The sequence below is a fragment of the Ptiloglossa arizonensis genome, chromosome 4 (genome assembly GCF_051014685.1).
Source record: "Ptiloglossa arizonensis isolate GNS036 chromosome 4, iyPtiAriz1_principal, whole genome shotgun sequence".
Lineage (NCBI taxonomy): Eukaryota > Metazoa > Arthropoda > Insecta > Hymenoptera > Colletidae > Ptiloglossa > Ptiloglossa arizonensis.
Genome location: NC_135051.1, coordinates 12,512,372 through 13,089,087, shown reverse-complemented (window position 1 = coordinate 13,089,087; position 576,716 = coordinate 12,512,372). Strand labels below are relative to the sequence as shown.

At 34.4% G+C, this 576,716-nt stretch overlaps 2 protein-coding genes across 2 annotated transcripts; one reads left to right on the top strand and one right to left on the bottom strand.

The window, feature by feature from the left end:
• Window positions 1–172,086: 172,086 nt before the first annotated feature.
• LOC143145349 (neural cell adhesion molecule 2) lies at window positions 172,087–433,127 on the bottom strand. The gene is made up of 12 exons (XM_076308653.1): window positions 431,307–433,127; window positions 269,978–270,107; window positions 261,221–261,432; window positions 259,553–259,870; window positions 236,509–236,660; window positions 226,226–226,501; window positions 224,856–225,015; window positions 214,619–214,953; window positions 208,000–208,366; window positions 178,622–178,870; window positions 176,305–176,585; window positions 172,087–173,535 (listed from the first exon to the last, which is right to left on the bottom strand). Exons 1-12 carry the CDS (start codon window positions 431,410–431,412, stop codon window positions 173,392–173,394), a joined length of 2,730 nt encoding a protein of 909 aa, XP_076164768.1. The 5' UTR covers window positions 431,413–433,127; the 3' UTR covers window positions 172,087–173,391.
• LOC143145862 (uncharacterized) lies at window positions 288,248–328,655 on the top strand. Its single transcript, XM_076309639.1, has 3 exons — window positions 288,248–288,395; window positions 323,565–323,746; window positions 328,016–328,655. The coding sequence occupies exons 1-3, from the start codon at window positions 288,327–288,329 to the stop codon at window positions 328,257–328,259; spliced, it is 495 nt and encodes a 164-aa protein (XP_076165754.1). The 5' UTR covers window positions 288,248–288,326; the 3' UTR covers window positions 328,260–328,655.
• Window positions 433,128–576,716: the final 143,589 nt, after the last annotated feature.

Sequence of the window (576,716 nt, the reverse complement as noted above, 5' to 3'; positions counted from 1 at the left end):
AACTCTCTCGTTATAAATTTTGATATTCCTTATGTTGACTATTACTATAATATCATAGAACAACAGTTCCAAGTTCGATACACATGACAATATTATAATTCTTGAACTTTCTTCTAGTTTTCCTCTAACTCGATCTCAAGATACTTGAACCTTCTTGGCTGCCATGAAGTAATTCTTACTAACCTTCCTGTAGAAATTAATTTTCCATTTACCGGTCATCGAAGTTGCAACGTGTAAGTAATACATTCGCGATGCTCGTTTCAATTCTTGTCGATTACCGGTTTTATTATTAGCGCGATTCGATTCAAATTAGTCCGTGGTATGTAAGCGTCAAATACAAAGGATTAACGTAGCTCCAGCCGGAGAGCAGAAGCAGACGCTTCGGATTGTTCGAAGTTCCGTGCCGCGTACCGATAACAGAGCATCAAAGGCATCTCAGACATTCCCTTGATTTTATCTCTCTCGTTTCCTATCGAGCGACCGGGACTCGCATTTTCTATGGGCGTCGTTTCGTGCAATTCCTCTGTCTTCTGTAACTTTCTCGTCACGGCTCTCTTTCCCTGACATTCTCGCGTGAAAGTTCCGCGTGACGACAAACGGGTTCCTTTTATTAACGTTCGCAGCCAGTGAATACGTCAAACGTTCCTCCATTTTCCGGTCCGCATCTAACGTGAATTTCCATATAGGGGTATTAACGGGGTAAGTGCAAGCTGCTAACCGGCGATAAAAGTAAACGTCTCGAGGAAAGTACTTGTATGCGAACTTCATAAGCGACGAGCACGCGATCTCTTCGGTATGACCGCGTGTCTAGGTACGGGGTGTCATGGTTGCTGTGAGCTTATCGATGCACACGGACGTGCGAAGTGCCCGAGAGACTGATTCACCTGTGCACGGTGAATTTGAGATTCGTTCCTTTCAACAGTGTACGTCGTACAGACCTTTCCAGAGAGTTTCAAGCGTTCGGGGGAAGTGGCGCGACGAGTGAAAGATTTCGTTCGTGCCAGGTGAACGCGTTAAGCTGGCAGAACGGTTCGACGCGTTAAAAAGCGATACATATATTATGAATCGATACCGAAACGAAAGTAGACATTTGGTTGGTATATGTTTTCGTCATTTATTTTACGATAGTACGAACTATAAGACATTTGGTTGGTATATGTTTTTGTCATTTATTTTACGATAGTACGAACTGTAAGAGACAACAATAATCTTTTGGAAAAAGATTTTCATTTTTATTCGTGACATCATCGTTTTTATTATTTTTCAATGCTAGAAAGTATAATATATTCTCAAGGGATTGACGTTCGAACGATTTGATTTTTATGAAAATTGTCAAAATTGTAGATATTTGTATTTGAATAGTTGAATTTGAACGAAAAATTCGTACGTTTTTTGTTCATATATTTTGGAATAATTAAAATTTAAAAATGTCGTAGTAAAGATATCCGCAAAATTTCAAAGTAATCGGTTAACTAGATCTCGAAATACCTTGCGTATTATTTCTGGAAATATAGTTTCGAGAAAAACGAGTTTGAAGTTTCGAATCTGTTACGCTCTTCGTACCTCCGAGAATCGATTTTTTTAAAGACTGGGACATTTCACACTTTATTCTTAAGACTTTCTTCTTCCAACTACTACTTAGGACAATAAAAATCAATTTTTTCCAAATTTTGAACAGTCCTCCTGCACAAAGCAGAATCTTTCTTCGCCAAAACTCGCCAATTTTTGCCACCGCGTAAAGCATCGAACGTAATTACATTAATCTTCCGTTTGTGACCTGTTAGGTATGTAACTCTTATTGGTCGTTATATCGTAGTAGCCGCAAGTCCGTTACTATTCCTTTTGTAATCCGTAGTTTCACAACTTTAAACGACCCATGCTTACATAACATTTCCTTTCTTGCATAGTCTCTTTGTATATGAGTTAAAGTATTGACAACTAGCAACTACCCATCTCCGGTTACTGACATACTTAGTGAACCATTAGTACCTAGAACATCTTTAGAAAACATTCTAACATGCACAACGATATTTTACTCAGTCAAAGCTAAACAAACACAACGGAAGTCTAAAACAAGCCATAGAAACCTAGATAATTCGCTAATAATCATTAACAGTTAACGCGACTATAATTTTATTTTATTATATACGGATAATAAAATTACGTTATGTATCAGGAGTCCCGAAGTAATATTAACATTTGTAAATAACCTGTCCTGTGTAATTCAGTCGGTTCTCTGATCAAATAAATCTCATATTTTTCATCGACGTCTCGTACTGCAAACTTTGGCACAGTTTTACTTCGAAACATTCGATGATAACCTATTGTTATTTTATAAGATGTAGATACCTTGAAAGTAAAAAAAAGGTTATAAAAATCTCAAATGGAGAGTTTTGCAAATTTTATATACTTCTCCCACTGAAATACAGCGTAGGGACAAATATCGTTCTCTCCTGGAAATTAGTGCAATCGCATAGATCTCGAACAGAATTGGATCTCTGTGCTTACTATTAACAGGATACTACGTTAGAGCGACGTTACTCGGAAATTTACCACACAGCAGAGAGGCGGAGGGGGGGTTGAACATCAACGGGGTAAAGCATCGTGAACAGACGGACGCACGGTCGGCACTCGTACAATGGGTGCTTGAATGTTTTTCGAGTGTTCCCTGAATGGCTTCGCCACCGTCTCGAAGGGAAGAGTCTCAAGTGCACGACAATTTCACTAAAATTTGCACGAGGAAGTGGAAACGGTTAAAGAGGCCGTTAGACCGCTCCTGTTCTTGTTCTCTCCCCTCCTGTCGTCACCATCAACCGTTGCGCTATGATTTTATCCAACGGTTGCTCCCCGCAGAATTTCGAGAGCGCTGAAATCGCGCAGTTTCCTTTGCCCCTTCGAGATCGCGTGGAAAAAAACGCGCAAGCGATTAGCACCACGCTCGGTTCGTTACGGCACCCTTTCAAACACCCTGTCTCCCTTTCTCGGTCGTGAAAGGTACGAACGCTCGAGGATCGTGGGTTCTCTTTGCCAGGAGCGCGTGAAACATCTCGAGCTTTGATCTACGGAAACAGAGAAGATGGACGTCGAGTTCTACTCGACACTTCCACCGCCCGTTCAGTTACGGTCTTTGCTATCGATCTGACACTTTTAATACATTTTAATTTTCGTCACTTGTTGCGGTAAACTTTAAACATTGTTCGCGTTTTCTACCGCAGTAGTCGTCATGGTCAAAAATTAACACGATATTTCAGACAATTGTTGAGTCGTTAATAGATTACTAATAATCAAAGTTATTCGTGTAATTGTAAAGAATGTATTATAACTGCGTCATTTTTATCAACAAGTATAGAAAGGTAATTTTTGGAGGAAACGGTAACAAATTTATTCGAGAGAAACTAACAACTCTACTCGACACTTCCACCGCCTGTTCAGTTACGGTCTTTGCTATCGATCTGACACTTTTAATACATTTTAATTTTCGCCACTTGTTACGGTAAACTTTAAACATTGTTCGCGTTTTCTACCGCAGTAGTCGTCATGATCAAAAATTAACACGATATTTCAGAGAATTGTTGAGTCGTTAATAGATTACTAATAATCAAAGTTATTCGTGTAATTGTAAACGATGTATTATAACTGGGTCATTTTTATCAACAAGTATAGAAAGGTAATTTTCGGAGGAAACGGTAACAAATTTATTCGAGAGAAACTAACAACTCTACTCGACACTTCCACCGCCCGTTCAGTTACGATCTTTGCTATCGATCTGACACTTTTAATACATTTTAATTTTCGTCACTTGTTGCGGTAAACTTTAAACATTGTTCGCGTTGTCTACCGCAGTAGTCGTCATGATCAAAAATTAACACGATATTTCAGACAATTGTTGAGTCGTTAATACATTACTAATAATCAAAGTTATTCGTGTAATTGTAAAGAATGTATTATAACTGGGTCATTTTTATCAACAAGTATAGAAAGGTAATTTTCGGAGGAAACGGTAACAAATTTATTCGAGAGAAACTAACAACTCTACTCGACACTTCCACCGCCCGTTCAGTTACGATCTTTGCTATCGATCTGACACTTTTAATACATTTTAATTTTCGTCACTTGTTGCGGTAAACTTTAAACATTGTTCGCGTTGTCTACCGCAGTAGTCGTCATGATCAAAAATTAACACGATATTTCAGAGAATTGTTGAGTCGTTAATACATTACTAATAATCAAAGTTATTCGTGTAATTGTAAAGAATGTATTATAACTGGGTCATTTTTATCAACAAGTATAGAAAGGTAATTTTTGGAGGAAACGGTAACAAATTTATTCGAAAGAAACTTTTTATTCCGAAGATCTTTTCTCACTTTTACAAAAACCACCGACAACGAATGAAAATATTTTGTTTAATTTGTCAATAGGTATCATCGAGATGATATAATTTTATTTCGCTTTATGTAATTTTATTTCGTTTCATTTTTATAAATATGCAAAATTGCAGTCTTGTCTCAGATTTTTTAAATCGAGAACACTTGTAGGATTGTCATATTTATCGTTACATCTTACAGGATTATAATTAGTTATAACGTGTGCGTGTTATGTAGGTTTGTGTGTGTGTATTCGATGATGAATCACTGCATAACGTTGCAACCGAAACAGTCTTGTACAAGCCATTAAACAGTAAGTATCAGTAGGTAGTGTTATAGATTACAATCGCAACACCGGCAGATTGCCCAGCTCATCATCCAACATTTAATACGTCACCAAAACCTAAATCCAACAATGCTACGATGAAGTTTGTGAATAAAATATACAATAGATAATGTCGATCAAAATTTCAACTTATTTATTTTTACTTCGACAGTTTGTCCTTAAAAATTTAGAAGCCCTTTCATTTCATTGCCTCTTATTCGAATCCATGTTTTAGAACTGTATCGAATTTTGTTCACAACGATTGAAAAAAAAAAAAATGGTTAAATGTGATAATTTCAATATCTCCTTCTATTAATACTATATCGTGTTTAATCTACCATTTATTTAGGGGAGTGTCTACCATTTATAAAGGAGTAGAAAGTTTCTTTTCATTTTAGAAGAACGTTTCCAAAAATGTTTGAAAACAAAACAGTTTCTGAACTATTCGTTCGACGAATCTAATTCCAGTAATATCTGTAATTAATTCCTCTCAGTCTGGTTTTCGTTATAAAAGAATCCCGTAGCGGTATTTAGCGTTTGTCCTTTTCGATGATTCCGGGTTTAATATTCGGTAAAAGTTGGCTACTAACGACTGATTTAACGGCGGATAATGCCGTGGATTACTTTATCGTCAAAAAATTTGTAGATTACTTTACATATAATGTTTGGAAGCACGTTGAATGCAAAATAAAGCAAGACAGCCAGTTAACGAGACGGAAATAGCTATTCCGATAGTAGATGCGCGATTATACCGGGTACAAGCTACTAAAATTATGCGTATCTACTTGACGTGTCCTGAAAATTACGTCGACGCGAGATCACGATGAGTTTCGAGAGGGTAATAACAATAACAAGTTTGCCGTAGCTTCCGGGTCAAGAGAAGGATAGTTTAGGTAAGTGCAACTTTATGGATAAGCTAGATTTATGCGGTGAATATAGAAGTTTCGTCGTTGGATTACGATCGACCTGTCTATACCTGTGATCGCTTCTTAACTTTGATGTTTTCAATTCGAGGAAAGAAACAGCGACGATTTGTGCGTAGGTGTGGAAATAACAGGTTGTTCGATAAGTTTTGTCAGTGTAGTATCAGGTTGCTCGATAAGTTTTATCGAACGACAAAATTTATCGAACAACCTAGTAACTGCCATTGTTTGGATTCATCGATACGCAATGCTGCTATTGTACTTTTAAATGCATAAATAGAGAAATTCACGAGTCGATAATGAATTTTTACTGCAAAAAATGTACGTCGTTCAAAAAAGTTGGAAAATGATCTGTTCAAATGAATTAGTTGGAATTGTTTGTATATTTGCATATTTGTAGAATGGGAAAAATTAAGCTATTCGTATTCCTTATTAATCCTTTTAGACACCCTTTACAGGTATCGAATTACGGATATGATAATTGTTTGTTTATGTGCATAACGTTATGGACAAAACTGAACAAATTACTTGCATTATCAGAGCCAGAATTCGAGTTAAATTTTGAGGGAATTAATATCGCGATCAATGTTAATTGAACATATTTTACTCGATTTAACGAGTATAAGTACTATACGATAGAAACACTTCTTTTTTTAAAAACTTGCCACAGTTACTTCAACCGGACAAAGAATATCCCTCGTTTATCGAAACGATTGTTGAATTACGATACTTAAACCAAGCGAAACGAGAAATTTACCTCGCTAACAAAACATACAAATCATGCACGCTATTTCAATAAGTGTTCGAAATTGACATACTGCGATCATTCGATAAATAGATATATACCGTGCAACTTTCATGGTATACGAGCCTGATGCTCGAATAGCTCGGGCACAAAAACCATTGAGGCATCATAAACATATCACGTGTATTCATAAAAGAATTAATTTATTTCGGCTCGTAAAACTGTCGTCTGCCGGCCGACAAAAAATATCACCACACTTGGCAAAAGGTGAAATCGCAAATAATTCCGCTCGAGCGTTTTACAATGATCCACGGATTCCCTGGTTAATAAGGCACGTTTCTACATCGTTCACGCGGCCCGATGAAGTGCTGATCGCGAGTACTTTGCGATATTTGAGCCATACGTTTGTTAATACAGGTCTGAATAGCATTAACGCGGATGTTCCTAGTAATACTTTAACGCGGCGTTATCGTGGAACATACAGGTTCATTCGTTATCCGGGGCTGATCCTGTCACACGGTGGGAATGACGTTCACCGATATGAATACCTTCATTCTCGAAATGGCTTTGCTGGATAACCGAGCTTACGCGGCGGGCGTGTAGGTTGAAACGCCGGATAGAACGACTCGCGAATGCCGGTATTATCGGAGCGTTTTCGAAATTGTAAAACGCGGTTACCGATTTGTCCATACGAAATCCTTAAAAGCAATATGGAGATACGAGGATTATGATCGTTAACAACGAAGCCTGGTTATCGCAGCTCGATATATGGTAGGTGATAAATTCAGCTTTTCTTGTAAACGAGTGTATCCTTCGTCTATCCTACGGGTATACAATTTGTTCTAACAAGGTTTCGTCTTCGACGAATACAATCGAATAATTCAACTGTGCCTTCTCTGTCAGTCTCGACCGAACAGTATATCCTTTCACCGCTGCAAGAAATTTATTTTCGATACAATGTATTATGTATACTCGACGTCGCGAATTCCTAGCGTTTGAGGGGAACTTGGCACGTCGATCATAGTCTCTTTTTCGGCAAGCTTTTCGTTGTCGCGTAGTTGAAACGCTAGATGGCGTTGCTGAAATTGTGCGGTATAAGTATGGTGAACGCAAGAGAAGATTGCGTCTGGAGTTATGGAAGATCCCACTCGTTCAAGACCCATATCCTCAGACACGAGAAGGATATGTCTATATCTGTCCTGTATGCGTCTGAGGCGATGGTCCTTGAACATATAAAATCCACCATAATTCCAGGCACAATCTCCTCGCGTGCATACTATAGAATCATCACATCGCCGATCGCATAATAGAACGTCTCGAACCTTTATAAACATGTACAACCGAGATCGACCTTATGCAATGTAAGGAGTTTGAAAGATCAATCTCTGGTCGAGGAAAATGTGGCAGCACAAATAAGAGGACCATGGACAGTGACAAATAATTATTGTAGGCTTAACGATGGCTGACCAAAACACGTGATCAAAAACGATTTGTAACTCCTTTCAGAGCTGATCTTTCAAGCTTATATTTATATAGGGTGCTCGACGATAAGGGTTACGAGCTATTTTTTCTATAATCATTAGAGATAGAGTGAAAACTCTTCTGAAGTTTTACAGAGTATGCAGAAGCCTTTCGACGTACGAGGCATCGTAAGTTGACATCCCAGGAAAGGGGAAGGATGTCAACTTTTATTTTCTTCAATGGAACAGTACATAAATCTTTACATTTCTGGATAGCTTGCCTAAAAACAAATAACGTTTATTTAAAATAACTTTCATCGGGTACGTTGCAAGACATTAATTAAAACGCTTTTCGTAGTTGAATTTTAATTTATTAAATGCTTAAAGCGATGTCCATTTATTTTCGGACATTTATTTAACTTTTTTGTGTGTTTTTCTTTTCTTTTTGAAGTGAAGATAATCTAACATATTTCCTATACAACGGTTGCACAATCCGATAATTCTTTTTGGCTAAATATTGTGTGGTCTAATAATAAAATAATAAAAAGACTCTAATTAAGAAGAGGAAGTCAGGATTCGTTGAATTTATCATCTGTTGGGCATATATATAAAATTGATAGTTTAAACGCATTCAGAAAATGATCAATAATCATTTGTTAGCGGTCAACGATTTAATTTTCCAGTTTATAAATTAAATTTTATCTTTACTTATTTATCCTACTAGAAATATCATCTAGTGATTTTTATATCCTAATACTATACAAACAAAACGTTTTCCTATCAAAAATTACCTTTAAAACCATTGTATTTAAAAATTTAACGAGTATGCTTTCTCATGGTATTTTAATTAAGCTGTAACTTTTTTCACAGGAGCTCGTCAAAAAATTGATTACTCTTCAAAAATATACTTTCCATGAATTTTACTCGTGGACTATGAAGGAAGGTTACGAGAAGATCGTAGAAACTGAATCGAGTATTAGTTTCGAAAACGTTTCAAATTGAAAGACAGAAAAGTCACGTCTAATTACCGAATAAGCGGTTCCCCTTATTCGAGGAAAGGCTCTTTGATAATGTCTGTGTGTCATCGAGAATTGAAAAACACCGTCACCAACAAAGTTTGCAACTGCATCACTATGACTACGGTACAGCATAAATAGAATATGAAAGGCCGAATATCTCCACCGATCCTCTATAACCCCCTCTTCGATTTCCTTTGACATCGGCAATCATCCTCTGCACTGCTGCACTTCAATCACCGCCCTATCCTCGCATCGATTGGAAGGTATCGCAACATGATTTCCCATATGAAATACTTCTCTGCATTTTTCTTTCTGTCATATCAACGTACCTTCCAGTTAACATCTGCTCCTTCGCATGAAACAAAACGACAGATGTCATCATTTCAATCTTTTCTCATCCTTGTGCTTTTACATATTACTCTTTCCGTTCGCTCCTGGAATTTTCATAGTATATTTGTCGTAGTTCTATATCGAATTATTCGTATTTAACGAACCTTTTTACGCAACTTGTAAATCCTATATTTACAAATAAATTCGGATTAAATCCATCCAATGCTAATAGCACGAAAATAAACTATAAATTATTCGATATTTTGTATTATCTATTTAAATCTCATAATATTTACTTCTTGTAGCTTCGTGTACGTGAATACGTTCCCTTAAGAAATTAATTAATATTATTACTTTTTACTCGATGCGAATGGTATATTATTATACGAAATAGGTCCAACATCCTCGTAAGGATTAAATGTATTTACAACGATGCTAATGTGTCTAATTTTAAATCATACCTAATCAAGATAATACGATTCCCATCGTTCTTGATATCTTTCCACTGGATTCAACTAGCATATCCTGGTCAAAATGCAAAAGGACTACATAAGTTTATGCGGAGAACGTTTCATCGTATCCAATTTTAACATCGTATTCTCGTATCAATGTTTAGTAGTCTTTCGTTGAAACGATGAATACGGAACAAATTTGTAAAATTCATCGAGTCACCAATATTCTTGTTAAAATGAAATTGAAAATTGATATTACCTAAAATTAATTCGGGAAGAATGGATCGCGTAGAAAGATGAAATTCACCGGCTTGTCGACTTTTCCCGTATATCGCGAGCGAGGAAATTGTAGTTAATTTCGAAACTCGGCTAAGTTCGAAATACAAAGACCAAACAATCGCCACGTGGCAAAGGGTTGCGCGATGAGAAATCCAGACTCGTAGCCACTGGCTAACCGGCGCATAAACTCCTCGCAAACAATACATCACGTTCCAGTAGTTACGGCCGTGAAGTTCCATGGAAGGAGCAGAATTCTCCACCGCTTCCTGGGAACGTGTTTCGGTGAAATCACAGTGAATCAATTCTATTTGTAGTTATAACTATAATGCAGCTATTCGATTCCAAGATTTGTCGAGAGCTCGCTGTCGCCGTATTATATAATTATGCTCTTTGTTCGGGAAGCTGTAACCGTTTCAGTTGGTCAGAAGATAAGGACAGTGGCTTTCAAAGCGATAGAGGACGGAATTCGAAGGAACGATGAAGTCATTTTCCACGTCTATCGAGGAATGGAACTATGATTATGAGGATCTCTTTAGGTAGAAGCAAATTATAATACAAAGCTTGAAAAATGTAATAAAGTAACGTAAGATATATGTATACGTGGTTATGGAGAGTAATGAAATCTGACGTGGTTGGAAAAAGGCATATTGAAAACACGATTTCTTTCAACAATGCTCGTTAATAAATAATAAATTTCTGTGTTTTTGTTTTTATGCTCTGTGTGTGTGTTAGAATGATAAATGTGAATAGGGATTTTTTAAAATTCATTGGTCTTTCAGAGCAATTTTTCACCAGTGCTTCGTATACAAGACTGAAACTATCTAAAATATAAAAATGAAAGCTTATGGAAAATTGTTTCAAAAGCCTCACAAATTAAAGAAACCTCTTCGTGTTACTATTCTGATATGTACACTTTATATAGAACAGAAAAAGATAAACGTTGAAATTTTACTAACGTAAGATCATTCCATGAGTCTGTATATATTTAATGAAATTTCTGAAACATCGTGAAATACATTTATAAAGCAATTGTTTACAGGTCGCTTCAGAATTGAATATACAGGATTGATGTATGCTATCAAAGTTAATCATTGCGTAAACACGAACAAATTTTTTTGAAAGAAAAGACGAAACTTGTGAGATCTACTTTATTTTACAAAAGGTAATCATATTGTTGGCTGTATATTTTCTCAATGATGTACGTATGTAGTTAAAATCTTTAAAGGAAGCTTAAAGATATATTTTAACGAATTTCTACTCTAAAATGAAGTTTGCCCAAATTTCCACTCCCGATGGAAGGTCTTTTTAATGAACAGCTAGGTGGAGCGAAATCGCTGGTTTTAAGCAATTTTCCTGTTTTGATGGGTTCGGAGAGGAAATCGATAGACACGCATTGAATTGTTTGTGCAAATGCGCATTACTACGTTAAAATGATTCGTTCAAAGTGTAATTCAATTGCTTCCAAACTAGTACCAAAACTAGTTCCAAACTAGTAGCAAAACTGGTACCAATACTAGTACTGCAATATCTCTCTGTCGTTTTGTGCACGCGTCATTGAGTGATTCAATAATTACGAAAAATCTGAAGATCACTTACGATAGAATTCTGACACGAACAAACATTATTTTGAATAGCAGAACCTTTAGGGAGCAGCGGATGATAAGATGAAAGCACGAAGCGTTAAGTCAGCTCTTGAACCTTCAGCAAGGCGTTAGCTAGCGACATAGCTTTACAGAAGCATTAACTGCATGTTCACCTGTCCCTCGAGACAGTTTCGTGAGATCGGGATGCAGTCGTAGCAGAGCCTCCAACCAGAGATCCTTTCCTTCATGGCTCTTCCTGTTCTGGTACCCTTGGCACTTTCAGGATTCTGACTTCCGTTCGTTTACGATCAAGTTGCGCGCTTGTTTCACATACGACTACATATATGTACGTACTACTTTGACACGATGCTTTTAGTTTTTATCCGCCAATCTATAGGGAAGGAAAGCATAGAAATCACGAAAAATTTAGAAAATTTGTTGTTATAGAAAAACATATTTTTTTAGATCTTCTGATCACGTTTTTATTATTCAGCTTAATGCATTATTTAATTTTACTATTTATTTCGGAACATCTATCGAACAAAACAGTTGGACTTAATTCTATCTACATATTATACATGGCATTCTAAAGTAGACATAATTTCAGAAGTGAATTCAATACAGTAAAATAAGAAAAAAGGTTCATATAAGTGTTCATATAAATATATCCGGTATGATATACAATTCGTTGTTTCTGAATTACTGCAGTTTTTGTATTATACCATTTGTTCAACTATCTTCACAGAAATTGTTCAAAGTGGGCACCTTCTGCTCGAATGCAGGTTTCCAAAGGTCTTATCAGAAACCTTTTCATCCGTTTAAAGTATCAAGTATTCCTTGAATTCCCTAGCAATTCTCTTGAACGTGCAATCGGAGTGCCTCGACGTTAGAAAGAACTAAAAAACGAGCTCCGTGTGTCATAAAAATTACAAAAAAATAAAAACGTCTGTAATTGGAAAACGAGGTCATATGGGGAATATTTTTACATAAATTCTTTTCTTTGCTTTAGTGTACTGAATCTGTTTCTGATGTTACAACCACACGTTTTGGAGCTTCCTGTACGTACATTACCTCCCATTTATTTTAAAACGAAAAAAAAAAGTCAAAAGAAATGGAAAAGTAACTCTTCCCTTTCTACGCATAATCTGCGAATAAAAACAACAGGATTATTCCGCTGTTAGGTGTTCAGCTAATACAGAAGTTCTGAAGATTGATGATACACTGGGAATAACATCAGTGCTGTTCGACTGGTTTATTAACATCCACCCTTCAGCTTCCTCTGTCCACGAGTATATTAACTGATACGATCCCGCAATGAGGTTTACCAGTCTCTCGTGTGGACGCACGCGGGTGCGTGGGTGTGCGTGTTAAATGTGTGCCGCACATGTTCCGCGCGCTTACAGAAGCATCGTGGCACCCACCGGGATAGTCCAACGAACCCGAATGATTCAATCTGACTCTTGAGGTAACGAGTTCTTTCCTCGGTCGCAATTCGACTCGTTTCACGGACGTGTTTTTAAATATACAGCATTTAATCAAATATCGTCGGATTAATTATCCTTGGTAACAGAAGAAGATTCTGATGTACGTTAACACTGGATTCACTAACGAGGCAAAATGACTGGTTGCAACTGCTTTTACAAAGAAATTTACTTTAAATTCCATCACATATTTTCAAAATATGTTATTATGATTTTTTCTATTCTACACGTATAATCAATTTCATAAGTTCCTCCTTTTCCTCGATCATCGATTTTCCTGGAACACATACGACCAACACTGGAATACTTTAATACACTTTAATACACTGGAATCTGTGGGTAGTTCTAGTGTTAAATAAAATTGAAATTGAATCACAAGGTTCGTTTAGTAAATACAGGTATAATTTTAAGCAATTTGGGAAGTATTTACTTGAATAAGCTATGGCGTAATCTGTTTTTAAATATTGTTACACGTTATACAACTGGAAATCGTTCGAAGAGGGTTTTATTTGTTCATCTCTTCAGGGATGAAATATTTCGTTTGAAATAAACCGAAATTCAAAACGATATTTCTTTTCCGCTATCAATTTTCTTAACTTATACGTATATAAAGTGTCTTACTTAAATCGAATATCTGAATTATTCTCGCTGCTTAATAACGACTAAGAAAAGTTTAAATGATTCTATTGCATGTATCTGATTCCGATAAAAAGATCGTTTTAAAGGTTATTCCAAAGTTATCGACATTTCTTTGCATATTTACATATATTTTTTACAATACGAAGTTGCAGTTAGTTGTAGTTTACCTTAAAACAACTCTGAGGAAGAGAAATAAATTTAAATTGAAACAATGTTGAAATAATAAGAAGACAGATGAGTATGAATCAAAATCCTTTTTTCATTAAGTACATACACTTTGATATATTCTATATTGTTGCACCGCTATACACCAGTTTCAATTCAATTACATTTCTACTTTTCTTCTCTTTTATTTCTTTATAATTTAATTCTTAGTTTATAATGTTTAGTTCTTTGGGCAATTATTGGAAACACGGTCCACAGCTCAGACTTCAGTGATCTTGAAATATGTTATAAAGTACGTAATTTGCAATAACTTTTTCCATACATACACCCGTCAGCTAATACTAGTTTTTCAGATATTCACAAAAAGTGATCGCAAATATTATATTGAATTCTGCTTATACGTAAAGGCCACTGTTTATCATAAATATTTTATACGTATACAGGGTGTATATATCTATAAGATTATGCTATGATGACAGTGCAGCAAGCATGCAGCAGGTATCTCACTCGTTTAGGGCCGCAAGCGGTTTTACGAAATAAGCCTAACCTGAATCTGAATATATGTATTACACATACATATATACATTACACAATAACTAATACACGAAGTTTAAAATAAGAAAAACATATATACGAACATAATTGAAATTTATTCCATTACAAATACTAAGTAGGACGAAATAAAAACTATCCTATCCTAAACGAAATTTAAAATAAGAAAAACATATATACGAACATAATTGAAATTCATTCTATTACAAATACTAAGTAAGATGAAATAAAAACTATCCTATCCTAAACGCTACTAACTTGTACGCTATTAACAGAAATAACAAAGAACGTGCTAATCCTGAAATTATGTTTGGGTTTGGCAAGCTTTTATTTCACCGAGCAAGGGCCGCTTGTGGCCTGGAACAAGTGCAACACCATGCTTGTTGCACTTATTGCCTACTGTGATATGTTTATGCAAACAGAAGACAACCACTGACCTCGTGTTACTTTAATTTCTAGAATCTACCTCTCGAAAGATGCTATTAGCTAGGTATTTATTGCTTTAAATAGGTTCCTTAGGAACGAATAAAGATAATCAAGTTACTACATGTTACGCGTCATTAACCCATTACAATTGTCGGCAGAAAATTCAATTCATTGTTAAAGTCGATACATGAAATTTATAAATCTGCGATAGATCGATCACATCGAGCAAAATAATGTTCCAACGAGCGAATATTGAGATGTTTTCAGTAAAAGGTGCAACTACAATGAAACTATATCTCTTCATTTGTCAAGTGTAGCGATTATAAACATCTATTCACAACTTCGATAATTAAAGTAAATTAGAAACTATGCGTACGTATCTATTCACAATTTCGATAATTAAAGTAAATTAGAAACTATTCGTACGTGTGCGCCAGTGTCCTCGAGGTTAACGAGCAACATCCACGAAATAAGTTATTTCCGATAAGAATTACATTTCGGTCTAAGCGTATCTCGAAATAAAACTTACTGCACCGAGTTTATCCGCGGTTTCGGCGACTGGTGCGTTTATACGATATACATATGTACTAGGTATACGATTTCACAGTCGGCTGGGAATTTCGCCGCGACGGCTACAACGAGAAATCGTCCGGCTATAACGAAATCGGCGAATCGATCGTTTGGGGCCGTTCGTTTCGTACTCACCCATTTTTGGTGAGCGACGCGCGATGCATCATGAATTTCCATCGAAAGAGATAGCCCGGCCGTCCGTGAACGCGAAAATCAACGATCCGAGGGCAAGAGGCGAAATGAGTTTCCGGAGGCGAGCGGCGAAAAACGGCTAATGACGTCAAGCAATCCGGTGGAACGACGCTAGTGGACCGTCAAAAAAAAAAAAAAAAGAAAAAAAGAACTCCATCGCCCGAACCTTCCGTATTTAATAATGGTGTACATCATCCTCGCTATTAGAGGTGATGAATGTCCTTGAGCACCACGCGTATTTCGCCGGGATTAAGTGACGGTAGCGTAAAAAGTTTCCTATTAAAATTCTTCTGATTAAAGGAATTTAAAAGGCACGAAAGACGTTCGTCGGTCTTGTTTGTGTGTACATATGTACACAATTTTGCGATAGTTTCGTCGGGAATAGATCAACGTGAATTTAACGGAGCGTTTATTGACATTCTCTTATTCTATACAAATTTATATTGTGTAGCTAATTTGGTATTTATTAAATCAAAACGATTGCGATCGGATGAGTGTCGTTATAGTTGATTGTACACCATACTTGTAACAACTTATTAATTCATTTCATAAAATTTTTTATTTCATTAAGTTTTATTAGTGTTTTCTTTTTTATAAACACATAGTATAACAAAGAGCTCTCCAACTATAAGATAAAAATTAACGAATATATTCGACATTTTGTACAGTCATTGTTAGTTGAATAACCTTCAGTATACAGGGCATTCCCAAATGGAGATCGTCAAGGGAAATAAGTTATAAACACGATTGATCTGTTACACGTTGTTACCACTTGGCATAATCGATGGAAATTTAAACTATTCACAGAGGACAATTATGTGAATCATTTAACCTTACGTTTATTCTAAAGTATTGCTTTTTTAAATGTTGAGATATCCTTATATACATTTTTATACTTTCTTATAGTACAAAACTGACACTTATTCTGTCACAAATATTTTTATTTTAATTATTATAACTTTCTCTAAGGAGTATTTGCTTGTAAATGTCGCATCCCAATGTAATATTGCGTTTATGTTGTGAAGACACTTATTTTTTGTAAATATTCAATTACACTATTTTTATATCGATTTTTATAAATTCAAATTTATTCGTCGCAATTACGTTAATTATAAAATAATGTACCATATTACTTATAGAATTATATTCATATTAAAATGGACCTTCTAATAACAAATTTTGATTTAATTAATGCAAAATTAGCTATTCAATACGAATTTCTATTTTTCGGCAAGTACATACTGTTTAGATAAATATTTATTTTATTCTCTTGTTAAATGCTTCTCCACTGATGCTAATGTACTGAATTACAAAATAAATGCCACCAAGATTTAACCATACTACTATTAATAGATGCCAGATATTTTGTCTTATTTTCAAACGACGATCTATTTAACACAAATCCTCCTAATAATGAAAATGTTAAGTAATTGTGGACGTATCGTAACATTTTAAACCTCCATTGAAAATATGCATGTTTTTATGAACTAAAGTTAGTTTAGTTTGGTATTATACTTTACTGCAGATGCGTTATTCAGACGTTGCATAGGTCCGCAGAAATCGATCACGCGTTCGACAATGATTGGAAATCAAACGCTATTGAACAGATCGGTCGACTAATTGAAACTCTCAACTGCTGATGTAAGTTAAATAACGACATTGATTGATTCGATGTGTGGTAATGATAATTCCTTTGTGAGTTGTGATCGATCATTTCTGGCTGGGATTCGCAATGAAAAAGTGGCGATGTTAATTGTCGAGTGTGCTTGACATGTTCAATAATGTACGACACAGGTTATTCTGAGATTAATTTGCAGATATATCGATGTCACTCTAGTAATCGTCGAATCGAATTATTTTGTTATTGGTAAATTTGGTAGCTTATTAGAAGCTTTAATTGGAACATTTCGATGCTCCAATTACATATGCATTCTTTAGTCTTTTAATTAAAGTCAAGTTCTCTTTACGATCGACATTATAAATGTTAATTTCACGTTTTCCTTTGATTTCAGATTCGGACTAGTAACGTATACACGGGAAAATATTAATACTACGTAGGCAAATTAGATATTTTCAACTACTTTAGAATTTATACTATTGGTTTACGTTGTTACAGAAATTAAAAAATACTCGTTCAATTTATCAAAGGTATTAGTGATTAAATTCATGTTATGCTCGGTGCTCTCTTCTATAGTACAATAATTCCCATAGAATGTAATTTATGAAACATGATATTAAAGTGTCCCATTACGCGCCATTTATGTTACATCATATTATAGTAGTTATAACGAAATATTACATAGCGTTTAAACGTTATTAAGGTTTATATTTGCGCAATTGTTTTATTTGGTTAATGTATTGTCGTTAATATACAATTTATTTCAATTTGTGATACAAAAGCTTGTGATACAGAAAAACGGATGAAAGACACTTTCATTTTTACCACTTATTCGTTTCTTAACAAATCCTCTTAATGCTCCGAGAAAAATGATTAACGATGACTTAAGGCATAAAAAGTATTTTCTACAGATAACAAGAACAGCCTTTTATCTTTAGAAACCCCTGACCGGAGAAATATTAAAGAATTTGTTCAAATTAAGGAGCAATTTTTGGAAAAACAGGCTTTCATTGGTAGACTCTAATTCATAGTGGTAATTTTAAATTTTAAATTCACACACAAATTTGTAAGACATCGGTTGTCCATAGAAATTTACCGTTAGTCAGAAACCCTTATATTAAATTATATTTTCAATACTTTGTTCTTGTATAATATGAATAATTTAAATAGTAATAAACTAGACATGTAATATTTTCAATTGCCTATACATACTACAAATATTAATATTTAAAGTGAATAAAGTTTGTTAGGAGAGTACCATGAATGTAAAAGTTATTACACGAATTACCGATAATTTAGATTATTATTTTCGGTATACTGCAATTGGAGTTAGTTTATTGTTTGCCAGCGAGCAGGACAGATGTTTATGCAGTAAAATCATATAAAAAATGTTGAATAAAATTATTCCATACTGGGTTTTGTTTCGGAGAAAATTAATGTTGAATATTTGTGGGGTGTACATGCAATTTAGTACAATTTTGCAATGTGTTTGGCCAATCCTTGTTATTTCTATCTATGTTGACATTCGTAAGCATTAATAATAATGTAGTGTTGATTATTTTCGGTTCATTTTACTATTTTTTAACTAGTAAAAACAAGTTAAAATATACAATACCGCGCTACCGTTAACATCAACATGAGTAGAAATAACAAGCAATAATCAGACACGCTCACCAATTCATATTCAATTGTACGCATATCTCGTGGATTTTTCAAACTGATTTTCTCGAAATCGAAACTTCGTAAAAAAACATTTCATTCCATATTTTCAATTTATTTTTATCCGAGGAATCACACGATACACGATTATTTCACGAACTTTGACTTACACTATATATACAAAATATATTTTTCAAAATGAAAATACCTGTTGCAATCGCGAATCAACAATAAAATTGCTTTATCGAAAAATTGCATTAGATATCGATCAATATAGATTTCACGGTTTCGTATTTTATCAAATTCATAATTGAAATTTTGAAATTAATTGCAATTGTAAAATATGGTAAGGGTTGAAAAGTAACAACTAATGTTTTTACAAATTTATTTTTCTTTCGTGATCAAAGTAAGAGATGATTAAAGAAGCTGTCTATCAATGTTCAAAACTTGTATAATACGCTCTGACTTGATATTCTCTGAATTTCTAATACGTTGAAATGTATGAGAACTTTCATAGTCATAGAACGGGCTTTGGGGATTCTATGAATTGGCATAATAAAATATCGAGGTTTAGAACTGTTTCGTCGGCAAAAATAACGAATAAAATTGATTTCTATCGACTATGGAATTCCGCGTCGCTATAAAAGCCAGTGAGTTGGTAAAAATTTCAATAAACGACGCATATCCGATTGTAATCGAGTATGATTTATAGAGAATTTTTTTGACAGTGTATTATAGATAACTCAGCCTTAAACCGAAAAAAAAATATCAAAGAAATAGTGACTGTTGCCGGTGAATTATGTTTGGCTCTATTGTATATTTAACTGTTTTTTCATAAAACGTTGAATTTTAGTTAAGACAATTGAATATCTAAATTAATAGAAAAAAAGAAATACAACTACTTTTCCTTCCTGAAGTAATCTGTAGGTTATGCATGCATGCAGTTTAATATAATAAAAAAAGAGATTAATTTGGTTGTTTTTATTTAATGGTCTACTTCTATCTTAGGGTTTTTTAAATACAAAATTGAAATCAAATATTTAGGTAACGAAAATTTTAATATTCTTAAAAGCTTGGAAATGGTAGTCTTTGGACGTTTTGAATTATTAATGTTAGCATTCAAGTATGGTCAATAATACCAATTATTATTACCACATCTGTTTAAAGTTCTTTTCATAATTCATAATAGTGTATTATAGTGTATTGTTTGCATATTCTTTGTATTCTAAACAAAACTAGCGAAACAATAATCCGATTTCCAGAAGTTAACAACGAGAGAAATTTCCTATAGCAAACTCTGGGCACTGGATGCAGTACCATTTATCATTTCTTGGACGATAGCGCATTATAACTTTTACTCTAGCTGGGCAACTATTTTTTAAAATCGTAACTTTATTTTCAAAAGAAAAATGAGTTTCCACGTACTTTTCTATTGCAATAATACAATTTTTCAAGTACATGGATTAATTTTTATTACTATAGATTTTTAAGAATTCCTTTTGCATACTGGATGTTACAATAGAATGATACTATTACACTGAACAACTATTCGTCCAATAGCATTACAATGTAACTAATCCAGAATCAAAATAACTAGTACAACTATTACAAACATTTAAACTTAATCCTAAAGTCGTGTTAAACTTATGTTTTTTTAATGACAAGGAGTAATATATTGCTTTCGTTATTATTTTACGTAACCAGTAATTAGTAAGCGTATTATTATTTAGATATGAGAGTACAGATACTGTGACTCAAAACTATAAAAATTAGCATGCATATCTTGTGCCAAAACTTCAATCCTTACTTCATATAACACATGGAATATTACAATAATATATGGATCATATCATATATATATATTATAGGTTTCATCGATTCTCCAGTCATATGGGTTGACAGAAAAATTTCGATCTCGAGTCCAACGCCATATTTTGTTACCGAACACTTGAAAGTTTTTATTAAATCCGGCAAAAGTAATCCGCAGGTGATTAAGCACGTACGATACAAACTAGACAAACTTAATAATTTAGATTTAAATAGAATTTCACGCATTGTTGCATTTCCGTACGGTTATACGTAACATATATATTCAAGCGTACATTTCGAAACGGTCCGCTTTATTTTATAGAAAATTATATCACTTCGAAGGAAGTGATGAACAGAATGAAAATCTCGCCCAAAACCTGGATGTATACACGAAAGCTCGGCATAGAACAGCCATATATCTATCGGCATCGAGTCGAGAATTTATTGTAATCCGTCTGGCGTCGAGTATTCTACGAAAATTCTCGAACTTCAAACGGGCTCCAGAGTATTCGGATCCCGGAAAGTTCGGGAGGCACGAAACTCCGTGGTGAGCTCGGCCTTTTCCCTCCGCAGCGTCGAAGTTCTGGTTGGGCCGCGATATTGTTAGAACTTTCCTGCAAGGTATGCCGCAACGAGGCAACCATTCGCCCCTCCAGAACGGTGTACGTTTGCACCCTATATATTGGAACCAGCCGCGAATGTCGCTTTAATTGGATACGGCCAATAATAATTGGAGAACGACGGAAAGGAATGGAAAAAACCCCTCTGGTATTTCGTTTTGCGTAGATCTTTCGATCAGGCCTCTTGCGAACAGGTTAATTTTCTGTGGAAGGAGTATTAGCAAATAATCACTGGCGTTAGTTTTTGTTCGACGGAGTTGAATTAACGCATTGTTCATTTCAGTGATCCATTATATCGACAAGTACAATAATAATGACTTTTTATATTGTAGGTTGCACGTCTATGAAGACCACAGGGACAAGAGTAACGTTTAGATTTTGATATTAAACAATTTAAACCATCGTTCAACGTAGACCCAAATTGTTGGGACCAAGCATATGCCAAAGTTTTGGAAAAATGAAGAAAAAGAAAAATGAGACAAATAAGTTCTAAACAGAATTCTTTTCGTGACTTTATTCTTCGTTCTTGGTTTCTGAAAATAGACAGAGCTGCCGAGATCTTGGAAAATTTGGGACGAAAAATTTGGTTTTGATTTTTTTGGGAAATTGATTCTTTCAAAATATTAATTTTAATGCCATAAAAGATGTCTTTACAATTATAGTATATAGACACTTTTCCACTTCTCTTCATCCGTATTTTAAATCCCATTTTTAAACTTTTATATTCCATTTTCAGTTTCTTCAAATTTTTTACGTTCTATACTTGTTGACCTATAGTTTCAATGGAAATATGCATATATACTCTATAAGGAAACTTCTTCAATCGATTCGTAGACTGCTTTAAAAACTTAGAATATCGAATTTTAAGTTGCGAACTTTTTCGGTACAAGTTTCTTATTCTTCGTTTAATTATGCAACGATTGCGAGCAAACTTTGGTCGATACAAAGCATTTCGAATATATTTAAAAAAACACGCTGCTTCAGTGCTGACATTTTTTGAAAGTTAATTATTTGAAGAAGTGACTATATACCGTAGCAAATGTAATAATTGTTACGTCTTCAATGGAATATGCAAGCGCTTCCCAAGTCTTGGGGAACGACCAAATGAGTGTCAAGTTGCGGCGTCTTGTAAATAAAATAGTTTTCGGGCACGGATTTAGATATGACAACATTTAGACACCATGATCGGGACCGTAGCTTAATTTATAAGTTCCAAAATCAGCGTCGCGTTTCTCAGACTATCGACTTCACTTGTCCTTTCCTTGGTAACAAAAGTAACGTCTTCGACAAAGGGCAGGATGAAGTCGAGGTCAATGAGAGCCCAATTTACAAAAACCAAACCATGACTCCACTCTGATCAGAGCCTTATACAATTTTGTAACATCAGGATCGCACAAGAGATCCTGAGACAAGTTGCTACCATCACGATCACAATAAAACCTTGTACAATACACAAAATACAGTTAAAATTATATTTTAAACTGGTTCATCTTCATTCATAATTTATAAATTCAAAACCTCTCCAACGTCATTAATTTATGTTTAGAGGTCTAGTTTTTGAGTACCCACAAGAGTACCATCTATCCGCACAGGGTGCAATCTTTATAGGAACCCATGTGAAGACAATCAATAATGAAGAGACATTACTACAAACATTCGAATACTAAACTGAATGTTAAATTTATCATCATCGTAATTTTACTGGTAATATAGTATTATACTGGTAATACATATAGTTTTGTTTAAATACATGAAATGAGCAGAAAAATTTATAATGCGTACAAATTAGATAATCCAACTTTAATACTACGAAAAATGAAAGACATTTCTTTTCATATATGACACTACCGAAAAGTACAGACTTTTCAGCAGTACAGTCAATGACAGTCAATTTGTAACATGGTAATTAAAAAAAAAGGAAATAAGAATAGGTCGTTAATAACATTTGCTAAGAACACTGACAAATCTGATCGCCTATATGTCAGAAATACAAACACAAAACCGTGAGTGCTCCATTCTCTTTCTCACAACATTCATTTATTAAATAGAAAATAGAAAGTACTCCCGAGAGCAACTATATAGGGCATTTGTGACACTAATTAGAAGTATGTGAAGTGAAAAAGTTCCTGACCACAGTCACGCAAAACAGGATGGTGTTTCGTTATTTCCAAAACTAATCCAATTTCGTCCATCCGTGTTGAGTAATGCTAACTTTGTTTAGTGCAGTCACCTTAGGGTGCGCAGAATCACACCTTGGGTTGCTAATTGACCTGCTTTCAGATTCTGTTAGGATAAATACCTGATGAAAAATTTCGGACGTTTCGTAGGTCAAAACTAAGAAAGAACATTAGCCAGCTGTTACAGACCGATTTTATTTAAAATTTGTGTATAAATACTCTTTTAAAGAAATTTGATATTTTTCTTTTACTGTATAAATTCGTATTTATGAGATGAAGTCACCCTTCAAAGTTGGGAAGAGTCAAGTCAAATATTTCGAAAAGACAAATAGAACTAGAAGAAAATGTTAAATATAAAAGCGTGTGATTTCACATGAAAAATAACAAAATCCAATCTCTGGAAAATTACAACTATTACATCGCACGTTTTTCGTTGATTTTCCTTTCTCGTCGTAATTTTTTTCTTTATCGAAAACACGTTGGCACGAACAACAGAATGGAACTCACAAACAAGCATTTTTCCCAATTTTCCTAAATTACTGAGAAATGAGAAAAAGTGGACTCCTGTTCAGCGCGAGCGCAGCATATCATATTAAGCTTATACACCTGCAACAACAATATATTAGTGCTATCCATGCAAGGGGCAATGAAGCACTGAATAAAATCAAATACACCCCAAGGAAGGATCTGTTAACAATGGAAATAGTAATAACAATGGCAGTATACAATGCAGATAAGCACATCAATGGCAATGGCACTGGCACATAGTACTGTGTAGAGTCAGTGTTCAATGAACAATGGACAACGGCTAAGTGCACCATATAGTAACAAGTACAATTGACAATGTAAAGGGCAGTACCACTAGACAAAGCCAATGCTTACGTCACAAGAGCAATGTGAAATGGTAATAGCAAGGGAAAGATAAGCTTGAGTCAAAAACAATGCCCTGTATACACGATGAAACGATAAACAATAGCTAACTGCATCGCACGATGCAAAGTACGCTTTGTTACAACACGGTGGCAAAGTACAAAGATACATTTTTGGCAAAGATAGTACACAATGTTATCACCGAGTGGTATTACATAGATTCGAGTCATTTATAATGATAATGTAAGCTTAATGGTAAGGTAGTGGAGTAACTCCTCGATAAAAGACGCTCTGTCGGGCCAACGCATAACTTTTTAACGAGGGACGGTAGCAAATTTGTTTCTGGAATCGACCTTTCGTATCTCGGGTGAGACCCAGCCATGTGCGAACCGTTAGGCAAGGAGAGTGGACGATATACACTGACAGTGAGCGCAACAGTGAGCGTGGCCCGTATTATAGGCACTCGGTCGTCGAGTTTCAAAGAGATGCCGCGCGTATATCAATGTAACAACACTAATGCAGACTGACAACTTATATATTTCTCATTGTGTCTTCATTGTACCTTCATTATCAATAGATTGACGAGGTTCTTACGACAAACATGGCATGAAACAAGTCTGTATTCCAACTGTCTTCATTTATACATCATACGAATCATTTTTGATACTATGAAGCTACATAGTCGATATACATACTTTTCTAGCGTCATTTTCGGAGTGACATTAAGCGAAGAATTTTATATTTTTCCACATATTTATCACATTTCACGAAAGTAGAGAAAATTTTTTAGGGGGTTATTTCGTGTACTTATCAAATTACTTAACTAAATATTAGTTGATGCCTACAGCGTGTCAAAAAAAGATGTTAAAATACAGTTCAGTTGCTTCATTGCTATGGCAATTTGAAAGTGTAAGTGAATTTTAAAATTGAGAAGGTAAATTTAATGATATCTCAAATTCATATCGATGTGTGTTATGTACGCGTTGGTTGGTTGGATGAAAGAACCAAATCTATGTCGTACTTGAAGATTGAACGTATTCCGTTAAATTTCTTCTGTTCTAATAGCGAGATTAAAACTTTCTTAAATATATTCTCTTTACATTTTTAATTTCAGTAATTAATTATAATAGCAAATAATGCAGTTTAATTTAACTTCAATCTAATTAGTACCATTGCAATTATATTGATCTTGTCATTAAGTTATTTTGTTATCAGTTAATTTAAAACAATATTCAATAATTACTTTCTTTATTATTCGTATTAAGATTCCGAAACTAGTATTTCTCTTTGAGTAAGGAATGAGAGAATGAGCAAAGAAAAGCTACTTATTCAGGAACTGTTTGACAATGTACATAGATTCGTTCATGGTAACCTTAAAACAAACTTATACTCCTTTTAACGAGAATTAACTGAAAATGAAAACAGCTGCGTAAACGACATGTGAGCAGAAGAGGGCCGCGAACATAATTTTCAGATCCTTGTACATGAGGAAATAAAAAGTTAACTTTCTAAACAATAATTATTCATCTTCAATATTAATGCAATATTATAAACAAAGTACACAAGGGATAAATTAAGGTAAAGAATAAGTTATACAAAATTGTTTCTTCACGTGTAACATATCAATTTATTACAGATTTTTAACGATATAAAAAATTCAATCTGTGTATAATTTTAAACTATTAAAACTATCGTTTACGTTTATAATAAATGGTGCTATAATTCTTCGAATTGCGTAATAATTGCATAAGTAAACAAAAGCAACAGGTAATTGTAACACGAATAAATAAAGAAAACCACCAAAAAATTATAACATAGTCGAAACAGAGGAACAAACGTACATTGCAACGGTCAACGATACTGTGATTGCTTTTAGTGCTGGTGCACTAAAGTTTTTTTCGTGCTCGTCTCATGAAAAATATTTCTCCTTTTTCATGAATGCACGTTATAGAAAGAGAAAATTTATCTTCGGCTGTAGTCATAAAGTTTTACATCTGCGAACTTATGGTACCTCAGTTGAGACTGGGTCTGACTTGAACCAGACATGGACTCAAATACCGCGGGGATTGAAATTCCGCTTGGCCTTGCATGTGAGAGCTCTCAGTGAGGGTCCTCTAAAATTCGTCCCTGAACATCGTTGTTTAGCAGCCACTCGGCTGCAGTCGCAGCACGTGAACGTTCTGTTTATATTTCCTGCTAGTTCTCACTGAACGGAGTATAGACTAGCTTGAATCTAAATGTTTTATAGCTAAAGAAATCGCAGTGGGATCTGATGTCAACGTTCGATGTCTTTGCGATGAACCTACAACTATGTACACATCAAAACTTAAATGTACATTAAAGTTATAGTAAAAGTAAACTAAGATTCGAAATCTTCGGATTTCATTCCTTGATGGTCAGCCACTTCATTCACTGTGCTTCAAGTCGAATTTCACAATCCTGTTAGATTTTCTTACGATCTACTTATTTGATGCAACATTTAATTAAATAGTTCGTTACTCTGTATTTTGAAAAATGATGCAGAGCAAGATACAAATCTAAGATTTATCTGATTCTAAATACATATTTTTCGATAAAGTAATAGATGAGAAATTCAAAATATTCATATAGGTGGAAAGATTGGACAAAATATGTTCATATTATCTTTTTGCATTGTTACTACAGATACATAAAAATTTCACAAATAATATGGACATAGTAAAGAATAAAACAATATATTTCATTTTCATCAACTTTCTTTCGATATTAATACGCGCAACTAAAAGGTCATAAAAATTTACAAAATAATGAAATATTTCCCAATCTAAGTCATTTCTTTCGATATTAATGTACCTTCGTGTCCCGTGTCATACAAATTTACAAAGTAACGAGACGGTAAAAGCAGTGCACGATAAAGCAAACTACGTTAGATGTTATATAAGACAAATAGAAAAAAAAAAGGGAATTTGAAAGCCTAGCAGTAGCTTTTCGTTTCTTCTTATGAACTTCATTATTTAGTATAGTTCGTTCACTTAAGAACTGTATGTTAATAGTTTTAGAACGTTCTGTAAAAGTCTCAAAAGCGCCAATATGGTGGTTATTGTTAGCGAGAGTTTGTGAATTTGTGCTATTTACCTACGACGTGAAAATATTAAAAATTTTCAAATAGTATTGAATTTATTGTATGGTATAATTTTAAGGAAGCTATGGTAACTACTGAAAGAAGACCTCCAGCGTCTCCCCAACCCTTAAATGAGTTTCGACGTTTCGATTAAGGCCACTCTTACTCGCAGGAAAATCAAATTACTTCAGAGGGAAGTTAGAGAGAAATTGTACAGATGTCAAATGCAAGATTCTGGCAGGTTAATATTACGTAATAGTTGAATACGAAATTACGCTTTGAATGTATTGAAGCAATAATTACAGTCGACGACATTTTATTACTAGTTAACTTAATTTATTCAAATAAACCAGAAATTAATTGCCACAGACTATTAAATTCGTATAAGCTGTAATAATCAACCTTACTCTGTAGTTACATCTAAGTGTTTACTTTCGAATACTACATTAACGAATTAGTAAGTTTTATACTGTTAGGAAATTTACTAAATTTTAAATACACTAGAAATGTACATGAACGTTCTTCCTTTTATGAGAGCCTGAACTATTCTTCAGAACATGTTAAACTTTACAAATATATAAATTCATGATATCATTTGATGTAATAATATATAACAATTGTTATGTATTTATAGGTATAACGAATATTATCTATATTACGTATGCATATATATGTATATACTTAACACATACATAATACATGATTCTTCCGAGATATCTTGTTTTTACTAATCAAAGTTTATTCCAAATAAATGTTACGAAACATCCTAATAATTCTTTTCATTAAAGTATGTATTTTATCAAATTTATAATTTGCATAGGATTTATATAGAATTTGATAAAGCGATGAATGTTCTTGAATTTATTAGATACACACATCAAATCTAACTTTCAACCAGATATTTTTCACTTTACACACACCTAAAATTAAATCAAACGATTTTACGCACAATATCGGTAAGCATCTAATTAACTTACTATACTGCTATTTATCGGTAAGAGATTTCACTTTTTAATGTGTAATTCTAATAAATATAAATAACTTCTTAATAACGTTTACCGGTAAAATTTCATTAATCCGTGTGCAAAATTTTTACTTACAAAATTAATAATAAATTTGCCAGTAAGTATATACAGTGATTAGGTTCGTGCTTTGTTGCGAAAAATTTCGCTTCTAATTTGTTGAATAGATCCGGTTGAAGGATAGGTAGGGTGTGGCTAGAGAGTTTACCGGATGTTTAGGTCTAATCAGGATGGATATGGCGAGGTGATAATGAGGGGTCGCCACCCTTGGGTGCCACGTGGGACCGAATGAAGACAAATAGCCAAGCTCTACATTCGCAGGCTTGTATAGTGCACTCATCTGTGTTGATGATCGTTGTTATATTCGATGTCGAGCTCTTGCCACGCCTCATTATACGCTTCACACAAGCGAATACTGAAAATATACTTGTGAGAGTTTAATTTTCCAATCGAGTTAATATTTTCCTTCGTTGACACTGTTTGTTTTTCTTTTTTCATATCACTATGTACGATTAATTACGTCGTTGACTTACAGATATTCAAAATTCAGTCTCAGAAATATTTTCAATAATTTTCATTGAACTTTTTCAAATAAAAAAGTTTTCATTTATTTTTCAAAGTTGAAAGTTGTCCATATTTTATTTTGGAATCCAAGTATGTTTGTGGTTATATTAACCAATACAAGATATTGTATACATTGTAAAATTCTATCGTAATTATGTGTAAACATAAAATAAATATACACGATAAGGTAAAGCATACAATAAAACAAGTAATTTTTGAAAACTAAATAGTACAACTTTGGTTTAACTCAATTTAAATTCACACGTTTTTGCGAATGACGCGTGAAGAACAAAAGCTCAAGGAACTAAGATTGTGAGAAGTGTTCTGTAATGGTTACCGACTCACAATCAATGATGATCCTAACAAGGGCGCGTGTAGTAGGAGGGGTTGAAAGTAAGGGCGTGTCGAGACACGTTTCCTTTTACTCTTGATAAAAACTCGTGGTAAACCCCAATAAAGGAGGTCAATGTGGGAGTAGGATGAAATACTTTCTCTTTAACTTTGTAACTGGTTTGGTGGCCAAGTCTCGAGTTCTGTGTAGTATGTGTCATAATTACACTGTTCATATTTATGCAAATACATGTCTTAAAACAATCAGATCAGTGGAATTAAAATAAAAAAAAACGTTTCGTCATACATATATTTAGAAAATACTATTGTATTTGTTGTATTGTTGCATGTGTTTTACACATTTTAGTTAAATAATACATCCACTTACACATTTCCTAGATATCTAAATATTTCGTTATATTATTTCAAACTTCCACGAAAGTTTAATCGAAGGTCTAGTATGCAATTAAGTTAACTTTTTAATCTTAACAATCGATGTAACAAAAATTGAGAATAGCACGATTAGCTTTCATTGCGTATTTGTAGAGAAGAGATGAATAAGAAATATTATAATTTACTATAATTTAGTGATTTGAAGCTTACACTTACACTTGTGACTTTGTATTACATATAGTTTTGGTATAAGTTTTCCTAAAGTCGACCCGAATAGTAAGTACAAAATACTATATTTTTACTCCAGAAAGTGAAGAATATTTCTTCACTTCTATCAACGATCCAGATTACCAGTTGGGTAATCAAAAATCCATTAAAAATATGTTTTAAACGAATCAAACATTACCAGTTTTTCCGAGTAATAATATCGTATTGCCGAATTCTTGTCACGGAATTCCAATAAAGGGCGTCTTTTAACATCAGGCATTTCAACCCCTCATTGACCGCGCCGCGTGGATAACAGGCTCTATTCGACTTCCCTGAAATCCCTGGTGTTTCTGCCGCTTATCCCGTCCATTTTATTGTCATTTCGCTCGTCTCCCTCAAAAATGGATAAACGCCAGGAAGAATCTCCGCGTCCCGTAACCGGAGGCTCTTTATTTCCCGGCATTGTTGAATCTCGCGCTGTACACCTGGAAAGGGCGCGCGCACTGTGATTAATCATTCCGTTTTCCGATCCTCCCCGCGTCACGTTTCATCCGACTGCTTTTTTCCAGGTTTCGCCCAGTTTTCACGAAGGACTCGGGTAATTGTTCGCTCGCAGTACGAACAACAAGCGCGTCAAAAGCCGGACGAGCCGGCGGATTCGTTAGGCGAGCATTTAACGAAAACGTACACGAGGATTCCTCGGACAACCTCTCTTCCACATCTCTGCCCCCTCGTCCTTGTCCTTCTTTTTTTTTTGTTTTAACTTTCCGCGTTCATCCCCCTCTCTCTCTCTCTCTTTCTAGCGCGCGGGGCATGTACCAACACCTGTCAGCGTGATGCGCCTGCGCCAGAAACGTGGAATTTACGCGCGATTTTGTGAACCGTTTTATTTCCCCCTATCCCTCTTGCTATCCGCTTTCACGCTTTCTCGCATGTCAGTCTTCGTGGGGCTTCTCTCGCCCCTAGCTTTTTTCGTTTAATTTCCTCCCATTTCCTGTGATATCATTTGCGGCCGCTTTTGATAATCGCCTTTCGTCGTAAAGAGCCTCGAAACACAGAAACAAGCTGAATCGTGGCAACGCAACCGTAATCCGGATAAAAAAATATATTCAAAAAATTTGGAAAATAATGATTTTCTAATTATATATATATATATATATAGATATAGATATGTGTTAAGTTACAAATAATTAATACTTTGATAATAGTTCGACAATAGTAAATAACGTGACTATAGCACAACTCTTCACAACACTTCACGACTCTTCGCTCAACACTTCTTCAACTCCACACTCCTCGGTTCAACACTGTTCGACTTCACACTCCTACGTTCAACACTGCTTTTCCTTCCGAAAAAGGAAAAGCTCTTACTCGTTTTTTCGTTGAGCCTGCTCCGACCCCGATTTTCTCTTTTATTACCCTCGCTCGTTGCTCGCCAAATACTGTCTTAAAGCTACGTTTTCCTAAACTTACGCTAAGCTAAAATTACGATACTACAATAGTGATAAACCATTGGTAAATTATTTATAACCTAACCGGTTATGGGTTCAGGATTGAAATATATTAATACAGGTTAATTTCTAATTTGTGTACAAAGGACCAATAAAATTTGTTTCTTGGCAAATTATCCAGACCTAACACAGACCTAACTCAAACTAGACGGATCTACCAATTATGCTTACCATGGAAATTCGTTATGAAAATTACGTTAATTGGAATGGATTTATGGATGTTGAATTTCCAGTACCATCTAAAGATTATATAACAAAAATCAACTCTGGTAGACGTATGCATGTATGAGTATATATATGTATACATGAATATATGTATGTGTATATGTATGTATATATATAATGTCTTTTTAGAATTTTCTAGAAGATTATATTCTACAGATACGTAATATTTATTAAACCAAATAAAAGTATGTTTATTATCATGACGAACTGCGATTCGCAATTAGTCTGAAAATCGATTTCGTAAAGGACACACGCAAAAAATAAACTTTCCAGAATATTAATAAAGTTCGAGTTATTGATAAAATAGAAATACCGAGCTGTTATTTAATTACACCCATAACCGAAAATTCCAATAATAGGAATTTATCGATATTCAAAGAACGGATACGCTAGATTAGAAAAAGGCCCTTGCAACTATTTGTTTAAACGTAAAAACACATTGTCACATACATCTGGAGGTCACGTTAACGGCTAAAGAAGCATGGAATAAATTAAATAAAATTTACAAAAACACTGGTCTAATTCGTACCTCAAGTTTAACGAGAAGTCTATTTAAATTCGATTGCAGCAATTTCGAAAATATGAACAATTACGTTACATCATCGATTTCTTAAAAATTCGCAGATATAGGGAGTCCAGTGGAGGATAAATTATTAGTACAAATTACCCTAATTGGATTGCTTCCTGAATGCAAATCAATGGTTATGGTACTCGACAGCTCGGGTGCAGTATTAACTACTGACTTGATCAAAGCAAAATTACTTCAAGAAGAAGTCAAAGTGCAGTCGAATACAATGGACGTTATATTTACGGTCAATCGTGATCAAAATAAATTTAATAAGAATAAATTTCATAAAAAGGTGGTCGTATGCCATGGTTGGGATGCAAAAAGTCACACTAAATGACGATGCAAAAATTCACAACCACAAACATCAACCTGATCTACTAGGACAGCAGGTTATAATAAAAAGTGGAGCTTTTTGACAGCCATAATAGCCATAACGTTTTGTGAAACTCATTTTCGTTACGTTTAATAATTCTTCTAATGAGAAATTATTAATTAGGAATCGAGTTTGGGATATTTGTTCTGTAATGTTCCAACGAGGAAAACATTCTTTTCCAATATGGATGTGTGCAAAGGATGATTACGGTCTTGCTAGGGCATTTTTCGATTCCATATTAATCGAGAATAGAATTCGTTAGTATTACAGTTGAATATGAGAAATCACCTTTCAACCAATTTTGATTACACGATTGAAAAGTTTCTATGTAACGAAATTGAATCCATTTCTATATTAACTTCAAAGTATATTTTTTCAATCTCGTTTCTAGCTAAATTTTCGGACAAGATATCGATTCGCAGAATTTCATACGGCAAAGAATACGTAATGTTTAAATAACAAGAAAGAAATATATTGAATGTTGAAAATAGTTCACGTAACAAGTGTTTTAGCATTTTTGTACTTAGCTATATGAATAAAATGAAGTACGATATAAGTATACAAAAAATCAAAGCTTATGTATCTATCACGTAACTAAACAATGATAACTAATTATCGATAAAATATACCATAATATATTGAGAAAAATTAAATGAAACAAAGACTAGAATAGAACGTTGAAACGTATAAGTACTTTTGATATTTTTATGAAAAGAATAAGATTCGATCGAATATGTATCTAGACTATTGGATATGTGCGTGTGTTTGTGTGTCTATAATATAAACAATTCCTTAAGAGAATTACGTTACATCCTACGGAAACATAAAGTTAAACCTAGAGGCAGTTGTCATAAATATGTAAGAGGACGCAACATAAAGAGTTTTAAACAATAAAATCTTAAGAAACAAGACAAAGCAAGAAATGATTTTGTGCATAAGAGAAAGTGTACTAAAAATATTCCAATTTGTAAAGATGCAGGACTATTTAGAACTTAAAAAGTGTCCCCTGTGAATTGTAAATAATTTTAACAATTTTTTCAGTACATGGAGCATTGTATTTTAACCCATTATGTACGATAATTGTTAGATGTATGTACAAGTATATGTATCGAAGATGTATCTCTACTTAACGCAAAAGAATTCGTTTTATTAAGAAAAGGTAACGGAAACAAAATGTTGGATTCTGTGGTCAGAACATTTCGAAAAAGAAAAGGAAGGAATGTTTAAAGTTGAACATTCGTTATAACTATAACTTTTTTTTCAGATTTCATTCGTTTCATTGATCTCGAAGTTAGTGGACATTTAGAAAGCAATAGATTTTTTCTCTTTCTTTGTCGCTGTTGTTAGAGGTTGGTCGTATTCATACCTTGCTCCTTTCTCAGCCCGTTTGTCCCGGCGAACAATGGGCCGTTTAAGTGTATCGTATACATTGCACCACGATATCAGAAGGTCAGCTTCATGTTTCGCGGTGAGTCTCTAATTGCAGTAATTTATCGGCTACGATTGTGCTTTTGCTACCGTGGTAATACTGTTAGATAAGGTGTGCAAAGTGGCTTTAAGGGTTCTAATGTATTATCTGTTGAATTTCTAGTAATGCTATATGCTTAGGGTCCAATGAATAATTGCAACAGGTGAATCACTGGAATGAAATTTAATTTTTTTACATATAGAGATAAAAATCAATTTTTCTTTCAGTACAAGAGTAAATTTATTTTTTAGTTTCGGATGTAATTGGAATCTATATGTAAGTCACATTGTTGTATGATTTCTGCTTAAAAAATGAACCGAAAGTATAAAATATAATTATTTTATTCGACTTCGTTTCAGAGAAAATTGATTCGAACGATATGGTACGACTTTGTAGATTTGATAATTCTTCAACTTTACAGATTTCTTCAAAGGTCTCTGTTGCATTTATGCACATGATGTACAGCAGGTTGAAGTTGTTGAAAAAATGTAATTTTAATTCCTTTTATTTTGTTAATTGGTAAATCATGAGATACGCTATAGAATTGAAAACAAACAAACTCTTAATAACGTATTTTTAGTTCCAAATTCGTTTCGAGCAACTTTTCCGTTTAATTCTACAAGAACGTCGATATTTTTGTTGAATAAATAGTAGTTTTGTAATAAATGATAACTTTTGCATATTATAAAAAATTATGCTTCAATAATGAGACAACTGAATCGATTTTAAATCAAAGCCGTCGATACCTTATACATGCTCAAAATTAATTTCTTCAAAAATGAAGGGTTGCACAAAGGAATTTGTTATTTACATGCCGTTATTTTAGATGGTACCAAGAATCATACTTTGTAGCATATGTAGGTATCTATCTTGTACCATATAATATTCCATTCTCACTGTCTACTATAATGCATTAAACTGACAACTTATTCAATAACAATACATATAATACGTTTGTATGTAAAATTATAAAACATACAATGTGTTGTATGTATATAAGGTTTGTTTTAAATTAAAAGTGTTTATTTATGTAATAGAAATATATTTAAAATTATAATATAAATATATCTTACAATTTTATGACAACATTGACTATAGTCTTTGAAGTTATCCAAGAAATGCGCCACCCGATCTTCGTCGTGTTTTTCAGATATCCCTACTACGGCCAGATCCATTACCATGGCAACCATTTTCAATGGTCCCAACCTAATGATACAAACCTAATCTCTACTCACTCACAATGCAGAAAGATTATTACAGAAACGTACTCAACAAATTGGCATAGCATTAATAGTTACTTTCAAGAATGATAGTTTTTTAAACAGTTTCTTTTGCATTCTTGTCATAGTATATACAATTAAAAACCGCGCTAAAATTTTCAATAATGCGTTCTCAATAGGAATCTTACAATTAATTCTTTTATCACCGATATTACGTTTGAAATTTATTAATTTTACGGAACGTCTATGGTACATTTACATTTTTATTATATTTCATTCATCTTTATTTAATTATTCAAGAAAACAATTTTTCCACTCTTTCATCACTGAATCAATTTTACTTTTTATCAATAACGATAACAGGTTCATTTGAGACAAGTAATTCGTACGAAATTAGGTGATTCGTTTTCGAGAATGACAAACGATTTTTTCGAAGTTACCCAAATAATTAACAATTGTGATAGTTGATATGGTCGTCTTGTCGAGGTCTCACTGACACTTCATGTTTGAATTGCATCGATACTAGAAAAATTTATGCCAAGTGTATCTTATAAATACGCTTGACTACTTAGAAATTGATATCTATCGGTATTAATAAGTATGTCATTAAATTGTTGATATCACTACCCGTAGTATGCATTCGGATTTTGATCCTGAGATATTAAAGAGCGCATTGTTTTAATAGTGCCTTGAATTTCATCGCCTCAAGCTGGACCTGATTTACGCCATAGATACCCATGGTATCGCATTGGCCCAACGCATGCACCCCCGAGCAGTTTCCTCGAATTTAATCGGCGTCATTATACTGACAGTTAATCTCGTTGCATAGTACGGTCGTTCTGGTCGTAAACGTGTAATACTGCGATAAGTGGTTCTGCAAACAGGCGTTGTATAGACCAGGCTTCCACATTTCCGATTCTCCAATCTTCAATGGCAGGACGAACTTACAGGGATCGTAGAAAGTATATCAAGGAATTTCAACAAAAACGTTTCACAATTCTATTTAGTAATAAGTTCTAATAGAATTGACAATTTGTGCGTAGTCCTAGATCTAATGGATAAGTATATCACAAAAGTAAACATTGTGGATAGTTTTATGAAGAATATCTCTATTTTGTAATATACAAAACAAAAAGCATAAATATTTAGTAGATACAATGTTGGTATACAACCGAAATGATAAACAGTGGCTTGTTTTAATTATCTACTTGGACAAAATAATAATATCAAATTTGTACGAATTGATTATATAAAATTGTACTAAGTTATTGTACGACTAACTTAGCAGATATCCATTTGGAATAGACATTACGAAGTAATTCGATGTGAGTGAAATCACTCGTAATTTCTAAGGAAAATTTTATAAGAGTCATTTATGAATTTGGAATCATAGACGATAATAAAATGGTTTTTCGATAGTTGGTTGTTAAATATTAATGTGGTAATGCGTGAGAGTCCGGAGAGAATCCGAAGTGTTTGGAATAGACGAGCGAGTGAAGTGTGAAAGAAGAGCGATTGAGATAGCGACGTACTGGAAAATTTTCGGCGTACGTTATCAGACGCATTGAGTGGGAGAGATTAAGGATTAGAATGAAAAGGAATGAATGGGTATGAGGATATAAGGTGCGAAAGAAGAGTGTTTAGAGCAGTCATTGTTGGAAAATTGTCGAAGCGTGTCGTGTAAAGAAAGAATAGCGTAGTCAACGTAATCAGCGTAGTTAGCGTAGTCAGCGTAGTCAGCGTAGTTAGCGTAATTAGCGTAGTTATTAATTGTGTCTTGTTAATGTTTCGTTCTTACTACTACTTCATTCAATACACGTATATCCTAGAATTTTATTCACCCTTGTTTTATAACCATCGCTACTTACTTAAATAAATTTCTACATTAATAGAGTACTATGTGATTGTTACATTTATGGAATTCTTTCTGTATGAAGACTAGAGAGAAAAGTATGAATATATTTCTCATTTATTAGTATTTAATTACTATTCTAATGTGTACTATTGGTTAAAATATGTGTATTACATTTAAAAATTCAAAAGAATATTTTAATTATTTAAACCGATAATTTCATCTCAGCTTTGTTCTCAAATCGTTTTTTAGTCGTTTGGGGAAGTATATACTGAGGCACTAAATTAATCATAGTTCCGACCTGTTCATACAACTTTTATATATAAAACTTTTACTAATATCTGAAATAGCAGAATTAACGAGAAAGGAAATTACTTATATGAATATTTAAATAAAGAGCTTAACTACCATCAGAGTTTCATTAGTAGATATGGAAGTGGATATTGAAACAAATATTACTTCGTATAATGTGGATGGTAAGGTGTGTAATTTAATCTTATATGTTTCATGTCAAGAATATTATAAACATGACTGTATTTTTCAAGAAATGAATAACAGACACAATTATTAGAAAGGAGAAAAGATTCCAGACTTTCCTGTTTAGGTTAACAGATTGTTGAGTCTCTATTATTTTATTTCTTTTGTTTGTACTTTTACATACCATGTATCTACATCTTAAAAATAATGAAATCATAATAAAACATCAGTTTTGGCAAGAATTGCTAGCTATATTGAATCAAACATTTTTGTTAGTCTTCGAGAGATCTGTAACTATACAATAAAGAAGAAGCAAACCATTCGACAATGTCCACATTCTCTTCATTGATTGCACTACATTATTTTTCATCTAGAACTTATTTTATTCTTCCTGAAATACATTGTACAAGTTATACACCAGTACGAATTAATTACATAAATCGAAAAGCTACTCTACTTTATATGCATAGATGATTTAGAACTTATAGGAAGTGAAGTGACTAAAATTTGTAATTTTTTCAAAGATAAATCTTTATCTGGATAAACTTTCATCTTGATGAATCTTTATCTAGACAAACTCTTATATTGATAAATCTTTATCCGAATAAACTTTCTATCTGGATACAAATTTGTTTGTAATTACGAACAAAATCTTATTCATTATTTCCACAATCATGTACCCAACATTGGTCGATGGCTACCATTTCGGTCCAAAGAAGCCTGTATCCTTTGTCTTTATCTAGACGAACTCTTATATTGATAAATCTTTATCTGAATAAACTTTCTATCTAGATAAAAATTTGTTTGTAATTACGAACAAAATCTTATTCATTATTTTCACAATCATGTACCCAACATTGGTCGATGGCTACCATTTCGGTCCAAAGAAGCCTGTATCCTTTGTCTTCGAGTTTCAATGAATTGCGACCCACAGAAACCATGAAGAAAGACGCAAGATCTGTAAACCAGGAGGCGGAGCTTTGTAAATACGTAACACCCGAGGGATACTAGTTTGTTTTCGGTGTCTGACGTTGTATGCCGTGTTTCAGCAAAAGTTTTACAGGTGGTTCTATAGGTTGTGGTTGCAACAAGACGTCGACCGTTCGATGTTGTATAATTGATGTGCCGCAAGCAGCAGTGGAAAGTTTCGGAATTCATAAAGCAGTGGTATAATGTTTGCATGTCACACTTCGCGTGTGTGTCAACGGATAAGTAATTCCTAAGGTAGATTTAATTTTTTGTACGAGTTGCAGTTGAGTTTGTAAATTCGTTGATGTGGAATAGGTTGCAGTAGAATAAATTGGATTTGTATGTGCTTGGCTACTTCTTATATTAATATCTTATATTTATAGATTAATATAAGTTTTGTTCGTTTCTTCGTGTATGTCTATTACTAAGATTTTGTTTATTTTGAAAATCTATATATCGACGGAGTCTCAAAACTAGAGTCAAAACGTTTATTCATTTTGATACATATATACAGGGTTTGTCGCAAAAATAACTGAACTATGTAAGAATAAAAGAAACTGGTGACGATATCTATATGGAATTTCGTTAATTTTGTTAAAGTTCTATAATCGTTAGAAGTCACGTTATAACAGACAGGGTGAGAGGCGTTTTCATACACCGATCGAAAAATGAGATTCGACCAGATGGCCAATATCAAATTTTGCTTTAAACTCGATAAAAACTTCACCGAACTTATCGATTGTTACAGAATGTGTACGGTGATAGTGCTTATCGCATATTCAAGTTTATCAGTAACATAAACGATTTGAACCGGGTCGGTACAAAACCATTAATGACGATAACACTGTCAATGACCAATGAATGAACCTTGTAGAGTCACATTTCCCAAACAAGAATCCGGAAGCCGAATTACTGCATCGTAATCAGTTTTCCAAAAATACAAGTTTTTGTAAAAACCTAGAATTTTCGAAAATAATGAGATATTACCTGAAAAGTAAAAAGGTTAAAAAGTTCTAATTGGTTCTCAAGAATATAGGAGAGTTTCTCGAATATAATGGTACATAATTTATTAATTGCTCGTAGCCCTAAATAGTTACAAATTAACGTCCAAGTTTAAAAGATTGCCAATGTGTATAGCTTTTCTGTATTATTTTTGTATTTTCACGAAGTTTCTTCACCTCGAACGAAAATTCTACGATCCGATTCTATAGATATTTTCGCAGAAGAAACTACCTGGCGGAAGTGTCGAAACGACTTACATTTCGAGCAAGCCGAGAAAATATTCGTTGGCAAAGTGTGTACAGCGGTATGCCGCCATGTGCTCCGTTGCTAGTTTGTCTCGATTCTGTAGGGCCATTACTACATGTAACCAACGCCGATAGAGGGGTTCAATGGGGCATCCCCTTTGCGTAAATAATGTTTGACTTTTTTCCAATACATTTCTGTGGATACCGATCACCAAACTGTGTTGCACCTCTTAATCAAATTCGATTAACAGAAATTTCATTAATATAATAGTCTAAATTTGAAGATAGATGAAATCAAAATTCCATCGATCTCCCTCGACACGTAACACAAACGAAGTTACTATACCGAAAAGATGGAAGGAATCGAAGTTTCTCGGATCTTAAAAAAACATCATTTTAGAAGAACATTGAACCGCATTTTGTAAATCGTTACGTCAAATATTTGAATCAATCCTGTACCTTAGATTATTTAAAAAAATATTCGCGTCTTCTTTTCCTTTGCTTATTTTATTTTAAGTCGCATGGCTTCTGTGAATATTAAACCGCATTTTGTAAATCGTTACGTCAAATATTTGAATCAATCCTGTACCTTATATTATTTAAAAAAATATTCGCGTCTTCTTTTCCTTTGCTTATTTTATTTTAAGTCGCATGGCTTCTGTGAATATTAAACCGCATTTTGTAAATCGTTACGTCAAATATTTGAATCAATCCTGTACCATGTATTATTTAAAAAATATTCGCGTCTTCTTTCCCTTTGCTTATTTTATTTTAAGTCGCATGGCTTCTGTGAATATTAAACCGCATTTTGTAAATCGTTACGTCAAATATTTGAATCAATCCTGTACCATGTATTATTTAAAAAATATTCGCGTCTTCTTTCCCTTTGCTTATTTTATTTTAAGTCGCATGGTTTCTGTGAATATTAGCATTCATATTTGTACAATAATAATAATAATTTTGTAATACAGAATGTGGAATGTAGCTCAGCCAAGCGAAAGTGAGCTATCTAATGCATATGCGTACACCCGCGGGTACGATCAACCTGGAATTGCGTCTTCCTCCACTTCCTATTCTGTCTTCGGAGCTGGGACGTACCATTCTTGCAATTGCACCCCATTTGTCACTTTTACTTGTAACGACTGATCCATAGCTATAGCCTGCCGATTGCTAGATCTAGCCTGCTAGATCTAGTAAAAGTTTCTAACCTTGCTCATCCCGCCAAACCTGTTCGCCCTCAGACCACATTCTTGTTTGGCTGAGCTACATATAATAGAAGTAGTAGTAGAATTACAGTTACCTGTAATAGTTCCTTAAGCTTAATAGTGAATCATTGAATTAATTAGTTACGTAACATACGTAGTATTTAATTATCTTCTTAAGAATCGTAGTGTTTTATTGTACAATTCTACGCTGTTAAGTTACTACTGGATACTTATTGATTAGATTTATCTAACTGTATAAAATGTGAACAAACGTTTCACATAAATCATAGTTTCCAAATATAAAGTACGTAGAATTTAAATGGCGCCGTAATAACTTTTTGTATTCACTTCAATGGGACTAACCCCTTATAGTTCATTCTTGAATACTATTTTAGTAGAACGGCCTCGTGATTTGTTAATTATTCTAAACAGCCTAATTGTGAAGGTTTGTCGAGAAAGATTAATCAATTACACGCCATTTATATCTAAACTTTATTAATAATTGTTTCAGAGTATTATACCAGTACGAGGATGCAGACTGTTTCGCGTATATTAAATTCCTTATTTAAATTTTATTTCCTTTTCGCATAATAAAACAGTGTTATCAGCGTCATTATACTGACAGTTAATCTCGTTGCATAGTACGATCGTTCTGGTCGTAAACGTGTAATACTGCGATAAGTGGTTCTACAAACAGGCGTTGTATAGACCAGGCTTCTGCGTTTCCGATTTTCCAATCTTCTTTGGTTGCAGAACGAATTTACAGTGATCGTGGAAAATACATAAAGAAATTTTAACAAAAACTTTTCACAATTCTATTTAGCAATCAATTTTAATAAAACTAACAATTTGTGTGCAGTCTTAGAATTATTTATTTAATGGATAATTATATCATAAAAGTAAACATTGTGGATAGTTTTATGAAGAGGATCTCTATTTTATAATATACAAAGTAAAGTGCATAAATACTTAGTAGATACAATGTTGACGTAGAACCGTCATGGTAAACAGTGGCTTACTTTAATCATTTACTTGGACGCTATAGCAATATCAAATTTCTGGAATTTAGCAGATATCCATTTCAAATAGACATTACGAAGTAACCGATGTCAGTAAAATTACTCATAATTTCTAAGGAAAATTTTATAAGAGTCATTTATGAATTTGGAATCATAAGCGATAATAAAATAGTTTTCCAGTAGTTGGTTGTTAAATATTAATAAAGTACTATGTGATTGTTACATTTATGGAATTTTTTCTGTACGAAGAATAAAGAGAAAAGTATCAATATTTTTCTTATCTGTTAGTAGTTAATTATATGCCATTTATATCTAAATTTTATTAGTGATTGTTCCCTAATATTATATTACTATAAGAATGTAGATTGTTACGTGTATGTTAAATTTTTGTTTAAATTTGATTTCCTTTTTGCATAATGAAATGCTCAGAAAAAGTGCTGAGAATAATAGACCCACCTTAATAAACATTGAAACCAACAGTATCGCAGGTTGTGTAATTTGATTGGATTTTGTGCCAGAAACGAAGTTAGTAACAAATATTACGTTTGTAATTATAAATTATAATTATGATAAAAACATGTAATTAATTTATAGAGAGTTACCGAGTACTTTCATTATAATTTCAAATTGGACGTTATTATCCGAATGCTCAACGGTATCGAGAAATTTTCGAGACTTCTAGCGTTCAAGCAATTTTGCCAACAGGAGAAACTTTGGAACCGCGTATCGGATAAAATTTCGTAATAGTTTCCATTGGAAGGGAATATTGCGAACGAACATTGTGCGAAACAGGCTACACTGGAAACCGTACTTAGGATTAGTATGAATAAGTTTGGTAAGAATTTCTTCAATATTTCTGCTACTTCGTAAGTTTTATCCCGTTATGAAAATTAGGAATGGTTGAAAATTATAATAATACCAAATAAGGCAATACAAGAGTAAAATTTTTCGGAATGGTGAAACAGTTGGACATTGTCAAGAGATTATTACAATATTTTTTAATTATACGAACTAACAAAGCTATTTCCAAATTTTTAAAAATGTTTTTGAAAATTTAGTTTTTGAAGAGAAATTATAAAAGGATGGAATTAAATGTATATTATCGTGAAACTTAGCTGGTTGGTCCACAAGGTAAAAGTAGCAAAGAGAATTTTATACGAAAGAATTGTATAATGAGTCTAATGTGTTGATTATGGCATTTAGTGGAACTTTTGTGTCACTTGAAAGGAAGTACCAATTACAACCAAAAATGTTTTACATATATAAAGTTTGATGCTATAATATATTAAAGACAATTTAAATAATATATTAATATTAATATTTACCATTATAAAAATTTCAAAATAGTAATGTGACTTTATGGAGCCAATGCATTATACGGGTACATAAACATATATCGGTAACACAATTGTACCTGAAAAATTCGGAAAATTTCAGTATTTACACAACTATGTCTTCAATGAATGAATGTATTCGTTACGAGGTTTGGACTATTCTAGAATAAACAAAATTCAAATTGACATATTGAGCTCGGTTTTCTGGTAGATGCAAACTTGATATTCCAAACCGGGTAAGAAATAAATAAATGAATATCGGGGATGTGGTCGTGCTTGTGAAATTTTCGCAGAGTTTCAAAGCCGCAATCGAGTTACAAATGTATATTTAACATCCATATTGCTTTTCCGATATTTTCATTCAACAAGACAGTAATAATAATTCCCGATTGTGCATTATTCTCTGAATAGCGTGCCATCAGGAATCTATTTGTACGTTTAACATTTGGCAATGTATTCCGACCACAAACGGAAGAACAATGAAACGCAAAATTTCACGATGCCGGTAATTTGAACGAAATAAATGTATTCGAAACACTTAAAAGCGTTTATAATCTTAGAAGAGATTAGCGATCTCGTAACAAGTTCGTATCGTGCAAGCTCGACGTGCTCTACTGCGTAAAGAATTCGTGCTTATCGCAATCAGTATTTCCAGGCATTTGCACGGTTCTTCGCTTACTTTCTACGTGTTTTATTTATCGTGGAGGCGCGTCGAAGAACGTGCCGAGAATGTCGAACGCACCCCGTCAAGTTACGTTGACTCCGGAGTGGTTCGACCTGTTTTATTGATCTTAAAGTGTTTTCAGTGACGATCGCAAGAAATGGTGCACCATAACCGTAACTAATGTAAACTTCTTTCACGGCAGGGAACTCTTTACCGTAAAGTTTCGCGGCGAGCGCAGCCACAGAAACTTTCAGGAGCGGCGTACATTCTCACTCGCGTGTTTCTTGCATTTGAATATCGTCATGGGCACCGTTTCCCTCAACGTGAATTTATCTCTCTCAAATGTGTACAGTCGGTTGCACCGAATGCGTGCACTCTAGCGGGCATCAAAAACTGAATCCGTGGAAATCCACGTGTAAAACTTCCCTCGCACAATCTCCGACACTTGTCAACCCGATTTCCGTGAATTGTTCGATTTCTGCGCAGGAATGTTCGTAGCTCCGCTGTATTTAAATTATTCGTTTGCAACTTTATACGAATGTATTACTTCTTCAACTTTCTATTCCTTAGTTTGGTAATAATTATTCATAATTATTGTCTCGCGATAGCGTATCAATACTGGACAATTATAGTATTTAAGTAACGTAACGTGAACAATGAATCAAGTTTTTTAAAATTCAATCTTCTTCTTCAAACTTTATTTTCATTCCGTTTCGTTTAGTAAAGAATAATTACTGACGTATATTTGTCAAATATAGACACTCAATTTGAAACCATGCTATATTGAGCTTTACTGTACACTAATGTAAAGTAACCATCTGGAGTAACGATAATTTAATAGCAACTGGTAGCAACTTTTGCAATATGCATCTAGTAGCAACTAGAGGGAACTTAATAGTAGCCAGTTAGTGGTGAAAATTTTAAACAAAATAGAAAATATTGGAATTTATTTCAAGTTCAGGTAACTAGTTCAATTCGAGTCTAACGTAACAGAATTTTATTATATTATAAATTTTTTTGATGAAATTTTTCTCTTTGTCTAAATTTAAGTGTTCAACATTTCGAAACTCATCGTTGCTTGAAAAATATTCCCGAATCAATACATTTCTCTCCGTGGTATATATTTTTCGTTTTGATCTCGGTTGTATACATTTTTAGCGACATAAATAAATGCATTCTGCACCGTTAGCCGTATTCATGGCATCGGGTGTAAAATATAGATTCAGTCGGACTCTTTCAGAATTTGAAGTGAGTTAATGCAACGATACGATTCGATGCGACGTTTTTGTTTGATTTGGACTGAGACGTCAATGCACAAATTAACATGTAAATGACTTGACTTCTCTCCTCTTCGTCCTCTCGGTGACTCTCGTCATATTATTCCTTTCGTGCATCTCCGTTGGATTATCAATGTTCATTGAAATCGATATCTATTCGACTGTACGATTATTCAACGTTATTTATTACTGGCATCGCCCTTGAGAGAGAAAAATTTATGCTACTGTTTCGCCAAATAGTCGTAACGAATATAATTCTTTGTTATTATGATTTTTTCAGCGATCTAGAGTATATCACTTGTAGATTTTACGTGGTAAATTGTACACAAGCTTATACAACAACAAAAATAAACTTGATAAACTAGATTCCTTATTTGAATTTAGATTTTGACACAATATCTGCGAGTGAAGTTTAGAAACTATTTCTCTTAAAAATTATGTTATATTAAATAATGACATAAGATCAATTTTAGACTTGTTACACATTTAAAGAGGCATGGAATAATTTCTAGAAAGTTATGTACATGTTTAAACGTGGTCTGGATTGAAAAAGCTAAGATAAATTTCACACAATATAAGATTAAACTTTGATATTTATAATTTGATGATCTTTATTCTGCTGAATTATAAAGGAAACAAATTTTTCATTTATACAGATATTTACTATTCAAAATAAATATTTATCAAGTACAAATATTTTTTAACATTATTTCATAAATATTGGAATAATTGACACTCATTGACACTTTATGAACACCATCATAGTTTTGAAGATACGAAAAATTTCAGTATCTTCCAATTTTGTATGGTAAATATTTTCTCAAAGAAACTCAAATTCTTCAAACAGTTTTACTCATCGTTAATGAATTAACAACTATTCAGTTATAAAATTGCTCTTATATTACTTTCGCATCGTGTATACATACTTTTGTAATTTTTATGTAATATTAGGATAACACCTTTTAATAAACTTGCTACAGGATTCACATTTTGAGTAATTGAGTATTGTGCTTTGGGCTGTTACTTTCCTAAATAGTACTTTATTTAAAAATAATAAACTGTTTTCATTACGGGAAATACGATCAGGCTGTCGAGAGAACTAAATGTATTTCAAATTGAATTCATTTTGAGTAGCCAATAAGCATTCATTTAAATCGGAACGACGCGTTTCCGTTGCTGGTCGCGTTTTAATGTACCTTATACTCTTCTTTCGATACTCCATTTGTCAGGACTAGTTTCAATTTTTTTTTTCTTTTGATAAGATAGATACCCTTGTCCCGTGGAAAGCAGCTTATGTGGAGAAAAAGGGAAACCACGGGATTGAGAAAACCCGCAACGCGCCACTTCGTTTATTCGAAAGGTTCGCCACTCGTAAGCAAGTGGCACGCCGAGATAAAGTTTAAATCTCTGTATGTGAATTATAAAAACGAATACAGGGACAATATATCTTGCGATTGGCTCTTTCCTTTACTCATTCTCAGCGCTGCACGATACATAGACATCCAAAGACTTGTCTAACTGTAATCGTATTAGGAAAAGATAACATAACAATTTACTTTTTGATTTACGATTATTCCTTCCTTTGTTGTCATCAAAATATTAATAGTTGTACTTGTTCTGTCAGTTACTCCGCTGTTATAATGGGTGTTTCCCTGTGTTAAAAATTTCTATCAATCAGTTAAAAATATATGGAATTTACAGTTTTTGTAATTGATGTACAAAATTAGAATCTATCGATATAGATTCTTATTATAATATTGTATTTGGAACGCAATTTAATTGTTTATTTTAGTTTATTCTTACAAATTATTAATATTAAAATTTCAAATAAATACTTCATGCTTAGTTACCACGTATACTATCATCTGTTACAGAACATATTATCTTTACCACTTTCCATAACTATTTGTCCATATTCGCAACTCTGTACAGCGTTAAGTTAGTACAGTTCTGTTATTAGATTTTCGGTGAACAACAAAATGCTCAACCTCTCATTTGAAATTGAATACACACGAAGAAATTACGGTGAAAAATTCACGAAAGATAAATGCCTGCTCAACTTCAGCTGGAAGGAATGTGTCGTGAAAGAGTTTACGAAGAATACACACAATTTCACGGAGCATGTCCATTCCTCTCTCTTTTGTGCGACAAAAAGAGATAGTTTTTTCTATGCGTTGCTCGATTTCGCTTTTCTTTCGGGCTCTCCATTTTTCTTGCTTTGTTCTTCGAGCGTCCGTTTTACTGCAGCCGACAGTCAACGCTGGCTTATTTTCTCGTTGAACGAGACACGCGGAGGCACGTGTGCCGGATGCTTGACACACGTTAAAGAGCCTCATACGCGTCTAAAAGCTTCAATCAACGTTTCCTACGGCGCTTCGCTTTGTGTTCACGTAATTACGCCCTCGGATACATCAGTTTCCTCTGATTACTTGCAATTTTTATATCGATTCTGTATTCCGTGGCGTGCTTATTTCAAACAAAAATTATCCACAAATTGAACGAATCTCTATTGATTCTTCTTCTGATATTCTTTTTTTAATTTCGATTTTCATTGGGCTAATTCAGAATAAGGCGCGGAAATTAAATGCAAATCATAATAGTTTTCAGTCTTTTATGTATCGTCGTCAACGTTTCACCCTTCTTTTGCACGACTTGTATGTATACATTATTCTGAAGGGGATCCAAGAAAGAAAACCGATAATACGTTAAAAATCCAAAAACCACCATGGAAAGAAACTCTGGTTTTATTTTAACGTATTTTCTGGTGAAAAGGTTTTTAACTACAATTCACCGATTGTGTTTCTTCAGATGATTTTGAATTAGGTATTCTAATTACATGTACTTAGGGGCAGTAATTCGGACCAACTTTGAAGTACAGTGAGGTGCAGTCTGTTAAGTTGCAGAGAATTTTGTTTGTAGAGTTACAGAACGATTATCCCCTCCAGTTTCAGGAACTGTTGGAACAGATAGAGCCCCTGTGTTATCTACGAGCCACAGTCGACGATGATTCAAGTTATTACTAAGTCACCGAAGCAGAAAAGTAAAATTTCTATATTTTTAACTATATACTTACAATTCTACTTTATTCAGATTTATGAAATTGCGACAATGAAAGTGATACCAAACATGAACATACTTCAATGATTTTAAATTAGACGAGGAGTATATATTGAAAAGTAAAGAAGACGAAAAAGGTACATATTTTAATATATATTTTGTTTCTCTTTATAATATACAAACACTGCTAAGAACATGCTTCGACAACGAAATCGTCAAAATAAATATTAAGTCGACACGTTTATACAATGTACTAACAAACCAGGAAAAAATGTTTTGTTACCTTTTTATCACTATATCGTACAAATGTGTCTACTTAATATTTATTTTCACAATTTTATTGTTCAAGCAGGTATTTGCCAATGCTTTATTGTACATCTGAAACGATATTTATATTTTTTATTTGTTTCGTTTCACGACTCTTTATTTCTTATTTTCACTGTAAATGTATTACATTTTATTGGTTTAGAATATATTTTGAAACGTAAGGTAAGTAAAATTATTTTTTAATTTGTATATAAGATTCTTACAAAAATGAAGCTTTATAGCGTTAAATATAATACAACACTGATATAATACAGATATAATATAGAGTCGCGAGTAAACATTGCTCGATTTCTTGTCGTTGTTCTTGTCTCACAAATGGATATTATGAACAAACAGTACTGTTTGTTATTTTAATAAAAATTTTGTTTCATAAACGAGGAGATAACCAACCTTGGAAATGTTTCGTATCAAGCGTTGTAATATTTACAAAAATGACATTTCGTCCACCAAGTTTGTTCGTAGATCCTTTCAGATTGCAGTTGCTGGTTATATAAGATGTGTCGCTACAAAATTTAACTCCAGAGTTGTCTGACGAACTTTGTATACTTCCAAGTAACGATAAATATAAGTTTCGTCGCTCGACTGTGTTTTGGAAGTTTGTTGTAGACGACTGAGTGTGTTTTTGGTGGTCTGTGTTCTTCTTGAAGTTTCAGTCTATTTTGACAATGGCTTTGAGCATACTTCCAACGTCAACTTTAATATCAGCCTTTAACAACTAAGAAGTGTACGGACCTTAAGTCAATTTCAGCCAAATGTGTCATTCGAGTATCTAAAAACTCTAGTTAATGACGCTGTTGCGTGTCGGTAAAGACTTAGGCCTATAGGAAAGAACGAGTGTACTGTGTGTATAATGATGTATAAATTTCATATATTTACCAAAAAAACAAGTAGATTGTACATTGGTTCCAATCTCAATTTTTCTTTCTGCTAATTTAAGATCCAATTTGAGGATTGTATTCATAGTTCGGTAATTAGAATTGTATGTGTATTATTATGGTTTGATATAATGGCAACTCTCGAATTACAGCTTATTCGTTGTAGCACTAAATTTTATGCCATAAATCAGATTGACATTGTTCGATTTTTATTTTTAATTTGAAATTTTTAAATTTCATTTCATTTTTAAAAATTGACCAATTTTTGGTCAAGGATAATCATGATTCTGTTTTTAAAACAGGAAAGATCCAAAGGTAAGATAAAAGAGATCAAATATAGTAATTGCGTAAATATTTAAAAGTCATAAAAGTAACATAAAACGTAACATAAAATGTAACATAAAATGTAACATAAAATGTAACATAAAACGTAACACGTGTTCTTTCGATGCGTGTTTAACGAGGACTGATCCTCAAAACGCACTTCAGTCTAAAACCTAAATAAAACACGGTCATCAGTCTTGGCGAGAAGGTGAAAAAGCTCCTTGTGTCAGAACCCCTTAAGTAAACTAAACTAAAGATTATCTCATACTGTATCTTTAATCTCGAACTTCGGAATAATGTTGCCCAATGTACAGTTTCTCATAAAAAGAAACCTTTAAAAACTCAATTGCGGGTTTTCAATGTTCCAGAGTCTTATTTATTAGGTGCCAGATAAAAAAGAAGACATATTGAACCACAAAATAGAAACAGATGGTTTCACAAAAACCACAAAACTAGAAACGAATAAGCTGTAAATACATTGTTTTGGAGCACTTAATCCACGTGGGACTGATCTTCGTCGAATCAAAACACTAAATCACGAAACTAAATTTATAAACAATCATCGACATAAGAATCGTTATGCAGGAATCAAATTTTATTCTTATACCTCTGTATCAACTAATGTCAAACAAACGTATATATGTTTCAATAAAAAACTTCTAACGATCGAAAATTTTCAAGCACCAAACTTTTGTAAGTGAGCACAGTAACTGCAATTACCTTCTGTTGCAGAGTGACTTATAAATAACAGGTTTTATTAGATACTGAACAAAAGATAATGTGACAAATAAAAAACAAGAAACAGACTTTGCTATGAATTTATATAAGGAAACAAAACGATACACTTTGCTTTTCAAATTCTCTGTCTTCGGACTTTCTTTTTGTTAAACATCTCTCTTTCTGTCCGCACAACGATCGACTTTATTCGAACACTCTCGTTTACCAACATCTCATTTTTGCCAACATTTTCGCTAACGTCTATCCGACAACGCAATGACCATCTCGGTTGACACTTCGATGACCAAAAAGTCCCACGCACATTGAACAGAATACCAAGTCTAAAAGGTACAAAACTTCAGTTTGAAAATGGGTCAGAACTACCTCGTCTGACGGTGAGATCATCATCACGTATTACATAAAATAATTTCCAATGTTACTGTGGCCTTTACGACCTTGTTTACTTGCCTCGCGCCGCAAGGAACACTAAGAATTCTCAACAACAGCTTCTACGATCCTGCTTCAAACGGAAAGTACTAACCACTAACGTCTCTCAGTGTACTCTGAGCGATTATACACGACCTACTCCGGGCGTCAGCTTTTCACGGAGAAAATTTCAAAGCAGCCAGGCCGGCTTAACGAGCATCAGCTCTCCTCGGCGACCAACTGCCCCACCCTTGGGTCGTCTTCTTCTCGTCCCTGTTTCTCCCGACGGTTTCTTAGCAGTCTCGGGCGATAACTGTGTGGCAAATTAAATTAAATCCGCCTACAGGACGATCGATAGATTTTCATTTGGCGTGCGGCGGGACTTCGATTGGTAGGAGGTGCGGGACGTGTGAAATCGGCGGGGGGAGGGTGTTGGGGGTGGCGGGGAGGCTGGAGGGGGCAGAGGTGAGACCGGCAATGACGCCGTAGGACGAAAAAGAGAACGAAAGAACAAGGGCGAAGTGAAAATATTGCCTCGCGGCCCCGGTCTCCTTTCGGCCCCCCGCGCCCTCTATTGGCCCCTCTGACGACCGTCACCCCTTCATCCGTGCCACCGCGACCCTCTCTCTCCACCCTCTCTCGTTTCTCTTTCCCGGTGTCGCCGCCGGCAGAATTTCCTCGCTTAATCTGCCGATTTATTCACCAATCACGCAGTCGGTCCTGAATTCTTCTCGCAGCCGGTGTACGGGGCTGCGCCATCCCCATGTAATTAATAAACCGTAACGGCAGCATCGTAGTATTCCTCTCGTCGCTGAGATTACTCGTCGCATATCTCGCGACAGCTTGATCGAAACGTCGCTAGAACTCCCGGAGCAATCAGAGGAATTATTTATCATCGGAAGATAAAACGAGAAGCGATGATGTCGCGTCTATCGGCTGGCCTAAGATCGTTGCATTCGGGGACGATGCAAGTTCGATCACGATCCAATTGTTTGTTGCGTTGCTTGGCGCGAATTTATAGTTGCTCTGGAGCAACTGAGCGAAAGATGCTTTCTGATATCGCTCCACTTCACTTCGAGGAAATTTATATCCAGTGTATAGTAATGCAAATCGATCGAGTTAATATATTTTAATTTAAACGATGAAACAACTAAGGTGGGAGTGTTACAAGATTGACATTGGTACGTGATATTACGGTGGTTGTTGGTCAAGTCAAGTCCGGGTTGAATCTCTTATATAGTATTCTGGTTACCAAAAGGTGCATCAATCAGCGATTCGCCTTTTTTTTCGAGAAAAAATGCAAGAATTTTGGGTTCTTTCTGAAACTCACGCGAGCATCGTTGGACTGCTAGGATGGCCAGATATGGTCCTTTTTATGTATTGGTCACTTTGTACCGTTTTGAAGGTTTTTGGAATTTAACTAAATGGCACTATTGAAGCTATCAACGTAAATTGTTCTTTTTCTTCTTGAACGTTTCGCTGTTTCTATGGATTTTATTTTGTTACGCTGTAACATGTCGAATCTCGATTAGAAGCCTTGAAAGATGTTACAGGGCAGAAGATGAGAACCTGTTTCACCGACGTTGTATAATTTTTATATGTCGGCATTAGTACTCTAATATTGACATATAGAGACAAAATTAAAGCAACAGGTACATTAACGTAGTAAACATTCTGGATTATGAGACATTAGATATGAATTCCTATGTAAACATTTGCTTTTAAGGGGACGAGGGACCGAACTGCCAGCAAGATGGTCTCTCGACACACCTCCTGTACCTTCTTCGTTTTCTAGGGAAAAAGAAAGAAATTCTGTGAAAAGTGGCTACTAAAGTCGTAGTCAAGTGGATTGGTCGGTCAAGGACTTTGGAGAGTAAATCTTCTCTTCCTTTACCATGTGTCTCTTGTTCTTTCGATCCACGTTCATTCCTAGTTGAAGGTTCGGCGGTTTATTGTTGCAAGTCTAAATACGCTGCACGTGTTGCGAAACATAGTATAGATCAGCCAGAATACCGATAGAAAGGGGTAAAGGAGGATGGTTTTCATAGATCCTTGATGAGTCAATTTATTTTACTATTACTTTATTTTATCGTTTTATCGAAGTACTATTACTTTATTTAATTATCGTTTTATCTCAACGAAAATCTAACCAATTGAACGGTAACAGTTAATGTATACTAATATTAGTAAGAGTAGAGATGACGACAAGGCAAAGTATTGTTACATTTGTAACTCCAAACAATACAGATGGTTTGAAATTCGTTCAGAATTGTGTAGTACGATAAAAATGAAATTTATAATAGTAAATACGGTTTGGTAATGCATACGGTATGTTATGCGTTAAATACAGCTAATGTTTAGTTGAAAATTTGTATTATTTCGTGCTGTGTGTATATAAATGTATGCAGAATGTATAGTATGTATAATGGAAAGGTGGCTGTAGTTCGATTGGTGAATATGACTCGGTTTGTTTTATCGAAGTAATAATACTTGATGTGCTTGTTGGACGATAATGTTTGAATAATATTCTTGACATGATATTTTATACTTTTCGAGAAGCAAAGCTTCGATGTAATTGGTTGGTTTCCGGCGGAGGGGAAAGCATGGCGAGATGGTGTGTGTAGGAAAGAGAAGCGTTATGACACAATAGATATAGGAAATTCCTATTGAGGGTATCAGAACAAAACCGAAATGTCTTGAATTAAAGTGCTCTGTATTCTATTGCTCATAAGTGTGCAAATTCACTTATTGCAGGGAACTAGGTGGCCTAGTTCTTGAAAATTGGATTTTAAGAAATTATTTCGACCGAACGGGATTTTTAATTAAGAGCTTTCCGTTTGTGGCGTTAGATATGGACTATTACTATGCTTCCAAAGATAATTAAAATGGACAATCGAAGAGTTTCGTTTTGGAAGGAATGCTTTAACTGTTCGAAGAGAAATAATATTTAACAAATAGAACCAAATGGAATAAAAAAGAATTCTGTATTCTCTCAAATATATACAGATACATTATTCGTATCTACCGACAAAATAATTAGACAAGTTAAGCACATTATCTTTGTGAAAATCATTTGTCGGTCAAAACTCAGCTAGAAAAGTTCCTTTTTACCATAAGTGTATAATTATCGCATAGTGTAAAATATTAAAATTTATTTTTTTTCTCAGGACACATTGTACATTATATTTTTACAAAATAAATTGTTTGTAAACTTCTTGTCAAAGCTGCGACATACAAGAATATTATATAGATGTGGGTTTGAAGAATAGTTTCTCTTTTTAAACAAAATAACAGTCTATATTGCGAAACTGTCTCTTTTACTTTTAATGAAACAATGTTAAGTAACAATAGCACGGATATATTACTTTCATATTTAAATGTTCAGCAGGATGACAGTTCCATTTATGACATGTCTCAGAACCATTCTTTGCGATGATTAATGCAACCATAATTAATATTCAACGGTTCTCGAGAAGTGGAATATTCTATTTATATATTTATAGCTAATATTCAATATTCATTCGCCGAGATAACTTGCTATCAGAATCAATTTTCCCTATCAAATCCAGTAATAGATCTCGAAGGGTGCTCTTATCAGATTTTCAAGCGAACATATTGAGGGTATACGCACACTTCTCAAGTTGTAAAGCCAGATTACATCTTGTATCGTGTTTGCAGCTGTTATATTGGGAAAAAAGGGAAATTTCTTTTTTCCTTCCCCAGATCTCGCATATAACGTCATTCGGCTTTCAATTTCGTTTCACCTTATCCGACAACAGTTTGGTGTAAAAGCCTGAGATTTCTTACCCCGATACCGTAAAAAGGGGAAAATGTATGAATGTAAATTCGAACAACGACAAATCACGACTCGTAATAAATTAAGAAAGACGAATACGTTGAAATCTTTCTTTACGTAAAAATTGTAGTTTATTTAACATTTTCGTATAAAATTTAATTTTCTTTAAGCTTGTCTAAAACATTCCTTAACAATTGTATAAATAACAAATATACATTTAAAAAAACACCAAAATAACTCGCGTTAAGATAACATTATAGGCCGACTTTATTCAAAATCTAATTAGATCTTGAGCTGCAAATATAAAATTTAAATATACAGTTTCGGTGATATCCAATCATTCGTTTACATGTAATCGTGTTAACAGATATATCATGTACATATTATAGATATATATATTCTTTCAAAAAATTGCAATTTGTTGCATAAATTGCTAAATTAACTGATTACTAAAACTAATTTACAAGAAAATTACCATGTAATCGATGAATCAGCTATTAACTCATGTTAAGTAGAATTTTCATGTGACATTCGAGATAAGTTTTTTTATTCTAGTTTTAATCTCGATACACACAGACTGTAATATGTATAATAAATACAAATTAAATACAGAAAATACAAAAAGTTCCTCTTGTTACCACAGCTTCAGACTTTCCGAAAAGTTTCTTTTCTACCATAAATATTTACTATTTGTTATTTGAATAGCTACAAGGGACACAAACTTGATGTAATACAGGACATAAAATTTGGTACCTACTTATCAGTTTCAAACATTTTTGTATCGATGAAATTTAGTGTAATTTAGGGTGTTCTATCTTTTAAAAATTGTCATACGCGTAATTCTATAAACTTTTGCCGTTTTTTAATTACCATCTCGTAAGTGTGGAATAAAATGATAATGAACTGATTGATTTTATTACCTACACTATCGCTCTAACAGGCTGTGAAACATTTCGCGAAGAAAACTAATATTTAAAATAACAAGTCAAGCTTCGGAAGAGAACTCACGGGCAATAAACAAGACTGACATAAACATCGGTTCAGTAGCTCCAAAATAAAAGGAAAAGATTTCCATGGATCGAATAAAATTTTTAAAACGATCGAACCTGAGATACAAAAGTAACATGAGTAGATAAAACTGCTTCACAGAGTTAAACAATGCATGTCACATCGACATTAGCATCGAAATTACTAGTTGTAATTAACGAGTAACTAGTAGAAGTAATTAACGTACTCTGAAATCAATGGTGGATGGATATAGCTTCTTCTTTTCCCTGAAGTGGATTGAGATTGAATCAAAATAGGACTTTCGACGTGTTTGTTAGCAGATGACACGAGCTTGTTTCGACGCGCAACCGAGAGTTGAAAACTTTGAATTTCACAAACAGCTCGAAGACCAGTCCTCTAGCTCCGAAAGACTAATAAAGCTGAGAACTGTACATGCAAAGCGGACGGAAACTCCGAACGCGGGGCTGCGAGATAAGAAGTAACCTAAGGAACGCATCCATACGTTCTTCTAGGCAGGACCGACGTTGTTCAAACAAATGAGACGAGAGGTTAAAGTCCTTAGAGCGAGAAAGTAATTAAGTTGGCGCCCGGGCGTTGGTGTCGAGAACAAGGGTGTAGGAAAGCAGTAAAATTCGTTATTGCCAAGCTTAATGACGCGGCTCAAAAATGTTTAATCTACCTTTGCCCGTGTCCACAACCCTTCTGGCTTTTGACTTCGGCCTCACGACCTTCCGGCCTCCAAGAATTCAAAGGAAACCGTAGGTTTCACTGCGTACCTTTTCCTTAACGAGAAACCTTCTTCTTTTTCTTTGGCTTTCTCGCGTTATAATGCGCGACGAAGTCATTGTTCTTCGCGGAGTTCCAACGGATTTCATTTGCTTTCGACTTCAACCCCACGACTTGGACCTTTGTAATACCCTGGTGTAAGTTAATTACTTCGGTTCCCTTTACTCGATTTCGCACACTCTTGGGACACTCGTTCAATAGTTAATAATAGAATAAGAAAAATGTTCGTTTGCGAATTTAGCAGTATCGATCAATCGTTGTAACGTACGGTTTTGGGAATCAACCGGGTAGACCTCCGTTTGATGTAATCACAATACATGCACAATCGAACACGGATGTACAAATGTGACTGCATTACTTTATTTGTGGTCATTAACTAGACAATTAATGGTAATTGTACATTCGAAATATTTTTTGTGGCTGAGTCTTCAATGTCTACCTCTGTCGACGTATGAAAGACAAACAATACTAAGGTATACTAATATTAGTAAGAGTAGAGATGATGACAAGGCAAAGTATTGTTACATTTGTAACTCCAAACAATATAGATGGTTTGAAATTCGTAGTCAGAATTGTGCAGTAGGATAAAAATGAAATTTAGAATAAATTCAGATAAAGATACAAAGAATTTCTCGTTGTCTTCAACGCAATTGATCCAGGAAGACTTCACCGTTTGATATTATACATTCGAGAGAAATAATCATGTATTGCATTGTGACTAATTTTAGTATGGGGCTCGAAATTGGATGCTAAATGAACAGAAAGTTAGCGACATAAGTCACTGGTGAAACGCTGGATTGGAAGAAGTCTTTGATCCCAGTGTGTAACTCGGTGTTAACACCTACTACTACTTTGTTCGAATCATGACAGTGGAAGTTACAGGAAGGATTACAGTGTGCCGAAGCGAAACGCGAAGAAGAGTGAGATCGATCCAAACTTGGACGAGGAGAAGGGGAGAATGTAGCGAAGGTGATCGTTTTTAAACCTGCTAAGGAACGATTGGAGCAACTTGACTCGAACAGAGGTGGTTTACTATAACCCGAAAAGGACATTTTCCTCGTTTCAAACCTAGGTGAAGGATAGCTAGAAGTTCCGCATACCCGCGAAGGACGTCTTCCTCCTGATAAGGGTTAAGGTGGATAAGGGTGCCGTTTATACTCGCTTGGGAAACATCTTCCCCTATCAAGAATAAGGAGTGGAGAGTTCCTGTCTCCTTGTCGCGGGTTCATGCGCAGAGGTATATACTGATCGATTCGTCAGGAAGAGTGCGGTATATCCTGCGAAGGATATACACTCCTTTTTTGAGGTATAGGTGAAAAATGGAAAGATGATTTCATGGTTAAAGGGTATATATATCATGTGTCAGAGTAGCGAATAGTTTTGGCTTACAAGGGGACTATGGTAATATAAAAATTCCGATTGTTTTAAAAATTTGCAGGTTCGTAGCAGATCTCAAAAGAAGAATCGGGCAAATTCTTTTTATCAACTACAATTTATTTCTTCATATTTTGAAAATTATAGCAGATGTAAAAAAATGATTGGGTTAAAAATTTAAGGGTTTCTGTAATTAAATTGATGAAACTTCTTATTTGGATAAAAAAGTACCTCACCACTATTACTTGGAAATATTTTGAATTTTCTATTATGTCCAAAAATAGGTACGCAATTTTAACACAAGCATATTAAACTTTTATGAACAGAACCATTCTTGTAGTAGAAACAAACGATAGAAAATAAATATTTGTAATACTTATTGACCGATCAAAAAATACAAAAATGTGTATATTTTACACGCATGATAAGATATATTATGTATATTATATTTGATTAACAGTCTCTACAATAATAATTGTAATACATTCTTATATTCTGTCTGCCTGTAATATAGATTAACAATGTATTGTCAAAGTTTACAAACTAATTAGCAATGTCGGAATAAATACCTTTATCCACGTTGTTGTTTACACTTTCATTGTTGTTCGATGGAAATATACTTAAAAAAAGAAGTTACTCGATAATTGATGATAGAAGCACAATGGTCCAAATATCGCATAATTCGACAAGTTAAAAATGCTTTTATAATGAGATTGTGTATATATTTTGACTGACAGAATGCTTAAAATGTTTGAAAATAACAGTGGCGAGACATTGCTTTTTGTCCAACACCGTATGATTCGCAACTTTGTTCAGAAAGAGCACAATATAGTTGTACACACAGAAATATAGAGTTCACCTTACGGTAGATTCAGTGATAGAAATTCATGTCAACTTCGAGGTACACGACTCTCCTGGTGCCACCTCTACTCTTTCTCGACTTATGTTTTGTTCTCGCATGCTACAGCTGCGTGATTACGCGATAGTAAGTCACGAATTTTAATGCCGCGACAATGAACGTCACGACATTTGTCGTCGGAAAAACTGAAAGTCACGTTGTAACGTTTCGATCAGTGTCGCGACTTCAGCGTTACGATATTAACTTAGCTTTGATGTTTTGTATCGTTTCCAAGACGGTATCACGAAATTGTGCAGTAAAAATTACACGACTGCATTGTAAAAAAAAAGAAAAGAAAACAGAACAGGGAAGAATAAGTAATTAAACATCCAGTTCATTTGTCAGTGTCATTGCACTCTCAAATATTTTTTCGTTGTATTCATTTTTGAATACATATTGATTATTTGCAATTTCTGGAAATCATTTCCTCTCCAAGGTGAGGAGCCGCTAAAATCACGTCACTACTTTACGTCATTTTTACGGTGACAAATATCAGTTTTATGACATAAAACTGCGTGAGAACACCAACAAAAGTGTCACACTGCCATGGTTTCAAAATATCACGATTTTATTGTCACGTGAACATGCGCCTTAACCCCCGGAAGACAAATGGTATGAGCTGGACACGGCAGATGAATGCAGGGTTTTGATCTATAGTAGAATTTCCATTGTACGCATATTTCAAGACAAAATTGTGGAAAAATTTGCAAATGTTCTTTGAACTTTCTATATTACGTTTCTAGATAACTGCATGTATCCACAGTCGCATAAATAAATAAATAAATAAGTAAATATGTACATAGGAGCATTCAATTGTTTTTCTTATTTACTGTACCTCTTGTCATTTGAATAAAAAATTCAGCAACAAACGGAGCATTAAGGTTCTTGTTTGTATTCAGTCTTTCTGATTTATATATCGAACACGTGAGAGAGTCAATAATATTATTATACGTCTTCGAATACTTTGTACTTGACTGACCTTTTATAATTTCGCAAACTTTTTGTATACGTTGTAGCAAGTCTTGAATATTTTGCACTGTTTACATTATGCGAGAGAAAATCAGATAAAGTTACTGACAAGATACCTTCATACTCGTTTTATTCTCTGTTGAAAGTTTCGCTTATAGTACATGCTGCAACTTAAAATGGATGCATCTACACAAATGTTTCAGAAGCAATGTTAAACCTTCTTTGATACAAACTTTGTGACACGTCTTCTAACTTACTTTTCATATATATATATTTATGTAGATTCTGTATATTAATCAATAATTCCAAGATAAATTCATTAAAAATGAAAAACTTCGAAAACATGGTCTTAATAAATTACTTCGTACGAGAGAAATTATAACTTATAGCGATCGGTGATTCTTTCATCTGCAATCTAATTTCATAGTTCATACCTGAAATCAACACAACTGTTCTGAAATTAAAATAAATATCCTTTTAGTCGTTACATAGAATTTTATTATTCTATCCAAGAGTAAGAAATTTCACCTTACGCAAACTTATTACTACTTTGTTGAAAATAAACAAGCATGGAGAGCAGTAGACAGTAAATCCCGAGAATTTTTGTAAAACAAGTGGCTGCAAATCAGCTTGACGCCGTGGAATCCGACTTTCGAGGTAGTATTAAGAACGCCGCAGCAAAGTGTATTGTTAATAATTTAGAACACTTCCAATGAGATTTCCTGTTCTTACGAAAGAACAAAGTAGCAGTAAAAGGTAAAAAAATGGAATCGAGTTTGAACTTTTATATTGCTATACAGTTCAGATTTACTCAATTTCTTTGAACACAAAAAATAAGATTTTTAATAGTTCTTAAGTGTAAGGCAATTTCAAATGTTTGTCGAATTTGTTTAAACAAGTTTTCAATTATTACTTTTTTCATTTTCGTTTAGGATGCCCAAGAAGAGAGTTATCATCTGAACGATATTTATACAATATTATTTCAACGAAATTATATCTTCGTTTTAATTATTCATACTTGTAAAATTTAGTAAATTTTTAACTTATTTCTAACTTATTTAATTTCATTATTCCGTTATGTCTTCTCTTTATTTGTCTCCTTTCTCGAAAATTTATGTTAAAAGCTTTCCGTATTAATTTTATATTTTTTGATTAAAGAATACACGTCATGCCTGAAAATGATCACAGATTAATGTGGTCAAAATGTTGAGTTTTAAGAATTTATATACAAATAATAAACTACCTTTATTGTTCTCGTCACATCTGAGCTCTAATTATCTACTGATAAAATATACCTTCAATTATATAAATACTGTCATGTTCCAGTCTCTAAGTATAGAGGAAGTAATTGCAGAAAAAGGAATGCTTATCCTATATTCGATCCACTCCTAAGTGCTCTCATAAATCTTCTATTTATTCTTCGTATGAGTATTATTCGGTTCTATTGAATTGGATCTTAGATATTGAATTGATTGTCATACTTGAGTACATATTGACCTCGATCGCATTATTAATCATAACCTCATTTTGATGATTGACCGACCGACGTGCAAGGGCAACCGTAACCTGTTCAATAGTAGCGTATTGGTTTCCTTTAATTAGGATCCTTTGACGTGACTCTATCATACGTACATGACTGTCCAATTAATCTCCTTACAACGCATACGTATTGAATATGAAAACTGCTTAAAAATTCTTATTACAGGTATATTGAACTATTCCACGTTCTTATTAAGAGAAATGTAGGAAAATTAGAATTTTGAACAATGTATAATTACAAAACTTGGTGAATATCTGCAGAATATTTCCTAGTTATACGATAGAGTGGAATTCCTTGATGCTAAGAGTTCGAATTGAATAAAATTGTTAAAATTGTAATTTTTAGAAACTAGATGAATGTCGCTATTGTTAAATGTAACAATTTTTGAAGACATCGATTTTTATCGGAACGGCAAGCCTTTCGATGACAAAAATTAAATGTAATATTACAAGGCAACATTCATAAAATTTTCAACTTTAAAATAATACAAGGAAAAAATGTCCTACCGTATGAATCTAACGCACTAATACAATTGTTAACTTTGTGCAGTTAAAAGGTATTTTGTCTGTTTTGCAATCATTCATTAACCATTTACTATTACATTACCAGTTATTCGCAAGGTAATGTTCTTTGTTTTCCTATCTTGTTAAATTTAAATTCACAAATTCGAGGTCTTGTACAATTTTATTTTAATTATATTTAAGAAAGACTTCGCACGAAAGTGACACGAGAATATGAATATCGAAGTCATAGACAAAAATAATTCAGAAGAAAGTGAGGTACCAACAATGATATTTCAGAATCAATTTTATGAAATCTATTTCAACTTTGTTTGCTTTCATTAACCAATGTTCTACTTCCCATTCCCTCGCTACTTCTCTTTACAAGTAGATAATAACAACTTGAAAGAAAACAATATTCGAAGTATATACCGGTAGTCAAGTGACCGGAAGTACCACGAAGTCCTCAAACTACCACTTTCGGGGGGTAATTTGGCTTTCTATTCACCCTTATCTCTATCGTGTTCGAAAACTACCTTTCTCCTTGGGACTGGTGTTCCTGCAATTCGATGTAATAATTGCTAATTTACGCCTGGTCGTGCACGATGGTCATTCGGAGTGTTCCGAGTCGTTGCGTCCGAGCATGAGTGGCATGTTCAAATTTTGGCGCCACGCTACTTTTGTTTCGGTTACGAAACGATTCTTAGATTTCGCGAGTCCGTTTAACTATGCTGCTGGTAGCCGGGGCAAATGAAATCTGGTAATTCCGAAGCGAGGACCTTCCGGTTGAATCTTAAAACTGCTATGCCAGATATTCGTGGCTGAATCGGAAAGTACGCGAGGACGAGTTCCGTCGAATAAATTCGAATGACCACGAAAATGGCCGTCGAATGTCTCCCACGACGCTTGTATAGAAGGATTATTCAAATTTCCAGAACCTTCTGCCGTGGGAAGTCGCTAGGGAAAAAGGCAAAGGACATTGTAGTCGAAGGCAGCCGGTCGAAAATATAAAATAACGCAATTCCAGGACGATTCAAAGAGATTTCGTAAGACAAAAGCCTCCATTCAGAACTCGCTTAGCATGCGATAAGATGTTTTCCTCTTCCGTTTGCTCTTCGTTGGAAAAATTCCTTGTGCTCGTTCTTCCTTGTTGCGTAGCTTATTATGGGATTCCTTTCGCTGCAAATAGCGCCGTATATTAAAATGAACGTATAGTGTTATGTACATGAGGAACGAAGGTGAGGAGAATTCGAAGAAAATAATTTATGAATAATACGTAGTCTTGTTATTCGTTCGAAGACTATATTATTCAAGGATATAGCATAGTACAGATTTTAGGAAGATAGTATTTGTAGTAATAAAAACATTTTGAATGTCAGTGGCATCGTTAACAATAGCGATGAAAGCGATAATGGAAGTAGTTGTAAGTTTTATAATATAATAGGTTGCTCAATAAGTTTTGTCGTTAGATAAGAAATGGTACTATTGTTTGATGAACATGTATGAAGTTTCGTGTAGATCTGTCTACTCATTTGTATATTTATAGTTGTTCAAAATTGAAGTGTCATTGTAATTTTTTATAATGGAAAGACGACAAAACTTATTGAACAACTTAACATCAAACAGAGAGATCAAACTGATAACTTTCGGAGGTGAAACCATTTATTAATGAAGCTGTTTTTAAGAAGAAAAGAATGTATTATAAAATCACCGTGTAATTAAGTAACCATAAGAACTGCAGAAACTTTGTTCCATCTACTTAGAACTTTAAAAATGTTTTTCTCGAAACCAAACGTTTCTTAAGTTACATTTGTAATCGATTTGAAATTTTGTTTACACACTTTGTGAGATGTATGTCACTTTATGGCAGAACATTTTTGCGAAACAACCGATACATTGTATTTAGAAATCTGCCATTTAGTTAATTCTTTATATTTTTTATTTTTACCTTGTTTAGAAAAATTCTTTTCATTTGATCCCTCGAGAATGCCGAAAATTTGTAAACATCTTGAAAATGATTAGGTCTTCTACTATGGAAAAAATCGTATAATTTGTAAAAATATATTTAAGTGGTTGTGCAAAGTTTCATATTAATATCTTAAATGGTTTTCATTTTATAAAATTCTAAATACGAAAATATAAGGATATTCCCTTAAAAACTTATGTTTTCATAGTACTCAATACAATACACTCACTGTTTTTCATAGAAACACAAAATAAAAACAAAGAATAAAATACTTTAAAAAGTGTCAATCCTACATGTCAATGCCATAATCCTATCACTACTATCAAAAGAGGAGAATAAATGAGGCAATATTACATTAATTCATGCATAAAAAAAGAAACATTAAATGTATAATCAATTAGAATTAGACAAGCATCACTAGTTTATACAAGATAATTATCAAAAATATATCAAGAATTCCTTCGTAACAATTACCATCGAACTACGTATTATTATATAAATTATAACATAAATTCTTAAGAGGACCACAAAAGTTAGTCGTAACGTAAATGAACGAGCAAAATTAAGATCATCGTTGATAAATAATTATATAATCTTTGAAATTTTTCTAAATACTACGGTGACTACCAAGAAATATTTACAAAGAATTTGATTGTCCATCATTCCTCTTAAATTGCTTGTTACTTTACACAAGCTGATAACATGCGAAAAATGAACTCATCAATCTGTTGGCACAAATTGAATTCACCTAGAAGAGCGATAAGAAGAAAATCCCGGTTAAAGTGACAAAGCGTGTAAAGAAAAGGGAGCGACAAAGAGAAATGAAAGAAAAGGTATTAAGGGGAAGGAATGAAATCGAAAGTAAGATCGAGACAGATAAAAGGAAACCTTTATTAGAGAAGCACATGGGCAATCAGAAATCGAAGCAAATTTGTCGTGAGGGATATTTAATTAAAAAGATAACCTGAACCGTCCACATGATTAAAGCGAACAGCAGCATATTAGACAACAGCTAACCTGCGACGTTATCTTTGCAAATGATCGTTAACCGGGAAACATGGTTGCGTGACTATCAAATATCCAACTTTAATTCGAATCACCTAGAATTCTCTGCTATAGGAAAGTGAGAGCACTTGTGAGCCACTATTTGCAGAACCGAAATACGTTTTCAATCGGCAAACAAAGTAATAAATTGTCGTATAATGTTTGCGTGACCTTGCATAGCTTTACTTAAATGATGTTTATTATGATTGTCGTTTTCAATTGATTGTTATAAAGCTGCATTTTTTTAAGCTTCGTTTCCTTTTCTCTTTACTTAAGTTGCTCTATAATGTTGGTTATATTGGATGTATAGAAACTACTAGTGCAAACTTAGTCGGTTAATAGAACCAGAAAAAAAATATAACAAAGTTCTGATAAGTATTGCTCCACAAGCTGATAACTTCCTATAATAGATATTCAGTTTTTTACTTCGAATACCAACAATTCTTGTATTCTTCGTATTCTATGTCTTAACTCTTTTAAACCTTCCTATACTTATGCTAGTGGATCTGTACCTGTTCAAATTTTTCTATTTTCAAAACGGAAATCCATTAATTCCATTCTGTTTTCTACACTTCTGTTCTACACGTGGTTTACCTTCCTTTCGTTTGCATTTCATTGGATTATTTGATCAACGTAACATATTACCCGAAACATTGACAATTTCACTAAGGTGGTTGATTACCTCCAAGAATTTTCAAGTTTTCTTCAAACATAATTAAAATTATTTTAATGGTTAGTAAAAATGATCGAGTGTTTGCCACTTCCATCGCTTTTGTCTCCACATACTAAGTACTTTCGAACCTCTTGCATATTCCTTTCACGAGACATCACTGCCCATGTAAGCATCACCACCCACCTGTACTTTTAACGACATCTCAACTGTGACAAGATTTGTATCTTGATACGATAGTCGTAGCCAGTTAGGATGCTTCCTTACGTAAATATGTCGCAAACCGTTGGCAACCGGTCTCGACAAGCTGCTGCATGTTGTAGGTCAATGTTGGTTTCACCGTGAGCGCGGTTGACAGTTTCTGAACGAAGAGAGGGTGGGGGAGGATAGGAATGAACGGTAAAGGGTGAGATAGTCGAGAGCCGACGCGGGTTGTACGCGTCGCGAACAATAGCCCCGAGGGTACACGGCAACCTGATATCACTTCCTGCGTTGGTGAAACTGCCCTAATTGTCCCCTCACGAACCACCTATGCCATCTCCTTCACCGTTCGCGTTGCGAATCTTCCAAGCTTCTGTCATCTGTTTGTGCTATACTTTTACACAAACGATGCAATTCTCGTGATGTAAGCGATACGAAGACATGGATGCGGGAGTGTAGCCGGAGAAGATGTAAAGGTTACTCGAACACACTTGGCAGAGTTTCCATGGACAGTTGCACTTAACTGCATTTTCGGTATGTATCCTACGATACTTCTCCACCTTCCGTGTGAGTATCGGTGACAGGTCAGTTTTGAATTCAAGTACGATTCGTTATTAAAGTTCAAATATTTTTTAAGAAGGAATAGACAATTGGATGGGTAACGATCATCGTGGGTAATATACACTGTAGAGGTGATTACGTAGGTTGTGTAGAAAGAATCTTTGTTGATAATAACAAGAATGTATTTAATGAAGAGTTATACTGTATTGGAGTGTGATTTTGATGCATCTTCAAAATTATTCCATAATTCTAATTCTGACAATCCTAATCTAGGCTACTCTAGACTCTACTATCGAATAGATTTTCTTCGATTCTTCACTACCTCTCGTGCAAACGTTTACAGTCTCAAAGAAACAAATCAATCGATCCAATTTAAGTTCACTGCACTTTTAACCGTTTAGACACCTACTACGCGTAATACGTGCCTTCTTACGTCGAAAACTCCAGGTTCGTTCTAAGAATTTATTAAGGCATACATTGTTGCGGGCAGTTTAATTTTTACTCAAAAATTGAAATTAGACCTTTCGATTTATAGTGCAAGGTTCTGTAACAGTATATGAAACATTCTTGAGCTCGATAGTTTATTCTAGAAGAATGTTATACGTTGTGTCGGGTAGAGTCCCTTGCGAGGGTGAGGTGTCTTATTTGTAACGTCCTTTCGGGAGCTTTGCTTAAGAAATTTGGGGGTTTCAGGAGAAACCTCAGGTCCTCCTAAAGGAAGCGGCTTATCCCCTATCCAATAAGATAACCTGGGTAAGATAATTCATTAATCCATTCCCAGGCAGACAAAGTTACCTTAAAAGGGTCTCCGGAGTTACTATCTCCACTTTCGGCAGGGGACGTGGGTAACATTTTAGCGTTTATCGTTACATGGCGTTCGCAACCAACCCTCAGACCTAAATAGCCACTCGATCTCTTTCTCTCCGTGGCAAAGATGAACATTTAATATTTGCATCTATCGTGCGAAAAGGTCATTCGTCTCTATTATACGAATAGTTCTTTACTTACCACAAGAACTCATCAGTTCGGATTGAAAAGAAAGTATATTCAACAAGTTAATGTCTGTGAAATCGTTTAATTAATTACAGATGTACAACAGGTAGACCACCTAACATCATACTCAATACCGTCTTTAGTGTTCATCCTGAATAATTTATTTCCTCGCGAATGTTTGTCAAATGCCGTATAAACTACTGGCATGCCACTTACCGATAACTACTCGACTTCCTTTTGAAGAATAGCTCAAACATAATTTAAAGAAGGACGTCAGGACGGTAACATCAGACAGAACACCTTCTATGTTTGAACGTTGCCTGCAATCTTGGTTCAAGAATTCCTTCGTAGTATAAAATTATAGTTATCCTTAACTGCACTTGAAATTAACTCGAAATCCTGCCGCGTTTAAACTCCGCGTACTTGAACTTAACACATCCTCGTACTAGGCAGTGAAAAGTCAACTCTCCTCTCTGTCACGTAGAACCTGATAAATGCTTTTGAGATAACAAGCAGTCTAATCAGAGGAGGACAATAGGGGTTGCCTATCTTGCGTGGAAGCGAATTTTGCTGCCGTTTCGGGCTATAATACGATATTCATGAGCCGATTATGACAGCACGTAGCCGTATAAGTAGGGCGCGGTGATGAGTTATTAACTTCCATAATCTACCAGAAGACTATACGATAATAGAGGATAGGGCGACGGATTGTCACTGGTTGCGAGCTCATCGATTACGGATTAGCATCCGCAATTCATTCAAAAAAGACGCGCGATTACTTCGTGGAGGTTTCATCTTCTTTACTGAGGCTTAATGACATGAAACGTACAGGAATCGGATATATCGTCAACGAAGCTGCAGATACGAGAGATTAAAGTCATTTCAATCAGTTCCACTCCGTATATTAATTTCAGATTTCCTGTTCGTTCATGATTTTTGAAAATTATTCGCTTTTACACAAAATTCAATTACGTTCTGCTGTTTCTACAGATCTCTTGTTCGTCCAACTCTACAGAGTTGCTATATTCCATGGGAGGAATTTCTCGATTAATTTGTTAAGGGAAACAGAGAGAATGCCAGTGATAGTAGATGCTATGTAGTTAGGCACAATTTGCGTTCAAGTTAATCCATATCATGGCTCGTTCTAGATTCTGTTGCTTATTTGGATAGGTGTCTTCGGGGAAAGTTACACACAATTTGTATATTAATCAAAGTCTCTAGGGTTAAGATTGTTGAAATACCTTCTGATGGTAAGTTTGAGAAGTGCCCCAACACGTAATGAAATATCGACACTTGTTCTTATTAAACTTTTAATCGTTAGATTTAATCTTCGAACATTTTCCACGAATTGTTTTATTATTTTCACATTAATGTTCTTTTACATTCGTAGAAATAATAACCCGTATTTATGGTTCATCTACCTCCTTACTGTGCACCATCCTAGAAGCACATAATGGTTACACTATCGTAAGTGTAAAATGACGTTTACAATATACTAGCTGCAGTTTAACTTTATGTACAAGTAACAGAAATTTTGTGCGAAAAGAGTTTTACAATATTTTACAGTTTTACTTTCAGTATATTTGTTACAATGGAACACTTACAGCCTATTAAACATGTGTTTCATATAATGTGCGAACAACAGTCACTAAATGAGTTCCAACTCAAAAGCAGGGTCGATTTTACATTCGAGGCTTCCTCCTTCTCTTCTATGTGCATGCATGGAACGAATTAACGAACACATACATATATGTGCGAATATTCGTTCAATTTCTCGCAGCTGTAAAATACCTCGAACGAGTGTTTAGCGAATTTTGAAGCCTTGTAAGTTCCACTCATACAAAGTGTCTCATACACCGAGAACTTCACAGACATGTTCTTTAAAGTTGAATAACATCTTGCAAGTGAACTTTCGCGAGAAATATTACTGTAACAATCGTGTAGACGTTTCTCTAAAGATTTCACGAAACAATATTTCCGACAAAATATAATTTTATAATAAAAAGAAAAGTTGCTCCCGAAATAACATTGAAAATGTCTACACATTAAAAAATTAAAAATACCATTTCAATCTTCTTTCAAGATCATAGAAGCCACGTTCCACTTTGTTTTTAATTAAATATTTACCAGATATTTCGTCGCGTCAACTTAAATGAGACGTCCTGTATATGTCGCTAATCCATACGATACTTTAATCATTTGGTATCGATAGATTCGAAATATTGACATTTTTATATCATAGGTAACATGTACCAATAATAATACAGTCTACACTGTACATCTCAGCGTGGAGCACCTAAGATCATCCTAAAGTTTCCTTATTTTCAATCGCATTCCGCTGAGCTGGACGTCAGCGACCCTCGACACGTACGACTCGTGTCGATTCTCGTCTTCGAAATGACCCATCCAACGTTCTATATATCTATATCTACCCTGCACCGAGGGTTAAGGCCCTTTTTACGCCTCGGATCTAGAGACGAGATCATGGCTGTGCCAAGAAGAGGTGTAACTGAATTTGTGAGACTCGCTTCAACTCTGTTACATCATCAACGTGGAACTTACAGATGTATCTGTAAAATGGTCCCATATAAAGCATAGCACTCGTGGTATCGTTTCGTGGTAAGTGTAACTGTTTAAGGCAGTCATTTCGTTCTGTCGCGTTTGTTACACCAGTAACGCTTCCAAGTTTACAGATGAAACGTCGCGTTGTTACGTATAGTTTACGAATGAAACGACTTGTTTTGTACAGTTTGCTAAATTCACCCGTATCATAATTTATTGAAGTTTACGTTGAGAACACGTAGCTTGGTCTACGCTACTTGCGAAATGGAACAGCGCTACTTTTGAAGTCATTACTAGTACGGATCTGGATTCACAAGGAGTACTTTCGGAAATTTATTAAAAAGATACTATTTGATCGATTACTTTTAAATTTCTCATTCATGTTTACTAATAGTTGAAGAATATCCAGAAATTTTCTTACATTATAGTAACTAATAGCATAGCTAAATAAAATTATTCTTTATATAGAAATAATTGATGGAGAGAAACAAAAGGACAAACAAAATTTTGTTAAGTAAGTTTTGGTAAGAGTTTAGTCACTCGTTACACAAGACTAAACGTAAAAAATTTTAAATGTACAAAATAGCATCGCCTTACATTTAAAGAAGCCAAAAAGTACAAAAATTTTTTTATCAATAGCAAGAAACTATTGTCTTGTCAACTCGAAAATAAATGTAATGCAAAAGATTGCTTTGGTTGAAGTCTTTTTATTAATTTTTCACTTTTGATCCGTCCACGGTGTTACGTTTTTCTAATTTTTGACGGAATTTTTAAAATTGTTCAAATATACTTTATCACTATTTTTATTGTATAACTATATTTTAACTGTTTCTCTAAAAAATATATTCGTATTTTAAAAGTTTAATTTAATTTAAATAATTTTACATCTTCCTTTAATAAACCTTTTTATGTTCGTTATTGAAGTAACAAACTTATATGAGTTACTTTAGAGTTTATTTAATATTGAACTTTTCATTAAACCTAGAAGCAGAATAGTGACGATAACGTGTAAGTAGAAAACAATTTTTATAGAATTGTACAACCAATTTCAGTCGTTCCGAGCTTCTTTCGATGTGTCTGCTACTGACAAAGTCAGAAAACATTTTATAGGATATCTTTAATAAAAATACAATTTTAAGAAAAACACTTTTTAATTCTAATGGAAAATATGCTTCTTTTTTCTTTAGAGAGTTCGTCGATCCTCGTCAATCTCTCTCCTTCAGAGATTCGCCGATCACATTTTAAAAATCTGAATACTGGAAAATCTGTTCTACTGGATTCTAGAACAGAAACGTATCCGTTACGAAAGGGTTAAGATTTATAATTGATAGCGTCTTAGATGCCGTGAAGCATTATCGCAATTTTCTAGCAGCGATTTACGCGAATTCATATTTACCCCCTTCGATATTGAGGAGTCTGAGCGCGCCACTTGAATGCCTTCGAGGAGCGCCAACCCTATTATGCGATACTTGCGCGTCGGTATTAATAGAAATCCATTAACTCGGCCGTATTTCACGGGCTTGTTAAGGTAAAGTATCGCGATAAAATTCCGTTCCGTCTCAAGAGCGACGATCACGCGGCTCCTGGTGGCAAGACGGACCCGTGATATATGTATGTAAATGGAGACGTTTCGAAATATCCTCAAGTACGTTTGCCGAATGACCCATGCGAGATTTCCTATCGTGAACTTGTGGACTTGTGGACGGTGTGGGCCCACTGTTCTCTTTCCCGCCTCGAAATGGAATTGTGCGGAGAGCAGATAACCGGATGGAGGGATATTGAATCTAGCAAGAGTCGTGTCTACGCATTTACCGAGACGAGAGGACCGACGAGAGTAACGGAGGACGGTGGTAGACGTTTCTGTCCTGAGGTAAGAAAATGTTTTGATTCCGCGACGTCGACAGATTTTTCTTCTTGCGTTTCCTCGTGAGACGCGGGCAAATAACTTTAAGATTCTGAGCCGCAATATGTGAGTTTCAACCGCCTCTGCGTTTTTACGATTCCACCGCGGACGCGATATTGCTTATTGTCTTAGACCTACGGGGGATTCACCGGATCTGAATGTCTCCTTTAACGCGTAAAGAGAACAAATTACTTTACAATTTCAGATAAATATGCTTTCTACTTGCCTTCGATGAACTGCTCTCCGACATTTCCATCACTCGTTCCGGACTTTCCATTGAATGTTACTCCTGCGGTTTCTCCTTCCGGCATCAATGTAACATACAGAGTGTTTTAAAACTACACATGTAAATTTAGCGGCTTAACGAAAAGCATAAGAAGAAGAAAAGAATACGTACACGTGTTTAATTCTATTTACTAGGGATTTTTCTCGTGTAGATTTGTAGGTACAAGATTTAACAGGAATTTTTCCAACGTAACTATTCAATTGGCATTAAAAAATTGTTTTATAATCATTTACATTAGAAGCTCATCGATTTCAATGACAATATGTTGTTAAGGTTATTAAAATATATGCTGACCTTTGTAATTCTCAGAAAACAGTTCTCCCTCTGTAAATATCGTAAAACTTTCTGAAAATAATTGTTCTTTTTCATACTTGTACAAATCAGCTTAGCTTGTGTTTGAATACTTTAAAGAAACTTTCCTTTATATTGTTCCATTTGTTCATTTCTACTTCTTTTATCTTCTTGTATATATTCTATTGTAATATATTTTTATTAGAAAAGGTTCGAAATATTAGGGTAGAAATATTTAAAGTATACAGTTTAATTATTTCCTATATTCCGAGTAATTTATTACTTTTATTAGAATTTTCGGCAAGCAATTTACCATTAAATCCAGAAATAAAGTAATTTTGTTAAACATAGGTTTGCAAACTACTGCGAAACTATTTTTCTTTCTTCAAAATGTAATCGTAATTAAATGGTTATTCTTTCCAATTGTTAATATGATGCAATGAACGAGGTTCTCGTGAAATTATTGAGGTTACATTTGTCCAGGTCCTACTGTACTTATCTCAATGTTACACAGTTAATAATATAATTACACGGTATTAGAGTGTGAGTAATTTTTTGGGAGTTCAATCTTTCGATATCTATAAAATCTTATACAAAAATAGATGAACCTTGATCGTTGTTATCTCTCTGGCTCGTTCATCTTCATATGTACATATACGTTACAATCAAAGCGCGAATTTACCGAATGTGGACATTCAACGGTAATTTTTGTCCTGATTAAGTTAAGTTCTGATTAGTTATCGCTAAAATCCCAAGTAAACTGCATTACACATGCATTTGTTAATGCTCCAACCGTAACATACATATGTATATGTATATCGAGAATAATGTTAACACTGTACAGATAAGGATACTTTTGTGACACACTGACGAAGAGAAATCGTAATTGCATTTGTAGAAACATTGAATAATTTCGCTCTAAGTAGTTTTTTAAAGTGTATATGTGATCATGGATATTTATAATTTCTATTATTTCCAGTGATATCCCTTAGTTTCTTCTTACTCCTTAGATTAACTCGGAATCGTTATTTTAATTATTATACGTTTAATATATTATTACGCGTAATATGCACTATATAACTGCAATATTTGACCAACTTGGTGATTCAAATGTAGCAAAATCTCCTAGAGAAACTTCTTTGTCTCTTTTAACGAGTTTTACTAACCAATTGAGATTGTATTTACAATTCTGAAGCATCCTCTATGGATCCTTCGTTTAATCATTATTTAAAACATAATTTGCTAGGTAACCTTACCAATTCTGACCAGTGTGTGGATTTAATGGTAAATTCAGTCTCTTCATCTTCTCTTCATCTTCTGTACATTATATTACAGCTAGTAAGGTTTTGTAATTCAAATTTTCAACTTTGAAAATCATTTCGTATTAATAATGCTTATATTCTGTGGCACATTCTTTCAAATGTTAAATATGGAATTCAATCATGTCGAAGACAAGTGAAGCTCCTTTATGACAACTGATTTTACACAAATTCTAATTTTTATACCATGTCTTACGAATATGTAAGGTTACCAAATAAACAAATAAACCAACCTGGTAATCACTGCATTAGACTTCGATACACCCTTTTCGATTTATAGGTGGAACTACGTTCATATTGATTATCGTTATATCAATCATTATTTCCCTGTTATAAAATTGATACAATATCGCTGATACAACAATAAATGTAATTATTTCAGTAATTTGTTAACGAAGAATTCAATTTCATTGAAAGACTCGCGTACAGAGTATGGTGCAATCTAATAAAATGGAAAGCTTACAAAGAGAGACGAAACAAAACGAAACTGTAGCGTCACTGTCTCGGTACCTACTTTTTTTTTGCTACTATTTTCAGAAACTGTCAAGTAATTCCATTTAAACAGGAACTAATTCAGCCAGTTCCAAGCGACACTTACGTTTATTAGAAAATTAAAGCCTCGAAGTACAACGCGGGGAAACAGCGAGCTACCGGTGCGATCGCTACAGGCTTCGTCGCTACTTACGGTAATTAAACCTGACAGTGTGACGTAATCGTTCGACTTTAATTATGCCAGCATCCAACCCGCCCTTTTGATCAGCTCGTTTCGCAACGAGGAACTGGAAGGAAGCGAACGAATCCGGAAATTCGTAGCCAAACGATCAGCCATTTGCATTTTACTCTTTTCTCGTTTTTCTTTTTTTTTTTTTTTATCCACCTCCTCTCGATCAGTCTCGACCAGTTCACCTCGAGACTTGTTTGATCAACGAATCGAAGGGGTGATTCGTGTTTCTTTCCGATATCTGCTGTTTAAGTTCCTTTCGAATTTAAATAAGTCGGAACGAGATTATTAAGGGAAGCTAGACTAGCAGTGTTCGAAAGTCTATTACAGTTCCCTTCTTTATGACTCTTCTTGTTAAATTTCATTTAAAGGACTCGAGTGAAAAAATTTCATAATTTTTATTTGGTTGTAATAAAAATTAATTGAAGCGCTATATGTCGATGAAAAATGGTTCATAAGGTGAAGAGAAAATATAAACTATTCTCGACCATCGAAGGCCTGACTAATGTCTGTAAAAATTTTATTAAAAATATGCGATGTCTATCTGATGATACAACTATATCGACTGGATTGTTATGCTTGTTTTGTACAAAATAAGGAGCTCGTTTTCTTTAACATTCGACAATTTGTTTGAAAAAACAGTTAGTTTCTACGAGTATTCATTACTTAATAATAATCTATCAGAAAACCTCTGCTCTTCAATAATCAGCATAAAAGGAAATAATCTATCTAGAGTGTGCATAAAAAATTATTTGATCCTGGTTTGCAACATAAACTCAAAAGAGGTTACGGAAATAAGATGGCGTTCCAATCTGATATTGCTGGTTATCTCGTTAGTAAAACTAATTCAGCAAATTTCATCTTGGACTTTCGTTTGTAGTTAATAGTTTAGTACACAGGCAGTTGGAAAACTTTTCGTCGATCTTAGCTTAACTTACAAGAAACATTTCCTGAGCAGTTCTTAAATTTAACGACCGCAATGGTTTCGTTATTAATTCTAAACTAAGTGTATATTTTAGGAAAATAGTTCCTCGTGATTGAATTTGCGATACAAGAATCGTAACAGCGACTTACCGGAAAATTAGAACGATTAGCATATTTTCAAGATTGTTACGGAAACTGCGATATTTGAAGAATTTATGTTTCGTATCAGATTCCCAAGGAAGTTTCATTTCTGTATCAAGCATCGGTTGAAATTGAGAAACCATTAGAATTCTTGCGGTACCGCAAGTCTTAGCTCGAGGGAAAGCGCACGTCTATCACGTACGTTCCGTGTAATCAGCTTAGTAAGACTTACATATCTTTCTGCCCTTTCTACCCCTTTCCTTCCTTTTAGCCACATCCCTCTGATTCACTCTGTTTACTTTTCTGCTCCGACGCTGCGGTCTGCAGCTACAGAAAACTGTCAGTAAGAAAGGTTCGATAAAACGAAAGGCAATTGGATTTCTGTTCTTTATTGGATACAACATTTTCAACAGTTTTGAGAACCGGTATGTCGAAACAAGAGAAATGATAGCGAAAATAGCATGTTAATCTTTCGTAGACTTAAATAACTTTAATCATGAATTGTGAGAAGGGGGAGGCATATTTGATACGTAAATAACTGGATTTGCTATCGTCGATTTAATTTTGATCTGATAGCTAGGTAATCTATACTTAACGTTATATTTAATTTTCATCTTGTAAATTATCTGAGTACATAAGCATTGATGTTAGGATTCCAAATATAAGTACAGGTACTTCGTAAGATGTACAAATTTTTAAGAAAATATATATTTCATTGTGGAATGATTGATTGCACTTTTTTAAACTTCTCAGTGGAAGCTATTTGAAAAAATTCGACTTTTCTTATAACTTTTGTTCTGTTACGAATGCTGAGGTTACTGAAAACGAGGTGAGAAATTTCCATAATATAAAATAAACTGCACAAAGGAATGGTCTTTAGTTATAGTTGAGTCGAAAGGACAATAATCCTGACAGACCTCCCACTACTGATCCTGATAGGAAATTCTTTATCTAGTTTGTTGGATAATGATCAGGGATGAGACTGGCTTAGTTAATAGGCTTATTATATTATAATTAAATTGCTATATAATAGCAACAGGCTTATTGCAAGTAGTATTGAAGTCTGATGAAACAACATTTTTAGCCCATTAATTCGTTTGTATAAAAGGTATTCTTGTTTGGAATCTTGAGTACATTTAATATACGATAGAATAAGTTACAATACAATTTTATATAATATCAATTGTAAACTTTTTATAGAATCAGGAGAGATAAACCATACAACATACTGTCGAGAAAAGATCTATTCTGAAAAGAATATGAATCTTGTTAATTAGAATTTTGACCCCTCCATAACACATACGACCAAGTTAGGATTACAGCTTTATGGGTCGCTGTTGAGTTTATATTCCTTCCTAACACGCAACTACTAAGCCAAATTTAAGGGAACGCAGTCCACAGCCGATAAACGTTCTGCTTACTATCTCCCAGAATAGACATTTTTATCCAAATAGTACTATCACCCTAATCAGCAAAATTCTCTTTTCAACCCCTGTTTTCACCGCCAACTAATAACACTCACTACAACTAATTAACACTGCACATTTATTTTTATAATCAACGTTACCACTACTGCCAGTGCCAGTGTCGAATGTTCGATCGATGAAAATCTGATGGCAATTGAAAAGATGAAGAGTTCGTTTCTCATTTGATTCGAATTCAAATTGTCCTTTGACGTGGCATCTGGACAAATTGAGCTTACAAGAACAAACGAAGCTTCACGTCATCGTAATCAGAAGTGAAACGGTAAATTACGCAGATCGTAGTGGCGTCTTTTCTTTTTCCCCGTAGGTGTTCTCCGAGGCGCGTCATCCCCGAGTCGTGACACTTAAATACGTGTCAGCAGCTGGCACGACCGGTTGAAGGGAACTCGGTGTAAACTATTTCGCGGCTTTGAATAGCTCCGAGCCGGAGCTAACGATGCTTCAGCGCCCCTTCCATGGAGTCGTGGCATCGGTCTGCAACCCCTCGGAAACTTACGTGTTTATTAACCCCAGCCTGAGCGCGGCAGCCTCTGCGCCGGCCTCGACCCTCTTTGTCGGAGTTGCATAAAGGTGTCAGGTACCTGCAGGTTTAAACTTGCATAATTCTTGGCCTATATTGCGTGTTACGTCTGCGTTTCCCTGTTCGCGTGCCAGTCTTATTGGTTTCGACAGATCCTGTATAGGATTCGGTAATCAAGTTTGGAAATAGCTCGGGTGAACATGATATTCCAATGTTTAGTTAGGAGATAGGGAGCAGTGAATCTTTCATCCTTTAGAAATCGTCAATTAATAAGCATTTGCGAGAACAATGAGGCTTCTAAGTGGTCAATCTTATTGTTAGAGACTCTTGTGCTCTGTGATCACCAGAGAGTTTCATTCTCGGAGAATCTTCATCCGATGTATTCCTAGGTTCTCCGGTGACTATACCATAGATTCATTTATAGAGTCTAAACGTACTGGAGTACCTTGAATACACTACAAGTCCGCACCTGAATAGTAAAATTCACGAGTGGATGCTCTCTAATATGAACAATCGTGAAGCATTGCGAGTCATTCAGGTATACTGACTCGTAGCGTACTTTCGATTGTCTTGGGAATAATATGCAGTCCGTTATCAAATTTGAACGTTTAAGTTCAATTAAAACTTTATATTATGACACACAAGAATGAGTATCTAACGAAACTTATTTGTAGATGCTACTGATTAAAATTTCCGGGTATAAGTCTATTCGGAAACATCTTTTGACGTTTCTCAGTGTGTCACTTGACCCTGTGATAAAGATAGTTACAGTACTGTTAAAATGTACCTGGTTGTAATAGGTCAGATGACACAGAATAACATCGGCACGATTTTCCTGAAGGACTTCATTCTCAGAAGCCTCAAGCTGTATTATTTATATGGACCCAGGCCATGATTGCTTCTAAAGTTTCAAAATCTTTTATTACTCGAGAGCATCCAATAAATTGAAAATATTGAGCTCGTATGTAATCGGTAATATCGAACTATCGATCAACCACCAAGAAACAATATAGTGTAGTTTTTTCTACACTTTCTGTAACATCTACACTTTCTCAAATAGTTCGAGAAAGGATTTCTATATAAAAGTTCGCATACGCGATATTCACAGAATCCAAGACGTTGCTAGAATGTGCATCATTGGTCATCGTCACGAGGTGTCTAGTTTTCGTCTTTCCTCACCATAGGAAGATGCGTGTTTACGAAAGTTCTGTGCATCGAGTATTCATTGGAACTGTTACATTCAACGGTTTGTAAGCCAAGCCGAACTTCCTGTTTATGTACTTACTTATCAGCACGTCCGTGACATACCTTTCAGTGCTTACACACTGCGCCCACGTTCTCTTGGAACTTTAAACACGCAGCCAGCTACCTATAGACAGAATAGTCCGAGATTAGAAGCGGGTCGTTATTGCAAATTGCCACATAGTTGAAATTGTATGAAGCGTCGGAATTAGGGCATATACATACACGAACTGGGCCCGCTATGTGTATGCGTTAGTGTACTATGATTCCCAATGGTTACAATACGAGTTCCGATCAAATTTGCCGCAAAAATTAGCCGTACCGCTGAGGCAATCATGGTCGTTGCTTCTTTTGCATCCCAATCGTAGGACTTTGCTGTGGCACCTGAAATGTCCGTTTACTCATTTTCCAGTGGTTAAGCTCCTCCTACGTACTGTAAACAAGGAACGGCCCTTGATAATGGGTCTCATCGACCCAATTAAATTCTGAAACGGACGTTTATATACCACGTGCTTTGTCAACGTTTCGACTTCTTTATTGGATTCATTAGTTGGGTTGGTATATTCGTTCGGGTACAAGTTCTTCAACATTTAGTTGGAGATGTGCTGCTTCTACATCTTACAGATTTATTTTATATAAATGTTGTATATTGTTACACTCGATAACATGGCAATTTTATTTTTTAATATTATTCCGTAGTTGACGAGGAATAACATCTATTCTGTGCATCATGTAATCTGTGCACATTCAACGGTATTTAGTGCTAGGTTGGAAAGAATAAACGTGTTTGACTCCATTGAAAATATTATTCTTAACTTTGTTTTACTTATCACATGATTTTCGTAATTTTTTTCAAAGTATGACAGGAAAAAGAACAATCGTCAGCCAAGTATGAGACGTGTTCTAATCTTATAGGCATAAAAGTGATCATAATAATCAATTTTCATCTCACAAAGGGTTAAGGACGTCCTGTTTAATTTCTTTTGATTTTATGGTTGAACTCTCTGGGTACTGTAATGAGAATACATCTGTTTGTTAAGATTTATGGTCGTTGATCGATTTCTGTTTTTTCTGGATCTTTCCGATTGATAGATCGAGTAGAGAACGTGCGTGTATTGTGTGCAATAATTCAAACTAAAGATTTATATATACTGGTATATATACTGGTTTAGGTTACCTAAAATTTGGTGTCAACCCTGGTCTAGTTACAAGTCGATCACGTGCAGTTGCCTTATCTTTTTCCTCGTCTTGTTGAACGGAGTGTAGTTTATAGACCTGGATTATACCTCTTTCTTTCTTCGATCTATTTTTTATTATTAATCAGAAAGGATGTAACAAATGATAATCCACAGTCATCCTGGAATAAATCTTAACACTATTCTAACCGTGTTTGATATCACAGTATTATAAATTTTAATAAAATACTTTTCTCCCCCTGGAAGTGCAAAATAATATTTTAAATATTTTGATTATTATTGTTAACCATTGAAAAATATTTTTCTTACATCATTTTATATCTGTAGTGCAAGTATAACATTTATTTAGAGCGCAAGCAGTTTCTTTTCTTTTTAGGAGGCCGCGGCTACTTTGAAAAAAATTTAGAAACCACTGATTTAAAAAGAGGAAGATGATATAATTTCCTCGCGATTACCGTACTTTTCGTCTCAAAGAAAATAATTAAATTTTTATGTCAAACATTAAGATTTGTCCAGATAAAGTTAAATATTTCAGGTCGTAAAACATTCTTCTGAGAAAGATTCATTTCTTGACTTTAATAAAACATGCAAGAATTAATTAGTAACTTATAAGTTTGGAAGAGAGATTCATTTTCTGTACAAAGTTGTAACTTTTTTACATAATTGTGAAACTAATTTTGCCCGTTTGAGTTACACAATTCCGCGGGCAACGAGTAAAAATGTATCATTCCTGTAAAACTTCTTTGAAACATTGTGTATAATTTTGCTTTTTCCTTTCGAGTTCAATTTTTAAATAAGAATCGACTGTAATCGTGTTGTCGCAGTCAGCACAGGAATAAAGTGTCGAAAGCTTTGAATTTTCAAGTTTTCAAAGTCTCGAATAATTTAAGTCTCGCGTCTTTTTTGGTATTTATTTTTCATTTCGAAGGAAACGTTGCTCACGTTCTTTCCGATGTCGTCACGACTACATTCTATAAAAAGTGAATAATTTTTAGTTCTAAAGATGAATAATTAGCGATGGGCTTGAAACCGTCTCAGATTTCTTGAATCAAGGTGACCTAATTTTTGAAAATCAATGGAACGATATAATACGTTAAGCAGTTTAACAAGTTCGTTTCATTATACTCCAAGGACGAACGTAAAAGTATATTTGCAGAAAAACAAGAATGTGAGATAAAGTAAGATTTAGATTAGTATAAGCACGTACAAGTAAGCACTTCAAAAAGCAGATGTGAATGGTGGATATCTGATACACAGTTGCTCAGATATCCAGAATCATGTAATACTAAATTCTTGTATTGTTAATTTTACATAGAATATTAGTAAGCACGATATTGGTACAAAAGTCGATAGAACATTCAATGTTAGAATACGATGCGTTATAAACAATGATGCGAAATATTTCGATAGAAAACTTAAAAAGAAGAACTAAGGTGAATTAATACAAGTTAAAGTATAAAGTACTGTATAAAATAATCATATGTATTACAGTAGTATATTATTGTATAAATGTTAGATCGAAAGAGTAAATTCGTATAGAAATATGTGTCGAAACTGTCAATAGTTTTTTAGAAAATATAATTAAAAAATTTTCTTGTCACTACGAATTTTCATTTAGTATGCGTGTACGTGCGTATGCTCTTGATAATTAAAAGAATTGATCCAAAGTTTGATCATACAACGTATGAATAAAGAAAGTTCCAGAGCGGATCGAACGAGCTTCGGATACGTATTTGGATCCCTTCTTCGACTTGTTCGAGGCAAAAGAACTGACTGAAGCTTAAGAGGGTTTAGCAGCTGCACCCTTAAATACGAGGTGAGTCTCGGGATTCTGTAATATTAATATTTCCTCCTTTTCGCGTGTCGTAAGAGCGGTCTAATGAAAAAGATCCGCTGCGGGGAAATACTAAAAAGCGCATTATTTATGGGGCGCAAATGGCCGCGCGATCTTTCACTGAATAAAGTCCAGAAAATGAAACCAGTCAATCTACCGTTGGATTGATCTTTTCAATAGCGAACCTTGAGGACAGTCTGTTTAATATTCTGATATTATAAAATCTTACCAGTCATTTCTCCATCGTCTAAATGACTTCAGAATTTTTGGTAATTTTCTACGTGGAGGATCAAATTATTCGACAGACTACCGATGAAAAATGGGCTGCGTTTTCAATATTCAACAATTTATATTGTGGAGTGGAAAAAGCTTACGGTTGTTTTATTATTGATAAATTGTTGATGGATTTTCAATTATTTGCTAGTTTAGTTAAACATAGTGCAGAAACGCGCTTGATGGCCGATTGAGTTAGCTGTCTGCGGAGGAATAACAAATGAGAAAGAAACAAAAACCTCAGAGAGTGTGAGAACAACTAAGCAGTTCTATAAATGGTAATTGCTTCTGTTTTTCATATTTTTTAGAACGAGTGTTGTAAAATTGAAATCAAATTAAAACTCTATAAATATTCAACTTCAAGGTTTGTGTGTTAGGGATTGCTATTAGATAATTACGAATGTAGAATCATCCTTAAGACGAAAATAAGAAAATCCATCAATTATATTTGGAGATCTAATGAAGATGAAACGAGTGTTGCCATCAGAACTGGGAGGTTTCTTTAGGGGATCTAGCTCAAGATATAAAAAGGAGGAGCCATTTTAATCTTCATCGCTCATAACAGAGGAAACTAAGGTAAAAATTTCAAGAGCCGCGAGAAATTTGTTTATATTAATAAGCTGAGAGGGAAGAAATAAGCAAGATCAATGCAAAAAGCTATATACGTGGAGAACATCGTTTTCGACAAGGCTACGTCAATGTTTCGCAGCCTAAGAAAGAAATTTTGAACACACTTTGTAGACAAAGTAAAAAACAGAACACAGAAGCTAAATCTCCTCTGTTTTATTAAAAACTCCTTGTCTATTTGAATTCTGTTTTCACGTTCTTTCGTTATAACGAAACAAAAATGTAGCAACCTATTTAAACAGAAATAAAGTAACATTCAAATCACTTTTAAAAACTTTTAGTAAAAATCTTTCGCTTCCTATAAACGTATTCTACACAAAAGGAATTATAAAAAATACGTTTGACACCTTTTTCACGGATTCAACTGTTTAGCAGTTATTTCAAACACTTATCGATGGACATATTATATATATGAAGAATTTATTACATTCCGTTAATACAAAGTTTGATTGTAGAAATGTTTAAATACTTTCTTTAAGACGATATCGGAAATGGAAGATTACTCGAGAGGAAATACATTTAAAGAAGGAAACACGTGATCAGTTATGCGGGCGCACTATCGAAGACACGCCAACTTCCTTTTAAGGTCTGCCTATCTCCATTCTTTATTTTACAGCGCAGGGTTTCCTCTACTTGTTTGAAGTGGAAATTAACCGTGCAGTTAAATCGCAAAAAGTGTTCGACGACTTGAGACGTCTTTGAAGCAGACATTAGGTTGGTAAACATGAAAGACCGTTTGTCTCATTGTCGATCCAACTCGAAGAGTGTGTATATTTCTTAAAATGTCTTACATTTAATCGTCAGAATTTTCACGAGAACTCATATTTTTCCCCTCGATTGACCAATTTCATTATTTCAACTTCAAAAAAAAAAAAAAAGAAGTCTGGAAACTATAAACTCTTCAAACGTTATTTTAACCTCGACGTAAAAATTAAACATTGAATCTTTCTTTTTACTGTAAAACTATCTTAACAATTGTTCAAAGTCGCTCATTGTGTAATAATTTAACACGAATTTAAATGAATACACCATTTAAGCGGAAACTATACAAATCGAACAATTTTTATAATTAAATGACCATATTCGTACATACGTATATGTGTACAAGTCAAAATCTTGTAAATCTTTCCAATGGATGACAATAAGTTACACTTTGGGTTAATTTCTCGAAAATAAAAATATGTAAGCGAGGAAAATTATTTGTTCTAAATAAAACTACGGTTATGTTCCGGAACAGGAAGGGAGAAAGTCAAGGACGTAAAATGATGCTGATAAAATGATACATGTGACGACCTTAAGTTTTAGCACATACATTTATCATATAAATTATGGGGCGTATAACTATGGGGCAGATACATTTATCATATATAGAAAAAATGTCTATACGACAAACATTCTGAAACGTTAAAGAAATCTTCAAGCCAGCTTCTTTTTCTTAATCTCTTCAGAGAAAATTTATTTTCGTTTTTAAAGGAACAAAACTTTAAATCGGTATAAACTGGGACATTTAGCAATGTTATACTAAGCAATGTTGATACATATGTAATTGAGAAATTTAATTATGAATATTTGCCGTTACAAAGCACGTTATCATAAAACACACGTAAAAGTTTTATTAAGGTATTTATTTGTATTTCAAAGCCACTCGCAACTACATGTGCTAAAAAAAAAAAAAAAAAAAAATACCAGAAGAACAAAAGGAGAAGCTTACACCTACAACGTACTGTACGTGATTACCTCCGTTTCTCATACATACGCACTTGCACTTAAGAACACACGCCATGTTAGAATGTATAGTATTTCTTCGTTGAGAGCATATGACCCGGAACCGGCATGTGCTATACAACGTCGAAGAACACGATTTCTGAGCGGTCGTTTCTCACTTCTTCCTTACCAAAGACGAAAGCGAGATAAAATGAGAGCGAGTATCAATGTGTAAAGGACGAAGCGAGACAAAGAATCAATGTTTCTCGCGTTCCACTCCGTTTTCACCTTTGCAGGATAGAAGTAAATTAGAAATGGTGGAGAGAACACTCACACCCCGTGTAGGCTCAATCCAGTTCTCAAGGAAGAAATATTGAAAGCGTACGTGTAAGTGACAAATAGAAAATAAAGCACATGCTTCAACATTGATTTACAATTTTAATGGTTAGTTCCACGTTACAATATTTACAATGATGTAAACATTAAATGTACACGTACTTCAACAGCATCTTTAAAGAGGTTAAATAAACTGGTGTATTTCATATCGAACAGAGGGACAGTTTACGGTGGTTTTAAAAGCACATTACAGAAAGTTATTTAAAATATTCACATTTAATAAAGTGGCTTTTAAACTTTAATACATCTTGTATCGTCAATCTTTAAAAATAGATCTTTCAAATTTCAACCATCTACTTATGAGCAAAGTGTACCATTGAATAAACTTTCCTACGTTTACCATAACCTTCGAATGTGACCGACTGTTTAACAGAGGCCGCCACTCCATAAATTATAAGACATTTAATTAAAAAACTAAAGGCACGACATTTTATTCCAGGTACGAAATATGTTTCTCCCCTAAAAGTTAAACGTTTTTACCAGATCCAAAGTGAATATTTTTCATACAAACTGGATTATCATATTTCGATGAGAGCCGCATCAGCTCTTTTATAAGAATCACTTCGTATATTCGTGAACCCAAGACATAAGAATACATATGAAAGTATAAATATTTATATAACCACGCATATTTAGAGTCAGTGACATCATATATCTATGACAACGTCAGACGTCCCGGGATCTTCTCTCCATGTTAATTTTATTCTCACGGATGCCGTTCGTTCCGGTCGGTGGTCGGTCGCTGGATTATTAATAAAAATTTTCCTCGTTTTATTCTTTCTCTACCATCCCTCGTAAACCGACGACTCGTGGCGAGCTGGCTCCACCTCCAACCTTTCCTTTTCCGTTGTCCCTTTATGATCCACTCCCGACCTTTCTTGTCTTCTTCTTACTCCCCTTTATTCAACCACCCTCTCTTTCTTTCTCACGTTTTCTATATGGCTCTCTCTCTCTCTCTTCGGTTTATGACTGCTTTCGTTCTTCGTTCAATTACTTTGTTTGCTTATCCTTGAGTTCTCTCTCTTTCCAACTTTCGTCCTCCTAATTTACATTCCAGATTTCTCCACGTTCTTTCTCCTGTGTCGTTCCTTGTTCCCCATTCACCGAGTTTCGAAAGTCCACGGATGTAAGTGCAGCAAAAATTTGGCTCGCGAGTATCGCAAAACCAACGCCATTAATTTTAAATTCGAGTAAGTCACCCCTGCGGAGGACAGTGACTAATGATTCATATAATCGGCGCGCGCCACTAGACGGTCCAGTCGTCCCTTTTAAGCCACGAAGAAGCCCTGAGGGAACCGGTCTTGGCCGGGAGGCGCCAAGGGTGTGCTTCGTGATTCATAAAGTCTAACTTTTCTCACACCCCCGATCCCGAGCCGGATCTCTGCCACTTTACGGCACCTTCTGTGACTGATTATCATCTATTCGCATGCAGGAAGGAACTACGTACGGATTGTTGATTGATAGTTAATTTTCACTGAATTGAAAAATTATTTTCATGCGAACGTTAATCTCAAGTCGGGAGTGAACTTTCCGTAGATCGAATTGTAGAACGATTGAAACGGAGACAACTTTTTTGCTAGTAATGAATCGAAAATTTGTAAAAAGGTTCTTTCAAACACGAAATTCCATCAAGTGTGTACATATGAACTTACAAAGAACATCACCTCTCCATTTTGACGATTTTTTGCTGCCAAAAATAAAAGAACCGAATTGTTTCAATGATGATAACTCAAGCTTAAGGGGTGGTAGTATTATACCTGTCACGGTTGCGACGTTCTGATAGTATCTTTATAGCTGTTAAATATACAAGGTCTTTCAAACAAACTTATGATTTGTAAATTTGGAACTAACGTATAAAAGAATTTACAGAAATTGGTGTTTCGTTTGTACCTCCCATACTCGCTACTAGATGGAAACTCGACCGCTGGTCGTTTCCCGCAAGTCCTCGTATCGGCTCCGATCAGTATATATACGATCCTTACCGATCTCCCAATATCCTGGCGTACAAGGCAGAGTCTGCTAGGTTACCTTACTAATGAGTCCACTAGTAACTCCGAGATAAAACACCTCTCCCTTCCTTCTCCTGTTTTCACTCCTTCACTCTTCCTTCAACACCCTTTACAAGCCATCTCACGTTTAAATATTACCGATAGACTCGTCGGTAAGTTTGGTTCAATATACAGCCTCCTCATAATCATTAGTAATTGTCAAGTTTTTGTAAATCATTACGTTTATTTACATGTGTACGATTTTGTAATTGAACAATATCAATAAAATACAAAATACTACCACGAATCTCAATGAACGCAAACAAAAGATCTTTGTGGGACATTTCGTCGCATAGACAGTAGATACTTTGCAAGGTTAGGGTTATTTTATTGTGCAGTTGACAGGGAAACGATTCTGCACACCGATATTGCACAACATCGAAATTGTTCGTTTTAAGAAGGATGTCTTTTAGTTTGTTAAAGTAATGTTAGATTTCGACTTAAAGTATCAGATAGTTATTGAATCCTCTTGTGGAATCCAATAGGTTGTTACTTAAAAATGTAATTATGTAAAATTATAAGGAAGGTGACTAAGGACCGTTCGATACTGCAAGTTATAAAACTAAGGGTATCGACATAAAGCAATCTGTACGCCAAGCTTATGAAGGGGTGCATAGCAAGCTATCCACCTTAATCCCCTTAATCCTTTGTCTGGGGCTTCTTCAGATTCTGCATTTACAATAGCCAGCTCAGTAATAAAATCGCAAACCGGATAAGACTCGTGGTGTCGTTTAAGAAGTTCATAGTTTCCTAAATATTTCTTAAAACACGATGTATATAAAATATTAAAGTTTAATGCTCGATAAGAGAATATTTTGTTAAAAATAAACTCTTCTATAAGTAGCAGATAAGAAACTATTTCAGATAGTATTTTATGAATCGCCATGCATCTAGAGTACTTTGTTTACCGTTTTTGTCTTTTAAAATCTTTTAAAATCTCCAATAATAATCTTTCTTACAAATAATTATCAATGATCTACCAAGGCATAGTACGATTAATATATTCTATCCGCGATTCGAAACAATATTTTCAACGCTCTCGATTGCTTCGAAAGGTATCAATTTGTAAATAATTATAACATGTCAATTTCAAAATGAAACCTGTTCATATACGACAGACAAAAGTGACTTTTACATGAATATTACTTTCATTTCAGCAGCTCCTACATGTACGATCCGGATTGATAATCGTATTCAAAAGTGTGTCTTTAGCAGGATTTCTAATTTAAAAGACAAGAATAAAACATAAAATAAAAATAAAAATACAGTTGGTTCGTAGACTGCGTTGTTTCTTAATTCTCCGACTAGAACGCAACACAGAGTTTCAGCATGTTTCCGTAAGAAACATTCTCCCTGAAAATACTAGTTTCTATCTTCTTGCTAAAAATTCAGTTTGCACTTTCTGCTTTACTAACTTTCCGTCTACTCCGGTACTCGGTGAAAATGCCACACTTTTACCACATTCGGCGCAACACGGCTTATACGGTTCTGCATGTAACCTTCCCCCACGATTATAAACAGAATTATTCCAACTTATTCCAGCTGCGCGCGGTCTAATGCGATAAGCCCGGTTGTCCACGCTCGACCAAGAAGGAGAGCAAAGAGTCCGATGTTTATTGTGCCCGTAAAAACCTAAAGCCGGCCTACAGCTATAGCTTAGGCTCTCGCAGTTTCTCCTGTCGCGAAAGTTACCAAGCGGCCAAGGAGTCGCCGCGTAACTGGCTGTCGCAAATCAACTTAAACTAAGCAACTCCTTTTATCTCGCGCGGAACGCCCGCGCATCGTATCTCAGCACGCGGGAAATCCGCGAGGCCGGTTGGGTCTATAAGTATGCCGGGACGAACTATTCGGATGCAAGTTTCTATTTAATCGTCCGTTCTTCCCGCTGCTCCCTCATAACCCATGGCGTAACAAACTCGGAGCGAAACTCCCCGATAAGTCGTAAGAACTACGTAACCAAGCTCGAGTTTCCACGAGGCTCGACGCACAACAACGTCCGCTCCGTGTGAACTTATCCGTGGAACGATTTCCCGGTATTATCGAATTTGCCTGAACCCATCGGCGCTCGGGATTCTTCGAGTCGAGCACAGTGTCTCGCAGCATGGAGGGCCTGACCCTTCGGAGCGCGTCGACTGAATTGGTAAGCCGATCGAAGACAGGCTGCGCGAGGTAAGGGTGCCATTTATATGGAAAGCGTTGCAGGAGTACCTAGCCGAGGTTTTACAGTCTCCCGAATATCGATGCCATTCTTGAAACGTAACGTCTCTCTCGTACGCCGCAAGGCTGTAAAAGCGTGTTCGCCGCGATCGAGACCGCGCGATCTCGAGCCCGGGAACACCGTTCCCGGGGATTATGACAGGATAAACGATGCTCAACTAGAACTTTCCGCGAGAGTGTACGAGCCGAGTACATTTTTCGAGGAGGATGATAAGAAAGACGATTACGGTTATTCGTAATTCGGTTGAAGGACGTGATTTGAACATCGAAAACAGTATAAGGAACACGCGATGTTTAAGATTCGTTCCACTCGATATAATTGTTGCGGTATTTTACGATTTGTCGCGGAGAACAATGGCGCTGACATTTTTACGGAATTCAAACTAGGCGAAAGAATGTAAGCGTGAAACGTATTGTATGTATAGTGACCGGATAATATACGAAACAACTGATTTTGAAAATATAGTAAAAATGGAGGTATGGTTTTTCTTTCGACGAATCGTTTAAATTTGACAAAACTGATAGATTGATGTTCGTATTTAAATGGTTCTATCTGTAAAAGTTGAGTGTTTTGAAATTGTGGATAAAAATAAAAGAATTGAAATCAACGTTTCGAAGAAATAGTATTTATTGTGGAGCATCTAGGGAATTTGTAAGGAAAACTCAAAGAACTTTATTTTTAATATCAAAAATGAATATTTATTTCAATCATAGAGACAAATAAACAAATAGCTTGCATTTTTCAAAATTGGACTATTTCTATTATAGTTTAATTGTTACATTGAATTGTATAATATATTATGATACATTAGGATAGTTATATATATATATATATATATATATAATATGTATATAATGTAAATATAATATAATGTTATATAATGTTAATATTGAATACGTCCGTAATATGACACGTGCACTGGACGTATTCCACATTGGTGTTTTTAACAGAAAAGTAATAATTATACTAACATAGGTAAAAAAAAAGAATTTGAAGAATTTCAACTATTTAAATCGCTATTTTAAAAGTTTCAAGAACCCTCAAATATATAAATATGTTTAATCTATAACGAAATAATTCGCATGCTTAGAGGTAGAGTTGGTTACTTACCTGTCGAGATCTTGCGGTGTTTCATATTACGTGCTGTTCCATATTACATGTAGTTACCTGTTACTGTTTAGTATTATGCTAATTCGAATTTAAGTTTATTTCGCGCATTTGTAATAGGATCACGGTCGCTCGCTGGACGCCGCGACAATCGATTCGTTGCGTTTGAGATTTAAGTCGATTAACCTTCTCAGGTTTCCTTTTCTTTCCCTCTCTTCCTTTCTCGCCATTATCTAGGATTACGTCAAAAATATTACAATTAATTACCTGTCTATGAGAGTGCAATCGTGCATCTGTTCCGGGTCAATTACTTTAAGAATATTAAAACATCCATCCGCCATTTCGGTAACGTGCTTAGTGAATTGTGTATTTCTAACCACATGGAGTGTTAAACAAATATTCGTCAAGACCGTTTTTATTGAATAATATGTCAGTTATAACGTAAAAAGTGTCAAGTATCGATAGTAAAATCTGAGAAACTATAGAAAAGGAATTTCGGTTACTTTAAATGGGCTGGTTATGTTAGTGTTTTGTCTTATTATTTTACAACAGACATTGGACTAGATTTTATTAGTTCCTTATTTCGATATCTACTAGATTGTTCAATAAGTTTCCATTGTAAAAGAATACAATGACACTTCAACTTTGTACAACTATAAATATACGAACGAGTCGAAAAATCTACACGAAACTTCGCACATGTTCATCAAACAGTAGTACCATATTTAGAAAAATAAAACTAATAGTGCTATTTCTTATCGAACGACAAAACTTATTGGGCAATCTCTTACTTCTTGTGAGCTATTCTATTCCCTATTTACAACTGTGTTATATATTTGGATTATGGTTTTCCCAGTAATTTTCAAGTTTTGTTCTCGATCAAGATAATGTTCATCCTATAAAACCTGCTTCCATTTTCAAGAATCCTTACTAGATAGTACTTACTCAACGGTTTGCGATACATTGAACGATATTTCTTCATTATTTCAATCATGCACGTATCGAGATAATGTGCTCGGATACTTTATCGTCGCCTTCTTGATTCTCTCTGAGTATCTTCGCTCAGATTCCTTGATAGGTGCATCTATATCTTCATTGTCTTCCTGTGTAGTATCTTTCCTTCCAGTATCTTTCTTTGTAGAGACTCAGTGTCCTTCTTTATCAGTAAAGAGAGACCTCGCTACATAAACTTGGGACCTTAAAACACGTTGAACCATGATCATATTCCGAAATATTTTTATACTAGTTTTTAGAAACTTTAAGAAAATAGGTAATATAGTACGATAAGGCAAATGGAGTTAATGAGCTGCCAGTTCGAGGTTATTCGAGATGATAAAATAGAAAAGTATCAATTAATTGTTAATCCATTGAAAGGTATACCTGGAGTTTACGTAAATGTGTAAACCAAGTGCGATCAGGGCAGAGTTCCATATTCCTCCACTTTCCATTTTGTGTTCTAGGCATTGCAACATACCACTTCTGTGATCGTTCTCCACCTGTTACCTCTAACTGTTACGTCAATTAGCCCATACATGTGGTCTGCCCATTGCCTGTGAGTTGACACAGGCGCCCTAGTTTGCAAAGGCATCAGTTGCCTATTCCAAAGTCTAATGAAAGTTTTTGTCCCTACCTACTTCACCAAACGCACTTACCCTCAAACCTCATTCTCGCTTGGTCGAGTTATACTGTACTAAGAAATCTAGAAGACACATTGTAAATCCAATAGTAAAGATTCGAGATAACATTGATCGCAACTAGAGTGATATCGTTTTTACGGATTACCTCCTTTTTGGAATATTATTTCCCATATGGAAATGTTGATCTTTCTGTAAAAATGCAGTAATTGAATAAAACATGGAACGCCCAATGGTTTATAGGTTCATGTTTCGACATTTTTGTTGGTATTTTAAATACATCACGAATGAAATTATATAAAAGAGATCCGCTATCCTCCATAGAAAAGTGATTTAGCCGTGAATGTATAAATTGAATGCTTCAAAAGAATAACGATCCAAAATATTAAATCCGGTTTTGTCGCGATTGCCAATAAAAAAATTACAACAGTGGAAAATGTTCAAATTTTTATGAAATAATTAAGTTTTCCAAGTTTCACGGGAAAATTACGATAAAATAATTAACGCGTCAAATTCGACGGGTACAGCGGTCTCTTTTGACTTGCTAAATAAAAAATATTGTATAAAGTAAGACAAATCGGTGCCAAGTTTAAATGACTGAGTTTAAATTTATTATGTTATTAGGTATATGTGTTAGAATGTTTTGCACGTAACTTATAACTATATATTTATTTTAATATATTGAATTTATTTTCTCGGGGATATTAACATTTTAGAAGAATGAAACCCAAAACGTAACAGATCTTGTTTACAAAATGACATTTCTCTTTCTATGTAATTCCTCTTGAACGATTCGCAATCATGACCGCTCACAATTTTTAATTTAATATAATTCCTGAAATGAGAATAACTAGAAACGGTTATTTATAATCGGACTGAATTAATCTCGAACTCAATTTAATGTTCGGTGTACCGTTTGACATATAATATTTTCGATAAAACAGTGAATTCATTAATCTCACAAATTATTCAACGGACATTAACAAAAACGGTAGAATTATGGCGGACAAAGAGAATATAGCACGTTCAAATGTTCCAAACTTTTAATCATTTAATAGATAATAAATGGTTACCAGCAGGAGAGAGAGAGTTCAAACTATAATACATTTAATTACAAAGTTCTTCGACTCCCGCGAATGTGTTTATTGATCGAATATTAAACGATGTCGTGGAAAGGTATTGCTAATTACGGTAATTAAGTACATGGTTGGCAATTGTCGGCTGGCGTCCCATCATTGTTTGTCCGGAACACGATGAAACAATTATGAAGTGGTACGTACACCATTGGGTACTTGAATATTCAATGAAACGTGTTATTAGCTCCTTGTGTTGCCTGACGTCACCAGATGGGTCGCCGACGAGTCACTCTTTGAAGTATTCATCACGGTTAACGCGCAAGAAAGGAACATGTCATACGATTTGCGTGCCTACAGAATTTCACGAATTTCTCTTATCGTTGTTCAATCGATATGTAAAATACAAACACACGTTTATAATTTCAATTCGTATTTAAAGAGAGATTTATTTATTTTAGATTATTAACGGAGTTATTAATAATTTAATAAACATTGGTTTTACAAACGCTTCACGAATAACAAATACAAGTACATTTTGTGATACAAGTTCTTGAAACATGCGTGGTAATAATTGCAAAGTTAAAGCCAAAGCTTTTTATCAAATAAGTTTTTATATTCAAGAAGCGAAACATTAAATCGATTAAAGTCAGTCGAATAATATAATTCTGAGTTAATTAAATAAACGTTGGAAAACCGTTTTGTCTATAAATCTCTAGCACAAAAATTCTTTTTTTTAGAAGAGTGCCTTCCAAAATGTTTGAAAACCACTAGTGTATATAGAGTATCCCATTTATCTGGATCAGGTCAAACTTCTCTGTTGTTTTTGGTAATAGGAAAATGTTTGTTATTAAAAGGCAAACTTTTTATTGAGATGAATATTTGCTCATGTCACAGTATATAACAAGATTTATAGATTGGTGAATTTATTCTAAACACTTATTACAAGGTCTAGTCAACAAACGAAGAATTATTCAATATTTGAGTGAAAGGGACAGTATTTTTCTTGTAAATTCAGAACTACAGATTTATTCTATTGAAAATTCTTAAGAATTCATTTCAATAAATACTAATTAAAAATTATGGTTAAAGAAATACCGATCGCACAGAAGCACTAGAAATGAATAACTTAAAAATTGTCTATACTGAACCGAAATTGAAGTTTTTAACTCTAAGATAAAAGAACTGGGTAATTGATGTAGAAACGGTTGAAAATTGAAGATTTAAAAGAAATACAAAAACTCGAAGCGAAACTCGCAAAATGACTGAGCGAAATACGAAGTCTAGAAAACACTTGGGAAGATAAAATACTTCACCACTTCAGAGTACAGGAGAATGAAATTATTCGTAGCTTCACTTTGATTCAATGTTTATTGACTCGTTTCTCAAAGTCAAAGGTAACTTTCGTTACGCTTGGAAGGCTTTAGAAGAAATTAAAATGCGAAGAAAAAGCGCAAGCAGTTCCATTTTTAATTCTTTCCCCTTCTACTCCTTTGTCAATCTTATTAAGTAACAAGAATTATGTGGTCGATGAGTCGTAGAAACTTCAAATCGGATTACAAATGAAAAACGATAAATATACAAATGTGAAACATTGATTTCTTTGAAAACAAATCCTAAGCAAATTTTATTGTACGTTTCGAATTAATTTCTTCATATAGAATTATCGCTTACCCTTTGTGCATCTCTTAGACCACCTTGCATACTCGTAACTAATGCTAATAATAAAAAGATTATAAATTTGAACATTTCTGTTGAAAGTATAATAAATTTCTTGAATCTACAAGAAGATAATAAATTATAATATCATTCTAGACTACAAGAGAACGTAAAGATTATTGTTATATTTATAATTTCTAGCAGATTGCAACTTCTCAATTCAAAAGTTGCTTTAAGAAAAAAGTCCCTAGAATGTTAAATTACTTTACTCATAAAACCTTATAGCCACAGCGTTCAAAGATTAGATTCTAACAACTCATGCTGCAGAAAAATAATTAATTTTTTCCATGGCAGTGACTACTACTAAAAGTTACGATGCACGTTTACCATTTTCTCTATTTAGCAAAAAGAGTCCTGTCCCCCATTAATCACTTTTAACATTATTTTTCGTCAATATCGATTACACCCATACTACCTTTCTACACATTTTTAACGTATCAGTTCTTTGTACCAAATTTTTATATTTCGAGTATTATAACGTTGATATCGTGCTGAGTTTAGCAATTCGTTATTCGAATGAACCAGTTTTAGCATAGAAATAACTACGAATAATACAAGAAGTAATACCAACTTTCAACCGATTTTGATGACATTTGGCGTAGAAATATTTCAAGCATTGAAAAATATTATATGTTCTTTTTCATCGGTTGATATTTACGTTTAAGAGATAAAAGCTACGCTCTAAGGCTCAATGAAGACGAACGACTTTTCACTGCACGATTGTACGTCTGTCTTCGTTGTTTTCAATTGAAAAAATAAGAAAGAATATAAAATTGTGCAGCGAGAAGTCGTTCGTCTGCAGCGATTCTAAATTGTGAATAAAATATCTCGTTCGTTAAACATTTTAAGAAATAATGAAAACAGGAAAATTATTGTGTATAAGAAAAAAATTGACATTTAACGAAGAAAGACTGAATACAAATTTCACGTAGTTGTAGGCAGCGCCACTGTAGCTAATTATATTATTTTTATATAAATATCTGATTGATAAGTAATGTTACAGTAGCACTATTTACGCGTTCATGAAATTTCTATGCAGACACTGTGACTGCTCGTTAGTACTCAAATCAATATTTTCATATGTAACATTTCTATCGTATAAATTTTTTTATCGCGATAAAGACTAGTAATAGTCGTTTTCCCAAATTTTAAATAAACATTGAATAGTTCTTCTTGATATTTTTGACCGAATGAACTAGAAAATATTCTCTTCTATCTAGAAAATTTTCCATCAAAGTGATCCCTAAGAGACGTAAGTACAGCATTTTTGTCATTAATATTTAACACGATCTCATCCCTCTGAAAGCTTGTTTAAGCCTCAGTATATAGAATAATTTAAGAAGCACAGGCATAAAGCGACATTTTTACTATGTTCCATTGAGCCAATAGTTTTCGTACGTTTTGGAAGGCGCTCTCTACAGAAAGAAGAGAATTTCTGAACACAAAGTTAGTAGACAAAGAATTTTTCCTATGTTAAATTTAAATAATTTAAAATGAAGTTGTCTTTTTTCTATATACTGTATATAAACATTACTAAAAGAAATGTGTGACCAAATTAAACGTTTGTAAAACGCTCGCACTAATAATTAAGTTATAGCTACTACATTACATGTATTATAACCAATGTTACACAAAATTAAAAGTCACTAAATGCAAGTAATATACTAGGTGGGGCATTTAGAACAAGTCAACTGAATAACTCGCTTACGTTTAACAATAGAAAAGAAAATATCAATAATATAATGTCAATCATTTTTTCTTTATATATGGAGGCGTAGAAGAGATATAAAGATCAAATCTCTTTCTTTAAATGAGTTGACATAATTTTTTATTTACATTTTTATAAAACCTTTTAAGAGGAATATAATGACCTGTAAATAAAAGTCATTCAAGGTTGCACATTCTCTATATCCTCTCTGCTTGTTGATATTTCGTTGATTTTACCTTTGTACGTAAACATTGAATCATACATAGTATTAACCTTGTTTACTAATTAGTTTGGATTTATCAAATGATCGAAATACATGTCTGGCAAAATGCGTTATACGAAAATGGAATAGCCAACACTGGTACGTATAATACATACATATACATTTATTTTTTGAGTTATTTGAAATGCTATAACGTAGAAATTATTACAATAATTCTGGATACATATTCATTTTGGTAAATTAAATTTTCCAAAGACAGCAACTATATCTCAATTTGTTTCAATATCAATAGATATCTTAAATTAATATCGGTTGGAATTTTAGTTCACTTTATTGCACAGAGCAATATACCAACAATTAAAACAAAAGGAAAATATATTCTTACAATGTTTAACTCTGAAAACAACGTATTAATACAAATGGATGTTTTGAAAGTTACCTACTTTTTTAACTTACTTTTATAGTGCTAAAGAAAACAATTCCCTGTTGCACTATGTAAAACATTAAGTAGACACGTGAAAATTGTAAATAATTGCAATTATGTAGGATGTAATTTGCATTGTACACTATGAATGTCAGTTACTTTTATCGAAATGACCGTGACGCAAATGGCATAGGCTCACGATTGTATAATTTCTCGATTTCATTCGAAATTATATAATTTTCCTATCAAAAACAGAGAACTACCTTTAGCTATAGTTTCCCAAGTACCGTTATTTAATATTTTAAAAGAGTATGTAAATTTCATTTAATACATGGGTTTCCGTGGATTTTATCACGATAGGTTAATATACACATTGTGTAACTCAGCGTAGGAGTCCCTAGCCACCTAGCTTCCCCTTCCAAACGTTACTTGCCCCTTTCCAGATAGCATACTTCATACCTACTTACGTTCTCAGAAAAAACCGTACGACGCTAAAGAGGCAAGCATGAAAAGGTAGCGTCTCCATCGTAAGTAAGCTCACAAACGCTATGCACGCTGCATGTATAATGTCGCATCTAGCAGGAGTGGGAGAACCCCAGAGGAACTCTCAAGAGGCCTCGTTTGGACAATACCGCATAGTGGTTCGAAACGGCCATAATCCGGAAACAATCCGATAACTTTAATATGGAAGCATTCATTTATACAAAAATTGGTATCCGAATGTTTTCGAAGTCGTTGATCACGAATTTTAGGTTGCTGAAGTCAAAATGGTAGACAGTTAGTTTTCAGGGGATATCGAATTTATTTATTACGAATCAGTAGTCAGAATTCATAAAAATAATAAATATTCGATAAGAACAAAGTGGCGGATCCAAAATTAAATCATAGTTTGGATTAATCAATTGAGAGTCTTAAGAGGTTTACGGTAGATTAAGGAAACGCTAAAATTAGTTGTTAATTCTGAGAAAAAAGGTATTCGTTTTTTACTTAGCTAAATAAATAGTAATAGTTACACAGTCAAATAAATGTGTAACAGTATGGCTCATCATTTGTACTATTAAAGCGTTAATTCTGACATCTGTTAGAAAAAATTGATCTTCAATTATTTGAATTTTTACAATTATCGAGTATCAACTTATAACATTCTACAGATTCTATTCCATCCTATCAGGGATCTGTCTTTTATTATTTTGTAATAGCATGTTAAATTCGGAAACGGATAGCTTGTGTTTCCTCCTCTGTGAGCACCAAACTCTGTAGCAATTACTCTGTAATTTTATAATTGTATAGCACGACTAAGTAATTACTCTGTAATTCTATAATTGTATAGCACGACTTCTCCTATATTGTTCCTACAACGAATAAAATTTCAAAAGCATTTCACTCCACGCCGAAAGATTTAACATTTGTTCCTCGCCCCGAAGTCTATTAAAATCGTCGACCGCGTCTCGAACGTGTTCCCGCGTCAGGCTTCAGATTTTCAACGGTCAAACTCAAACTGTGACATCTTGACGTTGCCAGCATGTCCTTTGTTCGTCGTTTTCGGAGTTATCACGAATGTCTGGAATACTATATATCAGGGTAGACTTCAGTTCCTTCACCTTCTCCTATACTTTCATTTCTCTGGTATTCTGCTATTTTATGTTTCCTATGTTTTGTTTCCTAGTTTTGGTGATTCCTCGTTTCATTCTCGAGCAGCCTTCGATGCAGACACGTGGCCGAGAGGCTTTCCCTGTTTCTCTAAAATCTTTTTTTTTTTATCACTTAGAGTATTTTACAATCAATTCCTCCAAGGGAATTATAAGCAAAAGCGTTGGCGTTAGCAATCAATATGGGTATAACCTTAAAAGTTACAGTTGTACATAGTGTATGTTGGTATTGGTTTAAGTTATGTAATAACATATTTAGTATAACTCGATTTAGTGGAGTGAACCTTTTTAATCGAGAAGAATGAAATGGTTGGATTAAGTTGGCAGTTAGAAAGTTTTCGTGACACGTTAGTTGTTTTACGTGGCGTTGGCTAAATTGTGATGTTTCTTGTTTAACTAGGGGTATTGATAGATGTCAATGAATCATTTCATTTAAGACGTACCACGGAGTGTTACATATGTTTCACAGAATGACAGATTTGAATGACAATTCTCAAGCTTGAGCTTGGAGCACCGGTCTATCATCCAGTATAATTCTTTTACCTTCACTTTCAACTGTTTATATTTAGTTTTTACGTATTTCTTCCATGTTATACTTTACAAAACCACTTCGAGGAATATCGATGTTATTTAATTTGGTGATCCTAAAATTTTCTCCACTCTCTTTTCTTGTCCTATTTTCTATCTTTTGCTATCCTACACCTGTCGTTGTCTTTTCCTACGAGTTTCAAGGACGCGTTGTCCGACGCCATGACAATTTGAGCAGAGATCAGAATTCGAGAGAGTACAGTCCAGTTCGCTCCAGAGTTCCCTCTATCAGCATCGTGACCACACGTGTAGCGTAGTAAGGTAACCTAAGTACATTATTGAATAAATTGGAGTATTTTTAAAAAGTGAAGGTGTATTTACTTTAGGTAATCCCATCTTTCATACTCGAAAATGATCTCAGCGAAAAATCCAAAACTCCAGCAATAATCGACTGTTAATAAAGTCGAATTATCTCGCTCGATCTCGGCTCGATCTCACCTGTACCTATAATTCTGGCAACGTCGAACATTAAACGCGAGTCGGTCGCGCAAGGTACGCGAGTTTCGCAGTGTGTACGATCTCTGTCGTTGTACGTGCGCGCGTTGGCATACCGGAATGATAACGTCGAAATAAAAGTTCCCGGTGCATCGAGGGCCAGGAGCGGGAGTGAAGATAGCTCCAGGACGGGGATAACGGAGCAACGTAGCGTTGTAATGCCCCCCAACCGGCACCCTCGTCGATGTAACCGAGTCGTACACACGTGCACACGTACAGGAACATCCCGCGGACCGTAGTTAAAAGCACGACCCATAAATCACAGTAGCGAAGGAGACGAGAACAGACAAACAGATGTAGACCGTAAATGGCCGGACATATAGTGGAGAATAAGAGAGCATGAAAGAGGGGGGACTGGTAGGGCCACTGTGAGAGTGGGACGGGAACAGGACGAGGATCATATACGGAGGATTATAAAGCGGACTGATCAACGTCGATGTTTCTCCCCGTTGCTTTCAACTGTGTAATTAATTAGAATGCATGGAAAATCATTTCTGAAAGGTACCACTGGTTCGTTCTACGAATATAATCCCGCTTATTTCGAAGACCGCCAGTTGCTAGCTGGACTTGTAACACGATCAGGAGAAATGTACTGTATTTTAGCCATTACGGTAGGCACATCAAACACTTGGCTCGACTAATCTTTTTTTTTTGCGACAATTTTTTTATTAAATAAAAAAGATTTTTTTCTTCAACTATTAGCGAAAAGATCGTGATCAAAATTGACATGAAATGATTTTTAAGGTGGCTTGTTCGGTCCAGTAAAAATCGAAATATGTATAGTACATGTATGAACCTTGTACATTTGTGAATTAATGTGTACACCTAGAGGAAATGTCTCTTTAGAATTTCAATAATCATTTTAATAATATTTTTTGAAGACGTGAACCGTGTTATTATTTAATTGTAAGAAATTATATTTTACGTCGTTTCTAATTATATTTACTAATTAATATAGAATTATTTTTTTCAAAGTGATTTCAACGGGCAATGTAATTGTATTCTAAAAGTGAAATAACTATGAAATAAGGTAACAAGTGACTTGAAATGGTATTTCAAATAACGTTATTTCAAAAGTACCCAGGTTTGCTGTGCAGCACATTATCGGACCATTCAATTTCATTATCGATGTCAAATATTCTTCATCGTAAACGACTTTCAATGAGTTCAAATGATCTGGTTTTATGGTCATTTTATGAGTCAGAGATAAATATAAAAATATGTTTCTATCTTAAAATCAACTCTAATTAGACAGAAATCGCATAACAGTCACATTTCCATAATTTTCAAGATATTGAAACTGTCGAATATTAATGATTCACATTGCTTGTATATCGATTGTCAATTTATTCAGATGATCTTCAGAGTGCTATTTCTTAAACATTTATCACTTGCAACTTCTTTTCACAAAATAAAATTATCAACGACCTCCAAGCTTATAAAATCACCCATTGTATGCAACGAGTATACAATTTTCGAGATTAATAAAACATTCTCGACGACTAATCTAATGTTTAACAATACTCTCCGTATAAGTACATTTTTATATAGCGAGTTCCTTCAATTTTTTCACGCAATATTTTCGAATATATACGTTAGTCTTACAAAAACATATTACCAACAAAAGTTGAGAAAAGTAGAAATTACTGGACCAATAAGAATAGACGTCAATGTATATATTATAAATTCAAAACGACTTAGAACTCATATTAAGAATAACCGTAGTTCTCCGAAGTTCCGAATAAATTTGAATTTATCGCAAAACAGACAATACTGCGTCATACTCGTGAAATGAATTATTTAACAACTTGAAAAGTTACGCCGTTTTTGAATTAACGTTAAGAATATATTTGTTTCCGAATTCATTTCTTCGTTTATCCTCTAACCACGGAAACGTACTTTATATTTTATTCAGCAGCGTGTTTGTATCTCGATGATGTTTCTTCAAAGTTAAATTGTTGGTATAACTGTTTTCTTTGCGCAACACTAGTTATTCAACTGTTGGCTACGTTTACCATGGTCACAGATTCAGCCTACGCGTCTGCTTGCGTTCGTACGTTTCTACATTCATTTTTTCCCAACTTTGTACACAAGCAGTTTCCACTCGAGATTGAATTTCAATTTACTACACGGTGGTTATTTAACGTTACATAAGTTTACGCTGCCTGTTTCGTTGGACTCTCGTGTCTTCTTCGTTAGCATTCATATTTCAGCTTCAAGTGCGTCTTGGTAAAGTTGCACGGGGAATTCATCCGCGGCTGAAGTTCCCCGTAAAAATTCAATAGCAGGGAGGCTGTTTCGCGAGTTTCATAAAATTGTTGTTTTGTTCGGTCGGAGGAATTCTTCGAGAGCCACGGTGCATATTTTTATTTATTCGAGCAATCGATTACCCTTTATGACAGCCAGGATGGCGTGTTTTAAATTTCGTTGTTATTCGCGTTTTGCATTGATACGCGCGTAAGGAAACAGGAAACGGTTGCTTAAGCAGCCATCTTACAAATATTCCGTCGGTGGATGGTTCGAAACTTCAAAGACACTATTGGCAGCAATGTAACAGCTGACTGCGTATCTCGAGAAATTCCTGTGATTCCGCGAGACCTTTCGCCTGGTTCCTTTAATATTGGCGGAATTGAACGTTCCTGCGAAACGCTGCCTCGTAAACAGTAATAAAACGCAATAGACGGACGAAAATCTCATACGTGCATTCTTTTGCGTAACCGAAACAGAACTCGTGTTTCCTCTTAGTTTAAATCTTATACGTTTTTAATCCATGGGAAGTAAGCAAGAATGGTAGAAGATAGTTTCGTGTACAATGTTTCTTAAAAATATGTCATTATACGTATTACGTAGACAAAATTGCTAATTTACCACTTTAATGTACTGTACGACTTTCATGTACGAGATTACGCAAAGTTGGATACTCGAGGTAGGCTTTTGACAAAACTTGTATGTCGAAAAGTTTGATTAAAATTTGGAACTGGAATTATATGGGTTGATTAGTAATTAATTGCTAAATCGATATTAGCTTCGATATGGCAGTGACACTGCTATAGTGATTCGTAATGCTTTTTGTAACATTGAATGTGCAAATTTATATCGAGAATTTCGATTCGTCTGTTAAATTGCAACAATGAGAAACAAAGATCTGTTATTCGATTTTTAGGTAGGTGAGAAACTATCAGAAATTTATCGTAAAATAAGTATCTACTCTACTGACAGTTGTGTAACATAAAGAAAGTGTACGAACTGGTGGAAATCGAATGGAAAATCAATTGATCGTTGGAAACATTGGAAATTTTGAAGAAATAGTTCTCTTGTGCAAAAGAATTTCTTTTTTAACAAAATAAAATGTAGATTGAAACGTTGGATCAAAACTTTGACTGACAAACTGAGAAGGGGATGATTACGTAGAAAAATAATATATTGGTTATTTTCTGATAGTTTCTTTATACGGTTTTAGAAGTGTACTGTCATTATTTATTATCCGATCTTAGAAGTAACGATACAGTCATAGAATGGCGACTGATCAAGATTGAATATCAATGTAGAAATTAAGTGGTGGAAGTAGTGGAAGAAATGCATTATGTTTGAAAGGTTTCAAAAGTAAAAGATGGTAGGATAGAGTAAGGTTTAAGATGTGTAGTTACAAGGTACGAATACTAGGATGATTCAGAATTCACAAGCCACGGATAACACTGTGTTTGTGTGTACGTAGAATGTTGAAATTATGAAAAACGTTTGTCTGAATGAGAAATCACGGGTTTAGAATATCACAAAGTAATAAACAACACTTTTAATGGTATCAGAAATATTCAATCACGATCAGTATATCAATCAGAAAGGAAGTTTCGATTCGACAAATATATGATTAAACTAATAGCTTTTCTAAAACTGCAGAACGTAGATATATCGCATGGATAATATTGCGATAGAAAGGATAGATTTTCTGCATATTCGAGTAGTATTGACGCACGTAAACGGGAAGTGCAAACGTGTCGAGAATTATAATTTCCCTACTCACGCCTGATCAGTCGCTAAAGTCACCTCGCGTCAAACAGAAAATGCTCTCATTCCTTTGAACGCTGTTGAACGTAACAGAAATTACTTGAAACTCCTTTACGTAGCCGGCACGACAAAGGGCGGTCTAGATGTAGACAATTTGAAATTAACTTACGCACCTTTTGCATAACCTGCCGTGAACTACCCTTCAGTCTACCTGACTCTGCTCTGCCGGCACTTCTAACTCCACGATCATTCAAGTACCGAATCCAACCCGATCTCCTCTCACGGTTAACCTACTCCCGTTTCCGCCGAATCAGCGTGTCGCAGCTGGTTTCGTTAAAATGTCATAACTCATCATTCGGTGAACACGCGACAGGTTAATACGCCCGCGTGACTGTACAGCGGCCGTGAAAGTGCACTCAGCACCACCGAACCTCATGCATAATCATATATTTACAGTGGCGGGGCACCCAATCCCCTGCCTCGACCGAGCCACCCCCTTGAACACAGATGCACGGACATACCAGAGACGGGCACATATGCTGCTGCTACTAGCACTGCTTTAATTAAATATTTGCATGCAAGTACACATACCTCCACAAAGATACCGAAAACCATCACGAGGCTACGCACACGAACGCGCGGGTCTGTAACCTACAAAACCGAGTCCACTGTTCGCAGTTTTCCGAGATCGTAAACCTTCCGCTATCCCATATCGTCTTTCCGGATAGATTAACTGTGAAGTCGGCATTTACAGACGCTTATCCTTGGGAAGATTTCGCTAAATCGTGCCTCTCGCGATACGAGGCAGAGGTTCTTTTAGAATAGTGATGGTAATTGAACATTTTGAGACACTCTGAATCAAGGTGCGAAACTCACGGAATGTCACAATGTTTTCCAAGACTCTCGGTAGACTTGAAAATTTTCTAATTAGGAGTCTCGAATGTATCGAAATGTCTTGAGCGGTTCGAAATTGTTAATTGTCTTATGTAAAAAGTTAAACATGGATGCACAAAATTGAAGGGACTTTAAATACAGAATTATATTGACAGCTTTCTTTTCTGATCTATTTCTTTAGTCACTCGTACTTTATTTTTGACTCGGAGCATTTCAATCGATCAGTTGAATGTCGGAAGATCGTTTTCCGTGTTCGAATTAGGTAATTCAAAATGTTTTCTCGAAATTGAAAAGAATTCAAAACTATTTACCATTTATTATGTCGGATTTGACAGATTTATCGTGATATTGTGAATAATTTGAAAATTTGTGAATTAATTAAATCTTTTGTGACAGGAATTTTCAAAATTATGGGACAAATGGACTGTTTTAAATTAAGTCACGATAGCCTTACATATGTACTATAATCATAATAAGTATTATAATCTTACCACAATCTGATCTTTTTGTAACGCTCAAAATTATTTTGTTATTTATATAGTTATTTTGCTCCCTTTTTCTGTAATAAGTTACATTCATTATTACTATAATAAATATATAATTATTGAAGTTTTTACTTCTTTTTATCTATTTCCTAGTAGCAAGTAGTCTTATGAAAGTTTACACAAAGCCAAACCATACAGACGCGACGGTATTCTACCTATTTCTATTATACGAATGTAATTAATCAAACATACTACGAACACAGAAATGCATTGTTTTATACAAAAGTCGACAAACTATTTCGGTAAGCATTGTCTAAACAGCATCAATGGGCTACGAATACCTTAGGTGTTCTATATATTCTAACAATAAATCATGCCATTATTATAATAACGTGGTTGTATAATATGAGTACGAGCAAATGTTTCAGTATCTTAACGATAATAGTGTTCGCGTTGTACAAAGTTTACATGTTTTCAAGGCAGTCAAAGATTTCAAAACGTTTCAAATTCTCAAAATGTTCCCGAGTTACAAATCTTTCGAGATTTAAAAAATGTTTAAGCTCATTTTAGTCTCAAAAGAATTTCAAAGTAAGTTGCAACTTTGTACTCTTGACTTAATGGAAAATTAAGGCAATGCTAATGACTCGTATTTAATGAATAATAAAACACGCACATGCATGTTTCTCGCCTTTAAAATTCAAATTTCAGGAATATAAATAAAACAGCACTTCAATAATAAAAATAATACAAAAATAACATAGGAAACAGAATGTTTAGGGGTATAGCGAAGCATGTCCTTCTAATTACAAGTGGCAAAGGGAACACACTTCAAATACGAGTTGAAAGACTTAGCTCAAATAAATAAGGGGGTAGTTTATTTTCAAACACTTGAACAGTTCTTTTTTATAATTACAAAATGTATAATATGCATAAAGATAAGAATCGTCAAATGTGATTTTGAGTTGACTAAGAATACATCTTCAAGACCGATTATCTTGAAATAGAAATTTGCATAAAACAATTTTATTCTGTAATTTAAATTTCTTTTGACTAAGCAAATAATGTTTGTTTGGGTATATTATGTTTGTTTGAGTTGTACCACTAATTATGGAATACCGTGTGTATGTGTAAGCTTTTGTTACACCAGAATGATTATAATTTTAAAGTACAAAGAAATTGGTCGTACGTTTGTATGTATTCATTGATTTCAATTCTATATCTATTCTTAAAATCTCATTTAGCAGCGTACACATTGTATACTCGACTTAACACGAAAAATAATAAATTATTATTCGTGCAGCTGTCTCTTATGGAGTAATTCGTAATTTTCGTAAATACTTGCAAAGGATCGTTAGTAGCAACCCCTTGAACCCTCAACCTTGCTGATGAGCTAGTAACGCCGTGTTGCTGATATTCCGAGAACTGAGGCGGAACCCTGCCAATACGTTATTATCGCCGACTATAGTCACGCAATTTACATAAGTAACCAATTTTCGTGAACTGCGACTCATTATGCAGAATGGAAGCGATGTGTGTTGATTACAATCAGCGATCGAGATATGAAACTGAAGCAGTTTTTTCCGAAAACAATTTCGTGCAAGTACTTTGTCGTGTTTGCATTATTTGCAAACCATGCATATGCAGAATTTCAATACACCGAACTCGATACAATTTGAAAGAATTTTTTGCGTAAAATATTTAAGAGTCAGAAATTTTGAACAACAAAGAAAACTGTTCAACGCAATGTTTAAATGGCGTTAAACTATAAGTGCAAAGTATAGTCTTTCTTGGATATGAATACCTACATCTCACCTTGCTAACTTTTTGAAACGATCTACTTTATTAATTGTCCACAAGCTGATTATAGGCTATAAAATTGATAAAAATTGCACAGTTTCTTTTTTTTTTTTCGAGTTGTCATAGTCACCTATTCTTGTAACGATATCCAATAATTTTGATTTTCTATTAGTAGATAGAATGTCAACTTCGTCTAACCGGACAAATTATATTGTCGATATACTGTTGTAATGCAATTAACATTAGTCATGGACATTTGACCTGTGACCTTCCGTATACAAGTTTATTTCCACTGTACCTTTAATTCTAATAGAAATAAAATGAAAACGATCCTAAAAATTTACAAAAAACTGTACTAAAATTATCTCGGGAGGTCCTCTGAACCAAATTTTGCAAGATAAAAAAGAATTTCAATCGGTCTATCGACACATTTGAAATTAAGTCTTCGTAACATTATTTTACCTTCAATGTTGTTTCATTCGTTTCTTTATCGTACACTGTACTCTTATCCGAGTGTGATAATGACCTTAAATAAAAATCAATAAAGAGACTGAAAATAATCGTACAAATACTACCGGTAATAATAATCTATACATTAACCTTCTGGATTAATATAACAGTTTATCGGTTTGGAGTTCCATTGGGGGTGTATGAATATTTCAATAACCAATGGTAAGATATTCAAGCGATTACGAAATCAAGTCTAACACGAAGAAATAGAATTACGGTTGCTCCTGTTACGCTGCGTCTTGCGGATCTCAGTTTTCCTTCTTGACATTCCGAGCACAGCGGCAACGTTACATATTCAATCCTCTCAAACTGTGGACAAGGTAATGGCATGTACCGGGGCGCGATATACCGTTAGTATCACTACGCGACATACGTTACCATAATCCCATTAAAATACTCACTGCTTTCGAATACTAAGTAACTCGTGTAGCAATACATACATTCAGCAATGAAAGGAAAGAAGAGATAGACGATCTCTTTGGATCGCTATAAAAGTCAGCATCGCGTGCGTCTTTGATTTACGTCCCCGTTTGCGTTACGAAGACGACGAAACGGTTATCGTCAAGAGTGCGTTTCAATTGAGCCACTTAGCCAGCCTCCCTCGCTCGCCTAATTCGTATATATTTATCGACGATTAAGCCGTTAAGATGGTTCACGTCGACATTAAGCCTTCAGAGTAGTTTATCCCCATGGTAGTTTCCGCCTGCATCTATCGAACGTTCATCCCTCGGGAAGGTGCAACCCCTTTGAACCACTAAAATCGCTAAACTATTGGCATCATTGGCAACGTTCGCGTTTACTATCTTCTGGGGCCTTAAGTTTCGGTTATCATTTTCCCTATGAGAGTATAACAGATAAGGATAACGATTGAGACGATCTAGCGATAGAAATAAAAATAACGAGATGTCGAACTCCGACGTTTTATGGATACCTGCGTTAGCTTTTTTCGCTACTTGAGGGAAATCAGAATATATATGTACGTTTAGTGTTTAAATTATTCTAAATATTGCAACATGTAAAATCTACTGAATCTGTGAATAAATATGCACAGTAACTTAACGTCATACGCATTGTCAGTGTCTAAAAGTGACAATTCTTTACAGACAAAGTTTAAGATGGCACGTCTACCTGGACTGTTAAAAATAAAAAAACTTTCTTACTAAGAATCTGAAAAATGATTAGAATAAAGAAACATTGTCCTAAAGGTTTCTCATAATGCACAAAGCAACAATTTGTTTTAGAACAATCTTCCTGTGAACTCGTTGAATAAATTTAATTCAATTTTCCTTTTCATATCCTTAGTATTAGATTTTCTTTGCATTAATTATAATATTATAATTTACTATAGATTAATGTAAGTTGTTCTATTAAGAATTAGTTTTAAGGTGTAGTGTTAGTCTAGTGCTAATATATAGCAATGGAAGAATGGACTGTGGTTAAAAGGAATAGGTTTACGCCAATGTCATTCGCTATTGTTGTATCTCGCTCTGTTGCAATCTGTTTTGTTTACCTTCATTACACGATAGACTCGTGATCGACTAATTGTCAGCAAGAAACGACAATATCTGTGGATAGGAGCATCGTTCTAACTCTACTAGCGGGCGATGCCTTTAATCTTGTGTTATTTCAATTTGTAGGTAGAATGCTATAATATCTCATCTTGCTATAGTACTGGATACGTGTTCTTCGTTCCCATCGTTTTTACAGCTCTTTAGTTCACGAAGTATATCATTTTCCATTTTCAGTAATGGAATGGTAAACGCAATAATAGCGAGCAGCATTGTCCCGTGATTTCTTTCTTCCAGTGATAACAATATTAGGCTGAATCGAAACTTTATCAACTAAGCGCAATTGTCGCCAAACTTTTCATAGTGACGATCATTAAGACAAGTTAAAGCGTCTCGATGGCGAAATTGCTCGCAAAAAGTGCCACAAATGCCTCAATTAAAGCGCACTAAATCTACTCGATATAATCTCGTTTATTGCGGGAAGGCGACAGCGAACACGTTGAAAATATGCACTATATGTATATGATATACAAGCGGCGTAAATCAAGTCAATCGTTTCGACGATGAAGGATCAGCTGCGATTCATTTATTATGCACATACATATGAAACTTTTGACATACTGGCGTATGCTAATTCCTCGTACACGATATCAGAAGGGAAAAAAAAACTTGTCACGCGTTTACATTCCGCGCAAGTGCACCTCAAGATGTAAAATACGTCGTGGTATTGCATTTGAATATGCCCTGATCGACAATCGATTAATGGATATTAATTGTCATTCTTTTACGAGGCTTTTAACGAAACAGAGTTTCGAAATTGTTAGCTCTCAAAGGACTTCAATTTTATATTCCGACGTAATATCCAGTAGCTACGTGTCAATATTTTTTGCGTATAAAAATAATATTTTTGTGAAATATTTCATTGATAAAGGTAGATTGTCTGTTTCTAAATTTTGATTATTTTCTTTCGTGCAGAAAATTGTTAACAAAGGAAGCAAGTAATTTTACATCGCAACTGACGATCGATTATTTTAAGTAGGTTAATGCTGGTACTGTCGTAATTGTGCAATTTATTTATTATTTCACTTTTATTGGAAAACTTACTATACTTTCAATTCGGATATAAATCGCGTTTAAATATATACAATTGACACATTTTTAATAATATATGTGCAAGTATACAAATATTTACGGAAAAAAAACTTAGTTAATTGCTATAATTAATATTTGCGATTTTTACAGAAACAATACATGGAATGAAATATAAAGCGTTAATAAATGTAATACTATCGGATGCTATCTCGTATATGCACGGGTCGAAATAATTATCGTTTCGTAGAGATGAACGCGATGATTATGTCTGAAAATTAAATTAAAAAGTGTTGTAAAATTGTACGCATTATGCATTATTCAAATTTGCAGACGTTTAACCGTAGATGATTGAAGTAACACCTAAGTAGCACTCTAATTGTTTCACTCATGAAGAAACGTGTCAATGTATGAATTGTTAATTTTTATGGAATGTTTACAATAAATAGTTTTTACAAACATATTCGACATGTATTTTTCTTATCGATTACCATCTATATTGAAGGATGGAAACTTTCATGGCAATCCCCAACTTACATCAATTTCAACATTCAATTTCAATTTCAACAATAATTTCATCTTTCATGTAATTTTGTCAATCTGAAATAATGGTTTTCCGTATACATCAGACGACTACAATTAAATAGAAACCATGAACAGCAAAGAATGGAAATTAAATATTACTGAAGGTTCCCAAAAAAACCTAAAATAAATGCAAAGAAAATGCTTTTAAAAATATTGAGTATGGAGACACGTTCGGTAGAATGTTGAATTCGACCCAAAATGTTAATTATGGGCGCAGTGAATTCTCTACGTCCTTTCGTTAGATCAAATTAATACAGTATCATCTTTTGTTGTTGCGATTGTAACGAGACGATGTGTTATTAACTTGGGTTGAACACATGGGATGATAAGTCACTTATTATATATTATTTAATAATACAATTACAACACTTGAGTAATACTAGAACAATTAAGTTACGATACAATTCGATTCAATGTTCGTGTTATTTGTGCCTGATATCCAATGTGCTTTTTGTAAGGTATAATTGAGATCTATGATGTTGTTCATTGCATTTAAATACGATTACCTGTATTTTGAGTATAATTGTGTTTCACGTAAATTTTAACGTTTAATATTGCGATGTGGCAATAGAAACGGTTGTCGATGATCGGACTTTAGTTTCACCGAAGGTGTATCGTGTAGTTATTGAAAATGTAGCAGAGGAAAAACGCTTACTTCTCTTCCGCAACATCTTGAGATCCCCAGATAATCACTCGGTACAAGAAATACGTTTGAGTGCCCTGATCTAGGAATCCCAGTGTTCTTCTTCTTCGGACTTTAAAGAAATCGAGAGAACTTTTAAGGTCCTCGTCTGCTTAGCTCGATAGCTCAAAGAACGATACAACAGTCGATAGTATATTATCAATCATTGCTTCATTGACTGCAGCTAACTCTCCTTTATCGTAATTTACACAGTTACACCGACTTCGTAACAATTTGTGCATCAACAAAGAATATAAAGCTTTGTTGTACACAGAATACAAGTGAAAGTGAATAAATTGAAAGTTACAGTTTCAAGTACTTTTCAAAACCTTCAACGGTAGTGTATTCATAAAAGCTCAAATGCAATTAGTGAACTCTAATAAAAATAAAATAGCAAATATCAAAATATTAATTTTTATCGATGGATAAGATTGTATCACCCTCGCCCGAAACCATCATCCACGGATGGATCACTTGTCCTGAAGGTACACAGTGCAGGGGATAAGTCTGAAATTGTTGTGGATGTAACAATCATCGGTTCATCGAACTGCATACTATCTTTACGTGAATGTCCTTTCTCTAGTTTGGTTATTGGTACACTCGATGTCTCGGTAATCGAAGAAAGTTGGAAAATGTCCCCCGTGTGCCTTCTGCTTTTCTCCGCGACTACAGCTCAAGGTACAACTTTAATCGCAGCAAGGGCAGCGTAAAAAAGAAGCAGCGAAGGTATCTGGACGAAGTTGGACCCGCGAACCGGGAATCGCATCGGACGCTGGACTCTTGACGCGAAACACCGCTTATGCATGCAGCATAAACTAAAACTACCGGTGACACCGGTGATATACCGTCGGTAGACGGTGGACGAGGCCGGTTTATTGTCCATTTGCATTCCGCGTCCCGTGTTCGCATGGCGTCCATCTCAAATTTCTAGCTCACGCCCCACCACTATTCGTATTCCAGCGCCATTTACCCTATCTCATTTCCCAGTTTTTCTTTCATCCTTTTCTTTTCCTCCTTCAGGATACCGTGTCTCTCGCGTTGAGAGAGGAGGTGCACTCTCGTATCTTTTTTCCCCTCGACGTGTTTTATAAAAGAAAAGAGGAATAGCTGGCTTTTAGCTGTTGGCCCGTCCGAGGGAATAAGCGTCAGTAAACGAGGGGCAACTCTTTCCCACCTTGCTGTTTCTTTACGGCCGTTTTACGCCAAGCTTGTAATTCTTCAGAAATTTGAGGAAAATTGTAGTAACTGCCGTGAGGGAAGTATTATGGAAATGCAAATACGCAAAACCGCGAGGAGAAAGTTAATGAAGCACCTAACGAGGACAGATTGTTATCGAATGCTTTGTGAACGGGTCTAAACTCAAATTGTAGAAGAGGACGAGTATTAAAAAACTGTAGAATTCTTTCGTTGGGCAGATCCGGCTCTTGGTGATTTTGTTGAACTTCTACAGGAAGAATATCCTAAGGCAGGCATTTATTTGACAATTGTGTCACTTTCTTCTGCAAGCTATATTTCACTAGCGCGTAGTCTATGGATTTAATGATGGAAGTCAGAAAGATTATGCCTTCGTAAAGTTCGAGACTAACACGAAATGTTTTTATATAATTTTGCGTACAAATGGAGTATTTATTTAACTTAATTTCAACAATAAATCACCATCTCAATTTATTTATAGCTATCTTGTTCAATAGTAAGAGGACAAACGCAATAATAATAGTCGATATTATGTGGAAAAGAGTTTTTTTTATCTTAGAAACATGTCTCTGACCAATAACCAAACGAAGTTGATTGTAACACTAACAAAACATCAGAACTTTTTTTAAAAGTACACTGTTTATATCTAGAAGCTTCGAACTATATCAGAAAAAATTAAGTTAGGATAGCTTAAGATATTTTACAATAATAATAATAACCAGTACATTGATACCATATCATCTTCTTTTCGTTCGTGTAAATGAGCAGTAATGATCCATCAATGGTTGTTATTATACAAGATATTTAGAAGATGAATGCAATATCAAGAGCATCAATTTCAATGCATAAATTGCTCTTATAAACGTTATGGGAGATGCCCATGTGATTTTTATGCGTGGTAGAACGAAGCCTCCGGTCTCTATGTTAGTTCGTAAGTTTAGCTGAAACGTAATGTAAAATCGTGCTTACTACTTTCAAAGTTAATTTTTACGTATACCGTCTAGCAGGTGTTGGACTTTTGAGACGTTAGTCTAGTAAGAAGTAAAACTTAGATCCACTTTAAAACCATTTCTGCCCATCCTCACGCGCACTTTCTGCATATAAATTGTTACCTCCTCCATTACTTACAGCTGCTGTACTACTTGTAAAATTCTGTCCAACAAAAATGAAAATTTGTGTCGATAGATGCGTACCTGATCTCCAATCAATTCCTTTGAATAAAAGTTCTTCGATTCTTTTACAAGCACTAACCTATTACCAACCTTTTCGGAGGTGAAATGATCTGTCCCCTTCTTTTAAGGAACCTCAAGTGAAGAAGAGGAGGACGGATTCTAAGAATTGCTGGAGCTGCAGGAAGACAAGACATTTCAAACGAGAGTATCCGAAATCCAAGACCGAGAGGACGTCAATGGGTCGTCGTAATGAGAAAGCTTCGTCCTAGAAGAATTCTCCATAAAGAAGTTGGATCCGAAACCCAACAGTCGTTGCAATTAGTTAATGTCATTGGAATTGAAGAACGAATCTGTACAACAGGCGAAATGTTGACAATTTGAGTTGAGAGTTGACTTTGTCCTTCATTGAGTCTTCAGGAGGATAATTTTCTGGATCCTGATGGTTGACGGAGATGCAAAGCCGCAGAACACTTTTGTCCTGACTGCTAATAGGACTGTGATGGTGATAAGTGCAAGTTGGGGTTGGGGATACTCGATGGCAACCTTTGAGAAATATCTGACCGAAAGAGATCCCACGATAAAACTAGAAACATACAGCGATCAGAGTCAAGATGGTCATTGATCGAGAGGGTTTCGATCACACGCTCGATCTGGAGTAACTCTTGGCAAACCCGGTGACTGAGAACAGTCCAGGCTGGATAATTTTTGGCAGAACGTTTCACGAGCAAACAGAGGCAGACGAGTTTTGGAAAGAATGTTTAGAGGACGATGAAGAGTCGAGCGAGAAGGGACCGAAGCGATGATGATACATGTAATTTTGTAGGTTTTGTATAAGTCCTTAAAAGAATGAGCGCGTTGTTCCTTGGATCTAAGTCCTATCAACTTGTCCACTTCTTGCCAGGTGGTCTGACTACACATTATAATACAATCACACGCACATGTTTAAAATAATCGTACTGATTTATACATCTTCTCTGCGATATGCATCATCGAGAAGGGTTGGAAAGACATCGTTACTCTAATTCATTGCATTGTTAAAGATTTTTCTCTTTGAGTTGTCACCATGAACAGACTTAGATTCCACTCTGTTCTACTTGATGTCCAACTCATAAAACCATAATACCCTGTTTCTTTTTTTTTTTTATTTACGCTATGAACCCAGTACAGGGTTATCAGCAGCATGCATATTGATGTGCATACTAACAGAACAAAAAAAGAATGGTATACATGAGTCAAAGATTACCCGAACATACAAAACGATACATAAATAGATGCTTATAACTAGCGATTGTACAGAATACTTATAATTAAATACTTATAACTAGTGGCGGTACATAATACTTATAACTAGATACTTATAACTTGTAACGGTATATAGTGCTTATAACTAGTGTCTGTATTATATAAATTCATAATTTTTGGATCAGTACCAAGCAGTCCTCACAGGCAGTCAAAGATTTAGACTATTGTCTTTAAGAAATTTGTGAATGCACACTAAGGGAGCAATGTACGGTTTACTTAGAAAGAAGTCGATTGTGTAGGGAGGTAGCCCATGTTACATAGTCGATTTACTAGTATATTCCTGTTATTGTTAAGGATGGGGCACTGCCATATCACATGGTAATGCCCTGTTTGCTGAGTGAGAATAAAACCACAGCCGCCCAGTGTCCATTAGCGAGGAGAAGGGGTTAGCAGGTGTTTAATGCAAGCCAAATCAAACAACTTTGAGCCCTGATAAGATGCAAAGAAACAAATGCATAAGATGAACCACGTATAAACGAGAGAAGATTACCACTTTGCACAAAGTCCTTTTGTGGTTTTCTCCTGAGACTGAGGATGAATATCGAAGCCGAAGCTGACTGGAAAATTCTGCGCAGGTTTTGTTGTGGTGAATACTTTTTTTCCAGATAGCAGTGTTTAGAGGTTTTGAAACAGAGCAAGGAGTTCTTATGGAAATTACCAGCCTTTATTCAAGAAGAGTACGTGTTGTTGCAGAAAGCAAGGGCAAGGTTCTGTCAGAGAAAACTTAAAAAAAAAATGTTGATACGGTTTCCATTCACGGTGAATGTCATCGAAGCATGAGATAAGCAGGGCTTTGAATGCTGGAAGATTTCATGATCCTGCCAAATTTGGTCAGTAAGTGCAGTAAGTGTTTTCCATGTCGAATTAATTAATTGTGTCATTTATTCCGTAAAGTTATTTTCCTTTGAATATTGACTTCTGATTACCTCAAACGTCCTTCAACCATAAATCATTCCACGCATCGTAGAACATTCTGTTAGAAAGTAAACAGGAAAACATGTAGAAAAACAAAGCTGACATTAATAACTCTTTTATATTTTCGTAGACAAATGAGAACAAACAAAATTTGCTTGTATATACTAAACCTTAATTAGCGGATGAAATAAAGCATAGAGTTTGCGAAAATTCGGCCTTGGGATTGGAAAGCGCAGTGTGATGAATAATACGTTCTGAGAGATTCCAGCTATTCAACAGAGGAACACTTTAGTAATTCAGGACCAAAAATATTCCGAGCGATAATAACAGAAGTCTGATCCACCGAGAAAACTAGGAGTTTCTGTTGAATTAATGTGCTGCAAACCAAAGTCAGGCGATGATTCACTTTGGTGGTTCACATTCCTGCGAGTTGTTATAAACGGAGAGGTATTCCAAAAATGTACAAACTCGATCAATTTAAGTCAACTCGCTTCGCATAATTAAATTTGCTTTTAGATTATCCATAACTTTCATTGCAGGAAAGAACATTCGTCTGCGTCAATTATCAATGAAGATAATAACGCGTTAAGGCTAAAAGGGATCCACCAGATGCATATGGATAATATTCTGTATCTTAAACAACCTCTAGTTGTTTATCTTAAACAACCTCTATAATTTGAATATATATTCGTACAAAAAAAGTTCTCATTCTTGAAAATGAATCTCTGGTTGTAATCGTTGCGAGGATTTCAAAGTCGCCAGAAATGATTCATCGCTGATAACCCAATCGATAGTTTGTAGGTATCTTTCTGTTCGATGAAACAATTTATTCACAAGTACGCGTACAATAAAGATTTTAGGTGAATTGAAGAGCAAGTTGTCCGCTCCGTTTATCGGAAGAAAATAAAGTGCAAGTTTTCCAGGTGCAGCGTTCCTCCGTGAAACGATGGGACGTTTTTCCTCGGTCGTAACCTGGTGTGATTTATCGAAGTGTTCATACACTGTAACGTGTTCGCGCAACTTCTCATTGGTTTACGACCCTCGAAAACTGCGTCTTCCAATTTATCGGCGTTTACGCTTCCGATGCCGCGTGTAGGTTTTCATTTCCCTATCAATTGCTGGCGACCACCAACGAGAAAAACTCGGGAATTGTGCACGCAATTCGAGACGAAATTTTACACTGCGTGTCGATTAGGAGAGAAGAAAACCGAACACGGTGTCGTGGCGCATAAAACTGTTGTCGTACAACGGACTTTCACGTGTTAATCACTGATCCGATAATCATCGTAGGAAAAACACGAACCCCGAAACAAAAGCCATCCTCGTGACCGCCGGTAGCAGTCGCGTTCGCGTGTTATTAACGTCTTTGCTTCGTTTTTTCACTAGACCTGACCACTCATTCGCGGTTTTAATAAAAACATGTAACGCTTCCCCTCTTTCCCCTAACTTCCTTCCGTTCCTACTCTCTCTCTCTCTCTTTTTCTCTCTCCTCCTTCTCAAACTACCTTTCGCACGTTCTCCTTCTTTACACATTTTATTTTTCTCTCAGACTATTCCTATCCTTCTTCCTTTACTTTTCCACCTCATCTTTATTTCTCACCCTCGGCTACGTTCCTCCATTTCCTTCTTTATGTTCTCTCTTGGCCCTCGCCTCTATCCTACCCTCTCTCTCTCTCTTCGTCTTCTCTTTATCGGTGCACAATATTCCCCCTTTTTCCTGTTCCTCTTCTCTTCCCAGAGCCTCTCTAAACCTTATCTTTATCTCCCTCGGTGGTCGGTTGCGTCGCTTTATTTTCACCCCCTAAAGGTCCCTTTCTTTTTCTCACCCCATCCATCTCTGTTCCTTACGACGCTATCATACCCGATCGCTGTTTTTTTCGGAAAAGCATTTTCGCGCGTGACACCCGCCGCGAACGTGCGATCCGCTGATATAGATGGCAACTTCCGGCGGTCGGCCGAGCAGGGCACAAAGAACGCTCGCGTGTTTCGTCGCCCAGCACGATGTACGCCACCCGCGGAGGTTTAAAGCGGCACTTTTCTTCGCCGCTGACATTTCCAGACTTGTTCCGTTCTCCCTACTCTCGTCCCGTTTTCGTCCTCCAATTGTTCTTCCGCCGCCATGACGCGTGTCGTACGGTGCTTGTGTCTCCGCCGAGATGCACCGCTGCGTCACGAGAACTTGTTACAACAGAGACGAGATCCAGTTTTTTCAACTACACGGTCGTCCCGCTCGTGTAGAAATTGATGCAATTCATTCGAGGTATGCGCCGACGCTTTTTCTGCCTGGTCGTAATTTTTTCAGCGATCTGTATGTACATCATTATTTGTATTACGGTATTGAATTTCATGGAAGCTCGTGCAACGTAGTGAAGGGAATGTCACGAAATTGCGCAGCGCTCTATCCAGAGCGTAGTTTTCCGTTAAATTTTCGTACAATCGTTTCGATTAATTTTATTCGCACGTTATTATATTACGAAGATCGTTCGAAAACTTGAATATGTGGATATTTTGAAAAACGGAGTATGACGTTAAAGACTGTTGCCCCAGAAATTATACAAATGCAATAGGGAGAATACGATAATTAATTGTAACGAATAATAAACTAAAATGTAGTTGTACGTATGTTAAAAATTTTCAGAATAGACTTTTCAGAAATTTTCATTCATAACTTATACAAATTATAATTTACCAGTTGATAAGTAAGATGTAAGAATTTTCGAATGGTTTTAATTGTAATTAAGTCTTACGTTATTAAAGTATTTAAATACTCTGGTAACGTAAATCGATGTAAACGGACGGATGTAAAATTAATAAACGATTAAGTGAGAGCAATTATTTTGCACTTTGGTTATTCATTATAAAGGTTTTGTATCTTAAGAATCCCTTTGTACGAATTAAGATAATATTGAGAAATATCCTTTTGTAAGTATCTGTAAAATTTATTTTCGAATATTAAATTATGCAATGTTTATCGTGCGGAAATATTTATTTACTTTACACGAACGAATTAATCGCACAAATGTTAATTAATTAAGACGCACGATTTGCATACCTTTTAATATAATTTCCACGTGACATAAAGAACTGCGCTGACACAGATCGGACAAGGTTATTATTAGCACGAACGCATAAGGTCTAAATTACTTTGTATATCTACTTCGGAATCGAATAATTACTGTTTATAACCACGTTGTTGCGAATAATTTGTTCTTGAAATTAGACTTTAAATGCTGCACTTTGGTTAATTTCTATTTGAATACATTGCACACGTATGCACGCAGCATTTAAGTACGTTAACATATGACGCCATTGAATTGCTAATCATTCTATATTGTCATTCTCATTTCTTTTTTTATTATTTGAAATTATTCGACCTCCACTTGCTCCAGTTTTTTTTGAACATTTTCTTCGACAAAAATTTCAGATGAGTATAAAGTGACATATTTTAACAACACTACATATTATGTAACAAGGTTTTCTCATGAATTTATTCATAACACTGGCAGAATTTTTTCTACAAATACATCGAGCAATATATAGTATAATATGTTATATAACAAAAATTACAAACCTTGTTTAATATTTTATATATACCATGTATCAGAATAAATGATACAGTGCAGAATTTTAAACAGGATTTCTGGTAAATGCGTGTAGGTACTTTTTGGGTCATGTATTCAATAAAGTATGTATACAGTAAAATATAATAAAAGTTGTCATAGAGCAAGCAAACTTGGATCGTCTATTATCAGACGTACTTTTTAATCAATGTTACACGAAATATATGTTAAATTCATACGAAGTTCGATTTTTATTTGACATAGGAAATAAGGGTCTAAAATCATCTTGTTTTCATTGAATACTTATGTATTGTTACATTTTCTGCATTTACTCTTTCATTTCAAAGTGTTTATTGTCAACTCAATTTACCTTAACAGTTCTCGTAATGCAATGCTTAAACAATATTTAAAGTGACAACAGCAATTGTGGTACGCAATTATGATTTTTATCAATTAACAGTATGATCAAATTTATTTATTGTATTATTTATGGTTCTGTTTGTATAAATAATTTATAAATGAAATTAACGTGCAATTTGTTCTTTCTACCGGGAGAATAAACTCAATTACAATATGTTCATCGTAAAGTAAATTGTAAATAAATAGCATTTTATCGTTTATATTAATTACATTACATTTTATATACTCCTTCGAATTCACGATACAGTCTCTCTACGTATTCGTTTCGAAATATGTTTGAAATTTACTTGTTTAAGCATAATTACTATTATTGCATGAAATTACTAAAATATAATTCTTACCCCGATTTCATAAGTTCCTATAAGATTAGCCTATTGGGAGTTACGTTCGTAAATATAATTTTAAAAGTGTACGTATTATAGAATGTGATTCCCCAGTAAATTTAAATACAGTCGAAACTACCGAATTAACTGGAACCCTGAAATTAAAATAATTAACCTTAAATGCTCATAATTCTCGATGAAACATTTAGCGGGAACACCTTATCTCTTCTGCACGATCATTACAATGGAACCCTTCATATTTTCCTGCGGTTCTGAGCGGATTAACCTTAATCACCGAGCGGGGGCTGTTAACTTACGAATGAACAGCACGTGGCGTCGCTCGGAAATAGAATTCGCAGAAGACAACGTTGCAATGAACCACCAGCCGACCGAGACCCTACCGTTCGAACGAGTGCTCTGTATGTTTTGACAGTTGCGCCAAATGCCTTGTACCATGCACGGTAAAATAATTCTTCGCCAACTGGCTGTACTAATTTACTTGAACACGCCAACAATCTTGAGATTACGTTTTTCATGCGTAGTACAGAATGCCCTGTTTAAACAGATGCACGCATTTACATTTCAAACTATTGAAAACACAGAAAATGTTGTTCGATTTGGAGGCGAAATTTTAGACTTGAATTGTCTCCGTGATTATGGCTTGCAATGATTTTAGTGTTATCTTACTATTTGCAAACGGTACCACTATTATGGTTGTACCTAATTTGTTCACTTTCTGAAACGCATTTACAGAGCTAACTAAGCTCACTTTTCATTATCATTTTTAAGAAATTTTGAGTTTTCATATCCAGGATATAAGTAATCATGCACAAAATACGATTTACATATTGTCAATAAATGAACGAAATTACTGGACCACAAAGCATCGTTCATTAATATATTTTTCTTTGTAGATTATATATATGTGTAAAAAAAAATAATTTTTTCAGCAGTGCATGGGAAATTTTAATCCTAATTGGATGTTAACTTCTAAACAGAAACATTTCTTTTGGTAATCAATTTTACTGAAATTTTAAATTTAGTAAAATTTTACTAAAATTTTAAATTGGAGAGTTTAGAGTGGGAGATTCCGTGACCAAGTTTGTACTAAATGAAACTTCTTCGGAATGACGAATTACATATTGTAGGTTTTCGTGTCAGTTTTTAAAACATCTCTAATTTGATGAATGAAAAAGAGATTGGTCTATTTTCAAAAAAATTACAACGATATTGTTTAGTGCAATAAAAATAAGAAAAATCTTTGGTCTCATTCGTTTAATGAAACCACTCAACTTTTGTACTTTGCATTTTTTTAGACCTCTAATAGCAATGAGACTAATTGAATTTTCTCTTTCTGACCGACCACTCTGCGTAAAATGTAAATGTAGTCGTTAATTTACTCATTGATGATGATTGTTATAAATTGAGGTAATACCTTCGGTACTCAACTTCTCATGCTTTTCGTGGAAATTAAAATTTGCGTGGACTGAAAATTTGCAATTCAACTATGTTCCTACTCAAAACTATTCTACCTATTATAATATATTACACAAGAGACCGAAGTTACTTTAAATAAATGTATCATATTGTTTCGAACAGTTTCTATATTTTGACGTTTTGGTAAGAGTTGCTGGTGCTTTCCAGTAATGATCGTTATTTATGATATTAATTTAGTTTCATGTCTAAAACTGTAATAATGAATAAAATTACATTGTTATTCCTGAAAAGGCCTAACAACTTTAGACACAACGTTAAAATAACTATGTGACTGAATTCGCATTGAATTAGAAAAGAGTAACTATTTATTGAAATATTGGGTTGTTTGGAAAGTCATTTCGTTTTCCAAAATGGAGAATATATAATTTAATAAAATGTTTGTACACTCTAAAAAAAACGTGTTTCATTTTCATCAAGAAAAACGAAATGACTTTCCGAACAAGCTAATAATTTATTTTTCAAGAAACGAGTCTCCAAGAAGTTCTTTGGACAGTGTTGTATAAAACTGGAAGGTTAATGACATTTGCAGATCTTGTAATGTATAGATTGACATTGATCGTTATCAATAGCAATAAAACCGCGTTACACCAAGAAAGCTTAAGTAATTTTAAGTGAGATTGACGTGACCCGAGTGTTAAAAGGTTAATCAGTGGGATTGTACGCCATTGGAAATCTCCATGAACGAATTGATTCTTCCTGAAAATACGAGTCACTGTTTAATCGATCGTATTTCTCTTACGTAGTTCTCATTTTTACTAGAAAACGTGTCTTAATAATTACCAAAAAGATAAGCAGGCTAACCAGAAATTAGTATTTTATTAATCCCTTTTAAACTGAGTTTGTCACGAGTTCTTAGCACCCTTCCACTTGGGGGGTGTTTTAAATAAAGAATGCGCGCTGAGGCACGAATATACAGGATAAGCTACATAACCTGATCAGTTTGTTCACTTTCGGTGTTAGCGGATTGATTCAAATTTTTGTTATCATAAGCAATCTGATTCAGATGTGTCCACAAGATGATTGTATAAGAAAATGATCCGCTTATATGGTCGTCCTTCTTTGAAGATTTTAAAATCACTTTCAGCATGTTGATCCAACCCAATTACATTTAATATCATTGCACAAGAGTGATGGAAAATGTGAACCATAAGACGTTGGACAATATAAATTTTAAAAGTAATCATTGATATTTAAAAGCACTTACAATGTACGTATTATAGATAATATTGAAATATATCAATTTTATAATTTAACAATTTATGAATCTATTTCTGTTATTACTTATATATGTATATTAATGTTTTAATTTAATAGGATACTTTTCCAAACTCTTTCATGCATGAACTGACACTGAAAAGTTAATACATTTAACTCATAAAACTGCTCTTCTTTTTTATTTTACTTAGGTTAGAAGAAAATTAAAAAGAAAAAACAGTAAAAATCTAGTGTGTGTAATTGCACAGACAAGTATAGATTTAAAACAAACTCAAAGTCCATGATTTATGTTCCATCAAGGAGAGACAGAAATTCATTAATTACCCTTGTTCGAATTTTGGAAGCAAAATGAATTACATATTATATTGTATTCTAAGTAAAGATCTCGTTCGAGATTATTTTTTTACCCTTTAAAACGGTTATTAAATAATTTAAAGAAATATTGAGGGACTATGTACTGTCGTTGGCTTGTAACACAAATTACTTTTCAATGGAATAATATTCAATAAAATTTCCAATCAAAGTTTCACTAAATGTAAAAATTCACTGTAAAATTCACTAAATGTAAAATATAGCAAATGCAAAATTATACGAAATGGAAAAGAGCATTGAAAAACATTTTATGAAATAAAATCAAAATTTTAATTAATAATGGTCCATATAAATTACTGGACGGTACTCAATCATTGAAAATTTACTTCGCATCGAATACAGTATTTCATAAAATTTTGTCATCTGTATTACTCTGCCCTTTGTCACAGGTTTCGATAATCAATTTTTCACGTTTCTAAATTTGGCTGAAGAATTCTGTTTCTGACAAAAAGCACTCTTATATTACTGTAACATACTGTTCAGGAATGTTAAAAGACTTTCCTTGCACTTTGAATTTTTCACAGTACTGTACCACGTGCTATTTTATTTTGCGAAATCTGGAATTAAGTTTTAATGGTTCGAGTCCTCAGTGTGCTGAATTTCTGAAGTATCGAGCAAGATTGCGTCTAGTTAAATGTATTATATCATATTACCGTGGAAAGTTATATTAAAGTGGCACTAGAATTTTGTCGTCGGTTTAACGTCACTTCAAGTAGTATCCACTTTCAACTCGACTTCGTAACATCTATCTTCTCTGGATAAACTTTAATCAATAACGAAGTAATCTGCATAGGATATGTTGGATTATAATACAATAAAAAATATTTTATGTAAAAAATTGTGAAATATTTATTTTACAATGAACACACTAATGTTTGTGCTTTAAATGGCATAGATATCACTTATTTGTCGCCACTATTCTCACTTCGAAGTATTTATTAAAAATTGATTAGACAAGACAATTATGGTATACATTTTATTAAAGATATATTAAAATTAATAGCTCACAGATTTAAAGCGAATAACTTTATTCACAACTACGAAATAAAATAATGCAGTTAGAAATAAGTTAGATGTAAGAAAAACATGTAAATATAAAAATATATCGTTTCTGTTATTTTGAATTTTTCGATTTTATATTCTTCTTAATAGTTTTAAGTATATAGCACTTTAACTTAAGGTTCAAGTATTTTTGGTTCGCAATTACATTTATTGCTTCCATTCACATTGAAGCAACATTCATTTAATAGTATTTTTCCTAAGCATGACCTTTATATTTTCATTCTTTTAAATAAACTCTTTCTCCATACGTATTCGCTCATTGTATTCTTTCGCGTGATATTTGATTACTGCCCTATTTTCATTCTTTCCTCAGAATAAAACCCTCGAAACATATTACAGATCAAGAATGAGACGTGATTTATGGTGACATGAAGTTTTCGATAAGTTACCGCTGACAGTGTACCAAGACGACATTATCGTGAGTTAAAAAAAATATCCCGGTAACCTTAACAAGGCAATGTATATAAATTGCTACAATTTCATTACGACGTGTACAGTATACACAACTATATGTAGCCTAGAAGTTAACATTCCTCAAATTTTGTATAAAAAACAATGTAACATTTTACGTGATATTTTTTCAGCGTAAAAAATCTAAGAATATATTTTATAATACCAACGTAAAGTTTTTAATGAATTTAAATGATCAAGTTCCTGAATACAAATAAATTACCGTGACGGTGGGATTCACAATTATATATTTCAATTCGATTAATAGAATTATGAACCTATACAATAAAAAAATTATGTATTAATATAATACAATAAGTTAATTTCGTTGTTTTCCTCTGATATAGTAAATAAATAATATCAGTAGTTTAATATCTTTTTTTCTACTAAGAGTAACTTTTCATCTTATGTTAATATTTTCTATTGAGTCAACATTTCAATCATAACTGTAGGCCCTCCTGAGAAAACAATATTAAAGTCTAATGAAAACAATAAATAATATTATTTTATTTATTATAGTGTGTGGTATCTAGTTTATGACGCTACGTTTGAATTTAGAGAATATTTTGTAGTCGATCACACACAGAGTGCTTCTGAAATATGGTTCTAAACTTAATGATTTGTTTTCATGGTAAAAAAAAGTCATCGAAAATACCTGCAGGTTTCCGTTTATCCACCGAGAAATAATGAAGCGACACGATGGAAAGGATGGACGAGAAGCAGGCGAGAAACGAACGGGGATGATAGGGTGAAACAAAGTAGAGAAAGAAAGAGGAAAACACGAACGAAAGGATCTCTTGACCCCTTTTTGGGGATAGTTGAGTGGAAGTAGGCTCGATAAATCTCTGTGGTGGAGGTAATCCCACCGAAGGTTCGCCGGGATGATAATCAGGGATGTTGCCCTTAACGATAAGGGTGGCTCTCGCATGCGATGCACGGTTTAGTGTCGGCGTAATTCAGGATGAGAGCATGCTGCGTGTCCACGAGGAATACCTTGATGTGCATCCTCTGGGAAAACAAAGTACGCTTTCTAATTCAGCATGAGAAAGTTAGATATAAACTCTGGTAGAGTCAATAATACAATTGGCATGCATTAGTCCAAGAAAGGAAAATATGTAAATATTTTACATGTTACGATAGGGAATTTATTTGTCACCATTGTCCAGTGCCTGCTATAAATGTTCATATTATTGCACCAAAGAATGATCACTGTTATTATATTGCTTTTTTATTACCACAGTACTTCTCGATTGTAAGTGACAATTTTTATACTAAAATTATCCTCTCTGCTAAAGTTTATGTGTGAATTTAAAAATTAAATCGAATTTCATCTACGATTGAAAATTAAAATTTGTAAATGTGTCATATCCTCGTGAGAGTTTTATTAACTGTTGACATTTTTATAGGTTTAAACACGACCTTGTTTAGACTACTTTTAATTGTATGTGGTTGAAAGTTTTTCAGAAGTGATTCGAATAATTTACAATTATTATAAAATTGGGCTGAATAAAGTCGTATTTGGATTTATTTTTATCGGGAGATAAGATAGATATTCATTGCTCATAGTCTTGAAAATAAAGTATATCTAAAGGTATAATAATTATTATTTCGCATTAGTAGTTAACAAACGAACCGTGTGAGTGCATGCAGTCGAGACTCGGTAGCTGTTGCGCTATCTTGATCACTCTCTGTTTATTTTATATTTTTCCTTCTTTGAACAACATATGTGTGTGGTAGCGTCTTAGCTCGAGATAAAAATCGCTTCCTACCTCGGTTTTAAGTGTACTGGCGGTCTGATACCGTCACTTAAAAGCGAGAATTATTGTATGATGTCACTGAGCTCGCATTCGGGCTAGTGTTTTAGTTTAGTGCTTTAGAGAGAAATTTTCTGTTTGTATCTTCTTATAATTAGAGATCTTCCAAAATATGTTGCTGAAAATTTCAAATAAAAACTGTAAGAAGAACAAAATTAAAAACGTTTCACCTCAGCCTCAATTCCAGTTTTATAATTTAGTTTCGAGCAATTTGTGTCTCAATCGAAGATTCATAGATCCAAAAAATATTATTCAATATACTAACCTGCCCATCAGTTTTATTACAAAGAAGGAAAGTTACAACACAGTATATAATGCACAAATAACTGTGAAAAGTCCGGAGAAATTTATTTTGAAAAAGAATTGTACCGTATCGTGTTTCCATACCCAAACATTTTCTCGTATCAACAGGAAAAATATCGGAGAAAATATTTAGGTTCTTTAGTTCTGGTGAGATATCCTATACGAGTACTATATATCGGGAGTGAGGATGAGATACGGTGAGATCGAGCGAAATACAATTAAATGTACAATGGTGCGCAATTGCGAACGATTCCAAGAAGCGAGGAGTATAATTTTATTTCTTATATATAACCGCGATAACTAATTTACTATTATTTATTGTTTTCGGTAAAGTTCTGGTGAGTCTTGCCTATTTTTACACTTTCGCGTCCCACTGGAGAGCTTCAACCACGGGTTGCAATTCGTTTCGTTTCCCCTTATCTCAATTTGTTCTATTAGAACGGTGCATCCGAAAACAGAGAACAAAAATTCTCCATGCCACCTCTGCAAGAATTCCGGTGCTCTGATTACAAGCCTGTCCTCATCCTTTTGCCGGCTCTCGGTTATTAATCACGAGCCACTCGTTGCACAGTGTCTCGACCACGGATGCCCCAGAGTTTGTCAAACGTTTCGTTTAATCCCCGCTGTTGTTCGTGGCTTTACATCTTTGCCGACAAAGCTGGAACTCAGATATAGAAATTGCGTGGGAGGTGAGCTTGAGAAACGGTTCTCCAGGTAGTTTGCGACGGGCTTTAAGGTGGAAGAACGGAGGTGGCTTGTTGGTTGGCATTGTATCGCCCCAGGGAAGCTTGACTTAAGGATGCTTTGTGCGCCAACGGTGCACAATACGAAATCTGTCATATAGCCTGCAGCTTCGACCGCTGAAAGGCAGTCGTAAAAGGGAAGGATCTTATGACTCTAAAATTAGCAATAACTGGTGCATCGTTCTTTCGCACTGTTTAACCGAACCTGTTCTTCGTCAGCGTAAAAGTTTGTGCGTGGAGTTTGGATTAGAGAAACGTTCAACGTTCAGCCGGTTTACTACTTGACGAGCGACACCGAGACAGGACAAATAAGATTTCATTATTGTAAAGTCGTTCACTACGCCCTAACGTGCATTACACTTTTACGAAAAAGTTGTTTGAGCCTATTCTCAAGTTTCGAGGTTTCTTGTCATTTTTTCCTATGCCGTTTCTTTGCGAAGCAAGCATTTAACTTCTCGTTGTTCGTCTATTTTGTAACAGTACCTACCTAAGAATAATTCGAAGAATCGAAATCCAGTTGAATTAATTGCTAAAACTCACTTTTTGGCACTAACGTTTCGGGAAAACTTGTACACATATATGTGTATAGTGAGTTAACGAATGTATTATATTAGCTACACTTAAGACAACGGAATGAATATTTTCTTCCGAAGAAATGAATTAAAATGCTTATCAATTTAAATCTATTGTCACCCTTAAATTAATTTTTTAAACTTTTGTGGGGTAAAAGGACTTCTGATGCATAGATTCTTGACGCTGAATTATAATCAAATTTGGAAGAAGAAGTCGGGATATTAAACCCAAGAATTGTTCAGAAAAGTTAGCCCCTCAAAAATACGTAGAAAGGGTCAGTCAATGTTTAAGTGAAAAATTGTAGACTCAACGTTTCAATATTAAAAGAATGAGTCTTGAAACAAAATGTACTGTAAACATTTCCACTAATTGTTAATTTATAATATCAGTCTAACATTTTGGTACTTGCATATAAAAATGTATTTGTATACTTAAATTAAATAAATTAACAAAACGCTTAATAATGATTGCTTATCAAACACAATGACTATCTTCTTCAGAGTATGCTTACTGTACAAAAAAATGATTTGTTTAACTATCCAGTACCAATTTCCCGCCTCGAAAACTACATTCTGTGAAATGAAAATATAGAAAATTAATATTACGAGCACCGAGATCATTAATCGTCAATTAAAAACCGAAAAGTTCTCCCCTATCGTAGTGTGCAGTTATCGCTATATCGTGAAGCGTTAAAATGAAACGCAGCACACACGTACAATTTATAAACAGCATCAACGATAAATCTCGATCCTAAATCACAATCGAAACGGTGGTCGTTATTTTATTAATTTCAAGTAACGTGGACCCTCCTGCGCTATCCGCGTAACGGACAAAACATCCGTACCGCTCCGAAAGAGAAATTTAATTGCACACTATCCCCGTGTATTATTATAGGGGAAAGCGGTGGTCGGTTTATCGAATCGGTCTTGAAAGGGCAAAGGGTAGTGGAGGGGTGGCGGATCACGTCAACTGCGGATCGAGCGGTCTTGGTTTGGAAATTGATGAAAAGTGGGATTTGATGCGAGCACTCCACGCTAAGCGGATAACCGGGCAGTTTCTCTCACGAAAGGACCTCTCGCTATTTTCGCGTTTGTTCTCGAAATTCCAGCTTAAATTATTGCGTGTACGAGGGCGCCATCTCTCGAAGGGGCACACATTCGACCCGCTAAGCTTACAATTACCGGAGCTGAATTCAACTTCGTATTGCGACTGCGTGTGCTGCTCGGGAATGTCTCTACCCCCTCCCCTGGCTGTCTTTTGGCTCCTAGAGGGCCTCGTGAAACACGGGGGAAGTAAATTGGAGGATGGTAATCGGACTCGCACAGTTTTCTCTAATTCAGCAAGCCTCCTCCGCGCCATCTCTTTCCCGCCACTTCGGCTTGTCCCTTTTCCATCCTCGGATTCGCCATCCACGGACAGAGCGGAGCACGAAATAATGAATGGCTCTCAAGTTTCCACCGGTCTGAATTCCGCGGACATCGTTCTCAGCCTCCCTTTGCCCCCTGTCCACGTTTCCCCTCGTTCAGAATATTCATTCGAGACTTCTGAATTGCGCGGCCGTTTTAAATCCTTTTGTTACGCGGCAATGCTATACATACTGATGACGTGAATTAGGCGTGTGCTGGTTATATGGGCGCTCGTAAAAGGAAGAGTGGGAAGGTTGCCGCGACGGTACGATACCTAAGGCGTTCGCGGAAAACTTTCGGGGAATTTGATAGTGCAATTTCATAATAAAAGTTGTTCAGGACGACGTAGCAACTAATGCCATCTTCGCATTCGCGAGACAATTGGAATCGGAGAGAAGTTTGTTTTCTGTTTCCAGTTTATTCTTACCGAGAACCTATGGTTGCAGGGATCATTGGAGGATATTAATTCCTTGATGCACGATACTCTTCCACTTTAGGGGTAAAAAATGATCGATTACTTTTTTTGTAATAATAATGTTTCTTTGAAATGGAAGAATAATATTTGCTTCTGTAATTCTACAGAATTCATCGGTACCCTCGAAGCTCAATTTTTTATCCATTTGATCAAAGTGTGATTGTTACGATTTTTTTCGGAGACAACGTGTTGTTTGTAATTTTGGTGAATGAAATAAGTAGAAATGAAACAAAATTTGGTTTTGCATTCTAAGGTCGTGTTATGTATTCGAATAGCGCTCCGGTAAGTCCCCATCGATCGCAATGCAGATAAAAGTAACGGTAAACAATTTTTGGTACATTTTGCACACATTGAGTTGCACGAAAATAATCTATCACTTTTTTATTCTTATATGCATAATGTCTCTTTTCGCTTGAAAATTGATTTATTTATAGAATGCGAACGAACAACTGGAGACGATTGATTGTACATTTTTCGATGAATTTGTTAATCAATATTAGGATGCCTTTCAAAAACAATATCGAACACTTTCGTGATTTTGTTTCTTAATATAAATCGTATTAAAAATGCCAATAAAAATATAAATAAAAATTGAGAACTAGGAAAAATAAGAATAGATTATTGCGGATGCGTGTCTTTGAACATTATTTTCTGCTTTCTCGTATAATTCAAATTACAATTTAAGATCTCTCTAGTATGGAAAGAATGTAGTTCAGTGTTAGAGATACTCTTGAATATTTGCTTCAACACAATGGTATACAAGTATACATCCGAATATTAATGTGAAAGAGATAAGAAGGGAAATGAGACAATTTTTACTCAATTTAGTGAACAGTCTGGAAATGTTCCGCTTTCATTTCTTTTAATATTGTCTTCCGTTGCTTAATACGATCTACGAAATAATAAATGGTTCTCAAGCTTCCACTATTGTGCATTCGACGATTTTCCGTACAAGTATCTAGGTTCCTCTTATGTGGAATATTCATTCGGGGCTTTTGAATTTTGATACTTTAAATCCCTTTGCTTTCCGGTTACGTTATACATACTGATGATAATATCATTATTTATATTACAATGTGCAATGAACCAGTATACATGTGAATACACACGGCTAAGTCGTGAACAGAGTAAAAGCTTTTATTTTGTTGTGCTTACTAAAATCGGAGGCGAACTAAAGATTGAAAGAAAAAAAAATTGTTTCCTATGGAAATGATCCTTTTTATAATGGGAACTCTATGGTTTCCATTAGCGAGAACGGAAACCACGGAAGCAACGGATTCACCGAACATTTATTGCAAAAAAGTTTTTCCCAAAAGTTAATAAATTTAAAAATATGACGTTCTTCCTTTTGCAATTTTCATAGACTCTGTTTCAACAACCAACAAACCGACGATATTTTTTATGAAAAATTATAGTCTGGTGATATTGGAACAATTTTTTATATGTTTGCGACGTGGGAAACACGTTTGATAGAGTAAGAAGTGCAAAAGACCGAATAAAACGTAAACGAATAATATTTTTACAACTTAAAGAATATAGTGTGATGATTTACCAGTAAATACGAGAAAAAAAAAATAAGAGAGAAATCTCTATTGTGTATTCATCGATGCGAAGCTGATATTTTTGATTATATATGTGTAGGGTGTTCTGCGAAATTTAAACGAGACGAAATTAAATGGTTTTGGATGATATAATTTCTCATGTTACGATTATGTACAAGTACTCATATATTTATGTAGTGTTGCATTTAATAACAACCTATTTATTTATCGATACTCGTACCTTGATACTACTACGTGCATAATGACTAAACGAACGAATTTGTCTAAAATATACCATATGATTCCATTTGAAAAGAGGGTACAATTACTTACATTTTGCTAGATATTTATGAATATTATACAATTTAAATCAAATATGTACGATTTAACAACTTTTTCGTATTACAATACTTTTCGTATTTAAAACTGCGGTGAGTAAAAATACAAATTATTGAGTAAGAATTCCTTTCTGTAAAAAGGAAGGAGTATAATTGTATCTTGCAAATGTATATCACGGTCTGCATAAATATCCATTAATATCGGTACAATCGTATTAAAAGTTAAAATATTTTAAGGCGTCAAGGATGCCTACCTTGACGCGCTAGCATAAATATACAGGTAGGCATCCTTGACGCCTTACTAATATGTATATGTAGGTGAGTAATATAAAAAACATAAACAATTATTCCGACAATGAAAAGAACAAAAGTACACAAAAAACATAAAACGTAAAAACACAAATCACTTCTCGTCAGTGCGTCGAGGAGTCCCTTTTTACCGATGAGGTCGAACGCATCTCGACTCCTCTAAACAAAAAGGTCGTTGACCCCCCAGGACTACTCCTATTTCAACCTAATAATATCCTACCTATTAAACCTAAATAAATCCATCATCGACACTGAGGCTAATAGGAAGAACGCTTCTCTCCTCGTGTCAACGACCCTTGGTAATAGATATCTTGCAATATCTACAATCATTCAAGTTTATTGAATATTTCTAATTTGTCCTTTTTCGACATTTTGAGTTCTATAAAACACGATGTGTAAAACATACTGTACAAAATAAGGTGCCATTAAGTAACTCGTTCATTTCAAAGGGCTAAGGAAATAAATAATCAAAGTGTCGTAATAATCAATTCTCCGTGTATCGCAAAAAGGATACTTTGTTGTCTAAATTAATGTTCCTAGAAAAAATATATTCTCAATAAAATTACAACTTATAAAACTATTCGAAGTTTCTCCAGATCTTTGCTTCTGTAGTCCAATAATTGCACAACGTACCCATTAATTCTCGTTGTGGCTACTTTTGTATTATTTCTAAAACTCGTATCGAAAAAAGAAATCCACGAACAATTCGCGACAAAAGTTCAAACGCGTGGTAACCTCCTATAATAGCGGGTCACCTCTTTTACCGTATAACAGAGTTTCGATACACAACTGGCCGGATGATGGCGTGGAAGGGGGTCAAAGAGGAGCACACCAGAGAAGGGTGCGTTCAGAAACTCGTGAAACGCGGGGTGAACAACTATAACTTAGCTTTAGTCGGGGTTAATCGTCGTAATACCGTGATTTAATACCTCGACGAGACGAATCTCCCCCACTTCTAGAATTAATGGCAGGATGCACTTTGCAGTGACAAAAGAAAACAGAGCTGGAATTGTGAGACATTTGCTCGTAATGCTTAATTTATTATACATTAAACCGTGAATTGAATAGAAAATTGATATCCTTCAAAAATCGAGATTATATACCGCCTATAGAATTTACGAGGGATGATCATATATTTGCTACTGATCCCGTACAATTTTGTAGGATTTATTCTAAGATATCGAGGAATTTAATTTCGTTCCTAACTGTAAATATAGACTACGGTGTTTCTCGAGTAACTCAATGATCTTCTTAATCTTTATGCATTTTTCGGATCAATGTGACTCGAAATCGAAATGTAGCATTGAACAAAGTTTGGACAAAATAGTCGACTTAAATGAATTTCACTGACTTTTATTCGCATTACTCGAAAAATGTTCCGGACAAGGATTTAGTGTTGTTTGGTGCGAGGTATTCATGTTTGTTACTAGAGAAACGAATGGAGGAAGTTGAGACAATTAGCGAATATTTTGTACCCTGACTGTACGCATTCTTGTCAGTTAGAGAACAAATGATGAAGTTCACGTTACTCTTCTCTTTCTCGGCCCAAGGCTTAGTCTCGCGTGCAAGACGCTTGTGGTTACCTCGCTAACTTTACGATGCGTCGCGACGTGATAAAGCAGTTCAAACCTTCTACTGTAGTCGGGACTAATCTGCTTACATCTGACGAATCGCACGAATCGCTATGAAGTGTTGACTGGGGGGAAAAAAAATGATCGATCCTGAATTAGAGAAATGTAAACATCGTCGAACAATGTTTGCTCAGTCACGAGTTTTGCGAAGGATGATTGAAACATCTGACCCAATATGACTTGCAATTCATTCTAGAACTAATCTTTTCTTCTCCCTCGAATAACAGTTCTCTAAAGATAACTGCATAATATTAAAGCTACAAATAGAATATAAATGTAGGGATCAAACTGATTTGTTACATACATATGTTTCATTGCTTCTTGAGAATGAATTCTCAAGATGGAATTGAATTCGTGTATTCTCATACATGGAACCTAGACAAGTCGAGTGTGCATGAAATCACTGAAGTATTGGAAGTTTGTAATCGATCGTATCAATACAACGAATAAAATATTATCAACGAGTGCCTTAGTATGCAGGAGTGTGACAAATATCGAAAAAGAGAAAACTTAGCGTCAAGCTGACCAGTAAAATACAATTTAATAATTTCTAACACGAATTTCCAAATAGATTTAGAAACAATTCTAATTGTGGTTGCTAGATATACAGGTATTGCTGGCAAGTATTTAGGTTCATTTTAATTGAATCGACTGCAGAACTGGACTTAGTGTAACAATAAATCACTAATGAAGTTGACCTGGATTGTAATCAAAACGAAGGTCTGTTTCAATTGAATTCTTTAGTTGTATCTTCCTTGTCGATAAGTATGGCTCGTTAAAATTGACTGCGTCCAAGCTTTCGCTATCAATTGGTTCCTGTTCTCCCAGTTCCAGAGAGTTTTTAACGAGTTTAACGGGAACTCTTTCGGTGCAACGATCCTCGACAATCAAACGAGACGAATGTGCGGTTCTCAAACGTTTTGTTGGATTTCAAACTCGACTAGAAATTGTCTGAACGTTCACGAAAAGTCAATGAAGCTTAAATAAACGTCGTTTTTTTCTTTCATCGGTACTGAAATGTGTGAATTCACAAAAATGGAAAACACACTGTCCACTCGTCAGTACTTTTCGAATATATCTACAGAATGTACTATTACGAATACATACATGTACTTGTAAAATACTATTTATGAAGGATTTGTAATCAATTTTTTATATTTTATGAAATAACGTTCCTACTAATATTACTGTAACGCATCGTCAAACTCGTATATTATAACAAAATTTCTGAACTTTTGAAATTCCAGGTTATAATTAATAACAAATTAATTAATTTAATTTGTATAGGAAACAAACTTTTACAGAATTTTTAGGACACAGTAAATATGTAATTTTTCACGTACTAATCCATTCCAGCACGAACTTCTTTTTGCTTATAACGGTATATATTACCAATGATTTGGTAATATATTTATGAATATTATTGCAGAATGTGCAAATTATACTAAGAATATTAAAAAGAAAAAGTATAGAAAATTTCTTAAAAACATGTGTTTGTCACTTTAAGCAATTTAAAATACTTGAAAGATGTTATTAAAGAAAATACAATGTTGACGCCTGTTTAAACTAGAGGTCTTCAATTTATTATACTGCCCTTCTCTTTATTTTCTCCTTTGTTTTATAAAAAGTCGCAATTATATTATACAGAACAAAACCACTGTAATACATCGGAGTGCAATTTTCAGATATTATTAAAATACAAAATTGATATTTCTCTGCTACTATATACTAGGTTATTCAATAAGTTTTATCGAACGACAAAACTTATCGAACAACCTATTACTATGTTTTCTTGTATCTCAATTTGTAAATTTCCTTTCCTCTTTACGGTACAAGAAATTGTTAAAATAAAAGTAAAAATGATAAAAACACACGAGCACGGTGTAACGTGCAGTTCTCTGCATTTGTTGAAGATATGAAATTATGAACTTTTTCTGCTTTCTATGGAACCGGTTTTTGTCGGTACCGTTGCGACGCGACGCGACGCGACGCGTTTACGTTGTCAGCGAAGTATGTAATCTCTTATTTCATCAGAATACACAGGATCCGTGGCACGAAGCCATTATTTGCGTATTACAGATTGTACCACACGTATACGTGGTCACGTTAGACAGTTAGAAAATACACATGGAAAAAAACTCGACAGTTCTCGAACTGCGGATTGTGGGTGAATCCTAAGTCGCAATGAGAGTATAAGAATAATGCCTCCGGCACACAGAGCGCACATTGTTTTCTGCCTCTATTATACGTTTTAAAAAGGACTGGGCGCTTTGACCTGGGCATTTATTAAGACCCGCTTCCCGTTCGAATGCGTATAAGAGCTTGATCAAAGTTCTGAGTAACGACCGTGCAATTCTAGTGTCTACAATCGGATGCTAGTAATGAGGGTTCTAATTGAAGGCTTCGGTGCAAAAACCGGTCAGTTCCATTTTTTAGCGAGAATTGACTTTTCATGTAGTTGTAATTCTTACTGTTATATATTCCGCATCACTACTCGCAATAATTGTACACATTTGATAGTTAATTATCGATATATCTCTTTTTTACAGATGTAAAAAATATCAATCGGGAAACGAAATAACAAACATAGAGTAACCAGTGTGGTAAACATTTTACAAAGTAACAATCTCATTTCATGGTCAAATAGACGTAGGCAATATTCGAATCGACGAACAAAATTTCTAAAGAAATGCAAGACATGCAATAAATTACTGAACAGTAAACTTTTTCTCGTGGAACATATATTAATAACACAATCTTCATACGTTTAAACCATTTTTAATTGTAAAATACAATTTTAATGTAAAAATACAAGTATACAAATATGTTTTACAACTAGCATTAGTTTTCTGCTGTTTATTACTACAAATTCATTTCATTGTAATTTGAGAAAATTGATGAACGGAAGGGATTTCAAGTGATTTCAGAAGTCATTTTAACACTTATCATTCTTTTAACACTTTACATTGACTCTTTTCTACACATTACTGGTATAGTATTTCAGACATTTAAGTTTCTCAGAAGCGGACGCAGATGCATAACCGCAGTTAATGTCTAGGACACTTACCCTCCTGTTTTAATTCTCGCTGCTCAGTCCCGCATTTGTAGCAGTTGAGAAGACACCACTGTACCAAGAATGTTCATACTAATGAAAAATTGCAAATAATAGTGCACACTATATCTTTGCAGTTACTTCCAAATAAAATCATTTTCCATTTATATCAGAAATTACTCACTGAATAAATTTTTCACACGAAACACCAATATCTGTAACAGTGGTAGAGAGAAACAGACGTCACGTAGCTGAATTGTAATTTATTTAATTTTTGACATAGTATTACTTTAATAAATAAAAATAAGACCAGTGTTAAAAAGACGCATTTCTTTCATAAAAATATCCAATATGTTAAAACGTTTATTAACGTTTTTAATTCATCGACTTTGCGTTTGTGTCCTTTTTGGTAATAATTAGAAAGAACGTGTAATTTTATAATAAAAAGAAAAAGAAAGAAAAGGGGTATGTATGTACGTAGACAAGAAGAAAGAAGTGAAATATTCTGCAGGTAACAAATGATTAAAAATGACAAATTATAATTTAAACTTACTTATAAATCGAGCTGCGTCCTGCGCCCGAGTTATCGTAATGTATACTAATTTTCTCGACAATGCTCGTCCTCTCACTATAACTCAAATTCTGATAAGAATATTTCCTTGGAACTGTCTTTATGCACAGTTTTGCAGTGATCTAATTCAAATATAACGAGAGAACCACCATTTATCCACTTAGTCGAAACTCAAACACGCGCATACATTCATAGACACTTCGATCACTTACTTAGGATAATGACGTAAACCTTTAAAAAAATAATTAATGTCACGTATTGTTTTTACATCGTTGAACACTGCTCTCACTTCCCTGTTCATTTACTGTACACGCAACACAATTATGTAACAAAAAGTAAATATCTTCTGGTAAAGTATATGGCAACGATATCTAAGTATCATACATCTTTCACACAATTTGCAAGTTGCAACGTAAACTTCCTAATCTGACTCCAACGATATTCATAATTTCTCACTGACCCGTAAGTTACGCGCTCAACTTTTAATTTAACTTGCGTTCATCGCGAAATATGTTGCCACCAGTGAGTTGTATAGTCTGCTCCTCGTAACAATATCCCGGAGCGTTTATGCAGGGATCATACTTTCGGCCGTACTCCGCATACAAAGTAAAATATGATCGTGATAATCTTCGGAAGAACAAAAGGATAAGGGTGGGCGTACTCTGGAAACTAGTATCGAGGAAGCGTTCCGCTGAAAAGTGTTTCTATAGCAATTTTTTAGACCCCTGGGTAGGCAAGAAATATTGGCTATTGCGATTTTAATCCAGATCCAAGCGAAAATGGAAGTAGTCAACGAATGTATCGACATGCCAACGTGTCAAAACAATTCTTTTGGCCGTTTATCTCCGTGAAGGGTGAGCGTTTGCCATTTTTTTACTTTCGCGTAATCGCGACTGACAGCATTATTGGGTGATACTTCCTTGGGTGAAAATCAATGTCAACACGTCAAATCTTTAATAATGCGGATAATTCCGATAATAATGGAACGTTACCTTACTAATGTGACGTTCGATTCCATGTGAAGGGCTTTAAAATTTGTATAATAAATACAATAATTCTTACATTCGAATGACTTACTACTGTTCTTAATCTTAAATTACACATTCTCGCTAACAAGGTGCTTAAAAGTTCTAATTAACGATCGATATTTCATTCAAAATAGTCAGATCGAAAATGAAACGGAAAAAAGTACTTACTTCTACGGTGAATATTTATATTACAATTTTAAAGTATTAAAAAAAACGATACATCACAATCTCGAATAGTCACGTTGTTTGGTATTTCTTTCATCTTATCATACATCCATAGTATATGATATATTATAAATTATTTAGCATATTACAATTGTTTCGTGTTACAGGAGTAAAATATAAAATATTTATTTTGTGTTAATAGTTAACACACCTACTGTACACACGCACACCAAAGCTACAATCATGGAGCACATGTAATGCAAGAGTAGTTTGTTGATTTTATATGTCGCACCTCTCCATCTACTCTATTTACTTTTACGCAAGGCCAAGCTTACGAGATAACAATCGCTACCTATCTCGCTTTTGAGCAAATTAGCGGTCTCGAGTTTGTCACTAGAAAATGGAATTACTGCCATTACTAATACCAATAACTCTTACTCGCTGATTCCACCATGATAATGTAATGCATCATTGTGCATATCTATATATGATACACAAAAGTGTAATAATATAGATTTTTGACTTCACACCTTTTGAAACTAAAATACGCAGAATTATAATAAGGTAATAGCACTGTATGCCTTAAATATAAACATTAAGCAGAATATACTTTACAAATAAAAAGATAAATAAATTTCATATTAGAACGTATTGTATACAGTTATCAACTGTTATAATTGTGGATATGTATATATTGATTCCTTTTCGTTAACAATTACAGATTACAAAAGTATATGGATAGTAAAGTATCGAACCATAATTTCAACAAACGCAAAATCAAATAGAGGGCCTGATCTATGGTAGTGCCGAGAATATTAAGACCAACGTACAACTTTGATAGAATCTCTTCTGAGTTATTAACATCGTTCTCTGTGTACTATAATCTCAGTTGTTGCATAAGAACCTCGTTCTTTATATTGCGTTGACAAGTTAGAAGGAATGATCACTTAGCAACGGGGAAAGTTGGAGAGGGAAGTTACTTCTACTAGTGACTATAGGTAGTGGAGATATACTGTATAATGTATGCCTCGGCCATTACAGAAATGTTCGGTCTCGTTTTCTTGCAATAATCAAATTTCTACTGCACTACATTCATTTTTTTCTAACGAACGCTATATTAAAAGGCTAATAACAGTCTACAGTTGCTTCAAAAAATGTAACATAGGAATTTAATTACTATCGATACAAAATGTAATTATCAATTATTTTATACCCGACTATAATCACTATTAGTTGAAAATTGTAATTGTACAGGTATTTATGCTGTTTCTATAAATACACGACCATTTCTCTATTTTAAAGTTATATCCAGCGTACTAAAGAGTATTCAAACTCGGTCGAAAATGTTTCACAACTATATTCAATGTACTATGTTCATTTGGGATAATACGTTGAGTTCAATTTACACTTAAGAAATAAATAATAACAGGACAGAAGATACGAACTGCAACTGCAGTATACTGCAGAAACTACATATGGTTCGAAGCAATTGGTAAATAAATAAGTACCCAATAATAGTTACTCATCACATACTTGTATCATTGCCACTATTCTCGATACAAGAGTGCAACCTGGGAAGATGATGTTTCCCAAGATGGGAAACGAATCGGAAGGTGGAGGAAACTTTAAACAAACTCGCCAAAGGAATGAAACTCCCTAGCCACTCGGCGTAGATCGAGTTTCCCTGGGCTTGCATAATGAATTTCAGAAGAGGAGTTCCTCGCGCATCCCTATCCGTATTCGCGCTAAGATTCAACGAGTCTCTGCTGTTCGCGTCCATGTTTTTTTTCTTCCCGTCCACGTACAAAAGACGAAGACACCGCAAAAGTAATTACATTTATTTCATTGGCGGTCACCTCAGCCCGAGTAACCCTTCCCTCGTTCGGTTTTGAAAGCAACTCCGAAAAAGGTGTTGCTGTTTTTACACCTCTCTCTGTCTCCGTCTACGTCTTTCGAGTTTTCGTTCTCCCTCGCAGGGCGCGTCGTTATTAAAGCACCGAATGGCGACGATGCGGCGTCGCGTCGTGAATAAGAAATTAATTTTCTTTTCCTGCATCCGGATTTCGTCGGGTCTGGCATCCACCCTCTGATTCTCCTTGTGATCCTCTCTCGCCTCACTCTTTCTTTATCTCTCTCTCACTCTCTCTCTCTCTCATTCTCTCCTTTTCTCCTCGGATAATCCAATCTCTAATAGCCAAGGGAACCCCTCAACTTCGTAGTTACAAGCGTAAACTTCATCAGCAGGTTTCAATTACTTTTCTTTCCCACCTTCTCAGTTCCAGCTTCTCATCGTCTCGCTACTCTCGCGTCGCATTATTTTCTTCGTACAGGAAATGAGAGATGCTTCTGTTGTAATGGACCATCGATCGAATGGCGGTATATCGCTGTTCTAAGAAGCGGCGTGAGACACTCGGCGTAATTAGCGCGGCATTTAATTAACGCGACTTGTTTAATTCGAATAAATTTTATTCAGGGAGAAGAAGTAATAACAAAAGTGTCACGTGTTTTTCTTTTTAACTCTACGGTGTCCAATGGAATACCAAAGACAAATGTAAATTTGTCGATCTTCGAATAACTACGTGACGTAAAGTTAATGTTAAAAATTTATTACACGATTTGATCTTAGTTTTGGATCCTCCTCGAGGTAAACATACTGTAATTGAACACGTAGAAATATTTTACACGGTTTATTGCGATAGACAAACATTTTATTATAATTAAATTACTCGATACAATTCGATATTCGCGTAATAATAACGTATAAACGTATCGGTACTGGTTTTGCTTCTTCTTTGGTATATCAATCAACAGTACGGGAAGATAATTTCTATGCAATAAGAGACAGATAAAAAAAAACAATTAACATATTGTTCTCTTATTACAGGTGTATATACTGAGAAAGACCCAAAACCAGGGTCGAAATGTTTGTGCGTTAGCATTATTATTATCGTTATTATTATTGTTGTTATTATTATTAGTATTATTATTATTATTATTTTCTTCTCCTTCTCCTTCTCCTTCTCCTTCTTCTTCTTCTTCTTCTTCTTATTATTATTATACGAATACAGTATGCTCATACTGACTATCTTGATTATTATTTTATTTATCAATACTATAAACAACTACGTTCTTGATTTTACAGATAAAAATATATTCTTTACTTTCCAATAAAAAGTTATTCGTTATCTACGTACGAATGAACTTAACAATGTCTATGTATGGCATAAATGGTTCCATTGAATTTAAGTACATAAAAATTTTTGTGCCATTCCCTATAACTCTTGTAAAAATAATTTGTAATATTTTCGTGTGGTCTACTCTGTATAAGTAAATGCGACTTAACAAATTTTTTCTGCAGCACATAATTCCAACAGTAGAGTTCAAGTACTTTCCGGATATATTAATCGTGAGCACTTGCTACCTTATCAACGGAACGTCCTAAACTTAAACTTCCACTAACGAGATAATTAACTGGATAGCAGCAGTCATTAGGAGTTAATTGCTGCAAGAAATTACTGAATCTCGTGTTTTTTAGGCAAATGTGTATGGAATATATACCGAGGGTATTAAAATATACATAGGGTTGTAGGGCATGATTTCGTCACACAAAAGTAATGAGAAAGTTTCGAGTAAACATTTTACCTTGTTTTCGAGCTACGTTCATTTTTATTCTACATTAATTTTCGTTACAAACTGAAATAACATTCCTCGTAGAAGCCTCTTTTCTATAAAAATCTTTAAAATGGCTGCTTTTAGTTTTAACGCAACGCTCCAATTGTTTCGTTCTTTCGTTATGTATGCACATACGACGAAAGAAACTTTTTTTCTATCCTGGACAGTATACAAACGAATTTACGAGTTTGGTGGACGTCACCGATTGTGTCGCACCTGAATTATTTAGTAAATATGAAAATATATAGCGTGTTAACTTGCAGTTCCGTTTTAATTTCCGTCAGATACGGTACTACACTTTTTCACGTCGTTAACTAGTACTCGAAAGGGAAAGGGACACCGGAGATGAACGAAAGGGGTGCATGATTAATAAGTGTTATGATGTATTTATAACGTCATTAATCGCGTAGCCTGTTATGATTGATCGATGATGGTGAAATTGAGTCGTCAATCTGTCATTATATACTCAGTAGTATTAGAATTTCGCGTACCTAAATATTGATCGTTCCTTTATTGAATAATAATTTTTCATAAGCATGTAGAATAATTCGTAGGGTTTATGCGAGGTGACATTTTAATTTCCAAAATCTTACGTCATGTTGTACTACCCAAAAGTAGTGTAAAATAATTTTATATATTTTTTACAAAATTATAATACATTTTGTGTGAAGTAATATGTATGTAACATTAGATTATAGGTGCTCAGACACATAATGCTTAATACAATTTAGAGGAATATTTTAATTTTACATCAGTTTCGAATATTACTTTAAAATTTGAGTAATCAATTTTGGAATGATTTACAAGAAAACAAAACTGTAATTTTAGTAGACATTACTTATTCATATACTATACAGTGAAGACATAAACTTTTTATGAAGGTACGAAGATCGTGTGCACGAAGAAAATATAAATAGGATACTAACAAAAGGGTCATATCGAATGAATGGATACAGTAAAATGGCTGTAAAATTGATACAGGAATTTCAATATAAGAAAGTTGTCTATAAAGATTTGCGTCTCGAGGGAAGTGAAAAATTGTAAGTATAATTATGGAAAAATTGGCTATATAATTATTTTCAAGAATTCTTTCACGGAAATGGTACTTGATAGGTACTTGAACTCAATTTCTAGAACACATTTTAACCGTCAATGCAGCGAAAGTTATTGGTAGTCTACTATGAAATATAACGCGAGTAAGCACGAGCACATCAAAGTGGAAAGAGAAGATTAAATTTTGCTAAAGAATACATCCTGGCAGAAGAGGTACCATAAAAAGTTGTAACGTGTTTGGGTTTATTAGATGAATTACGTTTATGATGCGGACATGACGTATAATGTCTCATTTAATGAACGATTTCTGTGAAATACCTCTTATTAACAATTTCAAACAAAGTACACGAAATACACCTATTTGATGTTGAATATATAGAAAGGTGAAACCTGACAACATCCATTCATTGCAAAGAAACATGATTATGAGAGGTGAGCAATTTAGACGATATCTTTTGATTTTATCTAAAAGTAAAGAAACATATTATAACACCAGACGCAATGGAGAAAAACTAGTGATTCGTCACATTTATTATTGACACGATAAATGATTATCATTTTCGACACAATTCTCTCATCAATAGAAATAGATTAATAGTTTGGATGACATTTTCAGTACAGAATGGTCCGAAGAGGTCAGTTATTTCATAAGGCTACACGAATAAAAAGTTTATGTAAAAAAATTAAAAATTTTCTATTTACTTGGTGTCATATTGCATTAAGTAGAGTAAATATATGTATATAACTCTCGAAAAGTATTATTCTCCCAAATTGTTTATCGATATACAACAGTATATTATTATAGACAAAATTACAACTATATCAAAATGTTTTAGATTTTCGAACGTAAGAACGAAATGTAGATATCGCTAAAATAATTAATACAAAAACTTTTAATAACGCCTGAAGTGAACTATTTAAAATTACAAGTGGTACCAAAAAATTAAAGCAGACAGCTTTGTTTCTGGTTGACGAAAAGGCAACCTTTATTAATCGTAGCATCATCGGGGCTGTTAAAAAAGAAATTGATAAGATGTATCCATCGCTTTAAGTGACTCTGGTGTTTTTCACGTGATTTCATCCCTCGGTTAGGGGAACCAGTCCTTTGACGGTAATAGATTGCTCCACAGCATTTTTGGGTCGTACCCCAACTCCACCTGTGGTGTCCTCCAGCGATAGATAAAGGCATTAGGATACCCCGATAACCACAATCTCGATTCGACTCTTTTCCCAGCGATTTCATGGCGAATAGCGTCATTCTATCGCAACGCAGAAATTTACACGCGTCACGTTCAGGACACCCATCGATTCAATTTCAAGCATCGAAATTGGAATGGATTTTCGGGGTGTACAACACACGTGAGCTGTCGCTTGCAATCATAGGTCGGTACGGTTATAAGTCTACTGGCCATACACATAGTGTTATAATTACAATTAGGTTAACATTATGATGTGTCTTCGTTGCTCTTAATGGTATCGAGTAATTTTACCGATAATTATTAATTATTGCTCCTTCAATACGTATAAATACTATAATGAACAAAATTTCTTTCTCAAGATCACATTTTTCAAAATACAGACTTATTAACACATTCTTGAATGAAAAGATATTTCGTAATGTGCTCGGTTCTGTAAAATCATTCCCTGTAATGTTTATTGAGGAAATAGTCTTTGGTCTTCTTGCTCCTGAACAAAATATTCTAACCGTGTAGATACTATGACTTTCAGATAACCTACAACAGGAAAATACCATTATTTTAAAGAAATAGAATGTATGGTATGAGTTTAAGTAGTTTGGGTCCAAATGAATAATTTTTCTTGGACTCCAAATCACATTGAAAATAATTGTTATTAGCTTCTGTAGATGCGTGATCAAATAGCTTAGATATTTGACAGACGTATGATTTGTTAACAACTACTATCGCTTCTGAAGCGAGGAATATTCTTCCTCGTAAATATTTGGGTGGTACGAGGCTACCGTTATAAATTATAATTTTTTATTTAATAATTAATCTTGGCAATCGCAAGTTATAAAAGTACTTTTATGAGTGATAGAAATTATTTGTTTATTTGAATTCGTCATATGTCTATTGAAACTTCTCGTAACGGAGTATAAAATTTCTTAATGGTAAAGTCAAAAATTAAAAATGTATTTTTATTTATATTCTCCCTTTCATAACGTCACAATCACATCTCAAGACTGTAACATTATACAAGAAAGTATTGTAAATCGATGTTACAAATAATAATTATTAAAACAAAGAATTAAAATGTTATTTCACAAAAAGTTTTTATCGGTTAATGTAATTTCAAATGAAATTTGTACAGTTCTTTGTGAAACATGAGATGGTTCATGGCAATGGTGTTCACTCGATCAAGGGTCAACTTCTCCGTAATGGATCGGCGAGAATTCGAAAGAAATTAGGCTGTTCAAACTGGGCAAAAATGGATCGGTTTCGGTGATCAGTTCTTGAGCCCCTTGGAGGATTCAATTAACAATGTCGTCCTGACAAGCCCGTTGTCGTGTCTTGTAAAATTGATAGTTTCTTACAAATTAAGGTAAGAAAGTAAATCGATAAAATGATTAATGAGACTCTGTCCTTTATCTTCGTTTCGCGTTCAAGTTTCTTGGAAAAGTTCGGCACTTACTCCGTGAAATTACGATTACTGTTTATTGATTTAGAATGACAGCCAAGTTTCAAGTAATTATACTTAATTAAGATGGATTATCGCTTACTCTCTGAAATCTTTTAGTTATTGTAGTTTTCGTGTAAATAATCCGTACTTTTATATGCTTCTTTTGAAATTCGTTATTAATTCGAAAGAAGATTTTACATCGTGAATTTGATAACAACTGATTGTTTTAATTAATTATTTCGACGTCACATTTCGGTACAGTACATTTAGCGATCTGCTTTTAGTATTAAATAATTACAAAAATACTGTTGCATTCCACAGAGTTCATACGAAACAACCAAACAATATTTATTTACGAATAATAAGCAAATACAAGACAATTGCAATGTGAAATGCAATGTGACTGATAGTCAATTATAGTATATATAAACAGTAGAATTATTTTAAGAACATTCAAATTTGCCATTCGTGGGCTGTAATGTTTTTATGTGATCGGAATCTCAGAATATTCTAAAGTGTGCTTTTCATAGGCTGTGATGATTCGGTTAAAATGAAAATTAAAACTATTTCCTAGAGGTGTTGTAGAGGAAGCCTTTTCGAGGAAATTATTCTTTGACATTGTTATAATTCTGTCGTTATATACGGGCCTACGATGTGTCAAGTGTCATTAAGAGTCGTATGGCTGGACTCTTTTCCAAAAAAATAATTGATATTTTCCAGTCACATCCAAGTCCTTGAAAATGCATATAGATAAATTTTACACAGTCCTTGAAAATGCATACAGATAAATTTTATACAGTTACATAGCTTAGCCAATACTTTATAAGTGATTCAGAGAGAGGAATACGTTACGATTAATCGTATGTCAGAACATTACTAGATTTTCATAACCTATTAAAGCAAATAGATATAATACATCAGTAATTGTTACATGATTACGACAAATTCAGAAATAAAAACCCTAGAGTATTTATATTTCGTGCGTAATTCTTGATGGTAAAATACTTATACGGCGCTTTATTCCCGGTACATTAAACGCAACTAGAGATGTAACTTCTTTAGAAAATATCTTGCCGGATCTTTTAGAAAATATTTCTTTAGATAATCATCAAGTGATGTGATTTCGGTACAATGGCTGTTCCGTATATTCTTTGCACGATGTAACGAAATTTTGTATCATTAAATATTTAAATCGTAACGGATCAATACCATGGCTATCACGTTCATCTGATTTTATTTCACTGGATTTCTTCTTATGAAGTAGATCGAAAGATTATATCTATCGCGAGAAATCGACCACTCCAGAGAACGTGAAAAAAACGAATAATTGTGTCATGTGCTCTATCACCGAGAATGATTCATAGAGCCGTTCGAAGCGTTGCAAAACGATTACATGCATACATCAATGGTCAAGGTTACCATTTTGAACATTTAATTCGATTCAAATAAGATAATTTTACACGTTAACCTGTTACTAATAATAGTAGCATCTGTTATATCTATAACTGTGACAAGTAACTGGGAAATCATATTGCAAAATATTTGCCACGTTAATACTTCCGTTAATTAAATCTAAACTCGGTCCAAGATCACTTCGAGGTCATAAAATTCAGGTCGAGGAATTCGCATCGACATCGGTTACAGTATACTACCGTAAAAAATACATAATTCCATTTAAACTAATCACTTTGATCTTTAATACGCGCGAGGAAAATAACTCGATGAAATTTAAACGGGAAAGGTGGTTTTCACTGTTACGAGCGTATATCCGTGCAAGTCGGTACGAAGGGAAACCGGTCTTCGTAGAGTCGTCAGGAACATTAGCAGTTTGCAAGGTATTTGAATATCCGAAGTTCGACGACACTACCCTCTCTAATAATTACCAAGCATTGGAATCTTCCGGCAAGTGCGCCGATGGTCTGTCTCAGTTCTTCCAGTGTACAGAAGCGAACGTGTCGAACTGTCGAAACTGAAACTGTTCGCGAGTAGACAATCGTCCCGCGATCTCCTCGGCTCGTTACCAGCGACTCACCGCCGCGCTGCGCCGAAATTAGCCGTATCTCTTGCATAATAACCCAAACTCTCGGTACGTCACGAGCCGCGCGAGACACCGCGTCCCCTGTCTTTACGAAATTAACCATTTCGCTAAACGCAGCCAGGACGATGTTCGACGGTGTTCGACGCTCTCGGGGTACGTTCACTTCTACCGTCTCGTTTCGCAGACTGCGAGCCTCCTCCTCGTCGTTCGTCGAGCTAAGAAGGCAGCCGGGCCATAGCTAAAACTAACTTGTAACCCCGTAACTGTGTAACTGCATTACAGCCACGCCACTTGTATAAATTAACTGGAATCTCAAGAAGTAAGTGCCCGGAGAGCAAAGCGTTAGTTGACTTGCTAATGCTATTTACTAGCCTGTGCGCGCAGTGACGTAACACCGGCACCACGAAATTGTTCTTCGGAGCCTGACCACGTCCAGCTTCAAACGCAGGCCCCTTTTCCCTCTAATTTCCCGTCTGCAGCCGTCCACGTGAGTAAAAGTCGCCCCAGCCTTTCTCTTCCAGCCACTGGACGAAATTCCCCTCGTGGTACCCTGTATTAACATCCTGGAAAATTAATGTCTCGTTGCGCCCCGGCGAGCCGAAAGCGGCTCTCCCTTAACGAACTTTCCGGGGATACGTAACCCCGCTCTACCGCGAACCCACTGGTTACGTTTTCCTTTTTTTCTTTCTTTTCGCTTTTTTCTTTTCTGTTTTCTCCTCTCTCCCTTTTTTCCTTTCCCCTTTATTTGCCCATTTTTACAGAGATTTTCTGTGTTTGGGAGTTTAGACCAAGCAACGAAGTAAGCGTCCTTTATTTGCCACGATTGCGGCTTCGTTGCTAATTTAGACAGAGGGTTAGTGGCCACTTTAGTCGCGTAGCATTTAGCTACGAACACGTTTCTTAGTTTTCCTAGCGGATTGTGCTTCGTGTTCAGATTTTGAGAAATTGAATTTCAACATTTTTAAAACCATCTTAAAATTGTGTATGTATTTTGAGAATATTAAAGATTGTACATATCGGTTTGAGCAGCGAATTACAGTTTCTAGGAAAAGAAAAAGAAATTTGGGCCGTGGTTCGTCTCTTTCTTGGTATTAAGGGTTATATGAACCGCTTCCGTAGAAGTTATACGTCTTGGTTAAATTGATCGATGATAATTATTTTCTTTGAAGTATTGTTCTATCGAACAGAAAAATTATACTTCTATTATTATTATTACTATTGATTGTAATATTATCGAGCATTTATTCATTATTTTACTTTCTACCAGAATAATCACTAGACCACACATATATGTGCACGATGAATATGCAAGAAGCATATGCCATTTATTCGCATTAAATATGCAACTGTGCACGAAAAATATGCAAAATATGCACAAAAAGTATGCAGAATATGCAAGCAATAATATGTAGTATACAGTATAATATAAAATTTATTAATACACAATATTAACGATATACATATATTTAACGACTCTTTTTGCAATTATTCTGGTATATTCTAGTTTAAGTTACAATAGATAATTAGCAGTTTTTGTGAATTTGCTGGTGTTAGCTGAGAATTGAATATATAGTAAAATGTAGCTAACGAGACAAGGAACATGTTTTGTATAAATTAATTTTGCGTAAAGTTGACAGTTTATTAAATGTTACGTGTAATGGAAGAAATTCTTATTCTCTAGCGTTTTAATTCTTACGTACCACCTATTTTTCTAAATTTATATAAAATTCTAATGCGCGACAAAGAAACTCTTAATTCGTAATTCCTTAATTATTGTGTCGACGAATGAGCAAAATACGATAAAATTCAACACTGTAAATTGAGTATTATTTAAACGAATAAGTCACATATTAAGAATAGCCCGTTTCCAGTTCAAATTTTGTAGAAAATAATAATTAGCATAGCCATTTATTAACATACGAAAAATACAATCTATTTAAGAAACGTAAATGATTAAACAGTAACATGCATTAGCAACAAAAATTGAAGATCAGAAGGTACACCTCTTTGAAAATGAAGTAAATGCTCCTAGTTGCTCAAAATTTAAATTATAATTGTGTTCAATGATGTTAAATTAGTAATCAATTTTAGAACATTACTACTTTTGTACATATTTGTCCCAAGTATGTACGCAATGTGCGAATTAATTCACTTTACATTAACAGAAACGAAAAAGATTTGGATAACTCGAGCTTTAAGTGTTAGGTCACGGTTGTTTGAAAAAAGTTTGGTTATTTATTTCAGTCCTCGTGTCCAACTGCAGAGTTTTAATAAATTGTATCGATTTACTGCATATAAATGCACAGGTGTTTATATGTTACAAATACTAAAATGTCTAAAACAGATATGAAAAATTTGGAGTTTAAAAGCGTCGAGATATTTATTGCTCTCGTCACTGTTTTGATTGATTTGAAATACATCTACTCGGTTTTCATATTTTAATAAGAGAATAAGAAGGAATCATTAAGCTAGTAGATGTATGAACAGAATTATTATTACTACGTTCGTTTATTGACTACAATCATTGACAGGTCGGGAGAAAGTTATTGGTTCCTAGTCTAGTAATTTTTCACTGAATAAATTAATCGTAAAACCTAAAGATTATCGATGGGTGAATCGAAGTCACGAAGGAAAAACTTGTTACGATTAATACAGGATTATTTATAATTTGTAACCGTATGGGCCAGAGATAACGAAAGAAGCACGTGTAAATCACCAAGAAAAGGAAATTTCCTTCAAGTGGAAAAAATTAAGGAAGAGGACACTTTTCCATTGAAAAACAAACAGTCAAAGAACCCACGATGGTTGAGTTCTTGATTAACGATCGTCGTGGCTTGGACCGTTGTACTTGCATTAGCTTGAAAATATTTTCCCAAGCAACTAATAACCTAACTGTAGCTTTACTGTGCACCACTGAAAAAGCTACCAAATACCTCTCGAAGATCAATGCACGAGGGTTATTAAAATTGACAGTAATTGCAACAATAATATCGAGCGCGATCTGTTCGTTTGACGTCCACTTCCGTAACTTTTTACAAAGGAACATTTGGAAAAACCGTACCGTTCCAGTGTTCGTTTCACGCCTCGTCACACAAAACTTTCTTCGAGCGTTCCTGAAACTTCCTTTCCCCCTTCGCCACCGAATCGTTTTCTCGTTCTCCGTTTCTCGTAATCTTCCGTTTCGCTGTGTTTCTTTTCCACGGTCTAAGCTCGCTACCATCCTCGATTCGAGGAGAAAGGTCGTCGCTCTTTGCGCATTTCTTTGCACCGAAATGACCGGTCGCGTTATAAATATGCAACGACGCTCGTGGATTTTACGCGAGCTACCGGCGGCGGCTGTTTTCGTGCCAATTTTCGAGATTGATTCGAAGCAATTTCTCCGACGTGTGGCGCTTAGCGGCACGCTCGGGGCGACCCGCTTCTCTACGTCGGACCTACGAAAAGCACGCATCAATCGGGAATTGCCCCTGATGGAAGTCGCGAACGTGGCGATTTGTTTCGTTCAGCTATCGTTCCCGCGCTACCGTTAGCCCCGGGCATGTGAATGCTTCGTTTCGAGGCGACCCTTTGACTGAATATTTTTCTCACCTTCGTACGGTGGTTACGGCAACGGAACTGGGAGTAATACGGGCTTAGTCGAGTTCATTTCTCGAAATACAAAATAGAAACGGGAATCTAACTTCACCCCAAATGAACGGCAAATATTGCAAACTGATTCGAAATATCAAACATCAAAACAATGAGAGTCAAATTTATTAAGTAACATGAATTTTGAAGCCAAGATTTGGTATTAGTTACCACGTATCGTTTAATTTAATTACCAATTAAAGTAATCAAAATATAAATTACAATTTTCTGCAAATTTAGTTCAGAAAAGTAGCTAAAAGTTATGAATCACTTAATTGAAAATCATTAGAGTTTCATCAACTTAAAATGAAATTCGATTAAGCACTATCGTTATATTTCAAAGTGTCACGCCCTTTCACATTTGAACGATTATATCATATGGAAAACGATAGTGTTTCAATGAATAGAAATATATTCAAAAATGCTGGTGTCTATATTATTTTAAACATGCATTTTCTATAAAGTGATTTTTCATAGTGTTCTTCGAACCTAACGATGAAAGTTGTGAACGATTTGTTGTTACCGTTGGTGTTGAGAGGCCTGCTCATTGGTTTAATTATTGTGACTCTTTACGTAGGGTTCACTCACATTCATCTACAACAGGCAATAGTGAAGAAAATATAGGTTATACGGTGTGTGTGGGTTATAAGAAATTAGGTAAGAAGTTCATACGACGTATAGATCTCGGTCGCATATGACGAAAGTACAGTCTATGCAACGTATGAATCCTAAGTGTATGTAGAAACACTAGTCCGTATAAGGTATGGAGCCACGTGAAAGGTTAAAGTTACTATAATCGTGGCTAAGTGATCTCAGCAAAAATGATTAATTCTTTTTCGAAGCCAGTAAATGTAACGGATTCATACTTTAAATACGAAATTAATAACAAAGTGTACAATAGTAACACAAACAAGGAACATAACGTTCATCAGCTATCATAATATCGTTAACGATTACGCCACGCGTAAAAACGGAGGAAAATAAATTCTTTATTGCAATTTTCAAAGCATTCAAACAATAATGTCCGTATTTCCAATACTTGTTGCCATTAACAAGTATGTATAGTGGGTCGCGTAATATTAAAGTCTGATAATACGAATACACTCTAGGAAGAAAATATTTCTCTCGAAGGAATAAATATTGTGAAAAGATTTTTTCTCAATGTGATATTTTTTAAGCTTTGAAAGTCATTGACATTTTTCAAAAATAAGAGGATGTATTATAAACAACAAATCGACAAGATCATCTATGTATAACACGTTGACCTTCGAATTATCTTAAGGAGCTATTTTCATAAAATCATAACGAAGTTGTAGTAGTAGTTCGTGATACACTTTGAGCAACTAATTATTAATTAAATTACACAATTATCACTCAATTATATTTTTCAATTTTTTCTCTGAAAGATTTTGTCACTCCTCTTCTGAAGTTTATACTGTAAAAACGCAATGCAACAAGCTACACTCATTGACTCTCCACGCACTGGTTATTCTTAAGGACTCTCAGCCTCACATACATAAGTGCAAACATACTCTTGGCTGTTACTCACAATCGGTTGCTCCAACGCCTATACACATTCCTTGAGACCTTGTTCTTAAACATCACTGTAGTGCAAATCACTTGTCACGACATGAGGTACATATAGTTTCGATCGATTTCTTTCGCGAAAGTACTTAGGATAAATAAGTATTTACTATAAGACTCCATTGAACGTATGTATAATTTCAATTTGAGTTTAATAGGACTGTAAACTAAATTTCATATTTATACTTTTCGGTACATAAATGAAATTTGAAAGATTGCGATAATTTTAAGTTAGCTAAGTTCGAATATAAATTCGTATCATTTTTTTCTGTGTTAAAATTACTTTTGTCTTCTCTAAGTTTCTATATTGTAGAGATAGATGTGTTTGTAAATGATTGGTCGATGTGCTTATAGATGACTGGTGGTCTTGCTTGCAGCTGATTGGTGGATGTGTTTATAGATGATTGGTGGATGTGTATTCTCGCAGATGTGTCGTGTAATATATGACCAAGGAAAAGGAGAATTTATGCTGTCCTTTTCAAGTATTGTCCAGAATGTCTGAACATTTGCTTACAATTGACGTGATTTTCAGCAACTCAAAAATATGAACTTATGACGTTTTGGAGGCTGAAATTCAAGGTGTCGGGATATTTATAATCCTGGACTATTTAATCGCGATGAAACAGCATACGCATACAGGAAGAAACTGAATCGCTATTTCTTTCAACAGTTTCTGACGTTATAATTTTTTCGTCGACACAACATCACTGATGTTGAATTTAACAGATATAACTTATTCGTGAAAAAAATTTGTATTCCAGACATTTTACTTACTTTTATAAAACTTCGAATAACGAATAACGTCCGAATCGTCACAAATTGGTTGCCATTGTAAATATTAAACTGTTTCATGGAAATAACTTTTGAAATGATCCGTCAGCTGGTTTTTGTTTGATAGTTGGTGCAAGTACATTCCAAACGGGCGAGGAAGAATGTTGTTTCAAAATTTATAAAATTTGTTTTCAATTGTCTACCATCTACATTTGCCTGAAATTGGTCCGTATAATATCATTTCTAACAATTCTCTAAACTAACGCAATTCCTACCTGAGCGTAAATTTTCATCGTGCGATAGACGAAGTGTAATAGACGTAGCGAAAGATTATTTTTCAGATCTGGACAAATCGGAGTACAAAGTGGGTATAACGAGGTTGTAGTATCGATGGATCTAGTTGGTTAATCTTGAAAGAGATTATATTGATAAATAAGACCGGAGGAAGAATAACGGTATAATTTTTGACACGCAACCACGAAGTTTCCAAACACTCTTCGCGTATCTCTTTGAAAAATGAAAGGAAGGCCACTCAACGAGGAGTGAAATCGCTCGATCGCGAATGAAATTAGTGATAATTAAGGAAACTCGAACAACAAATTCATCCTGAACCCGTTAAATTCTGAAGTATTATGATGGTTAATTGGGTCGATGAACGATCGTTGCTGCCACTTAATGGCCAAGTAGCAAAGTTTTTGATAAGAGATTGCCGCGACGAACAGTCTCGATGAAATCTGCCTCGCGTAAAACTTGCGGTCGGCACCTTCAATGGAGTTTATAATCGAGCTTAGAACGCGACATGATCGACGTTGCTGCGTTAGGCGTCTGTAATATTCTAACCTTCCGGCGCGAGGTTTGCGGTAGGCCTGGCCATTATTCTATGTCCCGTTTTCAACGAAGAGCTGCATTTAAACTGTACTCGACTATATTCGTTGCCACTTACCAGGTCGATGTACACAGTGTATATACGGATGTCTCGGCAGCTCGTTTCGTTAACACGTACCGGGGAACGGGGAATACATTTAGACTCAAGGAAATGAATCCTTGGCTGGTACTTCAGTCTGAAGACGCAAATTGTGCGAGCGGCGTCGAAGCTGCAACGATTTGCAGGGAACAATGTCATTGTCGCGTTTGAATCTCTCTCCGTCGAGCGTTAATTACACGTTAATTGACTCGACGAAGATGTTTTCGAAGATTGTTACCTTATAGCCACGCGAGGAGCGTTATTTATTGTAATTGACAAATGTTACGAAACTTATCGCGAAGTTAATACACGTTGTCTTTCTTAGACCTTTCGAGAGGTACTGAACGGTGAATGGTAGATCCTTTACAAAATTCGTGAATTTTTTCAACGAATTCAAACAAGAAAAGGAAAGTGTTAAAAATTCCGAAGAATAAATATTTACGATGACTTTAATTTTTGGTATTATAATTTAACAGAAATCGTTCCCCGATTTAAAATTAATTCAAACTTAACATCTACAGTATTCGTACGCTATATTAAAAGAAAATTTTCTTTAATCTATGGGTTTAATTTTAACGGAAATTTGTGTCCATGTAAAGCATACTGGGCTTCATATGACACAATTTTGTTCTCGCCGTAAAATTTTCTCGAGGGGATTAAATCAAGCCTCGAAAATGCAATATTTATTCATTCGTTCTTTTAATACAATTTTTTCAAGACTTTTTTCACAGTAGAGCAATAATTTTTTGTACGAAAATTTTTACTCTGTCTCGCACAATTGCAAGGTCTCTAATCGTCTGCAATTGGCTGAAATCAGCCTTTACGGTACTATTTTCTCTTCGATTTTTCAAATACAACTTTATAATGATGCAAACAAGAGCGAAACTTTTCTTACGAAAAATGTTCAACTCTTATTGTTCTATCATTCTGTCGCAGAAAAAGTTCCAAGTGAAATTACATGAAAAAAAATAAAAAAAACCTTTGTAACCTTCAAGATTTGATTTCACCTTCTTAGAAAAATTCTCTGTGGCTAAAAAAATTGCACTATTATTTAAATTTGCGCAAACTTTCGTTAAAATCTTCTAAATTAGGGAAATTTCCTTCTAATATAATGTACAAATACTTTCGCGAGACACTCTATTTATCATCTTCGAGAATGTCAGTACATACGTGTATATTTAATTTGCAAGATCTTTCAAACATTGTAACACAAAAGTCAATACAGTAATTTCAAATATTTGTTCAAACAGTCCACGTAAAAAAGAACGTATCTCGTGCTAGATTCGACTATGCACAACACGAGCAATTGAGGAAATCGATATTCCACCGTGTTCTTCTAAGCCCGGAGGCGATACTTCAATCCCTCCCACGGAATGTGGATACGCGGATCGGAAGAGTTACTTAACGAAAAAATAGTCGAAGGCTAAAAATCCCCTCCGTGTACCACGTGACCGTGGAAAATTACTCGCGAAACGACGCCAGACACGGAGTTGTTACCGCAGGATAGCTACGTTGCGAGCGACAGTGCTTAACTTTTCATTCGCGTGGAAACTTCAATCTAAACTTTTCTTCTCTAACCTGCCCTGCCCGTTACCACCGGCTGGTTGCATCGCGATCGCGAGGCGTTGAGATGCGCGATATTTTCGGCGAGATTTTCCGCGGCGAGTCATCTTCGATGGCTCGTTTCCGTTCCTCCCAGTCGTCGATCGAAACTTCAAGCGGCACTCGTTGCAACTCTCTTCGATGACGAGGGCGGTTCGTCGACGAGGCGGATCGACGAGTGGTTGTGCTGCACGCCCGATGAATTCTGGACAACGAGAGTTACGGAATCGCTCGTAAAAAATGATCCTAGCCGGTCGTAAAAATGAAACGAGCGAGAACGAGCCAGTCGGGGCTCTTCCCGTTGATTCCGCGGACTCGAAGAAACGCCTCGGGCTGATTTTACGCGGAGCTGCGGATCAGACGTGTAAGCGACGGCGATGCCAGCGAATCCGCGGAAGCACCTGCTCGGCCGGGATTACACGGCTCTTTCGAGCAAAATGGAAACTCGCTGGATAAATCGTCGCACGAGCTAAGGTGTCCTTAAGGAGGTGAGATCGCGTTAGCGGCAGCTGCTTCCAGCCAACGACACCTTGCAACAATTTCATCGAGACGATCGATTTACAGTAATTTGTTACGTTGCAATTTTGCACGGGCACAAACTATCTCTCTCCCTTTTTGAAGTGATCGAAGCAGAAGAGTAACAGTTACTTTTTAATTTATCGTTGGAAAATCACTGTAATAGGGTCCAAGAAGATCTTACGATGGAAATAATACTAAACACGAATATAATAGATTGTTCGATAAGTTTTGTCGTTCGATGAAACTTATTGAACAATATAGTACTGGGTTGCTCAATAAGTTTTGTCGTTCGATAAAACTTATTGAACAGTACTACATGGAACAGTATTGTTTTATCGAACGACAAAACTTATTGAACAACCTACTATTTGAAGCATTTTTAATCAGGTGAATAATAATATATATCTCACTCATGGTTACAATTTTTCTACTTGCTCTGTTTCTCAGTTGCTTTTTCTGTGTTGCACTTTTTCACCCGATATGTGTAAATATGGATCGAACGAGCCTCGTTTTGAGGGGAGATGAAAACAATTCGATTTTAAACACCTCCCTCTTAATCTGTTACAGTCTGATTTTGTCACGAGCCAATGATACAACAACGAGATCCCTATATTTGTTTAAGGGGGTTGTTAAGCTTCGAAATTTAAACACTCGATGTTACTTTAACGATACGTTTTTAAGAAATTAGGGACTGCAGTCCTTTAAAATTAGCTATTGTTCGTTTTTCGGTGAATACTTTGTAAAAATTTCATTTAAAAGTATCAGTAGACACGAGAATTAGATTTAATTACGTAAATATGAAATAGAATACTTATAGCTATTGGAATACGTTAAAGTTTCAAAAACGATTCTTGGATAATTTGAGACCCGATTATACACTTAAAATCGATGATGTACTTGCTCGTGGTATAAAACAATAATGTAGATAGTCGTTACAAGCATATGTCTGTATAATAAAAATGTATAAATGTTTCGACCTTGTCTTTGGGCCTTCCTCGATATATCAATGGTAAGAGGTCGAAGTATCAAATATGTACATGGTTGAATGATATACCTCTAAATTACAAATATGTTCTTAAATTTTACCTATAGTAGTAAAAGTCCAACATTGAGATCAATTCCGAATTTTACATATCCATGAGGATATAAACATGATCAGTCGACGACAAAGTCTCGTTTTCTTTAGAAAAAATTTTACGCATGTAAACTTTACACACGTTACACAACTACATAAATGCACGCAGACGTAATAAATATTACACGCATTAAATATACAACGCAAGTATGAAAATATAACACACTTGGCAAACATAAAACAAAAATACCGTGAATGTCATATAAACATTACACGTGCAACGCGTACAACGCAAATACTGCATACGTACCTGTCACAAATGTATTGTACACCCGCGAATGTCAAGAAGATAATTTTTTGCATCAAAATAAATTTACACATGTACGTTATTCAAATATATTTTCGTTTGAATAAAATTTATACGGATGAACATTATTTAGATACAATTATCTCTAAACACACTTTCAAATTTTACAAACTAATACTGCAATCAGCAAATAACGCTTATTTGGTTCAATCGATAGAATAATACAATTTTATTCGAATAATTATCCGCATAAAAATGTATTCGAAGTTATTCTGATATGTCATTGTTGTCTCGAGATCTTGATGATAGTAATTTCAATCATATTTATAGTACAAAAAATATCAACCAATACATGTTACTAATACCAAGAATAACTTATTCTAATACCTGTTTCATACCACAAATAATACTCGGTAGTACTTGGGATATTTGCACCGTATGAAACGATGCATATCAGTATTAATACGTTGAACATGACGGTACGTAGTGGTCACTGGTGACCTGCGCTCCAAAGTTACAACGATTCCCTAAAGCGCTTACAAGACACGTACTCTAATACTTATAAACTTTTAAATAGCATTACTCTTGTCGGTATTACTACAGAATAACAAGTACATCGACAAATTATTGAATATTTCGACTCTTTGCATTACAGTTTAAACAAATATTATGGAGATCCTTAAGCTTGGAAAACTGGTGCAGTGGTCAACGTGTTAATTAACCGCTTGCGCTTGCATCTGTTTCGCCGATACGTATGATCAAACCGTATACAGTCTTTTGAACTCGTCGAAATGCCATCATTAAATTCACTGTCGCATTTCATTTGAAAATATGAGTAGAAACGATTAAGAAGTAATAAATTAATTGTTCATTTCGTCTGGTTTATGATCAAATATATTGAAAACTGATAAAAATTTTGTAATAAATATACCTATCTCTACGAGATTCTGTAATGCGTGCTTACTGCGCGACGTGTTACTTTGAAAAACGGTCTCAGTGAATGTGCTACGCACGTTATTCTTGTTCTCTTGATAACTGAATATGGTCATGTAACACAAGTCATACCCGATTCTGAAACAAAAAACTCTTGATGTGCATGCACTGTACATCATTCTATCGCAAATGGTTAACCCCTTGCCCTACAATTTAAGTTTTGATAACGTGTGTCATAATCAACAGCAAGGTCGGTCCCAACTCTCACAATCCTCGTGAACGCTAAACTTTCTTTTTGAAGACACTATACAAGGATTTCTTTCTAATATTTTCAAAATATATTTGAACTTACAATTGTGGACAAAACTCACCCATGGTTCTTTTTTGGTTCGATTTCCTTACCATAAGTTTCACACGATATTCTAATCGAAGAGGTTAATTCCCGCAGTACCAGCTGTTTAGACAATCACAGAAAAGATCATTTCTGGGTCTATACGGACCCATAACTTAACCTTGCTTGCACAAATATTTCGAATAAGAATTCTATCATTTTATCGTGCTTTCCTTAACTCCCAATGAAAGTTGTACTAACGGTATAATTGATCTATGCAAAAGTTTCTCTGGGTCTGAAAAGACCCAGGCGTAGCATGGCTAGAACCAATACATTATCAGTACGCACAGAGTAGGGAATAACCGAGGAACACAGGGTATGACAATCGATGATGTTTGACGAATGACATTCGATTGCCGATTTCACTTCTTCGAGGAGACGATCGATGAAATGCCATCACACATGCAATCGGCGTCCACTTTGCTCTGTTCGTCCGATTCAGTCGATACCGTCTCTTTCAACATTCATAACGTATCCGCAGTGTCCATCGACCGCTTCCACGTGTCACTTTGCAGCCATCGATCCACGATTATTTACGTGCCACTCTGGACATCAGACACTATCGATTATTCTCAACCGTGGGTAGCGATAGACAATACCTGAATCACACGTGGCCCGCTGCTGCATTTTGCATGCGCGCAATGTCTGCCTCACCCGAAAAACAGAAAGACGCCTCCGATTTTCGTAAAGCGAGTCGCGAGATAAAGGACAATTTTAAAAGGCGAAAGCACCGAAAAATGTTTTCGATCCATTTTTCACCGAATCGACGAAATATTTCTCTAGTTTTTATGAACAGAGAACGTTGGTGTTATAAATCTCTAATAATTGGAACAGGTATGCGCTGAAAAAAATTTAAGACATTTTCTCAGGGTTAGTTTATGGTGTCGAAGATACACGAAGGAGCTCTTTGGCATTTTTGCAATTGAACATTTCGTTATAAGAATATAATCGATAATAGTTGACAGGTGTGACCTTTAATGTACGGTATTTAAATCTGAAAGTATTATAGAATTCGTATTATGCGATTGCACAATGTGTTTAAAATCATAAAATGCTAAGAGTGTGATTTCAGTGTATGCAAAATTATTCAAATCAGTGCAAAGATACATTAAACTTTACTAACGTGTATTTGGAGCAGCATTATCAGCGGTACCGTGTGTGCGAGTGTTTGTATGTGCAGCCGTACGCTCGGCTAACTGGAATTTAAATTGCACGCGTCGGAAATGACACTTGTAAACTTTAATCACTTATATCTTTGTAACGTAGCCTATAATTGTAAAACGGTAAAGGGCTTTCTAATTTATATTAGCCCGAGGGATTAAGTCTATCTTCTTTTTTAATATCTCATCGACATGGAAGAATCAAATAATCGAGATTGAATTGCTCAGTCTGTATACAAGTTTCATCGAAGTCGGTGTACAAGTTGTATTATCGAAAAGGAAACAATTTTTCGTGCATAAGGAAGTTAAAGGTATGAAATGATTGTTTTCATTGACTATATACTAGGTTGTTCAATAAGTTTTGTCGAATGAGAAAACTATTTAACAACCTATTATGTGTGTAGATGATAGAATTTTCATTCTTCCTTTTATATAATATTATTAAGGAGTTTCTTAATATGCCTTTGAAACAGTAAACTCTTCGATCTAAATCGAACATTTGCAATACTTGCGTCCATCCATTCTATTCGGAAGAATGTTATAAAATGACGTAAGCAAAATCCACTCGGGGCATTGTATTCTGTATCAATTTAAAACGGACAGAATAGTTATATTTTTCAGTTCAAAATATAGTATTTTTTGACGTGTATAGTATACTTCTTTCATATTTTAAATAATAGAAGATACGAAGTGTGGTTTTCAAAATTTCAAAGAAGTATCTGCAATCTCTTTCATAAACCAAGATCGAGTTGACCACTGGAGTTCAATGACAATACACGAGAGACCTCAATCGAAGTAAAATTACGTTCAACCACAGAATAAATGGCAAAGAGACTGATTGTGAGTTCTACTGGTAGTGGTATCTGTGAACAGTTAGGAAAGATTGGAAAAGTAACTATAGTCGAGAAATTCGTTCCATATAGGCTGTCAAACTGTATCCAGCATAGACATGTGCGTTACATTGCAAGCCTAGCAAAACATAGATTTCTGAATGAAATTATTAATCTTAATGAAAAATGAGGTACAACAAACTTAAACGCAAGCAATGAAAAATCAGACCTTTATTCGTATTATTTTAACCACAAAATTTAGATTTATACAATTTTAGAGAATTACAATTTTTAATCATTTTAAGGTAAATCGGTAAAAAGAATTACAACGAGCATTATGAATAAAAATTTGAAACTTTTGTCTTCAAACTATTTCAAAGGAATTATCTACAAAGAGGTTATCTTCAAAGCACTTATCCCTTCAAAGTAGGTTTCGAAGTTTAATCTTTAAATAATTAATAAGTAAGTGATGTTACTCTGAAATACACAAATACTTATCTTTTTTTAAGTACAGCTCTGAACAACGTCGTTAGTGAGTAACGATATAAAGGCTTTGACGAATATTAATTGCTTTAAAGATCGAACGACACGAATACTTGTGAAATAAATATTTCGAAGAATTTTAATATTCAATCAGCGGATCTTAAGAAGAATCATGTACCGATTGGTTGTACAATGTAGAATATCCTCTGCTATAGAAAATAATTTTTTATTTTTGATCGTTTAAAAAATTTTAAGAACAAATCTGTATAAAGAAATACGGAGAACCTTATAAATAATAGTTCTTTAGTTTTATTTTTGAAGAATTTCAAAGAAATTATTTTCGAACTTTTACAAAGTACAGTACAAAATAACGTCATTCGTGAATGAAAAAGGGTATTACAAATATCGATTGCTTGTTACAATAATAAATAACTGTTCAACGTAATATATAACTTGTATAATTTTTGTTTTGATGAGAATTATTTCCTTTATAATGCTGTTAATCTTTCATTGGTGATCGCTATGTTGGTTTACAGTCCCTATTTACAATTATGACCGTTAGTTTGCATTGTACCTTTTAGCCTTTTATCTGATGTCAGCGTGCTATGTCTCATTATTCATGCGTTATCAATGCTCTCTATCTTTCCGTCGTTCACGATTTTGTTAAAAGCTGAATAAAGGGGAGAATGCAAATGTACGTGTAATCTAAATAAAACTGGAGGTGAAATTATGCGTTTAATTCGTAACATCTAAACTTATCGAGTGCCTGATGTTATTCAAATTCTAATTAAATCAACTCTTTAATTAAAAATTACGTTAATTTCCTGTACAAGGGGCTGACTGAACAAAATTATTTAAAAATATATCGAAGGTTATCTCCTTTGTATGTTATTGCGTGTAATTTTTTGTTCTTTACTACGATTTCAAATTTATACTTCTTGCATAGTGTAATCAAAGTTTAAGTGACGTAATCTAACACAACCCTTTGAAAGAAATCTTATCGTCAATGACACATCTGATTTTATCGCTTTCAATTTGTTCAGTAAATTATGAAATACTTGTGATAGCCGTAAGTTTACCGCGAAGTTCCCTATACCTAATCGGTAATTGAATCAGTTTGTCAGTCGATCTTATTTTAGTTCAGTACTCCAAAGACGCTTCGTTTAATTCCCTTGTGCGATAGCACTAAATCTATTCCAATACGTATTGCTGATATTAGCTTAAAAGACAAATATAAGACAATAGACAGCGTCGAAGCAAATTAGTTATTATAATAAATTAATACATTGACAGTTGTTAGAGTTGATTAAAAACTGTAGTTTTAATTAGACTGATTCGTACACATTATTTATGATTATTAAGAAAGAAATACAATAAGAGTACAAACACGATTGTTTTCAAGTTATCTTGCAATACATGTTATACTAGTGTTTGGAAATGAACAAGCTAAAGAAGAAAAAGTAAATTTATTATATGATATTTTAGGAAATGTATTCTTTGTGATTTATTGAAAATCAATTTTTACTTGTACTGTGATGAGGCTTTGATTTAATTTTTACGATAATAAATATTAAAAATCATGTATTGACCAACATTTTTGGCAACACTGAACGAAAATAAAGGATCCACAAAAATAAGTAAGAACGTTCAAAAAATTAATTTACTATGTAGTAACTCAAATGTTTCAACTTCGCTTTAATAAAACACTACCATATCCACTTTGTAAAGTTGCAATATATGACACTGTTTCTTGTTTAAAATAATTTAGTAGTACTAGCAATGTTGAAAATGCTTTTGCACATTAAATGATTATTTTTAGTCGAATTCATATTTCACTTACAATAATATTTATTACTAACACTGAAAGAAATTTTCATTACTACTCTCATTATATTATTTTCTTTCTATTACTATTTCGTACAAAACATTTATAATTTCTGTAGCTAAGTTAACAGCAACTGCAATAAAAGTCTAAGCGTGTAATTAGAAATATAGACAGCGTTTAAACAAAGAATACAAGTTAGGCTGAACTCGATACTTATACACCACGATATAGTTCATATCGATCTCGACGAGCTGTGCTGAAAATAATACATGTTTCTGTGTAGATTTAATGGGCGGTTTAGGTACATAAGTGCAGTAATTTAGCCTACGATTCCATGACCATACCACGAGCTCGTTAATTATTTGAGAACGATACCGCCCATGGATATCGAATACTTTACAACGTTTTATGCATTTGCATACCAACGATTCCAGGCAAACTATCGAGGACGTCTCCGGAGATACTTTTTACGTTTGAAATAATACAGTGATGCCTATGAAATCATACGGTATCGTTCGACTATTCGTCAGCAATGCGAAATTGTTCGCAAGACCGGTCCCTATGGAAATTTGCTCGAATATTAAAGCAACTACGTTCTCGCGGAACAAGTGATTTATTATGTATTTTAAAATGCAAAAGTAAAATTTCACAGATTTATTAAAGAGTTTCATTATAGAGAACATTTTATCTACACGCGCAGCTTTCTGATTTATTGAAAATAATTAATAATTCTTAGATATTCGTATCTTCGTAAATTAAAAATTACTTTTTTTGGACTTGTTAGTTTCCATTCGAAGTCATTTTCATTTTTTGTAAAATATTCCTTTTCTGAGATTATCTTCACACTGTGACTACATGATTTGTAAGAATCTTTAAATCTGTTTAATTATTTAATTAATTCCTTTATACTCTTAGCTACCTTTCTACATCAGGTATATTTCATGTTAAATCTGGTTCTATTTGTCGAAATGTAGGTACGTTGCTGAGATTCGGCTCGATTGAATCAAATGTTTCTTGTTCAACGTAATAATTGACAGGTGTTACGCACCTAATTAATCTTGTGTGATTGATGAGTAAGGAGATACAAAATTGCACGAAATGTACAATAAGACAGTTCAGCAAGTACAACTTGTAAAGGAAATAATGAAGATAGATGACTATCGAGCAAGTGAATTAGAAGTCTCGAAGTTCTCTCAGTTAGATATCTAAATAGTGAAACACTGATTTGATGAATTGTATTGATTTCAAACATTTTTCTTAAAACGTAGTGTATCAAAGAATTTTTATGTTTTTCAACTCTTATATCATAGGCTTAAATTAAATTCTTCATATGATCAAAATTCTTCAAATTCTTCATTATTGATAAAATCACCATTTTATCACGGTACATCTATCTACACGAGCAAAAGAATGTAAGATTTAATTTACAGAGAGAATAAAAGCCTAAAAGAGAGAGAAAAAAATAGATAAAGTACAAAGGGAAAATATTAAGGTTAGGATCAAAGAAGAGAACCCATATATCATTTATAAAGAAGGATCATTAAAAAGAAAGCACTTAAATATCTCCGTTATGTATCGTTCCATGCTTCTAAACTAAATGAATTGGGCATTGAATATAGTATTCATCCGAACCAGCCTTACCAAACCGGATTATTCTCTACTTAAACACTTGTATCATTTTTTGATGGAAAACCCCTTAATACCAGCAGTGTCGTAACAAGACAGGCATCGTAAAAGGATTTCCATGCAGTATCGATGCACTTGGAGCGCGTTGACAAACATATAGAGTGTGAGGTGGAATTTATGGTACAGCTGAAAAGAAAGTGGTTCTTCGTGTAAAAATAAATGAAATATATTGAAACAGATCTTTCCATGTACGGTCTTGTTTTTGATAAAATCGATTTTGAAAATTTGATGGGTACACTCGCCCTATTCCCCAATTCCTCTCCGAGTTTGATAACACTATACAGGGTTTCATAGTAACCGAAAGTAAAGGATACGATTTTTAAGTGAGTTACCTTAAACTTTAAAAGTGACTTCGAAATATGTCAGCTCCTGATACTACCTACAAAACTATTGAATCCACAAGGAAATTTTTTAAGCAAAAATGTAATATTTGTTATTCAGTAATTGAAATAACACTATTGCATTGACGCGTTTCGTAATGTTTTAAATAGAATCGAATGCGACAATTCGTAAATATTTAGAAATAGAATCAAAATATAACATTTCCGTAAAATCAATTGACTTACCGTGACAAGACACTACACTTAAAATATTAACTTCAGTTGCTTCATGCAACAGTATATTCATTTAAAACGACACTTTCAATGAAGAGAATTATAACGTAAATAAAATTGTCAGTACAAGTACATGAAACAGTAACTGTTCGATGAAGTCAAAACATATTAATATAAATTTACCGATGTTTTTATGCTGTACAAGGATATTGAAAAAAAATATTCAATATCGTTAAAAAACTATCGTTGATTTTCACTTATCGTAAAAAAATGATTTTAGCGAAAGAATAATATTACTGTTATATATGACCCTTCGAGTAATGTAATTTCGCTTTGAAGACTTTTCTTCATAGAACCGTAAATAATGGAATTATTTAAGTTTTCCCATTTAAATGATATGCCCTGTATATTAAATAAACGTATTTTAAAAATAATGATATCAGGGAGTATTTTACAAAAATGTTATGTCTTCATTCTATTTTTAAAAATTCACGAATTGTCGCAGTCCTTGAATCTAATTAAGTTTCCACGATCTGGTCAAAGGAATGATGCTATTTTAATTACTGACCGACTCTCCGGTTACTTTCCCACAAACCAATTTGGTCAAAGTGGCCACAATCAGCGAGATTTGGTAAATTGTGAGTACGCCTCAACGACCGGACATCGACAGTGACTAGAGCAGGTCAAGTAGATAGCGCTAAAATCATTTCGCAAAATTACTTCTTGGACATTCCCGCAGAAATGTAATACAATATACAATATCTCAAGCTGCGAATACTTCGTTTCATTTCTATTTTTCACATTTACTTACTAATGAAAGATTTTACAATATTCGTTACTTTGAAATTTCGAACTATTCATTCGTGAATTGTTTGAAAAATATATCGTCACTATTAACAATCCAATTTCTGGGAAACAGAAAAACCGACACATTACGTATTCATAATTATTTTCATATCATATACTGGGTAGCAACATTTTAGAAACTCAAACGTCAAAATTCCTCGTCGTACAAAAATTGGAAATAAAAAATGAAAAATTTTTTGGAATTGGACGTCTTCTTATATATAATAGTATCCAATGACTGCACACGACAAGCTACTGCTACAAAGGTATTGTTTTGTTTGCAAAAGCAAAATGTTACATTTAGGTCATGTACAGTCGGTTCAAATACAGTTATATTGAAAACGTGAGGCTTCCTATTGATAAGACGAGATTGGTGACGCAAATTCGACTAATCGAGAATCTGAAGGAGTTTTATACCTTTCGTACATCTATATTATTACTGGATCAGTTCATGGTTCCGAATCTTTTGATCCTTACAATAAATGTAAAAAAGAAATATTCGGTATAGATGATTCGATTCTGCGACATTCAGTATATTAACCGCGTTCTGTATCATTTGCCGCACAACAATTTTAATAAAATAGACCGATACTTACCGTATTCATATATCGTTAGTTACATTATACGCAATTTTCATTACTTATATTTTTATAAGTATTGTGCTTCTATACTTAACTATTTACACGTATCAACACTGGTAGCTTATTAGTAACAAGTCTCTGAACAGAGCCAGAAGGAAACACACTCCTCTCGGTAAATCTTTCTCAAATTGAGAAGCTAAACAACAGAAAAAGGACCTTTAGCAGTGATAGAAGAGTAGTTTTCAATCAAAAGGTGTCATGAAAGAAAATATTTCTTGCAGATAATGTGGATAACTTAGAAGTTTAATAATTCTAGCAATACAATTTCAAGGTAAAGGCTTCCAAAAAGTTCAAAATCCTCTCTGGCTTAAAACATCCACACTTTTTGATAATTGAAAGCAAATCTATTTAGCCTTATAAGAACAATGCAGAGTTCTAAGGTAGATGACACAACTGAGGAAGGAGCTATGATTGTTGATTCCAAGCTAGGCCAGTAAGCCACAAAGAAAGAGAAATTATAAATTGCATTCACATTGTCTTGCTTCAACTTTGTATCTCAAAATTGAACATTTGCACTTATTTTCACTTCTTTTAAACGCTCCTTGTGTCCTAAAAGATTCAAACAATTCTATAAGATCGAAATAGTAAAGGACACAAAGATTATCCATTTGATAAGCAAGTTAAGCGTAACCAGTCAACGTGTCGAGCGTAGAGGACGTCGAGCACTGTCAGGAATTAGAGATAATCCAAAATTGTGGCCAGCAATTATGCATCGGCATAGACTCCTGCCGATATGGTACCACGGTCATCAGAGTTTGCGTCTTCATTCACTATAAAATCATCAGATTAGAATGCTTGAATGTATCGTAATTACATAGCACGCTTGCAAACAGAATGGGTGACAGTACGAGGCGCGGGGAAAGGTACGGGAACGCTAGATGTAGAGTAGGTCGTCTTAACAGCCCCAGAGACACGGCTGGCACATAGAATAATAGGGTATGCTGGCGTCCCGGGTTAGTTCCTGTTAGCAGGACCGAAGGTGCACAATGTATGCAAACACCGTAGTACCGCGGGATTCCCTGGAAATGCTCGAATTACTGTAGCTCCTCTAATAAAGCGTGCCCTCTCTTCCCTGTCAAGTTGGTTTTGCGAGTTCCTTCAAAACTAATGGAGACACGATGATCTGTTTTTCATGAAACGCTCGAGCGAGACTTGGACGGAGCAACGCGCGTGAAAAGAAGTTACCAATCGAAATTTGTATCGAAATTTGTTCATTCCTATGGGATCACCGGAGGTTGGTAGAAAATGGAATTTTTCACGTAAAATTATACTTACCTGTACAGTTGAGAGGTGAGTTGGATTAAGATCTTAGTAGATGCGATGACTCGTAGCTGTTAAGGGTTTTAATACATTCTTTTATTCAAAGATGTAGGATTCAATAAAGAAATCTTAAACATATGTCTAGGTAGTACCAGTATACTAATACACTTAATAACCCATTAATGTTCACGTTTGTATTTGACACGGGTACGTCTGACCTGTAGATTTAAGTATAATACTGATTACAGTATCTTCTCGTTAAAAGTCAGCATTTTTACCTGTATACAAATTTGGGAAACCTAAAACACATCACTGCTTATATTTCATCAGGCCGAATGAACTCTTGACTATCACAACCAACAGTTCCAAGCGAAAACGATAAAATAAGAAATTATTCGTTTTACATATAATAGAAATGGTCCGAACGAAATTGTATTTGGATTTATTTTTATCGAAAGAATTTCTTAATTTATTAATGATGCACAAAGATTTAATGAAAAATATAAAAATTATCGTTTCCGAATCGCAAAGGCAGCCGATTTCTAGAATAATATTGCCTATTGTATTAGTCAAAAATTTGCAAATTGATACAAATTTGTAGCTTTTATCGAGAGATTACTATAATTTGATATGGTCATTGCCACTATTTTTACCATTGAAAAGTGCAATTTGTGTTATGTTATTGTATCTTGAAAATTATGCTTTATATTATTTTCAATTCACAGTATTTTCAACAAAAAATTTTAATTCGTTTCTAAAAATATTTCTAATGGATCGATATCATCTTTAAAGGAACAACACGTAGTTCATTGTTATTACTATTGTCATTATTCTTGATTTTTCAAAAATAGAGGCAAGTGCACAAGGCTAGAACTATAACACTTTGAAAGCCCCGTAAATAATAATTTTAATGAGACATTAATTAACATACTTAAGGTACATTTTATAATTCGCAGTTATCAGCACTTCAAGATAACTAACAGCTTCTTTTTCAAACGAAAATCAATTTTTTCCTGTAACAAAAGATGCAGATACTATTGAAATAAAGTCATTACAATTTTGCTTATTTTGTTTCGTAAGTAGTGAAATAACACGTTGACATATTTACAAAAGGCTTCTGATTTCTTAGTAAAGTACAAAATGTCAAAATAGTGTCAAGTGAACATAATATAAAAAAATATACTAGTCGTGTTTTTATACTTTGATTTTTTTAAAGAGACATTAAAGGTTATATTATTTAGCATGATTTAGCATGGTGATATTTGTATTAGTATCATTTACAACTTCTGTTAACGAGAAGAAACTGAATTTCGTTTAAAATGTTAAAGATGAATTTAAAATCTTGAAAATTCAAACCGATAAAAAAATTTGTAACGGAGCATTAATTTCTCCTTCCTGAAATAGGTAGCATTTATAGAAACCCAGTTGTTAAAACATTGATTGTGTCACCAAATATTTACAGTTACGGTAAATATACACAATGTATGTGAATTTCAACATTTTTCTAAACCCGTAAAAATAATAACTTATATTTACTTTCTGCCTGGTTTTTTCCCTTCATATCGTGAAAAATACTTTCCTCTACCACTGAAAATGTAAAAAATTTGTTAGATAACCAATAAACTTTGATTTCGTTAAAAAAAATTGGATTATTATTTATCCGTGAAATGAAAAAACATCAGAACGTTTGGAGTTTAATTTAGAAGTTGTTACGTTACGAGTAAATTCGGAGTATTCCACAATTTATATTAACCGCTTAATATACGTCACCAAAAATAAAATTCTTGCTTAGTAAACCGCGCAATAAATAACACAAATGACAAATTAAATTTATATTCAAAATTCATTATAACATAAATACACAAAGAATTTCGGATTGACGTTCTAACGTCCAACAATTACTGCAATGGATAAACGGTAATAAGGAAAAGGAAGTAATTGTTGTTCACAATTAAAATAAAAGAACACAGAGTACAGACAAAATAAATTTTCATTGCGGTTAAAATGATCCCAAACAAAAACATAATATTATATTATAGAGTAATTAGACTAATTATTAGAATAATATTAGATTGGTGAATAAATTCTTCCTAATGTTTAGAAAGGTGGCTAAATTTCTTTCATCCTGGAAAAATATGTCTCTTTTCCTAATGTTTAAAATATCATTTTAAAATTTCTGTTTCGCTTTTCAGATTAAAATAAGATGCATTCTTAGGAAATTACAACTATCGAATTTAATACGTAACGTTCATCAATAGACGACAAATCTTACACTACAAGGAAAACATTGCAAAAGCTGATCGCTTTACATTGAATATTCATCCCAGATAGCCTTACCAAATTCTTCACTTAAACAGTTGTATTATTTTTTGACGGAAAAACCTTTAATACCAGCAGTATCGTAACAAGACTAGGGTCATAAAAGGATTTCCATGCAGTATAGATGCACTTGTAGCACGTTGACAAAAATATACAGTGTGAGGTGATACTCATAGTACAACCGATAAGAGAGTGGTTACTCGTGCAAAAATAAATGAAACATGTCTAAACAAATCTTTTCGTGTAAAATCTAGTTTTTGAAAAGATTAATTTTTAAAAATTTACGAATACGTTCGTCCGCCTGCCCCCCTCCCCATTGCTCTCCAATTTTGATGAAAATATGCAAGGTAATGAAAAATGAAAGATACGATTTTCAGGTACGATACTGTAACTTTTAAGAATGAAATTACTCCCAAATATATCATTTCCTAATACTACCTTCAAAACTATTGAATATAGAAGGAAATATTTAAACAAATTGTGAATGACATTTGATGGAAAGTAACATTGTACGTAGATCGGTGAAAAGGAATGAATACGACAGTCATGAAATCATTTGTGTACGATCATCCACGTTATGCAAGTAAGAGCGTCAGTCTTATCATCTAAAGGAGATTCCTATTATACTCGTTGTATATATTTAATTATCAATATAGATAGAATATGCGTAGAAAATAATAATACTCGTTGTTAATTGTAAATTCGTAATAAAAATAGTTCGCTGTGTCGTCATTTTAAAAGTGTTGAGAAAAAAGGTGGTAAAAGGTTGTATCGATGCATACAATGTGTTATTTCTTGTTAGAAACTATACAAAATTTGTTAACTCGATATCCAAAGTCAGAAAGAATTTATTCACTAACCTAACAGATTACACTCGAACAAAATATTAGTCGTATCGCTTACACTATACGCCGTTTGAAATTGAAACCCTTGAAATGGTTGGTGAAACGGTTTCTGTCGCGGTGTGTTTGGCGCTCGAATAAAATTTTCATGGGACTTTCACCGTCGTGGATGCACGCGGTGCATTAAGATTTGCTTCACGTTCGAAATGGAGAACGCGAAACTCGATGGTCAATGCGATCGCGTGGCGAATTCGGCTCACGTGCGACCGAAATTTCGGCTCCTCGTTTCGTACGTTTTTCTCGTCTCTTAATAGAGAGGATCGGGGGAAAGGTTCCTGGACTGGACGACAAGTAGGCAAGACTCGTTTCTGTAAAACAGATGAAACGTAATTCTCTTTATTTCGTATGCCATCGAGTATTTATTTTACGTGACCGAGAACAATCCTCCCTCCTCCTTAACGTGACTTTTAGCGAATGAAATTCGGACATTGGTTGACTATCCACTAGGGCCAGGCTTTCTCGCCTATTTACAATAGATCTTTGTACAAAAACTAATCTCATATAAACAGTAAAACACACGGTTTCGTGCCGGGTGTCCGTGAACGGAAACGAAGACTCGATATCCGACTCCGTGTGTTCGTTAATTCGGCGACGTTGCTTCGTCAAATTGCTAGCTATTTGCACTATTCTTATCGAACCTTTCTCGTTTCTCGTTCACTCGCGAACGTGGGCAAACTCTATTATAAAAATCTCCAGGTAGAAAAAGAACGAACAATCGAACGGAATCCTATCGCGACCCGACAAACTCTGTTAGCCCCGTCGAATCTCTAATCGTCGACGTTTCATTAACTTGCCGACTGACGTGCGACACCCGTGTGCCCGTCCTCGTCTTTTTCGCGACGAGGGCCGGCTCGATATCTCGATACAGGTCCACGTTTCCATTATGTCGACATGAAATTGTTCGTCAGCTTTGTACAGCGAAATGTTCATAGTATTTCACGAAGTCGCTTGGCAATTCTCACGTCGACCGTAGGAAGACGCCACGTGCGATTCTCGTTCGCGAGAATTCGGCTTCGAACATTGTCGACGGTTCCATCGGTTCACAGTTAGCGACTGACACGAACGCCCCGTTCGAGTTTGGCGGCTGAGACTCCCACCGAACTTATATACAACTCTCTTGTATTCGATTTGAGCGCGTTACCACTTCCGGTTGATGGAACTTGCCCTGCGCGGAGACCGACGAGGACACCGGCCTCTGCGGCATCGACGACAGCCCTTTGCTCGACCTCTGGAGACTATAGTAGACCTGGAAACAGTTCGACACGTGCTTCGTTTTCGCTCGAAATGTTTAACTTATGCGGAGATCTTCGATGGAACGCGATTCGATGGGAAATGAGGCGAGGACTTGGGAAAAAGGGGAAACGATGTACATTCTGGCACAGATACGTTAATCTATTCTAAAAAATGAGAAACATTCGATACAATTCCGAGATTTATACACACGTAGGTTACCACGGTGCTGTCTCTAACAATAAGTCGTTGGTCATTTCTCTTTCTATTTTTATTTCTATTCACCTTTACCGTATTCATAAATAATTCATGTGGTTGTAACGATCATTTAACCTCGTATTTTGCTCATGATTTTTATTGTTTTTCTTTTTCTTGAATTTCTTAAATTTAACGATCTCTAATTTTATATTTTTCCTATACCAAACTTCTTTTTTTTTACAGGCTTCCATTTTTTTCTTACTTCTGTCTTACACAATTCAAAATGTTTCCTATGAATAATTTTTGGGGAATGTTTCTAATTAGTGTAAACAAACATTAACGTAAGCGACTGTGTCTCTTATTATCGTCATGTTCAACTTAATATTTTAGGTAATTCGTGGATATTTTGTTGTATTATTTCTCATTTTCAAATGTTTTCTTCTGTTTTTGTTATTTATACTTATATAATCTTACTTAGATTTCCGTATTTTAAACATTTAATTAAATTATTGCCATTATGTGAATTGCTACGAATATTTTTATATTTAATTATTTGTGACATTTTGTTAAAAGAGTAAAATGAATTGTTTCTACATTTATATTCTTCATTTTAGAATGTTTTCTGGTCCCTTAATTATGTTTAAGTATTCATTTAAAATTTACATTGCATTTATTTAATAGAAGCAATTTATAGTTCATTAACTCTTTCGTGCAAGTTTTCAATCAAAAGATTACCGATTATGCTACATTTGTACAGTCAAACTGCAATTATTTAAATATTCATACCGATGGCATTATTCTATATGGCCAATTTCTGCAATAATGCTTACAATCGACGCGACTAAACGGTTATCATGGAAAATGAATTCTGGGACATTGTTTTGTAACCATTTCTGATTTATTTTTCTTTTATAAGGTGTGGCGAGGTTTCGTAGAAGAACTCACGTTTGAAGAAGTTAGAAGACTTCTTCTTCAAGGGTTTCACCGATCTTTCCAATAGATTATTTTGATAAATTTTGACACCGGTTTCAACGCCTCTCTCGCAAAAATAAACGCGTATCACACCTTAATGCGACACTCCACGCAAAGAGAACACTGGCTCTCTACTAAACCAGATTCAAAACCACTTAAGAACGATTACAAAGTATATATATAAAATGCAACCTCCAAAACTTCTCATAGAATTTTGGATACATCAAACGTTCTAACGAAAGCTGCTTCTGAAATCGCACAGTGTTTGAAAACGCCATTTTAGACGCATAAAAATCAAATTTTGTACTATTAAATACCTTAATTTGAAACAATATCAGGAACTTAAAATTTCGAAATCGTAATCATCAATGAAAAGAACATTTTGTTTAAGAAATTTACCACATGTATCAACCAAAACTACTCCTTGATCTTATAATTTTTCCTATCGTAAAAAACAAGCATATTCGACGTGATCGCGAAAAACGGAAAACCCTGTAGGTATGCGTAAAGCAATAACAGAAAATTCCAATTTATGGCACGATTGCGGGGAATACGTTGAAAAAACGAAAAAAATACATAAAAATGCAAATGCTCCGATGCTTGTGAAAATTGCAAATTCAGAGTGAAATTAATAATGGAACAATCAAGGTGCAACCGCGATGGTAAAAATAATCGAATACCACGGGTTTGCGTAATTCTGGGAAAACAAAAACATTGGAACGAAAACATCGAAAGCGAATATCGGACCGGTTAATGAAAGATTGGCTGGGTGGATGGATAGAGGAAGGGGAAGCAATTCGGTATTAAAATTATTCAGACACTTAATGGAACGCGACCAACGTCGAAGGGAAACGGAAGTCGAGTTCGAGACGGGAGTTACGCGCATCGGGACTGGCCCTCTCGAATTATCGAGAAAACTTCGACGTAATTAAACTCGCGGAAGCGCAGATAACCCAAGGCTTCGCTAAACCGGAAAAGTTAAAGTGGAAGACTGCCGCATATTAAAGCGACCGATCCCTGTTCTTGGCTCGTATCCCGTTCCCGTCGTCTTCGAAACTTCGAATATTTAAAACAACCTTGGTGTAGTGACGAGAAGTCGATGAGAGTGAAGTCGCGTCAACGATACGGTCGATTGTATTACTTCCCCCGGTGAAGTAGAGAATTCGATTTTTCTACCGAATATCGTAACAAGATTTCTCGATCGTTTATTCGTTAACTCGTAACTATCGTCATCTGTGCTCTCCAACAACCCTCCGTTTTGCGTAGCGAAGGAAAGCATTAATTGCGTCTCATTAATCAAATTGCTTCGACTAAATTACTGTTGGATGTTACGGTAAAAGTGCTCGATTAAATTTACCGATGGTAATAAGTTTACCGGGTTAATTATCGGAACGGTTTACGGATCATCGGAATGATCTCTACGTCTAGAATATCGGATATTTGTGACGTTTTTGTTACATTTATGGAGAAGAAACATTTGAAATGTTCCGAGTCAATTTTGGTTCATCGCAACTTTTATACAGTTTTTCGTGTAGAATTCGTCCTTTCGGATTGTATGTTGTGTTTCAATACGGTTAAGAATGATCCGTGTGTTAAAAAGGATTGTGCGACTTACGTTTTGGTTATTACGCTGATTGTAAGCGTCCATCGCCATTTGCTTGAAGTCTGCCATAGTGGGCGGGTGATTGTAAGTGTTCGACTGGGAAAGGTGATTCTGGACGTAGTTCATGGTTGGCGTTGGTAGGCAGTCGCTCAAGATCGGTTCCGGGGGTAGATCCAAACCGTGCTGCACAATCGGCCTCTTCTCTGGCGAGATCGCGTCGTCCATAACACGGTCCTTCTTTCTTCGCTGTGGAGGCGTCTTATATATCGGTGTGTACGTTAAGGGTCTTCTCTCTGCGAACATATTCGACGAAGCCATGCAAAGTTCCATGTCCACTAAACAGATTAGTCGATTAAACATAGGCGAGAGCGATTTTTTTTCACGCGAACAATAGGTCAGAGATTTATAAAACGTACGATTTACACAATATTTTGCTGGGAATAGGCTCAGTATTAACAACTTGGCGATATTTTGGATTCTTTTCCAGAGAAAACTGTTACACATGATCATATAAAATTCTATTCTAGGATTCCCAATGAAGTGTTTCTTGAATCCAAATATACTAATACTATAATTATCAAAAAATTTTTAAATACAATATCATTATATTTTGATATTCTTCGTTGTTACGTAAAAAAAAATAATCCATAAGGAAATCTAGATATATGTATATATACACAATAGCGCCAATTTTTTTTATTTTTCGTTCTTACTCTTGTGTAACGATTGCTCGGTATCTCGTAGAACTATTTCAGAGTAAAAAGAGCATGGAACCTGTATAGAACTGTTTCAAAACCGATATAGAACCGACATAAGACCGCATAAGGGTCGTTTCCACTTATAACGGTGAAAGTATCATTTTGGTTCTTTATAACTGTTTGGATAAAAATTTTCATACAACGGTTATTTCGAAAACCTTTCCGATTTCTGCTTCAAGCGGATACTGTGTTCGACCTCGTTCATATCATCCCGAAATAAAAACATAGATGTTTCACAAATAGATATCGATCAATGATAAGTAAATAAAGGTATCGCGTTTCTGCTATATTAATATGCAGGTCTCACCCGATATTACTTTTTCAAATAAAAGTGGAATGGTTTCGACGGGGCTATATTCTGATGGTATTGAATTTATTATAATTACAGGCACAAAGAAGCTGTGAAGTTTTATTTTACAAAAAGTTGATATTTTATGAGTTTGCGATGAAACTAAAGAAAGTGCAGTAAATAGAACTCTTGTACTTAGAGTAGCGTAAATGTGATATCAAGTGAGACACCGTATATAATTAAACGTATCCATGGAACATGAAAAAACCTTACAAAATTTATTACTAGACAATGTGAAAATACCTTTGTCAAATGAAGAATGTTAATATATTCATTATTAATATTCGCCAGAGTTTCTGTGTATAAAAATATACTTATGACGCCACGATATCGGTTCTTTTATTAAATATATCTTGACTGTCGATATTCCAAACTTGAATGTTTGAAGAAACCAAATATTTGAAAGTAAAAATGTTTCATAGATCTTGTGTTTTTGAAAGGTGTAAATCTTCTCAAGAAAATTCAAAGTAGAAACTTCGCACTGCTTCTACTACGTTTGAAAATTAATATTACAATATTCAATAACAATATTCAATATTACAATATTGCAATACTCAATAACAATTTGTTGATTGAAAGCTAAATCGATAGTTTCAACCAATCGCTAGTTAGATCGTACAGTACAGATTCATTTGATGTACGTATAAATTTTATTGGTTAAATTATCTATTTTCTACTGTTGAATGCAACGTCGAAAATTACATAGAAGTATATGTCATTTTCACAAATTTATTTTAAAATCTACCACAGTTCCTTGCGAATATTCTCTCTGAACGTATAAAGTAAGATATTTAAGTAACTGTGACGTTACGTAGCGAGAATAAAATTGTATTTTTATCATTTTATATAAGAATAACATTGCAGCATTACAATCTTATTTTTACAACACAACGTTCTTTGACGTACATATAATTTCACGTTTGCACTATACGCAATTACTTTGTAAATACCCAACATCGTACCTTTGAATCGAAACTTTACATCCACCTTTGACTTTCCGTTCAGTAACAAATAAAGTCATACGTAACAAAAAAAAGAGAGAGGTTGGAGCATCGCATGCAGCATTCGAGCATCTTTTCATCGCGATAAAACGATGAAAGTTCGCTAGTGGACAATCGAATATGTGCACGTGTGAATGTGTGTTCGCTATTGCGGACGCCTTGTGTGCACGTAGGCCATAATTTGGCGCACGTTTCGAACAATCGGAAACTCGTACACTCACCATACTCGTTGGGTATGATGTCCGGATCGATGTCATCGACCGCCTGCTTGGTCTGAGGGTGCACCGGGGTAGTTGCACCTGCATTAGGTGGCTCGCACACGATGGGAGCGTGCTTTGGACTTCCGGGCCGGCCGTTCGAGTGCTTCCGGTAGAGCGCCGTCAGGATCCCAGCTACGGCCAGGGCCAAAACGGTCGCTGTTGCTGCCAGGCCCAACAGCAACGGGCTCACCATCGATTCGTCCGTGGTACCTGTCACGGCAGCGATGCAAAATGCTCGATCAACCGGAACTTCTATCGAACTAACCTATCTGCTCCCCCTTTCTCTGTTTTGTCCCTAGTTCCCCGATTATTGCGGCAAGTATATTTTTACCCCAATACCCTCGCTCGGTCGTTCGCGCCATGGGCGTTGGTGTTTGGATTTTGTTGGCCCGCGATGCTAAATTTATCGTTCACTCGTTGGTATTGTTTCCAATTTTTTTCCTACCCGCGATTGGATACGGTTGCATTTGCGTTTGCTGCATTGTGCTTTCGGAACATTGCGGAGCGAATTAGTCGAGCGAAACAACGATTGCAGAAATTACTTTATCGCTGGTACAGTTACACAGGGTATTCCATTTAACTCGACCATCTTAAATATTGCATTTGTCTTCGATTGTACGAAATATAAATAGAGAAAAATACGCATTTGGAAAAAGCAAATATTACAATGAATATTACAAAGTTATGTTTTTCAAGTTTTTATCGATGCGATGTAATGGTCGAGATAAATTATGGAGCATCTGTTACAACTAACCTCTCGATCATAATTATTTAATTATCCATATTTATTCTCGTACATTTTTGGATTTTTCATACTGAAAGTTACACAAAGGTGTTATCGCAAATCATTGGACTATTACACTACGATGACAAAAATGTGTAGTTCCTTTAAAAGAATATCAATTTCCTGGAAATCTCATACAAGATATACAATCTTCGGTAAAATCGTTTATTAAATATTCATAAAACGTGTGTAATGTTTACAAATTATATCGATATTCATGGAAGAGTTTCGTATCGCGACGAAGATCAAAATAATCGACATCGAGTGCAAAAAGTGATCAATTTGTCATAAACCGGGATCGTCCTTCTATTTAATATATACAGGTACGATAGTGCTACTGACAAGTTAGATAAGACTAATGAGATACGTATCGATTGGCTGTAGATATCACTAAGATGGCGTTAGCGCCTCTAGAATATCTCTCAGCAGCATTTTTCTCGGATGCATACGAGTTACGATCGACCAATCTTTTCAATTCGAACGTTACCGTTCGTACCATCACGGATAGGCATAAGGCGTCAAACACACCACGACGTCCGATTGGTAGAATGCTCGAAGCCCTTCGTTATCGATTTTTGGAATCTATCTCCCACGCGATGGAAAATTCTTTTATACCCGAGCACGAACGTTTTTTCTACCGTATAGTTTTCCCTCATTGTCTCATTGATCTTGTGTCAGGCGAAAGCATGGGTGTTGAATAGGTCAGCTTAATAAGCAGGACGATAATTAACGAAGGTATGTCAATTACGGCCCTATTACGGTTCGGTCGATGTATATAATTAGTTGAACGTTCTTGCATCGGCTCGTCTCGGTGTGCATCGTGCCGGGATCTCGTCCAGGACGCGCTTTGACTGCCTGAGCACGTGGAAGCGTGCGTGCAGACGCGTGAAAGCGTATGCACGCGCCGCTGCAGGGGGTGAATCGTAAATCAGCCGTTAGGAGCTGCAGTCGCTTTGGGCTTTAATCGGGGTAAAGCTAGTCGCGCCGATGTTACGCGTTGTAAATTTCGTTCAGCGCATAAGCGTTGTAAATTATTAACGCTGGGCCGGCCCGTGGCTCGTTTTAAAACGCTTCCGCGCTCCCGCCAAACCGATTTTTGACGGGGACCCACCCCATTCAACGTCACCAGTGGTGATACACGTTGCTAATTGGCGATTGCACGAACACGTTTGTTTGACAAGTATTAATAAGGTTGTTTGGCTACGATCTACTGCCTCATTTGTCAGCTGTTGTACCGATTGTTAGGTAAATATTAATCGAGAGTTTTTGCGACATATCGGTGAACGCTTGTGCCACGTTTTAGAAATAATTCAGTTGCCGATTTGCTAATGTGTGGAAATAATTTCTGACGAGTTTAGGAGTTGTTGAATCGTGTCGAAAAATTTTTTGAAACGTAACGCTAACCAAGTGGGAATAATGTTGCGCAGAGAAAACAATTGAATTTTGTTGAATACTGGCTCGCAATTAATGTTCGCAGTCGTTCTAACATCTCTTTATTGTTTTCTTTCGCCAATTAGCAACGTTCTTCTCTTATTATTGTATAGGAGAATTAATTTATTAATCTCCGTTGTTCCGTCTTTAAATGCGAAAGCTGTTCGGAATGAAGCTACCCCTCGGAGTACAGAACGTAGAGTTCAGTGGCTGGGTCAAGAGAGACCCATACCAGAAAATACAAACTTATCTACTTCTTCTCGTAAATACTATTATTATATGGGAAATGAAAAACAGAGTGGTAAATTTCGAAAATACACGTAAATAACTTTCTTTAAATTTAAAGTAAATTTCTGCGTTTTCTTTGTAGAATAATATTTACAAATATTATTGTTACAATTATCGTATCTCATGCTTTTCCAGTGATCGTCTTGATGCCTAATATAAACATAAACAGTTACTATCGATCGCTAATTTGACTGGGTCTAAATTGAACCAGCCACTAAACTGGAAGGATTAAATTAATAAAAATTCTACCTCTTTTTTCAGGCACGAATAGCAACCATATTATTTCAATTTCAACATTTCTTTTAGTTTACTCAACGCTCTCAGAACATTCTATTTATAAAAATTGACTCGTGAGACCATTGGTGTTAGGCAGATCAAACTTTTGTTGAAAATGAAAACCAATAAATAGGAAATATTCTCTCCACTTTCCTATTGTCTCCATTATATTAAAATTGAAATGACAATAGAAAATTCGTTACTGTTTGGAAAATAAATATTTTTCTGGAATACAATATTAAAACTAGCACAGTGAAAATATCCATCATTCATCATTTTGGCATAATAAAATGTCTTGATCAATTATGTTTACGGTGAATAAAGAATGATTTTATTTAGAAGAAGATATGTTCAGGAAATAAGTAATAGCTGCAAAATGATTCAACTGCCAAATGAAAGACGTCAAAATTAGAAAGGAAAAATTACTGGAGCACTGCATTTTATAAACGTTCTATCTTTACTACTGCAGTTGATTAACCGCAGGTAATTGCAGAACCATGTTCTTTTCATTTTTATGGAAATTTCGCATTTATTCCGCTTTTTTGTTCGTCAAGCACGCTTGGAACCTGCCATAAAATAAAATCGATAAATTCGCGGAAGATCCGAACGAAACAACACAAATGAAAAGCGCTATTAATAAATCATAAATGTTTTGGAGCTACTATGCAAACACAATGGAAAATTACATGAAAAGACATTTAACCTCAATTTTCAGTTAACGTGAAATTCAAAGCCAGAGAAATAAAATCCATTTTTACTTTATTTCAACGGGAGAAAACCGAACACGAGTTATTCTAAACTTATTGTTACGTTTTACATTACTTATATCCAAGACTTTAAAGTGTATACTAATTAAAAGTGCAAGAATTACAACATTGAAAATGCAGCCTAAATACAGTCGTTAGCGAATGTATCCAAATATTGAAACAGTACAAACTATTTAATTAAATTAAATTTTTGAAAGCTACTATTAAATCTCTAAGAAAACGTTGTGATTAAAATTATATTAGAAGATTTGAAGAAATTTAAATCATCTTTCATCAAACCTCAAAGTTTATCAATTATGAAATATTTTCCATAAATAACGCTTTTAAATTGTTGTGAAAATTGTAAAATGTAAATTTCATCATAGTTTTTTAAATCCCGTAGAAACAGAATCAGTGATAATCTGGGGCTCTCCGTGGATTATAATTCATTTTAAGTATACTAACATTTTAGAAATTTTAATTTATCTTCGATAAAGCGGTAAAGGTACTTATAAATAAACAATGTTTGAAAACATGTATGTTTAAAAATTTGGGTCAATTTCGGTGCATAAATAAACTGTTTATTAGAATGATACTGTAAAGTACAGAGATAAAAATAAATACAAAGAGATGGAGAGTAAAAGAGATCCTCTTTTCGAGGAAATAAAATTACTCGATTCTAAAAATCGATTTGTTAATTTATTTAAATTTCCTTCGGCACCGATTCCTCTCGACCTCTTCTAATTTAACTGCAATTTAATTTACATATTTCGTTACGATTTTTTATTGCACGTGTTCAAACACTATCAGGAATTATCCACATGCCTTACAAATTTTCCTTCGGTTCGCATACTTCGTGTGGTCAGTATCAAAGTGTAAATGTGATCGATTTGAAACGCAAGCATGCATGTAACCCGTTTGCTGGCTGCGATGCAACTTGCTTAATTGAGAGTGGAAATGCAACTGTTTGGCTTGATGTTCAGATTGCAACTTGCTTGATTGAGAGAAGAAACAACTGTTTGGTTTGATGTAACAATGATTCAATGTAACAATTGTCCGTAGCAATTGCCTGATTGAGAGTCGACACGCGACTACTTGGTTCAACATTGAGACTGCAATTGATTTGGTCGGAAGGAAAAAGACAACCGTTGACTTTAGCCTTAAAAATGTAACTTGCTCGGTCGAGTATATTATTCTTTCAAACAACGGAAACTATCTGTAGCCAGTTCGAAAAAGTATAAACTGCTATCGTTATTTTTCAAAATTGAAAACCAGGTGCTCGTCACTGTCGTGAATACTCGTTATTGTAATAAAAATAGGTGACGATTCGGAGGAGCAAATAAAAGATAAACAATTTTTTCGGCCACTCGTTGAATAAAAATTGAATTTCAACGTATAAAATGAAATTATAATTTGCTGCGAACAAATATGAATTTGCCGAATAATTTCGATCGAACGAACATCGCCGATAAATCGCTATATTTCGTTTTTATTCATCAACTATTAAAATACGATTATTCACGTCATGGCAAACACCAGTTCAATTCAGCATTTCGTATTCCGGCTGCGATGTTTCAGCCGTTCGTTTAATCCACCACTTTTATTTCCGATGTTTACGCGAAGCCAAAGAATAACTTAAGCAAATTCGCTACTGAGCATTTGACTAATGTCTCGCGATACCGAATAGATGCATCCGAGTGGAAGTTTAAATTTCAAGTGCGGAATACTGTATATGTCCGTGGCAGCTCGCCCGTTCCCCCGTACATTTCCGGTTTAATGACCATTCAAAAAACGAAGCCGTGGAAAGGAAGGATTTCCTTTCTTTTTCATAGAAACGACACTCAATGCACACTCGAGAAACAGTTGAAACGGACGTTTTCCATTAGAACGGCATTACAATTCTGGAAAAAGTAATTAGCAACGAGATTGGATAAATGTGCAAACGAAGTGGCAAAATGGAGAAGGGGGCGGTGGTGCACAAGCGACCGAAACAATTTTGCCGCGTATCGTACGAATTGTTTCCCCGACCCTTTGCCCGCGAATTAAATTTCACGCATTTCGTACACAATCAATGGCAATTCGAACGTTTTATATCCTTAACAAGCCGGCCAGAGAAGACGCGGAATTATTATTAACGGAAGTTTCACGACGGGAACCAACCAGGATCCCATTACACCGAATATTCAACGGCAACACACCATGGAGTTAAATTAAATAACGCTGAAATAGAAGCAGAGAAACGTTCTCTTTCCCCGTTCCATATTGCATTTACTTATTCTCTGTAACTCTATTTAATTTGGCGTGCCTGGCGTCGCGTAATTTAATTCCATAATAAGGAATATAAACGTTCGTACAAATATTATTAAACTCGCTGAAAAATCATGTTTTCATTTGCATCTTGATACAACACTGCGACCCCAGAGAATAATTATAAATACTAATTAATACGTACAAAAGTAGCTTTGGATCAATTATGGGAACTTTAAACTTAATGTAAATGCAATTAAGCACAGTCTTTGGATCAAAGTACGAGACATCTATTGATACGTTATATTTAATCTTTTACCAGACTTTGAACTGAATTTGAGCAAAATTGTTAATATTTTTCTGTCGAAAATGCACTTAAGGAAAATTTGTATCACGTACACTCTGCGTTGCGAATTTGATAGAGAAATTGCGAATTTAATATTGTTCTACGCAAATTGTTGTATCGATCTAATTTGTAGCATCGTACATTCCGATGTTGAGCAACTTCGACATACTAATCATTCATTAACTTTTATTCGCTGATGCGTTTCTCTCTACTGCCCTTATTAATTCCCTTGGAAGCTCTCAAATAATCTTGAACATTTTCATACAATAGCAAATTGGAAAGACTGGTCTTGGATGGAATTCAAATTCAAACAATGGAAATTTTGTTGGATTCAGTACGATTTTACAGACATAATCTATTATTCATTATAAAATACTTTCAAAAAATAGAAAAAACGAAAATTTTAAATTCTATAAAATGAAGTAACTTCTCAAAGAATCACCCAATTAAACTTTACTCAAGGTCTTGAAAGTTGTGTCATTACAACAAAACTTTTCCTTTTCGGCAAATCATGCGTGTTTCCAGCATCTATTCCATTCTGAATAGCAATTGAGGCATCGTAAACTCGTGATACGGTACTTGCGCAAAACTACACGGAGAATTGAACATTGTATGAGGCGTGGAACGTTTCGGTCATTGAATCGCTATAGTAGAGTCAAAATCAACTATTCACTGAAGATCGCCATAAAGTTATTTTCATCATATTGTTTAGCTACGCGATCCATTCAACTCTCACCTCATCGTGTACATTTACAAATACAGAGCTTTCTACTTCTCACGTAAAGCGGTGAGTGGACACGACCTAAAAGTAGAAGAATATGCAAATGGAGAAGTGAAAAATGTGATCTTCAGCGATCAGTAAACTTTCATACAGTTTAGTCATAGTAGATCGAATTTGCAGAAATAAAAAGCAGTTATTCTATTTGTTATCGCGTCATGAAGAATCGGTTGGTGCAATTACGATAAATTTTGCGATGCATCTGTACGATGGTGCAACTAGAAGTATAAGTTTAAAATAATTTCTAAACTTCTTGCTGAGAAATAGAAAAGTTTCAAAATTAAATTTCGAAACATTTTTATTCTGAATAAATTTTTGGTAGAATTGATAATAGCGAAATGTACTTTTGTTCAAATGTTTACCACCACATTGGAAAATTCTTAATGGAAGATTTGTTTATAACTTTTAAGCTTTTTTATTGCATACGCAATCTTGGTGGAATTGAGTATATAGAAATATCAATCTGACGATTATACAAATCACATGTTAGATAAATAAAAATAAGATAGTAGAAAATTGTAAAGTTGAGAATAAAATGTTCAAGAAAATGAGAGCGGTAGAAAAACTTCAGATCTTTATTTTTAAAATCATCATTTTGAAAATTTAGTTAAAATTTCCTTCATACCATTTTGTTCGTTTAATTTATGCGGTTGGAATGGAGTCATTTTATTTATAAAATGCAGGTAACTACTGTCATGGAAATTTTAATTAATTTCAGATGCCTATTAAATATGTCTCTACAAAGGGTTCGGCATTAAAAAAAAATTTAATTAACACGTATGAGGAGAATACTAAATTTAATTCGAGGTCGTATGGCATCTCTACATTAATGAAATTTGCATACCATATTTAGATGTATATTGTGCTCTAAAAGTAATAAATTTTCATTGTAACGGAATTTAAATAATATCATTGTACGTGTTAATGATCAACTGTGTTCTATTAATGTTTTATTGACTATGCCAGTAAATGAAGATAGGCAGCTGTTAGCTGCCGACAAGCCAACTAATAAACTGTTTGGAATTTGCTCTCGAGATTTCAAAGAGATATAACGTTTTATTTCTTGATCACAAACTTATATATCTAATAACGTCACACTGTGACCGAAGTAACGCGTCTAGTGCAGTTATAATATTATGTAATGATGCTACAGCATTTATAAGCAGTTGTCATGACAAGTTTAACAACGGCTAGAGAGAATCACGTCTTTACAATATTGATATTTTGATGTTTACATTACTATTCTTCTAAAGGTAATAAATCCTGATTTTACAATAGAACTTTGGTAACCTAAAAATTCCCATTCTTTCAACTTTCCAAGTTTTATAGACCTCGACAGAAATATCAGACATTTTTTATTGCCAACAATTCGATTCTTCGTGATAAAAACACTCATTAAAAGTAATGTGATATTTGCACAGTTGCACTTTGAACAAAGCATTATCAAGTAAATTTTTATTAAGTACACATATTTTCATCGAACAACATAAAATTCAAGAAATAATTTTCACATCAGGTTCAAGTGATGAAATCATCCTCACCACGGTGTGTACAAGTTTGGCCCAGTTGCGAGATAAAAGATGCTACCTACCCCGCTTTCATGCGAACTGATGGGTCCATTGTCATAGATTTCAAAACGAGAAGTGCTCTACAACGTTAAATTGACTTGCCGATCACAAGTGACGTTATTTTCTATTATTAATAAAAAAAACAACAATCAATACCTGTACTTCTAATTTTATTAGGCTGTACTCTGAAGAAAAAGAAAACTATTTATAACTCAGCTACTTTGATCCAAAGCGTCCTTAGCCTTTAATCGAATCGTCACGAACCGGTAATTCATCTGTTCCGAGTTGTCAGTAATTTTTACCATAGTATCGATCGCTTTATCGGTCCACAGTAGAATTTACTGATTTCGAAAACATTCGAACAATCATGGAGGTCATGGAGGCGTATCACTGAAGTCGTCGAAATGTTTTAGAGAGTTGTATATACTTCGTGTCCTTTTGTCTTGTTGTAGACCGTGCAACCTAAAATTCCCAAGCTGGACGGGTGTCTAGGGAGCATTCGTGATACACGTTAAAGTTTGATTAGACTTTGATTGCTAGCAGAAAGCGGACCAATTTAAACTCCACCCTGCGAATCGACCAGGAGCCGCGTAGAGGATAAAAAGGGCATGGGTACGTGGGTGTAAAAGGGGTGGAGACATTGCAAGGACGTCCCATGACCAAGCGAGTGCTGTGTACCGACTGGAGTCCAGCCCGTGGAAGAATTCAGCGAGAAGGCAAGCGTGTCCGGCTGTCTTTCTCTTGTACCGACGTGTAGACAGTTGTTTACACTGGAATATGTCCCTGGCATCGAGTGTAATTAAACTTTTTCCGCCGCGAAATTGGTTGCTCGCCACTCCCATCCCTGTCCCTTCGGCTCACTCGGCACCGGAACACGCTCGACAGGAGATTAATCGATCGCCGTGGCGAAATGGCAAAAGCAAAATTGCAAAAGGTACAACAAAATATGGCAATTTGGCCGTTCCCTCTCAATTTTTGCCGTTGATAAACGTATGCATCATCGGGAGAGGAGAAAGTTCAGTGGTTCGTGCAACGTGCACAATATAAAGTCCATTGATCTAAATCGTAATCTCTACGAATTGGTGAGCATTTTGTGTCGCGGTTTTTTTGTCTAGATAAAACGAACTTTTGATGGGAAACACTTGCCGCTGTTCAAATTTCTTTTTTTTTTCGATCTTTCAATCACTCTGTCATAACACTGGTTAAACGTTTCGTCTGATCTGTCATCTTGCGTTACGTATTCTGGATGATTTGTGTCGTTATGTTGCACGAAGAGTTTATTATTCCTCGGTTAAAGATAGAATTTGTGTCAGGGATTCAGGATCAAGTAACATCTTCAATTATGAAGTTATAATCAGGAATATACCAAATTTTAATTCACGTTAGGATTGACGGTTTGTTTAGAATTGACCAAATGCGAGACAAAATTCTCTACCGACCCTCGATTAATGACATCTGGCAAGATTTTCTATCTTTAATCGAGTAACTACTGGAATTGTAAACGAGGAGATACTTATATATTTCGAGATACTTTTTCAGGAGAGTATAAAAATTAGTTTCATGGTAAATGTTGTTGCAACCACGTTAACGTTAAGATTTGTGATTGACTTATTTTAACCGACAATCATGATCAATGTAGTGGACCTTTGCTAATTTTCTGAACATGAAATCATGTTCTTCATAAGAAAAGCACATATGTTTAATTGAACGTAACTCCCATGATTATTAATATTCTTCAATGAAGTTTTGAAAGAAACATTCACTGAATAACGAACTGTATTAATTCCAAACGATCTCGTTATTAATTTTTAAAAAATTTAAGATTAAAGAAGTATCGAATTTTAACATTCTAAAGTTCGATTCTTCTTTTAAACTATCTTTATCTTGATACAAGAAACGGCATTTTACGTACGATCCAACGTATCCAACCCGATAGAAATCATTATGCGGGAGAACATGTATTAGGTTGCTCAATAAGTTTCGTCGTTCGATAAATTGTATCGATATCTGCAAGAAATCATCCATTCGAAATCGTAACGACGATCCGCGTTTCTAATCTGCTGAAACAGTCTAAACGAGTTTCAAGTTTAACCATAGAGTGTCTCAACTATTCCCATTGGTGGGCTAAACATACTCAGCCGGTTTAAATACGGTCCATGGATTGTTTGTGCTGAAATTCGTGAGCTTCGCTCGCTACCGTCCCATTACTAATTGTGGCAGAAACAGAAGCAAATAATGAAGCAACGACGGGAGCAGGTACCGTCACGTCAACTGTTGCCAAATATTGATATAGGTACCTGCTGCTATGTTGTAGTCACGACGGCAAATTTAATGCAACAACAACTCACGATACGCCGTGGCTGCCGCTTATAGTGGAAATAACCGGCTAAACATGCACGAAATTCTTAGCATAGACGCTGCATATCCGGCAGAAACATTGCGTGCCACTACGTTTCCACTGCTTTCCACTTCGAGTCCCTTGAATATTTAACAAGCAACTTTCGAGGGTATTCGTTAATAGTAGGAGCAGTATCCTTTTACATGGCAAAGGGAAAAGTGGTAGACCAGCGGACTGCTATTCCAGTTTAGGGGCGTATTGCGATGTTTGCTAATTTCTATAATATGCGAAATTTTACCTTCATAGCAACCGTGCATGTGAAAGTCTATTTGTCGCAAGAAGTAGCTTTTCCTTTAAATAAAAGTTCAATTTAAATTCTATTCTTTGTTTACGATTAGTTACGGAGTTATGCCAGTGTGGAGTACTTAAAAAATTAACTTCATTTTCAAAATAGGAAATAATTGTTGAAGTATATAGTAAAATGTAATTGAATACATTATTAAAATGTGTTTGCATTTATTGAAAATTAAACGGATAAATATTGTGAAAAGAGAGATGCAATTGCATTTACATCGTTGTGTTAATGAAAAATAAAGTACAGATCCATTGTTACATTTATTATTTGTTCTGTCTTCCTTCAGGTACAAACCATTTCAAATACATGTTTGCAGCAAGGAAAACTCGTTCATATTTAAGTAACTTGTGCAGAAAACTATATTGCACAAATTATTGTGCAAATAAGCTTTTATAACATAGTTAGAAATACGATGATATTACAATTATTTTATTCGTTTGTAAAAGTAACTTTATTTACAGTTCAGTTTTAATTCAAGAATCAACGTCGAGAGAGGAGTAAAATTTTACTGTCGAGAACACCGATAGTTAGCGTAATTTGTTACAGTAATACCTAATTAAAAAAAAAACTAAAAACATAAAACAACAATTTTGTATTCATGTTTAATCCATAATGGGTCAGATTTCTTTACTTCGTCAAGCAACACAATGATCTTGCATAAGCGGTTGGCGTCAATGGGTCATTCAGGATTCCATTGATCTTCGTTTCAAGTACTAATTAGTCTGTTATCGGATCAGCGATGTCAAGCTGCCACTTCTATGTCTTGTCTAGCATTCCCTCTTATAATGTAGCCGACTATTTGAAGCATACTCTTGAGATTCTCTGTAATAATCCCACTAACTGACACTTGTTATCATCGGAAGCGAAAGACCTCGCTGAACAGATTTCCAGCCTCTATAAATTTCTCCGAATAACTTCTCGTACTCAGAAATTTGTAATTTTAAATGAACACGCTCGCGAAGTACTTTACGGCCACTGCAATTTATTTCAGAACGAAATTCAGGGGATGAATAAATGAGAAGGTCATATATATATATACTTACTTTCGATAATAAGTTTTTCTTTTCAATAGGTTGTTACTTTGATACCAATAATTTTTCATCGAACCTCCTACTTAGACAGAATTTTTGTAAAACTAGATGTACTCCATTCTTTATTTACTTAGAAAAATAGAAAGAGTTTATTTAACTTTTCTGTGTAAAATTTAATCCTCTTTAAGATTTTTACAAGCATTTTTATAAATTCTTTCAAAAAGCCAATATACATCTCAAAAAAATAAACAAAAACTACCATAGGTAACATTCACTATCCATGAACAGATTTTGCTGAAAAATTTTAACAGAACTTGAGATGGAAATTCCAAAGTTAATTATATATCATTTTCATTGACATTCATTTAGTCATGCCAGGTATATACATATATTAACTCTTTTTAATTGTTAATACGTGATTAGGGAATCTTAAAGTACATTTTACTATAAATAAATTTTCTCAAAATTTGTCTCGATTATAATATTTCTCTTCTGTATAGTTTTGAATATAAAAATAGACTTTATTTAGATTTTAAATTTGTACATGTTTGTGGGGACATCGTCTTGAAAAAGTAAAGTAAATCATTTATGAATAAACAAAATTTGAGAAATTTGAGCAATATTTTGCACGTGATATGTATTCTAATTTCAATTTGTTGAAATGCACAAAGTTTAATATTTGTTTTCTTTGCTTACTGGTTATTTATATTTGGAAAGAGACAAGTACCATACAGACATGAAAAAAAATTAGAATGTTCACAGTGATAAGATGACTATGTAGCAGATTCATTATTGTAAAATATTTTACGAAGTTTAGAATTTATGACTTCAGTTTGGAAAATACAATATCAAATGGAAAATCAATAAAAATTATCAACGATGATGTATTCGATTTTAATTGAAAATAATTTACAAAGTGGGACACACAATATTGCTAAAATATTAAATATTGTACAGGAAAGGGTTTTTATATTTGTAAAAAGTTTAGAACAATGAGCGGTTACGTTATTTAGAATCCGCACGAATGAATTAATAAAATTAGCTGACTGATCTCAATCTGTAGTAGTACTATACATATACATATACATATACATACGCTCATTGACAAAAGAGAAAATATTGATTTAAACCAGGCCAGTATCCCTTAACCTCTCAAGCCCGTTGTCTATAAACTGCACGAACCTAGGAACCTTCACTAGCGGTCGACGTCGATCCAATATGTCTCTGAATTTATGAATGAAACCTTATCGTCTAAGGATGGTGTAGTAGTATTCTATTTATATCCATAATAAAGCCAAAAATTGTAATAAATTAAAATCTAGAGATATTTAACTAAAAGTTCCATTACATTGATCCCACCTAGATATGTATACGATAAATTACACCGGTGTCTTCTCAATACGTCAGTTTTCAGTAGAATGATAATGTACAATATCGAATAAACATAGTAGAATGGTTAATTACTTATTATTTAGAATATATTACAAATAAACATTGATAGAATGTCCATTGGTAATATTTCGTCTGATCGTACAATATTCAGGTTATCATCAGGAAACAACAATGTAAATTACATTTCAAAAATTGTACAGCTACATTGGTCAAACATAAATAACATAAATTAAGTATATTTTGTAAGTATATATAATGTATAAAATTACGTACTTGGAGTTATGCAACATACGTTACTAAATAAAAATACTGTTGACACTATTATATGGAACTTCATATTTTATTTATACTTTATTATATTTAATTTATGTAATTTGGGTTTAATTAATCTAGCTATACAATTTTTGTAATATAGTTCTTATTATAGTTTTGTGTATGCGCGCGTGTGTGTGTACAAATTCTTATGAAAGAAGCACGAGCTAATGGTCGATAAATTTGCGAATAATGGAGGAAAAGTGGAAGAATAAATGGCAATAGCGTTAACCTGTCGATTATATATTTACGTACCGTCGTTCCACGATAAACAAAGAGTAAATAACGTCGAAAGTGGTCGAGGATTTTAAGTGAATGGGTCCTCGTCCTTTATGAGTGCAACTTCTTCGGGGCGGAATTTGAATGCACTTAAGACACTCTGTCGTCGTAACGTTGTGTTGACCATGCACTTTGTTCCGCTTGCATAAACAATAGAGACACAACGGGGCTGAAACAAAACGCGCGGACAGCCATTCCCTGGAACCTTCGTAGAAACGTCCCGAGTGCATACACTTGAAATCATTATGCAGCCCGTCTCACGAAGTGACAGGTGCCAACTGTCGTCTAAGCTATCTGTTAACACTCCTCCTGAAACGGAATTTCCGTGCACCAGCACAGCAGATGCGTTCAGAATGTCACGCTCCGAAAATCAAAAGATAGAACCAGAGAAAAATGAAAATTTGACGTAACTTTGTAATCTTTGGCCAGAAATAGTAAGTAACAGTTTGAAGAGCCAGGAAAATTTCCATTTCTTTAAAATACATAACATTTTTAACTTTATAGTAAGTTGTTGATAGTATTTGACTAAATCGATTACTAGTAGGTAATAACATTAAATATTTAAGACAGTAAAAGTGGTTTCAAAATTTTATTTTCTCTTCTTCCTTCTTTCTGATATTTTACTTTCGAAGGTCAAGTCAGCAATCATATTATATCAAGGATTACTGTGCACCAAATGGTTTGAAAGAATAACAAAAAGTCAATACTTCGACTTGCAAAGTTACGACATAAATCTGGAATCAAATGTGACAATACTCTGAAGTATTCTATCCGATTGTATTCGTCTGGATTAGGTTCCTTTGTAAACTTATCATACCGACCGTTAAGTCATACCGACTTAAACATATCATTGTTTAACGTGATACCCTAAATCGAATAACTTGGAGAAATAGATATTCGTGATTGGATCTCTCCATTGTTCTTGCAGTTAGACAAAGTCACATTTTCAAGACGCATTTCTCTCTTCTGCACTTTCTTCTCTCTTTTACCACTTAACATAGAACCGACATTTAATGTTATACGAGAATATTTATTTTACTTTCCCATATTCAAATTAAAGTGATTATTAATTTGTTCTGTTTGAACTATGACCAGTGGTGACTTTCTCCTTGAACGAAAAAAATTAATGAATCTTCATAATTACACGAACGCATTCTTCATATAACCGAATGAATTCATATAGTAGGAATCCATTGATTATCCCCACTACTTTTAATTTTTTGTTCGAACCGGAATTCTCGTTTAGATAAATGGATTCAATCATATGTTGAACTCATTCTTTAGATTATACAAATATTTCGATGTATATACAAATTTTTTCCATTTATTTTTACTTCGGTTTGGTATTTTATTCCTTTACATTTCACTTTTTTAATTTTAGATAGAAAAACTGCTATTCATTTTTCAATGTCTTCAAGATTTCAATATTTTCCAAATACTAAGTATATTTTTTCACATTTTAAATCACTATTAGAAGTTTTCTTCTCAAAATACAATCAAGTACAATTTACTATAGAATGAGAATTAAGAAACAATTCTAGTTTTGGAGTGCTTCGTCGAAACATTATTTCGTGATCGTAAATATCTATATTTTGTTTTCATTTTCGTTCATAGCAGACGTCGATAACTGAAACAATGCTCGACAGTAGTTCAAATAATAAGAGTCTAGTAGAAGTTTACTGAATCGAGCATCAACGAAAATTTCGTATCAATAAATAAAGTTCTCCTGTATCTACGATGTTGAAAATTGATCCATCGCGATCTAAGTACGCAATTATTGCTAATCGACACGACATACGCAATACTTGTGGCTGCTACTACAACTTACGAGTGTCTAGAAAATGGTGTACGATAACTGCATATCTTCTCTGAACCTAACACTCTTTGCCACTAGTTGATGATTCATCGACGAAATTGAACGTGTTGCAATAATGTTGCAATCGCTCCTCGTACCAATTTAAGCCGAATCCGATTTGTTTCCCTTCTTCTTCCCGTGTTCGCTGTTCACGGGTCTAAAGATCGATTCGAGCAGAGGGAAAGGAAAACAACAAGATGCTTCCGCTAAAGGATACCCCGATTTCGCGCGGAGTTCCGAAGTCGTCGAGTTTGCTCGAACTTTTCTGCGTTCTAAGCTGGCCGGAAGTGCGCCGCGCAGCCTGGCCTTAAGGCAGACGAGACAATTCGTCCTAAATCGAAGCAATCTCGCGGAAACCCGAAACCAATTTCGGAAGAATTGCATTCTAAAACCATCCGCGTGCTAGCTCCGGGCCAAACAACCGACCACCGCGCATACGATCGAGACGTCGGTCCAACTGAATGCCGAAACTTGTCGAGGAGTTCGCGGTCGAAGTCGATATCCTGCTAAGTCAAGAAGGGGAACCAACCCCGAAGGCACGCGATTTTTTTTTTACTCGGTTGCCTGCCTTGAAATTCAATCCCCTTGATTCTTTCAAGAATCTCCACGATGCGTCGTTTGCTTACCTCTGTCTCTCGTTAAGAAGGATTTCCTCGTTGAAGAATGGACGGAAACCTCGGGATTCATTTCTCGAGAGAAGTACGCGACATATCAAACTGAGATATTTTGTACTCGTATGTGTTAATATACTTACACAGACATAAAGCACGCAACGTATCGAACTGAGATATTTTGTACTGGTATGTGTTAATATACTTATGAAAACATTGCATGAATTTTTCGTGCAAGTTTTCTCTAATAATGAACGAGATGTTAACCCTCTACCATCAGGCTATTTTTCAATTTTTTGTTAAAAAATAGTGAATGATTTTTATTCGTTATTTTCATTTCTAATAGGTACTGTATCAATGGTATGTAGAATTTTTACATAAGATGGGTATATTAGTTCTAAGTTTAATAATTATGTATTCTCCAAATTATTTCTCTGTTTTCAATCAATTTTAATATCGGGTTTTTCCTAAAGATCTGTATATTAGGCCTATATATTAAAATATATATTACTTATATTATTCAAACGTCCAAAAAACTTACGTTGATTTATTTACTTTATGCATTGAGTAAATTAAAAGAAACATTGATTCGATGAGATAAATTTCATTACAATTTCTTTGTTAGAAAAAAAATTGTTATCGCATTAAGATAATTCTACTTCAGGCAAAAATTAAGTATTCGCATGCAACTAAAGTTTCAAATCTTGAAACTGAACTAATCTCTTTTTTACTACTTTATCCTAATACATTTTTACGCAGAAATTGTGAAAGGATTCGAGTTCTATGAAAAAATATGGATTTCCATTTTAAAAATAATACAATTGTTGAATGTACATGCACCGTTGCATTTATAAAAAAATATGGTCCTATAAATTTTGAAACCATTCGCCTTTTTCATTTAACATTTTTCTCTAACTGCACTGATATAGAGTTACAACTTGAAACAGTTTTGTGGACCATGCAATGTACTGTAATGAAATTGGTATTGAATCTATTGTCTCTAATACAATAAAATTTGAACAGTACATCAAATTTCGTTTTTTTTCGAAATTTTTATTCCGTACAATACTAAAATTAAAGCAATGTTCCCGCTCACGTTCATCATTGTTACACCAGTATAATCAAATGGAAAAAACTGTTTTGAAAATTGATTCTGCAATGAATGTAAGAATATGGGTAACGATCGTATTGTCTTGCCTTTGTTCTCTAAATTTAATTATTATTTGAAAAGACGGTTGTATTGGATTCGTATAAATTTTTATAAGGATTGTGTTTAATTTTTCTACAATTCTACCTACATTTTATTAAAAATCCCTTTATCTCTCTTGTTAAACGTATGTTCGAGTATTGGAATTTTAGGTATTGTTACTATTTTACATTCCTGTAATACGTATTGACTTTTCATTTTTATATCGGAGGTACAGTTACTATTTTATATTCTTGTAGTATGTATTGATTTTTCGTTTGCATATTGTGCAATGTATGTATTGATTTTTCAGAAAAATTTCAAGCTTGTTGTTTAACGTTTTCCTACTTTATAACACGAGTTATCGAGATATTCGAGTCATGTACTTCACAGAAGAATAAATTCAGCATTGGAAAAAAGTTATAATATCACATTTGTTTTGATAGAGAAGAACTTTCATTGTTAAAACTTCTCTTATTCGAGTGCTCTACAATTCGACAGTTCTGTTGTGGTATACATATAACAACTTTTTACAGCATCTTTTTATTCAAATATTTTTCTATCAATACCATTAATTCTAATCGTGATAATTTATTGTTAGTAAAATGTCTACATTAGACAAAAACAGACATATCTAGTACTAACCATAAAATTGAACCACGAGATAGTATATAAGTAAAATTAATAAAAATATAATCTGATATCCGAAAAGTCATTAATTTTAAAAATATCTCTGTTGAAAATTAATGAGGTTTCCATAATATAAGAGGAAGTACTTAGATGATTTGATCCATAAGGAAAAAGTTTCGTTACATTATTCTTTCATTTTTGTTATTGACATTTGTACCATTTTTAATCAAAACGTACAGTTACCAGGACCAGAAAAATTAATATTTTCCTTTTGAATATTATCATTTACAATATTTCGATCAATGTCTTCCTTGACCAAATGTCTACAAGTTGATTTTGGCGAAAAATTGAATAAATAGAGTTGAAATACGTTACGTATTATATATTGACAAACTTCGTTCTTGTTCGAACGTGTCTGCTCTCTGCAACATTCCAAAGTTCTTGCGAGATCTATCTTAAAACTCTTGGAAAATTGAATTAAATACCAGTTACGAAGGATAAAACTCCTAAACAAGTAATTCTTATTAATTTTTGTATGATTAAAAGTTGCAGAGGACTGGAGAAAAGTTTTGAAGAAACGATTTTTTGCTCAAAAATTTAGAAGACAGTTTGCTAGAACAAAAACTTTTTGAAAAATATTTACTTAAAATTTGAAACAGAAAAATAAAATCTGAGACAATGAAACGAGTTGTCTACAAGGTTTCTAAAATAGGTGACTAAACTTTTAAAAGCACCGTTTATTATTCATCGTGAAGATGAAAAGGTTTACTTCACGAATTCTAATCACTATTTGATTACAATGGAGTTTGGTAAAAATGCCTGCCAAATTTAGAATCAGAAGTACTGATATCGTTTTGTCGCTGTCAGAAGTAAATAGAAATAGTAACAAAAACTATCAATTTCAATACGTTCGAATTGTTAAAGTTCTTGACTTTCAAGAAGCTCTCTCAGTTTTGGAATAAATGTCAGTTTTCTGATACTTGCAATTGCCTGCACTGTAGGTTTTCCTCGATCAAATTTTAACCGTAGAGTTTGCCTAGTGCAAACTTGTTTTAAGTTCACTTTTCATTGAAAAATATTATCTATTTTGTTCTTCCCGATAAATAAGAACGCCTTAAAATTCCAAAATTCAATCCTTTGTGTATTTTAACGAACAAAAAATACCTCCTAACTTTGACACTACTTCTTATGCACGCTCTACTAACAACGTCAATCTTTCTCTTCACAAACGAGCGAGTCTATAAATTCATGGTTCAGCTTCTCAGTCTTTATCGAATGATGCTTGTCAATCAACATTTACTAAAATAAAAACACAAATCGTTAGATAGAAGAATCTACGTAAAGTAACGCATAAGTATCTACTCCGTGAAGATCGTGTAAAGTACAATTTATTAAAATTATTCGTTGAACCAATCTGGTAATCGATAACATCGCAGTCAATGGATTTTCGCGGTTCCGTGTAAATCCATGGCTGTACCGAATATGTAAAGTAAAATGGGTAAAAACAAAACGAGTACTATTTGTCACGTCCCTTTCGTTCGATATCTTAGCTCCGTTTTCCCTGGTCACGCTACTTCCTCCTGTCCCCTATCTTTTCCTTGTCATTCTCCTGGCACGGTGCGTACTTAAAGAAGAAGCCTCCTTATTTCTTATTCCACGATCCGCGGCGGGTCGGGCTCGTCTAACAAAGAACCGAGGACACGTTATTCCGCAAGGAATAAGGAAACCCTGCCCCGTGCTTAATTTTCCTAATGGATTAGCCGGTGATCATTCAACGGACCACCGCTACGAAATGGAAAGCCGGAGTGACTGTAATTCTCTTCGCGCTTGGCTCCACCGTAGCGGCCCTTTCATTCTCCGTGTTCATTTTCTTGCACCGTCGCGTTGCGCTGCGTCGTGTTACCGTTTTTCTTCCGTCTCCCGACAGAAGGAATTTCTCGCCGAAGCCTGAAACCGTCTCCTTTCCGCGATCCCGGGCGGCGTTGTCTCCGACGAAGAACCGACTCGTTTCGGATCTCCGCGTTTCTGAACATGTCCCGTCGTTTTGCACCGTTACCTTGAATCGAGATATCGCACGGAATGCAAGCACGTTCCCGCTGTCATTTGTTTTTCCTTCGCTGGAATTACTCGGTGTCTCGAGTGTCTTTCGCGACTCGGTCCAGAGACAGTGGCGATTTGGCAAGATGCACCGAGCACGGGAGAGTTCAATGCTATTGAATGCACTAGTAACGCGATGCGCAAGGTTTAACGATGCAACGTCCTCCGTCACGCTTTTCTCCAATTGATGAACGGAATTACGGATTCGTGTTGTACGAAACTACTACTGTACTCTTACAGCACAATTGTATAATCAAAGTTATTATGAAGATAACATTTTCATCGATTCTGATAGATTTTAGTTGACCGATAAGAGTCATCGCGTCTTGACAGGTGCGAAGGAAGTATAGTATTCCTTTTTTACGTTTCAATCTATACGCGACTTTTTAATTTTTAATTCTGTATATTTTTAAAGTTACAGAAGACTCATTTTTGCGTTTTAAATTATGTACGTGAGTTCATTTCTTTCTTTCGAATAGAATCGGCATAAACAGTTTAATTTACAATAACGTAATATATCGAGAAGAGTTTGTCTCTTTTTGGAATGATTCCCCTCGTTCTTGAAAACTCTTATAAGGTAAGTATGTTCTTGTTGTTCTAAAATACACTTTTTGTATCAAATGTTTTTTTAACGTTATTAACGTAAACATTATATTACATTAAATGAAGAAATGTGCGTAGAAATTTATAACTTAAAGTAAGTGTAAGACAATTACATTTTTTTAAATATCTATATGTGTTGGTTTAACTGAAGACACATCATCGTACAGTCAATTTATTATCTTACTTTTATATTATAGTTGAATACACGTTACCGAAAATAAAAAGTGTTTCACTTTTAACGAATATTATCTAAGTGCCTGGAATCGATTTTCTTTTCCTTGGCATATATTGTCGAGCGGTAAAATCACCAAGACCCAAATTTTGTATACGAAACGTCAAATATTTGGTAAACGCAGTATGATTTAAATGAAACTCAAGTCCTAAAATATACTTGTTATTATAAACTTCGTTACAATACGTCTTACACCGTGATAAAACTTATTTCTTTCTCTTATCAATTTGACAAAAATCATAATTTACACGCACAACTTACTAATCGTGTTAAAACAATGTTAATAATAATATAATTCGACATCACCGTGTATATCGCGTAACCTTATGTGCTTCCCCTAAAAATAAGATCGAAATATCGATGCACAAATTATAGAGAACGTTCTGTAATATTTAATAAAATGATTGTTCGTGCTCTATTATTAATTTAAAAAATAATAAGAAAAAGAACGGAAAAAATCAAGAACAAAGGAATATCTCTTCACTACTATAAGAAATGTCCTGTAACTTTATTATATAATACAACGAGAGGACTAAGGAAATTAGGAGCATTCGGTCCCATCTATTACCCTATCTTCAGTTGCAAAAAGTAATGTATTATGAAGTTGCAATGGGTCGTAAAAGACCCGAGAAACGCACCAGGATTGATCTTCGAAATAGAGTGTTTACGTAGTAAAATTGAATCTGTCCAGATACATCAGTCTTGTACCCTGAACAATGTTCCGGATGATGTATCAAACAATGTCCTTTATTCACTTTGTGCTTTTCTCTCGAACGAATTAAAGCATGCCACGAATGTGTCGCTACAAAGAAGTTACGAAGAATTAGCGGGTACGAGAACGGCGTTCGCACGACAATCGCACAATATAGCCGCTGTTATATTCATCTTGAATAGAAGCCACAGAAAAATATGAACGCTGCACAGAATGGAGTCGTCGAACGCACCACGAGAGTCGTACAAAGCAGTCTTACGGCGACTTCTTGGAGAACTGACCCCGATGGCGTTCCAACAAATGCGGACAAAGCAAAGAGGCTGCAAATTGGCTTCGACGGTTCGCAGTCGGGACGTCGTTCGGGCAAATCAGCGCCGCGAACTTACGGTCGTCAAATCAATATTTGCACCTCGCCACCCTCGCACACAGAGAACCTGTTGTGCAAAGTCAGACGCGCTGGAATTAGAGAAGAAGGAGGCAAAGCGAGCGGCGAGGACGAATAAACGGGAGGGCGAGAACCGGGTGGCGGCTAGAGACCCCGTGTGGTTGGTCGCTCTGGAAATCGGCGGTAAATTGAATTATCCCGATGTTGACCCGCGACCGTATGTTATCAATGACTTTCCATTATGTTGTCGAAGCCGCTCGGGTTTAGTCTATTATAACCTAGTCCCCATTGGGAGGAAAAGGAATTCGCTACGTGCAAATTGACAAATATATACACCGATACTCGGAAATCCCGATGCTTCGAAGAGTTCTCGAGGATCTAAATTCTGCTGCGAGACATAACTTCACGTTCTACGTGCAACGACACGACATAAACGACATTTATCTACCGGTTGCAAATTTATTATTATGCTCATCACGTCTTATTGAATTGTAGCATACGTTGAAACAATTAATTACCATCCGCTTTTCGAGCAAGATCGAGTTTAAATAATATGGGCCTATGAGTATGAACAAATTATGTGAGAATTATAAAACAATATAATATTTATATTCATAGTGTTTACTTGTAATTGTTTGGAAGAATTTTTAGTTTGTAATATTTATTACAAATGAAAATTGGATTGCAATATTATGATCTTTATGGTATATTAATGCGAACGAATACTGAGGATTTTTGATAGTAGATAGCCCGACCGTATTTCATTTTCTAACGATTTATAGCTAAGGGCTGAATAGAGCTTCGGTATTGAAAAAAAACTTCAAAAGCCCAATATACGATACCAACCCAGGACTTTGTTTCACGAGTCCATTACGCTAATACACAACCCACTACATTGTTGCATTAAGATAAAAAATTGAATACTATGACAAACAGTATTGATTCTTACCCTTATACCCTTATCTTACACACATTTGTATTCGTTTTAAAATATACTTTTATTTACGTTAAAAATCAAATGGATTCGATAATAATAAATTGTAAACTTTTTAAAATAATTTTTTTTCTTTAATTGTTTATAACATACAGCTGATACTTTACAGTTTGTTCAAATAAATTGGCTTTTATAATTCGAGCCCGGTAACGTTCAACGAACGTTCGTTGGGGTTGTGTACTCTTCTTGTTAGACCGGGTCACAAATAACCCAATGCACAGTATCGAAGCGTTAGTATTTACGTATTCTAATGTAGATGCGGTTTCAAAAAATTCGTGCTAAATTAGGGAAATATGGCCAACTTGATGCTATTCCTTCTCGACCCACGCCGCAGTCTCGCATGCTTAGGTGCTTGAGTGAATGTCTAAATACAGTTCTGTCCTTTTAGGTATCCAGTGTTTATCAACTCGACTTCATAGAACTGCTAGTACTGTTTCCCACTATCGTCCTGGTGTATTCAAAGGCAAGCAAGCAGGAGACAGATAACAATGCTCGATTCTGATATATTAACTCAAGCTGTATGCAAGTGAAATGAAATACTGTTTTACTAACGTACCTAGAGAAACTGCAATACGTATTATCAAAATATTATTCGTTCTAACGCCGCAAGGTCAGTTCGAGACTAATGAACACGTTCTCGTCGTAACGGCTCGAAGGGTTAAATGCAGTATGTCTCGTATAAATTGATACAACGAAATATCTCGTAGACAACTAATTAAAAAGAAAAGGTGAAACATATCGTTCATGATTTTTGAAAGATATTCAAATAGCATTATTAGTTTCTTTGCGGATATTTTATATACATGTGTGTATTCACAACATTAAGTAAAATTTCTTTTCTTTATTTTCTTTAAGGAAAGTTCATATAGAACGTATAGAAATATGTATAATATCATATAGAAATATGTATAAATCTGTCTCGTTTTAAATTAATTTTTACGACGAAAATCATACAATTATGTATTGTAAAGAAACAAGAAGATCAATCTTGGAAGAAATTGCTAATCGTATTGTGTCAGACGTTTTAGTCAGCCTTCGAGAGACTCGTTATTAACTGTATAAACAAAACTTGCTCAACACGATTCACATTCCTCTTACCGATGGTATCTATCAGATTATCATTAATCCAGGACTGATATTTTTTTCTGATTGCAATATAATGTGTTTATACAACTTGACATACGCGAAGAATGTATTAGAATTCATAATTAAAATATAATAATACACATTTGATGAAAAATACTAAGTTCATTAGTTTGGTAACATATTATATTATACACTTAAAATATTCCAATACTGTTGACAAATTATTCTACTTTCATGCTCTCTATCTTGTTTAAGCTGAACATTGCAAAGCTATCGGAGGAATATTGGTTCCTGGTTATTCGTTGCACGTATCTAACAATACTAGTAGATCAGTTTCATCTACATTAGACATTTTGGAAATTTCGGTCCACTGCGTAGTGCGTTCAGCGGTACAATGATTCTGCACACCTATACCCCGGGGCCTTTAACACTAGAACTATGGTCCATTTGACTTGTTTCGAAATTCTTTCTAAAATTGCTCAAATACTAACGGTGCATTTGCCTACAATATTCGTGGACAATTATCAAAATAAACAAGTAACGATACTCGTAAATTAATTTACCGTTTCTCCATCTAACTTCAAAGATACGTATGTAATCTGATACAAATAGTAATACCTCTACCATCGGTAGTTCTAATATTAAGATCTGTTTTCACGTGATGTACAATCGCGACAAGGAGCACGTATCAAAGGAAGAGAAGCTTTAAACCGCTAAGTCTTTGATCAGCCAGTCTACTTAACTACAACTTTAGACCTACAATATACAGACAAGAAGGTTTCCGAATAGTAGAATGTGAGGCATCATTCTACCAATCGGTAGCCTTCCTACCTCTGTGATGCATGAACGGCATTGATGACTTCTATTTTAGCAATCAGTAACCTCCCAGCCCTTGTAAAACGTGTCCAATGCTGACAAGTTTCATCCAATGTACGATAAACAGCCGGTCGATAAAATTACAGAACGAAACAAAGTATCATACTTGGGCACTACACATACGATGTACCCACACGGGATATTTATCGTAAACAAATCATAAGCTGCATCGACGAGGAGCTACGAAAGCCAATGACATTTTCGTCACATGGACAAAAGTGATATAGGTGTACGTTGATTGAGTGTAATCTGTTTTGTTAATTGCAAGGTCCGCAGAGTCCGATACCTGTGGTCGCGTTGTGCTGCGTTCAGCGTTACAAGCCAACCCACCACCGGTTTCCAGACCCCTCGTCTCTCCTTCTGCTCTACGCGCGAGCTTGCAACAACCCCGACCACACAGAGGGTCCCTTATGGGGGCTAAGGGGTGTAGGGCTCGGTGACGGGGTGGGTTTGAGGGTCGGTTAACCAACTAATTGCAGTACTGACGCGTCCGCTCGGACTATTTGCGCAATTGCAATCATATCCGCCGCCCTTGTGTCACCTATCAAGAGTATAATAGGCGTGACCGATGCCTGCTACGAGCCGTACGTAGACGGTGCTAATTGACCGTCGAAAGCAGACTTTACACTTTCTCCGGCAACCGTGTCAGTTTGCAAAAACCACGCCGTTGACACTGGCCATTGCGTCGACGTCTGTTAGGAGAAGATACAATTCCTTTTCACGAATTACGGCAACGCGTGTAAAAATAAAAATGTTGAATTCGTACCAGTTCACTTCGGTACCATACAAAAACAACAAATTTAAAAGTAACAATTTTCATAGACATCATTTATTCTCTCACCAAAGGAAAAGAAATGTCTGGCCCTTAAGGCAATCAACATGAAGAAAGGAGACGTAGTTTTAACTTAAAATATAAAAATAAATATTTATTTTCTCTTCATTAAGATAGATTCTTAAGTCAGTGTTAGGGACTCTATACTAAAATTTAACTTCTACTTACTTTTATGAAAAAAATATGACATTTCTTCTAGCAAGCTGCTAATTTGAGAGACATACGTTCTAATTTCAAGTTTGTATATTACTATTCCCATCTTTCAACACGTGTGCAGTTTTATGATGATCATAGGTGTTCGAAGTATCGAAAATATCGGACGTCAGAAAATGATTGCTATTTATCCGTAACAATGACAGAAACTTAGAGTATCTAAAAGCATTCAATTTTTCCTTATAAATTTGTTTCATATTTCAAACAGTTGCAACAATACAGCCCCGTCCTAGTTCCGCGGGGCACCCTGAACATCCAAGCGTCGAGTTCGATATTCGATAAAAAGAACCGGATACCCTTTCCAATTGTATCCTCCAATTTATTGTTCACTTCGATCATTTTCTACTCCGTTCATCGGACCGAACTGGGATTCAAGAACGGACTCACGGTCGAGACTTTCGTTTCTTCTTCTGTTTTTGTCAACGGCAAGAAGTTCGTTCCGTGAGCGTCCGAGTTTTCTCAGACATCCCCCTTCCGCCTTCGAGAATACGAAAATAATCATCGTTAGTAACGAGAAAAGTTCTGGACGCTTTACTAAACTCGATAATGTAAATAACTTTGTCCCAGTCGAATTACAGAATTGTAGATACACAAGCGTCCAGTTTCATTCGAGGCATGTTTCGTTGTATTGGTACGGTAGTTAGTATCGATGAAATTTAATCACTTTCATCGAGTCACGTGTGAAGTTTGAGCTGCCAATTAATTAAATGCTGATCCAGAGTGGCCTTACTAACACTATTCTAAAAGATCATTGTCAAATTTTCTTAGTTGTAAAAGTAAAAAGATTTAATCAACATGATTCTTTTACCTTTCTATTCTGAAATATAATCCCGTTAAGTGATGAAGAGAAATATACACCCGATTGTTTTTACAGTGGCATATGTAATAAAAGAAACATTGTTGCGTTGCGGGTTCGAATTAAATTTGAAAAATCCTCATATTAAAATCGATTGCCCAGAATAATTAATGATAATTTTATTCTTTGAAAAATCTGTAATAGTAAAATTCTCAAACTTTAAAATAGAAGGAGCATTAACGAAACTATCAAATTTTTTCGTATTGCAGAAATTGCAAATTCTATTCATTAATGAAAATTTAATGATACATTATTTTAAGAAAGAAACAAACTATTATAAAATATCGATAATGTACTTAAAATTGTATCATGTATCTTAAGTATATCGCTTATATTGTTGCTCGCAGAAAGAATATTTTTTATAATGAATAAAAAATGGATCGAATACAGAAATAAATGTTCTGTAGAACTTATTAAACCTGTGAAACCTTGTTCGAATGGTTACTTAAGTTTAATAGATCATACACTTTAGATGACTCTTTCTCAGTTTCGTAGTGTCCTACTTTTCATAGAACATTCTGCTCTAGAATAAAATGTTCACTAATTGTATTTGCACAGAATGATTTGTCGTATAACAGTGTTATTTACACTCGTTAAAATGTTTCCTATTATCGGTTTTGTGATCCACGTGTAATGTATATTGCAATCCCTTTAAAATCACTCTGTATATGAGAGACATCAGTATCGACATAACAATTAAAAGTGGAGTAATTGCACCATTCTTCTCTTGTAGTGAAAAAAAACGATTCACGTTTAATTGCTTCTGCTTCCAATCATTGCGTGATTGCCAGCCGCTGCCATTGATACTCCGAGCAAGTACAGTGGTTGTACGAGCAACTGAGCAGGGCGAAATTTGAATCGAAGTCTGCAAAATATAGCTATGCCTCTGTTGGTCGAAGAGAAATTAATGTTATTTAATGTTAAGGAAACAAAATAATAAACGTACTGTATCGTGTTACCACTTGGAATTATAGTTTGTCCATCGTATTGTTTCGTAGATAGTCAGTTTTGCGTTACGAGTTTTTTGCCTATAAGTTATCTCATCAAAAAGTTATTTCCGTACAATTAATGATTTTATGATGGCGAGAAAAGTATACAAAAGGTACCACGTTCGCTACGTTGATGTACAAAATGACAAAAATTCTCAATAACGTGGTAATTAAAAATGTGTAAGATCTACATTTTGAAAACGATTAAATTACTTTTCGAGTGCCTCGTGGATCAAATAATACGAATATTAATAATTGTATTAATCAAAGGAATAGGATGTGGATCTTCCTTTCTTTACTCTTGTCTCATATTAATACCATATTTTATTCACTCTGTTATAGAGAGTTTGCAAAATGGATATATTTCTATATTTTGATAACTTTTACGATTATAAATCGTGATTGAAATCCGTGTTTGTGTTTCATTTAATAGAAATCATTATTTCTTTAAAAGATTTTTATTAAATAACATTTCTTAGAGTTTCATACATTTGGTAAAGAATGTATAGTTTAACAATTAACAATTCCCTAATACTCCTACCGTGGAATATATTATAGAATCATTCGCGATATTTGTAAACGGAATTGCACAACACCAAGTATTCGGATTAATTTTATCAGTCATATTCATCGAAGGAATTTATTGATCAACGAACACCAGAATATTCGAAGATTGAAATTTCAGAATTAGCAACACGTTGAACAAAATGTATCGAACGCGATGGTGTGTACCTTAATCGAAATAATATGTAACCGAATTGAATTATCGTTCTTTCTATGGCGATAATAGAAATCTGTAACCACGTTCCAGATAATCTAATAAGAGTGTAGTGTCTCAAAAAGTGCATTAACAGCGCATCGCGTGCAACCTGGACGCAAAGAGGGTTAAGGAACAAGGAAACGCGCACGAAAAACGGTACAATTCCTGCGGTTTCTTTTCGAGAGGTCGATTTGACATCTGTCAAATTTTTCCACTAAACACACGCCGTATTAGGAAGTCAATGCACTCACCGGTCGTATACATGGCGACACCTTTCAGGGTCACTGGCTCGAGAATGGCAGGCTCGCTCCTCCCCTTGGCATTAATCGCGTACAGAAAAAGTCGATAACTCCTTCCTGTCGTTAGGCCTGCTACCTCGAAAGCTGGCCCGTTCGAGTTTGCTGGGATGGTTTGGTTGCGTAAAATTGGCCCACCGTCTTCATCGGCGACGACCTCCAATTGGTAGCTGTAAATTGGAAGACCGCCGTCGTAACCTTCCAAGCATCGGACCAGCAGTCCGGTTCCAAACTTTGGGCTAAGCTCCAGAGCGTCTATAGGTGCAGACATTTCCGTTGCGCTGCAATTGTGCAGAGGATATGGTCGACCTGCGGCTATTACCTGCAACAATGAACATTTATTTGCGATATTATGCCGATAAATTTCACTTTTCTTTATGCCGCGTATGCTGATCAATAGTCGAACGAACGTAATTGTTAACGCTTAAAGAAATGTTTCTCTCGGTGAAAGAAATGAAAGTTGATTGCACATCTAGTGACACTTCAAATACGTTATATCTTTTTTAAGTATATTTTAAGTTATATATGTATGTATGTATATATATAAATGTATAATACAATAATTATATTAGTATTAACAGTGATGTTAATATACGTATACTTATTGTTAATAAAGCATAGTATAATAGTATAAACTATACTTAAAAAAAGAGAAAATGTCGAATGTAAAATATAGCTAGCTATGCAATCATCTTGTATCATCGTGTATGTGTGTGTGTGTTGATATACAAAGATGGCTTTCAATTTTCTAACTGTAATATGCAATATTTGACTATACGAGTCGAGAAGATTCTAAATGCTGAGTAAAAATAATTAAGATATATGTGGTAAAAAATTAATAATTATTGAGATATTTTCTAATGAAAAATAATAAAGCATCCTTGTAATACCTGCCTCTCTCAGCCTCGCTCGAACCACGATAGCGATCGGATGTGTGTATAAACATAATGCGTACCGTGAACGGGAGTTTTAACAAATAAAAGTTTTCTTAACGCAAAGCACCGCAATTTCATTCTAATGAAATAAGTAGTGAAATAAGTGATCTTTAAATATCAATCTCTCAAAAATCTGGTCACATCTCGGTGAAATCCGTTTCACCGACGTGGTTTCTGTAAATAACGAACCCGCTTTATTTCAACGTAGAAGTTAAATCAACGTTCTTCAAAGCGAATACTTTCCAAAAAAGGAACAAGCGATGATGAATAATATTACGGTATACTAGTATATATTTGGCTCCAATCAATCGCAGGTTGATATGTGTAACTCCACACTCTGTTTGAATAATTCTGATGCTAGATACGTTAATCCCTTTGCTCGTGGCATATTACAGTTAGCATTAAATTTTATATATTTTAAAACTGATTGAAAATTTCATACATAAATAAGGTTTACGAGTCCGTTACACTGCCTTAATCCTATAAAGGCAAATGATCGTAACGGTAAAACATGAATTTTCGAAAACGAAAGTATCCGTTTTTCGATTGAAAGATCGAGTGCAACAACCTGATATCTTATGAAAATAAGTCAAGTACATAGAGATACCTTATTCATCATGTTATAAATCCTCATGTTACAAGAACCAGTCACTTGCCTTCCACCACAAGTACATCATGATCAAGGAGGTACTCGATGAGGTGTACTGTCCAGAAGTGAAGTATCTCTAAGAAATGCCTGGTTCTTGAATCGTAATCTATGACGGTATATACCTACTCAATGAATACACTCTGTCTAATAAGAGTGTGATCGGAATATTTTTTTCCGAGAAGCAGTTATCGGAAAAAACCAGTACTTAACAGATAGTCTGAACCGTGCTCTGCGACGTGTTACAAAAAACGGTCTTAGCTCGTAAGAAAATGACATTTTTAATCTCGAGTTGTATACCGTGAGCATTTCAAAATTATGTTTTATTCTTCGACCTCTTATTATTGATATACTGAGAAAATCTCAAAACTAGGGTCGACACGTTTATTACTATTACTATATGAATAGATATAGTTTGTTTATAATATTTTTGTTATTACTTTACACTGAAAATGTACCTAGAAGAAATGGGTTATGCATACAGATAATTTTATATATTATATAACACGCTGTATGAACCTAAATTGCATCATATACGCACAAAATATTGTTACGTTTTATTTTAACTGCATAGAAAGAATATTTCGCTTTGATAAGTACTTGATACTAAAAATATGTAATAAGAAAGGAAACGAGTCTACTTTATTTTCTAATATTTTTGTTATTAGACGAGATTTCTTCTATTAAACATATTTTTATGAAAAAGAGTTCGTACCAATTTTAACTTCAATTTTAACGCAATATTTTCCGAGCACAGTGGGCAAAATGTAGCATTTCCACTGGAGCTCAACAAAAGCCGGATTCGCTAAATCCTCTCCTTTCAGTATTTCCTCGCGCACGTCAAATGAAGCTAGGCTTAGAGTACTCTAACGACAGAAGGCTACCTTCGCATTCTTTGCAAGTGCGATCGATCACGATGAAAATACACGCGGAGACGACGAAAGAGTATACAATGTATGAAATTTATGGAGAAAACAATTACAACCTCGATGCGCATCTAATGCAACGCTTGGAATATATGCATCACTGTGCACCTATAGGCGTGTACGTGCATGCAAGTAGGATATTCCGCGATAGATATAATTACACTTAGATTGAATAGATCAATGTAGCTATCATGAGGTATTATGCTGACTGAATTAATCGATTGAGGTTGATTGATAGGATTGTTTGAAGCTGTTACACATCGTTACAGAACTACTAATTACCATAAATATTCACGCGCATAAATGCAAGTGAGGAGGAAATTGACCGAACAAGTTATTCTGGTCAAGTTTCTTAACTTAAATAATCGAAAAGAAGAATTGAAACATTTAGAGGTGTATGGTAATTGTAGAAATAGATAGAAATTGTCTATTTTTCATTAGTAATTTTGGATCTCATAACGCAAGTGACTGACTTGCTTTTATTCCTCCAATGTATTATTTGACTAAGATTATCACTACATAGATATGCAGAACTTTGTCTCTATTTTCCATAATTTTATTTGACAGTTGTTTGCATACAATTTTCTGGCAACATACAATAACAGTGTTATAAGCACGTCGTTATTAATGACCGTTAATTATATCGTATAATTATTTTGTACATTATTATTTTATTTTAAAGTTATTATAGAATGAATAGGGTATTCGTCTTAATCAATAAATGCACATATTTCAGAAACTGTATGGAATTGTTAAAAATTATTTTCGGGAAATTAAAGAATCTCCAGGATAGATATTCAATACAGGTGGAGTCTTCATATATGTAATATAAGTGTTAGACGATTCTTTGCGTTTACATCTTTTACTTTCGTATGTGAGCCATAATAATATTATAATTATTATTTCATGATAATTATGAATTACAACAATTATTAAAATTTTGAACTTTGTAGTTATTATAAAATAATACTAATTGATAATTTTCTTATTCAGAGTTTTATAGTTATATAAAATACAATCAGTTTTGTATTCAGTCAACGTTTCAAATATTTTATAATAAAGAGTTGAAAAAAATACACTATTATTTGCAAAAATGAAAACGACCTTCAAATTTCTTAATTAAAATGGATTATTCTGTATATTTATGAATAATTTAAAAAAAATGTTTGAAACAACGTTCACTTTAAAACAGTTATAACACCACGTGTGCAAATAATTTGCCACGAAGTATCGATTTTAACCGTGAAATACTGATACAAATTAAACGTTTATAATGTTAAGATATTATACAACGACTAGAAATTGCAAATATCTCTTAATGATCAACTTCTTTCATGCCGAGTATAAAAGAATTAATTGAAGGAAACGGAATTCAAACATGAAAATTAAAAAACGTAGAGAATAAAAGATTCATTGTCAAATACGAACAAACGTTCCAGAGATTCAGTAATCTTTTAATTTGCAGTTCCAAATTAATATCTTTTTTCGTTACTTCGCTACGATAAAGAATTCTTAATATGTAGGAAACTACATAATTCACATTTTAATATCCAAATATTCGCCATTAATATTCTTTGAAACGGGAGTTTAAAATTGTTCACAAACACAAACGTGTCACTTTTAAAACGTTTGTTTAGTGTATCGTCGGTGCACTCTGTTAGAGAGTTACGAACGAATGTGAAAGTCGGCCGACATCCATCAAATATCTACCTTGGCCAACCATTTTCCATTTTCGAAGGAATTCGATTCCGAACCATTAAAAGCAATTCTGTGTTTGCACGTCCAATCGGCAATGATGGCCGTCGTGTTCGAATAACGTATCGGCGAAGTGGGATCAGCATTTCCCTCTAATCGAACCAATTCCTGGTCTTGATTTTTTCCAACCATACCGCGCAATCTGCTTCCCAAGATTCGCATACGTACAGTCACTAAGTTTTCCACTTATCAGAATTCTTACACACTACAGGCCAAAAGGAGGTAATCGTTTTGAAAATTAGTATAGCTCTCAGGAAAGTAATTTGCACATCTGCACAGTGTTTGTATTATGTACCAAATACCTTCTGCATTGACTAAAGGATCATTTATTCTTTATTTTATTTTGCAAAGGAAGCGAGGTACATCTACAGCACTAACCTAACTAGTGTAACAGTAAGAACTCACTCTGTTCTTTTCGTTATAAATTTTCATTTCTCACTTTAAGTAATCTTCAAGATTGTAGTATTTGTATTATGTACCAAATACCTTCTTCATTGACTAAAGGACCATTTATTCTTTATTTTATTTTGCAAAAGAAACGAGATACATCTACAGCACTAACCTAACTAGTGTAACAGTAAGAGCTCACTCTGTTCTTTTCGTTATAAATTTTCATTTCTCACTTTAAGTAATCTTCAAGATTGTAGTATTTGTATTATGTATCAAATACCTTCTGCATTGACTAAAGGATTTATTCTTTATTTTATTTTGCAAAAGAAGCGAGGTACTACAGCACTAGCCTAACTAGTGTAATAGTAAGAACTCACTCTGTTCTTTTCGTTATAAATTTTCATTTCTCACCTTAAGTAATCTTCAAGATTATTTTATTCCATTCTATTCTATAAAAAGAAAATTATGGTAAGGTGTATGTATATCTTATCTTTACTTTATAGCTTCATGGCAAATTTTAAACATTTGTTTATTTCAATATATGTACTCCTGACAGTGAATGGATCTTATTCTTTCATCGGTCGATCTATGTATTGTTCTTAAACATCGATTATTCATTTCCAAATTAGTAGAATTTATTTATAATAGAAATATTGTAAGTGAACAGTAATTCTATCTGAAGTTTGTAATCTAATATTAATTGAATGTATCGGTTTAAGGACAAGTTTGTATGTCATCTAAACTGAAATGTGAATTTTAGAAAAAATAATTAAACTATAGTCGAGAAATCATTTTTATATCTTTATACTGAACTTCGTTTTTTTGTTCTAGTTCCAATAAGAGCGTTCTTCTGTCAGGAGAGATAAAGTCACGTATCAAGTTTCATTTTTCTCCGTTCGATCATTCGGAAGACATAGCAACTCACACACACGGACACACGGATATCACTGCGAAAATGGTCAAATCGTGTTGATGTTCAAAACGTGCATGTCAGTCGGAAACTCAAAGTCGAATCTTTTTCTCCTTTTTTGTAATACGCGTTCAATGGAAGAAATAAAGAAGTTCATGAACCGACATAAAAAATGTAGATCACGGAAAGCTGACAAAGGAAACTTTTTCCAAATTATAGTAGCTTCTCTCACGCAGTACCCATAAAGAACGTACATGTAAAATGAAATGAATTAGGAGAGAACTCCACTAGTTTTTGATGAATTCAAAATTACGCTTTTAGTTAGAAAATTTGATCAGTGCTTCTTTTTAACAAATTTATTTATTAGAACGAATAAGGTTTAAGCTGATTGGTTCATTTTATTTCCACGAATTTTTAAAATATATACAGTATTTATAATTGTTCGGATCAATCATTTCTAACTTCACCTTATTTCCACAATTGATTAAATTAAAAATTTACACTATCAAAAAACAAATTTTTCCATTAGTGTTAATGTTATTTCCGTGTCATGAAAATCTTGAACTGAATTGTTTGTTCAGAGATAATTAATTGGAATACACGTGTTAAATCCTCTAAGTGTGTATTTTTAAATATATTCATCAGAAATTAAAACTCACTACACTGGTCTACTTTACCCTAAATCTCTGTCTGAAGGTGTGTACCATAATACTAAATATACAAATATCAAAATTCCTATATTTCTTTCTTTATCCTAAATATGTTTGTCCGAAGGTGTGTATCGTAATACTAAATGTATAAATAACGAAATTCATAGATTTAATTTCGAGCTGTTCAAAATCCATGCTTTTTGACGACAACAGAAACAATTTTTTCTATCGAATATATATTCTTTCATACTCTAGTGCAACTGTTCCAAACAGTGATTTAAACACTATTGTGTGTACCAATTTCTATGAATCGTGAGACCATTACCAGTATAGCTCATGAGAAATTTGAGAGGTGCATTTACCTGAAAGAGGCACGGTGTTCGTTGCTTGCCAACCTGGTTGCTTGCCCAGCACGCCACCGTGCCGTAGTCCATTTCCGTTGCTGGCGTATAGTTTAGCCTGGATCCATGGAACTGTTGGTACTCCTTCAGGCTTTCGGCAACGGACGGTGTCCCGAGCGCTGGCACGTGAGAGTAACGAGAATGAGGAACCTCCACCAGCTCTCCGGAATTATTGAATGTCCAGTGGAAAGTCAACGGCGCTGGATGACTCTCCACGGAACAAACCAACGATACGGTTTCCTGCTTCAGGGCGCCGACAACCACCTCGCTTCTACCCTCCTTGCAGACTGGGGTATCTGCGAACGTGTATTGTATTTATTTCTATTATAAATTTCTTTCCGTGTTCCAGAAAAATGATAACGATACTGTTCTCTCTTAAGAGTTTATTTCATTTATTTAACCTCCTCAGAGACATTGGCACGTGTACGTACCTAAGTACGCGCAGTTACGTGCATACACGTAGTTCTCAAATTATTTTACGTATTACGACATGGCAGTAATCACTAACATTGTGGATAAATATTTACAAGTAAATTTTTAAAGGATACAATATGGAAACATCGTAATGAAATTGATATCGTGGTTGAATATCAATTTGGATGTTTTATTCTAACCAGAATTATTCTTTAGTTTGGAGAATTAAGAGAGTATTTTTGTGTAGCATTTTGAAAAATTCGAATACTTTTTTGTTACTATGAATTGATACATTGAATGCTATGAATAATTTGTTACTAAAAATTCGAATACTATTTGCTATTATTTATATTTAGGGAGTGAAGTCAACCCTCATAGTTAGGGGAGAAAGACATTTTCCTCGATATCTCGAAAATTATGAGACCTAGAAAAAAGTTGTTTGAACAAAAATTGCGTACTTTTAAACAATGAATTTAAGCTTCCGAACAGTTTTGCTTAATATTAATTTGTTTAAATATGTTATCAAATTTTCACTTTTTATACTTTTTTTTATAGAATTTACTGTCTCACAACTTTATAAATCTGCCAAACGAGATAAAATGGTTATTTACACACTTTCTTGGAGAAATTATTATCGCTTACTATATAAATTGATTTTTCAATACTGACAAAGTTACTGACAACTTAAAACTATCTTTTAAAAACCAAAGTTAAATAATGTCGCTTTTAAATTTTCATGATTTATAAAAATCGTATTATATTATTGACATAGTATTTCTATTTCATTGGCAGATGGAAAGCTTTGATAATATCGATGAATTTTACGTGTAAGGAAACCTTAGTCATTTTAATTTTCCATATACGAAACGCAATTCAATCCAGCCAGTTTAAACATGAAAACAAAACAGTAGTATCAATCGACATAAAGTTACACTTTAATATTGTCGAACGTGCGTTGCAACTCCGAAGCCGTAGAGTGTACCATAAACTGAACGGTCGCTCGGATCCAATTGACCTAACACGAGGGTAAGTTAGACGGTGTAGCCAGTTGTGGTTGTAACTACTGCTCTGAACGTCTACACAGATATATCACTATTGCAATTTAACTAATTGGAGTAGAAACTGACGCTAACTGAGTAAATTACCTGTCATTACTCAAGCGTGACACTCTACTGAACATTAATTTCAGATGAGTTATCTTTATGCTTGAAATTCATCGAATTATGTGATAAATCTCAAAACTTCGCCAATGTTCGAATTGTTCCACGTTTTCCTTCTAAAGTCGTCTGTCTATTGCGTGCGCACAACTTTCGAAACCTACAGGACAAAATTCCTACGCGTATCTCACGCGACGAAGTAATTTTCTGTAAGTTATTGGGAAGTCGAAGCACCGAACTTTTGTGTTAAATTTGGTGCCTACAACTTTAACTTCATCGATCTAAAGCCTCGAGTCTTGAAATTTGTTCAATTTTCGAGTGTTTAATATCCCGAGGGTGTTCGATAATGAAAAATGGACGAATAATATGTACCATCATCGATAATTATCAACACTAAGGCAAGAAGAAATAACGACAGCAAGTAGTATTGACACGTTCGACGTTTTGAATCGCACACATACTTGTTGATCTTGAATGTGATTTTTCTCACAAACCGTGACTCGAATAATAGTGTTTTATTCTATATTTTTTATTCATTTTCTCACGTAGAGTGACCATACTGTCACTTGTGTCACCAGTTACTGGACAACCTTTGTATATTACATATAGAGATGCGTTAGTAGGTTAAATGTACGAAAAGGGTGAAATATTTACGACAGAGGTATTCTTTTTGTTTTTCAACCCCGCAGGAAGATACGAACACTGTTCCGTCTCACAAAATAACAGGCACTGTGGTTACAGATCACCAGTTCTCTCGGATTTGGAAAAATCCGTATATTGTTCAAAATTGTGGTGAGATATACTCCGAGTATGAACAATAATTTCGATGCAGCTTATATCTACCTATTTTATGACTGGTGGAATAATGTAATCGTAAAGTGTTACCTTGCGAGAGTACCCTATCGAATTTCCTCAAATTCTTTTGCTCAGAAATAAAATATATTCGAGAGGCGATTTAAATATTCAAACCGGTTTAAATTTCTGTATTCAACCATCCACGGGAACCTCTGCAATATGTACTTGATAAAACCCCTTGCTTCACTGATCATGAATTATTTTGTGCAACCGAATGCTTGCGACTCTCCTGAATTAAATGTGTTCTCTATGTACCTGTGCCGGTCATTTTCCATAAGATGATTGAAAATTTGATGTATTCATAGGTATGCCACATTGAGAGTTACTTTTATAGAAAATGGAAATTTTCCAATTTTCTCTGTAAGTATAATGTTCCGGGATTCTTGGAAGACAGCTCGTGCTGTATATCTGTCAAGGAATCTCAGTTTATGATACTTCTCGCAGTAAATTATTACCTGTCTCTGAGGAATGCTTAATTTATACTGCGATAGTTTTATGCTCATATATCAATTTGAAAACAAGTTTTAACAACTTGGATCACGTAAAATAAATAATAAAAGAAATAAATTCGTCAGAATCATAATAAAATCTACAAAAACATTTACATCTTGTAAAAGAGGTGAAATATATATACTACGAATAGGATTCTGCTAAAAATTTGTTTATAACATACCGACACTCCCCTTTTCATAATTTCCAAGAAAACGTTTGAAATCAGTAGTATAGTTGAAGTAGTCATGATGATAAATAAGATGTGCACCAGTTATAGAAATAAAATTTGTATCTATATCGCTAGAAAAGCTACAGTATATTATTTTTGTTCATTTTACTTCCTGGCTCACAAATTATAATAATTAGTTCGTGAGAAACGATCTACGGAATAATATTTGCATACAGTTAATGGAAACTAATGGATAACGTGGGAAAAAGTTAACTTAATTTTCGTTTCTCATATTATCTCTGTCACGTTGAAAAGGTCTATGGATATTGAAATAAATTTGGTTCGAAAAGGTCTGTGAATTTAAAAATAAAATTTAGATACATATCACCGAAAGGTCAAACTTAACGTGTCAAAGGTTCAAGTTGCTCGAGTAGTCAAAGTTAAGAAATTGATTAGATTCGGAAGACAGAAAGAAATGATCGTGCAAAGATTTTTGATCCTCGGGGGAATTGGTTTCGACGCACTTTACATAAACAAAAACAACACGAGCGCGAGTGACGCATATCAAGAGCGGACGGAGAAGATGTTGCACCAGAGAACATTCAATGTCCAAATGCGATATGGCGTCTCGAAACGGAAGAAGAAGGTTGACACCATTCAGGTCGCGGTTGTTCGATCGATCGCCTAATAGGAAATCCTCCTGACATCGGTATTTGCAATAGGCCATGGCATACGGAAATTCCAAATGGCACCGACCGATGATTTACGACGGAAGCGAGGGATCAGGAGACGGCTCCGTTTCAATCTCATGCGTTTGATGCACTACCGAATTAATTACTAATACAAGAAGTCGGTGATACCGGGACTCGCGTCAATAAACATCGATGTATCACCAGAACCACGTATACGGATTGGTGAAGGCGCAGTATGCGCGAGTTCTCATTAGTTAAATTTATTTGCATTACGCATTACGCATTACGAGCAATTTAATATAATTGGAATACGTGTAAAGTTGTTTAACGACTTAAGTGGAAACTTTCCCGTAAAAGATGAACATCAAATTTGGACTAACTGTGGGACGAAGAACGATTGGTACGTTTTGACAAATCAGTTCATTTCTTGATGAATAGATTTACATGTTCATTTTCAGAAATTTTCATGTATTTCAACATCTTATAATTAAATCAAGAGTTATGAAAATATGAGTTACATATCAGATTCGATAAATAATTCAGACATTCTAAAAACGTCCGTGATACGCGTATATTTGCGGTCGAATATTTGTTAACAGATCTTTTTCGTTCCAGCAAGCTTGAATAAATTGAAAATCTACAATGCAAATATACTGGGAAATATGAGCGAACATGAACAAATATACAGAGAGAATCATTTAAACGGGAACACTTAAATATTTCCACTATTGATGATTCTATGACAAAATTTTTCGTGTAATAGTAGTAATATTCTTTTTCCGAGATTATTTTTTACAAAAATTTAAGGTCATCCGTATGTTTTTTAATGGCATCTTACATTTTTTCGATACCCTGCTACAATATAAAAAAACAAATTCAACCACCTTATAAACCATACGATCCCGAACATTCAGTCTTAAGAAATTTATATTAATATGTCTTATTATCAAGCAATTACTACTTGATGAATTTGTTCTGAAAAGTTTGTTTATGTTATGGTTTTCGTCATTGAGGGCGTTCATTGAAATAATCGTTCCAAATAGCATGAATATACTATTCCTTTTTCAGTATTCGTGTATTAGTCGAAACTTAAGGGAGGAGACTCGAGGAAAACGTTCAAATAATGATTTTCGTTAATTTTCAATAATGTAAAACCTTCGTGAAACTTTTTGTCACTTATCGTATATATTCTTTTATCTTTCACGTTATAACTTCTTTTGTTACAATTTATTACAATTTAATGGATGGTTGCGAATTAATAAATATTATTTCTGAATTCCAGAGGAATTCTAAAACCGCGTATTATTATTAATTTTATATTTTCCAGTCTAGATCAACATAAAAAAATACGAAACATTTATTATCTCATAAAAAGTCGATAAGTTATAACAGAACAAAAATTTATATCTCACAATATTAAAAAATATATATGGAAAATAACGAAAAGTTTCGTTAAGAGTTTACGTTATAAAAATATTATCGAAAATCATTTTTATTTGCACATTTTACTCAAATCTTCTACCTCAAGTGTAAAAATGCATTATACCTTGCAGGAGAAAATTAATATGACTTTCGATTTGTCTCATAATCTGCCGAATTTATATCGATGAACGAAAAATTGAGAATGTAAAATCGAACAATTTGGAGAAAAAAATTCGAAACAGTTTTCTCGATTGGTCGATAATTTGAGACCAAAATAAAATTTGTAAAGATGTTAGAGACATAATTACAACGAAGTATGCAAATGTGTTCCTAATTGTAGGTCTGAACTTGTATACTTACCCATTTTGGCTGGATCATCTTTTTCGTACCACATCTCGTATTTTTTAAAATTAGCATTACAATTCACTTTTGTAGTGTCCACCTTATCGACTGCAGTATATCAAATTGACACGAAACAAGGAAGAGACTATTTTCATCCGATTTGTAAACGCACAGGTTCGGAGAAACGTATCTTTGGCTCAGGACAGATGTAAACATGCTGAAAGCGTGTGTGGTACCCACGATCAAACAAGGCGGTGCAATAGGAGTATAATGGTGTATTGTACCTTTGATGATAAAGTCGGTGATTTGGTCAAAATAGACGACAAGATAACCAAAGTAGTACATAGCCGTGTACTATAGGAACATGTTCCATCTGAACACAGCCTGTTGGGTGAACGGTTTGTTTTCCAAGAGGTAAATGACCCAAAGCACACACCGAAACTTTGCTAGTCATGTTCAGAGCAGCCAAAAGGAAAAACAACCCTAAGGAGAATAGTTTAACCCTATCTCTATCTCTGGACCTCAATTCAATTAAAATATTGCGAGATGAATTAGTTTGGAAAGCTAATGCTTTCGAATAACGAAGAAAGAACATGACAAAAGTTGTAACAAGAGTGGTATAAAATATGAACAGATATATTAATAAACTATATGTGGAAAATACCCATAAATAAGAATCAATAAATACTCCTTGATTTATTTTGTAGTAGAAGTTTTGAAGAATTCTTTTCTCATCTTTACTCATTTGGTAGTAAAAGACTTTGTAAAATGCTAATGATACGCTAAATAAACATTATATTTCATACAGAAAATAATCTATGCTGTTTAAACACTTATGAGCTGTATGCTTAGGGAAAACTAGAGAATGGTTTATCTTTAAGGATAATTTTTGTTTCTGAAGGATAATTTAGTCACTTCGCATAAAGTGACTAAATATGCTGATTTAAATTTTGTCACCATTATGTGAACAAAGGCAATATCTTATGTAATAAATATATTTAATAATAAAATTGTTTATTTTTTCAATTTGTTAACAAATGGTGTTAATTCTAAATATTTAAACAAACTTTTTTCCTCAATGTAAAACAAAATGATGTCATTGTAAAGAGTTACTTTTGAGACAAACGTTCGTATTATTTCATGTACCCTACCCTGTGCAATACATTTGCATATTTAAATTTTCTTTTACACGTGAAACTTTATATTGCACAAACGAAAATAAAACTTGATCGAAAGTCTGGTAATTAAAATACATTAACCTGCTTTTTCATAAGGTTGCCTAGAAAGTATAAAATAACCTTACTACTAACAGAAGATGTCGAAGTGTATTTTAAAAATTTGTCACATTAAAAACGTCGATAAAGTAAACAGTGTTTTGTTTTACATAGCTGTTGAAAGGAAAATATGCTTGCAAAATGTTTTCGCGTTTACTTTATAAAGAAGCTACTTTGAAACAAATAATTACGTAAAAATAATTTTCAATGTTCACAATGAATGTAATTAAAAATATATTCATTACAAAAGAGTCGTATTGCTTTCACGGTAATAAAGTTATTTCCTAGATGAGAAGTTTTCTGTAAATGTGAATACTTATCCCCCTAACATATGTATATGTAAATACACGTGCGCTTACTTTTCCAATTATTTTAATTATTCCAACATGAAAGTAATCTTTGAAATTGTAATTAAATATTTATGATTAAATTTTCCAATTACACGGCACGATAAAGTCTTCACAAAATTGATAGATGTTTATGAGGAAGTAAAATTTAATCTTTTTTCATTTCAAATGGAATAATTGATCCCTGAACAGGTTAATTTGGATCGTAACAATTAATAAATGACGTTAAAATTGACTTCCACGACGTCCAAGTTTATGTGTGAAATCCTTCAAGGACATCTTGAAAAATGGATTACTGTCTAATTTGTTAGAATCTGAATTTTTTGACTCGTAAACCAAATTTTTGAACTGATCGATTATTTTCCTGCACGAATTTTAAACGTCGAATTTATTTGTAACTTAAATATACTTTTATTAAGTATCATTTTGATATTTCACATTTTTTGTAAACTATCAAAGTAATTCTTAGTAGAAAGCTTAAGAACCCTGAAACAACGAACTTTTAAGATTGGTTCAAATTTTTTATAAATTTAAGAATTCACTACAAGCTCCAATTTTGCTAGCACAATGAATTTAACATTTGTATACTTATTACAAAGATTTCAACAATTCAAGTATACAAAAGTTTGACAATTTTAATTAGAAAGTTTAAAGTGCCCGGAGGTTCAATGAATTCAGTTTAAGAATTTCGGACTCCTATAAACTGATCCAATGCTGTACCAAAAATTGTAATTTCTTCATCCGATAATAGAGCTGCAGAAATTGTTAACCGAATCGAGGATGAGGAAGAAGCAATCTTCGAAATTCTTGAGTGACTCGGCTTGGAACCAATGTCAGCACTGCATACGGGGGATGGGGTTTAAAACATTACGATGGTTTCGCGGTTCCCTTTAGTTCTGCGCATCCCCATCGCCCTCTGGCCCGGCTTAGCACATTGCCAGGCTGCGTTCACCTACACATGAATATTCAGCTACGCTTTACATACATTGAATATGCATCGCAGTCCTTCCTTCCCTCTTAGGTCATTTACAAGATGCAGATACGCCGGGCTACCACCAGGGGTACCAACCATTCTAATAGAATAACTCGTGCTGTATGTTTTACAGAAAACTATCTATCCGATCCTCATCCTCCAGCAACCCTTCCCAACCTTTCGCGCTGATTTTCCAGCATCGCGTTCAAGTGCCCTTCAAGTCCAATTCCCAGTACGCGTACTCGGGTGCCACTTGCCATCGATTAAGTAATTATCGAGGACTCGAGGCGAGAGCTGGCAAATTAGAGAATTGGTCCGGGAATATCAACCCCAAACTGCAATTCTATTCGCGACCTCTTTCGTTGTTCTTGTGATTAACGAGTAGAAACCCAAAGGGAATACGTGACTAGACCAACGAGACGTTTTTGTGCTCCTTTGAGAGAAGCTGATTTGGTCATCCTTGGAATATATTTTTGTCCAAAGGTGGATGTTAGAAGATGTCCATTTCTGGGGCATTTTTTGCCCCAATTAGCGTCTTCAACTGTTAATCAATTTATAATGCAATTTATAAACTGCAGCATACGATCCTTAACACATTCTCGATATGTCGAGACAGTGAGAGATTGAGATATAAACAAGAGTTAGATTCCAGAGCCAAAAAAAAGAACAGATCTAATTATTTTAGTTACAATATCTTTCTTTCGATTCTTTACGATTTGCATTTATTCCTATGTAGGAATGATTATATACTTCCAGTTTGTTCGATTACTATCTTTTATTCACTTGTTCGTTGATTAATTAGTCAGTAAGATTTATTAGTTTTAATTAATGATTCTTAGTAATTATTTCTAAAACGCTTCGATACTGTCGATTAAGATAGTTTTAACCGGATGACGTTTTCCTTGAGGATCGTGGCTTTCGATACTCTGTAGTGGAACCTTGGAAACCATTAACTGTTGAACAAGTTAATTAATCGAAATTCATTACGAAATTTCAATATGTTCTCGAATTAATTAAACGATGTATAAAAACTCGTTAAATATTATATAGAAGATATCTGAAGAAGAAGACAACGAAATGTAAAATTTACGTAAATTCGACTGTCATATTCGTACTTTAAATGCATTTCTGATAACTTTTTCATCGTTTCTCGGGAAAGTGATAAGGACATTTTTTGTTCCTTGGGAGACACTCTAAAAGATCCTGCATGAATGATCCTGTATTTCCAGACGATGCCAAAAATGGACATTTTTTAACATCCTCCTTTATTACATGACAGAAATATCATTTATTTGTTCGTCATTCAATTGTTAGTCAGAGGTTAAAATTAAGTTAACTTACGAATCCTATGTCTTCTAACATGTTTGAATTTTGTGATTATATAAGATTTCCCTTAAAATTAAATTTTGTTAGATTTGAATTAGATATATTTTCAGTGTCTATATTCATACGATTGTACTTATCAGATATTCAATTTACGCGAACAATTTCTCTAAAAAGAATGACATTTGAAAATAGTAGTGATTGGTAACTGCATTTTTAAGTTTTTACCAATCCTGTAATTCCTAAGAGAAGAAAGAGTACGGCCTTCGTTTACTTACTGTTGTAAAGACAACAAGATTCTTAATGTTTATTGTAGCGAGTAATTACAGATCAGAAAGTAACTTGAGTAACTTGTAACAAAGCTCTTCGTGATTGTAAATGAAGATCAATATGTTACGATAATCGCCATAACTTTTTTGACGGAACTTCCTGAAGAAAATTTAAAATTGAGGTAGTAGTCTAATAAATTATGTCAAAAGAACAAAATACTATCACATTCAAATTCTAATAATAAAATTTGTACGCAATATTATCCATTCACTATTTATCATATGAAAGTTCATTTTAGATCTTAAATTATTTAAATTAATAAATAATCTGTTCAGGCGACACATGATCGTTACTCTGTATGTAAATATAGTGCTTTGTAAGTATATTTAATAATATTAGTAGAGTAGTGCAGAATAAAGAAAATTTGAAAATATTGTAAAAGTTGCAACGTAAGTTATGTAGACTCACACATTATTTGTAGCGTCACCGGATTACTATCAGTCTTTCCCTCACTGTTGGCAGCATGACAAGTGTAATCACCGGCAGAGTATCGGGTTATACCCTGAAGAACCAGAGAAAGATCACTGAGGACGATACCTGCGGTGATATTATTCTTCAACTCTTTACCCTGGAACAAACGATGTCACTTTGATACAAAGATTTTCGTTTCACCGCAGTAGTAGATGTTCTATACAAAACGCTAAATGCTAATAAGTATTTGTGCGCTTTAAGCGGTTAAAATATTTCTGCATATGAATCACACTTATAAATTGGTATTTTCAGACAATAACATTCTTTCAATTATTTCTACTACGAAGGTATACAAAATTTAAGATAATTATTAAATGTATCGATATAGTAAAAGTAACGAAACTTTATACGAACTTTTCGTTTATATTTTCTATCTAAGAAATTTAATAACGTTCCAATGTATAAAAGGGAACATAAAGTTCTCAAATGATGTGTCATATTATTTTTATGAAATAAAATATCGACATTCCTAAAATGACGATTCCTTATGTTGTTTCGTTCTCTCCTCTTATCACTTGGATCTCTGGAGGAGAGATCCTTTTGAATGATTTATCCCCGTACGAGCCCCCAAATAACTATTGCTCTGATGTGGTATATTAAAGTATATTTAATAATATTATATATTACAATGATGGTAGTGTTAGATGTAGTGTCAGTGGTTAGTTTCGCTGGATACGTCTTTTAGTTGTCTCGTCTTATCGTCTTTTTAGTCATACCGTCCGCGACACACTCTTCGGACATACTCTCGTCGTCATACTTTGTCATACTCTGTCATACTGTATCATACTGTGTTCCTACGTTCTTCTCGCGCTCTATATAGTCATTCCCATTCATTCTCTTTCATTCCAATCCTCAGTCTCTCTCACTTCAGACATTCGGCCACGCTCGGCCATCCCAATCACCCGTCTTTTCTAAACACTCTTCACTTTCTCCGAACCACATGTATTTCCTTTCATCCCCATGCATTCTCACGCTCGGTCGTCGCACAAGACCCTTTGTAAAGGATACTCGTGCCTTCCAGGAAAACTAGCGGGCCGATCGGCGCTAAATGTTTACTTCAACTCGAGTCCAACCGCGCACGTTATCTTGTTTAGGCCTACGCTCGAAGCAAGCCTAAGCGGACGCCGAAAATCCGATACTACACTTATTATAGATTCGAAAAATCCTACTAGGTTGTAATCTCAGACAAGGGTTTTGGGTCAAATAGAGACAAAATGGCATGCATTTTTCAGATTTAAAATATACGAATACAATCATTTGTGAACCGATCACAGAATTTGTATATCGAATATTACACGCAAACTTACATTTTTGAACCAGGAAAGCTTGTATACTTTCGGATTAGCCCGAACTGAGCACTCGAAGTACACATCATCGCCCTCTTTGATATCGTCTGGATTCAAGGTCTCTCCCATCTTGAGACTAACCACTGGCTGATACTGCACGTTCAGCCTCCACTTGTCCTCCAAAGCACTGTCAGGAAGAAAAGGGTTCTCGGCCCGACACGTCAGATATTTGCCATCGTCATCAATGCTTGGGACCAAAGTCAGGATACTGAGGCTCTGATTATTTTCCAGCGCATACTGCCAATAAAATATAAACTCAACATCAATAACCTTCACATAGATGTATCACTGTACGTACATTTAATTTTCTCAGCAAATCGTTCTATTCTCAATTGAAAAATGCATACATCGCTGGAGACACATTGTTTGTTATGAACTGTTTGTAATTGCTCTATAAATAGGAACAAATCATGAAATAAGTTTTCAAGAATTTAATCTAGATCGTCATTACTATTATGCTATACTTTCACAATTAAATATTAATTTGTATGAAACACGTATTTATTCTAGGAAAGCATCGAGTCATTGCTATATATAGATCTTAGTACGCTGCAACTTTCAACCTCCTATAAATAGTTATGTGTGTTATCAGAAAAATAGCTCAAAGACTATAGGCCGATCGAACTCCATCGATCGCTCAAGATCGATTTCTCCTTTGTGAATGACGTGGCAATGTAACCAAACAGCGAGGGTCGTATGTTAATGACCTTGAACGTCCATTTTATTCTGTGTCAACTATGTTCTGTCAAATTGTGGTCACAGATCGCATTACAATTACATTTTGTACAATTACAGGTCTTGTTACATTTTTACTGAAGATTCAAAAAGCCAATTAATATAAATCTACTATGACGTGAAACAAGTGTAACAAACAGCTCATAGTTAAATTTTTGTCCAGTTCGATTATCTAAAGACACAGCAACTTAGGAGATTTCCTAGGATGATTGCTGGATGATTACTGCTTTTAAAACTTAAATGAACTTAGATTACTGAATATTGATATAATACATTAGTGTGCTCTATTCAATTTAATCAGGTCAATTACTTATGTACATTTATTATTAAAGAGGGTAGAATTTTATTCCAATAATAGATAACGAATAAAAGCTCTGTACAACTATTTATTTGCAACATTTACTCCGTAGATAGTTGTTCGGTTAAGTTTTTATTCGTTCAACATGAAATATAATTTAATTCTATAATTCAGATTGTAATTTTTAATGACGGAATAACGCATTGTTCGTTATTCGAAATTTTGGAGTTTTGATCGTTATCGTGCCTAAGAAATGTGTAATGACCCACCGCAGTGTTAACAGTACGCCTAACATAGCAGAAACAATGACTAGATGTGGATCGGCTGGCAACAATGCAGTGACTGACACGTGTCAAATACTCGAAAACCAATCGTACCGTCGAAAACTAGTTTTAAACACGAATCCAATTCAGCTCAGAACGTTAAAGCGTTTCCAGTAGCAAACATCGATATCGTTTCTGTAAGGCAAATGTTGCCTACCGTCCCTGTAGAGACAACATCGCTACCAGACAAACGTCGCTAATCACTCTTGCAGAGTGAACGTTGCTCACGTAAAGCCAACGTCAATGATCATTTCCAATAAAGCGAACGTTGCCCAATATTAGGCAAACGTTGTCTGATCTATGAGATCGATAATTCAAATATAACAATTCGTACTTCTGTGTCGGTGATTCAAAGTTCATGTACTTTACATATACTCTCGAAGTTCGGACAACATTCGATATTTAATCATTTCCTAAAATAGATGGTGTCATGATTGGCAAATCGGTGCATATACTCTTTCGTGCAGCAATCTTCAACTCCTGTCCAACCTTGTCACTTGTATGGGTAGTGGAATATTTATGTAGAGGTACTTTTAACGAGGGAATTACTTGTGAGTGTCGAGACTACTGGTTTACGCAATGTTAATCGCTATTGTGACCAAGATAATAAGACGGTAGAAATACACGTGATTGCCAGAACAAGAGAAATTTCCTGACAATAAAATAACTTTTCGAACCTTCGTACTACGCACATTTACAGTCCAAGTCAAGTAAACTTGCCAGCTAAAGACCTTAAGGTGTGAATTTACTCTTCCTTTGTCATGTACCCTCCTTGTCCGTTCGTCCCACGTTTGCTACTGTTCGAAGGTTTGGCAGCCTATTGTCGTAAGTTTAAGCGCACTCATCTATGCCATAAAAGATAGCTGTGGCTTGCCATAATACCGAAAGAAAGGAGGTAAAAGTGGTATTCATCGACGGGGAAGTGTCCTTGGCTGGACAGTTTATCTACCAAGTTTTTAGGCGGCCGAAAGAACAATAATATCGACAGTTGTTATTTAAAAACATCGTGTACCAAACGATTGTATGATTAAAGGCAGAGGACGGTTTGAAATTTTGAAAAAATCGATTTTTATTCATCTGAAATAGTAGCTTGAAGTCGTCTTAAGAATCAAATTCGAAAGATCCCAATCTTTGAAAGAATCTATTTTTGGAGATACGAACACGCATAACAGGCTGTTTGAAAACTGAACTCGTTTTTCTCGAAACTATATTTACAGAAACTGTGTGTAAGTTATCTCGAGATCTAACTAACCGATTACTTTGAAATTTTGCAGATATCTTTACTATAACATTTTTTAAAGAATGACGTAGCAATTTTTTCTTTAATTTTAATTCTTTCGGAAAATATAAACAAAAATCGTATAAATTTGTCGTCTGAATTCGACTTTTCAAATAAAACTAGTTGACATTTTGACAATTTTCATAAAAATCAAATTGTTCAAACGTCAATCCCTAGAGAATATATTATATGTAGTTTGTAGCACTTTTTGAATTTTGATGCACCTCACCCCGTTTGGTTAAAATCGTGCACACCAATAAGCTACTCTGAAAAATAATCATTGAAAGCAATGACGTCACAAACGTAAACCAGGATCATTTTTCAAAAAATTACCACTGTTTTTTATACTTCATACTATTGTAAATTAAAGAACGAAAACTTGTATCAACCAAATGTTTACTTTCGCTTCGGTATTTATTTATTGTATGTATTCTTACTTTTTAAAGCGTCAAACTGTCCTTACGTACAGTCTGTCTCTCAAAAGCGTGTCGCTGATATTTTTGTAAATGATTTTTCTCGTAATAGATTTTATATAAACCGAGTATACATATAAAACACTAATACGCTCTTACTTTAATAGCGAATTCAATCTCCTCCATTAGCAATAATAGCTTGACATCTCCTTGGCATACTTTCTACCAATGTTTTCGCGTATGATACAAGTAACGATCTCCATATTTGACGATACCGATCTTTTAAGGATTTTAATTTTAATAAACATTTCTCTTCAAGTTTGTGCTCCATTAAGAACCACATATTTTCAATTACATCAGACCAATTGACTAATCCAATACGTTGATGCTGTTTGCCGCTTTCCATTCCCTACAGATGTAACTCCTGTGAACCAACGTTTCACTGCTGTCAGAGGCCCTCTTTGATACAGTTTTAACATTTACGCAACGAAAATATTGGATTTTTAGCAAACAGTCTGAGGATCACTTTATCTTCTCTGGTGCTGATAATCCACTTTGAATCACCACTTGGAAAATCATCGACAGCTTTCGTTTTCTTGTACCTATCTATTCACTTCTTGACAAACTGGCGACTTGTGCAAGTATTTTGCAGCACTTGGAAAACTCATTTTTGGCCTTTTTTAGCGACTCGTCTCGGAAAGATCTGTTCTCGACAACGATAAAAACAAATCTGAAAGAAACTTAACCAACGCGTATTCGAGAGGAGCGTATACGTTTAGATTATCACGGTTTCCACTTCACTGGGTGTCAAGTTTTGAAGATACCGCGAACACGTTCTCACGAAGCAAACTGTAATTCAAGTTTCGACGGTCTCAACATCCTGGTAACGATTTTCTCGTTTTCATAAGCATATCGCTTATTAAACATCCAGTACCTTTCAGCGTTAATACCCGAAATCTCCAATTATTTACAAACGTACGTCTCCGAAATTCAGCGAAACAACAAGCAGATTTGACGGGGTGGCCCGGTGCGAGCGAAACTACCCGAACAATTTGTCATGCGTTTAATATGAAAATCAATTCGGAGGTCGTACGCATTGCTACAGAAGAGGGATGAGAAAATAAAGGGACGAAAAGAGATTAACGATTTTTCGGGATTTATGATGCAGTGGCGTGGAATTGAGGAAAATGGAGGTGGATTGGAGGAAAGAGGGTAGAGCAGAGGCAAACTCGTTGACTGTCCCCTCCCATCGCCACCCCCTCCACGAGCTTTCTGTTTCTCTTTATCGCGCTCTAACCTTCCGTTTCCGCGATGTCATTTTAATGATAACGCCACCAGGCATGCATATCGAGAAAGCACGCGTATCCGCATCGGTATCGCGAATACGATGAATGGAAGTAACGGTTCGTCAGGATGAATGTCGCATCATGAGTGCCGGCCCTCGACTTTCTCGTCCTTTCTCGTTCTTTCTCCCTTGGTTCACCGTGTTCTTTCACTTTGGCTCCCTGTATTCTTTCTCCGTCGTTCACTTTTCGTCTCGCTTGTTGCGCCAACGGTTCCTCTATCGTCCCCTCCACGTCGGTGAGCTTCGCTGCATAGCGCTTTCAGTTCGCTCCGCTGCGACGCGATCGAATTTCCCGATAAAGCACTTCGGACAGTCCAACAGCGCCGTCGATATATCCTGCTGGGAGATTGTATACGAACTGCCGTCACGATTACGCCGAGTGGATGTGTGCAGAGGTCGAAAGTTATCCACGCAGAAATTGTGCAGCTCTTTTTCGAGAGAAGGAGAAGGAGAGGGTGTAGGGTTGGGTAAAATAAATCAGACCATCTGTAACTCGCTTTATAACGCTCTGATTCTTTATACAATTCCGGAGTGTTTGGCCAAAGCTTCCTGTATTTATCAGTTCTTTTATTCAGCACCGTTCAAGCTACCTCAAATATCACGGAGTCCAATTATGTAGACCTTTACCGCGCATTTTATATTTCATATCAATTTGTATTCGGTCACGCGGAAAAAGGAAATTCTTCCGCGTTGGTTCAACGATTTTCATTTAAGCCGTAAGCATCTTTTGTGTTTCGCTACGATCGAATACTTTTGTTACATTTTAAATATAGCGGAGAACTATTACGCGGGAAGTTTCACAATACCCGTGCAAGCAGGGTATGATGGGGGAGGGTCTGGAAACATCGATCTCCATATCAATTTATACGAAACTCAAAGGAATTTCGTGAAACTGGACTTATCATTTTGCGATTCGTCTATATACTTCGCGTCATTCTTTTTTATCTATAATGTGTATTATTTAGTCTTACGTGTCACAATGACTATTTTTGTAAGAGAAAATAAACAGCACGTCGTTTGTGATCACTCGAAATGTTATACATACTTGCCTTTTATGATAATGAAAATTATGAGATTAACAGTTTGACAACGGGAATATATTACATATATTATATTGTGAATTTTAAACCTTTCTGTTACGAATTTTAGGCGATACTTGCGGTCGAGTTTCGGTAACTGATCTCCTTTTAATAAAATAGTTTTGGATAAATTACAAATTGTATAGCGTAAATACGTAGCAAAATATCGTTACGAAAGTAAACGTGTGTGTCAAAAGGATGAAAGACTTAAAAGTCTTTGTTACTGAATTTAAATATGCTCTATCGAATGGTAATAGTTTGAACTTCCTTTAGCGACTAGAAATAGGATTCTTATACCAGTCGTGTTTTTTTTAATAGAACATGGTGTTTTCAATGCAGATTCGAATTAAATAACACAAAACAATATAAAAGATTAATATTTACAGTTTTTCCGAAAATACGTCATTGGACATAAACTGACTTTGAAAGTGTAAATCAAGCAGATAACTGTTAGGTAGATGATTGTGTCTTGAAATTATAAATTCAAATTTATCAAAGAAAATTACAAAACTTTTATAATGCATGTTTTCATAAATAAGAAAATAAATCGACAAAAATTTAATATCGAAATTGTAGCATGACATATCTAGTAAATATAATCAACCTAATATTTGTTCTCACAAATTGAACTAATTTTGAAAATGTAATAAAAAATGTTCAACATAAGTGTTCAAATAGACTATCGTTTTGCAAGATACAAAGATCCACTGTTTTGAAATAAATTGATTTCTCTCATAAATTTCATCAGCATCTAACGACTAAATTGTTTGGAGAAATTGGTACTGTAAACATTGTTTAGTGCTCGATACAGGAATTTTCAGGGAAAGTATTTGAGACAAAATTGTTATTTTTCTCGTATAAAATCCGAATATGCAATAAAAAATACCAGGTCACATTAAGAAAACTCGAGTTCCGGTATGAATATGCATCCGGTAGCGGAAGTTTAAATTATTACTATTATACCGAGCATATTTGAATGGACGTCTGGTTTGCGACTTCGTGTATTATACATCACGGAATTAACAACTTCAAAATATGTACTATTTGTGCTGCAAAAGTATACGTTTGGCATCCGACCTTTAATTACGCTATTAAATGTACGCTTTAACATTAAAAATGTTAGTATACGCTAACGAACGATTTAGTAGTTATGTATTCGGGACAGTTATAAACGAGAATGGATATACATATTTAAAGACAGCAAGAGTGCCTTGATTGTTTAAACGTGTTTAAAGATGTATACTTTCGGCACATAAACTGTAACAGTTGATCGATCGAAGACACTAAATTTTTCATAGAAATGAAACTTATATTTAGAATATTGTGCTTAAATATTTGAAATGAATGATAGATTTTTTAAGATAACTATATTTTCATAATAAATCCATCGATTTGGTACATCATTACACCGAGTGTGAGAAATTTTTCCAAGAAAGAATGTAACAGATATGTTTAGTTGTGCGGTGGTTGTGTGTCTATACGTGTGGATACATGTGTAGGGATAAGGGTCAATTACGTAGCGAAAAGGGAGTAGTTTGTTTCGGTGCGTTTGCAGAAGCAGTGCAGTTTATTAGAGTCAATGAGAGTTCTGCTTCAGAGGGTCCTGAAAGAGTCCAGCGAGGGTACAGAATCTGTTAAAGAGTTTAAAGTAGAGCGTATCGTCTAAATGCTAGAAAGTTAAAATTAATAAGAGTGTCGCAGAGTATCAGAATGATATTCTAGTTTATTTTAGTTAGTTGATTGTTAAATATATTTATTGCTATTAGCTGAAAGAGGCTCTTTCTATATGATTTGCCCGGTCCACCTAAAATTCCTATATCACTTTTAAATTGAATTTATTATCCTTTTTCGATGATAGAACCATCGATATTGACTACGTTCAGTATTCAAAGCGTAAAAGGCTTTTTTTAAGCGTTTAATTCAATTTAACTTCAACAGAGATATTCAAGTATAATGAGCCGGCCACTCTCTACTTTAATGAAAGATATGTTGCATAGCGCGTCAAATGTTCAGGCATTTCTATCGAATGAAATAAATACCATTATTCGTAATAACGAAATCAAAGTACAAGGGCATTATACGATCGAATTCGTTCTCAATTACACAGCACAAAGAATTCCTTTTCGACGTTGAACTGCGTTTGTAGTTACCATACTGCGAATAGACTCTCATACGATAAGGTAAACAATGACTTACTAATAGTGATTTCGATTATATTTGTTCAATTTCAATCACGCCAGAATCCTACACACAAAAATTAATTAGAGGGAAAGGTCGATTCGAGACATGCTATACGCAACAAAATATGAGATCAACTGTAAATTGTACCAGAACTGGTAATTGAAACCGAATATGTGAAATACCCAGGTATTTATTTTTGTAGCCATGAGATACTCAAGTAGAAAGAATTTCCCGAATATTCGAGATACCTGGGTAGAAAATATTTGTATTATACAGGAGGATTCTTTTACATCCTAGGCAGGTTCGTTGAAATTTATTTCAACGTTAAAAATGTTAGTACACGCTGACAAATGATTGTGATAAAGTGAAAATTCATGCTTAAAAGAGTACGATCAAGCAATGCTTACGAGGACGTAAAAATTCTTAGCTTCGGTCTAAATAAACGCACGAACGTTATCAAACTGTTGTCAAAACTAAAAATAAATAATCTCGATTGCAAAGTGACAATCTTTTTTTCACAAAATGTAAAACAACCGGAAGGAAAGTAAAAATACCTTCCTCCACCTCTTATACCCTCTTTGCTTTCTAGTTATAGAGAAAGCATTACTTTATACGTCTCGTGCGAAGAGGATTAACATGATGGCCGAAACGTAATAAACGTTCTTTAGAGATAAAAATCACCGTTAGAAACGCCATTATGTACTGTTTCCTAGAACTAACTTTCTTTTAATCGAAACCGATGGAATCTCCAGCACGATTTCCACATTTCCAGGATCTTCTCATTTTTCCCGTACTTTGACAGAAACGAGATAAAATTCGAAATTATTCAAAAGTTTGAGAGGAACGGGAATATCAACTTTGAAATGTCGCGGATGTGTTCACTTTTTGCAACGTTCAACGATCACGAAGACGAAGTTAACCGGCGATGCGGCGTTCCGGAAAACCGTTTCGATATGGCAACGGAAAAAGCAGTGTCGCGAATGAAAAAGGATAGGTACGATCTTCCGTAATTTATCGAGAGGCGTGGGAGAAAAGGGACAAGGGAGTCGCCGGTGGATTCGTCGTGGAACTCGTGCGCTTCGTCCGTCAGCTCGGAAGAAAGTGTCGGAGGTCGAGACGATCGAAAACGGGAACGAAGAAAACGAAAGAACGAGACCGGTGGCAGGAAAAACGAAATAACTTCGTTGCTCCAATCACCCGGCGAATCACCGTGAACTTCGAAAACTTGTAGTGCGCCGACTTTAAGAATTTCCCTTAGAATCGAATGGCGAACCACGCTGCCACTTGCCTCACTTCGTCGCAACTCTGAATACCTAGCGCCAATGCCCGAGTTGATTAAAATCGAGATGAGAGATCGATTCGGGGAAGTCGCTGCTTTTTCCATTTATTTACCTTCTTGTTACAATTCTACTATTGTATTTATATCTCGACGCGAGAAACTTACTGTAGGGAGGCAGGAAAGAGAAAAATGTGTGAACAGACGCGAGTGACAGAGCATTTTACGTCTGGAACATACGTATTAGAAATATATATATATATATATAATGTTGTGTCGATTTTGAAGAAATTTAAGTAAAGACTTTCTAGGAATTCATACGGTTTCGAGAAAATGCATTGTGTGTATCAATTTAAATACTGAACGAGTGAATGCTATATTTAATAATAATAGAGGTCGAAGGAACTATCTAACAGTTTCGTTTATTAAGTAATAAGATCTAAATAGTTTAATATTTAATAAGTGCCTATTTTTAGGCAGAGAATACGAGATCGTGATAAATGACGTATTATGTGGTTACATTTTTTTAAAATTGGCATAATAAGGACGTTATAACAATAATATTAATAATTTATTGCAGTACACCACTGTATAATAAATAACTCTTCATCCAAAGATAAGTAGGAATTGTAGAATATATTTCTTTCATACGATATTTCTTTTTTATGAAACTTGGTTATAAATACTTATTCGCACGTTTAACTTATATATGTTTAACAGAACATACTGGACACAGCTAGAGAGACTGATATCGAGCGATGTTCTCGTTCATAAATTGCATTTTCATGATAGAAATATATCGATATATTAATTTATACGATTCGAAATCCTGACCAAACAGTGAAATAACCTTTCGAAAAAATTCTCATCATTAAATATGATCGATACCATCGAAAGGCATTCTCTGCAGCTGTCCAGTATAATTCAACGACACTTTTTGTCAAACTAGAGTGTAGCATAAATTTCAAGTCATAATTCTCGCATCTACCCGAAATAAAAAGTGATTTCCTATGTCAACTAGAGACATATGAATTTAAAATGGCCACTTACAAAAAAAAAAAGAAATTTGCAAATCGATATTTATCAATATTCTTATGATAATTTTGATTTCTAAAATATCCCTGTAAATTGCTTATTACAATCAAAATGAGACTCTGAGTAAGCTGCTGTGTGTAATGGAGGTTCAATTTCGTAGTACGTTTTCGTTACCACATGATAATATATGCTATTATAAATTAACTGTACAGTGTAAAGTATGTTTTATACGAGTGTTTGCAAACATTGCTGTAGATAAATTACATTTGTCAAAACTTACATTCTGCGCCGTTTTATTAATCTGCTTGTCCCCCTTCCACCAAGTAATTTTCGCTTCTGGTTTAGAACCACTTGTCCTGCACTCCACGTCGTAGTTCTTGTCAGGAGAAACCCGAGGCTCCTTCGTCAAAATCTGTACGACCAGTGGCTTTACTGGAAAAAGAAACAGAGAATTGAGGTTCGTATAAGTTCGATAAGAAACAACAACGAACACGGCAACGTCTTCCCGAACAACGGAAACAACTTCCTCGATTGCCTGTCGCTGTGCAATTTCTTTGACAGTTTTAACTTCGTCTTACAGTAACAACACGGTACAAACTTCTCACAGTCTGAGCAATTAACGCTTAAACGATTAATAAAGAAACTTTAGTGTCTGGTAGATTTTGGTCCTTTTGAAGATCCATTTCACTAAATGAAATCGTAAATTGTCAAGAAATATTTGTTAATTCGTTTTGAGCTTCGTAAGGTAAAATTACACTTCTTTAAAGAATATTATTCATTATAATCATTTCTACGAATTTATTTCAAATCGTCGAAATAAATGTCAGAGATAATTTTCGTATGACTATGATAAGATAGTAATCGAAGACAGGTACATTCATTAGTTACTTTCACCAAAATAATGTACTTATAATGAATTTACTTTTAAATCCTAGATAACGTTCATAAAAGAAAAAGAAAAACATTTTAAGCCGAGAGTAGTAACTGATACTTATATTTAAATTATCGCGTGTACTAAACTATTAAACTTCTATTAAAGCAATATTTCTATGATCCAGTCATATGTAATTTATAGCAACTTTTATGATTCAAATATTAAGGTGATTTTTTTTATTTCGTTCTAACTCTTTGTCACGTATATCCAACCCGCTATGACCATTTCATAATTCATACGCCACATGTGCTACGATATCTTTTTGCTCAACTTTCGCACTATAAACACAGCACGTTCTGTATATAATTTTTCCACGAAGTAAAATACAATAATACATAGGATTTCTCTAGAGTATCGTATTTCTTTTTTTAATTTCATTCTAATAACATTACGTGTCATTCCACTTGACCTCAAGTCACGCAATCGTTTCTCTTCGAAAGAAGTATAGTATCTACAAAATTGAAAATAGAACGGAACCTACTATAATCTCATTATGTGTATGTATTTGTTAATTTTAATTGCTATTAATTTACAGTTATCATTGAAACATTTTTAATTTCATCACCATAACTCCATTATTTTGACTCGCTACACTTCAGTCCTCATTGTAAAAGTGCTTTTATTTACATTCACATATTATTTTTGCTATTAACTTTACTACTATTATTATTTGTGTTCTATATACATTGTATAAATTTTTTATTTCATGTCAGCCTTATTTTAACATACTATGTATTCCATAGTTTGAAATCTGATTGAAAACTTTTGTGGTAAATATATTTCCTATGAGGTTCAAGAAAATATTTAATATGAATCAATGTACGTCTAAATAATGCAATAACTCCTAGATAAAAGTCCCAAAACTTGCATTACGTGTGTTTAATGGCCGGAACTTTCAAGATATGTTGCATGCATAATAGTGTGTGTTAACCATTAATGCAAAATAAAATTTTGTATATTTTTCCTCGCATTTCTAACAATACTATTACTAAATTGGCGAGCACTTTCCGACGAAAATGAGTCCAAATATGACCAAATTCCGATTGTTTTTAATTACACGTTATGGAAATCATTACTCAAAAACTTTCAGTTACATGTAATTAAAAGTAACCAAGATTAGCTCGTCTTCGGGGTTACTTTCATCTGGAAAACAATTCTCACCAATTCATTGATAACGCTTTCGTGAAGATAAAATGATGGAATTTTTTGATTTTCATCATTTTATGAAATTCGATTCTACACGTAACAAGCATTGTAGACAGCAACTAACCAGGCTTTCTTTATAGCAAGTAAAGATAGTATTGAAACTTTTATCTGGGCAAAAATTTGGACTTTTAACGAGGGGTTAGTGTATTCCTATGACCTTCATAGGTTTCAAATTTATAACAGAAAAATACGCAGTACTTTTTACGAGGTACTTTCAGCTCTCGAGCAACCATGAATAGATAAAATTTAAAAATTGTTCAATATTCGTATCCAGTGTGTAAATGAATTGTTCAGGTTACGTGGGAAGGCTTGTAGGAAATAACTTGTAACTTGTCAAATTTTTAAAAGGTTTGTGAACTTTAGTGCAAGATTGCGCAATGTCAGATCGTCAAATAATTTGACACAAGCGAGGAAGAATAAACGGATTAACGGGGGTGGGGAGGCAGTTGTGCAGCGTGTGTATTAAAATCTCGTAAGAATTCCTAACTCGTCGTGGATCATTATAAAGCGCATTATATGCCCAACTTTCACCTACTTGCAAAAACAAATTCTCCCTCTGAACAACTTAACTTTAACTAACTTATGTGAGTACCGCTACTTCTGAACTTATCCTCTTTACTCCGTCGTTCGTGAAAACTGCAAATTATTCCGGTGAAGCTTTGCTCCATTTTCGCCGTGCGGATAATGCGGACGGTTTCGAGCGACTATGAAACGCGAATGTCTAATTTTGCATGGAACTACCAAAAAACGTTTAGCGAATGGCGACAGTTTTTCTTAAACTCAGTGGGAGTATAAATGTCCACATTTTGTAACATCTGACATTGGTGTAACGACAATGATTGTGGACTTTTTACTGAAACCAGTTTGTGATGGAATAAATCTGAAGGAATGAAACTTTGCTTGTGACAAAATGTTGAGTTATTCGATACCAAGTAGCAAAACCGTTTCCTCTAAAGTATTATTTTATTACCAATGCAATATGGAAAGTATATCCGTAAAACAGTCATTATGGAATGATTATATCACTGCTGAATTAATCAGTGATATAAAAATTAAATAAAAGGCACAATATTTTTAAAAATTATCCTGATACGCATACTCTTATAAACTCGGCATTCCTCTAGTGTCTGTTAATAAATATAGTGCTCTAGAACTCTAGCCATCAAGCGTTTCTTAAGTTGTGCTCCTTGAAAAATTTTAATAAGTCTTATCTTTTAAGAAATATCCTATTTTCCAATACTTCAGTACCCTTTATTTAAATTATGTAAATCCATCTTATAAACAAGTTACTACACTTAATCATTTCTCTGAAATCACATAACGTCTCCAAGTTTTCAATGAAATTAGAAATGAAAGTCTTCTATTCAATCAGACACATTTGTAATTTGAAAAATCATAAATTTGAGCATAACAACTGAATGAACCTACTTATGTATCTCAAACTTTAATTCCACGAGTTTGCTTCTTACAGTTGTAACACATAAACCACATTCCAAGCCAGCAATTATCACGAGTAAATGCGATAATACGTAATACGAGTTTTACCTTGAAGGTTATAAAACGAATCAAAGAATCACTGGAAAGGATTTAATGGTGGAAAAAGGTTGAAGGGAATGATGGGCAAAAAGAAGAAGGTGATAAGTAGAGGAAACCGCGCTTTGTCCAGAGTCTACTGGAAAACTCGTTAGGGTGGTTACTTAATAGACCAGTGTTTTACAATCGGGTACAATTTATGTTCGAACAAAGGGAATACATCTAAAAGTCAATGGATAGATGAAAGCTTCCGACAATAGGAATTGCTAACGAAGCCAATAAAGATGATGAGTACGCGAGGTGCCACTATAAGATGATTGGTTGAGTGCCGTACTGCAATCAGTATGAAGTTTCAAGCTAATCATAAATCACAGGCTGCAGTTGCTTAGTGGTCATATGATATGGAAAAACTAAATACAAAGAAAATAAGTTGTATATTACTGAACATGAGAATAAATATTTGAGGCAAAAGAAACTTAATATCAAACGATAAATTACACAATGAGAATATCTTTCTAAGTTAATGTTACGAAGCGTTAAAGTAATCTGAATTTTCTTTATATACAGAGTACCCCATTTGAGTTAACACAACAAATATTCCATAGACAACTAATTAAGAAAAAAGTGGAATATGTTTTTTATTACTTTTTTAATCTGTGAATGTTTTCAAGATCATTTCGAAGTCTTCATATGTTTTTGCATCATAAATCTATCTATATATTTTATTTCGGAATCATATCCTACATAAAAATATGTATAAATTCTGTCTGAAATATTTTGTTGCAAAACTTCTATTTTTTGAGAAATTTCGAGCACACGTCCACGCACACATCCATATTCGCGCAAATTCTAATCTAAACTCTAATCTATTGACAAATAACAAGTAACGAGTGGGAAAATCACATTCGAAGTTTATTTGGTAAGTTTCGTAAATTATCCTATGAGAAAGCTATGAACGTTACAGTGAAACGCATAAGCAGTAACAATTCCAGGTACAGCAGTGAAAAATAATCGTGGTAAACTTTGTTCACACGTGCAGAAATAATGTCGAGAAGTTACAGAAATGAAACGGAAATCTCGAGACTGCCTGATGTACGAATTTTGCAAGAATCGCGTTGCTTGGGAGCAGGGTTAAGGAGACTCTTTCGGGCCGTTTACGGCCACGTAAACAAGCAAGAGAGGGTTGAAGAACCCTGCTGCTGCATTACGTGGAAGGACCTCTTCAAATCCTGTCGGCACGGTAAGGCGATAAATCTCAATTATTTAATTTCTTGGTTATAGGGTAGCAGCAGCCAGTGCACTGCAGTCAACGAGAACAATTTGAGAAGTGTAGGATAAAGTGAAAAAGCACGGTATTGTTGAAATTGTCGAGAGGTTTGTAAAATACTACGAATTAAATTTCGTTGGTAAATATCTTTCACATTTAAGTAAATACCTGTCTTATATACCCGTTAGACACAGGTCAGGCGCCATTTAAACAAAAGTGCAACTTACGTATTTACATTTTTGAACGTAGTTGTGGACATTAATTTGTCATTAATTATATTGTATTATCAACTTTTCGTAAATTTGTAAAATTAAACTGCTAGCGCTGCTCTTTGGAAAAAGATGATCGTATAATCGTCTGATCGCATCCAAATTAACCCAAGCTCGTATTATTTACCTTATAGTTTTTACACGATTGAAAATAAAACGCGTTATAATTAAACAATTGTTCTAATTTGAAAAATTCCATGTACAAATTAGTATGTGAAGTATGAAAAATCAATTGCTTTTTATTCTGTGCGAAATATGATCGTTGCTCTTACGCATAGATTTATTGTGCACGTGTATTTGACAGTAATTACATTGATTATTTCTAACACGAAACTTTGCAGGACAAACGACAGAGAATATTGAATTTCCTATTAACGCCATCGCTTGTACGTTGCCCACGGAAATTCATAGGTTAGAACGTATACATCTGTCACGGTAAATGCATATATGCAGTACCTGTCCATTTCCATCACCCATAAATCTTGGAACGTCTATTGATTACAATTATTGCTCGCAATATTGGACTGCTTTAATCACGTCGAATAAGATATATGAGATGACCTAAAATCAATAGATCGCTGTTTGTATAAATTGTGTAATTCTTACGACTTGATGTTGTATAGAGCACACGTAAAATATATACATGTCTAATAAATACTACGCAAAGTTTATAAGAAAAGAATTTGTTAAAGCTTAATCAATATCTGTAAAGATTGTAAAACTATTCATCAATAATAGCTTCTTTAAGTCTAGATATCTTTATCAGCTTTCACTGGAAAAACTCTGCTACTTATTTCCCATTTAATATGATTGAAAATTTGATCAAGTTAATCAATATGTTCTGAAACTTTTTACAGAATTACTCGTATGTATAAATTATTTATAATGTAAATTAGATTACTGTTATAACATTTTCTGTCATAATTCGTAAAATAGAAGAGATATATCCGCTATAAATATTATCAAAATATTACTTTAAAAATTTTCTCCTGTGGAATTAAATAAGAGTGCATACTCTATTTGTCATTTAGAGAACTACGACTAATCCTAAAATATACAAGTATATCGTTAGATAATAATTTAAAAAAAATTGCTTGTGATACTTTTCTTGTTAGTAAAGAAGTATAAAATAGCCATGTGAAAAGCACAGAAATTTTTTCTATTTTTTTCAAAGTAATACCCTTTATGATACCCACGCGCTTCGCAGTTTCTTTATTTTCTTCTTATACTAGTGTTTATTGTAAAAAAATAACTATATTCTATTGTAGACGTGTTTTTACAACGTACGGACAATGAATTAAACTGCAGTTCTTTATTCGTACAATGGTGTACAATACCTATGATGTATTTTTAATACACATACGATTGAATAAACGTAATGGAATATTTCCAACACTTAGAAAAACGATCAACTTTATACAAATTTTCGAAGAATTACTTTCCCATCAACCTTAAAAAATCTTCCAAAGAACGAACTCTGAGCTTTCACTACGATGTGAACTTCGTATCAACGGTGTATGTATCTACCGACATATTTTAATATTTTTCACCGTTTTTATTATTTCACCGTTTCTTTGCGTTCACAACACCCCTTAAAAACGAATATAACGATCACTTGACTCGGAGTAAAATAAGAAAATTTTAACATTATTTCAATCGTCTCAAAGACATCAGTTCGCAACGCATCACGAAGCAACCGTTTATCCTGGAACTTTTCAAATATCCAATATCTTACGGAGCGATGAAATTATTTGAATAGGTAATCCTTGGAGCAGTGTGTCGTAGAGAAGATAAAACTAGGCGAGGATTCAAGTTAAGACACCGAGACCCTTTTGCAAAACCTACTTACAAATGTTTCACCCACTTCCATAACTTTAAGACATTTCGATTCAAAGAATTATTTGCATTACCTGGGGGGGGGGGGGGGGGAACAAAGCTGAGAATACCATCGTTCTGTATTCCGTTGCAACCGTTTAATAAATTTAAATATAATTCGTTCGGCTCTCATTTCTCGTTAATGCAGCCTGCGACGATCCATGTTTCCCGTTCCGTTTCCATCGAGTGTGTTCCGCGTTATAAATCTTACGGAGCACTTCACCCGCGACCGTTCCACCGTTCCTTCGGCGAAATTTAATAACGATCGAGACCGAAAACAAGAGCCCGGTAGAATCCACTACGGTCTGTAATACTACGTTGCCCATCGCGCGGTCTGCCTCGTAAATTCCAGCGCACGCTTATGCGCCGCCGCAGCCAGTCACTCGTACAACCCCTAATTGCCATTAGCCGGTAGCCACTTCTCTGAAATTGGTTCCTCCGTTCCGTTTCGTGGTTACGCTGTGCACCGATACGGTGATCCTTCTTGACTCTTCCCCCAACCCCCCGTCAACCCTTTCATCCGACGCTCAGCGGATACATATACTCCCGTTTCTAAGGATCTTGATTCCCGGAAATGGACGATCCCTTGTACACTAAACGGAATTTCCTACGGGCGTGTAAAGAGGGAAAGCGATTAGAACGTTGATTTCAAACGGTGCGGTGCGCTGGTACCTTTGAATGGTCGGATGGTAACTATTTACCATTCAACCTAGATCTAACCCAGATAACTGATGTTGACATACAAGGATTCGATATAAAAATTGAACGGTTTTTGCGATCCAATCGGCGTGATTTGTGATACGTTCAAGTGAAAAATGAATTATAATTTACAGGTTGCTACTTAAGGGAGAACGTAACTGTTTGGGATCCGAATAACATGTTGACGGTTAGGAAGTTTTTACGATGTGGAATGTCTGATATGAATTTTCGTGCATATATTGAAAGTATATACTTTGAATAATGTTCCTAACCATTTTCATAAAAGAATGTTTATGTTTATAGAAAATGTAAGTATCTGCGCAGTAGGCTACCAGAACTTCCTAGTCGCACGATAGGGTAGATTTCTTTGATATCAATAATCAATTATCTTGGTATTTTCAGAAACTAGTTTAGCTATGTGAAGATAAGCTATGCGAAAAGAAAATATGTTTTCTAAAAGAACATAAGAGAAAAAGGAATTCGTGTGTGCAACAATAAAATGTTGCTGTAAATATACAATCTAAATTTCAAGTTCATTGGATGTGTAGTTTTAGAAAAAGGTGCTTAACAGTTTTGGGAAAATCCTATGGAAAATGCTATATGTTTGTTAATATTTCGAATTACGCCTTAGTATTTTAGGACAATATTTATAAAATAAAATTTTAGGAAAATGCAAGTAAAAAGTATCAATTTTTTAAAATTGGAAAGGCAATGTTCCTCTTTAACGTAAACATTGACGTAGTTGTTAAAAACCATGTAGTAGATACGACCTTAAATAAAATGGTACAGATAAGAAACAGAAATACGTGTTGAATTGAAAAAAAGAAAAAAGATGTGATAACGTATCAAAAAGATTGCACGTAAATGGAGATTATACATAAGTAGAGATTGAAGACTTTAACAACTTTAACTTTCAATTAGACCTGTATGTCAGAGAAATTATGAACGAAAAATTGCAGAAGTTTGTTTCGTGCGAAATATGTCAGAAATACGTATCAAGCTTCGATAAGAACGGCAAAGCTGGAATCAGAGAGTGTATCGTTTGGTGCACGAAGCATCGCGTGTCGTTGCATCGTGATCACGCCTTCCTGCCTTTCGAGAAGCAAAAAAGAATCGACTCTATTCTGTGCGATCAAGTGGAAGAAAAACCCGACGAAAGAAACCCTAGGTTGACTGTATCGTGCTGGAATATTTGCCCAAAGCAGAGCATTGCGAGTGTTATCGTGTTACATAATTAAAGAACCTTCTTGTCGCATTATTTTTATCAATTGTTCAAACTCTCTGCTCGTACATGGCGCTATTAAACACATTTGACAATAAGAAAGAAAATACACGAAACATATTTAACACTTATTCCGTATAAGAAACAAACAAGATTTCTTTGTTAAGGAAATAGAAACAGAAATATGGATTGGATTGTCTAGTGCAACTTCTAAAATATTCCAACTTGTATGTACCAATAATATTCCAAAGGGAAGTAATTTCAAAGAAACAAATAAAGTAATTAATGTTTCAACTAAAATTAAAAATTAACGTAAAAGTACACCAATGGTGTATTAATAATGTAATTATGCCATTTATCGAATTTTTTTTTATCGCGTAAATGCAACTTTGTATCTTTTGTGCAATATCGCGTGATTATTTTATATAATTCCCTTGGCGTACGGAACAAACTGAATCGTAAAATGTAATTAAATATTAAATAATATCTATACTCCATAAACGAAAGAAATAATGATTGTTATGATTGAAAAATTGTACGGCACGTACGAATTTCCTGTGAGAAAGCATATGATATTGGAAATCGAACAAAAGATTATTCTATCCAAGAATTTACAATTATTTACAATGTAGCAATGGCAACTGTTCATTTAACGCAAAATAATAAATGCCGCTATATTGTATTTAATATGTGATGATTATGCACAAATACGAACAATGTACTTTTTGAAGTAAATCGACACGAGGGCCCACTTGAGAGGTTTACTGATAGAAGTAATTATCAACGTAAGCATCATTGTCGAGTCGCGCATTATTGATTTAGAATGGTACTTCAATCATTTGGATAAATGTATACGCTTCGTAACTGTAATCATGAATTAACATTGCACGAACTACCTTAATGTGTCCATGCATGCTTATCCTAGCATTATCGTTTTCTGTTCCAATAATTTCCTATGATTCTGTGCCCTCGTTATACCCCTATTGCACCACCTATCAACCCGCACTTCGCGATCACGCATTTGTTTTCAGAACATTGAATGACCTGCATCACCTGCACCCTTCAAAACCGACTTTACGCTGACCTGATTAATAAATCCGATAAAACCGAGCTACGGTGACCTGAATGGAGACGTAAAGACCTAGGTACCGGACTTGCATCGACTTTCTAAACCTTGAATTAAATATACGTTCACTTAACGCCAGTGCGTTACTTGGGTCCTTTTCGACCCATCGCGTTCTCGTAATATATCAAATTTCTATAATTAAAGCTATTATAATAAATGCAACTGGATCACCTCTTTGTATTATGAAGATAAAAACACGAGCTCTGTACATTCGAGACATATTGTACCCAAAGACCTTGAGTGCATAGCAGAACGGAGGAATATATTAAAAAGTTTCTTCTCGAATTGAAAATAGATAATAATTGTAATGTTTTTAAAGAAACTACAATAAATATTAATCGATAATTTTACTTGTGTATTTACAAATATACGAAAAAGTTGTACAAATTTGAATATAATAAAAACACTAATATTTGAAAAGTTATAGCTTGAAACGTGAACCATATTTAAATTCGCATTTCTACCATGATAGATGACCTACCTATTCTGTTGATCAAAAATAAATCCTTCAAATATTAAACTTTTTTTACGCGAAAAAATAGTACCCATCACTCCCTTCTCCACTTTGGAATTAAAACGACCTATTTTAATTTCGAAGGACTGAAACTATTGATTGAAAAGAACTTTAATGTTTAAGGTTTCCAGTTATTGGAAGCAGTACATCTTAGTTGGAATGCTTCCTTGGATAAAGCTTGAAACTTGAAGATTAAAGTGGTGAGTATGACAGTTTAATAGGGCCTTGGTTTTTGTACCTCGTACATTGCATTGTATCGACCAGGAATGGTCTCTTAGCAACAAGTGCTGGGTGTTCCATTTGAGACAAGAGCAAATTGTTGATAAGAAACTAACGATCGTATGAGAGGTCGAGTGATGAGTGTACTGTGAAACATAAAATATTGTACAAAAACTACTGTGTACTTAAAATATTGCGTGGGGCTAAAAAGATCTGTGGAAGGAATTTCGTTGTACTGTATCGTCGTTTTATCAATTATTCGATATTATTTACATTCTCCTTAAACATGGAGAACGCAAGGAAATACTACGTTCTCACTCTAACTTGTTCACTGCTGGCAGAAGAAATCTTGTTTTAAAGAAGGAAATCACTGTAGTCGTTATAATTTATTATAAAATGGTAATACTTTGAAAAAAAGATCTCCAAAACGTGTTAAAAATTCAATATTTCGTTTAACACCATATAGAAACTAATTATTCAATTGAAATATGCATACGTGGAACTGAAGGGTATAGTATTATATTAAGAACTACCGTACAAAATTTGAAGTAAATCGAAATAACGTCCGAATTTTTAAACATACAAAAGGGCATCCACTCCAGGACAATGTACTTTTTTCGCACAGGAATAATACCATAATAAATATTCAAGACAAGTAAATAGAAAATAATGCTAAAATAAATGCTAAATACGAACATTAGGTGAAGAGAAATATCGGAACGTCTTGAATTTTAGTAGAATGTCTTAACAAATACATATAAAAAAAAGTGATCGAAACAAAAGTTATACATATACTCACATAAAATTGAAATCCGTAATAAAAAATATGAGTTTACCTGCATTGCCTTTTATAAAAGACATGTTCCACATTTTTTCTAATTAGTTCTCTACGAGATATTTCCTTTTGTCAACATAAATGGTACACCCTCTGTATGTAATTTTTCTCTATTTAGCAGTATTTTTTAAAACTTTGAACATTTCAAAAAAAAGAAGGATACTGAAGTAATTGTCTTCAAGCTTCGAGAAATCTTCATCCGTCACTGATCATATTGCTGTATTTGAAAAGATGCTTTGTTGCAGCAGTGCCGCGCACGAGCCGACGAATAATTATTACGCACTACGAGCGGCGCCAAAATGATTTCTCGCGGACAACTGGAATAATTTGCGCATCAGTGAAAAGAGAGGACCCCTCGTCGAATCCGTTATTAATTATTATTCCGTGAACAGTTCCGACGCGCATCACCACGCACGAATAAATATTCCGCGCGAATATGCGCAAGCATCTGCACGGTCACGGTTAAACGGACAGGACGACGCGCGTATGCGTGTGCACATGACACGGAAAGTCCACACCAAACTGAATGCGAATTAGCAATGGTCGTTGGGCGCGATATCTATTAATAATACGACGGGTGTTTATGGTTAGTCTTTAAACCTTAATTGGGAGCGTATTGAGCAAATTACTGGCACATTAAAAGGGCAATTATTTGCTAAACTCTCGCGAGAGAATCAAACCGCTGCAGTTTATGCGATTTGTGCTGCACGTGGAATATATTCAAGATTCAGGAATCTACGATGCGATTCGTTTGATTTTTGCGTTTGTATCGCCTGCTTTTGATTTTAAATGAAATTTTACTCTAGAGTGACCCGTTGGTGTCTGAGAGACTTTAATCGATAAATACTGATCGGTAAGTATTTAATAAAAATATGGTAACACGCTAACTTTTGTCTATCTTCCAACAGACTCATTATGCAGATGTTTATATCTACTAGACTCGATCAGAGCAATAACATGGTTGCTTTCGTTCGAGGTAAGTATAGTTGAAATTTATAGTGTGTGTAAATATATAACATATAGAATAGTCTTGTAAGGTAACTTGCCCACTTTGAATAACTTTTAAAGTTATATAATGCATGAAACAATTTATTATAAGAGTTTGCTCGATTTTAGAGACACTATGCAGTGCATATATTTTTTTTTAGGTGTAGCACCATAAACTAAAAGCACATTCACGTTTTCGATATTATTAAATTTCATTTTTGCTTTCATCTTGCTGATAATTACGCAAAAACGTCGATTACTATCGTCAGTTTCAAACTCAGCTGTATTGTAACATATAATGAGTCATTATTAATGACATTTTCATAACGATTTCGTTAATAAGAAGGGTAACTTTGGAAAATCGATTCTGATTGAAAAAACACTTCCCCACGTGCATTTACATATGTTCATAGAGATTATTATCGTCATGGTTCAAATGAAGCATACGGTAGCTATAACTGAGCTAATTGTTAGTAAATTACTCTATTGGTAATATTATCAGCTTTCGAATTCTTGGTTAACGTATACACCGAGCTAAACCACGAATCACTTTAATTTTCAGTCGTAAGCTGAATTTTAAGAATTTTTGGACAGTACTTGAAAATAATGGAGGGCTATTTTGTTTAGCTCTAAATTTGTGAATGGCGGATTTTTTTCAACTACAGTTTAATTTTCTGATCTAATTTAAGGAAAAAAGGAAAATCGGGGCTAAAAACGTTTACCATTCAGAATATAAGAAAAACATTTATCACTTTCAAATAATTGAAAATATTCAAATGATTTTTTCCAAAATATAGCGAAATATAATAGGTTACTCGATAAGTTTTGTCGTTCGATAAGATATGGAGCTATTAGGTTCGTCGTTTTATTTTTCTAAAGATGGTACTACTGTTTGACAAATAAGTTTGATAAAACTTATTAAATAACCTAATAAATACTTTTTAATGATATGTACATCAACCAAATTTCTCAATGATTATTTAATATTCGTTTTGGTTGTCTCTTTCCAAAGCAGATCCGGGAACACAACTGTCGACAAAGTTAACACTGCCGCTGTAGCAAATAAATTATTTCGTTCGAGGGATGCTAGAGGACAATTTTCTCAGTACGACTTGTTAAATTTTCAGTCCTACGCAGTAAGTATACAGGTTGGCCTATCAGAAACAGAATACTTGAATAACTCCCCTAGAATTGGAGATACGAAAAAATTTTAAGGGCTGTTAGGAAACAGCCTTATTTGTTTGATGTTAGGAAAAAGTGGTGCAAAAATTTAGCAACTTAATAAAACTTAATTATCCGATCCTGTTTTGTTAAATTCTTTAACTGTAAGCTCATTTTAAAAACATATTGTAACGGTCCAATTTTACCTTCGCGCTAGCTGTAAAATTCAAGACATGAAAATGTCCTCATACTGCAAAAGAAAACACCTTAGAAATATTGAAAATAATGAACTCAAAGACAAAGAAGACGCTTTCTGCATCGTATAAATTTTACAATTACGTTTTTAGCATGTTCGTTACCAGTATAATAAGCGAATTCCCCTAATCATGATTGAGAGTGACAGTTTCAAGTACAAATCATTTTACTAAGTATGCACAAAAACGAAACAATAAAATATTAATAACTATCTAACCAAAGCTGTAATTACGTGGAGTACATAGGGTAATAAGTTTTATTTTTAACATTTATCAAACAGTGAATACATTTGAGGTATTTAGTTTGACCGAATACAATCTATCCTGTCGTTAAATAATTTAACTGGACACACGTTGCATCTATACGTATACGTTGTCCAGAAAATCGTCACCTGGTAGGACTTACGCTTGCAGTTAGAGTAACTTGTATTACTTATTTGTATATGCTGTGGCGATCTTCGAAACAATCCCCACAGTTAGACAGAGTGACAGTAGCATTTCTGATTGTTTATGTGGTGATAATGTGTGGGAAAGAATAGTCTTGCGTATGGTCGGGAACAAATGTGAAGTGTCTGGGAATAGACGAGGCGTGAAAGAAGAGCGTGCCCGAACTAAGGTGTGTGAAACAATTGAGATGGTGCCAGAATGAAGAATTTTACGTAAACGTGATGTGGCGGGCTTCTTAGAGTGTGATGATAAAGGAACAGGAGCGAGAGAAATAAAGAAAAAGAAGGAAAAGCGTTTCATCGAGGCCTGCTAGTGGACTTTATCAGTAGGTATCCTAACAATCCTTGTCTTGTACGCTGGGATATTGGGAGATCGGTAAAAGATCGTATATATACCAATATATATACTGGTATATACCGATCGGAGCTGATACGAGGATTTACGGAAAAACGGTCAGCAATCATGTGGCGAGTGTAGAAGGTATTACAGTGACCAGATGCATGGAGTGAGAAAGGTTAAGGATTAAAATGAAAGGGAATGAATGCGTTTGAGAATGTAGGATGTGAGAGAAACGCAATTGAGACACTTGTTAGAATTTTGTTGCAGTGTGTCGGAGTCGAATAAAGACCTTTTACGAAAAAAATAACCCACCGCCCTTTAATTACGCACCTTCTGTCTATTATAGTACAAACTTGGACTCTAATAGAGTAGTGCTCGATTATATGTGAAAACTCGGTACTGAAAGTTCGTATACACATACAGTTGGTAGTTGGAGTTGGTTGCAAATTCGTTCTAGGAATTAACCTTTCTTTTCCTAACCGAAACACAACCATGCGTGAAACCGTTTGATGATAGAGTAAACAAAATGTACCAGGAGTGAGTGCAACAGCAATCGTATCTCGTATTACGAGTGCCCTTCAAAGCGACATCGCTGGTCGTGTATCGGCGCGATAGTCGCTAATGCAGACTAAAAATTTGTATTTCTCTTTCTATCTTCACGAGAATGCTGATAATGGATTTACGAGTTACTCCCAATGAAAATGAGATCAAACACGATCGTATTCGGATTATTTTTACTCGTAAGTTATGGAAGTTGTTTTTGAAAAACATTAAATTGCATTTATTAAAAATAGGAGAATCTCAGCAATCCGTTGATATTAATATTGAGAAGATAGAATGTCAAATATAAAAATGTTCATTAGTGAAACAAATAAAATATTCGTATATAATCAAATATTATTTTACTAGTGACGAGAACGATACCGAATCGATATCAGCGATACCTAACCGTAAATTATAATTTAGAATTGAATACTACCGAACACGTTGATGATATAGGAATATAACTATTTGATATTTCTATGAAAACATAGACACACATTTGATGGTTCTACGAAAGTATCGATATCCATTTAATATTTTTTCGAAAATCTCGTTACGAATATTTATAAACCAAAGTAGTGGATCTTCGGAAAAAGAATTGAACGAAATTCTTTTTCGCAAAGAATAGTATTGCTATTGAAAATTGATACTTAATACCATAAATTTCGATACCTTTCAATATATCTTATTAAAAGTACATCATTTTGTATAAAATATTTTTACCAAATTATATAAAATATAGGTATTGGATTAAAAGAATGAACTATGAAAAAAACTCTACCCAAGAAAATTTTCATGAAATCAACTTAGCAATCAACGCGTTAAATACTTTGGTACTAAATTGTTCGAGTATCATCGCTACCTAATCGTATCAATTCCATTACCAATTAATACTCCAGTAATTTACACGTTCTTATTCCGATAGATCACGCTGTACAAGTCACCGAACAATGGTTCTCACCTACAATGGTAGGTGATATCCTGAAGAAAATCAAGATACGAACTCGATCATTAAACTAATTCGAACTTCATCGTGGGAGCAAAAAATCTTACGATTAACCTCAAACCCTTTAATGAAAAACGATAAAGTTTTTCACGAAACGGTCTCGGGTATAAGTAGAGGAAGAAGAAGAAGAAGTCGAAGAAGCGGAAAACGCAAAAAACAAAGTTGCTCGAGCGCGGAACAGCATATTGCTGAAAGACGTTTAATGGGCAATTGAAATGGCAGTACTAACACGACCCAAGAAATTAAGAAGCAATTTATGCTGGGCGCCAGGCCATGCCGAACCACGAGCACAACTGCTTATTATTATTTGTCCTATTGAATGAAGCTTACTACGACTGGTAACAGTACGAATTAATAGGTATCACCCGAGGGACTATACGAAATTATGTGCACATGTGTGCGCATTCCTATGAAACTGCGTACTAGCGTGTGGAACTCAACCAACCGCAAACAGGTCGTGCTTGTGAATTTAAATTTATTCGTGATCGTTCTTCAGTGTGAACTAATCAAACATCAAGATTTATCAGTTCCTGCGTAGGCCAGCGGCGTTTGTCTATTGGGAATTTAGGAGATCGCACGCCATGGAAGAGAATAATTGATTTCTGAACGCGCACGAAGCCTGTTAGTTTAATGAGACAGGGAAATTTCGAAATCGATCGTGTAAATTACACTATTTCGTTCTGTATCGCCATTGGTTACTACATTCGGTAATTTAATAATCGAGTTACTTGTGCAATTTTTACGGTCGCTTCGACCAACGGGTTACCAACAACGTGTCGTGCTAATTTTGCTGCGATGAATTTACAATTACATTTGATGTAAACGTTGCTTATAAATATATGCGTAGATAAATATTATATAGAGTGTATATTTCTATTAAAATTGAGAAACAAAGGAGAAAGGAATATAATATTTAAATATAATTGTAATATACACACACACACACATATTACGATGCAATGTAGATAAGATCATCTGTATCAGGTCATTCTATAAGCGGCCAATTTTTTTATTTATTCGTTTCTTGATTTTTCGATTTTAAGCGTTAATAAAGACCCTTCTATAGATAACGATAATGTATTTATGGAACAGCACAGTAAAAGTATCGGAGATATTTTTCATTGGTGACCGACAATATGGTCTTAATTTAGTAATGCAGTTTCGACCTGTTCTCTATTTTTTCTTCAAACTAATTTCCGAGAATCGGATAATATTATTTGTAGATTCGTACTTTAATCAAGAATAAACTGGAGAGCTACTCTGTACTGTTTATACACTCTCTATACTGTTTATTTTTCTTCAGGTTGACCCAACCTTCAACTTAAGCGATGCTCTACAAAACAACGATAAGGTACAGCGCAGAATCGAATTTCATTCACCATTGAAAATGAAAATTTTTATACCAAACATTGCATCGTAATGAGAATATTGTCAATGGATTGCTGAGGTTCTGTTGAAAATAAGTCGAAATGAAATTCGTCAGGAACGGCTTGTATAATTTATAAATAAAAATGTGCTGAATTTCCGTTCAGAAGATCTCACCGATCCATTAATAACGCTCTTATAAAGATACAATAAAAGGTATAAAAGTTTTTTTTATTTTACATCAGCGACTGTCACATCGATACACGAACGACATTGCTTTGAAGCTCAACGTCCGAGCGCCTGTAATACGAAACGCGCTCGCTGTTGATATATCTCGTTCACTCTCTTCATCGGACGATTCACGCGTGGCTGGATTTCAGCTCGAAATGAAAAAGTTGATTCCTGAAATAAATTCACAACCAACCACGACTATATACGAATTATCGATTCCAATTTTCCGCGTATAGATGAATACTACTGTACAGTGTCCGAAAAGGGGAAAAGTTTGAAAAATATTTAGCGATACGATCAGTAAGACCCAAAAGTTTACGAGCTAATTGGAAGTTACTCATTAAGGGGTGCAAGTGAAGGTTCGTGCGTGCACGAGAAAGAGAGAGGGATAGGTACAAGCGATCTTACGCGGGGAGGACTGTGCCGGACAAAGTTGGACCTGTCTAAGGGACTGCGGAGCTTCCGGCGACGGTGACATAATGCAGGCCCATCGTCTGGTCAGCGTCTTGGCGACCACCTACGAAGGACTAGGTGGAGCGTCCGGCCTAAATAAGCTTCGTGCGCATTCCCCACGATCCTGGCCTCGTGACTTGGGTCACGTAGGTCCAAAAACCTAGGATGTAAGAAAGGCTATCGCCTTGAACGAGAAGTGTTTTGGTAGCCATCGAGAGCAGAACCCAACGTAGCCAGCGTCGTAATTATTATATTGCATTATTAATAGATCAATTGAGCTTGATAGAAGCATTTAGTGTTTATTAAATATCTTATTCCATTATATCGACTGCATTATTGTCTCATAATCATCGTAAGAAAAGTAATGTATTCGAAAAGAAAGTGAATATAGTATTTGCTCGTTATAGGTCGTTCACGTGGGAAACATAACTTATAACGAAAGAGTCCTCTATTTTGCAGTTCGTTTTTTTTTTTTTTTGCCGCAACAAGTGCAACAGAGTGAAGAAGTGAAGAAGTGAAGAAGTTTTCGATGAATGAAGTTTGTTAACGTTAGCACATTTTTAAGGATTGACGAAAGCCAACCATAGTATTAGGCCCAAGCTATTTTGTATCGGGCAATTTATGACAGAGTAGGTGCTTTGTGTGGTCTTCCGAATGTTCTTGTATGAGTGTAACGATTTGAAGTCACGTTGCTATTGAATGTTGAAGGATGGTTTGTTCGAAAGAACATAAGGGAAGATTTATAAATGGCAAACAACTCGTTGTTTCTTTGTCCATGGAAAAAGTATTGTCACTGTTTTCTTTTCCGAAATAAGGTATCAAAGCCGTCAAAAACTCGAGCAAACTTTATGGTCACACTCGCCATGGAAACTACAGAAGCAATGAAGGGAATAATAAAAAAAGTAACGTGCTGTATCGTGTTTGGATTCATTTTTATCGAGAGAACGTCGAAAATCTATCAGTGATCCTCTCACTAAAATATAACGATAAGTACAACAATTCTTATCATCATTACCGAACGAAATTCAATGACTTGTGCAATAAAATTCTCTACCTCCTGAGATCGTCGACGTATCCTATTTCATACAGATGAGAGAAACCTTATTTCATATACCCGAGTGGATACTATTGTATATGTAGGCAAGAACTATCCGATAAATTGAGACAGTTTCTCGATAAATTCCGTGTAGATCGATCGACAGGATCAACCAACCACGAGTTAACAGTTTGAACGGTGAGCCCAATCGGTAATGGTTTTACGCGTGTTTACATTATCGTTATCGCCGAGTTCGAATAGTTTCCTCCCCTTGCTGTCCTGGCATCCACGATCTCCTATCCCTCCGTACCAGTCCTGGGTCCTCGGGTCGAACAGCCACCACCGTACACGATCTCTCGACACCCCGAACACCTTCTTGTTTCCAAACACTCAGCCCCGGTTCGCAGTCTGGCAAGCGCACATTCTTCGGGCTGCGCCACCGCGAATACTTGGCAAAGCAACGTGCACGAACGAGCAAACGGACGCACACCAGGCAAAGGAACGTGGTGCACACGACGCCCCGTCACTCCTATCGACCGAGAACGCTTGAACATGGAGCCCCACGCCGCGAGCCCCGCTAGAAACACGGAATCGAAGCTGCAGGCCAGGAAGCACGCGATCCACTGATCCGTCTTGCGAGAGGTGCTACCGTTATCTTCAACGAGCAATCTCGAGCAGACGACTAATAGGTTCAGCGCGTGAACACCTTGTCTTGGCAGGACCACGTGAAAAGGCGTTCAGCGGCTACGTGCTCTGTTGGCTCGGCCACCGCGAAATCGTCGTGGAGAATTGTTTAACCGCGATGGTAGATATAACGATAATTTTCCTCAGCCGATTCGTGAGCCGTCCAGGCATACCGGGGGGTTAGGTTTCGCACGAGGAATATTACTTTGAAGCGTTTATCGGCGAATCTAGCACAAGGAATTTTTCCCCTTGACTTCCGTTCAGATTATTTGAAATTGGTCTTTTATTCCGGCTGGGTAATCTCTTTCTCTCTCCTGGATTAGATCGGCGGCCCGATCTATCGGGCGTTTAATTAATTACGCGGTCATTATAATTGAGTAAAAATCCCGTGCATCGTTAAAGGCATTAATCTGAATTCTGACCGATGGACGGCATCGCTGTCCGCCCAGACGCGTCCCGATCGTCATTTGCTTTTAACGAGGAGGAGTATTCTTTTAATTTTCCGCTTTTCATCGTGGAATATAAATGGCAGAAATCCGATCGTCACGTGTCACCGAAAGTGAAGGGTTATTCGTTCTTTCCACGATGCGGGAATTGTATTGTCGGTTCGCGTGGAAATCCCACCACCTCGTGGGAACAAGCGAGAGCTTACATCGAAGCATAAATTCCCCAATGTATTGCGGCGACGTTTCTTAATCGGTCGTTGCCACGACCGCACATACTCGGATCTCGAGCGGTAGAAAACTAAACTGTTTGTCACGAGTCGTGCATATAAGCGTCACTTGAAGCGTGACCTACGCGTTAATCCGCCGTAGGAGCAACTAGTTTCTGCATAATTTTATTGCGAAATTCCCAACGCGAACCGTGGATCACAAGTAACGCTCAGTGTCGCGTTAATGGTTTCCACTTGACGTCACTGATGTCACGATTCCAACTACTTACAGTTGCGGGAATATGCAAATGTTGAATCTGGTGTTCGCACGATTTTAACCAGACGTCAGGAATACAATGATAGTACACGGTTCAAAGAGAAGCGAAGAAGAAAATGTTTCCGTTTCAAGGGAGAAAGTATCGTGAAAATTTATTAGCTCCTCGACCAAATTCTACGGGTTGTTCTTAGATGATGGATTTTTTTTCGTTCCATCAAAATTGGCAATTCTTCCATAACCAAATTCATCGATAAAGTTTAGTAACTAATTTACCTGAACTTGAAGTTAAGTAAGAAACGTCCAGTAGTAACGTTCAAAGCGAACGAAAGTTATCCTGTAGCACGACAAAATCAAGTTGCATACCCCTAAAATCACTATCGAAACGATAATAAAGCTAAGATAAAAAGTTCTTCCTCACCTTGCCTACTCATCGGATACTACACCTTTAGACAATCACCTATTTAAGCCAATGCAACACAGTTTGAAAGGACAGAACCTTAAAAATCACGATTAAATAAATATTGTTGATCGAAAAATCTGTAAAACTTACAACTGATTAACGACGTAATACGTAGAGTGAAATGAAATATTTCGTGTGTAAAATAGTGCTTATTCTTCATTACCAAGTAACAAACGAGTGATCTATATTTCTTGTAATAAAGTAATATGTTTATGAAAAAGCGTATAACGAAGCAGAATAAATTGTAAATAATGAATAAAGAAAGGCAACTCCATGTTCCTTTTTTCCTCAACGCATTTACGACTTTTTCACTTTTTTCCTCGTGTAGATTATTAACCTTTACCCTGAATACAAACTCTCTTTTCTCACAAGTAGGCGACATTTTCCCGCGAGATTAAACAGATATTCAATTTAAGATAGAGGTAACCGAGGTTAAGCATTTAAAGGTCTTTTTCTTATACATATATTCTAGATTACCCAAGAAATTTTATGATGCACGTATGGAACATTTTACACAAATTATACATCATTCGTAGACTTATCTTATTTGCACCATGCCTTGTTCTACTCGCCATTTACCTGTATACGAATAAGGAATTAATTACTCGTTAACGAGTTAATTCTAAGTGCTATTTTCTGGTCGTATTTGTATCAGATCTTGAAGTATTTCACCAAGATAATGAAATGAATATTTCAAGGATCCTCATCGTCCCTTTTCTTAAACCATTAACTGCAGCACGATTAAATCGCCAGCACCTTGCTCCTCGACTATCCTCATAGAAATCTTCAATTTTAAATTGCATTAGGAAGAATGGGACAATTATCACGAATTACTGCAAGTAGGTCGCTGAAGTTCCCGGATGTACAGAACTACAAGCAGCGATGAGATTAAGGAAACGACGTCGTTTCGAAACGAAATGAAAAAGGAAAAGCGAGGAGAAATTGGAAAGAAAGAGACGAAAAAATCTCGAGAGACGAGAAGACACATCGCGGATAATGCGTGTTGTCTGCGTTTCTTATAATACGTGTTTGCGCTACGATACTTGTCTAATACACTGAGTGGTTCTGAAATGACGATCAAGCTCTAAGAACTCGAATTATATTTATTGTGAAAAATATCAAGCAACGGTACAAAAATTTGACAAGACAATTCATGTATTTGACTACACGTCTTCTGTAAACCGTCATCTACCAAAACATGAGATCATCCGAAACGTCAATTATACTTATTTGGTTGTACACCAGCTCACATGCTACGTGAAAACTATTTATCGTATATACTGAGTTTAAGGAATGATCGAAACGAAGAATGGTTGAACTACAGTGAAGTCAAATTCAATCAGTTGCTCAAAGTTATTAAACGATTAACCCCATCATTCTCCTTTGTATATATTCAAAAGTAGCAAGATTTTCATTTCGTGCAAACTAAGGAATCCACGTACCAGAACTCTTGCAGCAATCTAATATTTTCACCGAACAAAGAAGCCTTTGTGTTCGTGCTCGTAATACGAAACAAGCGCGTTTGTCACCATTTGTCACTATTTGATTCTTGGGTCCTTGATTGATTTTTCTGAGAGGACAGCGACAGGTAAAAGTGTTCACGAGTTGCGAGGAAACAATTTACAACTGATAGTATAACGGTCAATCAACGGATGACCACTGCTTGGAAATCTAGCAATGGACGCGAAATATTTCTGAAAGATAAGCTTGAGAAATCTCTGTGGACTTACGATTCACGTCGAGAATGACTAGTCCTGTCTGCGGCTCCACCAAGTTAGTGTTGCTGGCTTTACAGATCAGCCGAGCATTGAGGTGTTGCCGTCCAACTTTCGGGTAGGACAAGTTGTTAACCGTCAGCCCCAAGTCAGTGTTGTACTGATAGGACTCGTCTATCATGTTGTTCTCGAGGTACCACGTCAGCTTCGGGGGTGGCCTGCCACCTCGTACCTCGCAAATCAGGTTCACGTCACTTCCCTCGTTGTAGGTCTTCTCTATCTCCGAGATGCCCCTCCTCGTTCCGTCCAGTATCACCAGTTCCGACGGGGGCACTATGCGAACAGTGTGCATGATTGAATCAGCGGAAATACGGATTGATTATTTGTCTGCAGGATGAGAATGGGTGATCTATGCGCACGATGCGTGACGTTGTGATTTACACGTGAAAGATTGATTAGAGCCAATTGAATTCCACTAGTGCGAATGATTTAGCATTCCCTGAATACTCTTTTGTCAGTGGCGACGATTACACGCGACCGGGGATACGTATAAAACTAGAACACGATATTTCCCCGTTGCTGAATTCATATAAAGCAGAGATACAGGGTAGTTCGTTGAAAACGGAATTTCATTCGTTTTTGCTAACCAGAAGAAACGACAAAGAGAAACGTTATTTGTTCGAAAGCGGAGAAATTTTTATCAAGGTCATACGTTTCGAGATTTCAAGGTCGTAGATAGTTTTTTACATATTTTTCTCATCGTGGCTTAATAGTTAAGGTTAAAACGTTAATTTGATCATTTACGATACCTCTATTTCTATGTGACTTGAACAAAATATCGATGATTTTGAAATCACGAAAAATATGATCCTGAGAAAAATTTGTTACTTATCATAATATTTGTCGCTTCCAAAGAAATAATGTTAACTGGTAATTTTTGTCAAACATATTTCCTTGAAATAATCAACATCATCGATACGATTGTATAGGAAATCATTTCGACATTGAATTACAAGTTCAGCAAATTATTGTTAAATCATTATGGAAGATTACTACAAATTAAGTAAATTAACAACATCGTCTCTATTACGAGCTTCTGAATTTTCATTTAACAAAATCTATATTCCATGTACCGATGGTCAAAGCAATTCAAAAATTACTTAATTAAATGACTCTATCGTTCAATAAAATAACTTTATCGTTAAATAAAATTACAGTCAAAATACACATTCGGTGAAAATATCACTACATTAAAAATGCAATGCTCTTTCCGTTTTTGAAGATTCATTAATTTTCCAATATTTTCTAGAAAAGTAATTCGTTAATTTTTGGCTACATTAGAAAAATTGAATGAATGATCCAATTGAAGAAAACAATATTGTTAACTCTGATTATACTAAAGAAGATGAAAAAAAATACAGTTCATTAATCTACGATACAATTCAACTTTTGCTTTCAACGTTTCTTCGTGTCGATAATCAAGAATTCGGTAATTATATGTTTTATTTTCACTGCACAATTTCATACATTATTTTAGGAAACGGCATTTATTCGAGGTTATCGACTGTTTTTAATTGCAATATCACGCACAGGGAAAGATTATCGAGAATATTTGTTCAATCTCGGTTACTTGCGAATATCGAACGTAATTGCAGTTAAATAAGCCATAGGTTCACTGCTCACCTATAACAGTCAGATTCATTTTCTGCTTTCTCGTCGGCGAATTCTTGAAGTCCACTCGACACCGATAGATCCCTTCATCTTTAGTCTCCAATCGATCGATGCTGAGGTGAGCGGGATTCGTCATCGTGATAAAAAAAGCTCTTGATCCCAATGCCTTCGGCGACGACCAAAAGTCAGCATCGCGGAATTGTCGAAGACCCCGAACATCAAAGCTGAAACAATCGGTTATACCTTTTTGTAGCAATGCCAAGCAAGCACCAAGGCATATTATTTCCCTAGCGCGTAAAGAAGCAATAGTTTTCAGAAAGGAAAATTAATGTGGAAGTTGCTTTCAAATATAAGAAAACTTTTTACATTAAGAACAGGCAATCGAACCGTTCGAATGTATATTTACAGACATTACATTTTTCTTTCATTAAGACTCTATACAGATAAGGCAATTAAATAGTTTATTGTATCATGGCTGTATAATTGATACGTAATCGTGATGGAAATCTGTATTAATTTATAGAAATCACCAATAAGCTATTTTAAATTAATTAGAGATACATTGGATCTCCAATTATATACACAGATGTTGGAAATATAATTAACGTCTCTTTGTCTCACGATGTCAAACTTTAGCGTACTATTTGACGATACATTTTTATTCGAAAATTTTTAGAACGCAATTTGTTAGACAGCCCAGATTGTTTTACGATGATGAAGAAGTCGGGCCTCGGTGAATCTCCATTTACGATTTCTTCGCGAGAGCATTCTTGCCCAGTACAGGTTAATACCAAAATCCTACGGAAGTGAGGGACGAATTTTCATGAAACCAGCACTTGTAATCTCGAAGATCCGAGAGACGAAGTAGACAACGCCACTTCAGGACGTCTCGCTATGTAGACTTTAGTCAGTGTCACGTGCAAACTTGAGAACATGCTTGCTTAAACTCGGTACGGCTGACACCTCTTCAACAACTCAACGATTCTCCCTTCAATCTTCATAAGAACTTCGAAACCATTTTTAATGTTAATGCTTCCTGTCAGACCTACCGATATCAAACTTTGGCTACAAGTTTAACCGTTTTGTCATAAATATTTTTATTTCGAGAAATATTTCGAAGACTATGTAAATAATATACAAAATTTTATAAATAAATTCATCAAAATGTCCTATGATTGCACTGAATTAAATCGCTCATACAAACATTTTTGTATGTACATTTAGAAAGATTCGTAAAAACATTTTAAAATTATTATAGTTAGAAAAAATGGAGAAATTTCGATTTTTCTTAATTAAATAAAGACATTTTTCACATTCTATTATGAACAAACGGAAGATGTACCATCCTAAATTACAAATTCGTCGACAAATTTTTTTATAGGCTTACCATGAGTTTGACACAATGTTCACCATCAAAAAACTACACATTCGCGTAAACAATCGAATTTAACTCCCGCGATCATTAAAATTTTTTAACGATATTTTGACAAAGCATTAACTGAGTAACGAACGATAAACCAATGGCAATTTTAAATAATCACACTTTTAAATTTTCTAGGAATCTAGAAATTTTTTCTAGCATAAAAGTCTATTTTTAAATTCCGGGACTCGATTACTCTCGTAACTGCGAAACATTCTTTACAGTATGATTCTAAAATCATCGTCCTCTATCATCATTGGTGATTACGGAATATAGCATGCGTGCTTTACTTCCTATCGGTAATTATTTATGGTTACCTCGAAGGAAGATCATTTGGAAATTACAATTACTTAAACAGTTTAATAAATATTATACTTAACAAAAGATTCGACAGTGGGCGGACAGTTTCGGTACCAAAATGGTGCAGATAAGGGATGAAGGTTTAGCTTGCTTCCATGCTTAAGCAAGTCACTTTAACTTTCGTGAAGCGGATGCGAAGTAATTTTGACCCAACTATAACTAGTACCGAATTCTTTCTTCAAACATAGGTAAGAGTTTATTCGAAAGAGTTAGAAAATACACAAGTAACTATTTTGTGTAAAATGTATCTACATAATCAACAAAATTTGTACTCTTCTATTCGTTTCGTTATATTTTCATTCGTGCATTATACACGGTTACGTGTAAATGTATCATATAAAGTTGGATGTATACATAAATTGTATACAGTATTCTCGAAAACTGCGTACAATGGAAATATTCTAGATACTATATTTGTCTGCCTCGTTCGTCCAACGTGTTTTAAAAGGGTATTACTCAGGTAGAAAGCACCTGGGGACCTCTGTTTATACGACACTTTTCCATCGTTATAACGAGTAGAATATATTTCTGAAGCTTTGCCATTTATTTTCGGTACAACCTATACGATATCGCGGCAAGTATGGGTCGGTACGATACGGGTTTCATTGCCATGGAGAGCTCAGGTACGCATGATCCAAGACCTTCAGCTGCGCCGCGATGGATCCATGCGGGAAGAAGCGTAACAGACGTATAATCCGGCAGGATGGAAGGGCAGGAGCATATACCGAGTCACCTGGGGAGCTATCTTCCGTGCGTGATTGCATATTAAGCATCCGGAGCGAAGAGAGAACGAGAAGACTTCGCGACGGGAACGAGACGGATGTCTTGCGGAGATAGAAAGAGGATGAGAGTGAAACCTGGCGGGCTGGCGAAGGGATGAAAGAAGAGGGGAATCGTGGAAGACCGAGTATGGAAGCCGACGGTTCCTCACGAGCAACTAAAAGTTAAATTGCGTTCCACGACTGCACGGGAGTTCGGATTTCCGCTCGTGACTGAGTATTCCCAAAGCTATCCCACTCTGCTGGCTGCTTTCGCGGCATTGACGTTGAAATACGATTTAATTCTTCCACTTCGCACTTCCAGCAGACGAGGAAAGCGCTTCCGTGACTTGCCGCCGCCGTCCGGACGTCCGTATGGCTGCCTGGCTCGAGGCAGGTAGCCCTTTGGATTCTGCCACACGGCTGTAACCGGCCTTCCATACACACCCATACGTTCCGCCCTCGCTCCAGAAAATCACGAGCTTTCCGTCGGCTGAAACGATCCGTGGATATAACGCGTTCGTTCGATCGGCTTTCAACGAACGATAACCTCTGCAAAGCGATTCCAGGGTATCGGTCTTCCGGTCCAGGCTCCTGCTCGCCATCTGAGTCTACGGTTCGATCGATCGGCTCTCCGTATCACAGGTCCCGTTCGCGGAGATTTTCCAAAGAAGAATCGAAGCTCGAACGTTCTCGGGGCGGAAGATGCATGGAAATCAAAGCGGCACGCTGCACCTTCGTTTTTTCTCGAAAATCGCTGAGGCGAGCTAAAAGTTCAGGTATTGGCGTCCGCCCGATGACGCAGCGTCAATGGAAATACGATGCTGGTAGAACTGTCCAGAGAACTGGTTTCGAGTTATTTGTAATTGCAGCAGGTTTACGTTGTTTCGTTTGAACAGTCGCGTTTTAGGTAGCAAGTAGACGACTGTCTGTTACTGTCAAGCAAGGTGTCATTTAATTTGAAGCGTTAAAGCTGTCCAAAACCTAGAGGCGAGCTAGAAATTCAGGTATTGGCGTTCAGACGATGACGCAGCGTCAATGGAAATACGATGCTGGTAGAACTGTCAAGAGAACTGGTTTCGAGTAATTTGTAATTGCAGCAGGGTTACGTTGTTTCGTTTGAACAGTCGCGTTTTAGGTAGCAAGTAGACGACTGTATGTTACTGTCAAGCAAGGTGTCATTTAATTTGCAGCGTCAAAGCTTTCCAAAACCTAGAGGCGAGCTAGAAATTCAGGTATTGGCGGTCAGACGATGACGCAGCGTCAATGGAAATACGATGCTGGTAGAACTCTCAAGAGAACTGGTTTCGAGTAATTTGTAATTGCAGCAGGTTTACGTTGTTTCGTTTGAACAGTCGCGTTTTAGATAGCAAGTGGACGACTGTCTGTTATTGTCAAGCAAGGTGTCATTTAATTTGAAGCGTTAAAGATTTTAAAAATCTTGAAAGCATAGGACTCGATGTATGTATTCGTACAAAAACCAAGTTCATCTCACTGTGTGGCTCAAGTTTAGAGTAATCGTCCAATGGACACCTTAGTATGTGTAATGTGGAAAGATGAGACGTTGACACATTGACTGTTGGTTGAAACGACACGGGGGTGAAGGAAATAATCCGCTTGTTGCATTACAACGATACTTTTATCTAAACATATTGTCATTACTGACTGAGTCGATCGTATCTACAGTCCATTCAAAAAGACGAGATACCAATGTTTACATTAATGCTTGGGTGAACAGTTGAATAGTGTCTGTAGGTATTGGTAATTTTCTTCAGCTGCAGGAACGACTCTTAGTTATATAGGGTTCTTTGAAAGGTTTAAAAGAACGTTCGGAATTTACACTGTACGCCTTCATTCGAACTGCTTGGCTCAATACGAATCGTTTAAGTTCCCTTAAGTTGCTCGATTTATTCGAACGGTTCGATCTTTTTTAAAGGAACCCAACATTATCCGGTTGGTAGTGGCGGTGGTCGTTGTAGTATTAGTAGTAACTTTTAATAAAAAAAATTATTTTTTCCAACTTATTTCATTAATTCCGTTATTATTTTATATTTACTTTTTACTCGATCGTCTATATTTACTTTACTCGATTGTCATCAAAGATATAATGAATAGGCACATATGTATTTGTAAAAAAAGAACGTCGTACGACTATAAATTACATTCTCTTCTAATTAATTTCCACAGTATATTTGCTGAATGGAGAATTATTTAAAATTTGAACACCTAGTTAAGATGTTATTTTCTAGAAAATATTCTTATTCAAATTCTCCACGACAACAAGCCTCGAAGACAATAAAGTATTGCGAACTCCATCTGCATTTACGATAGCAGAGGACTGTTAAAGACTTTCCGTGTCCTCTAAACGAACATTTCCTACTTGCCACTACTTGGAAACTCGATTTCCTGCGCTTGAGAATAAACTTCAACGCATCATCGAATGCCTTAAAGTTTCCTCGAATGCGAATTCTAACGCTAAATCAGAGAATAAATTCATCGCGGAACAAACCGCGAACCAACTCTCGTGTTCTATGAGTTTTCTCTAGTCGAGCAATTCAACTATTTCTGCTCACGGCCGTATTTAAAGCCTAGATAATATATCTCTCGATAAAGGTTCGTTTTCCGTAAAACGTAAGTGTAAATTTTCAATGGATATATGAAAACCATCCTGCCTGGTTACTCAGTTCATTAATCGATTCCGGATCGATCCCAATCGCGTTTCTATTCCTTCGTCTCTGTCTGCGTCCTATAAGAATTACCAACCCTTTCACGGAGTAACACTCTGATGACATTCCGTATAATGCATACGATTTAAATAGAAGAGCAGACGAGTGGAATTGGACAGATTCAATTCTGCGAAACGATGTCCCTTAAGAGCAATCAAGGTTGCTATTTAGAGATCGCGCAAATATTACAGAAAATTTCATAAAAGGTCGAAGGTAGAGAACCAAGGAAAACACGGATGAAGAAGAAGGAGAAGGGAAACGAAAATGCAGGGTTGCGCAAAAAACTGAATGAAATGAGTCTGTAATCAGCAGAATTGAATGAGCGAGGACCGGTTAGAGTGAAACGTTCAAGTGGCCGAATAAATCGTCGCAACGAGATTACAAATCAGATTAAGTGGAAGTAAAGCTATAAAGATGCAGCGGAAGGGAAGAGCTGGGCTGTAAAAACGTTAAAATTTCCGTCAACTTGGCTTATGAAGAAGTTTTAAAATATAATATTATAATTCGTTCAAGTTTTATGATGTACAGAGAGTAAATTTACGTACAACGTTACGCTCTTATCTTTCGCTCGTGCTTTCTCGACGGTAGAGCCGTCCTTCGTTTCGTTAGATTAGTAAAAAAATTAACCCCGTTTATCAGCCATAACAGTGCTCAGTGATAATAACGAATGCTCTCTTGTTTCCTGTATGTATGTTTTTTTTTTTCATCGCGCTCCATTAATTTCGAGGATCTAGAACTCGCGTGTTGTTTCTATAGTACGATGGAATGTATATATTTTTATGGGCATCGTAAAGCGACACGAAGATGTAAAATATTTTAAAATACGCACACAGTGAGAATTTATTTCATCGAGAAAGTATTTCAGAGTTAGTACCGATTTAAGTAAAAAACACTGTTCCGTTTCGGAATCTTTTATGGGCCATAGAACAATCAATTGAAAGGGCACCTAGTCATTTATTATCGATACTATATACATGTTGAAAATAATTTTCTCTTATAGAACAATTCTCACTATGAGAATTCTCGGTATCCAATTAAGAGTTAAGTTTAATTTTTAACATATTAGCACGCTCGCGCAAAGATGATATTTTTCACGATCGATCAATTTTCATTACTTACGCATCAACAATCGAACATAGCGAATTTACCGATGTACATATTGTAATTCATCCAATCGTATTATTCGTTCCACTCATTCAACTAATAGCTATTTATCTAAAATATAATTAAATGCGGAATAAAGTGTGAATACTATATTATTTACAAATTTGTAAGTACAAACGAAAATAATACTCTATTTTCTTTAAAAAACAAATTGATATTTTTATCCATTTTCGAGCTATACTAGTTTACTTTCCGATTATATGAAATTACTGCGTATTTCTTTGCGTCGTTATTACGCGAATGTAATGGTAAATTACAGGAATACGAAAACGAATACAAGAAGTATCATATATAAATGCACACGAGACTAAGTACAGTTAAAATGCTGTAATTAAAACCTAAGGCACGTTAGGTCTGTATCTGAAGCTCCTTTCAAGATAATGATACCAAATAATTCGACCAGAAAATTAAATTCAAATTACCTACTATTTTCTTCTATCTTACGTAGAGAATATTAAACGACCTTGATACAAATACAGTCGTTCATTCCAAATAATGATCAAGGACAGCAAAGTTAAATATCCTTTTCACTATTCTAGAAGTCCTCGTGCAAATATAATATATATTTCCCGTCTCGTTTTCATTTAATCGTGAAAGCAATAATATTTTTTCCCCGTCTCGTTTTCATTTAATTGTAAAAGCAGTTGGCAAAAAATCGACGCGAACGCAAGAAGCAATAAATGATATTCACAGCCATCTACGCACGATCTGTTCCGTTTCCTTAACCGCCTGGCGCAGCGTATGATAAATGAGCCAGTATGTCTTCTAATAAATATTTTATTACTAGATACGGAAATGGGTTGGGCGAAACAAGGAAAAGTGCTAGTCGAGAGGGTGCCCGGGGCGTCTGTCTGCCTTTAAATTTCAAGTTTCCCCTCTCGCGGCGAGGATTAAATCGACTTTGCAACAGGAGACGACCTGTGCCCCGACCAACCGATTCACCCGGTGTGTCCCCTTCCCGCTCTTTCCAGTGGAAGAGAAGAAAGGAGGTCCCACGGTCTCGGGACGATGTATCGCCACCCCCGTACATATCTTACACTTTATTACGTTTTTTAAATATGACCAGACGGGGCACTAACGTCGACGACCTCCTCCACATCTCGCCGCACCCCCGTTCTCCACCCTCCCGCGCACCGAGTCGCGCTTCTTCTCGAATCGGTGGACACGGGGAGTTGCGGGGGTGAGAGCACCATTCTATATGCAAAATTTCACGGGCCGCGGAAGCGAAACGGCGAGTCGGGAAGTAAATGAAGTTCACCGCGGAAAATAACGCGTGGAATTTCTGGACCATCCTCCCCGTTCACGCCCCGTCCGCCCTCTCTCCTTTTTATTTCTTCCAAGTAATTTATATTCCTGGATTATCGGGTTTCGGGGAAATTTTAAATGGTGGCCGGTCCCGGTACAATGTCTTTGTAATCGGGCTGGTTTTTAAGGTCTCTGATGAATTTGGGGATGCAAAGAACTTCGGATTATGTCGGATTTTCGGGGAGATTTTATTTTTCACGTGTTGGCTTGTTTCAACCGTTCCAGCGGGATACCGTATTTGTTCCTCTCGTCGAGGGTTGCGTATTTTTCTTGCGCTATGCCCCTGTTTGGGGCGCACACGGTAACGGTCGGTTATTATGAAATTGGATCATTATTTAGGAAACGAAATTGACGCACGGTTGCCAAATTTGATTCTACAACGGACGTCTGATTATTAAAACAATGTTTAAATAGTAATACTTATTATCATGGCCTTTCCATTCTTCAAATCTTAATTATGTATCGAAACCGTGTATTGATGCGAAGAAACATTTAACATAACGAACCCAACGAATTTTATGACGTTACTTAAGAAGGTTGAGATAATATTCCAGTCTTGTTGTTGTTTAATTAACTCAATGACACAGTGTTGCGAGGCAGATATTCACCAGAAAGGGAGTGCAACGTATTAGTCTATGTAACTTTCATTTTATCTGGCTTAAATCTGTACAATTTCCATTAATTAATGTTAGGGGTATAAGTAATACTAATTTAAATCGGTTTTAAGTAGTTATCTACCGTTACGATGACGTGGTATAACAAAAATGTTAAACATATTTAGAATTCAAAAATTGGAAATAAAGTTAGGTATGTTTCTATTAAAATGCAGAATTGTCGATATATATTATTTATGAGTTTTACGTCCGAAAATATAAATTTATGAAATTTGAGTCACATTTGTTTCCTAAATTATATTTTTATGAGAAGCTGTTACTTTGTAAATTCAAGGCTAGTGTCGATTGTCAGTTTTATAGTTCAAAAGTTATGGTATTTGGCATTTATCTACTTATAGAAACTGGAACGATTGTCGGCTTACCGATAGATTGGTTCTCCGCCTCCTTCCTTGTACCAGAGCACCATACTCAGTTTATCGTTGTCTGCGGAACGAATGTCACAAGGAAGTTGCACTTTCTTGTCTACCACTCCACTGACAGCTATGATTGGAACTGCAAAACGAAATACATCAAACGTTAATTGTTAACTATCGATAAGAAAAAAGAAGGATATAATGCATGGAATAGCATATACGATAAAATGTTATTAATTTCAAGTAAAGCTTACGATTACACGAAGAAGGTAAAGAAAAAACAGTCAACAAAAATATTTATTTGTATTGCAAGTTGATATTACAATTAAAAATATGTCAGATGATTTTTGTGGCTACTTATTACAGATATAATCACCTTATCTTCTATTTACTTTCATGTTTAATTCATAATTAGATATCAAAAGATATACATTTTCGTTTAACAAGTTACAATTCCATCTCTAGGAAGCTATAATTACAATACGATTACTGTGAGTAGTTTCCAACGATTATCGAATTGCTAATGTAACGGTATGAAAATTCTTACAATTTACTTTACTTTGTAGCGTACTGTCAAATATTCTAATGGTTTCATTTTTCTCTATATAATGTGGTATGCAACCGTAAGAATCATAGAAGATAATAAACGGTATAGATTTATTTAATAATTTTGTCTAGGACACGCTCAAACTATTGTTAAATATTTTGAAGTAGTTGATACCTAATTACGTTATACAATAATAGAGGATGAAATTATATGAAAACTTTCTTACTAATATTGTCTAGAAAAAAATGAATTCTTAAGTTGACAAAAGAGGTAGGTCCAAATGTGAAAAGTAATAATAAATTCTGAAATAATATGTGTCAATATTAATTCTTCATTGACAAAAATGCATATTATATTATTCGAACTAGTAAATTTTGCTGGTCGTAAATCAATTGTACCAGTTTTAGAAGGTTGGTATTGCTTTATTAAACATCAACTTTATTATTCCCTAAATTCAACCATATGAAACGATATAAGAACAAGAACGATATAGAAGAAAGAAAGACACGAATAATTCGAAGTTGCTAACAAAATTGAAACGCCCTCTGGCGTTAATGATATAATCATGAAATAATAGACAAATTTAGCATCTATTGACGAATAAAAAACATATCGCAACCGATAACCTCGACACACGTCCCAGTTTCCCAACTCAGATTTATACTATTCGATTTCTTTCCAATCTATAAAAGTCAGAGTTGCTCGGTAACAAGTTACTCCCTCGAAGTTGCGTTGATCACTCACATCGATCCTGCAAACCGCCAGTCAGAAGCGAATTAAGTAATCGCGTGTGCGTACGCGTGAGCAAATATAATTAACCACATTCATCGAAGGCGAATGGTTTTACATGTCAACAGGAATCCCGTTACAGACGCTGTTAAAGTGCTCCGCACGAGTTACGACGGCATCCTTTGGAATTAGGTCTTATTGCACGAGAATTTAGCAGTGACGTACGCGTTGATGGTTAAGATCGTGGCTTTCTAACCAACCTTAAGGTGTTCGCCACCGAGTCATCTTGCCGGTTGACGGTGTAGGTGGTGGTTAACGGCGGTTTGATGTCCTTGCAACTCCATCCACTCCATTAGATTTACATGCAGATGAAGTTATCACGTTTTAACGAGCTACCCGCTGACGCACACCCCACCAGCGCCGCTTATCTTCCCGCGGTGACGTGTTTGTCGTCGTTATTAGACGGAATCAACGATCGTTCCGTGTTCGAGAATGTTCGAGGACCGATCGTTCCCAAGGATCTCGTCAATCACCGCTGATATTACTCGTCTGTTCCCCAACCGATCACAACAGCTCGCAGTTCCACGGGTTTCCATCACGGGTCACAAAGCGTTGATACTTCTGCTGGTAACTTCGAAGTGTGTGCTCGGAGTCGGAAAATCGTGGAAGGATAGTCAGACGGTTCAGTGCTCACAATCGCAGATAAACCGTTGGAAAATTCATTAGGAAGTTTGAACGAATACTATTGGTCGTGGAAGTTCCCGCGTCACATTACCATTTCCAAATTTACACTTTGGTGAAAAAATATAACTGACAAAGACACTGTCGAATTGACAAATGTACATTTTCGTAGAAAAAATGTAAGTGACGAAGGTATTGTCCAATTTACACCGAAAAGAGAACGATTTATGGAACTTGTTTGCTTTTTAGAGAAAACGTTAGAATCTAATGAACTACTGTCGAAGAAGTCATCTTTCGTGAAAAGAAACTGCGCGTGATTAAAATTAGTCAAAGAAACGTATCCAAACGACTAACCGATCGCAAATTTTATTTCGTCTCACGGTTGCGACATTTTTCGAGCTGGGCAAGAGAATGCACGCTGGAGCAACGTTCATAGTGACAAGCGCCATGCCCGCCTAGTGCGGAACAATTTCATTTATCACAAGAAAAATGGCGGTTAAACTCTGCAAGCAGGCGTATCATACATTTTCCCGGGATCGAGGGGAAGGCAAAAGCTGCGCAGGGGTACGCCTGCAACCAGGCAGAAGATCAGGAGAAACGCTGGAAAATGGAAGGTACCGAGGGTGAGTCGCTTCTTCTTTGTCATCCCCCATCGTTATACCACTTGCGTAGAGCGATAGCTGAGTGTATTAGCGTGGAAACCGTCCTAGGGTTCGAACGAACCGCCATTCTTGTTACCGCAATACTTGCTCTCTGGAGAATTTCCGGTGGTTATGCTTCGTTAATATTCTCGTAAATATTACACGCTTTGTACAATAACTTAATATTCCGGATTTTTATCTTTATATAAGTTACAAAATCATTAGTGTATTAGTGTGAAGAAAAACTGGCTAGCCACTGAGAACGTCCATGTCGCGCGTAATATCAAATGTCAGATAATAGTGAAAATTAAAATTGTTGTATTTGTCGATGTATCTTTATAAGAGCAATATTGAGTGTATTGTTTAATCGATTTTAATGAAACTTGCATATAATATAGTTATTAAAAAAATATTTGACGCGTTTTTTCTTTTTATCTGCTTTTATCCATATTTAAGGGGTGAAATCAGCCCTCAAAATAGGGGGAGAAAAACACATTTCTCTCCCTGAAGTTGTTTGTGTGGAAATTGTTTGTTATCTGTGTTCTATGATATAGTGGTATATTTTTAACGGGAAAACGAAAGTCAATTCAATTAATGTAATTAATACTTTAAAGGAAACATATAATTATGAACGAAAGCGATAGTAATACTAAAGGAATCGAGTTGGCATAAAATATTATCAATTTAATAGACAGTTATAAACTGGCTGAAAATGAGTCGAAACACAATTTGAACCATTTTTAATAATAAACAATGAAATGTTTTCCAGAAATGATTCGTATAACGGAATAAGATTGTATTTGGACTTATTTTCGCCAGAAAAATCTCTTCAATTAATTACTTAAATGAATGGAAAGTGAATTTAGTATTATTTACAATCTGCAAGAAAAACATACATCAGACTTGCATGTAACATTGCCCATATGTATTACGAAATGGAATCAATCTACAAAGAAGGAACCACATTCGTCGCATGAATAAAATTAGTTCTATCTTCATGTTTCTATTGTTTATTCTGAAATTTTTGTCAATGCAGTAGTATTATTAAATATTAATAAAATAATATTTCACATTAACTTTGTTGCTTCGCTTTATTGTATATGTATATACTTGACCGTGATCCAAACTCTACCTCCTACTCGTTAGTCAAATTTGAAAAATTCTGCATTACAAACACTGAGAGTTCATGTCGTTTTATGAATGCACGATACGCTAACAATAATTGAAAATGTTGAAGTGAAATGTTTGAAACCAGCGTTGTTAGTAGAAACGTGACAAATTTCGTAATAGTGGTACCATTTCTGATGTGTTGACTCCGTGTTTAATTAATCGATTCATAAATATTGTATCTAAATTACTGTTTTCCTCGGAAACAGTGCATTCTTGGTATCCGTATCACAAACTCAGTGTTCGAAGAGTTTTAACAATCTTGTTACGCAATTTATTGGACTTCATTGGAGAAAATTGTATCGCTTTCTAGAAAGACCCTTGTACTTTTCTGCATCACGCGAGTTTCAATAAAATTCCAATAATTGAAATTGACTGGATCGCTACCTTCGAATCGAGTATCGGATATCGGAAAATTTAACTTTCTCGACCAAGAATGGACTGATCTTAACTACTTTTACCGAGCATAACAGCTAAACGCAAATTTGTAGTTACAACTGATTACGTAGGGTAAGTTACGTATAATTATTTATCTCTCTGACTGTATATATCTTCTTCCTTTGTAATGTAAATTTTTTAACAGTTTTGCCTAGGATACGTTTGAACTGTTGTTGTATATTTTGGAACAGTTAATCACACATTACGTTATTCGATGGGCAATTAAATTATATGAGAATCTTTTTATTAAAACTGTCCAAGAAAGAAATAAATCCTTAAATTGAGAAACGTGGTAGATCCGAATGTGATGGATGTAATACATGATATTCCATGTCCTAAAATAATGTATATATATATTACTATATCACAATTCATTTCTTATTGATAAAGATGCAAAATTGGTATTGCTTTATGTAACATACTTGCATTCAATAACATTATCTTTAAATGGAACGAAACGAATTCTCAGCTAAACAATAGGATTAATCTCTGCATGTGGAAAATGAGAAAATACAATAGAACATAGTAAAACGTTGATATATAGAGTAAAATTATCTACGCATAAAATACCTAACGTTCAAGAACGTATAGAAAGAAATTAATTCTTTTTTATCAGTATTCTTATTAACTTCAGTCTAGTGAGTATTAAAATGTTACTATTGTAATGTCACATACCTTCTTTATGTAAAAAGTTTCAAGCCACGTTCACAATTAGTAAAATGGGAACTCTGCTCCCCTAAATTTTCTTGAACCTAACAAACCGATCGATCGTCCAATTCGTGTAACACGAGAGAATAAGTCTGATCGTCATTGGTTAATAGAAGGTCGATTACCAACACCCGATAGGAAACTAATTCCAATTTATTCTAGAAACGGTACTGACTGTCTCGTTTCTCGAATAAGCGGATGTGTAGCGTGCATCGTAATTTGTTCATGTTGCCGAAGAATTCTGAACGCCCACGTCGTTCCCGGTACGGATCGATGCCGCGACTCGTAGGGTTCATAAATAACCTTTCTACGCGGAAAACGAATCCATCAACGGTCGCTCTCCTTAACTAGCCAATTCGAGGCAACATCAAACGTAACGTGGCTCCGACTTTTTTCCTTCCTCCTCTGTGCCAAGCTGGCAGACCCGTAAATAAGTAATCTTTCCGTTTCCTCGAATGCGCGGGAAGGTCTTGAATCTCGAACGCGATCACCTTTCGGTGAATGTGTGCAGGATACCGCGTTTATTTTTCTTTTTATCCAACACGTAAATTTAACTGGTGTTATTTTTCTCCGTGTTTCATTTCGCTGCTGCTTGCTATAAATATATAAGTAAACTGAAACGTTATGGCCGTGGTCCGCACCACCTGTATTCTCCTCCTTTTTGCGCTGATAGAATATTTCGAAGACTAAGTATGTCACGGACTCTCAAAACATACCGATTTTAAGAACTTTTTCGTCGAGTGGTTTCGAAATTAATCGATCAATTAGGTAAGCAATTAAAACCCCGATAATTTCGTGTCCTTAGACGAAATTATACTGGAACGTTTATAAAGAAAGTTTATATCCTGAAACGTCTACGTACCGGACTAAGATACTTTCTCTTGTAGATCATGATTTGTTTCTTATCACATTTGTATCGGTACTTGATTTTGTATATGTATGTTTGTAGCGTTTCAAACCTTCATTGTCCAACCTAGGCACCATCGAGTACTTACTTGCTTCCCCTTCCAATTGTTCCTTATTCGCATAGTATTCGTATGTTGCCAGAGAAACCTTGTGTCGCTAAAGAGGTAACTATGACAAATTAACGTCTCTGTTGTAAGGAAGCGCACAAACGTTGCGCACAATGTATGTGTTAGAGTCGCGTTTAAAGAGGAATGGGAGAGCTCGAGAGGTTTCACGTGACCTCGCTTGTACCACACTGTTCTAAACGATTGACGGCATGTTTCGATATGTTTGTTTCATTTGTTGGTACATGCGTATACTTAACAAATTGCAGTGTGACTGGTGGAAAATCAAGCCTCGTGTGGACATAGGGCGTGACACACCGGTCGTGTTCTCGTGAATATGTCCAAGCAGTGTTTCTCAAATTGTAGTTCGCACTCAAGTAGAATAAAGGAGAATACTCTACAGGGTGTTCGGCAACAGGTGTCCGTAACATTAAAGGGCGATTCTACGTGCCAAAATAAGATAAAAGTCGAGAATAACGAAATCGAGTTTCAGACTTTGTCTCGGAGGTGTCAATTATTGAATACACATGGAAAAGGCGTCAAAATATTATTGAGGCATTTGTATCACTAGTGGCGTGTAGACGTCAACTAACTCACGAGGAAGGCAATATTATAGCCATTTAGGAGGAACCATTTATGTCGTAGTCGATGTTAAAACTTACGACATCAAGTGTTACTACTTTTATAAAACTTTTAAAGGAACTATGGTAGTATTAGATGACTCAAAGAATTATATCGAGGTAATACGAATTTTTTTATTCATAATATTCGGTGAAAAAATTAATTTGTTATTCAACAGTGTTAACGCATTGATAACAGATCAAATAAATTTACCTTTCGTATTTATACTAATTCCAAATGCAGAATCTAAAATCAAAAGTAAAATCAAGAACCGATATGTACAAATTCAATTTCGAAGGATATACATATTTAATATTACATGTGCCGCTAGCCAGTCATCTTTTAGATTATCTCAATACATGAACAAGTACAATTTTTTAAATTATTTTCTTACATTTAGAACAAAAATTATTTCATACAACATTGGTAAAATTACATACAAACTGCTCTTATTAAATAATTTTATATAACCCATAAAAAATATTCCTATAAAAAAGTTACTAACATCGTACTATATTTCTCTCGAAATCGAACTATTCAGATGACCTGTTTTAAATGCCACATCCGATATACTGAAACAAATCTTAAGAACACCCATCTGAGCCTTTTAATTTCGTTTCGTATTCATTTTTGTCTATTGCTTTGAATAAAAAATAAATTTCTTTGAAAACAGTTCTAAACTGTACTAAAAAGAGTAATAATTTAATTCTATTCTAGAACGATCCGCGGGAATATATATCAGGTTTGAGAATCACTAAGCTGGGTCCCTTTCGCACTATCGACTTTCCGTCGCACGACAGTTGAGTCGAGGCTCGTAGAGATGATAAAAAGCATTGTCCTATAGTCGGAGGAGCGGTCGACCAGGTATGTGCGCTCTCATATAGGCCCATGCCTTTTACCACCTCGACCAAAGTCTCGTGCGACGGAAAATCGATAATATACTACAGGCCTTAAAGGATTATACTCCAGGTTTATAACACTGACGGTATCTTTGCCCCTCGTAAAGTACAAGGAGTTAACAGTTTGACTCTCTATTCTATTTCCTTTCAGTATCTGTCAACGCTATCTCTCACAAGGGGAGGCCGAGAAATAATCCTCACTGATTGCAATGAAAATTGCTAGAACGATAGATTTATACCTACAATAAGCGTAACAGTAGTTTAGGCGTAGATAATTAGCCAATTTTGAGAAGAAGTAGGTATGAAAATTTAGAGAAATCCTGGACTTAGTATATCCGTATAATGAAACAATTTATAACAATGTTTTGGGACATCATTTTTGGGACATAACTGGTAGTTTGTACGATTACAAATTTGTTGTCTCGAGTTCAAATCTAGGCACGGGAATTTTTTTCAATATGTTTAATTGTTACTTATTATTAGTCTCTTGACAGTGTAGAAATATGTGTATATATACACAAATAAATATACAAATGAATAAAAAGAGAAATTAGTACACCATTTAGAGCTGTGCAACAACTCTTAAGGTACAACCCTTAACGTTGTATTTTATAATAGTTCAGTTTAACCCAATGAATGATTCTATGTGTACTATTGCATATCAATACTCAAAAGATAAGAATAAGTGACTATTAAACATCGCGCGAATAGGAAAACATCTACAATTTATAATTTCAATGTTATTCGATGCACAGCTCCCCTCTGGTATCATCTGGAAAAATCCAGTCTGGATATTTTGAGAACGAACAATGTAAATACATTGAGTAACCGTATCGAAACACCGTGCACCAATAGACGTGCACTCCGGCCATCTGGCCATTTTTACCGAGATACGTATCGAAAATTTAGAGAAAACATACATTAATTTACCGCCTAGTTGAATTGTAAAGAAAAAACACGGGACTGCTAGTGCAAAGTCACCATAGAATAAACTATTGATTTTTGCTTTTGTCTCAGGTGCACTTTGACATTCTGGGGAGAAACTTCAATTTCGATTGTCGACAGGGAAACGATTTTCGCGAAAGAAAAGGTCGAGTGTCTCGATCGTGGAACGCTTTCGCTACGAAGTACGAATTTATTCGATATAGGATTCCCAACACGAACCACAGGAAATACTCTGTTACTCATTGGCCCAACGTAATTTAAAGCTCATCAATTACGAAGCGTATTCCTTGGTTCAATCCTGGCAAAACGGAGTAAGGTAAGACAAATTGTCCCACGTAGAAGTAATTAAGACAACCCCCCTTACCCTTACCTCTGGCCAGCCGCAACTTGGCGAGTGATCGAGGAATAAAAACGTCGAGGGATTCTTAAATAGTAGTCGCTCTGGCGTATAATCTAGATTCACGTCCTGATAGATCTTGCTACTGTGTTAATTATTTCCTCAAACGGTTGTTCGGTAATGCCAAATCGGCATACAGAACTATTTTACGATAATGGCGAAGCGAAACGGAGCCATTAAGATAAACTTACTCAGTGTCGTTCTAGTTAGTATCGTTCGTTATCTTTTCTCATATTATTAATGCGGCGATAAAGAAAGCGCGTTAACAGCTAAGGTGTTAAAAGCAAGTATTTCGTTTTCAAGTGGTTGGCGAGAAGATGGAACAGTTACTCGAGATTTACACCTGCCAGGTAATTCTTGGGGTACATGTATCGTTTACGACTCTACATGAATACCTTTTACGTTTTCCATAACAATTATTGTTAGATTACTATTATAATGTTCTTGAGAATAGTTTTGTCTAGTGATCGAAAACTTAGGTTTGCTTTGAAAATTTACAGACAGAGAAGTGTTAATACTTGTTTCCAATGTTGTACGTACGTTCATGAAGTACGTTTCATATAGTAGTTCAAATTTTGTTCAATGATATCAATGATTATTCGGTCTCGAATTATTTACTATCGTGTCGAAAAAATAGTTTCTCAGTAGTTTCTAGTTTTGACATTTCTCATTGTCAAGATTTATAAAATCTTATTGAATTCTTCGTTGAATGTTTATTGTTTCTCATATACAGACCAAAATAGTCTTCGGTCAGAGAAACCAAATCTAAAGTTACGACTAAAGAAAGATTTACAAAATGGACATATATACTAAATAACATAAGTCCTGTCTGCTTATGTTAGTCAACTACACATAACTATTTTAGATCTCTATTTAAAACAATATATGTTTTAATTTTCTTCATAAGTATTTAATTCTGCCATATACCAAGATAATAATATTACAACTGTAACAGTTGGAAAGTCTATTTTTTAATCTCTCTTCATTTATTTACCTGTAATACGCCGTATAACAATGATGGATAAAATCGTAGATAGTAAAACATTTTGCGTCTGTTTAAACCATACGTGCAAAGCTAACACACGTAAAATGGAAAGATACAGAACTATGATAAATAATATAAATTTTACAATATTACTTTAATTCCTTCGTTCTGCTATCTTGATGAAATGTTTGATCACCTATGAACTGAATTTCAGAAATATGTTCACGGAATGAATTTTAAAAATAATTTCTTTTTCCGTATGAAGATTGAAATAGAGTAAAAATGATACTAGAGCAATCACAAATTAAACGAAATTTAGAAATTACGAAACGCTGGAATGGTTGGTGTTTATTTACAGATGGAATATTAATGGTAATAACCTGTAGTTTGTCAAGCGTTGGGACGCGTTTGTACGTACTCAAATAAGCACCGACCGATGTCAAAAATATCTGGAATTGGCGCACGTGAGCGGCTATACGATTCGCGCCGATCAAAATTATTGTAATATTCGAGGACGACCGGGAATCCAAAACATCGACCGCATTCATAAGTAGCTAATGAACCACAGGTTTGCATTGGAGGAATTTCAATTTTGTCAGCAGTATGTTCTCTCATCTCCTCGATAAATCAGGAAGGATACAATGTAACATTAATTAACTACATTAGGTATCCATTTTTATTATTCTCACGAGATTGATGCATAAATTTCATACATCATTATAACCTTCATGAATTATACATTTTTTATCGCGTGTAAAATGAACAAACTGATAAAATTAAAAACAGCTAATAAAATGATTAACACTTGGTTTAGTAATTCTTTTTCTAGAAACGAATTAATTTTCTGTAACGAAGGGAACATTTAATTCCTCGGTTTTATTTTGAGCTGCAGTTTTTGTAATAAATTTATCTTCTTAGTCGGTTCTACGACCAACATAATAAAAATTGTTGAACTGCTGGAGCAGCTCATAAATATTTCAATTAAATTTGCTATGCTACAGTTAATCCATTCTGAGCGTACTTATAATTAAACGGTACTATATATAACTATACTTATGATCAACATGCGTTTTACACAATTTTCTTACAGATGACTTATTATATTTACCACTGTTTTTCAGAACCCTGTCAATTATATTATTCGATGTTCACTCACAAAATACAATTAACGTTTTGGAAACGTGGTACTACCCAGAAAGGAGAATAAATTCATTTCACAAACTCACTGTCAGGTTACCTATGTTTATACAGAAACTCCATTTACATACAAACTATTTACACGATACAATTGTTTAGGCGAACGATGCTTGAATCGTTCTAGCAAATCGAATTGATCATGATTTCATTGACAAACTAATGGAACTAAAGAGTATTAGAATTGGATAGGAAATGGAATGCTGAGATTGCTTGCTATTTCCTATCGCTATATTTACACGTGTGGTGTAACCGTAGCCCGAAATAATCCAACACGTACGAATGCTGAAAATACTGAAAATTTATACACTTGCTGATTGTTTGACTAGCTGAGATTAACAGTTATATACAAGCTGTGAAATCGAGTTTGTCTCTGTCGAATAGGTATTCAATCAGAGATTATTTAACTTTTTGTTGATAGAGTTGTGTATGTACACAGCAATACGGAGAAATTTAGATTCGAGGAATTTTTCTTAACATTTTCGTAAGGAATGAACTTAGAAATCTTGTTCAATTGTGGTAACATTTTTTTAATCATGATATTTATAAGTAATCTTCATATGCAAGTATATTTAACATTTTATATCAAAAGAATCAATTCTTGCTTTGAGAAGAAAATTATCTCCACGGAAAACTTTAAATTATCTGCATCTTAAAAAATTTATTTAAATATTTTGTTACGTATTCCTTATAGTTAACAACAATATGTAATAACGAGGCTACAGTTTGACAAACATTTCTTAAAGCACATTTTTTACAGTGCTCAAAATGTTTAATGATCTTTACCTAATCTTTCCTTTTTTCCACAATTTTTCATTTCTTTCCTTAGGAAATCACTTACATACTGTATACAACTACTCTTTTCAAGCAGAACACTTAAAACAATTTACTTTAATAATGAGGTGAATACAATTATTCACCTCATAGATTTCACATAGATATAACAATTCGATTAAATTTATGTGGTTATGTATAAATCGATCGTTTTTTAATGCACCTAATTTAGAGGTATTCACTAGTATACTGAAAAGAGGGGAAACAGGGTTGTGAACTACTTTACAACGTTCTCTCCTTTAAGCTGCCAGGTCCATAAACCTCATTAGGCTTAAAGTATTATTTGCAAGGGAAACTGTCTAAGTCTGATAAACAGATGTCTCTATATGAGACATCTTTGCAGATGTTTGGAGTTATCACTCTTAAGGATGGGACAACAATGATAATGACCTTAGGATAATGTGGCTTTAAATGTCAGTTAAAGAGGCATACTCTATTAAATTACATTTATAAAGTAGTGCATATAAAATTGGAGTGCCTAAAAGGCCAATCTATTAATAAATTTAATTAAATTATTTTATTTTCAATAAATTGCACTCTAAATTTGAAACTCCTCGTCCAAATTTCAATACAATATATATATACAAATAACTGTATAATTAATTCGATTTATAAATTAAATTATGAAGCATAGTGTAGATTAAATGGATTTATTAAAACTTACTGAGAGCATCGGCATAATCTTTCCATTAAATGCGTGTATGCTGAAATATTAAAATTATATTGACCAACAATATACGTGTTTGGACAGAACAACGAAAATAAAATAGCGTATTAAAATATAAGTTGTTAAAAGGAAGGATTTAAAAACTGGAGGCATATTTAGTACTTAATAAAATTAGTAATAAACGTCGTATAAACGTAAATTTTAAAATCAATCTTCTGCAAGTAACATGGTGCTATTTATTGCACTATTGCAAGTTATTTGCTTGTTTTCACTTCATTTCTGTGAAAACAAATTACTAATGAAACAACGAAACCAACATTTTAAATCCTTTTACCATTTTATTTTTACTTTTTAAAATACGTTTTGCAGGTTATGCCTTTCTTTCAATGAATCTTTCGTATTTTCGTACAAAATACGTTTCATACTTTTCAGAAGGTTCTGTATTTGACGTACATTTTCTCTTCCCTGCTGTAAACGATTTATTTTATACAATATTTTTCTTTATTCATTACTACTTTTTATACGACAATAGTTATAATAGACAAAATATATTACGTTAGACATTTCTATAACCGTTGAATAGTCTACTTATTCTTAGAATTTCCATAAAATGTGTTTGTGTGCTGATTATTAATAACCTGTAAATTAGTGTTATTCGGTACTTGGTTAACAATAATTTGATGTCAATAATTATATTTCTCAAACATTACACTCTACATTTATTTAGAGTATAGTGTTTACAATCTTATGTATATATACGTATTATGTATAGGTGTAGGTTCAAAGACAAAAAGACCACATAGCAAAGTTTCCTTGTCCAGCTCATTTTTCATTGATTAAATTGATTAAATTGATATTTTTTTGATTCTACATAGAGAAATTACTCTGTGTAGAATAACATGTCTTATTGACTTTAGAGCCCGTATTTAGCTCCACAACATTTTTTACGAACTTTAATTACTGGTATTATATTCCTCTACACTTTCTCTAGACCAAAACAAGATTTTTGCTCGTACAAATAAACATTCGTCTAAACAAATTCTCATCATGGTAACAAATTGTTTTCACTTATTTCACCGGTAAAAACACAGATTCTCAATAAGATTGAGAAATTGATACGTAGACCAAGATAAAGTCACGAAATAATCGTCAGATCCTTCTGATATAAATCTTTCGGGTAATATTTCAGCGTGTCTTTGGTTCGGTTCACAAAAAATCTATAAATCTTTCGAGGAAGTAGAAATAATAAGACAGGTTACAAAAGGGAGCGGAAACTCGGTACTCTTACGCGATTCGAACGTGACGTCATCCTTTGTTCGAGACAAACGATGGAGACTATTAAAATAACGGTATTTTAAAGAAAAATCCTCTGGCTAGAAAGGACGACTCTATGTTAAGTCTAGATATATTGTAGACCGCAACGTAGTAGGTAGATTAATGGTTTCTACTGGTGCTCGAGAAACCTTTTTATAGCGAAAGGTGGCCTCGCTCGGGATAGTGTGCTGTGCCGGGCACAGTTTGGTTCCGCTCAGCCAGTAAAAGTTGTAATTACTGTAAATCGCGATGTAATTGCCGTAGTAATTACCGTAGAGCGAAGTAGGCACCCGGCTCGCGTAAATAAAGCTGTGCTTGCGAGCTTACTCGTGTTCCCCGTAAATTTCAATCGTGAATGTTTCATTTGTTATGGAACCACTTTAATCGTCGTCTCGTTTCCTCTGTTTCATTGACTCTTTTGAACGTTGAATATTGTTTCGTTCTGCTAGTTTTTGTTCGGTAACAATGACGTTCGTTTTAATGATTAAAGCAGTATCGTTACACTCGCTCGCCCGAATGTGCTCCAATCATTGCATCGTTAATTTCTAGTATGATACAGGCACATTACATTGTCAACGTTGAACTATAGCAATGAAACGGCTGTGTGATTAACCCGGGGAAATTTCTGCAAATGTGACTTTTTTCACTCGTGTTCAAAAGTTTGCCTTTCGGTTGCCAAACGCGTACAATCATTCATACTTCTAATTAAACGAGACATGAATTTTTGTACGTTTATCAAGCTACTGAAATTTATATTAAATTTCACGAGTTTTAATTGCAAAAAATTGGCAAAACTCTGTAATAACCAAGAGTACGGAACCATTTAATTTATTTATATTTTTTATGACACAGATCAATATTCATTTTGATAATTAAACTGTGATAATTATTCTCTGTCTGTACAATTACTGGTACACCAGATACATCATTCGGATAAAATGAGGTGAGACAGCAACAATGTTGTAGCATGTTAATTATCGTTTAGACCTGTCCACTGTTGCATTCTATGTAAAGTTCTTTATATAAGTAGAAGTTTGAAACGATAAACTTTCTTTTAAAATGGGCTGCCGAACAATCTTTTATGTGTTCAATAAGGTTTGGTCTCATACTTTCGACCTGTAGTGTGCACCCGGTGCGAAAGAACTTGTTCTTACTACCACACATGCAATGAAAAGCGTTAGACGTGTTCTGACTACCGATTGGTAGAATGCAATTGATGATGCGTAATCTGCCAATCGGATCTCAGTTTGCGTCTAGAACCTTTCATTGCATCGAAAGTAAAGATGGAGGCAAAAGTGTAAAAAGAATCAGTCCAGTCATTTCTGTAGAGTGTTAACGAAAATATGGGACCATATTCGGAATAAATTTCTCACGAGAAGAGAAACCAAAAAGAAATTTACCAGTTTGCTAGACTTAGCTTTGTTACCGAGATATAAACACTTAGAGTTTACTGGCGTGATTCCTCATACATGTTATTTATATCCTAGTTAGATGACCATACCAAAAATATTGAATACAACAAATTGTCAAGGTTGTGAAGAAAAATATTTTCTTTTTTAAAGATCTATGAGTTTCAGAAATTTGTATTGTTAAATACCAAGTTTTAATTTGAATGTTTAAAATGGTGACTTTGAAGTGGACTCATCATGCTCAGAGAACTTTTTTAGTTTATTAAACTATACCTGGCTCAGTAGTTGTGTTTCAAAAAGACGATACGATACATCGTCCAATAGATGACATTGTTTATGAATTTTGGTTACATGCAGATGTTACAATCGCGGTGTCATATACGCTGACGAATAAAGCTTGATGAGACTAATTCTATTGCATCGAGTATACCTAAAGTTACAATGTTCTATAGTGCCAAAATCTGAACAATCTTAAAGTATTAAATCAACATTTCCTATTTATAATATATTAACGGCATCTTAAAATATTCTTGCTCAATAAGTAGAAAAATTGGCTTTAAAGTTGTAACAATTATGAATAAAAAGTTTTCAATCAATAGAATCACATTTCGATTCTAATCGATATATTGTCGATTCTAATCAATGTCACATAGATTCACGTAGTAAATTTCGTTTTTATGTACACATACTTTTATTTAATAACGAAATAGGGATAGATAAATTCATTAAAATTTGAAAGGTATTGAAAAATTGATACTTCGTTACAATGTCTAGAAACAAAATCTATCTGTAGTTTATTAGCGATTGTAAAGTATGGTAAATTTTACAATTTTACGAATAACTTCAATCGTGTGAACCTGAGAATGATATAAAAGTATTGACTTTCTGAGATCCCATAAATCAACGTCTCCTCTCTTTCCATAAATTTCTAACTGCTGCTCACGTTTTACATTCCAGAGTTCAGAGACACCCTATAGGCACACAGTTGTCGCAACTTTATGGATTCCCTTTGACGATCCCCATCGCGGAATGAGATTATGTATATATCTCCGAGTTACTTTACTAACTACTCAAAGCCAATTTACAGCGAGCTGTTACTGTCAGGATACCTGTTATTCCCTTTACAATGGATTTAAAAATACCTCACCGTTACCGATACTACTTTTAAGTTATGCTGTATTCCTAGGGGTATAAGCGTCACCATCCGGCAATTCGAAATTCTTTCAGAATCGGAACTCAGAGTATGCGTACCGAAATCCTTTCAGTTGCAAAGAAGCACGCAGGAAGTCGGTTTTCCTTGGAGTTACCACGTATCCATGTGCATCCTTTGAAAGGAATTATACTTACTACTTTCGTATTTATCTTGTTCAAGTAGTTCAGAAAGCATCCATTTTGTTTTCAATATATGTCATTTTAAAAATAATTTTCAAGATTATTTGGAGTATTGTTTACGTTATAAATATTATGGTGTAAAAAATTTTCTGGTCAATTCAAAATGACGAACCAAGTTTCAAAGATTAAACAAATTTTGCGTATTTAATATCACAGTATATTTATCGAATGCCTAGCTAGTATATGTAACACGTCCGAGATCTTAAAATAAGTATGTATATCCAATGTAATCGTTATTATTAACTTCTTGGAATTTCATAAAATACGTGTTTTTCCTTGAACAATTGACTCTCGACTAATATTAAACGAAACATATTTTGATTAAACATGTTTTGTTTAATTATACACTTTCTTAAATAATCGGGTTATGTAATGGTCAATTGATCAACTAAGGAATAATTAAATGAAATAAATTAACATTGTTTATCAAATATCATCGTCAATAATGATAATTTTTATTTTTAAACCTTAACTTTCAGATGTGTCATACTTTACTAATAATAAGTCCATTACACATCATTTTTTAAACAACATACGATGATATCAATTTTATAATCTTCGGTGAAAAAATTTAAACAGATTAACAAGAATCGTATAAAGTATGTAAACATTTATTCACAGTATTGTTTCTAATTTATGGATAATATTATGTAAACATTTGAACCAACTGTCAACTCTTAAATATCGGTAACATTTTGTTAGTTTTGCAAAACAATACGAAATGTAACAACACATGTAAATAAAATAAATTAACAGGGTATTTCCTGACACGTGCAATTAAAAATTAATAATCGATTTCTGTTTTCTAAAGTTACACATTTCACAAGTCAACTTTCAGAGGAAATTTCCCATTAAAATCGAAATGTCGTTAACATTTATCTTTGTACTTGCAACGTACTACTATTAACTGTTAGAAATAAAAATCGTTCCATCGGCGCTATCTTTGATACCTAGAAGAATAAAAAATATTCAAAATTCGATATTATTAATGAAACATCGAGTTAAGATTTATAATACACTTTTTCCCGGGTCCGTGATTATACTCGCGCCGTTACCCAATATATTTCTTATTCTATTTTTATTTAATACACGGAGACTTCAGTGGAAACTATAGTAGCTTAAACTAATAATCAGAGAATCAATAAGAAGAACTCCAGAAAAAGAAAAGGAAGAAAATAACGAGATGAAAGTCTCGCGTCTATTATCCTCCATTCATCGCTTTATTCGCGAGAAACGTATCTGGAAACGATTTTCCCATTTCCTCGGCGCGCGTGGCTATCAATAAAAGAGCCCGAATTTCCAAGGAAACGCCAAAAAGCGGCGGGCTGAATACTCCGGGCTCCTCTTTATGACATTCCATAGTCGCATCACGATCTTCGCGTCAGTTTCCTCTGCGAGTAACAGCTTTCGTATAGAACAGAACAGTTCTATAGCGAAGCTTTACAGTTCTCGGGTTCCGCCGGAGACATTAATCTCCCTTATGAGTTACGACGTTGCGCGCGCGCGTGCTTCTGCGCCTACGACGCCCTCTCGCTTCCCAACGCCCCTCGACGCGTCCATGTCACTGATATTTATACAAGTATATATTTACATGTGTGGCGCGAGAGTTTCCCAATCGTCGACGCGATGGACACGGGTGTCCAATCCCGGGTCATAAAACGCCAGGTGCGACGCGAAGAAGAAGAAGAAGAAGAAGAAGAAGAAGAAGAAGAAGAAGAAGAAGAAGAAGAAGAAGAAGAAGAAGAAGAAGAAGAAGAAATTAATCGACGCTCGGAGTGGGATGGTTTGGACGAGCAATAAAAACGAGCCCAGTGTTGTCAACGCGGCTCCTTCCAACCCCCATCGACACGTAAGTCGGTTCGTTTTACAGGGCCTCGTAATTTACGTTTTACGATCCGCCTGTTCGTAGATTCTAGCCCGTTCACGGGGGCGTTTTATCGAATTTAATTAAGTCGCGGCGTTCCCGTGATACTTCCACCGCCCCGCTCCGATTCCCGGGGAAATATGAAAGTTGTCGTGGAGAACTTCGGTAAATTCGCCACGGCAGCCTGTATTTCCGTTCCGTGGTTCCGTGGGAACGACGCGCCGCACGCGCGGGTTCCGTTGAAACGCGAACTCGCGAGGCTGCGTGTCGTTTATTAGTCGCTGAACGAACGCGGAGAAGGATCCCCGTGGAGGAACGGGATCTGATTCTTTGTTTTACAGAAGGGGGGCTGGCAGCGAAAGGAAAGGGCCCCGACACAATCCTGATTATCATAATCGATAGACTGATAATGAACTTCTCAGTGATAAATGTTCGGAGCGGTGTAAATTATACGGGCGAGTGTCCTTAACGCAGTAGTAATTCCTGGCGAGCGTGACTTCTGCAGTCATTTTGGAGTTGAGATTTTATCATCGAGTGGATTTGTAATACCGCGGAGTTGGGGGTAAATGGAAAGGAAGTCCCTTGTAGAGTGAAACCGAGTCCAAAGCGGAGTGGTACGACTTCTTCTCTTTTATTTTTTACTCGTTGAAATACGTCCTCAATTGTGAATTGAAAATTATGAATAAATGAGAGGAAGGGTGGTAATGGTTTCAATGGTAGCTACCTGGTGGTGGTTATCTGGTAAGTGTGCTTATTATTCCATATTGCTTTAATTAAAGAACGCGTTGACTCTCGAGGTCAAGATTTTGAACACGTGTCATTGCGTGCAAATAATTCGATTATTTTGCATTGTAAATGACATTCAACGGCCTGAAGGACGTTTATCGTAAATCTATTACAAGGTAAATAAGAATCATTTCATATAGAAAGAAATTTAAAAATTTTCATTCAAACTTATTTCATTGTATCGGATTCATTTTTTCAGAAACTACCATTCAAACCGTTTCCATTTATCCGATTTGATATATTACCTGCTTAGAACGGCTATGTGTAACTATAGTCGTTGAGGTCCAATAAGATTACGGTAAGCGGGTTTTCGTGATTTGTAACGTTTAGTACGCGATGTGTCATAATTTGCTGTATTGAAAATTGTTTCGTTAATCGTGGACAATTTTGAATTATTGCGTTTCTTCGTTTTTCGAAAATAAAATGATGAAAAAAGTATTTACAATAAATTTATGAGGGATAATATATATATATGAGATTTAAGTACAATCGACACAGAGATTCGAAAAACAGAAATTAATTCATCAAGGCTGAAAGAGTTGTCGCTAAAACATTTGAGCAACTCGGAGAGAAGTTATATAATAAATAGAGCAATCTAAATAGAAAATTTATTTTTGATCGCCTATATGGTTATTTCTAGACTGGGCGTTATAATTGATATCATAATAAAGTGTTAAGTATCATGGTGCACTCCATTTCAGGTAATCGATCCACGTGCACAGCTGCTATGGTCAGCGAACCGTGCCATTCTCACGTTTTATATTGTTTCAATGAGGTCTACAATCGAAATCGGCAGCTTTCATAGCCATTTCAATGGTGCCATTTGTATTTGCGAAAGAGTTATACTGTGTTTCTCTATACTAATACGAACCTTGGAAGAGGAATGATTTGGAATGAACGAGACAGACGTATGTAGGTTACTTTGATCTATAATAAAATTTCCATACAGTGTTATGTATATACCTTCAATATCATACATCATATTTATACATAACTATAATTTATTTTTCTTCTTTAAGCATTTTAGACAGATGGGTTATGCAGATAGGAGGATATTTCTGTACCTTCTTTGAGTAAACTGTTACCCTTTAAACAAACAGTATAGTAAGAGTTATAACTCTTTGCAATAACTATACAAGGATTAAACAATGGATGGACTCAGAATTTTCAATTTTACATGAAAAAATGTTTCAACGCAACTATATTCTGTTTTTATTATACTACCGCTTGTTCGCTTAACATTTTTTAAATAGGAGAAACAAACCAAGTAGTCGTTCGAGTTTCACCTATTTCTCGAGCTATTCTCAGCTTAATGTCTCGTTCCAAAATAGCAATGGGATTGTATATTAGGCATTGCATATCAGTAACTCTCTTACGAGGCAATATCTCTGTTGCTCTTAATGATACGCGAAAATGTCGAAGGAATAAATTGTTAAGTTCGAAAAATTACGTATTACGATGAGAATTATTTTTTTCAAGATCGTCGATATTTTTTTTAAACGGGAGTACATACTTTCATTGCTACAATGTAACTTTAATCATATTACCCAACCACTATTACTATCCAGTTAATACCATGTCATACCGGATATATGGATATACGGATACGGGTATTACCTGGGTATCAAGAGCTTTAGCGTAGTTGTATGAAACATGTATACACCGTGGACCAAAATTCGTGATACAAATGGGGTCAAGAAGATTCCATAGCTTGAAATAAGACGAAAATAAACAATCACCAAATTACATTGGAGGTTCAATTTTCATTTTCAAGGAAAATGCATTCAAAAATCGATCCAATACTAGACGATAAAAGAAACTCAAATATCAACTTTTAATTTTAAACATAGTTGCCAATAAATTACTAAAGAGAACGATCATTAATTAAAAAATTTCTAACCTAATGGTGAAATAGAGTTATGTTTGGAAAAAATGTTACTTTGATATTGAGAAATCGTTCTAATGTACATATTCAAAAAAAATTTGTTTGGGAAATGAAAAAGAGATTTGTATACTTTAGTTAAAACAGATTTTCTTTATAATACAAGATCTGATAGCAAATTTATTCGTATCGTTAATAATTAAAAAACAAAAAAGCTAATTACATAACAAAGATATAGAAAGTTTTAGTTATTCCGTTGTATCACAGAAAATGTGTACGAAAAATATTTTCGAATTTTCGAAACAGTTTATTCCAATTTATTATAATCGTTACAAATCTACCACAATGTATTCACGAAAACTTCATGATTATTACTGAAAAAGTGCCATTGGCAAATAGTAGGTCGACGAAACCATTAAAGGTATAAATGACAACATTGAAGCGGTTAGCCAACCTGCTGATTTTGTTTATAAAGTTGATTCAAATAATATAGCACGAGAGGGAGTATGGTCAGGTGACCGTAGCAACCGAGCACGTAAATCGGTTACCCGACACGGCCCGCATTGCGGCTTTTAACAGCTCATTATAATGTCAATTATAAAATGTTCGCTCTAGAAATAACCGTATTTTGTAGGGAAAGCTTCAATTTCAACAAAATCCTTAATATCGGCCGCAAGAAGTGATCGATTCGATGCGGAACGATCCAGTAGACAATAAACGTAGCGTAACGTTGAATTAAAGAAGGTACGGGACGATCGATCAAGCTGATTCCATCGTCGACGGTGAACTTTTCCCCATAAATCGTAATATTTCCACTTGAATAACCTACAGTGTCGCTTGCACTTGTTTCCAAGATGTACCGATTTCCTTTTATGGACCGGTAAAAAAGTTCGATGATGAAACCCATCGAACCTCGTTCTTTCTTTTACAGTCTTCTGTCCCCTTGCTTTTTACGATTGCCAGATTTCACGGAATACAGACTTGCGACGTAGATTTATACAACTTGTATGCTAAGGTTTCCTACGAAATAACGACCCGTATGTGTAAGAAACAACCGTGTTTTGTAGACCAGGCTGCGCTGTTATCAACGGAATACGCAGAATGGATCTCGCAGTAAGTGGTCGTAACTTTACAAGGGAAATTCGGTATGTAGAAATCTAAGAAAAGTTTCTAGGGCATCCTGACAATTGGCAATGTTTGCCGTTACCAGAATTTATAACAGAGCTGGGAATTATTCGTACTCGCGAGTCGAGGAATCTTCATTTTGCATACAGTGGTTTAGTAACAGAAGTGGAAAACATCCAAACGTGGCAAAGTATACTTGAAGGTCTTGGAATTCAGAATTTTCGCTTTTTACGCTTTTTCCGCGCTTGATAGTAAATAGTTGTACAATAAACTGATGAGTTTCTAACTAAGATACTTGTTTAGTTGCAAAGCGTAAATTGGCACTCGACAGGTCAATAAATTGGAAGCATTTGGATTTTAATCGGCCAACGAGCATCAGTTCAAATTACATAGATAAATAGTTATTCTCTACTTTCTTACTCTGTTATACATATTACGGCATTTTTTCTGTAAACGATCGAATATATCCCTCCATAAAAGTGTTATTTCCCTGTAACCGATCAAATATTTCCATCCCTCTAAATCGGTACCATATCGACTACTCTAGGTTTATGGTGCGCGAGGTACTCAATTTATGCGATTCATGACTGAACAGTAATAAAACACACACATAGGTTAAAATTTTACCCTCTAAAGAAAACTTAGATTTTGGTTATTACGTATTATTTTTAGTCATATAATTGAAAGATTTACTGACATGATTCGAGTAATGTACACTTAAATATAATCTAAATGAGCGATTCCATACCCTTACCGAAGTGTGATAAAAAATATAAACTTTCATTAATGGATACCTCTTGTTTAACGGATGGTGAGTCAAATTTCACTGGTTTTCTATCGGTTCGAGATAAAAAAAAAGTACATCTATTCTCACCTTCTGTACAATATACTTTGTGGATAATTGCCTAAATTCACATCATGAATACAGTATTAGTTTTACAAATTAATTTGCGTTGTGTCAGTTCTTTAGAAATAGATTACATCATGGACTTGATGAAATATTCGATTATAATATTTAAGCTTAATTAGAAAAGCACAGAAACATGGAAAGGGACTGTTTCAAAAGTCTTAGCAGCCCAAAAGATTAGTAGAAAAACACTAGAAAAGTTAAGTACATCCACCGGTGGATTTGTTTACTCTTTACAATTGATGCAAATATTTATAGCTTTCGAGAAAAACAATTCATTGTTAGGGAAACTGTTGGCTCAAAAACCTTTATCATGGAGTTAACGCAGGTTAGATGAAATATATGTATTTCTCTTAATTATAATATCAATTGATACTATTTTTTACTTGTTAATATTTCAAATTAACTTCCGAGTGTGCATCTTCGAACATTATTCTACTACTTATTAACGCCTACGTACAAATGTAATACATTTTTGTCCTCCAATACAATAAATTTAATATTCTATTTAAGAACGATATAGATGACAAATAAATATAGTAATGAAAATAATATCTAACCTACGATATAGGTATGTACATATATAAAAATTACAAGTATAAAAAATGATTGTACATATACTAAATGCAGTTCGAACTAAATTTATTTATCAATACACTATTATAAATTATTTTATTTTTTGTATAAATAATTAAAACTTATTAGATCTGATGATGAACGTATAGGTTGAAAAACATTTATATACATAATTAACACAAAATTGTTTAAGATGTCGATAAACGTTCAATATAAAAATATGCTTTTATAAAAAGACCGACAGCTTGGAGTTAATTTATAATACTTCATTGTTCCTTTTTCCCGAATAAGTGAAATTGATCACATTTAAAACGCGCGTATATGCTACGGTGCAAATGCAGGAAACTTTTAACAAACTCGTGTGAAAATGTACATACATTAGCTTCGAGAGTTTAGGACCAACTGTGGAAAATAGTTTGAAATGAATGCAATTTAACGTGTCAGGTCCTTACACTGGCTTCGGCTAATTCAATTTTTCTGTTGAAGTGCCATCAATCAATTTGAAGCCTGAGAATGGTCCTGGTACTACAACATTGTAACAATGGTCCCTATAGTTAAAAAAAAGTGCTACTGTTGCGGTTTTTATGACGAGTTATTTCAAACATTGAAGCCGTTCAATGTATCTTTTCGTATTGAAATTCGATACCGTTGAAAAAAAAAAAGAAGAACGAAAAAGCTATTTGAGGTTGGCTACTGTGGACGAATAAAAATAGGTTGAGGGAAGAGAACAGCAGAAGTTGTACCGAATATATCACAAAAGAAGGTATTGTATTTCTGAAAGAGAGATTTATTTTATACGAAGGATAACATTTGCATATATTTGACTTGCAGGAAGAGTTGCATAACGTTTATTTAACTACATATGCGATGTTAACCTTTACACTAATCTTCTTCAAGATAGGTATCAAGTTCTGGAAAATTTTTGCATTCCTTAACGTTCCCCTTATTAGAATGTATAACTTTGCTAAAATCTGTAATTACGAAGAATACAAAAGATAGAACATAAATTTCATATGACATTAAATTACCCTATGATTGCTATTTTCTGGTTAGTGAAAAATTGGATGCTCCGAAACTAAAAGAAGAAAAGATCACGTAAGATGCGAGGTCAAAGTATAAGTTTTATATTATGAACAATTCTACGTTTATTAAGTCGACTAACTTAAGAAAAAATTGTTAACGCTTAAACTTAAAAGGGTTTATCGATTTTGAAATTTAAAAAGGAAAGTTAAACAATGTTCTTGAGACTTCATAATTATGAGTAATTTGCTTTCTGTTATGAGTTCATTTGTTACTTGTTATGGAAAATTCGCGTTTTATAAATAACTGATGAAACTGATGTACTTGAAGTATCTAGATACTATATAAAAAAGCTTGAAATATGATAAGTTGTTGAAAATGATATATGCCATTTATCAGGGGATGTACATCATATTTGCCAATCAAGTATAATATTTCCGCAACATAATTTAAATGCTCGTTAATAAATACAATTTCAACAAAAAGTTTGCTCATGTTTAAAGTAGAAATGCGTAATAGTTATAAAATTTCTAATTTAGTTAATGTTTCACGTAGTCTGAACATGTTCAACGTTCGTATTAACTCATATCGATTTTTGAAAGTAGGATATTTAGCAGTAAACTAATCAAAGACGAGCATCAATTTAAGAAATTAATTTTCAATTAAATAAAAAGTGGCATTTATTAGTATAGAAAATGTGCAGATCAAATTTTATTTCATTTTCTTTCTTAAGCAACTTCAATTTATTCAAGAGTCTTCTCTCCTCTTAGCTTACTTTCTATTTTTATTACTAATTGCAAATTGCAGGTGAAAAGAAACAAAACGTCATTCGATTATAAAGGTCTGTCTAAGTATTTGATCTTTCTAATGCAGAAGAAATGCAATAATATTAACGTTTTATCACGTATAATTTAAAGATTGCTCAATGGTCAAACATAAAGTTAGCAAATTAGCGTAGAAACGTTAAATTGGCATATTAGAAAATTAATTTTTCTTGCGCTGTACACTGTGATTTGTAATGGAAAAAATGACAAACGTATTGAACAATCTAGTAAATGCATTTTCGAATCTTGTGGATTACAACGCCTCTCTAAGAAGTTTCCTACCTAATGTAATGAAAAATCAAGCAATTAAAATAAAAAATATTGTATGAATGAAATTGTTCAATCCAACTCTCACTCTTATCATCGTTGAATACACTTAAAAGATGTTAGATGTTCATTTACACCATTCGGTATCTTGCCATGTTGTATTTCCTGTTGTGATCCAATAATATTAAAAATTTATGAATTCACGATTTACATCTGTCGCTAACTCAATGCTAATGTAATTAAAATTACAAATTAAAACGTAGCTATTCGATATTCTAAATAATCACTTATTCGATTATTATATTTTCGAATATAATAAGCAATATACACTACTATATTTCCTCAATGTGATGGAAAAAATATCAGTCCAGGAATTTTTTAGAAAGACGATACAATTTGTCCAAAAGTTTTTCACACCGCATACTCTGCTCGCACAAAGCCTGATACTTAATTTTTCACGTGTACTTTGATCGTTGAAAGATTGATACAATAATTCTTACGATTAGCCCGTTTCCATAAGAAACTGATACTTCATTTCTTACGAGTACGTTTCGAATCTGTGAAGTTCACTTTAACTGTTGGAATTGACTTCGACACGTGGGTACATATTGAACTTGATCCCATCTCTGCTTTAAACAATCTTCGGGAAACTACTTGCGAACCGCTGCTACGTGGAACTTGTCTTCGACCCGGTCGTTATTCGAGAGCGAAAAACGTAGGCCCAAATTTACGATTCTCGATAGGTATTATCAACACTCGTAGATTGGAACATCACGCTGATAATCGCTGCGATATGAAGCCAACTTCCACGCGACAAATGATTCCTGCGGGCCTGATGTAAGGTTACCGTCCCCCTGCGTGCCGTGATTTATCGATTAAACGTAATCTCGGATGCACACGAGCGCGGTGGTGTAATTTGCGAGCGTCTTCGGAGAAAAAGAAGCGGCCGCAATTACGTCGTTTCGACTGTAGCGCAATTATCGGGAGTCTCGGTGCTTGTTATCGAGGGCCAAGGGTAAGGCGGAATCACTTTGTTGGCATCTCGATAGTGAAAAGTCGCGGTTAATAATTACAGATCCGGCCATATATAAAAATCAAGAAGATCGAAGGTGAACGGAGAACGGAGCAGATTGCCTCTCACTCTGATGTTTGCAGTCTTCGATTTTTCAACGGAGTATCGATTCTCCCTCGATAGGCGTTGCGTGGCTGAGAACCGAACGCTTTCCCGACGATTAGGCTTCCTTCGCGTGTATGAAAATTACGCTCACTCCGTGAAAGCAGATGCGAGGGACGATTCGTGCGGAAATTTCAGGGGAGGTAGCGGAGAAAAAGTGATTCGGTTTTCTAACTACATCACACGCGGTTATTTCTTTATTTTTTGGCGAAGGACTTTATTTTGGGTTGCCGGATTTTCTAATATGAAAACGAACGAAGTTATTTTGAATTTGAAACAATGAGAATTGAATTATTTTGAAATTTATACGATAAAAACGAATTTGTATTGAATTTTTAATTAGTAATATTGAAATTATTTTGTGTTGTAAATAGTGATAATGATATTATTAATATTTATTACGAGTGTTATTAATTCTAAACTGTAAGAATGATAATATTTTGAATTTTAAATAATACGATTGATTTGACGTTATTTATTCCGTATGCAGAGGGTTCGCTTTAAATTCGAGCAGTATTTTTTTCACAGACGACAAATATTTGAAATCAAAATGAAAGAGAGAAGTTTTAATACTTTTTATACGCAATACGATGGCAGACATCACTTTTTTATGCGCGCAATATTTTTCGAGAATCGAAATATATGAAAACATGTAGCATACTATTTTAAAAAATTAAATTGAAATTAAAGTCTCGTTCGTCGTACCAGATGCAAAAAATGTATTCTGGTATCGCTAATGTTATTAATATTTAATCTTAAGTTTTTCGTATTGGTTTTATAATGTTTCTAACATCAATTCCTTGGATCATGAAATTGTTCAAAATGTGTCTTGAATAAGTTACCAGTGTGGCGTTTGCTCATTACGTTCAATATAAATTTATAATTTTTGAATACATAAATAAATTTTCTTGAACTATATAAATAAATTTAATATAATGTAATTTAAAATAATTTAAATTTGGTATAAATGTACAATTGTTTTATGAATTTCTGTTAAACATTAAAGATTTATTACAAGTTTATAAACTGATATATATATAGAACCGATATGAAAACCGAGCTTAACTGAAATCGATAAATTCAGTTTTATTAGTTTCTCTGTAACAATTATTTCGAATATTAATTCTTCGTTACTCTGGAAAACCGAAATCGATATTACTACTAAAATTATTTAATGGTACACATAATGGAATACATGCATGTAACATTGGTAAAAGAAATAAAACGATAATGGTGTACTCATGAACATAAAAATTATTTTTTGCAAGGTATATTATATTTATATTGTGTTTTTTTTAAACATAAGATAATAAAAAAAAAACTTCTGACAGACTAAAATAATGAATTTAGAATTATTCTTGAAAAGTAGAAGAAATATTTTGTATTTGTTTGAATCAACACGAACCTTGATGATAAAACGTAGTAAATGTTGCATTTTAACGTACGGAAGATAAATAAATCATGTCCTACATTACGTACAATGATTCTTATAACACCAAAATGTTTGCTTCCTGGCTGTCCGATTACAAATTCTCTTTTTTTTTATTTCAGAGAGCGTCAAACTTATTCAAAGTTTGTATCATGAATTTGAGAGTAGTGTGTGTACTGCTCGAGGCTCGGTGATTTAATCGTAGCTTTTAGAAAAAGTTTTTCAACGCTCCGCCAGGATTTCAGACAGTTTTGCCAGTGAGTCCGATGCTGAAGCGTGTTTTCGGTTGATGTTTACTTATGTACTCATTTACTCCCGTCACGAAGAACTAATCACTAAATAATTAGATTCCTGAATTAGTTAACCGATGAAGTTAATACTTAAAGGAACGGTGCTGCGAACGATAACCTGTGCCTTGTTCCTTTTATTGAAATTTTAATATATTCAAAACACTACTACATTTTCTGAAAAAATATCGCTATGCGCAATAAAATAATTAATTACTTTTGTTTACACGAAGATTCAATCTTGAACGATTTTCTTCTCGCGAAAAGCACCAACTTTATTACGGATTTTCCTCGTCCGTAGATAAGTAATCATTATCTCCATTTTTCTCTGGAATTCGTGTTGAACACGGCTGGAATGACCCACCCTGTCATCAAAGATTCAGTAACCTGTTAAACGAGCATCCAACATGGTCACTTCCACCCATTCCTCACGTCACAGTTTCGATTTTTGTTTCTATTTCTCGCAGACACGGAGTATGTGCCCAGGACCGTGAAAGGCGTGTGCAGAATAGCATTTGGTGTCTAGCCTGGCAGGTTTTAACGGTTCGGTGCCGTATGCTAGACGCGTGCCAACTTCATCCCCACCCTACCCCCGTCACCCTTTCGTCTGTCTGCGCGTTTGTCTTTTACCCTCTAGAAGAAGATGCCAAGGAAACGGACAGCTACTATTTTCCCTCTGCGGTCCAACCTTCTAGCCTTCCTCGAATGCGTCGGATGTCTTGCCTGTTTAGCCAACCACCATCAATTTATCTTTTTTTCTCTCGTACGTCTTTTTCCACCTTGTAATAGCCAATCACCTGCTTCCTCATTTTCTGCTAATGATCGGATACAATGTATCAAGAAATCACTGAGATCGAGAAAAATACGATAATTCCCGCTTTTGGGTGAGAATTCTTACTTCAATCAGACGAGATAAAATACACAGGTGTGATTGAATTATGAATTTCATTTTCGAATGAAAATTAACATTTTATAACGGTTTATATCTGTCAAGATGTTAATAATAAACTATTTGTGAAGTAAAGTATAAATGTGAATCAATTGTTTCCTTTATTTTGTTTTATGTTTGTCACACAACGAATGTATTATTATCATTATTATTACTGTTAATAAATGTTTTTATTACGCATATCAGAAAGTATAGAAAATGAGTCACGAGAAGTAGAACATATGTTGTCAAAACTAACATTCTGAACAACTTTTCCCTGTACATGTACTCGCCACTCGACCTTAGTTTCCGAGATATTTGCACAAATATTTGTAATACTGTGTATTGTACTTCCAAAGTTTCAGTATGATACGCTCGAGACAAATCAGAGTGAATTCGAGCTAGATATTTTTCAGAGAATGAAACACGATTTTCTTAAAAAAATGTAGCTCGAACTCACTTTAATCTATTTTTCTTGCTTATGTATCTACACGAACCCTGTTGCTGTTGACTTTACTTTTTTCTCGGTTAAAAAATTAATTAATTCATTATAATTATTATACACGTTTAAATATCCATAAAATTTCATTTTCTTCTATTTAACTGTATTTATAGTTACTTTTAATGTACCTTTCCGCGAAGAATTAAAGCAAACTTCAATTTTACGACATATGAGTCACATGTAAACAATGCTACAGCTGTGTAATGTGAATTGTAGGATATCAGACTGATAACATTCGTGTTGTAAGCAACAAAATATTCATCGAGGATCGAATATATTTTTACAAATATGTTGTAAACTATAGTCAAACGACGCAGCAGTTACATATATAAAGAAAAGTTGTTCAGAATGTTATTCTTAATAACTGTTTCAAGGTCGTAAAAATCATTCAGGTCGTCCCTAATGTAAATAGTTCCCGAATATATCAAAGCTGTACCGTTCAAGGGAGCAAATATGACGTATGTCCTACATTCGAGGTTATTCAAAGGTCATCGATATTTTATTAAATAGTATCGTATATTTGTAACTTCATGGTATAAAAGCTGTTATCAAGATGAATTCAATGACAAATAAGCGGGCGATGAGGATGAGTAAGCACATTAAATTCATTTATTGTTGATTTGTAGGTGCTTGTTAAGATAGACTTGTAGAATTTTCTAGTTACGTATGTGTTTCTTATTGGAAGATTTGTATACTGTCTTTTGGTAGTTATAGAGTACAGTGTTTTCTTTTGACGAGAAATTAGAAAAGTTTGGCTGCAATACATTTTGTCACGATAGATTAACAAGCTTTTGAAAGTTTATATTTTAGAGTACTTTAAGAATTATTTTCTAAAATTCGTATTCTCTACGTTCATTCCTTAATTTTTACTATTTAACAAAACAGGAATCCATAGAAATGTTTTAGTTTCTACTTCCTATCTTCGCGTTATTCTGTAAGAGAAATCGATATCCGTTAGTTTTAGCAATAAGAAGAGTAACAAGTGGAGCGCTCTGATATTAGAAATTTATTACAAAAAATTTGTTTCGACGTTTCAACCTCAAACGCGAGTTATATAACAACGACACGAGCAACTGTTAATTGAAAATAACATCCACAGAATACACTTCGTTTTCGAATGCTGTTGCATTCTTCCTGCATCGTGCAATAATTTAACATGCACTTTTAACCGAACAATATATTCCGAAATTGCATTCCATTGCGTTTGAAGGGTACGATCTATCTCAGGATCAAATTTGCGAAGGACAAATACCGTTTGTATCAAATTCATAAAAGCTATAGGAACGACCGACTGCTCCAGTTCCATCGTCAGAATCCACGATGGCTCTCGAATGATTTTCAGCTGGGAAATCTCTCTTCCGCTTTTATCTGTGCCTTGAAGGAAGTCGGATCTCTCAGTTTTCTGCAGGATTTCCTGGGACAAGCGTTCCTCTGCTTCGAGGGAAATCGAGAATATATCCCGCAGGTCAGCCCGGTACACTAGCAATGAGAAATTGCATATTTCGTTGCCATGAAACTGCCGACAGAAATAAATTTTTATTCGCTACACAACGTTTGTAGCGCTATTATTCCATCTGTTTCTTTTGTTACCGAAAAGTGAAAAGTAAGGTTAGTTCGCGTTAGAACGATATCATTCTGAACAATACAAAATAAAGAAACTAAATTTCCTAACTAATTTCGTCTGAATTATTCTACTTTTCGTATCTTTGTACTTTTGCGCAACGTTGGACACAGCAGATGTTATTTAAAAATTAACTTGTGAATAATATTCCGATAATATCTTAGTACTCATTCCTATCTAGACTCATACACGTTAAATTATAGATAATCAAAAGTATGTAGTCTTAAGGAATACTTAAGGAAATTCAGTAGTCTTTTTCAACCGCTTATAGTTCAGTACGAATAATAATTAATTCATGGACGTTGAAATGTTCGAGAAATAATTCCTTTTTACAGTGTTTGAAAAATAAAACAAAATTCATGCAATGTAATGTTCAGTAGCAAGATGAACGATTATAAGTTTATTACATCATTTCACGTGTACAATGAATCATTTTGTAGTTACGAAAATGGTAAAAAGTAGTTAAATGATCGACAAAAACGTGTGCAATATTTTGGACAGATCCAATTTATAATTTCCGTTTTAAAATATACTTAAACATTACCCATTTTTCGAGACGTTGGAGGGAGAAGATACTTTAAATGCGGTAAACTTTTTCCGAACTCGTTCAATTTTACTCGTAATCTATTTCTCAAACGTATTGTTGCACATTCGGTTGAAATAGACGCGGAGTGCTTCCGTATCGGATTACTTATTCGCTCTCGCTGAAAGGACGTCAGGGAATCAAAAGGTAAGACTAGAGACTCACGGGAAAAGGAGAGAAATCGTATCTACATGGTCGATCTTTAAAAATCTCCTTTTCATAGTTGGACCACCCGTAAGGTACATTTTATCAAGGGCTAGGCAGCTTTCTTCGGTGCTTCTTGAAACATGCACCGCATTCATTTCTGACAAATCAAGCGAGCACTTGAGACAGTGTCATGTTTCAGCACAAGTACCAATACAATCTTCGGGCAATTTATGCGTGAAAAGTGGAATTTCAGTCTCGATGTAACTGGATGAAACGAAGCCTTAAGGCGATATTTATTTATCAATCGGTTCGTTATGTGAAAATTATTTGTTCGGTCGGGTGAGTGAGCGAATTTCCATTGTTATTCGTGTGGTTGAAGCGTGTTGGTACGCGGACCGATGAAACTAACACTTCTGAACTAATTCCCTTGTACGGCACGATGTGTGACAACTACGCTATCTGTACCGAAATTTAACGTAATAATACAGTAGTTGATTAATTTGACTATTCCTCGTTAGTCTATATTTCATTATTATTTCAGATTCATTATTATAAGTTCACGTACCGAAGAAGGCTTAAAAGATTCGGTTCGAAACGTTCTATTAGATATATTTGTATCAATTGTATTTTCCAAAAGTTTTCTTTCACAGCATTGACGTAAAGAGTGCGCTATAGATTAACGAGAACTGTTTCTTGCGTACAGTGTTGAATAGTCAACAACTAAAAACATTCAAGGAGACAAAACCTTTGTATGCGTTCAATAATTTTAAATGTTACGAGATCCTACCTTCCATGAATATACGTACATCGAATGTATTTATTTGGAGATATTTGGTTACGAAATTATCATCTCTCCTGAAGTATTTCAGTGGAAAAAGTGAGATAACACAGAGAGGGACACGTCGCGTGCGACACAAATTTGTTAATAATACCTGACAATAATAACGTAATACTCCTCGCTAATGCACGTTACAATGCGCATTGCGCGCAAAATTAAATTTTATTCTCGTCGTTCGAGCTGTTTTCATCGTTTCAATGGAGCGACTGCACGATGATGCAATATACCTGCACCTGCAAGAGAGGAATATTTTACCGACGAACGATGGACGCGGGGACAAAAGTACGGCCGTGTTTGAAATTCCGAAATCACGCGGCAATAAACTAGTAACAGCTTCTAACCGCGTATTCTTCCCCGTATCCACGAAAGGAGTATTTTCCGCGATGCACGAAACGACTGGCGCCATTTTATCCAAGCTGAGATTACCTTTCGTTGCGGAAATAGGGCGACGTCGAAAACATCTTTTCGAAATTATGGTATAATTCTGTGTAGCAGCACGGAAAATGGCTGCGGCACGAAGAGGATGACAAAGTGCACAGAGAGTTCAACAAGTTCAATCCTGTCGAAAGCGAACGGGCAGGGATTGAAGGTGTCGCACGGAACACAATTTACAAAGGATCCCAGATGTATGCCACGGCTGCGATCACTTCGCTGCTTTCAAGATTGGTCTTTAGTATTTTCCTGCTATTGGTACGAGTTACGATAAAAATATTGACGCACGTATTCTTCTAGTAGCGAATTTATAAATCAAACGCGATGCGTTGATATCAATTTATTCTCATTCTTCGTTTGCGAGTAAAAATTTAAATTATTCTTAGTCGAAGTGAAGCAATCTCCGTAGTTGTTGATTTTAGCCATAATAACGCTTTTAACGCTATTTGGAGCCTGTTTGAGTGGTAGAAACTAAAATTATACAAGAAAAGAAGATACATTGTTCTGTAGAAATAGCACAATTGTTTCGTGAATTTCTTCATTTTATTATTTATATTCTTTAAATTTTTTTCAATTTTGTAGCCATGCCATTATCGTTAGGTGTAAATATTATTCAATTTGATAGAGGTATAATCGATGTAAATAGTCATAATTGTTTATTACGACGCGTAGTCTTTGAAATGATATAGCGTTGCGCGTCCTTACACGCATGATTGAATTCGTGCGAGTGAATTTTTGAGACGGACTTATATGCAATGTACTGGTATGTTTGAATCAGTCTGTTTGCTCGTTTTTCTCTTCGCGCGTTGATTCTTTCGTAGTCCTGATTGCTGGTGTGGAAGGTGATGGAGCGGAGAAAAATGGCACGGGATTGGCAGTTACGGAGAGAGCGGGGGCTATTAAACCATGGGAATGGAACGGGAAGATTTTCGGCCACGTGCGTTTCACTTGGATGCCCAGGTAAGACCCAACGAGACTCGGGAATCTCTCGGGGCAACGTGCCCACTAACGTGCCAGCCAGATATGCGGCAGTCACTTCCTCATTACTGCATCGTCGATAAACTGTTTTCTCAAATTCTCCCTTTTCCCGATTAATTTGCGCGTTCAAATTATTCGTTCGTGAAATAAACAACTTCGATGTATACGATAGTCGATACGTACACAAATTTGTATTCCGATAAAGCAATGGAAGATAATGCCACGTTTCTTTAAAACGATGAAGAATTATTTTAGAAGTATGCTCTGCAAGTTTGGATACCAGGTTTTGATTTTTCATTGTAAAACTTACTGAAATTGAAACACGACGAAATACTCGTTTCTACCTATGAAAAGTTGATACTTGTTTAAATTTTCATTGTTCATTGAGAATTTCACTTCCGGGTGGTACTTCGCCGGTAGCTTAACTTCGAAACTCAGATTACTTAATTAATCGGGCTTCTATCCCCGTAGCGTTCTTCAGCTTCGCCCCTCGTTGATTACTCTTTGATCGGGCGCGTGAAACACGGACACGATTTTCAAAGAAAATTTTTAACGGACGCGCAACGAGTACCTATCGTCGAGTGGCCCCGTTCTGCGTTGGGGAAAATTACCCGGAATCGAACGGCGTCGGGAATCGATCCGCGTCGAGTCGAGCCGAGCCGCGGGAAGAAAAGCCCAAACGTTGAACGAAACGACGCGGGTAAAAAACGGATAAGAAAGACGCCCGGAAGAAAAGAACGATTCATCGGAACGGAAAGCGCGAAGTTGTAAGAGAATAGCGTGAAACGGGAGACCTCGCTCAAAAACGGCAAAAAGTAGACGCCGAGATAAAACTCGAGAGAAAAGGCTGACACGGGGGTGGCAGCCATGAAGACGGAGAAGCTTAATACTTTCGTGGTCTATAAAAAGTAGTATTACGTCTTTTTGTTGACAAAAGTTGGGGACCCGTTGACATAGCAGTACGTCTTTTCATAAACGGGAACTGGGATCCTTTGACCCAGTACCGCGTCTTTTGTTATACATATTATCTTAGAAGGTGGATGCTGAGACAAAGGGTATTCGGCACGTGAGTGTTCTTAGATGCACAACACTCGAATCTCTTTTTTTATTTTTCTTAAATATCTCACTCTCGATATGCTGGAGAACAACAGTGATTTCTAACATTCGTCCCTTCTTTACAAAGTTCGGGGTAGAAACGGAAAAAAAAACATTTCTTACGAATTGTGTTTGCAATCACCTACATATTTATATCTCTAGGTGTTTATCTGTAAATAGAAAAAGTATTTGATAGATTTTCTAGTAATTATAAGAATAAAGAATACCACACACACTCGACGTCAAGATAATTACCGATAGTCGCTTTACCAGCTGATACATATGTACGTTATTCTTCCGTTTGATTTCACATCACCTGAGGTTTCAATTTAAATACCAATCGCACAAGAAACACAAATTTTAGTTCCAATTTTATATACATTTTTTAATAAAAAGGACAGTGATATATTTTTAAATATTTATATACATTGTCAACTGCATGCGTTTGCAATAGAGACGGCAAGCTTTTATTCAAATAAAGGATTACGAATAAAACTAACGTATAGGGATTAATTCGCAACGATTATTCGATTGAACTGTTACATTTTTATATGTTTGTTGTAAAATTCTTCATTCTATAATTAAAAGTCGAATTTTTTTCACCGAGTAACTAGTAAAAACTTGTTTATCCTTTAGTTTTTATTCGAAATGTTTACCTGAATAAAAATTGTCCTCTGGTTTTCTCTGGTTTTCTTTCAATGTCAGCCAGAATCAAAAGAGTCATTTTTCCAATGGCATTTGCTCGTCACTTGTTATTTCACAATATACGTTTGCAACACTACTGTCATGCTCGTACAATAACTAAGAGTTACGATCGTTTCCTTTCTGCTAAATAATACAATTTACGTAACGATCACAGGCTCAAAAATAATTTATTCGAAGCTCGATCATGATTCAGTTACGTTCAGTTTAAATCTTTTTCTCAGTCGGGGTACTGCAAGTCAGTTCTCAGCTGCACGTTACGCAGCAATTAGCGTCAATTACTGTCAGCTTCGAAACAGATGTTGTAATCCGTGCTGTAGTTAGAAACTACCGCTAAAATATTATTATACTGCTATCATATAAACGATTTACGAGTTTCTTGCCGAGTTCTAATAATGGAGTTGAAGAACAGGTAAGTGTTCAAGGAATTGAGCAATGTTGTCTGTGTCTGGTTTGCTCGCGTTTGACTGACTTGTCCGGGCATTCGAAGTGGAACGACGACTTGAAAGACACTATCTCGTGAAATTGAAATAGAATTCTAAATACTAAATTTATTATACATAGCCTGAATAGAAAATAAGAATCACTAGTTTAATACACTGTAAAATAATTCTATTCATTTGTAACACTTGAAATAAGAAGAATGCTGTATTCGTAATCAGAATAGTTGTGTTACTTCGAAGTAAGCGAGGAAATGAAATATTTTTATGTATCGAGACGTTAAATAAAATGGTTAGTAGTAATTAGGGAATTGTGCTCCTAGAAACGTTAGAAGTTTGAAACGTTATTTGCAAACAATGTAGTTGCATTTTTATCAAATCTACAAAACTATGTACACGTAATAATCGAAAAATTCATGCATATCAAATTATCTGTATTATCTGCTCCTGCAGTTGAATTTTTGTACTTTGTAAATTTATGCAAAAATACTTCTTCGTAACTTCTTTCCTTTTACATTTCCTGTTACATTTATCATATACCAGTAACACGAGAAATATGGATTTTTGGATAATTATTTCTTCGTAGACATCTTAATATAAAAAAAGATGCAATTTTGAAGTTATCCCGCGAAAGAAAATTTTGCATTCTTTTCAGGGGATGATTTTACCCTGTTAAATGATATTGTGACATTGATAAAAAATATTTTTGTTTCAAGGATGAATTGGTTTACTTCTTCCATATAACGTATAAAAATGTATTAAATTTCCGAGTTCCGTAATTTCTCTTGTAAAAAAAAACGCTTTATTTAGTGGAATTGAGAGTGGTTCATCTTGTTTCGGTGTTATCGTACATATTTTTGTAATTTCGACGGAGCCAAAGATTAACCCTGCATAGAATAAATCAATTTGACAATTCGTTCGAATCTGGTTACTCAACCTTCTAATAAAATCCTTACCGATACATTATATTTTTCATTGACATCGAATACAGGTATTCTTCTTATATTTTCAAAACGAGAACACTTAGGAGAAGTATGTATTGTATATCACGGCTCAAAATTGAGAGAAAAATGACAACTTAATTAATAACAGAAACAAAACCTTGGCACTTCCATCTAAAACGAATCGACAACGTATTTGCCGAAAAATGTTTCTCCGTATTACAGCTTCCACGAGAAACATTTCCATTTCGGAAGGTAAAGGGCATGTTTCGAGTGATACGACCAGTTGCGACACCTTGTGCATAGTAACGATGTTACGTGGAGCAACGTGGATGTGAAGATGAACGAACCACAAAGAGACCGTATGAAAATGGAGCCGCGAAGGAAGACGGGGACGGTGCAAAGGGGTAGACAGCGGGGCTGAAAGAATAAAAGAGGTGAACGAAGTTGAAAAAAGTGAGGAAAGCCAAACGAGGAAGAGAGGGTAAGTTAAACGTGCAGAGAAAGGGCTAAATAGCCCGTTACCGTCGGTCGTGTGTAACTTGCGAGGCTTGACTTACTCCACTATTACCTGGTACGCCGACTCTCCGCCTCGAAACTTCGTTTTAATACGCTCGCATCGAAGAACGAGAGGGAAGGAAAGGCACCGTCTCCGACGGCGCAGCAACAAACCGAGCCTCGGTGCAGCCTTAAGCCTCCCGGTTCCGTCTACTCCCACGGCTTCCTCTCGACAACTTTCCCCGAGTTCCCCACAACGCGATCGTTTCATCGTGAACGGAAGAGCCTTTCGAACCGCGAGCGGAACGCCCGAATCCACCTCGTGTAATCCCCGCTCGCGTTGATAGCTCGAGAACAAGCGAGGTTTCCCCGCGATCCCTCGATGGAGATTTCGGCTCCTTTATTCGATGGATATAATAATGTGCAGATTAAAAGTTATCGCGGCTACCGATTCGCGGTCGAGATCGCCGCGGATAGTTAAACTAGAACTATGAGGTATTCCCCGAACGTAAAGGTATATCGACGTTCTAGATTTCATTTCGGGCTACGTTTACGAATAAGTCGAGAACCGTCGGAATTGAAGCTACCGCGCAACAATTGAAAGTTTTTATTCATTTTCTTAGTGCACGATCCTGATTTCGTGAGAAGAGAAATCGGTAGTTTGAACAAGGTACAATGTCAATGGACGAATACCACATTCTATTGTAAAATGACGCGTGAATCGACTAGAAAATATGAGTAATCAACTCTGAAAAATATCTTTTAGAGATCTCATTTACTTTCGATGTGAAGATATCATTTTTCAATTTACAAAGATTGAGTGATCTTGGAATTTACTTGGAATAAAAAAATGGTGTTAAATAGACTAAGAATTGATCGATTGATTTATAAATCACACTACCAATTTGTAACGAATGCCATAGACAAGTAAAATGTATTATACTTTGGAAGAAAACCTTTTATTTATAATATTTATTTATTTTTTGGTTACGTTAAATGAAGAATTCAGAAACAACTTTGTTACATTTAATGTTCACAGCGAGGGGTCAACCTATTTTTGAAATCAGTATGGCATTGATTCTTAAATAGTTTGACGAGATATACAAGGGTGTTTCTAAAAGGGTGATATAACTCAGATAAGGAGAAAATTTATTTGTACAATTAAATCGATAATGTGGAAGACAGTATTCTCGTTTGAGGTTTCATTTTCGAAAAATTTGATTCGGAACATTTAGGTTTGCGTGCAATCCAATACGATGTAAGTAATGTGTCTGACCATTATTCATTATTTCTACTTAGATTACTGTTCCTAACCATTAACGATGGCAAGGCATTATTTGTTTTAACGGATTCTAATTGTTTTGAATATAATAAGGTTGGCGGATAACAGCTTCTATTATAGAGAGAAGGAAATATCAGTTATTATTTAAGGAAAATGCGATAGTATGAGTAAGAAAAATATGGACCTTTCCGAGTAATTGTTACTTATAATTAGTTTTAGATATTGCGAAGGTTGACTGAAACATGTCATACAATACGACTTGCAATTTTTTCCAGGTCAGATTTTCTTTCTTTTTTACATTACCGTTAATATTTATGAATACAATCACAAGTAGAGATACTGAATAATGGATGGACAGATAGTGTTCAATTGCACGCGTATGCTACGAATTTGCAGTTTAAATTTTCTCGCAAACGATGCCTCTTACGAAACAATTCCACTCCACATTTTTTATTTATTTTCACACATGAAATCAGCCCTGTCCAATTGTACCACCTGCGCCGAAACACCTTCTATTTTTTTTACCGTTTGCGAGTTCTATTGTTTCATGTAGAGTAATTTTTTTACCGAAACCAGATAGTGATCGCTTGACTGACGATTTTACAAGTGATACGAGTGAACTGACAAGTAATAAAAATCCCTCGCATTTAAAACATTGGATAAAGTTGATTTCAAATTGAATTATCATTCTCTTTTCAAGTCAATATGAATTATTTGCCTACTTGTAGTACATTATAAAATACGTATCAACTGAAACATCATTTTTCGAACGAATTCTTTTAATTTTATTTTGTTGCAAAAGGTTAAATGAACGAACCAGACGACCTGAAAACTTCTGTAACGGTAAATGTTGATATCGCTTTTTTGTGTACGTACAAGTGTCTACGAGTACCTTAAATTACAGATATCCGATTTAATTGTCCAAGCTGGAAAAATTCGGGCAAGCTGAAACTAGTACTCAAGGCATTACGACTTTCGAGTAACACGATCCTTTCGAGTAGACCAATTGTTTCAGATAGACCGGTTTTTCCAAACAGCCCGACATGTTCTATGTAATCCGATACGTTCAGGCTGATTCGGAAAAGAAAAAAGAAGAGATTGACTCTAATATTATTTCGTTTTAATTTCACACCATCAGGAAAATTTATTTGCACGTCTCTATTTTTATGAACTATAAACACTTGTTTCTTCTTCTAAATTTCCTGATGTTACATTGAAAAATTCTAACAATCTGGACTTTCATTTTCTTAATGCAACAATTTAGGCCGAAATTACACGAACCTGTAACAATATCTAGATTATCTGATTCTTAATTATTAATCAGTCATCTAAAATCTTTTTTAAAACGTATTGACGTTAACATGTCAATTCAAGCCAAACCAAATTTCTGCTACAGAATATTGAATAATTATGTTTATTTACGGCCACAATAAAATATAGTACTATACTTGAAAATATCTGTGTTTACCTCTGATTGTGTTTAGAAGGCATTTTATGTTTTATATTTGTATAATTAAATTTATATCTTGATTTGAATTTTGCGTAATCGTTGATAATGTAATTACGTAACCAGGAATTATTAAATAACCATGAAATAATTTCATCGATATCGTAAGACAATGTTGGAATTCCAATTTTACTTTACCACCGGTCTCTTTTCCTGTCTCTTCCAAATCGGCTTGAACATACTTGTCTACCCGAAACGACCGATGGACCTGGCTATCCGAAATGATCGAGCTATCCGAGAATTCAGATGTCTCGAGTACTCGCTCAAGCTCGGCCGAGTTTTTTCGAGCCCGCCCGAACCCGTAATATCGGGTAGCCGCACACTCCTAGTACACATACGTGCATGCTTCGTGTAACAGATTTGCACGGGATGTACTCAAAAGTTAGGAAGCCACCTGACAAGTCCTCATTAGCGCTCTTCAGCTACCAACTCTACGTGCAGTTAGTAATGGGAACGAGACCTCTTTTGATACTATCGATACTTTTACGTTTAAAATTGGTACTTCTGTATCGATTCAGTGTATATTTATGAAATATTTGGTACCGATCGATACGTATGTCTCTGGTAAAGTACATATTAATTGCTTCAAGTTTGATTAGATTGTTTGGTATCTGTATCATTAGAAGGTATACAAATAGTTATCATTAATAAGGAAGGAAAACTTTCGGTAGGTCTCCAAGAGAAAATTATATTACTTTTTTAAACAAATTTTGAAACTGATTAAAAAAAGAATGTATTCGTCTTTCATAAATTTTTATTACATTCAAATAGTTTCATATCTTTTGATATAAATTTTTTGGACGTGACTTTTTATTACAGAAATGTATTAAAATTAGTATGAAACAGACTCACATGGAACCTTTCAGAATTTATCGCATACTATTTAATAATAAATGAATGTTTGTTTTACGTAGAATTGAAAAAATCCTAGTATTTGGCTTTCTGAAGGAAACTATTTAATTGCGAATGAAATATCCAATAAAACTTCTACATGTAACAGAAGCAGAATGAAAAGTGTCTGTGCTTATAAATTCGTTATAAATACAGACAATATTGATAAAAGTATACGAAAAATTGGAGAAACCTAAATTTGATAAGATGGATAATTCAGGTTCTCAGAAATGAAATGAGGTGTGCATCTTTTTTTATGTTAATAAAGATTTATGTGAACAATAGAGAACCTTTCAACTAGTGTAGTTGAGAATCTCATATTATATTACGCGAAGCAGTATATATTATAATTTTTTTTCAGTATGTACCCCTCTTTTTATTTTAGCTGTCTCTCCCTTTTGCTCGATATACGTGGGCTACAATCTGACTGTCTGATTACTCGCCTCGAGCATTTATAGTAAAATTCCACGATGCTATTTCGTTATTCCTACATTTGATCGCGCAATGACTGAAAGAAAAGCAGCGAGAGGGCATGCCTCTATGGCACGGAATTTCCAGTTTTATACGATGAACGTATGCGCGGCGTGTAGTCCGACGAACTGTCTCACCTCCATTATTTCAAACTCGTGCCACGAGGCACGTTCCACGGTTTATTCGGATCCGATGAAGCTTCGAGGACACGATCCCCAGGACGTTCCTCCGTGCCCGTCTCGATTCTATTGACCAATCTCATCAGCACGATCACGGAGATACAAATGGAAGCTTCGTCTTAACCTCGTACTATTCCAAGAACCACCAGCTTCTTGCCTTAGGTAACAGCATCCTCTTTAAAGCATAATTCGATACTCGAAATAGTGTGTACCATTTACCCACCAATTTCAGTCAAACTAAAGAGGCAAGAAGAAGAAGATCGAGCCACCAGAATACTAATCAAGAATTAAGAGAGACAAAAACGTCATGATACTTCTCGGTGAAAAAGATGTGGTTCCAGTATTCGATAAATAAGGTTTCGTTTAACTATTTCTTTATTGGAAAAAAAAACAGGGGAAAACCTTTTCCGAAAAATTTTATCGAAGATTTATCTAAAATATTTTATTAAATTTTTATAATTGAAAAAACTAAAATACGATATCTAACTATTATTATCGGTAGACCAATTTTGTTAAATATTTCATAAGATTGTTAAGATGTGTTTCTCTGCAAAAGAGAATGTTTTCAAAATACTATTTTAATCGATTACAATATTTTCCTCCCTTACAAGAAAAAACTACCATTACCTATAAAACACTTGCAGTTAAATGTAATTTTTGAAAGATACTTATAGATAAATGGTAGTTCCAAGCAAGTCCTTCTCTCTCGGTTTTTTTAAGGTTAATAATGTCTAGGTGGAGACAGAAGTTCGCGTCGTCTAGCGAATTCTTGGAACACGGTACAGAATCCGGTCGCGTTAACTTGACTCGAGTCCTCATCGACGTGACCGTTCAACAACCGGAGAAACTTCGGTCAACTCTGCTGACCAATCTCCGATGCACGAATGGAATTTCCACCTAATGCCGCGCTGTTTCGACTGCTTGCTTCTAGATTACACAGAGTGTCCAGCAAATTTGTACTCGGTGCGCTTGACCCGAGATCGAAGTTCTCGTAGCTTTTATTACGAATACGACGATGTCATACGAATGAGGTGTAATCGAGGCTGCGGAATTTCAGACATTTCGGTTATAGCGTTTGTTAAGCTCGCTGAATCCTCGAGCCGTTAAGGATCATCGACGTGGTAGAAATGTTAGTGAACTTGGTACCGCCGGATCAAGGTAGAACACAGTTGATTCGCAGGTACATTTAACGGGAAATTTAATTATAAATTCGAGCGAAAATTCTTGTCGTTGTTCCGAGAGGATCGTCGAGCCTCAAAATGTGAAAAGTCGATCTTTCTTCGACGTTATATTTCAAAGAAATTACTAACCGTAATTATTTGAAATTGGTACGGAGATTGTTCGTTGTTCGATAAATGCTTAGATAAATTTTTAATTTAAAAATATGAATAACCATGGTTATTACTTTCGATTACGCAAATGTGTCATTTTTTCCCCGATGAACATGATCCCTAGAATTACGGGAAACTAGAAAAAAACATTCGTTAATGGATTTACAACTTCGAAAGGTATATTTTTCTTGTTTTGAAAATAGAATACGGAACAAAAGTTTTGTTTTTATTTTACTACGAAAAATCGAAGTTTTTTCATCCTTTTAGAGTTCAATATTTTTTCCCCTTTTTTAACGATTGTTTTTATGTAGAAAAATTTGGAAGAAAATCGCTAGAAATATTTTGGATAGTTTACGTTCACGTTGGTACACTATTTATCGATTCAATTCCGATTACAATTCCTACGATTGCGCTCTTACGATCCTACACTATATTATACGATAGTATCTCTTATTCGACAGAAATACATACGCCCTCTTCATTCGTAATTTTACATTTGTATCCACTTATATTGGATACTCCAAGTCTCGTATGTTTCTCAACTTGTAATGTATATTACTTTCTACTTGTATATTATTAAACATTTATCTAAAATGTAACGTATCGTATAGCCACTAAAATTTCTACGAAATGTGAATGAAACATATGTAAATATACGTTAAAAACTAACTTACGCTAGCATTGCAAAAATATAAAAAACGACATTAAAACGAGAAAATGTTCTATTTAGTGAAACCTGTTCACAAAGAATATAATACCCATCCGTACTGCAATCTAAAATTAGGATTTGACTGCAAACAACCATTCTCTGAACTTCACCCTCTCATTCATCTTTTTCTACTCGCGAATTTAAATTTATCTATTCTTCCGTTATTACGGCGAATAATATCGTTAGATGAAACAAAGAATATAAAATAAATATAAATACAGTATTCTAGTATGTCGCGATCTTTTTCGACTCCAGAAGAATGAAAGCTCGAATTTACCCGTAAGTACGTATGTACACAGTGTTACGTTTTATTTACAAAAGTCGGTGGCCTGTGCATCAACACCGCTATCGTGCAAGGACGATTGCGCGTGCCATCGTCACGGTAAATATTTTTTTCGAATTATCTGCTTGACGGTAGCTTGGGCAGAGGGCGAGAAATCGTTGGTAAAAGAGTCGCGGAATCGAATTTAAGGTTTTCACTCGAGGGAGGAAAATTTCGTTACTGAATTTACCGGTTTGTAGAGGTAATACGTTTCGCAATATTTGCTCGAGCCACTTCCATTCGTAGTTCGCCCACACCCTTTCCTCCGTCTTCGTTCTTAGTTGGTTCTACTCTCTCCGATTCGGTTTTGATTTTTATCCACGCGCGGTTGACTGCTTCGCCATTGCGGACTTCTTCTCCGTCAGCTTTCACATCTCGCTCCGCGGAATATCTCACTATTTCCCCATTATTCCAACGGTAAATTTCTGCGGGGAAAATGGCACGGAATCGTCGGAGGCCCGCACCATTCACGGTGCCAGCAAGCAACGCCGAATTTATGTCATCGATAAAGAATGGCCAAGACACCGCAGCCGATCTAATTCATTCTTTTTATTAGTTTCCTTCTTGCCACGGAAATATTGCCAACGGCGAATATTAAAATAATGTGTCCGTTTAGGAGAAGAATATGGCCAGTTTTGATGTTTATCGGGAAAAATTGTTTGCATAATGTACGTGTGCACATCTCGATGAATCAAGAACAATACTTGTTTCGTCAAAAGATTTAAGGTAGGGGTCGTGAAGAGACTTTTTATCGATGTCACAACTACGCTTTCAAAACTCCAGTATGGAACTATATCTCTCACACACTGTAAAATTATATAATAATGATTATCTATGGATAAGATTTTTATTTTAACTAACTAACATTATACGTAAATGGAGAAGTTTTTCTGAAACAAGCGTCATAAATAAAAAGATTAATTTTAAACTTGTGTTTTTCTTTTATTTAGTTTATTTAGTGACGACGTTTACATCGTTCATTTTGTAATATGTAATGTTCCTTAAGATTCATAAGAAATTAATGAATAGGCCTGTTATGCAAGGTTTTTGACTTTCTTTTATTTATAAATCATAAATTTCACGTCGTTTAGTCGTTGGTAATATTGTTATAGTTTATAAGTTAATTCGTCGACAGTTAACAATTGAACGATGAAAAGTAAGATACAAATAATCTAGCAATATGTAGGGTCAATTCAAGACCCCAGAAATGCTATTGTTTAGAACAATCTTAACAATCGTTAATCAAAAATACACATCAATGCTTACATTTTCTAGTCTCGATGATATTTTTGTAAACATATTTTTTCCATTTCTACTAATATCTATATTTATCTCTTAAAAACTAAAATCGTAAATTTATATTCATTAAGTGAGAAATAAAAGATTTACGTGTATTCTATATTCAAATTGAAGAAAAATTGGCGGGACTACCCGAAAGAGACGATTCTTCGTGTAAAAATAAATAAATAATGTAGAATAAAATTCTGTCATTCAAGGCTTCATTCCTGAAAAAACTGGTTTTCAAAATTACAAAAATATTTGTGCCAGTGTTTGTAAACATTCGCCGTTCACGTTTCACGGTCTAATATAATTTGCTTTCCGTCGATTTTTTACCAATTTTCAACTAATTACGTTAATTAAAGCAAATAATATTATATTACTGTACACAAACGACAAAACAAGTAGAAATAATGATATTTGTCGGACACAATAGCCAAGCACGTAACACTCAATTGCACGTGTACGCGACGAATAATCAAAATTAATTTTTCTAAACACGCAGCTCCTGTAGAAAAATTGTACTCCACATTTTTAACTTATTTTATATAAAAAGTCTCTATTTTCAGTTACTGTATGAATTTTTCTCTAAGCTATACACAATGATCAGTGATGCGAGTCCGCCAGAAATCTAATAATTTAACAATAAGAAACAAAATAATTTTAACGATTTGTTAAATAATAAATTAACGATTTCTCTTTCAGATTGCAGAAGCTTTCATTCGAAACTCAATATTCAACAACTTTTTGTAAAATATTTTGTATCCAAATATTTGACATATTCGAATGTAGTTACGCGCAAACGAAAATACCACTTTGGTGGAAAACCAAAATTTAATACGATTCGCGACAAAGCGATCGCAATCCGCTGTACTAGTCGGTCGAAAATCAACTTGCATCGACGACCTCCATTCGGGGACAGAACGCCTCAATTACTTGGGCTTTCGAGCTTTGCTGATACACGTAAATTACAGAAGTGACCTGCCGGCACCCCCGGGGGCAGCAAATTCGCATGGTCAGTGCTAAGGTGCAAGTACAATAGCGCAAAGCGAACAGAGAAATTGTACCACCAATGAAATATCCGCTGTCGTCCAGCATCGGCCGAAGATTTGTCAAACGGGAATTGATTTAGGTTTGGGGGGTCTTAATCCCCTGGAGAGCTGGCAGTACCAGTTGGTTTGCCTTGGAATTCGTTCCGATTGCAACGTGGTGCGCCGTTTATACGCAAATAAATTGGGACCTTTATAGCGGTCAAAGGACATGGAACTCATGTTTTATTCCGACCACTTGAAATCGCACGACGCACGTTTATGTACTTATCAATTTTCAATTACGATATATCACTCTCTGGTCTTTATAATAAATAAATTCATTTTGTCGGTTACGATTACGTTAATCACTGAATTTATTACAACGAGTAAATAACGAGCATATTAAAATACAGGTATTTGTACTTTTATCCATAACTGTCTAAAATTTCGCTAATTTTTACGAAATTGAGGTAAAGTAAGATCAAACTAAAATTTTGAATTTTCTTTGAACTTTGAAACTTTGAAACTGCATTGAAAAGTATTTTTGTACACGTTCTGTCTGTCAATTTGGAAAACTTTTTGATCTTAAATTGTTACTATATTCGCTACTATTGTAAAGAATAATATTGTTGCAGAAGGGCAACAAAGAATTTAAGAAAATGTTCAAAATGTCTACCTCGTGAATTGTATTAATAATACTTGTATAATATAAATTAGTAAATACGGTAAGAAAAGAAGTAAATTAAACAATAATATTGTGAATAAAGTCTTGTTTTTACATCCGTTGTAAATATATTTTAATTTAATTTATCGTTATACCAAGATGACCTTTAACTGTCAATCAAAACATTCAAGACATTCAAGATTTCAAACTATTTTTTTTTAATAGTTGCAACGTTAAAAATTTCGAAAACATTCAAAACATTTAAAATTTTTAACAATTTACAAAATGTTCGATACTTTCAATTGTAGCACTCGTACAAGAATAAAGTGGTTAATTATACCAAAAAGATTCCAAATCTCTAAGAAACTCTTCGTCAAAAATGACTAAGTTGTAACTTCGAATTGAAATCTATAATTCGCGAATGGTAATATGTTGCTCGATAAATTTTGTCGTTTGATAAAAAATGGCGCTATTAGGTTCGTCGTTTTATTTTTCTAAAGATGGTACTACTGTTTGATGAACATGTGTGAACTTTCATGTAGATCTGTCGACTCGTTCGTACATTTACAATTATTCAAAGTTGAAGTGCCATAGTATTTTTTTACAATGGAAAAAAACGACAAAACTTACTGAACAAGATCTATATTGTCATAATTTTGACAGTCCACTGTATGTAATTAAATGAAAGTATTTCATAGGAATACCTTAGTTGATGTAGAATTCGGTTCGTGTTTTAACGATTAAACAATCTTTTTTAAGATTTTGTATTATGCTAAATATTACATCGAAGATGACTGTAATTTGTTACATTTACGGAAATTGAATAATTAAAATAATATATATAGAAATATCTTTCTATATATTACTACATTATATCTATAAATATATAAGAAATATCTTGATTGTATATTGTACCTAGAACGACACAGGTTTCTAGTTTCTTAAATTTCATGTGGATGCATTTCGCATCGAATTGGAGGATACAATTAGGTTGAAATCTCGAGAAACCCGATTTGCAGTAATCGAGAGAGGAGACCGCCGGCATAAAAGCAGATTGCTAATTACATCACATAGTAAAAGTTATTATTATTACGCGGCACGCGGATTCCAGACTACGTGACGCACCTTTTTTTAAGGGGACATATAATAAATCTCTTGCGGGCGTATAACGAGGGGCCCTAATTACACCGGAAGCCAGCTAGGCCACGTTTAATTGTCGTATATAGTCTTAAAACAGATGTGTTTGTGCAATGTTTCGGCTGGTCGTAAGAATTTTGGCTAAATACTTAGAGAATGTTTGAAATGGAAATATTTGTGCAGTGTCAATGGCTTCTGTAAGTAACTCTGAACGGAGAAGTAACATTCACGATTAGAATAGTCGCTTGTCACTTTTAACGAATATTATGTTTTACATTGAATGAATGGTGGTCTAAAAACAGTTGTACGCAATATTTGTATTGAAATCTTCAAATATCCATATTTCAGTAATTGATGTACAGAGTGAACTATTTTATTTCGAACACTTAGATATGTTCGTTATTTATAGTTTAATGAAAAGACTTTTCGAGACAAAGTTGCACTGTTTGACTAGGTATGTGTAACGATAACATTGCGCTTTTCTAAGGTAATTTTTATGAGAATTCAACGTCATTGATATTCTTTTAAATAACACCCTATATTTTTTTCGATATCTTTGTACAGCACAAAAAAATTAATCCAACGCCCTTATAAATCATACTGTCTTGATCATTCAATCTCGAGAAATTTATATTAATGTCTTAACGTTATTGAATAGTTACTAGATGGATTCGTCCTGAAAGTTTATTTATATCATAAAAAGTATTTTTATAGTAATTCTCGATACTATATAATTATTATTCTTCGGTGTATGAATTATCATTATATAATCATTTGATAAGTAAAGAATATTCTTTAAGGATATACTCTGTTCAGATGATAAAACTTTCAAATAGTAGAATGAACAGATGCATAATGGAGATTCGTATTAGAGAGGTTCCACTGTATTTAACAACTTGATAACTTGATATAAAACTACGATAACTATGTTGTCTTTTGTGAAAGATAAAGTGTGAATTGACCGAAAGAGTTGCATGCCTTATATATATATATTAATTTAATTATTCAATTTCCGTAAATGTAACAAATTACAGTCATCTTCGATGTAATATTTAGCATAATACAAAATCTTAAAAAAGATTGTTCAATCGTTAAAACACGAACCGAATTTTACATCAACTAAGGTATTCCTATGATTGTGCCGCCATTACAATAATAAATTCAATCCCTGTAATAGTACATTAAATTAGTACTGTCGTACCATTTCAAACATCTGTTTCCTGTGCACGAAGCGATGAAAGTTTCGAGAATATTGCACGAATTAATTATCGAAGAAGGTGAGATCGGGCAATTACCATTCGAGTGTGCCGGATGATTCATTACGTTAATAGATATCGTGATTGTCCAATTTTGAGAATTGTTCTTGCTGGAACTTTAAATGAATTGACTGTATAAAGATTCGAAGAAATTCTCATTTCAAAGTAAATGCATGTAGCTAACAGCCTTACCACAGAAAACCAATAATACGAACTAAACGTCCATGACTTTGAAATGGGTGGTAAAATTAACCGTGACGTAATCGACAACCCAGTTTCCTTACAAACGAGAAATGAAGAATAATTTCGATACGGTACGTATTATCCGTTCACGAGAAGAAAGCACAACGTGTTTACATCTTCGCTCCGCCTGTAGTGCATTGTCGTTCGTATGATCGCGTGTAAGCATCTTTGACGATGAGTATCAACGGCGACCGTAGCGAAACAGTGAGACAATACTACGCCATTGGCGCAGCTTTCCAATCAAATGTTAGCTATTAAGAAACAGAATGATTTCGTTCCTATTTAAATACTGTCACTAATTCGATAAGTTGCTCGTAATGAAAAAATGAATACAATTTAATATACGTTATATTCACTAATATTTGGAAAATTATTTATAGCGAACAGAACTAACTTGTAATAGGTTGTTCAATAAGTTTTGTCATTCGATAAAACTTATTGAATAACCTAATATTTATTGAAAATAATATAAATCCGCTTATACTCATTTCTATCTAGATAAATTCTTACATCACAAATAAGAAAAGTTAGACTGGTTTTAATACTAATATAATTTGTTTTTGAGTAAATCGTAATTATATAGAGTTTATCTTGATAGAAGTAAGTATAAGCGGATTTATATTTTCTTTGATAAATTAGTTCGTTTCTCTACGAATAATTTTAAAAGTATTAATAATTATCACGCATATTAAATTGTATATATTTTTTCATTACGAGCAATATCATTTACGATAACCGTAAGCGAATTATTATACTGTTTATAAATACTTGACGCTTTATTGGGAGCCTACGCCCATGCAGCTTACTACGAATTCGTTCTCACTCGGACTTGGAATCACCGCCATCGATCTTCGTCATGGTCTTCGGCCAACGGTGATTCTTACTTGCGATCGCAAAAGCGGCCATGGACTACGGGTGGATCGAGGATGTAAACAAGTTGTACCTTTTTCTCGTAGACGGATAATACGTATAATCTAGAGAGGTAATTTTATTTTATTTTCGCTCATCATTTTTAACGTAGCTTCCTGTTTTATCGGAGATATCGGCTAGCAAATTATCGAGAAGTAATTAAAATTATCGTAAAATATTCATATCTCTTAACATTACATTGAAAGTAGACATGATTGATGGGATACAAATTATCTTCTTAATAAATTAATGCAAGTTTGCAATTTAGTACCGAGCAAGAGGGAAATACATAACACCAATTAATTCCTGACACAACTATTTCATTTTGTAACAACCTGAAAAGGAATATTGTACATAAAGCTCTGAAAATTAGAGACTACAAATCAATTTTATCTCACTTTTGGTCATTAATTTTTAAAATGTGATACAAAATTAAGGAAGCAGGCATGAGATGAGAACTAATTACTCAATTTTTCTTAATTTAGCATTTCGATCTTGAAAATTCATAACAACTAAAACATTATTTTATATTACTTTTTGACTAGAAATAGACTTTCCTAGAAAGTGTTTTAAATAATATGAAAAGTATATCTCCACAGTATGGTACAGTGGAGAAATTTTATTTTCGAGGTCATTTAGTACTTTTAGCATAAATGAAACACTACGTGTAAATCAAACAATATCACAGAAAGACAATATTGCTTCTATTAACCAAAGTAATTTATTTTCGTGACTATAAATGAATACAAGTTGATTTTTAACCTAATATAGAAAAGAATGCACAAAAGAAATTTTTATGGACTGTTAAAAGAAATCCAATCAATATTATTTTTTATGGTAAACAAGCATAATAAGGGAAAATAGTAGTCTAATAATTCTTTTAAAATTCTAACTTTCTATCACAACTATTCATTAACCCAGAGCATTTTTAATACATACACTGAACTTCCAGTACTTTGCATATTATGGTACATTATTATTTAAACAATTGTTATTTTTCACTGCTTCAATTTATGCACAATTCTTCATGAAAAATACAAAACCAGGTAAATATAAAGTTACAAAGAATAACATGCTTTATTAAATCTACAAAATTCTTACAAAGAAGTAGTTTGCATTTTTATTAACAAAGGAAGAGTTATATTGTTCCAGAAACAGTACAACTTGTATTTGAAACATTTTTTAATATCTTTTGTAATATAAAAATTACATAGGAATAAACGAAATGAGTGGCTTTGATATAAGGGGTAGTTTCTTTCTTAAAGTTGAAAAGTAGTAGCGATGGAATATGGCATAGGTTACAAATTGAAGAAACGAATATTTGTGAACTAAAAATTCATCAAACCCAACATATGCCTTAAGTATTCTTCCATTTTCACGCGGTGGAATCGATCACATCGTCGATGATAATTTTCTAAGTAAGTATATCACCCGAAAATGACAACAGTAAATCTGACAAAAATTGAAGTGTGTTTGCTTCGATAACGATAATAATTTCTTAAACCAACAATAAAAAGTAATACATTTTTCTTTCATATAAATTCGTATTAAATTTACGATAGAAAAGCTCTATGTACCAAAGGAAATATTACCTACTATTAAAATAATAAAAATGATTTTAGTTATCTAAATAGATCCGTTCCGCGTTATCAAATTCCGTTGGTCGGTTACCGTAATAAATTTCCATTTTGACTCAGATAAATTCTGCTACCAAATTTGTACGATTCCATGATTCGGCCACGTAGCTGCAAACTGAGAAAAAAAATCCGTGTCGACCAATCTCCCGTGGTATCCGGCAAGCATCGACAATCGCGGCAGTCGCGAAAAGTCGATTTCCCCAGATAACGATACACGCGGCCAGTCGATGTCGAGCACTTCGCGATGGCGCGCACACGAGCTGGACATTAATCCAACTGTCCTGTCCTCGGTGAACACCATAAATTACAGGATTCCAATTTCCAGACGGCGAGCTGTTGTGTTCTCGGCTGCGCTGCGAACGGGAGAGGCAACAGGAAGCCCGACTACGGGGTTGAGGGTGGAAGAGGAGACCCCCGTACGTCGGTCATACAGGTTGCGTTTAATTATCCACGGTCCTCGCGGACGCTCCTAAGGACGCCGAAGAGGCGACGGGTATTGGATTTCCGGTAGGTAGACGACTGAAAATCCTGTTACAGTTTAATTGTTAATTTACCACCTCGTCTAGCCGTGCCAAGTAGGCCACGCTATAGTTAAGGCGAAAACAATGGCTACAGCCGAGCCCCAGCAAAGGTCCGTTTCCCTGTATTCGTGGCGCTCACGTTCCGTTGGTGAAACGGTCGCGGCCGCGCACACGTGCGAAACGTTTGCCACTTAAGGGAGAGCTTGATCCCTGCCAAGTTACAAGAACGAAGCGTGAAAGTTCCCCGCGTGTGACCGGATCTTGACGAGCACGGTAGTCACGATGCCCCTGGGCACGTTCCTACGGGACTACGGGCGAATCGATATCTTATAAATCGGGTCGTTAAAGGGGCTCTCAGGTCGGTAAGTGGTAAAAATTTGAGATTTTACTTGGAGAAAAGTGTGTTGCACATTTTTACCGATGTATACGGATACTTACGAAAATACTCCATCAACTTTTTCGTATACTTTTTTTGTAATAACGCACAAGTTGTCACGATACTGTATCGAACGTGTCATTGTATTGTCATTTTTGCAACTTTTGCTACGATGTCCACCGTGTCCAGTACGAAAAATTTTAAATAGATAGAAATTTAAAAGAGTGGAAAACTCTAGAATTGATAGAGTGACAACACGTTAAAGAGATTCAGCAATTCTTGTACTTTGTTTTTACGTTACAAAAAATAGTGTTTAATTTATCGAATTGGTAATAATTCGTACGAGCGTTGAATGGTTTGTTTAAAGCTCCGTTTTCATAAATAATGATCCTCCATGTGATGATCATTGATCGTCGCACAAAGACGACTCCCATCATTTTCTTTCGCGTTTCGTTAGCACTATCGCTGACCAAGGTCGGTCACCCATCTACTCAGACGTCTCAAACTACAATTTTCAACGATGTTATTACTGGCAACATCCTCTTGATATTGGGAGTACTTTAAACTCCGCCATTTTTCGATCTCACAGGGAGACCAATGAAATTTTCTCACTCCTACCTACCGGAAACTCTTCAGTCGTCGACCATCTGCCTGTTTCTCCATTTTCCATTTTGCTTCCTGCTTTCGCGTTCCTTCTCATTCACGACGTTGAATTCATGGATGGGAATTGGAAAAAAGTCGGACCACTTGTACCGGGAAGCACGACCAATGTACAGGTAAACATTTAATTAGTATGACGGTGTATAGAAGGACCGGGTTCGCTCAAGATCAACGAGAAACTTGCTTGTGCAAGCTACACCGTTTTTCACCCTCTCGTGCCATAAAAGACGTGAAAACGTCCGTTCTGTTATTGCACGGTTTTCGTTTGCGAAAATGTGCAATAATATGTAACTGGATAAAAATTTTCTTTAACAATTAATCTACGGTATTCGCTCACCTTCCTTCGGTATTGACTATTTTGAACAAATTTAAACAAACGTTGCGTTAAAAATTAAGTCAATTAAAGTAAATGAATCTTCTTGAAAAAATGTGTTAAATGTTTGGTATAACTTGCTTTGCAGATAATTTTAAATATAAATGAAAGAAATTTGTAACATTGCAGTTATTAAAATTTCTAACAATTATGAATCTCTAACAACGTAATATTTGACAAAAAAAAATGGTTTCTAAATTATTTTCAATAATTTTTGGACTGGATAAATGTACAACTGCAAAAAATTAAACCGCCAAAATATACATACACGTTGCGATATTCTTTTCCGAGTTAAATAGAATTTTAATTTTTATTTAACAATATCTCCCTCGATAATCATTCACCAGCGGAGTGTTCTCTTTCCAAAAAATTAAACAATTTCTCAGCGTTTGGTTCTAAAATTAAATATCAAACTTTTTAATTTAAATTCGTTCGATTATAAACGGAACAACGTTATAATGTTTCAAGCACCTCTCGTAAATTAAAAACAGTTCGCACTCACGAAACAGGCGTTTAAATTTCACCGATTTTTCTACCAATACATTTGCAATCGTAACGAACAGATCGCTATTTAAAACCGTTTGAAACCGTTCTGTTTGCCAATATTTTTATCCAAAGCATAAATGATCGAATGAACTTGAAAACCTTATTTTCAAACCGAATTAAATTTATAGTTGAAAACATTGGAAATGTGATACGAAGCTTTCAAAGGTATATGATACCTTTGTAATTGTAGAAGCTTATTTTTAAGCAAAAAAAAAAAAACCATTCCCAAATATATGATTATTTTCAACGTATCTTAAATTTAGAAGAGCTATATTCAAAAAATATTTTATGCCTATGCAATTATACGTAAATAATTAAAAAATTTTAATAAAATTAATACAACGTATTAAGTTTTCATGATTATAATTAATATATCCAATAATGTATTTTCATTGCAAATTTCCTGTTTTATAATAACTCAAACGTCTGATTATTTTCATTACTATCACCATACTTTGCACTAAAAGTATAGAGATAGCCTCCATTGAATATTATAAAACCGCTGCTAAAAAATCTTAAGAACTCTAAATCAGAGTCGATGAAACAAGTAACTACATCTAAGGCAATATTTGCTACAATCTTACCAACGAGTCCAACAGCAATACTTGAACGAAACGCCCTCTTACATTCATGTCATCCCTTTTAAAATTCATGTTCCAAACCGGGAACGAATAATTTTGTACAAATACTCCAGGAAGCTTTTTTTTCTTTTCTTTCATATTATAATTTTCAATAACGAATAATAATCCACCGGAAACTTTCCATTTGTATTCCAATGTGCTGGAAATACATATTTTACATAATTATCAGACGATTATGATTTTCTCATTTACATATTTGTTGAATGTAAGACGTTTTGTAAATATGCTTTTCAATATTTTGTAAATATGCTTTTCAATAATTTGTAAATATGCTTTTCAATATTTTGTAAATATGCTTTTCAATATTTTGTAAATATGCTTTTCAATAATTTGTAAATATGCTTTTCAATATTTTGTAAATATGCTTCTCAATATTTTGTAAATATGTGCATCACAGAGAATGTCCATCTTAATTCGAGGTTATGGCATTTCACTTTAAAATCACCTCTGTCGAGCTATATTTTCAGTCGATTTTTACCGTTCGCTTGGGCTTTCTAGACGACCGATGGGAGGAAAACACGTATCCGAGAGGTTATACACCGTCGTCGTTCCTTCTTTAGATTCTACCGGATATCTGTTGACGGTTAGTGAACCGTTACTCCAAAATTAATAGATCTCCAACTCTACTTCTTCCGGGAGGTGAAAGAGCCTTGATAAACAGCCCCGGTCGCAGTGTATCGTACCGCTTTGGAATTTATGTCCGCTTGACTGCGGTCTCTCATAGTGATTTTTCATTGGTCCTTTCGTTGTGGCAGCGCAAAGGAAAAAGTAAAATTCGAAAGAGGAAACGCATTCGCGAATATGTCTTCTTTTTGGACACGGAATCGACGCATTCCATTCGAATGTTCCTCGTTAATCTAAATGATTGATTCTATATTGTTATTCCTTTTTGTGCGATTTATTGTACGTCAGATCGACTGCTTGATTACTAACGATGAAATTCGGTCTATATTTCTTTTTTATTACTGTCGATTATAAAAGAGTCAGTTCTCTTAAAAAAAAAATGCGAACATATGAATGGGCATGGACAAAGGTAGACGTGTAGTTCATAGAATATAAACTAAAAGTCTACAGAAATTAACGTCTACAGAAATTCATATATGTTAATGGACTCTATTTCGAGAATTTGCAAAAATAAATATTTACCACTGATCTTTCCATTGTAATTGTTTCATTACTTTTATTTATCATACTTCCAAACTTTTCTAAATTTGTCATTTCCAAGGTCATTTGAAGGTCATATCGTCATACAAACGATTACATTCCTCTTAACGTCAGCTAATACACTGTAACAACAACTGTATACGTATAATTTTAATAGAAGAAGAGAACCTCGATAACCTCGAAATCTTGGAAAAGTCGATCTCGAATGAAATGTGTTTAACGGAAATGTTTAACGTATTTGAGTTAGGACACCCTGTGTAACTCGACAGCTATGCATTGTAAATAACCTTTTCGTAATAAGAACAGTTAATTGTACCGGTTAGTGTGAGCTAATTTATTACGCAAGTATCGTGAAAATTTCCTAGAATGCACCAACAAATTTCTGCTCCCCGAAGGCATTAACGACAACGGGGGAAAAAATGTTCTTATCAACTCCACGGAATTTTTAATCTCCAGACTTCGTCATTCTCAGTCCTATTCTTTCTCCCTTTTTAGCTACCAGGGAAATGTCAGCCGCGCCGGTACGAAGTGTCCGATCGCGCTGGAAGGGCCCGAGATAACTGCGCGTCGAGGTAGTTCCAAGAGGCTGGGAGTTAGGAAGCCCTGGGATTCACCGGAGCTGGAGGACCGCGAAGAGTTATCAGAGATGACGAAGCGCTCCCAGGATGGTCCTTACCGTTTTCTGCCAACCACTCCCTACCTTCCGTTCCGGCAGGTCCTACAGGCTCGTTCACAATGAGGAAACATTTGCAGACTTTATCGTGTGAAATGGCCTTTCGCAATTATTTTCGTTGTTTAATCTCCTGATATACCATTTGCGGTATATTCGTTCGCGGGGATATCTACTGTATGAAATTATAACAATGATTAATGTAACACTATAGTTTTGCTTCTTCGAGTATATACTTAGCAAACGGTCCATAATGTCAGCGTATATAAACTATGGGTAACATAATGAGTAAAAGAACTGTATAAATTAGATCTTCTTCTTCCTTTCTTATGGGATACCTTACTCTTGAAATCAACTGGAACTATATGAAATCTTGTGTATTTGTTTCTGAAGAATTGAAATCTAACGATATAAGAAAATAGTGTTTATACAATTTAAATTAAAACTGTATTGTATCGTAGTGTGTTGAAGATTGTGTATTATATAGTAAAATAAATTTTGTTCGTTATAATTCTTTTATAGGATCATTATACGATGTAAAATCAAATTTTAACAGCACACGCTAATAATTCTGCTACAAATAATCAAAATAATCTACTGAAAGATCGAAATATAGGACAAATGTATCAACAGAAAAGAAATTGCAACGCTGGACTACGCATTACTGCAATCACATTCGATGTTTAAACAATTGTACGAAACTCTGCTGTTCTTCAATCTAAATACGTATGTACATATGTAGGTATATCAATCACACGATTTCAATTTAAATACGCATCATTCATACTCAACACTACTGATCACACTCTCGTAAAACACAATTATAAATAATAGCAACGAAGAGTTACAAGTGTTGTGCAAAATAAAAACTGCTACCCTTTTTTAAATTTTCAATCGGACTTCGACTCTAATAAATCAGATGAGCTATTTATATTTCTGTAAATAATTACCTCATTGATATTCATATTACTAATATTATGAAAATGAAAAAATCTTCCAATTCTTTATCCATTTAATAATTTTTATTTTTTGCTAGGTTAAGAATGAGATTTTTTAGACTGAATAGATCGGGGTTTTAATTCGCAATAAGAAGAATTTGAAAAAGAATCATCAAAAACTATTGACCATAGTTATCTAAATGGGCGACATCTTTAACATCGTTCACGAAGGACAGAGAAAAGTGCTGATTGACACTCTAAACCTGAATATCTTAAAAAATAACAAATTTTAGCAAGATATTTACCAAACCACCATCTATGTTTACAAATATCAATACAATTACACGTTAGCCAAACTATACGCACTCACGAACAGGATTAATTTTCTAAAACATATAGTTCCGTACAAAAAACTTTATTGCATATTTTCAATTTATTTTTATACGTAGAACGACCCTCTGGCAGCCTGTATTACTCTATACAGTAATCAACACCTGAAAAGCGAGCATTCCCATTTCCTGAACCGTCGTATATTTTTATTATCTGAAATGTTGAAGGTACTGTATTAAACTTCCTGGAAAAAAAAAACAGTAGCATTGCTGAAATTTCGTCGGAAAGGACAATCGTTTGCTTTCGACGTTCGGTACAAGGCGTTTTGCAATGTCCTTCAATACGACGAAGCGTTCACGAGTAAAGAATGACCCTACGGAAAAGTGGTGCTCCTAAAGTTTCCTGGTCGTCACGTGAGACGAAGAATGCGGTCGTATAGCACGGGGCGCGCTCCGTTTCGGAATTCTAAACATTCTCAAGTCCTGGAATTCCGAGCACCGCGATAAATGCCGCGCTTCGGCGAATGTTCGGTATGTTTACGATTGCGCGATGTTCGTGGACAGAATTTTATTCGAGGAAAAAACTGCGCGTTTCGGTGATAAGCGAGCGGAAATTGTATCGAATGAAATTCGAGAGACAACTGAAAGCGTGGACATCGGTCACACGAGTAACTGGCTTGCTCGACATTGGCCAGGTCTCTTAAAAAGTTTAGTTTTCAACGAAAAAAAAAAGACAATTCCCCTTTTATTTCGTGTTTCTATTTTCAGTTTCATCGTCCTGTTACCATTTCTGTTTCGGTATACTCCATTTGTGCACTATCGTGTCACGGCAATAAATGAATTTGTTTCGGCTTGTACTTTTTAAATTGACCGTTACTTACACAAGGCGCTTACATAAAGGAAATAATTTCTCTCTTGAAAAAGAAACGAAAGGTATGAAAATTTTGCTGGAAAAATACAGTTTCAAAGAGCCGTTAAGTGTACGAGCTCTTGAGGACAGTTTCTTTGACAAATTTTCACCGATACAAGTGCGTAGTAGATTCGTTGTAAAAAGATGTAACTAAACGAAGCAAATAGTTTGAGAGGAAAATTCTCTGAGCACGTTTCAGTCTCGTAAGGTTAACGAAACTCGACAAAAAAATTTCATTATGATTCCGTTCATAAAAGAGAATATAAACATTTTAAAATAGATTCAATTCGTAACAGTTTATATCTACCAATAATTACTTATTAAAGTACTAGCAACGATAATATCAAATACGAAAATATTTGAATATCACACCTTAAACTCGAAAACAAGTTCAAAAAAATTATGTCATATATATAAGAAGATTTCATATAAATTCCAATTTTCCTGCTGCGAAACGTTAATTTTGTCCGAGTTTTATACTCTGTTGTTTCTTATTTATAAAATAGAGCGTTCTAATAGTAGTATGTACACACATTCGTAGTATCGAGCAAAAAATAAATGTGAGTAATGTTTAAACACTTTTTCACGTATACCATTAAATGATACGAAGAGTATCCGATTCGTAACTGATAACTCCACAAAGTAACAACATTTTCGAAAGTATAGCCTCGAAACGAGATTTTATATTTTCAGTGATACCGCTTTTAAAAGAAACGATAGAAATGGTTTTCGTAATCACGTTACAGTAAACCAGTTCATTTAGAAATAATTCACATCTAGACGATGCGCATAATTTAAAAAAGAGCCCCTACCGTTGTCGGGTTACTTTCAAAAAAAACCATTGTACGCCCGTGCCACGAGAGAACGCAATTATTCTTCAAACTCTATGTATACACTTAGGGAGTCCTTTCCGCCTTAAGGGAACAAGATTATCCTGACGGTTGCAACATTCTGTGTAACAAAATACCGGATGGTTGTATTCCTACAAGAAACTTCTTCTGTTATTACACTTCTCTCGCGAAAAGTCTCCTCTCTACAATTTTTTCCCGTGAATGCATAATGGTTAAACGGGTGGTTTGATCCGTTTCCACGTTTCACGTTAATCGTCTCCCGTGCGTACTCCAACCGAGAAACGAAAGTATATTTCGGAATTAAAGTGGCATTATTCCAAGAGTACCATTAACTTAATTACTGACTCTAACTCAGCGAGCACCAGTTATTACAGGCAAGCCGATGCTTTAAGCACTGCCGGTTACTTAAACCGGAAGTAGATAATGTACAGTGAGTTTCAAAAGTACTCCCCCCGAGAATTGTAATAATTGACCATTGAAGCAGAAAATGTGAAGAGAGTATTAAGAACAAAAAGTACTTCGATAGCTGACCTTTCAAATAATTTATGATTTATTTAAAAATATAATAATACAATATACATATTATGATTGAGACTTTTGTCCAGTATAGAGAAAACAGCGTCGCAAAAATATTCGTAACTATTTGGTATAACACGGTGCGAAGGAGAATTATTATAATAGTATTTGGTAGAGGCTTTTTAAACGTCTACAATTTAAGACCATTCACTGTCGATGAATATCGCATAAAAACGAAATTGTCCATATGATCTTTTTTAAGGAAATCTTAAATCTTTCGAAGAAAATATATAAGGCGTTAAAAATCACGTTAAGAAGTATGAATATAATAGATTAACTATTTCGTTCACGAGTTCTTGAATAATGTCCGAATTATTTTGCATATTCTATATGTGTAAGATGTAGTATAAATAAACAGTTTTAATCCCATACCCCATAAATGAGTATCATTCTAAATTGCTCGACATTTTTTTATTTCGTTTAGGTCACTTTAAATCCACAATTACGTTCAAACATTACGAGATACTAATTGGTACAAGTTTCAAAAATTCCCAGTCTGATATATTTACGCATGCGCAAGACTCATATTAAGCCCGCTGCTTAGAGTTCTAGATTACGATACACATCCGTGAAAGCTCCAAATTGCTAGTGTTAATATTGTCTAAGTAAGTTAAAGCATGATTAAGACAACGCGACGTCAGCTGTGACAGACGAAAATCCAATGCCAGATAATAACAAAGTTCTTAACAAAGGGAGGGTGTAAATCCACATGGAATCAAATAGCGTTTAGGTGCCGTGTACGTAGATATTTCTCCCTCAATATCCACGGTGGAGAAATAAGCAAAGCAATTTTCTACGAAACAAGTTTAGAAATTTTCCCATCCAAAGAGATCATTCTCGTCGAAGAAATTCTATGTGATCGGCGTTTAAAACTAAAACAGTTATCAGTAATGTGTAAACTTTCGGATATAGTTGCTGACCTGATTCTTCGTGATCATTTAGAGACGAACAAGATTAGCAGAAGATAAGTTCCGAGACTTCTATCAATTCAGCGTTAGCGTAGTATGGACTACGTGCAATCGTCTTTTAAGTTTTGTGAAAATAATGCAAATGGAAAAAGATTATGGTTCTTTATCGTGAACCTTTATCGAGAAAAGAATCAATGGAACGAAGGCGAGCAAATGAACGATCCTTCTCAATGTTAAAGAAAACTAAGGAACTAAAAATTAATTTGTGCAGCACGTTCATACCTAAATACACAAAAGTCGCAAATTTTGATTTTCTGTATTTTTTAAACAAACACCACCGTCTACAATATATGTAAATGTCATATAAACCTACCAAATGGAATTACGAAAGACTACATAACATTCTAACCTTTGAAAGTCCAATACACTTCTAACCGATATAAATATCGCAATTAATATCAACTTCTACGTTGACGTGGAACATACGACGACCCATACATCACGGGAAATTACATTAAAGGGAAATTCATACTTTCACTTAACGCGTATTAAATATTAATGAGCCAGCCTCGTCCAGAAATTATGTCCCCATACCTTTTCGCGTTCTATCACGTCCGAACGAGCAGACTCTCGTCCGTTATCGTAAATAATCATCAGTCTGGCAAAGTGAATAATGGTCCGTCGACTTCTTTGAACTAGTTTTTTCTATCTTGTTTGCAAAGTACGGCTAAAAGATTAATGCATGTTTCACGGTATAAACGAATATGTATACGTGCAACCGCAGAACGTATGTTTCTATTCAACGAATATTACGACGAAAAGCGGTTCTCGCACGTGTGAATTGAGAAGTCAGAAGCAAGAGGGCAGTAATCAAAAGAATTTGATGCAAGCCGACGAGGAAAAAAAAAACAATATAAATTAAAAGAGTTGCAAAAGCATTTCGTGGGATAGAAATTATTCAAAGGAAAATGCATTCTAATTTATAAGTTGCATATCAAATTGGGAGGTTTGCGGTCTGATTAATGTGATCGAACCTGATAGATTGTTGATCATTTGAGGTTTTAAATAAATGCAGAAAAGAACTGGAATATGTATGTACATGTACTGCAAAACGAAGATTTTATTTGGAACTTCGATCAGTTACTGACTGATGAACTACTCGGAGTTTCGAATAATTACAGACTGGTTGGGCAGTGATACTACAATTAATAAAGATTATTAACACATTGATTTATTAATAGGTTGTAAATTCACAGTTTACGGAAGCTTTTAACGGTTAGTTCGATTAACGACTCATTATTTGACAGTTCTAAAGTTTCCAATAATCATCGCAACAATTTTCTACAGGAGCATTCATCAATGTCTCATGAAACGTGTAATAATTAATAGATCACTTTCGAAAACAACGAACATGCAACCAGTGATATATACAGTAGGTGCCAATTTCTCTTTAGATCACCGGAAAATTTAATTATCTAATCATTTTCTTTGTATAACAAATGAACAAGTAAACGATATTCTTAACATTTTAATAAAAATAGGAATTATTATGAGGCATTAATAATAAAAGGAATTTTATGAGGAATCTAAAAAGTTAAACTTCTAAAATTATTTGTTTATATTTCTTCATTATCTTTCCTTGAAAACTATTAATTATTAATTTTTGACCTGACTTAAAATTTGTAAATTGACAAAAGATCTACAGAAACCGAATGAAAGTGAAAATTTAATTATAAAATTAAAATAATGATTTTTCCCTGCTTGGAATTTCTTAAAAAAATTGAAATGTTAGTAATGTAATTTTAATATAAATTTTTTGTGATATATCTACCGTATAACATTGTAATATTAAACGAGTGAATATGATGAAAGATTCCATCTATCGAAAATAAATTCATTTAATATAAATTGTTTGTATCTTAAAAGTTTCTATTAAAAGAAGGTTAAGATTCTGTGAATACTTGAGAAATTGTCAGAATATAACGATATGATATTGCAAATTTCTAAGAGGCAGAAATAAAGATGCATATTACTTCTTACTTTCTCTTAATAATGGTTCTAGATAACTATTTTATTGAATTTTCTTTTTTAAATTTGCATTTCAATAGTAGAATTTTCTCAAGAATTCGATAAAGACCATTGGGAGAATAAATAAAGTAATTCGTATATAGTATGTAATGTATTGTAGGAAAAAAGAAAGAACAATCTCGGAAGGAATTGCAAGTTGTATTGGTTTCCCTTACTCATAGCACTACATTTTTCACAAACCAGAATAGACCTTCCTTTCTCTCTAGAATATTAATACTGTTAATTTAATTAAATAATTTTCATTAAAACAAGTATTTTCACTCAAACGGAAACATTCGTCATTCGAACCTTTCTACTTACTCTTTTCTCAATTCATCCATGACAAACACTTTTCTAGATTTTGCATAAACTATTACGATTCTTATTCAGAAACCCTTCCAAATTGCAGCAATATGGTATTAGTTCAAGCCTCGTCAGTTAATCTAGTAACAAATCTGTATTGTGCCGATTTAGTACCATCGTTGTACCTCCCACTTGTTAAATTAAATAGACATTAATGTATTATTATTTAAATCTTTGTTTGCAGCCATTAAACATATTGTTTGTATAAATCTTTTAAATATATTTCCAATTTATGTGGTCGTTGTACAAAGCATATATCCAAAGACGAATTAAAGAATAAAAGAGTAAAGGAAAGTAACGAGATTGGGCATGCCTAGTTTATATGTTTTTGAATGAATAAATAAGGTACAACTTGACAAGTTTGAGAAGACTCCAGAGAGAGAGAGTAGTCCCACTGGAGGGATAAGCGGGAGAAACGAGACGTAGCTGATCGTATTGCTATTGACTGTGGTGATATTCAGATTCCTTTACATACACTTGAGAGAAGTAAGATTGTGGAAGAATAAGAAGAATCAAAGTCAAACTGTGCCCATGCGGACACTTGACGAGAGAAGAGACACAGTTTCTCTGAAGAAACAATTCCTGACTAACCACACCGAATTGGAACCTGACCAACCACCATTCATTGGAAATCTTACGATTTATTTTTAACAATTAAGATACACCACTACTCAAACACATTAGACCAATACCCAGTAATTCTCTCTCACAATCTTCGAAACCTACGTAGTCTCGTTTACTTTGTCATTAAAATAAACTCATTCAATGTGTACATACGTGCAAAATCATACCTGATTTACCAGTCGCAGAAAATGAAGTTGACGCGTGACGCGTGTAAAATATTAAATTCTACACGAAACAGTACATATATGTATATCGTTATATCGACATCGGCTGTCAGAAAATAATTGCTGCTATTGTTTTTATTAAAATAGAAAGAACGCATGATAAAGGCAGCTTTCAAACTTCTCAAGTCCGTTGACAAAGCGAAAAATCACAATTTTGAACATCCACTAGGATTAGAAAATCGTCCTGAAACTCAATAGACAAATATACTACTGGTTCACCCGCAACTCTCCTTCGATATGTTTCTAAGCGGTTATCGTCGATCACGTTCAAAAATTTACTGGGAATCCTTGTGCAGAGGCAGTGAACACTCTGGCTGGTGGCACGCGGGTGGAGAACGCCGGAATCGGCACGTGCAGCAATCTTTATCCGATCTTTCACTCGAATACCACCATTCCCATTCACGACGTCCACTACTGGCTATCGCCCATCCTCACCCTTCTGCTTTAGGGCACGTTGTCAATCTCTGTCATCATACTCTTTTATCTATCCGTCTGTTTGTAGTTTTCGTTTTATACGCATTTAACTTCATTTTGATTCGAATCGTTCAGTAACGTAAACCTAGTAAACGGTTGTGTACAAATCTGTATTGTTCCGATTTAGTACCATCGTTGTACCTCCCGCTTGTTAAATTAAATAGACATTAATGTATTATTATTTAAATCTTTGTTTGCAGCCATTAAACATATTGTTTGTATGAATCTTTTAAATATATTTCCAACTTATGTGGTGGACACATAAGTATATAATTTTGAACACATAAAAGATGTTGCGATTGAATTTTTACATATAATTTTACGTAGGATATTCTTACATATTAAAAACTGTTTATTAGTTATATATTGACTTCTAGGTTACTTGTGTTATAATATTGAGTAGTGCTTCTATACCTTACTGGAACGTTATTTTCTTATCCTAACTACTACTGGACTTATTATTTTCTAGTTGTGTGAATTTATTTTGGAATTTCACTTAAATTTTTCATTATTTTATTAAATACACGCGGTAGTATATAAATTACGTTACTCATTATTGTAATTCAAATTCAGTTCCAAAGTAATTTTTCTTTGTATAATTGTTCGCTTGTCTCAAAAGGGGCCAAATATAATGCTTGAGAGTCGTGTTAGACTAATCCGATTTTGCAAATAAGTAAAATTACTCTTATTGATGAAAGAAAGGACACCTTTAGTACATTTTTAATCGTGTATATTTTCAAGTTTAATGCATAATTAACAAATGACATAATTTAACTAAAATGAATCAAACTTGAGACTCAAAATCGTGTCGCGACAACTTGAAGGACAGGTGAGTGTTCCAGGAACTGAATGCTGTTATTTATCTTTGTCCCGTTTGTTTTGGAGTACACTTGTGTTGAAAGCGGAAAATCATGGGGACACATACGGGACAATTTGAAGGACAGTATTGTATAGCGTCCCGTTCCATGGCATTACGTTGCATAATCAATTTTGCAACCTAATACTAGTAATTGTATCACCCTCGTTCATCTTCACTTCTAATGTATCAATCACAGGCTTTAACGAAACCTATTTACCTTTTACCATACTCTTATTTTTCTTTCAGTTTTACGTTTTCCTTTAACAGTTGTTTGTATTACTTCTTTTTATCCTTCCTTATTTGTATTGCGCCTTCCATGTTTAGTATCTCGTTTATTACAAAAAAAAAAAAACACTTAATTCCCACCAGTTTCAGCCCTTCCATGTTTTATCTTTTCCTTCTTCCATTGGACGACTCGTTTCCTATTCGCTTTCGTATTCGTTGTTCTTTGCCAAACCTTGGTAAATCGAGTAATAATTTGTACGGGATCACGGAAGTGCATTCGTTTCTAGCAGCATTGTCTTAAAACAATGTTTATAAGAGCTATTTACCACGAACGAATTCAATTTTAGATGTTTCAGGTTTAGTTGCACATTGTAGCGTAGAGGTTTTGTTTTAGATCGACACAATCAATTTCAATACAAGTATAAGGAAACATGATACAATCTTTATTTAACAATACTTTATTTTCATAATAAAAAGTACAAATATCTAATGAAAAAGTAATTTGTACAATTACAATGTAATCAATTGTAACATAACAATATGGTTTCGGAGGAGTAGATATGATTATTTCCTCCAACAAAGTTGAAAATATAGTGTAAAATGCGATACAATGATTATTGATCAGGTAAAAATAGCAGCAAACGGTACACATTTTATCCAGCCATGTTATAGTGCTACCCTAAACTTAAGAACCTGAACAAGCGGGCATCTATCTAAGAATTCTCTATATAGAAATTCAGCTCGACACACTTTATTAAAACAATTAAAGGCTAAAAACGGGAAAAAGAATACAAAATCGATTGCATCGCGATATCATCGGAAATATTGATTTAAATCGGAGCAGTGATCATCAAGCATCCTAAATGCTGATTTGTACTTCAAGAAAGTATTTATAAACGATTCTATGAGTTTTTTATTCTAATCGACGGACACGTGATGACACTTTTTAACAACAGACATTACTCTTTAAATATTATTATTGCCAATTGTTGTGTATCGAATAAACTATAAAGAGCGTAGAATTGCTTTTTACCGACTATACGATAAAAGTTTAGTCTAATTTATCTTAGTCCTGTTAACCCATCTATTATGTTAACTGAATTTACTTGATGAAAAGTCACTCGAGAACACGAATGATATCAGAAATCGTGTGGCTCAGTTTGTCAACAGCGAGAGAGAAAAACTTTGAAAGGTTCCAGGAAGCTCATTACTCAAGCTAACATTTGCCTCTCGGTTCCTCTTTCCCTTGCCACGCCTCATAGTGCCTCTTCCCGATTCCTCTTCCTGTCCGATCCCCACCTTCGAGGCGGAAACCTTCGATCCTTGAGAGTAATAACACAATATTGGTCGGAACTTGTAAGTTGCTTTCGAAGCTACTTTCTGCGCGTCGGCCGCGATCCAACTCTCGCGCCAACAGCCACCATTATTTATGAGGTACGCGTGCTCGGCATACACGTGCCATTTTACGTGCGGGGCCTGTAGCGGGATCACGTGTGCACTACTGAGGAAACGTGAGTCAGGAAGAAGCCCACCTCGCCACATGTAAAGGAACTCTGCCTAAGGTCGACAAGCGATATCGACGCACAAAGTGCAGCACACTTCCTGCACGTAGACTATGCACCCGCTGATGATAAAATATTGCCCCTGATAAGACCCGGGGAAAGATAAGCGTACGTATCAAGTTGGTCTATGAATTCCTATGTATAGTACATTCTACCAAGGTACAGATTTTTTTCATTATTGCGTGACACGTCCTGTCCTCATCATTTCTAGAATATTTTTTGATACCTCGAAAATTGGGACGCCTAAAATACGAAGTAGCATTCCTCGTTAAAGGTTCTGACTTTCGTCGCAATCAATTTTTACCATTGCTTATGTTTAACCATGAATGAAAATAAAATTGTATCTTGGTATTATTAATGGATTGGCAGGATGTTTTTAACGAAAACGAGTTCAAATATAATCTTATACGGACTATGTTCAGATATGTAATCGGAGCTAGGTTAGTACATTCTTCGTCTATTTGTCTGGTGTCGACTATCACTAATTTCAGTTTATACAAAATTCCTTTTGAGTTAAATTTAGTAGAATGATAGAATTCAAAATGAACTTGTAAAAGATTTTTGATGAAAATAATTTTTCATTAAAATTAAAAGAAAGGAATTATGAAGCTATTCAGCAGATAGCGAAAGATCATGGAATGAAATTATGTTTACAATTTGTGAACGTATTATGTATATAATATTATGTTCCTGATAAAACATTTTAATACAATAGAAGGATGCAAAATAGACTTGTTCGTTTGAAAGAATTTGTTAAAAAATTTCCGGATAACGAAATTCTTAAACTAACAGGGAAAAGTTATTAAACTGTGTTCACATTTTGCTTGTAAAATTCCAATAAAAATTGCTAAAAACATCTCGAGTATCTTAGTAAAAATCGGAAAACGCCACGGATGCTTAGGGAAAAATGATCTGAAAGTTAAAAAAAAATTGTTTACCAGAAAACTGCACTCCCGAGTATAAAAGTAACACGTATATTGATTAGAACCAGACCTGCGTATCGCGTCGAGTATAAATCGCGTTCCATAAATCGTTCAAGAACGATTTGAAAATATCTTCCGGAGGAATGAACGTATTCTACGAAAAACTTCGTTACGTATACTTTTTCCTCACTGGCGTTGAACTTTCGTGGAGCGTTCGACGTTTCTCGATTATTAATTCGTCGTTATTTAAATTCCCCCAAGAAAAAGCAACAGTTTGTTATTCGTTCTGACGAAACTCCGGGGAGAATTCAAAGAAAGTGGATCGTTCCAGCGAAAACAGTTCATTTCCGTTGGAGGAATTCATCCATTTTCCCTGAGAGAGGAAATTTCGATGAAACGCTGTGCCTTTAGCGCATGGAACCTCAATTTGCAAGGAAAACAACCGACTAAGTAGATTTAATTCCCAAACGGGTGGGACAAGTGGGACGCGAATCCAAGACGGGACAACGAGTACGCTGAACTTCCGTGAATCCACGTCCCCCGAAGGAGAGGGAGAGGACACCTTTTTTGGAGGGTGACAGGAGAACAAGAGGAGTCGGGAATACCGCACGTCCCGGCCGTGCGACATCCTCCGTGTACCGGTAACCACAAGTCAACTATCCAACTATCCCTTCACGACCGCCATATGTTATATGTTGTGTGCAACCAGTGACGATTGAGCTTGTTCTGCTCTTTACACGGAGACCGGAACATCATCGATTCTACTGTTTCTCTCGAAAACAAAATATACACTATTTCGTATTATAATCAGTACGAAGTCATGCTGTGTAATATATAAACTACCGCATGCTACGAATATTCACTTCTGTTGTACAACGGATAACGGTCTTGTTTATAGAATAACGCTTAATCGTTCGAGGACACATCCGTGTCTCGTACGAATCAGAGTCGAATGATTTTATTCGTAAAAAGATTAAATGAGAACAAGAGTAAGGAATTCTTTGGTTAAAATTTTACTCGTGTACTCACAAATCGTACTTTATTTTTCGTTTATCATTTGTTATTCGTTAGTAGAATAACTTTTTCCTTGAATTTCGAAGATGAGCGAATGAATGTTTATTAAATGTAAAAAAAAATTGTATTTGTGGTGTATACGTCTGTAGAGTATTGTATGCTATATTTGCTTGTATATATGTATTTATAAGTAAAGGAGTTTTGTTTCTTTGTCATTCTACGTTTTTGATTAAAAGGAAACACAAAGAGAAGGAATATATTAATATTTGGGTATGCAGAAAAAGCATTCAGTGAACTAATATTCAAATCAATATGGAAAATTTGTAAAATAATCCAAATATTCCACACGTATTTTTTTTTTTTTAATGGTCAAGTTTCACTTCTGAATGGTTGAAAACTGTCCTCGATATTGAGGACACAAAAATTGAAAAATTGTTTACACAGTTAAATACACCTGTGTATATATTGCACCGAATATGTTTTTTTATCCTATAATAAAAAAATACATGTCGAATATGTTTGGCTGTTCTACAAATCTGCTATGCTTTATTAAAATCGGTGATTAAATTTTCGATGAAAAAAGAGGATTGTTTCAAAATTAAACCAAAGACAGACAACATTTTTGTTTGGATAATTTTTTGGAAAAAAAATTTCGGATAATGAGTAAAGGATAAACAGCTTTTTGTCCGTTACTTGTTGAATATAAATTAGAATTTGAATTACAGAATAACATATTTCAAAATAAACAAATAAAAGTGTAACTGTCCAAACGAATAAGCGTCGCAAATAAATCGCTATAAGTTGATATTATTCGTCAACTTTTATTCCAATAAAAGTTTGTCCATCTTTAAATTAAACACGGCTGCAACTTGGAAACAAGATCGAATAAAATAAACGATTATAAAAACTTTTCTTTAATATTATTGATCTCAGAATGTTCAAAACCATTGATATTATGCGAATGATGCTGTATAGATGAAAAAAATTCGCACTCGAATGCTTCAGGGTTTGTACTGATTAAATGAAATAAAGTACGCATGCATGTATAAATATTCATGTATACGTATCCTCGAATTTTTGTAAGCAATTGTTTCACTTGAGTAAATAAAATGAAGAGCAATTGAAATTGTTAAGAGGCTGAAAATTGAAACTCCCATTTGTTCTTATCACTACTCTGTTCAAGGACTTTGAATTTTATGGTATTCATAATAACATCGAGTGCTCTTTTCAATTTTTTATCGAAATCGATAAGAGGCACACTGTGTCATTAAGTGGTTGGACACGCTGGGACTGGAATTATAATACGGTAAAGGAGAGTGAATGAAAGAGAAATTTATGTGAGGATACTTGACTGCATTATTCAGGATGTAATTACACTGGATATATTTTCCTCCTGGTTATCGTAGAATCGATTTTCTCAGTAGCGGCGCAAACGTTTGAAGAATAATTAATTATATTAAGGAAAAAGCTATTGGAACAAACTAGTTTTTCCATAACCGTTGTTTGCTTTATATATAGATGGTTATTATCGTTTTATTTGCAAGGAAATTAGTTTTCGCGATAATTAAATTGATAAGATGATCGACTATTAATGAAAATCGTGACCTGTCAACATTACTTGCTAGTAGAGGAAAATAAGTATTAATCTTGTAGAAGCTAATACAGTTGCTTCATAAGTTAACATTTCATAACCGTGTAATGTTATTTCACACTTGCATATCAATTTGTATCATACTATCGTGTATAATAAACAATAGGCATTCGTTAAAAATAATTCGTAATATTATTTATACTACGACTTTCGATTACTTTCTCTATAGATGCGATTTTTAAAAATACTTTGATCTGGTACAAAAACTTACCTGTGATATGTATAGCCAGGTGTTCACCAGACGAATAATTTGATTGTATAGATTTAATTCGTGTAATTTTTATAAATAAGTATTTATTCTGCACATGTACATTAGATTATGCGCGAAACAAGTTCATATAATATTTGAAAATAACGATATCGAACCTTCGGATGACAGAAGTCCCTGGATGGATGAAGCACAAAGTCTGCTCAATTTGATTTAACTGTGGAAGACATTTCTATTCAACGAATCGATCATTTTTTATCTCAATTTGAAGTCAAATCTCGCAGATACCGCCTGACAAGGAAAATTAATAGAATTCACCGAAGGTGAGGGAGACAGAACAACAGTGAGTGAATCTCACATTACATGGAACCAGTGACTCGTAATTGACAAGGGAAGGGTCAGTAGTGGCAGATGTCAATTTCAATGAAATTGGAATGATATAGAATGGTCAATATCTGTAAACGTCGTAGATTCAATATTAACTAAATATGTCCGTAAGCTTTTGAAAAAGGGGAACTTAGAATTTTGTAAATTTCGCTTGGTTAAATTTTAACAAAATTGAAATCTAATTTAAAAAAAAAAGTATCGTTTACTTCATTTATTTTCAGATAACCATTTTAAAGGTTATTTATTAATTTTGAATCATGAAATATTTCAATATTAAAAATGAATGTAAATGTATGGTTTTAACTGTAAATAGTATGGAAACAGCGAAAGCGTAAATGCACCGTGAATATCCAACTAAAGCATGATTTTTTATATTTACGTGTCTAGTTATGTATATTTGTAGAGAAATTTATGTTATTAATATATATTCACCATGAGTACTTAATTTTGAAGAAAAACTGTAAAAATGCGAAACCTTTTAGTTTTTTATGTATAGGAGCTCGTAATTGATAGTGATAATTAACAGAGATGAATACCTTCAAACATTTTCCAATATATCCAGTGCGCGGCTAAGTAGATGAACAAACCCGTGTAAACCCTGAACAAATAGACCCCGCCATATTTCTAGACGCAATCTTCTAGCACGCGAACTATACAAACTATGTACATCTAAACAAAATTTGGTTTAATAATCAAAACGTGATACAGGGGTACAGTTACGTATTTTTCCGTAAAAAATATTCCGGAAGTTCATCTCGATTAAAATACTTTCTTCCATATAGATGGAAAAGACACGATTACGAGTGTAACGTTTATTACCAGATGATATTACAAAAGTTACGCGTATTTCATAAATACCGGTGATAATTTCCGTTTCATATATCCGGGGCAAAATTATTTCCTCTAAACGACTACTGTACTATCGATGCGCGCAGTTCCTGCCCAATACTCGGATATGAAACGAGAACTTACAAAATCGTTTAACCATCATTCCTCCCAGCAATACGGCGTTTTCTAAACCACAATGGTCAAGGCCGTGTAATCGAAATAAAAGAGACCAGCAATATAAATCCGAGACTTGCTTTCATCCCGTTCCGCCACTTTAATCCTTAGCTCCCCCTTCTTCGGACTTTCCTCTTTCCCCGGTTCCTCTCGAGGAGCTTTTCACCCAGTTCCTTCGTCGATCTAATATCATTATACATCATCGCATAATATCCACCGAAGGGTGGTGTAAATGCGCGGATTCTAACGGCGTCACCGCAATTTCTCAGAGGGACGTTTTTATAAAAGGCTGCTTCGGATCATATTTACGAGGATTGACAGAGTAGCCCGCAATGAAGCTCTGGCCGATTCAACGCTCTTTTTCCGCTTTCAGGCGTTGGTGTGTGTAGGCGCGCGTATTGTGTCGCGGTCCACTTTGAAAACTGCAACCCTAAAGCTCGGCAAGTCGGTGAAAGCAGTCGTGAAAGGGAGCTCAACGACGTGGCCAGGACAGGCTTTTACCTAACACCGACCGCAAAGTTCTTCCTCGGTACTAGGATTCCGTGAAAAGCTTAACCACGCGCGGGGAGTACAAGACTCGCCGAATCGATAGACATCGATGATCGCTTCGCTCGGGTCTTTTTCCTCGCCAAGCAGACAACGACCTCGTGCATGGCAATTCGGTACGTGGCCTGAATCACTTTTATTCACGAAAGTGTTCCGGTGAATCTAAGAGGAGGAGGGGAGATCTATCTCGTTTGTAACAACGATTTTCCAACGAATTAGGTAAATGGAGATTATTAATCGCTCGTGAAAGTGCGAAGCTTATCAGGACAGCTTACAAGCTCGTAATCAGCCACGCTGATATTACATTCCCTCGTATTATTATTATATGTTATATTACGTTTCCCTCGTATTTGTAACCTTCCGACCAATTTGGTTCGAATTCGACAAAAAAGATTTGTTTTAAATATGTGTTTTATCTCTTTTTCTATATTTCTAACCTGCAAGTTGCATTGTCTATTAATATAGTAGGGTAAATCGTTCGTGTACTTTATTTTGTAGGTATTATCCTCCTCTATTACTAATATTGGTTTCTTCTAAGTATTTGTTAACTTTTAAGGACAGAATTACTATGTGACAAGGACTTAATCAATGAAGGTCAACATTGGGTATTGTACCAAACTATGTTGAAATTGATACAATCTTGTTTTCAGTAGTATAGAAGGATTATTTCGGATGAAAATTGTTATCTTCCAGGTAGAGATGATTTTCTAATCCACATTGAAACTTTTGCATCGATAAGGAAGAAAAGTAATGTAACCAAGAAGAATATTGAAAATCCATGATCATGTTTTTGCGTTCCGTTGCATCGAAAGGGTTAAATACATATCGATGAAACTTTATACATAAATATTAGATTTTAATTTCAAGATAACGTTATTCTGATTTTGAAAGTAGTAGAATTTATGTATCTGCATTGTTTTCAAATCTTAATGACGCAACTAGCCTATGGTTTGTATTTATAGGTATACTTTTTTATCGTACTCCGTATCAGGTTTTACAATACAGTTCACAAAGAATGTGCTCTCAAAAATAATAATACCTGAACCGATTACTTTGTTCAATAAAGGTGAGCTATTTTTTCTAAAAATAAATCGTTACTTAAATACTAAATTTCACTTAAAATTAAATTTAAGAAATTTATCCTAAGATTAGCTTCATAGTAATTTAATTATTTCACTTTGTGAATAGTAAAAATATATCGATGCATTGTGAAAATCAATGACAAGAAAGATCAAAAAGTAATCCTTTAAATAGGACTCTGTCGATTCTGAATAATGTTTCAGGATCCAAAGGAGATTTCATTGCCCATACAGAATTGCTTCTATCCCAAAATAACATCCCGATCGAATTCTCTTTATCCTAAGCACCGAATGGCGCCAGATTCTCGATTTCCACGAACTTGATCCGCACGAATATCCAGTTAATGCGACTCCATTACAACGAGAGTAACTTAAAGGAACCCCTCTTCGATGCAGCATAACATGGCCATTTAATTTCGCTGATTGCTTTAGTAGAAAATGCTTGTGCCATTTTGGACGTCCCAATAGTGTCGTTACAGGAAAACTGATCATCATGGTAGAAAGAGAATAGAACTTGAATGCTAAGTTTACTGGGACTTTGAAACACAGAAATCGTAATGGAAGACTACTTAGAAGATCAATATTAAAGATTGTCTGATTATACATTAAGTAGATATTTATTTAACGATTGATTCCTTAATTTGAAAAAATATAACATTCGTATACAAAAATATAGGGCGGTAAAAGAATAATTCAAGATTTTAAGGGGTTATAGTATACATTGAAAGGAATAAAAAACATCTAATCAATATATATATAGGTCAATCAATTTTTTTGAAGTAAAATTAACTTTTGTTAATTACGAAACTTGTAGATAAATTTTTTCGCAATGCATGAATGTAAACAGGAATTTGTTCATTAAAGGTACATCAGATCAAGATTGTCAACATGAGATCTCTAATATCATTTAAATGTCATTTCATGTCTATGGATTATGGATCAGCGTACATTTTCAAATACTCCTCTGTACCTGGTATTGTACCACATGAATCTCCTATTTGTTGTCACATATACAAAACATTATTTACCGACAATGAATAGACTATTTTCCTTAAAGAAAGAAGGTGCAGTTTCAAGAAAACCATTTTTGTGAATTAATTTTATTTTTGTTTTATTAGAAAAAGAATACATTGTAGATTATTTAAAACAATTGCTATAATTGTATATAAACAAATCTGGTTGAGAAATTAATTTCCGTATATAGATGCCGTACGACCATAGCTCCACTGTTTGCATAATTTGAGTTTTCCCAATGATCCAATTTGAAAATGGATGAAACTTTATTAAATTCTAAATCCAAGTCTTTTAAATGTAAAACCCGCAAGTAAATTATGCTACATTAAAATAAAAAGAGACATTTTACCTAAAAATCTACTCGTTTGTTTCAATTTGAACCGGTGCTTCGATCGTGTCTTAAAAATAGAAGCAGCTTTGAACTATTTTATGAACCTATAGTTTGAAATCTAACAAAGTATTATATACAATCTCTTGATTTACCCTACTTTTACATATCCATTTGTGTTTCAAGAGTTTACTTAAATTTTTGTATAAATACATGTGTAGTGGAAGAAATGTAGCGAGTCCATAGAGACTATATACTTGAACATCAGGAATAAAGATCCCAGACTTTTGGGACATTATGTAGCACATTAAGAACAACGAGATATCAAGAGGGTAGGCATTACAGTACTGTGCTGTTTCGCGTAGTGAAAAATACATTTGACGTTTTGTGCCGTTAAAGGTATCGCTTACTCTCCATACTATTCGAGCACGTGTAAGATGTGTTCCATATATCATGTATTCGAGGTTATTCGGAACAGATGCAACGATACACTTTTATAAAAAATAATCATTTAAACACGTAGAAATTAAATATACTATTCGATTACAAAAAAATAGGTGTACTTATCGGGTCATTTCATACGTTCGAGTGTCTCTCTGTATTTCTTTAAATAGATATAACTTCAGGAAAATATATATATAATTCGACAACTTCAATAAAATCCTTGAAGTGAATGGTGAGGATAAGACTAGACTATGAGATGTACTATACATTCGCGTAAGTATTAAATATCATTTGATACTATTTAAAACAATGTTTTTCAAAATAGGAAATTTTTCATGCAGATACATTTGAATAATTTAAACATCTATTCCTTATTAACACATTGATTACTTAACCCTTTCACTGCTGAATTAATCTGTGCTGGGAAAAGTCTTCGTGTAAATTAATTTCGTAGTTAATTCTTGAATAATTACATATACTTGAAAGTATATGTAAAAATTAAGTAAAGAAGTAAAAGACCTCACAAAACTATTCACAAAAATCAAAAAACTTGTATATCTGATGCTTTCTTTAATCTGAGCATTCAGAAAGAGTTAAATTTCATTGAAAGTTTTCACAGTGAAATTGATAAATATGAAAACTTGCAAAATGACTCGATAGAAAGAAAAGAAAGCAAGTGTTCTTTGTTAATGGCATCCTGTTATTAACATTCTATCTGTCAGAAAAAGGCTTCCATAATATCCAGAACACTAAAAAAAAAATATTTTTACTATTCTTAATGTAATAGAGAATCAGTTACATTTGTAAAAAAATTTCATAGGTTGAATAATTGTTAAATTATTCAAGTTTCAACCAACTTCAATGATCCTTGTTACGACACGCAGTCTTCGTACGCATAGTTAAACTTACGTAAATGAGTGATTCAGTTGAACTAGTACGTAATGTATTCTGTATTTGTAGGACAACACTGAACTAATTGAACAGATGTGTGCTGTTTAAAGATATATTTGAATCTCACTGTTTGCTACTTTGTCTTCCTACACGTCGTCTTCTTCGTAGTCTTAACTAGTAGTGTGGAAGGTGGTGGAATGGGAAACATAACACGGGATTGGCAGTTATGGGGTAAGCGGGAATTGCTTGATCACGAGAGGGATAAGGGAAGATTCCTACGTGCGTTGCAAACAAATGCCTAGGTAAGGCCCAACGACGACTTGGGAATTTCCTGGGGTTCAGCTAACGTGCCAGCCAAATCTGCAGCTGCGTCGTTTCTTTACGACAGCACCTGTACAGAACCACTTTCCAAGTCGTAATTCTTCCCAATTAATTTTACGTTTTAAAAATCTGCTTCCAGTGCACTTATAATGCATATTATGATATACAGTTCGATGGTAATTGTAGCGAGAACACTCTTGTTACATCGGTGTTAATCGTCTCATGGAAACAAGCATCTGCAATGGTAAAAAAAATAAATTTTGTTAAGAATATTAACTGGTTCCAGGTTTACGTTCCCTTTCATCTTTTCATTTTGGGATCGGCCAGCACAATGGTAATGCTTTCCGATATTCGGCTAAATAATACAAATCAACTTATCGCGCGACCCGATATGAATCGTAAGCCGGTATAAATTTCACTCAACGTCACGTACAGGCTTCCTTGGCTTTTGCATCAAGCTGTCACTCCAACCGGGTACAACTGTAAATACAGTCCGTAGTGGAGTTTGCGCGACGTATTTCTCTAACGTATCCCAGCTCAACCAATAATATCCTTACTCCGAATCTGTCCGCATTAATCAGACGGGACAGACAGTAGTTCGTACCTCGGGATATATACTATCATGTTATGCACTCGGCCGGGGACCTCTGTTTCCGAATTAGGTAGCGATAAATAAAGAAAATTGGAAAACTACCGCGGCATGACGGATGTACCGGCGGAAAGAAACAATGAGGTGCGACAACGCCGAGTTGGTGAGCGAAACGCCGTCAATCGACAATGTTGGACGAACCAACGACACAAAAACGGGCAAGAAACGTCAACAGTCCATTCGGACAGTGTAATTGCGAAATTTCGTTGGGCGAATGTGCGCGCCGAAAAAATAGAATGGTGTTTCGAATGGGCAAAAACATCGAACAAAAATGTAAAATTCAAGTGCTTTTTAAGCTGTCATTTGTCATGAAAGCTATAACGGTGAAATAACTCGTATATATCTATTCGTGTTTGAATAACATTCACAAATGTTTGTTAAAGAAAAAGGATTAACATAGTCGCTACCGTGATCACCCAAAGCCATATCGTTTACAGAAACATTTTCAAACTTTTATAATTTCAACTGTCCAGCTTATCCAAAATCACTTCAAAGTCTGACTGTTAATTTCGTTACTCTTTTCATACCTTTTGCAAAACAACAAAATTTTTAAACGGTGATATAAACTCAATTTTTCTATTTATGAAAACGATACACGATACACTAGGTGCAGACAAAATTTGGTGTCAATCGGTTAAGTAGACTTTAAGCTATCGTGAAAACTATTTCGTGATAAATATGTAATTTTTAGAAAGATGCGTTTAAAGTTTTATAGTAGAGGTACCGATGGTCGACGCCACCTTTGAGTCTCTACAAATTCGTTAATTTTGGGGATTTCGAAATAGTATACAGATATATTTTTCAAAACCTGTTTTCTAAGAAAATGCTCACAAAAATCGATTTTTTGAACTTTCACGGTAGAAGTCCCACTTTATCGATTACTTATTGACACAATCAACGATCTTTTGTATTTTTGGCAACATTCGGTCTATTCCACTTTTCGAAGCGCCGAAAAGTAGTTTACGAGGAGTGCAAATTTCACCTTTACACGTGTTTCGATTGTTCAATAACACTCCTGAATTCATAATACAGTACGGAAGTAATAGAGTTCCACTGCTTGCGAAGCAACAGCCTTTACGCTTTCAGAGAAATAAATGTGAAGTATCAAAATGTAAACGATTTCCTTGGATGCAGTGTAGAAGTTCTAACAACGTTCTACGTTACAGTGGGAATAATAAGTGCATCAAAAGTTTGCATGTACTTCCATAGTAAGGGAAGATAAATTTCTGATTTTATTATGGCCGTAGAAACTACCAGTTTCATGCTGTTCTGCATAAAAACTGTAGACTATACCGCCTGAAAAATACACGCCACGATTGTACGAAATTCTGCAAACTTTTGTTCTCCTTTGTTACATGCACGCTACAGATCAACTGAGTTTCTTTGTGAACCAAGAGTATATTTGAAGGAAATTGAATAGTTCGCAGGCAACGGCGTTTCTTATACAATGTACCTGCCATGCTTTTCATTAAAGGAGCCAAACTGTTTGTTTATATAACTACAATGAATTAATTATTTCATGGTAAGTAATATCCTTTTTTTTTCGTTCATATTGGAGTATAACTTTTCGGAGCTCTGTAAAAGAATTCTCAAAAACGAACCATTGTATTAAGAACGAAAGAAATACTTTGTCTGTGTGTATTGTAATATTTTAACATTTTTAATACTAATATTACAATAATAAATATTTTCATCGTATGTATACTGTTTAATATATCACTGAAAATCTAATTTTATTTACCACTTATGAAATATTTATCTTTATCTTAAAATTGTTCAATCCGTCCTTTCTTTTATTACATACCTATATATGTGACTTCGTTTTACCGTTTTGTGTAAAACGAAAGCAGTTTTTCACAGTTGATGAATCATAGCGTGATTATAATCACGAGAAATAGATAAATACAGCTAACTAAATAATAAATAGAACTATTTCTTCGCTGTATTTAAAAGTAAAGCAATGGCTTCAAAATATAATATTATTTCACGATTCCAAGTAATTCATTTAAAGGGTTGTAATTGACTTCATCAAGAGATGATGCATTAATAGAGACGTACGTCTTTCAATAATTGTCTAATTAATCACGTATGCTCACGATTCAATTCATTACCCGACCAATTGAAAACTGTCGTTGGTAATCACTCAAACGTGACATCTGAATTGATGATTAAGTAGACCGTTACTGAAAGACGCACATCACTGTCAGATTACTATCAGTACATCCATGGATTCATGGTGAAAGCAGCTGCAGCGATAGTAAAACGACGAAATCTTTTTCCAACAAGATATGGTTTACGAAGTAAATGCTATGCATAATTCTATCTGTAAAATGCCTTACCGTGGAAATTGTCAGCGTATCATTGAATAAAATTTATAAATAATTTTGAAAGCTTTTTATAGAATTTATGACGTGGAAATAATTGTATTCGTTTGATTCTTCTCATTGATTTACACACAACCCTTGTAAACTTAATATTATACTTTAGGAAATATTTCATATTTTACGTTAGTATTCAAAAACTCAATCTTTATCTTGAAATTGTATTCAGCAGACTTGATCGCGTAGTGCCAATGACTGGAATGGAATAATAAATCGAATCGGTTTAAAACATACTACCATAATTGACTTTATTGATAACGAGAAAGTCGATACGTTTGGTACATTTGCAATAAAACTGGACAAAATGATACAACTATAAAAAGAAAGGATCCATGTAATATAAGTGTAATAATCGTATGATTTAAAAACAAGTATAAATGCATACTGTATCTGTAGTATTGCACCAAAAGCAAAATAATACCCATTGCGGAATTAAACTCCTCCCTGTGCCAATTTGTTTCAACATCGCTTTAAAAAAAATACAGCTTGTTCCTAGAATTGTCATGTATAATTCTGACAAGTACCGTTCTGATTTGCACCGTGTGCAACTGACTTCACTTTCGAGCATAACTAACTATGCAACTTAATTACATTGTAACTGACTACTTGTAAGTGCAAATGCGACAGATCACTATATACTAGCGATTTTATTGCAACTTCGAATTCTACTGGTTTACTTGAAGCTTAAAACACAGCAGATTTATTCCATGATTCGAGATGAACGTATCGAAGATTAAAAAAATAAATGTCTCGATCAAGGTTAAAAAGGCAACCTAGTACGTTGGGTAATACGTATTCCGCTACTCTTCAAACAATTTCGGTTTTCGATAAAAAAAATCTCTGTACTCGATTAAAAGTATTTGGTTCGATAAAAGAAAATCATCGTACAACGAAGTTTCACCATGGCGTAAGTTTCTGGACGATAAATACACTCTCCAAAAAGGAGCTACATCCGCCGTTTCCTCGAATTCACCAGGTAATAAAATACAATTTGAAAATGTTCGTTCGGAATTATTCTTGAAAAAAACATTCCCAATGCGTTTACCAGGTAATGTAAATCCCGTGGAACAAAGAGTTAACCATAACTCTCGAGGAAATCGCGCAACGGTGGTCGAGTCCTTCGCGAACGAATGCATCTCCCCAGACCACTTTTCCTTAACCGGGGTCTATTAAACGTTTCTCCTTACCATTCTCCCGTACCAGGTGGAACTTTGCGAAGCGGACCCGTTCCAACGGCACGGCGCCTTAAGCCCTTTTGTAACGGCGCTACGAAGTACAGTTTTGCGAAATTTCTATTCTCAGTCGGGCCGTAGAAGAGGAGCCGTGTCGGTAGTGGTGTGAGAAGACGAACGAGCGACTCGCGGTCATGGATGCAATTCCATCGACGCGGAGGCAAACCCGTACGCCACCCCCTCGAAGAAGCGTACCTATACGCGCGCGAAGACAATATCGATGCACGGAAATCGTGGCTCTCACGGAACAACCAAAGTCGCGGGACCGAATCTACCGTTGGATTTCAGGTGAATTCGGCGAACCACGTAGTGGATTCGGTGTGGCTCCGCCTCCGAGGATGGTCGGCGGCGTCTACGAGCCGCTCTCACGGCTATTTCTCTCCGCGGCCGCGATTCGGAATAGCGTGCCTGAAACACGAGTCCGATATTATCGCTCTCCGTGCAATTTTGCTCCCGTAGTTACGGCGCAGTACGAAAACGAACCGTCGGCGGCCCCGGTTCGATCGATTCCTACCGCCCTACGTAGCCCCCGCCGAGGTGAACATTCGTGATCGCGACGGCATGTTAATTGGCTGACAGTAAATAATGCGTCCACCTGATACCCCCGCACGCGTTACTTGCGGCAAGGACAGCCAGCGGCTGGGAAAATTAATTCCTAGCCGCGCGGCTTAGCACCAACAGGATGAGTGTGCAAAGCTGTCCCACAATTTTGCACCCATAACAGATGCCGCGTCGCGTTAACGATACACGCCCCCGCCGTTATGAAGCGTTTGAATTACCGTAGACCGGGGATTTCTCTGGGTTCTGCCACCTCTTGAGTTTTCGATGCTCGCCGGTCTAACCGACCGAGAAGCGGACGATGCCTGTGGACGTTTTGCGTACCGTCAGACGCGTTGGAAAGAACACTTGGGAATCCTTTGGCAGTTTACAGAGGATTTCTTATAATAGATCGACCGACAAGGATTTTTGAAATTGTGCGCAACTCTTGAACATATCTTAAAGATTGACACTCGGGGGGTTTTCGAAGGGTCTTTTATATTATTTGATAATAATGAAGAGCCCCGTTACAGAATGAAGGTTCACGTAAAGACGTGCGTAAGCTAGGTCAAGGACTGTTTTTACTGAACCTTACCTTATCTGTTTTATTATGTCTGATTCCTTCGACTCGGTTCGCATCGGCAGAGGATTGATCTCTAAGGTGCAATACGGTAGTACAATGGTTGTCGTGACGTACGGTGAGAAAGTAATAATCGGTAGTTTGCAAATTCGGTGAAAGATACTTTCAGATATCGCTGCACTTCGCGTTGCGAAATTAATTGCAAGTGAATATTGAATTAAATCAGTCGAGTTGAATGCGAATCACTTCAATACGAATATATTGACAATTGAAGATGAAATCTCGTATGGATTGAATAGCGATACTGGTCGATACGGTGGTTGATGATCGAGTCTCCTCGTTTCACGTCTCTGTGCTTTTTATATAGCATTTTGGTGACCAACAGGCGCACCATTCAAGTATTAGCATTTTTCTGCTATGGCCAGGCGTGATCCTGAATTACTTCTACCAACATGTTCCCGATCTGCACTGTTTTCAAGGTTTTTGTAATCTACCAAAAATGTGTTATTGACGCTATTAAGGCAGTCGCACTTTTCGACACTGAAACCCTCGCTGCAATGGTATAACAATGGTATAACAGTACTTTCGGTCGGAGTGGTATCGGTATCGTGACGTACGCAGTGTGGTGAAATCATTGTGATTTTAGAAAATGTTTTAATGTATGAAATGCATAAAATATTCGTTCAAGCATGCATATGATCTGCACGAGTCCTCGAAACTCGACAGTTTATGACAGGATTACCTCCGAACGACCCGCAATCTTCAATTTGCGAAATTAGACATTACGGTCGACGATGATAATAACCTGGGATTTTTGGACAGTTGCTAAACATATACGAGACAATCGAGGACTTTTCTCCAACTTTCAATTTTTGTTAATATTGTTTCCAGGAACTCCAGATCGACATCGGGAAGGAAAATTCCTACTCTACGTTTCCCTTTTTTTCAACGTAAAATTAACCCAATCGCACACAACCATGCCCACTTCTCCGACTTATCGATTAATCAATAGACATACACACAAATGCTATTTCATCTCACTAACTTCTTTGCACGTCGCTTCGTTACATTTATACGAGTCCATATTGTGTCTCTTCTTGTAAACATATTATTTATGCTACCGTTAATTTTCTATACAGAGTGTAGATATGGTAATTCTACATGAGAAAGTACATCGAGAACATATAATATTTTCTCATAGAAAGCTACGTGTCGATCGATGTTGTCGCTCTGATGATTGCACTTCGATTCAACGGAGTGTAATCGCATTGAGAAAATGGTTAAATTGCGACCAAGTGTTTAACGTAAATTTCGATTTATTTACACGGTGAAAGGAAGAGAGTTTTCTATGGTTCGATGGTTTTGTCGTGACTAGCTAGTCTGGTGTCTATCTCGTTGGTGAAAATTGAGTCGTTTTCAGTACTTGCCTGTGATTGGTCAATTCTGTCGGTGTCGAGGTGTCGTGGGTGGATACTTTTAATAGGACTCGTCGATTGGAAATTATGCGGCTTTGTGGTGACGATGATATGCAATGTTTAAGCAATAAATGTGTTGTGATGGAAATTTTCGTTTTCAGTTGAACCTGCTTAGAAAGCAGGCCTAGAATAAGGTGCCCTTTGTCCTGCGTACAATCCGGACTGACGTTAGGATAAATATTTTGCCTGTCGCTGGGTTTTCTGAGGGCTTAAGGAACACGCAAAGAGTGCAAGCGAAAAAGGGGCAGTTGTAAAGACGCGTGTGTGCAGACAGCTTTATCTTGTCCAAACTCCAAATAAATATGAAGATGGCCTATCTAGTCTAAGACTCTGAGTAACGGTAAAGACTGCCTATCTAAGCTAAAACTTGAAATTAATGTAAAGATGCCTTATCCAGTCTAAATTCCAAGGCAACGACCCCAACAGGTAGGCACACCTGCAGTCACGTACACCACAAACCCCTCTCCAAAGACATTATATAAGACATTATATAGTATATTAATCTAAAGCACAGTGTCGCGAGAATATTACTACTTAACATTAATTTGACGTATTACTTTGTCCTTTAACTGGATAATCATTGATTTCAAATGTTTATATTTCTTATTTCTACACTTATTTCTGCTGGTTCTAAACCTATACTACGATCAGTGTAAAAGTGATTGCACGCATTACTTCGACTCGCGTAGTCACAAGGAAAAGATCCTTCTCGTTATTTCCTTGTAGAAAGAAGTCTGATAGACTCTAATTTCCAGTCAATCCAAGGCCTGACTCCTATTACATTTGAAATTTTCTTTACGCGAGAAAAGTTCCGTCACATGTGCAAAGAAGACGACAGCGACGTGTGTCAAAGGCACTAAGAGGATTGGTTTAGTTTCATACGGGAATTCTTCGTCCATGTAATTAATCTTCTAAGAAATAAGTATATTTTTAGTACATAAAGAAAAATCGATTTTAATATCACGTCCTACCGTGACAAATTATTCCACAAATGCGTAAGCGCCACGTATCGCAGGGAGGCCACGCGACTATTTAACTGGATGCATTAAACCGGGCGAAACAGTTATAACAACTTACCCATAATTAGTTTTATAATGCCACTTGAGAGTTTATAGTATGGCCTGTGTTTACCGATGGACAAAGATGAATTACCCGGTGTTACGAGGCAAAGTAATGGGCGCGGCTAAGTTGGATGACGAGGCTGTGGTGTGTTCAGAGCGGTCCAAACACGTCACCTCATAGTCAGGTGAAGACTGATGCCTCGCCTGGGTTTCATGCTCTTCATCTCCTAGGAAACGTATTGAAGTGGTGCACGTTCTACCCGCTAAAACCCCCCGATTACGGGGAGACAGTTCCAGAATGACGCGCGTTTAACCCATCGAGTCCCCATATCCTAAGCATCGCAAAGAAAAACAAGATGGCGAGAGGATCACGTCGGATCGGAATAATTAAAACTCTCGAGGGGAGATCTCACAGGGTATGTCAATATGTACTTACACGTATGCAACTTCGATCAGTTTAACGCAAGAGTGACGTTAATTCCGAATGATTAAATTGTTAAAAAACTGTTCACAGATTATTTGAACATTCTCTATAAAAATGTTGCACTTCTAGTGCTTAAAAATTTCTTAACAATTTATTTTCCATGACTTAAGGTTTACGCTTTTCATTGATAAAGGGGGACCGATATCCGTTTGTTGAAATTTTACAGACTCAAAGAATAGTCAAAAATGCAATAACTTAAGTTTAAGGGGTCGACTCCCTACAAGCTAACTCAGCTTTTGGCATTAGAAAGCTGTATGGAACTTCGTAAATTCTTCGTAGAGATGCACGCTTCTTGTACTGTGAATTTTGCAAAAGCAATTTAAAATTTCCAGTACAATTGGGAAAATATTTTATTTCGACGTTTCGAATGTCTTGTTTTCCATCCTTGCCAGGAGATTTTTTAAATCAGGGCTGCGCAACTGACGACTCAATAATCATGTTTGGCCATTAAGTTTATTCTATTTTTTTCATTTGTAACTTATTGTAAATCCGGTGTTAGTGCCGAGAGTGTGGAAAATATCGCATGTGTCATTATTTTGGTTATTGTGGTCGGTATTGAATTACATCGTTCTGGCTTAAATCCTAGATTATGCAACTGATACAGTGTTTGTAATTGAATATTACGTCACATAATTTTATAAAGCAATTAATTGGAAATTGTTCGTAAGATTGACAAATGGTGTGTCTACTATTGTTGCATGATCAAATGATAAATGTTAAGAATATAACAATGAATGACGCGCCATGTCTTGATCGGGTATTAAACAATTCTTATTCAGAAAATAAAACAGTCGAAATGTCGTACTAAAATGTTTTTACAAGTCTTCTCGAAATTTTTAAATATTTTTCCTAATATAGACACGTTACAACGAAGTAACAAACATTTTCTTATTTTTAGTATTTATTTACAAAGATATATTTACTTAAATATATATTAATATCATTTTATAAACTCATAAATTGAGCGAATAATTTATTACTTTACGTCCTTTTCATCGAACACTGAACACTAACGGTTTAATTGCATTTCCTTAAATAAATGAATATACGTTCACTTAATGCATTTTTCGAATAACAAATATAATTTTGAGTTTCTAGAAAATTTAATTTTGATATATTACGACTAGGAAAACTATCATTGTTCGTCCAGACCTTGGTCCATGGAAGAACTTTGACAATACTGATTAATTGCTTCATTGTGCTTAGCGAATGGTTAGACTCATTATCAGTACTAAAGGAAAGCTGTTATATTCCCTTTTATAGAATTATAATCGCCGATGGGACGCGGCAATTTCAAAATCGCAACTGTCTCGTTTAACGATACGTGCAAATTGACTAATCGCCTTAGTATGAAATGCGCGAAGCGAAACGCCGACCGAATAATTGCTGCAAGCATTACAAAATCAACATTCAATATGCCCCCCCCCCTTCCCCCTCCCCCTCACATACACACGTCCCCCTCTTCGCTCTGCGTAATCCGTAATTCGCACCATTTAACATTACCGGTAAACGGTGTTCGAAATAGCTGCGTTATTAATCTAAAGCATAGTGTCGCGAGCATATTATTAATTAACATTAATTCGACATATTACTTTGTCCTTTAACCGGATAATCATCGATTTCAAGTTTGAATCAACTAAATACGTTAAAGCGTTAGTCAGCGAGATAAATACAAAAGTGGTTAACTGTAACAAGTGGTATAATTTGTAATGTGTGTCGCTTGTCGTATTAAACATTGCAAGAAGATCCTAGTGTACATGTAAGCATAGCTGGGCCAGCACAAATGTTTCAACCGCAAGTTTATGTTCTTTTCGGTGCAATATGAAAAGGAAATGATGAAAAACGAATTTTAAGAAACTGTGTAAGAACTCGAAGAACTAAAGTAACCTTCTTCGAAACTTAATAAAAATATTTTTTCAACTTAGTTTTTATGTAATACGACTTATTAGTCGTTAAAAACCAAGAGTGACGTTAAGTCCGAATGATTAAATTGATAACAAACTGTTCACAGTTTATTTGAACATTCTCTATAGAAATGTTGCACTTCTAGTGCTTAAAAATTTCTTAACAATTTATTTTCCATAACTTAAGGTTTACGCTTTTCATTGACAAAGGGGGACCGATATCCGTTTGTTGAAATTTTACAGATTTAAAGAATAGCCAAAAATGCAATAACTTAAGTTTAAGGGGTCGACTCCCTACAAGCTAACTCAAAACGGTCACAGATAATAAAATTCTTTCAATGAAAATTGTATAATGTTTGAACAAAATGCTAGAGTTAACAAAAAATGATTAAGAACGTTCAAGAAGTAATATTTTGTTACCTCGAACCATTTTCAAATTAGCCCTTCGAGGCTCGAACTTCAGAGCGTGATTTCACCTCTTAAATTTGATATACCGCAGCTGAAGAAAATATATATTTACTATTTTGAAATATTCTTCCAGCTGGAAAATTTCATTCAAATCAGATCCAGAACATTCGCTGCCTTTTTTGAAAATATATTCTACTCAAAAGGTCTGAAATTTAAAGTCAGTAGATAAAATTTCTTCACACATGTATTTGTAAATCAAAATAATTACCTTAATCTTCTTTTCTTTTTTTTTTATTATAGTATACAGAAACACAAAATTTATTAAATAATTTCATAAATGGAGAGGGAAGAAGCAAATGAACCCTTGCAGCTTCTGGTTTCACTATTAGTTTCTTTACAAGTGTATAAAAAAAAACAAAAACAGAAAAGAGAAAGCAACGCGTTCGAAATATCTAATTTTAGCGATTCGGAGGAAATTCCAATGAAAGCCGCGAAAGAAAATAATAACAATGCATTTTGTAGCGGAAAATGGCAAACAGCGACGGATATTTCCTCGGCCATCGACGGAGATCGATTCGGCTCGCGAAGTTCAATTGGGATAATTCAACGGTATTCCTCGATTTACACCATCCCCGCACGATAATTCCCATATCGAACGGCGGTCGTACGTCGAATCGTGTAATCATGTTTGCAAAAAATTCTCTGGCTATCACGCCTACACAAGTAGGCTAATGGATTCACAGAGCAGCATTCAATTGAAACACCATTCTCCAAACTGCGCGTAATCTGATGCGAATGATGATTTATGAGGTGCATGCAAATTGTATAATCCTAGAAAATGTACGTTTTACTTTCACGACGAGGGTACAGCGACGCAGCTTCCGATACGCGTATTTACATGAAGCGAATACAACTTCGGCTGGATTTTGGCAAACCCTGCCGATAACGATCATCACACACGTTAAATAAAAAATTACTAATATTTGTTACGATCCCGTTGGAGTTTGCGCGAAATTTGAGCAATTTGCTAGAACGTTAAGGTATTAAAATGTTTCTGCCCTCCAGGAGTACGGTAGCACGGTACATGGCACCAGCGAATGCGGTACAATTGGAACTTTTTAAATACGAAAACACGTAGTAGAATTTAACAGTTTTTGCAGCTGGAATTGACAATAGAATTTGCATGTCTATTTGTCACGTATAAACAGTTTTCTAATATTTACAGTTTCACGAAAAATTGTATGCTCCATGGATACCTTTGTTTATAGACTTTCGATTCAGAGCACATAAATTTCTTGAACCAAATATATATCTGATGGCATTAAATACATGTTTGAGAATATCAAAGAAAAAGAACGTATACTACAATGTAATAAATATATTTATATTTCTATCCACGGTTTTGAAAATGAAGGAACTTAGGTTGAACCCATTGATTTAAATTCCAAGTATAAAGGTCGAGTAACTAAAAAATTTTACCTGAATTATTTTAAAATTGTAACGACCGAAGAAAAGTTTATCGAAAAATAGTTCTAACAGTATTTGTAAGATACTTGTATCATGTGCTATGCGTTGTTTGAAAGATGATTAGGAGGACGGCACATATGTACATTTATATTACATGAACGCGGCTACCAAAGTAAATTCGATAACACATTTATATCGTTATATAAATTCAAGGAACTGGGGAATTAGTAATGAAACAAATAATGAGGATATGGTTCATATTACGTACTGCACAAATTGATCAAACGATTCAAAAAATTAACACAAACAGCAGAATCTAAAGAATGAATTAAATACCAAGAGTACAAAATTACCGTATACTTACAACCGATTTTATTAGATGTTTATCTTATGTATACAAATGACAGTATTTGTATATAGAAATCGACCTTTTTTTATCTAGAACTGATAGCGAAGCAAATACCGCTTAACGAGGACAACAGAATACATTGAGAGTGAGTGAGATACATAGAACAACAACGAGTGAGTCTCGCATTGTGTCTTGAATTAATAATTCACGAATAAAAGTTAAAACTGTTATACTTGCACGATATGTACGTGAGACCATTAAAAATGGATTAGTAAAATTGTTGCGAAAAGAACTAATTGGTTTCTGTACTCTAGACTAAAAATGGTTAAATTCCACTACACGTTTTCGGGATCAAAAAATCCAATAATACTGCACTGGTTGATGCCACGTATCTGGCGAAATATATAGATGTAAAAAAATTACCTCTATACCTACATTTTTACATTCGAATTATTTTTAATTATTCGTTATTCAAATCATTCCAGAAAAACTTCCTAAGTTTATAGACATACTAAGTAGTTGAAATCGTGTTTGAACTTATTTTCGTCACGAGAACTTCGATACTATACATATTATATCATGATGAAATCATAACGACAAATATGAACATTTTATTTGTATCTGTGTATAAAAGTTAATTCTCTGTATTAAGAATTCTCAAGCAGGATCTTCGTACCTCCATTTCTCAAATATGGAAAAAGGTCTTGTCTCTATTAGGAAAAACAATAAGAATTAATACAATCTGACATGCATTTCATGTATTTCGTACAGTCGATATGGAAAGTTAAGTTCGGAACAGGAGATTGATGTTTGAAGAGAAACAGGTTTCTTAAGCAGAACATTTTTGAAAACGTATAATTTTTGTCAATGGATTCATATTAAAGCAGCAACCATTACTAAATGCTCAAAAACTAGAAAAAAAAGAATAATTTCACATTTCGATAAGATAACAATCCAAAGCATAAAGAAAAAATCGGAATCATCGAAGAATAGATATTATATGATACATCGTATTATTTGCAAACACTACCCCAGTCGCTGGACATAAACCCTATTGAACACTTATGAATAGATATTGGAATATAGAAACTAAGTACTAATTACATCTATCATGTTTGTGTGTAAATAATATGTATGTATTTCTTATTATTATTATATCCTGTGCATGTGTCTGAAATACAATTATATTCGAAAACTCTATATCACCACGTATTGATTTTCGACATAGAAAAAACAAGAGTAGAAATAAAAAGAAATATTCGTGAATCATCGTCTAAAACTCGTGAAAAATTAAAACAACTATTTATCCAAGAATGAGAAAAAATAACAATAGAATTATCAGAACAATTAGTGGAATCAATTCTCAAGTGTCTACAAGCTATATTTCCATCTAAGGGTTACCTTTTATCTAAATTAGTAATTTACTTTAAAGTCAATTTTAAGGATTATACACTTCTGTGTTATTTTCCTCTTATCATAGTTTTATTTCTTTAATCCATTCTTTTTCGTTCTTTTATACCCTCGAAATGGCTAATTCCCAATTTTACTCATGTTGACGTATCTAATGTTTTCTCTCCTGTTCGAACATGCTGTCTTTCTCATGTCCAATGCTTTCGTCAGTTGAAGCACTCGGCCTATTCCACCTCTAAAGTCACGTAAACCCGGCCATCGACCTATATTGTTTCTCTCCTCTTTCCCGCTGATTAACCTAGTGTCTCATTTGCTTCACTTCGGTCTAGAACCCAATTTAATCCAGCTGTATCATCCGTCCTTTGTTTTGCGTGTGCTGCATTTTAACGAACAGTTTGACAAATTAGTATAGCCAGGTTAGCAATAACTTGTGTTACATTAATAAAGCTGTATGAAATCGATGCTGTGTACATATACTACAGTCAACTTTCCTTCTGGATTATTATACTTTTCTAACAATTCTACATGTGTATATATAATATTGTAATGTAATTTTATGAACGAAGAAAATACCCCGTAGGTTGCAAAACACTTAACAATCTTCTCTTCGTTCAAAATTTAACAAAATATTCACTAAAACACGAATAGTTTCATAGACGGAATGAGATTCCAAATTATAATTCTCAAAGTGGTTAATATTATAAATATATTTTTCTAAATGGAACGATTATTTAATAGCAAGAGTGCGTGGGAATATTCTACGTGTACAACTTTTAAATGAAACTTCAAATACTCAGTTAATAAACATCAAATTATAATATATGAAACCAATTGTTAATATACATATTATAGTTACTAGTTACAGGAAAGAGAAAATACAACTTCTAACAATAAAATTAAATATTTTTGCGCTAGTGTAAACAAAAATATAAAATGTATGTATAATTCATGACAGTACTGTACATTTAAATGATTGAAAAATTGTAAAAATCAAAGGATTTTATATTGCAACATATAATGCATTTGAAGGATTCTGATACTCAAGTGCAAATCATTGGAATCTGCTTCGGTGTGTCAACTAGTAATTGAAGGTACAATATGAAAATTTTCTTATTTTTCATTATATTTTCATGAAAGTGTTTACCAATGGATTAACAAAATTTTTAAATCAATTTTAAATTAATTTAAAAGTGTGCAATAATGGAAAGTATGCCTCCTCGATTTTCTTTTCTTTGTATAAATTTTAAGTTAAATTCTGGTACATTCTTCCTCGTTTTAAATTGATGCCACGGGATAGCAATCAATAATTTGACCATATGTGTCCTCTACTGTGCTTACAAATACATCAAAGCTAATAGTTTTCCCATTAAAATCAATAATTTCGTTCAATCTGTGCACATAGTTGTCTGCACGAAGCAAACTTACATCAAACACGCCCTGTGAATTACGAGCGTAAGTTTTGTAATAAAAACCAACTGATGATGGATAGCCGATGATAGTTAATTTATCACTGCGACAGTCTAAAGAGAAAAGCAAATGAAAACAATCGCGTACTGTACGCAAGTATTACAAAAATTAATTATTAATACTTGTTTATCTTCTTAATGGTACCGGTTTGGTTATGAAAAGTTGAAAAAACATTTGCCAATAAAACCTGTTAATTCTGTGTCGAATTGACCTTCAACAGTATCTACAAACCTATATAAATCGTTGAACGATTGATAACTTATCTGCAATTAATATTATCCATACGAGAAACGGCTTTAACTGTAATGCGTTTCTTTTATCTTTTCTGCCCAATCGAGTCCTCATAAAATGTATATTATTTTCCTATAATTAAAGCTATTATAATAGATGTATTTCCTTAATTCTATCATTATTTGTTTAGTATTGATGTAAAACATAATCTTTCGATATGGAAAGTAGATTAAAGAATAGCAAAAAAAAAAGAATGCATAAATACAATATACGAAACAAAACTGTAGGAAGCAAAGAAACAAAAACTAAATAAAAAATTGATAAAGAAAAAAGAACAAAATCGATAAATAGCGGAGAAAATTACAATTCTCGTATTATAAAAATCGCGGAACATTTAAATGCAGAAAATGAATCACAGAAAAATCAACAACTTTATAAAAAGTGTTAGCATTCGTAACAATGCTCTCGAAATAGTTTGTTATATTATACGATAAATAACACGAGTTTCATAGATTTGGTAGAATTTTTGCTAAAAAAACCTCGAGCGTATCGCCGAATCGAAAAACGTATTAAGCTTGAAAAGTTTTCCGCTCGATCGATCGAAGAGACAAGGGAAGCCGATAAAAAATATCGTAGATAACGTTGAACTCGAAACGAGCGCTCACCGCCTACCTAGTCGTAATCACGTCCCGGTGAACCGTTGCAGTCAAATGGCGGAAGATATAGCCACGGCGCTAATAACCGGATCGTAATTTTAAACATTACCGGGGACCGTAGATCACAGCCCGATCACCCAGGGCTGAAGCTCGGGCTCCCAGCTACACTGGTGCGCGTGTGACGTAATCAGGTTTTCGTAAAACGTTCGAATCAGTCCCAGAGCTGCACGGGTGCCGCGGGTGCCTGCTGTATCGTGGCGCAAATCGAAGCGCTGTTTCCAAAATCATGCGTAATCTGATGCAAACGATGATTTAACGCCGCTGCCGGGCAGAACGCGCGTGCAAAGAGACCGTCGAATGGCTGCTGGCTAGAATGCCTGGCTGATGTTATATACAGACATTATTTTTCGTTCTGTTTGGCTTGGGCGTCGTTCACAACAACAGAAATCGTCGTTAATATTGATGAAAGTCGCTACTGTTACCGTTGTCCAACGCTAACGCCAGTTTCCGCTCTACCTTCCTGGGTGTGTGCCCCCCCCCCCCTTAAACTACGTTTGTGTAACAATTTCCTCGTTTTTCTTGGACCGGAAGCGTAGACAATAGCCATTGCAGTAACGTCAATAATTTCATAGACATTTGTCACGTTTTACTATATTAGAATTACTTTAAAAAGTTTGGCAGAACAGTTTTTTTTTACCTGATTATAATAATTATTCAGGTATTGTGTTTTGTATGAAAGTACAATAGTTTCTGTTTTGGAGTGACAAGATTGGGAGTGACAGTTTACATGAAAGCGGGGTATGTAGCGATTATGTTCATCCTCGAGTGCAGAATGTGTACAGAATACAATAAAAGTGAGTGTGATAAAGCAACAGTCTTACATTGATGATGTGCTTGATGGTTGAAATTTTAAACAAATATCGCACCTATATTCATTGTACAGGATGGGCTATTTAAATGGGGGAATACTTAAATATCTCCATTATTTACAATTTTATAAAAAATTATTCGAGAAAATGTTGCATTGTATGAAGGTGCACGCTTAATGGTAGCATTATTCTTATTCTCCGATCATTTCTTTTTTTAACGAAAATTTAAGGTCATCGATATCTTTTAAAATGGTATTCTATATTTTTCTCTATATTTTCGTAAAGCTTAGAAAGAAAGAAATTTCAACGGCCTCAAAATTATACTATTCCAATCATTCAATCTCCAGAAATTGTCATTTTATTTATACGATTCGAAGTTATACGTTGTATTCAAACTGGTGGCTATTAGCGTTAATGAAATAATTAAGTCTCGTTAAAAATGATTTTCGCACATTTTCTAGCTTCTAAGACCTAATTGAAGCACATGCTGCAATAATTCTTTATCTTATATTCTCCGGTGTAAGTTTATTAATATAATACCACTTTCTCACTAGAGTTTTCGCATACTTACGTGTAGGTCGTAAAATACTACATTCAAAACATCAAGTTCATGCTATAGCATATTCATTTGAAACAATACTTTGAATGACGAGAATTATAAAATAAACAAACTCTTTAATACAAATCCATCAAATAATAATTCTTTGATATCGTTGAGACATTAAATTTCTTGAAATTGAATGATCAAAATAGTATGGAGGAAAGATCATTGGATTTGTTTTTATATGTTGTATTGTAGAAAAATACAAAAAAAAATATAGGTTGCCATTTAAACAGATATTGATGATATTAAATTTTCGTAAAGGAATGACCGTAGAAAAAGAATAATACTACTGTTAGATGTGCCTTTTCAAAAAGTACAACTTTGTTCTGAAAGAGTAGGATCATAAGTAACGGAAATATTTAGTCTTACCATTTAAATAGTCCACTCTGTATAACTTTGTGATATTACTATTAATAGATTGACGAGGTTTTCTCAATAAACATGTATCCAAACACGATCTCACTCGAACTACTTTTAAATGTACATTATTTGCATTACTTTTGTAAAAGTTTCATATTTCATGTACGAGTATAAAAAAAAAGTAATACAAACGAGGTTATAGTTGGATTTATTTTTAATCGGAAAAATTTACCATTTTTATTTTACCAATTTATTTATAATACTGTCATGAATATGTAATAAAGAATTTTCGTTAATGGATAAAATTCGATTCAACCCAAAAATTGGTATTTGAAAGTACAAATTATTATATTACTACACCCACAACTCAAGCGATCAATTATTATTTTTTCAAACATGTTGAAAGCTCCATTAGTGAAAAGCCATTAAAAGGAAATCCATTGAAAGAGCTTTCGAGAAATTTTGTTGATTGGACAGGTGGGGAAGATTTTTAAAAATGAAATTCATTACTTAGAAGACGCTGAGAAACTACAATTCATTATGAAACAATTTAGTAAAATATGATAAAAATGAATAATTGTTATACAGTATTAGCTATCGAACATTTATTATTCGTGACTATAAGGTTTTCAGTCTCGTTGTAGGTCCTCTTTGATAACAATTTTTCTATAAATTGGTACACACAGATGTAATTAACTATCGCTGCGTTTTATCGATTTATAAAAAGAAAATGCTTATCGAAGAATATTGACAATAAGGTTTGAATCGTTTTAAAAATGAATAATAATTGCTCGATGCTTTTTCACCTTTTAATAGAATATTTTATAAAATTTTATGTTTGAAATTTTTAAATAAATCGTGAAAAGCAAGTTTCGTCGTATTTCAAGCGGAGATTTATCGTGGAGGTTCAATTCCACCTTCTAAGTAAAATTACTCTTTACTTCGCAAATAAACGGTAACAGTACTAATCTGATATTAATGGAAGCAGTATTGAATATTCGGTCCACAATAATACGGGGTTGCTGCATAAAAAGTTTCAGTCGGACTGATGGATGAACGACACGTGGATAGATAGACCCAGCAAACAGTGAATTGGAAAAATTTCAACATTAATGGCGGTGACGTATCGACCGGTCGAAATCCAGGCGTGATTTTCATTTCATTAAAAATACTCGTGAAATTCAGAGCTGGCACGGATCGATCTGCTTTTCACTTGTCGCTTTCCCACCTCGTCGCCTCTTTATGACATCATCATTATTTTTTCATGCATCCGTTCTTCTTCTGATTGTGAATGCACTTTCGTCGCTACGTGTTCCGTGCCCACCTGTGTCGGTATGTTTCGTCGAGAAACTTTCTGCCTCAAGAGTTTTTCACACGAGATTTCTATTTTAGGATCGAAACAGTGCATCGATAATGAGTCGTACAATTTATCGACATAGTCAACGAGAGGTTTCTGCCACCGATGCGTTCCTTGATGACTCAAAATTGAGAACTTATACAGAGTGTCGTTAAATGTAGACACACTTCTAAAACACATTAAGTACAGAGTGTCTCGTAATATGAATTTGTTTATACTTTACGTTAATTTTCTTAATTGAAACAATAGACAATATTTTCTAACAGATTGGTAGAATTCATAAACAATAATCGCTCGAAAACGAGATAGGACATATATATTGATAACTATCGAAGTTATGTCAATATTCACTTCGTATTCGCTATAACAATGTATAATATATGGAGATGAAAGAATTCGATCGCGTTTTAAAATAATTCGTGTGATTTATTCACGTTATAGTGATAACCATAAAATGAGAATTCGTTGTGTAAAATTGAATCGAAATCATAAAATACTATTTTTACAAGAGAATCTTTCCCGAAAATTTTTTTAAATTTGTTAAGCTAGTTCTTGCTTACATTTTATTCTATATCTTTCAATAAATTATTACTTCTATTTAGATACAAATTTATAAAAATCCGCAACGTGAGTGGTTTAAAAAGTTAAAGAAACGATTGAATTCTTTGAAATTATTTATTCCACTAAGCGAAACATTATTTGTAAAATTATTTATGTTATTAAATACAACGTTCCTCGTGTCAATCTCTGAATACACGAAGTAGCTTCTTTTTCTACAATTTTGACTCAATTATACACGGAATCACCTGCATTTCCAATTACAAATTCACACTTTATCAAACCACCAATAATGAGCTTCATTGCATTGATTGTCAGAAATTCGAATTTTATACTAAAAACAAATTTATTTATTAAAACTATGTTTCTTTGAATATTTCGTGTGATGTATATTTCGTAACCTTTCGTTATTTTATATTTTACAAATGCATTTTCCTAATTAAGGAACTATGCAAAATTTTAATATTGGCATACGATTCTCACGAGAGCAACAATACGTTACAAATAATCGATAATATATTACAGTACATTCATTGCAAATTCATTCGTTCTTTGAGTTCTCAATTGATGAAACAAATTTACGGCGCGGTGTCTACGTGTTATTAAATAATCGTACCGAACAAATAAAAATAAATCGAATAACTTCAAAAAATCAGATTGTACAACCAGTAGTTAAAGAAGAAACGCGATTGAGTTGATTGGAGCACTATGACTGTAAAGTGCGAAACGTATATTCGGTGACACGTGACACGGATTCGCTTCGTTGAATGAAACACGTGACTCGGTTCAGGTTGCCCCTTCTCCTTCACAGCAAGCTCCTAGTTGATGCACGACTCAAATGCTTCGGGATACGACGGTCACGCGTGCAATTGTGTAATGTAGTACGCAGAATTACACACAACTGTCGCGATTTTCTTTTATTCTCATACATAAAATATGGAGCTTTTACAAAAGTAATTTAAATAATATATATTTAAAAATAGCTCGAGTGAGGTCGTGTTTGGACACATTTTTATTGGGTAAACTTTGTCAATTTATTAATAGTACTATCATAAAATTACACAGGGTGGACTATTTAAATGGGGACACTAAATATCTCCGTTACTTATGGTCCTACGAAGAACCCATTCGGGACAAAGTTGTACTCTTTGAAGAAGCGCGTGTAATACTAATGTTATTCTTTTTATTTGGTTATACCTTTACGAAAATTTAATGTCATTGATATTTGTTTAAACGGCACCCTATATTTTTTTTTAAATTGAAATAGCTACTTGAACCTTCCAAAACATCTAACTTAAAATCAATAACCCTATATGTACGATAAATTGCATAAATCGCTGTGAAATAACAATACTTTATTTTACGAACGATTCTGTGATTTTTAAGTTATCAATTTAAAGATCGAACTATTACTTAAGAAATATGTATGTATCATTGCACTTTGAGAATTCCATGAAATGAGAACTATTTTCCGAATGTGAAATTTTTCTCTGCATTTGAACTCAACTTATCGTTTTTCTTTTTTTTTTTTTTGCCTCTCAAGCAAACACTCACGGATGCAAGTGTGATGAGAAGCAGTATCCGCGAGTCACGATTTAATGTACAGCCTTTCTAGGGCGAAAGCGTTGATGGATCGTTCGCGAGAAATGCGGGGAGTCGAAGGTCGTCCTATGCGTCATGGGAAAGCCAAGCATTTCGCGAAGTGTTGGTTTTTCACGTTGAGAAAAAGGAAAAGGTAATACGCGTTGTCTAATATATTCGTGCGTGGGGAGACAGAGCTCATACAGAGCGCATCAAAGTTTTCAGACCGTGCATTCCTATTTTTCTTGCGAGCACATCGCGGCAATCTCTTTTCACCCTTATGAAATAATTATGCAGTGACGCAAGAACCAAACTTGCTTCGAAACTTCAACAATGTACATGAAAAGTGAATCCAACAGGGCGTACCTCTTGATAATTAGTTTCATAAGTTGGCATGCGATTGTTGAACCAGTGTAGACTAATATTTCATTTTGGCGAGATGGCGGCAGGATCGAGCCAGAAAATTTAGATGTTAAGCAGAAAGACAGCCAGATTTAGAGATATAGAAAAAAATTACTAACTTCCATTCTGATAGAAATATAGTAATTTCCGTTTTTAAATAATAATTTTTACGCCGGATTCAAGCAACGAAATGATCCTTCTTTCCTCTCCATTGTGTAATGTTAAACGAACATTTTTTCGAGTAAATGATTGGATACGCAAATTCTTTAATATTATTAATGAACTGCATTCACCGATGTATGTGGACGCAATGTTTCTTTTGCAAACGTTTGCGTGCTTTAAAACACATTGTTCAAAGTCACACTTTTACGCTTTTAATATTTCACATCCAAAAGATGAAGGAAGCCATTGCACTCCCATCTTTTATACATTCACATTGCTGATTCAGTATTTTCCTGGCTCTTTACACTCACTGTTAAGTGAGTCAACCTATTTGTTCCATTTTTACCATTCGAAATGTTAGTTACATTCTAACGTTCATATTTATTCAACAATGGTTCTAATTGTGTCACTTCCAAATGGAAATTTCTGTACGCCAGGTTACACAATTTGAGGATTTATCTTCATAAAATATTCATACCATACAATTGAAAACTACTAATAGATTTGACGCTGAAGTTATTTTTCTTAATTGTTCCATATTCGTCATTGTTTATTCTGCTTACTTAAAGCACAAGTAAAGTAGAATTTTCATAATTGCAGAAAAAAGAAATTGAACATTCCTATCGATATTCGTGTAACTGATAGAAGTAACTAATCAAAAAAGAGAGTCTCGTAACTTATAATGAGAGTGTATAAACGAATTGTATAAAGAAAGTACGCGTGTTTATGAAAAATGAAGTTATCATTCCTGTGTCCAGTGAAGCAATTTATACATACTAGAAACGGTAAGTTTTTTTTTTCTGCAGGGGCACTTTTAATTAACATTCTTGAATTAAATCATGGTTCCAACTATGCAAAGAGTCTTTTCCAAAATATCTTATGCTCCAACGGGTCAACAAATACATACCGAAAATTTCATTTAAAAACATTCACGAAAGAAATATAAAAACAGTTAAACTTAATGCGGAAAATATAATCAAAGAACAAGGTCTCGCAAAGGGAAAAAATACTTTCAACTGTATTAAAACAACGATCGAAAATCACGGTACTCATGTAGAAAATTGTCCACAGAATTTATTGTTACAATAAATCACATCAGAACTGATCACTAACTCAATTATCTCTCTCGATCGTCTTATTATTGTAAGCTATTCAAAGTGTAAATGTATGAATCTCAAAGAGTAAAATTAATCAAGATTGTGCAGAGAATAAAGCTGCAATTGTCTCTTAATATAGAAGTGATACTTGCAGAACCAAACATTACCACATGCATTTGTATATTTTCCTTTCTAAACGTTTGAGGGTCAAGGGCCTTTGTAGATATCCGTTTGGAAAATGCCAAGCTGTACGACGCAACTCTCTTATGTCCTATAAACTTGTAACATACGCATAAACAAAATCCAAGCGTGTGGTCATTTTGAATCAACAGGTCGATTAGCACTTTTAGGCACTGTATAAGAGAAACGCGATACGTCTGGTACTCAAACGATTAAAAGAATGTAACCTATATATCTAGAGATATATAATTATTGAAATTAAAAAATTAACTATGATAAGATTATCAAATGTAAATATAGTCTAATTATAAGATGAAATAAACTTACATTGAAGTTTTAAGTACTAAATAGAAAAAAATTTGTTCAATAATTCAATAAGAAAAGTAGAGTACAGAGTAGTACAACGTATATCTCTATACTTACTGTAGTAGTGACCTACAGATGGTCATCGAAGTCACAAAATAAGGAGTGTCGGATCATTTAAAAGTGGTGTGGATAGTGATTTTTATTTCGTATTTAGGAAAATTTTCCTCGTATCGTTAGAAGACCAGAGTAAATGGGATACAGTCTCGTATTATTTGGGATCGATAGCTGGAAATTTGATCAGAATTATATCTTATTGCTCATGTCTGAGATTAGAGATGGCAAAACATAAGCACTAGTAGCGAGGATAACGACACTTGAACTCGTGTTATAAAAATATAAAAATTGACCTTTGAAAGCAGGAGTTACTTTATTACCTGTTTTTTGTACATTCAACTGCACTCATTGTTAATAATAAATGATACTCGACGTGCTAACACAATGCAACGAATGAGGCTCTTATGTAATCGCCTAGGTTGAATTTATCGAGGTTTTATCCTATATAATATAATACAATTACAATATGTGTTAAATTAAGCAAACAAACTAAATCTCAGCTAACTTTTACTGAAGCGAACTATAACTCTTTCCACGCAACCATGCACATACTTTTCTAAACAATTAAACAGACGAACGTATTGAAAATATTACCAATGAATATGGAAGAAATACATTGAAATCATAAATATAATAAATGGTAAAGAATATTTAAATGTCAAGTTAAGAGCTAAGGGTTGAAATTTCTGTATAGTTTTGCTAGATTGTCCGTAATCAATAATAAAAAACACATTTTCTAGGTCCGAACCCTGTAAGCTCTATACTCGGTCCAACGAAACGAGTCAGCAGATGTAAACAAATACACGTGATCGACGTATGGGTAAGACAAGACCAAATTCACAATCTGTCTTTTTCTATTACATGAATTTCACACGAATATTTACTTTTATTTACCGACTCGTCTCGTTGGACGAAGTATAAATTATGTACACTATTGATCTACGTGCCACTTGAGCGTTTCTCAAATACGTCAAAATTCCCTTTACTAATTGTAAATATACCGGACTATCTCCTTTCCAACAAGTATGCATTTCTGAAGTGCACACTACTCTCACTCTTTGCACACAAGCACACACGCCATTTCCAGTGCAAACTTAATAAGTGTGTAGACTGGAGATTAAGTATATTAAGGGCTTCAGATTCTAGACTCTAGACTAAATATTTGTCAGAACGTTGTATATATATCGTCGTTACGTTTATGTGTTCGTGAGTCGTATATATGCGTGTATGTGTGTGTATCAACTGAGAAGCAAAGAAGTAAAGTGCAGATCGGTTTGATTCAAAAGGTCAATTTCAAGAGTAAATTTGCCACGATCTCCTCTGTGTGCCTTATACACACTCGGGTCCTACTGCTTATTGCAGAATGCCTCAAATCTCGATCGACATTATACAACTCGAATTAGGAGCGATCGTTGCACGTTCGTTTTCAACTGAATTAACCAACTAAAATGGCCAAGGGTTGAAAGTGTATCGATAAACACGCTCTAACACACGCCCAGGTGTAACGAATGCTCATAGATAAGGAAATGTGTGCGTACGTGCCAGTGGTATGTCCACGTTACGTTATAATTACCTATTAGGTCGGCTGATGCAATATACTTTATAATCGACGTTGCACCCTTTCAACACGACACACACGATGATCGCGCGAGAGTATCCGCGAGGAGAATTACAATCAAGTATCGTGATCGAGTATGTCCCTATGTTAGACACACGAAGAACCCAATTATTTATTAACTCCCCTCGGAGAGGGGACTGGACTGACTGTACCTTTATTGGAGTGTACGCTTAGGGTCAGAATACTCACACGTCTGAAAACTGACGCGTCTTATTATTCGCGGTATTATTGCACGAATATGGTAAGATTACCTAAATTGAATCATTTTCTATGCTTTCTTACACTGATATTTCTGATAGATAAATTGAAAACGTTTTTACCGATTGTTATTTTGTATTTATTGGACGATACAATGGACATGACGATTTTCTTCGAAGAAATTTTTACAGCTATTGATTTGAAAAAATAGAAAACAAGTCATCGGATACAAATTGGGATGTAGATTGCTAAGTTCGACCACTGGTATTTTAATATTTGGGTCATACTATGTTAAGTAACGCAGGAAATTTTATATTTAGATAAACGTATTTATTCAGTTTGTTAAGTAATATACTTAACGTGACATATAAATTTATGTATTTTTGGCATCTCTGACATGTATTACAGTAATAACCTTTCATTGCGTCACTTACGCCTGCATACTTGTGGTGAATCGGTAGCATAAAAGAAATACGTCTAATAATTTCTTTCTTTATATTTTCTTCAAAAAGAATTATCTGCTTTTTGCATTTTTTGTTTCTTTCTCCTTAGAATAAAGCATAAACTCAACACACTGATACATACTATAAACATTGCGTACTATCTTTTGCGACAGTTTAGAATTTATAAATAGTGAAAATTCTTATTAACGATCACAAAATTCTACGAAAGGTAAAAAACAAATATTTCTTAAAAAATTAGTAATATCACGTGATGTCCAGTTGTGTTTGAATACTTTTACAGTATTGTTCTCTTTTTGTAATCGTGGAAACTTCTTGTGTGAACAACAATCATCACCGAAGAATTCCAAAATTAAGTTCGATTGTCGTTTTCTGGAAGTCGATCAACTATTAATTTGTATCTACATACATATGCATATAGAAATTGAAATGCTCACTGACACTGACAAGTGCGAGTCTAATGCAGGATCTGTAGGAAATGCCTTATTGACATATCTATTAATAGATCTGGGTCAAAATACCTTCTACCGTCCTTGCAATGCTGAACATAAATTATACATCATTACAAAATTTTACAAATATGTAACTTCTGGAATGCTGCGGTATAATTACATTCGACATTTTAGAAAAGTAGGTTATTCGATAAGTTATACAAATACATTCTTATTGCTTTCAGTAATGATACGTAACTATATAAAGAGTAAGTGGATTATTCGTCCAATCTTCTTGACTATTTTCCGATGGTAGTCGAGGTAAGGAGGATATACTTCTCGAGATTCTGTTCTTGTTTTTTAAATATCTAAAATGTATATTTTTTTGATGGAGCCACATCCAGGTGAACAAACTTAATTTCTGAATAGCATAACAAAAACAATACAGCAGATACAGTAAAAAAGAAAAATAAATATTCGAGTTATAATAGATATATCATAATAAAGTCGTGGCATGTTCAAGCATTAAAAATACCATAAGTATGTAAAAAGGATAAAATATAATATGACATTTTTTATATAATATGATAAATCTACAGTGAGCGTAAATGAAGTTCATAGCGTATAATTATTATGTACAAAACTAGGTTTATTTTCGAATTAACATCGAAAGGAATAAGAGAAAGCAGTTTCTAAATTATTGGTGTTTATCCTTAATGTCGTCAATTAATCAATTTCGTATTTTAATAATTATCCTGCAGTAAGAAACAGAAGAAATAGAAAGTATATGTGTTGATACAAGTATCTCTAGTGCCTATGTATAAAAAAGAGAAAACGATATCACTAAAATTAAAACATAATTTAAATTGAAACAGATGTGATAGAACAATTACAATCATTTATTCGTCACAATGCTGACGGGACATTTGAAATTGTTCAGATTCTCATCATAAATATGATTAAATATCTCCGAATCAGTTTGTAAATTAAGAGTACATTTATTAGATGAACCAATATCCATTTATTGCAACATTTTTATTCTTAAACTTTTTGGAAAATTTAATTTATTTCGTGATTATTACTTAAATAGTTTGATTTTATTTTAGACAGTGAATCGAATTAAAAACGAAATTGCTAAAAATCAGAGCCTTGTGTTACTTCGTTGCTTTTAAATTTAATGTGTAATATCTTTATAGAACGTTAAGTACTATAAATGGGTAGAATACAGTTTATTGCAGGATCGTCTTCTGTATATATACTGCATATAGTCTATATATACAATCTAAAAATATCAGTTACTACTTTTGAATCTTTAAATACAAACATATTTTAATGCATGTGATATATCATATGTGAATCCGGGACACAAAACATCAGATTATCGAAAGAAATATTCGAGCGACATCTCTCTCGTACCGTGTAATTCCAATATTTATCGAATTCTTCTCTTTGTTCCTGTACAAAATCCAACATTCGCGTGGAATTGTACTTTTACAAATCTGCGTGATTCTGCTTCAGCAATATCGCGGAAACATTCATTCCATAAAAAACATTCCATCGATGACAACCAGATGACAGAGATGTTGCAATGGTTCGAATAATCGGTGATAGAATATTTTTGTTCCAAATTTACAATTGTGAAATAGATTCTGTTTAAGTAAATATTTTGTTATTTAGCAGAATCTTCTTTTCAGTTGTGTAAATTTTTAATAGGAATTAAAACAAAAAATATCTACTATTACTCATTTAATATATAACACTTATACCGGGTGTTATATTATTAGTGTGATCCATTTTTGTATAAAAAAAGAAAAGTAGATGAGATGAGTTTCGTTCAATTAATACACAGCTGGTAAAAGCAATAAATATTTGTGACGAATAAATAAATTTGAAAACAAAAGACTCGAAATTAAGTATCGTTTTATTTGCACGAATTTTATAAAGTAATATTTTATTTGATACATGTGATTAGAAATTTCCAGAACTGAGTTGTAAATATTAAATACTAATATTAAATATTAAATGAGGAATTACATAAATTCAACGTTTTGTCCATATATTTTTAATCTCTTCAGAAGTTTAAATTATATACAAATGTGAAAATATATAGACAATCTTCTTTTCTCTTAATAATATTATCAGTGAATAAATAGCTTGGCAAAAATTATAGGTTTTATTGTAAAAATGAAAAATATAAAAATTTAAACCTTGATTAACGAATAAAATTAAATCCTAAGCGAAACGTTTTCTTATATCCGGGTAAAAATTGTTTCACATATTCAAGTAACTACTGTACGAGTTAACAAACAAAATATTCAAGTCCTTGTCAGAATTTAAAGCTTCTTTCCTTAAGAATGCATAAATTAAATCTATAGAACTTCATATCGTCGTAAAAATGTAAGTATTATTCCTTTTAAAAATTTCCGAAGATTTGAAAAACCTTGCTTAACAAATGCATTACCCATTGTGTTAATAATTTTGTTGAAACGTAGTAGAACATATCGACAGGAACTTAGTACGGAAATTTAGTATCTTAGAAATAGACAGCCTGTTACTAATAAATGGTGCTGAGAAGCTAGACGAAGTAAGATAATTTTATCCCTTAATCAACACTCTTGATCCTTCAAATCACAGAAAATGTCGTGAACGGTGCAGACGGAGCTTACAATAATCCCAGTTTGTGTAACCGTTTGCGGATGAAAGGCAGAAGGATAACGAGAATAGAAAGTTTCCAAAGTCGAAAACGTCGATGCTTCACCTGCATGAACTGCATCACTTAATACTTTGCTTCGACTTGCCTGTAAAGCAGGAGGCTAAAGTTAACAGTGACACGGCAGCTTTTCGTTTCTATCTCTAGCTGCTCGGACGCCATATACAAGCGCAATAAATTCATTTACCACAAACAAAGTGACGCCTTGTTTACACTTTATTCGAATACTTGCACGCTGGCTGCGGCTCAAAATTTTGGGAACGTTATGCACACTTTCGTAATTTATACTACTAGCAAGATTCTTTAGAGTCGAACAAAAGAAATTCTTCAATTCGTGTAAAAGCATTCGTGAAAAATTTTGAAGGTATTTACAATAATTTGATATCATGATTTTTTAAAAGAACTTGCTCTGATTAAAGTAATGTGCATTAATTTCACTTGAAAATACGATATATATGATCGAGATGGACATAGTGAAAAAGTACACTCAATCAGTCAGAATTACATAGCTTGTCTTATATTTTTTTGGAAGGAACATAAGGGATATATCTAAATTGAAAATGAAAAAAATTAATGTGTTCTTTCTACATTTTCTGAAAGTTTAGTATTTTAGAAATATTATAGTAAAAGGGTTATTGTGAAATTCTACAAATTAGCCACGTAAACGAAACATTGAACTAAATTTATGTAGAATAATTATCTTTCTAAATTTTTCGTTTAGGATAGCCATAAAGAAAGTACATCATACCGTACATCAACGTAAGCTTTTGTGTTCATACAGCTTGACAAAACATAAATAAAGTTTCAAATCGATGTGCGTTACAGTTTCTCGAAAAGAAATCCAAATTAGTCCCTTATAAATCTTTAATTAGATAGATTTAAAAAATTATGTTCACTATACTCCGAAACATAAAAACGTACGTTAATTCTTCGAAGAACATGACTGTATGCCATTTTCAAAACTTTGCTGATACTCAGAAAAATAGTTCCAAAATTGTGGAACCGCATCAAAGTAGTGCTAGATAATCGCTAGTGCTATGTCGTTCCTTCTAACATTACGCCAGACGTGGCTCTAATTAGGTGAGAACGTAATTCTTGTTTTTGAAACTGCAATAAGCCACTTTGCTTGTCTTGACAGATCAGAAACTGGGAGAAGCGTGTTCATACGTGTACTCCATTAATTAACGACTAATATGTCGCTTCGTTAGCAAATAAAGAGAGTCGAGGGCTGCTGGAACTGCAAAGCGGATGTCAAACGCAAATCGGAGCAGCCGTTCGACGTCTCCCTGGTTGGTCGTTGAGTACGCAGAGCCTCTGTTTATTAACAATTCCCGACTCTTCCCTTTTTCTTCGACCTCTTTCGCGAGAGGTCGTTGTCGTGGAAGAACAATGAACGGTGACGAACTCCGTGTCACTAGCGGGAAGATGGCAACGACCCCAGCATAGATACCGAAAGTGGAGGGCACTCGTGGTTGAAAATCAAACAGTAGTAAAAGGTAAGACTCAGTTTTCACTACACACGTGGTTAATTATTGATACAATCAGTAGTGAAATTTTCAGTTCGTGTTATTTAAATTTTAAACGTTATTATAATGTTAAATATATTACGACGAAAATGATTGCGATACGATCTTTAAAGAGAATCATTGATCGTGTTTACTAAACAGATAAATTTATCTACAAGGTACTTCGAAATTAGAACAATATATTCTATAATTAAAAATAAGAAAAAGTAAGAGAAATTGCAGTTGGTATATTATAATCTCAGAATAGGTAAATTATATTCACCTAATTATACGAGACTGTAAAAGTAATCTGTAAAACTTTTATTAATCATTTACTATTGATACTCAATTTTTACAGTTTGGTGATTCTTGTTAATTTAGAACTGATACAAATGAAAAATAAAGTGTCGCTTTTTTTTATAACTTTTTAATAATACATTTATAAGTCTATGTTTTCGAAACATTTTTCTTATTCTTATTCCTAGAATATATTGGAAAAGTTTATCTCAATTGGTTGAAGGTCATCCTTTCTTAATACCTAAAAAACATTGTCACTTAGAAAAATAAAATTATATATTTCTATGTTTCGATCATTTGATTCCGCTTTATCGAACATATGAATACGTTATATTCAATAGCTTGTAAATGCAAATGAAGTAGTAGAATATATCTTACATAATATCAATAAGGTTGAATAGTGAAAGTCATTAATCTCTATCTAATTTACGAGATCTAATGTCTAAATTATATGTGAATGCTAATTATTATCGTTGTGAGATGTGTTATTATGTATTTAACACGCGACAGGTACAACAGACGTCTACGAAACAGAAGACTATCCTTAATCACTTAACTAGTGATATATTGGATATATCACTATCACTTACTTAAATAATTACCCTTTCAATTCTTCTAATCTATTTTCGTTTAAGACGCTCCGCAATTTATCTCAATTTGTTATATGTTTTCCATCGTTATTAATGAGCTGTTTCCATTTATTTGATAGTTTATACATCCCTTTTCTATGAATATTAAATCAATAACATGAATATATTTTGTACTCACTGTAACTACTAGATATACATACATGTCTACAGAAAATGTTTGTTTACGACTCAAGAATTCAAAATGAATCGATTACACAAAATATTAATGTTTTCCCTATTTGACATTAACAACGATAATTTTGTTAAAAAATATTGTGTCATATTCTGATCAACGTATAATTTGCTTTAAACTTATCGCCAAGTACACGAGAAATCGACGCTCTGCATTTACTGATTTTGCTCATTTTTACTTTCCAAGCTATAAGAAAGAAAAATATTCAAAAAATTTCAAAACAAAATTTGTTTAGAAAAGAATACTTTTGAAGATTTCATGAGCATGTTCTGAGTATTTAATAACAAATTTTCCCTTTCACACCTGATCAGATGATATTTGGACGAATCCTCTATAACTCCAGACACAATCTCTTTCCGCCCATACTATACATACATACGTTAATATAAAAATGCTAGTTTACACACATAATACGTTTCTTCCGCTTGTAACGTATTCGTGAAATCTGTAAAGTATTCCGAAAATTCCATTACACAAAGAAAAGAATGTACACCGCTTACAAAAATTACTTTTGGGATGAGCACGTAATAATGTTTAGTCAGACAGTTCAAAAGTTAACCATCTTCGAGATTGATGATTCAACCTACCAGCAAAGGTGAGAATAGTCAGTCGCGAATAATACAAGAAACGCTACACCAGCTTCTCTCCCGATCTTTCGATCCATAAACAATCACGAGCACCTTCGAGCCCGAGATATATCGAGCGTGAAGATAAAACGAACTCCGGTTCACGCTCGATACGAGCGAATAAAATGCAACGCGCAGCGAGTGCGTGTCCGATCGAGCCGCTTTGCGTGATTAACGTTTACGAGCAACTGAAACTAATTAATTGGACTCCTCTCCGAGTGGGAATATTAATCGCTCGTAGAAGGTACGAGCGAGGTGGGATATCGATTATAATCTTTCCAGGTGCTTTTCTTCCGTAGCCGAAACGCTCGAGGGAAAAACCGCCCGCTGCGAAACCGCGGACTGACAAACTCGATACCGATCGTGGCACAAAGGGCCTGGCTACGGATAGCAACCTCTTCTTATCGAAGCCCTGCTCGTTCGCCTTGGCAATCGGTGAGACGCGATCACGAGATCCGCGGTTTTCTTTCCCTGTATTTTTTTGCCGGACGATCTCGAGCGAAGGTTGAAAGCGGGCCAACGTAATGGAACCGGAGATGTATCGCTCCCTCGCGAATAACGAGTTTTATATTTCTAGCCTGGACCGTGAAGTCGGGAAGTTCCAGTAACAAGATTGAAGCCGGCGAGACAGGGGTTGGGGGTGGTGGTAGGGAACAGTGGGGTGGGGGGTAATTAGTTGCGTTCGAGCTATACTCTCGTAACCGATTTCGTTTTTAATTCGCTCGGCTGCGCGCCGCGCGCCGAGCACGCGGCTAACAAGATTAAGTTGGAATCCGACATTTTTGCCAGAGCTGAAATTACACGCGAAACTTTCGCGAGAGCAGACAGATGTCGAGCTAACGGCGCGTAAATTCAAACAGTCGAGTTCGCGGGCCCTGAAATGTAATTCCGTATAAATTATTGTACCCTTTCGATAGAAAATATTACCGATTTCCTGCTAACGTTTCGATTCCGATCCCATTTCCGTGAAATGACTTTTATTTTTCTAGCGACTGTTTTTTTTTTTTTCTTTTTTTAACCGTTACACGGTAATTCTCGCTTTAAAGCGACAAAGTCGGGACGAATAAATCACTCGAAAGAATTGTTGGAAAAAGTATACTTCGAAACACAAAGTGTTTGAAATATATTCAGCGATATACAAAATGTGATTGTTTATACTTGGAATTGTACAATTATTAAATTGTATAAGAAGAGCATAATGTACGATATATGAGTTGATGTGAAAGTAATCAGTAAAGGAAGGATATTAATTAGAACTTAAACGAAGAGTCGAAACGTATTTATATTTAAAATATTTTTGTAAAGACGCTACAATTTTTATAAACAACATTTTCCCGTATCATTTGAAATAGCAAAGATATTCACGTGAACTGGATCTGTGGAACACATTGTACATGGTAATGCTATTAGCATCTAGTGCATAAATTGCATTTAATCGTACAAAATAATAATAATAATAATAATGTATATTCCTAGAAAATTAGAGATAAGATAAAGAATACGTGCTGGATAAGAATACAATTTCAAACGCGTTAATATATTTAACTTCATATGGAGACTAAAATAGCACTAGAAGTCGTAAGGTTTTCAATTGGGAACAAATCAATAAATTGCACACGGTTTTTTAAATCATAATATTTATAAGTTTGGAAAGCTTTATACTTTGAATAGCTAAAAAAGTTTCAAAACGGATATGACGTTTGGAAATATTAAGTACGATCTATGATTTTCAAGTATAAAAGGTAAATATATGAAATACACCGTTGATTAATATTACCGTTTAATCGCACGAAAGTCGCATAGAGTTTCCAGCAATCGTTCTGTATATCGAGCTCGAGGTAATATCTTACCATAATTTCACGCATGCATACGTCGACACGAGTACCCTATAAAATATTCTTTATAATTCGAAGGAGAAACAAGTCGTTTTCATTTTAAACGAGGTCTTATAGAATCAGATTAAACTTCGTCAAATAGGACGCTAACCATTTAACTTCTAAAGCTCTTTACGACGACGTGCGATCCAATAACCGCTACTTACCTCGAGCACAAATATTAATCATCCTTGCGTCATCCGACTATAATTACAAGCGTTTAGATATCGAACGGATCGACGATATTTAACGTTAAAATCCCCCTGGGTTTGTTGCAGATCGATCGACTCTAAGTGGCGAGAATAATTTCTTCGGTAAATAGCAGACGTGAGAATATCGTCGCTATAAAATTGTATCGACTGCCATTAGAAACCCATATGCACGCGTTCGACTTGGAGTGGTAGCGGCGTCCCATTGACCCACAAGAAATGATATTGATCTAACCGTGGTTGACTTACACTAACGCGTCCCTATTATTAACTGCCCCCAGTGGAGGTGTTCTCCCGAGCTAATTACAAAAACGCTGAAAGAGGAGAAAAAAAAAAAAAGCGCGCGTGATCCTATCGGCTCGCTCGGCACGAGAATGATCAGAGCTTGAACGTTGTCCGCCAAATACCATTGAAGTAATTACAGTTCGAGCCTCGAAACAAAGCTAATGCTGAACGACCGGAAGAAAGAGAACCACCATCATTTATCATTGTAGTTCGTAACTGTAACGCGGTACTGTGTACGTATAGTTTCGGAGACAAAGATGAATTATTGGATAAGCAACGAAAGGGAAAGGACATTACGGTAATTGCCGCTTTCAAATTATAATTATTACACTGGATTCAAGTCACGGAACCGTAACCCACAGTTTAACGTACAATGAATTCTGTGCGAATCCTCACCACTTCCTAGAACTGTTAGCTCGACAACTCGGTTGACTAATGAGACATTCCAACAGAAAAGTACAATGTTTATACTCGTTACTTGAACCTTACGATTCTTTAATCGGATCGATGAGGTTTTTACGATGAAGATGATAGCAAACACGAGTATACTTAAACGATTTTAAGTCAGACGAGCAATATACATTAAACACATCGAAGGATCAATTATTAACAATATGTCTCTCATTCGCTTTTAGTGTTTCTCAGTCGCTCTTCTGATTCTCTTTTCATTGTTCTCATTCTTGTTCCCGATGTATGCAAAAGTAAGGGAGTTTCGCGTCGAGGGAAGATAAGGACGATCAAATATCGTATACCTGTCTGTCGTAGTGTCACAGTCCGGTTCAAGCCAGTGACAGAATTCACTGTATTCAGTGCGAGTAACCCGTCGACTCGTACGGCAGACAATCTCACGCGAGAGCGATAAGATACGCAAACGGAGTCAAATTTCATCCCCCAATGAAGATAAAAGTTTGTATATTTAACATTATGTCTTCACGAGAGAATTATTAATGGATCGATGAGGTTTCCTGGATAATAATAAGTTCAAACACGTCATTATTCGGACTACTTTTAATTATGTAAGTGAAACTGTTTCGAAAACGATTCGAATAATGTATAATTGAAAATAATCTGAATACGGTCGTGCTTGTACTCAATTTCATCGGAAAAACCTTTTCAATTCTTTCGCGCAGGTCTAAAGAAAAATATATGAAACTTTATTTCACATTGCATAACGCAGCCTTAGAGAAGCCTACAGCCAAGCTACAGAAAGTGTCGTACAGATCTGTCCAACAGATCTGCAACTAATGTACACGGCATTGCTTGGAAGTTTCAGCCACCGAGCGCATGTAATGCGAAACTCGCTCGCTGTTGCTCTATCCTTTTCACTCTCGGTGCACTCTATTCATTTGCTTCGTCACACGGTACACCACGCAAGGCTGGCCCTCACATGGAATAAAAATCTTGATCCACCGAGCTTTCGAGTAAATCATCCATTTCGATGTTTTCATTTGAAAACGAAAATTATCTCGATTTTTAATCATACCGAACATTATCCCGGGAATATTAAACGCCGTCACGATGAGCTAATCGTGCCATGAGCGAAAGATTTCAACGCGATAACCAATGCGAAAGAGAAAGTTAAACAAAACGCAATATCATCAATTGCGAATAAGAGCCAGCTGAAGATGCAATCTGATTAACTTCGGATAAAATGAAACGTCAGCAACGTTATCGAACTAATCGTAAGAAGAATGCGTTTATAGCCTCTTGAAATGGTGATTATATCAAAGTAATTTGTTCGACCTTTCGCTTAAATGTTAGTTATCCAACGTATAATACTGAAGAATTTTAGCAGCGATAGAGTATAGTGTTTAACGTTTCTTTCCATTCGATATTTTATTTAATGAAACTGAATATTTTAGCAACGGATAGTCTCACATTTCACTTTCAAATCGCATTTTATATAACTGTTGGGATAAATTAGAATATTTTGTAACATATATCGATGCGATCGATTTACGGTATTAGGTTACTGCATCAATTCTATCGATACTTTTCTTATTGGATACAACTTAAGGAATTTAAAAAATTATCTGCAAATATTTTTTGTCGTCAGTTTATAAAAGATCTTTCCATTCTTATAATGTGAATTTTACATTTTATTATTTTCTCTAATTTTTACGGATGAGTAACTATTGAATACCATTCAGTGATTACAAAAACAGGAAAAATTTTGATTTCGTACATTTTATTTGTTACGTATGAACTTACGATTATTATTCATCGCGTTAACATCAGGATTATACTTTTCGAAGTATTCTCTAGATTTTTAGATACACAATAGTACCAATAAATCGAACAAAAGAAAATTATTCTCGAAACATTTTTAAATTCCGAGTATTAATGAATTAACACACTGTTAATTTCAAATTAGAAATACCTGCAAGTTTATCGTGAAAATTACCATTGCATTTACTTTAGCAAAGTTAAACATTTAACTTATCTAAGTGCTGGAAATCATTCGTTTTCGTAAATATTGACAATTCCCGATAGCTAGGAAACATAAACTGTTAGTTTCATTTGCATTAGTCGTTTCATTGGAGTTAATTAGATTTAAAGTTCAAAAATTGAATTACGTTCGTCACGGTCGTTTATTTCAAAATGCGTTAACTTTGTTCGAGCTTTAAGAATCGTCGTAAAGAAACAAATCGGCGGGAAACGCATTTCGACAATTACGACCAATTTGTAATCAATTAGACAGGACACGTGGCCAGAAAGCAAAAATATTTTCACAAGCGAATGCACGATATCGCTTTATACGAATTGGTAAATGTTTATTCAACCGGTAAAAATCGATTGACCGTGTCGAAAGGATTCCCAAGTGAAATACTCCACGCCGGGCAATGTTTGCGCGAAAACTGCACGATGTCTACCGCGCTTCTTTCGGTTGTTATTCTTCTCGATCTCAGATATTCCTGGTCAACGAGTCGTAAGTAGAAAAAGCATTTACGTCCCCTCTTATTATAAAGTGTTCCAGTGAATTATTTTCCTAGTCGCTCGCCTCTTATATCGAGCGGTGCTAAGGCGACTCATTTCTTACTTATTGACAGAATCATTTTTACCGACGTCATGGAGCTGCCCGAGACGATTCACCGCCAACCATGTATCTTAACGGCTAATAATTTTTCGATGAATTTCAATTTAAAACGTTCCCTCGTCGTAAAATATCCCGTGGCTGTGCAGTTATCGACAGCTATCCTGCATTTTTCAGCTGGCTGTGGCGAACTGTGATTTTTATTATACAATATTCACGGGGGAGCTGCCTGCGAAATGACCGCTTTGCTCGCCGGCCATTGTGCTCGACGATATTTGTCATCCTTTTAAAATAGATTATTTCACGTTTAAATATCGGGGGCCGACGGGATTGTTAGAAAAATTTTATAAAAATATAAACATAATAACTGAAACTTCTCGTTTGGTGGTAACAAGAATTTCGCTCGAGGAGATGAATTTTTCGATGCACTATCTGTTATCGGAGATGAGTATATCACGTTCCATGAACTGCACGAAAAATAATATTCAAGAAGTGCATAATAATCACCCAAATTTAGTGAAAAAAGCTTAATTAAGGTAGATGAAAAATTTATATCAGAGTTAGTGTGATTTTTGATTTTGGTAACCCGAAAGACTTAATTTATAAATGGATTTGTTGTATTTACAGTCAAACTTCGGTAAATGCAATTTCGTTAGTATTTCGTCAATATGTGAGAGTGATTATTTAACAACAAGACCCTTCTCTTTCACAGATCGTTGATAAAAGACCGACGATTACATAAGGAATCAAACACGGACCATAGATAGTGAAAATATATTGTGCGAGTCTAACTCCGTTTTGTTAGGCCGACTACTACGATAATTGCATGAATTTCGACACGTGCAGAAATTTTCGGCTCCCTCTTTCTGATGTTACCTAAGTTTTACTATATAAGTGTCGCGACGAAACTGTAGCTTGGAGAAAAATTAATGTCTTTGCTTAGCGTCCGCGTACAGATCAATACACCAGAATGAGCCGCACCTTCCCAACAGCTCCTCGATAAAAGTTACAAACTCGGGTCCATTCGAGGACTTTTAACGAGTATGGAAGGTGATTTTATTCGAGGAATCGAACTTTTGTATCTCAGTTCGAGACTGAGCATCCTGAGTACCGTTTTACAAGAAGAATGAATGGAGTGCACTGAGAGTGAACGAGATGAACGAGAGCGAACTTTAAAACAATGCTGCACGTATACTGGTGTGTCAACCTTTAACGCAAATAACAATTTTCATATATTCCTCGTTGTATCATTATCAGCATATTGACAATGGAACGACGAGGATAATTTGGCGAAAATTAATTCAAACGTGGCCTTATTTCGACTATTTTTATATCTATGATTCAATTTTATGAACTTTAATTACATGTGATTAAATATAATTCAAGGTAGACTTTGTTTGGAGTCATTCTTATTGAGAAAACCTCACTAATCTATTAATATATAGTACTCTAGCGAACATACAATAATGAATATACAGGTTCGAAAATTTTATGATGCTTATACAGCTATTTCTTTTTATAAATATTTCTTTCTTAATATTCACTGTAATAAATTTTGACTTTCTTGTAAAGATGATGAGTATAATAATCCAAAAGTATCTTGAAAAAGTGTTTAAAATAATTAATTTTGCACAAAAGAGTTAAATAAAGCTTTTATCTATTTTCAATAATAAAGAAAATATTAAATGAAACTTTATTCGTTGGATATTTAAACATCTTTTTCATTAGAAAGTATTGTGACGTTTTCGTCTGTGTTTCTTTTTTTTTGCAGTAAGCCAAAAAGTACTTCGGCCATAGTTATCGCTCGATTTCGAATATACTTGCTCATATCGTTGTTTTCTTGTTTACATTTGTCGTATCTCGCTGCAAACCCGACTCAATTTTTAAATAATAATCGATTCAAAATTCACGTTTAAGTTTATTTCCATTAATGATAACACTTTGGCATGACTGTCAGATCGCAAGACTACGAAACTCTATCCGTTAATTAATGCATCGTAATATCGTCGGATTACATTTGACATGCACACATTTTGCAATCGTGCATGCGTCCCGGTGATTTTCAAACTGGTAATGCAATACCGCTTGGTCTCGATATTCCGATGAGAACCGATTAAATTAAATATTACAAATGCAAAATGATAGAGGATTACGCGAACCGTGAATAGGAATTAAAGGGACAAGGACGAAATCATCGCGCGACAGGATGCAATATTCGTCAAAAAGGATGCATTACAGCGATGTAACAGACCCATGTATTTACAATCAACTCGAAACGATGATATACTCGGTCATTAATTATTGCATTTCGTCCCCACGGTCTGTCCCGAGGTGGAAAGTAAATTTTATTAACGGTACACGTAATATTTCTCGCCATTTGCTGAAAGATATTAGCTGAGAGCAGAGGGGTATTTGCTATCGATGAGTACATACTACCACTCGAGCGAAAAATACGAATTATTGGATTGGATATGAAATATCATATTTTTCATAAAATTTTAATAAAAACATGTAACCGTTTTAAACATTTTTACGCGTAGAAAGTCAAGCTGTAAATTCTTTGGTTTTTCGAGCACACGTTTCAGGAAGTATCGAACATTACATTTATTTATTTCAATGTTTTAGCTAATTGCTAAATGATTGTTCGTGTCAAAATTTGTAAAAGTTATTAATTATTTATTTTAATCTTGAACGTCGTACACAGATTTATTTTATGTATTTGTTCAAGACGTTGAAATTGAAAAATAACCAAAAAACCTTTATCATTTTATCCGATTTCAATAATGGTTTACAAGTAACCTACAGATTCATTTTTATTAATCGTTTAGGACGATACAAATTCTGCGATTAATAAATTAAAAACAGGATCTTCAACAATTACACCCTATTTGTAGAAAATAAATAGAAGAAATAAAAAAATGACACAATGTTTAAACTGATGATGAGAAATATCTACCAGAACATCTATTGGATATACATAACTCACAAGAAGTAATTTAAAAGGAACACAAATCTATTAGTTACAAGCCTATCTTCTCTAATACAATTGTAAAGATTGACCAGAACCATAAAAATACAGAAAATATACCTATATATATATGTGACTCTCTTGTTTTTGTGTTTTTCCAAATTACTTTTTATGAACCATACACAGTACATCTATTTATGGTACATACGTATATATCGCAAAACGGTGATTTTATCAGTTAACTGATAAAGAATTTGTGTTATTTCGATAATGATCGCGCGAATTATTGCGAACTAAATAAGTAAGGGGTGCTACGGACACAATTATCGACGTTGGCGAGGGAAAGGAGTATCGTTGATTATAAATGTTACACGTCCCTCGAAAGAGCAAGAGGGAAGAATTCGAGGAAAGCCTCAGCGACGGAAGCGAATGAAAGAAAACGTCGCGGAGAAATCTCGATTCTCGTTTTTCCTGTCACGATATCGTTCATTTATACGAATCTGAGGTCCAGTCGTAATTGCAAGCAGCTCGTTAACGCGTTCCACGAACTAGTTGAGGGATGACTTTCACGCCGATAAAAAGCTAATAATGCCGACCTTTAATAATCGTCAGCGTATAATTTATCCTCAAGGATTCCTATTACTTACTCACTCTACTTATTTCTGACGTTGACGTGTTTCTCGTAGTGCTCGATGCTGCAGGAGTGCTCCTTCTCGATAGAAAATAATCGTTACACACCGAGGTATTCGCACCAAAAATTCGGAAAAATGTCAATTATTAAATTTCGCGGAAGCTATAAAATTTCCGTTGGGTAAGTTATTCGCATACTATATCGATAGAGTTTGCAATTTTGTTCCAATTTTTATTGTACTTTAAAAGAGGATATTCTTTCGTATAATGATAAAACTTTTGATACGTGTTGTGTATTTTCTTTATTAATATTCAAAAACCTACACTTCAATATTCAACATCAGAATCAAGTACAGAAAATAATATTTAATCGTGAGATAATTGTTAGCGAAGAATATTATGTACGAAGGTAATGAATTGTATTCAAATTAAATTAGGTTTCAAACGAATCATTTACACACATAAATTTTATTTATACAGGTTATATGAATTTTAAATCGTGTCACTTAACATATAATTGAGAAAGCAAGTACCTATACCTATTTTACAAATGGATCTTTTTTATTCGAACCTGATTTTCTTTGAGAGCGAGCAAGACAAAGCAAGTGCAAGCAAGCCTCTCATTACCTGCTTTTAACGACACAGGATGAAACAATTATTTCATGTAACCGGGAACTATTGTACACTTGTAAGGAGTAACTAAATTTTGTTACCAATAGAGAGAATTCTGTTTGATTTATTTCTGTCTAATATCGATAAATATCGTTATTTTTACTTGAATGCATAGATATAATAAAGAATAATGAAACATATAACATAGAAATAGGAATCGAAACTATATAAATACAACGAGATTGGATCTATTTTCTCCCCATTTCGACCGAATTTCACTCTGAAACGAGATACCTCGTTATCCTAAATCAGTGTATTCAAATTGGAGCAACTCGATCGTTTTTCCAATGATCCAAGATTGATTCAATTGTATCAATAGATGGCTACACCTACGAATACACGTACACAAAATAAATCGAAAAAGCGGGCTACTATGATAACCTATAAATTACAGCTAACAACAACGGAATGCAGTTGCGTAACTTGCAAGATTGAGACTAAAAATTGCAAATGCTCTCGAGCGTAGTGAATTTTAGAGTGTGCACAGTGCCCGGATATTTGTTATTACCGCAAAAGTAATATAATTGTGTTTTCGTGTCTTTCTCGTGTATTGTTTTCAACCTTTTATACAAAAAGTATATTACTGTATCCCAAACACTTTAGCACGGATACATAGTTACTGTTTCGAATTGTAAAATTCGACGATTATAAACCAATAATATTAGACAGTATTGTTTTAAATCTACGTATAACTAGCTAAATGTAACATTAGTTTTAACATAGTACGATCGATTGTAAAAACTATAGAATATTGAAAAAATATCGCTTGTTATTTCTACGAAAAAGATATGCTTTTCGATAAAAAAGTTTCAACGTATGACGAATTTTCTTCTTCTTGCAAATACATTTTAATTTTGTTCTTTTTCCTTCCCTATAAGTAAGAACTGAAAATGATTAAAATTCATTAAAGTATTCTAGGAAACAGATGGTAAATGATCCCATTGGGTGTTTTATTAAAATTGAAATATATAATAGAAACAAATAAATATAATACCTCGAGAAGATTGCAACAATCGTTTTAATCACGCTCTATTAATTGCAAATTTCATCAGTTCAATGAATAAAGTTGTGATCGTTTTCAGTAATTCCAATATATGTTCATATGTTCACACATATATAGATACATATATAGATACATATAGATACATATATGAATACATACATACATTAATATGTTGTTTTACTTCTCAGAACACTAAGAATACAATATTATGGAGATAATATAATTAATAAATAAAAGATATAATACAATACAACTGTAACCATAGTAAAAACAATATATACAACAATGAATATCAAATATTTTTCCGTTTGTTTGCAAATTATTCTAACAATATTCTATTTTTCAGGAAAATAATAATAAATAATAATTTGAATATTATAATTAATATCGTAATGGGACATGTATGTAATAGGTTGCTGAATAAGTTTTATCGTTCGATAAAGAGATATTAGATTCGTCGTTTTATTTTTCTAAAGATGGTACTACTGTTTGATGAACATGTGTGAAGTTTCATGTAGATCTGTCGACTCGTTCGTATATTTACAGTTGTTCAAAGTTGAAGTGTCATTGTATTTTTTTTACAATGAAAGAAACGACAAAACTTATCGAAGAGCCTAGTATATTTAATAAAGAAGTTAAACGTTAATTGGATGTAAACACAATCCAAACATTTAGACTTTTGTCTTCTTGATTTTATTATACGCTCGATAACCCAGAAACAATTGCTAATCACTGAATTACGTTAAAACCCAACGCACAGCCTTCCTTAGCCAATTACAATTTTATTCTTCTCATCGACTGGGTTTTTTGCTCTCACTCATTTTTGTCCACCATCTCTTCATTGTCCTTTTCTGATATCGTTCGTATCCAATTTTATACCTTTGTCATTCCATGTATTGCTTCTTACTGCTTCTATTGCTCTTATACTCTTACGTAGGTATACATATTATCAAAGATCGATGTTCGTCTCTTACAAATTAGGTAACTGTGCACAGAAAGATACATCTCATCCCATTTTGATGATATTTAACACTAGAACTACCAATGGTGAACGTATTCCTATTTGTACCAAACCACATAGATATCTTCTAAGTTAAATGGGGAAAGAACAAATTAATTTACGAGTACCATTAGTTGTCTATTTCAATAATTGTCCACGAATATTGTAGACAAAGACATGGTTAATAATTAAGTAATTTTAAAAAGAAGTTTGAAACAGGTCAAATTGCCTCCTTTGGTAGTTTTAGTGTTAAATATACTGTAAAGCTCAACATTTTAAACAACTCTTTCCTATACATATAACCACTCCTCTGCCTTTCCGACATTTTCGCCAAACACTGCTGTTACTTCTACCATGAATTTAACCTACACCTACGCGTCGATGGCAGCGTGTACGTAAGCATAGAATCGTCGCTTAGCTGCAACCCAACCACGCAGGTCGGAGTTTTTAAGTTCGCTTGTTATACACCTTGACTGCCGACCACTGTGTTTATATATACATGGCCGAAAACTAGACAAGCAGCGGTCCTACGGTTACGCATATGCTGCCGTGGACATGTAGATATAGACAGAATTCATTGCAGTAACAGCAGCAGTTTTTCGCGAAAATCTCGGAAACCATAGAACCGAGCGACAGTTATATGTATAGGAAAAAGTTGTTCGGAATGTTTAATTTTACATGACATTTTAACTTCGTTAAAATTGATATCGAGAACCCTATTGTAAATAATTACCAAAGCAAAAGCAATACAAAGAGTACGTTCGGTGGTAACACGCGTACGCGACAACTAAAAATAATTCAAACGATATAGACGACTCAGGAAATCCTATATGTACATATATATATATGAAACACAAGTATACATAATAATAACCTCCGATAGAAGGTTGGAGAAACGAAATCCACCTGCTATGGCACAGTCTCGCGTGTGCGTATCCGTCAATCACGCCACCTATTCAGGATTTAATCGTTGATTAATTATAGCGATCTAATTTCGCGCTTATTCTCGGCTTCGTATGAAGCGATGAAATGAATTCCGCAACGCCCACCCTCGGCATCGTTCCTTCGTTCGTTCCCGTCTCATTAAGCGGAATAGACGGATAAATCACGATGAAAGGTAAATCGTCCTCGTTCGGAGGAAGCCATGTGCATTACGCAAAAGCAAAACCTTTGAAACGATGGCGGACGCGGACGCCGAGGATCAGGAAAAAGTATTCCACTCGATCATCGAGTTCCCGGGGACGAATTATCTAATGTCGGATTATGACATTGGAAAATTAGGTCGTACTATCGGCTATACGGTCCGCGCGATTCGTCACGCGGATGGTCACGGTGTAACGGTGTCCCACGAGTCTCCGGTAAGATCGGATAGCGGATACTCGAGGAACGCCCGTAGCATTAACTAACATGACTGTCACCCCCCACGGGATCCCAAGCAAGGATTACCCATGGTATCGCGGATCCTTTTGCCCGTGTGTCGTTTACCAGGGCAGCGAGTGCTGCACCCTGTCAAAATATCTTTCAGAAATATTTTTACGATCCTTTAAATTGGATTCTTCGGCCCTGACAAGGGGAAGTTGTACCTACCGCTCGAGTCACCAATTTCGACTGGTTTCTTTTCACAAGTGAATCCAAAAATAGAACAACAATTATCGTTCAACTTTAGTTTCGTCGATTGGAGTTCTACTTTCCTTCTGGACATAATTGTGCAACAGGAATATAAATGTAAGGACCAATACGAAGGAATTTTTATATAAGAATTAAGTAACACAACAATCGAACTACTTTTCATTTTGTATGCTCTTTTTATGTTATTTTAAAAATCAAATTACATTCAATTTATATAATTACGAAAAAGAAAACTAAATTGAATACGTTGATTATTTGTATTGTTAGAAAGATTCCAATGAATGTTCAATATTAAAGTTGCTTACCTGAAATTATATTTAGAATTACCTTACACGAATAAATATTTGTACAAAATCTCAGCGGTTTTTATTCAATGGATCTGTTTTGGAAAAAGACCATCTCTATTGAAACATTCAGAATAAGTATTGCAACGATCAGTATATAAATGCTTACCTATACAGACACTTCTATGTCATGGACATGATTATATCCACTCTCTAATTTTCCCATCGTTAGTCTACTAGATTAATTTATAACACTTTCTGCTATTATTAATAATATCCACGACATTTTAAAAGAGGCTTGATTTTTACGTATCCGTTTGACACGTGAAATCTTGTTTTATTTTCTTTCTTCTTTTTCAGAATGGTTTTGGCTAGGCGAGTACCAGGTTCGAGCCTCTTTTCAATTTCTTTTCCGGATAATTTAGCCCGATCCATTTTCTCTTTACGAACAGCAATAAAGCCGCGTTATTTTGATTCTTGGCTTCCAAGGCGTAGACTGGATAATCCCCAGCAACTTGGAGTTTAAGAATCGGAATCCAATTTAAAAAGGGCTATCGGTGTTTACCAGTTTATGCGAGCATTCGTCAGGGAAAGGGGTATTTCGCTCGAGATTATCCGGTAAAACTCCATAAAAATCTAAACAGAACCGTGCCGAGGTGGCTCCTTAAAAGCGATCCCATCGCAATTTTACGTCTTCTCATCTTCAACAAAGGATATCACAACGTTTCTGAATGTTTCGTAGCTAAGAGATCCAACATTTTATTGACGTTCCCGCAGATTGAACCTGAAACAGGTATACAGAAATCCTTTTGTGTTAGAGTTACGTCTCTTGTTAAGGTTTCTATTCTCCGTGTAGTCTCCCTACACCTTGCGTCTCTCTGCATTACTTTATCGCGATATTCATTGTCTTAATCCGAGGGAACGACGTTCAATTTATCGTAGAATTCTCTGCCTATCTAAGAGTTATCGCGTAACCATTCATTTGTTGGCATCGGTAGTAAATACTGTGTGAAAACATTTTACACAGCCGTAAAACGTAACATAACGTTCCTTTAGGTCGATGTTACGCGAACTGCTTTATTTATTTACTTTTTATTTAACGTCTTTATTGCACATACGTACGTGCGAAGGGGTATACATAAGACAAGCAAGGAAAGTATGCTGATAATTGTACAAAATGGACGAGGTATCCCTTTCAGGGGTCACATTAAAATTCTTGTGGGTCGTAGAACCTATTTTGAAAAATATAAGACACTTATGTTTTCTGTTATCTTGAAATATGGAAATATTTTGAAAAATGTTTCCAACTGATTTTTAGTTGCTCTGCCAGGTGTCATTGATACTGGGGAAGAAAATAGAAATATTTATTAGGGTACTGCTTATTTATTGAATTTCGATTTTCTTTTCTTACATCCCCATAAATTATTACTTGGCGAGATACCGATCTGTGTCAAATTTTATCGTAATTGAGTAAGGGGAGTTCGTGCGACATTTGAGTTAAAATTTGGAAATTTTATCGATTTTGCGTTAACTTCGGATATACTTGTGTCACTTCATTAAAGTTATCTTTATTATCTTCAACAATGTCAAGTAGTAAACACAAAGTACATAATCTTAGGCTATAATGTACTAAAAGAAACTTCGTTATAATTTCATACTTTTATTATAACTTTTTAACGAAGCATTTATTCGACTATGTTTATAGGCCTTTGTTTCTTATTTCTATTCATAGAACACGTTGGCACCAGTCAGCCGTTAAAACCTAGACTATAAATCAGCCTGTATAAATATATATTTGTATTCCGCTTTTTCAGCGATTTAGAGGTATCATCGAAATCTTGTTTGAAAATCTCTGATAAACATATGTCTTGAATATGTATTATAAGAGAAACTATTATGCAAATCTTTGAATATGTAAATATAAAGTAGAAAGAAACAGAAAATAAATTAACTCGTAGCGGTTTTTATTATCGTATAATGGTCATAGATTATGACGGTTGTAGTATTAATCATGAAAGGTAGAGTAGAAGGAATATATATCTTGTAACTGTGGCTTGTGGTGTTCAGTGATCTTATCTTGAATGACTTATGAAAATGCACGAAATTACGAAAGAACTAAAGTATTTCGGTTTAATTAGAAACATGTAGATTATAAATTTGTCTTATATTATATTATGAAGTAATGAAATGTAATATTGTAAAGTATTAAAATTTAACTTTTGTTCTAAAATCGAAAAGTATATTTCACCGATGTCTGTGATGTCTGAAATTCTACAGATTATATCAGTATGTGTTTTAATTACAAATTAGAATTTAGTATTTCTTCTTTACATGTTTTGATTTCTCCTTTTTAGAAAGAGATGATTTGAATGAAACTTTTTCCTTGCAAATTTGCAAGGAAGATAGAGTGACACATATCCAACATTTCATTGTGTCAATGTGCAATATTTACAGAGATATAACGTTAAAAGATTAACAGACTGAAGGTGGACTCGATTATTGGACATAAGAGTATCATAATGTGTTATTGCTCGGAGAAGTAGGTAATAATTTTCTTCTCCTTTTGAATGTATGTATTTTATCTACCACAGTTTCCTATAAGATGATGGCTATCGTTATTAGAAAAAAAGAGTTTCTTTTATTGATTTTGGATGTATATGAAAGACAAGAAGATAACTATACAATAATTATGAAAATTATCCTTCTGTTATCCTATTTGTCTAGTTTTCGCATTTTGTAATCAAGCAAACATCGAAGTATTTTCTAACACGGTTTTATTAACATTTCTTCTAGTATGAATACAGTCTAAGCAAATATCAATAAGACACTAAATAATATACCAACGGCAATGTAGTTCAAAAATCAATACACCAAAAGAATGAAATTCCTTATAAGTGTACTATAAATATGAGGAAACATTTGAAAGTACACAGTATTTGCGTGAAATTAATAAATACAATACATCTACTTTTAAATAACACAGTAAATTATTGATTAGAAAAGATTAACTTATTTTCCTTGAAATAAATAAAACTCCAAATTGCTATTCGATCGATTTTTGTCATATTTCCATGATTGATCATTATGAAATTTAATGTTGCAATATTTAAAATGAGTACATATGTATTGACGAAGATGAGGGAAATTTTTTTGAAACCAATGTCTTAGTCGATAAAAATCGATTATAAAAACTGTAAAATAATATTTTTGAGTAACTATTGTAGTTTCGTTAACAATTTAGAATTTAGAAATCTAAACTCAAAGACAATCTTTTAAGATTAAAATCGTTTATAAAATAAATTTTCTTTTGGTCATATGTTTATGAATTAAAATGCATAATTACTTGTACAACAACAATCATTAGTATTACTTCATAAATATGCTTCAAAATTAATTGATACAGAAGTATCAATTTAAAAAATAAAGCTATATAGGTATAAAGGTAACGATACTATCAAAGTAGAGCCTAATTTTATCCCTGGTTCCGTTAAATAATCCAGAACGAAATGGACCAAAGGTGGGGCTTTTATGAGCAATATTTTATACAAGAATTCGACAGGTGCTGTTAATTAGCACGGAACAATGATTTGTAGCGATATCCGTGCGCAAGTTTATGAGAGAGGGTCGCGCTTAGAATGTGATAATGATCCCGCGCGCGAACAGAGTGGTTAAGCTAGTATAATGGTCTCTAAAACTGGACTAAGTATGTAATTCCTATCTAATACTGCAAACACATGAAATGACATTATGATCCCTTTTAATGATAAGATTATGAGACATAAGTGAAAGATGCTGACATTTTATCGCAATCGCACAGCTATGACAAAAGTTTGAAATTTGCTTCGTTGGTCACGACGGTACTTTACAATTTCCAACTTTGTCCACTTTGGCTTTAACATTATCCGACCATATAATAAACACCTTATAATACCCGAAGGACGTCAAACTGATTGAAACGATGTACAATTCACTGTAGGAGTTGCTAATGGCCTAAAAGTCGACACGAGAAGAATTATACTCGGAGAAAAGAAACCCTACAGTTCTGAACTGTTCATCGGTAAATAAAGATTTGTAATAATGAAACTTGGAAAGAATATAAAACAATTTTGCTTACTTTCTCTTCTTTCTTAAATAATAACTTTTCAATTTTATTTCTTTTATGTTTGATTATTGTCGGGTCACAAACCGTCATCGTGAACGCACGTGTGAACGAGAGCTCTATAATGTAAACAGTGAAGTGAGAGTGTGTGTGTACAAAGTAAACAAGCTATGTTCAACCGGCAAACCAACGGCCTGAAACTCCCGTGACACTCAGGAAAATGCCCATATATATTTCACACCGACTAAAATTTAAAAATTATAACAACTGAAAAAATACGAAGTGCCACAAACCAGCTACTCCAAAGATCCGGAAGAAGGCCAAAGCTACTTCGACACAGATTCAGAAAGAGAAATAAACCTGAAAGAATGGAATCTACCAAAAATAATAAAAAGAAAAAGAATGACTAAAACAACACCCGATACCGAGAAAAAAACTAAATGGTTATTAGATCAAAATTCAATCTCAATATCAAACAGATACGATATATTGAACCACGATAGCGAACTCTCAACTAAAGAGACAAGACCACCGCCAATATTTATCAAAGTCTACACTGTGAACCCTCTAATGGAATTACTAAACCAACTATTGAACCAAAAATCATACACAATCAAAAGCTTTAAAAATAATCAAATTAAAATCCAAACTACGAACTCCAAAGATTACAGAAAATTGATAAGGACATTAAGAAAAAAGATGCAAACTACTACACCTTCCAGGGTCAAAATGAGAGACGATATAAAATAGTGATTAAAGGATTCCATCCTAAAAGAAAAACATGCAGCTAATTAGAAAAAGTATACCATCAGAAAAGAGATAATTATGAAAACCGAACAGTCAGAAACCGATTTATTACTTACTCACTGACAAAAACAACAACACAACCAATAGCAATAACAACTCAACCCACAGACCATGAGAAAGCAAACGATGCAAAAATGACAAGTTCACACTAAACATATGCAAATACAGTTAAAAATAACAACAATGAAGAAAACCACGACACAACGAATAATAATAACAGTAACAATAATCTCGAATATCTTATAGAAAAGTTAGCACTACAAACATTCTACACAAGCCAAACAATAGAAAACCTGATCACTCAAATGTCAACCGTATTAAATCTCTTAATGGAACTTGTAACACGTCAGAAATCACACACAAACAAAATACAACACAAATCTTAGAATGAAACTGCAAAGAGCTACAACGAAGAATGCCAGAATGAAAAGAATATTCTTCAAGAAATGGTACTAAAATATTTCTCCTCGCTGAAACACACGAAACAGGCAAGTCACATTTTAAACTTCCTTTTTACACACATTACGATACTCCACAGCCAAGTGGTAAGCACATGGGGGAACCGAGATATTCATCAAAAACAACATTAAACATCTTGAACTTCCACCAATTCAAACAGAAAAGATACAAGCAACCATAATCAAAGTTACACTAGAACAACAGATAACAATAGCAGTAATCTATTGTCCTCCTAAGTACTCACTAACTGCTGCAGATCTAAGAGACTTTGTCTTTGACAAATTAGAAAACAACTTCTTATGATTCTTCTGATAGCAAGTGATATCAATGCCAAACATCAATTCTGAGGGTCAAGATTAACAAACTCCAAAGCCTGATGCAAATAACCAACCACAAACAACTATCAGTATTATCAACCGGTAGACTTACCTGGCCAACCGACACGAATAAAATACCAGATACGTTATACTTTGGAATCACCAATATTAAAAATTATCAAATACAGACTACTGAATTCCTTGAGTTCACCTCAGATCATACACCAGTGCAATTCACGATAAATTCGAGAGCTACTAAATTTTTTAATCATTCAACACTAACAAACAGTACTACTAACTGGGATGATTATAGAAAAATTATAGAAAAATGATAGAAAATAAAGTAATACATAACATACCACTAAAAAACAAACATGACATAGAAGTAGGAACAGAAAAGCTAGCAACTCTTCTCCAGACAGCAGCAACGGAATCTATACAGTACCAAATAAAAGAGAATGAAATAAGATATCGAGCATCTATTGTGGAACTAATCGAACAAAGAAGAAAAATAAGAAGACAGTGAATTAAAAACATTAAAATACGAAACAAATCTACGAACTGGTAAATGTCTCGGAAAAGCAAGCTCAATAAGAGTAACAAATTTCTACTGTAGAAATGTGTAATAAAACAAATAGTGTAATAAAACTTTAACTCTCGTATATATATCAAGTTTATTGTAGTACTTGTTGTTTAAAGTAATGGAAGTCAAACGTTATTGACCATTATATAAATATTTGTAAATATTTTTTCTTTAAATAGACACAAATAATAAAGGTAATATTTAAAAAAATGTTTCATCATTATGGAGCCAATATTTACCGAAGAGAATATACAACTACAGAGTTAAAACTTTTGAAAATATAAAATTTTTAAAAATGCTTGTTACCGACTAATTTTTCATTTTTATTACAAATTTCTTCTCCTAAGAAAAATCGTGATAACACAAACGATATTGAATGTGCGAAACAGTAACTCTTTTAATTAGTTATCCTTAAATTTATGAGAATAAAGATAGAAAAGAATTTTGTTCAAATAAAATGTAAAATACTATATCACAATTATAAATCAAGACAAATACGTTCATTTTATTTGTACTTTAGCAAAATAACAATCACAAAAATGATATATTACTGCATTTTTTCTATCATACGTATTATTCTTATAACTACGATTTTCCTGTACTAATTTAATATTTAATACTTCTTATTCCCAGTTCGCATTATTTTCAATGCATACCTATTTGTCAACTAACGTTGTACGAGAATTTGAATAAAAATAATTATCTTCACAAATTAATGTAACTGCTCACACGTAAAAGCAAGAGTGTAAACAAAAATAACGATAAGAACTTTTCTTAAAGTTCATAGAATTATTGTACTAAAAAACATTCAAATACAAATCTCCTCGTTGAGAATTAAACAATGAGTGCTGATTAATATCGGCAACGCTAACATGAGAAAACTTGGCAGCAATGAACACGATCAGAATAATTCCATTAATTACCACGATCGTTCACGTATGATGACAAAATTGAAAGCGATCGAGGTGTGCAGGTGACTCTCACAAGTGATTTGAATATCTCCTCATCAGTTAGATAATCAACGCCTTCGACTGCTTTTCGAATCAATACGAACAAGCATGTACCAGTATTGTGTAGACCCGTATGCGCGAGAATAAATCGCTTTCCTGATTTAATCAAAAAGAAGCAAAAAAAAAAGCAATAGCAAGTACAAATACGAGAGAAGCTAAAAGAAATGGTACTATTGATAATATAAAATATATCTTTTTTCCTAACGTCAGTTACTTTCCAATTTGTCCAGTGAGAACATTGGACAAATTATTTGAGCATTTCTTAATTAATAACACATAGATGCTTCCTCATTAGTTTACTCTTGAGGAAAAAGATCCCCTGAGGATTTCTTACATACCCTTCTAGGTAGGTTTATGTCGTATAAATTGTGCATCAAAATCAGATTTGTACAATTCTTTTTGTAAAGACCAATAAATCGAGTGTCTTGTTCTAAGCAGATGGCCGATATAGAGATTATCCAGTTACTATATTTAATGATAATTTCCTTATGATTTGCTCTGAAATTTTGCTTCATGATAAGTTTACTTTGAAATCCTATAGTAAGTGTTTAGCATTGTAGTCCCTCCATAATAACTTCTGATAGTATATTGAAAAAATGTTCTGTGGCTACGCTCGTTAACCTTTTAATTTAATCATTACTTGAATCATCTTCCAGTAGAGTATTAGGTGGATTAAGTTTACATTTTTTAATTGCCGTGTCTTTCTTCTTCGCTGCAGCTTCTTCCCAGTTTCCATCTTCGACCTGGACCTTTTCATTAGTTGAACGTTTCCATTAGTTTTGCATAATCAATATTTTATTAACGGAGTATTTATCACCATCTTTACTTAGTTTTAAGTGAATGTTTGCCATTTGTAACATGGAAAATTTAACTCGCCAACGGAAAGTTTCTCACTCTTCCACTTACACTGAGTTATATGCATAGGGTAACACATAGATTACACAAATATCGACATAAAACATTTAAAAACCTTTCTGTCTCACTTATGTCACATCTGCGATAGATTTTACTGATTTTCCATTGAAATACAAAATTTTCGATTTGTCCATTTTCGTTGTAGTCTACTTCATCGATAGAAACATCTGATGAGGAAATTTTCAATATTTAACAGTCAATACGTTCAATATTCTCAGGCTCTTGCTTTGCTTAACGCGTTCAAATACAGCGAGATCTCATATTTTTCACAGTATTCTTACAAATGTTCAACAAGTACTTCTGCTTTGTTAGCTTTTAACTCGGCTAATGTAAGCGTAATTTTTCCAAGCGTAAAAAGAGACTTCATTTTCTTTGAAGTTTTTGGGAAAAGGAAAGAAAGATATCAATCAATACTATTACGAGAGTGAACCAGTGAAGCAGTTATTGCGCAAAGTTGTTTCGTTTTACTTTATTTTGGTTCTAAAAGGGCGAATAAAAATATATGGTGAAGCGTTTGAACGAGGACTTCGATACATTTCACGACCACGGAAACGATTTTCGTGTTCTGATATTCGTCTACGTAAAACTAAACCGATACACGTATATAAGAATTAAGCACAAATTGAATTCGCATAGCCACGATTAACAATGCTAACATAACGTGAAAACGAACGATTACAGTTACAATTTTAAAGTACTTATTCGGTAAAGTGATGAAACTCGATACTTAGTATTTTTTCGAGAAAAATAGTTTGTACATTTTTTGTGCTACTCTAAAGGATACTTACGATTCGAAATTTGTATCTCGTATCATATCTAAGTAACGTCCTTTTATTATGAAAAACTAAAATTTTCAATAAAGCATATATAAATATGTGTATGAATAATTTTTATTTCTATAAAGAAGTTTTGTTTGGAAGCTGGTACTGTCGCAATAGCAATGCTTAAAAACTTATGGGACTCGAAACGAATATAATCTTAAGAAAATAACTTAATTCTGTCAGAAACCTGAATTATACCTGAAAGATATAATTTTGAGAAGAACGGTTTTATACTTTTTGGAGTAATTTAAAATAAAGTTTCGGATACTTACACTTATTCAAGGATCCTAATCACTTATTCTAGGTCCAGAAGATGAATAATTCCAATAATGTCCCATATAGGTCTACTAAATTATAGATAATAGTCATAAATTAAATATTAATCCCACGTGACCTCTTTTACCATCTGAGACATGCGCGCGTTAATGTCTCATAACCCCATTCATTTTTCAAATTTCAACGGAAAATTTTAGAAAAATGCTTTAGACCTGCTGTTCTTTTCGGGTTTATATGACCCAAATTGAAATTTAAACTTTGATAAGTGCAACACTCAAAGTTGCTCTCATATTATTTTTCCTCGATAATTCGTAACTTTATACTTTTTTATAGTAAGTTATAATAATTGAAACAAATTTAATGTAATCTGTGATTCATATTCATAGAAGAATTTTTCTGTTTATTTCTGTTATCATCAAAAGTATATATCGACTCATTTATTAAGATAGGCAAAGAACAAAAGAATTACACAAACTTAGATATTTATATTTATGTTATTCTTTGCATACTTTATATTGTCCAACAAAAGTTATGCTCCTAATTTAAATAAAAAGATTTGTAAGGTAAAGATGCTTTGGGATAATATAACTCGAAATAGAAAGTAGTGTCAGAAGTTCAACAATTTTAGTTTTCGTGATTTTATCGGTTATATTAAGTGGACACTGGCAAAAATAGAATACAACCTAGCGATCGATATTGTATGCTATTATAGACCATTATACGTAAGTTTTTAAAATCGTATCTTCGAGTTATAAATATAACGATGATAAGTAAACGATTGTTTATTGACGAGGAAGAATGAAGAATATAGTGTGTTCTCAATTTTCATCCTGAAGGTTTTCACGTAAATCAAATACCGACCAAATAGAACTATATAGACACAATGTATTGTAGGAGAGAAAAGATCAATTAGAAGTTAAGAAGAATATGATAGCGCAGGTAAAGGGAATGTGAACAATGTCGATTAATTGTTGCTTAGTCACGTACTCTACGAAGCCTGACTAAACTAAAGTATATGGTCCAATACGAATTCCAATTGCTTCCAGAACTGATTTTTCTTTCTCTTTATAATACATTTGACATACAATCTCAATTAAAAATTTGTTTAAAGTTAAACAAATTCGCATGTACTTCTTTGTGAAAAGAAAAATTGGAAAAAGGAAAGTGTGAGGATATAAATGGGAACATAACGGCGCATATAGGAACTCGCATCACTTGTGAACTTGCTGCACATGTAAATGTAAGTGCCATCAGTCAAGAAATATCTGAAAAGGAAAATCATAAAAGTGATAACAATATTCACGGACCAGTAAAATCGGACTCTGATGATTCAAGCAAGTGATTAAACAAGCAGTGCGAGTTCTATCGAAAGAACAAAAGTATAAGTTAAATATTACAACCGTTTTGTTGATGTGATAATAAGTATAAAGATAATAACAGAATCAAAATTATGGGCAGAAATTGATTCAAAATGGAAGGAAAATATTTTACACAAAACATGCAGGAATATTCTTAGATGAACAGGGTAAAGTAGTAGTAATTCCTTACTTTTGGTTAAAAGCAATTGACCGGTATATTGCATAAAGTCTTTAAAATAAAATAACAGAAAACGCAACTTTAACTTTATCTGCCAGTGGCACTAGAAAAGATAAAGAACGATCTAAATTCTCTCTTTTACATTGCGACAATAAAACCGATATACGTAACATGTTGCAGGATTCAATAAGTATGTGTGTAAATCTCATACAATATATTATTGCTCTAATCGTAACGAGTTTAATCTAATATATATTTCATAGGTACATTTTATCATTATCATGACACAGGTTGGTCCATCTAAAATAAAACACTTGAATTACTCTCTTAGTTTCAAAGGTACGAAAAAGTAAGTAAGAAGATTTACTGGCGCTAAGGTGCAATGTTTTTAATCGTGACTCGTTCATTGACGATTTATTGCCCCTTAGTGCTACTAAATCCTTCCACTTGTTAGATTTATGAATCAACAAATACATTCTCGTTTTACTTCTTCATTGATACGAAGAAAAGTGAAAGACACAATTTTCAAGGTCGATACTTTCGGTAGCGTTTGAAAAATTAATTTACTCTTTGGATATGGAGCAATATACATTCATCTTTTATTTATTTTTATGTAGATTGATACGATCTCCAAATAACCTTGGATTTAGAAAATTGAACAAAAAAGAAGAATACATTATTTTATTTAATTTTGTAAACGTTCAAAGTAATATCTTTCAACGTCAATATATTCTCTCACACGTACAATAACAGACTAATTATTTTTCTGCTGGTTCTGCAGATTGGATATGAGAAAGCGTGGTAATTGTATAGCAACCAAAATGTATTTATAATTAATATAATATCAAAACCCATAACTCTATGACTCTAGCGAAAATTATTTAGGTATTTTATTTTAGATGCATCACCCTACATGTATACATTGTCTGAGCGCTCATTCATCGACTCATAGAGAAACATTGCAAGCTTTTAGACTTTTTAATAATTATTTACAAAAATGTCCATCGCTCAAACTAACAAATTTAAAATTTTGTCCTACTACTTTACAAATTTCAAGAAACAATACAATCTTAATTTAAAACATTTTTCAATATTTTGTTCTAATTGAATACTTAAACAGGCACAAATAAAATGGACCAATGAATATTTATGCAAAGTTTTACTAAAATCGTTGTTCGAGAGTCTTTGATGTTTCCTTCTAAGTAATATTTTGTTTCGCGTGTAATAAACAGCACTAACACTAGAACTACCGACAGATTTCGTAATATTAAGGTATACCTTATATTTATATCTAAAAGAAGATCAATCGATGAGGAAAAAGAAGAATTTATAAAATTGTTCATACGCGTGGAATAGAAAAATCACAAAGTCTTCAGAAAACATACCATGAAATTTAAAGTAAATTTCATTATGATAGCAGTTGGAACCAGTAATTTTGACTTGTTGGTAAATCTACCAATAACAGTGTACTTTCTATTATCGTCTCCAAGTTTCGTTTTTCGGAGTATCCAGTTATTACAATCCGGAGAAGTGTAAACGAATCCCATAACTGAGGGAGACAGCGGAATTAAAGCTTCAAACTTTGATAACATGTGAAACGAGTCGATTCTTCTGACCTGATAAACGAGAAAGTCTGCTTATGAGACAACTACGATTAAATCGTCGTCCAAAAAAAGCAACGAGAAACAGCTAGAAAATGGGAATCGGGCGTCCGAATTACACGGTGAAAACTTGGCCGAATGCGCGACAAGACCTATACAATACGTTGCACCCGCAGGGATGACACGTTCATTTCGCCTCGTTGGCCCTGGAACATCGATACGACTTAAATAAATAAACGTAGATACGAAACAATGATTCGTACGAAGTCTTACACTGGAGAACGGGCGGTCGGTAAAGTTTATGGCGTGCAATATGCGCCGCGAACTTACGAAAGCTGAAACGTTTTCACGGAAAATGGAACAAAGACACCGGTGCAGAACGAATCACGTCCAACGATGGCAAATGCAAGCTGCAGAGCACAATAAGTCGACGACGATTCCCGATCGCTAAGAGGAGAGTATCCTTTATTAAAATAATAAAGGAATTTCATTAAAGAAGATGTCGTCGCAACGACGGGGTACAGGGAAAAGGAGGTAGCGTATAGTTGCGAAAGAAAGGAGAAAGAAGATCGCCGGGGTAAGGAATATGACACGGTAGCTGCTCGTGGCCAGAAAAACTTACCCGAGTATCTGCTCGCCCACTCCGTTCCCTTCAACCCCCGCGTGCGTGCATTTGTCTCGTTCCCTTGGCTTTTTTCCTTTCCATCTAACGATATCCAGCACGTTTAATCCTGCTGACACGGATTAACGAGGATTCTTGACCGTTGTGCATCAATGCCCACTTTGTTCTATGGCAAATTAATGGATGTCGCGCTTGGAATTCTTTCATCCGAGTCACGAGGAGGACGGTGTTAACGTTGTTGTTACACGTCAACTGGCCCGCCCTCATCTATCAAAGGAAAAACTCGCCGTTGCTGACGAACGTTTCCCTCCACTTTTTCTAAACAGTCATGCAACACTTTTTTTGCGCCCGAGTCCGTGCACAGTGAAATATGAATGCCTCGAACGCGCGGGGATTAATTTGGAAGATGACGGTTTGTTAAAAATGTCCATCGAACACACGTTTTTACTGGCGCGCTAATCTCACCAAGCACTGGCTTCAGAGAACTACGAATTTTCAACCATTAATCTGCGAAGCGTACAGTCATGATTTACAGGTGGAGGCAACAACAACCGTTCTACGATTGTAACGCCAGACGTACCAAGGGTTGAGGAAATGCAAATGTGTGGCAGAATTTCGAGTTTATCGAGGTAGTGTATTCGTTAAAATTAATATAAATTGAGTGTGAAAACTTAAAATCACAACGTTTTGGATAAGTGTGCGTAATTTTTTTCGGCTATGTCGTATCGAAGTTTCCATATAAAAAGGATACGATTGGTATATCTAACATTGAAATGAAAATGACACGAAAGTAAAAATTAATAGCGGTATTTTCAGTATAATTGTAATTTTTGTGAAAGTTCTTACATCCATATTATTATACAAGATACTGCAGTTTTTTATTATATCGATCCTTCGTCTACCTACACGAAATTCAATGCGTATTTTTGTTACGAAAAAAATTAACATTAAGCGTTATGAAAGCTTTCGCAAATCGTATGGTACTTCTCAGAATCATTTTTGTCAGCTATTAATATTACATACGATCACATTCTTTAAATTAGTCACGTATATTACAGTTAATTTATAAAAATGTCGTTTAAAGTATTCTAGAAATTTTAGCAACAGATTATATTTTACGTGTTTACATCGGCAATAAAGTACGATCATCCATGCAGACGTCGCTAAATTGAACTTTTTATATCGAAAACTTTGGTACATTGGTTTACACACATCTCACAGTTAAAATATTTCGAATAATTTTTGCAAGAAAGTAAACAATTGACGATGATAGTCGTGTACATTATTTATACGTAAATGAGTATTAATTTGTATAGAGAATAGAAAATGATATTTAAAAAAATACAAAAATGTATAAAGGTCCAAGAGTTACAACATTTTAAGTTTTAAATACACGTATTTATATTTTATACTAGTATTGTACATTAAACCAATACGTACATTGACCTAGTTGTTTTCCATTTTCATAATCTTCTTACCTAATACAAACTCAATTTTTGTATACTTTCTTGTATTTTCCACAATAATTGCCGAGAAAGATTAAACGTCAAGTTCGAAACGTATAAACAATATACTCGTACACGAATACACTTGTTCGAACTATCGATGTGAGTATTAGTCTTGTATATTTATTTACATAAATTTTAAGAAGTAATAAAAAGAAGCATTGTATAACATCGATATCCCGTATCTTGGTACAACTTCCTGATGACCGAATTTGTATAAACAACATCGAACAGTTCCGATACCCACTTACCCACAATTCGTAGTCATTGGAAAAATCGATGACTCCGTGCAACGCAATCCCGTGCTTTCTTTATTAACACTGTAAAATGTTCTTTATCATAGTTCGTAAAGGCTCTTCGAATACGGCGATAAAATCCAAAGCAACTGGCCGACGTCACGCGACGAGGGACCTTAAAAAAATTTCCAGAACGAAGATACACGCGAGGATATAGCCTTCGACGAAGGATCGTTCCACGGAATGAATCGTGGTTCCGTATTACCAGAAAATATCACGAAGGAATATTCGGTCGCGAATTATCAAGCATTGAACGGGAAATACGAGACTTCCGTAGCAGTCCGTATACTCTAATCCGCTGACAAGCAATTCACCCCGCTGTCTACCGCTCATTTACACCGCGCAGCACGGGTAATTCTACACGAAACCCGAGCAAAATGAAGTAACCCCATTAAACGTTCGTTGCTCGTCAAGTGGCGAACAGTTTAATCGGATAATCGGAACGCCCGAAGAATCCACTCGCTGGGAAATATCGTCGGGCGAACTTCGTCCCTCCACGTGTCTGTCCCCTTGGCCAACAATCACCGCGAGGGGATACAGAGACGTCGTCATTACGAATGGAACTCCGTTCCGCTGCGGGCCGACACAGCGCCACGGTCAAACTTCTCTGTCTCGTTGAAAGCGTGTAACTGTTACCCGAACCCAAGGGATTACCGGTAATCTGCGGTAAGCTGAGGTACGTGAACAGGTACGGGCAACCTGTTTCGGATATTGTTACGAGTAGCCGGCAGCCATTTCGTCGAATCGTTCGAACTCGAGACAATTTACCCTTACTCCTATCCACCCCTACCAGATGCATCCTCCCCCGCGTGAACTTCGGCCTAGAATTGTTAGCGACCGCTCGAGCCAGGCTGCGAAAACCCGAAAATGGCTATGATAATAGTTTCGCTACAAATTAACGGCAACTTGCAAAATGTCCAGAATCGCCCGGAGAAAATCGAAGGTACGGGGGCAAGGGTAGGGGGTGGGACCGTGGTAATGGCGGGTTATTGCATTTAATATGCTAAAACACGCGCTGCACTACGACTGGATATTTCCGGCACAGCTGAGATGCTCGGGCGTAGGTACACCGGCCGGCTGATTACCGAAATGCGATGTTGTGCCAGGCGTTTACGAGATATATCGCGGTATCGCGTTATTGATTAAGCCGGGAGAACCGCGGTTTTCCATCCTTTCCCCCCTCCCACTCCCGCCAACCCCTTCGAGAACTTCCCGTTTCCACAAATAAATCTAACTTACCGTACAACGGTGGAAGGAACAGCTTCGAGGCAAATTTTTGCACAACTTCGATTCTCCAATAAGCGAAATGGAATTCTCGAAACAAATAGAATCGCGGTCGGGAAGGATCGATCTACACCGTCCTGGGAAATAATTACGGTTAAACAATACCAACGGATAGAATCAGCGTTGCGTTTGTTTAGAGTGACGTTCGACCGAATATCGAATATCGCCGGGTAATACATCCGATATCGAAATCGTTCTCCAAGAGTATTTCGTGAATACAAAGCAGCGAGATATCTCTTTGATGGTGATCCAATAACAAGATTATGCCGGTAATTCAATTTTTACGGGAGAAACGAAACGTGATTACCAAGATCGACTACTCGCGAAGATTAATTCAGTCTGCGTAGCACGAATGTCACGTGAAAACTGAAATTGACATTTGATAAACGTGAGAATCGACGAACATTGTTCCCTGTTGGAACATTGTCTAGAGGGATATAAACGCAAAACACTTTTGGAGGAAACTTTCCTTAGGTTTGTTACTGGCCATGTGTTTTCTAGACAAATTAAGTTAAAATTGAAAATTTATAAATTCTTGAATTAAATAGATAACGGTATAAACTTAGTTAAGCGACGAAAAAGTTTTCAAATGTTTCTTCCTGAGATTAATATTGACGGCTGAATTTACAATATCTGTTTTATGACAAATAATAATAAAGCGACAAAAGATATGACTATTTGTTAAAAAATATCATACAAGCCTGTCTTGATCGATTTAACAAGGCTTACAAATCCGTGTTGTCGTTTTATCGACGTACACGTCAAAAAGTCGTTGTTTGTAATAGTATTCTTGTTAGCGTGTCAATGGTATGGACAATGTTGTTGTTTACATTAAATTTATTGTTCGTTGACAATTTAAAAATGTATACAACAATCGAATGTAGCATCGATTCAAGAAAGATACAGTTACTGGCTCGAATCTTCGTATTTGTAAATTACGTCGTTTCATAATTCATAATTGTGCCGGACTATAACTTTATACCTATTAAAGTCTTTTACTAGTATCGTAATATTATTAATATATGAAATGATATCGGTAACACTGTAATATATCGAATTAACAATTCATCGATACGTCGATGTAATATCTGTGTTAAAACACAATTTTGTTAGACGTAAATGAAACACAATCGCGATAATGAGAAACTAATCTCATGATTTTATTGCGACAGGAATAAAATTTTAAATTGTCGTAACTTCGAAACTATTGAGAATAGACCCTGTGCTTTTAAGACATTTTTCATACAAAATAGCCGCCCCTTCTCAATAAACTGTCAAAGTTATTTACAGTCCTTGTAAAACGCCCAAACTGTCGAGTGAATAAATATTTAAATTTAACATTTTACGTATTCAACTAGCCGTATTAAAAATAACAGTAAAAGCTCTATCTTTCGTTCAATCGTACCTCTGCAACGTTATCGTCGCGATACTCAATTCTCAAATAGAAGTCGAGATAAGTTTCCTAATGTTAAGTGCGAGGTTGCTCCGTGAAAAGTATTTCCTAATGTTTAGCACTAGATTTACCAACCAGTAAAAATGACTGGTTTCAACTACTTTAAACTCCATAGCATATTTTTAAAAGACATCATGACTTTTTCTATTACTATAGCTACGTATAATTGATTTCATAAGTCCTCTTTTTCCTCCATCATCGATTTTTCTCAGACACGTACAAGGACCACCTTAATATACCAAAATCCTTAATATACCGGTAGTGCTAGTATTAATATCACTCTCGAGATGAATAGTCGGAACGACGGGTATAATGAAACGCTTGAACGAGAAACGGAAATGCGTATGAAACGCGAGCGAAATCCTGGCAATTTAAACGAGCGCCTTCAATTTTTCACAAGCTGAATTGAAATTTGTAAAAATTTCATATAATTGGATTACGAGCTAAACTCGCGATATTGACAGGTCGAAGTAGATCCACTTGGAACCTATATTTACTGCAGTTTTGCGAAACGGTGCCCGCGGGTGCAATGTTCTGCATTTTCGCGGTCACTGGCCAAACACCCGCGAGATATGCGAAACACGAAATGCACGCTCGTCGAATTGGTCCGATGTAATTCGTGCAAGCCCGTAATGAATTATAATAATACCAGATACATCTCGATTCTTGACAGAGACGAACGTCGAAACGGTTATTTGCAGCGAACGTTCGGGGCAAACGACGTTTACGTGTAATTCGAATAATTCGCGTAATTTGACAAATGTTTTGACGCGCATGTCGCAACTTAATCAAGCACGCGATAAATTACAGAAACACTTGACAAAGGGTCACACGTTAAACGCTTCTAGTGAAATGTTGTATTCGGTTAGTTACATATATTTCTTTGTATTAAGTAGAATTTCAATTTATCGAAGTTTCAATCATCGATGTTGTAAATATGAAAACCATGATCTACGGAACATTCCTTTCAAAGGAGATACGGAAACGTATGAATTTCGATTGTTCTGGTTTAATTAAAATCCATTAGGTTTTAATGAACGTAAAATTGTATAATATTTAATTTAAAAAATAATTCTTCGTTGCGAACCGTCATATTTATAAAAGATTGAATTTTCGGAATTTAATCGTAAGCGTTAATTAAAGAACTTTGTGCTTTTCTTCTGCACAGTAACGCTAGATTTTGCATTGTAAAGAATATTGTGCACGACCTACACAAATTGGACATTGAATATTTATCGATTGGCTTCGTCGAATTTCTCATCCTGATTACCATTTATTGAAAGATTTACGTCAGTTATCGACAGATCAAGTTTGAAAAGAATTCTCCCAATATCCGGTCTCAATTCTTTTCAATATGTGCTAATAGCAAGTAACACTATATTTCGATTAAAAATCTCATTAAAGTTATTATTGTCTAAAGCTGAATTTCAAAAAGAAAGAGTATTTATTCAATAACCTGAGTTTACAATTTATCGAGTAATTAATTCCAAGTTTTATTACGTTCTTGATCAACACAATCTTTTTGAATACTTTTTAATTCTATGGCACTATAAGTCTGCAAATTCATGTATAACCTCATAACGATAATTCTTACAAAATCATTAATGATTACCTTCGTGTACCTATTACATTAATTTTACCAAACAATGTTTCAATTCGTTCGAAAGAAAAAAATTCATACTATTGAATAAGATTTGCAAATAGAGACGAAATGTTACATTAAATTCAATGCTCGTATGCTTAATATTAAGTAATAGAATCATTAAACAACCTTCAAATAAATGACAAAACGTAGGTTCCGATTATGCCGTTAATGGCGTAATTTATAGGAGCTTTGGAATTATGGAAGAATTAATTCTGCTAAAATATTTACGCAGTTGTCGAAATATTGTGCATAATTCAAGTCAGACATTCCATCCTGTATACTCCAAAGCAATATATCGTCATTATCAATGAAACGTGATTACATATTTTACAAAATTTACATAAGAAGATGTATTTTTCAATTGCTAATGAAATATAAACAAGATAAGCTGTGCATGATTTCAGGAAATGTGTTTCGTGTGATACAATTTGATGAACGTTCGAAATTCACCCTTTGACCAAACATCGACCTAACCTATAAGTTTTGTAGATGAGGTAACATCGTTCCATGACATGATATTGTTTCTTATCGTTCAAAATAATGGCTCCTTTGGAGGGTAACGACTTTAATTCGAAACGAGAGAAATAATAATTCACTCCACTTATGACCGTAAGTATTCAAATTACGCATGCCGTTCGATAAATAGAACACGCTATGTTACTTGACCGGCCACTTACATTTTATAGTTTTAGAATAGCACACTCTTTTCATGAAAATCTACATCAAATCAACTGTGCCAATGAAATTGCATTTTTGTTGTTTTCCTTTTTATACGTTGAAGTGTTTGATGTTTCATTTGTAGTCGTTGGAGCAAGATTGTATCCAACTGCCAAGGAAAGCTGTTTTAAAAACAAATCTTAGAAAACGAAATTTAAAAAAATCCCATACTCTATGGCACATAACTCACGTTGACATTGAAATATACATGCAGTGAATAAATGGTACCGATTTGCTTATTCTATTACAAGACCGACCATTGTGTTTTCATTAGTATGTATACCATTAGTGTGGAAACTTATATACATACCTTTTATAAAGTACAAGTTGCGTGTAAATCTCTCATAATACTTACAAAATGGTTTCAAACATCCCTGACATAGGAACAGAAAAATTTTAATAATAATTTGCAAGCCCTGAAATGTTATCCAGCATTTGTAGCACTGTACTTAAATATTTACTTAACTTACTCGGAATTCAAATTTTATAGTTTGAAATGTCACATTCCAATCTTTTTGATACAGAAATGTTGCACTAAAAGAATAAATCAAACCGGAATTTGATTATAGGGTCACCCACGCAACTGGGCCAGGTTGTATCGTTCAAACGGTTGGAGATAGTGACAAAAATTATAAGGCAAAATTAAATGTTTGCAAATACTCTATCTTTTTATGTCACTGTAGACTTGTTAGAAAACAAATGGCCTAAACGTCTGACCCAATGTGATTCGAGAGTTTTTCCAGAAATCAACTTTTCAGTACTGCACTGCACAAATGCATAGATGCATTTCGACTTTCGATCAGACTCAATGCATTTGTGGGACTGTGGAAAGTGTCCTTTTTGTAACAGGTGCATTCTAGTTCGTATTGTGTTATTGTGTATGCTTACAGATCAAAAGAGTAAATGCACTTCTTTATTTTGAACGAAGTTTTTAATTCACTAATTCATATATAGAAGGGCAGTTTGTTTTATAATAAATAACATTCTTCATCATTGTAGTCAGAATAAGTTTTATTATAAAGTTTTCGGCCTTAAATTTTGTGACCAATGTGACCAATCTAAACGAATTTAATTTGAAATATGCAAATTAAGATGCAGATACAACCTTCTTAAGTAATTTGATTACTTATTTTGTTATTTTAACTCATATAACGTTATTATTTTACTATAATATTTATAATGCATATTTATATAGAATATGTACAAATATAACCTAAATAAACATGCAATAAATCAGATTGGTAGTCATAAGGAAAATTTCAAGACAAGCGTGTTTAAAATCAGACATAGTTGTGTTTCATTTTACTCAAAATATTACTAGGAAGGTAAGAGCGAAAGTAGTCCAGAAATACTAAAAGAAATTAATGGATTTCCAGACGTAACAGATATATGTATTTATGAAAGGAAGATTAAAAGTTTTTCATTAACTGTTTCTACGTTTATTAAATATCTGATGATTTGCAGATGACAATGCACAAATATTAAATAGCTATTAAGATTGCTGTTCAATACGCAAATAAAGCCCCTAATAGGTAAAAACAGTAGTTCTATTGTTAAATTTTTACCAGACATATGATTAAATATATTTGACCCACTTTTAAAATTTGCGTAGAATTAAATTCATCGGATTCACGAATTTATAAAGATAAAATTTATCGAAATTCTTTTATAGTCGTGCTTTTTATAATTTTCGGATATGAAAATTAAATCATTATCTTAATATTTGAAGCCCCAAATTCAATTTCTCTGAATAAATTACGTACGTAGATATTATAATTTTGGACCTTTGTATAATTAACGTTGTTACCATTCTTACCATATAATTAAATGATGTAAGATTCAGAATACATTTCTATCGTTACTTTCTATTAGTTATTACGTAATATTTATACTCAGATTTCACTACCGTTTAAATACTATATTTGCCCTCTTCTATTCTTTACTATACGATTATATAAATACGATTAATATCGTTATGTTGAAATCACGATCGATTCCCTAAACTTAGAGAAGCTTTCCGTCAAGCTCGTAAAAATGTTATCCCACATTTTTAATTTATTTTCGTAGGAGGACTTGCACTCTCTCTTCGCACGAATTATCCCCCATCTTATGAAAAACTCCAGTTCCATGTGTTCGTTCTTGTAACTCGCGCCAAGAACACATCCGGTACAGGTTGTCCGTAAATGACACGAAAATAGAGGGATTGAAATGACAACCCGACCCTAACATATTACGCAGTTGTGAAATTAAGTAATGAATACAAGGAAACACAGTGGCCTCCAATTGTTTTATCTTGTTCTCAATCTACCCTAATCAACGGCAACGCCTAATTTGGCCAGCCCCGCTAGTAGATTTCAGATAAAAACGTTTCGAATACTGCGTGTTTAGGAAACAAAACAGCCTGCGTCACTTTGCGGCTTTCCTCGATTCTCAATTCTAGAACAACTTTACTCGTGTTTCCATTAAGTCGTACACCGACGTTGGAAGGTGTGTAGGATGGTGGACGGGGTCGCGTGCAAATTATCGTCTTCGTCGAGGACGTGCGAGAGGTTCTCCCCGCTGTTTAGTGCTCCTGCCTTCCGTCCTTCGTGGAATGACAAATGGCCACCCATTAGGCCGATTTCGTGGCCATTCCGTGGTTCTTCTGCTTCCGAGAGTCGCACGCAAAAAATTAATTACCATCGGTATTCACTGCGCGATGCCAGAATTGCCAGTTTCGAGAGTCGTCGGCTCTTTGGCTGCTCGAATACATAGTGTCGCCCCGTACATTTTTGTAAACATGTTCAAACAAAATTTATCGCCTCGTCGAGAGAACAATGCCATTAGCAGGTTTGAAAAATATATATTTCATTTTAATGACACGAGCAAGGGTCTGGAGGAATTGATGGTATACCTTTCAGAAATATTCGAGTAGCTCGATAACATTTGATCGATTTTGAGATAATAAAGACGAATTTCTTTAAGGTACCTGCTTGACATTTTCTCGAGTTACACGTGCAATCTAGTTACTAAAATTGTTACTTATATCATTTCGGTTTTATTCGTTTTAAATTTCAAACACTGTATTTTAAGTAGTCTTTGAACTCTGACATCAGCCATTATGGGTATGTGCGTCAGAGGTATAAACAAAAAGTATTGTTATATAGTTCTTATACAAAATTATAAGTACGTTTTAGCGTATTTCGTTAATTTACTACTTTCTTCAATTAAATGTCGTTTAATGAACTGTAATAGACAGTATCTTTCCTTTAATTTCTTTGTATAATTATATTAGTATTCATAGTCAACCAAATGAGTAAATTATAATTTCCAATACGTAATATTTAACTTCACTTTATACTTGAAACGAATGTATCAGAAAATACATTTATTTTTTCAAGAATGCACTAAAAATTATCTACTCGAAAAATAACAGTACTATTAATATAAAATTGAAATTCCTTATTTATCGAATAAATTGAGCCTTTGAGAGACTGGTATCTCTTTGTATTCCAAATTCTTGCATAAAATTTTATGTCATAAGTATTGATTTTCCAAAATGAATTAAAAATTGACTATTACTCTATCGGGTGAACCATATGACCTGTCAATCGATGTTACTTTCATCGTGCACCCATAAAAACTTTTTTACTATGGTATACTTCAGAATATCCTTAAAGGCGTTAACTTCGTAAAGTTTATACATCGCTTTTTTCTAGATTACCGAGGTCGTTTGAAGTTTTTTACGTATAATCTTATAAAACGAAACCAAAAAGTTGCAACAACAATTATGTTTAGCGAAAAGAACCTTCTAAATTCAAGTTATGTCAACAAATTATAGGATTGTACGTACACGAATTGAAAATGAGCTTAAACATTTACAGAAATAAAAATATTATCGCTTTAAAAGACCTTTTGAACCATATCATGCGTAATGAAAAGAATGTGATCGGACCATTGATAATAAAAATAATAGGGATTGACGTGTTATTTATTCATTATGTATAGTAGTATTGTATTTACAAATATTTAAGGTTTGGAATAATAAATGAAAAAAATTCGAATCCACTACAACATGGTACAGTAAAGCTCTCTTTTCGACGTAATACGGAGACATAAATGTTCATTTAAGGTATAATAACAGAATTCATTGAATAACATAAACGAGTTCCTTAAATCTGTCAGATTTCACACGTTTTTTCCAACATATTGAATTACGTAGAACTGTATTCCTGTTATACATCAATCAATACCATAAAAAATTGAAAGACTTCTAATGAAAACATTTTTAATGTTAATAATAGTAACTTTCTCGATATCGTGGAATTTTTATTTTTCAAATGCATGAATTGTCATTATATTCGATGCCATTACTATCCTAAATTCTATCCTAAATTCTTGTAGCGATTAATTTGGATCGTTATGCAAGAATATTTCGATAAGAAAAGAAACACTCCGTTAAGACATATTCTGTTCGGTTAATAAAATGTTCGTATAATAGAGGTTTTGCTGTGCTCGGAATTTCGATTCGTTCGTTGCACCGCAGAAATAAGCCTCACGTGAAACCAAAAGTAGTACATTTCACGAGAGAAGCACCACCTACATCCTTAATTCTCCATTTAGACAGCTCAAATCATTAACCAATGGCAAAGTAGCCGCAGGTACATTCTCGCTCCGTGGTTTCCGAAATTAAACATCAACGAAGGCGTAGAGGTGGCTACTGCGCGGTTTTTCAGGAACAACCGTTTCGAATAGAGGCTTTTGTGCGTTTACCACGCGGTGGCCATGCAAAGGCTATAAGCTGAAAGGAGCTATCTGTGAAAATCGTGGAAAAATATCGTACGATGAAACCCGCTGAACGTGAAACGAAAATTGAACGAAACGGCAAAGCTTCCCAAAGACTAAGCAATAGATACCGCGAACCTGTAGAGCGTGCCTCCAACAAATTCTATCTCAAAGTGATTAGTAGAAAATAAATTAAAAGAACATTCTTTTTCTACATATATTAACGTTTCACGATATTTACAAGTTCTATAAATCTTGGACCAAGTTATTACCAGCCATAAAATACGAATTTACAAGCGTTCCAATGACTACGAAATTAGTAGAAACTCTTCTTAATTCGAAACGTTCGAAAATGATCGCAGAAACCCGTTTGTGTTAACGGTGTCGTTTTTGACTAATTATCGTGAAAGCTAGTAAAATTTCAAGCCTTCCTTTTCAACGAGTCTTTACCGAGAGCAGGTCTAATATCACGATGCCTGTAATCGCGGCAAATACCCAGATAATTGATGAGCACCGCGGCCATTAATTACTGGAATCACGTTACAGAAAACGAAACATCGCGTAGTTTCGTAAAGTATCGCCAAGTTGTATCGCCGAGGTTCTTGTACGCGAACCAGCGTAAAAACTATTTATTACAACCCGCAGCACCGGGAAAAACCGTCAACATCCTGTCTTTCATCCCTGCCAGCACCTGTTGAAACAAATGTTGAACAGACTCGAACGAAACACAGCGATAGCATTCGATCACGCGGTCGTGGCGCAATGTTGTGAACTGGAACAGGCAATTGCGATCGCAATTAACCGCTTTCAAATGTAGTGGAAAGGTTGTTGTATTAATTTACTTCTGGCAATATTTGTTCACGAAACTTTCGACAGAACCCACGTTGCAACGTCGTTCCTGTTGCGAATTATCATTGACTTCATCTACATTCTTTCGGTCATTTATCAGTGAGTTTCCTTTGATATACTTTTGAATTTTATACTTTGAAATGTTGAATATGTTCTGTGACAAGAATGAACGAAAGGAAAGGAACTCTTCTTCGTATTAATCAAATATTCATAATGCTGCTAGAAACTTCAAATAAGTAAATACTTTGGTCTATCAAACAGTCGTTTATTGATAATATAGGAATAATAAAATTATAAACGTTTTCGGTGTATCTTTGGTCATCTTCGGATATTGTAAGTGCAGTAGAACCTCGATTATCCGAACTAATCAAGGGATACCAGATTGTCGGATAATAGAGCATTTATTTATTTTTCTATTATTAATTCTCATATATTTTAGAAAAATAATAAGAATATTAACGATCAAATCAGGAATAATAAAATTAAACATTATTTAATTACTTAAAAATGTATGGATCCATAATCTTTCTGGCGGTTAAATCGCATAAGATTTTTTAGAAAATTTAGTTGGGGATAATTATATTCTTTTTGGGCTTTATATCGAGTTAGATCTTTCTCTAAAACTATAAATGCTTCAAAATATTGAGATATGTTAATATATTTTAAAATTAGTAGAATTGTATATTACTTAAAATTAATAGAACTGTATATTACCTTAATATTAATAGAATTGTATATTCTCTTAATATTAATAGAATTGTAAATTAGTCAACATTAATAGAATTGTTCGTTACTTTAAAATTAATACAATTGTATATTATTTAAAATTAGTAGAATTATGTATAACTTTAAAAATTAATACAGCTGAATTCATTATATATTGCTCGATGTGATAATAAAATGTTACCTGAGTAATACAGAAATTAACGTTTACTTTTAAATAGAAATAATTTTAAATTACCATAGAGAGTCTGCTATAAACTTAATCTTGAGTACGATAGAATAGGCGAAAAATTAAAAATATCAAACAAAATGGAAGGAATAGAAACAACATGCAAAGCACAAGAAGAAATAACAAAATGCATCTCAAACTAAAACGAACAATAATAACGACAATCTAAAAATATTAATTACCGACGCAAATTGAAACACGAATTAGTATTATTATAATTAACAGAATGAAAATAAAACGTTGATGGCCGAAACGTGGTTGTAACGAATAATCGATTGTCCCTCTGTTTCTCGTAATTTGTAAAATAAATATACGTTATCCACGTGTTTTCTCATATACCCTCTATGACTCATATACACTAGAGTAAAACAATATTATTTCTATATTTTATAGTGACAATAATATTGAGGTTATGTGGTAAACTGTGAAACTTATGAGAAATGTACAGTTATTGCGGATAATGGTCAGAGAAAAGTTTAGTTCTCACATCTTACAGTTTCGATAGTGCAATGGTATTGGATGAAATAAATCTCCGAACGGAAATAATTCGGTGAAAAAAAAAAACGAAACGTGTACGATAAACAGAAATGAATCGTCACTTTCTAACCGGCACAGGAAAATGAATTTAGGTGATATTACTGATTAACGTGGGCTAGGCCGTCTAAATACGATAGTGTTCCTGTGGAAAGGATTTCATATACGCAACGACAAACTCGTGGTAGACATTCATCTTTGTTTCAGATTCAGCCATTTAGATTGCTCCGAGTAAAAGAGAAATTTACATATGCCATAAGTAAATCTCAGATAAGCATTTTCTGCCTGTTGTACACAGAGTGCACAGTATAATCAAACAAGAAGACTGCAGGAAGCAAACCTGGAAAATCCTTTATAACAATACGGTCATTTAACTGAACGTTCGATAATCCAAACAGTGCTATCTAGAAAACTGAAATGAACATTCTACATATTCTTTATCCTATATTTTTATATATATTTTGAAGAATGTATGAAAATTAAAGGAATACTCGCAATTTAACGTAACATACCGCAACGTAGGAATTCTAATGAGAAATTCTAACGAAACAGTTGTAGGGAGCTACAAATACCAAGAAGAAAATCCTAGTAATATGTTTGCATACAACCTAACCACTTATAGCTTCAAAAACAATTTCGAAACACTATTCAATCTAAATAGATAATAATTCTGTAAACAGACTTTTATTCTTTCTCCTACAGTTACGAGTTTGTACAAACTTGTACTAAAACTCCAAAATTCTTCCTTGCTGTAAAGTATTATCGTTAAACACCTGTTTCAGGATCTTTTCCTAGCTGTTAAGATTGATCTGAATTCTTCATAAATGGAAAACCAACATTAAATATTAATCACGTCTAAGAATTATCAAGTTAGACTTTACCAAATAATTCTCTAGCGGATGTAATAGAAAACACCGTAACTGCATAAAAATATGTATCACTTTAGTTTGAAACATTTCTTGGTTAAGTCTTTATTCTTTGAAATATTTATAAAAATATTTATAAAATGATTATCTGCTAGAATCTCAGAACGGAACATATTGTTAGTCTAGAAGATATTGTTACCCATATATATGTTGCTACTTTATTGCAAGTTAAATATGAAATATTAAACAGTTGTCGAAAATATTAAAATGATATTTATTTATGGAAAACCAGGACGAAAGATTGATGAGTTTTCTTAAGATGGTAGTGTACGATGGAAATAATGAAATTTGTGTGTTAACTGTAATTCCTCACAATTAAAATATTTCGAACGAGTGTTCTGCGAATTTTAAGTGTCATAAGTTCCACCCATACATTTTATAAATGGACCCGATATCAAATACAAATGAATTGGGTTTTCTTTTTCTCTTACTCTTTGGTTGGGGAAGTTATCTAATCTACCATCACCAGATTATTTCTTATGGAGTTACCTTAAGGAAAAGATATATCACGATCCATCTACCACTCCACACAATATGAAATAGCGAATCACAACTGCCTATCGAAGTATCAGAAGAGAAATTCTATTATCAGTTCATCGATCATTTATTAAATGCATTAATGAGTTTTTGGAAGCCAAAGGTCACCATTTTGGACATTTATTATGATGTTCTCGTATCAAAAGATTACATTGCATCGATATTAATCCATTAATATTACATTCAATAATTGCATCGAACGTAATAACGTGTTAATGATATATATGTGTAAAAATATTCATAACTGTTGTGTGAAACATTTTGTTTCGAAACTTCTATTTTGTACGACATTTAAAGAAACGTCTATCGAATAAACTATAACGAATAAAATTAAAATTAATGAAATGTAATTCTAAAAAGTAATTCTATCGAAGGAATAACACAAGGAAGAATATGCCAGTTGACAGGTGTGTAAGATTGAAAAATAAAAAACATGGAAATTTCAAAATTTTTATCCAAGATTTTCTATTTTACATTGATCGTAGAATACTCTCTCTCTCTGTGGAAATCTACTTTCTCGACGATACAAAAATTTATTATACGAACATCGTGTGTTCTCATTAGTTTGGACGATCGAGGTTCCATTGTATACTGAACTAATGATCGCCATAAGTCCATGTTGTTTTATTCGATGTGTTACCGGAAAATTCGAAAGAAGAATGGATCGAAAGACCGTTTTAATAAGTGGAAAACTTTTAGAACGATATTTCGGAAGTTGCAAAATCTGTACCACATTATTTTCCAACTTATGGCCCAGTCAGAAAGTACACCGAACTTTGCTATTGAAATTCCAAGTTTTTATTCTCGCCCCTGTGCGCCGAGAATTCCTTTTCCTTTGTCATTAGGTCATACATTCAAAAGGGGCTCGGAGCAACGGTTTAATTAAACTAGTTTACCTGTCATTTCATTCCTTCAAGTTAACCTTCCGCACACTGCGCTTGAATCGATAAGGTGACTCTCGCTTTACGTTTCTATTACCTTTATATACGGATTGCGGGCTTTAATATTAATTTCTTCGGACAAAGGAATGCTGACTCCATTACGCCCGACAAACGACCAGGTACTTTGTTGCATTAGTAATTCTTATCCGGCTTCGTAGTTTCTCTGCAGGGATGCAGCATACAAACCGAGTTAAGTTGAATATTAAAACAATAATAATATCGAAGCGGTATTATAATGACCGAAGGAAAACTTTGTAAAGGAAAATTTTGTTTCCTTTATTGGGCTCTATCTTCCAATAAGGATAATATGAACAATTTTAACGTATTGAATTGATGTTTGGATCAAGAAAATCCTTCGTTTGGAACTTTTATTAAATAATTTATCTACAAAAGTATTACTCGAAACGAAATATTTAAAAATGGGCAATAAAACAAATATGACTAACGTTATTCAAGGAGAAAATTATTGATAAGGCTTTTTATAACATTATTCAAATCTACAAATATACCAGAATTAGACTTGAAAGAAAATGATCGATAAGGCTTTTTATAACATTATTCAAATCTACAAATATACCAGAATTAGACTTGAAAGAAAAAGTATTTGTTATGTGATTTGCTGAAATCATCTTAATCGTTAAAAGACAGGTGTAAAAAGAGAATAATATGTTTATCCATAAACACCTGAAGATGACCTGGAAAACTTCTTGAAAGAAAAGCAAAAATTCCAATTTTTTTCGAGTAACACACTAAAAACTATTAAAAAGTACGTTCATTTGTTACAGTATCATCTCGTACCAGCATAACGTAAACAAAAGTCATAAAAATTTGTCTGGTTTAATATACGGCTGGGTCAAAGATGATTCAACCATCATTAGACACATTTTCTTATCTTCATTTCAAAAGCAGACACTAGCATGACTTTTCCACAATGAGTACAATGTCAAACCTCTCAAGAGTTTCCGAGAAACGTTTTGCCGTATCTATTTTGTTCCGTTATTTTATCGACGTAAAAATATACGCATATCCTCATACTATATATCGCATTACGCCTATTTATATCCCGTAATGGTGTTTCAGCTTGTCATTACGCACAAAGACATTGTCACGCATTCATTGAATAACAACATAACTATCCCACAATCAACGCGGAGTTAGGTACACGCAATGCGAAATTCATTCCAATGAAAGAAACTGCTAATGTTTTCCACTGGGAATGCAATCTCGCGAAGTCGTTTCGTAACGCAATAAATCTCACTTTTACGCACGCAAGTGTGCACTAAATTCTGCATACGATATACTGTTGCCCAAATTCGAACATATAGTAGTACACTTTTTTATGGAAAAGAGGCACAGGAGATGAACAATTTTTAATCCTTTACGATCTTACGTTGAATCTATCCAAACAGGGAAATTTACAACAATTTTTTTGAGTTACACCGATCCAAGGTCTATAATACTGCAATTGTACAATATATATGTATGTTTTCGACGAAAATTCTCTCACAATCTTTAGGGGAGACACTGACTAAAAAAAAAAGATTGATTTATAGAATAGAAACACTGTATTCTCCAATTATATGAAATCGAGCAGTGTTGATTCCATTGCAATTAACGGGGGACTACTACTCTAACAGTAAACAACCATTCGTATGTACAACAGTATTTGAAAAGAAAACACAATTTCAAAAGTCTTACAAATATCAAATAAAATATTTACGGTTTCTATTTTGAAATCACCTTTAGAATTAATCAAAATTATCGATATGAACATGCGATGCAATCTTGAACATAAAATACAAATTAGGAAGATAATACAAGGACGTAACATAGTAAGTGTGATATCCTTGAACATGTGATATTTGTTAGATAGAAAGGAGTTGAATAAAGTAAATTACAAAGTGACAAAATACATATGCAATGATTATAAGTTCGTTAGTTCTTTCTTTCTTTAATTATTTTCTTAGCCAATTACGTTCCTTATGTCACCTCTCCAATTTGTACTTTACGTTTAAAATTGCACATGCTTATATCGATCACTTATTATTTCTCTAGATTATTGCAAAATAGAAATTGAAAACATTTAGTTTTCATGTTTATAAGGCTTCTAAAGCTGTGTACTTCTTTTCAAAATTATCTACTTTATCTAAAATACAAGAACATTACATTCTTTGAGTATTTAAAAAATTTTGTACGAAAAGTAGATCGGACGCCAATTACAGAGGCAAGTATGAATAAATTATAATGGAAATATGGGGGCAGTTAATTCAAGAGGAAACCATTTAAGAGAGGATATTGAGTTTCTATAATGTAAAAAATTCATGTATTTTATACACATTCCGTTGAAACTTCAGTTAGATTTAAAACGGGGACAACCATCTTCGTTTATGAGCAAAAACGTTTACGCGTAAGACTGCAGATAATTATTCCGTAACCGAAAGTAAAGCATAAAGATTGTGTAAAATGTTTCGATCGTAAAACGGTCAAGTAAAAAAAAAAGCAACACATAAGATATAAAAACTATATGAGAGGAAACCCAGACTTTGTGTTAGGTAATGTTTTGAAGAACATCATATTATGAAGAATTATAAATTATGAACAATGTCGGTACATATTTTTAAAGAAATGTTATCGATAAAATCAAATCAAGCATATCATACGTATTAAACGTTTTTGATCTATTTTTTTATCCTTTTCAAAAATTAAATATTAGCAGTTACACATAAATACAACCAATAATATGTTACAGAGCTTTTTTTAATACACGTTGAAATTATTTTAAATGACTTAATCAGTACAATACGTAAATAAGTATATGAATCTTACAAAAAATACTCTCTCGTAATCCGAATCCATATCTCAATAATAAATATATTTCTCGTTATCATGAAAAGCGTTTTATGCTTTATATAGATTTTATATAACGAAATAATGTATAAAAATAAAATAAAATTTATTGACGTTATACTTTTCTGTCTAAGAATATCTTGTAAAATTTACTCTAAAAAGGTTACATTTTCACAAGAAAACATTTAATAATGGTGTGTTTGACTTGACTCATTAATTTAGCGAATACATAAAGGAGTGTTTTGCTGTCAATTCGCCAAATCCATCAATTTGCGTAATGAATATAATATACATACATACATATATATGTATAGAGTTTTTTACGTATCTATTAGTAACTTCAATGTAATTCAAGAACTAGTATCAAAGTAAAATATAACTAGGATTTTAACTTTTAGTGTCTAGGTATGGACCCTCTTCAGACTCTACTACGTTTACCATACTATCAATGATAAAATAGGTTATAATTCTAGTTTCTTAATTAGATAAATTTCTCGAATATTCAAAGGTTGGCTTATACTCACAGCTCAAACATTAAAATTTCAATTCACTAATTTTTTACGAAATTACTGATACATTAAACACAAAATACTCTTTTCTTCTAATTTTCATATTTCAAGTTTTATGCTCCCATTTATGGTACTAGTAATCATTTGCGTGGCTCATTTTGTAATACGTAATATAGATTACCTAATACATAGATTCATCTGAACAGATGCTTAAACTTAGTGAATCGTTGAATCGGTTAGTTAAATAAAATTTATAATTCTCATTTCTTTCAGAAATTTTTATATTTTAATACTTTACTGAGTATCAATATATTTCTACCGATCTGTTATTAGATATTAAACTACTAAACTGAGCCTACATGGTGTCGGTGAAAGCAGTTGAATGCGTGTGGTCTAACCGAAACGAAGGTCGACAATGGTTCGGACCAAAAAGCGTTAATCTTTCTGGTCCTCAATCATAGGCAACGTGCTACGCCCTGAAAATAGTTTACTGTTGAAATTGAAAAATTATATACCTTGTGAAATAATGAGATTCAGAATTGCTGCATCGTTAACGTCATAGGACTCGAATGTTACAAAATGGTCAACAGACCAATAATAAGATCACGAACTAGTGTTCCATGTTAAAATTTATTAACACTAAACCCACAAACACTTCATGTAACTGATTAAATGGGCCTGATATTTTCCTATATTATGAATTGGTGCTCTGTCAAGATTAAATTCTTCTTTTATTTCTTTCCAAACAGATACCTTTGTAGCAGTTTCGATTAGCAATTCTTCATTCTCACTTTTGGAATTAATTATTAACCTTGTTCTTTTTTATTCTCTACGTATGTTCAAAATATTCTCTTCGTTCTTATTGGTGTCTGAGTCGTCAAGTAAATCATAATCACTTTTCACTTTGTCATTTTCACTGTCAGAAACTTTTTGATAATCTTCCAAACACTTTTCGTTAATATCATTTATTTTCTCTAATAACTTTATATTCTTCGAATGTCTCGACATTCTTAGGATGAATACATAAGTGATAAAATGAAAACTAAAATATAAAAATGTAAATCAAAATGGATAAAAGATAAATTGTAAAACTTACTAAAAGGTATTGTTGTTTTTTTTTCCACTTTTTTGAAAATGACACACCACGTAATATATAAAATAGTAATAAAATAATAATAGAATAAAAGTACAAAATAATATTAATGAGTCAAGTATGCTCTTCGTAATGTCCACGATTCGATGCTTCGGACCACTTCATTGAAGTGTAAAGATGGTTAGACATCATCTTCAACCACAGTTTCATTTTGCAATCATAGTAGAGATAAGACTGTAGCAATGGTCTCGAGGGGAGATCGATACCAGGAGTAAACACTCTTATATTTCGTCCGGGCGTAAACCAATGTCAGCATTGTCGCAGTTCTTTCAGATCATGTATCATTATATTTTCAGCTAGTCATGCCATGCTTGCATTATCTTTCGTTTGCAACGATTTTATAGTTTTAGAATTGAATTTTCGAGAAGATATTAATTATAAAAATATAAATCGTTCAACCGGTCAAATGACCGGTCGCGGTAGCTCCAGAAAAAAAACAATAAGAAAATTAGTGAATATTAAACAATTCATTGTACATGTACTATAAAAAGTCGTGAGGTTAAATGGAGAAGCAATAACATTATATGTAGGAAATTCTAAACAAATCCTACAACCGGTCATCAGACCAGTTGTAGTAGGTTTGGTGTTAATTTAAATTGTTTAATTTAATAAGATTTTTGATACAAATAAGTAAAGACTATTTACGATCCACCGTGTCAGGAACATTTGACAAATTTATCCATAGTGCATATAAATCGATCGACGAATGGTAAATTATTTAAGACTTTGGTATTATGAAAGCTTCAAAGGTGAAAATTATAACCTAATTCAACTAAAATCTATTATTATGTCAACATCTATTTATGAAATTTTTTCATAACGCTCAAGAATGATTTTGTTATCTAGTTGTTTTTTATTACTTGTTACAATAAATTGACTCATTGTATCGTGTGATTACTAGAATAAATGCAATATGATTACCGAAAGTTTACTTCTTCTTAATCGTAGAGAGCAGCATTATGAAAAATTGTACAAGAGTGCCCCATACCCATGCAACGGTATTGTGAATATCAAACTATTATCCCACTCGTTTGAATAATTACCTTTGATGTATTGCAAGTAATATATTAAAGAAAAACTAGAATGTAACAATGCAGGAAATGGAAAGTCTAGAATGCATTCGTGCTGTTGTCGGAGTTTCAATCGAACGTAGAAAGATAAAATGCGTCACTTCCTATTGTTCGCGAATACGAATTCGAAAATGTACTTTTAGTTTTTTAGCTCTGACAGTAAGCCCATGGAAGTACGACATTCGATGAATTTGTACAAAAATTGGAACGACGAGTGAGGCGCGGCAAGTATGAGCACGGTTGTCATATTTTTCAAGGAAATAGTATTCGACAGTTCGGCAATGATTGTTACGGTTTTTTATGCTTTGTTTAGTTTCTGTTTAGAAACGAAAATTTTACAACCCACTGACGTTTATGAAAAACGAAGAACGTGAGAAAATTTACTTTCGAGTTCAATTTTTACACATATTGCGTTCGTATGTATAACTTCGGTAAAAAGAATCATTCGTATTTGAAAAAGTAGTTTGTTAAACTACGAATAAATGACTATACGTGTATACAAAATTTTTAATGAAAATATCTAATACCTTTTTTCGAAAATAAATCCAAAATATCATCAAAATTTTTGAATCGAGAAACAGACAGAGGAAGTCTGTTAATTATGAATTTTTAAACTTTGGCATTGTAACATTTTTATTCGAGACTATGAATAAAATTTATTTTTAATAACTTCGATCGAAACATAACAAAGAAATACTGCTTCTTGCATCTTCGTTAAGTATTAATATAAAATGAAAAATAACGACCACATCTGATGTAACAATGTATGCTTTCGAAAGAAATTTCTGTCCAATTAACAGTATCGAAAAAATGTTGAATTGCTTTCGTTTGAAACTCGACGTACCGTATAGGATCATTGACACGACTAACCCAGACCTAACCCAAACAGTGTAAAGATTTACTTCGACCACCAATTGTACGAGAAACATGTACGTATTTTACTGGTAACTGTGTAACATTACCACAAAGTTTCCGAAGGTGCTCGCACGAACAACCGAAACGTAATAGCTCTTTCCTTTCAGTTCCCAGACCTTGTTCAGGGCAAACAATAAAATTCCGACAGCTCGAATTTATTAAGTGGTAAACTATCCGCCATTATCTCCTTCGGAGTGTTCACCGTCGTATTTCCTCCAAATTTCCGATAAAAATTCCGCGCAAGCAACCAGTACTCGTTACCTACCCGGTCTCCGGCGCGGGAATCGACGTAAATAATAATAACTGTGTACGACTCACTTGGCTTATCCAGATCAGATAACTCCACCTGCGAATACACCGTGGCAATCCCCAGCACGAACACCGTGGTCGTAGTCGCGACACTCCACTGGCACCTCCACCACATTTTGTCTCCCTTTCGCACACTGCACACACCGTCGAACCCTCAACGTTGCCTCTGACCGACCTAACTCCCCCGCCGCCGCCCTTTCAGCGGTCACCTAGACTCGCGATTGTCGTGAACCGGCACTAATTGCAGCCGGTGATACTGCTACCGATTTAGTCGGTGTTGTTGTTGCTGTTGCCGATGTTGCTGTCGCTCCCGGCACTGCACTGCGCCGTCGTCGACATCGTTTCTCCGCTTCTATGTTCTCCTCGACGATATCGTAGTTTCGGGAACGACCACTTGCTACCCGATCGCTTTAATTGCTCCTAGACGATTCGATGATAATCGTCCTCCGAGCAGCCGCGCAGCTTCTTTCGGCGATGCCTCGGTTCTTGCGTCGATCGCGATCAGCTCCTCCTAAGGCTCTAATTGCGACGTCAGGTGAGAGAACTGTCGACTGTGTCTCAATTAATCCCGTTACACGAGATTAATCGCGAAAGAAGGGCTTCCGAACGTTAGACGCCGGGTTGCTCTCCCCGCAATTAATTCCCGACGAGGCTCGAAAGTCTGCCGTGAACTTCGAGGTATCTGCGCGGAAGCCTGTCGCAAAATTTGACGACGTTTACGTCAATGATCGTTGAATAAAATTGTGCGACAACGAGACACTTCGCACGTTGATGTTCTCACTGCGATACAGTCAAAGTATGGACGATAATTCATTCCGTTCCGGTCCAATATTAACGATCGTGGACCACGGTTCCAGGTGTCCAATGATCAATCTTGTATTTGGCAGCGCGATCCGTGCTGGATCACGGGCGAGTGGGAGACTGACGGGACACCGTTAGCGCAACCGACAGAGGCTGATGTGCGTGCACTGGAATACCGACTTCTTACGAGTGTCGTTGGGTAAACTGATCTCCGGATGGGGTGACGTTGAATGTCCGATAGTTATCGTTGGAAAACGTATTCGCCTTTTTGGGAACGGACGTTGCAACCCTGTTCGAGGTCTCGGTTCGCGAAAATTGCTCGTCTCCGAACCCGATCTAACTCGGCCACAAGTAACGTTCTGGACACTGCTCCAGTTTACTGCACCACTAGCTCCGAATGAACTTGCCGGTTCGGTCCTATCTCACGACTCATTGCCCGCACTGCTCATCCGGGAGAGCATACACCCGAAGGACACACGGAAGGATCATCCGCGGGGACTACTGGTCGGGGATAATTAAATTTTCGCGTGTCGACGTTAATCAGACGACGAAATTGGGCCTCCGTAACGCCGGTATCGTAATTATTTTCCAGCTCCACCACCAACGGTGATTACGACAAGACGTATGCACTCCCGGTAAATTATTCAACGGCACGCATCCCGACTCTTTTTCTCATCGGGTCGGAGGAGGATAGGCGATTCTATTGCAGTCGCGTGCACCAAGACGCAAGCACGTGTATGACCGTCCTCGGTATCCTCGTAGCGAATCACGCGCGATCAATCGATTGTCCTCCGCGTGAAACCAAGGTGCAAACACCCTGTCGAATTTACTCGCACCGATATATCGTGCGTCCCCCCCTCCAGAAAGGAGGATCTTGTATCATTTCAACCCCGCACTCGTCATCGATCGCAACGGACGGATCATCGATCGACGAACATGGATGGCGATCGCGGGAAGTGGGACGACGTTCTCACGGTTCGATTTTAATTCATAGATCACTCGTTGCACCGTGATTATGTTCGCGGACTAACCAACAACAAACCCCCCACATAATAAAGCCACGTCGAGTCCTGACCCGTGGCGGCTCGGTACTGAAACCATTGAGTACCGCGAAGAACCGCCGTGAGTCGCTTCGGGTATCTTCGCGCCGGCTCGGCCAATATCGGGCACGCTCGCTCTGTCCATCTCCGTTGCGCACAGTTCACTGCTCTCGTTCCCTGGATTCGCGTCCACCTTTGCTTTCTGTCTGTTTTCTACGGGCGCGCGCCTCGTCTCTTCCTCTCGCTTTCTCCGCCACGCACACCGCGCGGAGATCACTATGATTTACTGGCACGGCTAATGAGTCGCTATAATCGTTGCGGCGCGGCCCAGGCACCGTGCGTGCACGGAGGATTTTCAAAGGATCGACGAGCCGCCAACCCAACAGCAGCTCGGACAACGCCGGGGTTACTATGTCCTTCTGTTTTAACCCTTTGTGCTCCAGAGGCAACTGTCGGTCGCAAACCGATGCACCAGAATTTTTCTAATGTCCAAAGAAAACTTTACAACTCGAGGTAAAAAAAAAAAAAAGGAATGCTTTGTAAAGTATACGAAGCTACAAGATCCAAATTAACTTTACGATCTATTCTAGCTTTTGATTTAAAAGATCTGTTAGAGGTTCTCAGATTCCTCCCGTGTAAGAGAACGAATCGAGTCCAAAGGGTTAATAGAGGGCGTGCTATACAATGCGGAGCATTTCGCGTTCCGGTTGAATTATTTTCGAGACGATTCGTTTTTATTAGAGGAGCAAACGTCGAACGAGGAGGTGGGGACGAGAGTTAGGGATATTCGACCGGGAATTCTTGAAAATTGCTACGTTACGTAAGGCGCGCGGGACCGTTTCTTAGCTCGTTCGACGTTAACGGGTTGTGAAATTAATACGTTTTATGGGACGAAGGTGGTCGTAATTTTCTCATTTCGCAATACCGTGTAACTTGTTCGATGTCCATGATGCTCTAAGATTGGATCACTTCAAAGGTTTTTTTCACGAGATGAAATTTATCAAATTTTTCACATTAACCTGCGGTCTCCAGGTCGCACAAAAGAGATAATTAAGGAATTTCCGTGATCTCGTAAACAGTTCACGGTTTAGTGATACTAATAGTTTTGGTACAAAGAACAGTATCACTACACTCTCTCACGGATCTGATAGTTGGACTCATCAGTAAGGGCTACCTAGCAGATCCTGCCTCAGACGTGACGCTATTAATCGTTCGAACGATCCGTTTAAAGTAATTATGTACTAATAAATTATCGAACAATTGGAGACTATTGAACGGATTAATGGCGTCACGTCTGAAGCAGAATCTGATTGATAAACCTTACCGATGAATACGACCAGTAGATCTGAAAAGAAATCCGATAATATTGATCTTAGTACCATAAATGATTCTTATTAGAACAAAATTGAATTTTTTTTAAACATTATAGAGAGGTCTAAAGTATAAATGGTATAGGCCTCTTTTAGTTAGGAGAATTTGTGGGCCCATTTACGACCACGTGAGATGACAATAATATATTTCGCGAATTGCTCTTGCGTGTGTCTCATTTAAGTTGATGCAACAATATAACACGTATACAACTAATAACGAAACATATTATCGTTGTATAATGGCAGATTGCAACGTGTGTATCTGTTCAAAGAATAATTGAAAACATTTTCCGTACGATTTCAGCTCTGATTCTTGCACAAGTTCATTTGGATGTACAAAATGTAGAAACGATGTATAAATAAATCCAGAAATAATAATAGAATAAATATAGAATTATTTGATACACCATTAGTCGACATGGACAAGTACAAAGCAAAAATGAAATATTTGCTTTCAAAAGAAAATCAACATTTAAACGAAGATATGTAAACATATTCTTATATTATTGAAATAAAATATAACCTTTTACAATATTTAATATTCTTTGTTTTTGAATTAATACGAAATACTTCCTCGCTTTCAAATTTATGTCTACCATATAAATGCAGTTTTTAGAATCTTTTATCAATTTCATGTTGCTATTAACTTTCAATAATACACATCGCTTGAAAAATAATATCTAAATAATTTTAAAGTACTTTTAATCATTTTCTCTTCGTGTAGAGATATTGATTTTACCGTAATGAAAAATTCGACTCGAAAGTCAAATTCTGCAATCCAAAACAATCACGCGACCTACTACTTTTATAATGAAACACAATGAAGTGTCAACGTAACGATTTTGTTCAGAATATTCACAGCACTGTGAATGTGCGACCTGTCGCTCGACATGGATTGTTTCAACGATTTCGTGTATGATGTATCTCATGTGGAATTTTTATTCGAAAAACTACCTTCAAATATTCCCCAGAAATTTCAAACGATAACTTTAACGAGATACTAAATTTATCTTTATTTTTCTTCACCTACAGCAATTTGAAAGACCTCTAATATAAATTTGTATGATATATTTTCGAATACCTTACGCATGTTGTACTCTATTCCCACAAAGAAGGAAGATTCTTATCCGATTCGTATAGAAAATTGCTTAAATTTTCTGATTAATCACATGTAAGAAATAAATGGTCAATCCTATACTTTTTTAAAAAGTACTTAAATAGTGTATTCCAATTTATTGAATTTTAATTATACTACACATTGTTCTGTTATGTACTCATCCATAAAAGAAACTTGTATTTCTTTAGAATCGTATCTAGTAAATAATATTACATGTAAATTTCTGTTCGAAAAGAAGGTAACACTCGTTCAGATAATCGTCTCATAGATTGAATACGTACAATTACGCTAACCTATGTATTATAACCGAAGAACTAAATGACTTGCGAAATTTAAACGTAGAATGGTGCATTGCCGCAAAAATTGCATTGAAAAATAATCTCTATAAATATCTGGTCTAGTGTCGCTCAGATCCGATTCAAATTTAATCGATAGAAACGATTGCGCGCGTTTAACCTTTGTAATTCCGTGATAAGCGTTATCGTTTGAAACTCGCCCGAAAGGAAGTGTGTTCGATACACAAAATGCAATTCACTCCGCGGTCCGTGTAACTTTAAATACCCCGCTACAAATTTTAGCACACTGGAGTCGGAACGAGGTTAATGAGCATCACGAAGCATATGTTCCAATTGGAAGGGGGACGCTTATTTGCGTCATAAACATGTTCATGAAAACTGATAGTTCGTGTATAGCTGGTGCACGCGCGAGATAACACCCCTCGAAACTTCATGACTACGAGAACTCTCTGCGATCGCGATAAATTCCGGCTTTCGTGTTTCCGTCGCTATCGGGAATCGCCAGCAAATCACTTCCTAATCCTCATCGAGTAGGTATCTCGGAAGGTACCGTCCCTAAATCCCCTGTGAACGTTCGAGAACATTCTCGGCTTAGTTACGTGTGTATCGTTGTTATCCCAGCTTTTACGCTGTAACGTCCTCGCAGTATGCGATTTTTCTAAGTCAAAATCGTTTTGTTTCGATTCAACTGAACGAGAAGCAATTAGATCAGTAGTATCGATATTCTTAAACTACCCTTCCGGGTTCAACACACAGTTCAACACGCTCCGTTCTGCGTGTACTTCCAGTTGCGCTTCAGGAAGAGAGAAAGATCAATCCTCGAAGAAATTTTCTAATCATATTTGATCAGACATTTTAGTCAGTTTTTGCTAGGTCTGAAACTAAGGAAAAATTACTCGACAGTGTGTAGTATAAATGTTACACTTACTGATAGTTTCACACTCCCGTTAACCTTGGTATCTATTTGTCTGTGACCTTTTTCGATCTATTATCATAATATATTATCTTTTCGAAGTTAAAGTTGTTATAATAGATTTGATTGGATGCTTCTACGTTTCCTTAGTCTTATCGTTGTATTAAGATAATTAAAAACATGAATTACATACATTTAGGGTATTTTCGATTGATATTTTTTTATGATACTTACTATTAATTTGATACTTTCACTGTGAACAGAAAGATTATTGCTTGCTATAATATCATCAATTGGAATTGTATAAAGGAATCGATGACTCCTCGTGGGACGGTGCAACGTACCTATCGGTTTCTACACCCTGAGTCCTGTATAGTCTTTCGACATTTAGTTTTGTGCTTTCAATGATAAATTCCTTGTTACTCGGTTGTTCCTTATATTTCAATTGTTATATCGGTAAAAATTCCCGCATATAATTACCTACTTAAGGTTATACCCACCTACTCTTTAAAAGTGTTAATTTGAATTTCAACACACAATAATATTTTAAAAGATGAAATAAAATGAAGTTATACAGATGCTTTGTATCGAGAAAATTTTATGCCGAATATGATTCTCTCTAGCCTCTTAAATTGGTTAAAAAAATTGGTCTAATTTCTTCTAGAATCCATTACACTTTCTTATAATTTGTATAAAACATACATTATTAATATGTAAAATAAATGGGATATGTGGATCAATGATACACATTACCTCTAGTTTCTAACTTTTTACTCTAATGTAACAAGTTATCCCATATAGTATGAAACAAGTTGTCACATATGTCGTCACTTTTCGTCAATAAATAAAATTACCTTTTCAACCAAATTAGAATTAAAGTTAATACGAGAAAATGTACGTAAAAAACTACCGATTCGACTTTGGTAGTTAAGAAAGTCGTATTCGAAATAATAAATATTATCCAACAAATATTAATTGAAAACAAGTCTAAGGTGAATAACACCTTGGTAAGGTGTTAATTCTAACAAGTGTAGAGTTGTATGTAAGTTCTAAACGACGGTTCTGTAACGTTTGTATATCGATTTTAGATTCCCATTTTCTTTCTGCTCTATCACGTGTAACAAATGCACCATTAATTCTCAGGCGCGTTACAATGTGGAAAAATTTGATCGTCTTCGGATCTCATAAACCGCGGTGAAAACTAATCGTACAAAATCGTGGATCGAACGGTGTCGGGTTTAACGTAGTTTTTAAAGTACCAGGTCCTGGTACCTGTCGAGATCGAATTGTAATCAGAGACTACGATCGACATGTACGCGCGCTGATCCGTGTGTTGGCCGCGTGTTTGGGCCGCCGTGTCAGGATCGACGATAATTTATCTACATCGAGGTGCCTGTACTGTGTGTTCCCTCATTTGCGTTTTTAATTTGCGAACTGTGCGGTCGATGTTTGGTTTCAATTTTCGTTCGAACATGGAAAATTGGTTTCTCTTCCGCGGAAAAGGCAAGCAATTGTACGCACAATAAAAGATTCAAAGGTAAAACAACGTTAATTATTCGAAAGAATTTTTTCTTACTTCGTTATCAGCATTAACGCGTCATCTGTTACTAATTTATTCGATTGCTCTCGTTCAATGCGCATTAATGATACGATTTACTGCGTCGCAGAAATAACTTTTTTAATTGTCCTTAAGAAATGAGAAAAACGAAAATGCCTTTTAAAGGTAACGTAGCTGATGAGCTCAATTTAAGACGAAGCACGAATGTAAACGACGCAGAATGAAACTACAGCAAGTCCTCAAGTTCGCGGTTAACTTATTTGAAATTTTTCTGTATGAGTTGAATAATGCGCGAGTCGAATTATAATATATAAATACAAAATATTGTAGAAAGAAAGAGAGATCATTTCCAGGTTAAGAAGAATGTGGTATCACGTATAAAGAGAATGTAGACACAGTGAGATTAATTTTTGTTCAATCCCGATTTTTACAAAAGCTGATCGAAACGTTTCATTCAATACAACACTCTTTCGTACAAAGAAAGTTTTATTTGATATCTAAATACGTACACACTTTCTTTTTGAAGTTTAATACTTGCAGCAATATAGCATCCATGAAACAGAATTTTATCGTTAATTGTTATATTATTGTAAGATTATCAATTTCTTATGCAATGTTTGCCACCGTGTATAAATGATTGATACTCAATCAGTCTGGTTGATTTTTGCAAACTTGGAATTGGGCAGTACAGTGGTATCGTAAGTAGTAGAGTATCCTTGGTAGAAATATCTATCAAAATTTGGTGATATATTATTGAAAGTTGAGCCAAAACAGGGACCGTAGAAAATTACAAGTAATGACATTTCACTAAAAATAAACGATGTTAGAGTCGGAAGAAAGTGAAGTAGCCTCTCAAGGCCACCGAGGGCCTATCCTCTTCATATCGCTTGGCTAACTTACTGCTCCGCCTCTTGTTCGTTCATAAGAACCTGCGGGTATACTTCGAAGCTCAAGAGATCTGTCTTGGAAGAAATGTAATGCACACGACTAATTGTAAAGAGTGTTGTCCACTGACTTTTAGATTGAATTTAGACTTCTTATTTCGCTGACTGCTGAGTCAGGAATCAGGAAACGTAATCTACAGATAAAATCGGGAAGCTTTTACTTTGCTGTATCCATAATTTCTCGAAAATACACACCTTTTATATTACAAACAGAAAAATAAGCTGTCATATAAAAGTAGGAGTCTAGTTTGGCGTAATTCATAGTTGCGACTATATTCTTACTTGTGTTGTGAAGCAGGAATGATCGGATCAACAACTGAAAAAAGAGGTGACAAAATTGTTCTTAACCTTTTAGCAGCTTCTTAGAAGTGATGAAGTACAATTAACGAAATGTCCATTCATTTTTATGTTCAAAAATTATACCAATTTTCATAAAGAATTAAATAGAATAGATTTTAAACAATTTCTTGTATACTATCAAAAATAGAGTTTTAGCAGCAGAGTTGTAATCTTTCATTAACAAATTTTCATTAGTCTGAGTATTTTGATGGCGTTCTAAATTGGTTCGAAACAAAATTTCTTGTCTAACATAAGACTTTTCAGTTTTAAGAAACTCTGATATTTATCAAATTGGAGCAACGAAGAGAAGTAATCACTGAAAGACAGTGTAAAAGGTCATATGTAAACATTAGATGGAAAGAATTAAAATTTGATTAACAAAAACAATATTCTGTGTGCACCAATCTTATAATATTTTGAGTGCAATCACTTATTACTAAGTTTTAACGAAAGACAACAATATGATATCGCATACTTTTAATTATAAATTTAACATATAATATAAACATAACATAACATAAAATATTTGTAATCAGTTTAATAAGGATAATTTGAATTAATGAGAAATATAATCTTGTGCCATAAAAATAAAGTTTAAATTGGATGTTTTTTTCAATTGAAGAATACGGTTACGACAGAAATATATTAATATACTTCCTGCATTAGGTCAAGTAGAAGTAAACAGATTGGCGTTAAATATATTTTATTTTACTTCCTTCTATTTGTAGTCATTATGTATTTATGTCAAAATAAATAAAAAATTCATACTGAAAGAGTAATTGATTGAAAACATGATGTAAAAGAAAAAGTTGCAGTTATTCTAGGAACATAAATAATTTACTCACCCCCATGTGGGTAAAAAAACTTTTCCTCCTTTGTATATCGCGAGTTGAACGATCATCATTTATTGTTATATTCGACACATGTGCTCTATTTATTTTATACATAACGCGAACGCAATTTGCTGACGTTCTAGCAGATTCCCTACTGCTTGTTCTCGCATGAGTATGCAAAATTGTCTGTATCATTGGCTTGTGATGTGGGCCTCATTAATCTTACACAGGAGAAGCAGTTCCGTACTAATTGACAATGATTATTCATTACGTGAAATCCATTGGCTTCGAAACGAAGTTTTAATCCTTAGCTCAAACTCGACGCAATAATACACACATTAATCATAGCCTATACTTCCACTACATAATGTTCAAAGATTAATGTTGCTATTTGAAAGTAGAAATTTGTTATATATGTTACATCTGTTAATAAAGAAAACATGTAATAATAACATTACGACGAAACTTACTAAGAAAAATAAAAGGAGAGTATAAATTTGTTATATATTCAAAAAGATGTCCTCAGTTATAGAATTTATTGATAAAATAGATATCAAAAATTTATCATATTTAAAATCATTTCAATTTTAAGATCGAACTTCTTATAAAGTATACATACATACATTTATTAAAGTATACTTTGTTACGATATACGAGTCAAAAGTTAATATGCTATTAAGAAATAAAAAAGGTCCAACCTTCGAATTTGGTGAATATGTAATATTAACCTCTTTAGAAAGAAATTATTTAGTTGGAAATAAACAAATATGCGAATTTTAATTAATTTTATAACAAAATAATTCTCTTGGAAACCAGCACACACTACATATCACTTGTGATAAGTCAGTATTATAAGAACATCTTTTTATAAAAAATACTTTACACAATTTTCCTGTCCATATTTGTAGAAAAATTATAATACCTGAAAAATTGAGATGGATTCTGACTAGGATTGAAACATTGGAAAAGTGTAAACTTGTTTTCCAGTTTTTTCCTCGTCTAACTTGTTGCAAGTCTTTATATAGTCTTTATCTCTCGGGTATTTTATTATTTTTTAAATAAACGTAATTTTTTATTCTTTTTCTATTTATGCGTTACATTGGGTTAATTTAATTTTATTTACATTCCTATATTATAGAAAAATTGTATACATAAAAGAATCAAGCAGGCCCCAAAATCAAATGGAATAGGTTGCATGCTGTCCGCGTGTTTGACATGCTTGACTTAGAGGATGTCTGGTACCATTTAGTACAGGTCGCGTGTTGGATCAACGATATTTTACATCAAACACAGAACGCGCTTTCATGGTATTCCTAGGAGATTGGAATCTGACACCATATCATACATTATGGTGCACCGTCGAATACCTAAACTATTAACCCGAAGCACGTGTTGGATACGTTGTTACAGGCTTCCTCGATCTGTTCTCCAACTTGTCGAATAAACTATGAAGTCTGTCAGTCACATTGCATCCTCGTCCATTGTTGCTTTGTTATCCTAGTTACACACTGACCCTATAAATAAGAATACGGTATTTACCAATGATTTTCTTTATTGCATCAAGTCTGATGCAATAAACGAAACTTTCGCATGTTTTGTACACTAATGTGTCTTAATCATGGTACAATGTTGTTCATTCCGTCTTGTTATTTTGTATAAGTGTTTAGAACATATATATATATATATATAAACCCGCGAGGAAATTCAGTCCTTCCATCAAGTTTATTCAGATCCCAAAGTAACACTAAAAAGAGTACAAAAAATAATTAAAAGTGTAGTTGGTAGATCTGTAATGTAGACGCAATAATATTTTACAAGAATAGAATTCTAATTCTTAGACAAATATTTTAGATAATCCACTTTTAAGATAGTAGAAAAATCAAAATTGGAATCGATTTGAGATCAAATGCTTGTATTTATGATCAGTTTTCGCATATTTTTCCAGTCTCGAGGAATCGATAGAAGGCACTTTAATAAAGCTTTGAAAATATATAATTTTCGCAGTAAAATGTATAAATTGACGTACTGCCGTAAAAGATTGTAACCACTCGTTTAAGAGAGTAATATACGATTCTAGTTGAAAAACATTCATAAAAACTCATGGAGTAAAGCTTAAATTATCGATATTTATATGATATATTCTGTTTCGATTCAGCATGAAATAGTGACACTATGATTAATAATCACCCTGCGCAATAATTTATTTTTTAGTAGGTGTCGAGTCGAATTCAGCAAGCACTTTAAAATATTCTCACCATCAAGTTGAAAACTGCAGTGGCACGTCGCTCTGTTATTTATGACGACATAATTATTTAAAGTTTTTTTGCAAAATTCAGCAATTTCACCTTGCAAACGCGATGTTTATTTCTCGCCTAGCAAACTAATATTTATTTACACCGGCAGTGTCAACTACTTCTGAATGCTTTTTTCCAGTAACTAATTTAATGAAATTGTTTACTAACATTCAACAAATTTATGCATATTTCTTTCCAACTAAATGAAAAGTTATGTACCTTGTAATCAGAGTGAGACTACGAAGAACCATACTTTTATCGTTTAGACGTTGGGCATATTTATCAATGCTGTATTAAACGATCAAAAATCGTACAAACGTATACTGTAAGTTGTTAGTTGAAATTGGTTCCAAACAATCGAACATTACGTATACGTATTTCCCAAGATCAGGAAACAAGATTCATTTGTTCAAAATCAAGGTGTTCGATTCATCGGACATCCTTTTTCTCATTACTTAATTGATGACTACGATATTTCTGACGCATCACGGTACACTCCTCTTTTACACGTAGAAACTATACTTCTGTGAAGATATCCGCGTGAATAATGGTTTCCGCTTCTTTTCATACCGACTCGCACTGTATCACTATAATACTTTTCTCCCGGCTAATAAAAGAAAACTTATCCACGGGAACCATTCGATGGGCTTTATCCGCCGAAACAAAACACCCAAGGAACCCCTGTGCTCTGTTCGATCATAACCACATTATTAATCACTTAACGAAGCCTCGTGGCGCCGCGCCGGCGGCATTGTCGTCGTTATCACCAAAATCGATCAGACAAATGGAAAACCGTTGGTTCGTAAGTTTGTTCCGGTCGAATAGGAGGTGAACGGGCCGCTAAATGGAGGGCGAGAAACACTAGATGGCTCGTAACAGTTAACGGTGGTTTAGGATGGTCAGGATGTAATGTAAAGGGGGGGTGAAGAAGAACTATGTGGAAATTTATGTTGGTGTTTACGCCGAGCGGACGGTGCTTTCGGCGAAGCGCCAGGAGAGAATAGTTATTACGATTACGATGCCGAAGAGCGAGCTTCCGTTTCTGAAGCAGATTTTGTCCTTTTCCTACTTTTCCGCGATGTCGTCTTATTTTCCTCCCTTTTGCTCCCTTTTCTCCTTGTTATCCTATTCCGTGTTCCTTCTCCGTTTCTCCTCCGATTCTCCACATCTCTTTTGGTCAGGGTCCTTTTCGTTTTTATTTCGTTTCTGCTCTTTCCGGATGTTCAATTTTGTTTTTCATTCGCTGACGGTTCTCATGGATACAGAGTCTCCAGCTGGCAAAAATCTCGAGAGATTAAGAGAGCGTGCGGCAAATCTGACGTATAATTCGTTGCGCAAAAGAAAAGGGAAGGCTGGCCGTTTCTATTTTCAACGTTAGCATAATTTATATGGCGATTTTGCCACCACTGGGTACTAATGACTGATACATTAGTCCCTCTTGCAACGTAAAAACGCCTTTCCGTAGAGGAGAATTATCCGAAATGTTCACGGTGAACTTGCTCTTGTTGTAGTGCGTCGCTGTTAAAATACTGGATACCTTTTTTCGTTTCCTTTGCAGCACGAAACATAGCAATTCTAATTGGACGCTCTCTAGTGCAAACATCGCTGCTAATATAAGAAGGAAATGCATTCGAAAAACTTAATTATTGAAGTGTATTCTGATTAAAAGTTTTATTTCATCAGAATAACAATATTGCATAATGTATTGCAACTTTATTTACTATACTGGTTAAAGACTTCGGTTAAGTTTACGAGTACTGATAAACGACAAATGTGATTATAATTCAGTTGTTTATTTAGAGGAAAGTAGGTCGATAAGATTTAACTCGTGCAGTGACACATGGTAAGTACATTTTAAACGCTGAGAAACGAGAATATTCTTGAATGATCGTTATTCTTCGTACGATATCTGCAACTTCTAGACCGCAATCAAGTGAAGCATAGAAACGACCGCGTCTAATGGAATTTTACGAGTTCTCCATTTTCAAGTCCGGAAGTTTTTTAATTTAGCATTTAATGCTCCAGAAGTTCTACTCTGCTTACATCGATCATCTTAACTCGCAATTTTCAGACGCATTGACGCAATGAATTTTCACTTTAACAGGAAGAAGTCAAGGAAATTTTGCAACACTGATTCAATTTCGATAAATTCCCTGTGTCGAAACCGGGCATGTAAAACAATATTTCTTTTTCTGCTACATATTAGTGAACTTATGTATCTCGTCCCTCTTAGAATCCAGAAATATATTTCCTTAACATGTTTAGAAGATACGAAACGATATTTCAAAGATAAACTGAAGGTATAAATTGCAGCATGTAACATTGCATCGATAAGACCACTGGTAGCAGTTAACCCCTTAAAGTAGAGATTTTCCTTCACTTTATCGGAAAGGAATGGTAATATTTTTCAGCGCATAATAATAAATCACCTTATTATATTTTGGAATATTACATGTATCATTGCTAGTATAGAAAACACAGAGCACTGTACTCTCCAAAAGAATTATTGTTCTTAAGAATTCAAAAATTACAATTACATTACAATCATTTATTAATAAAAAAAACTGAATAAAAGCATAGTACAACACATAATCCAATATTACAACTTTGGCAAAAGTATGTATTTCGTTTGTTTCATTTTTCTTTTTTCTTTACTATCGTTTGTCCACAGCAATGCCTTCCAGTCTACTCTTAAGTGATCATAGTCATTCAAGGTCGTTCAAAGTCGGAGATAATAATAAATTTCTTTCGTTGAGGCATCGTACAACAAAAATGAAGGAGAACTCGGATAAAAGTTAACGATAATGCTTTAATCCATGTGTTAAAATTCGTGAAAAGTGATTACTAATTCATAGTATACCTACAAGTGATAGACGAATATTAATAGAAGGTGAGATTACTCAAAGATTAAATATTAGAAATAAATTCGATTGGAAAAATACAACTACTGCTTCTTTATCTGCTACCTTGATTAACCTTGAGCGATGATGGTCATTGCACCTGTCCGAATATGGATTACAATTATACTTATTAAAAAACACAGTTTCGTTAAAAAAAATTTGGTAACTTCGAAATCTTCGTGTACAAAGAGTAAATTAAGGCAAAAAGTGTGTCCCCTAAATCATTTTAATTTTTAATATTATATTCGTAAATATTTTGAAAAATATTCAGTTGTGATACCTAATGTGGTTCAATCTGTACAAACTCTATTCGAAATATCGAGACGACGTTAAATCGTGTGAAATAATTTAAGACCCTCGAAATTTGTTTGTTCGTTTTTCGACGTCTCTAGAACACGGCATGAGATCTAACGGAGAAATCAGGGAGCTGGGAGATGCCGCGATCGCCAGTTGAAAAACGTGTTCGAGGAACGACAATGGCCGACAGAGCGTGCTACGAATATCACGGTCGTTCACGCGAAACGTTCGCATCTGCATTGCACCTGCACCGCGTCATGGGAACCTATGGACTGGCCACGTATTATGCAGATTCGCGGTTAGAGATACGAAAGTGACGCGACCCATTCTTTCTTTAAATCTCTTTGCTGGTCGATCTTTATGGCACGGTGACAGAAAGACGAAAACCCCCCTATAACACGATACTTTAAAATACCGTGGTTTCTATACAACACGATTTAATAAATCCGAATCACCCTTGTATGCCATAGATTTCCTATAACACTGTGTTACGCGTGTTTGAAAGCACTTTCTCTATTGTTTCTATTTATTAAAAATGTTACTTTTCAAAAAGGGAATAGATTGAAAGACTGTACTTTCTTCTACAATTAGTATGCAAACGAATTTACAGGTCTCGTTCTTATTTACTTATATTCTTTAGATTGTTATTTGTTTTACTGTTTTTGTCAGAACTATTCTGTTAAGTCTACATGCGACTCGATTTTTGCTAAATGGAGTTCAATTGTATGTGAAAAATCAGAACTAGACATTGGCATATAGTCGGGGTTGGTAGCGAATTCGTTTCAGAAACCGATTTCTTTATCTCGAATTATTACCTTGCCACGTGTGAACCATCCGACGAAAAGAGTGAACGGGATGCATCAGGAGTGAATGCAACAGTGAACGCGATTTCGTACACAAGTGCTCGGTCGCTGATGTTCAAAGCGACTCTTCACATGTATCGGTGTAACAGCCGCTAATCTAAACTATAATTCTTGTTATTTCCATTGTATCTTCATGGTAGTACTGCAAACGGATTGGTGAGGTTTTTCTGGTGAAAATGAATCCAAACACGACCATATTCGTACTATTTGTACTTATAGGTTATATGTAAGTATCATTTTTGAAAAACATACAATTCCATGGAATTGCAAATAATTCTAACGAGGTCATGTTTGGGCTCATTTTTTACGGATGAATCTCAACAATTCATTGACAATACTCTCACGAAGATAGAATATGAAATATACAAATTTTTATTTTCATTCGTGAATAAAATTCGATTCTATTGACGTATTTTATCGCTCTTCCTTTAATTGTTAACCGTTTAAGTTAACTACAAAGGTAGTTAAGTTCATTTGAACTAGAACAATATAAACAATGATGAGGATGATTCTTTTGCATGTATTTGGGCAAATTCTTTGCAAATAGTCGGCCACTACTGTACCTCTTTTCTTTGCGGGCACGTTTCTGGATGTCGCGCAGTTGTATAACTAGGTGGCGTTACTATAATAATGTGACGTAGTATGCAAAATCATGTCACAGTTGAAAGCTTCTAAAAGATGTAATTTCGGTGCAAGTAACTTGTATGCAAAGAGTGGCATAAATTTATATACTTTATTTTGTATATTTTATTCTAATCATTGCATTAAATTACAGATACTTTATACATCAGAATACATTTACATATGTGGAATGTTAAACCTTACATTATTATTTCATAATATAATATAATATAATTAAACTTCATTGTACTATATAACATTATACTACTCATACATATATACTATTTCTTACAACTTCTTATACTATTTAATACTATTTTGAAGTTTAAACATAGATAATTAATAAATAAATAATTATTTGTTCGTTGTATTGATAATCTTTTATAAATTTCAAATATCGAGGAAATGTTCTCTGATCACTTTATTTCATCTTGTTTCAATCACTCGTCGTGTATTTGTTACACGAATCGGGATTCATTTTTAAAGTGCAACGATACGTATTTAATAAATAATGGTTCAATTTTCGGATTGTTAATTTATTTTAAATTTTAAATTTTGCTCAGCCGTTAACAGAAAATTGTTATTTCATATCTCGTGAAATGAATCAAGCGAAATATGATTAGACGTTTCAGAAGGTTTCAGTAGCTCTGTCATGCGATCGGTGGTATAATGATTCTGCTCACCCATGTCACACCGTTGTCACAACGCTTCTAGTGTTTCCATGAAGCGACAACTAAAAGTGTACCGTAAAGGAGAAGGGGTAGCATAAACCGAGCCATTGACTCTTGATGCGGCACGAATTACTGTAGTGCCTATACATTTGATCCATCAAAAGAAACAGCGTTAGATTAACAACATTTTTAGACGACAGTGAAGATAAATATAGACAAAGAAATATAAAACTCTGTGTTTGAAATTTCTGACCCCTTATAATTGCTATAAAGGGGAACACCACCTTTTACAGAACACCGTACGACTAATATTTGGCTAATATTTGGTAATTATTGCTTACAACCATGTGTGAGGGTTTAATAAAAATGCATTACATACGCACACACATATTAAAAATAGATAGCTGAAATTATTGCTTGAAAATTTTTATAAAAATTTGGTAATGGAAAATATGAGTGTCCTTGTATGACGCTTCACTGCCTCGTCACATGCTCGCCTAGTTTATATTGGTTTGATACACATGAATAGAATTGGGATTTTTAGAAACTAAATGAATATCGTTGTCGTTGCACGTAGGAATTTTGAAAATATTTGTTCGTTTAGGAACGGCATACTTTTATAGAAAGAATGTTAATTTGATATAAAATATTGTTAGCCTTTAAAGTGTTTTCAAAAACTGTTAAGCAAACAAAAAAAGAGAATGTTGTTGTAAATATTGAATTAAAATGTATTAAACGTCTTGTATACAGGGTGAGTTCCTAAAAAGAGGGCTCAAAATATCTCCGTTATTTACTACAAAATCGAAAAGCTTCTCAAGACAAAGTTTAATTATTTAAACAGATACGTATAGTGATAGGAAAAACATTTTCTCAAGGACACGAATTCTTTAGTACGAATTCAACAACCTTCCATTCTATGACTTTAAACTGATCTTGGACTGAGAAATTTAAATTCGATTAACCAAAGTATTAACGTGTGAAATATTCCACAAAATGGTTTCTTAAATTATTTTAATACAAGATATCCCAGCATCAGTGGTAAAAAAACAAATAAGAAATAAAGAATAAAATTTGTCCATTCGGGGCTTCATTGTCGAAAAAATCAACATTGAATATTCACCGAGTACGCGTGCACTTAGTTATGGCTTATTGTTAAATGAAAATCTCTACTAAGAAATTAGAATTATGAGACAAGTGCTAAGATTTCCTTATTATCTATGCCTGCTATATTCACCAAGTCATACCCAGCAAATTCTAGCAATATTCTGTTGCAAATTCTTTAAGCAGCAGGATAAAAAATTAGAAAATAAAATTTTGCCAATTGCTATCAGATATTGTACAAAACTTGAATATTTAGCTCGAATATATAATTTACTCGAATCAAAATACGCAAAGACTTGAAAAACGACCCGATATTATACTTTCCTGGTGTATAATAAATTTGTATATTGGTTGAATCACGTTTGTACGGTGTCTGATTTTATAGTGCATCGTTGAAGCTTTCGTATTGAAATGAGCACATAAGTCGAGTCGACGGTATCTTATCGACGTATACATCCATAATGAAGGCTCGGGTCGAGAATGCGAGCGCTCTTTCGAAGCGAGAATAGAAGCTCGCAATATACTTGTAAAGTAGACAACATCCGTTGGATCAACATAATAAAGGGCAAAAGAGAATCGAGGAAAAGGCAGGAGTGGAAACAGAGTAGAAAAAGGGAAGGAAAAGAGGAGGTATCTTTCGCTATGGATTCTGCGGATACGGAGTTCACCGGTTGCTTCCAGGCCCCTCTTCTCCCGAGGCTTTCCCCTTAACGAGGAACGACTTGTCCTCGTTACCACGTTCAGAAAACACAGATCAAGGGAAACGAAAGGGGGAAAGATGTTTCTTTTGATCCGAAGGATTCGCACAGCCGTGGGGAGAATTAGTTTCGTATAATGTAATTCTCTACAAAGTACGTTGCTATAGTCGCTCTCGTGTTAACCTCGAAAATATTTAGAAATATCTTTTTGTATTCATGATGTTATATGTTTGATACGTATTTGTTTTCGATTAACGATTAACCAGTTGTCAGAAGATAACGGTAGGGGATTAAATCACACGTACTTCGTACGCTTTATTTATTAGTTGCTTCTTTCCTTATTATAGGAAAGAGGAACTAACACCATAGTTACGAATATAATGATATTTCTTCCATTTATTGATAAGTTACAATATTGTTAGATTTGTGACTTGAAAATACACTACGGTACTATTAAATATAGGTACCTACTTTATCATTCTTAATTTTAAAACAATTTTTCTTATATTAATTTTCCTTGTCGTTATTCCTTTTATTATTTTACCGTTGTTTCGACGTTTCGGTTAAATTAATACAAAAATTATGTTTAGATTTGCTACAATTGTTCAATTTCTTTATTACTTCTGGAAAGCATTATCTATTGCTATATGCTATTGAAGGAAACAATTGGATTATTACTATTATTCCTGGTATTATTATTGCTACTGTTATATGGCACTTTCAAAGTCCTTTACAAAGTGGGAGAGACATTGTAAAATACATCTTCACTATTAATTGTAAGTAATGACAAAAATTATAATATAGTTTTATGAAAATGAACACTTGCGGAATTCTTGAAGACGTTTACACTTTTCGTAAAAAATCATAATCAAACGAACTTTATAATTCCAATTAATAAATATTACAAATAACAACTATATTGACAAAAAATTACACTTTTTAAAATTTTTCACTGTCAACGATGTAATCGAGGGCATTGTTGGAATAGATTAATCATTTAATTGAGAAATAAACATTTTTTAAATTATAATAAATAAAATCCATAAATATTTCTCAATCATAGCGATGATGATTTATTATTTACTACGAGAGATATTTAAAATATCTTTTGTATTCCTGGTTATATTTTTCACATTAGAAAAACATTCAAAGGTAACGTTTGCACCTACAAACAAACCACATCATTCTGTAATACTTTTTTCAAAATTCTGACACTATTTTTTCAATATTATGAATAGTTTCGAAAGTACTTACGAGTATTGAAGTCATTAAAATAAACCTTCACTCAGAAGGTTGTCTACAAATTCTTTTACGCGAGACATTATCGAATTTTGTTTAACGAAGGGCGCAAATACATAGAGCAATAATAGAAGAAGATATCTAACAATAAGAGTAAAAAAGCTGTATCTTCGAGAAAAAGTCGATGAGCTGCAGGACACATGGTGGAAAAGTTCGAGCAAATCGTGTCGGAACGCGATACTATTGTACAACACATGAGGTACATCTGGTGGGGATGTAAACTCGAAACAAGGAACATAAAACGAAAAACCAAACTAGGAAATTGAGTTTAAAAAGAAGTTAGATAACTCGGTCGGTTATTAAAAACCGTAGTAAACTTATCTATCTCGTTATGTTAGTCTGTCGTGACATACACTTCACGAAGGCACCTTTGCCAGGTTGCGTTTCACGCAATTCATCCATTTAAAAACCAACAAGGTGCGTGCGAGACATTTACGGGTTGAATACTAAATGGACGGTTCGCCGAAATTTCACGTTTTGTCAGATTCTTCAAAGGATAAATTTGGTACGATGAGTATCTACATGCGAATTCTTTGAGCGCCGCTTTCTTTATTAGGCTAATTAGCGGTGCTCGAATTGACGCTTGAAGTACTTTAGCATAGAAACTGATTTCTATTAATTATAAGATCGTTACAAAGGTCTGCCGATGGAGATATCCAAAATCCCAGTTTGTGTTTAAAATATGTCTAAACGAAGACATTTAAAAGATTAAGATCTAAAATCGCGCGGGCCATACAATTTGTAGATGAGATGCTTTTTACAAATTTTTTTTTAGCACTGTGGCTAAAATGGACTTCAACTCTATCAAGGCAAATTCTTTATCCATTCACTTTTCCAAGCTTCTTTTCTTCTTGAATAATTGGCCAGCTCTGCAATAGTTTGTTCATGATTTCCTTCCAATCTGACGAGCTAGCTTCTGTACGTTTAATAACATCAACAGGTCACTTGAGACATTAAATATATTCTGTTTAATGTTTGAGATCGGCGTTGAGGTTTGTTGACATCTCGCGCGTCCCCATTAATTTCATTTAACACTTTCTTTGCATTCGTCGAGTTCCTACCCTACATTAAACTCGAATAATATTGTGTGCTTAATGTGTGCTTTATGAATTACTTAACCATCATTTTGAAGATAATTTACTCTATAAATACTACTAGTCCTTTACGTTTGATTATCGCCCAATCGTAACACAATGCAGGAGAATACAATTGGTTTTCGAATTAATCTTTCATTTTGTTCCGAATTTATTTTTGTTGTAGTTACCACTTACTGGATTAATATTATGAAATGTATAATGTTTTCTGGGACGTTCTAATATGTATAAACCATTCGATGAGAATGGTAAAACAAAAAATTAAGTTAAAAAATAATTCAGTCGTAGTACTTACATATAAATATTGTTTCATAATACAATAACTTATTATTCACATTATGCAACGTTAACTATGAATCATTTGCATTTACTATATGTACATTGAAAAAATACCATCGCATGATATTTATAATTATGGATTTTAACTAAAAATTCAAGATATACGTTTCATATCGTATGTTACCGATTCAGGTATACCATGAGTATCTTTTGTTATTAATTAATAACGTACCGTAAGACGGAGCAGTTTAATTTTACTACGTACTATTTCTTCACCGGCCATTCAACACTCTACGAACTTTTCAGTTAGTTATGTCTGAAACCCCGTGTCACAGGTTCGTATCTTTTTAGACAGTGACGACAGAACGTACTTCAATAAATCATTACGCTAGACCCACGATGTTGGTTCGAGCACCTGCAACTTCGTTATCTACCGATACATCATTCCTACCTCGGAGCACACGGTAAATCAATTCAGATCGTACACATCCCAACGTTTTCTCAGTGACAATTATCGCCGGTAGAAATCTAAATTACCCCTTGTGGTCTGCGTTTTATCGTCATTAAATATTTTCTTATTTAATATCGACACGTCGATCAATTGCGCCGCATCGCAGTAACATCGCATTATATATTGCAATTCGAAGTTCTTGCTACATCATTACGGTACGTATCAGATAAAAGCGTAATTAAGGGGTTCACGCATTTACATGGTGGCCATATTGACCTGCGGTGAGGTTAGGTATATAAATATGTGTAAGTGATAGGGATCTCACCCTGTGGCACAATGATAGACCAATATTTATAGACCTTATTGCTACAGTTTTATTAATTGTAAAATGTACTCTAAATATACATGGTACATGGAATAAAGTAATGAAAGTTTCTAATTTGCTAAAAGATTAATATAGAATTACAAAAACATGTAGGTATCTATAAATGTATTCTATTTAATCACTACTGGAATTGAAAGTTACTTTAAAAAGTTACCGAAAAAGACATACTCTAAATTTAATATTATCACCTAGATAAGTCACATCAACTGAAATTTTCTTCTTAAATTTGTATTTTATTCTATAAATAAAATTGCAAGCTTGTACAAATATTCTCCCAATCAAAGATCATAATAGTGTAAGATAAAATGAACTTTACGAATAAAAATCTGTGAATATCACAGCTTGAAATGTGCATCGTTATTAAATATTACATTTTTCCTTTATTCCTAATACACACGTATCAAAAAACTAGTTACAACGTTGAAATAAATTCCAGTTACAGTAAAAAATATTTCTCAGAATGTCCTCTAAGTAGAACACCGGTATATAGTTATCGCGGGCTAATGTTCAAGAACCAACTATAAGAAAAATGTTTCGTTGTCAAGTTTGGATATCAATTTCGTATCTACCTCCGAGAGTTTCGTCCAGCTGAACACGAATAATTTTGTTCAAATTACCGACTTCGTTTGTTCCGAGTATTACACGGATTTATGTAATTTTCCAGAATTCGGTGCTTTGCTTTATCTAGGGTAAATTAATGAAATTGGCCACCGTGCGTGGAGGTGTAATTGGCGTTACATGGCTGGGTGAATGGGAGGGGAGTGATGGCGGAAGGGGGCACGGAGGCAGCGGAAGTTGGCAAATTGTAAAACGTGACACAGATTACGTACAAGAGCCGCACCGACCGTAATAATAAATTATCATCGACAGGAGTTGACGTTAAACACTGGTAGATTTTGAGGTAGTCGAACGGGCTTGCAAATTCGACGGTGATTCGGTCCTGCGTACCGTGCCCGCATAAAACGCGGAACGTGCAAATGTTGAAACATGCCGCGCTCTGACCCTTCCTTTTCTATTCCTTTGGTCCTGCCGACTCGAGCTGCGAAACGCTAAAAAGAACGTGGGCGGATTTAATGCCGCCGTGATTGCCGCAACGCCGTATCGCGGCACCAGCATGCTTTATTTCTTGTAATCCCCGTTCACAACGAATTTCGTGCACGGAAAGTCGACGTAATGTTTATTACGTACGATGCTTTGTTAGTTTGGAATTGCGGTTGCATTTGTCACGCGTGGTGGACGGGAAGGGGAAGGGAGCTGCTCGAGGATCTAAATTAGGGGCTGCGAGAATTTGAAAACATTATAAGGACATTGATAAATGTTACACTGGCGAGAAAAATCTTCTTGGATTTCTGGTATTATTGTTGGACTAATGCAGGGAAAACAGAAACTGTTAGTATGTTGTACGAGTAGGATTTTTAGATGCGTACGAGTTTCCAATGTTTAATTTAAGACAGATCTTATTGGTAGGAAATTAGTCGTGGGGTAAAAGATTATTTAATTCTGATTTAAGAGAATAATATCGCTATTTCTGTTATGTATCACTTGATGGATGTTGATAATTATTTATTTTTGTCTTTCCAAAGCTCGTTGAATATTTTATTTTCAATGTTTCCAACTATTCTTTCAAGCTTCCTGCGAAAATTATAAATTTAATACAATCTTTGTAATTTATGTAACGAAAAGTAACACATATAGTTGAATGAAAACTTACCGTGCTAAAAATTAAGATTACAATGACAATTATGTTTTTCGTTACGTACATATGTTTTATGCAGTTAAATAATTCAATTTAAATTACGTAATCGTATTTTTCCTTTATGTGTTATAAAAATTCTTGATAACTCAGAATAACACACGTGACGTTTATAATAGTTAATAAATTGTTTTGAAGTAGAAGCAAGTAACAAATTAACATTTTAACGGTCACACGTTCCGAGTAAAGACTGCTGCTTACTGTCGGTAACTTTCATGAGAGTTTTAATCTAATTAAAACCTCCAAACTGTTTTTTCATCGGAAACGTGTAAATTCGAACTTTTAAAAGTATTAAAATGTTATCAATATTTGCATACTTTTATTACTTAAATGGAATTAAACGAATATAAATCTTATAGAAGTTATATGACTTGAAAATAGTAGTTAACTTGTGTGACTTTGCATCGATAAATTGAAAACGGTTCTTAAAAGTGTAGCAATTTGTCACGACCGATCTGAGACAATTTTATCGACCGACCGACGCTGGTAAACTAATACAATACAAACGAAGATGCTAGGAATAATATTCTAAGGAATCATAAATGTAAATATCACTTTGAAAATATGTAATAGACGATTCGAACAAACAAAAATTTTCGAAAGTGAGTGGATAACGATGCGGCGAGTAAACGAATATAATTAAAGTGGACGTTAGAGAATTAATGGTAGAGAATAATTTAAAACATACGATGAACCTTTTATATGCCACATTTCATTTTTGAGCATTTCTGAGACAATAAATTTGTAATACTGACATTTACTCGGTCTAATGTGTATTGCAACGAAACGTAATGTTTATTTCACAATGTATTATTGATATTCGAAATAAATTATTTACAAAATGAAAATATTGATTTACATCTACTTCGAACACTTGTTTGCATCTCCAGAAAATATCATTAACTACACGAGGGGACTAGAAAGTGTTTCTTTTGTGTACTGTATTCGAAAATCACATTTAATAATTAGTAAGAAGAGATATAACTGAAAATAAAATCTTACTTTTCAAGATTTTTTTCTGGATCAAGTTTTATTAGTTTATCAAGAACATGGCTGATCTAAAGAATCGTACGATTGAGTTTTTTAATTATACAATTACACTACTCGATACGATAATTATTTACAACAATAATATATAAATAAGATGAAATTGATTTTCCACGTCTCGTAATGCAACATTTCTACGAATATTATTTTTCCCGGATCTTTGATATCTTTCCCTTAGCGAAACGAGTTTAATTAATTTTTACTCGGAGCCACACTTACGTAATTGAACGACCAATGAATTCGCAACTCGAATAATTATCTACAGAAGCGTAATACGAAATTTTACTCGTGTCTCCTATTAACCAGTTGTGACAACGATTGCAGCGTTATAGATACGATGTTGAATGGTGAAGCAGTCGCATACGTATGCGATCACACATTTACCAACCCGTGCAAATATCCAATGCAGTGCGATACGTCGAAGCACTGTACGAGTTATGAATTCGAATTGCGAGCACGACAAAACGGACCGCGCGCTATTTGTAGATTGAATTGCTGATATTAGCGAAAAATTCATTAAACACGTGGGATTTATAGATTATATACCCGCGTACATTAATAGCGCGCGAGCGCACGCACGAGTCCGCGAGCTTGCGGTCTCTGCAGTTTGGCTTTTGAAATTTCAACGAGATAAAGGCCTCTTCGAACTACCTATTCCGATTGTTTAATCTTTATTGCCAGGAAACAACTGATCATAAATATTGTTATTTAATGGTAGAGACCGACGGGACCATATTGATCAATATAAAGGATTTATCGACCTCTATAAAACAGATCTTACGCTGCCGTTATTTTACCAAAGTGAATATCGATGTTGTAAAGTTCGCCGTAATGGGTAATCCGGCCGCTCAATTTGCCGGAAATTTTCAAACGAATAGCTACGAGGCGAGAATAGCGTATCGAAATAACAGAGGAAAAACTCGCGTTTACATTAATTTCGATTGTGCGATTCTTCCGTTTAATTACCATTACCTATCCAATTTCCGTTGAATTATTTTAGCGTTAAGGGCCGGCGCTCAGTTTTCAACACGTGCACTCTCGAGCTTCATCTAAGCTTAATAGGACAAGATCGCTAATGGATAAAATCGGCCGGGCGTCTGCTAACAGTTAGCGTATAAGTCGACTCTCCGAGATTTCAAGCCCTGAGTCACGTTCCTTAATTGTTTTAGCGCAATCAGTTACAGTTCGTTGGCTGGTAATTACACGAGGCGCTTCCACTCGGAACGCAGCTTCAACCGAAACTCGTAACCCTTTTTACTAAGAAAACTATCTCTTCTTGACTGTCCCTAGAAACGATGACATTCGTTCAAACGACTCCGGAGGCGCCTACCGCCTCGCCCGTGATGAGTAAACATCCATTATCCCGTTGGAATTGAAGCAGGAATTGTCGAGGGAGGAGATCGGAGCCTGACGATTTGGCCATTTCAAAGGCAAGAGAAATCGATCCCGGTGACCTTTGCCCATCTCGAAGAAAAAGGTGAACCTCGCACACCCCCTGCATCCTCCCTCCATGACTGGTCCCTTCCTCTACAGATATCAGAAAAAGATATTACGATCTCTCGATCGGGTCCGATTGGTCTTTTCACGAGACACCCTATTCGTTCACGATTAAGGGGCACGGATGATTTAAGGTTAATTTCCAACGGATTACGCCTGACCTCCCCTTTCTTTTCATTAGACCCTTCTCACTGAATACCTGCTGGATATTTGACTGTGATGCTTGTATTCTATGCGATCTCCAGCCGAGCCTTTTGAAGGAAAGTCAAGGGGCGAGACAGTGTGCCAGATTTGTTGTAATATTAAATTTTTAATAAGCATTCAGCACCGTGGAGAGCTCCCGAGCAAAAAGGCAACGACTTTTGAAAAGAAACGGCGGTGAATGAGGCGACGATTTTCCCTAGAAATTTAATTTCACCGAGCGTTCCCCGTGTAATTATAACTTCCAAGTAACGGAATAACACCTGGGTGTTTAATAAGTCCCTAGCCTGACCGGAACACGGGATCGTGGATATTAGAGAGAGTTGGGGGATAAGTTATAGATTTGCTTCGGATAGATCTACGATTAAATAGTCCGTAAGTGTTTTATTTATCGAGAGTCCAGGTGTGGTATTTAAAGTAGATTTTGACCTAGGAATCGATTTTTTCTGTGGTATCGGAGATAGCGGATTTATAATTATTTTACAACGCCCAAAAATATTTCAAGAACCATTTTTCAGTTATATTAACGTTAATTATTACACTGTCATATTACGACCCAACCATCCGAAGAAGAGAGTGAACGAGGTACATTAAGAATGAGCGCAACAGCTCAGCGAGTCTTGTAATGGATTGGCCGGATTTCCTGAATGAAAATGAGTTCAAACACGATCTGCTTCGGACTGTTTTCCTTAAACGTTGTACCAGCATTGTTCAAAATTAACTATGAGGGGTCAAGTGTCATCCCTATCATGGTTTGTCGTTACTATGGAACAAAGGTATAATTGAGTACGGTAGAGATCGTTCTAAAATTTATTTATACGAAAGGAATATTTCAAATTGTTACAAATAAATAAAGAATGGATAATTAGTATCGTCATATTGGCCGTTGTTGATCATGCGCGTCGTTATAGAACGAATGGATGCTGTAGAAGGGAGTAGTTGGAAAGGGAAACAGGGGTCTGAGAGATCTCTTCACCCGATACTGCTGCACTATGTTATATAAATCGTTTCTGAACAATTTTTAATCGTGTAGTCAGAAATAGTCCGAATAAGGTCGTGTTTGTACTTATTCTCAACGGCTCAACTTCAGTAATTCATTGATAATATTTTCATGAAGATACAATGGTAAATATTATACACAAATTGTCATTTTCACGAAAGAAAATCTATCTTGTTGACGCATCTTATCGTTTATCTTTAGATCGTGCCAGTGGCTGCTCGAATTTAAAGGTCTCTCGAGTTAAAGAAATATAAACATCGGTGGGAATTACTATACACCTATTTATAAAAAGGCGTAGTTAAGATAACCTTTCAAGATAATCTTTCCCAAGTTCCAAGTCAACTGAGGGTTCCGATTTTATCATTTGAAGGCGGGGAATTACTGCAGGACTCATAGATAACGGAAGTATACTGTGTAAGTGAAAATCCTTTTTATTGGGTCGATTACCTCCATCCTTGGAAAAAGCCTTGATTTTTTGAACCTCCAGCTCTATTCTCCTGAAATGATCGTGGTTCTACTATACGCCATAAATGTACACTTTTCTTTCGTTTGGCTAACAAAATTTCATCATTTGACCACTAGAGGCGTTCAATAAATTGTGATAACAGTATATACTAAATTTAATACATAGATGTTTTCTCAGAAGGAATAAGGTCCTTCGGACACTTTCTGCATAATTTTCTAGGCAATTTGATTGTATAAAGTTGTTCAGTTAGGACGTTGGCATGCTTGTCTAATTTTACTTTATATCAGTTACTTAGACGTGTTATTTTGCGTATATTATTAACTGGCTTTACCCCACATTCTTTGCATTGTGCCTTATTTTAAATTACTAATGAAGCTTTGTAATGACCCTTCTCCAACTTTTTCAAACGAAAACGGAATAGAAGAATGTATTTTATAAATACTGTAATATACCATGATTAATCGAACACTATGGATAGAGAATCTACGCCAAATACACACACACACACACAAATTCATCATATTTGCAGATCTATTACATTTCAAAAGTTAACACGTTAACTTACCGTGTTAATATATGTTACAATATTAATACAGTCGTAGATAATTTATGATAACCATAGAAAGTTACCGTATTTTCCCAAAAACAGTTGGCTACTGGTGAAAGAAACTCGCACAATCGTCCAGACCTGTATCGCGCTGAAATCGTTGGGCATAATATCTAGTAAGCAATTAACAGGTATAACGGGTATTAATTTATAATTGCGTGTTGCACTTTCAGTAGGTGTAAAAGAGAAAATAAGTTTATTTTGTAATATATGTGCGGTTGTGTGGTTGTATATTTATCTTGATAATAATACACTAGAATACATTACTATTACCCGTTATACCACAATATACCCGTTATACGCAATATTAATACAGTCGTAGGTAATTTATGATAACCATAGAAAGTTACCGTATTTTCCCAAAAACAGTTGGCTACCGGTGAAAGAAACTCGCACAATCGCCCAGACCTGCACTGAGCTGAAATCGTTGGGCATAATATCTAGTAAGCAATTAACAGGTATCAGCAAACTGTAATCTAGGCGGTAACGTTTCCCGAGCTTAAGTTCCGTGGCAGGGCTGGTTTATTCCAAATTTACGAGGGGAAAGTAAACCCGGATACGCGAATCGGAAGTTGATCGTCGGAAGTTCCTCAGAGACGACACTATTGGCACGTAACCGAGTCCGGTATCACCTTCGTGGAGTAAAAGGAGCCGGTAGCTGGAGAAACGGTGGTGCAACGGGTTAAAAGCCCAATGCTCGAAGACGTCATTTAGTTGGACATTCCTCTCAAGGTCTTAGGGTCTTGCCATCTCGTCGTGTATCTCTTCCGCTTCGAGGCATCGCGTCACGATAACCCACGCTCCCAGCAACTGCGAGAAGTTTCATTTTAGGATTACGAGTACTCTCCTCGTACTAAAGCCCCCACTCCCCGGCTGGCCGACTCAGAGACCTCGTATTACAAGACGAGACGAGCATCGTAATGAGGGATGAGAATTACAGGTGCGGAACCTCAGTGTGGTTCGCCGCAAAACTCTGTCCTGTCGCAACGTTACTCTTCGACCGGTTGCAGTCATCGGTCCGTTACAAGACGAACAACTTTCGTGAACCGGTTACGGTTACGCATCTTTTCAATTTTATTCCTTCATTTATTCTTTGTAACATTCTGCTTCAATTGTAGCATTGTTACGATTATACGAATCGAATTTAGACTATCGAGGAGTATGGACGAGAAGTTGCACGAAATTACGAAAATTGTATTTATTATACTTAGAAGAAAATTGTGAAAAACTAGCCCATTAAAAAACAAATTTTGCGTCTGCTCAGTATATACCGTGTTATAATAATCGATATCATATTGTTGGTGAGGTAATAGGATTTCAAGCAACGTGGAAACACAGATATTTTTAAAATGAAATACACTTTTTTTTAGTAGTTTTATGTAATATTTCAATAAAGTTTACATTGTATCGTATCGCAAATAAGTACGGGCTAGTAAATAGCTGTGAAGAGTCAAAGTGAAAAACGGTTTGGGGAAAAAATTGTTGTATAACCGATTAATTTTAATTCTTTATAAAAGAGAGTCAAAGGAGAGTACAGAAAAGACGGGAGATAAGAAAAACACATGATAAAAGGAAGAAGAAAAATCTTTTGAAAAGCTGCATCAATCCTTGTCGATGAAGATGACGAGTAATGTATTCTAGTGTATTATTATCAAGATAAATATGCAACCACACAACCGCACATATATTACAAAATAAACTTATTTTCTCTTTTACACCTGCTGAAAGTGCAATTAATTTGTTTTAGAATATATTAATACTAGAACTCTCAGGGGTCAATTTGACTTGTTTCAAACTTTGATTTAAAATTACTCAATTGTGTATTTGCCTATAATATTCATGGACAATTATTAAAATAGACGACCAATAATAATCGTAAATTAATTTACCCTTTTCCCATCTAACTTCGAAGACACGTATCTGGTTTGAAACAAATAATAATACGTTCACTGCCGGTAGTTCTACTATTAATCAATTTTTGTTCAACGTGTTACGTACAGATCTAATAAATAAATATTCAAAAATTATACGACGGTAGTTTCCAATTTATAATATATTGTAACTTAATTTTAAAGTATATTAAACACAGATGAAACAGAGACACGTTTTATCTAATTAATGAAAGGTAATTGTAATTCTTCTAATATTCTGTCTGAATTTTCCGGTTGTATACCACTTCGTGCGACATTTATTTAAAATGTATTTGACGGCAAGAATTTTAAAATGCGTGGTCTTAATAAAACTGACGCATAAGCTATGTTAACAATCGAATGTATGTATTCGAGTAAGACGAAATGATACAAAGTAGAAGAAAATCGCAATGTATGCAATAATGTGTCGTTGATTGCGGATGTGAGAAAAAGTCTAGCCAAGTTTGAGGAATGTAAGTAACATCTCGCGTGCAACACGGAAGAAGTTCACTGTTGTAATCGTAACAGTCATTCATAAAGAATAGTCGACAAGCATAGCTACAAATATCCTTGATGTTGATACACGATTTAGTACACTTGTACAACACGGTAAGGTTATTTTTAATTTGCAACTCTGTAGTGGCACGAATGGTCTACAAAAGGATAAAATAAACATGGTGCACGTGTATCTCGTAATACATTATGGGGACACCGTAAAAAACGTAATCGTAGGGCGAGGAAGCATTTATTCGCAAGGTGGTTATTTCGACTCTTTTTGTGAGTAGGGTAGAGGTCAATAAGAACAGAGATCATTGCGGTGAAAAGCCATTCAATTCTGACATTTATCGTTATACGATCACTTATCGAATCAAAATGCTCCTCGCTCCGCCCTTCGTAATTTGCAATAAACACACCATGTCTGGGTTAGGTGGATGGTGTTTCAGAATACATGTAGGTACATACTTATTTTATGATACAATCCTGTATCACAGTGATCGCCATTTTCGAACATAGTATGATCACCAGATGTCATAAAAATTCAAAAAGACTGGTATTTCACTTCAAAAGGATAGTATGGTTTAAAGCTTTGAAAAGATTGGTTTTTTTTTTGGTATTCTTATGAAATTTTGTAAGGATTAATAGAAATTATGTATCGAACAGCGGATTGTAAAAGTTAAAAGAATTGAAGGAGTAACATTTTTTACAAGCTCGCACACTATACGTCTGAACTTTGAAATCTTTCTTTCTGGAAATAATACTTTTGAAATTAATGGAGACAATGTCTCAAAATACAGTTAACCAATTGATTTGAGAGTTTGCACTAGGATTATTTTTATACGTTAAAAAGTACATAGTTATTGCATATGTTTATATAAAAACTCCCTTTCCTTGAAAGAATATTACGAGGATTATTTTCTCTAATCTTAATTCATACAGTGGCTGGCCATTCAAAATAAGCGTTCATTTCGTTTTTTTCATTCAGACGATTACAACTAACTCAATCATGCATGTAATCGAACAACTTTTCTTTTATGTTTTTCGACATAACGGTATATCTCGCGAAAATGTATACAAATTGTATACAAATACTTATTGTAGAAATATGTGCATAAAATTTGAAATTGACCGAAAATTAATTGAGAAATTAATACGCAAAGAAAGCTTAAATTAATAAAAAATAAATAAATAAACTTCATGTCTGCAGTAACTTCTTGTTAAAAGTTCAAAGTTTCACCTCGATAAAAGTTTCACAATTGTATCCGTCGATGGTGAATTCAAATTTGTACATTTGTCATTATATTTTTAAGAGACTATTGCCAATGAATTGTTGATACTTTTTCGATGAAAATGGATCCAAATATTTGTCGAATTGCCTCGTGACCGGATTATACAGTAACGACAACAATACCAACACATGAAAAAATCCCACTGCTATCTAATGCTCTATACTTTGTTGATCGATTGTGTAAATCCATACGAAACGCAGTATCGGCGCCATATGTTATTTGGAATCTCGAAATTACTTTCACCGCAGCGTACCTGGGTTGGGATTGTAACGTCGTTACCGGATGTCCTCGGTATTTCTGTTTAATCCTGTGCGGTTGGTTTCCCAAATCTCATACAAACTTCTGAAATGACTTATGTTCGGTAATGTTTCCATGTTACGACCGACACTATGTTCTATTGTCGGCATGCATTACTGGTGTCGTATATCACTCACTCGTCGAGGACGATAGAGCGTATTGACGTTCGAAAAATCACAAACGGTATTGCACGCAGCGAAAATTGTTCACGTCACGATGAAATTCAAATGTCAAGTAAACGCCACCATCGATTAAGTAATATAATTGGTATTTTTCCCTTAAGGAATTCTAATGTCGTGTACGTTGCAGTGTTCGAAATAATTTATACCGACATAAAGTACCATTTCATTTGCAATGAAAATGTACTGAGATATGTAACGTATAGAGTGTCCCGTTTATCACGATCATGCAACATACTATACTTTAAATGTTGCATTTGTCAAATGTGGATAAAAGTCTATCACGATTGCATCAATTATTACCTTGATAGTCAAGATTGTCTATAAAAAGGACTAACGAAAAATAAAAATCAATGTAGTTTATGATACAAAAGCAAGGTACAGCTATAGTTTATTATAACTTAGACTCGAATTATTAACCCAAGAGTTCCTAATTTAAGGTATATGTACGTATCATCTTATAATCAATATTTTACAGAAATTTCTCTACTGTTGTTGCAATTGGTTATCTGTACGATGAAATTATTATATCACAGAACTTCAACGTCCCCAACACGTGGTAACATTGCCGCGTTATTGAAACGCCTTAGCAACCCCACATAGATGTTAATAAGGTACTACATATCGTTACGCGAACATTGAATCGTGTATAAGACAGCTGATAGAGACTCGCATAATTGAAATCTATCGCCAGAGTGTAGCTGTGGCTTTTTCGTCACCTGAATTTTCCATCGAAACTTCCTAATATCACCGCGTGCATCTTCTTCAAGAACGATTTATGCTTCGTTGTCGAATATATCGACATTGCGCCTAATACCTCGGTATCGTATCCAAATATATTACTCTCATCAGATATCACATGGCGGTGCACATAATACATGTATGCATAGCCATTGTCCATTTACGTACAGGGGAATATATACAAGCTCCAATAATACCGAAAAAATATGATCAATCTGACGAATTTATCTCCGGTTTATTGAAAATTATTTAGTCAATATATATACTATACATATAGACATTTTCAATGAGAACATCAATAATTTAATGCTTACAAAATAGATGAGGTTTCATAGCGAGTTGATTGCGCGCTTGTGAGAGCACTGAAATATTCTCACATGATTGCAGACGGTTCACCGATGCGGTTGCTTTAAATCGATATTCCTTAAAATGCATTTAAAATGTATTACGTTATTCTCGTGTAACGGTGAAAATATATTTACTATGGTATTCGCGATTCGATACAATATTATACGTTGTACACCCGAGAAACCTAATTCGAACGGAGAACGTGTAAAAAGAAACCACAAACTTTACACAGAATGGTTGCTCATTTCCCTTTGGCATCCATTAAACTTAACCGAAAAATAAGACGAGTACCAAACTTGAATCAACTTCTGATTTTCTCGTGCAACGATAACAAACGTGAAAGAATGCCGAGGGGCCATGTAACCATTTCCATTAACAATTATAATGAAACATTCGTAAAAAGATCGGCTACACTAAAAGGAGATCCTTAAATCGATAAGATCGAACATGGAAAACGAAAGAATGGACTCTGAGGTACCGATAAAACTGTGTTTTCTGTTCGACGGTTTCGGACAGGATATATAAAAATCCGGCTTTCCATTCAACTTGAATAAATCTGTCATGGAGAGGAATAACATAAACGCGGGTCGACCGCAGACCTCCGGGATAGAAGTCTTTGAAACTTTCTCATCGCCATTCGCTGAATCCATTGTTTCGTGTTTCTGAATCAATTTCATTCTACCGGGTATCGGTGTATCCGTTAATTGAGTATAATCGTGATGTATGTATAACTCGTAAAGAGTTTTTAGGGTTTCTTCTGAAGAGATACGATCGTTCTTGGAACGATAGTCAGAGAAATCTTCCTCTCGAAGAGATCGATGGAATGACTTCTTCACTTATACTTTAACTTAACTGTAAGTCTTTCACAAACTAAAAAAGTATATTATCAATTTTGTAAACTATTGTATCTAATGTATTTGTTAAGCATTTTGTATCAATATTTGGTTGTTCGTTTGATTCCTTGAAATTGAGACAAGAACATATTCTTGTTGTCTCATAATACTTCCTTCTTAAATGTATTAATATTAATAACGATATTACTGATACTGATGATATTCATTAGTAGTAATTTTCAACAAATATTTTACAAAAGAAAATTCTATTATATATTTGTCATTTTTTTTTATTAACATGTAAATGTTTGATTACAATTTATTTTATATCCTTGGTGACTAAATACTTTGTTACACACTTTTAGAAGTAAATAAATTTTTTTCATATATTGTCAATACATATGTATATAAAATATTCACTTTTGTGCAACATAGCAGTTTCAACATGCGGGTGCATTGTTGCACGTATAAAAGAAATATAAATAGAAAATAGATGCAATTAAGAAGTACAACATTTACCTCTAATTTTCACTTTACAGGCTACTACAGACCGTTTTAACTTCTAGTCTGGAATTAATCTACATACTTGCTACTTAAACTAACTGAAGAGACTTGAATCTCGAGAATGCACCGAACACTTGTTTCTAAAGGCTGGATCAAACACCAAGAGTGAATAAACCCTTTGTATTTAACGCTGCTGAACTTTTAACGAATATATAGTTTGCGTAGCTCATATAGCTTTCAAAGTTCCACTCAAACAGTCGACTGTGACAGACGTCTATCGGATTGTTCTTGAAGTAAACAATACAAGTGGCGGTGTGTGACTAGTGAGTGTCGTAATGGCTGTTCGTCTTCAATAATACGAACATGATCAGGCTGTTAGCTTATTAGAATATTTGCCAATGGCAATAAATATTCTGTTAAGATAGCCCCAATCGTGCTAAACCATCAGCGAAGAATACAAAAATAAGAAGAAACGTAGAAAATGTTAATGAAATAAGAGGCAATAATAGAAACAAAAACTGGAAGGAAAATAAATGAAAAATAATCCCAACGACATGCATAAATGAAATGTAGCAATTGTTCCAAGAAATTTCGATAAGTAATTCATTTAGTCCACTTATAGAAAAAGTTGATACGAATATATCTGAAGAAACCACTTCTCGTACGGTCAAACCATCAACAATTGACGTAGATAATAAAATAATAGATCCACTCACTGAACGAAGTATATAACGTTGCAGACACAAATTGTACTATAAAACAAATTAAATTTTGTCAATATGGCTATACAAAAAATTATTACATTAGAATTTTTATTGTAAATATTAAACAAATTTATCAAATGTTTTTTGGACAAGTTGTATAGCTGTAATTATATATATATATATATATATATATTAAAAAAGATGCAGCTTTCAAAGCATTAATTATTTTATTGAAATAGATAGGAGATAGGGAATTCTCCAATTATTTAGGACAATGCAGTATGACAAAATAGTTGCCTTTTATTTGAACATTCATTAGAACATCGCGATCGATCTGATAAATTGATCTGTATCGACGTAATCCTTCATACTAAACGAAAGAACGTGTGAAATATTCTTCTCTGTGGTTACCGAAGGGACATTTTAATATCAACCGAACTTTTATATAATAGAAGAAATACGAATAGTCGCGTAAACGAGTACGTTTTCGTATGTAGTTATATATCTCTATATACTAGATCAATAGAATTCTGGTCTGACTCAGTCCTTCAGGAACGGTAAGCAGGTGTCTGCAAACTGCCATCGTTATTTTTAATAATTCAAGCGTATCGTTATCATGTTCGTTGAGGAAAATCATTGAACTCGTCATTATATGTGTGCAGAACAATTCACGCGACGTAAAACATTTAGAAATTTTAATCGGTATCCAACCCTGTTACCCACCTTCTTTGTGTTAAGCTTTGCAACGATGCATGGATATACCTTCCAATTACCGACAAAGATATCCTCATAGAAACGTAGAGTCTATGAAGTTTCATACGATATATAGTATTAATCACCACGTTGCACTAAAGAAAAATTTGAAAAGAATTTTAATACTTTTGTGATCAGTTGTTGTAACGCGAACCTAAAACCAAAAGCTACAAGGCTATGTAATTAAAACGAGAATAGAAAAAATTTGTTTTCAATTGTTGAATCGCTCACCTTTTTGGCGATTACTTTTACTTAAAAGTAAATTATAAATTAAAAGAGATTTTATATGAAAGTAAAATTCAACCCTTCACGTACTGGGTCTTTTAGGATCAATCTATGTTTTAAATTGTTCTAGTGGTATAAGAATGTATTGAATTTTTCGTAGACTCTTCGAGATTCTACGTACCGTTAGTTTATTTAACAATCGATGAAACAAAATTGGAATGGATATATTACACTTTTAATAAAGACTGAAAAAGAAAGGTATATTTTTAATAAAGTAAAGTATTATACTTTTAATAAAGATGTTAACTTTGGACGCATACTGTGATGTGCAGTTTTAAAGGGCTGTAGCTTCACCACGTGCTTGCCATTTAGTCTTTTCTCTGTGTCCACGCATACTTTACCTAAAACTAAGTATGTAATTATCCAAGCGCGTATTGTTATTTTTGCCTACGTTTTCAAATATTTTTCTCGTATTTCCTAACGTTTCTTTCTTCATTAAACATAGTTTTCTTACTCAAACCTTTTGCTTCTCTTTTGTAGATATTTTTACCGTTGCAAACAGGAACGAAACACAATATCCAGAGTTTAACCATACGCAACAATGTCACGTGGGGTTGTTTTTATATTTCAACGTTTGTTGAAAGCTTTTTGTTGTTATTATCAAGTAGAATTTTCAGTGTAATCGCATTATTTCACTTTAAAAGCATTTGCGGATTTATATTTTACGTGACATATTTTCATTATTTCAACTTATGGAATACGCTCGTAAATTTTAGTCAAACATGTTAGGAATATCCTGTATGCCATTAAATATTGTTCAGTTGGAATTGTTGCGCCGAAGTTCAGTATAAATAAAGAAACAGCAATATCTGAAAATCGCTTGCACATATTTTTCTATTGTCGATTTTAGAGATCCAGTATCTTTGAAAATTTAGGAGTAAGTAGAACAAATAGGACCGTAAACTCATTTTTCAAATTTTTGAATTTGTCTATATTATTAAAAAAGTGAATTTATTTAAACAATTGCAAAGAATGATGTAAACAAATCACTTTCATCGCCTTTATTCTCAAAATTTTTGACAGAAAAACGATACAATCGACTATTTTTATTTTCGCCCATAATTAACTGCAAGTATTTTTATTTTGTACTAAATCAATAATTGCAGAAATCTGCTTCAGACGATAAAAGTAGTCAGTCTTACATGCATAACGTAGAGGATAGTATTTACAAGTGATTTTTATACCTTTTATTAATTTCTGTTTATTGATTTGTACACCATATAATTTTCCGCTGAAAATCATGCAGTATTTTTTAAAAAATTTCCTGGTATATCCAATAATTTTGAAGATGGCAGTAGAGATCTGAAACTTTACGGGACAACCCTTAAATTTGAACGATACACAAAAGTATGTACCCCTTATTTTTAACCGCTCTACAATCCTGAAAATCTTTTTCAAAATCTGAAAAAGGGGCTTATTCCTCGTGAGTATATTGAAGACGAGAATGAAAAATAAGTTCATAACTGGTAAAGATAATCGCGCGACAGCTAACATAACAGAAATCGCAGGGTAATACTCGTATAATAGATGTTTGAAGCAGTACAATTTTGTTTCGTAATTAAAAGGATATAAGTGAAGTACATGTGTTTAAAATTTTGTAACAATTTTTACATCAAATGGTACTTACTTTCTAATTTATCCAAAGTTTATTTGAATTAGGTAATGGAAAGAAGGAAACATTTTAAGTGCTTATTATCGAAATGAAAAGAAAGTTAATAATATGCCTGCAGCATGAATTGAGAATCTGTTCGTTTTCGTGTGTACGAAACTCCTGCGTTGAAATAAAATACTAAATTATGGACTCCAAATATAGTAGTCGGCATTGAAACACTTTCGTGACTGCAATTTCGAATTACATCAGATTGAAGAAATAAAGTTAATACAAAAGTTCGGGCATTATATTAAATTCATATTAACAACGATAACGAGTGCTGAATATCAATCAGCATGCACTATACAGATGATATATATTTTCAATGTATTGGCCCCGGTCTGAGCAACGCTTTTGCATAATGCAAGAGATAATTACGAGCGATATTGCGTACTACAATAAATTCATTTATTTAATAGGCTTGTAACAATGTGCGGGAGCATTTAATTTTCAATTTTACAACGCCACCGAATGCTTTCGAGAAATGTTTCCTTCATTTTGTAAAAAAACGGTTCTCGGCGTACATATAGGACGTGTAGTAACAGACACATCGACTAACGATAAGTTCGCTGGAGGCCTTAATTATTCGAATGGCTTCTTAATTTAATGGCTTTCGTTAGTACTCCAACTTCATCGTGATCGTGACCATGTTGAATCGTTCTCTCGCTCGGTCACGCCTTCTATTTTGAAACAACTTTTTACTATTCGTGCCAGAGTGTTGAAATTTCTTCTGTTCTCTTCATTCGTTCATCAAATATTGCCAATTCATATATTTCTCTGGCTGCACGACGTATGATCCACTTCGCATATGGCATTTCAAAAGAATTTTCTATCATCGTCGATTCTGAAGAATTCCGGGAAAACGAATTTTCTCGGCATTCGCGGAGCATTGAATGCAAAGATCCGCCACTGCGTTTTTGTATTCATTGCTGTTCACATACTATTGGGTTGTTCGGAAAGTCATTTCGTTTTTTTTTTTTGTGAAAATGAAACATGATTGTTTTAGAGTGTACAAACATTTTATTAAATTATATGTTCTTTATTTTGGAAAACGAAATGACTTTCCGAACAACCTAATAGTTTTTGTCTTTCTCCGAATCAGTAAAAATATAATATATAACTCGTATACAAATGAAATTGTATTTTCCATTTAAAAAATACTTTTATTTATATTTATTTCGATGTTCATGATTAAGAATTGTATTTTAAATAATACTGCTTCAAATCTTATATAAAACTGTTCTATTTTCATTGTAACTCAAACAAATAAATTATATTTAAATAAAAATAAACGGGGACTTAAATTCATGGTTGTTAATAAATAAATTAAGACTTATATATAAAGTTAATTCGAGCATATACTTGTATGTACATTCTACCTCTACCGTAGTTATGAGTCCTTTTAGAATCTAATTACAGGTATTTCTTACCTACAAATAGTAATATTTTAGTTAGCTAAAAATAATGATTTAATTGTAACGAGGAAGATGATACAGAGATAAAAAAAGTGAGATCGTAAGGATATTGATATGATTCGTAAATAAATATGAAGCGAATTTTTTGGTCATAATACATTCATTTCTCTGTTGTTAATTTTCGTGTACCTTAGAAAAAATAATACAAATATTAACGATAAAAGTAACGTATAATAAAATTAAACACCACTTGGTTAAAAATATATGGATACAAAATCATTTTAATACAAGGTTTTCGAAATTAAGTAAAACTGCAAATGTTTGAAAATACTGAGATACGGTTACATTGTCGTTACTTTTACATTTCGTTTAATTAATCAAAGGACATACGATATCGTGTCGTTACGATACTATGTGAACAGTCTCACTGTTAAATTTATATCAAATTGTTTACGATTATACGGTAATCGGATAACGAGACGTTCGAATAACAGAGCCTCTCACGGCTTCTATTGTATAGCGGATCACCGTTATCAGCGTCATCGACAAATCGTCGATTGATAAAGTAATGCGTAACAATTACTTCTTCGATTAAAGGAACACCGTTGTCCGTAGTGACTCTGAGTACCAGTTAACCATATTTCGTCTACCACCGGTCGACAATCGCTGTGGTGAAATATTCAGCTAACGAAGAATCCAGAAGTATTTTTCCATATTTGCCGTAGAAATCGAATTAATTTCTGCAATTATTTCCAGCGAGTCGCGATTGAAAGTCGAGCACGTGTAACCAGCGCGTAAATAAAAGGGAAGATGTGGGAGTCCACGTGCGCACGGATGCACGCAGGAGGGCCCGTGGGTAAAATAAATTCCCGTAGAGTCGTAATTAAGAACTCGTTGTCGGGAATTGCATCGGGATCGGTGAAAACAACTCGTCGAGCACGTCCATTCGAGTGCCAGGTCCTCGCCGCATAATTAAGCCCTTAACGTTCCACGGTCTCGTCTTTTCTTCGCCTGCCCGCACAGAGGAATGCAGTTTCGTTTCAGACGTGTCAGGGTAGGACACAAGGTGGATCCATCGGCGTATATTTCCTTTTTCCATCGGGAACAAACTTTTTTCATCGGAGAACGCACGATTTTTTACGCATTGGTCGTGCTCCCTCGTTGCCTTTTTGCTCCCTACTTCTCATAACCGAAAGAAAGCCGATGCCACGTAGAATTCCTGGCATGCCCCTCCGTCGAAGAAAGGCGTTCAAGGACGGGAGTGGTGTGCCATTGCAGGTGGAGAAATTGTATCGCGGCGATGGAAGCAAAGGGAGCGCGTCTTCTCATCTTTCTGCAACGTGTCCGATTTGTTTTATTTATAATTATCCCATCGGACACCGAGCCCCTGAAACGCGATGTAGTTAACCGGAATAAACATCGTATCAATTACGAGGGCGAGCTTGCGTGTAGGACTTCATATTGTAATTTTAGTCGCTTTATCTCGAAATCCATTAGGTTATATAACATAGATTTCTACTTCCAAACCTCGGTGAGACCTTTGCGTTTAATCAGGTCGCGCGTCATGAAACTCTATATCGTTCCAGAAGCAACTATCAGAGCGCGCCACCGTGTTGTAACGAGTGTACACTGCCACGGTCTCTAATCTCTGATTTCGACGAAACCTTATCGTGCAATTATCAGGAGGCGGAGAACGACGAAACGGTCGCACTGTAATCTACGGTATCCTGTGAGACGTTGAGTCTGAAAGTCGGTACCAATGATAAATAGAGTTAGCTCGCGACGTAAACGAAGAAGAAAATCGAGAACGAAAGAATACCAGAGTCGAAGATCCGGAGTACCGATCCAAAGATTTCAGATTAAACGATGTTGTGCTCGACGTTAAGCGAGATGCAACGGTCTTAGAAATAATCTTAGAATGAATTGCACGGGAGGAGGAATCGGCTATAAGAATAGGCAAAGGGAAACGAACAAGCATGTGCTTTCGTTCAATGAGATTCGTGTTCATTCATTTTTAATTCGCTTCGTGAACCTTCTTGTACATATGTATGTATTATATTTACTTCTACGGTAGGCGCAAAAGTCGCGCAAGCGTTTACTTTTTATTTCTCGAGGATCATAAAATTATTTCTGAACATGTACAACTATGTAAATGGTATCAGCCTTTAATATCTACTTGAACATTTTCTTTTGTAGTAAACGTTTCCCAGAATTGGGGGATCTAACATCTAAAATCTTAAATCTAAACCTAACGTTCGTTAGGTTATAATCTTCTAATCTTGTCGTATAAAATCACTGTCACCTCTGCTTCAAAAATTTTTAAAGACTCGAAGAACAGACGAAGAGAAAGTATTCTTGTAAAGATGAATGTATCGTTGTTAGGTCTTATAGTTCTAGGTTTAATTGTTGAACTTATTTTCCTTTCGTGCATCCTTAGAATCCCACTGTTTATTTACACTCCGTAATATACGAAACAACTCAAATTGTAATTGTACTAAAATGCAGCATGGGATGTATCATATATTCATTAAAAATGTTCTTATTTTGCTGATTTCTTACTCACGTAGAAGATCAAAACTCTTGTAAAGACGGTTCTAAACGTTACTCAAGTATAAAATCTTCATCGATTAGTTCCGATTACAAATTATTTTTATGATTATAATTATTCTAGTTTATAAAACAATGCACAAAAGAAATGGCTACTTACTCCGTACTTGTAATGAATTATACCTTTCCTATTTCCTTGTTGATTCCCATTCTAGCTAGCTTTACTTCTTTTAATCTGTTTAAATCGTAATGGGGTGTTTGTTTTAACACAGTAAACACTTCATGGTGGTTCCAACTGATCGAGAGATGCAGTTACTCTTGCAGGTTTTGTGTTGTGAAAAATATGAAAACAATTTACAGCGAGAAATTTATTGATCGGGATGATGTTCCTTCTTGTTACCTTTTAAAGAAAAAAGGTCTGTGTAAGAATGCGAAACTCAGATATAAAAAAAAGAAGAAAACAACGGTAGGAATGTTATGCATTAAAATGTTTATTAACAGTGTACACAGGTCGAGTGTACGTAGTACATTCTTAAACTTAAAACTCTCAGAGAGAAGTTTTAAAGATAATCTTCCCAGGTTAGAGTTTTCAACAGTTCAAATAAGATCTTATTAAGATCATGTTAATTAGTTACATATATTCTGTATTATGATGCGTATTTTGCTACAACCGAGTCGGAGAGTTTGAAGAAACTTCTGGCTTACTAGTGCTTCGAGAGGAGAAAAATGAAAAAGCCAGCATAAATACGAGTAAACTGGCTGTGGAGTTTGAAATAGAGTTGAAACTTGATGATACCTGATACGATCTTTGGCAATAGGAAAGTGACATTATCAAAAATAAATAATGTTATGTAAGTACGTGGAAGTTAAGATCATGTAATTTCCTAAATTGCTTGATTCTAAGAGACAGGTTCCATTAAAGTAACTAAATTCGTAAATTTTTTACTTTTATTATATTCTACAAGAATCGAATAATTGTAATACTCAAACCAAGGTAAGAAATGGATAAATTATCCTATAATTGATCTGGATGAATAGTGTAAATTGCTTACAATATTTGAGAACAATGTCTCTGTTAAAAATTATTCACGTCTATGTTGGAAATTTTTCGGTTTCACTTAATCTTGGTATTTATAGGTATGTTACTGCTGAAATAAAAGTAACTTAATTTCTGGAAGCATTACACGTTTGCTTCGTAAGCGTTTAATTACTATGATAGGTATGTACTATACCTATAAGTATAGGATGGAATTAAGACTTCTTTTTTAGTCGTATAAGTGATATAAGGACGTTATACTTATATTGACAATTTTATACAATATTCCAGAATTTTACATCAAAATAAAACACATAAAAACTACACCTGCGACTTATAATTAGAGGTTATTAGCATTGTGATTCGTATTGTCTTATTGCAATAATTTAATATAATAATACGATAGTAGTCATATTTGGTTTAATTATATTTAATTAACGATATTTACTGATGTAATAGAATTAAATCGTAATTTTTTATAACAAAATTAATATATTTTAAATATCATGCAGTCTTCGGATGCCACTGATTATATTCGACATTTATAATAGATATACGTATTTATTTTGGGGCTTCATAACGGAAATGAGAAAAACGAAGAAATAAAGGATGTCGATAGTCAGTCCAGATTCTTGAGATAGATCTTCAATTATGTACAGAGACAATCCAACATTAAATAATTAAAATAACTGAAGAAATCAATTGCCTACCGTAACAGTATATAGCATTGGTTTATATTATATTTAGATATTCTTCTTATTGGATTCCACATGCCCGAAATATATATATTCACTTGAATCACTTAAAAATAATACCTAAACGTCCCCTTTATTTGAATATATCTCGGCAATGCGAATGTATCCTCACAGTCGCCTAAGTTTAAAATATTTTTGTTCTATATATCTATAGACAATAAAAGAACAAATATGTCGTGTTTCGAGATGGATAGACATCTAGTTATAGTAATCTACTTCCAATTTCGTAAAATAGACATATGAGAAAAGTGAAGTTTGGTCCTACTAGATCGATGATTTGGATCATTGTGCATAATTTCCAACTGATTTCAATCATAACCTCAGTAAATCTAACATTTACTTTAACAAGAAAGTTTTACATCTGGAACTTTAAGGAAATAATTCCTGTTTATATTTAATATACTGTCAAAAGACTTACGTACGATATCGAATGTTTATAAGTAATAAAAGTTAATTTTACGTCGGAAGGATTGTTTGTAGGGCCTACGTAGTTATTAGACATTGTTTTTTCTGTAAATGTTTAACGTTTTTGACTTTTTAAAGACTTCTGAACTAACATGGAGAGTAAGGAGATAGACGATCAATTTTGACGTAAAATAAAATAAATAAATTATAATAATAATTTTAAACATTCTACAAGATTAGTTTTAGAAAATATAATAATACGAAAATCGATTATTTAGATTTTCCAAGTCATAATACCCTCTAAAGTCTTGTTAGGCTCGAAGAAGTTGTATTTTAGAATCTAATTTAGGTTCGAAAAAGCGGGAACTAAGTTGGTACAGGAGAAGGTATAGTATTATATTTACATAACGTAAGAAAAAGTGAATTGACAAACAGGTAGCTATAAGGGTTAGTAGATTAGATCTAAACTCTTATTTGATTATATCCCTCTTGTTGAACAATCGTACGTAGAGTAGAGAATTTTGAAACCAAAACATACCAATTATAAGGGAAATTATTTTTTCGAAAAAAATCAAGTCCTTATTTCTTTATCAGTGTGTCACTCTCACACCAAAAAATTGTTAAAATAGTTTTGGTTACTTAAAATAAGAACGACATATTTTTATAACTTTTTAAGATTTTATATTACGCAATTCTTCTATTTTTACATAATTTACCATAAATCTTATTGATAAAAGTAGAATAGTGAACATGTAACTTCAACTATTAGGTTAATTAGAAGAATGGGGTTAAACGTAATGGTACGAATTCAATTAGAAATTGAGTCACGGACAATTTTACGTAACGCACAGCGTTATCAATGACAAAGATAAATCAATCGCAGAGATACGCACGAATTCGAGGATCCTCGGGAATCCTCGTAGAGACGATGGATCGTATCCAGGTGACCACGTTCAAAGCTATCGATTACAATTGACGCACGGATTGCTCTCGGAACGAAATTCACACCGCGTGCGAAAACCAGTCCTCATATGATATCTTGATGACTGGAAAGGAAAAAAAAATGCGCCTGGTAGCAACGAAGCGATGATTGCGGATATTTTCCATGCTGCGTGTTTGCGTACGGGATATAAAAAAGAATGGGAAAACAAAAGCAGCGGAGGGAAAAAAGCGGAGAAGGTGGTTTATGTATGTATGTACCTAGAATGCAGCCAGTGCGACGAAATGACAGAGGAAACTGTGATATCGGTTGAGTATCGAGAGCCATGAAAATAAATAGAAAGAAAAATATGCCCAATCCGCGAGTTTTGTATTTGGGTCAAACTGATTGGAGGTTCAACATTTCAACATTCTCTGTGTATGATACGTAGTTGTGCGTACTCGAAAAGCGAATTTTTTTTGTGGGAACCTCCTGAAATGTAAATAAAGGAAAACGTTCGACCATATCCAGCAAATGATACTTTTTCCAGTAATCAAGATCAAATTTCATAAATTGATATTATTAAAAAGTCTTGAATGTTATTTGCAATTCATGTATCTGATCAATTAATTCAAATTTTTATGAGAAATATGATATGATTTCAGTTCATTTTAAAAATTATTTTTTATAAAAACCTTTACATTTTATAAAAACGGGTATCTGCAGTATCAGATAAATGTATTCGCCCAAACAGGTTTAGCATTCTACTAAAATTATACAGTTTGTAAAATTGATTAAACGCACTAAAGACAATTTATTTACCATTAGAGAATTATATAGAGAAGGGTCTGCATGTCATTTTATGGATTTATTGACAGTCAAACAAAAATTTAAAATATCACACTCTGCATTTGTTCGATTATATTTGTCTGGTATTATACTTACACATACACACACGCAGACACACAATGGAAACTCGATAACCACGAAAAAACTAAATTTAAAACTTCTATATTTACCTGGAGATTCATGCAATGGTCAAGATAACCTATTCAATAAGAAAGTGCTTTACTTATTAAGTATAGTAGCTAGTGACTTGCCACTATTTGTCACTGTTTCTTGTTCTTGTTATACAGATAACAATGATCAAATTTCTCTTACCTCCTTCATATATTATATCAATATTATATCATATATTAATTGATATTATATCAATTAAAATTTAGTATCTGCAATTTCAAAGTTTAAACATCGACTTATATTAAAAATTGATAACTGTTATTAAATACCAATTACCCTATGATTTAATGTTTCTTATAGATCAATGATTCTTTCGTGCATATAAACAGAAAATATTTATTACTTATTAAACAGTTTGGTAACTACAAATTGAATCTAATCATTGCGTTTAGTATAATTTCTGTCCACAAATGACTCGAAAATTATACGACGACACCACAGTGTCGATTATACGAATCATGTAACACATCTTGTAAAGTTGGTTGGGGTATAGTGTAATTATATTATCGCGTTAGACGATGATGTATAATGACAGTAATAATACCCGTTTGAAGTCAGGATCTCTGTGTAACACGTCCAACGTGTTATAAAATGCAAAACTATGCATCGATCGGTAGATTGTCTTGTTATTAGCAAGTAGACGTAAGGCCTGTCGCTGGATAAAATCTATGATCTTTCAAACTTATTATGCATTAGTTCCTATTAGCCTTCGTACTTGACAAACCCTTACGCTAAAATAGTATTTATGGAAAGAATATTGCATGTTACATCATGAATAATGTTGATTTCTTATTTGCTTCTGCATATTGCTTCAGTACTTATACAGCGTTACGTACAATGTAAACGTAATTTCTTCGTGTATCGAGGTTGTTTTACTAACATTGTTTTACCTGATTCTCGTCCATTACGCATTTAGATAGGTACTTTTTATTTTATTCGTTTTTATGACATGCACTTATACCCTCTCGTTCCTACAATGAAGAAACTGAATAAACAAAATATATTCTTCTTTTCCTTGATTACATTTTACGAGTTCGACCTATCGATTACGAAGTAAAAATGTAAAAATACAAATTTCGAGTAAGATACATCTTATTTGTAACAATATAGTAACAAAATAAAAAGAGAATGGATATTCTTTCGGTAACGATAATAATAGAAGACATAATGCGAGAATATTTCTTACTTGTTTGAACAAATAAACAGAAGCAAAAAAGAGTTAAGTTTAGTTTAGTTCGACTTAAAGTTTAGTTGGTCTCTGTTCGTTACCGCACATTTAACAAAGTTTTGCATGCAAAAAATGCATCGATACCATCTTTATAGAATTTATTAACGAGAGTTACGATACGGAGGGAAAAAAAAGGCCAGTAACTCTTCGTAGTTTTACGAAGTCTTTGAAATTATGTAGCTTGCTTGCCTAACGTCGTCGTTCATTACCCTGAATAAAAGATCAAACTTCAGCATTAATCACGCAGCTTTGAGTATCTCGTGGTTCATGCAACGTTAATGAAATTACCGAGATATTTACTTTGAATGACAGCTTTAACCCCTACAACAGGAGACTACACTTTGATCTTCTGTGTATGAGTTTTTTCTTTTAAAAAAAACTTCTCCTCCTGCATACCTTCGTTTTCTCACTGTCCAATCATCTTGTCACTAAGGTATTTGAGTCGCTCTGAATTTCTTGGATCACGCAGCAAATTCGAAAGTCCAGACGGCTATAGTAATAATGAAAGCGAGAAAAAAAAAAAAAAAATGGTAAGTGTGGTCTGCCCCGGCTGTTCGCTGCCTGTTCCTTCTATTGACAGAAGCAATTATTAAATACATGTATGCAGCTTCGGTTTATCTCGTCGGTAGTGGGACTAGCTGATGCATCAAATACATCACCGATTAGTTTAACAGCCGGGTATTTATATTGTTAACTCTTAACTGTCCATCTACGGTGAATCATTTCACACCGACTAATCATTAAATGCGTCTCGCAATTTAGGATCAACTATTGATACCATCCCTCGAGCGATGTTACATTTGATCGAACAAGCACCAATGGACCATAATTAAATGCTGAAACGTTATTATCTACTTGAGCTTTGTAACGTTTATTCGCCACGGTAGTTGTAAAGGTGCGTGTTGCTGCTTTTTCGTACACATTTGTAACGATGTCCTCCATCAATATGAGCTTCTATGCAAATTGTATGTCTTAAACAAATATACTAGTTTAGACGATTATTTTTAAGGTAATGTTTGAAAGTGTTAAAAATACTATATTTAGTAAGCAGCCATTGAGGCTCTGTGCAGACATTTATTTGTGGTTCTATTAATTGTAGACAAAGTTTCAAGTAATTCCATTGATTTAACTACATTTAATTATCTCCATCAATTGATCATTAATTTTTAAGACTATATGTTTAAGAATAAGTTTTGCAAGACTTTTAATATCAATTTCAATTTGTTCATTAAATTTTGATATTTCAAAGTTTATAGTTACTTTTCCACTTTTTTTTTGTCATTATTTGTCTATGAGATATTTTGTTGTGTCAATTTAAATGAAACATTTTACTTAAGAAATACTAAATAAATTTTACTAGTTTTCTTTCAAATATAACAAAATATAATCCTAACGAATATTTACTAGTTTTCTGTAATAAATAAACATTTACTGAATATATATAACAAATTTGAGATCGATTGGTATAGTACTTTTCAAGATATTCTGCTAATCTGGTAAAGAAATAGAATTTCAAAAAAATGGACATTTGAACTTGCCAGCTTGTAGTTACAGTTTTCTTTCTCTGTCTTTTGGAACTATTTTATTTATTTATCATACTGAAAGATATACTTTTGTCTAAATATGTAACAATGCAATATCTGTCTGACATCAATTGTTCTTAGACCTGAAACTGGAATTAACCATAAGTGACTGAGACAGGTACAGTAGTAGACGCTGATTTAAAGAACTAATTGATATTTCAGAGTTTGGAAGTCGATATAGGAATAAAGTTGTTCAGAAAATGTAAGTGGCTTTTAAGGATTTTAGGAGTTACTGAGAGGATGATAGGATAGACCAAGGTTTAGGAAGTTTCGTGGAGGCCACAAAGGTTAGAGTAACACAGGGTTCGTTAACCACGAATAACACATTGTTTGCGTGTGAAAATGAAAATCAAATTGTGATAGAATCTCCAAATTCAGGAATCATGACGATTTACAAAACGAAAAGTAACTCATGATTGAAAATATACTGATTGAATGCAGAAAGTATAAGAAACAAACGTCGATTTTCGAACTAACATAAACCCTAACATAAACCCAAATAAATTAATGACTGCATCCAAAGACAACAGGAGAACTATTGAATTCCTTATAAACATTATAAACAATTATAAACATAATTTTACAGTATCAATAATATATTAAATACTATAAATATATATTTGTATTAAATGCTTGTCTGCTACACCGATTAACCTTTATGAACTATTCGAGTTAATTAGACCCAGAATCGAACTTTGATATTAAATAACTTTTTAACCAAATATTCGATTTACATGAAATTTACTAACTTTCATCAACACCGACTGAAGAATGCACCAGCCAGACAGAAATGCAATATCATTTAAATGTCTATCAGCATTGTTTGTGGAATGGATGTGACATAAAAGTTCAAAAAATGTTTAATTTTCGATGGTGTCGTGGAATCGACAATTTTAAATTCTCTACAACACTTTTCCTTACAGTAGAAATATTTTCTTTTCTTTTTGCACTACATTGACCCAGTCGACAGATATTGGGATGAATTGATTAACAATTGAACCAGTGGCTTCGAACTTTTTCATTACACGACAAATTACAAGTTCTATTGGTCGATTACATCCACGAAACTTTGTTCAAATTGAACACAAATTTTAATCATAAATTTTAATAACTTCAAGTTGAGCAACTGAGCATCAATTCTCGATGATTTGTAAAATATTATCAAACTTTGACAATTTAATTACAAACATTGGTGGCTTTGAGAATTCAAAGTTCCATCGCTTTTATTAGAAAACCTTATTTATTATAAATGTTATTTACATATATGTCGCTTGAAGTTGCAAGACCAAAAGTAAATAGTAAACGATTTCACTGTTCTTGTTAAATTTCCATACTGTCTCATATATAATATCTGGACCATTGGTTCTACAAGCCTATATGTATGTAGGCTAAATAAATACATATACATGTATTTATTTATTATGCAAAGATAAAAGTACTTCGTCACCAAAGCGAAGTATGATTCACATTTGCCTTCTTCAACGAATGAATCGCTTATTTATATGTAATGACCAAGTATTAATAGAAACGAAATATTGAAATTTGATTTAATTACACCCATAACCAGTATATTCCAATATTTCTATATGTCTTTCCGTCGCCGACAGGAAGACAAGTACAGTTTACTCGTCATGTAAAAGTTATATGTATATGCAAAGAACGTTTAGTAATTCTTTGTAAAAAATGTATAAATAAATCTTAGTTTACATTTGTTATAATCTAGCTCTGAATTACTCCTTTGATTCAGTTTAAGTTACTTGTAAAGCACCAAAAATCAATGATGACCTTTTATACTAATAATAGAATTATTTATAATTTATATAAGCATGGTATGTAAATAATATGGATGCTTTATTCTATATTTGTAATAAATCACTTATCATGAATGGAGAACAAATTTATTTAAATACTATAATATTTTTCCAATGCGAGTTAATTTGAACCGAACAGCTCGAATATAATAATTATTTCAACAGTATGCAAAAGTTAAATAGTATTTATTTCAGAATTGAATTGCTCGAAAATCATCAATATATGTATCATTTTTGTTTATAATATGCGACATATAAAATTGTACGCAACTTGTATCATTTAGTTAATTTTTTAACTAAACTTTAACACCAAATTTTAAATTTTAACACCAACAATTGTTTTATAATTTTTTCTAATTACTGTAAATAAATGGACAAGTGTACATTCATGTATATTGCAGAAAGTTAATACGATTTGCTTAAATATATTAATGAGAATGGAATCGTTTAAAACATTTCTCGGATATTGATTAAAAAGTACATTTTATGAATTGAAAGTAAAATATTGCGAAAGATTTTATGCTAAAATGTTCAAGAAGTTTCGCGTTATCTTAAAAGTTACGTAAGTAAGAAAGGAAACTGTAAATTACAAACTGTAGATAAGAAAATGTAAGTGTACATATTCAAACATTTTTAATTAATTCATATACTTTTAACTAACCAAATAATTTGGGCGAAGAATGAGTGTTACCATTAATTTTAACGATTGATATGGATCCGGTTAAGCAAGTTTTTGGTATAAATTAGAAATAACCATTAAGAATACTAAACATGCACTTTAAATTATTTTGATGAGGCAATGCACATCGGAAATGTATCATGCCGCGCCGCAAGTTTATTGTAGCAATAAAACAGTAAACGAATGAATTCAGGTCCATTAACTCAGGTTTCAAGTACTCCTGTTTTTACACGATGTAATTATTTTAATATGATTCAATGCGAGGATTCTGTAACTAATGCCATTCATCCAGTGAATGGGAACAGAATTTTATTACTATACTTAAGGAATGCAACCGCAATATTACATAAAACATAATTGTAAAGATAGCACAGAAGGAGCATATGAAGAAAGTTATAATCATTTTATTGTTGACAATACACCTTCCTACATGTGTAGAATTTTTTTGAGTATTATAATAAATGCAGAATATTGCAAATATTATACAATTAAACAAAATGAAACTTTACTGTATAAGAATTTTCTAGATTCAGTTATTGCTATGTTTAAAAAAAAAATCACTTTCTTCTAACACTACTCTATCTTACACGTCATGGTATAAACACAATATTGTAATGACTAAAGATCAATACTGCAATTACCGATGATCGATACTTCTACAACTCACAGACATAAAAGTATAGGAATTTGTAAAATGATATTATTCACTTAAAATGCACATATAAAAGACCATTTGAAAAACATTTTCACGTATTATGCGCTTAAAAATGTTTTAAATTGGCACTATTATTTTAGTTTCTATAAATTGCTGCTTTGCACACACATCTACGCGGTAAAAATTCTGCAATCTGTGAAAATTATTCGATACGACAAAAGAAAATATTTGTTTATAATTTGCAATTTTTGGGTCAGGGGAGTACTTCGAAATTTTCTGTTTTTGTTTCAAAGCGATAGATCAATATTTCAAAGTTTATTTTTCATCGGAAACAAATTGTTTGCTTCTTCAATAAATAACGAACGGAAGCAAACATTTAAAACAACTGTTCGTAACATAATGTGGAATTTTATCAAAAATATTTGTAATAAATTTGAAGTCAATCGGTCAAATTGTTTTCAATTATTGTGTAAAGTATTTTAAAAAGAAACGTTTTGAACAAGACGTTCCTGGGATTATTTACACACTCTTTTTCAAATTGCAAACTATAAATTCGTGCAAAACAAATATTTTCTATTTCTTACTTATAAAAAGATCTAAACTTTTTAGTCTCTAATGTTTCATTGGGACTTTTATAAGCCTTCATTTGTTTATAATATATATAAACTCATAGCTGAAAGTAGTTCTAGAAGAACAAAATGTATAGCAATTTGAATTATTTTAAAAATACGCGAATTTTGGAAGCCAACGGTAATCATATATTCTACATGTTCTAAAGAATGAAAAATATAGTCATATAATAGTCACTTATCCGAAAAGTTATATAAAATGTAGTTAGATCAAAGTATGTAACCATGGTTATAAAATTCATTTTGTTGCAACTTTTTGGCCTAATTTTCTTTGCATCAACGGTTTGTTGATAAAATAACTCAGAAAATTATGCAGTAGATTATTTAGAAAGATTATAATAAATCGGTGCTTTGTAAAAATAAAAAATAGTCAAAAGTAATTAATGAGAAAAACGTGCAATGAAAATCGAACGAGTATTCTTTCTACTGCAACAAAGCAGGTAAAATTCCAAATTATATTTTCTCCTAGATTATAATACATTTCATTATCAATTAATGATTTAGATCCAATGGAACTAGTTGTAATACTATTAATGAAGTATTGACAATGTTTCCAAAAATATATCAATGGTTTACATTGGTAATTTTGAACTGTATTAATTACACGAATTGCATTAGTTTTACACGAACTACAAATAATTATCAAAATGACAAAATTATAACTTACTCCCTTAAAAATGTGCAGATGTGGTAATCTATTGCGTCAACAGTGTTTTGCAGCGTTTCCCTCGCATATGCATTTACGTTCTCCTGTGACTTGGCACTTATTTGTATGAGTTTCAACGATGCAGCTATTCACATTTCAAACAGACTGGGTACGAAAGGTGGCGTGAGAGTATCCTGCCGTGCTTTTAACTTTCTTCTTTCTTTAAATAAACAGTACACCTCTGGTCCACCTTCCCTTCACCGGTTTTCTTGATTCTATAGCCCTTTCAGTCTAGCCACAGTGAATAATGGTTGGCTTAACGTAAGAGGAAGCTTCATGCTGGGTGGACCAGAAGGTTTTGCAGTTCTTCTTATTCGAGCGACGCCAACTGCAGCCAACTGCGATATTGTTTTTAAGAGCAGCTGAAAGCAGCGCGGACCAACATAACAACCATTGAGCTATGGTTGCTCTGTGGTCCGTTTCTAAAGGCATTCTCGCAAAATTTAAATTTATACGTGTAACGGTGACTAATTAAAGTTTAATTGGAAGTTAATTAAGGCCGATACGAGGTGCCAACTGTTGGAAAATTTATTGAACCCTTCTTCGACGACTCAGTTTCATAATGGCTTCAAAATTAGTTTCGAACGAACAGGCAATTATATCAGGAAAATGTTCGTTATGGAATAGGGCTTCCTAATTAAACCAGACCCGTAATAGGAATTCGCGTTTACGAGCAAAGCGAAAATGAGGCATTCATAAAACCGCGCAAAGATTTCACATTCATCCTTTGCCACGTATAGTGGAATATTTTTTTAACTTTCCTCTTAATCTCTCGTTACGATAACTCTTGCTTTGAAGTGACAACTTTTATACCAAATTTGAGTAACGAAATCACGCTACACCGTTTCTACGTGTATAGAAACGATCTCATCATCCATCCGATTGAATTTCATCCACTTATGAAAATCGACATTTTCATATTTGCCGTTACATTCTCGTGGAAATATTGCCAATACACGGATGAGATTTTCTTGATGAAAGTAAGTTCAAATATCACGTTTTTCGTTACTTTTTAATACGCGTAAAACGAAGTGTGCGAGACTGTGGTTGTGGTCGTATTTGGACTAATCTTCACCGAGAAAATCTCTCCGTTACATCGATAATACTGTCGCGCAAACAAACAGTCTAAGATATAACAACATTTGTACGCTCATTCCGAGCGTATCGTATTCACTTCATTCAGTAGGCGGTACTCACGAGACTAGGTCTCGGTCGGAGATTAAAACCACCTATACCAGCTTTCGAACGAACTAGCGGTCAAGATTTCATCACCTGGGATGGGAATTGCTGTAATCCAACACTTCGTAACAATCCCCCTTCTTCGAGAACCCGCTTTCTTTTCCGTTACTCTGTATCAGATCGCATCGTTATACTAATGATCACGATACATTAATATCCCGTAACTCCGTCTTCCATGATACGTCATTCAAACGTACTCCTTCAATCCGCGTTGCTCCATTAATTACTTTCGCTTTTTGTGCTCGGGTACAGTATTCGAGTCGGCAGTTCCACTTCGGGAAAATAATTTCCTCCCTCACGTCATCGTCCCCAAGCGCCGACTGGTTTAATTGCCGCACACTCCAGGATTCTCGGCTGCGAAATCTACTTCCTCGTTTCCCCGGTGGACTCGAATGCGCCTCCCATTATACCCTAATGGCATAATAATCTGTATATCCCGCGATATGGTTTCCAATTTCAAGCGCTGATGCAGTCGGGACGCTGCGTGTATACGTATAACAGCTGGCTTCCCTGGCTGCTAGTGAGTTACGATTGCCGCCAAGTAATGGCCACGTGGATGTTTCGGTGGGTGGAACTGCTACGTACACCTAAAACTAGATTCTCGGGGCTAGCTTAAGATCGTTTCTCAATTCGCCCAAGGAAAATTGTCATTCCGCATTTTCCACGAGTAAATTTCCAACGAATACCGCGCCTAATGGGACCCACCCCCGTCGTCACTCGATATCAACAATTCGAGAAATTGCTCGCAAAGAAGCGCTGTCTGGTGCTCGACACAATTCTCATTCTTCGCTCGATTCGCGACAGGGACAAATTATCCTCACGTTACGCTACAAAGGGTATCTTATACTCCTTCCGTCCCTTTGATTCAATTCCGTCTTACTGTAACTTATTGTTTCTGTACTTCTGTCTAATTATTCCTCTAGACTGTGTTTTTCCTTCTTTCGTTCAATTATATTTTTATTTTTATAATTTATCGAAATTATTCTCGAACAATGATTGAAATTGAAGTACAATTTTGCTTAAGGCTGTATTCGTCTTGTTTAATTTTCAATTCATTTACGAGGTTTTCTACAACTTATGTAGAAAAAGAAGTATCGATTATCTACATAATTGATCATATGCATATTTTTACATAACTTTCAATTCATGAAATTAATTTATGGATACCTTTTAGTTATAAAAGAAATTTAGTATAAAAGATGATTTAGTTCACTTTTAAAAACTGAATCAGTGACAGTTTTAACACGTTTTTATTCTAAAAATTGTTGATTTCTAAAAGGTTGCCATAGCTTCGGAATAAATGCGTAACAGCCTGCGTACTATGTTCTCCTTTATTAAATTTGAAAAATATATTGGACTGTATTTTTTTTTTATTATCAACATTATCTGCTTTTCAATACTTCCAATAACTTAACGGAAGTTCAAGAATGAGATGTAATATACTATTATATTCGACATCTTCATGGAGATATAATGCTGGTTAATAAATGCATAACCAAATATTTGAATAAAATGTCTTCATTAGATCTTAGATATCGAATAAGTTGTATTGGAAGTGCTGAGAAATCGATAATTTCGATGAAAATTTGTGTCAGTGTATGTGTAAAAATTAGGTTGCTGCAGACCGTGAATGTTATCGCTTCTAAGAAGCTGTTGATATAAAGAGTGACTCCAGAACCTAAGAGAAGCTGAAATCGGATCGTTAGTCTTTCGGTGGTCGGACGATCAAAAAGGTTTTTATAAACGATTGAGAAATGTTTGGTGTAGTCCATGTCAGACATTCTATGCTCTATAAATTTGAACTTTGTTACGGTGCAACAGTTGCAGCAAAAAGTATTTGTTTCGCACTTGGCGAATGTGTTGGACTGTTCGCACTTATCGCAGATGACTCGCGGAATTTTGTGCTGGAAATTTCAGCTCCGAAGACAGTTCGCGAGAGGAATATTCAATAAAGCGAACAAATGATCAAGCTGGACGAGAAGAAAAGAAAATCAACTACTCGTAAAGTTGCGAACTCAGATTATAATATACAGTTCATTATTATACACAGGGATCTCACGTATCAATCTGGAAAATAATGTTTTCTTATTACGATAGGAAGTACGTTAAAGTATCGTTTACGTGTTAGATAAAGATGTTTTTCATTTCCACTTGGCAGATTTTTCTCTTAACCTGTTACTTTTTACGTATAAATTAACCAATTTCAAATATATGTCATAGACATGCTTTCCTAAACAATTTTACGTCCTCGAAGACAATAAATTTTTAAATTTATTTTCAAAGTAAATTCAGAACAAATCCAATATACATAGATGCAGATATACAGACTATAAACATAACAGATTAAACATAATTGCGGGCGGTTTTAGCGTAAATTATTTATGAGTAAAATCCTATTCGAATTATAGATAATGAATGAAAATAATTAAGATTTACAAGTTAAGTACAATCGCGACGAAAGTGATTTTACTTGCAAAAATAAATGGAAAATGTGGGTTAAAATTTATTTGTATGGAATTCTGTTTTTATGAAAATTGGTTTTAAAAGCGTGCTTTACTGGTAAATTTACATTTTACAAATTTCCCTATATGTCTTCATTGTTTATACGCGAAACGCACAAGGTTAGTTCTATGAAAATAATATTTCTGATTACAAATTGTTACTTTCACGTGTTGTGCACAAATCCTCTACTGATCTATGTATAGGGAGTCTCGTTTTTAAATCGATTTTCTCGAAAAGAAAACCTCGTCTGAACCAAAATTTCATGTACGTTTTCGATTTATGTTTGCATGTAGAATCATTTGTTTTGCAGTTGTACCGAGCATTACGGGATACCCTGTATACTTTATTTAAGCTTCAATTTATATTGTATACAACTCTAGTACAATAAACACGTATTATTATTATTGTCCCTTACTAGAATAAAATCATTTATTCTTGGAATAAAATTTTCCTCGTATCTTGACCACCTTCCATATCGTATCGACTTATTAGACAAAAACACTACCCATCGGACTGAAAAAACCCGATATTTGTAAATTTTTTCAAAAGCTACGAAATGTGCAATATACACGTTACAAATATATTTTAAAAGTACCTACTATGGACAGTATTATTCTCAATTCTCGTACAAAAATTTAAATGTATACAGAAACTGTAAGAAAGGAATAAAATTGGAATTTTCAGAAACTAGGTGAATGACAGTCAGCGCAGGACACGAAAAACGATACATCTTCGTTAATTTCAAGAGAAGATCCTTAAAAAGTTACATTTTGAAAAGGTTTGTAAAAAGATATCGATATTTGAAAATTGGAAAGGTGGTGTTCCCTCTTAACCAAAAACAACTGTCCTTTGATTCGACAACTGTACATACAAGAATGTAGGCATTTAAATCAGCACGTAATTAATTCGACAAATAGCAATGTTCCATTACGTTGCAATATACAGTACAAGCCAGTGTTGTTGCAACACGTATGTAATCGGATTTGGCTCGACAGACTCGTTTCAAAATCTCGTTGTTACGATACGTGCTCTTTACGTCTATATATTTACCAGGCTTGTTTGTTGTTTGACCAGACGCGGTACTAACGAGGAATTTTTTGTTCAATATATTAGCCGCTCGCCGGCTCTCAAACAAGCTTTGTGTTCCAGTACACAGCCGTGTGAACGTTCACGCCCTTTTCCAGTAAAGTGAAGGGCAACCGAAATTTACGAATTCGTCCTTTTATTTTACAAGACATTAACGCCGCCAGGAATATCTCGCAGCGACACAAGCGACCGTCTGTTTTTTGAAGGGTGACCACGCTAATGAGATATCCAAACGGGACCCCGCACCGTGGTTGATCGTGAACACTTCCACGGCTCGTAAACGTTTCGCAGTTTTACGCGGCAAAGCGTGTCAGCGTCGCCGTCATGGTGAATTTGCAACAAATATAAACTGCATGCCCACGTGTGAGCATGTTTCACAACTAGAAGGTTCCTTTAATAATGCACGCGCGTCGTTGTATGTATACGGCGTGTAATGTCTGACACGACCACCACTGTTTTATCTCTTAATAGCACGTTTGAGGTAATACCCCGGCGTATAGATACGCGGTAAACACCGCAAATACTGTCCTTCTTACCGATGCTTCAAACGTCGAAGTGTATTATTCTGAATAAAATTTTTCTTCTGTCGAATAACGTTCTGTTTTACGAACAATGGCTCACGAAAGCATCCTAAGTTGCAGTCGAGTGCGTTAAAGACAAGATACGGTGACTCCCGTTTTCAAATGACAAAGTAGGAAGACCGTGAATTTGCTCGAAAGCGGGATTGGTAGCGATTTTGATGTCAAATTAAGGTTAAGGATCTGGTTGGACAGTTACAAACGCATACCATTATTGGCAATTATAGACAATTATAAAATTAGAGGTAGGATTCTTTTACTTGGATCTGAAGTAAAAGTTGTTACTTGAAAAGCGAATTTTTCATATTTTACAAACTATCGCTTCAATAAGAGTTTAATAGTTTCTATGGTTAGTATTTGTTACATGTTTGTAGTGTAGCAAATGTTTCTATTTAAAATGTGTAAAATGAACGTTCGTGAAGGAAAATTTTAATATTGTTACTTTTATTTGCGTAATAAATATTATTAATATAGGTACAAAATACCTAAACAAACATAATTCAGAAAAAAGGCAATAGAAAAAGTAACATGTACAGGAAATAAATCTGTATTATAGTATAAAACGAAATAAACAATAAAACTGGAAATCAATGAACACGAAACAATGAAAATTCTATACAGAAAAAATCAAAAGCAACGTGGTGGTCATATATAGTAGTGTAATGTATAGATTATCTTATAGAGTAATGGTGTGGAGAGTAATGAAAGTGGGGCGCGAAACATACCGTTTTAATAATAAAATTTTGCTAATAAAAAGAAAAATGAGATTGTAGGAAAGAGGAAAAAACTTAAATAGTACTATAAACGAAGCGAGAAAATACCGCCATTATCGCAGTAAATATAAGAAAATCAGTAAGATTAAACGGGACAAATAAACTATAAGTATAATCGAAAAAATATTTTTTGGATTAGCTTACAGCGAAGAAACTGTTTATCGATTATAAGTACAATTCTTTGATAAAGTATAATATGCTTTATGATTGTTATACATATTATTAAATTTTCTTTAAAAATGGCAATATAATTTCCATACTCTCGTTAAGACGAGATTTTAATAAGTTACAACCATAAAACTACTTTGAGAACGTTATTTTAACTTACATATCTTGTTGATTACTGCTTCGATTGCAAGTGTTTGCTGTCGACTCGATTGTCACTCGTACCAACACGAATTGGCACGGGGACAGAAAATAATTAAACGCGCGTTCCACTTTTTACTTGTTCGCGGTGTAGGAGAAACAAGTTAAAATGGATGAATTCACCGAATTTTCGTTCGTTACCGTGAGATTTAATTCGACACGGTGATCTGTGAATACGCTTTCGAAGCTCTGAAACAACAACCGTTAACTGACTATATAGATCGTAAATTATTTTTAATTCCAGAGTAAACCCGTAAAAGAGAGCAAGGCACGTTCCTTCGTCAATTAAAATTTCATCGCTCTATGCATTGTCATAATATTTCACCATTTATAGAATTTATACTATTTATAAAATTCTCAATTTAATGCGCTCCATTGTAATCCCATTTATGAACAAATTTTGTGTACACTTGAGAACAGTACATTCTTGAAAAAGGAGCTCGTAGAAGTTATCAAATGTAGCGAAGGAATAATAATATTTAAAGAATTATCCGAGAAAACGAAGAAGATTGAACAATTCTTGAGAAATATTTCTGTAAAGATTTTGTAGTTCTTTTAATTCCATGACGAAAGTGACGTGTATTTTAAACGTAAATGAAAGTAGAAGCCGATGATAAAAATGATTATCGATAAATCTTGTCAATCAACTTGAGAAAACATGATTTCGAGAAACACAATTCTAATTTTTTCGAGTCTAATGTGTCATTGGAGATCCATTAAGTGGTTTCTTTCCTTCTTTCAGAAACAATAATCCTAACAATGAGGCCAATGGTTATAAAAAATGATAGATAGTCTTGCATTAACTAAAAATTCCATGCGTCATCAACCATCATGTGTAATATGTGCACGTTTCTAGAGCTTCAAACTTTTCGAAAATGTAAAAAAAGTAAAATTTTTATACCAATAAACCGGAAAAATCCATTAAAGATTTTTATGATTCAAATAGAATTATTCATTAAAAAAAGCGTATTGAAATATTTTACAAAATGTCGTTTGAACTCTGGATTCACTCATATAACTTCACCAAAATTTCTGTGTGATCAGCTATAGAGTGTACTTATTAGAGATAATAATAATTAAATAATCTTACTAACAAAATCAAATCATCCAAAAAAAACGCAAAAATTCCAGTATGTAGATAACTTACCTTAATAAAACACGATTGTTATTTTAAACATCGTTCTCATAAATGCAACAATTATATAAAGAAAAGAGAACTGCAACCTAGATTGTCCACTTATTAAACTCATTTTCTGCTAAGTACCAAAATCAGAAATCGAGAAATTAATCATTGTTTTCAAGTTCGCTGTTAACCCTCTCTTTCTAGTTGTAACTATATGGTTATATACTTGGAATTATTCAATAGAATATTACTGTTTTCAATATTTAGAAATTCATGAATATAATATACATATATAGTGACTTTTAGTTCGGTACAAATAATAGTAAGATATATTTTAACATCTATTTAAAAACTTCTCGACAAAATAGAATGTATTATCATCAGTCATTTGATACCGTTAAAATCAACCAGAAACATCGTTGCACGTTTCGTTATTTTCTGTATTGCTGAAACAATGGACTGTGGACTAATTATTTTTGTTAATGAATTATTACCACGCACCTTCACTCTGCACCGAAAAACGGTACGACAGTCAGTCAGTCAAGTTAATCGTGACGTTGACGAAGAACGAGTGGTTAAGTGCTACCGTGCAGGAATTTTTACGTCGTTCCTGGCGCAAACGTTAACCTCGCCAAGCGATTTCTATTGTTCTATGTACATACCCACCTGCACAGAGGAAACGTGGGAACACATGTATTCGTTCTGCGAACTCGATAACGCCCTCCATGATCGGCGAAAAAATTATCTCCCTTCTAGCGTGCGCGAATTTAATCTTGTCAATAAAAGCGACATTTACATTCCCTTTTTCAATATTACCGACTGACACGAGGCAAATATTCAGCAATATTCCATGTATCATAAAATACGCTACAGACAAAACGTTTCCCTGAGTGCAAAATATGAAATTGGCACAAACTTTTCATATATTTTATTTCGCGTCAAAGGAATCGTCGATGATTATTGCACGGAACGAAAAAGCTGAAGAGTCAAATGGTATCGTCACGAATTGTCAACTACCGGTTTCTTTTTTACATTTCAAAAGGCGTGTATGTAAATGCGTTAAAAGGGAACGAACATAAAATGGAAAAGAGGAAATGTATTAAAAACGAACACGTAATTGATAATCTCTACCAATTACCGTATGTAAATTGAACCAAATGGATCGGATTAAAATAAGATACACAAAACTCGCACATAAATTCAAGAATTTCACAATTACTAATTATCTTACACGTAATCAAAAGTTAACAATCGAATACTGTTTCACGTGTTGTAGTGTTTACAAAAATATCAAATTATACACGATGTAATTTGCGTTATAAACTGGAGATTCTGGTCAATTTCTCGGTGTGTTATTTTTCTCTTGGGAACAAAAGAATGCCTTTGGTAGTAGATTTTCCGATTTCATTATTTAATACGATAAAAGAATGTATTATTTTTTATTTTCAACTTCAGTTTTACCTGAATCCTTCATCTTGAAATAATAAAGTTTACCGAATAATTACTCAGTGATAGATTAATATATAAATCATATAGTCGAAGGTATGTACAACTTTAATTGTCTATAGCTCTAAAGTTATCGACTATCTATGGCTAATTTACTTATATTCTATCATTCGGTTAAAATTGAAGAAAGACAGATTGTATCCTTCCTTTGTCTGTACATAAGGCAATACGAATAAAATAATATATAGATTAAAGTGTAAAACCTACATTTCGAAACAGAGATAATAGGTAAATTGACTCACATTACTTTCATAGCGGAAGAATATCTAATTAAAATTAATCGTTACTTCGTCAAACGAATACGTTAAAGTTCGTTTGGACGAGTTTCAGTTCTCTATTCGTTGTTAACTTACTTGTTCTTGCGCATTTATCTTCCTAAGTGTGTAAAATATGTATTATCGATTTCGGAAACGACTCTATTCTCGATCACCGAAGGAAGTCGCAAGGAAGACGAGGTCGTCCAGTAAAATTCCACCGTTTCATCTTATCGTCCGCGCCCAAAACTTGTACGTTCGTGCTTTCCACTTACCAAAACGTGATGAGAAATCGGGATGGGAGAGTCCTGGTCGCGAATTCTGTAGCTGGTTCTCAAGCGAAGAACATTTTTCACACCGGTGACGGTCCACCTGGCCTCTGAAGCGCCCACGATACCTACGCTGGATTCTCGTGTTTGCCATGTATTTGTAGTTATGGCATCAGTTATTCGAGCTACATGGAATTTATACGACTCGAGAATAACGCGCTGCACGCTACCCCAAGGAAACTGATACAATTTACGGAATTGTTTGTGTTGTTCATTTTTTCAAAATAGTGTTTGAGCAGTCAGTTTCAAATTTCTTTTTTTACCGCTTTAACCAAAAGGGATGTCTAAGTCGTTAATTAATTCCTTCCTGTAATGAGAAGGAAAAACATGAACCGAGGAACGCATAGAACAACTTCAGAAGACAGGAAAGAAAACCTCTGTTTTCGGAACATAAATTTTTAAAAAGCAAAGGTAGTTATATCACTGAATGTCAACCATGCAAATTGAACTTTTGTTAACAAAGAAATATAGTCGGTAGCATGTTTGCTTATGAAATCTTTTTCTTATCTTTACATTTGGATGCAAAATCCCATATTCGTGATTCGTTGTTATTATTTCTGTTTCAAGTTATGACATAATCATTTCCAACAGTTTTTGTTAAACGAATCCTGTTTGTCATTTTTGTCTTTAATGTAGACAAAGGCGAAAAAGCTGGGGATCGTCTTCAGGTTGTCTTAGCTCAATCCCGATCCTATGTACTAGAGATATAACATTACATTTACAAAGATATTAAACCATAAATATTTAATAAAATGACGTACAAAATGTAACAGGATTATTTTAAGTAGTTAATCACATAGATAAAGATAATTACGTATATGTGTAGCTGAATACTTTTCTCACTGGTGTTCCACAGAAAAATGTAAGCTTTTAAATCCCTTTTCCAATGTATTTTTCAATATTTATTTTATTATATTTTTTGTACGTTTTGTAAGGTTTTTTATAAATGTTTAACGTTATCAATGGTAATTTCAAATGTATTTGAGATGTCATTAAAACTCGGTGCATTATGTATGAAACGTCTACGAGTAAATACTTTGAGAAGTATATATTATATATTCTTATACTTAATTAGGGAGGCTTTTATTACAATTGCAGCGTGTATATTTTTTCTTTTTTTTTCTTGAATTCAAGATTGGAATAAATTAAGCTGATTTTATCACCAATAAGCGATAAATTCATTAGAACAAACGATTCTATAATTATTATAGACAATGTAGACATGAATTGCTAATAGGGTGAAACGTGACTAGTATACAATAGTATACAATAAATGTCATATTTTTAGGTGTACAAAAAACTTTAAATAGCAAATTACCAAGTTATACTACTACCGAATAATACTTTAAAGATACAAAGTTTCATTGTAAATAGTTGGCAATAGTAGATATATTGTAGGTATATTTGTGAACTTATTATTTCACAAATATACAGTTTCTGTGCTTTTTATTAATGTCCATCTTACAGCAAATTTAGAGACGCTTAAAATTATGTACTACCCTCGTCGATTTATCAGGATTATCGATATTTTAAGGGTATAAAAGCAATTTTATGGTCGACGATACTGTAGCCATTATTTATGGGTAATCAATTGTAACATCTTTACTTTATGGCTCTAGAGTAGGGTATATCAATATTTATTTTATCGGAACGTTTCGTTGAGATATTCTGTCTTTACATCCTTACATTTTTATTAAACGGCGCTACGTGAATAATGTTATTTGGTCTTATATAGAAGCGGATTTGTAAAGCGATTCAATAATACAGTAAATTAGAATTGGCAAGTAATATCGAAACTTTAGCTGTATTTTTACGAGGCGATCTCTATGGTAAAATTATATCTGAAAATTTTGGAGAATTTCAATCGTAAAATTGAAATGAACTTACAATCAATTCATCGTAAAAATGTTCAATGTAAAATTAATTAAACTTCGTATCGATTTGAATCTTTTTTTAAATATGAAAGGAAATACGTAATCTTTACAAAGCGTAAGAGCTCGTATAAAATTATATTTCATTCAGGCGAATGAAGCCGAAGACCTCTTATTAGAATATGACAATGTACAAGAGAAGTTTGAAAAGCAGTACTTTTAACTACAACGTGTTCGTATTGTGACGGTTTTACGAACACTGTAGGTAGATTGAATACCTGAACAATCACGGAAGTCGTACTTCCACCTCGCGATCGAATAGAATTACCCTTTTCGACCCTTTTAACCGTTGGGTCGATTCCACTTATCGTGAATCGGGCTGACCTACCCTATTAGGTTCCGAGATAATCGATGGTGATGTTATTTTAGAGACGATGGACACCTTAAAGCACGATGGGCTTATATAACCGTGCTGGATTTATGATTTTCTACCGATCTCTTTGATCGATAAAACGATGCACTGCTCTGATCGTCTTCTTATTCGGTTAACGAATATTTTAACTATCTTATAAATATTGCACTGTACAGTGTAGTCTACATCATATGTAATATATGTATATCAGGAATAAGCAATTATTTTTGAAAGCATTCAAACAATGGTTACTTTACCAATTTATAATAAAGAAAGTAATATTTATTCATCTGTTTGCTTTTCCAATTCACTAGATAAGTAAGTGTCAAAAGTTCCATTATGCGCAATCAGAGTAATGTCATACGTTCATTCAATTATTTATATAATAAATATAAATTATATTTTATATAGAATTCCGTATTAACAAAAACACAGAAACCTAATAGAGAAAGCAATATACCACAATATATCACAATAATTGGAATAAGCAGATGAAAACATATTTTGTCACATTCTTGGAGTATATTTTTTATGTAGGTATATCGTTACTCTTACATTTTATTTTACAATTAGGCTTTCGTATTTTTATCCTGAAGAAATTTCTATTCTTGCAGAGAAGAAATTGATTCTAAAAGAGAACTGTTGACATTTATCGATTCATATGTATTTTCTTGACATAAATGTTTCAATATGTATTCTAAATTCAGTAGCTGTCTACAAAAAGTAAGTCACAGAAACTAGAATACTCGAGTATCTCTTTTGATTTGCCACAGAAAATCCAAGATACGTCTAACAAAATAGGTAAGAATATTTAAATTTAATTACACGATGATGTACGAAGTAAAAATAAATTTCGATATTTTATTACCACAGAATACGATATGCAAACGCTGACGCAATTGCATTCTCCATTTTAAATGTATTTCAATAAAATACGTTTGTTTCCGGTAATCTCCAATTCCAATGGACAAAGTAGGGAAACAATTCAATAATGCAGCCACCTCCGTTTCTTTTTTATTTTCGTACCAAAGAAACCGATTTATCCGTTAGAAGTACTTTTGTTCGAATCGTCATTGAAACCGTATAAAACTTTCAACCACGGAAGCTATGGTAATCGCGGTACTTTAGAAAATCAAAGATATCTTTAGGAATCGTCTCGGTCTTTTGTTCGTCAACGACGCTGCAGAGAGCGTCGCGGAACCAGTGGTTCGCGTGCACGACGCGATAGGCTAATTAATTAGATTCCTCTGGAAAGACATAGCGCCGCAGGGATAGGAGGAATCGGACGACGTGGATGACACGGGAGATAGGATATGTATTCTAACCCAGCCAGGTAGAGATACTCACATATTCCCCCATCCGAACACGAGTTCGCATTTCAATGAGACCTCCTCGTAAGACATTAGATCGCCTTTCTCCTGTCTGACTCACTTTACCTTCTGTCTCTTTCCGTTGAGCTTTCCTTCGTTCGTTGGCCTCTTCCTAAAGCTAAACCAAAGGTACTGTACCCAGAGGGGATGTCTACCTTCTTACATAACATCTACCACACTTTGGCGGAGGGTTTGTAGTTCGCGCCAGTAAGCATCAAGCACTCGGAAACTGCTCATATCGGGATATAGCGCGTATGAAACCGCCACTTTGGAACTAAACTGGCGGAGCTGGGCGTTGCTGGCTCCGGGATGGCTGGTTCGGAGTTACTCGGTGCTACCCAATTCCACGTATGGAAGTTAGTTCAACCGCAATCCTTCCGCCTAGACTTACGTCGCCTATACAAGCAAGACACTCGACATCCTTTCTCAATCTTTGCCGAAGAACAGGTCCGTGCGCGTGTGTGCGCTCGGAATGACAAGTGGTGTAGACCCCTACAAAATTTGGCTCTTCTCTGAAACACGAGAGACGGTCGGGAGGTCTGGTTTTTGTTAACGATAAAAGCCACTCTCGTCTGGACGGCCCTTGATGAACTTGTTTTTTGGAATCGGACTGCGATTACGGACCGATAGCGGGTCTAGATTTACACCTCGAGTACTCTGTATTCAAGGATACGGACAAGGATATAGACACCAAGCTTTTTCAACATTCCGATCAACAAGAATTTTAAATAAAAAATAATTTGCTTCTTGAAACGTCTAAAGAATGTAAACATTTCGCAAAGTGTTGTAAAATAAGAATAAAACTTTCAAGAATTTCGTTGTAAATTATCACTTTTTATGAACATTTATTATATGCAATAGATATGTATACAAAGAGATATGTAGAATCGATAGAAAAATTTATTCGATCGACTGAAGTATCATTAGACATTAATTATGTAAATTGTCGCTTGATGTACAAAGATAATAATCCAATATGTATGTATTTTCATACATTTTATTTTTTTTTCATTGAAACCTTTTAATCGCTATGTTTTGGTCTTGGGCAATAATAAGCGCGAATTAATACATTCTCTTTAACTAAGATAGAAGAAGAAGCTTTATTTGGTCGCAAATCTGTAAGACAAAATCTCAAATGAGATATCGAGAGTGAAAGTACGTATGAAAAATATTCTAGTTTAAAAGAATACATTTTTTACATTTACTGCTGAGGCATGCAAAAGGAATTCTTAAAAAGATATACATGTTGTATAACTTTGAAAGTTACATTTGCGAATTAGGAAACGAATAGCATGGGACTTCTATTCTGTCTCCAGTCTGAATCAAAACATTTGTACGAACATAGATACTTCGTTCACTGAAACAACTAATCACTTAGATTTGTGAACTGAGTTGTTTTATAAAACCAAAGTTTCGATCATTTAAAACCTTGTTGTCTTCTCTCAAGTGTAAATCGGTCAACTTCTTGAATAAACGTGATTAATGAAATAAGAAGACACAAATATTCAAATCCCGTTCTATTATTGTAGAGAATACAGAAAGCAAAGTCTGTAAGTAAAATATCAATCAATTTTTGTTTCTCAAACTCAACCTCGATAATTTTAGTCTAAAAGTAAGGTTTTCAGTTCTTTAAAAACTAATCCAACTAATATCAGAAGTGTACTTACATGCCTCTATGACTGTATTCTTATAAGTATAAAAGCAAGCAGCTACAGATGTTTGAAAAGTTGCATGTTCTATGAATCTTAAACACTTTCCAGGGATCATACGCTTAAATAACTTTGCTAAAGCGAGATTAATTTACGTCAATCGCACAAACTCTCTTACAACGAGACAGTTACCAGCAGTTGTCACGAGGTTCGTGTTTCACTCTGTTGGAGAATAAACCGAAGATTGTTGCGCTCCAAAATGTTCCATAGACCATGGAAATTGATAAACTTCTCGTATAATTTCAATGACGTTCCAACCAAATATCAAATCGTTACAAAATTTGTTAACAACACCTTCGTCGTGTTGTATTCGTGTTACGAATATTCAATATTCCATTAAACAGTTTCCTCGTGGTCTTTTTTCGGTGGAGTGACAAACTCGTTGAGACATAAACGCAATACAATCAGGCGGAAAGACAACTTCCTGCAGTTTTACCTCACGAATTGCGACAGGGGTCGCGAAAGTCTCCTGCATTGAATCGCAGCAGGGTCTTGGTGTCTTTCAGGTGACTTATCGTTCCTGTCGACGGGAATTACGAGCACCGACAAGAAGAAACGAAGAGGCACGCGAGGTTTGGAGACAGGACCGATCGATCGATCCGTGGAACAACAAAACCATTATCTGCTCCAGGCGCTCAAGCGCAAGGTAAACTGTTTCTCTACGTTGAAGTAGGACTGTTCTATCGGAAGTCACAGGGTCACTTTTGGTCTTTGGTGTCGAGACAAGACGTGAACACTCCAGTCTGTTAGTCGTTTCGGAATCATTGAGACTGATTCGAAGTTCGCGTGTACGAATGAACAGACAATATTGAGAATTAGATGTATAATACTTAGGAGTTCCAATCGCCATCAATTTTAGGGAACTTAAGGCTGACAAATACAATATTATTGTTGAAATCCGGGCACGAGGAACGAACACATAGTACCATCACTATAACGCAGAGTACCATCTGCGCAGATATACCAAGAATATCAGTAACCGTTTTCTGGAATAATACAGCGCGCAACATATTCTTTTGAAGGCCATGTATTACGAATTGAAAAATTTCTAATTGTAATCGACACTGATTGCAACTCACCGAGGTCCTAGCAATTGAGGACGTGTGTACCAGGTAACAAGATAGCAACTTTACCAGGTAACCGGATAGCAAAGTACGATTAAATGATAAATAATTGTACGTGAAATATTCAGCTTCTACAGTGTCTGTGTATATGTATTAGTAGATTACTATCGGTAGAGGATGACCTTAATTCAAAAGTTTCTGGTCTTTTTATGCCGATGGCACCGTTTAGAAGATTTATTTCTGGGGAGCTCATGGCACAGATTAGAAAGAAAACATTCCACAATTCCTATCTATAAATACTTACGCTACGAATTTAGAAAACTATACAAATAAAAAATTAATAGATCATCAGATTATCACTTAGCCTTAACTCGTAGTTATTGGACAAGTAAAACAATTCTTATGTGAATTTAATGTTCGAAATACGAATTGTGACTGGTGATAATGTTTTTAGAAAATAACTACTGCAGAAAAATTTAAGAATTTTAATAATTCAAGAGGTAAAAGAGATTGATCATCCATGACCATTCCAGGAGTTTCTCGAAGTGGATGTGATTATTTCAGAATTTTTAGATACAAATGTACGCAAATATACTATTCTGACCATTGTTAAATTCGAAGTAAGCTAAAACTGTCTTATATGTTGATGTAAACTGCTATTTATAAATAAGCACACTCGTACCTGGTAAATTTAGAATAATCAAGAATTAATCATGTCAATATCGAAATAGCCACGTTCTTCTAGGAAACATTAGTCACAAAAATAGGATTCAACACCACGTGTTATTTCAAGTCATCCATACCTATTTCCTTTTTCTCTTTCCCTCTGTATAGTGGATATACAACACGAGGCGGGACAGGTGGTACATCGAGGGAGAGGGTGATTTTTCATGCGAAGATCAGTAGAAAATATAGAAGAAAATTTGTTTGTACAAGACTTCGTTTCCGAGAAAATCGAATTTTAAAATTCTTCGGGTACACGTGTACCCCAACTTCCAATTCGACGGATCTCGTCATTAACTGTCAGCACAATTATGCTGATTTTTGTATCTAAAAATAGTATGAAAATTATTTTACTTGTTACCGTTTTGAATGATCAACATCGATAAAGTTATTTCGACAGCACGGTATAACAACCGTGAATACACATGTCTGTATTGAGAGCAGGCAGTAGGAATGGAATGGAATGAATGTTTAAATTCGATTTACAGTTCGAAAACAGAGCTTCGTACAGAACGATTTTATTATATGATACATTTTCAAGATAATTTTACAACAGGAATTTATAAATGTATCGATACACTCTGACAAAATTAATTCCATTTCACGTGGAACATCGTACATCGAAAACAATTTTCGAAATACGATGAAAATACTTTGAAAATAGTTTAGTGCCGGTTGATATACGATAGTTAAACAAGAGCGAATGAGATAATTCATTTCCTTCCAAGATTCATAAGGCTGCGCGGGAGGAAAGATTTCATGTAAAGAATATAAACAATGGTTGATTGTTTTGGAGGAAATTTCCAGCATAATATTTAAACTGGTGTAGCTTCCAATTGGAAACGTCGGTTCTTTATTTCAGTCTGCCTCTTCTCATGAATACTGGAGGTTTACTAAGGGCGATACGCCGACGTGAAGCTAAGAAAAGGTTTGAAGTGATTATTTGTACAGGCCGATTCCGGCAGCGCTTTGCATCTGCCGTGGGAAATAGAGCATTGAACCCGCGCACAGATGCGTATTTACTACTGCCTTACAACCAATTCAAGTTTCACGAATTAAGATTTATTTCGTTAATCTGTCAATTAAAGGTGAATTACAAACATGGACCGCGTCAGGAGAGGTGAATAAAAGAAATTAGTAGAGAAGAAATGTGAAAGAATTTCTTATATAGAGTACTCTACTTAGGGTAAGAATGAAAAAAAGTCATACGAATATGAGTCTAAAAATGCCTCTTTTTTTGATCATAGACACTTTTCATAAAACAAATTATATCTCTCCAAGTAACTCGTCTCATTTTAATCTATATGGGCAATTATATTCGCAAATGTAAGAAGTTGAAGAGTTCCCCTTAACAAGGCAACAAGATAGATTTTGATCCGACTGTACTATGTAGAAATACGTTCGGTCATTGTCAAGAGGGTCAAAGGACCAAACTAAACGCGGATAAGAGGGACGATCCATGAGCCGTCTTTTGGTTTTGCTGAGTGTGCACAATGATGTGTGACGTGCACAATTTTGCGAATCACGTGTGCGACACCGAGCCGTACGGTTTTTGTTCATTCGGACTATCAATTTTGGAGGTTAAGGGTATTCGTCCGATCCCCTTGGTTAATTAAGCTTTTATTATGCAGGTCTGCTGTCTCAAGGGTTGTTACAATGGCGATGAACCTGAAACCCGAGGTTATCAAATCGTTCAACGAATAAAATTTCTAAGATTGTCAATTAACAATGCCGTGATTTCTTTTTTCAAAGATCAGTACTTCCTGCCACTGAATAATAAAATGCTTTTGCAAACATAAGTGGTTGTAATATATATCGATTATCATAATTATATATTATGGGGCTTGGTTTTTCGTGTTTGTGATTTCATTACAATAATTTACTAACCGTAAAGAAGTATACTTAGTGCCTTCTACAATCAATTATTTTGTTTTAAATGAACAGAACTTCAAAGTGGTATCGATCTATTAATCACGAGATGATGTTCGTGATATTACATTTTTTACTTTCCCAGTGGGAATCTGACTGTATTGTCCGAGTTGTAATCTGAGATACTACTATCTTAACTATACAACTACGGTTGAAAATCTGAAAATCACTTTCATACCAAAACAGTTAAGCAAATACTTAAATTTCTCAGAGAGGAATCACGTTGAATTGACAATATCCTCTTGATTATGTACAACAGTTACATTTTGAAACAATGGTGTTACGTTTGGTAGTGCGTCGTTGACAGAGAATTTTCGCCACCTTCCGAGGTGAATGTGGCTGTGTGCCATTGTGCATCGATGAATAATGTATACTCCGCGACTCGTCCTCCCATGAAGAAAACCCTTCTGTTCGGCGACGCATGTGGGCTAACGCATCTGCACATGCGCGAGAAATTACGTCAGGGATGGTAAATGGGTCCTTTCAAAATATACTGCCAACCTTTCACCGTGCATTGCTTTTTTGTTCAAATCTTCTTTCCTTTTCCTTTTTCAGCCTTTTGTACACATTGTTTTTTGCATGAATTTTGTCAATAGAATGCTGGAATTGTGCTCGTCTCCTCCATTTTTGCTTTCTGTTTTAGACGTTAATTAGATGACTGCAGTTTCAATGATTCATTTTCATCATAATAGGGGTAGAATGGTAACAGAAACGATGATAGCTTTTACACTGACGAAGAGAGGGTAAGACGTTTTAGTTACTGCTAAACAAATTTTGGTTTCTTACTGAACCTCACTTAATGACCACGCCCTTGTTAACTCTGGTGACATAGCCTTCGAATAAACAAATGACACCGTGCTTAATGACTGAAACAGTAAAGAGTAAACAAACAGAAGTATAAAATTCATAATAGAAACCATATCTTTGTAACAGTTTTTAAGTATTTTAAAAGAGAAATAAGAAAATATTGTGACTTTTAGACGGACTGTGGAACAAAATTCGACAGAGAAGTGATTAATATACAAGGTCAAGCAAAGTACATGATATAAGTAAATCAAATATCAGCGATTAACGTGAACAAATGATTTGAAGCATGAAAGGAAAAATCGGCTTGTTTAGTAAACAAAGTTGGCGATCTACAGTCTTCGCTCTTAATTTTACTTTGACTGTGTTAGATTCTTTCAATGTAATATTAGGAACTTTGTATAATTTTCATATTTATTAATTGCATAAAAATTTTACAACTTTTAACTTCAAACAATAAGATTCTGTTCTGTACCGATAACATAACAATTAAATAAATGTATATAGGTTGATCCAGATCAATTTGATAATTTTCATAATAATATAAGTGAAGAATTTATTGTAATTATTTTCTGTTTCTATTATTTTAACACTATCAAAATTAAAATCATGGTCCAAATCTTTATTGGGTTTATAAGTGCTGTATGCCGTGTAATCAGTTTAAAGATATTGGTTTATACATTTTTTTTCTCAATTTTTCTTTTGTTTGTCCAATACAAGATTTACTATTATACATTTGGTGCAATCAATATTTTTCCCTTTTTCATTTTGTCTTTCATGAGTTCTATGTATTCTTTAACTGTTTTTATATTGGAAAATAATGTTGAATGTTAATTGCTCTCGAAAATTTGTTAATCCTAATGTACAAAAGAAATGTATGTATAAGGATGATAGTTTTCTTTTCTTTATTAAATTAATTATTTTTATTATTACTCTCATAAATCCGTTGTATGTGCATTTTTAAGTGAATTTTTGTTTTGTTCAATATATATTGATACATATACACTTACAACATACGGAATCCCACCGCTAGTTATTATCCAACAGAGTGAGAAGAGAAATTTTCGTATTAGGATGATTTGTGAAAGGTCCCCTAAGTCAATTTGGCCTGACCATAAAAAGTCTTTACCAAAAGTGCGTTCAGACTTAAACCTATATCCAGGCCTAGTCACCTAAATCCACATGCCCATTTATCCATGTTACTCTCTTAATAAAAAGGAAATGCACGGGTGACTCAGGAAAGGAAGCAGAGGTTGTGTGTTTTTAAATCGAACTATATATTTTCTTTCCGGTATGTTCCAGATACCAATCGAATTATCTTGAAATGTTACTTTGTATCACATTGTCCATGTGTTATTAATCAATCAAGCATTAGTAAGCGTATTAATCAAATTAATATTAGAAATAAATTGTTTAAAATATTTTGAGTCAAATTTAATAAATGGCGTCAATTTACTACTTCTATTATAATACAGAAACCAATAAAAAAATATTAGAGATACATACAAACAGAATACATTATAAAACATTACAAATTAATTTTCATCAATGTTCTGACGAGAACGAAATATTAGGATAATTGTACGACAATATACTAGATATTTATTGTAAAAGTACAATCATAATTACACTTGCTTTTGTAATGCATCTCAACAACATTTTTCACATTTTAATAATTCCTATGTTTTAGTATTATAGATTTTGTCCACTATGCGTTGATCAATACATGATTTAACCTCAGAGCAAATTAGTTTCTACACGTGAATAATACAGATAAATGTATTCGTTGCTACCGCAACATACAATTGACGCAAACCTTTAGTTGTAACAAATTATGCGCTGTCGCAGCTGCGACAGCTGTTGTTTATTTCACATATATGCTATCATTATGCATTTATTTACTTATTAGTGTCATTAGTCACGTCGACATTCTTGCTTTGTACTCTTTGTGTATAATATTTCTGACCTATTTAAACAATTTCTCTCACGTTTCTCTAATTAACTAGAAACTCAGTATTAAACTCAACATTAAAAAAAAATACTTTTGTGTAATTTCCATGATCCAAATTTGATCTTTTTCTATAATCGCACAATCGACCATTAGTCCATAACAAAATTTGTGTAGAGAGATCGAAATCATAAAATATCGATATTTAAATGAAATATTTTACCGTGATCTCCATGATCTAAATTCAACCTCTTTCTACATCGATCGATATCATAAAATATCGATATTTAAATAAAAATACATTACTATGATTTCCATGGTTTATATTATCACTCTTGCAGTTACATAGTTAACAATTCATAGTCAATTACATAGTCAGAAGTTACATAGTCATCGACCAAACTTGTTCAAATTTCTTTGACTCTTGGTGATCGTAGAAATTGTACTAACGAAGTAATATACAAAACAATCAAACGCACAAAGACCGATATTATAAAATATCGATAAAAAAAGATAGGTAAATTTCATTCTCATATATCGTGATTTATGCGGCCGACAAGCGGTCTCCACTTCGTTGGATTCCAAGACGATTCTTCTCGGATTGCTTTTCCTTTAGCCAAGTATTTTCTTCGACAGCCGGCCTCTGATATTTCAAGCGCCCTGTCGGCGGAAACGTAAGAAGTGATATCTTTACGGGAGTGCTTTTTTTCAACGTTTTCCGACAAACTCCTCGTGTTTTTCTTCAAGCTTGCCTGACTGTATAGCGGTCGTATAGCGACCGACAACCCCACCGGGGATCGAAACGAGGGTAGGAAGTGACTCACTTTCGAGGCATTCTCAACAGACGGAAGACTTGCATCGATCGAGCGACCATTGCTTTTCCCCCTTCCCATCAGATTTTGATGAATCTCAAACACCATCCGGTCTTCCTGGTCCGGGTAGTCCAAAAATACGAAAGAATTCCTCGAAATATATTCCTTTATATTTTTCTTGGCGTTAAATAAATATATGATATCTTGGGAACCTTGGGAAGTGTCAATGAAATTAAAAATTGGTTGAATTTTTAACGAAATAAAAGAATATATATATGTCAAAAAAGTAATACGTATTAGAACGATTACTGGAGTTCTCTTCTATTATTATGTCTATATTATGTGGCCACTTAACAAATTTTTCAAAAGAATGGATAAATCCACAAAAAGAAATTACAAGCACGATTCAAATTAAGGATTTCCTCGTACAAACAAGTGACATTGTGCTCTTACAATATGTCGGTCGCATTATTTGTTCAATGTATTTTACACAACTGCAAAACTAAATCTAAAAAAAAAACGCTTTCCTACTTTATATAGGTATACAGAATAATTCTAGTGAGTCGAGCGATAGTTCTGTTCTAAGTGAAAATGAAAAAAAATTCGTACGGAAAAATTGGTCAATTTTTTTCTGAAGAGTATCAGTGCACTTGGAAAATGCAATTGCATTTTTCCTTTAAATGGAAGTTTCTAATTTTTCGCACAAATCGTACTGTTATCGAAAACTCAATACCGAGATACTTAATTTTTTTCAATGCGTACTCAAATATCTCTCTATTATGTTTGAAATATTTGCTTACGCGTATCCCAATATTTTTCAGTACATTGTTCAGGTGTTTAATATCGACAATTGAACAATTCATTTTAATTCTTTCTTTCATAGTAGCTCCAGCTGAATATAACTCGAAACTGACTAGAATATAGTTATTTTATCAAATATCATTTTATATTAATTATTTCAATTATAATTTGTAGTATTATAAATTATACGACTCGTGTTACGAATACATAAGTATATAACGTTAAGTAACATTTGAACGAAAAATAAAGCCTTAAACAGCTAAGTTAATAATGATTTCGTGCTGATAGTATTCGAACGAGGTATTATTTTAATTGACACTTTTATTTGTTTCGATAAAGTAATTTCTTTTAAATACACGCAGATACGCATTTTTTATTAATGCAATGTAAATTTTCATTCGGTTAAATGTAAAACGATAATGTTGCGCATTTACAACATTTCGTGAAACGAACATCGATGACGATGGCAATTTAATTGAAAAATGCATAGTTCTATTATTACAACAAATCGACGGAGTATAAAATGAAAATGTTATGGATATAAAATTTAAATTATAAATACTACGAACGTTTCTTGATTAATCCGCGTGTATACGAGCTTTGCAACGACGGGTATTTATTCCATCGAGAATTAAAAAACAATTCATTTCAATGAAACGTTATCCGATAAATGTTGGTATAGCTACTATGCAAAAACACACCTATGTAATCCGATTCATATTTATTCATCAATACGAATTACTTTTGACTGAGATTTCCGTTCCGTACAAAGAGTAATTAATATAAACTGCCCATCGCGCGGATTGGTATATGGATTAATTTTTACAATTTTCCATCGAAGGGTAGTCTCGGCAGTGAGAGCTACGTCCGTTTTGTTCCAAGCGTGAAGCAGCCATAATTGCCATAATTTTCGATAAAATAAAGTGATCGCGATTCCACATGAAAATTGCACTTTTACGACTTATTTCTACGTTTATATTCTCTCGAAAAGAAAATACCGATGTCGTACACAAGCAGTGTCGTAGAGACCAAGGTAAATGCAAGAACTAAAGGAACACATACGACGGCAGAAGCAATATTATCGTTGAGAGGGAATGATAGCACCTGGCTGCATACGTTACTGTACGCTCATACGACTGTCTTTCTTCTTCCTAAAACACGGATCTGCTTCTTGCGGATGTACTAGACTAATATTGCGATCGAACGTAAGAACGTTTTAAACGAAAGGGAAACGTACCGTGAACAGAGAAAGAACAGTCGAAGAAAGACACGATCGATTTACAAATAATCCTAGTTCTAAATCGATGGGTCCAAACACAAAGCGTGGAATAGCACTTTCAATGGAAAATACTGTAGGCTAGGTATTTCTTCGTTCATTCACGTATTTGTACAGTTTAGTGCAGTACAATTTTAAGCAAATTAATTTTTCTTTAAAACGTTCACGAGCCACTTATTGTGTTGGTAGTCGTAAGTGAAGAAGATTGTTCTTATTGGCTCGATTAGAGATCGAAATCGCTACCTTCCCCGTGTTCAAGTGACTTTGCGATTCCGATTTTATTACTTGAAAGCGAGAAGTACATATAGTCGAGTTTAGACGGGAATTTTTTTCACAAATTGACCTTTTTTTATCTCGAACTGAAACCTAGGCATGCATAACTCTTTTGACGAGAGGTATGAATAAAATACACTGGGACTGAATGCACAGGGAACACGTATCATATTACAAAAGCTTAATCGCCGAACTTCAAAGTGATACTGCACGTGTATTGGTGTGACAGCCGTTAAGCTTTATAAATATTTTTGTATTTTTCATTGTATCTTCGTAAGGGTATTATTAATGTATTGACGAGATTCTCCTGATAAAAATAGGTTCAAATACAACCGTATTCGTATAAATTTCCTAATATGTTATACAAATTATTTTTGAAAATTTATCTATTGTATATAATTAAAAAGAGACCATATAAGGTCGAGGTTAGACTTATTTTCGACGGACAACCTCAGCAATTCATTGATAATATTCAATGTGATATGTAAAAATGTTAATTTCATTTGTGAATGAAATTCGATCCTACCGACGTATATTTATCATTATCCCGATTGTTTATCTATATATTATTAAACTGCTTGCACAGTTGCAATACTTGTATCTCAAACATCTCCAACATATATAAATCAATGTGTACGAAAGAAATTAAATGTTCAGTCTCTCAAACTATTACCAACGTAACATTTGAAATCCCTTTTTTTATTTAAAAAAGTGTTTCAATTCTCTGTCCATAGTTTTTAATTCTTTGTGATCGTTCCTAAAACTTTCAATTTTCATTATTATTTATATTCTTTGATATCCCGTCTCTAAGTACTCATACCAAACGTGAAACTTAGCAATTCCGTATTTTTCTTCCACAGAAGCCCTTTGGACATCGTATAATACTTTTTCAATAAATTAATATTTCTTTGTAAAAATGAAATATAGGTTTCTTTGAAATGTCGATAAACAAATGTTCAATACTCGGATAAACTACTATCAATACCATTAAAACAAAAACCGTTGAAAGAAACGCACGTTCGTAGTATCCTAAACTAAAACATTGCTCTCAAGAAAGTAAAACTGGTGAATTAAATTTTTTGTCGTAATATATCATAACTTTTTTACTTGATATGCACCAGTAATGTTAACTTAGTCTCTGATGAACAATCGATGTGCCAAGAATGGAAATCAATGTAAATGTATTCGAAGAAACTAAATTTCGTCGAGCTACTGAAAATATTTAAGCCATTGAAAACATTTTAATTGCTCGAAAGAATCGAGTGGCTCGACAAACTTGAATCTCGATTCAGCTCTGAAAACTAAGTTTGTTTCAGCTCGGCTATGAAAAGCAAGTTTATCTACTTTAATATTAAATATCTCATACACTATTAACACATTCATTACTTTCAGTTCCACGAGCCCTATCGCTCTGCAAAACACCATTAAAAAGTCAGAGTTACACCCTGGGAGCTTGCCTCGTCAGATATGTACTCTTCCGTGTTCTCGGGGAGCTCTAATAGAGAACCGCATAATAATATATAATTACTTTAACTATTTTTAGTGCTAGTGGCTCTAAGTTCTTTTTTTTTTTTAATAATTTCGATGAGAGGTTGTTTGGAAAACGTAAGTAATTCAAGAAGAAACTGTAACACCTGTTAGATTACTGTCCACATCGATTCTTAGGGATCGAGACATCTCGATACTCCAGTATTATTCGACTTTCGATATCCTAAAACTCGACTCGAGTCATCTTATGACTCATAGACATGGTTGAGCAGTGGGAATGTATGAGACCACCACGACTCTAGCTATTAAGAGAGGGCGGAAAAATGATGACAAGCCTTAAATAAATATTGCATTTAAAATATGGAAGGAAAACTACTTCAACGTTATTTTGAAATAATAACACGAAACACCTAATGATTTCTGTACGTAAATTTATTAAAATTAAAATGTGAAAGGTACAAAGGTTGATAAAACTCCTCAAGCTCTACATAAAGAAAATGTTTTATTATTTATAGCTACGAAGCCCTGCTTCGTTACAAAGTCTTTTTTACAAAATTTATATACATTATACAAATGTATACATACGTATATGCAGAGTCATTCCTCGATTGTTAGCCGGCCAAGTGTAAAAATTAAGTAGGGTTACGATAGTAAGCAGTCTACAGTTTTGTTTCTTCTGTATTCAAAGGAAGTGGATGAGATATCAAAAGGATCAACACTGTACGTTAACTGCTCTAAGGAAAACTCTGCCAAAGAAAAAAATCTGACAGTTCCATCTGAACGAAACATCGTTCTACAATCTTTACTTGTTTCCTAAATATTTGTATTAAAATCAAAGATATTCTTATACACATTATTTAATTGTCTGAATAAGTATTAGGTATATTTTCGTATCCCTTTTACACAGAGCTGATTCGAAACCGACAAAACAAACGACAATCCCTCAATGGTTTACTTTTATCAGATACATTTTTATTATTTATTTAAAAATTACTCGACGCATATCTTTTAATAATATTTAATAACGTTCAAGAGGAAACTTTATTTACCTTATCGAAAAACTCTTTTCGTTGTTGGCAAAAAGCAAAATACGGATGACTCTTATACAAGGCACATATTTGTTCGACGAGGAAAGAATAGAAAGAGTAATGCATTGTAATTGAGAATTAAATATTATGCTTCGTTTCACTATATTTTCAAATTCGATTGAAAGGAATTGATTAAAACGTGATTGAACTAAGGCAGGATTTTATCGTGCGTTGCTTTGGTAGAAATGGAGGCATGCAGTTTTATGGTCCTCGTCGTGTCTTAAAGTTTACTTTGCTTCCTTTCTGTGCCATAATCCACGCGTGGTCTTCCGCTCATATACAGTTACAGATTTTTCTTGAATATACAAATTGTCACTAATGTTCAATTAGATGCTTTATCGTTAGTCATACCTTTGTTTCACTATTAATTAATTAATAGTATCAAAATCTCGATTAACCGGAATTTTATAATAATAAAATATTGTCCTTATTGCATCAAGATTATGCATATTAAAAAGAAGAACAAATAATAACACAGTGTCGAGTGAAAAAAGAAAAAAAGAAAAAGCGAGAATATAGAGTTAATGTATTAATATAATTGTTCAATAAGAAACCTTAAATGTATCTAACCTTTATGGTTCCTCGATTAATCGAAATCTTTTTTATTCAATGCTCAAAACGGAGAAATTGTAAAATAAATACTTAGGAGTATCAACAACCATTTTATTATATCTTTCGATCGTTGTTCTTAGTCTTCTTCGGTAAAATGCAATCCTAAAATTACAAAAGCCTTTTAGTCGTTGTTTCGTCTAAATGAACATTTCTCATATGCCATATAACAAAGTAATGAGAACCCGAAAGAAGAAAATCACCTTCGTAAAAATTTCAGAAAACCCTCCTAAATTTCCTTCTGGCTTGACAGCCACGAGTCTGGAAACTTTTCCACGAAAAAAAAAAAGGGAAGAAAGAAACAAATTTCTTAGCCTCTACGAATTAGTATACAACGACCGACAAGAGCTGGCATTCCTATTCAGATGAGGGATGAGGAATGCATGGAATGGAGATGTATGTCGACGACTGTGTAAGGAGTCCAAGAAAAGAGATGACAGAAGAAAAAAAGATCTGAGCGAAGCCATTGAAAACGGGATCGTGTCCGTACAATAACTCAATGACGTTATTAGTAACTAACCCCGCAATAATTCAAGCTATATCACGTAATTAAAGGACGAGGGGATGTAACGAAGAAATAAACGACAAGTTAGAGGAAACAGAGAGAGATATAGAATAAACAGAGAGAGTATAAAGAATAAGAAGTATAAAGAAGCCAAGAAATATAAAATAAAACTATAAGGAAACTAAAGATGATGATAGTTTCTCGCCTAATGAAAATAAAGTAACGGTTAAGAAATTAGAGAAGCGCGTGAGAAAGAAGTCATAGGTATAATCAAGCTTTTTTTACCATATTTTTACGGGCGTAACGCAAAGGATTGACAAAAGGGAAGAGCTGGAACAAGGAAAATGAAGAAACACACAAGAAAGTGTAAAGTAAAACGTAAAAGGAACAAAGTACTCGAAGGTAAACAGTTAGAACCACTGAGTTAATAAAATAAAATACGACACGTAGACTGAGAGACAAAAGTGCAAGGAAACGCGGAAAGTACGACAGCAATTGAAAGTGATGGGAAGAATTGAGCGTGACAGCTTGGGGGTTGGAGAGAGAGAGGAGAAAAGAGAGCTATTTAACCCTCGCCCGAAATGAAGTTCTCCTCTGCTCACGAATAACGCAATAAACGTCACCAGCGGACCGTTTATTTGCTAGACGAGAAAAATGGAATTACAATAAGGTGAAATAAAGTTCAAACGATGTGACTGGTGTTGCTTATCCTGGATTATAGTTTATCAACGTACTCAGTTTCCGCTGGCTCTATAATTTTAAAGTCACATCCTTGAGTTCTTTTTTGTGCTATAATTTCTTTCGTACTTCTATTATTTATATTTATATAATGCGAATCGACCATCGACTCACGTCGTCGGTTATATATCTGTCAAATATAATATATTAAAACTTGTTATGTTTCGTATACTTTTCATTGTGTCTTCATGGCAGCGTTACCAATAGATTCGTAAGAGTTTCGTTATGAGTCCAAACATGTTCTTCGGATTATTTTTAATTATACGTAAAAATTATGCAAATTACTTCTGGTTTTCCCAAATTCGTACACTTTGAAATAAGATTGTGTTTGGACTCATTTTTATTGGGAGAACTCCCGAAATCCACTAACAACATGAGGCAGTGAAGAATATAAAACTCTTCAGATTAAGGGTTGTTTAACTAAGTCGGAGAAAACATTCTAAAAGCAATCAAATAATTCTGCGGGTTTGCAACATCAAATGTGATGGATTATAAGAATGCTGACGGATTCGCCAGTTCATCATTTCAGCTATAGATTAGAGATATGAAAGAAATAATGGAAACGTATAGCCATTCATTCTTTTCTCCAGTAATGTGTAGCTGCTTAGATTCATAGAGAGTGGTGCTTAAATGTGTGGCGATTCCTAGAGGGTGTGGTGGTGAAAGAATAAGTGAAAATAAAGGAAAAAGAAGGGAGAGAAAAAGCGTTTCATTTCGGGCTTGCTAGTGGACTCATTAGTAAAACAACTTAACAGGTTCTACCTCATACTAGGTTGTTTAATAAGTTTTGTCGTTCGACAACACTTATTGAACAGTATACTACTAGGTTGCTCGATAAGTTTTGTCGGTCGATAACACTGATTGAACAACCTATTATGCCAGAATATTGGGAGATTGTTAAGGATCGTATATATACTAATCGGAGCTTGTGCGGAAACTTACGAGAAACGATCAGCGATCAGTTTCTCACTGGTGGCGAAATGTGGGAGGTGCAGCCACAAATGTAAACTTGTAGTCGTACCATTATGAAGTTGCTGAATTTTCCAAATATTCTAGACAATATGTCGGATTTGTTGTCAGTCTTCTTGAAAATGTTGCCAAAGTATTTCACTGCTGAAAATGAATGTTGAACGAATAAATATTTTTAAGTGCTTTGATAGAAAAAGATTCAGACAATGTGTTCAGTGTCACTTATACATTTGCTAGAAAGTCGTTTGTTTATAAATTTTCTGTCTATGCAAATGATTAACTCAATTGATTGTTCAAGAAATTGACATAAGATTGATCTATTTATCCTCAAGGAAAACAAAGAATTATAGAGCATTTTATAAAAAATTTATAAAAAGTAGCTATAATACAATAGTTTAGCTTGTGATTAAAAATGATCGGAGTATATAAATGACCTCATCTTGAATAGAAGCCAAATATGGCACATGTTTATATGATTTTATTCATTATTTTCTTGTTTTCAATCCATCGTTGAAGTGGACCCCACATGTTATGATAAATTCTGTATACATGGTGTTTATTAAAGGTGTAATATTTTCCGTTGTTCCTTTTTCATTATGCTTTCATTAAAGCTTCTCTTCGTTTTTTCTATTCAGTTTAAGAGAAAGAGCCTATTCTCTTCGATTTTAATTATATATAACGCATCTTGGTGAACGATGTCAAAAAGATCGTCCATTGAATTAAGAAATTCTTCTCCTTTCTTTTTTGGCGATCTAATTATATACGACATAATTAATTATATTGCGACATAACTTTATTATTATGTTTGTCCTTGGGGAATGGATGCCTTCTCCTAAACACTTCTACTTCTTTTATCACAATCGCAACACTCGATTGAAAATTTAATTTTACTTTACGCAAGTTACATTGTGGGAAGCAATACACAAATGCTCTTAGTACAAATTTATTTACGAAATTGGATTTTTATTTAAAAAAATAGTCTCACATTTTTAAGATAACGAAATACAAGCATATTCAAAATTGATATAAGTTAGCTATAATTTTGAACCTCCGACGCCGATACAGGCGTCGGAACATAAAGTATATGAAACATAAAAAATATCATTTTTTTAATTAAATGGTATAATTTAAGAGTATAAGACAAAAAAAAAAATGAAAGTTGAAAATTAACAATTTACTTCATTTTAGTTCTTTTTACAATTTACTGAAGATCCTCAGTAAGAATGAAACACATGGATCCTCGTGTTACCTTCTGTCGATAATTACGGTGGAAAATGTGTAATTATTTGGTAAGAGATAACCAACTCTTTAATTGTAATCGATCGGCAATGTTGTAAAAGAATCTAACAATTACTATTTAGAAGAGCGATAATAATACGAGGAATAATTTACTTAGAGAAAGAAACAGAAAATGGTCACATATTAAGGTATTTCATCTAATAATAATAATAATACTGGCTTAATCGTCCTATGAATTAAATAATACTAATTACACAACAACAACCGCAGGGAAACAATTTGGACAATGATAAATAAATAAGATTTATTATTAATTGGTGTTATAGAATCTAAATATAATATAATAATTATATTATATACCTTCTACTGTTACCATTATAAAGAGTTTAGTACGTGGCTGCGACCATTTCGGTGATACTGTACATGTTAACTTTAATGAAATAGTCAAGTGACGAAGAATTGTACACGAGCAATTAAAAATACAAAATAAATAAAGTAAACGTAGGTGTAACATCTAATTAACGATTAGGAAGCCCTGAAAATGGATATTTCGATTCGAGGATTCGAGAGAAGAAATCAACAGTAACTTTGACAGCAAGGGTTCTTCCATTTAAGATAACGAGCTGATAAAGAAAGATAAAAGGTGTTAGTCTCAAACGCTTACGGCCTTACCGTTAGGGTAACTCCAGTCATTAAACTTTCCCTCTTGCAATATTTTCCACTCTGTTTCATAATTGGCCATTTGCCTTAAACACCGTCGATCGCAAGTTATTCCTGAGTTTCTGCATCTTAACGGGAATACCTGAAATCAAAGGAAATTCGAAATAAAGTTTTCAGTTTTATTTGTAAATTTGATCAGTATATCAGAAGCCAATGTTACAGAAAAATAACGTTAAGAACAGAAATTACTGAGAACTAAAATGTTCCATATGATAAATATTATAAAATAAACTTTACGATATGAAATTGTACTAATTGATAAATTGTACTAAAGATAAACATTCGTTTGATCTATAATTAAAAATAATCCCAATAAGATCACATTTGAGTTTCTTTTACACACATGATTCGGTGTATATGTGATGTCACTTTGAAGTTCCAGATATTTATCCCATATAATGAGACTCGGTTAAGGTTTCTCTATCTTGCTTACTCTCGTTGTGTAACATTTACTCATTTGACAGCATATAGACGAGGCTGAGCCTTCGTTCAAGATAAAAACGTCATCTAGCTTTCGAGCCAAAAATTCGAACGTTCATTAATTACCATTACTAACAATGGTACTTGATTATATCATTCGTGCCCAGCTGAGACACTAGAGGAAGAATTCTTCGATTCGACTATTGATCAAAATTTATTTGCATAATTTACAACTTTAATTAACAGTTTCTACATGCGGTGAAACGTGTTATGGAACGTTGTATTTACCACGGTTTACCAAAATCAAACGATAAAAACCTTTACATTTTTGCGCCTTCGTGTACAATGACAACTTAATAATGCTTTTTCTCGTGACAGACCGGTACTTTTACGGTTTTGTATGCAACAAATTCAGCAGTTTGTTCTTTTAAAAACGCCGACTCGACACTTGCGATTTCGCAGTTCGGAAAGTATGATTCCCACTCGATCAATCTGTTTCCATTCCTGGACAGCCCTGTTTTGTTGGTGTTTCCCGTACACATGAACAGACCTTAACGAGTCATTGTGAACACGGCTGTCGCCCGTTATTTATGCGCCGTGTGGCGCATTCGTAATAAAAGCCTCACCGAGCCCTTTCGGTGGGCCGAGATGGCAAGAGATCGGCTGGACCGAATGAGTTGTAAACCACGGCTAGTAAAGGAATTTCTGTCAGTTCGCATTTACGAGTTCAGAGATTTAAGGGGCTCTGTCACGCGGTACCGTTCCATACACGAGAATGAACAATGTGGGACCTTTTTCGAGACTCAGCGGTATAATCGAAGAATGGCTCTAACGCTGTACGTACAATTTTCTTGTTGTTAACGAATAAATTATGATCCCCTTCAAGTAAGATGGATCGTTTTATTTTATCTTGTTAGTTTACCACATGAAACGTTACGCGAATATTAATGAAACTTTGTAGGGACGTACGGGGTAACAAAATATTTTACCTTTACTCGACCGCTCGTGCCAATATGCAATAATTCATGGTTGCTTACGTTGATGACAATTAAGCAGGAGTTACTGTAGTAGTTACATATAAAATCAAATTTTTCTTCGGTGTAATTTACATATTTAAGTTTACCAATTTTATTTTATAACCCCATTGTGTTCTTATAAGAAAGAGCTATTGAAAACATGGAATATAACTCCTATTGTCTATTTGTGTTTCCTATTGATGTGTAGTAATCCGACATGTGAGTCGTTTTATTTTTAAGTTTCTATTTTTATATAAACAAAGAATTCGTATTGTTTCTACATTCTTTTTACAATTCTTTACATTTGTCTCGTAGACTATTAATTTACCGAAAAGGATTTTAATAAAATTATAGCTTATCTAAGACTACAATAAATTTTTATAATTTTCTGATTTTAAATCTTACACTTTTGAAGAAACAGTGAAGTGTACAAAGTTACTAAATTGCATTGCATAAAATCAACTTCTTACATAAAAGTGTTCGTTGTCCAAATTACTCGGTGGTTATTTTTTGATAGTCTTCCGCTTATCTTGACGAGGAATGCTTGCATCCGCAAGTTTCTCGGTCTCGTTTGCTAAGACATGCGTTTACTGCGTCACATAAGTATTATATATAGGTTAGATACTTGGGAACGACAGAGTCGTTACACGGTCAGTGATATAATAATGCGTAGATACTTATGTTATACATTCCATTAATCATTGTGGTACGTTAGACTGACACGTGTGTCAAGACGGAGAAGGAGCAACGTGAACTTGTCAAGAATCCATGCAGCCCGGTATACCATTTGATAAATTTTCTTCAGCGATGTAGACTCGCCATGGGGCATGCCAATCATACCATCACGCCGTACTGCGTCGAAAAACCATTCAATTGGTTACTCAGTAGCTCGAATCCGGGTTTGAAGCACCGTGTCTTAAACCCGGTCGAATGAGCGAAGTTTAATCTAAAAAGAAGCGATTCCATAATCTTGGAAAGTGTACTCAGTTCTCTCTATTTTTATGACAAAATTATCTCTCTTCCGATATTGAAGTCCTCGACCAATTTGACGTAGGAACTGGTGACCGGGATGAGACAAGCGATGGACTCTTTACTCTCATTGAATTATTATGCAAAATAGCAATTAACCTCTCTATCTAGTAACGTTACATAGAAAACTTTTATATAAGATATCGTCGATGAATATTTAAATATAATGCAGGACGCAGTCCCGTGGAAACGAGGGAAACGATTGGACGGCTTCTTTTGCTTCGGAAATGAGGCAGAGGCCTTTCTTTTTCCTTTTTCCTTTTTCCTTGGTCAAATAGGGAGCAGTTTCAAGTTCTACGCTGTTCGCGTCAAAAGGACGCCCGGCAAGGAATATGTGCACGAGAATATTTTAAAATTCCAATGAAAGCTTTTTACGAAAATATTTCCTACTTAAAAAACATTAAAATTTCTCGACATTAGAATAGTCGTTCGCGACGTAAATAAGAAATGTAAGAATTCGAAGTTCCTAAGTGACGGACTTAAAATAATTATTGTAAATAGTTGCTAAAACAACGTGTTTTATATGTTGTAGAAAAAAATACTTTGTACAATAATTCTACGATTTTTGTAGAATTATACGTATTTATTACTTTTTCCTCATTAATATTTTTAGCGAGTTTTCAAGGTTACTTTCAATTATTTAAGAACGAAGATAAGACACTCTGATAAGAATACTGTTTTTTAAGTATTTTGCGTTGTTAGGAGATCTGGTACAGGTCACAGAGGAAAGCTTATTTTTTGAGGGAACGAAATAATCACCAAGCCTGTAACAATGAATTGTACGATGAATAGATTTATTTAAAATTATTGGGAAATACTAGTCATTAAGAAATCTGTTTCTTTCAAAGATTAACATGCTGTTGCTTTTTAAGCTAATATTTTCACATAACAGAATAATTTTCTCGACTCCTTTACATACAAACAATTTCAATTCTATAACATTGTTGAAGACGCCAAGGAATAAATAATTACATAAATCTTCGAGATAAATCTTTCATTTAAAAAACAAACTTTGTGCTATTGCCAATCTTTGGTATAGCAACCTTAATTAACAAAAAATTGACGAAAATACTGTTAATCTTCAATAATTATTTCATTTATTGTAGGCGTTAAAATGGTGACATTTTTAACACCGAATACAAGTCTTATATAAAATTAACAAATAAACAGTTACATATCATTATTTATCTTCACTCTACGTTGCGTATAATTACATTTGAATTGTTAGATTTTGATATCGAAGTAAGAATCCGAACTTTTAACGAGTAGTAAATCGAACACTATAACCTCAACGTATTCACTTAATACATAAAAATGTCGTTAATATTAAATTGAGTACAAATAAAACTTAATTCCAATTTACTTAAGATTTGTTATTCTCTTAATGAATTCTGCTATTAAAAGTTGAAAATTCTATTATAAATATTTCTATTGAGAAGAAAGGAAGGGAAATATATTTTGGTAATATGTGTCATACAAAATTATGAATCTTTTATATAAAATGTAATATTTTTAGAATTTATTGATGGTGGTTGTATTACTTATCTCGTTCTTTGTATTAATAGAATTTTTTATCTAATATGTATGTATAATTTTCGTTATTTTTACTTTCTCTAGAAGCATCAGCTTTCATATCCGTATTAAAAATTCATTTACTGAGAACGATCGTTGCGCTAAATTAGTACAGCTAATGCGCGCCAGTATCGCAGTATTCGTACGGTAAAATATCAATAATTCAGGTCTACGTGATGCGTGTTCGCTTAGTTAGAAACTCATTTGAACCACGGATTACGTAAATTGAAATCATGTATCGAGAAAGATTTCTAAAATACTCGTATTTATAATCTTTCCCGTAGAACTGAATAAGTTTAAAATCTTTATAAAATTTTTATGAATTTATTCGAAATTTATTAGTTATAAAGAAATTGTAATATCTTATTCTTTTTGTCAATGTAATTTGTTTATTATAGTTACAAGAAATATAAGAAGGATATTTTTCACACAATAAAGATTATGCACTTGATCCTATTTGAAGATAATATCTCCAAAACTATAAAAGGAGGTTGCGTCAAATGGGAGTAGATACTAGGACAGATACGTATCATAATAGTGTTACAAGTTAAGGAATGTTTTAGAAAAAATTTCACCAAGTATATATAACGTTCACTCTAGTTTACATAGGCTCTGTTACAAAAATCTATATAATAGGTACATAGATAATTTTATCGAACGACAAAACTTATTGAACAACCTAGTATTTCATTAACTCAAGAATGCTTACTAGACTGTATTTTATTCACAATAACACAGAGAAACTTCAAAAAATGTCCCACATGTTTATTTTGTTAGTCTTAGTCACGATTTCCAGTAGTAAAAGATTATATGTTATAAAAAAATAAAAGAATATAAAGGTTAATTTGTTAGATAAGAGTTATTCGCATTTTACTTTAAATTTGATTAACCAATAGTTGTAATTCAAACGTGTCCTCTAGAAGATACAACGAAATATCCTCCACAAGATATTATAGAAAAGATTAAAATAAATTCCTCGTATACTTTCGTAGAACAGTTCAGTTATGCGAATTCTGGCCAGCACCTTAACTGAAAGTCTTCATCGTTTTTCCATCGTCGTCGAAGGATTAATGTGAATATTTCCCGTTGGATATCAAGTCCTACTATTTAACGTCAACACGGTGTAAATATCCTGAGTATACGGGTCACGGCGGTGATGTTATTAATTGCGTATATCGTTAATGAGAACAAACATTCTAGTCGCGAATGCTTAGATGTACGCATGGTGACTTTGGTTTAGATTTAGATGTGGACAAATCTTGTCCTCGTAGCCGCGCAATAGGTTGCTGTGACACGCTTGCATATTCGAATAACGCACCGAGAACAAGGTTGGATGTGTCGTGACGGTGATTGTCGAGTCGCAGTGCAATCGCGCATTATGTTGCAGTGCAATCGCGCATTATGTCGCGCGCATAATGACGAGCTCGCATGAATGCATGGCATTTTCGGTACGTTCACGCCGAATCGGGTGCTGACAAAAGCCAAATTTGGCCCGACCTCGTCAATTGACCCCTCACTATCTTCCCAACTCTTTCAATCTGTTCCCTACAAGGTACGATTTCCCCGATTTTCGCATTCTAATTCTTTTCTGCTGTTACTTTTCTTTATAAATAATTACAGAAACATTTGCACGTGAATTTAAGAATAATTAAAACGTAGTCTTAATTTTTAAATAAGTGTGTTTTGTTACCTTCTGGCCCTTCGTTTTGGGATTACCTTTAGATTTCAAGAAACGAGTCAAAATAATGAATATCAAATTTATAATTATTGTTTCGTGGTTGAAAATTATTTTCTAGGTAAATGTTCGTTATGTAAAAAATAATTTATTTGCTCGTGGTTTTATTTTCTTGCGTTTGGTTACAAAATTATTAATTAACATTGTTCGCATGTTATTTTCAAATTGTAAGAGATTCACATCACAAAGGCTGTATTTCCATTTTGCTTTATCTTGAGCTCAAGTTTGTAATCTTCTTTTTTACATTATCCTATTTATCGTTTACATTCAATTTATATGGCGTTACATTAATGTGTTTTTCGGATTGTGAAGATGGTTCTAAAACGGGGGATCGAAATATAATAAAATACACTTGTTTAAGGCAGCATTCGCTTTTATTACGTTTTTTCGTGTTCCATTTGCTAGGTACATGCAATCGTTATACGCGTTCGATCGATTCGGCGAATCTCTACGCCCAGTTACCATTTTCATCGTCTCATGTTTTTATTTCAAAGCAGCGAGGATTCGCAAAAAATTTAAAAGCTGTACATTTTTGAAGGAGGGGGTTTAATACATTGCATCGAGATGGATAAACGACGAACTTAAATGAAGTTTGAATGGTTTACTGTTGAGGAATGACACCTTGAGAAGTTGAAACACACGAAGACGAGAAACAGTATGGAACAGCAGAGAAGTTTCACTCCTTTGTATGTATTTCAGTTATCGAATGTTCCAGTCGATATATTTCCGTGGTAACGATGAATCCGGTCCTTAATAATCGATTTGTCGATGAATATCTTATAAATGGTATTTCCTTAATTGCATCGTTGCATCTGTTCGCGATAAGAATTCACACGGAACAAGATTTATACGTAAATAAATTAGTACGAGAGAATTTTAGATATCAATCGTTAGAAATACATGTGTCCAATACGTAAAAATAGGTTATGTTACTAAATTATGAACAGCACCTAGTTGCATCTGTGCAAGGAAAGGTTTTTAGAGTTGGTCTTGGATTGATTTGTAATTTTAATAAGACGTAGTCAGGTTGAAGGAAAGGATCGGAATATCGTTTAATTTATTAATGATACAAACTTTAAATACATTCAGTACTTAATAAAATGATTGCAAAAATGTGTTTGTTCGTTACTAGAAGCGTTCGATAGATATGTTCTGTGCCCATTTGCATACCTAATTCAGAATGACATTTTATCGTCATTAGTAAAAACGCAGAAACACCAGGTTTTTCTTCTTTTCTTCACTTTATGTAAACCTTTGTAGCTCATGTGTATTGTGTAAATGTCCTCTATGTCTTTCGTGTTTGATTATTGTATGCGTAAGTCGAAAATATGTTTCTTTTTTGCTGTTTTATCACCTCTTGCCATTGTTCTCGCATATTGATACATAATTAAGTAACTTGAATTACCCTTCTGCAGTTTTGCACAGTTACCATTCAAACTACGATAAAACAACAAAAAGAAGCTGTATGTCGAGTTTTAGAGAATCTTTGTAAACATGAGACTTTTCACTACATCGTGATATAAATTTCATTGCAAAAAAGTTATTAAGGTCCACCATAGGGTCGTTTGAACTTATCAAATTTAAAAAAAAAAACTACTCTCAGTTTCTCACTCTAATCTTCAATGTAAGGAAATTTCTAGAATTTCTAGAAGTCATTATTCGTGTATTTGAAAGAAAAGACTTCAGATTTTAGAACAAGCTCAAGCTGATTACTGTACGATATTTCTTTACGAAGTTACTGCAATTGAAATATGGACAAATTTCGATAAAAATTTGTCGATCCTTTAATTTTGCTCATAAGTGTATAAAATAAAAATTACACGTCGTAAATATTCTACAGAGAAATAAAAATATTTACAAACTGTTCTTTTTCGAATAAACACGAAGTAACGAGTTCGAATATTTTGTTGAATATGTATTTTCTGTCGTTCAATTATCTAAATTATTTTACTTCAATACGATTTTCTAGACAAATGACAACTGCGATAAAATGTCCAAAACCAAATAGAATTACAATTTGCATCTGAAATTATAGTCAAGCAATGCCCAGTTAATATCCAAAGATAATATTTTCAGTATAATCTTTGTGCATGTACGAAAGGGGTTCATTTATTTCAAAGATCGAAAACTGCTCTAAACTTTTGAGTGGTAGTGTACATCTACACTCACGCGTCTATACACATAAAATATCTGTATATGTGACATATGTCTGCAGGGTGTTTTGTTTAAGTGAGTGCAGTGGAATACCTCACAAGTTATTGAAGTGATAACAAAAATATTTTTAGTTATCGTTATTCGATACGAAGGAGAAGATTATTTGATATTAATTGTTTTTCCGATAGCGGAGCGGTTAGAAAGATTTAAAAATAATATGATAGCGGCCTTGGAGACGAATTCAATGATCTGCTATTTAATGTCATTCATGAAATAAATAATGTTGTACCCCTTGTTACAAAGCAACATTTGTAAAAACATTATTTCTATAACTTAATATATTCAACGTTCAACAAAGAAATTTACCAGTACCTAATTAATTTTCAATATAATTACCGTCACATTTAATATGAGCTTACCGATGAATCCAAGAATCCAAGCTTCGAAACAATTTTTAAAAAATGGTTACGACAATCATTTTCCTATGAGAAACTAAGTTATTTGCTGACTGAAATTGCTAATCGTGCAGTTGCAAGCTCGTTAATCCTTAAACGTGGAAAATGAACTGTCCTTTCCAAGAAGAGCTCGTGAAACATCTACACGATAACAATGTAGCAAAATTACAACTGCCCCCCGTTTGTCTTGCATTCCGGGGTGGCTATACCGAAAAGCAATTTGCATAGAAATATTACAAAATTTCCATAATTAATTTCGATGCGGCAGGATTATTAGCGTACACTCGATTCTTCATCAATGTGTAATTGCGAACCGAGGAAGGTAGAAATTCGTTGCGAAATCCGCGAAACGAGATTATATTTCCGGAATGGTGTATTACCTATTTCGATCGCGATGAATTTGATTACTTAAGTCGCGAATAGATACGTTTACCGGTACGGAGTGTATATTCGACGGCGAAGGCACGACGCAAACTCCGTAATCCAATTAACGCGGTGAAAGGCGAGATTGACGGTGAGACGACGGGGTTTCAAGGGGCTCGGAATCGATTCGTATGGGTTTGTGGCAGATCGATCGTCAGGACGCAACCTGTCAAACAGTACTCTTGGGACCGAGGTTGCATTACGTTCGACCTATCAGTTTGGGCGTCTTCGTGCGATTAACGCGCTGCAAGCCATCGACTCGCACAGCTTGTCCGAGTCGAGATAAGTCGATTTGTGGCCGCTCACGATGATGCATTGTGTTGTTCCGCATCTGCAATAGGCATTTAAGTACGTTCCACGTACAGACAGGGTGGCCCATTTAAATCGACGCAACGAAATATTTAGAAAACTGATTCAATAGAAAAGATGAGACTTCATTTTCATAATTTTGAAAAGGGATTCAAATGACACGATTACTTTTTTAATATGTCAAGGACATCTCGAGGTCAACTTGTTTTTTATTCTAAACCTATATTTTTTATTTCAGAATCCTATCCTAATGGCATTTTTGTTTCGTATATCGGCCAGTAGATAGCCTTTACTAGACATCGTTAAAGAAGGTTTTTTGGATCATCTTCACTAATGAGTTCACCAGCGAGCTGAAGGAAACATCAGCTTATATTTTTGTGAGCTCTTTTAAAATTGTTATTTAAACCGAAAACGAACAATTTTTTTGTATTTTTCTAGAGAACCTCTTTTCCTTTTCTTTGATGTTTGATCTACTGATTGTTCAGAACAGAATATACCTACTCGATTCATTTTTAGTAATGAATAATCATTCGTTATAAACTTTTTATTTGTGTTGTATCGTTCTTTACCAAAATTTAATCTACATTCTTCTCACTTTGGAAACATTTCTTTGAAGATAAAACCGTATTCAGTATTTACGAGCTTAACAAAATATATAATATTTTACGTTTACCATTTACGTACCCATTTAATTTTACGTTTTCTTCGGTGCATACATATTTAAAATAAGTTCTATAAAATAAATAAACGTACACTGTATAGAGAAAATATCAAAGGATCAAAATAGATTCAAAAATGTTTGAAAAAGTTAATTTGAAATTCTAAACAAATAACGTGTGCAACGGTTGCAATTACATATGGAATATAATTTATTTAAAAATGGTTGAACTATACATAACAGTCATGAAAAAAATAGTTCTACAATTATTCATCCAGCACTGAAATGGATTTCTTAGTTCCCCCGATTTACATGTTCCATAGAAAATAAATCGAAAAAAAGAAGCAAAGAATCGTAAACCTGAAGTGAAAAAATATCTTTTATCTCTAATTACAATTAATAAACGGTTTTATTCCCAGAAAATTTCCAATACAAGGTATTTCGAGGCGTATCAATTCTTTGAATACTGCATGTGCCTCCGCCTATAAATAAATATCAACGAAATAGCAACTGGAACAGATAGGACGTGGGAGCAGAAAGTTCGCAGTTATTTTTACTACTGTGCGCAGTGAGATCAGACATTGAGACGTACTCGTTTATAAATTTTGACAGTGCGTATAGCAGACATGCCCAATTCATTGCCCTGTGAGGTAGCTGCGGGCGCCGTGGGCAGCCGTGGGCAGCCGCGAGTATCTCGGCGGGCATGAGAGGTGAGGCATGTCACAGTGTCAGTGGGGAATGGGAAATAACAGCAGATGTGGGTTCACACATATGAGGAATAGCCATCGGTGTAAGTGTGTACAGTAAGCCTACGTTGTTCTGTGTAGAGGTCTCTCGTGCGCTTGTTTCCCCTTTCAACTGTCCATTCCCTGTACAGCGTACTTTTTTTTTTGCACAGGAAAGACTTTCAAAAATCCCTACCACATTTTCAACTACTTTGGGGATTCTGAAAGTTATGTGGAATTCTCCACATCTTGAACATATTGGGGAAAGCCTACCCATTAAAATCCTCAAGATGGTCTATCTTTGACGCGATTGCAGGGACACTGGGAACACAGTCTGGGGCACACAGTATATGTACTCAGAGAAATCGCGTAATGTTACGAAAGTAGCCATGATCAGAAGCTAATGTCTCCATCGTAAAGGACCTCACAGACACTACGCACAACGTATGGGAACTCCATGTCTCATGAGACCTGATTTGGACAGAGCTGCCGTAAGCACTGGTACGTTCCACTCTTGCGGTTACTCCCCACTCATTACATCTCACTATGACGTCATTTGGCTCGTACCTTTGCTCGCAAGCTTCTTGCCGACAGATTTGGGCATCCTTGCCCGCGAAGAACCCAGTTACCCATTCCTGGTGTGCGACGTGGTTTACATTATTAACACGTTGATTGCCACGTCAGTTTTCCATATTTGAGGATGTCCTTGACATTTATTAAAATTGTAGCGTGAAAGGTGAAAATACTCGATAGTTTGTCGCTGTACTTAATACTTTATAGCATCGCTAACGATAGTAACGTTATCTGCAAGTTTAGAAATATTAGAGTTCATTCCTTGTAAACGCTTCAAAGAAACGTTTCAAGTTTGGAACGCTGGTCATCAGTAACCACCGTGGCAAACAACGTGTTAAAATCTGGGCAGAAGAAAGATCGAGTTATGACACAACAATACGTGTGTATTTCGATAACAATTTCTTGCGGAACTCGGCAATAAAACATGAAAGCTAACAGTAATTAATAATATTTGATGAGTATTAACGTGCAACACCTCGACAAGTATATTACAGTCTGGAAAGTTCTCTCACTGCACAGGTTTAGAATATATACGTTGTCCTGTTACAAGTTCTATTACGAATATTTGGCTGTTGTTCTGTTACAAGTTTTGAGTTATTATAAAAAGAATAAAAAAACATTATAATTTTTAATCAATCATGATTTATTTCCACAAATTAAAAAGAGAGAAATATTGCCTGCATCCTTAGAGGATGTAATTTGTCATTAAGGAAACGTTTACCTTATAGAAGTTGTGGTTCTTTTATTTGTTTTTGGCGGAACATTGAAAGACTAAAAGCTCGGATCAGAGGTAGTAACATAAAGATACGAGTATATGCTTATCATTGCACAATTAATCAATTGCTATTATATCAAAAAAATGTTATATAAATACAAAAATACAGAGCTTTCTGGGGTTCGTCATAAAAGTTAAGGTATAGTCGCCATACATTCCAAAGCGTTTAAAACTGTGATCGTATCTACCGAAGGACCGAAATGGAAATTCAAAACTTTGTCTGTCATTAATGATATTCGCATCTGATCCATAGCCTAAGAGTTTAGCATTCCTCGTGACAAGAATTTTTCAAATACGTATACAAATCGTGGCGTATTCTTAGATTCAAGATGCCATCAAATTCAACGTTATCCTGTCTCACCTCGCTTTGTCAGTTTTACCGAATACGGTGACAGAATCTCGTGAACCGAAGTTCGCGCAATGAAGAATATTCATCATCTTTTCCCTGAATGCACAGTCTCACGGTGAAACGAGTGCCAAAATCCAGAGCGCTGATGGAGGCTTTCAAACACCACTCCCTGATTTCCGTCGCAACCCCTTCGGACCGTGAGCCACATCTGCAGCTGTTGCTAGGTACCGTCATCTATACAGCAACACGGAACGTGTACTTACGTAAATCCACGCGGGTTTCAGACACGTACACATAGCCGCGCAAACGTATCGACATGTCTCTTTATAACTGATTGCAACGGGTAGTAGCTGGAGGAGGTGGCAGAAGCTTTTTATTCGATCGCCTTCCTTCCTTCCTTCCTTCGCTCGTACTTTTTCCTCCTTTGCTAGCACCAACACCGACCACCATTCTTCGCGCGATCGTCATTCTCAGCCTCCGTTTCTATCCTCAGTTCGCTCTCAGCCTCTTTCTCTTCATTTCCTGCCCCCTTCCTCGGCCTCTTTCCATGTGGCACTTCGACTAAAGGGTGGTCTATAAATTTGCCGGGAGAAATTGTCATGAGAAATATGGAATATTGACTGCGAGAGAAGCTCCCCTTTTTCGACGCAGCGCTACCTGCTGAAAAAGGAAGAGAGATTTGCCAGTCGGCAACATCGGTTCGGTTGACCCTTTTCTGGCTAAAAGAGTCCGAAGGTCCGAGCCAGTTTGCTGCCACTTTCCTCTTCTCTCTTTATTTTCGTCCCCGGGGATACCATGAACGCTCGGGAAAGGTGTTTGCGAGATTCTAGGCATTTGTCGCCATGACGACGTTTCTTCATTAGCATTCGCATTGTGCGCAGTTTTTCTTCGTCGTCGATGGCTGGTGCTATGATAATGCACGGTAACCTTTTTCGTAGTAACCATCGCTGCAGTCCTGTTTTATCGTCATCGACTTTTTTCCTCGACTCTGAGTTTGAAAGCATAGATTCTTTCTATCGAACATAGAGAGTTAAAAGAGTAGAGATCACTTACGTTGTACTACCCGTAGGATTTGGAATGTAACTTTTAGAACAGTTATTATATCGATTACTAAGAAGGACGAGCGTTTTCAAGTCTTAGTTCAACTTGAAGGTTCAATTTGATACATAAAGATGATAAAGTTCATACAAGTGTTTTAAGCATCTTTGCGTTGCACCAATTTTCATTGTAGACCGACTTAACGTGGAGATTTTATCCAAGACTTTTTTTACAGAAAATACCATAAGAAATTGCTTCGAATTTGAGTAGAAGCTTTTAAATGTTTTCTTCATTGATCTTTTAATAAATTCGAAAATTTCGGAAGGTATTCTAATTTATTGGTAATACATACCATAAGATATCAAATTTCATATTTTAAAGCACACCGCGTGTTATTAATATACATTTCTATTTTTTGAATTAAAAATATTTTATTAATGTTAATTATTATCAGATTGTAAAAGTATTTTCTTTAATTCCAACTTGAATTGAAATTATCTTGTATTATGAACGTCGGTTATCAAAAATGAGCAGATTAAATGGTGGCCAATTGTTTCTACCCATAAGTTAACGGGAAGTTGATGTTGGCCTTCATTGTGTGCAATGACGTGCAAATTTTCTTCGGTCTATTGACGGGCATTGTGCATGTTCAATAAATCTTCCTTGATAAATCGAGCTTCATCGGTAAATAATATGGAATGCAACAAATTCTGATTCACAATTAAAATCAGTAATGATTGTACGTTCAATTGGAAATGAAAGTTGCTATGAGCAATTGCTTGTAACCTTTGGCTTAATGTCTAGATTTAAATAAGACGTATCTGGTGAAATTATATAAAATATTATATATTCCAACCTGTTTTTAATTCTAGTCCCTAATAGACACGTGTTCAGAAAATTACTGGTTCAAAGTGATTCTACCCTTACCTTGAAATATTCTGGAAATCCACAATCTTTAATTACGACACAATTTTACGATTGAATAAAACTAGTGCTATAAAATGCTTTTAACGAAAAGTGTATCGTTGGTGTTCTTTATACAAAAGTCCCTAACCGATACAATTTTAAAAATGTGGAGTGCACGCGTTCATTTTTGTACTTTCATCTTCTCCTTCTTCTGAATTGGTTCGATTTTGCACCGAAAGGGTTGAAAGTCATTCGAGATGAATCTACAAAGCTATGTGCATGTATTTGTACATCCTAGCTCGACGACCGCAAATACATAGAGGCGTTAGTTTGTTACCACGGATAAGTAACCCTGCAAAACGTGAGCGGGCGCTAACGTCTGCGTATAAATTATTAGTCGATATTTCAGGCATGACGTCACTTCCGGCAATGTGCCGGCTGGTTTCCGCGATATGATGGATGGTCCACCCCTCCATCCCGTCGGCCTCTGTCACGCCACCCCCGTCGTCGAGCTCTTCCTCAAATCGTTGCACATACATGGATCTTCTACCGAATACACGTCGACAAACTTTCATATAATACGTATATTACAAGTTGTACAACGATTATATGGGCGTAATCACGTGCAACGATGTGTGAAGATAAAAATTCGTTTGCATTTTGTAGAATACATAATCCTGATAAAGGACCTCTTTAACATATTCAAATAAACGTAATATATCCAATGGACAATGTTTGCCTATATACATACAAAGAAAAGATGTAATTGGAATTTAAACTACATTCTCACTGTAGGCATGAATTATATAAAATCACTCACATTCTAAATTAATTACTAAAATGTACGAGTTTACTTCAATATTATATATTTATTTTTACGTTACCATTGTAGCAGGCTATTCTTTGAAGTAATCTCACTGAAATATCTTTCACAGTTCAAAAGATGTACGATTTTATTCTCTTGGAATAGAATATTAATCCACTAACTGTCTATAGACTTAGGAGAAAATTGCCATAGAGTCGATGATTATATAGATCTACGATTTAGTCGATTTTCAATAAGGTTTTTTCTAAAGTAGACATTTTACATTATACTCTGTGATAATAATAATAGAGATGAAATGTTTCTACGTTAATTTTAAACGTGTTTTATTTATGTATTGTTTCTATTATATCATTAGCATAAAAAGTGTTTTTAAACGCCAAATATATTTTTCAAGAAATAATCAATAAATTAAGTTAATCTTCCTCGTTGTGTGGTAACAACTTTCAATTTATTGTAGAATTTTTGTTTAGATCGACTATTGATCATCAGAACAGGATGTGAAAATTAAATCGAAACTATATCAATTTTCTAATTCAAATATATCGTTTTCGACGTTTCGATCTCTACGAGAAAATGTACAGTTTTATACTATTGGAATTTTGGGTTATGGTTGGAATTAAATAATAGCTCGGTATTTCTATTTTCCGGAAGATATATCTTTTACGTGCATTCTGTAGGAGATCGGCTTTCAGATTAACTGCGAATCGCTGTTTGTTATGGTAACAAACAAACTCTTATTCTGTTTAATAAACGTCACGTATCCGTAGAATAGAATCTTCTAGAAGATTCTAGAAAGACATTATATACGTGTATATATATATATACACATATATACATTCATGCATATACACATATACATGCATACAGCTACTAGACATGATTTTTGTTGTACCATCTTTAGATGGTATTGGAAGTCCAACATGTACAATTTTCTATTTAATATCTGCATTCTGTCCTGATGTCTAATGAACGATCTGAAATTAAAAAGTAATTTCTAAAACTCTCATCTAGAATGTGTATTAAAGTAAAATTACTGTAGGTCAAATTTGATTCTATATCTGTCGTATGCACGAATGCTGCAGTGCATAGTAGAAGAGTTATTAAATAATTAATATTGCGATCGATTCGATTTAAAATTTCTCCCGTTTGTTCAACATTTTAACAAGATTTTCGAGAAAACGTAATAGCGTTTCACTGACTAACGGATTGGTCAATATCTACAATGCGACTCCTAAGCCGATCGGTCTTCCTTTTCCAAGGAGTGAAGAAATCGAAAAGTTTATGCCAGGGGTAGTCTTCGGTTAACTTTTGGCATTGCCGTTCGAATTTCAGTTCGTCGATAAATAAGACGACAGGGTTATTAGATATCATGGGCGCGGATCAAATTCCAATTTCACCGGTGAAGGGCAAAGGGCTTTTCTATCTCCACACTCGGGGTTCGAAGGGGTTGAATCTGTGCTTGGTCGGCTCTGAGGGATCTTGGCCAGTGTCCCAACTGGGAAAGTTACGTTGGGCGACTTCGAACGGTTTACGGTTGATCTATTGCAATGATACTCAAAAGCTCGGCGAACTTTTAACGTGCACCGTGTAAACCCTTCTACACGTTTATCGTAATGGAACTTTGATAGTGTCTCGAGTCCGATACATACCGAGCTAAGAAGATTATGACATTTTTTTTAATTATTATACTTATAATATACGTTTCTTGGAACGTGATAGTACGATTAATAGCCGAAAAATCTTTATGCATTTATGTCATACGACTGTTTGCAAAATGTGTATATGAAAAAAAAATTCAAAATAGATGGAAAATATATGTAATATGTACACACGCATGCATCATGTATATAAGTACATTAAGAAATATCACAATTGTTAATATTGTTGGTATATCATTTGGAGTATATATGGGACAATTCTACACTAACAATAAGTCGACCACTTTTGCAGTAAATGTCAGGTAATTATAAAATTGAAATGTGATGTAGCTCGCGTAAAATTCGGGGGAGTTTGTCGTCATTTTGTTGATTTTGAATTTGTTCAAAAAGTACAAGACGTTGAATTTTGTTTATTTAAACAGCTGTATTGATTCTTTTTTTCTTTTGTTTTCACCGTGAAGGATTATCCTCATTCTTTTGAATGAATTTTTATTGAGACTAAAACTTTGTTTTTTATGTGAAAATTATAAACAAATTCTTATTTTAAAAATTTCGTGTCAAAGCCAATTCTTATTTTGGAAACTGCGTGTCAAAACGAGTTCTTATTTTGCAAATTATTAGTTTTGGAAATCTCTTCCCAAATATGAAAATATTATTAGAAGCTTTTTATATAAAACTAGTTGCTTGTGAAGTGAGGATATTTTAAAATAATAAAGAAATACATAAAATAGACAGACTGCTTGATATGATAATTTCTTTCGAATTTTCCAGAACTAAGAGGGACATTTCTCAAACTTACGCTATCAAACCTATCGTCATACCAGAAACTATTGTAACAGACACCCGCATATGTCAAATGTGCGAGCAAGTATTTAACTACGAACTGCCTGTTATAGGAAAAATAAACAATGTAAAATGTTTGAACTGTCAGGGAGTCCATCCAGCCAACTATAAGGGCTGTATAGTTAGAAGAGAATTACAATAAAACCTGTTACCTAGACTCAGACAGAAAGTAGTTACAAAAAATTCAAAAAAATCAAATTACTAAAAACTAGTTTTTTCTGTATACGCACAAATATTCTTCTGATTTTTCCTTCACTGGCAAAGGGTACATTTTCTTAGATATTTTCGACGAACTTTATCGATTCAAAAGGAATACCTGTGAAGTGTTCAACGTTGGATCGTTTAGATGAAACTTTGGTAAGTTTGTAAACCAGTGAAAAATCAGAGGCGCATTTTTTTTTTAAGTGCGAGCACTTAAGTTTAAGGGGTAAAACAACCTGAAAGTTTTACTTTCTTAATGTTATTTTGAAAACTATTGGGAACAGAGGGAAGTTTCTTAAACAAATTCTGTCTGGTTTTTCAAGGAAAAATTTTGCAACGTTAGAAGCGTAAAAAGTTGAGGGATAAAGGAGGATGTTAAAAAATGCCTATTTTTTATATCACCTGGAAATGAACAATTTATGCAGGATCCTTTAGAGTGTCTCCCAAAAAACAAAAAATGTCCTTATCTTTATCGATAACTATGCATATAAAGATCTAGTATATTGTAAGGGTTCTTCATACTGTTTCAATTGTTTATAATTGTTTGTAATATTTATGTAGATATATTTTCTGATTATAGAAAACATTTTGCAATTGTGATATATCCTATCAAACATTTCTAAACAAAACTTGAATATTTTTCACTTAATTTATACATTTGCTAATCATTAAATTTGTTGAAGATAAGGATTCAAATAAGTTTCCGAGTCAATTCACATTTGAAGAAAGTTTTATTACAAAAAATGATAAAAATTGTGAAAAACTTTTCTTTGTGAAAAATGAAAAGTAATTTCTATTATTATCACAAGTAATTGATTGTGAGAATAAAATACAAACGATTATTATGATACAAAATTTTCAATCGATACATAAATGTAATTTTTGTATCTATCTGATTTTTGTTTGTGGATTTCACTTTATTTTATTCGGTAAACTGAACCAACTATATAAAGCCAGGCAATCGACCTTGATTCATCCACTCTTGCTGTTATTCGTTTCAAGATTTATCACATTTTCGTGCGAAACCTGAAGATGTACGGTCAAAGGGAGCGAACCAGCTCTTTGAATGAAAATAATATGAATCACAGGTTTCAAAGCTACCACGATATACGACATATTTCTCTGTTCGTGTTGCCAAATGTAGGTTAATTTTCACAATTTACTTGACACGATTTTGTACTCTCTCCGTATCCCCGATTGTTTTTGGGTGAACTAAAAATGATCTTGTCGAGGTGAATGTCGTCGAATAAATGAATTATTTTTGATACAGGAATCTTTCTATTTTCGAGTATATTACAAATTACAGAACATTGTGTACACTTTTCATTATAATTGAAAGGGCTGCAACCGTTGTGATAATGGTTAAAAGCGACATTTTACTATTTCTATATAATTTTATACTCCTAACTCGGAATCTTAAGCCTGAAACATTTATCGAATCGATAGATAACCTACAATTAATCGTAGAAGGATTATTTAGTCGGTAAAACTTGAAGGGGTGTTTTAACTCATAAAATTATTTAGTAACAAAAGCAATAAACATTTGTGAAATACATATAATCCTTCATAGGATTAGGCATAGCTTAACGAGTCTACCAATTACAAAATCTGAAAAACATGTCATTTCGAGTAAAATGTTTTTAAATAATTATGAGTTATTGCTTATATATTCAAGATTGAGGTTTAAAAATCTCTTAGTAAGAATGTTAATAAATAAAAGTATCGCATAAAATAGAGTACGGTAATTACGTATGCAGATAAGATAATTTTCTAGGATTTTCGAATGTTTTGAAATATATATTTTATATATATTTTTGAAACAAAATAATGAAATAGAAACAATGTCTACACAAATAAATGTTTCTTTTTCTTTACATTGTATTTTTTTCTGACATATGAAATAAGTATTACCATTAAAATAGTAGTTTTTAAGAATCATTTTACAATTATGAAAATATGGTACACTTAAATCAGCTCAGTCATTTTAAGGTTAATCCTCTACAAATTTATATTTCTCGAAATGGAACAAAAATTCGCTTCTGTCTGTTATTTGCTGTAAATGGTTATTGCACTGCATAACAAGATTTTCTTGCTTGTTTTGATACGTAGTGTAGCGGCTTCGAAAAAATTCGTTCACGCTGCTACAAATACGTTGAAGTCATCGCCATTCGTACTCCACCAACAGAGAGCCAAAACGCGTGTATACGTTTGTAACAACCAAGTGTCTTTAACACCAGTGCACGTACATGATCCTGGAATTCGATGTTAATTTTCTTCAGCATTCTGTGTAAAGCTATTCCCAATACACACGGCACTCTAACGATACAAAGAAATAAGACGCGCAATCTCTTCAAACTCGGATGAACATCCAGATACGTGGCGCGATTTATTTCCGCGATTTATAGCGAGTTACGCTATCTTTTAAGTAAAAAAGAATCTCATTGAAGTCAGCGGAATGCGATCGTTCGATGGTAATCACCAGTGATGAATTCTGTACATGGACGCGATTCGTTACACGAATCGAACACATCGTTTGGTTCCAGAGCTAAACGCAACACGTGAGACCTTTAGAGCCGCGTAACGTTCGCGTAAATCGTTTTCGGAACTAGCTGTCGAAACAGCTACACGATCTCGCCCCAGCGAAAACGGTTCTACGTGTACAATTCCCGCAATATTCAGGAGCCCAAACAGAAAGTAGAGCGGGGATTACGGTGAACCATGCGCAGTGGATCTCACTTTGGAGTGTAAGTTGTTAATTTAAACTTTTCGCGTTGAAAACACAACAATTCCGTTGTCGAGGAGTTTCCGCCAACTCGTTGCTTGCGCGTGACTTCCGTGCTGCCTTTCAACCCCACTTTCGCTCCCCGACTCTCGGACTGGTACCAACGTACTTGTTAACGCGCTAGAAGAATCACCAACTATTAATTTAATTGGAATTTCGAGAGTGGATTTATGACATTTCGAAGCTTTGAGTGACGTTCGGGTGTTTTAAATCATTCAACGCAATTGACATTAATAGATGTCACAGAGACTGCAGGTTATTGGCTATCAATCTGTTGCTGCTTGACATTGATTGTCTACTGAAATGGAGAGAAAGGAGGATAAAATTGGCAGGTTTTTACCTCTGCTTGTAAAAATTACATTGTATCTTTGCTTCCAGTTTGCTTCATTTCTGCTCTTGGCGCATAAGAATGTATAGAATGCCATTGAAGTTGAAAAAAAATAATTAGAAGAAAAAAGGTGGAATTGTATTTTATGATATTCAAAGGAGATTCAAACATCATTATTAGTTTTCTAATACGTGGGCGTTTTCAAGGTCATTTCGAAGTCAACTTGTTCCTTTTTTTTTCCCTTGAACTTACATTCTTTTTATTTCAAAATCCTCTTCTGTGTAAAAATATGCCTCACTTTTGTTGCAACATAAAAGCACCACCATTTTTAACAACATTTTCTTCTTGAACAATTGACCTCGCTCTTAGTTTACGAGATACTTCTAAAAAATTGTTGTGGTTATTATTCAGTATACAGAATGTTATGCATACACATCTATAACTCTATATATACACACATGTATCTAAGTATCATTAATGGAAATATTTTATAGAATAAAAATTGTACGGAGTATATATAATAATAACAAGTTACTTCTGTGTTTAATACTATGTAATAAATTTTGAATTATAAATGTTATATTAATTTTTTTAAATAAAAGGTTATAATTTTGTACTCGCGACAATTTCAAATTAAACACAGCAAATTGTGCCAATATGTTCTACAATTAAAAATGAATGTTTTTTATTATAAAGTTCTAAGAAAAATACAATTTTACAACGATTTCAGTTATGTATTGATAAAGAGCAATATTCTTAAATGGAGTATTACATAGTAACTTCAATTCATAGTATAGGTCATTTCACAGAATAAAATCATGTCAACGTATTTATGAAGTCATTCAAAAGGCTTTACGTATTTTTGTTTAACACGTTGATACGCATGTTTAGTTTGTTTTTAACTTGAAAATATTAATCATTATTGTACAAATACACTTTAATATCTTATAGAAGCGCATGTTTCGTTTATTTCTAACTTGAAACGATTAATCATCTTGTTCAAAGACACTTCAACGTCTAGTAGAAGATTAAATTTATAGCAATGATAGACAACTTATGAAATTACCTTACCTTTGAACTAATCGGATCATGTTTATGAACACTTGAGCAAAGATATGCGTAGCTAAATACGCAAACATTTACGAGATGATCCAATACTTTCGTTTCTATTTAATAACATTTATCATATGGTATATATGACACTTTTTCGGAATTCTCGAAGAAGAATACATATTATAAAAAAACGATAGATCGACGAAGCGCAGAAAAAGATTTTTTTTTTAAATCTCTACTTTTTTATTTACAATCCGTCTAGATGACAATGGGTAAATATATATAACGGTCAACTTAAGAATAACATGCAACTCTTTTCACCAGTGTGGGGGAGCCCTGACTAAATTTCATACTTACAATTTTATCGTGCATATGTATAAATTGATTAGAAACTGAGATCTGTAAAGTGTTTTCTTCTCAAACGTCTCCAAAATTATTTGTAGTACAACCAAGTCGTTTGTTGGGGGTGGTTATCTAATCGTTCTCTGTGTCTCTTGATAAAGCGAATTATTTCGTCTCGAATTGTAGCCATTCTCAGGTCCTTACGAATATCCTCGTTTCTAACGACGCGATAAATTGGCCCGCAAGATCTACCCGATCTCCCGATTTATTCCTGCGACACATCCAAAGAATCTGTTGTACTGATTCCTCGTTTAATATTTATCCCAACACGTGCATTCATTTCCTTCGATTTCTACATAATACATTTTACAATTTTTACACCACGAAAAGTGTTTCCCCGTCACTGGACTTCCCAATTAATTTTTTGATTGGAACCAATATACGTACATCCTCCTCTGGGTAATTTCGAAGTCCGTAACTCCGGTAGATTGTTCTCGGGTCTGAAACGACGGAAAACATGCCGCGTCGTTTGAACGTATAATTGGCCCGAAACAAAGCTGCGAAAAATGATTTCGAGCATTGTCAGCTAGCCCAAAACACGGCATCGGTGGTGCCCATCAAAAACAACACGCATTTTGATGACGCATAGAGCGATGATACAGGTCGATTCAAAGAACTAGCGGGGCCAGACGCGCGGGCGGTCCGTTCACCGTGAGCGCTTCGTTACCTCAGCGTTTGCGTTTCCTGCCGAGCCCAAAAACCACCGTCAACTGGCCGTTCTCCCTCCAGCTCGTTCCAGTTTCAATGGCAGATAAAATAGCGCGGTGTCCAGCCTCCGCAAACAGCACGAACTCTACCATTGCCACCCTCCAACCCCTTTGCAGCCGGTCAATAGTGGACGACGTGTACACCACCAACGTGCCGCTGGCATTTTTAACGGTTATATACGCCCACCCACTCTCTTCCCCCTCCACCCTTGGACCGCTACGTTGTCTCACTCCTCGCTGTCTCTATCCGTTTCGTTTCACCCTCAACCTTGTTCCCGACGGTCGATTCACTCCTCCGCGCATACACACTCCATCCTCCTTCCGTGTCGCGATTCTGTCATTCTTGCTTTTCGCTTCCAACTTTCGCATCCACTTACCTATTGTTCTTTTCACGATCTTCACGATCTCCCTTCTACCTTTTCTCTTCTCCGCCTCTACACTACCGCGACTTCTTTTACCGGTTGTCTTGGTCCACCTTGATTCTCAAGGCTCGTCCAGCTTTCGTCGTTCCACGTCGTCTGCTCATTATTTCTCTCACTTCGTGTGTGTTTTTTATCGCTTGTCTCTGTAAATATCTTTGACACTTCAATTTCGTCGTTCTTCCTATCGGTTTAATTCATTTTCATCAACGTTTGGACGCATGGTTCTCGAAAACGCTGGTTTAGAGGGGCAGGAATGAAATTTGTTGCTATTTCTAACTATTCCATTGTTCATGTCGCTTTTAAGTTCCTAAATACTTGAGGGTCTTCATTTGGGATGTTGTCTTTGAAATTTGTTCGAATGGGATGATTTTGATACAGAAATCTATAATTTTTCCTTTGTATTTCTCCTTATGGGAAACAATGATACTAACGTTGCATTGATATTGAATACGACTCATTTGTTACATTTTGCGAGTCTAGGAAGGAATAAATTATATATAATTTCTTATTAATACTCTTTCTTTCATCACTCTAAATGTTTCTTATTAAAATAATACATTCCAAGTATAAAGAACCGGAGAAATATATTCGGACAGATGCTTTGTTTATTTAGAATTGTTATCTGGTTAGTACTGAATGAATAAAATTACGCGTAGTAGTCTAGTATTTAATAATTGATATATCGTGTGTTTTATTCGTTAAGTACTTAACGCATAGTAAGGATAAATTCAAATACCTTGCTACAAGTGTCCGAAACGATAAGAGTTAGGAGAATGGGTCTCTTCTTCGTTAATCGATCACAGCAATAATAGTATTATAAACTCGAGAATCTTGCGGGAAATTACTCCCACATGAGTGATTTCACATTGATGAAGAAAAACGAGTTTCATTTGTTGAACACATTAATATTTCAATCTGAGATCGTTCCGCTGCTTGACAATTGAGAAATTCTTCCTTTATGTCGCTTCATGGCACTTGTTGAGCGTCGTTTCGTTTAACACTAGAACTACCAAAGGGGACAATTTCACTTGTTTCAAACTTTTTTTTAAAAATTACTCAATTATTAACGGTGTCTTTGCTTACAATATTCGCGGACAATTATAAGAATAAACAACTAATGATACTCGTAAATTAATTTACCCTTTCCCTATTTAATTTCGAAGACACGTATATGGTCTGATACAAATAGTAAATAATACACCGTCGATAGTTCTAGTGATAACGCGTTGTAAAACTATTTCCCGCATTCTTCATAATATACCGCGTGAAAACGCGAATACACTATTTCTAATACTATTTCTAATAAATCAATGTAATACAGTCACGTTCAGATTGAGGCGCACTCGCGAGTAATATTCGATACTGCGATACTGTGGTTTAATAAAAGTGTATAGCGAACAAGAATTCGGTGATGTCAATTTGTATCGGTTCAAAGGGTAAGCGTAATTAACATTTTCGTATTTAACAGTCATTGAAGGTAAGAAATCATCGAGTGTCAATTGTCAGTACATAAAATTGAGAAATTCCAGAAATTTGGTTTATGATACGGTCTGCGTCAAAATTCAGGACTCGCGCGATGCGTTTGACAACTATTTTGTCACATTTCGTACGTTACGAATTATAAGGAAATTTCCCTAACCTATAAATCCGATTTTAATGAAAATTTGTGCGAATGTCAAAGCATATTGGGCTACGTACTCGTATGACAATTTTTTTCTTGACAAGAAATGTTCTCGAGAGGATAAAATCAATACTCGAAAATTCAACATTTTTTCACATTTCCAATACAATTTTTTTGGAGGACTTTTCTCGCAGTAGAACGATAAAACACTAAATAGTTAGAAAGAAAATAAAAGTCGTTGCAAGCTCTCCAATCGTATGAAATACGCTGAAATCAGACTCCACAGTGTCACTTTCTCTTCGATTTTTTCAAATACAACTTTGTAATCGGGTGAAATAGAGCGAAACTTTATCTACGAAAAATGTTTAACTCTTAATGCTTTATCATTCTGTTGCAATAAATTTCCAAGAAAAGTTACATGAAAAAAATAAAAACAAAACATTAAAACCTTCGTGACTTGATTTCATCTTCTTAAAGGAATTTCCTACGAACTGAGAAATTTCTCTATATGTGCACTATTATGCTCTACGTGCACACGAACTTTCATTAAAATCAGACTTGCAAATAAAAATTTCCTTATAATATAGCGTACGAATATTTTTTTGAGCTACTGTGTACAAACTTGCGACGCAACAGCATTTTCTGAACTTGTCGCTTCATTTCGCTGGAAACGGACCCTCGGAACAAAAAGTAAACGAGCGTTTACTATTTTTTTAGTATATTTCAGCTAAAAGGAACACACCTAGGGGTTTTCCCGACTGAAAGTAGAAGACTGAGCCGAGGGTTGAATTGAATGCAGCGTGGAAAAAATCGTCCGCGAAAAATCGGAATGTAGTTATCAATCTGCAATGCAAACTCGCGGTTTCGCGGCAGTTATGTACTCGATTCGACGAGCGGGAAAAAATGTAGAAAAGGATATGGATATGCGGCATACTGGGGATGGTGGTTCTCGTTTCGTTTTTATACATTTGGGACGGTCCCGTAAAACACGACCTTCGTGATGTTAATTAAATTCTCGTGTTTTGTATCGGTCGCACAATTCCCCGCCATTTCAATTTTCCTTGCATTTTCGATAAATGTATTCTCTTGTCAACAATGTTTTGCATTTTTCTCGCATTTACGCGAGAAAGAAATAATGGAAGCACCGATACAAGTCCTGATCGATGAAACTTTTTTCCACGATATTTGTCAAGAGGGACAGGGCTGATACGGTCATTGGAGGGACGACTTGCGTTCTATTCTTGTAAAATGTGTAGGCCGCTACCGAGTGTATCTTGTAATCGATTAATCAAACTGATGGGTTAATGAAATTAGTTGACGCATAATCAAAATATCGTCTCCTACGAAGTTCGCAAAGCCGTGTATCGAACGAATTCCAAATATACTTGGAAAACCTAAACAGTACTTATTAAATGGTAACGGATAAAATTGTGAACGTCACAGTTGTGTACAAAGTCGTTACGACGAATAAATTGCTCGAGTATATTAAAGCTTGTATTATATAGAATCGTTTACATAAGATTCAAATCTCTATCGTTGTTCTTGTTAAATTGTTATATTTGCGTGTCACGGTGTTGAAAGTTTACGAAATCCTAACGGTTACTGTCATATATTTTTCTTAGATATTCTTTTGTATAAATCGTTAGAAGTAGGTGGTGCACGACTAATAGAAGGCCGAATTCTTTTTCGTGGAGCAATTTTGCGTGTAGTTGCGTGGGGTTGAAACTCAAGCCTAGAGTTAAACATTCGAAGGTGCACTTTATTTATCTTTGACGAAACATTAAGACCAGATTTCATGTATCGTTGTAATAAAAGAAAATACAATATTACTGGTTTATTGAAATTTTAATTGCTCACATTTCTTCTTTTTTCAATTTGCTCTTAATAGTACCGCATCTACCGTTTAAAATTGTAAAGATGATACATCTTTCTATGCGTTTAGATTTGAAAATCATTTAAAAGGGATGCTTCATACTTTAGGTATGTTTCTAGAATACTATCATAGACTTTTAATTATTTGCATATCTCTATTCGGTTCAAAGATATCGTACGATAATTGTAATACATGTATCTATAATATTATTTTTAATATTCCGTCGCTCGACACATATAGAGACACCTTTTCTATGGAATGTGACATGATCGCAATGATTGGAATGCCGTCTCCGCGGACAGATGAATGTATTTCAGTCGCAAGAATATATGTCGAGCTCTCACTGGAAAATTAAACAGTGCGAATGCACATAAATTTGCGAACGGACGTCGCATAATGAAGCAATTAAACGAGCAATAAAGACCGAATATTAAATGTACAATATCCACACAGTCGAGTGTCCGTGTAGTGACAACTAATCGAAGATATAGGAAACTTATTATAACGAAAATGGATATTATTGTCACTGATGAAGGATCAGTCCGGTAAATTTGCGAAAGAATAAAAACAAAGTATAGGATTTATTAACGATTGTTAAATAATATAAGTATTTTAATCTCCCACGTTTTAAAAATACATAAAATTCTTGCTTATAGTGACATGGTACTTTTATACACGGAGCATATTTAATCATACGTATGTAATAAACGTGTCTCGGCAGAAGGTAATTATTTCTAACGATATAAACAAATTTGTCAAAGATAAGTTTCATGGCTCCAAAGGTCGAATACGACGCAATGAACAATTCTTTCCAAAATCATCTTTTTAAAATTTTATCATTTATATTCTTGACACATTAACGTATATAATTTATAAGCTCATTCTTAGTTTCATCTTACTGATACTCAGTTCAAAGTTCTGTTCCAAGATACATTGTCTAGGAGACCAATAACGTATTACAATGCTACTTTAATTACACCTGACGCAGTAGTAACATGAGTTTTAATCGATTCATCTTCTATTATTTCTCAATTCGTTAAATTTGATTTCGCTTACAACCGGTTCAACAATTTTATCAAATTTAACATAAAATTGAATTACAAAGCGTGATATTTCTTCATATTTCTGTCGTGGTGTGGTTCTCAAACACGACACCGCGGAACAAGTAATAATAACAATTCGGCAAACAATAAACAGAAACTGATCTATGACAAAGATTTATTCCAAAATCCGCTGCATATAAGTTGTTCCCACTACTGCAAATTAGCATGTAAAAGTTTAATTATCATTATTTTTCCAGCAATGTAAACCTAGTGTGTTCCTCGGATCTTTTTCGATCTACTTTATCCTCATAATATATTATTTTTCTATTGTATAATCGAAGATATTATAATACAGTATACGAGTTCTTTCATTGTATTACAAACTTGAAAATACGAATTCTGTATATTCGGGACATTCTCGACCCAAAGATTTGACTGTATAACTGTCAAATGGAAGTACGCTTTGAAGTTCAGTTAACACAAACGATTAAATCAATACTACGCGAGATCTGTCGCAAGGACTGACCTAGTCTGTCGCCTTTTTCATCGAGTAAGTGGCATGACCGATAATAACGATCGAAACTTTTTCGAAGCGGGAACATTCATATTGCTTGACGAACGTCGGCATGTTAAACATGGGTAGGCAAACGGCGTCGAATTTTTGTAGAAAGCAGAGTAAAAGACGTTTATTCTTGCCGCGTATATAAACTGCGGCGCTGCAAGCAGAACACCCCAGAAACGACTGTGTTGCATTCGAGCACGTAGGCAAATTCGTTGCAAACATCGAGACAATGGGGTATGACCCGTCGTGGGCGGCATTTTAAATCGGCTCCTTTCCGTCCTTGCGCAGAGGCACGTTTTACCTTTTGCTCTTCGTTCTGCCCGGTTATCTGGCCCTTTCCTTTCTCTTTGCCCCCCTTTCTGGTTATATCAACTTCTCGAGCTACGAAATTTGCCCATCGCCGTCTTGAAAGGAACGAAGGAAGAAAGGATAATGTGTCTCCAGCCGGTACAAGCGACTGCACATAAATACATCTGCCTTACATACAGGATAAATGCCCTTGCGGTGAGAGATAGAGCACGTGACAACAATATTACTAACTACCGAAGATTCGGAGATTTGGAAACCGTAGTGCTTCTCTTTTCGTAAATTCCTGTGTACGAAGAACAGAAACTGTTGTTTCAAAATGCCGAAAGTTTGTAGATTTGTAGACTAGCTCAAAATGAGGAATATCTTTTTCAGCTTAATTATCAGTTACAAGTTCAAGAGATAAGAATTCCTTCTAAGTAGGGTGGGAAACTTTTCGTAATTCTGGAAAAGGTTGCGACCTTTTGGTAATTCTTTATTTATAATGTAAGAGGAGTCGGTTGGAAAAATTAAAAAGCAAAGGTTGACTCTTAATATCTGTACAGCCGTATCGTCCGCTTCTCGAAAATTGTTTATAGTTTCTCGTTTCTTTTAAGACTGGGGACACACCAACGTTCAAACGACGTGTGTTGCGACGGACCTCAACGTCCGTTACAGAAACGCATTGTTGTACATTGGAGTCCACACACTACGAACATGCGACTCTTTCAACGCACGGTGCAACGTGCGTTAATTTTTCATCGACGTATTTATGCTAGAACGTACGTTGGGATACGCCGACGCACGTTTTCCATTGTTTACAGGTAAATACAGTGGATCGTACGAGCGTCCAACATCGAGCGTCAGTCGCTATCTACTTACCGTAACATTATAACCAGCATTTTCTCTGGCGATATCGCCGTTCTCATACTCCTATCCTGGTGCTTTATATGATCTTTTATACACAACAGCAACTTTATTGAACGAACTCATTGACATACGGAAGTAATTAAACCGTTTTATCACGGTCCTTACGTAGTTCTCTGTAAAGTATATACTAGTGCCCAGGTCGATATTGTTCTCGATTTATGGGATGCAACCACAATTTTCTCTTTCGTGTGTCTTTCAAATTTGAATACGTCGTGTACGAAAATGTTACGATGTTACATGCGTCTGTATTTTCTGCCTTTTGTTGGCCAACTAACGCAAAAGTAGCAACGCTAGTGTGACCGGAGATGATACGATCGTTGAAATTGACGTCCATCGCAACGCAAGTCGTTTTAACGCTCGTGTGCCTCCAATCTAAAACCTAAACTGTCGTGTTTTGACGACCCTGCTTATTTAGTGGAGACGATGAGTCGCCCCAATGTCCCCATCGAACCCTCATCGTCCCTCACTCACACGCACAGATGCATACAAACATACTTACAATGAATTGTACATTCTCAAATGGAATTCATTTCAATTTATTACAATAGAAATTGTTCTTTTACGAAGTACAGTAACAAAACAGTAGTTAAAATGTAATAGCTCCTATCTAGGTGTTCATTATTGTACGAGTATGGTTGAAGTATCGTTTCTGTTTCCTGTTTTTCGAAAAAATGAAAAAAATTTGGTCTAAAAAATTGTTCGTTCTTTTATGAGTTCCTAAATTTATATTTAGATAAGTCTGTCTTTATAATTTTTATATAGTTTACTGTAATTGCACGAAGTGTGCTAAAGTTTGACCTCTTAATGCTATCTTGAAAATTATTAGAGATATAGGGAAGATTTTTAAAGAAATTCTCAATTGTTTTTGACGAAAAATAATATATTCTACATATCAATAAAAGAAAGTAATAAAAAAAGTAAGAAAATCACTGTTACCAGATTTATTTTTAATATTAAAAAAAAAAACGATATAGCAAAGTCCATTTTAAATACATAATCAGCCGTAAATTTTGTACCGATGTTATATACATATACTGACAATTAGAAATATAAAGTCAATAACTCTAGATCACTAGATAGTTTACAAGTTATTATTTTATTTTCTTGTTAATTATTTTTTCCATGTGTGCATTATATACTTCTTCCGTTAGATAGAGAACAGAATTTGTTTCAAGGAATTCCTTACATATTCAGTAGCTTTGAAAATTGCATTAGACGGTTGAAATTTTTCAGAGTAAATTCATCCCTTCAACTTGAACTACCACAGCTGAAAGAATACGTATTCCTTATTTTTTGTCACTCTACAAATTTGCAAATTTCTACAAATTTTACTTTCACACTTCTATGTATTTTTGTTCTTACAAATAACGAAGCACGATTGAAGCAGCCTTTCAATTAATTCTACTATCTTCTCCTTATCTAAAAATTGAGGAGTTAAAATGAAAAATGATAGAAATGCCAAAAGTGAAAATTTTCAACATAAACTGAACACATGTTTTTGCAGATTTGACATCACTTATCATTTAAACGCTATGGACTTTCAACGTCTACCATCTTCATAGATTTAGAGGCAAATGTAAAAGACTTTTACATTTTTCTACCACAACGACATCGGTATTTCTGATTTAGGCGATATCTTACAACCCCCTAGAACTTAAAATAAATTATTTTAGCACTTTACCACCGTATCTCGCACGAAATTTACATCCATTTCCACTAAAAAAAATGTATTTTCTCTTTCGTCCCGTTTCTATGAATATTTCGTACTTTTTACACCCACGGGTGACTAAAATTTCTTTTGTCAAGTTACGAAACAACGATGCACTATTTCAAAGAGTTAAAGGTTGGCTAAGAGTGGTTTCGGATTATGCTATTACTTCGAAATCTTATAGTAGGCGAAATGGCGTAAATAATGTCGTGGGAGTGTCAGAGGACAGGTTTAACGAGCGGTCTGCCGCGCGGATTAAACACACGCATAGCGTAGAGTAAGACACACGGCCTAATGCTCGTGCAAGCGTAGGCTCGCTATTATCGCGGGCGTGATACTCGTGACTTACGTGACTCGTGCTGTCGTTGCAATTCATGCCTGTACATAATGCCACCTGTGTTATATGGACGCACTCAGACACGAGTAATCGGTGATCAAATCGAAATTGGAGGGGGAGACAAGGGTTGTAGGCGACGAATCTAGGGAATTGCGCAGGAAAATTAACCCCCCGAGGTAACTACCGTGTGTCACGTGATGCTGAGATTGGCCCTCACGACTAGATGTAAAAGTTGCTAAGCAAAAGTTTCGGTTTGATGATCGAACAAATTTCGTGCTGCTTAAAATCATTGAACTCTATAAGTAAAAATGAATAATCTTAATAACTCTCACACGACGAACTCTCTTTGCATTACAATCACCTTGTTTGACGAATGATAGCTTTGCCTAAGGAGTTATCTTTAAAAAAAATTACACGTAATTGTTCTTACATTCTAATGCTACTATTTTAAAGTTTAAATTCCGAGAAACTCATCTTCCAGCTAAGATCATCTTCCCCCTATTAAATCTTCCAATAAAATTTTAATCTCAAACATTCTTACTGTCAAGTTGCTAGAAGTCAATACACAGCATTTAGTATCTATTGTCGGTCTTTGTATTTGGCTGCAATTTCGTGTTTTGCAAGAAACTATCACTAACATGTATTTCATTCTTACGTTATAACTCGTTTTACTAACCTTTCGCCCAGATTCCAACATTCCGTTACAACATGTCAAGCCCACATTCTCAGTTTTGATTCACGGGATGGTATTTGAATGCATTATATTGAAAATTAGATCGATGTTCTATCAACAATGGGAATTGATTTTTTAACGCAGAGTACAATAATTAGAATTTTATGTAACCGTTATTGGACTGTAAGTCATTCTGCAGCTTATCGTATACATATTTAACACTCCTATTACCCCAGTTCCGAGTTCCGATCAGTCATTTCGAACTCACATCGATATTTTACTAACCATATTCACGGTTGCCCAAGTCCTGTGTTTCTCCACTTTTCTTTGCGCATTTATGGTAGCATGGTGTAAAGTAAATCGTTATTTGATTATTTGCAACTAATATACGCACAAATTGTTCTCGAGACGAAGAGATCGGCCAGAGAAAGCACCAACAACGCATAGAGAGTCAATACCTCGAAATTAAATAGTTTCTGAACACTTCAAATCAATTTTATTTACTAATTATGTATTAGGTAAGATATTACTCATATGTATCGAAATTTATTCTTAAAATATGATAATTTGTATTTTATGAATAATATTTTTATTCGATCGGTAACCCTTTGTAACCTTTAAATATCGCGATATTTAATTATTCATAGCGATTCGTTATACATGCACTATTTTGCGCTGCTATGTCTTACGGTGGCAGTAACACAGTCTATAATTTCAGCCACGCGAGAACTATATAGGTATACGAAAGCTTGCTAACATAAGGAGGATGGGATACGTTTGATGTGCTGTATTCTTCTTCACAAATGGCACGAATTAATGTCACTGGATATTCCTCAGCCATGTACACATATATGTTTATATACCGGTTGTGAAATCTAAAAGAGGCCACCTGAATAACGCTTTTAGTAACAGAAATCATTCATGAGATTCGATAGAAAGAGTTATTTTTGTAGGTGCTAGTCTGAAGGATATGTGAACGTCAACTTTATTTTTTAAAATGGAGTGACAGATTTTTCTTATTTGCCTTCTAATTGACACGATTAAATGTCATTTAAGGTTGTTGAAGATCAACTACGATAGAAAATAATTTACCTCAAGGAACAGGTTTAAATACTTCTGTTTTTTCTCTGGTTATTGGTATATCAGATCTTGCAATCGCTATACAGATCGTAGAACATACACAAACATTCATATTTATCCGTATTCATAAACACTGCTATTAGTTCACGATATGATACTGATCAAAGTGCGGCTTTGTAATATTTAAACTTTCAAAATACATTACACGAATGCGGGAAATCAACTTTTCTTATACTTATTATATATCAATACAATAAGTATACATAAGAAGAAAAAATATATACGTACAAAGGAAATTTGCTTCAGGTTTTTATTAATTACAGTTTTAAAAGTATGATGTGTCATTCAGTTGTGATTCGGGATAAAGGTAAGTGACTTTTACACTAAATATTTTTCTTTGCAAAACTGACGTATCTTTTCAGTGTTGCCTACTGAATAAGTTTTCTCTTTTCAGTGGTTATAATTTAACTGCTTCTTTTGTAATATGTGTACGACTAAGGGTCATTGACACGAGGAGAGAAGAGTTCTCGTTATTGTCCTCGGTGTCGATGACGGATTTATTTAAGTTTAAGCGGAAGTGCATTCGAATATCGATGTTCCTCGAACGTGCATAATAGGATTGGTCTTTGGGGGGTCGATGGCCTTTTTGTTTAGAGGAGAAGTCGAGATGCGTTCGACCTCATCGGTAAAAAGGGACTCCTGATCGAGCTGTCGTCGAGATAAGTCTGACTTATGGGAAGTGATTCCGGTGTTTATGTTTTTTTGTGTTCTTTTGTCTTTTCATTGTCAGAATAGATGCTTAGGTTTTTTCCATGTGACTCACCTACATATGTGTGTGTATATATATACATATTAAGACACGATTTAATTTGTTGAATCCCTGCAACGCCAGCTAAGCATCCTTGATACTTTACCCTTTTGTATAGAGCGAGTATGGCAAAAAAATTATTATTGGAAAACAAATAACTGAGTAGCAATTCTCTACCTTGTTATACTGTCCCACTGAATCTCTTACTAAAAGATAATTTAATTGTAATTTTGTAATTACGAATATCTTTGTTTGTAATGCGATGATAAGTCATTTATATACCCTTGAAAGCATACGTAAATAATTGAGACAAAAGAAACGTAAGAATCTATTAGTTCAAATGGATCTATTCAAAACTGTAAAAGTTCCAAGTACTTTGTTGTCTTTCAATTAAGAGATTAAATCATAGTGCGACCCATAAGTATTTCTCCGTTAGCTTTATTCCAATTGCTTCTAATAATATCCTTCCAACTGTATTCTCATAGAACGGGGAATGAAAAGAATATTATTTCCGACACGTTATCCCACATCTCATCAGAGTGCAGTGACGTTAAGAAGTGACTAGCCCGGGACTGTACTCCTCCACGAAACGGTAGAAAACAATGATCGATCGCGGTATCCGCCCACGCCATTCGAGTCTGACAGTTTAACTTTGAAATATCGCAAGCTTTCTTCCGTTTCCTCTTGTTCAGAATCGCAGCAAGAGCGAATTACCTGCAAATTCCATAAAGAACAAAGTATAACGGTTGAACCAAAGTCTCTTAAACTGTGGTAAGTTAACGATACAAAAAGTGGGTAAGGATATTTGAGAACATTTTTCAAGTGGAGGTCTTTTAGCTTTAAATAGATGACAGTAACTGTCTTTATATCACACTTCTGCACTTGATGGAGAAATTTCGATGATTTCCAATTCTTTTCTCAAAACATAGGTACTTCTTTCTTGAGACTTGAAGAAGAATTTAAGCCAGATACATTTATAATATATATTTATATAGTATATATTTAACGTATTCGAAACTAATCGAGTTATCTTCTTTTTTTAAGGAGAAATTGAAAGAAATGCACTTTGGCAGAATTTTACCTTGAAGATACACGTGCCGTTGTTCAATCTTTTTATCATTTTGAAAGAAGCAAGTGGACAATTAGGTCTACAAGTACAACAGAGAATGTTTACGATATCGAATAGCCCCATTGAGGCTTCGAAATTGGATAAATTAACGAAGGAGTTATTCAAGACGTGGTCATTACGTGTTTACTTTCCGAATACTCCGAAAAATTCAGTTCTTCTCTAATATTCATGGAATCTTACATTTGAATACACTAATTGTGTGACTACAGCGAGGATACAACAACCACTTGATGTTTTTGGATTTAGAATTTGGATGGTGTACAAGATAAAAGCACTATAGGGCTGTTTCATGTGTTTCAATTGAAGATCTTTCGATCGAAAGTCACTTGGGTCCTGAAGCTTCCTTGACTATAATCCATATGATAGTGCCTTGACTGCACCTCATAGATACCTGCAATACTTGTTGCAAATATTGAAGGGATAACAAACGACTTTTTAATATTTTTAACATTGTCAAACTTTGCAATAGCTTCTGTAATGCACGTTCGAAAACTCCTTTTTGCACAATCGGAAAACAATCCGTCTAAAAATGTATGTTATATGGCAAGAAATATAAAATCCCATAAACACGTATCACCTATTTTCGTCCATATGTTACATATCTAAGGTTATAGAAAAATTGATTAAATTTTAACAAGAACAGCAGCTAAAAAGTAGATACTTTGATATATTTTTTAAACAAATTATTCTTTTTTTAAAAATTGTTTATTGGTCGGTTCTGACATTTGAAAGCACAAAATTAAAACAATTTTATACCAGCTCCACTGGATTTCGAGATATTTTCAAAAATACGGTTTCGATCCCTAACTTTGAGGATTGTTACATGGTAAGGGGATTTACCATGAATGACGACCGATAAAAAAAATGGGTGAAACATTTTTTGAGAACTATCTACCCTACAAACTTCATTAAAATTAGTGTTTCCCACTTGGACATGTTCCCTTGTAGGATGAGTGAAGAATGTTCTATGCACGTATATTGTTTTTTGACACTTTGCACGTTTTCTTTAATCATTCATAACTCGAAGACTAAGGTATGCAGGATGTAATTACAATTTTTTAATTTATATTGAGCAAATGCTGAGTTTCTGATACGAACCTGGCGTTAAGTAAAAAATGATAGCACGATATTCATACATTATTCTAATACACGTACTGAAATATGGCAGAAGTAGAGATCAGGAAGACTTGCTGGTCATACAGCCAGTTTGCAGTCTCGATAGCCACATACGTACATATCGACTACTATCGAGGTGCGTGATTTACGAGTGGACAGTATGAATCCTCTGCGCGATGCATAGACCAAGAGAAACGGCATAGAGGCCACTGACGGGGATTAAATAATTATTCGCTATCACATACAGCTGGTGCATTACGTATAGGCGGTCGTCAATGCTATTTAAAGGATTGTTCACACGTTTCCCGCGTTCAGCATTGTGTTATATTACTCCGGTCGTGCACGTAGCCTGCATAACATAATTCATTTTGTTGCAGAAGTGACGCACTTGCGTATGATTCCCTTTATAATATTACTAATTGTACAATTTTTTGATTTTACTTATAAAATATAGAAAATTCAGAAAAGTAGTATATTTTCAAAGCTTGTTTTCGAGCTTTGTGTGTACCATTCTCCTAAATCGTTACACTAGGAAAATAAATGATATGTGCAAATGTTCGAAGTGATTGGAATACGTAGAACATTTGAATCATACTTGAAAAATTTTAATAATTTCACGTAAATTTTAATACACAATTGTGTTCCGTTGTTTCAGAAGTAGTGGTGAATATTTTTTAATAAAAATATAATTTCGTGGATCAAATTTGTATTTGCACATATTATTTTCTCACTTATTATTAAAATCATAGTTTAGAGTAGCAGTGCAGATAAAAATCGCAAATTGAAGAATAAAAACTACCATAATTTGGACATGTGTGAATAAGAGTAACAAGTACTGATCACCTTGAATATCATACTTTGGAAATAGTTTATAAACTATTGTATATACCAATATAATTCAAAGGTACTTATAATTATGAATTTGTATTCACAAGATAAGAATTTCTTTGGGTTGATTTACTTCCCAATTGGTCAAAACATGACAAGGATTTTTTAAATGTCTTATTTCGCAATGGACTTTGTGGTCGTGGTCAATCGCGGTACTATTTGTACTTAATGCAAACACAAGTAAACGGTAGAGTAACTCAAACACAAATATAATTCTAGGAAAACAAAGCAACACGTTCTTAGAATTTGAATACGGCAACAATACTGACGCGACTCTACTTTGAGCAAATCAAATCCCTTGGGTATATTCCTAAATAAGAAGTTACATTCAGACAAATGTAAAACAATATTGATTAATGTGCAGACCCTTCGAGTAGAAAATGAAAATCAAATCCTTAATATACAAAGTTCAAATTCAACTTATTCGAACATATAGGGTTCTGTTAACAGAAATAGCTACTAAGAATCATATAAAAAAAAATCGAATCAGTGCATCAATAGTACCTCTATTATGTCATTACACCATTCGAACCTCTGTTAGACTACGTATTAATATACCATTATCATTGTACACAGGAACCAGGTGCTTTGGTACTTGTATAGATTTTTCACTAAACGTATTTATGTAAATTGTACGTTGCAACTAGAGGAGAGAGGTGTAAAGAAATTTTGGTTGCTAGATTCCTCGGCTATGAAACCATTACACTTTCAGATAATTTTCACGCACATTTCCATAACCGTACTGTAAGCATTTCATAACGTGCTGGCTCGAATGAGGGAAATCAGAGGAACGAATAGGGGAATCGGACAACAGGCTGGTTCGGTGTATCGATTCGATAGCAGTTAGCATTGGGAAATAATTATTCGAAATGTAACGATGTTATGATCGTTCTCTGTGCTCGAGAAGAGTACAATTGTGTATCAAGAGATGTAAGGGGAAAGGGGCATCGGAAAGGGAATGCGAAATCGCTTGCCTTGCCTCGCGCGTGGCTCGTTAACCGTGCGAGTTCGCGATTTTCTGCTTGTTAAGTAAACGCGAGGATTCGACCGGTTAGTCGAACCTAGTATTACTTTAGGTGAATGCGTGGATTGTGCGGAAACACTCACCGAGCTGAGTACACATTGTGATAACAACTGGCCCCGTTACAATTATCTGTTTGACGAATTAATATCACTTGGCTCTTGTACGATTCCAGCTAGGGTCACTAAATCTTGAAAGTGTCAGGATATTTATTTTTTCGTAAATTCATTATATTTCATGTACAAACTGTACAAAATGTTTCTGTGCATCGAAGAAGAGAAAGACGTTCACAATTAAGAAACCCGGTGGAGAAGGGGCACATCCATATAGATTTTTAATTCGTTATACCATCAAATAATTCGTATAATATAGTACACTGCAGTAATTTGTATCATCGTATCTTGTTCTGAACAGAGAACTATTAAAATTTCTTGAAATTGAAAGCAAACAAATACTTAATGGATAGGGTTCATATTATTCTGTTTTCTTAAGTGACTCGTACACTATTGAAGTTTACTGGAGGTTTGTTTGTAGATTTTATCGACTATTTTTCTCATGGAAAAGATCAGCGAGAAGGACGGTCTAACAAATCCACGGGTAAATCTTCAATAATCCCCTGTGTGCATCGGTCGTAGGCCGCGGTTATAGTGTAAGGGTCATTTTATGCACAATTGAACACCAAATAAAGCAACATTTTAGATTTTTCTTGAATTTTGTATATTTTGTAGCCTTCGACAATATTTAAACGTATCTTGAAGAATTTTTAAAAATTTTGAAAATTATGGATGTTGCAGCTGCGTAAAGAATAGTGCTAATTTTTGTTGAATAAATTATATTCGTTGAATTGGAAATCAGACGAGAATGTGGATTCAGAAGTTAGTATTTATAGTATTTCATCTTGCATAAACGAATCCAAAGGGGAACATAAAAAAAAAACTAAATAAGTAGAACCGAAAATATAGGGTTTAAAAATTTGATTAAAACTGTAGAAAAATTAAATATGCGTCATTTGTATATGTTGTCTCGTAAAAATTTCTTCTAGAAAAATCTACAGAGTCTCATTTTTTTCGTTGAAAAATAATTACAAGAATTATTTCACTTCTTTCGCAAGATTCTGCACAATGTCTGTAATATAGCTTAAAAACTGAAAAAATATACACTTTTCACATTTTTTATATGTTCTCCTGTGAATTTGGTTTTGCAAAATAAATTATACTAAATGAATTGATACAATTAAATGTCTATTTCTAATTATTGCATAATTATAATCTCTGGAGATTGATCTAATACTATAAAATTGATTTAAAGTATCAAAGCAATGAGAGCTAATGAATCAATGGTTTATTCAAAGTAAGATGTAATAAAATATGTCAAATAGCGTACATTTTAAAGCTAACATTTGATACTAATTGTTATAAATTTGCTTAGAAAAATATTTTTTATAAGATTTGTTTTTCTGTAATTTTGGTGTATTATAGAATATGCTTATTTTCTACAGGGTAACCTAATAAATGGTTTGCTCATTAATCGAATAATGAAATTAAAGTTATAACTCCCAACTTGCCTATGATTGGAAGTAATCATCTAATATTTTAGGACGACGTAGTGTAGATAGAAGAGAATTAATTGATCGCCCAAGGTCGTTAGGGTGTTGTCCCCAGCACTTTATTTCGTCTCTTCGTGCAAACCCGATTTGAGTACATTTTAATCTAGAGAATCAATAACGAACCCGAGTAACAAATAACGTTTTATCTAGCTAAAATTTTATTCGCGACTCGCCAGTAAAGTTTCTTCTAGATAAAAATATTTTTCCAATTAATTTGTGGATTCTCGTTTGAATTTTACGTTTACGATTTCCTCCGGATCATTTCGCGAAACGATACTTGCACATCGCCGTAAAAATAATAGTACTTTGAGAAATGATGACATAGTTTTGTACTTCAAACAATGGAAGATGAAGTTGCTATAAAAAAGGAAGGTTAAAAGTAAACGATCACTTATTTCCTTGCTCCGTGTTCCGTTTCTTTCAGTCTCACGCTTGCTGACACAATTTCTTGTTTACCATTATCATGCATACGCTCTTGTAAATCATATTATCGCGTGAACGTTAAAGCCTTCTGGTTTCTTGACTATATTCCCTTTCGTTGCTCATTCACGTGCGATGTAGACACACACTCCACAGAAGAAATACATTTTCATCTCTTGTCTGACACATCGTTTTCACGAGGAAATTTTTGGTACCGTATCTTTTCAAGCGTGAACGCGGCAGATTAGTTCTTCAACAAAGTCAAAAGGCGGTGGGTTATTCAAGCGGTTCACAGTCCTCGAAAATATGTAGTGCTCTAAAACAATTATGCGAATTCCGTGGAAAATGGATACCCATTTTGTTAAACGTATCTGTGTTGTAACTAATGTGCACACGAGCGTGTAGATTCTACCGAAACGCTCGCTACGAACCTGCCACAAACTCTTCGTGTGTATCCCTCATTAGTGAAGTATAGACTGTTACCTATAGTTCAACTAAATGTTTTCTAAGCTTCGTTCGTATTATCTGTGTTAAGTCACTGTATTTTGGCTTGAGAATACAGAACAAATTTATATACCTGTTTTTTTTTTTTATATATTACAGCAATTGACAATAATAAATAAATGAGAAGAGAAGTATCATTCAACATAAAACACTTACAATTAGTGTTCATCGAAGTCTCAAAGGTTTCAGGTTTAAACTGATTCATGTTTGGAGACTCGAAAGTTTGAGAGTTTAATATTTACATCCAATATTTCACGTTACAGTGTAATGAATAACTACAATAAAACTCAAATTTCCAAGAGATTGCTTGCATATACAAACATATTGAACAAATTAAGTAACCTCATCGTTTTTATTTATTGAACATTTTTATTGCAACTACATTGAAACTCATTCTCTTACCAATTTAACAGTTATAATTAATCGAAGAAACAGAGACCGCTAATTTGTTTGAAAGTGGAAAAGGTAGTGATTCTTATCTCGACTAATTTTAAAATTAGAAAACATCTTTCTCGCTTGCAACCACTAAACGCTAGAATCTATGAGGCTTGCACTACATAAATATTACCAGAGGAGAGAACGATTCTGTTACTTGAATCCGATATTAAAAATACCATGTGAAAGCGGAAATTATTTATAATACATACATATGTAGTAAGAAATCGATGGCGATTCAAAAAAATTTGAAAAGAGAATCGGTTGGATAGCATTGAGCACAAAACTTGTCACTGCATAACCTTCTAGTTATTGAATGTTATGCTATTGGAATTTCATTTGTCTCCCTCTCCTCTCTATCGCGTCAAATCATTTTGCGCTTTCACTGGGTAGGTTCCCCAACCAGATATGCTATGTACTGCTAGTGTAGTAACCTATCTCCTAAAAAGTATTAGTCATTATCTAGTAATTTAATTTAATATTTTAGTAATTTTTATTTTCTTATTTAGTAACCTCACCCTTAATAATTATAGATATCTGAATAATATTCAAATGGAATATATCTCAAGTTCTTCTTCTTTGAAGTATCACCATCGATTCTTGTTGATTCGATGTGTTTTTAAGCGGACAAGTTCTAGTAGACAAAAGTTTTTTCTGTAAAATATCTCAATCTTAATAATAATCGTTGTGCTGTAGAATTGTAGCTAGTACCTATATTGGTTGAGGTTCTGAAATATATTCTAAAATATTATTCTAAATATTTTAGTAATTTTTATTTACTTATTTAGTAACCTCACCCTTAATAATTATGGATATCTGAATAATATTCAAATGGAATATATCTCAAGTTCTTCTTCTTTGAAGTATCACCATCGATTCTTGCTGATTCGATGTGTTTTTAAGGGGACAAGTTCTAGTAGACAAAAGTTTTTTTGTAAAATATCTCAATCTTAATAATAATCGTTGTGCTGTAGAATAGTAGCTAGTACCTATATTGGTTGAGGTTCTGAAATATATTCTAAAATATTATTCTAAATATTTTAGTAATTTTTATTTACTTATTTAGTAACCTCACCCTTAATAATTATGGATATCTGAATAATATTCAAATGGAATATATCTCAAGTTCTTCTTCTTTGAAGTATCACCATCGATTCTTGTTGATTCGATGTGTTTTTAAGGGGACAAGTTCTAGTAGACAAAAGTTTTTTCTGTAAAATATCTGAATCTTAATAATAATCGTTGTGCTGTAGAATAGTAGCTAGTACCTATATTGGTTGAGGTTCTGAAATATATTCTAAAATATTATTCTAAATATTTTAGTAATTTTTATTTACTTATTTAGTAACCTCACTCTTAATAATTATGGATATCTGAATAATATTCAAATGGAATATATCTCAAGTTCTTCTTCTTTGAAGTATCACCATCGATTCTTGCTGATTCGATGTGTTTTTAAGGGGACAAATTCTAGTAGACAAAAGTTTTTTTGTAAAATATCTCAATCTTAATAATAATCGTTGTGCTCTAGAATTGTAGCTAGTACCTATATTGGTTGAGGTTCTGAGTGCCATAATGGGTGGATTCCCTGTCAGTTATAAGACGCTTGTCGTAGGGCGAACATGTTGCTCTAACCGTCTTGCGTGGACGGTTGTTGATCGTCGAGGCGGGTCTGTTGTCGACCCATGTCACGATGTAGGACACTGTCTATACCTGTTGGTTATTGAAGCGAGTGTTATTTAAGTCGTGATGTTTTTTATACTTAGCAGTACTGGTCATTTTTTACCTAAAACTTGAAGATTCGATGTTCTAATTGAATTAATTGACAAGTACTACTTTCTATAATATTACCATTAAGAAAAGTGTGCTGAGACATACACGGACCATCATTTTGAAAGTGTGTTTTGCAAAAGTGTAGGGATTCTACAAAGTTGATTAGTATAAATACTACTTTCTATAATATTGATACTAACAGTAGTGTGCTTGTACATACACGGACTATCAGCTTGAAAGTGTGTTTTGTGAAAAGTGTAGGGATTCTACAAAGTTGATTAGTATAAATACTACTTTCTATAATATTATCACTAACAATAGTGTGCTTATACATATATCCATCATCTTGAAAGTGTGTTTTGTGAAAAGTGTAGAAATTCTATGAAGTTCACTACTATATATCATAAATGTTGAAAGTTCAATTTCTCGTTAAATTGTCCAATCCACAGATATACATTGTTCATTGATGACAACTTTTTGAAGTGACCAGTGATGAAATGCTATTTGCGATAAGCGATTTACGTTCACCAAAAGCTTAAACTCTCCGTTACATGATATACACATTATGCGTCGTATATGTGCTCCATTTCTGCACTATGCTGTGTGTGTTAATTACACAGTTTTGGAATATAAAAGTAATGAGTTTCATCTTTATGTATAGAGTACACTAGCTCCTCGATAAAACGCACATTGCCAGGGTTGCGTAATACATTTTAAGGAAGGACGGTAGCGAATTTGTTCCTGGAATCTCAGGTTAACAAATAGCCAGTTTGAATTATTCGACAAAGAGAATAATCAAGATACAACAAAAGTTAGCGCAACAACGAACGCAGCTCCTACTGGAAGTGTACTGTACGCATATCGATGTAAAAACGCTAAATTAACAACTTTTATACTTTCCATTGTATCTTAATGATAGTACTTTCAACAGATTGGCAAGATTCTCCCAATAAAAATAAGACCAGATAGGCCATATTTAGATTATTTTCACTTAGACATTGCACAAATCATTTCTAAAGAACTTTTAACAACGTATAATTAAAAATAACAATACTCCATTGACAATACTCCCACGACAATGGAATGAGAAATATAAAAGGTGTTTGCATTCGTGGCTCCCTCACCAATACGCTTGTGGCAACGCTTTGAAGTTCGGCCAATCGGTTTTTAAATTTACGGAACGTAAACAGTGGTGGAAATGATTCGATACACTTTATGGAGGTAAACATGAGCTATTTGTTGAGAGATTGTATCCGAAAATTAATACGTGCGCTAGCGTTCTTGTAGAGCCAAAACTTGTTTCGTGTTTTGCGCGAGAAGTGAATTACCTTTGTGTTTCGACTGTATGCATTTGATGCTAATGGCGATAACTTCTCACTCGATATATTATTATCGTTAACTGACTAACGATGTAACATCTTCGACTAATTTATCGAAGTTCGCGTATACAATATACATGAGAATGAGGAAATATTGCTTTCAAACAGGCTTGTCCTCATACGTTAAGAATATATCATGCTGAGAAAAAAGTCGTTCAAACTTTTCATAGAACTCATATTTATTCAATGTTTAATCAACGATATATTACAGTACATGTCACTTTTACATTTAGAGTTTGCAGAAATGCTTTCGTTTGTGCTCTGGAAGGAATCCAGACCTATTATACATCTGCGACCTTAATAGATCGTAGAAATCAGTTTTTACATGAAACTTAAATGAAATTGAATACTTTTGCTCTGTTATTTAATAAATGGATACGATTGAAAATGATTTGGAAATTTTCGTTTAATTTACTGGCTGCTATACACGCATAGTCGAAACGTTCTCATTATTCAACCGTCAACAAATTCCACTTTCAACCGTATTGCTGTATATGATCATTACTATCCACAATCGGTTGTATATATAATAAAACCTTTAAATACATAGTAATAATATCAAATTAGATTTCATTACACCTTATACAACGATGAATTGGCATTAATCGTCATTATAATACTCAACTTTAGTATTAAATACTAGAAAAGTAACTCACTATATGAGTTAACAACAATTTAATCAACGATTAAAGGTTATAAACATGGTACCAGATATCCATTGTCACCAACTTAATTCTCCCTTGAATGTTACTAAATTTTATTATCCACTGTAGAAAACTATTAATTTCTTCAAATAAACCACTTCTGTTAGTTTCAAAACGAAGTTTTAAATGTCCAATTTCGTGACTAAGAATTATTTCTTCTTCCACTAACACAGTAAGTTTGCATTCATTGCAGCTAACAAGATTTTTTTTTATTTAAATTGTGAAGTGTTAAATTTAAGTAATGGAGGTAAAGGAAAGGAAAGCGAGGGAAAAGCAAGGGATAAAGCGTTTCATCTCGGGTTTGTTAGTGGACTCATTCGATAAGGTACTCTAGCAACTCTTATACGCTGGGACATTATGAGATCGGTAAGGGACTGTATATATACCGATCGAAGCAAGTACGGTAACTTGCGGGAAACGGTCGGCGGTCAGTTTCCCTCTGGTGGCAAGCGTGGGTAGTACCGCCACAAAATTACTAACGACACCATTTCGATCACGATACTTTTTACGGCATTTCATGTTCCTACTTAATGGAGCAATGTTTATTACGAGCATCGTATTGAAAAGACCAGAAAGAAATACGTGTTTGTTGAAAGATCGTTCCAGTTGCGAAAAAGTTCAATGCGTCTTCTCATTTACAGAAAATACCGTTGGCTACCAAGCAGAAAAGAAAATTGAGTTCTTCTACGCTTGAGCGTATCTTCTCGAGGAAAAACCGATAAAAGAACTTATTCCTTTATCCAATGAATTTCAATTTCGCATATATTTTTTCGTTTTTCATTTCCTCTTCGAAATTCCCGCAGTTTCCCCTGTCTTTTGCCATTATGATAATTACAACCGAGCGTATAGTACGCTGCGCTTGCATTTTGTTACTTTCGGCGAGTAAACACATTGCTACGCATAGACAGAACCTTCTCATTCCACTGGTCTAGAAAATCTGACTGACAACGAGAGGCTCTCACAATGCAAATAAGTGTATGTGTTATTCAGTAGGATAGAGTTGTGCGAAGGCGCGGTTGAGTCGATTTGTATTCGTCTAGAAAACTCCCGAGTCTAAAGTTTTCCATGAAAGATCCGACGTGTTTTGTCAAATCCAAAATTCTTCGTAGATTTAGGATTTTGGAGTTTTGTCTCGTGTAGCCCACGGCGGAGAAAAGATTTGCATTCCGTCCTTAAATGAACGATCGGTGTCGACCGGGATATTGAACATCTCCATTTTTATTTCGGAAAATATTTCTCTGCTGGTGCGTGAACACCGTGAACGTATTGCGCTGGCGTTTCACGGGGACGCGTCCTTATATTTCGAAATCGCAAAAGTTGGTTACATCCGAGGATATCGAAAGCGCGCTTCAGAAGGGTGCAAATATTGGAGAGGAAGATAACGTAACGCAACTAGTCAAGCACGTGAAAGCACGACGAAAATGTTTCCAAGTAAGCGAATACCTATCGAGACTAAAAAATCAACAATGGAGAGAAAGGACAGACGCGGAACAATACAGCGCAATACAAATAAAAACAATGAATATTTTCCATGTGTGCACACGAAGCGGGAGTACCGCGTTCTCAAATGATGCCAGAATAATGACAAAGCGGTGAAAATATAGTGCGTTGAAATTAAAACGGGGTGGAGGGGGTTTGAAGACAAATAATGCAGTTACGAGTGATAAATGATTACGTGATCGTTGAATTATGCTTGGAGAAGTGAAGAATATGTTCGTGGAGGAAAAAATAAAAGTGGGAGTAGATAATAGGAACGGAGAAGGAAAATCGATGACCCAGCTTATTGGTAAACGCATTGATGCCCTTCGTAAGGAAGTACAATCTGGCATCGGTTACAGGGAAGAAGTGCTGGGGCGTCGAGAGGGATAAGTGGATGATAACCGGAGGAAATTTAAAAGCGAAGGACAGAAAAATGGATAGACGGCTGCAAGGAAACGTGGCGTCGATTTCTGGGGAAGGGATGGAATAAATTTTTCGAATAACCGAGTGGGAGACGATGAACCCTAGCTATATATCTTAGGAAAATCCAAAAATGGTACTTGCTAAGATCGTAAGAAAATGGTGGACCAATGGGAAAAATAAAGATCTTCGTATCTACGAATGAGGTACCACTGTAATTTCTTTATATACAGCACGATTGAATCGTTTGGATATAATTTTAAGTAAACGTATCATCTTTCTCGCTTTAATAAGTATGTTTTCCCAAAATTCTAGCTCTACGCTTGTTATTTTTCAATTTCCGTTACGGCAAGTTTAGCCTACTTTTCGATAGGATCGGTAAAGTAAAAAGAAAACATCGATAAAGAGATTCGCAACAGGAACATCGGTGAATATATATTTCAACAAGAACTAAAATAGAACAATTAGAGATTGTAGTGGACAACTGAAAATACATGTTATGTTAAAATCTTTTATCGGATTGGTGTTTTGAAAAACTATATTGTTAAAGAAAGATAAGTTTAGGAGATGAGTACGACGTAGTGGATACTCTTCTTTTCTGGTTATGATTCGAAAGGAATTGAGATTTGTTATAATTAACATCTTTTTCTGTGGTATTACATTCTTGATACTTTATTTTTCAACTATCGACAGATTGTATCCATATTTTAGACGAATATTTTATTTCTTGTATGGTAACGATCTTAGATGGTTTAATATGCTTTGCATCAAATTCGACGTAATTGTCATTAATTTTATAATAAGGTTGTATAATTCCCTTGTTTCTCTAACAAGGGAACATCGATAACTTGAAATTTTCAATTTTCTATAAAACAATTACTAATGAATTTTAAAGAAATAAGATATGTAATCCAAATAAAAAATTTCCACATGGTATTTATTTATTCCTTAATAATTTCCTCCTTCAGTAATACTATATGTCTCATATTGATGTCTCATGGACAGTTCATAGTCATCTATGTGTTAAAAAAATAAAAATTTGTATATTTTTCTATACATCTTCATAAGAAATATTTTCATCAGAAATTCTATCCCAATCCATTGGCAATAATCTTGTGGATATAGAATAACAAATATAAAAATTGTAATTCTCATTACGTGAAGCTTTATTATCACTCTCATTGATCATTAGTCATTCGAGTCGTTGAAAAAATGTAAAGCATAGTAGGTACAATTTCATTTTATCCGCTCAGGGATAAAAAAAATAGTTCATATAAAGAAAGTCTCCTTATAGTAAGAAACATGCATGGATCACATTTGTTTACATACCTTCAGTGAAATCTCTTGTAATAATTCAGGCAATCCGGTTTCCACACACTGACTGCAATTATTACCATTTAATATAAGTGAAAGGAAAATAGATAGAATAAAATAATTCTTAATAATAGAGATGTATTAATAGCTCGAAAATTGATACCAATACCGAAATTGAATAACAATATGTTGATTTTCACGATTCAGCAATGATTGTTATAAAAATTTACTATCCCATTTCGAATAAATATTTCCATGTCTGTGAAAACTATTGACATTTAAAATACATCTTTGCAGCAAACTATTGAAAGTATTGCTGAGAACCCTAAGACAATATACTGAACAAAATAAATTTGTGGTAGGACACGACAGTCCACAATAAATGTGAAAAGTTAATCCCGATTACTAGGGGAAGTCTCTCTTGGAATCAGTCAAATGATAAATGTAACACCCTACGAAGCTAGACCTCAGTAGACTATAATGTGTAATACTAGCTGATAAGATAAATGGTGGTGTTGGTAAAACAATATTACTGCAAAGATGAACTTTCTTTATTATTAGTTTCTTGTTAATGAAAATGTTACTATATTTGTCAGATATTTCTGGTTAATATCCCCTGCTAAATTAGCAAGTATCATCCAAATTATATCACGTTGGTCTCATTTTAATCAGGAAGATCTTATAACTATGTAGACAAAGGTTTCACGAAAAAAAACAAACTTTAAAAAATGTAATTGTATTAATGTTATAAGCAATTAAATGCCTTTAAACTTCAGCTACTGTCTCGACGTTCAGCCCCTTTTCCTCTTTTGCTGCCTGTTCTTTTCCATGACCATCGCTGCCGAAAAAATGCCAACAGAGTTTCAAGGATAGTCCCTCATAAATGTGAACTTTTGTCTAAAGGCTTTCACATTTATCGAGAAAATATTGTAAGAAATTCCCGAAGCTTGATCTATTTTAATCACATCCTATGCTATAAACCCAATGATAAGAATAAAATCAGTATGTTCTCACCGAACTGCTTTAAAAATATTGGAAGATAAAAAGTTGGAAAGAAGCAATCTAATCCAAACTATCATGTGGAACAAGACGATCAAAAACAATTCTACCAGAAGAAGGATGTAAAGCAGGCGGAAAGGAAACGAACGATCGGATGCTTTAGCGAGATAGAGGCGCCAGCAAGTAGGCATCAATTACTGCGCAAGAGCGAAGAAACTGTCGCAAAAGCGGAGGTAGCGGAAGGTATCGGAAATTGTCGGATGTAGAAAAACCAATGGAATGAATCAGAGGAGGGCGGAGAGCGGAGAGCGGAGAGCGGAGAGCATGTAGGAATTGCAACGGTTTCGTTGCAGCGCGTGCCTGTATTTCAGTCGCAATAACCAATGACGCCGTCGTGAGGTTTAGGTAGCTGTGGGAAGAGGTCCTCGTGGCTCGAGGGTGGAGAATACGGACCGTTCGACTTCATGCGCGACAGTATATAACGCGGGTAATACAATTTGTCGGAATTTATTGGCCCTCGATACCCGTTCAACCCCCGGTGGAATCAGCTTCCTCTATCGTATCGGTGCCGTGTCCCACGTTTACCGTCCACCCACGTCCCTTTCCGACGATCGCGTAAAGTCACAACCCTCTTTTTTCTCTACCGTGCCTCCTATCTTCCTCAACCCTTTCTAACATTTATACTTCTTATTATTTGCATCGTTAAAATTAACTTTCCTTCTCGCATCCTCCATTGACATTACTTGAACGCAGTCAACGAGAAGAAACTCGATAATTAAGACCGGACGATTTTAGACCAGATTGATTATTTGAAAGATGTTTAGGAACACACGCACAAAATAATAATCAGAGTTCATATTCTTCGGTATGATCTTTAGCTTTTGAACATTTCCATTGAGGAAAGAAATCCACAGAAAGTAACTACACATCCGGTGGTTTTAAGTGTATTGAAAACTATGGGACTAATTGGTTAAGTCAATAAGTGTTTTAGTCTCAATTAAGTCAATTAAGTCGAATCGATCGATCCAAAAGGTGGACGTCTAGTAAATCAAGAAAAGCTATAAGCTTTATGGCCTCTGGTATCGCTTTTAAACGCATTTTTATTAAAACTGCATTATAGAAAATGATAAAATATTTGGTCACTTTGGTTAATCTTCCATACACACTTTCTATGAATTCTATTTCTTTATAGCTCCACCAAGAATTATAAAAATATTTTTCTTTTTACGTGTCTAAAGCTTTTTCCTTCTTTACGTTTCAAATCGTTAAAAATGAATATTGAAATATTTTAGTCAACATTTATCTTTCGGTCACGTGTGAACAGTCAAAGAAATTAGACGTTGGAATAGCGAGTTCCAAATGTAAATATACGCGAATTGATAACTAGAATTCGAAGTCGACTTATCGTACATATTGAACACATAAACGCTATATAAACAGTAATTGACTACTAAAATGTAACAAGGGAGTGGAGGTCCGTATCCTTCGCTAATATTCCCTACAATCACCATTAATAGTATAGTCACTAATGCACTATCTTTATCGCAGTACCATGAACAATCAATACACCACAATATACCTGCCACGACAACGAAATCACTTCCACTCACACCGAATACACACACACGCACACATCTAATATTACTAATTCCAACAACTCAAGGGAACCACGACGATTAATTCAAGTGGAACCTATACTAATACAAAGTCTTGAAACTCTTCACATATACATATGAATACCACAAACTTGAATATTCTATGGAAATGGACATGGATTTACAAGTATTAAAGTAACAAAGAAATAGTTCAAATCGATACCCATTTTACAAAAAAAAAAAACAAACCATTACTTTCGATGACAATAATTTATGTACAAACCTCCAATAGATTCTTGCTAGTGAGCCAAGATAAATCAACCTAAAACCATCACTCATGTTTCTGGAGGAGATAACTAATTACCATCTCATGTTAGAAAGTATAAAAACTGTTGTATTTAAAGAAAAATTTTCCTGCCAAACCATATTAATAAACTCTGTAAAAATTAACAGAAATACAACAGATGCATACCAAAAAGTAGATTGAATAGATGGAAATCGACATAAGTCACGAAAGAAAAATTGGAACGAAACGGATTTAAAATCGGATATGTTACCTGACGTTCGTAGCTGGAAAGAACAGCCACCATTATTTTTTGTCGATCAAAAACCTGATGACATAAATAAAGACAATCATCCCACCAATGCTTCTAACGAAGCAAAAGATATTTCAGCAACATGTATTGTAGGAAAATGCAAAACAACTAAAAAGACTGAAGAGACATATTCCTCCAATTAAAAAAAAAAATGTTGCGATAAAGAAGATTAGTATATTGCTTGAAACTTGTTCAAAACACAATCATCTCAATGTGGGTGCATAAACTTAAATATTATCTATATATTTCAAAAGAATACCTTAAGAAGAATAGTTGCTACACCGTGGTGTGACAGTGAAGATATCCTGTAAAAAGATTTAAAAATATGATACACTAAAGAATGAATAAAAATACATTATGTATTAAAAATACAAATATTGCATAGATAGCAGAAGATCGAAGAGAATTAAACCGACTCTACTGAAATAGCACATCTTATTGTTAGTAATATGTAGTGGAAGCACTGTTAAATGTATAGAAAATTAGAAAATTAATTAAATTTGCTGTTTGGCTCTACAGATCCAGTTATGAACATAATATACGAATAAAAAGATCTGTCAGGACAATGAGATTTTCCCTGTCATGTCTTTAATACGACACCAAAGCTCAAAAGTTGGTATCAAAGCTGTGTTCGTAGCTTCGGGAACTTTCAAAGTAATTATAATTATCATAACGTACTGCCCAGAGCTACATAAATTATTTTACCCATTGTCTGTATTCTTACGATTAATTTTAGAAGTTGTTACTCCTGCACAAAATAAACCATTGAAAGCCAATATCTTTATTTTTACTTCACTTAAATAGTGGTAACAATCTAGGATGCTAATAATTTTATCAGTGTTAACATTTTAATCATTCTAATCCTTTCTTTGATGTCTACTCTTAGTTAACTCATTCGTGTTTATGAGTACAGATCAAGATGTCAAATGAAGACTAATTTCTTTTTTAGTTGATCCTGTGTAATAAAAAATAAAGTAAAGGTTTTCTTATTTATTTTTTGGTTATACGAACAATTAAGCTATACCTTTATCAATGGATAGTCGTTACATATATATTAGATTGTTTGGAAAATCATTTCGTTTTCCAAAATGGAGAATATACAATTTAATAAAATGTTTATACACTCTAAAAAAATCGTGTTTCATTTTCACAAAAAAAACCGAAATGACCTTCCGAACAGCCTAATATAATAACATGATATTTCAGTTGAAGTAGATGATTGTCTTTAAACATTTTTTATTTTCAATACATATACGGAATCCACTTTGTTCTGTCTAATCTGATGAGTTTTCATTTTTCATTCCTAACCATTAACAATCTTTTCTCAATTACCATTATACATTTTCATTTGGATTAGAAATTTTCGAAAAGCAATTCACATTAATAATATTATTAACATGTAACTTAATAACTTATACTTACGCTTAGACATAGTAGGTTTCTTTATAATTTTAATGTATTTATATGGAATGATAGCTCGATTGAAAAGTTATGTTAACTGTTGCAACGAACCATTTTTAAATATACAGATTCTCATAACCAACAAAATTAATACATTCTTCTTCATTTATAGTCTATAAGTGCTAAGAAAAGAAGATGCAGGCACTAATTCGTTTATTCTATATAATAAATTTGCGATCTACCGCAGAGATGAAGAAATTTACCAAAGTGAATAATAAGTTTTCTCAGCAACAGCTGTTACAAATCAGTGTTGCAATAAGTACAAAAATTAATGGTAAACCAAGCGTAACCAATGAATATCTGTCGTCGTAGCCCCTACTGGCGACGTGCAGCTAAATAATTAGCAGTAACATGAGTCATTCAGGAACACGCTACACATACCCTATTGGTTTTAATTTAGACTTGCTTACTTGCCAATCCCTTTTCTACTTCTCCTGTACTCGCTTGTCCTGTACTTCTTTGTCTTTGTCTATGATCGGTTGGCTGAAAAGTAAAGAAAGAAAAGCTATAGGGGTAGCTTTCCCTGGGAGACACACTGAGCCTTTGTACGTAGACACCCTGCTTGTGTGAATTGATCGTCATTACGAAGGAAGTATGTAGATGTAGAGAATGTTAAGTATAAAACGTTCAAAGTTTCTGGAATATTTTAAATGCTCAGGTTAAAACAAAACACCAAATTTTTAAATTTTCATGTATAATTTTGTAAGATTGGTAAGTTCATCATTTAATTTTTACATGTATTTACAAGTATAATAATTAAAAAATAAACTGTGAAATTAATTCAGCACAGAGGCTGTTCCTACCACTGATTAATTCAACAGTGAAAATGTTAAGAGGGAACACCATCAAAAAATTCGATATTTTTTTTGCATTAGCTTAAAACTTACAAATTCAAGAATATCATTGTAAAGTATTAAGACGAAATTTAAAATATTAACGAAACTGTATTCTTTACGAAGCATGTCCTAACGCTTCAACCACTAGTCGATATTAACGCATTCTAATTCTTAAATTTTGAACGCGTTTATCTCAGAACAGTTTTTCTTCATTTGATCTTATTTTGAACCGTAGAATTTTTTTGACACAATTTGTACCACGAATATTGGCCCACGGTTTGTATGTACTATACATACTAGATAGGATAGTAATTCTAATCACCTTGAATATTTCCATTATTTTTATAGATATGGAGAACCTTCGTCCACAAATGTATAATATGGAAAAGGCCATAATATTCCAATACCTTTTGCACAGTTAGAAGGCTTTCAGATAACAGAACGAAACAATGAGACTTACTCCATCAGAAATGCTTGAAGTAGTTGGTATCTATTTTTATCGATGATAAATGATTTCACATTATGAAATAATTTTGTATTAGAGATTATTGAAATTACTCAAACACCCGAAATTTTACCAGAAATAGAAAAGTATAGCATACCATTTAAAAAAATGGAGGTAACCATGAAATCTCTAAAAGTTCTTCATGTATAAAAAAATGATTACTATAATATTATTGATCCTTATATTCCATAAAACTTTTGTTAACAAAGTTTCTCCAGATTGATAAAAACAACAAAGATATTCAAGATGATTGGAATTATTGTCCCACCGTGTATATATGTGCATACTTGGCACAGAATACATATGCACACCTCTGTATAACGCCGAAGCTCTTCTCGGGTGGTTAAACCAGCAATAAGACGGGCGTTGTTGAGCCCGCGTTTGCAAGAGAAAGCGAAGAAGTAAAAGGAAAATAAAAGCAGGTATAGTTTATCGACCCCCGGGACCGGTTTTCCAGCGGAGGCGAAATTGGAAGAGTAAAATGTGCAAGCTGTTACGGATAGGAGATAAAGAAAACTAATAAGATAACGTCTAATTTGCATGATTGGGTTAACCGTCCTGGGATCGAATACAGAATTTAAAAGAAGCTCTTCGAAATAAGCGTTGACAACGAGACGGCTAGGAGGTAGAATGTCGGCACGTTTCTTTAGAAAATATTTATTTTCTCTGTTGGCGGCGGTTCGCATCGTCGCATTAATTAAATTATCGTCTGGCGGCGGGAGCTTCGCTTTCGGTGCCTCGAGATTACGATGGGACGCAAGCTGTTAACACGACCAGCCACTCCAAAGTTCCTTTCAAATTTCAACATGCATCCAGTCGCCGACCCCGTCGAAATTGCCTCAACGAGCGTACTAAGGTTTCAACAAGCAATTACAGGAAAAAGGAACTCCGCACAATTAGATGTATAATTACTAAGAATAGAAGGAAAAAAGAAAGCAACCGCGGGAGAGTCAGTTGAGGATGAAGTATATACATATGTACTCGCACGCGCGTCCCTCCGCGTTCATCTACATCCCCCTGTCGCTTAAACCCTTACCGAGTCGCACATAAACCGTTGGACTCTGCTAACTGCCACAGCCACGAAAGAAACTTCTTTTTCCAACATTAACACTATATGTTTCCTATCGTATTACCTATTATGCAATAATATTATTTTAACACCCATTCGATGTTTATTTTTATCTTACAAAAATATTCGTTGTATAATTGAATCGATGAGTCGATCAATGATTCAAAAATTACATTTTCGGATATTTTAAAAAACAGTTTTTTGTACTCATTAGAGTAGTGCACTTAAAATACAAGTGTAGGGTACTTCTTTTGCACTCTTCTTGATTCCAACGCGTAGTTCTGTGCATTTTGTACGTGGTATCGAGATTATTTAAAAATGGCTAATTTTGGACTTGCATCGTTCAAAAAATCATACGAACACATGAGAAATGTTGAATTTTATTAGAATAACAACAATTTATGTCAAACAAAAATAAGAAATGAACAATTAAAATAATGTTTAACGTAAATTAATCAGAATACTCGAATAATGGATTTGCGAGACGATTAAAACATCTGTCGCAAATAATAGTACTATGCTTGAGAAATAACTTCTCGCTACATTAGCAAAAATATCGACTCTTTTGTAATAACTATTTTACACAAAAGTTTTATTAAAAATAAAATATTTTGCAAACTATTAAATTGTATTATATAAAAAATTCTGGATTAAGTATTATCTATACCTGACTAATTTCCATGTACCTCACTCGTTCTGACTTTTCCTAGTCACTCAATCCGTTTCCCACCAGTTTCACAGTTTCCTAATCGCTCTAAATGTTCCTCAGTTACTATCGTTCCCTTTAATTGTGTCGCCAACTTTGAACTGGATCGTGACAGAATAAACGAGAAAACGATCCACTAATTCAAATTATTACTAATCTGGATATCTTTCTGTCAATTAATTTTGGTTAATGAAGTTCTACTGTTTTTCTAACTTCTGCTTAATTGTTAATTTTATTTATTTTCAGAACAAACAATCGTTGCACTTAAATAGGAACTATTTCTTAAACAACTCATCCAGACTAACAAACGTCTATAACTTATTAAAAAAATATTTGGTCTGTTCCGATTCTATTCGCACTGGTTCTCATTGTTTATACTCTTACAATTATTTCTTAATTACAAGGTGTTCAAAGAGAGATTGTGCACGTGGTAACGCAAAAATGAATACCCAATTTTATAACAAAATTAGTTTCGTTATTTAATCGCCTGTGTACTGATACATAAGGGTGCTCTGCACGTACATGTTATCAATTCCCATGCAAAGGAGTCACATTGCGTTATTGCAAGAAGTGCACGAAGAGTGGATCGAAGGAGATAGCGGTGTGGTGAAGAAGGCTCGTACGAGTTGGAAAGGCAACCGACAATTCCTGGTGGTTTGCTTGAACCGCACCCCCTTTACACGTCGGTATGCGCTTAAGTGCGATTCTATTTGGCAAAGGATATATATGTACATCGGATCTAGTGCATCGCGTCCAACCGCTGTTGTAAAATCGTTTTGTGTACCTCTGAGGTCGTTTGGGAAAAAGGACATTTGTTTAGACAGGGATATTTCGTTTGATATTGAAGTACGGTATATTATATCGTCTGCAAATATTTTTATCAGCAGAAATATGTTTCGATTGCACGATACAGCAATTCTTTCTGCCACATTGCTGTTTGTCGTGGTGATTCACGAACAGTCACAAACTATTTAATGTTTATTCAAATGAAAACATAATTGTTTTTATCGTTAGTTTAAAAGAGAATGTTATAGGTTAGAAATTTTGCTGATACAGTGTCAGTATGGATATATACCTACATTCGAAGGTACACATGTATATTGTTGATCTTGAAATATCGAAAGATACGACACTGCAAAAAGTGAGAAGTGACTAATATTTGTATATTTGAAATAAAAATTACATTCCTTTAATATATAGAATAGTACGTTTACTACCTATAACGTTACAACATATAACCTTTGTAATAATATATTGAAAATGATTATTTCGTATAATAAAAAAAAAAATAATTTCTTTCCCATTTTTTCTACCATGTCTCATATTGAATGTTTATGCATTTATTATTCAAAATGGTGCAGTACTGAGCTATACCTCTTATATTTACAAAACATCAAAAACGAACGGATGAAACTTCGGGTAAAATAAAAGTGTTATTTCGTGTAACACTTAAAAAATAAATGATAAATATACAGTATCAATTTGTCGAGTTAGGCTTAATTTACCTTTCAAGAATGTCTCCCGCGGTGTAAATTACGCTAAATATGACTGAGCAAGAAGCGATAATTGCATTTTCATTATCGATTCAAACGAATCGGATGACCCCGTTCAAGCAACGCGATACTTTTTCTTGTGCCAACATTTTTTCTGATACCCACTTGATCGTAAGAGCGATCTCGGTACCTTTACTTACTTTGTCTTTTCCTTCTCGTTCTTCATCCGCCTGTGCACATCGTACTCTAGTTTCATTCTCCGTACACCCTCTGTCGGATGAATTTCCATGAAATTACGCGACAGTCTTGCTGCAGTAGAAAGTGAGCGCCCGAAGCGGGTTGATAATCATTATCGATCGTAACTATGGTAATGAGACGACTAATTATAAAAAGGGATTACAAGCTCCAGCGAGAGAAGCGCGAAAAAGAAGGGGAAGTTTTCTTACGGGCAGGCACGCCCGAAACGACGAGGACAACAACGACGCTGCGGCGCTTGAGTTACGACTTTCGCCACGGCGAACTACTTTTAATGAGCAGTCGTGCGCGTTTAATGAATAGAAAGCGGTCCAGTGTTGCATCGCTGAGACGCCAAAGCCGATGCAACGGATTGTCTTTCACTACGGTCGTATTATTTTAACATTAGGGACGCAACCTTGGTGTCTCCTTAACAAGAAATTGATCAGAAACTATGAAAATAAATACAGTAACCCTTTCACTTTAAAGATTGTATAGAGTTTTCCAAACTAGAGTGCAGAATCTAGAATGGTGCAAAAAATGTGCCTTTGTGTAAATTTCAGGACAAGAGAATAACTAAACTTCACTTAATAACTGTATAAAATTATTATTAAACGTATTTTTTTTGTTATAATTCTAAATTGCAAATTTAATTTTGCACTCTAACTCTAATTTGGTACTAAAAAGAATTTTCTTCTTTGAAACATTTGAATTCGCAATTTAAGTAAACAATTTTCTACATAATGTTTCTATTCTTGATTTATATTTTCAAAATCATTTCACTATTCAATGAGCGTATTTTCAGAAAAACAGTTCGAGACAAAACTGTCATATATGTTGTGCAATACAAAATTCTATGTTTTTAAAAAAAAACATGGAAGAACGTTAAAAAAAGCATGAATTCCAATGTGAATATTCCATTTCTACTCGATAACAAAAATTTAAACTACCATTCGATAGAGTATATCAGATATAGTTAATAAATCACTTGGGTTTACTATAGAAACTACTCCTGTTCATTTAATAGGTATGGCGCTGAGGTAAGTGTATGACAAGCAACTCGGTCTAATGGAGGACCACCTTCAAATCGATCCCCCTGACCCGTTCGACAATTTACCAGACACCATCTTCAGTCCCCTTCTTTTTTAACGTGGGAGAAATCTTCCAAAAACTCCCCCGATTCCTTACGGTTGAAACACCACTGGATGCAGAGCGCATCCATTAAAACCCCACGGTGAC

Excerpts from the sequence above, each read along its gene's own strand:
- LOC143145862 (XM_076309639.1), top strand. The coding sequence starts at position 288,327 with ATGGTTTGGACGAGCAATAAAAACGAGCCCAGTGTTGTCAACGCGGCT. Across the intron at positions 288,396-323,564 it reads CTTCCAACCCCCATCGACAC|ACGGCGAGCTGTTGTGTTCT; the intron begins GTAAGTCGGTTC and ends TCCAATTTCCAG. Across the intron at positions 323,747-328,015 it reads CGACGGGTATTGGATTTCCG|CTACCAGGGAAATGTCAGCC; the intron begins GTAGGTAGACGA and ends CTCCCTTTTTAG.
- LOC143145349 (XM_076308653.1), bottom strand. The coding sequence starts at position 431,412 with ATGTGGTGGAGGTGCCAGTGGAGTGTCGCGACTACGACCACGGTGTTC. Across the intron at positions 225,016-226,225 it reads AGCTTTCCTGGTTCAAAAAT|GGTAAAGAGTTGAAGAATAA; the intron begins GTAAGTTTGCGT and ends CGTTTGTTCCAG. Across the intron at positions 208,367-214,618 it reads GAACACCGTGCCTCTTTCAG|GTAATAGCCGCAGGTCGACC; the intron begins GTAAATGCACCT and ends TCATTGTTGCAG.